Source organism: Geotrypetes seraphini, chromosome 14 (genome assembly GCF_902459505.1).
Source record: "Geotrypetes seraphini chromosome 14, aGeoSer1.1, whole genome shotgun sequence".
Classification (NCBI taxonomy): Eukaryota; Metazoa; Chordata; class Amphibia; order Gymnophiona; family Dermophiidae; genus Geotrypetes; species Geotrypetes seraphini.
Window position 1 is genome coordinate 71,725,121 of NC_047097.1, and position 557,204 is coordinate 72,282,324.

A 557,204-nucleotide genomic window follows, 5' to 3' on the forward strand; every position below is an offset into this window, starting at 1 on the left:
TGTTGTGGGGTATGTGGATTGTTACTAAAAATCATATTTTTCATATAGAGGGAGGGAGGGGTGTCCAAAAGTGATGGGCCTCGGGTGCCACTGCTTCAGAGCATTGGGAATGATGTACGTTTAGACGCTTTTGTTGCTTTGCTATCAAATAGTTAAGGTCTACTTGAGTCATGACTAAAGGTCGGGGGCTGAGGAGGAGGAGCGTCACTGGGACGACGTCCGGGAGCCCCGCCCTGGGGCTGACGAGAAGAAGCCAAGCGCTCGCTCTCACTCTGTGGGCGGGGCTTTGCCGCCTCCGCACCCAATCAGCGGCGCGTCCGCGCGCTGGCCTTTTAAAGGCGGAGCGCGGCAAGGGGGCTGCGGCTGGGAGGGAGTGCGCGCGCGAGAGACCGAGTGGCTGCCACTGAAGCACAGATGCAGAAAGACTGTGCAGGGGAGTGAGTGTGCAGAAGAGAGAGAGAGAGCACCGTCATGGCCAGTGCGAATGGGGGGACCCCAAATGGGCTTTCTCCCCTACCTCACCCCATCCAAAACCTGGATGTGAAGTGCAGCAAGGTAGGTGCCTCAAGGCAGACGGAAGAGCCTTCCTGGACACAAAGAAAGAGCTTGCAGGCTGAGCACTAGGGGATATGACAGTGGGGCATTAAGTTCTTTTGGAAGAACTTGGCCTGGAATTGAAGTCCCCTGCATAGGGTCATTTTTATTGCATTTTGTTCTGGTACCAGCAAAAAGATGCGAAAAATTATTCTACTATGATTTTGTAGTAATCTGAAAGCAAAAATCAAATATATACAAGGGTGGTTTGAAAAGTTTAGTAAAAAAAAAAACCAACCAAAAAACCCCCCAAACAGTTCTATTTCTCAACATAAGTCTCCATTGCGACCTGGAGTGTCCAGTTTTTTTTCATCCTGTTGGAAAAATAGGTTTTGTCAAATTTTCAAGCTGCCCTCATATTACTTATTAAAAGTGATGTTCGGGAACAGAAATATTAATAATAGTTTATTTTTATATACCGCCAAACCATCAGTTCTTGGTGGTTTACACAACAGTAATTACATCAAGTAATTAAAATATAGATCCAAATAACAATGTCTTATAAAAGGAAATAACACAATTCAATAAAAGATACTGACTAGCAAAATACAACCCTAACTTATTGAAAATGAAATATGCACAATACAGATTATTTATACTAAAATAGATAAGCAACTTTAAACCTTACTCCATAAAAATAATAAAAACCCGACCATCATAATAATTTTGAAATCTATTAAATATTGTATTGTTTAAATAGATAAGTTTTAAAATCTTTCCGAAATTGATAAGTGAGGGCTGGAGTAATAAGAGCATTCATACTTGAATTCATTACTTGGCCAACAGTTGCAGATTGTATAATGGCTAACATTTTACAGGAAACGTAGTTTTCCTCTTTATATTCAGCACCAGTACGGTATGTTTAAGGATACCCCAGGGATCTGAAAGTCCGGTTTTATTTTCGGAGAAAGTGGCAGGTTTACTTACCTAGCAATGAGAACATGGAGAGTGGACAACTGAGCACTTCTCTCTGCCAAGGAAAACATCCTTCAAATGAGTTTTAAGAGTTGTTCAGAATTTGTATCATATTTATGCTTTAAAAATGCATAAAATCGGTAGAGGACAGGGTGTAAACCTTGTGTTGTCTCTGCTTACCCTGTATGCATCATTGAGGTAGCAAGGCATTTTGAAGGCTCAAGGGTCATTTTCTGTGTTGAATATGGTGTTAAAGAGATAAGTCTTTGATTATTTTCAGAATGCAAGGTAGTTCAGTTCAGATTTGATAGCTATTGGGGATGTTGTTCCATTTCTGTTTCAACGTACATAAACAGCGTTGAAAATATGTTTGTATTTGAGGCCTTTTGTTGTGGGATAGTTCATTAGAAGCTTACTGAGATTTCTGTTCAAGGTGGACCATGAGGAAGTAAATAAGCATAAACTTAAGCTTTATTGGTTAAATATGGAATCTAGGATTAGAATCTTATCTATTTGAGTTTGAAAGGTCTATCGCCCAAATATTTGGTGGACAGCATTATTCCTCACCTTTCATGACCAAAATTACGGTCTGCAGCTCATCCTGATTTGTCAATACCTACAAGATTTGTCAATACATACAAGTAGATGTGAATCGCTTGTTTACTCTTTCCAATAATACTAAGTCTAGGGGGCATGCGATGGAGCTATTAAGTGGTAGATTTAAAACAAACCAGAGAAAATGTTTCTTCCCTCGACATGTAATTAAACTCTGAAATTCATTGCCATAGAATGTTGTAAAAGCAGTTAGCATAGCAGGGTTTAAAAAAGGTTTGGCTAACTTCCTAAGTGAAACGTCCAAAAGATGGACTTGGAGAAAGAGCTGTAAGAGCTGGGGTCTTCTCATGTATAGCACCTGAGGAATGGAATAAAATTCCATTATATGTTAGAAATCAGGAAAATGAAAGGATGTTTAAAAAAAACCCAAAAACGATTGAAACGTCACCTATTTTATCAAATGAAATAGTTGGGTTGTAATTGATTTTACATTTATAGAGAGGTCATATTTTATGCTGTAGTTACAATCAGAAAATTTTATGTGATGTTTTTGGATTGTATGTTAGTTGTGTTGATTATTTTAGGTGTGTTGATTTTATGTATGTTTCGAAATGAAATAACATAAATTTTTATTTGTATACCGCAGTATACCATGAAGTAGAGAATGACACGGGGAAAAAATCTGTCCCCGTCACCGGCCCACCATCCTCTGCACCGCCCCGTCACCGCCGTTTCCTTCACCGCCCCGTCACCGTCACCGCCATCCCTTTCACCGCCCCGTCACCGCCACTGCCATCCCATTCACTGCCCCGTCACCGTCCCCGCTGCATCCATTTTCCGTTTTCATCCCCTTGGCCCAGAATCCTTTTCCCTTTCACTCCCTCCTTACAGTTTGAGCCGGGAACACGGGTGATCGCACGGTCCTCGCAGCCCCCACCCGCCTGCCCAATCGATTCTAGTGTTTAGCCAGCTCTCTCCCTTCTCCTCACCTTAGTTTGCAGGCTTTCTTTTTCAGCGACCTGCACGCTTTCCCAAAGAGCCGCACACGCGCGGCTGCTCAGTGTTCAATCTTCTGCTCTGCTGCAACTTCCTGTTTCCGGTTGCGTCAGAGCAGAAGATCGATTCGAAACTGAGCAGCAGCGGGTGCGCGGCTCTCTGATAGCGTGCGGGTTGCCGAAAAAGAAATTCTACAAACTAAGGTGAGGAGAAGGGAGAGAGCTGGCTAAACACTAGAATCGATTGGGCAGGCGGGTGTGAGCTGCGGGGACCGCGCGATCCTTCATGCCTCACTGCGGGGACAAGACCCATTTACCGCCCCGCGGGTGGTGAATGGCCTTGTCCCCGTCGCCGTAGCGACTGCTAGTTTTCTTCCCTGTTTTCGGCGGGTGACCCGCGGCTAAAATGCGGTGGCCGCGGGTAAACCGCCACTGTGTCATTCTCTACCATGAAGTTCGACACGGTTAACAGGAGTTAAATAGAAGACCGTACGTAAGAGGGGAGGATACATGCATAAGTAACTTAGGTCAGAGTCAAATACGATTATGGTAAGGTAATACAAGAAAGAGCTCAAGTAGACGAAACAGCTATTGAATATCGGTACGGATATAGATACGGAGTTCCAAAAGAAGAGGAGAGAGAAGTCAGGTCTAGAGTTGAATGAGTCTCTGCATAGAGCTTTTTCCATTGTCTTGAGGAGCGTGTGAGACTCGCAGGGTTTAGTGCTCTACTAGGAATAGATTTATGGGTGGCAAGGCAGAGTAGGATGTGGAAGAGCGTGCAGGAGGTCTTGAAGTGTATTCAAGTAGTGACTGTTTTGAGATTTCTGGAGATTAGACGTATTTTCAGCACGTGAACCAATCGCTGCGTTTTGGATTAGTTGCAGTTTATGGGTTAATGTTGTGTTGATGCCTGCGTAGAGGGGATATAAGTTAATAAACCATAAAGAACAACAAAGGAGGTTCACATGGATGGGTTGGGGCAGGTCTTGCCGTTGAATGTAACTTGTGCCCACAACTGCCAACGTTAGACCCGGCTTAAGTGCTTGCGGCTATAATTAGGTGAGTGTATGCCGACAAACATTTTAGTTTATAACTTCAGTTGTGTCATTATTTATTGATTCCTTTTCATAGCCCGTCCTCCCAGGAGCCCAAAATGGGTTACAAGGATCCATGCACAAAGTTTTCAGGAACAGAGATACGTCCGTTACAGAGTCAATAGATCAAGAACTTACAACGTATAGAGAATGTGCTTTGCAGAATCTAGAGTCACGAATGGGTATTAACATATCTGCAGCTGGGAATTCAGATTTCACTTCTTTGATTTTACTCAAGCTATTAATAGAATACCAAAAGTTATTACGGGATCTGTTTGGAGGGAATGTTCTTATAGAGTTTTCCCAAATTCAAGCTTTTCATGTGGGTTTGGTAAATTCCCCAATTTGTATCAAATGTGATAAGGATCTTGGCACATTAACTCATGCTTTTTGGTTGTGTCCTTCAAGTCATTCTGGTCTGCCCTCCTATTATATTTGGGTTCTTTATGGGGTTGTCCTGTTGTGGGGTATTTGGTCAAAGGAAATGTCTTTTATTTCAGAAGGTGTGTATGATTGGGAATAAATGTATCTCCAAGTTTCTGGTATTGGAGGAACCAGTTGCATCGTTTACTTTTGTTTGAGATTTGGGAGGTTAGGCGATCGTCTAGAAAAAGTCATCTTTTTATGGAGGTTTCAAATCCGTATATTCAAAACCTTTCACCTAGAGCAAAAAGTTTAATTCTCAGTGATTTACGTTGAAGCTAAGGTGGTTTAAATTACATTCCAGTTCTTTATTTTTGTCAGCTTTCATCCGGGGAGGGGGAATTGATTATGGGATGGAAGGGAGGAAATGGGGGGGAATGGATAAGGGGGATTTTGGTTTATTATATAAAATGTTTGAAGTAATGATAGAATTTTATATAATATATGGATTAGAATTTTAACATTTGTGAATTATTTATTATTTGTAAAGAATATCTTTCTGTATAATTTATACGTATTTTTACTCTATTCCTGTAATAAAATGTTTGAACGTAACATATCTGCAGTGAACGGTGGAAGAACTGGTCGGCAGGCTCAGGTGTTCTGAGGTAAGGTCCGTTGATCCGGTCCATGAAAAGAAGTGTCTTTACTGCTTTCCGGAAGGTCAGTAGGTTATCAATTGCCCTAATGTCAGGAGGGAGTTGATTCCATAATTTAGGGATGCTATAGGAGTGTGACCGCTTTTGGGCTGTCTCCTGGTGGAGGCCGTTTGCTGGAGGGTTGGCAAGTCTGAGTTCCCATTGCGAACGGAGGGACCACTGAGAGTGGTATATTGGGAGTTTCTTCGCTACATAGTCAGGTGTCATGACGTGGAAACGTTGAAACGCTAATACTAGTTGTTTGAAGATATTACGTTGTTGTATTGGGAGCCAGCGGTCCTGGTTGAAAGGGCCAAGGTCACATTGCAACATTTTGGACTCTTTATGGAACCGGTACTTAGCGCCCATATTTTTGGCAAATATTCCTGAATCTACTCCTTTGTGTTTAGTTTGTGAGGGGTACAGTACATAAGAATGGGGGATGGAGCACGTTGGCACCCCATTACCTTCCCTATGTTGCTGGACCCAATGCAGAAGCTCATGAGCTATAAGGGTGACATCCAGAAGTCATACGATAAGACTTCAGGGGCTGGAGTGTGGTGGAAGATCAGGAGCGGAAGCATTTCTTCAAGGATATATAGGACAGTCAGATGATGGAGGTGTTGGGGGGGGGGGTAAAATGGGCAGAGGATCCTTAGTGGAGTGAAGGGTAAAGCCTGGGATGAGCACAGAGGATCCTTAGTAACATAGTAACATAGTAGATGACGGCAGATAAAGACCCGAATGGTCCATCCAGTCTGCCCAACAGATGAAGAAAGAACTGTGATGAAGGCTCGATAGATTTGTGTTCATTTTCTAGGGTCGTATCTGGGTTTCCCTGTCCTGAGAGCCCCACAAATGGGGAAGGCAGTGGCCTAGTGGTTAGGGATCCTGCCTCAGCACCCCAGCGTTGTACGTTCAATCCCAGCCTGCTCCCCATGATCCTGGGCAAGCCCCCCAATCCCCCATTGCCCCAGGCACCCCAGCCAGGACAGATAGGGAGAAATACCCAAAAGTTCCTGATTTCTATTTCACGTGTAAATCACTGAAAAGGCAGTCAATAAACCCCACTAAATAAATAGCTCATACTCCATCTCGTTGCTCCCTCTTCTGGTTTTGAGTGTTTGTAATTAGTACTGGATTTTCTCTGTCTGGCAGGATTGAGGAGCTGGGCTAAATGTTTTGCTGTTTTTATTTTTGGGGGGAGCACGTGTTATGCTGTTACTGTAAACATTTCTACACCTCTTGACCTTTTGTGAACAGATAGACAGAGGCTCCTCGGTACAACAGAAACTTCTTGTCTTGAATACACACACACAAACCTTTGAAATATGGATTTCTCCCAAACGTTTAAACCATAGTCATAGACACCGTGGGAAAAATACTATAAAGGTGCCTAAAGTTGGTTGTCTAACTTCCACCCCATCCCCCACACCACCCTTTTTACTAAGCCGTGGCAGAGGCTTCTACCATGACCCAGAGCACTAAATGCTCCAATGCGCAAAGGAATTTAATGAGCGTTGGACCAGCGTCAGCGCATTTAGTGCGCCGGTCCAGGGTAGAAACCTCTACCACGGCTTAGTAAAAAGGGAGGGGGGTTAATTAGTAAGTTGGCTTCAGTAATGAGCTTTAATAAGCTTATAATTGGAAAAAAAAATGTAATTGGGAGATAACTATCTTCATAGCATCTAACGCCAAAGTAGGGGTGGAGAAAGACTTAGGCGCCTCTAATGGAGGCTTTTCAAACCCTTTTGCTGGGCTTGAACCCGGCTGGCAGCCCAAGAAGTTTTCGCCTTCAGAAATTCTGATACTGTAAGAGGGAATCTTTCCTCTTGCACAACCTTGATTTTTACAATTTATAATCTAAATGGCTCATACCCAAAAAAAAAGTAACTTTACAAAACCACAAAAGCATTTTTTTGTGCAGGCTGGCACGCTGAATGCTCTGCCCTGCTCCCGATGCGCCTAGAACTCTGAGTTACAATCAAGTCCTAAGGACTCCGCACCCTGAGGTTGTGGGTTCAAACCCCTGCTGCCCCTTGTGACCCTGGGCAAGTCACATAGGGGTCCTTTTACTAAGGCGTCCATTATATTCTGTAGACCATGGTGGCGTTTAGTGCACGCTAAATCAGCTAGCACGCCTTAGTAAAAGAAGGGGTTAATCCTCTACTGCCCCAGATACATTAGATAGATTGTGAGCCCACCTGGAGAGATAGGGAAAATGCATGAAGTACCTGTATGTAAAAGCCACTTTGAATGTGATTGTAAAAACTACAAAAAAGGTAGTATATACGTCCCTATCCCTAAAAAAATAAAATAAAATATCATACCCTATCAGTTCCTGAAATAGCAAATGAGAACCTAAAATAACATCTGCATCTTCACAGGATCATCAGGGATGACAGGTTCACCTCTCCACCGAGCATCATAGCGTCAGTTTCTCTGAGATATCTTCATCTGAAGCTTATAAGGCAACAAACCCCGAACATCGGCAGCGTTGTCTGAAGCTTAGTTGCAGTTCCTGAGAAACTTTTCCCCGTTGAAGACGCTGACAAAGCAGATCCCTGTGATAATTCCTGTCTGTACCGGGTGATGCTTACTTTCCTAGATCTTTTGTTCAAATAAACACAAACCCTTCATACAAAATGGAAACTGAAGGCTCAGAGTGAACGTACAGGCTCAAAGCTTGAGCACACCTCGAAATCAACTACCATAAACAAAAGAAAAAGATGCAAATGTCATTTTGCTGTATTTGGTTTTCCTTTTGAACCGAAACAAGCTTTTCCCATTGCATTTATCATTTTGCCCTTCCCTAGCCATCACGGCTATTAACCACCACACTTGACTGTGATAGCTGAGCCATGAGCTGGCCAAATACACTCCTGCTACATCTGAGAGGTCTGCTGTGAAGAGATTTGCATTAGCTGCTTAATTCCTGTGGTTACCTTGTAACAAAGACGGCCTGATCTCTCTTGCAACATTAGGTTTCTGTGAGTAGGATGGATGAGACACTTTTGCACAATTGCACCTTCTTGCTAGGTTTCATTCGGAAGGGAGGGGGAATAACATTCTGCCTTTTTGTCATCATTTGATTAATCACTATTCCAAAAAGACTGTATCAATCAATCAATCACATTCTTCATCAAAGTACTGAACCCATCTACCCACTACATACCATCAATCTGCTGACTTTGACCACAGACTACAAAACCTTCAAAAAAGAAACAAAAACCCTACTCTTCAAAAAAAAAAAATATGTAAAACCAATATAACACAACCAAACATGTTCCAAACACCTGCAATTCCAACTACTCCTTAGCAAATTAGAAAATGTTCAACCTATTCCTTAAGTACTTCTTAATATCTAACAATGTGTATCTCTTATTTTCACAACAACTGAACTGCAAGGTAAAGGCGGAATAGAAATCACTAATGTAATACCTTCCATCTATAACCCCCTGTAACAGCCAGACACAAGCAGAGAAGCTAAAGGAAAACTTCTTAACTCAAAACTGGCACCTAGTCTTTCAACAGTTTTCCTTAGTCATGCAACAGGGTCTGGATTTACCCAGAATGCAATGAATCGGGCGAATCGAGATTGGATCTGCCCTCATTTTAGTGTCTTGTCCGTTCGTGTTTTCTTTTTTTAGTCAAGGTTTGTTTATTAAAGTTTTACAAAAATACAGAATATGGATGAACATAGCAAAAACACAGTGAATTTGAGGTACATCAAACAATGGAGCGAGCAAACATATTTTAAGGATATGAAAGAATGCTCTAGCAATTAACAACGCAGAACTAAAACAAAAATGTACCTTGTAACTAATATTGGCATCCAAAAAAATACCAGCAAGCATGAATCTAAGTAAGACAACAAAAATGTGATATAGCAATGTATACTAAATAAGTAAAGTGTCATCCATGAAACAATATGTAAAAACAATACAAATTACTGTAACAGAAATGAGGAGGAGAGAGTAAGAAAAAGTAAAAGAAAACAATAATAAATGGAAGCAGAGATATCAAGACAAATTAGGTTGTTCATGTTTTCTAATCCTCTGTGGAATCAAACTCAAGTGGAGAAGCAGGATTTTAAGTAGTTTCCCAATCACTTGAGACAAGGTAATATCCTGTGACATCATTCAGTGGCATAGCGAGGATGAGCGGCGCCCCACCCCCGCCACACACATGCGCCCCTTCCCTGTACCTTTTTAACTTCCGTGTGAGCAGCCACCAACTTCCTGCCCACGTCGACTTTGTACTAATAATCAATCATAAAAGATAAAATTCTGGCCTAAAAGATATACAGTGGTACCTCGGAATCCGAACTTAATCTGTTCCAGAACCCCGTTCGAGTTCCAAGACAATTTTTCCCATTGAAAATAATAGAAACTGAATGAATCTGTTCCTTGGTCCCACAATCTCAGCAAGATCGAGCCTCCCTGGCGGAGGCAGCAAGAACGGCAACGGGAGTTGCAAGGGTTGCTCAGCCCAAAGCTTCCCTCCCTGGTGGAAACAGGAAGCTGCGTCAGAGGGGAAGCTTTGGGCTGAGCAACGCTTGCAGTTCCCGTACATTCGGATTCCAAAGCAGCGTTTGGATTCCGGGGCAAAATTTAATTTTTTTAAAAAAAAGTTTGGATTCTAAATTGTTCACGTTCTGGGGCCTTCGGATTCCGAGGTAACACTGTAGTTTCTGTTCTAATCTCCTGTATAATTTTTATTACTATTTTGTTCATTGAATCGAAGCCTCCTGTTAGGATGAATCAGTATAAAAAAAATCAAAGATTAGATTAGCAATTCTCCAATGACCAGCCCCTAACTATGAATGTCACAAAGCAGACATCGTAGGAACATTTGGAGTCTGTTTAGCTGGAATTCCCTGCTGACTTTACACCCTCTCCTCTTCTCAATCTTCAGATCTTTATTAACAATGAATGGCACAGTTCCACCAGCAAGAAAAAGTTCCCAACCTACAACCCAGCGACGCTTCAGAAAATCTGTGATGTGGAAGAAGGTGACAAGGTAAGGCAGTTCAGGGATGGCTCCGTCTGATCCGATACATTGCTACTAACTAAACGTTTCCTTCTAGGGAGCATTTTGCTTTCTGCTATTCCAGCCCCCAAATGGCAACCAGTGAGAAAATAATGAGGTGTAACAATAGATTTTACATTTTTCTTGATTTAAATATTGATTATTCCCCCCCCCCCCTCCTTTTAAAAAAAAAATAAAACTGTAGCATGGTTTTTAGTGCTGGCCGCGGTGGTAACAGCTCCAATGCTTATGGAATTCCTATGAGCATCAGAGCTGCTTCCGCCACACCAGCGCTAAAAATGGTCCTATGGTTATTTAAAAGAGGGGTATATTTCCCCATCAAAAATGTAACCAAGCCAAACTGGTAAAATTAGAGACTGTCTCCTTTCCTCTGAACTGTATTTTAATAGAGAAATATATGAATTTATTCACGTACAAATAAAATACTTTTTTTTTTTCTGTGATAAAACAAAAGAATTTAAGCCAAAAAGTGCCAGTGCAAGAGCAGGGGGCAGGGGAGACACCACCGCCTTGGGCACCTCCCACCCTTGCTATGCCACTGAGCAGAATATTGGCTTCCGGTTTCTGCATGGATTACTTTCAGACTTTAACCACGGAGCATCTATCAGATCTCCTTCCACTCCTTCCTACCTCAGTAAGTTGATCATTCATTATACTCCCCCTTGTTTCCTCCATTCTGCTGATGAGAATTTACTTTCTCTGCAGTCAGCCTTCCGTTACATAATCCCCAAGCTCTGGAATGATTTGCCATCACATATCAAGAACTTTCAACCCTCCCAGTTTCCAAGAAAACCCTTAAAACCCATCTGTTTACACAAGTGTTTGGAACCCAGTAACCACTAGCATCTGTCTAATCTCACTTGTCTTTTTTTCTCCCTTTATTTTATCCATGTAACTTTTATTTTGAGCATTGTTTTATTATGTAAACCTCTTTGAAGCCTCCTAGGCCATTCTAGCAATCTATGAAGTGTAAATAAAGATAATAGTTTTGCCAAGGCAAAATATGTGGCTAATCCATGCCACAACCTTCTAATACTTACCATTTCTACAGTATTTGAAACTGTACAGATGCATAAGAGTCAGTCCCTGCTCCGTGGAGCTTAAGAACATAAGAGTTGCCATATTGGGATAGAAAAAGGTTCATCAAGCCCAGTATCCTGTTTACAACAGTGGTCAACCCAGGTCACAAGTACCTGGCAAGATCCCAGAAAAAAAACCCCAGATTTTATGCTGCTTATTTTAGGAAGAAGCAATGGATTTCTCCAAGTCCATCTTTTGGACTTTTCACTTAGGAAGTTAGCCAAACCTTTTTTTTAAACCCTGCTATGCTAACTGCTTTAACAATATTCTCTGGCAATGAATTTCAGAGTTTAATTACATGTCGAGGGAAGAAACATTTTCTCTGGTTTGTTTTAAATCTACCACTTAGTAGCCCCCTAGACTTAGTATTATTGGAAAGAGTAAACAAGCGATTCACATCTACTTGTTTCGCTCCACTCAGTATTTTATAGACCTCTATCGTATCTACCCTGAGCTGTCTCTTCTCCAGGCTGAAGAGCCCTAGCCACTTTAGCCTTACATTCCGATCAAAGTTTCAGGAATTTTAATATACTTAACATCAACAGTGAGTCAACAGGGAGAGCTGGGACATAAGAATGAGAAGCAACATATAACTTGTAGGCAGGACTTGAATATGATGTTCCTTAGGCACTATGGATGGCAAGCCAGACAGTGCAGGTTTGGGTGCTGGTGATGGCTGAGAATGGCTATGCTCAGAAGAGCTACAATGCTTTCCAGGGGACCTGGGTCAAGTGATGCCTTAATCGGCCTCTACGCAGCAGCTCATTATCTAACCTCATGCCTCTCCCTCCAGCCTTCCTTGTAGCCTCTACTAATCAAGCAAATTATTCTTATATGCCCCTTTCTCTATGGCCTGTTCCAAACGGCTTGCCACATCCCTCTTTGTCAACCAGTAGCGTAGCCAGGCAGACGATTTAGGGTGGGTCTGAGAGCAAAGTGGCGGGCCAAAAATTTCATTTCAATCCCCCAGTGCAAACCCGAATTTAATTTCTGTGCCCCCCTCTAAGTAAATGGCACACCTTTGCTGGTGGGGATCCTTAAGCCCTGCCAGCCGAAGACTTCCTTCCCACCAAAAGAGTTTACATGTTGGTTGTCTGCTGGCCACCAGCCTCTCCACGCACATGCTATGTTTGGTGCAAATGTGAAAACTAAGCACATGTGCGAGGGAGGGAGCAGCATGGCCTGTGGTTGGCAGTGGTGGCTCTGGGACAGTGCTGGCAGCCACTCTTTGGGCAGGGAGGAGGTTTTCGGCTGGCAAGGCTTGGGAATTCCTGCCAGCTGCACGAAAGGAGTTGAAATATTAGGTGGGCCTGAGCCTAGACTGGGTGGGCCCAGGCCCACCTGTGTCTACGCCACTGCTATCAACAGTCCAATCTCATTGAGTGCTCACCTTTTTGAAGCTGCTTTTAATCATAGTCATGTTAATCTTATTTGCTCAGATTGTGTCATAGAACAGGCTCTCTTGTATGTATTTGTACCGTGTTACATTATAAAAACAAAGCAGTGGTTATGCTAACAGTTAGGGAGGCTGATGGATGAAGCAAAATGCCATTCCCCATAATGTTCGTTAGGTTTTCAGTTTCCCTGTGGCCCTGTAATTTCTATAATCACAGCTTCTCATCTTCTTCTTTTTTTATATATCGTAAATTGCAAGGTAATGCATCTAATTTCATTAAAGCAGGACATTAGTTATTATCTGCTCCAAACTCTACCTGAAGGATTTTGCTGCTGAAGCATTTTTGGTGAAGAGTGTAATTGTCATAAGAACATAAGAATTGCCCTACTGGGTCAGAGCAAAGGGTTCCCCGTTTCCAAGAGTGACCAACCCATGGCACAGACGCCTGGCAGCAAGATTCTGGAATCCCAAAGAGTAGCACGCTTCCACGCAGTGTCTTTCTCAAATCCACCTTAATGACTCTAGGAATTTGTCCAAACATTGTTTAAACCCAGCCCTGCCAGCTGAAGATGTTTTCCTGTCCTTTGAAGGTGCCCTGTGGCCTAAAACGCCTTGCCTCCAAGCAGTGTGGAGGAGTCCTCCGCCAGTGGGAGGTGCTGTTTCCACTGTCACGTTTTCAATAGCGAGAGACAGGCAAGCTCTGCAGCATTTCCAACATTCACCGGATCTTACACTACATAGGTTGATTTACTTCTTTTTATTATAAATATATTTGCAGTCTGCATTCGATTTGGTTATTTCTTTTTATTGCATTGGCCATTCGGTCTCATGGTTGAGCCCCAAGGGAGTAACTATTCTCCATTGGTAAATGAACTTCTGTTCCTTATACAACGGTATACGTGATAGATCTCCGCCATAGTGCATGTGCGCTTTAAGTAAAATAACAAACCACAACTCTGTAATCAAATGTCTCTTTTTTTTTTTTTAATCCACTGCCCTGTTAACGATGCCTCCATTTTATTAGTCCTGATGGTACTTAAATGTTCCGATATTCTGACTTTCACTGGACTTTGAGTCTGGACTATGTAATATAAACCTCAGGGGTAGATTATGCAATATATTACCCCTGCTGTTGAGCAATCAGAATGCTAACGTGGTTTGTAATGCCAGATCGCAAAATGAACAATGACCGTATCTAGGGTCCAGGTTGGTCATCCATTGGATATTTGGGAGATTTAAACAGTTCACCTAAATTACTATGGCGAGTGTAAGCAAATTTTGGCATTTCTTGTAACTCAGGATGTACACTAAACATATATATAATTTGTTGAACCAAATGAGCTTTAGGTTGAGTATGGGAGTACACATACTAATGATCTCTGTTCTTTTTTATTTGTTGTTGATTGATTATACCATGAATTATATAGCATGGTCTCTTTTATAAGGGTATCTCCGTTGTAAAAATCTGTTTGCTAACTTCTGTGCATGATTTCTTATATCACCTTAAAAACAAAAGGAATTGACCCCAAAATATCCACAAAGAAGAAAATCCAGAGAAAACCAAAAAAACTCTGTGGAGTGACGATGTTCCCAAATGGACTTTATTTGAAAGTATCAAAGTTCCAAAGGTCCACTGAAATCATCCACATAAAATAATTCCATCCACATAAAAGTAAATCATCCACATAAGAGCCTTAAAGGACCTAGTCCGCTAGGGATACAGGACCCAACACGGTCCGCGTTTCGACAAAAAGTCTTCTTCAGGGGTCTTATATCACCCTGCCATAGAGGGAGAGGGTATCTCTCTACCTAATACATGGAGACTTTTTCTGTAACCCTCCTTGGCAGTTTGGTCTTAGAGAAGCGGGGCAAAAGTCACCGCAGGATTTCGTTGAGCCCCACCCTTCTGAGGACTGCGCTTCTTCAGCGAGATGGGAAACATTTAAAGTGCTCCTTCGAGGAAACCTGATAGCTTATACTAGCAGCATTGCCAAGAAAAAGAGAGAAAGAGAAGCCAAGTTAACACAGACCATTCAGGATCTAGACAGACAGCACAAGCTTTCTCCGTACTCTGCGTAAATTAATGCTAGAGATGAGATGAGCCCTGAGAAGAAAAACAGGCTATTGAAGTGTACATTTCAGTGCAAAATAACAAGCAAAGCTCGAATCGGCTTTAATCTGTATGTGCTCGTATGTAGGTACGGACGTGACTCCATTTTTCTTGGGCTTTAGAGGCTGTGAATCGGTGCATAGCTGTAATAATGTCAAAATGAACATGGCTCAGCTGTAATAAAGCATTTGGAACTGGCACCGATTGCTAGTTCTGCCCAGTTTGAGGTTCAGTGTGCTTTAAACATCCATTGATTTTTCAGCAGACATTTGGGGGTTTAGTTTGAACGAGAATACATAATTATAATTTATTCAGTTCTGAGCAGATGTGTTCCGTGTATAATATATATATTTTTAAATATTGCTGTGATGTATGATTTGCACACGGCCAAGCACTTGCTATCAAGCCAACTCAGAGATTTTTCTATCTCTTAAAGTTGTTTTATTTTTAATTTTTTTTATCTTCTTTCATTATTTGTATTTTCTATTTCTTTGATTTTTGATCTTGGAAATGTATTACATATTTTTATTTTAATCAGGTTGTGAACCTTTGGGACAGATAGGGTTGTTTTTCTCAAGTACCTAATTTCATTTTAGTTTGATATATTGTAAACCGCTTAGGTCAGGAAGCGGTAGATCAAATCTTAAATAAACATGAACACACTTTGGATTGAGCGGTAAATAAATACATCAACAATTGAGAAGTGTCTTAGATAATTATGATAAAGTATCACGGGCATGCTACCATTACTTATTTCTATAGCGCTGCTAGTCGTACGCAGGGCTGTACATGAAAACATTCAAGAGACGGTCCCTGCTCAGAAGAGCTGAGAATCTAATCAAACAAATAAACAGGACAAGTAGGGGGTTAGGAAATTTCTCAGGCTTGGGTGCTTTACAAGTGAGGGGTTGGGAGTTAAAAAAAACAACCTTAAAGTGGGTCTTTAGCCTGGATTTGAATCCTGCTAGGAATGGAGCTTGATGTACTGACATAGGGTGCTGCAACAGAGAAGGAACATAGGGCCAGATTCTCAAGGCGGATTACCAAAATGGCTTATCTCTGTCTTTAGCGAGTTTTCTAGCAGTCTCCCACAATGCCTTGCAAACATTGAAAGAGCACTCCGATGGATTCTTTAAAATTGTCAAGCCATTCTTCAAGAGCGGTGTCAGCTTTTGATGATGAAAATCAGCGACTGGTCCAGGGGTGCCAGTACAGTTACAGCACTGTTTAAAAGCCCAGCAGTGGGAGAGATACCCACTCTCTCCTGCTGCCAAGTAACGCCCCCTCCTCCTGCAGTGGTCTAGCAGGCCAGAGTGAGTAGGCATCCCTCCAGTCAGCCATCTAAATCAAGGTAAGGGGAAGAGGGTGCCGGGTTTGGAGGCAGAGGGGTGCTGTGTGGCAGCAGGAGAGAGTGGATAGCTCTCCCGCTGCAGAGGGGGGTGTTTCACTTGGCAGTAAGAGAGAGTGGATATCTCTCCTGCTGCGGCAGGGGGGGGTTGCTTGGCAGCGGGAGAGTGGGTATCTCTCCCGTTGCAGGGGGGGGGGTGCTGGTTGGCAGTGGGAGAGACTTATTGTGTTGTGGTTTGTTTTTTTCTTTTTCCATTTATCCTGCGCATGTGCCCATCACTATCACCAGTGATGGGCACATGCAAATTTAGCGAGTCTTCGCCACTCTCCGCCAACCTCATTTGCATGACCGTTTTTTGGGTTTTTTTTTTTAGAATGACTCGCTTTTTAAAAATCACTACTAGAACGGCTGGGATAGCAGCCCGTCATTTTTTTTAATGCATTTTTTTGAGAATCTAGGCCATTGTGTGGAGTTCACAGTAGAGGAAAAGAGTACAGTTAAGAGAGACTTGCCTGATGAATGGAGTGCAGGGAGCGAGATTGAGGAGCTCTTGTAATATTGTTCATTTAGCTACCACCAAGAAAAACATTACCAGATTGAAATTGATCCAGAATACTACAGTAAGATATTACTTCTTCAGGCTGTAGACCAATCCTGTGACCCCTTTCTATCGTGAGTCGCATTGACTCCCTGTGGAGGCATGCATCGTTTTTAAATTGGTCAGACCCCACTTTACTTAACTGACAGATTCTTTATTGCATCTCACAAGAATATTAAATCATATGCCCTTTTTGTTTTCCCCTCGGTTGAAGCTTACAAAAGCAAGAAATATCACAACCACCTGATTTCATTCCAAGCAGCTCTTTACAATAAGGATTTTCTTTCACTGCTATTGGTATCTTATTCTTACAAACATTTCGGAAAACAATTGAAGTCTTATCTTTTCTCTAAATATCTGGTCGACTAGTTGTTTTATGATCTTTTCTTTGTTAATTACATATGTAACTTTTGTAAACCGCATTGAACTCATGATTATGCGGTATAGAAGCATGATATGTTATGTTATGAATGTTAAGAAGAGGTGGAAATGGGTAGGGATGCCTTCAGAGATGATGTTCTGTGTTATTTGACAGATAAGAGGTCATTACAATGGATCACTACAATGTTTACTTTTGGGATACAAAGCAAATCTTATCAGATCTGAAATATGACATAAGTTAACTCTTCCTGATGGTCTCTCTGAGTTTACGATGGCCAGGCACAGCCCCCGGTCAGTTCATTCATTAAAAGAGACTTCAACACCCCAAAAGAGAAAAGGTCCACTACAAAAATAAGGAAGTAGGGGAGAAGTAACGAAAAGGAGAAAAAGAAAACCTTGGAGTCAGTTTATATTTGCTGAGGAACTGTCTGTGTTTTGCATGTATTCCCACGGAGCTGTATTCTGCTAGTTCGTAGTTTTTAAAGGGATCTTTAGGCCTTATTTGGAGCAGTTATCTGCTCAATGAGTTATAATAGGACTTGTGGGTTATCTGGAGATCCTGGTTTCTTTGCTAGCCACCTTGGGGGGGGGGGGTTCCTGGGGAGGACGGTGGGACCTGAGGGGTGACAGATGGGGACCTGCAGGTATTTCGTTACTCCATCCTGCTGGGTTGTGCAGACATGGGATTTTGATATGCTGTTCTTGTGGATTTGTCCGTGTCATTAATAAAAACCGTTCAAACCTAAAGGAATCTTTAGAAGTTTCTGTCGCTCTGGTTTTTTTGCATTGATATTATAGGGTGGTGCCTTTTTATAGACTGGATTTTTGCATTGTGAGTCCTGGATTAAAGGTTTTTTATATGTCAGGAATGTATTTGTTTTTTGATGGGTTTGGTCTGTTTCTCTTTATTTGGTTTTATGAACCACCTTTATAAAGAGATTCACCCAAGGCAATGATGTACAGTTTGTGAAATATTTTATTTATTTATTCATTCAATTTTCTGTACCGTTCTCCCAGGAGGGCTCAGAACAAGCACTTTTCCCTGTCTGTCCCGGTGGGCTCACAATCTATCTAATGTACCTGGGGCAATGGGGGATTAAGTGACTTGCCCAGGGTCACAAGGAGCAGGATGGGTTTGAACCCACAACCTCAGGGTGCCGAGGCTGTAGCTTTAACCACTGCGCCACACTCTCCCCACACTCATAGACATGCCATGTACATACCCACTCCCTGACACCATATCCTCAACCGACCAAAAAAAAAAAAAAAATAAATAAATAAATAAATAACCAAAACCTAATTCTTCCTACCGATTTATTACCTAACAACGCCTGGAAAAAGATTTGATATGTAATGTAATATAACTGCTCTCATCCAATGTTACCAAGTCTATACTCATTCTGTAACTATGTCTTACCCTAAATGTCACGTACCCTCCTGGAAATGTCCAGCTTCTTCTTATGTAATCCGCTTTGAACCGCAAGGTACAAGCGGAATAGAAATCACTAATGTAATGTAATGTAATATATGTCAGGTTTGTTTTTGAGATGACAGCCCTAGTGAGGGCAGGGGAAGGGTGGAGCTGTCCATGTGACAAGGGAGTGGGAGCAAGCATGGGGATGCATGGGGTAACAAGGGGAGGGCATGGAGTGGAGCAAGTGTCAGCTTTTATTTTGTCATAATTGGACGGATACCTAGGAGTGCTCCCTGCGTCATTATGGAGGCAATTAAGAACATAAAAACTGTCGTCTCTGGATCAGACCTTCGGTCCATTGAATCCAGTGATCCGCACCAGGTGTACACCTGGCGTAATTTCAGTCACCCATATCCCTCTATGCGTCTCATAAGGAGATGTGCATCTAGTTTGCTTTTAAAATCCTAGAAAGGTGGATTCTGCTATAACCTCCTCTGGGAGAGCATTCCAGGTGTCCACCACTCATTACCTGAAGCAGAACTTCCTGATATTTGTCCTGGACTTGTCCCTCCTTAGCTTCAGTCCATGTCCTCTTGTCCGTGTCACATTGGACATTGTAAATAATTTTTTTTCCTGCTCTATTTTGTCGATTCCTTTCAGTATTTTGAAAGTCTCAATCATGTCCCCTCGCAGTCTCCTTTTCTCAAGGGAGAACAATCCCAGTCTCTTAAGTCGTTCCTCGTATTCCAAGTTCTCCATACCTTTTATTAGCTTCGTTGCTCGTCTCTGCACCCTCTCCAGCAGTTTTATATCCTTCTTTAGGTTGGGAGACCAATGTTGGACACAGTATTCCAAGTGTGGTCTGACCATTGCCCTATAAAGCGGCATTATGACTTTCTCCGATCTACTCGTGATTCCTTTCTTTATCATGCCTAACATTCTATTTGCTTTCTTATATAGGGAACCACAGTTTTGTGCCCAAAAAGGGAGTGATAAACTAAGCCAGAATTCTTTTACAGACAAATTTTGCATCAAAGCCATTATAGAATACGAGTTTAACTCAGCAAAGAAGTGCCAAAATGTAGATCCAGTCCACTCACATGTTCAGGCATGTGGGATCTCTTAGGGAGAGGAGGAGATAGTGGACGCTGCGGATAGACAGACTGGATGGGCCATGTGGCCTTTATCTGCCTTTTGCGCATCACTGGCAATCTTCTGTAACTTGTGTGCTAAAATATGTAATGTAATGTATGTAATGTAATTTATTTCTTATATACCGCTACATCCGTTAGGTTCTAAGCGGTTTACAGAAAATATACATTAAGATTAGAAATAAGAAAGGTACTTGAAAAATAGTGTTCATACTGTGCGTTTGACCCACTCATCACTTACCTCTGTCTTAGGATTTAGCTGTAGCCCCACTAATCTGCATCACTGGTCGTTAGAACCAATTATTGACCATCAGTGGCACTTATATGCCAATTAAGGTCCAATCAAACCATTAACTTATACACACGTAAGACAGGTGTTCTAGAAAGTTCTCACACTTTTTTTGTGCAACTATGCCTGCCATTTAAATTATCAGGGTGTCTGTGTACAACTGCCACGAGGTGGAGGATAGAGGGGGTCCTGTGGGGGGCAGAGACCGTATTTTTTGACTGGCAAATACTCAAGAAACAATTAGCTCACAAACGCAGAGCTACACTGTTCTGCAGACGGGGGAGAGACCAGCTCGTGAAACAGGGGCCTCCAGAGAAGCAGCGACCAGAAAGAGCTGAGTCCTTCCTGCTGCTGCTGGTTTATTGTTCAGAAAAAGGCAGGATAAAGCCTGTCACCCTGAGCCAAAAGCAAAGGAGGTAACGTGCAGGGAATGAGTTCTCAACCCTAAGCACCCTGCCCAGCAGACTGAATGGTCTTTAACACTGGTACCAAGTAAACATGCATAGAAATGCTACTGCAGGAGAGCTGAGGGGGGAGGGACAGGGCTGAGTGCAATGGAAGAGATAGAGACAGGGAAGAGAAGAAGGAAGCACACCCCATATTGTCACATCACTTCTTTTGTAGGCCACCAGTTGGCACTGTGTTTAGAGGACTATCCTTCTTGATTTTGTTATCCTTGTTTGGCAGCCTGATGTAGACCAAGCGGTGCAGGCGGCAAGAGCTGCATTTGAACGGGGATCTCCATGGAGACAAGTAGATGCTACCGGCAGAGGGAGACTGCTCCAGAAACTGGCAGACCTCATTGAGCGAGAGCGAGTCACCTTGGCGGTAAGTACAGGGAGGGGATGTACCACCCATTAGGTATAAGACTAATGGCATCATGTGGTTGATGGTTCAGCATGTTGGAACATTATCCATTCTTTACATTTCTGTTAGGATGCCTGCTGCCATATTGGTATCAGGAGAATGGGACACGCTTAATGTTGTGAGAGAATTTCATTGGCCCAATTAGATAAATTGTCTTTAATGTTGCTGTGAATTAGGTCTCCGAGGTCCCTTCTTCGGACTCTCCATGTGCAGTTTTGTTTTGTCACAATCTACTAGATCAGTTTTTGAGTTGTAAAAGGAAAATTCCCTCCCACCACATGACCCCCAAACCAGGCCTCCACCCACAGCTGCCACTTCCATACCATTCAAGGCCTTACAGTGCTTCTGACACTTTCATACCTCCTCTTCATCTTCCCAGTCTCTATGCTCTTCTTTAGCTGCCATCAGGACCAGGCGCTTTCTCTTATCAGCTACACACAAAGCCAGCTTTTGGGGCAAGCAACTTATACAACTCCACAGATGCAAATGCCCAAGAAAGCACCATTGCCCATTCCATGTGTGATTTGTTAGGTATACCATATGCTACTCTTTCAGACATAGCTTGTAGGGCCAATGAAAGAAGGATAGTCAACCATCATCTCTTCACATCCTCAAGGGGCCAAAAAAAGATGCAGCAGGTCAATCCTATCTTGCTTCCACTGGGATTTCTTCCTTTAATGTGGGTCAGAAGCTTATCTGAGCCATGCCAGAGGAAGAGGAGCTGGTAGCAGCTGGAACTTGTTAGATGTGATGGACCACCAGCCATGTTCTCCTGTGGGCCAAGTCAAGTAGTGGAGAAAGAGGACTTGGGAAGGAGATTGGAGTAGGAAGAGATGTGACAGCAGAGGGTCCATTTACTTCTCAAAGTGCCTGGTAAAGAGGAGGTTTTTGCTGCTGTTACCGAGGTGACACTATCATTTCCTTATTCCTTTTGATGTGGTTAATTATTTAATTTATTGAATTTTTTATATCGTTCTCCCAAGGGAGCTCAGAACGGTTTACATTAATTCCCTGTCTGTCCCAGTGGGCTCACAATCTATCTAATATACCTGGGATAATGGGGGGATTAAGTAATTTGCCCAGGGTCACAAGGAGCAGTGAGGGTTTGAACCCACAACCTCAGGGTGCTGAGATTGTAGCTTTAACCACTGCACCACTCTAGAAATCGAAATGTAGTAAAAGTGAGCCAAGTACAGGACAATCCAGCCATTGTGACATCACTGATGAGGTTGGCTCTTATTGGTGGAATGAGGCATTATGATGTCACAATGCCAGCTCTGGTTATCCGAGGCTGAAATTTTTCACACTATTTATTTTTTCAATTTTCTATATTCTTCTCCCAGAGGAGCTCAGAATGATTTACACGAATTTATTCAAAAGTACTCAAGCATTTTTCCGTCTGTCCTGGTGGGCTCACAATCTGTCTATTGTACCTGGGGCAATGGGGGGATTAAGTGTGTTGCCCAGGGTCAAAAGGAGCAGTTTGAACCCACAACCTCAGGGTGCTGAGGCCGTAGCTTTAACCACTGCACCACACACTATCTGTAAGCAGAGCCCCTCTGGTTTTGCCTCACACCCAATGAGCAGAGGGTATGTTAGCAAATCCAAAAGTGTCCCATCCTGTGTAGATTCTACAATAGATATTGTTGGTGGCATCAAATCTTCTTTGGGGGAGAGAGAAGCAGCACAATTGCAACAGTGCCTCGGAGTGATAAAAAACTATATTCAGTTCGTTCCTCAGGGGAGAAGGCTTAGGAGCATGGTAATGAGGTAATGAGGGCAACGGAAAGGGAGGAGAAAATCCAGATAAGGCTGAGGACGGTAGCAATAGTGAAGTCAATATTTTTCAGTTTTCACCTAAGGAGGCAGTATACCTACAGCTTGCCCTACTTGCAAAGGACCAGCTCTCCATCATCAGCTGTAATAAATTACCTGGATGCAATGATACTAATTTCCAGGAGTTACTGCCATAGGCAACCACCTACTGAAGTCCTGCAAGGTCATTCTCTCTTTATAACCGAGGAATATCCCTGGAGAGATGTCTTTCAGAGTCAGGTCCATACCTGTCCCTCCCTTTTAGCATTTATCTGCCATCTGTATGGCCAGTTTGCTAAGAATGCTGGCTGTTTGGACATCCCAATGGCTTGCCTTGTGCATTTTTTAAAATATATTTTTGTATTGTAAAATGGCCAAAAAGATAGACTAAGAGTCAAAGTGTCTAGATAGATCATTGTAAAAAAATATAAGATAGATATCTTGCTGTTTTGAAAATGAACATTTTCTCTATTGGATTTCTGGACACCTTTCTCAAAGTCCTATCAGAAATGCCCCTCCATGTCTCTGGAGACCTCACTTACAGTACTCTGTACAATTCTGAAGACCACAAGCTGGCTACAAAAATGGTCATTGGTCTTCATCATATAAGGATAGACTTAAATATCTCAAAATGTATCCTTTGGAATAAAGGCAGGAGAAGGGAGAAATTGTAGACATTTAAATACCTCCATGAATAAATGCACAGGAGGTGAGTTTCTTTCAAACTCTGGAATGAGGGGGCATAGGATGAAGGTGAAAGAGGACAGCTTGTAGTTACCTTCCTTATGGAGAGAGTGGTAGATGTGTGGAATGGCCTCCCAGTAGAGGTGGTGGGACAAGCACATAGGTTCTCTAAGAGAGAAGAAGAGATGGTAGATGGCATGGTTTGGCAGACTGGATAGACCACATGCTGTATTTAACTTCTGAAATAATGGTTTGACCATTGGACACTGATTCAAGCAGTTGAGGAAATCTGAATATGGCTTCCCCAGATAGCGTAGATAATTCAATATTGTTAGTTATAAAACTCTGAAAGTTATTATTAAAAAGTTAACAAATGTCTAGAGTTAAAACAGCTCGACAAGAGATTTTGACCACCAAATTATTTATACTCTACATTTAACATGCAAACATTCAATCATTATAATAATAGTTATAAGGAAATTTAGTTATGCTGCTACTTCTTATACCTTTGCAGTTGAGTTTTAAGAGATGAACGTAAGGTTGCCTTCAATCCATAACCCTACTTCCCACTGCCCACCACCCTAGCCAGCATATTAACCATCGCCCCCTAGCTGTATCCCCTACTCTGGCATCCTGTTTGTCTGTCCTGTCTGTTTAGATTGTAAGCTCCTTCGAGCAAGGACTCTCCTTCATGACTCTGTACAGAGCTGCTTACGTCTGGTACGCTATAAAAATAATTCATAATAGTAGTAGTCGTAGGGTTACCAGACGTCTGGATTTAGCTGGACATGTGTTCTTTTTAGAGGACATGTCCGGGCATCTGGACGGCTTTTCAAAACCCAGCACTTTGTCCAGATTGTGAAAAGCTTCCAGCTCGGGACCGTGTTGGGACAGCATCTGCATATGTGGGGATGCAACGCAGAGATGTCATGTACATGCATGTGCATGCGCCAATATCCTTCCAACGTGGCTCCGAGCATGAGAACAGGTTGAGGGGCGGGGCTAGGGAGCAAGGCTGGGGCAGAATGGGGCGTGACTTGGGTGGGGCTGGGTAGAACTGGGTGTGCCTGGAGGCGGGGCCATGGGTCCGGTTTTTACAATACTGTAGTAACCCTTTTTGGCCCTTAGCCTTTACAGAGCCACCAAGTTGCCCAATTACAAGAGGGAGATTTTAGGCCAGTGCTTGATTTCAGACAACTCCATCCTGATTCATTATGGGATTTGCAGCACTGATTTCAATGGGTTAAACAAGGATGAAAGGTCTAAACCAGGACTGGCCAAAAAAGTCTCTCCTGGAACTGGGTAACTTGGCAGCTATTTCCATACCTAGTCCTAGACCAGGGGTGTCAAAGTCCCTCCTCAGGGGCTGCAATCCAGTCGGGTTTTCAGGATTTCCCCAATGAATATGCACGAGATCTATTTGCATGCACTGCATTCATTGTATGCTAATAGATCTCATGCATATTCATTGGGGAAATCCTGAAAACCCGACTGGATTGCGGCCCTCAAGGAGGGACTTTGACACCCCTGTCCTAGACCTCATGACTTATCATAGAGCTTACCCAGTTCCAACTCTTCCCACCCCCACCTGTATCTGCCTAAATAGTGTCATGGCGCTGGTTCTCCCAGCTTCAGTTGGGGGTCATTCCAGTTTTCCACTGCCCTCAACCAAGAAGCATTTCCTTAGATGTCCCCAGTGCCTCCCTCCTTCCAGCTCCATATCAGCCCTGTCTTGGTTTCCCTTGCATCCCTCCGTGCGCTGTTTGTTTGTTTTGGCAGCGGGTTGCAAGCTGCATACCAGGACACACATCTTTTCTTAATAAAACGGGTGGGAGGCCTTGCTACCCACCCCTGTGATTCTCTTCTTATCAGCAAATGAGCACTTGTGGACCCATCCTCTTTCCATAAGCCTGACTTAATCTTGTGAGCCAAAAGCAGAAAAGCAAAACACTACAGAGCAGAAATCAGAAAATCCTGCTCTTGGCAGGGGCAACTTCTGTGCAAACTGCTCCGCCTCTTTGACCGGCGATCAGCTTACAGGGCTGGCATTTTAATTCCATTGAGAATCCAGCCCACTGAGCAAGATAAAGAGCCCGAAGTTTCACTGAAAACTAGAAATGGATTTAGACTTTAAGTTTCAAGTTTCTCTTTATTCGCCGTTCCGCTCAAGCGGTTTACAACATGCAAATAATAGTATAGAAGAGTAAAAAAAAGAAATACAGTTAATACAGGACAGAAAAGGAGAAAACAGTCAGGCTGCTTTTGGATCCGCAGCACTTTGACATGTCCCGTGGGCTGTGAAGGGGGTACAAGGTGAGGGGAACTAACATCTCACAGAAAAAGTTAGTCTTGAACAGTGCTCTTCTGAACTATGTAAAGCCGTGTCTCCAACTTTTTTTTTCTAATATGGCACACTAAACAGAACAAATGTTTTTTTGCAGCACATTATAAATGAAATGATAATTTCAAAACAATTAAAAAAAATTAAATTTGAGAGTTATTTATTTAAAGTTCTGTAAGCTATGTATGGGTAATTGTAAGAAAGGTAAAACTAAGGCCCCCTTTTATCAAGCTGTGTTAGGGTTTTTGGTTTTTTTTTATTGCCAGCCAGCTCCGATGCTCATAGAATTCCTGAGTGTCGGAGCGGTTTGATAATAGGAGGCCTAAAGTAGATAGAAAAAAATTGCTACTCAATGCGATGGATGTGCTTGTTTTTGAGTGCAAATTAACTCAAAACGCAGCTTGATAGTTGACAAGCAAACACGCATTTCATCATCCACCATCTGCAATTGTTCTCTTTTTTTTACATATATATTTAATTTCTGTTGGAGCTGAAAATCCAAGTTCGCAAATATAAGAGGATCCAAAGGGTAAGAAAACCTTGATTGCTTTGTTGCTCAAGTTAGGATAACTACTGCATAAAAAATAAAATGACTTCCGTTAGTTTTCACGGATCAGTCACGTCTGGGTGGTTGTATCCTTATGCACTTGACAGACTCTTGTGTATGCGACATATATGTCATCTATTCTAGTGTATACTTATGAAGGGAATTTATAAAAAATAAAGGAAAATTTGGGAATCTCTCGTGTCGCACCTGGAATCTCTTTGGGGCAAGCCACTGTGCCATGGTACACAGTTTGAGAGACAATGTTGTAAAGGAAGACCTGGAGGAAGCTTGTTCGAAAAGGTAGGTCCAATCACTGAGAACAGAGAGTCCCTAAACTTATTAAGAAAGTGAGTGTTGAGAGGAGCAAAGGAGATGGACAGTCACATAAAGCACTAAAGTGTGATGAGAAGGATAGACCTGGGTCCTAATTTCACTCTAACCGCACTCCCTTTTGGTTTTCCCTCCCCCATCAATTTTTATTTTATGATATGATGTAACCTTGCTGTTTTCCTACATTATTTCAATTGTTTATGTCAAGCCTCCCTGTTTTAAATTACTTTCGGTTATGCTTTATGTAAACTGCTTAGGATGTATTTTAAGAGGTATGTCAGATTGAAATAAACTTGAAAGTTAAAGTAAAAATACATGCATTTTTTAAAAATACTTAAAAGTACATTGAAGAACACATTAAAAGATTTACTTATGTAAAAGAAAAAAGATTAAAAGGTTATTGTAAAAAAGTAATGAATGCAACTATCGTTAATGTTTTTATCCCAACAATTTTATTGCTCTACAATTCAATCCACTTTGCTTTTAGTAAAACTCATGGAAGGGTGCTTGTGAGTCATTATTAAACCAGCAAAGCTAAAAAAAAGTGCTGAACTGCACTTGCAGAAAGTAGATTGCTCAATCTGATTAAAACATTCTTCAAATCGGACCAGACTGAAGTATTACTGATGTCTTTTGACTAGGTATACACATATTGATCAAAGGAATCTTTCTGAAACACTTCTGTATAGCGAAAAATACTTTATCATCATTGTCGTTATCATCTGCATGTGGTTTAATTCATTATTTGCATCTTCATCTTTGTTATTACAGGGAGAGAGTGGCACAGTGGTTAACGCTATAGCCTCGGCACCCTGAGGCTGTGGGTTCAAACCCCCGCTGCTCCCTGTGACCCTGGGCAAGTCACTTAATCCCCCCTTTGCCCCAGGTACATTACATAGATTGTGAGCCCACTAGGACAGACAGGGAGAACGGTATAGAAAATTAAATAAATAAATTACAGAGAAGGTTTTCACAAAGTTTGAATCATTGTCTGTTGTTCTAGCAATTTTTCATTTGATGGCAACTGTTTGAACATCTTTGAGAATCGCTGCAAGAATTTCAAATGTCCGGGAGCCCTTCAGTCTTAGGGCTAGACAAGCAGGCTTCCTCTCTGTCCAGCAGACAGTCACCCCAATGTAACATTTTCCTTGGGGTGACCTGTTGTGATAGACACATGTCTGTTCACCAAGAATTGCTACTAGCTTCAGCTTCAAAGTGACCCAACTCATCACTGTTTTGTTGGGCCGAATTTACGATGACACGATCCATTGTTTGCATGATGAGGTTTGCAATAGCAAAATCCTGTTTGTTTGATTTGCTTTCCTGAGAAATTTCCATTTACATCTTTCATCTGTTTTTACTTTTTACATTTAACTGCAAGCACCAGATATAACTAGGTAAAAGTAGTAAAATTGGTGAAATTATTACTTCAGTAAAAGTAAGAAATGTTATCCTGTACTTAACAAGTAAAAGTAACACAGTAATTAGTTACATTTACTTAGGGCTCCTTTTATGAAGCCGCGTTAGTGGTTTAACCGAACGCACGCACTAAACTGCCGGCCGCACTGGCCTCCTCTTGAGCAGGCGGTAGTTTTTTTGGCTAGCACGGGGATCAGCGCCTGATAAAGCCGCTAATGTGGCTTCGTAAAAGGAGCCCTTAGTTTCTGTCCAACACTGTCTTTTATCGTGAACGTGTGCTGATGTTTACCAAGGGAGATGATTTCAGCAAAGCGGTAGCGTAAGATTAGGCTGGGTCAGGTTTATTGCCCATCCCGAAAGCTGAACAATCACATTTGGACACAAGGGATTTAAGTCACCAGCGACTGATGTACTTGGGATGGAAAGCTGTGTTCTGGGACGTCCCGTCAAGTCATTAGATCACAGGACAAGCAGCGACACACAAGCATAAGAACATAAGAAGTTGCCTCCGCTGAGGCAGACCAGAGGTCCATCTCAACCAGCGGTCCGCTCCCGCGGCGGCCCATCAGGCCCATTGCCTGAGCAGTGGTCCCTGACTAGCTCTATAACTTATCTCTACTCCTATCCCTATAATCCATCTCTACACCTATCTATACCCCTCAATCCCTTGGGCCTGGTTTTATAGGCAGCACCTAAAGGCTTGGTGTCATTTGATACAGTTGTCGATCAACCTTTAGGTGTCTTTTATAGAATTACAATATTTGCCACAGCGGCGTTTAAGACACACTCCCTTTTTTTATACACATTTTTAAGAAAAAAAAAATTTTCTACATTTTTCCATAATTTCCAACATAAAATGTCACAGAACACCGATAATATTCTTGACAAATCTACCAAGTTCAAAGTACTCTACTGTACTATAGAACAGTCGGTGTCCGAGAGAGAACAGAAACAATGTGATGGTATATTAATATAAACCAGAAGTTTTAGACAGACTGAAATTTCAACTCATAATTTTGATTACCAGCGCATAAGACGCACCCCCATATTTTAAGCAATTGAGGGGAAAAAGGTGCGTCCTAGTGGCGCCTAACTCGACAGGTGCTGGTGGGCATCATAATGTTATGTGCCGGTGTATTAGGTCGGGGTTTTCATGGCCTAATTTACCGGCACTTAAGACAGATGCTTACCAATGCCTAAAGCATTCCACGTCTATGCTCTTCCCCTAATCACACACATTTTTCAGTTAGGCAGTGCTAGGTGCCTTGCTAATTTCTATGTGGATTGTATTTGTGTTTTACTTGGCTTTTTTAATGGCGTTTTCAATTACCACACCAATTAAACCATTTTGAGTTCTGCACCGCCGATCTACCTACTTAGCGGCGTCCAGCTCTGATTTTACTGTAACTTATTTTTCAGACGCTGGAATCAATAGACACGGGGAAACCTTTTCTCCATGCCTTCCTGATTGACCTGGAGGGCTGTATAAAGACACTAAGATACTATGCTGGATGGGCAGATAAGGTCCAGGGCAAAACCATTCCTGTGGGTAAGTTGATTCTCAATCGCTGTGAGTTTTGAAGTCGGTTCCCTCTCACTGCCTCTCTCATTCCTGGTGAAGACCTTGGGCGTGCACATCTCCTTACGAGAGGCATATGGGTGACTAAAATTACGCCAGGTGTACACCTGGCTAGGCCTCCGCTTGTGCGGATCGCCGGACTTGATGGACCGAAGGTCTGATCCGGAGATGGCAGTTCTTATGTTCATTATAAAATTGCTCTGATGCTTTATTGTTGCTTTCCAAGTTTGATTCTGTCCTGTAAAAGAAAGGCCATGGACCAGGATAAGGTCTGTGTGTTGCTGCTTTCAGATAACCAGATAATTTGAAACTTGTTAAATTCTCCACCCCTCCCCCATCATTCTTGATCAAAGCATTTGCAGGACCCCTTGATTTCATTGTTCAATCACACAATATCCAAGAAATATGGGATTCATGCTTTTCTTGGTTTTCATTGTTTTACAGATGACACGTGTGTCTGCTTTACTAGGCATGAGCCTATAGGTGTGTGTGGCGCCATCACCCCAGTAAGTGCACTAGACCATACCTTGATTGCTGCTTTATATTGGAGATTTTAGATTATATTAATGTAGCTGGTTTTAAGAAGGGTTTGGACAAGTTCCTGAAGGAAAAGTCCATACTCTGCTATTGAGACAGACATGGGGGAAGCCACTGCTTGCCCTGGATCGGTAGCACGGAATGTTGCTACTCTTTGGGGTTCCGGAATCTTGCTATTCCTTGAGATTCTGCCTGGAATCTTGAGACTCTTTGGGGTTCTAGAATCTTTTGTTACTCTTTGGGATTCTGGAATGTTGCTACTCTTTGGGGTTCCGGAATCTTACTAGTCTTTGAGATTCTGCCTGGAATCTTTTTACTCTTTGGGGTTCTAGAATCTTGTTACTCTTTGGGATTCTGGAATTTTGCTACTCTTTGGGGTTCCGGAATCTTACTAGTCTTTGAGATTCTGCCTGGAATCTTTTTACTCTTTGGGGTTCTAGAATCTTGTTACTCTTTGGGATTCTGGAATTTTGCTACTCTTTGAGTTTTGGCCAGGTACTAGTGACCTGAATTGGCCACTGTGAGAATGGGCTACTGAGCTTGATGGACCATTAGTCTGACCCAGTAAGACTATTCTTATGTTCTAACAGTTTTGCCATTTATTTACTATCTGCTCTCAAAATCAAAATTTGCACAGATTATCTGGGTTCTAGTACCCACGGGAGAAATTAGTATATCATGGGAGACAGCTGAAATGATATGGCTGCCTCTGCTACTTCAGGAGAGCTGCTGGTAAGAGATTCCAGACACGGTGGGGGGGGGGGGGGGGGAGGGAACAACAAAGGGACATGGATGCTGGACCTGCAGGGTAAAGGGTAGAGAGGGGAGATGGATAAATACAGGACCTCTAAAAAGGGGGGGGGGGGGGGGGGAGAGAGAAAGTGACCCAGAACAGAAAAGAGGGTGGGAAGGGAGGAACAGATGCTGGACCTACAAGTGGGGAGAGGGGTGATGGGTATAGTATTACAGTAGTTATGCCTATTTTTAATGCTAATTCTCAAGCAACCAGAAACTACATTTATCCAGCATCTACCAATCCCCATGGGTGCCAGAATACGGAGAGTTCACTGTAATTGTTTGTTTATTAAAGTTGATATACCGCTGAAGCTGGCATCAGTCCTCTGCGGTTTACAATAAAAACATTGTTAAATGAATGGAAAGAACTCCATATCAAACATCAGATAGACCTAACTCAGACTCAAGTACACAGTCACAAAATTGTTAACTGCTTGTTATTTAATTTATTTGCATGTGGATCTTGGGATCACATGTACATTTGGGTGCTATTTATAGGATTGAAGAGTAAGGGTCTCCATATGTTGCAGGGGTGGGGGGGAAAGGGATGGAGAGATGTAGATCAGAGAGGCCAGCAGGTAGACTGATGTTTAGGAGAGGCAATAAGACAGAAGATGGAGCAGATAGCTGAGCAGCCCTGACCTCTCCTCTTCTGTCTACTTTAGTGGAATTTTCCATTGCTGATGCTCGTTTGGAAACTGGCTCCAGCCCTTTGCTGTGGGAACACCATAGTTATCAAACCAGCAGAACAGGCACCACTGACATCCCTCTACATTGGATCCTTAATCAAGGAGGTAAGATTCATACACTCTTGTTTACGTACAGAGCACTGTAGTGTAGTTCAGTGGCATGGTAAGGGGGGGTGGGGGGAGCAGTCTTCCTCAAGGTGCTGGCACCCCTCCTGCTCACTGCCCCCCCTCCTGCTGCGTGCATGCGCCTCCCTTCCCCAGTAACCTTTTTATCTTCGGTGCAAGCAGCCACGAAGTTGCTGCTCGCGTCAGCTTCTGTGCTCTCTGACGTCACGTCCAGGACCCGCGCCTAGGAACATCGAAGAGCGCCGAAGCTGACGCGAGCAGCTACTTCATGGCTGCTCGCACTGAAGATGAAAAGGTACGAGGAAGGGGAGCACACATGCGCAGCAAGGGGGCGGGGAAGAGGGTGTGAGAGGGGCACTACGCCACTAGTGCAGTTATTGGCAAGAGAGAACTGGTGGACAAATGATCTCTGTGGCTGGGAGTTTGCTCTTTCTTAAGGCATCAAACATACTGTACAGACTAAGATGACTTTCTGAAATTGTCCTTCTTATATGCGCTGGGTTGGTTTTAACATTGTTGTCGCTGCAGCTCTATTTCGATAATGTCCTATAATGATATGTGCATATTTTTAATGTAAATTGCTTAGAATGGTAAGATACTGCAGTCTATACATTTTTCAAGAAGTAAATGTGACTGCAATTAGAATAAATGCAATTCCAGAGCACCCCCTGAGAGAAAAAAAATACATTTCAAGGTCCGGAAGAGCTCCATTTAGCTTTCCTTGTCACTGTTCCAAATAAAACAGGGGTTACTGTTCTGTTTATCATTCTAAATCCTTCTTTTGTGGTATATCTGAACCAACCATACAGCATAAAAGGCTCTCTAAGATGCTAGTGGTGTGAAGAGGGGCAGAGAGGTGCCGGCGCCTGGAGTGGTCTGACCCTCCTCCCCTTTCTATGCCACTACTTATACCTGGAAAATCTGACTGGCTGGATGTTTCCCGAGGACTGATTGTTCCTCTATGGTAGAACAATCTCCAGAGTTTTCAGCTGCAAGCACACCCGAGCAAGGTATTTGCAATGTATAATGCAGAGTTATCTCATCTCCTTCCTATCTCTGCACAGGCTGGCTTTCCTCCTGGTGTGGTGAATATTGTACCAGGATATGGACCTACTGCTGGTGCTGCCATGTCCAGTCATCCAAACATTGACAAGATCGCCTTTACAGGATCCACTGAGGTACAGTGTCCAGTCTCAGAACCTTAACAAAGCCCTAGAAATACCAGTAGCAAGAACGCCTCTCCCTCTGAGCTAAGCCAGAAGAGTTCTCTCTTGTCTCTTCTCCTGGTATGGAAGCTGTAATGAAAGAAGCATCACACAAACCTAAAGGACCTGATACCACAGTGTTCATTACACATATGTACAATTATTACCTAAGCAACTTCTTGGGAGAGCCAAGATAGACAACTTGAATATTCTTGAAATGTTTTCTCAGGCTACATAGAAGCAGGGAAACATGACGACAGATAAAGGCCAAATGGCCCATCCAGTCTGCCCATCCACTATCTCCTCCTTTCCCTCTAGGCTAAGGTTCTTTACACCTGCATTGTGAGATCATAGAGCTTTATGGTTATTATAGAAACATGATGGCAGATAAAGGCCAAATGGTCCATCCAGTCTGCCCATCTGCTTCATCCCCACTATCTCCTTCTCGATAAGATGCAATTGCACACCCTAGTGGGCCAAAGCTGATACTGCTAACCCAAGTCTAAACCAAATATTCACAGATTCAGAGAGTGATGGCCCACTTCTAGTTATAAAAGTCATCATCTCTGCTAACAGGATATTTCTGATTTTCTTTAAGTGGGTACCTTTTTAATAACACAGAATTGGTTTTGTGTGCAGTTAATTTTTTTCAAAACCTGAGTTCACTGAGAGTGGGGAGGTTGTGGGCTGTTTTTGTGCCATGTCACAATTGAAGGAATGAAGACTTGATTCATGTGTCCTGTCCCATTCCATCCCACAGGTTGGAAAACTGGTCCAAGAGGCTGCCTCCAAGAGTAACCTAAAACGGGTGGCCCTGGAGCTCGGTGGCAAAAACCCTTGCATTGTGTTTGCTGATGCAGACTGTAAGTACTTCCCACATGGGACAGATGCTTTTCTCCGCAAGCCCTCCCTCTCTTCCCTTGGGGATAGGCACAGTTTCTCTCTCTTTTCCTTACTGGATGGGTTTAAAGCAGAGTTTCCCTGTCACAATATTAACCCTTCTTTATAGAATTATCTTTTCAGAGGAGGGGGCACAGAGGCTGATGGCTTCTCTTCTAAACACATTTTTATAAATATTTAACTTTAACAATCTCACACTCCTTTGATCCCGGGAATACATAATTGTATTTGTGTATTGTAAATCTATGTATAAATAAAATATGAATGCCTCTACATTAATAATACGAAGTTTTTTAAGGGCTGCTCGTTGGAACCTGAAAGACCAAGATTGTTAAAATCAGTGGTTCCAAACTCTGCCCCGGAGGCCACCAGCCAGTCAGGTTTTCAGGATAACCCTAATAAATATGCATGGGGCAGATTTGTATGCCTGTCACCTCCCCATTATATGCAAATCTCTCTCATGCATATTCACTAGGGTTATCCTGAAAACCTGGCTGGCTGGTGGTCCTCCAGGACAGGGTTGGGAACCAATGGTTTAAATCTTGTGCCCATGAACTCAAGTCAGCATGGTAAAAATGAAAGGCAGTCCTGCAGTAACCCCTAGGCCTAGTCAATTGGGTTTTCAGGATGTTCTCAGTGAATGCAAATCTGTCTCATATATATTCATCCGTAAACCAGACTAGGTAACAGGTATTGCAGAAACACTGGCTTAAGGGCACATCCAGAGGTCCTAAAATCCAGTCCTCAAGGGCCACAACTCAACCTGGCTTTCAGAATTTCCACAATGAATATGTATGAGATCTATTTGCATACTATGGAATCAGTGAATGCAAATGGATTGTATACATATTCATAGATAGCGGAATGCTGTTTTGTTTGGGGAGCCCAGGGGCTTTGCTCTAGCCAGCAGAATCCTGCGGCACAGCCTCTCACCAGCTCCCGACTCCCCCACCCACCTCCTCCCAGCATTGTACATTTAAATCTTTGGGCAGCCGCCATGTAGCATTAATGAGTAGGCCTGCCCCCGGAAGTAGAATGAAGGGTTCCGGGGCAGTCCTGCTCGTTGATGCTGCACAGTGGCTGCCTGAAGATTTAAAAGTACAGAGAGTGGGTGGGCAGGAACCAACCAGCAACCGCCAATCCTTGGGGATGCCATGGCCCCTGTGGCCTCCCCATGATATTAACTGTGGAAATCCTGAAAACCAGCCTGGCTTGTGGGCCTCAAAGACTGGGTTTGAACTGGAATATGCGGTAGCACCAAAAGCTTTTAAAAAATCTTTTGTAAGATTTGCCTATCTTGATCTATTCAAATGAAAGTCCATTCTTCGAAATTACGTCTGGTAGTTTGCTCTCATTAACATTGTCTCTCACTGTGGACCGTTTCCAGTGGATCTGGCAGTGAAGTGTGTCCATCAAGGCGTGTTCCTCAACCAGGGCCAGTGCTGCACGGCTGCCTCCCGGATCTTCGTGGAAGAGCAGATATACCAGGAGTTTGTCAAACGCAGTGTTGAGTACGCCAAGAAACGGCTGGTTGGGGACCCGCTGGATGCCAAAACTGAGCAAGGGCCACAGGTAGGCTTTTCTTCTGAATTGAGATACACCCAACCAGTCAGATTTTCAGGATAATCCATAATGAAAATGCATGAGATTTATTTGCATACAATAGAGGCAGTGCATGCAAATTTCTCTCTTGCATATTCATTGTGGATATCTGGAAAACAAGACTGGCTTGGTGTACCCCGAGAACCCTTGTGCTAGCACAGGGGTGGGCAACTGTGGTCCTCAAATTCTCCACTCAAATTCTAGTGCATCTATGCTAGTGCAATTCACTTCACTCTAATTGTGTAACTAATAGCAGCCGTGTTACCTTCAGTTCTTTGAAAGCTCAGATTTAGAAACTAGCACCACAGGAAACTGCCTGTGGTGCTTAATTGTCATCGGTACTGGATGCTGCCATTATCACCATATCGTTGCCCAAATCTGCACCACTCTCCTCTTCTAAACTCGATGCAGGGGCTGAAAATTGTTGCTTCCAGTTCTGTATTGTCCTGCTATTCACAGAGGTTTCCATGCAGGGGGCAGAAGTGAGACTGTAGCACTACTTCTAGGCCCTGCACAGAGGATATGCAGCTGGAGTTTTGAAGGGGCAAGCAATTCAATGACCCCCAAGAGAGGGGAGATGCCGTGGTAAGTGACTGAGGGGAACATCTACATGGAGGTGATCTCCTAAATCTTCCAATATTTTCTAAGTCCCTATAGGGTCATGTAGGTAGTTGGGATCTGCTCATTGGTCCTTGGTGCCTTGATTATGCAGTACATCACATGATTCTATCCGACAAATCACAGTGCTTGATTTTTCTTGACTAACTTACTTGAGCCTTAGAATATTATATGTTGGAGCCATATCTTAAATAGTTTTATAAAAGAACCAGATGTGGCTCTCTGGTGATGTGAATAAATTAACAGGTGTGTTTTCAGCTCTTGCCCGAGTTTTCTTTAATTTAATGTCCCTTTTAGATGCACAGATGTTCTCCCTTGTAACATTGTGCTGTTGTATCATCACCTGCTCACTTTTTCTTCTCACCTTTCTGTCTGCCAGATTGACCAAGAACAGTTTGATAAAATTTTGGCATTAATAGAGAGTGGGAAGAAAGAAGGTGCCAGACTGGAGTGTGGGGGTTCAGCTTTCAAGGATCGGAGTCTCTTTCTTCATCCCACCGTCTTCTCAGAGGTTACAGACAATATGCGCATTGCCAAGGAGGAGGTAGGTAGTGCCTGACTGGGAGATTTTCCCTGCCGTGTCTTAGCAAACAGGCTAGGGAAGGGAAGGGGGATGGGATTTGATTTATAGCTTTTCTATAGTTACAATCAAAGTGATTTACATATTATATACAAATATTTATTTTGTACCTGGGGCAGTGGAGGGTTTTGTGAGCTGCTGATTGGTTCTGGCCATAACCACACAGGCAACTTCCTCTGGCTTCCTGTCTAAGCTGCTATCCTAGGGCCTGCCCTGTTCACAATCGAAAATGTCAGTGCTCAGTAGAGATCCAGCTCCTGGGTTCTGGGAAGCCTTAGGGGGAAAGAGGAGAGAGGGTAGAATTTTGTATTCCGTTTTTCTGTGGTTACAATCAAAGTGGTTTACATATTATATACAGGTCCTTTTTTTGTACTGGGGCAAAGGAGGGTTAAGTGATTTGCCCGGAGTCACAGAAAGCTATACCAGGTGTCTGGCAGCAGGATGGAGAGAGGGATTATGAGCAATTGAAAAATTATTGATATGCAATTTTGAAGACTGTAGACAAGAGGAAGGGAAATCATTTGGTGGATGGCTCTCCTTTAACTGCCACACTGCATAACCTGTCTTGGACAAAACAGATAACCTGTAACTTAATGCCTGTTGCTTGGCTGCTTATAGATTTTTGGACCAGTACAATCCATAATGAAGTTTAAAAGCACTGAAGAAGTTATTAAAAGAGCCAACAACACAGACTACGGCCTCACAGCGGCAGTGTTCACCAAAAATCTGGACACAGCACTGACTGTTGCCTCTGCATTACAGTCTGGGACAGTCTGGTAAGTCCTGGCCAGTCTTCTCAGATGTGCAGAAACAAGTGGATGCAGCTAATCTCTGCATGCCTGGGTTGGATAGACCAGTGATTCCCAACCCTGTCCTGGAGGAACACCAGGCCAATCGGGTTTTCAGGCTAGCCCTAATGAATATGCATGAGAGAGATTTGCATATGATGGAAGTGATAGGCATGCAAATTTGCTTCATGCATATTCATTAGGGCTAGCCTGAAAACCCAATTGGCCTGATGTTCCTCCAGGACAGGGTTGGGAACCACTGGGATAGACAGCTCCCATCATACAAGTTTTTTGTGGGTGTTTATACCAGTAAACACGAGTAAATATTCTTTATAAAATTACCATACATGTGGGTCAAGAATGTATACTTGTACGTGATTCTCAAATACACAAGTTCGGGAGCAGTGGGAGGAGTCATGATTCACAGACATTTAAAAAAATAAAATACATTACAGCAGCCAGTGACATAGCAAAGGTAGGAGGTACCCAGGTTGGTGGTGCCCCCTATGCCCTCCTCACTACTTCCTGCCCCCCTCCTCATGTCCTCCCTTCCTCCGTACCTCTTTAAATCTTTGCCAGTGTGAGCAATTTCTCCAGTCTGCTGCTCTTGCCGGCATTGGCTTTCCCCCTGATGTCACTTCCTGGCTCCATGACCCAGAAGTAATTTCAGAGGGGAGCCAGGCCAGAGAAGTTGTTCATGCTGGCGAAGATTTAAAGAGGGAAAGGGAGGCATGGGGGTGCAGAGAGGTGCCGGCGTCTGGGGCAGTCCCGCCCCCCTTTACTACAGTAACTGCAATGTTATAAAGATACACAGGTGCCTGTTTGTCTTTATAAGATAAGTCTAATCCATAAATAAAGGGAATACCACCTTTTTGTGGTTACATGTTCAAAGCAGTTTACATTTATACAAGTACTTATTTTTGTAGCTGGGGCAATGGAAAGTTAAGTGTCTTGCTCAGTGCTGGGATTCAATTGCACAACCTCAGGATGCTGAGTCAGCATAGACTCGCAGAGGTGCATAAGGACATACTAGGTCAGACCAGTGGCTCATCTAGCCCAGTGTCCTGTTTCCAACAGAGGCCAATCCAGATCACAAGTACCTGTGTGCTTTCTATTACAGAATATTTGCCTAGCCACAAATGTATGTGCCCCTAAGTGAGTGCAAGCATGTCCACCTGCCATAGATCTAGCACCTAAGTGCCAGAGACATGTGCTTAAGTTATGTGTGTCACTTTGAGCCCCAGCCTTACTTCTCCCACACTCTGCCTGTAAAATGCACACTGTATAAGATATGTGAATATTGGCAGATTAGAACATGTGCATGTGGGCAGAGATTCATGTGTATATGTTCTTATGTCTTATGCTATTAGTCTAATGACATGTGCATAATCTCTTGTAATGTAATCTGATTTGAACTGAAGAGGCAAAGGCGAAATCGAAAACCTGATTAACATACATTTACTGTGAGCAACTATAAAGAGATCCTACAAGTGTTCAGGGATGAAACCATGCAATGAACTCCTCCACCAGCAGGTGGCACCATATCTAGTTCATTATGCATTAGGCTCATCACACAGCCTGACAATTAGAGAAGCTTTTATTTTCTCAGATGTTTAAATTAGGATTATTTAACTATCCCTTCTGTATATGTTTGGTAAAATTCCACTCCTTGTGACCCTGGGCAAGTCACTCAGTCCTCCATTGTCCCAGGAACGTTAAACAGATGTGAGCCCTTCGGGACAAACAGGGGAAATCCTTGAAGTACATGATTGTAAACTGCTTAGATAACTAAAAAAAAAGAAGAAATAAACATAAGAATTGCCACTACTGGGTCAGACCAGTGGTCCATCGTGCCCAGCAGTCAGCTCACGTGGCGGCCCCCAGTCAAAAAACAGTGCTCTAAATGAGTCCAGCCACATCTGTTCTCCAATGCAACTTCCTGAGAGTGTGAGGCAGCAGAGAAAAGGCCCTGACAGGTACAGTCAGAAGCAGATTGTTTAAATTGCTGCCTTTGCCAGTGATCTGCCACACAACTGGAAGATCTTGGCAGAGAGAGCTAGAGAAATGCTAGACCCATGCAGTGGGGATGGGCAGAGGAAGGGAGGGATATTGGGCTTGCAAGGGGGAAAGGGTTCATCAGCAGGTGGCCATTAGTACTGGATAGCCCTGGAAGTTTTGTCAGGCTTGCTTAATGTTAACTAGACTCTGGAACTAGAGTGAGCTCTGAAATCTGCCCTCTGACCCCTTCTGAGACTTATAAGAGCTGATTGTGGATTGGGTGGACCATCAGATGTCAAAAGAACTGTCTTTTGAGATACCACCAGTAAATACTGAATACAGAATCATTTTTGCCCCTAATATGACTGTGTGTCAGTGACAACTGACCAATCGCCAGGCTGTGAGGCACACAGCAAGATGCTATCTCTCTGTTATCTTCAATTCATTGTGTTCTCTGCTAAGGGTGTCAAAAGGAAATGTTGTTTACCTCTCAGAAGTCCTAAGAGGTGAGGGGGGAAGGTGATTCTGAAACTAGAGTCTGCAAGAGGAACCTGCAGTGATTGTTTTCAAGCACAAGTACTGGTCAAGCTTATAGTGTTAATAGGGAAATGATATTGCCATTAAATGAAGTTTATATGTTAAAAATTAATTTGTTGATTTTGCCTTTTTGTTCTTGTATAAATGTGATTCTTTCCTATTATTGCCTGGAGTTAGTTTCCTATAATGTTTGTTTCTTTTTCTAAACTGCTCTGCCAGTCAAATAGAGCAGTATAATTAATTGGGAATAAAAAATGTAGCTCACGCTGTTTCAGTAGCAGCTCAAGGAGCATTACCTTCAGGTACCCTAGGTGTTTCCCTGTCCCTGGATGGTTCACAACCCAATTATACACCTCAGGCAGTGGAAGATTAAGTGATTTGGCCAAAGTCATTGGGATCATCAGTGAGATTTGACCTTGGCTTCTCACGTTCTCAGCCTGTTACCTTTGAATCCATTCCTCCACTAATATAGTGTATATTTAAATATCACATAGAAGTTAATATATAACCTCCTTCAAGAAATTGGGATCCCGCCATCTTCTTACTGGTATTTCTTCTTACTGGGAATCATGTTGACTGAATTACTACTCACTTGAATAACCCTTATGCACCCTGAATTATTTGATTAGCTTCAAAGAATTTGGTAGGTGTTAAATATGGAGAGACCAGTTAAAGACCAACATTCTGCATTTTTAAAGCATGCCTCCCCCCCCCATTTGAATTGTACAGATTCTTCCCCAGCTGTTTCAATGTGTCCATTTGCCTCCATAGTTATTTATAGTTGAATTTAGGATTGTTCACTTTAATTGTTCCTGTATATTGATATCCTATATGGAGAATGACATGGAGACAAATTTTTCCCCATCCCTGCGGAGCTCATTGTCCCCTCTCATGCCAGCAAGTTCTTTTCCTGCCTCTGCCCCATGCCTGCAAACTTAAAAATCATACGTATTCAAGGCTTGTGCAGTTAGGGTAGAGCTTACAGGAATAGGTCAGTGACAGAGACATAACTAGCAGGCATGGGGTGGAGAAACTGAGTTCCTGTGAAGACTGGGACAAATTTGGGGTTTCTTTTGATGTTACAAATGATGCATTGTTACAGTTTATTACACTTGAGTTTCTTGTTCTTCTCTTTCAATCACAGGGTGAATTGTTACAATGCTCTCCTTGCACAGGCGCCTTTCGGTGGTTTTAAAATGTCAGGGAATGGCCGAGAGCTGTAAGAACTTTTTTTTTTCCTTCATTTACAGATGAGGAAGTAAGAAAGAAACAGAATTTTCCATAAATCATATTTGCTTGAGTGTCATATTTGTAGTTGATCTAAGAGTATAGAGATGGGGGGGGGGGAGTCCAGTTAGATGTTGGTCCATATTTTCATGAGCTGGACATAGCTCTACTACAGAAGTTAAACGCAGCCTGGGCAGTGTGGGAAAAATGACTTTGGCTCTGGTGTCTGTTCCGTGTACAGATACAATCGGGTTTAATCTCTCCCAAGGCATAAGGAAGGAGTTAAAGGTTTTACATGGTATAAATGGGGTTTTATAAAATTATTCCATGAGTTACACGTGTAAAAGTGTGATAGACATGTTCTGGGTGGAATTTGGGTGGGGCACAGATAGAGCTGCGATTATATGCATACTTTGCAAAATAAGTATGTACACACACGTGAAGTGGTGATTTCTGCTGGTTTATGTCTACTATTTAGAGACAAAGAGGGGCCATTTGTATTTATAAAACAGGAACAGGCTGAAAATAGGCACCTGCGTGTCCTTTGAACCTGGGCAGCCGGTTATAATGTTACCCTGTAGGTGGCAGGATTTTTGGATTCCGTGGCTTCCCTCCTGCTCCTTTGGTTTCCAACTGGGTTTAGGAACTTTTAGCTTTGGGATTATTTTCCTTGTTATCCCCTAAGGGGTCTCTGTTAAACTCAAAGGATAGGACTTAGGGCTCCTTTTATGAGGGTGCGTTAGGGCCTTAATGCGCAGAAGAGTGCTTACTAAAATGCCACGTGCGCTAGCCACTACCGCCTCCTCTTGAGCAGGTGGTAGTTTTTCGGCTAGCGCACACTATAGCACACGCTAATCCGGTCCATGCACTAAAACGCTTCGTAAAAGGAGCCCTTAGGATTTTGCTTTTTTCTATTAAAAGTATTATATGGATTTGTTTATACAAGGCTTTACAAATGTTTATTGTGTAATTTTATTGATAATCTGTTGGTATTAAAAGTGTATAAATTTGAAATACCATATATACCTGAATATAAATCAACCAGAATATAAATTGAGGTAACCTTTCCCCCCCCCAAAAAAAAAAGGAGGAAAAAAGGTTGACTTGAATATAAACTGTGGTGGGGAGGGAGTTGGGGGTTAATATTCAAGTGCAGAGTCCTGCCCTGCCAGAATCTGCACTCAGCCCTCCCCCCCCCACCATCCTTCCCCTGCCCTGCCAGGTTCTGAACCCTGTTCCCCCTCCCTCGCTTCTCTGCACCCAGCCCCTCCTCCCTTCCTTCCCTGCTAAGTTCTGTACACTGTTCCTCTCCCTCCTGATAATGTTGCAGGCCTCCACTGGACCTGCCACAAGTCCTGGTGGTCCAGGACAGGAGGGATCCCTCTCGACTCTTGTCCCCAGCTGGCATCCGGTTATATATTGAGGATTCAGTTTAGAGACATTGAATAGGTGTTACCAGCAAAGAGGTAAGTTCGCGAGGAATCTGCAGAAGGGATGGGAATAGGGGGGAGATTAGGTTGATGGGATGTGTTTTTTGTATAGTAGTGTTTTGATATCTTTTCGGAACGCTTTGAAGTCAGTTGTTCCTACATGCAACACATCTAAATACAGTACGTCACAACCTAGGTCATTTTTTCTTGCAGAGGGGAATATGCCTTGGCAGAATATACAGAGGTCAAGACAGTCACCATCCAACTGTGCGAGAAGAATCACTGAGGAGAGCAAAAGCTGAACACTGCAGACCTTGTGAATGTGTAAGGTGTGTCGTACACCAAATGAACCCTACAGCAATATGTGAGAGGAAGCAACAGGACACCTGTCACAACAGAGAGAGAGACTGGCGCTTATGACCTCTATAGCACTATGAGATGTAGGCAGAGCTCTGATCTTACCCCATGTCCCCAGACCTCTTAGAGAACCAGATAAACCGAGACTCTCATATGTGAGAGTGAGATTCAAATACATTGCGTAATACGTAGGTATGAATGTGAACATTTCAATTCTTCCATGCAGTCCTCTGACAGCGGTTTTTCAGTCCTCAGAGCCTACCTGGCCAGTCGGGTTTTCAGGACATCCACAATGAACATGTTGACACTACACTGAAATCTTCTGATCAGTGTACAGCTTCAGAAAAAAAAAGCAAACAGGAAGCTAGAAATTATTAAGAAAGGAATGATAAATAAGACCGAGAATATTATAATGCCTCCATATCACTCCTTGGAATGTCCTCACCTTGAATACTGCGCACAGCTCTGGTCACCGTATCTCAAAAAAGATATAGTGGAATTAGAAAAGGTTCAAAGAAGAGTGACCTGAATAATAAAGGGGATAGAACTCCTCTCATAAGAGGAAAGAGGGCTCTCATATTTGGAAAAAAAAGACAGCTGAGGGGAGATATGATTGAATACAAAATCCTGAGTGGTATAGAATGGGTAATTGATTTTTTTTTTCTTTCAAAAAGTACAAAATCCAGGGGACACTCAATTGAATTAGATGGGAATACTTTTAAAACAAATAGGAGGAAATATATTTTTAGTGAAAGAATAGTTAAACTTTGGAACTTGTTGCCAGAGGATGTGGTTACTGCGGTTAGCACAGCTGGGTTTTACAAAGGTTTGGACAAGTTCCTGGAGGAAAAGTCCATAGTCTGCTATTGAGACAGACATGGGAGAAACCATTGCTTGCCCTGGAATTAGTAGCATGGAATGTTGCTGCTGTTTGGGTTTCGGCCTGGATTGGCCACTGTTGAAAGCAGGACACTGGGCTAAATGGACCATTGGTCTGACCTAGTATGGCTATTTTTATGATGTTATGTGAGCCAAGTATAGGATACTCAAGTCATTGTGACATCACTGATGAGGTTGGCTCTTAGGCATTGGTGGAATGAGGCTTTGTGACATCACAATCTCAGCCTTTGGGTTTCTGCCAGGTAATTGGGACCTGGATTGGCCACTGTTGGAAAGAGGACCATTGGTCTGACCCAGTATGGCTGTTCTTGTGTTCTTAGAGTTTTTTGTATGAAGAAGGCAGTGCATGCAAATCTATTTCATGCATGTTCATTGTGGATATCCTGAAAATCCCCCTTTCCAGATGGTCCCTGAGCACTGAGTTGAAAACCACTGCTATATGGCATTTTAAATCCAAATTGACCTTAAATGTCTTTCTCCTTACTGTCTACAGCAAAATAGCATTAACAATGCCAAAGGGGAAATGTGTAATTGTGGAGGAGGATTTTAGAAAAGACATTCCAGTCTGAATTGATACATCCAGGTCAAGTTCCACTTGTGTTTTTGAATAGGTTCTGCTGACACCCAGCCTTTTCTGAAACACATGGTGGAATAGACATTGTGTCAGGAGCATCCATTCCATAATCCCAAATGTCAAATGACAATGGGGGCAACAGGGGCACATAACTTTCTGTTTTGACATAGTTCCATAAATGTTTATGTGCTGGACTGTAAATAATTATGTCTGACATTTTAGAATCAGACGTGTATGTCTCTCAAAGTTGTTTCGGAGCCCGGTAGCCCTTGCCAGATTAGTTTTATTGGGGGGGGGGAGGCATCAACTACTGGGCAATTGAAAGGGTAACCTTCCCTAATCTCTCCAGTGCATTCTGCTCAATACACACATTTTTCTAAAACCCAGGGAAATGTAAATCCCCAAATCGGTCTTGTTTTGGACACAGACGAACATTCTTCTGCTGGAATGGGAATTGTACACATTTCTTATGCTTTAGGCTAGCTATAACCCCATCCAAAACAGCCCCCAGACCATGTCCCCATGCCTTATGAATGTCTTAGAGTCTTTGAAAAACTGGGATTTAGATGGTTATGGAATATAAACATCTAAATGCTGGTTTATGCATGTCTAAAACCCAAATAGCACTTCTCAAACAAGCACCTATGTTTTTAAGTTACTGTAGCACAATGGGAGAAAGAGGTTCTGACTATTTTCTAAATAACTTTTCTGAGTCTAGGCAGGAAAGGCTAATTTTTAGCATATGATAATTGGGAAACACAAGAGGACTGAAGCAGGAAGAAGCCTCTGAACTGACAAAGATAAACGTCTTAATCTGGGAGTTTTCCAGATTCCATCTTCTAAGTCTGTAAGTCAGAATTTCCCTCTGAGCACTGAATCTTTTAAATGATATTATTAAGAAAAAGCAATGTCAAACCGCTAACTTGTAAAACCAACCCCGGTGAGGGTGTTTTCTGCTCTTTCTTTGCACAGTTCTTCTGTTTTCATCTGAAATGGCATTTTGTTTATTTATAAATTACAGTTAATCTTATGTATTTTTCTAGCTGAAGTTACCTAGTTTTTAAAATCTCATTTGTATTTCTAGAATACCTAAAGCTTTTGCGATATTAGATTATAAACACAATCAGTTCCTAATAAAACAATGCTTCTGGAATGATTTGTAAATGTGACTGCAGGATAGTGGTGTAAGCTCAAATTATAGGCTTCACAGCAAAATGTAGCAGAGGCCACTCAAAGAAATGAGGGTCGGCCCCTCTGATCTGCCAGAAAAAGGGGGGAAAAATCAGATGTTTGTAAATGAATAAACAGCCTCACACCATTCAACAAAACACAGTCTGGTGAAGGATATAAAAAGACTTGAAGCAGTCCAGAGGAAGGCGACAAAAACGGTAGGGTTTGAACCAAAAGAAGTATGAGAAGAGACTGGAAGACCTCTGGAGGAGGGACAGGGGAGATATACAAACATTTAAATACTTGAAATATATTAATATAGAACCAAATCTTTTCCAGAGAAGAGTAAATGGTAAAATTAGAGGGCATAATTTGAGGTTGCAGAGAGGAAGACTTAGGAGCAATATCAGCAAATTCTTTTTCATGGAGAGGGTGGTAGATGCCTGGAATGCCCTCCCGAGGGAAGTGGTGGAGAGGAAAAAGGTGATGGAATTCAAAAAAGTGTGGGATAAAAATAGAGGATCTCTAATTAAAGAACTAAGGCCGGTACTGGACAGACCTGCACGGTCTGTGTCCCATATGTGGTGATTTGGTGTAGGATGGGGCTGAGGAGGGCATCAATGGGAACTCCACTAACTTGGAACATGAGGATGTTACTGGCAAGACTCTATGGTAGATATCCTGCAAACAGGTTGGTTGGATAGGCTGGAGTGAGCTTGGACGGCAACTTCAGCATTTGGAACCCAGGACAATACCAGACTTTACAGTCTATGACCCAGAAATAGCAAAGAACAGACAAGTTAATTTAATCCTGAATTTTTGATGGGTCTAACTAATGGGACCGTTCAGGTCTTTAACTGCCCTCATTTATTATGTTACAGTCATGTAGTAAGGGTGAGTGGTACCTGGGGTGGTGGCGCCCCTCCCCCTGCTGCGCACGTGTCCCCTTCCCGTTCCTTTTTATCTTCTCTGGTGTGAGCAGCATGCTTACGCTGGTGTAGGCTTGCCCTTTGATGTCACTTTCTAGGCACGGGTCCCAGAAGTGACATCGGGGAAGTAAAAAAAAGGTATGGGGGAAGGCGAGGGATGTACTGGTGGATACAACAATGAAGTCAACGGCACAATGTGCAGCAGCCGCGAAGAAGGCAAACAAAATGTTGGGTATTATTAAGAAGGGTATTACGACCAGAACAAAAGAAGTCATCCTGCCGTTATATCGGGCAATGGTGCGCCCGCACCTGGAGTATTGTGTTCAGTATTGGTCACCGTACCTTAAGAAGGATATGGCCACACTTGAGAGGGTCCAGAGGAGAGCGACACGAATGATTAAGGGCATGGAAAACCTTTCATACACTGAAAGATTGGAGAGACTGGGGCTCTTCTCCCTGGAAAAGCGGAGACTCAGAGGAGATATGATAGAGACCTACAAGATCATGAAGGGCATAGAGAGAGTAGAGAGGGACAGATTCTTCAAACTTTCAAAACATATAAGAACAAGAGGGCATTCGGAAAAATTGGAAGGGGACAGATTCAAAACAAATGCTAGGAAGTTTTTCTTTACCCAGCGTGTGGTGGACACCTGGAATGCACTTCCAGAGGACGTAATAGGACAGAGTACGGTACTGGATTTCAAGAAAGGATTGGACGATTTCCTGCTGGAAAAAGGGATAGAGGGATATAGATAGGGAGCTACTGCGCAGGTCCTGGACCTGTTGGGCCGCCGCGTGAGCAGACTGCTGGGCACGATGGACCTCGGGTCTGACCCAGTGGAGGCATTGCTTATGTTCTTATGTTCTTATGCTGTGCCCTTAGGAAGACCGTCCCCCCACACTCCTCTTACTATGCCACTGATACCATAACACACAGCCCATGTCACCTTCCCACTCACAAACAGCATACCCATGCAACTCCACACTTGTGCTGCCCAATTCACCGACACCGATTCCTTTCGGTAAATCAATTCATTTTCCCCCAAAATTGGACTCACCGATTGAGTGACCAGCACACCTATACCCATTGAGACCTGACATACCTCGGGACATACCTACAGCAGCAGCAGTGACCGGCCAGCAGAGGCAGCGTTCTGAGCAGGCTGCTTGTGGCTGGGGCCTTCCCTCTGATGACATGTCAGAGGGAAGCCCTGGTGGGGCAGGCCGCAAACAGCCTGTTCACAGTGCTGCCTCTGCCAGTCGGCCACCGCTGCTGTATTTTAGGAGGCTTGAAGGTGGGGGCAAGGGGGTCAGTCGGGAGGTGCTGCACAAGGGGATAGAAGGGATGGAAAGCTGCTGCTTAGGTGGATAGAGGGAAAGCTGCTGCAAAGGGGGATGGGAGGGAAGGATGGAAAGCTGCTACTCAGGGGCAATGGTAGGGAGGAATGGAAAGCTGCTGCACATGGGAGAGAATGGAGAGAGGAAGAACTGTTGGACATGGGGTGGAGGTAAGGAAGGGAGAGATTCAATAGAGATAGACAGGGGTGAGAGGGAGAAATCCTGCATGTGGTGGAGGGAAGGGAGACATTCATGGAGAAGAGAGAGGGATAAATGTTAGACATAAGGTGGAGGGCAGGGAGAGATGGTGCAAGGGGAGAGTGATAATGGAGGAGAGGAAGGAAGAGATGCTGCGTGAAGGGAATAGAAATGGTTGACCTAGGACACAAGGCAGGGAAGATAGAGAAAGAGAGAGAGAGAGAGAGAGATGAATGGTAAACAGTGGGAAAGAAACAGAAATGTTGAATATGGTCCTGGAAGGGAAGGTACAGAGATGGAAGATGGATGGTGACACAAAAAAAGAAAAAAACATCAAATTGGCAGGAGACCCTGATGAGCGAGTTAACAGAAGACAAACAGAAACCAGACCCTGGGACCAACATGATCTGAATAATAAAATGACCAGTCAACAAAAGGCAGAAAAATTTTCTATTTTGTGATTACAGTAATGTCAGATTTGAAATGTGTATCCTGCCAGAGCTGGTGTTAGACGGCGAGCATGAGCTAGGACTTAACAGAGATAGGAAAAGTCTTTTTGTGTGTTTATACCACAGTGCCGGTGTGGGGTTGGAGAGGGCAAAGGGGGGGGGTGTGGGTGAAGAGGCTACAAAATAAACCCACCAGGACATTTGAAAAAAAATATCCACTTGGGTGGGAAAAGCAAATCGAATCGAAAAATGATTCAATAGGCCAAATCGAATTGAAATTTTTTTCCCTGAATCGGGCAGAACCACTCCACACCCATTCATCCTTCAAGTGGAGCCCAATAACCCTCATATATACACACATCCCTTACCCACAAATTCATCCATGTAACTGCAACCATACACCTCCAGTCCATACCCAATCAGCCCTTCTTTTCCACTTATACCTTCCACATACTTCCACATAGGCGTCAAAACGGGGGAGGCCACAGGGGCCGTGGCCTTCCCCCAAATTGCAATTTTATGTGCCACTTTTATTCCTGGTGGTCCCAGAGGTGCAGCGGGCAGGAGTGAGCTTTCCGCACTCCTGCCTGCTGCTAACCCAATCGGTCACAGCTGGTTTCTTCTGCCACTGGGCGGCAATGAACAGGAGTGCGCCTTGCTCCTGCTCAGCGGCTTCTTTGATTGGCTCCCGCAAATTCTTGCTCCCAAACAAAAAAGCGCTCTGCTGCCTATGTACTCGCATACCTTCCATTACTCAAAATATACCAGCATCGCCACTCCACCCCACAGCCACAACTGCTACAAATCTGTCAGAAAGCATTCTTAAAGCTGTGCTTATTAATTTCCCCTACTTGGTTTTACTTTGTGGTTGTCTGTATTGAACTATTCCTTTAAGATAAGTAGCCCACGTCCTGTAAAAGGATGTTTAGCAATAGAAAGTTTCATAACTAGTGAAGCAGCCAGCCTGCTCTGTCGCCGTTCATTGCTCTGCCAGGATGATTCCAGCTTTACATGGAGGTAATTAAAAAATTAATTTTACCGAAATGGTAGTAGAAGCTAGATGCTAAGGACCTCACAGCCAGGCACAAGGGAATCCAATGGGCTGATAAGTTGCTAGATTGCATGGCAGGGATTTAAATTTCTGAAATGTTGGGCATCCATATCCAGATGCTGACTGCAGTCATTTTAGAGCAGTGGTCTCAAACTCAAACCCTTAGTGGGGCCACATTTTGGATTTGTAGGTACTTGAATCCCACTGCTGCTCCTTGTGACTTTGGGCAAATCACTTCACTCTCCATTGGCTCAAGTACATAAGTAGATCATAAGCTTTTTAATAAAGGGGTAATATGAAATGTTCTAATCTAATCTAATCTAATCTTTGGTTTATATTCCGGGTCATCTCCCAGTGGAGCTCGACTCGGTTCACATATAATTAAGACTAGAGTACATAGCAGAAAACATAGGAGAAGGAAGAATGAATTAAAAACTAAAGTACATAAGAAAAATAACTATAATATTATCATTTCGTTGAGGCTGTAGTTAAACCATTTAAAAATTGCGAGAACAACAAAGTTTTCAGGAATTTACGAAATAATTGCAGCTGGCCTAAAAGCCTAATGGAGTCGGGAAGTTCATTCCAGATCTCTACAAACCTGAAAACAAAAGATCGACTGAGCTTCCCAGCAGACTTAATTCCCTTAAAGGAAGGGAAGGCTAACGTATATCTTGGTGTGTTTCTCAAATGGCAAAGTCTAAGGGTATTCCAACATAAGGGGACAAAGGGATCAAATATTCCATAGAGAAGCTTTTTAAACTGGAACCTAAAGTGAAGCTTTATCAACAAAGGGGAAACATGATCATACTTTCGTTTCCCAAAAATGAACTTAGCTGCAGTATTCTGAATTAACTGATGTCATTACCCCACTAATCGATCTGGCTGCAGAGTTCATCAGAACCTGTAGAACTCTCAACTTTGCTTTGGTTAATCCCAGAAACAGCAAATTACATTAGTCTCTAGCCTACTCAAGAACAGCGACTGTACCACCGTTCTAAAATCATAAGTTGGTAGGAGAGGTTTCAATCTATATAGTAGATCTACACCAGTGGTCTCAAACTCAAACCCTTTGCAGGGCCACATTTTGGATTTGTAGGTACTTGGAGGGCCTCAGAAAAAAAATAGTTAATGTCTTATTAAAGAAATGACAGTTTTGCATGAGGTAAAACTCTTTATAGTTTATAAATATTTCCTTTTGGCTAAGTCTTAATAATAATATTGTAATTTATAGCTAAAGAGACATATGATCAAGAAACTGTTTTATTTTACTTTTGTGATTATGATAAACAGACCGAGGGCCTAAAATAGTACCTGGCGGGCCGCTTGTGGCCCCCAGGCCACGAGTTTGAGACCACTGATCTACACTATCACCTCTATGCTGATGACTCACAGATCTCTCTCTCTCGACAGACATTCAATCCCAGGTTTCAACCTGCTTGTCCAACATTGCTACCTGGATGTCTTGTTGCCATCTAAAATTAAACATGGCCAAGACTGAGCTCCTTATCTTTCCACCTACTGTAAACCTGTCTCTCCTCTTCCCCCCATTCTCTATTTCTGTAAACAACACCCTCATCCTCCCTCTCGTCAGCTCGCAACCTTCTAAACCCCAGTATCTGTCTTCTCATTCCCTCTGTAATTCACTTACCTGAGCACTGTGTATAGATGTGCCTTCTTCTCCAGTTTGTCTGTCTTGACTAGATTGTAAGCTCTTTTGAGCAGGGACTGTCTCTTCTATGTTTTGATGTACAGCACTGTGTATGTCTAGTACCACTATAGAAATGATTAGTAGTAATATTAATACTATAGACACAGATATGTAGCCATCTTCATGAATAGACACCAACATTTCAAAATGATTGGGCAGGCCAGACACAAGGCATGATGGCACAATTTGCCCCCCACCCATAACAACAGTGCCATAGCCCGAGGGCTAATTTTGTGTGGGCATGAAATTCTCTCCACTCCCACACCCTTCCCAGTCTACAGTCTCTCCCTCGATAGTGAGTGGCATCTCTCCCAGTTTTTCAACACCCCCCCCTAGTGTACCTTTAAAATACTTTTATTCATTTCTGGAGAACATTGATGGCGAGTAGTGACTCACTTGTGCTGTTTGCTTGCATCAGTCCCAGAACCTTCCCTTTGACACAACTTCCTGTTTCCACCTCATTGGAGTTGCATTAAAGGGAAGGTTCTGGGGCTGGCATGAACAGCATGTGTAAGTCACTGCCAGCAACATGAATGGTGTGTGTGTGTGGGGGGGGGGGGTTGAAAGGATATGAGGGATTTCAGATTGCCATTGAGGGGAGGAGAGAGAGATGGTGGGAATCTTCAGCTAGCAGGGCTTGGGGATCCCTGCAAGCCACAAGTATGCACCACTATTCCCTGGATACAAATAAAGGCACTTGCTCAATGGTGGGGGTCCTCAGCATCCACCGTAGCTATACCATACAAGTTTTGACAAGGATTCAATGTAGTTTACAAGAAGATTTCTAATTAGTGGTCATGAATATTGAATTACAAGTCTGAAGAAGTAGAGATGTCTTTGCATTAGAGCTGTTCTAATCATGTGCACATGATGTGATATACCTGTGTGTGTGATTTGAGCCACTTTAAGTGGGAGGATAGGTGGGGATGGCCTAATTTATTCCTCAGTTAGAATACACATTTTTCTGGATATCTCTTGTTTCATGAGTAAATCAAGGAAAATTTTTGTTGTTTACCTGCAATTACATTAGTTTCTTTTCCAGAGATTAAAAAAATAAAAAATTTGACATCGATATGTGAACATTTCTTAAGAAAGAACTGAATATTTCATGGGGTGTCCTAATTTTCTCACATGACTGTATGTCCCTACACAACATGGCACCCAGCTACATATCCCAAACAGACCCAGGAGGAAACACGTCTGCAAATACCTCCAACTCCAGAGCACCAGATGCCATTCCTACCAAGTTATTGAAATCAACTGCCTCCTCATATCAGATCCCTCAAAGGGCTTTTGAACTTCAGGAAAGCAATAAAAACTTACCTCTTCCCATAAATCCAGTCACTCCATTCTAATGTATGCTGAACTAGATCCACTCTGGTTGTTAACTGAAGATGGAAACAACCATATGTTAACTTAAAGACCAAACTGTATGCTAAACATTACTGTACAAATGTAAATTCATAATTTGTCTGTCTATGCTTTATATATTTCAACCTTGTTACCCATTCTGAGCTTGTTAGGGAGGATGGGATATAAAACTAACCAAATAAATAAATTCTGAGGGGAATAGACTTAGTAGATAAGGACAGGTTGTTAACCCTCTCCAAGGTAAAGAGAACGAGAGGGCATTGAAATTGAAAGGGGATAGATTTCGTACAAACGTAAGGAAGTTCTTCTTCACCCAGAGAGTGGTGGAAACCTGGAACGCTCTTCCGGAGTCTGTCATAGGGGAAAACACCCTCCAGGGATTCAAGACAAAGTTAGACAAGTTCCTGCTGAACCGGAACGTACGCAAGTAGGACTAGTCTCAGGGTACTGGTCTTTGACCAGAAGGCTGCTGGGCACAATGGACCACTGGTCTGACCCAGCAGCGGCAATTCTTATGTTAATAAAATTAATATATTATCAGTGTGTTCCCTGCATTGGAAGCTGATGAAGATTCACACGTCTTCTATGAGATGCTACAGTAAGCAACCTGCTGATAATTTGCATATTGTGAGAATTAGACCACAGCAAGAGGGTGTTCAGGGGCTTAAATGCTAGAAACCCAATAGAGACACCTAACTTTAAAACTGCTTTTCAAGTTTTTGAAAGCAACAAGGAATAAAGCCACAGGAGGTAATATAGGTCTGTTTCAGTGAAAAGGAGACATGGGCAAAGGGTGCAGACTCAGGAATAATCACAGGAAATATTTTTCTACATGAATGATGATCCTCTGACCCCAGTGACCCAACCTCATCCCCGACTTCATGGCCTCAGACAGTCCTTCCATCACTCGTGGAAGCATTTCCTGGGATCCTTTTGAACCTTACACTGTCCATCTCTTTCTAAGGCAAAATGTCTTGTGCCTCAATAGAATAAACACTGGAATCAAAAGTTTGACCAGCCATCAAACCGGAATTCCAATCACTGGACCAATAGAAGCCTTTTGAAACTTCCATACTACTCAGTCTGGGAGCCCATCCTGAGAAACGTCCCCTACTGCTGGGCCAAAAATGCTAGCTTGAGGGAAGGTGTGGCTCACTGGTAGAGCTGCTGCCTCTGCACCCAGAGGATGTAAGATCAAATCCTCCTGGGCAAGTCACTCAATTCTCCAGTACCCATCACCTTAAATGTCAGCCTTGAATGCCAAAGCCATAAAGAGGATATATAGAGGTCCCCTAGCTTGGGATTCCCTTCAGAGCACAGATCATGGGTTGCCTCACCCAACTCAGGTCAGACTTACTGCTTCCACTGACCACAGGGATCACTCCAATGAAGTCTACCCTTTGCGATACCATCAAGGTGTCTTTACATTCAGGTACTGTACTCTACACAAGCATAAACATAATAACCTGCTGGAGATTGAGACTGTTTACTGATTGCATAGGACATTTATATAGTAACATCACAAAGTCAGAGGTTCTCAGTCTCCATCTGCTGGCAGAACAGCATATACCTATGGTTCTAGTCTGGTCTGGAGGGACACTAAGAAGCAAATTGGCAGCAACAGGCACCTTATTGCCACCTAACTTAATAATTTTAATTGGTTCAATAGCACAGTAATTGACTGCACCAATTAAAAAACAATTAAAAACAGAGGTATCTTTAGGTGCCTCCAAAAACAGCACCTTTGTTCTGACTAAAGAGGTGCGTAAGGGCACCTCCTGTCACTATAGGCATGGTTAATGCCAGATGTGGTCTTAGGCGCCTCTATAGATCTGATTCTTGTAGAAGGTAGGTACCGGAAATGTAGGCTTTTAAAACCATGGCATACATTTCTAGTGCCTTTCACATAGCTGCGCTTCTTCAAACGGCACCAATACATGGTGGCCATATTGTAGGTGCCCGCCAATAATGGCACTGTTCGCAGAATCTGCCCCTAAGTAAATAAGGGTGACTAGCAAGGAAAAATGTACATGGAGTCAGAAAGGGTGCAGGAGAATGACCTCAGCTACAGCAGAAGTGGGTAAGGAAGTCATAAGAACATACGAATAGCCTTACTGGGTCAGACCAATGGTCCATCTAACCCAGTATCCCGTCTTCATGGAGGCCAATCCAGGTCACTAGTACCTGGCAAAAAAAACAAATAATAGCAGCATTCCATGCCACTGATTCAGGGTAAGCAGTTGCTTCCCCCATGTCTGTGTCAACAGCAGACTATGGACTTTTCCTCCAGGAACTTGTCCAAACTTTTTTTGTTAAACCAGCTACATTAAACGTTCTTACCACGTTCTCTGGTAACGCATTCCAGGGCTTAACTATTCTCTGAGTGAAAAAATATTTCCTCCTATTGGTTTTAAAAGTAACTTCATTGAGTAAAATATCCCTCTCGCTGGCAGTTATCTGAATTAGCTTTCCGTCTTCCCTCCTCCTTGCTGACATTGTCTTTTACACCTAAACATATAGTTGCTCTAGTATTTATAGTATATTTACACAGCTTATAGCCTAAGTAGTTTTACATTCAGTTCTCAAGTATTTTTCTGTATTTGTATTTTTTCATGTTCCTGTCTTCCTCCCTTACATGAATCTGACATTGATCTTCCAGTTTCATTTTTTTTCTGCATTTCTCTCTTTGCCTTTTGATCGACTTATACAGTTAGATTTCATTCCTCTTTCTCTCCGTACTGTCTCCCTCTTTCCACCTTTCACATACATACCAGCTTGTCACTCTCCTTGACACTTATTTCCTCTATCCATCTTTTCTCCTCAGCCCCTGTCCCTCCCCTTTCCACTTACCTCCCCAGTTTTCCCATTGCCATCTTGTCTCTTTTTCCTTTCCCAGTCTCCTAGTCCCATTAATTTTCTAGCCCCTATTTCCACACTCCAGCCTCAGCTTTCTCTGCCATTAATCACTTTACCAACCTTGGGCTAGATTCAGTAAGCAAACCGATCGTGTACTGATCGGTTTGCACTCAGTTTCCGACTCTGGCTTGATTCACTAACCTTCCTCCAGACCACATCCCCACCTGATCTGATCTGCACATGCAAATGAGTAAAAAGGCATGTAAATTTCTTAACGTGTTGATTCATGACATAATTTCGTCAAAATCAACTGGCCTTTCCTGTCCAAAAAGTTACGACTGCTGAGGACCAGTCGTTTAAATCCTCGCCGACTATTTCTGCCTAGCAACTGACTCGTGCATGTTAAGAACCCCATTAAAAATATATATCTACTCCTCCAAAAATCCAAAATATATCTAAACTTTTAAATATATATAAACTTTCATGTACATAAGCGTTAGAAATATTTTTTTATTTTTTTTGGAATGCGCATAGCGAGTGTGGGAGTGAATCTCGGATTTGTAATGCGCATGGCGAGAAAATCGCATATTAACCCCGTGCTTTCCTTGCGCATTGTACATTTCAAATATCCATGCCAAATAACAAAAAAAAAAAAATAAATCCAAAATCAAATAGAACTTTTAAGGGCCAGCTATCCCTCCCCCCTTCCTTCCAGCTAGATTGTTGCATCCTAAAGAGCTAGCACATGCGTTATGTGCTTCAAAACCAACAAGGATACAGTGCGCATGCGCGTTGATCGATGTTTCTGCGCTTATAGCGGCGTGTTTACGATTGGATCATTTGCATGGACAAGCTTTACTGAATTGATTGGCTACAATGACTCGGAAACGGATAGATTTCGGGACTTTAGTGAATCCTGCCCTTAGTTACTTAACCCTCGTCACCTCCAGTCTCTTTCTCATGTCTTATCGCCTTGTCCCGACTCGTTTCCCTTTTGTTTTCCCATTTTCACCCTTTCTCGTGTCCTTCAAAGACCAGTCCCCTTTGTCTCTCACCTCTTAGCCCAGCATCCATTGCCCTTGCCCCTCCGCTCTTCTCCAGCCTACCCCTGGCTCATTTCTCGCTCCGCATAGTATCCTCTTCCCACTCTCCCAGCATCAGCCCCCCCTCAGGTCAGATCTTCCCTCAACTCGACCCCTAGGTCCAGCATCTGCCCGTCAGCTTTAGCATCAGACCCTCCATCTCCTGGACCCCTGACCAGCTGTCCCTCTGCCCTTGTCCCCCCCTCCCCAGTCAGCCTATCTCCCCACTCTCTACCCCTCTTTCCCTTCCCTGAACCCTTTTTCCACAGGGAGGTTTGAGGAGAGTGGGGAAGGGGAAAGAGACCTCACCAAGTGGGGAGAGGGGGAAGGAAAAGAATGGGGGTGGCTTTGCTATTGACGCCTCTCACGCTCTCTGGCTTCGAGGGGGGGGGGGAGGACTTGGCGCGTGACATCCGGGCCGCCGCTTCCCGCCTTTTGGAGGTGAGGAGGAAGTTTGTGGCCCTTTCGCTTCTCTTTCCCGCCTTCTCTCTCCTCAGCTCCCGTCTCGTCTCGCCCCGCCTTCCGCCCGCCCCACCGCACCCTCCGGGCCTGCGCTCGCCAAGGAGGCCGGGGAGCAGGTGAGGAGCTCGCGCCGGGCCCGACCCGCCACGGCTTTTGGACCCTCGAAAGAGGGCGACTCGCACTTGGCGCTCGGCAGCGTAGGAGGGGCGGGAGCGGGAGGGGGATTCTTCTGGAACGATTTCCTCGTCGTAAGTTAACGAGAAATGCAACAAACCCTGCGGCGACCCCCAGCGAGCGGCCTTTTGGCAGTCAATTGCGCTCGTTTCCCCGAAGCCGAAAAGTTGCCCCTGGACTGGTCTCAACCGGCAAAACTTCGCTTAGAAACCAGGATTAAAGAACAACTTTTTTTTTTTTTTTTTTTTCATTTCTTAAACTTGAAACCGGTCTCTCACCAATTGGGCCTCTGCCTCCCTTTTGCAACCGTCTTCCCTTCGAAATAAGAAGCCTAGATTTGGGTATTATTTTTCCTAAAGCTTTTTTTTTTTTTTCTCATAAATCTCATTCTTGATGTTTTAACTCTGTGTGTACTACTTTTTAAGTATCATCTGCTCCACTTAAAATGTTGGGTTTTTCTTCTTCTCATCCACTTTGAATGGGGAAAATGGTGGCATCTCAGATTATTGATTAGACTTTGTTGTAGGGACAGAGAATGTGCTCAGACTCTGCAGCAGAGTCATGTATAAGAAAAGGAACTAGGGAGGAGTCAAGTGCCTGCTCAGATTCTCCACCTCACCTTCAGTAATTGAATGTGCACATTTGGCCTCCTAGGCAGTAGCCTGGGGTGGCAGTTTCTGGAGACAGCAGAGAGCAGCTGCAGTCAAAGCAAAGCAACAGGTCCAGACAGCCTGAGAGAACCAGCATTTTGTAGTTTGTCCCACTGGGAATGTGGGACGTTTTCCCTTGCCCTGACGCAGCCCTTCGGCGAAACGCCAGCGAGGTGGTTTCCCTCTCCAGCCGCATACGGGGATCTGAGGCTTTTTCCTCCTTTAACAGTGCTGACGTACATTTTCAGACGGTGAACATTACGGTTCTTCAAATTTTGAGTTGGTTTAAAGATTATAAGTATTTCACAAGAGAGGTAGAATTGGTGGAAATTTCCTAATAGTCCCTGTTTCAGGAATATAGATGCGCAAATGAAAGTTTTAGCACTTTATGGTGTTCAGTTTTGGATTTTTACTAGACTTTTGGGAAGGGTGATCATGGGGTAATTACAATGTAGCTTAATTATCTAAATTGGGTGGGGGCAGAGGCCTGAAGGTTGTGTAGAAGGAGGTCAAAAGCCAAAGGTGCACTTATGACACCTAACACTTGCATCTTTCTGGGACTTGGGATCTATATGTGAGAAGTTGTAAGAGGAACCTGCCATTATTCTGCTCAGGATGAAGAAGAAATACAGGGATGTCCTGGAGAAATGTACAGGATGGGCCACGGAAAATTAGCCCGCCTCCGGCGATAGTATGACAAGATGAACAAGCAAGTGGATTGTTTTAATTCACTTACCCACAAGTTTTGTTCCTGGGTATTTGTCGCCGAAGGCCACCACCGGTATTAGAGGCGGGCTACTTTTCTGTGGCCCACTCTGTATTTATCTTTGACAAGAGAGCAAAATAAGCTAAAATCAAAGATGCCCATCTTCCAGTTTTTACAAAATGCTTTTGTGGAAGCTGTACATTTCTCTTTCCTTATTTTTCTTCTCTTTTTTCAAATTTATTTAACAAGGTCTTTTATTGAAATAAACAAAATACAAGACACTAAAAGAATGAGCAGAAAGACAATTGCCCACAGAAATATGAGGGCCAAACAAGGCAAAATAATACCAGTGTTTTCAAAGAAAAGGCAAACGGTATAACCGTGTTCTTGGAACATTCAGTTTTGAAAAAGCATATATTATAGGATAAAAGTTGTAAATGGCACCTACATTTCAGTGTGAAAACACTAAATTATAAGGATGCAGACGTAATAAATATGTCAACTGCCAACAGTTTTAATGTGCTTTAAAAATGCATCTTTTTATTAAATGTTTTGGAAATTAGATACCTTGTTGTCATATTCCTTTGTGTATCTTTTGTGAACCGCACAGAACTTAGCGGTATTCGTGGTATAGAAGCGAGTTTTATGTTAAGTTATACGTAATATAAATGTACTGCTGTGCAAGTATTGTTAGGACCACCATTCAGTCCTTACATAAATGAATGGTCTGAATGATGGTCCTAACAGTACTTGCAAAGGAGTACATTTATATTAAGGCAGTGATGTATTTATTACGTCTGCGTCCTTATAATTTAGTGTTTTCACACTGAAAGGAATCTGGAGTATATATGTATAAACGTAGGCTTATACAGCCTTTGTCTCCATTCAGACCACATAAATTTAGGCAATCTTGGGGTCAAGATTAGGGAGGGGTTAGAGTTTATGAACATGTTGTATAATGTTTGTATATAAAATAAGCTGGGAAATTTACATGTACTAAACAGCAGTTGTAAATGTGGAGTATGTGGAGTTTAAGTGGGATAATTTTCAAGGTGAAAATATATTCCCGTTTTCCTATACAAAATTGATGTAACTTCAACCTGTTAAAAAATGACCTCTTACTAACAGATTAGAATTAGGTTTAATGTTGAATAAATAATATTCTTTCGTTATAAAAGTGATAATCATATGGCTCCAAATTCTCATGTGTACTTTTCAGAAAATAGGCACGGTCACAAAATTACTTTTTTTTTTATACTTGAACAAAATTAATTTCCCCTTAAAGACAAGCATGCAACTGGGCATTCAGCTGTAGAATAGGGTCACTTACGTATGTAACTTACGCTGGCTTTTATCAAACCACGGTAGAGGAAGGTGCATTTGTGGGTTAGGGGGCGTGTCAAGCCCTTAGGTGCAGTGTTATAGAATACTGTCATTTAGGCACCAGCATTTACAACAGACTTGAGCTGGCTTAAGTGCTCTCGTCTAAAGCTAGGTTAGTGTTCTATAAAGGCAGCTCTGCGCTGAATTGCCACTGTAGAATCCTATTAATTAATCACATATCAAGCATAATCCAAAGTTCTTAGTGTGTTACAAAAACAACTTTCATAATTAACATACATAAATGAACATTAAAAAAACATAAAATCTTAGATAAATCAAATTAAATTACCAGCAGAGCATTCATTCTGAGTACCATCATTTATACAATTGTAAATAAACACAGATCATAAAGAAGCACCTTTATGCCCATGCAAACAGAATTAGGTCGACATTCTTGAATTTACCCATTTGTTTCTATTCAAGAACTTAATATACTGTGGTTCTCAGTAAATAAACAAAGAAAAGAAAGTAATGTAATGTAAATCCATAATTCAGCCAGAAAAAAATAGGATCAGAGTATGAAAAGGAGATGAGAGGGGAAAGGAGCAGGCAGTGATCCCAAGGTGGTCAATTAGAATTAAAATATGTCAGCTAGACTTTAAGGGGCCCGTTTACTAAGGTGCGCTAGCTGTTTTAGCGCACGCTAAACGCTAATGCATCCATAGAATATAAAGGACATGTTAGCATTTAGCGCATGCTAAAATCCAGAGCCTTAGTAAAAGGACCCCTAATTTCCCTAAGAGAATTTTGACCAGATGTCATAGATGTCTCACTTAAGTGGGAAGATGGCATGAATTGCCTCTTATACCAGGTTCTAGTTGAAAAAACTATTAAAGACTCTCTTAACTAAGTAGAATTTTATTTAGTGACCTTTGACGTCATACTGAGATTTTGCATTAAATAAGAGAGGTCCCTGCGACAGTGACAATTGAGCATTTTCCATTTGCAAAGCATAGGTTATATATAGTTTGCAACATTTTAGATAGTATGATCAGAATAACTGGGGACAAGGGAGGGGTGAGTTGACAGGGATGTGACCTATACATGACCTGAAAATTCTACATACTTAAATTCACAAGATTCAAGTTAGCCAGCGTTTTAAATTTGGGAGTGATACAGTAGTTTATTTGCCCCTTTTTTCTGAATAAATATTGAAACTGAAAGTAGAAAAGGGGAACTGTGTTTGTGCATGCGTGCGTGCGTTTGCCCTTCAATAAAAATATCTCCAAAATTTGGAAATGCAAGTTTAGAAAGTGGCTTTACCAGTCCTGTTGAGAGAGAGACTCTGCAATGAAGGTAAAAGGGTCTCATGGGCAATTTATTTTAGATTTTCTGGCAATTATTGCAGTTAACCTGAAGGTCATTACTGGTCAGGGAAAATGATGTACCGTAAGTCTTTCTCTTAGCAGTCTGAAAGGTCGCCCAGCTATGATCTTCAAAAATTAATAGGGAACAAAAATTGATTTCTAGAAGTCCTTTAATGTTACTTTAACTTGGACAGTTGTAACTCTTGATTTTCTTCCTCATTTACGTGCTGCTGTTTCAAGCTTGGTTGCAAAATAATTTAGTAGAAAATACAGTTGCTTAGAAAAGCCATAGCCATAGCCCCAGGTACGTTAGATAGATTGTGAGCCCACCGGGACAGAGAGGGAAAATGCTTGAGTACCTGATTGTAAAAACCGCTTAGATAACCTTGATAGGCGGTATATGAAATCCTAATAAACTTGAAACTTGAAAAGCCTCTCGTTAGGCATAATTTGTATTAAGTAAAACAAACAAACAAAAAAGATGATACCTTTTTGTTACACTAATTTGATATAGTGTTTGACTAGCTTTGGAAGGTATTTTGTCTTTCTTGGCTCTTTCGAGCAGGGACTGTTTCTTCTTCTTTGTGACTCTGTGCAGCGCTGCGTGTCTGGTAGTGCTACAGCAATAATTAATAGTAGTAATAGAAATCTTTCAATGTTGGCAGCCACAGTGTTTTGTACTGAAGTGAAATCACTTGCCGGAATCACCAGGGCTGGCTGTCAATAGCATACATCAAGGAGGCTCTGGATTTGGCAGAAATTTGTTTTGAGAGATTTTTACATAACAGGAAGCTAAAATGCATCTTTGAGGAATTTTTGCCTGCCTCAGTTTTCCCATGGATGTATTAGGAAATATGCCTATTATCTGATACACTGCCAGAATACTTATAAAACTGGAGCAATTAATATCCTGGCTTGCTGTGTTTTTGTTAGAAATAAGTCTGGGCAAACAAGCTGTAGGTGGCATATGTTTATTAGACTAGCAGTACTTTTGTGATTGATTTTCAAAATATGTTTTCCTCACCACCTCCCATCCAAACAAGTCACTTTAGAATGAGCTAAGGGCAAAATTCCCGGATATACAAATAAACTGCAGGTTGCGTTACAAATATATTATTTATTTTCAAGGGTGATGTGTTTGCAGAAGAGAAGAAAACTGAGAGGAGGAAGATGTATGGCCCTTGAGAAAACCAGTGTTCTTTGTTAAGGGCCTTTGTTTATCAAGCTAAGTTTGAAAGGTTTACCTTTTAAAATTTTGATGGTATGGGGATAGTGAGTTTGTGTAACCATCCGGGTGGATTTTGAGAGGTTTTATGTGGCTTAGGAGACCTTTTACTAATTTTCATTAAGCACTAAGGCCCCGGATTCTCTAAACAGCACCATTGTTGGCGGCTGCCTTAAAAGTGACCGCCGATCACATGTCAATCATGCGATGTGGCTCCCTTTTATTGGGAACTTCACTGGCTGCTTGTTGAGGCTCATTAAATTCAAGTTTGGCTGTTTTTGCTTTAAAGCTTTATTTGGTTTGTCACTTCACAGGGGAGTGTAGCATGGTGTAACAGCAAACAAGGGGTAGCAAAAAGTGGTAGAAATGGAATAACACAACCAATAAAGCAAAGATAAGTACCTTGGCTTTATTTGAAGTTTTTGGGCAGTATGGGACTTTTGGATTGTTGTGATGGTCTTATGGTTGCTTGAACCCATTGAGCACGTAAGTGGTTGGACTGAGCACTTTATAAAACAAGTATTTTTATTCGTATATTTGATGGTAATGTGTACACTGTGATAAATTGTTGGAGAAGTATTTGCTTACACAGAGGGTTTTGTATTATATTTCTCCCTATTTTAGCCTATTTGATTTTAGAAATAGTATTTGGTAATGATGATTTGAAGGATCTGAAACAAATCATGGTCAACCTGAAGGATGCCATAGGGAAAATGGACAAACGGAAGAATAGCAAATCACCTGGACTGGGTGTTGTGTACCCCCAGAGTAATAAAAACTCAACAGTGAAATTGCAAATTTATTTTGATTACCGGTAATATTGGAGGGTGTTACCTAAATATTGGAGGGTGGCCAAAATAACTAAACTAAACCTTAAGTTTATATACCGCATCATCTCCATGGATGTGGAGCTCGGCACGGTTTACAAGAACTTAAAATATAGGAAGAGAAGGAAAAAAAAGGTTTACATGAACTTATATATAGAAGAGAAGAGTAAGGGGGGATAGAATTACATTTTAGTGAAAAGCCAGGTTTTCAGTTGCTTGCGGAATAATTGGAGGGAGCCCAGGTTTTAAAAAGAACTTTAGAGTGATTTGGGGAACTGTAGATAAGTGAGCCTGATGTCGGTGCCAGACACAATGGTAGAAGCTATTTTAAAGAATAAATTTAATGAATATGCATAAAAACATAAGCATTGCCTCTGCCGGGTCAGACCAGGGGTCCATCGTGCCCAGCAGTCCGCTCCCGCGGCAGCGCCCCAGGTCCATGACCTTTAAGTGATCCTTTACCTAAATCGTATATTCCCTATTCGTTTAGTGTCCTGTATAGTTACCCTCTGTCTGTATCCTTCAATCCCCTTCACCATAAGAACATAAGCATTGCCTCTGCCGGGTCAGACATGGTTCTGTGAGATGGAACCAACATGGATTTAGCCACAAGAAATCTTACTTTACCAATCTGCTACATGTTTAAATTAGTTAATAAACATGTGGATGGAAGTAAGTTGGTTGATTATGTGTATCTGGAATTTCAGGAATTTGACAAAGTCTTTCATGAGTGACTCCTGGGTAAATAAAAATGTGTTTATTTAACATATTTGATATACTGTCACCCAAATATTCATCAATTGCAATGGGTTAAATAGAGCAGTTAATACATCAAAATGAAAACATAACAAGCAAAACAACCCAAATGGATGAGACAAGATGTTACCAATAATTGTTCTAAACAACTAAATGTATCAAGGGATACAATCGTATATAACAAAAAATAATCCAATCCAAAACGTATTGTATATTAAGTTTTGGATTATTTTTTGTTACCAGTAATTGTTATGCAGAGGTCAATCAATCAATCAAAGGCAGAAGAAAATAAGTGAGTCTTCAAATCATTCCTGAACTTAGCAATATTAGTTTCTGAGCAAAGATAATTAGGAAGAGGTCTAGGGCCAAATTTTTAAAAACGCTGATTTACATGTGAAATCAATCTTGGCTTGTGATAACGAGGGGATCACTAATCGATTTTGTTATTGAAATCTTAGCATACATGTCAGGTAATAAGGAATAAGTAAGTTTGCTAAAAATTGGGGGCGGACTGAATAAAAAGCTTTGAGTTAAAACTAAAACTTTAAATTTCATCATCATTTTACTAGGAAGCCAGTGACCTTCCTTTAACAGAGGAGTAGCTGTGTCATACTATCTGGTTCCATTTATCATTTTTATTGCCAAATTTTGAATGGATTAAAATCTCTTATTCAAATATTGTGGCAGACCATGAAAAAGAGAATTTGCATAATCCAATTTACTCATTATCATAGCATGTGCAAGTGTGTGTAAAGATTTCTTATCTAAAATAGGCATGAGAGATCTAATCTGATGAGAGGCAAATCAACTACACACTAATGAGGACATATGGCTCTCAAAGGTCAATCTGGAATCGAGCAATACACCTAGTAATATCTTCAGTGTAGAACATAGAGTTAATTATTGACCAAGAATATGAGGGACAATAGAAAAGGTTTGGCCAGAATTTCATATTTATTTATTTAAAACATTTTTAATCCGTCTTTATCCAAGGCGTCTTACAATATTACATACAATATTACATAGCCTTCGATTTTGTAGGATTCAGTTTGAGATGGTGGTATTTAACCAGTGAGCAGCATTATGTAAACACTGATTTAGCAAATGAAGAGCTAGATTGACTGGATCTTAATAAAATAATTTGAATATAACTTGTATAAAATGAGCCCTGATTCCTGAATTAACAGTGCCAAACCAGGACATCACAGCTTCATTGACAGCTTCATCACTTGAAAACCAATGTTCACAGAGAGATTTCTTCATAACTCAGAACAAGAAATAATCCGAGGGAGCCAGGCCAGGACTGGTAGGATGGAAGGTTCAGCTGCTGAAACCCACATTCTTGGATGGCAACCTGTGATTGTTGTGACATGTGCACCAGTGCATTCTTGTGAAGAAGCAGCATGCCTGTTGTGAGTTTTTCTTGTCTTTTCTCCTTTATTGGCTCCTGCAAAGCGATCATTGTGTTGGCATAATTCTCCCCGGTTATGGTTGTCTTGTGTGGCATGAAATCCAGAAGCAAAAGTCTCATTCTTGATATATTCAGAAGACAGTTGCCATGATCTTGCCTTCAGATTTTTCTGTCATGAGCTTTTTTGTGGTGGGGAATGACTTGTGCTTCCACGGCATTGACTCCATTTTGGACTCAGGATCTCTGTGATAGACCCAAGACTCATCTCCAAATGATGAAAAAATATTCACTTGGTCTTCACGGAGCATCTCCAAGTTCTCCTGACAGCATTGGAGCCTAGTAGCCTTTTGACATGGCGTCAGCATTCTTGAAACCCATCTTGCACTAACCTTGGACATGCTCAACTTTTCATGAATTATTTTCCAAACTATCTGCCGATATGACCACTTTTTCAGCTATTCAAGAAGCCTTAATTCATCTGACAAAATTCTTGACTTTCTTGCGCATTTCTATGGAAGTTGCTTCCACAGGCTGTCCAGTGTGAGGGTCATCTTCAGTGGACTCTATCCCACTTAAACTGCTTGCTCTAAAATTTTACTTTGTAGGAAAATTGGGCAGATTCACCATAAACTGCAGTCATGAATTCATGGCTCTCCTTTGACTTTTTCCTTTCTTTTGTGAGAAATTTTATCATCGAACAGTGCTCCAAATCTAGCAGTTTCTTACTTGATTCACATGAGAACTCTCTTGACATGCTAATCCTGAACAACTGAACTAGATGCATCTCACTGTACCCATATTGCTTCAGTCTTCTGTGCCTTGTTGTTAGTTGTTCTGTGCCTTGTTTCCTAACTGTTATGTATGTTACCGTGCAACCTGTTCTGAGCTCCTTGGGGAGGACAATAAATAAAAGCAACGTACTTCTCTAACAACAAAAAGCTCTGATGTCTGTGTTCCTAGAGTGTAACTTGCTGCACACTATAACACAGAGGAATGAGAGGGAGAGATTCATGCAGTAGAAACAAAAAGAATTCCAGGAATGTTTACTGAAAATATGCCTTCATCTAGGTACAGGCAAAAGCTTGGGAAGAAATGTTCCAAGTTTCAAGTGAAGACACAGAAGGATTGCGAAGATCTGCAACGTGACATAAACACGCTCGAGGAATGGGCTGCGACGTGGCAAATGAGGTTTAACGTGAATAAGTTCAAGGTGATGCATGTCAGTAACAAAAATCTTAAAAAATACAGGATGTCAGGTGTGGTACTCGGAGAGACCCCCCCAGGAAAGAGACTTGGGAATACTGGTAGACAAGTCAGTGAAGCTGTCCGTGCAATGCGCAGTGGAGGTGAAAACGGCAAACAGAATGCTAGCAATGATTAAGAAGGGGATCACAAACAGATCAAAGAAGGTTATCATGCCACTGTACCGGGGCCATGGTATGCCCCCACCTGGAATACTGCATCCAGCACTGGTCGCCGTACATGAAGAAGGACATTGTACTACTCGAAAGGGTACAGAGAAGAGAGACTAAAATGGTTAAGGGGCTGGAGGAATTGCCCGAGATTAGAGAAACTGGGCCTCTTCCCTTGAAAAGAGGAGACACAGGGGATATGATTGAAGCATTCAAGATAACAAAGGGAATAGACTTAGTAGATAGACAGGTTGTTCACCCTCTCCAAGGTAGAGAGAATGAGAGGGCACTCTCTAAAGTTAAAAGGGGATATATTCTGTACAAATGTAAGGAAGTTCTTCTTCACCCAGAGAATGGTAGAAATCTGGAACGTTCTTTCGGAGGCTGTTATAGGGGAAAGCACCCTACAGGGATTCAAGACAAGGTTAGACAAGTTCCTGCTGAACTGGAACGCACGCAGGTAAGGCTAGACTCAATCAGGGTACTGGTCTTTGACCTAAGGGCCACCGCGTGAGCGGATTGCTAGGCACAATGGACCACTGGTCTGACCCAGCAGCAGCAATTCTTATGTTCTTATGCTGCAGAATTCAAAAGTAACTGCAACACTCTTATCTTTACCTTCGCAACCCCCAAATACAAAGCGTTACAATAATCCACCTTACTTAAAATTAGTGCCTGCACTACGGTATGAAAATCATAGTCCTGCAGCATCAGTTTCAATGTATACAACATTCTTAGCTTCCTGTATTGTCTTCAATATTTGGCTTTCCATAGACAACGAACTGTCCAAGCACACTCCCAACACATTCATCTCCTTCACCATCAATTACTCTCCCATCACATCCCAATTATCCCTCTGATTTTTCACAAGCATCATCTCCGTTTTATTCACATTCAACTTGAACCCATGATCATTCATTCCACAATCCTGCAATGCATGGGAATTCAGCAATGCATGGGACAAGCATAAATGTACTTTAAGGGAGAGGAAGGGATTGTGGAGTTCAGTATTTGATGGATAGACAGACAAGATGAGCCATATGGTCTTTATCTGCTGTCATTTTCTGTTTCTGTATTTCTCCATCAAAATGTGCATGATTACAGTGTGGGTACCTTGTGGCAAAACAGTGAAACAACCTCCCATCCATTGATCTATATGTATAGAAACATTATTTGAACTGCTGATAATTTGAAGTGTTTATTTTGCAGGGTGGATAACGATTCTGACCACTTGTATTTCCCAGTGAGAAGTGCCTGAAGACTGGCATGCACTCTTCCAGTACCCTATCATCTGAAATACTGTAGACTTGCAAAGTTCAACAACCAGATCCCATAATGTACTGGTGCGTGGGTGCTGAGGAATCCACAGAGGGAAAGATGACTCTGCAGGATGGTAAATAAGGAACTATTGTATTCTTTGTTGTAACCATGCTGTAGCCTCTTTAGGAAATGTGTAAACGGTGAAGTCCCTTCACAAAGCATTTTTACAATTTCATGTTATTGACAAGAAAACTAAGTCACTATGCTCTTCTTTTACATGAACCTTCTTCATTTCAGTTGCTGCTAGTTTCCAGTTAATGCAGTATAATACATTTCTTATATTCCATGAATTTCAAGATCACTTATTCATCAAAGATCATGATAAAAAGCTTGTCAGTTGTTGAGAATTTATAATAATAATAATAACAGTTTATATACCGCAGGACCGTGAAGTTCTATGCGGTTTACAATGGTTAAAAGATGTTACAAATTAAGTAAAATTAACAAAGTTAGAAGCTAGCTATTAACAGCTCTAGAGATCAGTTATTGTGGAGTAGGATTACAGGTACAAAATCCTTTATCCTAAATTCCAAGAACCGAAAAGCTCTGAAAACCGAAATGGCAAAAAGAGCTGCATATTCCACTCAGGTGGCAGAGAGAAGCAGAAAAGGAAGCAATTATCTTAGTCAGTAGCAGAGAAAGTTTGTGTTTGAAGCGGTTGAAGTGTTTAATATTTGCCTTATTTTAAAATAAAAATGTTTGGTGGCAATTTTATGGTCTTACGGTCTGTCGTTTTCTGACTTAACATTACCATTCCAAAAACCAAAATATGCCTGGTCCCAATGATTTTGGTTAAAGGATCTTGTACCTGTATAACATGGAAGCGAGTCAAGTTGGATGGCCAACTTTGGATGCACTTCTGAGATGCGCATGCAGATAAATTGGGCCATGGGCTCTGAATCAACAGTAATTGGGTACTGACAACCAAATACTGATATTAATTGGCATTCATTAAAACTTGCAGGAGTATCTGGCCGTGCGCTATCTATAAGGCGGAATCCATGCTAAATGCTATTTTGTATAAGGTGTGTACCCTGGGCACTGAATTTTTCATGCTTAAGTTTTGGCACCATTGTAGCCTGGTATGAGAACAAAGCTTCCAGAAGAGATTAGGGTTTTGCAAAATGTGAAAAGTTTTAAAAGTTCCTTAAAAACATGTGGATCTGGTCTGTATTTTATACACTCTTTGAATAAATATAATACTGTTTATTTTTCTTTAGATGAGATTTGTATGGTCTTAAAATTGTGTATGTTGAATTGGAATCCCTAGAAATGTTTTGATGGAGTGGAATATAAATAAATAAAGAAGTAAAACTATAGAAAATATAGGAGAGAATTGATATGTTCTATGCAAAGTTCTCCCTGAAACAGAAAAAGACAGTACAGGTAGAATATAAAGTGAGGCTAATCTATTCTGAAAATCATGCAAAATTATATAAAATTAATGTATTCTCCAGGAGCAGCCACTATAGCCAGAGTAGTGTCACCCAATCAACTGGCAAATACTCCAGAGCAGTCTAACCGCTATGTTTTGTAAAGTCTTTTTCATTTTCTCAGATCCACCAACATATATTAGGTTACAATAATCTAACTATACTAAATCTTGGACTTATATACCGAGTCATCCCTGAAAAACAAGGCTCGACTCGGTTAACAGTTGTTTAGTTAATATAAAGAATTAACCTCATGGAAACTTATCTGCTAGAAAATGCTGAAATAGTAGTTTTCAGAATTTTTTGAAGGGATAGACAGGATCTTATTTGAGAAGGTAGGTCGTTCCAAATTGTTGTTAGTAAATAAGGGAAGGAATGAACAATTTATTGATACATCTGACACCTTTTACAGTGGGAAAAGAAAGTTTAAATACATGGATAGTTCTGGAACTTGAAGATCTCAAAAAATTTAAAGCTAGAAAGACCAACGAATCAAAGATACCATGTAAGATTTTAAAAACTATGCAGGCACATTTAAAGTGAACTTTCAATAGAAAAGGAAGCCAATGTAAACTCAACAGAGGCGACAGATGGTCATACCTTGTTTTACCAAAGATCAATCTTACAGCGGTATTTTGAATTAACTGGAGTCTTTTTTTTTTCATTTCCTTTACTCAAACCCACGTAAATGGAGTTCCAATAGTCCAGTTGTGCTAAAATGATGAATTGGACCAAAATGGTGTTGATAAAACAGGTGACGGACACTTTTCAGTATACACAAACTGAAGAAACATTTCTTAATCAGATGGCTTACCTGACAATGGAAAGAGAAGAAGGAGTCTAAAAAGATTCCTATCACTGTAGAAGAAGACTCAATTGGCAGATAATCACTAGAATTAAGGATAATTGGAACTAGGAAGGTTTGCGATTTCTGGACCCAAACCAAAGTAATTTTGTTTTTATTGAGTTTAATTTCATTTGAACCAGATATGACCACAACTGTAATTTGGATAAGCAAGAATTTATGTTGGCTGTAAGATTAATCAATTTAGGGTTGACTTCAAGCAAAATAAAAATGTCATCTGCATAAGTAAATAGCAATTCGATAGGGCTTAGTTTATAAAATGTTAACATAGTCATGTAGATATTAAAGAGGATAGGAGATAGCGGGGAACTCTGGGAAACACTGCAATCCAGTGACCAAGCAGAAGATGTTGAGGCCCCCCCAAGTTCACTACATAGGACCATAATAAAAGAAATCCTTTGAACCAGGTAAGAACTTTTATCCTCCATGCCCATATCTGAAAGCAGCTTAACTAAAACATGATGGTTTACTACGTCAAAGGCTGGTGAAGGATCAAATTGTAGTAGTATGGCATAGCGATTCTGGGATAATAGGTTTTGAATCTTAGAAATCTGTGCTAAAATTAGAATGGAATCCATGTTTACAGGGCAAAAAAATTGAAAATTTATCTAGATAGCTTGAAAGTTGTTAGAAACGATTGACTCAATCAGCTTTTTCTATGTAATATCTTCAAAGATTGCTTGTTTGTATTTTACTGGTTTTAGAAAATTTTGCCATTGTTTTTTTTTTGTATTCTAATAAACATAATTTTATATTTGTTAACTCACCTCTGTAGCTGGTTGTAATTTAAATTGGTCCTGTTCTTTTCACTGTATGTATTTGAAAGTGAAACATTGCATTACAGGAATACTTGACTCCTCCCTGCAAAAGAGCTTCTGTTCTCCTGAATACAATAACTGTAAATACAATTAATCTTTAGAAATATTCAAATGGAAGACCCAATTCAACTCATTTGTGTTCGTTACAAAAAATATAAATTGGAAAGAACTGAAGAACTATACAAAAAAGGTACAGAATGTTTGTCTGTCTCTGGGGGCAAAATAACTCTGAAAATGTAATGCAATGGGATGAAACTTGGCATGTGGCATAATAGCCAACTTTTCTTTTTTTCCCCAAAAATTTTTATTGCAAGTTTTTTGAGTAGAGTATACAAACTCAGAAACAGAGCAGAAAACACAGCTCAATTACAATCAAGTCCTGGAACCCCTCAGAGAAAAAAACATCCTAGCTAGTAACAATAATCACCTCACTTAAGAGGGAACCGCTGCCTAAACCAAAACCCCCCCTTATCCAGCTTACATCCTACCACTTTCCATAAGTATTAACCTCCCCCTAGTAACCCACCAGATCCCCTACAGCGCCTCCCCCCCCACACTGCTAAACCCTCTCTCAAACTCCCAGAACTCCCCCATCTCCCCAATGCCCCCCACTTCCCTGAATACCACCATAGCTACCCCTACCCTATCTCATGCCCAGAGTGGAATGAAGATGCCCGCTAAGCTACATAGCTATTCCAAATTTTCTGATAGGGTCCCATGTGCATCCGACACATTGCTGTCATTTTACACATAAGATAGATAAAATCCAAACGAAGAAGCAATTGCCCCTGTTCCAGTAGCTTAACTGTGTGCCATATTCTAGCCCAGTGTTTTCCAACCTTTTTACACCTGTGGACCGGCAGAAATAAAATAATTATTCTGTGGACCGGCAAACTACTAAGACTGAAATAAAAAAAACACAATTACGCCCTGTCTCCGCAAGCTCGGCCCCCACAAACCATCTGATCCCATCCGCAAAAGCCTCAGTTATGATTTTATATTGAACATATTCCAGTACCTCCCCTCTTTTCCCCATCTTAATCCAGCAGATACCTTCCATCACCCTACTCCCTCCATTCTGTATTCAGCATCTTCTCCTTGTCTCCCTATTCTCCCTTCATCATGTCCAGCATATCCCCTCTGTCTCCCTACTCCTTCTACCCATGTTCAACATCTTACTTCTGTCTTTATACTCCACCCTCCTGTTCAGCATTTTCCATATCTCTCTACCCCCTGCAAGGTCCAGCATCTGTCTTTGTGTGTCCCTATTCTTCCAACTCCCTCCTAGTTCCAATAACTATCCTCCCCCAAGGGGATCCACCATCTACCTTCTGTCACACCAATCCCCCCCCTCCTGGGTCTACCATCCCCTTCCCACAACACCTATATCACATTTTTCCCTCTCCTCATAATCCAGCATCTCTTATTTTCTCCCTTGGCTGCTGGCCCCGATGCACTCGATTGCTATCAGCCCTGCCTTTGACCCTGGTCCTGCTAAACTTGGCAGCAATAACAAAGACAAAACCTACCCTACCTTCAATTGTGGTCCCGCTAAATCAGACGGCAAGAATGAAGACAGAAGCCACTGGACCTTTCTTCTTGCCTGCATTGTTATTCGCTACAAGTTCTGCCGGTCTCTATCCTGTCCCTCAAAAACAGGAAGTCGCTTCAGAGGTGGGTGGAATCAAGATCGGCAGAGCCTATAGCGATGCAGGCAAGAGGAAAAGTCCCGCGGTTTCTGTCTTTCTTTTCGCCGTCCGTTTGTAGCAGTACCGCAGCCGACCCTAACGCCGGCCCTGGAAGGGAAAGGGTAACAGATGCCCGACAGGAAATTTAATTTGTAGATCTCGCGGCCCTGCACGGACTGGCAGAAATTTTCTGTGGACCGGCACTGGTCTGCGGACCGGCGGTTGAAGAACAGTGCTCTAGCCAATGCCACCCTAGCTAACATAACCACAAAAAGGGTAAACTGGTGCTCCTGAGGTGCAAACCCAGGTAGTAAGCAAACAACATTCAATTAAAACAGGAAAATGTTTCCCCAAAATTTGGACTATCAATTGCCCTACCATATTCCAATAGTCCTTAACCCTAGGGCAGGCCCACCAAATATGCTGAAAAGTTCCCAGTTGCCCACATCCCCTCCAACATCTATCAGAAGATGAGACCCTGAGGAGAATCAGGTACCGGCGGTAGTACATTTTGAAACCATTTTCCAAAAGAGAAGCAGAAATAGGCAGTGAGAAGAGGCATCTATAACACCCCATTCCTTCTCCGCCAATGATCTCCCCCACCTCCCTTTCCCAAGTATGTCTTTAACTATCCTCAGGTGCCTCCCGGAGTAATAAAGCTCGATAGAGACGAGAAATACCCCCTCAATCTACACCCTTCTGCAACACCAATTTCAATCTAGTTTCCCCCAAAACCAAATCCCAGTAAGCCTTTTTTTGTAAAAAAAAGTCTGAATTGCGCATAAGGTAACACTTCAGAGTGCAAGAGCACATAAATGTAAATGATCAAACAAAACTATTCCTCCAAACTTGCCCAACCGTGCGCAGCCCCGCTTGACCCATTGAAACCGAACAGGGTCCTCACCCCTGGGAGAAAATCCCTCTAAAAGACTACTCTGGAAACATTTTCCTGTCAAGAAGGAGCGCCCAAGGTAATCTCCACAGAGATATCTGATAAGATTGTTGCAGATCTCCCTCAGGAAAGCCTGCTCCAAATGCATCCAAGGACGACCCTCATACCCAATCCATGCCGCCACTTCCTGCAACAACGTTGCCTGATAAAGAAGAAAATTGGGAACTTCCATCCCTCCCTTCTGTTTGATCTGAAATAAGGGAGCTATAATAGCCACCTTTTCAAAGTGATTAGAGGTGCTAAGCCCACAGTGAATTCCCCTTCCCTGGACAGTGAAATTTGCTCCACATTGGGGGTCCTCAAACACCCAGATCATCCAAGGAGCTAGCATCTGTGCCCTCTTTTGAAATGACCCCATAACATGGCAACCTCAGGATCTTCCAATTTTCATTTTGCCACAATAAATTCTCAGTGTCGCCTGTACCCATGAACCAAGTCATATGGGAATCCACCTAGCCTATCTTGTGCACGGAAGATATTAAAACAACAGACAGACACACCGATGAACACAACCTCCACTTATTTTCTTATAAATAGTGCCAAAAACAGAGAAGAAAAAAATGATAAGGCTGAATATCAAATAAGGTGTGAGATACTGCATTAAAAAAGAGTTAGTAGACAGATGAGAGGAGTCTGGAGGCCATGAACCACCCTCAGTTTTTATGTTGGAGAAATCGGAGGAGCCAGCAGAACTCTCCTGCCATTCATGATCTGTTGCAGAGGCCAGTAGGTGCACATTGTGACCCTCTGGTGCCTGAAATGTTGTTTTGAGCTCTGTGCTTGTGAGAGGAGGGATGTGGAAAGGACTACAAAGTCCTGACCTGCAAGCTTTGATTTTGAAAACACAAAGACTGCGGCAGCTGCAGAATCAGGGTAGCTGTAGGCACTTGTGGTGAATCTCACCACAGCTATAAATAGTTGCAGAGTGGGTGGAAGTGAAAGGTGCACACTGCATAGAAGATTGCACTCTGAGGGCTGAGCCGAGCAGTAAGGCAGAAATAACCTTTTTTGCATCCTGTCAAGTAGTGAAGCTGAGAGATGTATTGGAAATGTAGGTCTTATGAGGAACAGGCCAGGCTTGTCCTACCCAGAAATGAGTGTTCTGATGTTGCATTAGGCCAGGCTCTTAGGTTCTGCAGAGATGTGCAACTTGCATCTCTGGGTTATGGTCGAGGAGATGTCTTGGTCTTCACGGTGCACCTTTTTAAAAGTAACTGTACTGTGATTCTGATCAACTGTTAGACTTGAATAAATGCCTCACGAAGTTGGGAATTTTCAAACAACCCACCTGTGCATCATTTTTTATAATTTTGGAGCTAGTCCTTGAAGAGATGTATACAGATGTGTGTGTCTTAACTTTCAAATGAAAACTTACATGTGCAGTTTAAAAAAAAAAATCTTGTTTTGGTTGGCCTTTCTGATTTTTGGCAAACAAAACAACAAAGGTGACCAATTGGTGCTCAGTCTCTTTTATTGTGATTGACTCGACACAATCGTGTTTCGGCCCACAAGGGCCTGCCTCAGGAGTCTTGTAATGAAATCATGACAGTTAAGATGCACAAATTCACAAAATCTTTTCAATCATCTTATAAAACACCACTCCTTTGTATGCTGGAGTATGCTGCTGACTGCTGCTCAAAGAACCAGCGTATGCTACTGCCCGCAGCTGAATGAAAGTGAGATATCGATTTTTGAACATTTTTCAGTAGGAACTTTTTTTTTAAACTGGTAGAAACGGTTTGGTTTGATATAACAGCTAAAGTGGAGGGCGGCCACACAAAACTCAAAGTCCTAGATTTCAAACGTACGGACTTTAGTAAAATGGGGAGCATACCTGAAGAAAGAGCTTTTAGGACGGGACAGCATAAGAAAAGTGGAAAAACAGTGGTCTAAACTGAAAGGAGCAATAAAAATGGCTTTTGAGAGGAGGGAAAATAAATAAAAACAAGAGAAAAAGGAAACCGAAATGGTTCCCTAAACTTGTTGCGGAGAAAATAAAGGCAAATGAGCTGGCGTTTGTGATATATAAAAATACCCAAGAAGAGGAGTACAGAAAGGACTACAGGGTGAAACTGGAAGAAATCAAGAGAGAGATACATCTGGCGAAAGTGGAAGAGCAAATGGCTAGGAATGTAAAAAAGGGAGACAAAATTTTTTTCAGATATATTAGTGAAAGGAAGAAGAAGAAAAATGAAATTGCTGAGAAAAGATGTAAGGTAGATCCCATGCCAGAAATTCAGAGGAACTGAAAAACATCACAGTGGACTTGAAGATACAAAAAGCCCAAACCGACAAGCTAAAGAGCAGCAAATCACCAGGACCAGATGATATACTAGAGCAATGGTTCCCAACCCTGTCCTGGAGTTCCATCAGGTCAATCGGGTTTTCAGGTTAGCCGTAATGAATATGCATGAGAGGGATTTGCATATAATGGAAGTGACAGGCATGCAAATCTGCTCCATGCATATTCATTAGGGCTAGCCTGAAAACCCGATTGGCCTGATGGTCCTCCAGGACAGGGTTGGAAACCATTGCTCTAGTATATCATCTGGTCCTGGTGATTTGCTGCTCTTTAGCTTGTCGGTTTGGGCTTTTTACATCTTCAAGTCCACTGTGATGTTTTTCAGTTCCTCTGAATTTCTGGCATGGGATCTATCTTGCATCTTTTCTCAGTGAAGACTGAAGCAAAGAATTGATTGAGCCTCTTGGATATAGTCTTGAGTTCCTTGAGTGACTCTCTTACTCCTTGATGACCTGGTGGTCCAACTGACTTCCTCACAGGCTTCCTCCTTTTAATGTTTGTGTGACAGATACTGCACAACTGCAAATTAAAATAATTTAATTAGCCCATCTTTGCCATACTCCAATGATTAGATGGTTTGAGCCAGTGGTTTAGTTTCATTACCACTGTTGCTTCTTACTAAAGCAGAAGAGGAAGGCAGGAGGCGAAGTATTGATCTGTCTCTTAGGCAGCTGAATTATGGCATCGGTGAGAACAAATCCACATTACTGGTCAGTAATAAAAATTATGGGCTCCAAGCCAGTAATTCTTGTACCATACACTTTTAATAAATTTGTTTCTTAAGGCCTGGAGCAATTTTACTTTAATTGTGTGGCCCACGAGAGCAGTTAAATGATTATTGTAGTCTGCTGTTCCAAAATCTTTTTGTGTGTGTGTGTGTTCAAAGTGAAGCCTATAACTGAGAATGTTTGTGCTTATCCTCTGCTTTCAGTTACAGCTGAACAGAGAGGGACTGTGGCTGACTGTGCATACATTCAATCAGTGATCAGGCAGGGTGGGAACCTGGAGAGCCTGTGCTTAACAGTACTTAGAGCAGGCTTCTGAACCCAAAAACATCTTCATATGCTCTTAGGGAGAGAAGAATTTTTTAAACTATTGCACTGCTCTGTCAGAGCTACCAATGTGTATCTTCCCATGAGACTAATCACATTCTATGCTTCCACTATATCTGCACAATGCAGCCAATCAGGACAGGCCCCAATAGAAGTTTGATGTGAGCCCAGTACCAGTAGGTGCTGAGCGGGTTAATTTACTTCTTGATAAGACTTTTAATGTGACAATGTTTTTACTGCACTTCACTGAATCTCTTTCCACCCAGCATTACATGTAAAAGGGGAATTATCCTAAGTGAAGGGGAAATACATTTCACAGCTTTGTCTGCTGAAATCACTGGGATTACAAAAGTATAGTGCATGTTGTAAACACATTGTGAGGACACCATCACCAAGATTTTTTTCTATCATCCCCCCCCCCCTTTTTACTAAAGTGTAGTGCAGTTTTTAGCACCGGCTGTGGCAGTAATAGCTCCTACGCTCATAGGAATTCTATGAGTGTTGGAGCAGTTACTGCTGTGGCCGGCACTAAAAGCCACGCTACACTTTTGTAAAAGAGGGGATAAAGGGTCAAAAGCCCATAAATTGGATTTGTGTTCATATTCTGCAGCAGAGCAGCATTTGCTTATAGATTTGCCCCCCTTTTATCAAACTGTCCTAGAGGTTTGTAGCGTAGGCTGGCATGGTAAATGCTCCAACGCTTATAGAATTCCTGTGAGCACCTACCTTGCAGGTCCATGCTAAAAATCCTCTAGTACAGCTTGATAAAAGGGGGAAGGGGTTAATTTCCTGTAACTTCTGGAAGGGAAGACATTTTAAAAAAAATCTTTATCTTTATTGAATTTTCAAAATAATCACAAGATAACCTTGTTCAAGGAAATCAGTTGTAAAAGGTACAAGTAGAAATTAAATCAATTCTCAAAAGAAACAAATTAAACTTTCTTAGACCACAATCAATCCTTGGAGAATTCCTGGAAAATGTGAAGAGAAACAATAATTCTTACAATAACTTGATATAAAAGAATAGGTTTAGCAGTAAGGTTCCCTGTACGACTTAATTAACACTAGCAGTAGACAGCTTCTTCATATCAAGAAATGTGCGCAAGTGTTCAGGTAAAAAAAAGACATATTTAACTGCAAGATACTTGACTAAACATTTACATGGATAGGCTAAAAGAAAAGTTGCCCCCAGCGTCACTGTCTCAGTTCTAATTGCCAAGAAATGTTTACATCTCTTGTGTTTGTCTTGCGACGTCTGGGTATATCCAAACCACTGTTCCTGTGCACGCGCACACAAATTAAAATAGCGCGCACAAAAAAATAAATTTTTGCCTAAAATGATTTTCACTGCTAAAATGAAATGTTACAGAAGACCAGCTGTTCCGATTTCCCATTTATCACATTTATTGAAGTGCTATAATATAAATTTTAAGTCATTCACGTGATTCCGTTATCTTTGGCAGTTGAACTTGATACGTCATGTGCCCCATAGGGCTATAGCCTATGGCCCATAGGATATGAAACTAGTTCTGCCATATTGTTTATTTCGTGGAATTGTAGTGTGCAGCGTGGTACTGTGGTTGTATAACTGTATTCGTTTATTAAATTGCAACCAGATATAACTCTTAAAATGTCTAAACCGCGAATGGTGAAAAGTGTAAAACGCAAGAGAGCTGCAACAGCTTTTAGGTCTGAATGGCTTGAAGAAATTGTTGAAACGGAGACACCGGAATCTCGAAATACATTGTGTGTTCGACTGTGTGAAATATTTACCTATGACGAAGACGATGGAGTTGTATGTTGTTATTGTCAAGATGCCAAAGCAACTGGAAAATTCTCTACTGGAAAAATATGGGATGATGTTTGGAAACTGGACTTTCTGAAACGCCATCTATCAAGTAAATCTCATATCGACAGTATTAGGAAACTCAGAAGTAAAAAATCTGAATTTAAGAGGGGGACTGGTTGACATGTTGCTTGAAAGCCCAACCAAAAAGAAAACAGGCAAATTAGTAATGAACGGAAGCGTTCCAGTCCTGATGAAATTAAGGTTCTTGTCGACAGTGTTGTGCTGGCCATTAAGATGAATATCTCAATGCTCTCTGTTCAAGATATCAATGAGCACATGGTGAAGTATGTTAGTATACCTGATAGCTGGAGAAGCAAAAACTATGCGTTTGAATTTCTTGGAATTATCAATGGCATCGTGCAAGATAATCGTATGGCAGACATTAAATTAGTAACGTATCGTAAGTTAACTGTTGATGAAAGTACAGACATTTCTATCAACAAGTACTTAATACTCTACTTTAAGTATCGACCAGTCAATTCAAATGAGTATAGGACATCATTTGGTGGGATGCTACAGTTGGAAGCATGTGATGCTACATCAATAGTAACAGCAATTAGGGAATTCTATAGGAAACATGAATGAGACCTGAATAAAATGGTTATGTTCACCTCTGATGGTGCCTCTGTTATGTTGGGCAAAATAGATGGTGTTGCAGCACAGCTGAGAAAAGACATTCCACATTTAGTGCAGCAACATTGTGTTGCACATCGGGAAGATTTGGGACTTTCTGATTCATGGAAAAAAGTAAAATTGATGAAAGAAGTAGAAACTGTAATGAGAACTGTGTATACAGTGTTCTGTCAGTCTTAACTAAACAATGCAAATTTCAAGAAATAGCAGATGCATCTGAATGTGAATCAATTGCTTTCAGACCTCTGAATGAAGTGCACTGGTTATCTAGACACTTTGTACTTAAAGCAATTATTCAAAATTATGATCCCCTGTTAAAATATTTTGAAGAAGACAAAGATAATAATCCTATTGCAAAGTACTGCTATAAGAAGCTGAACAGTGAACAATTTCGTTTTACACTTGAAGTTTTGAATGATGTCTTATCAGAACTGGCTTCCTTAACCATGGCATTTCAAAAACGTGGTTTGACACCATTGGAAGCTTATCATCTTGCACAGGGTAAATAGAACAAACTTTGAATGCAATACTTAGGCGACAAGGTTAAGTGGAGTGATAAAGTCAACAGTCTTCTTGACAAGAGGATGAGGTCTGGAGAAAAAGTTTCAATGGATACTAATTCCATATTAACCTTCATCAACATCCTATGTTTGCATCTGGGTGAAAGATTTCCTGAAAATGAAGTTGAGGAATGGTCTGCTTTTGACTGTACAGCAATATCACAATGCGACTTTGACTTCGGAAATGGACATATCAGATCTCTTTGTTTAAAGTATAAACAATTTCTTCTGGGGGAAAGTGTTATTATTCAGCAATACAATGACTTTAAATTCCTTGTTGCAGAAAAAATCAAAAGCAATCTGATAAACAGCTTTCTAGATATGACGAAATTTGCATTTCAGAATGATCAATTTGCAGATTTAGCAAAATTGATGGACATTGGTGCCACATTCTTAGCATCTAGTTCAGATTGTGAGTGTGGTTTTAGTCTAATGAACAATTTGAAGACTAAACAAAGGAATCGTTTACATTTAGAGCATTTGTAAATGCTGATGCGTGTTAAGAGTCACCTTCAAGATGGAGGCTCAACAGATCTTGACAGAATTTATTCGGACTGGATAAATATGAAAGATCGCAGGGAAAAACTTTGAAAACTAAATTGCTGTTATTTTCTAAATTTTAAGTATAAAGTACAATGATACCTTATTTATAGGTAGCGTTCAATGAAACATTTCAGTGAAACATAATTTATGTTTATTGAAATGAGACTTTATGTTACATAAAGTGTAACTAACATAAAGTGTAACTAAAATTACATTGTGTTTTCATTATTCAGACTAAACTCAAAGACCTGCCCATAAATGCCCATAACTGAACTCCGGGCCCTCTGGTAATCATTTTTATAGCGCACACAAATTTAGTTTTTCTTTAAAATGCACACAGATGAAATTTTTTGCGCACACAGCCTATGAAAAATTAGAAGGAACATTGATCCAAACCCTTTTCCGCAGAAAAGGTAATTGAGAATTTTGAAAGTATAATCTCAGAAGTGAATTAGCGTCTTGCTCAAACACAAAAGAAACCAGTAAAGTGGCTTGCTCTGTGGAGTCTATAGGCGATGATTCAAGTATATCTGTAAGATTTAGTTGCTCCACAGCTGGACCTTGAGGAGTGACTCCTAACTTTTTTGTAGGAATATAATAATACTATTAACTGGAGGAATTAAATCAACTGAGTATTTCAATACTTCAAAAAGATTTTTTTTTAGCATTTCCATAGGTGACACTCCAGTTGAATGAGGAAAGTTGAGAATTCGCACATTTAATCTTCTATTATAATTTTCCAATTGTTCTATTTTCTTATTCAAATTTATTTTATAAAGATAGTTTGTAAATCAGTAACCTTAGTCTTAACCTGGGATACTTCTTTAGAAGAGCTGGAAACTGTTGTGTTGATCTTCATGAGATCCTCCCACATACTCTCCAGTGACACTGTCTCAGATTTCTTTAGTTGGGGAGAAATCTCCATAGTTTCTCCTGCCTCCAGCTATTTCCGCACGGCTACAGCCCCTGCTGCCGGGGTCTCCCTCGAGAATATCAAGTCGGAAGTCACATCCGGGTCAGCCGCGTTAGGCGCTGGGAGCGGCGGTGGAACTGACATTGGGGGAGAGAGAGATACCTCCCAGTCCAAAGCTCCAGCTTCTCTTCCAGCTGGGAAACTGCCAGACTCTACCCCGATGAGTGGGGAACCTGCCCTGACAAACTCCAGCATGGAGCACTGTGAGGGAGTGGAAGTTTGTGCCTCTTTGAATGTGGCATATTCGGGACAGCTGAAACAAAATGCTCAGATGCTCCTGCAGATCGAAGTCGGAGACTCCGAGGGTAAGCTGCTGCCATCTTGAAATCCCCCTCTCTCAGGGAAGTCATTTTTATAGAAAACAATTGTGCAAATGAAAGTGTGCAAAAAATACTATGAAATAAATTATTTTAATAATCTTCTATTCTGCTAATACAAAAATTTATTGTTCAATGTGAATCTCAAAATAATACATAATCAAAATTGCACTTAAGCCCATAGAAACATTTTTTATGATTTTGGTTTTCTCAGACTTGCCCTTTTTAACAGAACTTTCAGTTGCATCCCAGGAATTATTTTCCTAGGAATTATTCCCTTTCCTGAATTTACACCAAATTGAATTCTTTCACTGAAGTAACTTGCACCATTTCAAACCAGGGCAGGCCAAACTGACCTGTGAAACTCTTGCAGTTTTCCTACCTGTGTTTAATTTAACTAAACTAAACTAAACCTTAGGCTTATATACAGCATCTTCTCTATAACATTAGAGCTCGGCATGGTTTACAAGAAAATTAGAAAGGAGAACAGATACAATATGGATTTGGAATAGTATGGAGAGGGGCGGAATTTACAACTTTGAAAATAGTCAAGTTTTCAGATGTTTTCGAAATGATTGGAAAGAACCCAGATCGCGCAGATGAATAGGAAAATCATTCCACAGCTCAGTAATTTTGAAAAGTAGAGACTTCCCTAATTTGCCAATGTAGGTAACGCCTTTCAGCGTAGGAAAGGACAATTTAAATTTTTGAGTAGATTTGCTAATGTCAGATCTTACAGAATTTCAAGATCTTAAATGTTAAGCAGGCACATTTAAAATAAACCCTGGAAATTATAGGAAGCCAATGAAGTTTTTGCAGGAGCAGAGAGACATGATCAAATTTACTTTTTGCAAAGATCAATCTAGCAGCAGTATTCTGGATCAGTTGAAGTCTCTGAAAGCTTTTCTTGGTCAAGCCTAAATAGACCGAATTATAATAATCCAGCCTCGAAAGGATGATTGATTGAACAAGGACAGCAAAATGTTGATGATGGAAACAGGATCTCACTTTCCTCAACATATGAAGACTAAACAAACATTTTTTTTTACCAGAGAATTAAGATGGTCGGTGAATGAAAGTGTTGAATTTATGAAACCCAGAACTTTACTTGAGAATTCAATCTGCAGTGAGGATCCTGAAGGCAACAAAATGGATGAAGGTTTCAAGTTTATTAATAAAATTTGATAAATCGCCTATTAGAATCACTAAGCGATGTACAAATCAAAAATATAGTAAGATAAAGGAAGGTACACATTTAACAATATTCTTGTGTCGTAAACAAACGTGAGATTGGGAAGGAAAGGATAAAAGTTACAATTTTCAATTGGGGTAGAAGAAGGGAAAAAGGAAAAGGGAAGTAAGCCACAGCATTCTTAGGAATCTAACTCTACATTTAAATATTGAAAGCGTCTTTAAATAAATAGGATTTTAAAAGTTTTTTAAATGTTAAAACATCTTTTTCGTTACGAATATATTGTGGAAGGGCATTCCACCATAGGGGACCCGTCACGGAGAATATGTCTGCTCTTCTTGTACCAATGATTTTCAGGGAGGGGACTGAAAGAAGGTTCTGGCCAGCAGAACGAAGTGAGCGTTGGGAATTGTGAGGTATTAAGAGTCTAGAAATATGCAAACAATATATGTTTTTTTCTTTTCAACTGAAACAGGAATTGAATATGTGGTGACCAAGTTGGCAGATTATGTAAAAGATAGGAAACTGGATGGATGAAAATAGGCTAATGTTGAATCTGCAAAAAACAGAAGTGATGTTTGTTGGTGATGATGAGCAATTATTTCAGATGTGAGAGATAAAACTGCAAGATGTGAAATTATCTGTTCTCTCATGTATGAGAGTGTTGGGTGTCTATTTGGATAGCTATCCTACAATGCAACAGCATATACTGCATTTTGTTAAGGGAGCCAATGTTGTCTAGTATAAAATCTTGACACAATCAACAATGAAGTTAACGCTTAAGCATGTACATGAGATATATTATAAGAAAACATGAAAGATAGCAATTTCTGTGGAAGGTCCACTGTTATGGAATGCTCTGAATGGTACATTAAGGTTGTGATCCGCTTAGGTTGTAAGCGGAATATAAATTTGCAGAATAAATAACTACAAAAAATATTGAAACCCAATATTCCTCTAGAGCAGGGCTGTCCAACATTGGTCCTTGAAGTCCACAGTCCAGTTGGATTTTCAGGATTTCCCCAATGAATTGTGTACAGTTCTGGAGGCTGCACCTTCAAAAAGATATAAAAAGGATGGAGTCGGTCCAGAGGAAGGCTACTAAAATGGTGTGTGGTCTTTGTCATAAGGCATATGGGGACAGACTTAAAGATCTCAATCTGTATACTTTGGAGGAAAGAGGGGAGATATGATAGAACATAAGAATTGCCGCTGCTGGATCAGACCAGTGGTCCATCGTGCCCAGAGATGTTTAAATACCTACGCAATGTAAATGCGCATGAGTCGAGTCTCTTTCATTTGAAAGGAAACTCTGCAATGAGAGGGCATAGGATGAAGTTAAGACAACTATTCCTGTGGAGGGAGATTCTGCACTGAAGATAATGATCATGACAGAAAGGTCGAGCTGTTCCTCAAGTAGGCTTTTGCCTCCTTTGTGTGATGAGGGTTGTTGCATTAGGCACAACAATAGTCTGAATCTTCAGAGGCGACTCCTTTTACGCGTTAGTGGTTTAACACGTGTAATAGTGCATGCTAATTTGCTGGCTGCGCTAGCCACTACTGCCTCCTCTTGAGCAGGCGGTAGTTTTTTGGCTAGTGCGGGGGTTAGCATGTGCTAAAAATGTGCGTGCGCTAAAAACCCTAGTGCAGCTTCGTAAAAGGAGCCCTTAGTGTTTGGAGTGCATTCTAGGCAGGTGTGCTTATTCGGTGGCATTGGTGGTGTTGCCAGCAGATGGCTATGGCTCCAGCATTCACCTGCAAACATGGCATTCAAGTCTTGCCAGAGCACCCTTTCTTTACAGGGCAAGATGTTTTTGGAGAGGAATTGGAGAAACATGTAAAGGACATGAGGAAAGGGGGGTAGACTTTAGTGGCTTCCAAAGGATTGGATGCAGTTGAGCAGCAGATTTTGAACTAAGAACTGGGACTCGTATTGTCTGGGCAAGTAGTCTCTAGCCAACCATTAAAGGATAGAAAGGGGCTGTCCTTTTGAGTGAACTAGGAGGTTGAGGGATGCTGCTATCTTGTCCTCCTCAGTTGATAAAAGCCCCTAGTGAGGATCAGTGGACTCTAATCATCTCTGACCAATAAGTTTTGAAGATGTTTCAGCAAGGATTCATTATGGAGTTTTGTAGTATATATTTCCTATGCCTTTAAGACATCCCTTTGTGGCTTACCTATTAAAAAGAGGGTGGTGAAAGTTGCTTTGCATTGATTATTTCATCTGAGGGCTGCAATCCAGTCGGGTTTTCAGGATTTCCCTAATGACTATGCATTGAAAGCAGTGCTTGCACATAGATCTCATGCATATTCATTGGGGAAATCCTGAAAACCTGACTGAATTGCGGCCCTCAAGTAGAGACTTTGAGACCCCTGAACTATAAGGAGTGGTCTAAGTGGTAACTGGAGCCCCCACCCCTCCCCCCAAGAGTGTAAAGCTACTGCCAGATTATTATTGGCCCTAAATGACCTAGGGCAGGGTAGGCAATTCTGGTCCACCAGGTAAGGTTTTCAGGATATCCACAATGAATATGTATGAGATGGATTTGCATGCACTGCCTCCTTGAGATGCAAATCTATCTCATGCATATTTATTGTGGATATCCTGAAAACTTGACCTGGCTCCGGCTCTCGAGGACTGGAATTGCCTACCCCTGACCTAGGGAGTGTAAGATCTAAGTTGGGGATCAAACCCAGTCCTCTGCTGAGCTACAAGGCTAGCCCATCTTATGTATTTAAATTTTTACTATTTTATTTTTAAAGAAGTGTAATGCGATATATATTATGGTAATATTCTCTATGTGCATACCTTTTCATGATAAGAAAAAGCACTGTATTTGGTAGCTGGCAGTTTGTCACTCTTCATTCTTTCTATAGTATTAATAGTTAGATCAGGGTTAGCAATAAGCATTGCTGGGTTTATCTTAAATCCTGCATCTGACACTTTCTGATCTTATTTTGGCTCTGCCACTGTCTTGTGGCCTGGGATGTCGCTTTGGGTCTGAATTAGTAGGGATTATGTTTTTAAAGGATTTTCCTTGGACATGTGTAATACTGTTGAGCCACATTTTCATTCTAAATAAATACTTTCATTAAATAAAAATACCCCTCCCCTTTTTTACAAAAGTGTGGAAGAGGTTTTTAGCGCTGAATGCTCTGCGCTGCTCCAGAGGGCCGCTGTGTAAGCGGACTGCAGGGCTCAATGGACCACTGGTCTGACCTAGCAGCGGCAATTCTTATGTTCTTAATCCATTGTAAAAGGATGTTACTGATATAGGAAGCTGCAGAGTGTTTGGCAGGTAGAGTAAAAGCTCATGCACCTGGGTCTCCATGGGAATCGCAGACAGGCACCTCTAGAAAAAGCTAGGGGCTCAGGACAGGAGTTCCAGCAGTTTCTAAGAAAACTCAGAGAGAAACCAAGCCAGTTCCTGGACTTCCTAGAAGTGGTCTCAGCTTTGTGACCTCACTCCAGAGGAGATTTAAGGACTGGGTGGGAGATTTGTCTTTTGGTCAGAGCCCACAAACTGACCAGTGTAACTGGAGTTTGAAAATTATAAATCATATCTTGGGCGTGAAGGAGAGAAAACATCTGTATATAGTTGTACTGTGTTCTGAAAGCAACTGTTCACTGTCCAAGAGTGAGTTTTGCATTTGTCTATATTGTGGTCTGGTGCCTGCTGCTTGGGTCCCAGGTCTGGTCCTAACAAATAAAATTGACTTTCTGTGCCCCTTCCCAGCATCCAGGCAAACCAAGGGGCACAGAATAGTAGATGGTGTGGGATAGAAAATGTATTAAATAAATAAATAGTCATGTCAACATCCTGTTACAATAACAGACTTGAACAGTTCCATTGGTACGAGGATCAGCTCAGCATCTTCCTTTGGTGATGGTGATTCACCAAACCAAACTGGTTAACTGGAAGGAGACAGAGGTTAGCGGTAAATGGAGTTTATGCTGAAAATTCTAAAATGAGAGGGTTTTGGATGGAGTTAAATGTAGTTATAGGCTCAAGAGTAATCTAAGGAAATACCTTTTTATGGAAAGGGTAGAGGTGGTGGAATCAAAGACTGTGTCTGAATTCAAGAAAGCATGTGGGATATCTGAGGGAGAGGAGGAGATAGTGGACACTGCAGATGGACAGACTTGATGGACCATTTGGCCTTTATCTGTTGCCTTGTTTCTGCCATCTGTAATCTTATATCTTTTTGTCTAGTCCTTGATCCCAAGTCCACTCCTCAAGAGGCAGTGGGATAGTAGAATAATAAGACACCAGACAGATGTGGCTTGGAAAAGGGCATATTATATAGAAATAGGCTTATGTACAGTGCTTAGAAGAGAAATGTGTTACAGAGCTGCTTCTTTGTTTATGTAAGTAAGATGTGTTTGTCCTTCTGTAAATGGCTGAGTGTGTCTGAATGGGTATGTCCTGCTATATAGAGGGGTCCTAGGAGCGATGTGTGTGAGAGCAGAGAGAGTATATACTATTATTCTGGGTGAGTCTGTGTTTATATACCTGAATTATCTCTTTTCTAGCATCTTCTATTATCATTTGGTTCTGATCTGTCACAATTTTGTTTGATCTGATGTCTTCCTCATTTCCAAGGAAGTGTCAACTCCTTTGAAGGTCTGGCCCTCGAATGCCAAGCTGTCTGAGGTCTCCCTTTTAATATCTTTTTAATATTTCCCAGAGGTCTTTGGAGCTTCATTTAGGCTAATGCTGATATTTTCCACACTTTTTTATTCTTTTTTTTTCTGAAGTGCATGGAATCAGATGGAGGCAAACCTGCAATTGTTATATTCAGCAGTGGCCAGTTTGCCATTCTCGTATACCTCTCTTACATTCAATAGTACACACCTGCTGAAGTAGCAAGAAGAAATGGCTAAAGATATAAAAGAGAGGTGATCTTTTTCAGATGTATTGTGGAAAGGAGAGAGGCTAGAAATGGAATTGTAGTAATGAGGTTAAAGCAAACATGCTAAATAAATATTTCTCTTCAGTGTTCACAGAGGAAATTTCTGGAGAAGAACCATAGTTGGCTGCCGAGGGTGTATCTGGGAATAAAGTGGATGGATATTGCACTATTCATGGAAGATGGAGCTATTGGGCCAGATGGGATACAGATATGCTGACCGAAGGTTTCCTAATTCGCTTTTCAGGATTGCAGGGTCACACATCTTAGAAAACTATTACACAGAGTCCAGAAATCTGTAACTCCCTGCACTCTTAAAAACTAGCCAGAGATGAATCTGAACAACTGGAGTTCTGGCCATATGGTGTCTCCTGAGAGTTCAGCTTCTAGGGTAACTGTATTTGAATATTCTAGCTGTCTTTCCTCCCCCTACCTTATATCTTGGCAAAACAGGAGGAGGTTTTGATTTCACCTAATGGGACAGGGACATAGAAAATGCTATCGAGGCTAAAAATACTGCAGTTGATTTCAGACCGAAGCTTGAATGCAGCCTGAGAGGGATACTGAGCCCAGTGGCTTTGGAGCTGCCTTTCTATTGCTGCAGGCTCAAAAGAGCAGCAAAAATTTGCACTTCATTTTGTAACTGTTAGAGCGCTCGTGAGCACATGGTGTCTTACAAAGGACAGTGATCTCACGCCATCTCCTTTGATTAGCTGAGATCCGTGAAGAGTAAGAAATTATGACCAGGTAATCGCATTTGTTTATTATTGATGATTATATTTAGGCTGTTACTGGGAAATTTATTTTCCATATGAAGGGCAGAAAAAGAAAATGAACTAGACCATAATTCTCTTGTCAGACTGGCAAAAGCTCGTTTAGAAAATTAGTTATATTAAAAAAAAAAAAAGTTTTCATTTAAATAAAACCTTATTTTCTAACATAGCTTTCTTATATATTACTAGTCAGTTGGATTTAGGATTGAAATTTAAATACACTGTTATATGGGCATATTTGAATTGCAGGTCTATTCAGCAAGCGCTGTTATCTCAAGGCTGGGTCCAGTATTTTCTGCCATCTGTATTAGCACTTTAATGTGAATAGAGTGTTGGGTCATTTTTTGGTGAAACCTGATATAATATACCATACCATACCATATTGTTTCTTATACTTCGCAAATGTCAACTGGGAATCATTGCTGCTTACATAAGATTAATAAGGTTAGCAACATAGACATTATGAATCATAGCAAGACTGTAATGAAAACAGATGCATTTTAGCACCTTCCTAATTGAAGATAGGAGAGCAGGTCGGGAGGCAGTTCCAAATTTTGGGGCCTTGAAACTCGAAGGTGAATTTGAAGAGTGATTTTTTTCTGAACTTGTGGAGAGGGAAGAGTTAATATCACTTCAAAATGGCTCAGAGGTGTTTGTACACTTATAGCTGTGAAATAAGAACATAAGAATAATCTTACTGGGTCAGACCAATGGTCCATTTAGCCCAGTATCCCATCTTCACGGTGGCCAATCCAGGTCAGTAGTATCTGGCAAAAACCCAAATACGAGGGAGTGCTGAAAAATTCTCAGCCCAACCAACTAACTAAATTCTGAGCATTATTTTGCCACTGTAGCTGAAAAGAGTGTTATTTTATTTTGCAAAGTGCCAATTTGTAGAATCGTAATGTTATGACATTGATTCAGATCATTGATTGAACCATATCAAAACTCCAAAGGAAATCCATGACTATATGATGCAAACACTGAGTGACAAATACTCATCATACTTCACTTAACTCGAGGATTTGGTCAGGTTTGCTTTCATATCATCAAGATTTCATGCCACACTATTTGTTCCCACATTCAAATCTTTTCAGAAGCAGCACAGAGCATTCAGTGCAGCTCCCTGCACTAATAACCGCTATCGCAGTTTAGTAAAAGGGATGGGGGGAGGGGGCAAGTTTGCAAAGATAAGAAGAGCCAAATGGTAACAAAGCCTTGATCGGTTTGTTGCTCAAGTTATGATAACTACTGCATAAAAAAAAAATTACTTGTCATTAGTTTTCAAGGAATAATGTTTGTCTGGGCAGTTGCATCTTTACGCACACTGACGTTCTTGACTGACTCTTGAGTATGCGATGTACATGTCATCTATTCAAGTGTATACTTATGAAAGGAATTTTAAAAAATAAAGTCATTTCTGGAATCTCTTGTGGCACATCCAGAATCTTTTTGGGGTACACTTCTGTGCATGGCACACAGTTTGTAACACTGCCATAGAGTATAAATCTAGTTTTGGACCTGAATGTTATAATGGAGGGTGAAGTGACTTGTTCAAAGTCATGAGAAGCATCAGTAGGATTGGGCAGACTGGATGGGCCATTTGAACCTGGATCTAAGCCAGTTGCTCTTATCTCTAAACTGCTTCTAGCTTTATTTTTCTTTAGAGTAATTGGAACCACAAGTCAGCCAGTGCCATGGAGCCAGTTGGTCACCCTGAGTTTGGCTAATTGCAGTAGAAATTCATCCCCCCCTCCAGAAAAAGATTGCCCCCTTGCTCCCTCTGACTTACAGCAACAATGAATGGCTGAGCCATAGCTTGGCATTGGGATCCAGTAATACCTGGGAAAGAAAATGTCTCCGTATTCTGATAATGTATGAGATGGAGTTTTGAGTGTTTAGCAATCTCTACAACTGAAAGCAATGGAGAGCAGCTACCTTCTCCCCCCCAGATTCTCTGAAAGTGCATTGTGCAGCTGAGCTCTCGACCCAAGCCACTTGCTTTGCCAAGAATAATTTATCTCATACCATTTGCTCACGGCTTAGTAGGGAGAAGACCAACGGGGATGTGGGTTTTAAAAATTTAACATTGGTATGTCATTCCAACCCCAAATTCAAAACAATTTGGCAGAACTAGCTGTGCTCCTTCATCTCACCAATGTTATGATATGTAATCACAGTGTAAACCTCCATTCTCCATCTCCTTAGTTGACTGCCAAAGGAAATGTGCAGCTGATTCTATGAAAGAGAAGGTAACAGGTACAGCTGGCTCTGACTGATTTTTACCCTATGACAGTAATCTGCGTTTCTATACACTGCAAACCATTTCACAGATGTGGTAATAAATCCCCTTGAGTTTTTCATGTTTATTGTGGAATTTGTGGTGGCCATATTAGAACATAAGAACATAAGAAGTTTAAAGGTAATAAATAAAAATAAAATCAAACAAAAAAAGAAGAAAATAAGATGTTACTCTTTTATTTGGACTAAATGTATTTGTGATGACTAGCAGAATATATAAGCGAAACATAAAATCATTCCAGTTACAGTTTCATGGCGATAGAAGTGCGGAAGATATGAATGAGTGATCAGAAAGAAGTATAATTTTATGTAGTTCATAATGTGGGAAATCCACATCTCTGTTGAGATCTGCTTTGTTGATGTCAAAATATTTCATCATCTTAACTTCAAAGGCCTTAAGTTTCAAGTTTATTTAAAATTTCTTATACCGCCTAATCAGACTTCTAGGCGATGTACAAAATCATAAAAACATGTCACACTGGGTTAGTTTTGTTTATACCTGATTACAGCAATGCATCTTAGTCCTAATCCAGGGTGTGTGCAATACAGTCTCAGTCTCTCAAATGTACTTCTAATGCTCATTATAGCACTACCATTGAGTCAAAGAGAGCTCTCCCTGGAGTTTATAAGATGTAATATGTAAAGGCAACCTCTCCAAGTGTCCTCAGAAATTCTTTTTAATCGAGCTTGTGGCATTCAAAAGAATGGAAACATAAGAACATAAGCAATGCCTCTGCTGGGTCAGACCTGAGGTCCATCGTGCCCAGCAGTCCGCTCACGCGGCGGCCCAACAGGTCCAGGACCTGTGCAGTAATCCTCTATCTATACTCCTCTAGCCCCTTTTCCAGCAGGAAATTATCCAATCCTTTCTTGAACCCCAGTACCGTACTCTGCCCTATTACGCTCTCTGGAAGCGCATTCCAGGTGTCCACCACACGTTGGGTAAAGAAGACTGTTTCTTGGTCGCTCAACATGATTCACAGATTTAAAATGCTTGGGACTGACAGCTAAAGAACATAAGAATAACCTAACTAGGTCATCCTTCAACCCCAGTAGCCCGTTCTCACAGTGACCAATACCTGGCAAAAACCGAAAGAGTAGCAACATTCCATGATACTGATCCAGGGCAACCAGTGGCTTCCCCCATGTCTTTCTCAATAGCAGACTATGGACTTTTCCTCCAGGAAATTGTCTTAAAAGCAGCTATGCAAAATGCTTTTACCACAACCTCTGGCAATGCGTTCCAGAGCTTAACTATTCTCTGAGTGAAAAAATATTTCTTAAGAACACAAGAATAGCCTTACTGGGTCAGACCAATGGTCCATCAAGCCCAGTAGCCCATTCTCACGGTGGCCAATCCAGGTCACTATAAGGATTTCAGAGCCAGCTACCAGATGAGTACCGGTAACTGTTTTCAGCAATTTCTTACAGAAGCTACAGATATTTGTTGTACCAGTTTTTTCTCTCCTTAACCATTCATGTTTCCAGACTTGATCCACATAACAGCTTCTGGAGTAACACTTTATAAAGTATTTCCCACTATATTTCAGGTCTTACTACTTGGTTTTTTTTTTCTTGTTTGCTGATTTAATTCCTTAAAGAGTATTTTTTTTTCTCTTGCTTTGCTTGTTCTGTTGTTGCCATTCCTTTAGGTACAGTTGGATTCTTACTGATTTCTTCTGCTTCTCAGAATGCCTGTTCAAGTTTACTAGATTCTGGGCGTTTCTGCTCATATTTTTCTTATATTTGGATCTGTTAAATAGGCTTTGAGGCCTGTAATGGTAACTCTATAAGTTTAAATCCTAATACTTGGGAAATACCTATCATTGCAACTCACAATCTACCATTAAACCAAAAAATTAAATACCATATTGTTTTTATTTTATTTATAATCTAATTATATCTATAAAAGTAACCTACTTTCAAAATATTAATAATATGTATGCAATGTGCTCAAAACACCTCCACTAAGATCATATCCAAAGATAATTGGACCACACTCTGAGGGGAACCTTCATCGTGACATTAGGAAATTGGAAGACTGGTGATGCACATTGGGAAGAATAACCCAAATCACAGTTACCGGATGCTAGGGTTAGCGCCCAAGAAAATGATCTGGGTGTCATTATAGACAATATGATGAAACTTTCCACCAAATGTGTGGCTGTGGCCAAAAAAAGCAAACAAGATGCTAGGAATTATTAAAAAAGGGATGGTTAACAAGACTAAGAATGTTATAATACCTCTGTATCTCCATGGTGCGGCCTCACCTGGAGTATTGCCTTCAATTCTGGTCTCTTTATCTTAAGAAAGTTATAGCGGCACTAGAAAAGGTTGAAAAAAGAGCAACAAAGATGATAAAGCGGATGGAACTCCTCTTGTATGAAGAAAGACTAAAAAAGTTAGGGCTTTTCAGCTTGAAAAAGAGGTGACTGAGGGGAGATATGATTGAAGTTTACAAAATCCTGAGGGGAGTAGAATGGGTACAAGTGGATCGATTGCAAAGACTAGGGGACACTCAATGAAGTTACAGGGAAATACTTTTAAAACCAATAGGAGGAAATATTTTTTAACTCAGAGAATAGTTAAGCTCTGGAATGCATTGCCAGAAGTTGTGGCTGGTTTTAAGAAAGGTTTGGACAAGTTCCTGGAGGAAAAGTCCATAGTCTGTTATTGAGAAAGATGGGGCAAGCCACTGCTTGCCCTGGATTGGTAGCATGGAATGTTGCTACTCTTTGGGGTTTGGCCAGGATTGGCCAGCGGGTTTACCAATCAATCTCACCATGATCTATAATGAAAAGGTCTGAGCAAACTCAAAAATTTAATAATAATAATAACAACAATAACTAGTTTATAAGATACTCGAGTGTTTTGTTCCTTAATAATTGAACTATAGTGCTTTTGTTTAGCATATGGCTAGAATTGCTCAGCTTTTCCATCCTTTTCTCATTCACCTGACCATTTCACATGTCATGCTGTAATTCACTTACCCAGAGACTCAAGGGACCTGATTAACACAGGAAGACTGAACCAAGGGCTTTTATCAGGTCACAAGAAAAGATCTTTATCTGATATGAGCTGAACCTTTTGATTCCTGCTGTGGTTCATCCTTTAGGAGCTCAGCAGAAGCCCATCCTGGAAGAATCTAATGGTTTGATTCTCTCTGGAGTCATCTAGGATATCCCAGTGACTGGGCTGTGTTTAATAATTCATGCAGAGTGTTAGCTAGAATGTATTGATAAACTTAGATGTTGCATTATTCAAGCATATTTACCGCCAATTATAGATTTTTGCTCTGTGCTAGGGTTTAGTGAAAATTTTTTTTTATTGTGATCAAAAGTTGCTCTACATTAATAGTAGAGTACGGACAACATTCAGAACAGATCTTGTTCTTATTTATAAACCTTCTACACTTATTTTTACGATTCTATGGTAATATGGGCAGGAGAAGGTTTGAATATTTGATATCTCTATATTGATTCTGCCTGATCACAAATGAATTTTACCAGATTGGCAACAGCAGTTAAGTGGATTCTGGATTGCACCGAGACCTTTTCATTTCTTTGGTTTGCTCTATGCTGTGTGATTAATGATTATCTGGGTTTCTTGTTTTTTGGGAAGCTACCAAGAATAAAGCTGCCAAAACAGTAAATATATTTTTTTTATTTCTAAGGTACCCTGGACATGGGAAGCAGGCAGTCTGCACTGGGTGGTGTGTCCAGCCATCAGTCTCCTCTGCTAGAAAATGTTGACACAGCTTACAAGGATGGGGACACCAACAAGGCTCAAGAGCTGATCAGATCAGCCTGTGAGGAGGATCTAGCAAAGCCAGAAAAGGTAGGAGGATGTTGTCCTGAAGGTTATGTCTCCCACTAGGGTTGGTATTTCCTATGTGTTTTGATTAGACTTTATAAGTACAGATGCTGAGTTTTTGGAGGTGGTCAGAAGGGAGGAGGAGAATCTTATGGTGACATTCAGATGTGTGTCCTCGGGTAAAGTGTCAGAACAGCTAGTAATAAGATTGTGGGAAATGCCAAATACAGATTTGGGCTCTGATATCACCCAGCTTGCGTAACCTTGAAGAAGTTGCACTGTTCGTCCTAGATTCTATAAACAGTGGCGGTGCAAGAAGTTAGACATCCAGATCGGCACGCCTAGCCGATCTAGGTGCCTAACTTAAGTTTTTTAATTGGCTTAATCAGTGCTGATAATTGAAAATACCATTAGAAACCATTTAAAAAAATGAATTTGCTGGTAGGTGCCTAACCTCATCTAAACCGAGGCACCTGGCAAATAGGCGTGGTTAGGGGCAGAGTTTGGACGTGCATTTGCACCCATCCTAGGCGCACTCTTTTAGGCCCAAAGAAACCTGGATTCAATGCCTCCTGGCGCCTAAGAACGCTTAGTTGCTACTAGAAACGGCGCCTAGTGCGTGACTGACAATGGTGCCTAAACTAAACTAAACCTTAGGTTTGTATATCGCATCTTCTCCGCAATCGTAGAGCTCAGCACGGTTTACAGGGCTAAGATAGAAAGGAACTCCAAAGGAGGGTTAAAGGATTAAGTGTAAAGAAGATATAGAGGGTTTTAGGGTGCCAGAGAGGGAGGAAGTGTTACATTTTTGAGAAAAGCCAAGTTTTCAGATGTTTTCGGAAGAGTTGAAGGGAGCCTAGGAGTTAGAATCAGGGCCTTTCCTGTCTACAGACTTGGATGGTCTTGGGAGCCACAAGGAATAATCACAGTTACATTTACAAACTGTCTCAGTGGAGCATATTGTTCCACTAAAGGCCATTAAAAGCATTACTTCATATTCAGGAAGAGTCTGAGATACTGCAGTCATCCAGGAGAATTAGTAAATCTGCTGCTTCTTTTTACTTCAGAATCAATAAAGTAGTGGGGGGAAGGGGATGGGACTTGTATACCACATTTTTGTGGTTACACATTCAAACAGTTTACGGATATAAAAGTACTTATTTTGTATTTTGGACAATGGAGGATTAAGTGACTTGCCCAAGGTCATAATGAGCAGCACTGAGAATCAATACTATGACCTCAGGGTGTTGAGGCAGCAGCTGTACCACTAAGCCACTCCTCACCACCTAAGGCAGGGGTGTCAAAGTCCCTCCTCGAGGGCCGCAATCCAGTCAGGTTTTCAAGATTTCCCCAATGAATATGCATGAGATCTGTTAGCATATAATGAAAGCAGTGCATGCAAATGGATCTCATGCATTGGGGAAATCCTGAAAACCCGACTGGATTACGGCCCTCGGGGAGGGACTTTGACACCCCTGACCTAAGGGGTGGAGGATATTTTGCAACACTTAGCTGCTTGGGTGGGGAGGGAGATGGGCTAGTGGAGGAGTCAGTCTAGAATTAGACTTAGCAGACTCCCCACAGGAAGTATTTTGGGTGATTAAACCCTAAAATATGGGAAAAGCCCAGGAAAGAATGGCTTCACAGTGGCTTATTGTAAGAAACTGGCAGAGAACTTGGATTCCTAGATTTGCAAAAATGTTTGTCCAGTTAGAAAGTGAATCACTAACAGACACAACTGAAGTACAGTAATTTCAACAATATACAAGGCAGGAAGAAGAGTCCTTATGTTTAGCTAATATCTTGACACCGTGACAGGTAGTAGCCAGGAGCCTGGAGAGGTACCTTTTCCCACATTTTACCTTAGATCAGAGAGGGTTTATCCCAGAATGATTGGGGGGCATATAATATGTATTAGGTGAACCACAGACCATTGTCATCATTCATGTGTCAAAACCGAAAGTGTTATATCTGTGGAACCTTGGTCTTCACTCCCAGTTCTTCAGGGTTGCCAGTGGTTCAGAATTTCAGGATAGTGTTAATGAATATACATGAGAGAGATATGTATACAATGCAGGTGGTAAACATGCAGATCACCCTTATAGGTATTCATTTCAGATGTCCCAAAAGCTTGATTCATTGTTAGCGTTTGAGGAATGGGAGTAAGTATGAAGGATCCAGGAACAGAAGGCATTTGTCAGGCTAGAATGATCTTTATTACAAGGGGTAATGTTACAAGAGAGAAAATACTCAGACATGTAGATACCAGAGGGCTTAAATGAATTGATCTGAAAAGAATTTCTGCCCCTTGATATCAAAGGTTAGACAGGACCCAATGAAGTAGATTATGAACATTTCAGGTGTTATAATTGAGCTGCATTTGGCAGCAAATTGATTTAGAAATGGTACAGAGATGATATATAATTTATTGGGTCTTGGTACAAAATGTTTAGAATAAAATCTCAGATACAATCAGCTTCATTGAAACCCATACACACAGAAGCAGAGTAGGCTAAGCAATACATCTACCCAATAATTCATTAAAAGCAAATCATCCCACTAACTTATGCAGCACTACACAAATTTCCAAACAAAATTAAAGACTATATGCTAATTTAAACAGATAAGAAGTTTAGGACCTCATTGAAGATTTATGGTCCACCTCTGTCCAAAGGGGTTCAGATAGAGAAGACCCTACAAAAAAAAGAAAAGGCAACTGATAGATGAGGTTGCAAGAGCTCTGGATACTAAAAATTCAGTTTGAGTATCCAACGATCCAGGCTTGTTCTTACAGTATGCAGTTGGTGATATGAGCAGTTTGTAAACTACAAGGGTCATTTCATAAATAATGCACACTATTTTTTTAATTTACATGTTTAATTTTTTTTCAAGTATTTCTTTACAATCCTTCACTATAGTCTCCCTGTTTTGCAATGACTGAGTCCCAACATCCGGGAAGCTTCATTATTCCATCCAAGACACTGATTTTGTTCAGTTGCTGAATGGCTTGGGTACTGGCGGAAGAAAGTTCTTCCAGAGATGCAAAATGATGTCCACGCATAGGTTGTTTCAATTTTGGAAAAAGGTTGAAATCTGATGAACTCATATCTGGACTGTAGGGAGCATGAGGTAACACCTCCCAGCCATATTTGCGTAGTTTTTCAATGATGACATTCCCTATGTGCAGATGAGCGTTGTTATGAAGAATAAGTGGCCCAGCCAAGAGCAACTGAGGTTGGGTTTTGTGCATTTTTCTGCAAAAAATCACGATAATACACTGCTGTGACACTTCTTCCACATGGAACTTTATCTGCCTTCATGATCATAAGCAAAACTCATCATTTGTTTGTCTTTTGATTGAGCTTATAAAAAATTTTTTTGGTTGTGGGGAAGATGGAGCTCTCCACTCATCATTGAAAAACTGCATGAATACGATTAGGAGGTGTTAGTCATGCTCCCTACAGTCCAACCATGAGTCCACCAGACTTCGACCTTTTTCCAAAGTTGAAACAACCTATGTGTGGACATCGTTTTGCATCTCTGGAAGAGCTTTCTTCCGCCGGTACCCTAGCCATTCAGCAACTGAACAAAAACAGTGTCTTGGATGGAATAATGAAGCTTCCCGGACGTTGGGACTTGGTCATTGCAAAGCAGGGAGACTATAGTGAAGGATTGTAAAGAAATACTTGAAAAAAAAACCAAAACATGTAAATTAAAAAAAAAAATAGTGTGTATTATTTATGAAATGACCCTCGTAGATGACAGGCTGAGCATTCAAGGTTGGTGTTAAACATGGTGGATCACAGGGCAGAAATGAGGCCCCATTGCCCACCACAGGCTATTCCTCTGGTTTCAGGCAGGTCTCCTGTAGCAGACGGCCCAGGGCAATTATCTTATTTGCCCTACATATCGCTGGCCCTAGGAACATTAATATGTTGTAAGGACTGGCACTCCAAAAGAGCCAGCAGTCTGCAGAGAATATGGTCAAGACTCAGAAAAGATCTGAAAAAAGGTCTGTTTGATTTTTCTGTGTTGATCCTTTATGTTGAATCAATACACAAAGGAGATGGTATACTGTTAACCAACACTAGTCAATCCACTCAAATAAATTAGTCTTCAGACCCTCAGAAATGCCACCATCCACTCCATTGTAGTTTCAATAGTGGTTGGATTTACACATTATATCCTCACCGGGTCACTTATAATCTATTGTGAAGATAGAACTTTGCTCTGACTATTTTGCCAACAATCTTCTTATAAAGCTAATACTTAGCTGAGGTGGTGAATTCAAAGGGATACCTTTTCTGCCGTCATGTTCTATGACCATTTTATTAAATGGTGAGAAAGGTGGGGACATGAGAAACATGCAGCAGTGGGCCACCCAGATAAGATGGCTTCATATTCTGTCTTGTCAGTGCCAGCTTCTCAGTGTGGCAGCTGCTTACGGAGACGTGCAGACAGTGCGGTATCTGCTTCAGGTCGCTCTTGTGGAATTGTCAACAGAACCAGATGATGACAACCCAGCTGTGGTGGCTGCACGTTTTGGTCACATGGAAACTGTGAAGGAACTAGTGGACTCTTTGGCAGGTAACTTTGAGAATCACCAACTCATGTTAGTGAGCAGCATTAAAGTCCCTTCCTCTCTGCCCCTTCTCAGGCATGGTGCCCAGATCTTTCACTGGTTCCATTCTCCTGCTCACTTTTCTCAGGCCATCCCCCACCCTTGGTGAGTACAGGTGCAGAAAGAGGTCCCTCATGTCCTGGGTTTTCCCCTCCTTTTTCCAACCATGACCTTAGATAATATGCAGCAACCTGCTAAACCCAAGCGTATTACTAAGCAGAGGAAAAGAAACAAACAAACATAGGAAGACTCATTTGTTTGGCCAGGCCTTTTGGTATTGGTTAAAAATAGCTGCAGTGGTCTCAGAGGTGCTGGTTTTATGTGCATTTATTATAGATGTATATTTGCGTATTGATTATGAATGTATGTTTGTACCTAGGTAGATAGGCGGATTAGAAATGTAAATAAAATAAATAGAACCACAGCACAACAGCACTTGACACAGCTTTCTTAAGTACTTCTATAACCAGAGAAAACACCAGAAGCCTGCAGCACTCAACAGCTTTCCCAAATATTCCTGTAACCCAGAGAGAATACACATAATTTCAACTTTATCCTGCAGAACTCGACAACAGCTTTCCCAGGATTCAGAAGTTTCCTGAAAATTGAGTTTTGTCTATTGTCCAACTGTCATTTGCTATTTTTTTTATATTCACTGACACAGTGACAAAATTCATCACCGTTCTCGTCCCCACAGATAACCACGGGGAAACCATCTCCATGTCATTCTTTAAGGAGAGAGGGAAGAATCAGAGTATGAATGGGCTCAGCCACTGACCCTCAAGCTTTGCATTGAAGTAATGCTGGTATAGAAGGACTGAGGTTGAGATGGACACTAAAGAATGACATGGGATGGTTTTCCACGGTTATCTGCGGGACAGGAATGGTAATGAATTTTATCACCATGTTATTCAGAGAATGTTAACAGTGCACATGTGGCTAGATTGAGGGAGCAATGGATGGCAGGGGATGATAGGTTAGCCTTCAGTTCCACAGTGGCATTACAGACCATCTAATATTGATAAGTTTTTAGGGAGCTAGTTTTAAATATCTGTCATTAGTAACCTGCATAAGTACTTTTAGCCTTTGTACATTGTTGCAGGCTTCTAAAAGCAAACAAAGAACAGTGTTTTAATTTGAAAACCAACCATCACAAACAATGCACTAAAATCATCTGCGGACTTTTCAATTGTTTGTGTGAGTGGCTGAGCAAGGGTTGAAGAGTATATAGTTGCTTGATCATGGAATACATATGTGCTGTGTTCCTTCCAATTGAAACAAAACCATGAGAATTGGTGGTTTTTTAACTTGGCTAAAGCTTGTGCTTGTTTTTTAGCCATTGCATTGGGGTAATAGAAATGTAAGTCCTTGTATTGGCATTGTTATACTACTGAATTGTTTGGGGGTGAATAGCATGCCATTAAGCCTTGCCCTCTCTGGGAGTAGTTATCAGACTTCCCACCTTAATCCATACTCTTTGGGTTCTTTTCACCAATAATGAATGTAGAACTTCCCAGGTTGTGCTTGCTGTCAATACAGGTATGTAATATGCCCAATTTTACCTGTGTTGTTGGGAGGTATTGCCAGGGTTTGGTCTGGGGAGACACTGGGCATATGCATTGGCCAAAAAGAGAACCCATAGAAAAAGCAGGCAGTACTTTTTCAAAAGCAATAAAGCAAAACTATGCACTTAATTAGTGATGGAAATATCACAGGTAAAATGTACCTATAGCATTTGCACCAGTTTTTGTTTTGTTTTTTTTATTGAATTTTCAAATTACAAACAAGTAAACTTTATTTGAGTACAGATTTAGAAAATGAAATTCAAAGTGTGAAATCAAACAAAAAATAAGAAGAAAATTACCGTATATACCCGAATATAAGATGAGATTTTTGGGTCAAAAAATGGCCCAAAAATGGGAGTCTCATCCTATATTCGGGTCATCACCCAGTGACCACCTGACCCCCTCCCAGACTTGCTGTAGGCCTCTGTTGGCCTGCCGTATGACCTGGTAGGCCAGGACAGGAGGGATCCCTCCCGTCCCGGCCGATTCCAACAATTTCCCCCCCCCCCCTCCACATACCTTTTTTTTTTTTGCATCCCTGGTGCTCCAGCGGTGTATGGGCAGGAGCGAGCTTTCTATGCTCCTGCCCCACACTGAGCCTCTCCTTCAGATCTTGTGGCCAGCGGCTGGCATTCAGGAGTGAGCTTTTCAAGCTTCTGCCCAGTCCTGCGCCATTTCCTGAATGGCTGCTGCCAGCTCTCAAGTCATGTGAAAACTGGCAGCAGCCATTCAGGGAGCAGCGCAGGGCTGGGCAGGAGCTCGATAAGCTTGCTCCTTCGTGCCAGGAGTGCCTCTGGCCACGAGATCTGAGGGAGGGACTCAGCGTGGAAAGCTCGCTCCTGTCCATACACTGCTGGACCACCAGGGATACGAAAAAAGGTACGCAGGGGGAGGGGGGGTAAAAAAATTGTTAGAATCGAACGGGAGACGGGAGGGATCCCTTCTGTCCCAGCCTACCACTAGACCACCAAAGGGGGAAGAGGGTACAGGGCAGGAAGGTAGGACAGGGTTCAGAGCCTGGCAGGGAGGGGCTGGCTGCATAGCCTGGTAGGGCAGGGAGGGAAGGGGGCTGGGTGCAGAGACTGGTAGGGAAGGGGGCAGGGTTTAGACAGGGAGGGAGGGAGGGGGGCTGAGTGCAGAGGCTGGCAGGGGAGGGCGTGAAGGAGGGGACACTAGATGCAGAGCATGGCACTTGAATATTAAACCCCCATCTTATATTCAAGTCAACCATTTTTCCTTTTGGGGGGGAAATGGGAGTCTCGACTTATATTCAGATCGACTTGTATTCGAGTATATATGGTACATTCATTATTTTGTCCACTAATTAAGAGATCCAGGAATTAGAAAAAGAAAATAGAAATTAAAGCAATTTAAAGGACACCCTTAGAAAACAAATTCCGACAACAGATTCATTATACTGTGGGCGATGTTATTTGACCGATAGTCATTCCCCCTGCCTCCTTAGCCACAATAAATTCTAGTAGTTGTTTTGGTTAAAAAAAAAAAGATATAATTTTTCTCCTCTAGTGAAATACAACATTTTGCAGGAAATTTCAAGACAAAGGATGCTCCCAAGGCTTGAACCCTTGGTCTATATATCAGGAAATCTTTTCTTCTCTTTTACTTGAGATAAATCAGCCACTAAAATCTTCAAATCGAAAAATTTATCATTCATATGTCTAAAGTAGGTCCGAAGTATTAAATCTCTATCAAACTCCAAATTTGCACAGAGGTGGGACAGTCTTTTGTGGCTTTCCATTATTGAAACATAGAAGCATGATGGCAGATAAAGGCCAAATGTCCCATCCAGTCTGCCCATCCACAGTAACCAATAGAGAGCCAAGATCTGAGGCTGCCCCACTCTTCCCCTTCTTTAACATTTCTGTATCTAGAAATAGGCCAGATGAGACAGATCCATTATAGCATAGAATTTAATTTCATAGAAAGTAGGATTGCTTTTACTAAAATTTCTCACTCCAGCTCAGAAATAAATATGGATATTATGTGAAAATTATAATTGCATTTTTTTAATAGATCTCTGTACCTGCAATCAGCTGCTGAACTGGATGCTAGCTGTAGCATGTCAGCAAGGTCAGCTGGATGTAGTGAAGCTCTTGGTGCTGACCTATGGTGCCGACCCCGACTTCTGCGCGGTGAGAAAGAATGAGTTTCCAGTCCTTCAGAAACTACCGCTATATGCAGCCGTCATGGCAGGTACTGTGTACAACTGTTGATGTAGGTGGCTATACTACTACTAGTAGTAGTAGGAGGTGGTATACCAACTTATCTAAGCTGGCAAAAAGGGGGCTGTTGGCATGCCTAATGTATTTATTTAAAACATTTCATAATGGCATGGGGGGAGAGGGGGAGCTTGGGTGGCTGAGCTCTGGTAGATTGGGTTAACTGTTTTCAAAAGAGGAAAGGGACTATAAGGAACAAGGTCTCATCTTTGTGTTTGGGAACAGGAAGTGTACTGTGACTATTATATTTGATATATAATGTCAGTTTGAGGTTTATGTCCTCTTACTTACTGTTGTTTGGACACTCCATTATTATGGATGTTCCTGTTTTGTTTGTTATATTTCTTAAATGCCTTACTGATGCCCAAAGGGAATGGTATACAATAAAAACAAACACTTCACTACTTAATCAGACAGATCCAAAATCTATTTATCACTTACATAGCACTGAAAGGAGGACATTTTGATATTTAATGGCCTTCTGTTTGATAGACTGCAGTGAGGTTTTGATCACTCTATTCTCATTCACATACATGGGAGGAAGCAGAGTTTTTGTTTGCAGGGCTAAGATCTCTGCCCTTCATTGCCCCCACCCCACACACCTTTTTAATTTTACCTGTGGCAGATTTGTAAAGATTTTATGACAAGTTACCAAATTCTGCTGCAGTTATTATCTTTTTGTATAAAGTTTCACATTCTCATAGTCTGGATCTGACAGTGTAGCACTTTTATGCAATCAGATGGTTGTTCAGCCTGAGGGAGAAGAGATTCAGCAGTGGAGAAAGAGAGGACTGATGTGAGGGTAGAGAAGACTAGAATAGCTACCAAGTCCTGCACCTATCTTTGTACTTTCTGTCCATTGCATCAGGAAGTCTTGCTAGTCCTCCAGCTATGGCTTTATAGGCACAATACATAGTAGTGGCATAGCCACAGGGAGGTGGAACTGTGCTCCTCCACAGCCCAATTTACCCATTGAATGACTGCTGGGGGTGCCCAATCCCCATCAACTGATGAAATCTGCTGCCCGGAATTGCCCCAGTGCTGCTCAGCAGCAAAGAAGTTGGCGGACTCCTTTCCAGTTGCCAATACCAATAATCTTGGGCATGCTCAGTTTACATTGGCATCGGGGTCTGGAAAGGAAGCCGCTGATTTCAGTACTACTGAGACAGCACTGGGCCAGTTCCAAGCAGCAGATCTCAACAGATGCAGGGAACTGGACATCCCATGGGGGGGGGGGGGGAGGGAGACAAAATGCATTTTTACCCCAGGCACCCCCAAAAACTGAATCCTGGCTATGCCCCTGGTACAGAATGTTTGTGACTGTGAGAAAGTACACAAATGATGGCTACTAGAGTGGCAACTTCAGGGATGCTAAGAGATAATATGAGCAAAGGTGCCTCTGAGTCAGCGAGGATTCCCTATGCCAGTGGTTTTCAACTCAGACCTTGAGGCATACCTAGCCAGTCAGGTTTTCAGGATATCCACAATGAATATACATCAGAGATTTGCATACCAAGAGGGCAGCTTATGCATATTCACTGTGGATATCCTGAAAACTCAATTGGTTGGGAGTGTCCAAAGGACTGGATTGAGAGCACTGTGCTAATCTAATCTGAATTTCTGTATTGCACTTATCCAATACAGGATCAAGGCGATTTACAAGCTAAGATGCCCATATAGTAATAGGAGGAATTACAGTTACACTGTCATAATTTGTATAGTTATACAATTATAAAGAGATTTCTAGTACAGGTTCAAGCCAATTTAATGCTAAGAGGTCCATATAGTAATATTACAGTTACATTATCATAAAATTATGGTTTACACAATTACAAGGAGGATATCAAGTACAGGTTCATAGATGATTTATAGGTCTTTACAGAAGAAAAGAAAAAAGAAATTTAGGCATTAAAATGTTTGTAAAAAAGCATTTAGTGTATATTAATGTTTGTAAAGTCAGTGAGCTTGGTTGTCTGAGATGTTTTATTGCAGAATCTGTTAATGAGATGAGGGCAGTCGTTATTCTTAGATTGGAGGGGAGATTAAGTTGTTGGGTTGCAAGGATTTGTCAAACAGGTGGGTTTTCATTTTTTTCTGAAAGCTGAGGTAGTTTTTCTCAGTTCTTAGTCTTGTAAGAAGGACATACCAGGTTCTTATGGCTATATATATAAAAAAAAGGTGTTGAATATATGTTTGTATTTGACTCCTTTGGAAGAGGGAAAGGCCTGTTGTGTGTTGTTGATTCTGGGTGATGTGAAGAAGGAGTTGGAGAAAAGGTGAATTAATTGTTCTGTTGTTAGTGTGTAGGGTGTGGAACATGACGCAGGATAATTTGAATATAATTCTAACATTTGTAGGTAGCCAGTGTAGTTTGCGATAATAAGAACATAAGAATAACCTTACAGGGTCAGACCAATGGTCCATCAAGCCCAGTAGCCCGTTCTCACGGTGGCCAATCCAGGTCTCTAGTACCTGGCCAAAATCCAAGGAGTAGTAATATTCCATGCTACCGATCCAGGGCAAGAAGTGGCTCTCTCATGTCTTTCTCATTAACAGACTATGGACTTTTCCTTCAGGAAATTGTCCAAACCCTTCTTAAAACCAGCTACGCTATCTGCTCTTACCACAACCTCTAGCAGTGCATTCCAGAGCTTAACTATTCTCTGAGTGAAAAAATATTTCCTCTTATTGGTTTTAAAAGTATTTCCATGTAACTTCATCGAGTGTCCCCTAGTCTTTGAAATTTTTGACAGAGCGAAAAATCGATCCACTTGTTCCCGTTCTACTCCACTGAGGATTTTTTAGACTTCAATCATATCTCCCCTCAGTCGCCTCATTTTTAAGCTGAAGAGCCCTAACCTCTTTAGTCTTTCCTCATATGAGAGGAGTTCCATCCCCTTTATCATCTTTGTCGTTCTTCTTTGAATGTGTTCTAGTGCCACTATTATCTTTCTTGAGATAAGACCAGAATTGAAGGCAATACTCCAGATGAGGTCGCACCATGGAGCGATACAGGGACATTAAACTAAACTAAACCTTAAGTTTGTGTGCCGCAACATCTCCATGCAGATAGACATCGGCACGGTTTACAGGTAATTCAATAAATGAGGGAAGGACATAATAAGAAATTAGAGGTTATGAAGAGGATAGCTAGCTTTACATTTTCAATAGATAGCTTTACGTTTTGGAGAAAAGCCAGGTTTTCAGATGCTTTCGGAATAATTGGAATGAGCCCAGGTTCCGCAGCGGGGCAGGGAGGTTGTTCCAAAGAAAAGGGATTTCCCTAATTTACCTGCATACATGATGCCTTTTAACGAGGGGAAAGATAGTTTGAGTTTGTGGGCGGATCTGGTAGTGTCAGGTCTCGAAGAATTCCAGGATAGTGGAATTAGGGGAGGAAGAATGTAAGATCTTGAATATTAGGCAGGTACATTTAAAGTGAATCCTAGAAATCACCGGAAGCCAGTGAAGTTTTGACAGAAGCGGGGAAACATGATCGAATTTGACATTCGTAGTCTTGTTAACCATCCCTTTTTTAATAATTCCTATCATCTTGTTTGCTTTTTTGGTCGCCATCGCACAGGACAGTTCCAGTCAGACCTAGTTTGTTGAGTTTGGGTCCATAGTCCTAGGTTAGCTTTTAAATAATCTTTGAGAAATGCATTCTATATGTTATACAATCAGTTTGTTTATTTAAATAAATACTTGCGACGTTTCATATCTCCAGCAGCAAGTCTCATTCTGTATTCATGAATTAAATATTTCACATTTCAGTTGTTCTAACAAAACTTCGCAGCAGCTTTGTTCAGCTTGGTGTCATGTTGCTAATTATATCGTGGCTGATTGGTCTCTGATGTGCATGTGATGACTCATGGGAAGTCAAACTTGGTCTGCAGCATGGACTACTTCTGTGTGCCTGCTCCTAGGGGAGTGACAGATGGTCTAACATGGCAGCAATCTGTGCAGACAACAGGCTGGCTTCCTGAGTGCTGGCTGCAGTTTCCTTTCAGTTTAAAGGATCTCTGCTCATTCCAGTCCTGCCAGTGGTGGCGGTGCTTGAATTACAGCTCAAAAGTCTGAACAGGATTCATACTGCTAGTTTCCATTTTTTTCAGACTGTGAACAGCTACTTCAGTGCATGTCCTTGCCCTCTGCACGCTCAAATTCACAAGAGCTACTTATTCAGATGAAGAGGCCACTTCAGCGTGTCTAATCTACCTTTCTTCCACTTCTCAGGAAATGAAGATGTAGCCATTTTCCTCCTTCAGAACGGTGCTTTCTTCTGCTCTTATATCCTGATGGACAATCCTGACTTGTGTAAGCTGCTGCTGAGAAAATCATGTATAGAGAGCAGTGAACAGGTGAAAGACACCATGATGGAGAAAGTAAGTGCATGACAAAGAGAGAAAAAAAACTTTGGAGGGGGGGGTGGAAAGGTGGCAAGGCGTATCTGCAATCAGAAGAAAGCCATAGGAACTGACAGGCAAACGCAAAGAACCTGCAGCTTTGTTCTTTTGCCTGCAGGGAGGGTAGGCAGTTTTAAACCAGTCTATTGCAAATAAAAGAAAATGAGCTTTACTGAATGCCAGTTGTGCATGTTTACATGATTATTCTGGGAGAGCTGGTGTTGGCCCCATCATTTTGTTGAGTTTGATGATCACAGTCTTAAGGGGAAGGTCTAGGGACCTGAAAATTTTGGAGGGTGTGGGAAACAAAACTCAAGGTTTCTCTAGAGCAGGGTTGTCTAATATCAGTCCTTGAGGGCCGCAATCCTGTTGTGTTTTCAGGATTTCCCCAATGGATTTGCATGAGATCTGCTTGCATGCACTGCTTCCATTGTATGAAAATAGGTCTCATGCACATTCATTTGGGAAATCCTGAAAACCCGACCTGGCAAGAGCCAAGATTGGACTCCCCAGCTTTAAGGTAACAAATACTCTTGCATTGGCCCTGAATGTGAACTATGAAGCCATTGAGCAGTTGGTGCTGCTAAGTGTTGAACTGTCTCCATCCTTGCTCTGATAGGAGTGTGTGGCTTCCTTTTGATATTCATCTGCAATCAGTACACTACCGAGAAGTGGTTTTACCACAATTTTTTAAAGGATATTGCATAACTGAAAAAGAATGGGCAGCTTTTAGAGGTCAGGAAATATTCATTTTTCCCCCACTGTTTTCCAAAGACTCTGCTGAGTCTGACAGTCTCTCTTAATGTTGCATCTACAGATGGATAAACTTTGAAACTTTTTTTCTGTGAGATTACAGCAGGGGAAAACCTTCAGTGTTACAATGCTCCAACTGTACTGAAAGGTCAGACAGTTCATCCCAAGTGCAGAATAAATATATTTCTTTGGCCATCTTTGTATTTCAGTATCTGTTTTCAAAGTACTTAGCAAAATCACTCAAAACCCACCTTTTCAGCAAACAAGACCCTTAACTGACCCTTCAGATAATCTCAAGGCCCCCTACTCGACTCTTCTCCTGCACGATAGCTCCTATCTCCCCCTGCTTCTCCTTTCCACTTCCTCCCTCATCCACCAAGTCTGACCAAATCCGATGTAAATCCGATTAATTTGTTGTAATTCTGCCCTCTTCATCTACGAAGTTGGCTAAACTTGTTGTAAATTTCCCTTTTCATCTGCCAAGTTTTGGCTACAGTTGTTGTAAATCCTATAAATTTGTTGTAAATCTACAAGTCTATACGGATCCTAATCTAATTTAATGTAAACCGCCTAGAACTCGCTGGGTATGGCGGTATATAAGAATAAAATTATTATTATTATTATTATTAAATGTGCAGTAATTAGTTGCATTTCTAATGGATGCTCATAGAATAGCTTCAGAAAACTGTTATGGTCTGCATTATCCATCTCTGGGGCTTTTGGCCTGTGCTCAGAGAAAGCCCTTACAAGAAAATGCCAGGCATCAGTCTCTGAACAGCTTTACTACTGATGGAGAACCTTCTGAAAGTTTACTGGTGGGACTTTCTCCCAGAGACGCCTCTCAACGGAATGAAGACAGGTGTACTTAAGGTGCCCTCTTGGGTGGTCTCATTGAGAAGATAGGAAGGGTTTTGGGAAGGGAAGGAGCAGTTTGTGGATAGGGGGTAGGAGTAAAAGGAAATTGTTATGTAATTGAGAATGTTTCTAGGGAGGCCCAAATGTTCATGGGTTGCCAGTTTGCTTTAGCTGCCCATTATATTCACAGGGATAATACATGAGTGATATTACATTTATGTCTCTTGATGTGAAAGGCATGGACTCACCCTCTATAAATGGCAGGGTATGTAAGAAAATGCTGTCTTTCAGCTTCCATTAGCTTTTTGCAGGAGACCCCTGTTCAGCAACAAGGTGAGAAACTCGTCTCTTGCAAATATTTCCCATACAGATTTTTTTGCATCTCACCAGTTGCAGAAGAAACAGGGGTGGGTAGGCATTCTACTATCACTTAAGATCCAAATATTGGGACTTAAGCCGTCATACTCCTGGAATGCTCCTAACATCTCCATCTTATTTTTTTGGTGCTCTCCAGGCATTTTCAGTGGTAATTTTTTTTAAATGCCCCTGAAAATGCCCGGTTAGCTCCCAAGACATGAGTTAACCAGTCAGTGGTTGTTCCCGGCTGATTAATTTGCGCTGAATATCAGCCTCTTAGTGTTTTCATGCTTTCCCTCTGCAGTGTTCTTCCTTTGAATTTGAGACTTGAAACATCCAAGATGATAAAGGGGATGGAACTCCTCTCGTATGAGGAGTGACTAAAACGGTTAGTCGATTTTCCACTCTGTCAAAAATTACAAAGACTAGGGGACACTCGACGAAGTTACAGCAGTGAGAGCAGGGTTTGTTTGTGCGCTGTTCTCTGAGTATTGGGAGGTCATAGCAAATTGCCCCATTAACATCCATTTAATTATATTTAAATACAATGTGCTAAAGCTCTCTGAGCATTCTGTGCAGATTAACGTCAGCACTAGTTCAGTGCTAATCAGCTCGAATGCTGGCATCGGGGCCTAAGAATCTATCGTCCTACATGCTATTTGCAATCTGCTGAGAAAATGCTGCTTGATATGCCCTTATTTCAGTATATTGGTCTGGATATATATTGCTCTTCAATTTTTTGCATTAGCTCAGTAACACAATTCAGGAAACAGCTTATGTCCTGTTCTCAAGGGCCTTTTTTAATTTTAATTGTTTTGTTTTTACTGTTCTGTTTTATATTGTTGATTATTTTATGTGTGTTTCTATTGTAATCTATGTAAAGTGGTCTAAAACTATTTTAAATAAATAAACATGTGGCAGTTTTGATGGAAGCAGTTGGTACTGTTAGAACAATTTACTGGGTTGTGGCAGCTGGCAGATAAACCCACTGTTCTGTTTTCTTCTCCTGCAGGCAGTGTATGTGAAGTGGGCAAACCTCCGGCTCCCCTGGGTGGACTTGGATTGGTTCATTGATATTTCCTGCCAGATAACAGAGCTTGATCTCTCTGAAAACTGCCTTTCCTCCCTGCCCTCTGTGATTCCTTGGGGCCTCCTCAGACTTCAAAGACTCAACCTTTCCAATAATCAATTGTCAGAATTACCCAATGTGCAGTCCTCAGATGAAATCATATGTACCAGGTGAGGGACCACCTTTAATCCAATTCTGCTTTGGTGAGCAATCATCAGGTTCAGCTCAGACATCTTGTAGGTACTAGATTTTAATGTTTTGCATCCTACAGTGTCATGGATAGGTGGAATTTGAGGGAAATGTAGGGAGGAGTATCTCCCCTTACTCAGATGTTACAGGTTTGAATTGGCTGGTATAGATGCAAAGACAAAGGACCATAGGCTTTGCTGAATAAAGGTGCAGGTATATGTGGGGCAACCAGTGCAAGCAACTGTGAAAGCCCCTTCAATGAATATGAAATGGCAGCAGGAAAAAGAAGCAATGAAACAAGGCACGCCATGGACTTTCAAAGGACTCAAAATAAAGCTAGCCTGTTAATAGATGGAAAGAGTCTTGAGTTGCATGCAGCAAATAATGGATATGCCAGGGAGCCAATAAGGTTGCTCATAGTCTAAGTCAGGTGACATAAAAACATGCCATGTTATAAGTGTTTAACTCAAGAAGCTCTAGCTCCTGACTAAATAAAAGCTGAGTATATAATTTTGGCTTTCTAAAGCTTCAGCTTTAATTATCAAACACTTCTCATTTCATCAGTGTAGGGGTGCCTCAGGGTAAAACATGGCCCTTTCAAGTGTGCTGCAAACATTGTTATTGTCCACATGGGGGCAACTGTGTTCCACTAATGATGGCTTTTAAACCACACCATCATATATGTGTTTTTAAAGCAGAAGTGCTTTGAAAGATTTCTTTTTGAATTAGCTTAATGGTACTTAAAGAAATTAATTTTTGTTGAAATGTTGGTGTTTAAGTTTTTGAAACCCTTTTCTACTTAACCACATCCCACCATAATGAGTCAAGGTTGCTGCCTGGCTAATCTCCATCAGAGACCCATTCTAGTGTTGCTTTAATATGTTAGAGTCTGATTTTATAACAGAATGCTTATGTGAGAAATCCAAAAGGCAATCTAGATGCCTATGTGCCTTTATAAAAGAGGCTAAAATTTATTGAGGTACTCGAGCATTTTCCCTGTCTGTCCTGGTGGGCTCTCAATCTATCTAATATACTTGGGGCAATGGGGGGGATTACGTGACTTGCCCAGGATCACAAGGAGCAGTGTGGGCTTGAACCCACAACCTCAAGTGCTAAGGCTGTAGCTTTAACCACTGCACCACACTCTCATCTAATGTTTCAAATGTGCATATTTATGAAACAAGAATGTCATCATTGATTTCCCACAATTCATATAATTTCATAATGATCTTAAGAGGTCTTCAGAACCAGCTTTAGTAGCACATAGATGCCAACATACATTGGTGTAAATGTGTGCATGCACTTTACACATGTTCCTGTGTATTTTAAAAATGTGTTCATACATAGCAGCTCCACCAAGACTAACAGATTGTGTAAACCTAGGTACATATTTTCCATGAACTTACTTTTCATGCATGTATATGCATCACAAAATTTTATTATAATAATAATTTTATTTCTTATATACCGCTATACCGTGAAGTTCAAAGCGGTTTGCAATAAAGATACATTCTTTAGCACTCTCCAGACCAGTAGAGGTTAACTTTACGATTGGGTATATATCTAATCATGACCAGCAGGTGGAGACTGAAAACAAAACTTTGGGACAGTATATCCTAGCCCCTCCTCTCTATTTCCCTCAGTCTTCTTTCAGTCTCCAGCAGGTGTTGAGTGATCTGTACCCATCTCCCTTGGTAGGGCTGTTGGAATTTGTTTAGAGGTTTATTGTCCCTGTTTTTAGCCGGACGGAGCTTGGACGGACTCTGTTTGGGGGTTCGTCCGACCTCGGGGGTGTCAAACCCGGCGGGTCACGAGCGGGGTCCCTCCCCCCACTTCCTCCACCTCCCCATATTTTTTTAGAGGAGCCTCAGCAGTAAGCCTTGCCCCCTAAATCAAGCAAGGCATATTGCTTCGAGAGCCTGTGGAGTCTGTTCTGTAAAAAAAAAAAAAAAAAATCCTGAGGTAGTGCTGGTCTGGAGGGTTGTATCCCTTTAAGAAAACTGTATTTTACTGTATTTTTTCAACTAACCGGCACTTTTTTTACAGCTAGGTCGCGTATGGAGCAATGAGCACTTCTAAAGGGAAAAAGTGCTCATTGTGCTCCAGACGCGAGGCACTCGCGGCCGGCCTGTGCAAGCGGTGTTCAGGCCGGTGCGGTGGAGGAGCTCCGTCGGCAGCGGCTGCAGGCGCCCAGAGCTCCCCGCCGATGGTGCCTCGCGAGTCGGCAGGGAACGGTGGAGAAGCCCGGTCTTCTCCGTCCGCCCACGGAGGGATTCCCCGAGCCGCCGACGGTCGGGTTTTAGAGGATTCCCTCTCAGCTGATATTTTGACAGCTGATGCCGGCTTGCCTGTTTTAGCGGCTGAGACTATTCAGGTCTCTCAGCCGCTTCAGGCTGTGGAGGGAGCTGTTTTGGCGGGAAAGACGCCATCTTCTCTGTCTGGCCCCTCCATTTTGTCTTCCACCTCAGGTGACCTTCCCCCTGTTTTGTCTAAGCAGGGGCAGGTTTCTGCTGGGTCCCCTGCTGTGGCAGGGAGTCCCTTGGGACCCTCGGGGGGTTTTTCCCCTGATTTTTTCTTTTCATTATGCAAAGCCTATTTTCAGGCGGCTGGGGGTCCCGGTTGCGCCCAGGGGGTCTCGGGGGGTGGGGTTTCCTCCGCGCTCCCTGCGGCTTTGCCTCTCTCGTCTGACGTGACGTCCCCTCCGCCGCCTCTCTTGTCCAAGCGTCCGCGGGTGTCGTGGGACGAGGATTTGTGGTCGGAGGAACGTGTCGGTATGGAGGAGGACCTGGACCCTTCTGAGGAATTCCAGGACCCTCTGGAGGGGACGGAAGCTGGCGGCGGGTTGTCGGGTTTCCCGTTCTCCAGTGACGAGGCGTCCGTGGTGCGCCTTTTTCAGAGAGATGAGCTGCCTGACCTTATTCAACAGGTTTCTTCGGCTTTGCGTTTTGAGGACGCGCCGCCGGAGACTCCGCGTGTGGGGGACCCTCTGTTACGAGGGATCCGTTCCGTTTCCCGCTCTTTTCCTATGCATCAGGATATTCGGGATATTATTCTTGAGCAGTGGAAAACGCCGGAGACGCCGTTTCGGCTGGCGCGCAGCATGGCTCGCCTGTATCCCATTCCTGAAGGGGATCGGGCTACGTTAGCTTCGCCAGTCGTGGATGCGGTGGTCTCGGCTATTTCCAAGCGGCATACCGTGCCTGTTGAGGGCGGTTCTGCCTTGCGGGACTCTGAGGAGCGCAAATTGGAGACCATCCTTAAGCAAAATTTTCAAGTCTCTGCCTTTGGGGTCCAGGCGGCTATTTGTGGGGGACTGGTCGCTCGCGCCGTGTTTCGGTGGGCGGAGCGGGTCTTGGATCGAGAGTCTGACGACTGGTCTCTGGTGGATCAGGAGGTAGCAAAGATTGAGATGGCTGCCTCATTCCTCTCGGATGCTCTGTATGACTTGGTGCGGATCTCGGCTAAGTCCATGGCTTTTGGCGTGGCCGCAAGGCGTGTGTTGTGGCTGCGCGCTTGGGCGGCGGATGCTGCGTCCAAAGCTAAGCTTACTAAATTTCCCTTTCGGGGGTCGTTTTTATTTGGAGAGGACTTGGATAAGTTAATTCAGACTCTGTCGGACTCGAAAGTTCCCCGTTTGCCGGAGGACCGTGCCCGCCCGGCGTCTCGGGGGGGTGCGGCCCGGGGGCGTTTGCGGGAATTTCGCAAGTATCGCCCTGGGCGTGGGGCTGCTTCTTTCCAGTCTCCGGGGTTTTCCCGGGGTCGGTTCTTCCAGCGCATGCAGCCCTTTCGGGGGGCCCGTCGGGGGGCAGGGAACCCCTCCGCCGGTTCCCCCGCTTCCCGTCCTGCACAATGACGCCTTGCCGGCGCCCCCCTTGGTTCCGGTGGGGGCCCGGCTGCGCGACTTTTTTTCCCAAATGGGCCGAGATCACGTCCGATCAGTGGGTCCTGGAGGTGGTGCGGGACGGTTATGCCCTGGAGTTCGCCCGCTCTCTGCCGGATTTTTTCCTCGCTTCTCCGTGTCAGACTCCGGGGAAGAAGCAGGCTTTTCGCCAGACCCTTCAGCGCTTGCTAGATCTCAGGGCAGTAGTTCCGGTGCCCCCCCCGGAGTGGGGCACGGGCAGGTACTCCATTTACTTTGTGGTGCCCAAGAAGGAGGGGACTTTTCGGCCCATCCTCGATTTGAAAGGGGTCAACAGGGCTCTCAAGGTTCCCTCTTTCCGTATGGAAACGCTGCGGTCGGTCATTCTGGCGGTTCAGCCGGGGGAGTTTCTCACTTCTCTCGATCTGACGGAGGCCTACTTGCATGTTCCTATTCGGACCTCTCATCAGCGTTTCCTGCGCTTTGCGATCTTGGGTCGGCACTATCAGTTCTGTGCGCTTCCCTTTGGGCTGGCCACGGCTCCCCGGACGTTCACCAAGGTGATGGTGGTCGTCGCGGCAGCCTTGCGGTCGGAGGGCATTCTGGTACACCCCTACCTGGACGACTGGTTAATTCGGGCCAAGTCGTTGCAGGAAAGCTACCGGGTTACGGCTCGGGTGGTGGAGTTTCTCCGGTCGCTGGGCTGGGTGGTCAACCTTTCCAAGAGTCGGTTGGTTCCGGTTCAGCGTCTGGAGTACCTCGGGGTGCTGTTCGACACCTCCTTGGGGAAGGTCTTCCTCCCAGAGGCCCGGGTGAGCAAATTGCAGTCTCAGATTCGCCTGCTTTTGGCGTCCCGGTGTCCTCGGGCGCGAGATTTCCTCCAGGTCCTGGGGTCGATGGCGGCGTCCCTGGACGTGGTGAGGTGGGCGCGGGCCCACATGCGTCCTCTTCAGTATGCTCTGCTCCGGAGGTGGTCTCCCCAGAGGCACGGGATGGATGTTCCGGTTCCCCTGCGAGGCTTGGCGCGCTGCAGTCTGCGTTGGTGGCTCCGGACCCCTCACCTAGTTCTGGGGGTGGGTCTGGATCTTCCGCAGTGGACGGTGCTCCTTACGGATGCGAGTCTCCTGGGTTGGGGGGCCCAGTGTCTGGGTCACTCTGCTCAGGGAACCTGGTCCACGGAGGAGGCCTCCTGGTCGATCAACGTGTTGGAGACCAGGGCGGTCCGGCTGGCGCTGTTGGCTTTCCACTCCCTTTTGTTGGGCAAGTCGGTCAGAGTCCTGTCGGACAATGCCACGGCGGTGGCTTATGTCAATCGTCAGGGGGGCACCAAGAGCACTCTGGTGGCGCAGGAGGCGGCTCGGCTCATGGTTTGGGCGGAGTCGCATCTTCTGGACCTCTCGGCCTCTCACATTGCCGGGGTAGAAAACGTTCAGGCGGACTTCCTCAGTCGTCACTTCTTGGATCCGGGAGAGTGGTGTCTCGGCGCCGAGGCGTTTCAGTTGCTAGTGCGTGCTTGGGGGCAGCCCCTGATGGATCTGATGGCTACAAGTGGCAACGCCAAAGTACCCCGCTTCTTCAGTCGTCGCAGGGACGGTCTGGCCGAGGGTCTGGATGCTCTGGTCCAACCGTGGCCAACGGAGGGGCTGTTGTATGTGTTCCCTCCTTGGCCATTAGTAGGCAGAGTACTGCTTCGCATTGTTCGCCATCCGGGGCTGGTGGTCTTGGTGGCTCCGGATTGGCCTCGTCGTCCGTGGTATGCGGATCTGGTGAGGCATCTGGTGGCGGATCCTCTTCCTCTGCCTCTCGAGTGCGATCTTCTGACGCAGGGTCCCATTCCCATGTTCGACCCGTCTCCCTTTTGTCTTACGGCTTGGCTCTTGAAAGGGGCCGCCTGAGTAAGAAGGGATATTCCGACAAGGTGATCTCTACACTTTTGGGGTCCCGGAGGCTTTCTACCTCTCGGGCTTATGTACGGGTTTGGCGTCTTTTTGAGGAATGGTGCCGAGCGCGGGGAGTGGTCTCCTTTCGCGCTTCTCTGCCTAACATTCTAGAGTTTTTGCAGGATGGCCTGGATAGGGGCCTGGCCTGGTCTTCTCTTCGGGTTCATCTGGCGGCCCTGTCGGCTTTTCGGGGGCTGGTGACAGGTCAGCGTTTGTCAGCCATTCCTGATGTGATTCGCTTTCTTAGGGCGGCCAAGTTGCTCAGGCCTCCCATAAGGCCCTCGATTCCCTCTTGGGATCTCAATCTGGTTCTCTCTGTTCTAGTGCGCCCTCCTTTCGAGCCGTTGGATGGCTGTTCGTTGAAGGACCTTACGCTGAAGTCGGTCTTTTTGGTGGCCATTACTTCCGCTAGACGGGTGTCGGAGCTACAGGCTTTCTCTTGTAGGGCTCCCTTCCTGGAGTTTTCAAAGGAGCGGGTTGTTTTGCGGCCTGTTCCTTCCTTTCTGCCGAAGGTAGTTTCTCCTTTTCATGTCAATCAATCGGTGGTCCTCCCGGTCTTGGGTAGTCGGGAGGGTTCTTCTGAGCAACGACAGCTGCGCAAGTTGGATGTCGGTCGGGTCCTCCATGCTTATGTGCAGCGGACCCGGGATTTTCGGAGCTCCGATCATCTCTTTGTGCTTCTGGCGGGTCCTCGTCGGGGGGCTGGCGCTTCTAAGGCTACTATTGCGCGCTGGATCAAGGAGACGATCGCTTCCGCTTATCTTCTGAGTCAGAAGCCGGTTCCGGAGTTTCTCAAGGCTCATTCCACTAGGGGTCAGGCGGCTTCTTGGGCTGAGTCGTCGCTCGTGCCTCCGGTGGATATTTGTAAGGCTGCGGTTTGGTCCTCCTTGCATTCATTTGTTCGGCATTATCGGGTAGATGTTCAGGCGCGTCGGGACGCGGTGTTCGGTGAGCGTGTTCTGGTATCGGCCCTTCGGGGGTCCCGCCCGTGAGAGGGACTGCTTTGGTACGTCCCAATCGTAAAGTTAACCTCTACTGGTCTGGAGAGTGCTAAAGAAGGAGAAATTAGGTTCTTACCTGCTAATTTACTTTCTTTTAGCTTCTCCAGACCAGTAGAGGTCCCCACCCTGTCTGTTGTTGTTGTTGTTGGGGCTGTTGCGCGGGCAGTTTTTGGTTTTTGCTGCGGGTTCTAGTATTTTTCTAGGGCCGGGGAGAATTGAAGAACAGCGGCTGTGGCTCGGCTGGCTTAGCTGGCGAGCTGTGGGGACCTTCTTCCTTCGGGAATTTCTCCTCTGCATTTTCCAACAGCATTTTTTGGGTATGTTATTTGTTACTCCTTTCGGAGTATTGTTTTTTCTCTCTGTTGTTTCCAGTTCTTGGTTCTGCTTGGCTATTCGGCAGACTGAGGGAAATAGAGAGGAGGGGCTAGGATATACTGTCCCAAAGTTTTGTTTTCAGTCTCCACCTGCTGGTCATGATTAGATATATACCCAATCGTAAAGTTAACCTCTACTGGTCTGGAGAAGCTAAAAGAAAGTAAATTAGCAGGTAAGAACCTAATTTCTCCTTTTGTCAGTACATGGGATACAAGGTGGAAAGAGAGCATAAGTTAGTCTCAAATCTTGAATTGGGATGGTGGCGAGGTAGAGAAGAGGGCCGTAGAGAGGATGAGGTGGGTTGGGAATTTAGAATTTGTTAAACAATCGAGTTTTCAGGGATTTTCTAAAGTCAGCATATGTAGTAGCCTTAAGTATGGGTTTTCAAAGCCATGTGTTCAGCCTATCTAGAAACTTTTTGTATTGGTAAGATTTCAGGGAGGGGTAATTAAATAGGTTTGTTCTGCGAGTGCTCTCATCTGCCTGAAAAAAAGAGGTTTTCAGTAATGGAAAAGCTGTTCTAAACTGACCCCTCTTAGAGTCTGAATACAGCACAGAGAGTCAAAGAACAGATCCTTACCAGAGCACCATACTGAAGAACTTCAGGTTAAGGGTCCATCTAGCCCAACAGTGGCCAATCCAGGCTAAAAGTCCCGAAAAGTGGCAAGATTCTATGGAGCTTAATCCCAAGAATAAGTACTGGCTTTCCTCAGGTTGCCAAAGGTTATGGTAAGAGTGGTTAATGTAGCTGGGTTTTAAGAAAGGTTTGGATAATTTCCTGGAGGAAAAGTGTATAGTCTGTTATTGAGACAGACATAGGGGAAGACACTGCTTGCCTTGGATCGGTAGCATGGAATGTTGCTACTTTCTGAGATTCTACATGGAATCTTGTTACTATTTGGGATTTTTCAGATCTGTGTGACCTGGATTGGCCATCATGAAGATGGGATGCTGGGTTAGATGGACCATTGGTCTGACCTAGTATGTACATTTATAACGGTTTATGGACTACTCCTTCAGCAATTTGTTCAAACGCTTTTTAAACCCAGCTGCATTAACTGCTTAGATTATTTGTTCCCATAAAGAGTTCTATAGCATAAGAACATAAGAATAGCCTTACTGGGTCAGAGCAAAGGTCCATCAAGCCCAGTGGCCAATCCAGGTCACTAGTATCTAGCCAAAACCCAAATAGCAGCAACATTCCATGCTACTGATCCAGGGCAAGCAGTGGCTTCCTCCATGTCTTTCTCAATAACAAGTTCCTGGACTTTTCCTCCAGGAATTTGTGCAAACCTTTCTTAAAACCAGCTACACTATCTGCTATTCTCTGAGTGAAAAAATATTTCCTCTTATTGATTTTAAAAGTATTTCCCTGTAACTTCGAGTGTCCCTTAGTTTTTGTAATTTTTGACGGAGTGAAAAATCGATCCACTTCTACCCATTCTACTCCACTCAGGATTTTGTAGACTTCAATCATATCTCCCCTCAGCTGTCTCTTTTCCAAGCTGAAGAGCCCTAATCTTTTTAGTCAATCCTCATACGAAAGGAGTTCCATCCCCTTTATCATCTTGGTTGCTCTTCTTTGAACCTTTTCCAATGCCGCTATATCTTTCTTGAGATAAGGAGACCAGAGCTGAACGCAATACTCCAGGTGAGGTCACACCATGGAGCGATAGAGGGGCATTATAACATTCTTAGTCTTGCTAACCATCCCTTTTTTGGCTGATCCTAGAATACATCTGGTCTGGGCTTCCAAAATGGTATTTTTAAATAACATCCACGCCTGGTTTACACTAAATAGAAAAAAATATTTGGGCCACTGTGTAACTTCATGGAGTGTTCCCTGACTAGCAGTTACTTCTCCCACTCCTTTCAGGGTTTGTCTCTTCTCCAAGCTGAAGAGTCCTAACCTTTCTTCATATGGGAGTTAATCATTTTGGTTGCCTTTCTCTGTACCTTTTCCAGTTCTATTATATCTTGTTTGAGATGTGGTGACCAGAATTGTCCACATTCAATGTAGCCTCACCATGAAGCAATTGAGTCATTGTGACAAGGCCACAGTGTGAATCCAAGACTTCTCAGAAAAAGAGTCTAAAAAAGAGAGGCATCTAAAGTTAGGCGCCCATTACAGAATCTTGCCTAACTTTAAGCTTCGGTGCCTGTAGTGTAGGCCAGGGTTTTAAAGACCTACTTTAGAGGCTCCTAAGTCCTTTAGAATATCATTCCTAGCAGTGCCTAATTCTTTCTCTACCCTCAAACACGCCTACTTTGGTGTTAGGTGCCAGTAGGCACCATGCAATAAGCACCTATCTTTTGTCGAATCATGCCTAAGAAGATAGGCATCTATCTCCCAATTAAATTTATTGAAGCTATTTTACTAATTAAGTTAGGCGCATGACTTTAGGTGCCTGTTATAGAATTTTCCCCTAAGGGCTACCAAAAGATTTCAACTTACACATACAGTGGTACCTTGGATTATGAGCATAATCCGTTCCAGGAGCATGCTCTTAATCCAAAATGCTCGTTTATCATGGGAAACTCGCTTTGATACGTTCCCCCCCCCCCCCACGAGAACTGGCATTGCTCCCCCCGAAGGCCCCCCTGCAATTCGGCACCCCCCCCCCCCGCGATTCGGCACCCCCCACCACGATCCGGCACCCCCTCCGACACGATCCTGCACCCCCCCCCCCCACTCGATTGGGCACTCCCCCCCCCCGACTCGATCGGGCACTCCCTGCCGTGATTGGGCACCCCTGCCCGCCGCTTCTTACAGTCATCTGGGCACCGGCACCGGCATGTCCTGTGCTTGGTGCTGGTGCCCGAAGATCGGCCTCCTCTTCTGCGCAGATGCTCAAGGCCCAGCAGAAGATGAGGCCGATCTTCTGGATTGTCAACAGTAGCAAATTCCATAAAGGAGACACATGTGTATCACACTTAAGAGATTGCAGTTACTACTTGTATATCAAGATTGAAATTAACACATTTACAGGATCTGAAGAGCATTTCAGCCAGCTGTTTGAGGGCTGTGTATTGGGGACTACTGCATTATGATATATTTTTATTTCTTTCCTAGTCATTCCTAATGTTCTGTTTGCAGGTATGTGTGTGTGGAAAGCTGAAAAAAATGTACGTGGAAGTGGGCATTTTGAAAACAAGCGTTCTATCCATAATAAAAATTGCACACTTGTTAAAAAAAAACCCTTAACAAATGTATTGGGGGAGGAAACTTAGGAATAACAGATAAAATCATAGAGGACTGAGAAGCAGGGCAGGTAAAGTGTCTTGTTGGTATTGGCAATTTTTTTTCAATAAATATTTTATTAGATTTTAAATAAATAAATACATACAAACATTATATATATATACACACAAAACAACAAGTGGACAATACCAATGCAATAAATACAAAACATTAGTCGTGAGAAGATGTATCTTAATAACTACCATAAGTATATTAATTACAGAATTTAAGCAAAGGTTCCCATATTCGGCCAAATCTCAAATTGCCACACTTAACTGCAAACATTTTTTCATATTTAGCAAAAAAGCACACTTTAAAGGGGCCCAAAAATTTGGTGGAAAGACAGTTCCTTAGATTGACATTTCTGCTGTTGCTCAGTTCCAGCACTTCTGCTTTTCCATGCTAGGCATGTGTCTGCGGTGGCCTAGGAAGCTCTCTCATAAGTAGCAGCTCTTTACTGACTGCTAACTGCTGGTTGTTTTCTCGCCATGTTCACTGTTGGATGACTGTAAATGCTGTGGAAGGGCATTTTCGGGAAAGAAATACAAAAATCCAGTTGAGAAAATGTACATTTTCAAAACTGCCAGATGTCTTATCTTTTTGTTTTTTTTTAATAACATATCTAGACAACTTGGCCCCTAGTGTGACTTATCTTTTTTTGCCATTTTCAAATATGAAAACGTCCAAATGAAAAATGCACAAAAACAAGCCATTGGAATGTAGAAGCAAAGTGGCCACACAGCTGAGCAAAGCAGACGGACATTCTAGGGGCTACTGCAGTAAATGTCACACATGTCACCATAAGCCTCCAAAACTTCCTGTACACCACCTAATAGCCCTTAGGCCTGCAGGTTATGTTTCCTCTAAGGACCTACTTGACACGAGCAACCAACTTTGCGTTACATTGCCTTATGATAATCACACATATGATTATCTACCATATATATTTAATAATATCAAAAAATTAACGGAATTAATATAACAGCTTTTTTAAAAATCAAAATTGCATTGTGCTTACAATTTCTCTGAATATTCAAACATTTTCTTCCATAAATAATAAACTCTATCAACATTAACCGTATTTCCAGAATTTAAGAAGAGTTTACTTCTCAGCGTTTTCCAAATGTTCAGTGATTTCTCCTCCTCTCCCACGCAATGTTTAAAAATGATCTTACCAGGAACAATGCTCCCTATATAAGCTTTATTTTTGCATTCTGCAACTTTTCCACCATAAGGACATCTCATTCACCGGCAACAGCAGAGCATATATCCATTGTATTTTAATCTGAGTTATCTTCTCTACCACTGCCACAACCCTCTTAATCAAGGATGATCCAAAGAGGTGTGCCTCAGTGTTTATGCATCCAATGTTTATATATACTGTATAATACACTAATGCAAAAATTCTCTGTAGAGTTACAACAGAACCTTTACTACACAGTCCAATCCACACCATCCAGTATTTAATTATTCTTTAAAACTAATACAATGTCCCCAAATTTTTTTGTTTGTTGGAAGAACCTCTCAGTGGTTCTCTGTACTATACTGATGCCCTGGTTGATCATGATGTGGACAGCTTGAACATGTAATGTTTGGCTCCTGAGGAAGGTTCGAAATGGGGCACCTTATCGAGCCATGTCAGATTGAATCTGCAGTGTTTTGTCAGCTATTATCAGATATGAGAATTTCATTGTTTATATATTTAAAGAATATTGAGCTAAAGTGCTGGACACTGTTTAAGTACACATGGACATTTTTACACATAGTCACTCATAGTAAATGAGAGCAGATAAAGACCCGAATGGTCCATCCAGTCTGCCCAGCCATACATGGTCCTTTTTCTTAGAAACCCAGAGCCTTGCCTGGTAGTGCGCTTAGCTTCTATCTACTGGAGTCTCCATCAAAGCTCACTCCAGCCCATTGAGGCCTAATTAGGTCATCTGGCAGGAACTAGGTGCAGAAGAAGCCAGCTTATATATGCATTGGGCCACTGTGCTCAGCTGTGCAGATTTCAAACGGTCGCGCACTCTCTTCTGCCCCCTCTGATGTCAGTTCCTGTTCTGGAGCAGAGGACCGGCACAGCCAAAAGTGTGCCAGAGCAGAGGGAACATAGCCTGCAGATGTCATCTTTATGTAGGTACAGTATAGTTTGTGGTTTATTCATTTATATTCTGCCTTTATCCAATTTAAAAACCAAACCAAACATTATACATAAACCAGCAAAATATAAAGAAGTTCAAATACTGAAGCCTCAGTAGGTTTTGCAGGGCTCACCATACAATATAAGCAGGTTATGATAACGTGTACCTTTGACTTTTCAATGTAGCATTCACTGCAGTACCCCCTAAAGTCCCCCTCTGCTCTGCTGAGCTATGTCTGTGTGGCCATCTGTAATGCAGGCTGTAATACAGGCTGGAATGTACTGTTTCTTTCACATCTTTAAGAGGTGGGAGGGGGTTGATGACCACTGCGGGAGTGAGAGGGGGGTGGTCATTCTTTAATCCCTTCAGTGGTCCTCTGGTCAGTTTGAGTACCTTTGTGGCCCTTATTCATTTTTAAAACAGGTCGAGCTCCAAATATCCAAATTGTTCCCTGGACTTTTTGTAAAAACTTTGATTATCGCTGCAAAATGTACAAGTGCTAAGCTCGCCCAAATCCCAGCCATAACACGCCTCCAACACACTCCCTTGAGATTTAGACAAATTGCAGACAAAAAGCCCAGCAGAACATCTAGAAATTGCAGATGAACCCCATAGTGTTACTGAAATGGAAAGATGCTAAAGAACTTCCAAAATAGCTGCATCTCTAGAGGTTATATTCTTACCTGTCTGCTTATGTGTTCCACAGGAATTAACATACATTTTCTCATGAACTGACTGCATCTTCCCCCTTTTCATAGGTTGATAGAGATTGATGTTTCCAGCAATAAGCTGTCCAGTCTCCCTCTTGGACTTCTGCATCTCACAGAACTTCAAAAGCTAATAGCATCAAAAAATTATCTGGAAAATTTGTTTGCAGAGGAAAATAGTAAGTATTTGCCCACTTTGGCAATTAGCATAGGTTGCCAAGCTTTCTTTGGTGCTACTGAGCCTATTGTTCGCTATAATGGCATTAATCTGTTCCAGCCACTAACTGGATTGGACTGAGAAAGCTGCAGGAGCTGGATGTGTCTGAGAATATGCTGACGACTCTGCCTGTCCCGGTTCTGCACTGCCTGAAGTCGTTGAGCTACCTCAACATTTCCCAGAACAAACTGCAGGTCTTTCCTGACCCCTGGGCCTCTCCTTTGGTAGGTGAAGTGCCTAAAAATTGAAATCCTTGTTAACTTCCTCATAAAACAGACTTGAGTTTAAAGCAACAGGAACTAATAGGATTTTTATAACAGATTTTCTTCTAGATAGGATCCCAATATGCTTTACATTATAAGCAAAAGTGCAGCCCTTTCTAGGGTAGACGTTTTGACAGGACTCTATTTGGTTGTCAACATATGGGACATCTTTCAAAGAGAATCAATTATTATTAGCCAATTAATGTTGTTAAAGGTGAGTCACAGGGCAATACTATGACTTGTTTACAGTGCCACAGAAGTCGGTGACAGAGCTGGGAGTAGAGCTGAAGCACAGGGAGAGAGTGATTTGACCAGAAGGCAGTGATGGGACTTAAACCGCTATCCATCACTTATCTCACAGTGGACACCTAATAAATATAATTGTATTTATAAAATTCAGTTTTGAGAGCAATCCTGGGTCACGGGTTTTGTGTTTAACTCTAAAGTTTATGAAATAAAATGAGTCAGGCTTCTATGTCAGATGAAGACAGAAAAAACAACTGGAAACCAACTTTATCTCTCTATAGGGGCCTTATGTTGCCTTCAGCTTCTCAGTATTTTCCTGGTTCCAGCAGATGATGCAGACATGTGGCCTGGTGCAGTAGCTACAAGTAGGCTGCTCCCAGGAAGACTGTATTCCCAGATTTCCAGTGGAACACAGACTAAGTTTGAGGGACACTGCAGGCAACAGTCATATGGGGATGATTTCCCTCCCCCCTTGGAAACAGACAAGAGAGCTACGCTTGGCAGAGGCCAGTCCACAGAGCCCAGGGGGACTGAACCTGGTGATATTGGGCCCTTCCTCCTGCCCCCCATCCTTGTAGGGGATGTGGCTGCAGTGCCCACTATTCCACTGCTCTTGAGGGTGGAGGTGTCAGAAATACATTTGCTGAGAACTGGCCAATCAAAATTTTGGGAAGAGAAAGAAGGAATAAAAATCAAACAAACAAGAGCCTTCAGTTCAACCTCTTTCCAGCTTGCCTTCTGGTCTGCTATGACACCATGCCAGATTGGAACTTAGACAGGGGGTCTGAAGTAATCAAATTCCCCCCTTTCTTCCCTCCACTTGTTTCCAATATGTCTGGGGGAAAAGGGAAGTTACATGTTAGTGCGTTTGGCCTGGCTTGGGAGCAAGTAGACAAGCAGATACCAGCTTAAGGGAGTGCTGTCTGCTTTCCCTCCACTTGTTTCCAGTATGTCTGGAAATAAAGGGAAGTGACACCCTGCAGATAAGAAGTACAGCATGTTAACTGGTGCATTTGACCTGGTTTGGGAGCAGGCAGGTGCGAGGTGGGCGAGTGCAAACTATGGAGTTTTAGCATCCAGTCAAAAGCAATACTGGAGAGGTTCCCCAGATTACCGGTATGCTGTGGCAAGTGATCTGCCTAAGGTAAGATTTGGGCAATGCTCCTATTTTGATGGGATTACCAGCTTTTTCTTATGGCTGCTTTGCACCAAAAATATATAAGTAAAGTATGCCAAGATATATGCCATATTTTTCGCTCCATAAGATGCACCTGACCATAAGACGCACCCTAGATTTAGAGGAGGAAAACAAGAAAAAAAAGCATTCTGAACCAAATTCTCCCTGCCAGGCTCTGCACCATGTCTCCCCTCCTTGCCAGGCTCTGTATCCTGTCCCCCTTCTGGTGGTCTAGTGGTAGGCAGGGACAGGGCAGGCAGGCCTAAAGGCCTAGTGACAGGCAAGGCCCCCCCACCCTGAGGCAATCAAGCAGGCAGGCAGGGCCCCCCAAAGTGCATAATCTTTCTTCTCTTCTTCACTATCCATGTGTATCATTTCCTCCCCTTCCATTAAGTATCACATCTCTGTATCTTTATTCCTCCCCTTTCCAGCATTATTCCATGTTCCTGTCCCTATGCTCCCTCCTCCTTCAGCATTTCTTTGCTCTGTCTCTTTCCCTCCCCTGGTTGCCCTGGTTCTTATGCTGGGATTGCTCTGTCTCTTATGCTGGGATTGTTCTTTCCCTCCCCTGATTGCCCTGGTTCTTATGCTGGGATTGTCATTTCCTTCCTCCTGCACTCCTCATCCCCCACCCGCAGGCAGGCAGGACCCCCGTAGCCCCCTCCGACCTCTCCCCTGTACCTTTAGTTCCTCCGGCACAGCTTGATGGGCTCATTTCTCCATGTCCCACCCGAACACGAAGGGAGTCAGAGGAACGGTGGTGGAGGCAGCTGAGGCCTGGATGTGCCGCCCAGCGTTGCCATGGGGGGGGAAGGAAGGGAGGAGAGCGGGAGGCCGGAACCGGCTGCCGCTGCTGCTATTGCCGTAGCCGCTCGCTTTCTTCAGGGCTGTGCTGCCATGCCGGGACGCCCAGTGACTTCCGGTTCCGATGGCTGCTGCTTGTGCCTGGCCGGTGGGGAAGCTGCTGCTCGTATGGGAAGCAGGACTCACTGTCTCCAGCTGCCTCTCCATCAGCAGAGCGGTGCGCAAGGCTGCCTGCCTGGTCGGCTGATGTGGCTGCCTCCTCTTCCCTTCTGTAGTGGCAGAGTGGCGCACAAGGCTGCCTGCCTGGTCCCGTGAGAACGGAAATTGCACGGGACTAGGCAGGCAGCCTTATGCGCCGCTCTGCTGCTATAGAAGGTAAGAGGAGGCAGCCGCGTCAGCCGACCAGACAGGCAACCTTGCGCGCTGCTCTGCCGCTGGAGAAACAGCTGCGTCCAGCAAGGGAGGGCACCAAAATTAAAATAAGGTAACCAGGAGGGGGGGGGGGTTAGGTATTCGCTCCATAAGACGCACCCTTATTTCCACCAATTTTTTTTTTGGGGGGGAAGTGCGTCTTATGGAGCGAAAAATATGGTATTTCCCTCTGATAGAGAAATGGGGAAGTTCATGAAGGATGTAGATTTACCTTCAGGCATAACTGAGGGAAACAAAGCTGACTTTAAACTAGTAGCCCTCAGATGTCAAGCATTGAAGACTGCTGTTTGGAACTTGTTTTTAGTCCTGAAGGTTCAGTACTTCCTTTCTCTCAAGTCTTGTAGCATGGCATCTTTTAGGTCTCCTTGAGTATTTGAAAGGAAAGCATATCCCTGTGCCCAACACTTTCCTTCTAAAAGTGCTATTGTGTGCAGATGGAATCAGGCTTTTTGTCTTCTGATGATAATAAAAAGTTAGTTGTCAGTAAAAGTTTTGGGATAGGTCTTTTTTTTTCTATTGAGTGTTCTAATAAGACATAGTGGTCTTTAAGGCATCAATTCTCAGAGTGAAGGAGATGACCACCTCAGTCAACACCAACAAGAGTTGACATGTTCCAGAGGGCTAGTTAGCCCACTAGATCAGTGCACAAAAGTCCTCATAGGCAAATTTAGACTGTCTTCCAGGTGATATTGGTAGGACAGTGCCCTTGCTTCTGTTGCACCCCTTCTCCAAGCATCTCAACATAGGTATGCAGGTTGGAGGTTCCAACATCTTAGGTGTAGGAGTTCTGAGAGCTATTGTGGCTTCTTCCTGCCCAGTCTGGGCATACATTGGGTATATCCCAATCATCTGGACTGATCTGGCATGGATGAAAAGGACAGGGCAATTTGGACTTACCTGTTAATTTCCTTTCTTTGAGTCATGCCAGGCAGTCAAGGGTTCTCAGACTTAAATTCAGAAAGCTAACAAAGAGTATAACATAACATAAATCTTTATTTATATACCACGAAAGCCTTTTGGTTTGAGGCAATTTACAGGAAAAATGGCTGAGGAGAATCAGTGAGCTTCAGAAATGGAGAGAGGACTGAAAATTGTATAGATTGCAAAGAGGGAGGTTAAGCAGGGTTTTATAAGGAGGGAGATAAATAAATAGGTAGGAATGTTCATAGTCTTAAAGCAACAACGTGGAATAGAGAGTCAGTGGGTTGGGAATCTTTTCATGGAAGATTTAAAGTGGGTCGTCCTGTTTGGGGAAGTGGAGTGTTTTTAGGAGCTTTCTGAAGTGCATGTTCTGACCAGTTGGCTCCATTTGGGATCTTTGGAGGCTGCTTGATAGGGTAGGAGTTTGTTGATGAATCACTTATGGGTTGCATCCTTTAATTAAGGGGAAGGCGAAGAATGATTGAGGTCGAGTACAGTATGTTGTAACCCATTTTGAAAGTAGTTGTTGGTGTGTGGAAATGGGTTAGTGACCATGAACTGATCATTTTGACTGCACCAGGTTTGGGTTTGGGGGTAACCCCAGAATATTTGCCTTCAGTAGTCTCTTTTTTGATATATTGAGGAGCTGAAAGCAACATCAGCCCTCTTGAGTACATAAACCACCATATTGGGACAGACAGGAGGTCCATCAGACCCAATATCCTGCTTCCAGCAATGGCAAATCCAGGTCACAAATTCCTGGCAAGATCCCAGAATAGTAAACAGATTTAATGTTACTTGTCCCATAGATAAGCAGTTGATTTTCCATAGTCCATCTTAATAGTGGCTTATAAACTTTTAGGAACTTGTCCAGAACTTAATTACACATTGAGTGAAGAAATATTTTCTCAGATTTGTTTTAAATGTACTACTTAGTAGCTTCATTGTGTGCTCCCTAGTTCTTGTACTTTTGGAAAGAGTAAACATTCCGAGTGAAGTCAGCTCACTTCATCTGCTGGCAAGGTGACACAACCCCACTTATCTGAACTGGTCTGGCAAGACTCAAGAGAAGGAAATTAATAGCTAAGTCCAAAATTCCCCTTTACACACAATTCAGCTTAGCTTATGCACACAATTTTAGGGGCACCCTGTGTTAAAATAAGTTTTGTGCAAAGACTCTCACCGACATCGATGCACAGGCAATTGAAAGCCAATCAGTCTGTCTTTGGATTCCTTCCAGACCCGACACGGTCCATGTTTCGGGTTCAAAACGGAAGCCTACCTCAGGGGTGTCTATGATGATCTAAAAGATACATATGCATTTTACAAATAAAAATAAAAACAGAAGAATATGTGTATACACACATTACATTACATTACATTGATGTCTTACAACAAGAAATGAGCCTGGGCATTCCCAGGGAGATTACAAGGTTAATAGCTATGGTATGCATCGGGATCTGGGAATAGTCGATACGGGTTAGTTAGATCATTTGTCAAATTTCTTGAATAGTATGGTTTTCAGTTCTTTCCTGAATGTTTTGTAGTTGGGCGTCGTGGTAAGCAGATTTGAAAGGTGGTGGTCTATTTTTGCTGCTCTGGTGACTAGTAGACCGTCATATTTTTTTTTTGCTTTGCATGCTTTTGATTGGGGGGTGGGTAAAGTGTGCTTGAGTTCTCCTTGGTCTGGATGTGTTTTTCCAGATTAGGTGGTTGTTCAGATAGCTTGGTCCATATATACATGATATACAACTGAGGACGTGTACAAATTACATTTAAAACTTAAAAAGTGTTGTATAATCTAAGAAATGTATTAAAAACATTCATAATAAAAGGATACCAAAAAAACATACAGATAATAAATAATAAAAAATGAATTGAGAGGTGTAATTCAAAACATACCCAATAGATGGCGCTTAAGCATTTAAGTTCCAAAAGGCTAAATATTTGAAAACAAAATGTATATACTGTGAGTATATGTGTGTGTAGATATATATATATATACACACGTTTGTAGCAATTTTGAAACAGGATACTGTCACACCGGTGGTGATGCTGGGTCACCCAGAAGGTTACAAGTGCTGGGGAAAGAGGAACTGGGCAAAAACTGACTGCAGGGAGAAAAGGCATATAAGAGATTTTCGAAAGGGAAACTAGATTATACAACACTTTTTAAGTTTTAAATTTTATTTGTATATATCCTCAGTTGTACATCATGTATATATGTGTGTGTATACACATATTCTTCAGTTTTTATTTTTATTTGCAAAATGCATATGTATCTTTTAGATCATCATAGACACCCTTGAGGCAGGCTTCCGTTTTGAAGCCGAACCACAGACCGTGTCGGGTCTGGCAGGAATCCAAAGACAGATTGATTGTACCAAATGTTTTATATTTTAATAGATACTTGTATTCAATAAACTCATTTCTACCTAAGGCTGATGTGTACAGTTCCTTCCCCACTTTTCTTTTCCTTGTATATTTGTCATGGGACTGTTTGCCTTGTTTCTTTTGGACTTTTAACATGAGAAAGGCCCAAATTCTCTAAACAGCACCGTTGTCGCTGATCAATCATAAAATGTGCCATTTATAGAATCGCGCCTCTGGCAAAGGTAGGTGCTGGAAATGTAGGCCAGGGTTTTCAAGGCCTACATTTCTGGCAGCTACCTTTAATGTGAATCATGCCTCTGTAGGTGCTTTACGGTGCTTAATGCCACTTCCAGCGTTAGCCATTCCTACAATGGTGTTAAGCACCATAAAGCGCCTATAGAGACACAATTCTGGCTCTGATATTTTAGGTGCCAGTAGGCACCTTGAAAATGAGTTTAAATGTCATTTACATGGTGTTTTTCACTTAAGTTAAGGCACCGTTTACAGAATATGGGCCTAAATGTTTAGCTCATTCTTTTGTGGACAGTGGACCTACAACTTTTTTCTGGTTTTCTTGATGTGGATATATAAAAATAAATTCCAGCAGAAATGAGGAACTGAGGGTAATGTGTACTGCAAGAGAGTAAAGTGCTAGACTATTATGCCAATAACGTAAGTGCTGAGATATGTTTTCCAGGGTGCTAATAAATATTGTTGGAAAGGGCCGCGTTCCAGCATCTGTAGATGCAAGATACAGTTGCTGCTAGCTTAGACCTGTGTGTGCATTCAACCGGTATTCTCTCCCATGGTAGCTTACACTTTATGCATGCAGCATGTTTGTTTACTGCATTAGGGAGCAAACTTTTTCTTTACACCTGCTTAAGGAAGCCATGCACTGAGTTGCATCAGCTTCTGAGTGTGACCCTGTACCTTTGGGACTCAGTTGAAAACAAGGTACTTAACTTTATCTGGCTTTCTTGATAAGCAAGTTAAATAATCGTAATTCCTTATTACGAAGGATGGAATGAAGTTTATGTTCCCTTTGACTTTTAGGGAAGCCTGTGATGCACAAAGAAATCTCCAGCTCTTACAAACAGCCTTCATATGTTTAAATTGATTTTCCAGAGAGACCGAATGCTTTTTGCTTTTGAAATGTAAAAATAATGCTAACAGGGCTAAGTTAAACTTTTCAGCTTCAGCAGTTGGAACATCCTCACAGGCCTTAGCAAATTGCTACTGCCTGGGAATGGGGAGAGTAACTTTCAAATCCATTTTACCTGCACAGCTGTCCTTTATGAAAACAGCCCACCTTAGTATAATTTTAAGAGGTTTGTTTAAACATGTAAAATAAAATAGAACATTTTACAGAGAGAAATGACCCTCTCTTTCTCTGATTAATTTTCACTCAGAAGCAATATATTTCACAAAATACCTCTTACAAATAGCCCAGGTTATATGCACCTAAATTTAACGCACGTAAGTTTGTCTAGTCTGGTCAGAGGTATTCCTGGGAACAGGGTTTGGGCAAGATTGGAACTTCTGAGAATATTTTATAATCTAAGAACATAAACACACAAATTAAAAAGGCAGATTTGTGCATTCCTTAGAGCAGTTGTAAATGCTTGCATGTATTTCCTGATTTAACTTTCCTTTAAAAATTGATGCAAAATCTTTAGATTAAAAAGTAGCACTTGTATGCTATTACTGATGTTTATTGTAAATTTTTCAAAATTTCAATAAATTTTGAACTAAAAAAGTAGTAGCTCTGAGCACTACAACAATGCACAGTGTGAAAATTACCCTGCCATTGGGTTTCTGGTTTTTGTGGGCCATCGATGAATTAGCCTCTTTTTTTCCCTTGTTGCCAGAAATGTTGCAGAGCATCCAAAAACTTTCTGGAGGTACTTCCAGATACACTGGCTGTTTTCTGGAAGAATCACCTTCAGGAAGTAGACTTCTCTAACAATGCACTGAAGGAAGGTCCTGCAGGCCTTTTCCAGCTGGAGGTAAGCAGAAGCCAGCCTTTCCTTCAGCTCCTCAAGCTGATTTTCCAGTTGGAGTGTAAGATAGTGTGGAGGTGCAGCACAGACAGAAACTGTAGTAATATCAGCAGTTCATGAGCGATTCAGAGGGTATTCATGGCACAGATTGTCTCAATGGTCTTCCTCCTTAAAGATCTCTCCTTCAAAGCATATTCCCAGAAGACTGAAAACAGCTCCGACCCTCGTTATCCCCCCTCAAATTACCCACTTAATGTGGGTTTCTAAGTTTCAGCCATCTGCTATATAGACAAAGGATCCCTTCTTGTTACTTTTAAGGAATCTGATCCGTGTGGGGTGGGGATAGAGTGAGCAGTTTGAGTCAATATTACCTGAGAAAGTTTTCAGTCTACAGTAATGTTTTGCAATGTACTGTATCTTGCTGTTCATGTATCAAGAAGCAAGGAAATAATGAGAAGAAAACAACCCACTTCTAGAGCCTGCCCTGCCTTCATAAGCTGCAAGAGACAGCAGAAAGGAAACCTCAGCCAGCAGCACTCAAAATCTTTTTCTGTTAAGATTTCCAATGTTTAAGCACTTAAAATCAGTTAGTAACGCTCCTCTTTCATTCAGTACCACATGGCTGAGTTATGGAATCAACTTCCATTTTTCCTGAGATGTTATGATCATTATTTCTGGTTTAGACGGAACCTGAAAACTTTTCCCCCCCATAAATTTGACTTTCTAAGGAATTAATTTGTTTAGCTATCATATTTATATATATATATTAATTCCTGGGTGATATAATCTACCTCTTGTACTGTGGAATCTGTGCCTGAACTGTATAGGTGGAATATAAGTCCTGGTATAACATAACATAGGAGTCTGAATTTTACTATACAGAACATTCTTACAAGGAAACTGAGCACAGAAAGAAGAAATTAGCATCCCAAATTATATTTAATTGACCTAATATTCCTTCTCTCTACATTATAACTGCTTCAAAGGTGGCGTGAATCATGGTTTACCCTTTCTTTAAATGTAAGTTTTGGAATTATTCTGTTAGCAGCCGGAATTGCTTGAGCTATTCATTTCTTGTTATAAATGTGATTTGTCCGGTTGTATTTTTGTAACTGTTGCAGTTTTCCCCCTTCATATGGCAATATTTGATCTGAGAGCATCGCCAAATCAGAGGTTGGCACTGTCAACAGGTTATTTCATTTTAGGGGTCTCCTAATTACTCTGGAAGATTTTTATCCCTTTAACATGAAGATACCATCAGTAGCAAAATCTTTCTAGAAATAAGTCACCTTGTTCTACATAGAAGAAACTGGTGTAGCAGTGACAACAGAGCAGCAAGAACTGCATTTATATGCACTGAATTGCAAGAGTTCCTCCTCCTCCCCGTCCTACTTCTCCACTTGACTTTGCGGAAGGGAAATGTCCAAAGCCCACTTCTCAGGCTCTGTATAGCTTGCAATATACTGTAATGTACACTTTAATAAATATCTGAGTAGGTTGTATGTGCCTTTTTGGGACACAAGGGAATGGAGATGCAGGAGTTAGGAAGTCCATCAGTGGTTGTGTTACCTTCATTTAATTTGGCTGTTTATAAGGGCAGACTTTTCCCTGTCAGAACCTGCTGTCTCTGAAGCTCTCTGGAAACCAGTTGTGTGTGCTGCCTTCTCCTGACAAGTGGACCTGTAAGCACCTGAAGTCCCTGGATCTCTCACACAATCAGCTTGGCAGGTGAGTGGCAGCTTTGCTTTAGTGTTGAAGAAGGTTTGATCTTCATATGTATTCTATATATGTAAATGTGTATACCATAATAGTGCTCTTTCCTCAAAGAGACACGACTCGTGCTTTTTTTTAAGTGACTTGCACAAGCATAATAAGGAATAGACTGGTGAATGTGCACAGGCTCACAGTTTTCTGTACTAAACGTTCTTCACATGGCCATCTCTGCCCACACTGACGATTTAAGTGCTGTAACTGCTGTTCTGCACATGTGGCCCTGTATCATAACCACACGTCCAGGCCTTACACTTTGACCGACACTCCAAAAGAAGGAATGAATGATAGCTCAGCAACATTTGTGGGGAGGCTGGAAGAAGCATCAGCATTTGCAAACAAGGGAAACCACTTTTTAAAGAATTAGATCAGCAGGCAAGGAAAAACTGGCTGAAACACAAATACAGTGGGAAATAGTTACTTTATAAACTGCAAGTAGATCAAAGTCTAATATACTGTATGAATGCTTAAGGAAAGGTAATATAAGCCTAGATTGATATTTGAGGCACATGATAATGAATTGTGGACACGATGGTTCACTGCTAGAATAGAAAAATGGTTTAACAGAAAAATGCAGATTCCTGTAACACGGAATGGAAATAGTTGCAACATCTTATCACTGGGTGTGACACTGCTGTCAGAAAGTCTGTATACAGAGAAGCTCAACAAGGTAGCACAGCTCATCCACCAGAAACTATGTAAACACGATGACATTGCTGTGTCACAACCCCAACAGAATTGTCAAGAATGAAGAAATGATCATCTGGGACATTCCTGTTCCTGCAGATAAGAAGGTGTGATGCAAGAAAACTAGAAGAGGCAAACAAGAAGGGGAGATGATCAAAACAAAAGACACATAAATATATAAACAACATATATAAAACTTAAACACAATAAATATTATGGTGAGAGAGTTTAGAAATGACAGTAAAAAGTACAAACTGGCTTGATGGATAGCAAATGATATTTTAGAACTTACCGTATAAATGAAAAGAGGCACAGTAAACGGTTAAATCAGAAACAAAACACTTAATAGAGGATACAGACTTCTCTATTAACAGATAAATCACAAGCAGTACAAAGTGTTACAGTTGGTTGTCATTATAAAATAGTTCTCAAAGCACAGGAATACTGGCTCTGGCCTAGGAGTGAGGGTTAACCCATTTAGCCCTGTGATTAGCCAATTGCTAGCCTTGTGCCTTAACCACAAATTAACCTATGTTACCACGACTAGATCTGTACAGTTTGCACTGCCAGCCCTGAACATTTATTTATTTAAAATTATTAGTTTCCTTTTTGGGACTCCTTTCTCTTCAGGGAGGAGTTGGATAAGCTGGTTCATAATAATAATAACTTTATTTTTCTATACCGCCATAGTCAAATGACTTCTAGGCGGTTCACATTGAAAGAAGGCTGGACAATCAGCGAATTACAGAATGCAAGAAGAGAAATGTTACCTAGAAATTGGGGTTATATGAGAAGTGTTACATGAGGCATTGGAGTTACATCAGGTTTGCAAAGGGGAAATATTATAGTGAGTGAAGGTCATCTGTTTAGGCGATGAATTTGTCAAATAGAACGGTTTTAATTGATTTTCAGAATGCGCCGTAGGTCTGCCTGGCTCTATTTACGTAGTTTCCCAGCCAGGATTGCTGTCTGCTTGCTTGGAACATGAAGGTTCTGTCCAGAAAGGATTTGTATTTGCAGCCTGTGATCTTTGGGTATGGAAAGATGTTTCGGTTTCTGGTTGTTCGTGTGGGGTTGTGTAGCGTGAAGTGTGGTAGCAGGTAGGAAGGTGCTAGTCTCCAGACCTGTTTGAAACAGATACATGCAAACTTGAACAGTATTTGCGCCTCCATTGGCAACCAGTGCAATTTTTTGTAGGAGGGGCTAATATGGTCTTTTTTCCTCAGTCCGAAGATCATGTGAGCTGCAGTGTTTTGCACTATTCTTAATTTTTGTACTGGTTTTTTTTTTTGGGATACCCAGGTAGACGATGTTGCAGTAGTCCAGGATAGATAGGATCAGTGACTGCACCAGTAAGCTAAAGGATGTTGTGTCGAAGTATTTTTTAATAGTCCTTAGTTTTCACAGCGTGTAAAAGCATTTCTTCACCAGTAAGTTTGTGTGGTCAGCCATGGTTAAGTGTGTATCTAGTGTGATACCCAGTGAGTGTCTCTAATGTGACACTTGAGTGTCTCTAATGTGCCTCAGTGAAGTTAAAAAAAACAACCGAAACACCAGAGGACTGACCTTGCCAGGTTTTGTGTGGTGGTTCTGCCTGGGGACGTTTGAATGGATTTTGTAGGTACCGCCCTGGCCGGGGTGCAATCTCTTTCCCTTACTGAGGATGTTTCTTCCAACCTATGCATTGCAGTTCCTTCCTACAGTTCCAGTCAGAGCCCAGTTGCGGAAGTTTTTACCGAGGATGGGCAGAGATCATAACGGATCAGTGAGTCCTGGAGATGATTCGGGATGGTTATGCGCTGGAGTTTTTGCCAGATCATTTCCTCCTCTCCTTGTCAGGCAACTTGAAAGAGAAGGGCTTTTCAGCAGACACTGATCAGGTTGCTGGACCTGAAAGCAGTAGTCCCAGTGCCTCAGGAGATTCGCACAGGCAGGTACACCATTTGCTTTGTGGTGCCCTAGAAAGAGGGGTCATTTTGGATTAGAGCTCTCCAGGTTCCATGTTTTCACATGGAATCCCTGAAATCAGTAATTCTGGCCATCCAGCCTGGGGAATTTCTGACTTCTCTCAACCTGACAGAGGCCTATCTGCAAGTTCCCATTTGGGTCTCTCATCAACGCTTCTACACTTTGCGATTTTGGGAGAGCATTATCAATTTTGGGTGCTTCCCTTTGATCTAGCTAAGACACCGAGTACCTTCACCAAGATTATGGTTGTGGTGGCAGCTGCCTTGCGCAAGGAGGACATTCTGGTGCACTCCTATCTAGATGATTGTTTGATTCTAGCGAAGTCGTTGTAGGAGAGTTCCCGCGTCATGGCTCAGGTTGTGGAGTTTCCCCAATTCCTGGACTGGGTGGTCAACCTGTCCAAAGCCAGTTGACTCCGTCCCAGTGCTTGAAGTATCTCGGCATTCTTTTCGACTCCAGCTTGGGGAGAGTTTTCCTTCTGGAGGCCAGGATGTGCAAATTGCAGATGCAGATTCGCTCTCTGATGGATTGCCGATGTCCACTGGCACAAGACTTTCTGCAGGTCTTAGGGTCCATTGCAGCCTCCTTGGAAGTGGTCCAGTGGGCTCAGACTCACCTGTGTTCTCTTTAGTATGCGCTGTTTTGGCGGTGGTTGCCACAGACGCAAGATCTGGACTCGCCAGTCCCACTTTGGGGGTTATTTGGCTCAGCCTTCACTAGTGGCTCCAGTTTTCCAGTCTGGTTCAGGGAGTGAGTCTCGATCAGCCCCAGTGGACAGTGCTTCTTGCGGACACCAGTCTCCTCAGTTGGGGAGCTCAATGTCTCTGTCACTCGGCTCAGGGCTGCTAGTCACTGGTGGATGCATCCTGGTCGATCAATGTTCTGAAGACTAGAGCCATTCAGCTAGCATTAGTGGAATTCCAGTCCTTGTTGGAGGGCAAGTCAGTTTGAGTTCTCTCAGACAATGCCACAGTGGTGGCCTAGGTCAGTCGTCAGGGGGGCACCAAGAGTCATCTGGTGGTGCTGGAGACCTCTGTGCTCATGGACTGGGTGGAGGCTCATCTTCAGGACATCTTGCTTCCCACATTGCCAGTGTAGACAATGTCTAGGAGGATTTTCTCAGTTGTCATGTGCTGGATCCTGGTGATTGGTGTCTCAGACCCTTTGAGTTGTTTGTTCAGTCCTATGGTCGGCCGATCATGGATCTCATGGCCATGAGTGTCAACACCAAAGTGCTGAGGTTCTTCAGTTGGGGCAGGGATTGCCAAGCCAAGGGGCTGGATACTCTGGTGCAGGCTTGGCCGACGGATGGCCTGCTTTATGTCTTTTCTTCTATGGCCTCTGGTGGGCAGAGTTCTTCAGATTGCCCAGCATGCACGCTGCATAATTCTCATGGCTCTCGACTGGCCCAGGTGCCCATGGTATGCAGATCCGGTTCATCTGCTAGTGGCAGATCCTCTTCCACAGCCCCTCTTGCCCATTCTTCTGTCTCAGGGTCCCATTCCACTGTTGGTTCCAGGTCCCTTTTGTTTTACAGTTTGGTAGAAGGGATATTCGGATAAGGTGCTTTCCTCTCTCTTAGGGTCTCGGAGAATTTTCCACTTCTCATGCTTATGTCCGTATTTGGTGTCCTTTTGAAGAGTAGTGTTCCATGCGTGGCGTGGTTCCCCTTCAAGCTGCTTTGCCTCGCATCCTGGAGTTTCTGCAGGATGGCCTGGAGTGAGGCTTTGCCTGGTCTTCCCTTCGGGTGTAGATTGCCACTTTGTCTTCATTTTGTGGTCTCTTGCTTGGTAAGCGTTTGGCTCCTTCTCCAGCTGGGATTTGGTTTTTGAGAGCTGCAAAATTGCTCCAGCAACTAGTTTGCAGCTCTCAAGTCAGTTCCTGCCTGTGATCTCCATTTAGTTCTCCCCATGCTCATGCTCCATCTAGTTTTCCGTTTGAGTCTCTCAATGCCTGTAAGTTGAAGGTCTTTACTCTTAAGGCGGTATTCTTGGTGGCCATTACTTCTGTGAGATGCATTTCAGAACTGCAGGCTTTTTTGTGTAGGCCTCCCTTCCTGGAGTTCTCTAGGGTGCGGGTTGTGCTGCAGCCCGTTCATTCCTGTTCTCACCATTTTCATGTCAACCAGTCCATAGTCCTCCCAGTTTTGGTTAGTCGGGAAGGCTCATTGGAGCAGAGACAGTTGTGCAAGTTAACATAGTAAATGAAGGCATATAAAGACCCAAGTGGCCCATCTAGTCTGCCCAACCATTCATATTCCATAAATTAGTTTAAATGGTCCTTTTTCTTAGGCTAGGCACCTGGACCAATCAGGCCTTAGGATTAGTGGGGATGGGCAGCTCGCTATGCCTAAGGCCTGATTGGTCCAGGCTTCTAGAGCCTGGGCCAATCAGGCCTTAGATTTAGCGGGGATGGGCCGGGAAGGGGCGGGCCTGTCTCATTTCCACGAGGTGGGCCTGTCGGCTGGACGGCAGCAAGACCCGTCCAGCCGACCAACATTTAAAGGTTAGTTGGGGGAGGGAGGTTAGTTTGGGGGGGATCGTCGGGCTTTCCGGCAGGAGGATTGGACATCCTCTTGCCGGCGATTACCAGTTTGGGGGGAGAGGGGTTCCAGGGGGGTTCCGGCAGGAGGATTGGGCATCATCTTGCCGGCGATTACCAGTTTGGGGGGGGAGGGGGGTTCCAGGGGGGTTCCGGCAGGAGGATTGGGCATCCTCCTGCCGGCGATGGGACAGGCGGCCGCGGCCGCTATACTTATTGCAGCATGGAGATCCCTTGCTGCCATAAGTATAGCAGCCGCGTCTACTTACAATGTAGACCAGCATTTTGCTGGCCTACATTTTAAGCATCTCTTCCTCTATTAGGGAGACGCGTTGGGCCGCCTAGGTTCGCCTAAGGCCCTTAGGCGTCTTGCAGGCCTCCCTAGGCTCCCGGAGGCGCTTTCAATATAGGCAGCCTGCCTGGGGAGCATTTTTAAAAAAAACATGCATCCCGATTGGCTGATTAGACAGCTGTAGGACGCCTACAGCTGCCTAAAATCGGGACGCACTTTGTAGAATCAGGGCCTCTGTGTCCATCGGAGCAGTGCAGAGCATTCAGCACACTGGCCAGCGCTAAAAACCTCTTGCATGGTTTTGTGAAAGGGGGGGATAAATCACTACCTTCATTATTACATCAGCTTATCTGCTCATACTCCCTTTGATGTTCACAAACTTGTTTTTCTCTTATTTATTTATTAGGATTTGTTTACTGCCATTTTGAAGGAATTCACTCAAGGTGGTATACCGCAAGATTAAGTCAAACATAATAAATAGACAATTACAGCAGTATAAATATTCAAATTACAATCATAGTAAGCTACATTACAATGTTGACACAATACATGATAAACATTTTAATAGCATAGGGTATAAGCAAAGATGGAGCATATAGATTAGGGGTGTCAAAGTCCCTCCTCGAGGGCCACAATCCAGTCGGGTTTTCAGGATTTCCCCAATGAATATGCATTGAAAGCAGTGCATGCAAATAGATCTCATGCATATTCATTGGATTGCGGCCCTCCAGGAGGGACTTTGACACCCCTGATATATAGATAGATAAGATAGAATAGTAGCAGTAAGAAAAGAAAGGAACTAATTTGAAGAAGTTGTACATGAGGTCAGAATGGTGCTCGAAAATTCTTAGCTAAGGTAGGAGTGGATAAACTGGGCCTGCCTACTGTATGGAAGACCTAGTTCAGTTCCGAGGCCTGGTTTCAGCTACCCTTGGACAGAGTTCTTTATTGCACTTACTGGTGCCAGATCCTAGGCCTAATTCTGATCAAGCTTGAAGTAGAAAAGAATGAGAGAAAATTATCATGTCCAAAAATAAATAAAGATAATTCAATAGCAGCATTACATTTTCTGGTTTTGTAGCTGTTTATTCAATTTGGTTTTCTTTTTCTAGGAGTGATGAAACAGTTAAGAGTAGGAAACTTCCATTTTTCACCACCAGGAGCAGAGCACGTACAAACCCAGAGACAGGTAGTTGTATTCCCCTTTAATTCACAATAAGGCCAAACCGTCTTCTGGCTCTCTTGGGGGAAAACCCTTTTCACAGCTTATATTGGATTTCTCTTTGGCTCTTAATGGTGACTCACCTTTCCCTCTTGGAAGTATTGATTTATGTTCTTGCATAGTAACATAGTAGATGACGGCAGATAAAGACCCGAATGGTCCATCCAGTCTGCCCAACCTGATTCAATTTAAATATTTTTTTTTTTTTTTTCTTCTTAGCTATTTCTGGGCGAGAATCCAAAGCTTTACCCGGTACTGTGCTTGGGTTCCAACTGCCGAAATCTCTGTTAAGACTTACTCCAGCCCATCTACACCCTCCCAGCCATTGAAGCCCTCCCCTGCCCATCCTCCTCCAAACGGCCATGCACAGACACAGACCGTACAAGTCTGCCCAGTAACTGGCCTAGTTCAATCTTTAATATTATTTTCTGATTCTAAATCTTCTGTGTTCATCCCACGCTTCTTTGAACTCAGTCACAGTTTTACTCTCCACCACCTCTCTCGGGAGCGCATTCCAGGCATCCACCACCCTCTCCATAAAGTAGAATTTCCTAACATTGCCCCTGAATCTACCACCCCTCAACCTCAAATTATGTCCTCTGGTTTTACCATTTTCCTTTCTCTGGAAAAGATTTTGTTCTACGTTAATACTCTTTAAGTATTTGAACATCTGAATCATATCTCCCCTGTCTCTCCTTTCCTCTAGGGTATACATATGCCTGATGGAATTGGTGGATTTCAGGTTCCCTCGCATAATAGCATTGCATGTGGAAAAACCCCCAAACTCTCTGAGCATCTAGGATGCACAGCTGCAAACGTACTTCACAGAGGCCAAACAGCATGAAATAAATCCTCAAATATTTCTTTTAACTTATTGAAAAAGTCAGTAAGCTGACAGAAAGGAATATTCACAGGCCTCCTTTAAGGCAAGATTTATTACTTGCTTTATAGTCTTATGGCCTTTGTGGTCATCTCCCAGGTTGTTCATCTAGTGAAACACTTTCCCCCACCCCAGCCTTATTGGGCGTTTTCAGGCTGCAGGTAAGTCGGGTCTGCGGCTTGGAGTCCCGGGGAAGCTCTTGTTGGTGTGCTGGAGAGGTTCTTTGTGCATTTTTTGGCTGGGTTTTTTCCTTCCTCCGTTGGTCTTCTCCCAGGTTCTGTAGGGATTGGAACCGGTTTCTTCGAGCCCTCGGAGACATATTTAGGCATTGAGGGCATAGAAACATAGAAATTGACGGCAGAAAAGGGCCATAGCCCATCGAGTCTGCCCATACCAATGACCCACTCCCTGACTTTTACTCCCCTATAGATCCCACGTGAATATCCCATTTTCTCTTAAAATCTGACACGCTGTTGGCCTCAATCACATGCTGAGGCAGCTCGTTCCAATGATCGACCACCCTTTCGGTGAAGAAGTACTTCCTAGCATCACCTTGAAATTTCCCTCCCCTGATTTTCAGCGAGTGTCCTCTGGTTACCGAGGGCCCTGTAAGACTAAAGATATCATCTTTCACCTCTATACGCCCCGTGATATACTTAAAGGTCTTAATCATGTCCCCCTTCTCTCTTCGCTCCTCCAGTGAGTACATCTGCAGTTTCTTTAGCCTTTCTTCATACGTGAGATCCCTGAGCCCCAAGACCATCCTGAGCCATTCTCAACACATCTTTCCGATAGTGTGGTCTCCAGAATTGAACACAATACTCGAGATGAGGTCTCACCATGGATCTGTATAGTGGCATTATGACTTCAGGTTTTCTGCTGACAAAACCCCTACGGATGCAGCCCATCATTTGTCTTGCCCTGGACGAAGCCTTCTCCACCTGATTGGCAGCCTTCATATCATCGCTAATGATCACTCCTAAATCACGTTCCACCGTGGTCCTGGACAAGGTTTCACCATTTAGTGTGTAAGTTCTGTGTGGATTTTTTTTGCCTAGGTGCATTACTTTACATTTTTTAGCATTGAAGCCTAGCTGCCAAGTTGATGACCACTGTTCCAGCTGCCGTAGGTCCTGCGTCATAAAGTCCGGAACACTGCTTTTGCCTACTATGTTGCATAGTTTGGCGTCGTCTGCAAACAGTGATACTTTTCCTCTAAGACCTTGGGTCAAATCTCCTATGAATAAATTGAATAGAATCGGCCCTAAGACGGAGCCCTGAGGTACTCCACTCGAGACGGAGCCCTGAGGGCAGGCAGTCATGAGGTGAGCTTCCGCAAGGCAACGGACACACACCTCGTGGGGGTCCGTGGAGCTCATTTTCCTTTTGCAGTCCGGGCATTTCTTGAAACCCGGTTTTGTTGCAGGCTTCTCTGTTCTTTCTGCCATCGTTTTCTTTTCTTTTCATTTCATTTCCTTTTCTTTTTGAATGTAGAGTGTGATCCGTCCGTTTGGGAGGGCGGATGAACTAAACTGGATTAGTGAGGGCCAGCACAGGTATATATAGGGCTACCTGCACATGCTCAGATGAGGCTCCCAAAAGCCTCACCTGAGCTCTGGGAGAGCAAGTCCGAATTGGGAACGTAGATGACATCACCAAAAGTGGGGCTGACTTATACTGCTTGTCCATGGAGAAAAACACTTTCCCTAGTAGTCTGGCATTCTTTCCCTGACTTGTCTGATATCCTCCACTCACTCTGTGCGTTTTCTGCAGTTATGACTCCTAGATGACACAAACATATATATTTGATTCATAAGAACATAAGCAGTGCCTCTGCTGGGTCAGACCAGAGGTCCATCATGCCCAGCAGTCCGCTCACGCGGCGGCCCATCAGGTCCAGGACTTGTATAGTAATCCTCTATCTATACCCTTCTATCCCCTTTTCCTTCAGGAAATCATTCAATCCCTTCTTGAACCCCGATACCGTACTCTGTCCTATCACACCCTCTGGAAGCGCATTCCAGGTGTCCACCACCCTTTGGGTGAAGAAGAACTTCCTAGCATTGGTTCTGAATCTGTCCCCTTTTAATTTTTCCAAATGCCCTCTCGTTCTTGTAGTATTTGAAAGTTTGAAGAATCTGTCCCTCTCCACTTTCTCTATGCCCTTCATGTCCCCTCTAAGCCTTCTCCAGAGAAAAGAGCCCCAGTTTCTCTAGTCTTTCAGCATATGAAAGATTTTCCATACCGTTTATCAATCTCGTCGCTCTTTTCTGTACCCTCTCGAGTATCGCCATATCCTGCTTAAGGTACGGTGACCAATATTGGATGCAGTATTCCAGATGCGGGCGCACCATCGCCTGATACAACGGCAGGATAACTTCCTTCGTTCTGGATGTAATACCTTTCTTGATAATACCCAGCCTTCTTGGATGCCGCTGATGATAAGAACATAAGCCATAGATGATAAGAACATAAGCAATGCCTCCGTTGGGTCAGACCTGAAGTCCATTGTGTTCATGATACTCGGCAATGGTATCCATGACACAAAAGCAACAATTTGTACTCTCAGAAACACCTAAAATTGCATGTTAATAGCATCTAAGAATAGAAGACTCGCCATATGACGTTTGTAAAGGTTTTTGTTTCATTGTATAACTAACCTAGCATTGAACCATTGAGAATAAAGAGAGAAAATGAATTGAGCATCACAAGATATTTCTAGTTGGGTTGGAAAGTTAGCAGCTACTGGTGTGATTGTTTGGTCTTTTTCAAGAGGCATTAGATTTTCAGGGTATGCAAATCAGTCTTGTTCATATCCACAACTTTTTTCTACCTGGACTGGTTAGAACCTTATTAATGAACATTTGACGGAAGGATAAAGGGAAATGGCTCTCTTGAGATAACCTTATGGTTAGGTCGACGTTGTTGATTTAAGTTGTGTATGTAAACCTGTACACCACATAGAAGTGCATGATAGAGTGGAATATATATAACTGAAATAAAATAATTACTTGACAGGATTTTCTCCGGTGGAATTCCCATCCTTCCTGACAGACTCCTTGGAGGTCCTCTACCTAAACAATAATATGCTGGATTCTGTGGCACAGTCCATATTTCAGCTGAAGAGTTTGACTGAGCTGTACCTAGGAAAGTAAGTAACTGAGTCTTTATCCAGTAAAGTCTTCTGAAACATACTGTAGATTCAGTTCAGCATGACATTCTACTTGTAGCATTCATATGCATGTAGAGTTCATTTCCCTATGCAAAATGGGAACTACAAAGTCATACATGCTCTGGGGTAGAACTGGACCTGGATCATCTCAGGATTGGCAAATTTGTATGCATGGGTTCTAGTTACTAAATTACTTCACAACACAAGACTACAACCCCCTGAGAGGACTGGTCTCCCCACAACCTTCAAACATAGATACCACAATGCATGTCTTAGCTTCCAGATAAAATGTAAATTCTCTGAATTGTAAACTGTTTGAAATATTTCTAGCCACGCTTTAAATCGCATTGAACTCCTATTGGGGAATATTAGCAATCTACAAATACTAATGTAATGTAATTCCTGAAGCTTGTCTGGAAGGTATGTCTCCAGAAAAGAACTGGAAAAGCCTGACTTGTTAGGGTTTGGAGGTTCGGTGCAAATGGTTTGATTTTTAGTCAGTAAGTTTAACTGAACCAAAAATTATCATGAAGCTAAACACAGAATTTGTCTCTCTGCAACTGAGTAAAAGTTTTCAGGAATACAGAGTAGCCTTGTCTTTGCCTTTTGACATTCTTAATTTTATATGCTGGACAGTCAGGCCCAAAAAAGAAAGCACACCCCACGCAAGACAAAAAGAGAGGGAAAGGGACACCACACATCAGCCTCAAGAACAATCAATTTATTGAAAACATATAATGGTAAATACATATACATATAAATAGCTAAAACATAAGGCAAGTTTACAGAGAGTCTTTAGTCCTTTTTGTACTGGACCCCAACAAAGTCTGTGTTTCGGCTTGAAAAGCTTCCTCAGGTGTATAGATAAAATCCAGTAGATGGCGCTAGTATACTTGTAAAAAAACAAAAAGGAATGCTCTTAGTCTGTAAATAAAAGCTTGCAAGACAGTGCAAAGTGACTTGATAGCTCTCTATAAAGCTTGCCTTATGTTTTAGCTATTTAAATGTATATGTTTTTACCATTTATATATTTTCAATAAATTAGAAACATAGAAAGATGACGGCAGAAAAGGGCTATAGCCCATCAAGTCTGCCCACTCTACTGACCCATCCCCTTAAGTCTATGCTCTAATGACCCAATTCCTTAACTCGACCCTCGTAGGGATCCCACATGGGTATCCCATTTATTCTTAAAGTCTGGTACGCTGCTTGCCTTGATCACCTGCACTGGAAGCTTGTTCCAATGATCAACCACTCTCTCCATGAAGAAATACTTTTTGATGTCGCCATGAAATTTCCCGCCCCTGAGTTTGAGCGGATGCCCTCTTGTGGCCGAGGGTCCTTTGAGAAAGAAAATATCATCTTCCACCTCGACACGTCCCGTGATGTACTTAAATGTCTCAATCATGTCTCCTCTCTCCCTACGTTCTTTGAGAGTGTAGAGCTGCAATTTGTTCAGTCTCTCTTCGTACGAGCGACCCTTGAACCCTGAAATCATCCTGGTGGCCATCCACTGAACCGATTCAATTCTGCGCACATCTTTACGGTAATATGGCCTCCAGAATTGCACACAGTATTCCAGATGGGGTCTCACCATGGCCCTGTACAACGGCATTATGACTTCAGGCTTTCGGCTGATGAAACTTCTATTGATACAACCCATCATCTGCCTTGCCTTAGATGAAGCCTTCTCCACTTGATTGGCAGTTTTCATGTCTGCACTGATGATCACTCCTAAATCTCATTCTGCTGAAGTCCTAGTTAATGTTTCTCCATTCAAGAGTACGTCCTGCATGGATTTCCATTTCCGAGGTGCATGACCTTACATTTCTTAGCGTTGAAGCCTAGCTGCCAGGTTGAGGACCAACTTTCCAGTGTAAGCAGGTCCTGCGCCATATTATTCTGTAAATTGCATTCACTTACTATATTACATAGTTTGGCGTCATCGGCGAATAATGTTATTTTACCTTGAAGCCCTTGAGTCAGATCCCCTATGAATATGTTGAAAAGGAGTGGACCCAGGACTGAGCCCTGCGGCACTCCACTGGTCACATCCGATGTTTTAGAGAGGGTACCGTTAACCACCACCCTCTGAAGTCTGCCACTTAGCCAATCATTGACCCATGCAGTTAGTGTCTCTCCTAACCCCATCGATTTCATCTTGCTTAGTAGCCTGCGGTGTGGGACGCTGTCAAAAGCTTTACTGAAGTCCAGGTACACGATGTCCAAAGACTCCCAAGTCCAGCTTTCTTGTTACCCAGTCAAAGAAGCTGATGAGATTGGATTGGCAGGACCTACCCTTGGTGAATCCATGTTGACTGGGATCCCGAAGATTCTCCTCATTCAAGATCGTGTCTAGTTTACGTTTAATTAGTGTTTCCATGAGTTTACACACTATTGATGTGAGACTCACCGGTCTATAATTCGCAGCCTCTGCCCTGCAACCCTTTTTATGCAGAGGAACAACGTTAGCTGTTTTCAAGTCCAAGGGAACTTTCCCCGTACTTAGGGAGAGATTGAGGAGCATGGCCAATGGTTCTGCCAGGACATCGCTCAACTCTCTGAGCACTCTTGGGTGCAAATTGTCCGGTCCCATGGCTTTGTTCACCTTGAGTCTTGTCAGTTCACTGTAAACTTCACCTGGTGTGAACTCAAAATTCTGAAAAGGGTCTTCCGCGCTTTGCTTTGCCTTCAACTGTGGACCGTGTCCCGGTGCCTCGCAGTTGAAGACTGAGCAGAAGTATTCATTCAATAGTTCGGCTTTGTCGGAATCTGCTTCCACGTAACTTCCGTCCGGTCTTCTAAGGCATACTATCACGTCTGTGTTCCTTTTCCTATCACTAATATACCTGAAGAAGGATTTGTCCCCTTCTTAATGTTTTTTGCCAGAATTTCTTCCATTTGAAGTTTGGCCTCCCTAACTGCCGTTTTGACCGCTGTAGACCTGGTCCTATATTCTACGTTAGCTTCTCTTTCCTCCGTGCGCTTGTAGGAAAGAAATGCTTTTTTCTTCTCCTTAACGAGGTGCGAGATCTCCGCGGTGAACCATTGGGGTTTATTGTTTCTTTGTCGTTTATTTACTGATTTTATGAAGTGGCTAGTTGCTTCGTGTATGGTTGATTTCAGGGTCGACCACATAGCTTCCACATTATCGGTCTCTGCTTGGTCCTGCAGCGTCCGATGGACGAAATCTCCCATGCGTGCGAAGTCAGCGCCCCGGAAATTGAGTACCTTTGTTTTTGTGTTTGATGTAGGGAAGCCTTTCCTAAGGTTGAACCATACTATGTTGTGGTCACTGGAGGTTAGCGTATCTCCTACCGAGACCTCTGATTGAGGCTGATGTGTGGTGTCCCTTCCTCACTCTTTTTGTTGGACAGTCAGGCCCAGACAGGATGAAACTATCTCATCATGTGGCAGAGGTGGCATCCTGGGGACTATCATTCGTGACTGTTCCTCTCTTCATTCAGCTTGGCTTCAAACAGAATGCCTCTCTTCAGTGTTGAGTACAAGGTCACTCTGAAATTCTCAGGGGCTGTGAACTTCCAGCTGGGCCTGGGAACTGAATCCATCTTTTTATCACAGTTCGACTCTTACTAATTATTTCAAGTGCAGTGTTGACCCTAATTGTTCTCATGTTGAAAGGCTCAGAGCCACCTGGGTATGTTATTATGAGCCAACTCTTGACATGAGGAAGAAAGGCATAAGCTTGCTCAGGGCTCCCATTAAGAGTCTTCTCTTCCGGTCTAGTAATCCTGGTATCCGAGAGCTGCCTTCTGAACTTGGACAGCTAGCTGGTCTTTGGCAGTTGGATATTGATGAACTGAACATAAGTAATGTGCCTGCAGACATCAGAAAAGAGGGTAAGTCTGTCTTCTGCACTTTCCTGCATTTGTCTTCATCTTAGAAATGGGGATTGTGGATCAAATTATTTTCTTGATGTGTTCATACATGGCAATAAATAGAATTTGTATGCAGGAATTTGACACACGGATGCAAAGTTTGTCAAATCTAGGACTGGGCTATGAGGATGGCCATTTTTGTATTCAATAGCCACTTATAACCCTTTTGTCAACTGACTTCCTAAATTATCAGACTGTGTAACCCTGGTGTGTATAAGTGTCCATCCAACAGTTGGATCACTAGCTGAATTTAGTAAAGAGTTAGCTTAGTAGGGTTTAAAAAAGGTTTGGATAATTTCCTAAAAGAAAAGTCCATATGCCATTATTAAGATGGACTTGGGAAAATCCACTGCTTATTTCTAGGATAAACAGCTTAAAATCTGCTTTACTCTTTTGGGAGCTGGCCAGGTACTTCTGATTTGATTTGGCCATTGTTGGAAACAGGATACTGGGCTTGATGGACCTTTGGTCTGTCTCAGTATGTCAACGCTTCAAACATACAGTCCAGGTTCTCCATACTTCCAAAGATGTTTATAGACTTTTTCTCTGAATTTCTATTGAAAATTGACTGAAAAAAAGTGTATAGCAAGTAAGTGTTGTTTGTGTTGATTGGATTGTTTTATTCTATGTAATAAGCTGCTGATGGTGTTACTCAGGTTAAAGAGAATGCTACTTTTTAAATCAGTAAAAAAAAAAGATTGTTTGTGCAGGGATGGTTGGGAAGCAATACTGAGTGAGGGGGATGAGCTTAGTGGGGACCTGTGTTTTGTAGAGCTTGTAGTTTTTTATATATGATTTTTGTTTTTTATGTATGTGAATTGAAACTTGCCGTTATTAGATGGGCAAGAAATGTGCAATGAATAAATTATTTGGGTTTATATATTTCACTCCCCCTTTTACAAAGCTGATTACTGCAGCGGCCTGGCTTTGAAAAAAATAAGGGGGTGTAAGTTTTTTGCAACTTGCCTAACATAGACAAGATTAGGGGCAAACCGATCGTGTACCGATCAGTTTGTAACCCCTTTACTCCAGCCCGATTCACTTACCTCTTTGCCGATCCAATTCGAACATGCAAATGAGGGGAACGGTATGCAAAATAGGCAGGGATGAGATTCACTAAGGAAATACCGACTGGGCTGGCCGATCAACACAAGAAGCGACTGCTGGGGACCAGTCGCAAATGTCCTTTCTGACTCTCCAGCTTCATTGCCGCCCTGCTCTATGCTGCCCTAACAAAAATATTTATCTCTCTGCCCTACTCTCAACTCTCTGCCCCATCTCGGCTGCCCCGACTCTGGATCTCTGCCACCTTCCCTGCAGTGCGAGCCTGCGGGGCTGCACTACAGTATGTTCCCAGCACTGCAGGGAAGGCGGCAGAGAGCAGGAGAATCGGGCGGGTTAAAAAACAGAGAGGCAGTCTCTCCAGGGCTGTGCTCTTTTTTGCTTTTCTTTGGGAGTCCTGTCCTTTCTCCAGCTTGGGGAGTTACCTGCAAGGGGCTGGGTTTCAAACTCCTGGCTGAGACATTTAGGAGGCCGCGTTCTGGCTGATTGCACCCTCCCTCCCTGCAGTCTTCTTGTGTGGAGAGAGCAAGGCAAAGAGATGGTCTGTGCATACGTTGGGATCGCACACCAGCGATCCATGTGGTCGGAGGGGGGGCGTTCCTCCGATCACCCTCATTTTAATTTTTGGGTTTTGTGAATTGGTTGGGCCTGCAGGGTTCGGGCACGGAAGCAGGTTAGTGAATCTAGCCCTAGGTGAGCTATAAGGGGCAAATTCTATAAGAGGTGCCTAAAGTTAAGCACCTGACTTAATTAGTAAATTGGTTTCATTTGTGAGCTTTTAACAAGCATAAATTAATTGGTTGCAATTCTGCAAAAGATAGGGTAGAGAAGGACTTAGGTGCTGCTAGCTGTGATTCCCTAAAGGACTAGGGCACTTATAATGTAGGTCTTTAAAACTCTGCCTAAAGTTTAAGTTAGGCGTGATTCTGTAATAGGTGCCTAATTGTAAGGCACCTATCTTTTTAAATGACATTTATAGAATTTCCCCCTAAATGAATGCATGAGATGGAATGGAAATGGGTTGTTATATTTCTTACTGGCTTTCTAAAAAGTTTTATTCTTACATTTCTTAATTCTGTTGTAATTTTAATACTGGGTGCTGGATTATCGAAAAATATGAAATCTGTATTCTTTTGTAAGCCACCTAGAGCTTTTTCTTAAGACTGGTTTTTAATAATAGTAAGATTATGCTGATGCTCCATGGGTTTGTATTGGGCTCATTGCTTTTTGATTGGAGCAGGTTCTGGGACCGTGCTGGCCTATCTCCGGGCTCAGCTTCGTCGGGCAGAAAGGTGCAAACTGGTGAAGATGATGATTGTGGGTCCTCCACGACAGGGAAAGTCCACCCTTAGTGAGATCCTGCAGACCGGTCGAACATCTCACCTAATGCACAGTGGGAGTACTATCACAATAACCAACTGGGAGCTCCAGAGACCCCCTGGATCCACAGCAAAGGTGAAGTTTGCTTATGGTTCTTGGGCACTCAGCCTTATGGATTAAATTTAGCACTCTAAAGCTGGGGCTTTTATTGGTGTCCTGGGCATCTCTTCTGAGAACCTTCTTAGGTCCTGGTACACATCAGTGGCATAGCCAGGATTGATTTAATTTTTTTTTGGGGGGCAAGGCTATTGTGTGTTGGTACTGACATCACTTCCAATTCTCCTCACTGGCCCCTACTACTGCCACCATGGAGAGGCCTTGGCCTAGTCATGCCCCATACTGGGCTGTACCCTTGACTCAAAGGGTTTCTGTAGGACCCTGTTTGGTTAGGGCCTATTTGCAATGTTGATTTTGAAGATTATTAGGGCAAAACCACAAGTACACAATTTCAATCAGCTCATTGGCCAGGTAGATTTGCTGTACATGCATACTTCATAATATCCAAAAGTATGCAGATAATTGAAAACTACTCTCAAATCCAGACCTGCATCCCAGAAACCTTCCAAATGCAATTAAAATGTACCCTTGTGTGCGCTTTTACCTTCAAAGTAGGAGAGTAATTTTGTAGAAAGCCATTTTCACTGGTAAAATCCTGTTTAAAATGAACCTCCCTCTTTATGTACTGAGGTCTCAGATCAGCCATCTACATTGGTTGGTTTAAGGTTTGTTCAGTAGACTGCAGTGATGTAGTAAGGTGGGGGGGGGGCACAGGCACCCATCCTTTCCGCCTCGCTCCCCCACTGCCGAGCGTGCACGCCGCTTCCTTTCCCTATACTTCTTTAACGTTCCTTTCGCAAGCAGCAACCCCCAAGCTGCTGTCGCACCAGCATCGGCTCTTCCTCTGACGTCACTTCCTGGATCCATGTCTAGGAAGTGACATCAGAGGAAGAGCTAATTCTGGTGCAACAGCAGCTTGGGGGTTGCTTCTCGCACCAGGAACGTTACAGAGGAAGGGAAGTGGTGCACATACAGCAGAATGCAGAGAAGGAGCATGTGGAGGTGTGGAGAAGAGGGTGGAGGGGAGTGCCACCGTCTCGGGCACCTCTCACTCTCGTTACGCCACTGATAAAAGGTAACTGTGTTTTATGTATAAGCTCACTTTGAAAATCAGTGTCAGTGTTATGCCTGGCTTTTTATTCCCCATACGACTTCAAGAACTCTTAAGATCCACTAATCAGCATCTTCCTACAAGGTTATAAATACAAGGCAAAAGGAAATCTTTTTAGTAACAGCCCCCAACAATGGAATCACTTATCTCTCCATCTAAGAGAAGAAACGGTATTAAAGAAATTGAAGTGTTCTCTGAAAAGCTTCCTTATTAATGACACCTATCGAAATTAATTTAACCCTTAGATTTACATCTTTTTCCAACATTACATTGTTAACTAACACTAAGAATAAACCTTTGGTTACCAGCGACCCCATCCATAATGGTTTTCCCATTACTCGTTCTTTACTTATAAAAATTGTAGCTCTTCCCTTTTACCCTACCTTCCAGTTTTGTCATGTTTAAAGTCTGTCTATTATATGTTCCTATCTGTGTACTTTTATTGATGTACATCGCTTTTAAAATTTTATAGAAGCATTTAATCAAATTTGAAATTAAACTTGGTTACAGCCCCCAAATGTATGTGGGCTGTAATAAAGTTACTCTGAGACTTTTATTTTTAATTTGGCTCTTGCCTCTCTCAAGGCAAGTTACATTCAGGTACAGTAGGTATTTTTCCTGTCCCCAGGGTAATTACAATCTCACTTTATATCTAAGGCAATAGAGAGTGAAATGATGTGACCGAGATCAGAAGGAGCCACAGTGAAATTTGAACCAGGCTTCCCTGATTCTTCGGAGACAAGCAGGGAATATACAGGCACTCTTGTTGGTGAAGTCCTCGGACTGGTCCTGTGTGTCGGTGTTCTCCCCTAGCAATTGTAAGCTTTTGTCTTACTGGGCATGTGCAGGGACTCCCGCCTTCCCAGGCTCCTCCCCTTTTCTGTCAGTTTTTTCTTCAGCTGATCCTGAAAGGTCATAGCTCTCCCCTCTCTCTTACACAAATTCTTCTTATCTTCAAATTACTTTTAAACTTCTCTCAGTATCAAAGTATTCCTCATCAATCATTTTATAAAAAGAAAGATTTGCCATGGGACACATTGTCTTAATGTCAGAGACACTTTAATCGATGAATAGAGCAGATACTAGAGCCCCGCAACCTTTACCTGTTGATGAAGCAGCATCCCAGAGCACAGCGCAGCATCGCTCTTTCCTGCTGGCAGGTCATCGAAACAAGCTTTCACAGCCACTTCAACAGCTACCTTCCCCTAGAGCCCTGTTTTGCCACTAAAAGGGGGAGGCAGACTGCTGCTTTCCAACGTTGAACATCAGGATCAAAGCGGCAGATACCATTGGAGCGTTCTGCAACAGAGGTACCCCTTCACTGCCGCTGGAAAACAGCAGTCTGCTTTGTGCTGAGCAGTGACTAGTATGAATATCCTGCAGTCAGTCCATCATTCCACACTTCTGCCTGTGGAAACAAACTTGTAAATTGCTCTTTTCATGGTTCTATTCATGTATACAGTACATTGGGGTTTATTAACTGCCTTTATGATGAGATTCACCCAAGGCAGTATACGACAGTTACACTTTAGCTTAAAATTTTTACAATTTTGTTAACAGCATAACAATAGTAAATTTGACAACTCACTTAACATAAAACCATCAAAGCAACATATAATCGTAATTATAAAATACACTAAAAAGAGCCTAAGAACAGAAAAAGAAATAAAACCTGATAGGAAAGCAGGAGATCAAAGTCCTCTGTACTATGGCAATCAACAACTTTCTCACAGATGGCTCTATACAGAATACATTTTTGAAACAGATGTGTTTTCAATAAAGTGAAGGCTCTGGCCACAAAGCTAGGGGGAGGGCATTCCACAGAGTTGTGTATAGAGTTTAATGACCCAAATTTAAAAGGAGGAATGATCGGGTCGGCAAGTGTTAGTGGGTGGAGCACGACTCAGGCAGGAATGGATTGGATTGGATTGATTTCACTTGATATATTGCTTGTATCAGTATATCAAATGGTTTACAAAAACTACAAATTTAAATTTACAGTAAGTATCATAAGCTTAATCATATAATCAAAATAATACAATTAAAATATACTGTACATATAAAAGTTCTCTTTAAAACAAAAATGTGCGTTTTCTTTTTTTATTATTTATTTATACAATTTTATAATATTACCAAGCATAAACATCTTGTACAGAAAAGTACGATCAAAAATCAAATTAACTTAAATTTTTCAAAATTGAAAAACACAGTTAAACTAAAGAATAAAAGTACATAATATAGACTCATTTGATCACACACAAGTCCTCAATAATTGGATCCAATATTTAAAGAGTAGAACATAATAATTCAAGAAAATTTGTCAAAGAAAGCCATATGTCTACTGCAGTACAAAGAGTTAAACTTCCTTAGGCGCAGCTATTCCTTTCTCCAGACGTTTCATTCAGAGGAAACTTATCAAGTGGGATGGCTCTGTAAAGATATAGTTCAAAGAACAGTATCTAACTACACATTTACATGGATATCTCAAAAAGAAAATACCCCCTATTTGGGTCACTCCAGGTTTCAAGATTAAAAATTCTCTTCTTCTTTTTTGAGTCTCTCTAGAGAAATCGGGAAATATCTGAATATGATGTCCCAGGAAGTCCTTGGAGCTATTTTTGATATCCAACCCTTGTCTGGAGCCAAAGCCACAGACAACAAGAGAGTGGCTGGAACAGCCAATTCTCTATCCGATTGTTCCAATATTGTGGAAATGTCCAATGGTCTTTCCCGAGATTCCTCAACTTTTCCTTCTTTGACTTGGGATTTAACAGGAAGATAATATACCCTTGTAAGAGGCGGTAAAGAGCTTTCAGGAATTTCCAATAGTTCCATAAAGTAACGCTTCACCATTTCTCGGGGGGAGATTGATAATATCTTAGGAAAATTTATAATTCTCAAATTGTTAACTCGAGCATTGTTCTCCCAAAAAATGTGCATTTTCAATTAGATCCATAATATTGTTGGAATAAAACAGACTTCAAATGCTTGCAAAATGCCTCATATGACAAACCATCATAAAACTCAGGGGCTCATTTTCATAGACTTACAAACTTTGTGCTTTGAGAATACGACTCTAAATGTAATGACAAAAATTGAGAGGTGACCACATGAAAAACTTTATGAACCAGTAGTAAAATTTCCCTTAGCAAGCTTGAATTTCCAGCCACTTTAATCCTGCCAAAGCAGTTTTGTATCTCATTGATAACGATGCTTCTTTTTGCGTCAGTAGGTCGATTCAGTGGAGTTTAATATTTGGGACATCGGGGGCCCGGCAAGCATGTCTGCAGTCAGCCAGTGTTTCTTCACAGACAAAGCTTTGTACGTGGTGGTGTGGAATCTAGCACTTGGAGAAGAGGCCGTTGCAAATCTGCAATTCTGGCTGCTGAATATTGAGGTAAGTTGCAGCCGCATTTTCTGCTGGAAGTTTTTTCGCTGGATAGTCAACTTATTTTGGTAACTGACTGATTTATTCCCCTTTTGTCTTTAGAGAGGCAGCGCACTTTTGAATCCCCCGATGAAGATCCCTTGTGGATTGAAACGCCCACACATAAGAGGGTGTCAGTTGTCTTTTCAGTCGGTTTCTAAACAATGCAACATTGTTGCTCATTAGTAATTGTCAGTAGTAATTGTTATTTTTTTGTTACTAATTGGCGACCTTCTATTGCAATAGAGTTGCTTCATTTTAGAGAGCAGTGATTAGGTACTAATTTTTTTGAATAAACTATAAGGGATGGGAAGGAGGAGTGGGCATATGTGATTACAAGCAAGGTTGCAGGAGGAGGTGGATTTCTAATGACATCCAGGTCATAAGAGGTCCTATGATCTGAATTCCAATGATTTATGATATGCCCACCCTTGATTATAGGAAATGTGTTTGATGGGAGCAGCAGATGTAATATGAAAGGTTGTTAATTCAGTGGTAACTTCTGGGTTAGCTAGGATTTGTCAGCAAGTTTTAGCAATCATAAGGCAAGTGCATAGTACTATTATCAAAAGAGAAATGTTTATGGTCATCTTTTTGCCCACTGTTTCTATAAAGCTTTCTCCTTGGCAGGGGTTTTTTATGGTTTCTGGAGTTTCCAAGATCATAGTCACTCCAGATAGCTGCAAGCAGAAGCAAATGCAGATACTCACTTCAATGTTAATGGTAGCCCAGAATTAATTAATTAATTCGTTTTCTATTCCATCCTCCCAAAAGAGCTCATGACGGGTTACAGGTTAACACACATAATATACAGGTAAAAAGGTTACAATATCCCTTAATTAAAGTAAAAGGTTTGTTTTTTAAAAATTAGGTTTCATTCTCTAATATGGGGGAATTTCTGTTGCCAAATTTGCTTGCCCTTAGACATTGATTAGACAAAGTATATCTGAATAACTTAAAATGCAGAAGGAATGATGATAAACCTCTTAGCATTGTAGATTAGTTTGCATTAGCTCTTGCTACTTAGCCTTCCTCTGAAACTTCCCAACCCACATTTTAGATTCTTTTGTTCCAAGATTTCTGTAGATTACTTATAGCAACCATGACTTATTTTAAAATACTTCTGTTAGAACTGCAGCAGTTTATTCTAGTGGTAGACTATTCTCAGATCTTCTAAATTGGAATGTAAACATAAAAGCAGATACAGACCAAAAGGCCAGTCTGGTTGCCCATTTTTTTTTTTCTTGTGTGATATGGCAGATTGCTCTTCATGTTTAGCTCCCCCCTCCTCTCTCCGACTTAATTAAGGATCTTCCACACTGATCCTAGGCTTTGCACCTCACTTTACCCTGTATTATGCCAAGCTTTAACTCTGTATTATTCTAGCACTGCGAACCCCCCCCCCCAAGCAATGAAAATGGCAGGGGGAATGGCTACTTCCTCCTGCCATGCCTCCTCCCCCCCAAAAAAAAAGAAAATTAGCAGGAGGGATACCCACTCCCTCCTGCCAACATAGGCCCCCCCCCCCGAACCATCTCCTACCCTTCCTACCCCCCCCAAAAAAAAAAAGGCAGGAGGGATGCCAATGCCCTCTTGCCACCCCCTCAAAAGTGGAGGGACCTTAGGTGTCTGAGGCAATCAGGGCCTTGGGCCCCTACCAATGTATCATATGATGCACCGAGGAGGAAAGGCCTGTCATTTAGAATTGGTGGGCCTTGAAGGAGGAGAGACCATACATCCCTCCTCTTTCCAACAGACAAAGGCATGGGGGGGGTTTGGGGAGCATCTGGTGGCATGAGGGAGTAGGCATCCCTCCTACCTTTTTTTGGAGGGGGGAAGGTAGAGGGTAGGGGTTGGTTGGGGGGGGCTCTGTTGGCAGGAGGGAGTGGGCTTCCCTCCTGCCAATTTTCTTTCGGGCGGCAGAGGGGGGGAGGGGAAGACTCCATGGCAGGAGGGAGTGAGCATTCCTCCTGCCGTTTTCGCAGGGGGGGTTGGTTGGTGGTGTTGGTTTGTCAGGGAGGGCCATCATTGATGGGGGGGGGAAGAGGACAGGTGCTTTTTTTTTTCTAATGAGACAGATATTGTACATGTGTAATATGCACAGCATCTGTGCCCATTTAAAAAAGGGCTAAACAGGTAAGCGACTGGTCTTGACCAGTTGCTTTTTTGGATTGCTAAAAGCGATCACTTTTTTTAGTGCATTGAGAAGCCATGTTAGCGCATCATTGCTCTACTAGTTCACATGATATTTTAATATTAATGAGCTTATTTGCATGGTCGGATCAGGGAATGAGCAATCATGTAGAAACCCACATGGTGAGCCATTTTCTGCATCAGGTCAGCAAATGTGATCATTGCTAAAGCCGTCAAAAAAGTTTTAGCGATGATTGCTGGCTTTAGTGCATCTGGGCCTTAGTTGCCTGTTTTTACATCATCTTGGAAGGTAACTGGATTTTTCTTTCAGCCTGCCTACCTTGAAACTGCAAAAATAAATTAGATCATACTATTATCAACTCTGATGGAAAAGAATTTGCCACCCCTGGGAAGAGGCAGAGACAAATAGCATCCCTTAATTGCTATTTTCATATCCCAGATTTGTCTCTTTTTTTTTCTTTGGACTGGCAAGAAATAGAAAAGACTGGAAGATGGGGAAGGGTGGCCCTAACGGTTACAGAAGTGCACAGAGTAGAACTTATGGGGTGCCATACTGTCTATGTTAAATAAAAGTACATTAGACATACTTTGCAGATGCTCTTGTGTGTGTGGCACTGGTGCAAAACCAGTTTCAGCTTAGGGATGCAACATGGTGTAAATAGTCCATTTGTTCTGTTCTAGGCTAAGGCACCCAATGCTACTGTGTTAGTCATAGGAACACACCTGGACCTCATTGAAACTAAATTTCGCCTGGAAAGGATTGCCACTTTAAGGGCTTATGTGCTGGCCCTTTGTCGATCTCCATCTGGATCAAGGGCTACAGGCTTTCCGGATATCACCTTCAAACACCTACAGTAAGCCTTCATGCCCATTATTTTCCTCCCCACTATAAGTAACGCACTACATGTGCTCAGTGTTTGTTTGTTTTTTTTAATCTTGACATTCCAAATTAAAGAGCAATTTTCAAATGTCATTTTATTTGGGTAAATTGGATGTCTGAAAATTGATCTGTTTTCACACAGGTCAGTGAATACATAGGAATCAGCAACACACCTATTATTTACCTGTATAAAAGGTAGAGAGGTGTAGAGACAAGGTTACATTAGTGCATAGTTTTGCATTTTCAAAATGTCACATATTTTGATGGGAAAAGTACATGTACTTCTCTGCAGGTAGTTTTTTCCCTGCACAATTTTCAAAGGGTAAAATATGCTTCCACTTCTCCTTTGAGAAGTATACACTGCTTTGGAAATTGCTTCCATGATATAAGAAAGTGCAGTTGCTTACCTTTAACATGGGTTCTCCATAGACAGCCAGGGAATATAGTCACACTTACCCTCCCTCCTTCCCCTCTTAAGATATGTATATATGACTTTTTCAGCTAGAGACAAAACTGAGTGTCAAGGGGAGGGGCCACTGAAGGCGGGAATTCCTGCACATGCTCAGTAAGCCAAAGGCTTACTTTTGCTATGGGAGAGCAGTGACACACAGGATCAGCCTAAGGACTTCACCAACAAGTGTGACTACATCTCCCCTGCTTGTCTCCAGAGAATATTCTGTTTGCAGTTTCACTTGCTAGCTGTTGGTTGCTCCAGTGGATCCTGAAAGCAATTGCCCCTAATTTGCTTCAAAGAGTGCACAGTTTCAGTCTGCATTTTGAATTTAAGATTTGCTCATTCACCTGGTGCCCTCTCTTTCTGCCCTCAGCGAACTGTCCTGTAAGACTCTGGAGGGCCTCGACGGACTGCGCCAATTGATTTTCAACACCGCTTGCAGCTTGAAGGATGTTGGCAGCACCATTGGCTCACAGAGACTTGTTGGAAGATTGGTGAGTAGCCTCCATTGTCATAGTCACAAGACAAATCTGCAGTACCCCACCTAACCCACTCTAGTGACTATCATCAGCGATCTCCCTCAGTAAGTAATATGAATCCTTTTTATGCAGCCAGTAATATGCAGAGCTATAACATTTGATGTTTCAGCTTGAATTTTCTTTTAAAATTGATCTGCAGTAGTTGGAATATTTATTTATTTAGTCAGTTTTCTATACTGTTCTCCCCAGGGAGCTCAGAACGCTTTACATGAATTTATTCAGGTAGTCAAGCATTTTTCCCTGTCTGTCCTGGTGGGCTTACAATCTATCTAATTTACTTGGGGTAATGGGGGGATTAAGTGACTTGCCCACAACCTCAGGGTACTGAGGCTGAAGCGTTAACCCCTGCGCTGTCTGAGCTTGTTAAACTTTCCTAAAGGTAACGCACCTTTTTTGTAGAGTTTTGTTGATCACTGAAGGGGAAGCCTTTTAACATGCCCTGTGATCTGCTTTGCCCTGTAGATCCCAAGAAGCTACCTGAAGCTACAGGAAGCTATCCTGGCAGAGCAGCAGAGGCGAGACCAGGTGGATGAGGTGCAATATCTAACAGACAAACAGATTGAGAAAATTCTAGAGCACAGCCCAGAAAATGACATACGGGATTATGAAGACTTGCAGGCTGGTATGTCAGATAATTTTCAGAAGCAGACCATATGAAGAATAATAGCTGGTATACTCCCAGGAAGTGGTGCGCGATGCGGCCACATTTTGCCAGACTTGGCTGCATCAGGGGCAGATCCTGGATCCGTTTTTTTTTCATGTTGGATGTAGTGGACCGCTGCCTTGTTGTTTTATTATTGTCAGACAATTTCATACAGATTTTGTTTTTATTATTCTTCCAATAATTGTAAGCTAGTACCAAATGGAGAAAGTTCTAGAGAATGTCAAAATTAGCTGGGAAGGTTTGTCGTTTATTAAGCAGGGCAAATATGAAATGCCTATATGGCAGGGATCTCAAAGTCCCTCCTTGAGGGCCACAATCCAGTCGGGTTTTCAGGATTTCCCCAATGAATATGCATTGAAAACAGTGCATGCACATAGATCTCATGGGGAAATCCTGAAAACCTGACTGGATTGCGGCCCTTGAGGAGGGACTTTGAGATCCCTGCTATATGGTAATGTGTCAGGTTTTCAGTAATTTCTCTTCTTGTTGGATATCAGTGGCATATAGTTGTTTAATTGTTGGGATACGGGTTGAACGAATTGTGGACTCTGTTGCTTTGTTTTAAAAAACAACAGCCTTGAGAATTACTAAAGTAGCTCTTCACCAAGTAGTAGGTGGGTCCAGAGTTCATGCCAGCCCTTGGGTGTTACTACATGTTGATCAGAAGTCCATTCAGTACTTAGAAGTTCACAAACGGGTCTCATCGCAAGCTGTGTTTCGGCCAAAGTCCAGTCAAGGTCAGTGTATCCACATTGTTTTCAAAAGCAGAAAAAGAGATATGCTCATACCAGGGTTATGCCGCTGAAGGGTTGTGGCAAAAGTTGCCAACTGCACCATCGCCCGCGTGTTGAGTCCTGTTTGTGAACTTCTTCTTCCCATTCTTATGTTCGGTTTGTTCCCACTATACCTTGCTTGTCTTTGTTGCTTTTTGGGGGGCCTTTTTGTATCTTCTTTGTTTTTTTGTAGATGATGTTCAGTCCACGATTTGGAGGCTTGGAGTGAAAAAATTTCTCCATGTCTCTTCACTTCACTGGGTCCATCAAAACCACACCTAGGATACCACATCAGGACAGCCCTGCTGGCAATCAAAAGGAACCTATTTATAGAACAATTGGGTGAAAGGAGTCCATCAATTCAAACCAGAGCCGGTAAATAGTTCAAACCATACAAGATAAGTGTTGCCGTTCTTAGTTTCAAATAAACAGCTAGAACTAGGATTATCTTATGTCAATCCAAAGACCATAGAAATTATACACGAGTTGAAACATTGTTATCTCAGTCGTCACATTGTTTAATGGTAAAGGTACACGTAGCTTTAAAGGTATAATTTAAGGGAGGGGAAGGAGGGACAGGCTTATATGATTGAAACAAGGTTACAGGATGTGGACCTGTAATATATAAATTATAAGACATCCTATGATTTGACCCTCTGTGTTATGATATGCCTGCCCTCTGTTTTTGATTTTTGTTTGATGAGAGCAAATTGTATAAATATTGTCTTGAAAGAATTTTGAATGAAAGTGAAATTATATGAACTAGGAAATTCCAATAGCTCTTTTTTAAAGATATTAAAATTGGTTTTTTTTATCATCCTTTCACCCAATTGTTCTATAAATAGGTTCTTATATGGGTAGGATGTGGTTGTGAGGCCCGAACTATTTTTTATATCTTTACAGCAATCAAAAGGAAATCAGGCTTAACTAGACCACTCAGACTTTCTAAACGAAACTAAACTTTAAGTTTATTTACCGCATCCCCTCTATAAAGATAGAGCTCGGCACGGTTTACATGAACTATAACATATCAAAAATATCTTTCGTGTAAGGGAGTAGCCAGGCACATGACCTAAAAATGATAAATATTGCAGATAAGATGTATGTTTGGTACCTTGAATATTTGAAAGACATGTGGCACCACATTGCAATGCTTTGCTCCTATAACTTGGTTGCCAATGTTGATTGAGATGGGGTTGGAGAACAGTCTGTCCCATCTGCTGCTAAGCTGGTAATAAGCGATACATCAAATAAAATTAAACTTGAAACTTGAACTTGAAACTTGATAACACTGTCATCTCTCTTCACAGCCATCAGTTTCCTGATAGAAACAGGTACCTTGCTTCACTTCCCAGACACGAGCCATGGATTGAGAAACCTGTACTTCCTCCATCCTGTCTGGCTTGCAGAGTGTTTGGAGAGGATTGTTAACATTAAATTCTCAAAGTCAGTGGCTAAGAATGGAGTCATCAAAGCAGAGGACCTCAGGATGTTGCTAGTGGGGACAGGGTTCACGGAACAAACAGAAGAGCAGTATTTCCAGTTTCTGGCAAAGTTTGAAATTGCACTTCCAGTTGCCAATGACAGGTTAGCAGAAGTGTTCCTAAGTGTTTTCTCAAATCAGCTATGAGTGTATCTTTCCTGGAATATATCACTGGGATAGGGCACTGTGATAAGGTTACATCTGTATCTTTCCTGGTTTCTTTTGCAAGAAGAGGGTGTTGTGCTAATGACTACATGTGTATCTTTCCTGGTGTATATTACTGGATACAGTGTTGCCTTCATAGACTTTTATTACGTATTAACAAAGTGGGCTTATTTTTTATCACCCTTATAAGGGAAGAAATGCCAGTAATGGCTTGGACTTGGCTATAGCATCAATTTTCCTTAAGTTTGCTTTAATTTGCATTAGTATTATTTAGGGACCCTTCATCCCATTTTACATTTTTATTTGATTTCTAATCCATTGCCACTCGGGATTCATTCTCTGGAATGCTTTTTGTGGTATAATACAGCAAAGAAAAGGGTGTGGGGGTGAAGGAGTAGAAATGAGAAATCTGGCCTGAGAGATTTAATCAAATCACTTCAGGGAATAGTTACTCTACAGCAGGAGTAGGGAACTCCAGTCCTCGAGAGCCGTATTCCAGTTGGGTTTTCAGGATTTCCCCAATGAATAAAGTAGTGCATGCAAATAGATCTCATGCATATTCATTGGGGAAATCCTGAAAACCCAACTGGAATACGGCTCTCGAGGACCGGAGTTCCCTACCCCTGCTCTACAGTATAGCACTAATAAATACAATCACATTTTTAACATTTATTATTATTCTTCATAATAAAATGCTCATCCTGCTTAATTAGCTACTCTCATCCTTTTCGTCTAAGTAAACTAGCAAAAGTCATTGTAGTGCTTATCAGAAACATCTTCCACCTCACATGTCTCACGTTGATCTTTTTAAAACCATGAACACAGCACGGATAGCTGAAGACAAAGGAAAGAGTATTTAAAATGGGTTAAAGGGCATATGCATAAATACTTATTACAAAAAGAGGGAAAATATTTTTCAAAAACCTATCTATGTATATATTAAGGGAAAAAAGGGAATGAGATCTAGTACCGAAGCACCAGGAGAAAAGAGGCAAACAGGAAATTTAATAGGTTGAGGGGAGTGGCCAAGATGGCACTGACAGAGGAAGTACACTGCTGAGCTCTGGTTCTGCTGTGAGCGATTTGCAGGGATAATTATGGTGAAACGCAAAGGAAAAGCCCGGTCTTGCCCGTCTGAAACTGGAGTACCTTCGACACAGTTGCACCAGAAGATTCTTAGCTTTCCAATGCCAGTTTCTAGGCCTCAAGAGCGGGCAGGGGTGTCCCAGGAAGGAGATAATGGACACAGCATCTTGGATTAACCCTAGGCCCAGAATGCTCAGAGACACCTCATCAACCCGGAAGCGGAAAGTTATCATCGGAGCAGTCCCAGTTGGCGGCTATCAGAGAGATTGCATCGTCTGGATCTAGAGACAGGGTTCCGACGGTTTCAGTCTCAGTGGGAAAAGAGATGGTTTTAGCTGGGAGAAGGTAGAGAACAACTTTTATTACCTTCCCAAGAACCCTCGATTTTTTTTTGATTTTTTTTTTTTTGGGGGGGGGGTCACCAGAGAGAAGAGGAGAAAAAAGTCATCTTGGAGGAGCTGTGGGATGCTGTTGGAACTATGGAGGATTCCCTGCTGAATAAACTTGAATTATTTCAACAACGAGAAAAATCTCTGCAAACTCAGGTGAGGAAATGATGATGCAAAATGAGGAGAAAACTGTAGTAGTGGAGAAAGATCTTAAGAAGTTGGAAAAAGAGTTTGTGGAAATGAAAAATATTCAAGATACATTGATTAAAGATTGGATTATTACTCATCAGAAGCTTGTGACTATGAACGGCATCTAAATCTGCACTTTATTAACTTTCCCAAATCTCCAGTTTTTATATCATCTCATATGTTAAAGAAATATATTATGGAAACATTGCAGGTACCTAAAGAGTCTTTACCATCCATCACACAGGTGTATTATGTGGATTGGAGAGGGGAATTTCATAAGGATGCAAGAAAAGAAGATTCAGGAGACAGTTTTGATCTTTCTAGTTTCCTGGAATGTCTAGAGCCACATTGCTTGCATCTTTTGCCTTAGAACCAGATCATAACTGGCTCTTAAGACTGTATTTTTGCTATAAAGATGTAGACTTTCTGGGACATAAAGTGCAGAAATTTCAGGATCTCTGTAGAGCCACCCAGCTCAGAAGCAAGGCTTTTTTTAGCCCTAAAATCTGAGGTGTTGGCCTTAGGATGGACCTTTTTCTTACAGTTTCCATGTACTGGTAAATGTTTTGTAAAATTTGAGATGAAGACATATGTTTTCTTAGATCCAAAACAATATTACGAATTTTCTGGAAATGAGGAAACCTCCTAAAGTTGTGACAACTTCTACTCCATCTCCTAATTTAGCAAGATGATGTCCAATAAAAAATTTGAGTCTGCTACATCTATATTCACGGGGGTTAGGGGCAGAGCCGACCCACAAATATGGAAATTCCCGAATAACTTTTAGGGCTGCCTCTGACCCACTCCCGCCTCCCTCCTGTGTCCTTGACCTCCCCAGACCTTACCTGGTGATCTAGTGGTGAAGCGGGGCAGGAGCGATCTTTCTATGCTCTTACCCTGTGCAGAGCCATCAACAAAAATGGCTGCCTTGAGTTCCCGTGGTCTCACAAGACTACAACGGGAACTCACGGTATCCACTTTTGTTAATGGCTCTGCATGGGGCAGGAGCATAGAAAGTTCGCTCCTAGCCCGCGTCACCACCAGACCACCAGGTAAGGTCTGGAGAGGTCCGGGACACAGGAGGGAGGCATGGATGGGTCAGAGGCAGCCTTTAAAAATTGCTGTCATTTGGGAGGCAAAAACTTGCGAATAACCGAAGTCATGAGTTCTAAACCCGCGAATTAGAAGGGGGCAGTGTATTTACCTCTGTACTCCAGTTAAATCTCCTGCTTTACTGGAAGTAATTTCTTTTTGTCCGCTCCCCCAGGATTTTTCTAATTTTATATTTTTTGCTGTGATTATTGCCCTTTGTAATGAGTACAATGTATGAGATGGATAGTTTTCTTGTTAGGTTTTTGTTTTCTTAAATATTTCTGTTGTCAAGAATTGTCTTGAATATATTTGAAAAACTAATTTAAATTAAATTTAAAAAGTTAAGAATTTGAGCACTGTGTCCAGTTCTCCTGTTTTATGGTTTGCCTATATTCATACACAGAGTAGCAACTTCAGTAGTTTTCTGAACTTGAAACAATCAAGTGTATCACTCAATTAACAAAGAACTAATTTGACTGGCAGTAAACATAAACAGTTTCAGCTAATATAAACTTTTTTTTTTTTTTAAACAGTTACCTTCTTCCTCATCTTCTCCCAGCCAAGCCTGGGTTAGATATTCATGGCTTCCGGCATCACTCCAGAAACACCGTACAGAGGCTATTCAAGATGAGTTTTGTCCCGGTGGGGTTTTGGCAAAGGTTCATAGCTCGAATGTTAATAAGTCTGGCAGAGATGGACTTGCAGGTGAGTGAAGAGTTGGAGCTGAGGCTAAGATGTGGAGGAAGGTTCCTCTCCTTCCAGAGGACAGAATTAAGTGTCCCAATTGCAGCGTTCATAGAAATCTCAGTGGGGGGTGTTTCATCCCTATAAACTACCATATCTTACCTGGGATGCAAAGTGGTGTCTGAGGCAAAGCTTTACCCCCTCCTTCCATAACACAGGTGCCTAAATGAACACACCATGATAAAAAAGAATATTAGCACTTGAATGTTACAGATTCATGCACAAGTGCTAGTTGGGTATTAGGCAGTATTCTTTAATCTTAGTACACAGTAGGACCCGCAACTGACCCACACTACACTCCAAGGACTACAGTAGACGATACAGACTTTCCATTAGAACTACAATCCTGAATCTTAGGAGTAGAAATTGATAACCACCTATCCATGAAGAGCCACGTACAATCAATAGTAAAACAATCTTTCCTTGTGATGAGAAAGCTAAGAAAATACTTCAAAACAGAGGCTTTCCAAATTTTAGTGCAATCCCTAATCCTATCTTAGAAGAGGGAATGAAAGCAAAACTTGAATGACTTTCACACTTTAAACAAGGCTTAGAGGAATGTTACCTGCCTGGAGGAACAGATACAACCCTAAACTAAGGCACAGAGGCAGTGGTGGCGTCCATCATCGCTGGGCCGTGCCCCCCCCCCTTGCAGTTCCCTCCTTGAGCACCCCTCGCCTCTTGAGTGCCACCCCTTGCATATCTCTTGAAATGATGTCAGAAGGGACCTGAAGCCGGCGTGAGCAGCAGGTAGAAGATGCTGCTTGCACCAGCAAATATTTCAAGAGGAAAGGGAAGGAGAGGCACCAGCACCCCCATGCCCCAGTCCCCCTTACTATGCCACTGCATAGAGGGATATAACCTGCTCAGAGCAGCAGGTACAAGTCTAATCACCTTACTGGGCAGACAGGTCTTTATCTGCCATCATTACTATATGTTGTTATTAATGTATGCTAATAACCACCACTATTAATGTAGAGGTTTTGTGGTTACCTTGCATTGATTTTGGTAATTTCAAAATGTACTTTAGCGCTCCTTTTACTAAGCTGCGATAGTGGTTTTAGCGCACGCTAGACACTAATGCCAGCATTGAGCTGGCGTTAAGTTCTAGCCGCATAGCGCGGGTTTTGCGTGTGCTAAAAACGCTATCGCAGCTTAGTAAATAGGGCCTCTGGTGCTTCATAGATCAGAGATAATTTCAATTCAGCTGTATAGTAGAATATAATTGCAAGCTTTTGCATTGGATAGAAGTCAGATCTCTGTATTTTGAATTAATTGCCATCTTTTAATACTTGGCAGTGGTAGGCCAACCTATAAAGAATTACTGATCCTTCAATAGCAGGACTGTTCCATTCCAGCTGCCAGAAGGGGAGGATATTGTATTGTGCTATATGGTGGTAATAATCAGTCTTCAGTGAGCTCTGTAATGTTTTGAGGCCCTTGAAACAGCACAGTTGGAGAATTCTTATTTTAAAGGAAAGGAATCTAAAGTCTACAGAAGCTGCAGTGACCCTACCTTGTTTTCAAAGCAGCCTAGAGCCATTTGTTAAAATTTATGTCAAATGCAAGCTCCTTCTCTTTCTGAATACTAAACTTTGTTTTACATGGTGTTTGCCAATTTTGATTTTCAGCTCTTTGAAAACAAGAAGAATGTGAAGAGCCGAAACAGGAAGGTTACCATTTACAGCTTTACTGGCAATCAAAGAAACCGCTGCAGCACATTCAGAGTGAAAAGAAACCAGACCATCTACTGGCAAGAAGGTCTCTTGGTCACCTATGATGGAGGCTTCCTCAGGTAATCGAGTTCTAGTGTCTTGGGAAAAGCAATTTTCAAAGCCACTTCTGCATGTAAAGCAGTGTTTTATGCATGGAAACAGTGCTTATAAAATTGTTCTTAAAAGATATACCGTATTTTTTGCTCCATAAGACGCACTTATTTTAATTCTGGCACCCTCCCTCGCTGGATGCGGCTGCCTCTCTAGCGGCAGAGGGACGCACAAGGCTGCCTGCCTGGTCCTGCACTGCTTCCTGCGAGAACTGAGTTCTCATGGGAAGTGGCGCAAGACCAGAGTGTAGATGGGCTGGAGTGAATTTTGACGGAGATTTCAGCAGTTGGAACCCAGTACCGGGTAGAGCTTTGGATTCTTGCCCAGAAATAGCTAAGAAGGAAAGATTTAAATTGAATCAGGTTGGGCAGACTGGATGGACCATTTGGGTCTTTTATCTGCCGTCACTACTATGTTATGTTTTTTCAAAATTCACTGATACACATTGTGGGACAGGATCCTGGCTAGGCCTAGTTGCTTTGCTGAATCCAGTCCCGAAGTTTAAAGAAAGGTAGTGGAACACAGTTTCCAATGTCTCCCAATAATTGCACACTGAAAGGTCCTGGTTGGTCAAAACAAAAACACTTTAATGTAACACAAAACTTCAAACACCATGTCAGAATTTGGCACGAGTGAAAAGACAAACTTCCAAGAATTTCATTCACTCTTCTTAAGGAAGCAAATAAGTCCCGCTCTAGCACAAACCGTGCTTTCAGAGTTAGTCCTGGCTATCAACCCAAAAATCCTCAATTTAGCTTTCTGGCCATACTCATGGCTAACAAAACAGTCCATGCACCAAGCATCACTTTCTTGTAAAATGTTCTCTCTGGCTCTGGCTCTGACTGTGGCCCTGTTGGGTAGAGCCGAATCCCCAACAGGTTGGGAGGAGAGGAGCCCGTACACCACAGGTGTCGCCGCCCTCCCAAGAGACAGGCTTCGGTTTGACTTCTTCAACTCCCAGCACAAGTCAGAGCAGCGAACAAGCTGCTCCAAAACATAAATTAAAAAGTTCAAAAAAGACAAGGAAAAACTGCTGGGCTTAACAGCCTTCTCACACTCCATTAAGTGTTCCTCCCAGTTAGGCAGGTCATAGTCCACCTGGCATTCCATGTCTTGGTCCTCAGACTGGACTTCAGGTTCCTCCATTTCCCAATCTTCAGGGAAACTTTCTTGTGCTGGCCATGGTTCAGCTGGAAGGACTGGCTTCTTCCCAGCTTCTGCTCAGCTCCTTGTCCCAGCTGTCTCTCCTCTCTATCTGACCAGGAAAGCTCAGTAAATGGGAGCCTCATCAACAAGCCACGCCCCCTCCTAGCAGGGTTAGACAAATTCTTAAAGAGCCTGTCTTTACAATATCAGCCTGTGCTCTGGGCACTCTTAAAGGGGCAGACTCCTTCCTCAAGTTGCGCACAGGATTTTCACCCTGGTCAGGATGTTTCCTAAACCTGGTCACAGAGTTTTTACTGGGGCATACAGGGACTTTCTCCTTGGTTCTTGTAGGTCTAGCCAGATTCCTGTCACAACATGCAGGAAGAAAGTATGCATATGTATTAACATATGTTCAGATATAAAATTCCTTTGAATCAATAGAAACATAGAAAAAGACGGCCCATCTAGTCTGCCCACCCTAATAACCCTCCCCTATTTAACTCTGTGCAGAGATCCCACGTGACGATCCCATTTCTTCTTAAAATCAGGCACGCTGCTTGCCTCGATCACCTGAAGTGGAAGTCTATTCCAGCGATCAACCACTCTTTCGGTGAAAAAGTATTTCCTGGTGTCGCCATGCAATTTCCCCCCCCTGATTTTCCATGGATGTCCTCTTGTTGCCGTCGGACCCCTGAAGAAGAAGATATCTTCTTCTACCTCGATACGGCCCGTGAGGTATTTGAACGTCTCGATCATGTCTCCCCTCTCTCTGCGTTCCTCGAGTGAGTATAGCCGTAATTTGTCCAGCCGTTCCTCGTACGGGAGATCCTTGAGTCCGGAGACCATCCGGGTGGCCATTCGCTGGACTGACTCAAGCCTCAGTACATCCTTGCAATAATGAGGACTCCAGAATTGCACGCAATATTCCAGATGGGGCCTCACCATAGATCTATACAACGGCATAATGACTTCAGGCTTACGGCTGACGAAACTCCTACGTATACATCCTAAGATCTGCCTAGCCTTAGATGAAGCCCGTTCCACTTGATTGGCAGTCTTCATGTCTTCACTGATGATCACCCCTAGGTCCCGTTCTGCAACCGTCCTTGCTAGGATCTCGCCATTTAGGGTGTAAGTCTCGCATGGATTTTGACTGCCAAGGTGCATGACTTTGCATTTCTTGGCATTAAAACTCAGTTGCCAGGTCTTTGACCATTGCTCCAATAGGAGTAGGTCATGTTTCATATTGTCCGTTGTGCTCTTGCTTGTTATATTACACAGTTTGGTGTCATCGGCGAATAACGTTATTTTACCACGAAGCCCCTCAGCCAGGTCCCTTATAAAGATATTGAAAAGGATCGGGCCTAAGACCGAGCCCTGTGGCACCCCGCTGATCACTGCCGTCATTACGGAGGGGGTGCCGTTCACCACCACCCTCTGAAGCCTACCACCAAGCCAGTCCCCAACCCATTTTGTCAAAGTGTTACCTAATCCCATAGAACTCATTTTGCACAACAACCTGCGGTGTGGGACACTATCAAATGCTTTGCTGAAATCCAAGTATACAATGTCCAAGGACTCTCCAATATCAAGCTTCCCCGTCACCCAGTCAAAGAAGCTGATCAAGTTGGATTGGCAGGATTTCCCCTTGGTAAATCCATGTTGACGGGGATCCCGTAGATTCTCCTCATCCAGGATCTTATCTAATTGGTGTTTGATTAGGGTTTCCATTAGTTTGCTCACTATAGATGTGAGACTCACTGGTCTGTAGTTCTCAGCCTCTGTTCTGCAACCTTTTTTGTGGAGTGGGATGACGTTAGCCGTTTTCCAGTCCAACGGGACTCTACCTGTACTAAGGGAGAGATTGAAGAGAGCGGATAGTGGTTCCGCTAGGACGTCCCCTAACTCCCTGAGCACCCTGGGGTGTAGGTTGTCTGGCCCCATTGCTTTGTTAACCTTGAGTTTAGTCAGCTCACAGTAGACACTGCTTGTTGTAAACTTGAAATTACTAAACGGGTCCACTGAGCCATCCTTTTTCTGTAGCTGAGGGCCGGAACCCGGCGCCTCGTGGGTGAAGACCGAACAGAAGTATTCATTTAACAATGTGTCATATAACAGTAGTGCTCGGTTGGCTTTGTTTTTGGCACTAACTGTGATATTAAGCAGTACTTAGCCAGTACTTGGCCAGCTAAATTGTTTTGAATATCAGGCCCTGGATAGAGGGATCCATTCTCTCGGCTTTGAGGCTGCTGATGGGGTTTTTTTCTATTTTTGTGTGAAATGTACAATGATGCATGACATTTTTGTGTTTTGCCTAAACATCAACTTCTATTGCATCCGTAATTCCTTCCCTACACCTCCCCTTCCCCCTGTAATAGTTACAATAATGCAGAATTTTTTTCTATTTTCTAAATATATATATCATAGTTTTGTTCAGGGTAATCCCTGATAAAGAAAACAGAACAAAAAGGAACATCATAATTATAGCTCACGGGGAAGATACAGGAGACAAAAACAACCACAAGTTAATCATAGAAAGTGGACAGCAATTTAAAGTATCTATACTAAAACACATTGATGCATTCATTGGCAGGTGCAGCTCTAGTCATCTTACTGGGCAGACTAGATGGACCATATTAGTCTTTATCTGCTGTCATTTATTATGTCATGAGTACAGAAGAACATAAATTGCCCCATTTGATGTTTTCCCCCACAATAAACGTCTTCAGTTGTGAAAGATCATAAAAAAATATTGGAAATAGTAATAATGGACAAACACTTACCTGATTGTTTCCAGTAATCTTAGACTTTCACGTTACTGCTGTTGCTTACACAGCGCAAGGATCTGCACTGCTAAACTGATTATTATTTTTCTGGCTCTCTTCTACACCCATGTCTGAAAGAGAATCCAGAGAAAGTAAAAACACAGGCAACCAAATCTTTGGAAAGGTTCTTCCAAAACCAGATTGACATGGAAGGCTCTATTTGTGATTTATAAACAACAGTTGTACAAAATTTTGTCCCTTTTTATACTTTAAAAAAAGATTTAAATATAAAATCACAAATGTTTGAGGCTTGTATAGATGAGAACAGAGCTAGTGGGGATGCGGTGATACAAGCATTTTATAGATGCTATTCCATCTAGTTGGAACAACCTGTTTAAAGCTAGAGAATGGCATGGGGACACAGTTTGACCCCCATCCCCATGGGCCCTGTTCCTGTCTCCACCCCATCCCCACAGGCTCTGTCCCATCCCTGCCCTATGGTTATCCGCAGGTACCCATCTCCATTTAGCTCTGAGATGTTTTTCTCTGACTCCATCTGCTGGCAGGGAGACATAACTCCTCCTATGAGCTAATCTGGCATGGCTGATAAGAAAGTGTCTGTTAAATGTTGGAAATCTATTGCAGCAATAGTAAGATGTTTGAGCAACTGAGCACGTGAAGAAAGGATGTTGCAGGTAGTAGGATCTGATCAGCAGACAAGATTCTTGTTGCCACATCAAAGGCAGACAAAACACAAATAATGTCATTTACTAGTAGCTCATTTAAATCCAAAAGCAGCATCTGCAGTTTTTTTTAAATTTAATTATTGAATTCAGTTGCCAGGTGTCTAAGATGTTTTAAGCTTTGACATATTTTATAGATGCTGTTCCTGGCTAGTTTCTAAGAGAATGGCATGGGGGACAAAGTTTGTCCCTGTCCCCACGATTAACTGCAGGCCCCAGGCCCCATGTCATTCTCTAAAGCACAGAACTCCAAGCCCCACCAATACTGGAGTAATTTGTCATGAAAAAATGGAGCCTCATAGTGCTATAAATTGTAATGTTTTTTTGATATTATTTTTCTCTGTTTTGCAGTGTTGAATCTTCAGATGTAAACTGGAAAAAGAAGAAAAGTGGAGGCATAAAGATTATTTGCCAGTCAGAAGTGAGAGATTTTTCAATTATGGCATTTATTACTGACCACGTGAACAGTCTGATAGACCAGTGGTTTCCAGGTAAGAAGGAATGTATTTTCCTAGTAAATGAAATGACAGCAGATAAAGATCTGGCTGGTCCATCCCGTCTGCCCAACATTCATACATTATAAATTCATGGTTAAATTATCTTTTCTTTAATATTTCTGGGCAAGAGACCACAGAAGCCTACTCCAGCCTATCCTAACCATCCTGTCACTGGAGCTTCCATCAAGAGGGACAGAGTACGCCAACATGTTTCACCCTGTTCAGGTTTCCTCAGGGCACAATCCCTCAAAACTATGTTGCTCTTCATGACGTGGCCAACCGTCTTAGATCACATTTCGGGTGGCCACGTCATGAAGAGCAACATGTTGGCGTACTCTGTCCCTCTTGGCTAAACCACCCAAGTTAAGTTAAATACTTTATTTATAACTATTTATTGAAAACAAAAAAAGCAAAATAAAGTTTATTAAGCATAGCATATCACATACTAAATAGACCCGATGACGATAGGGGGCATAAAGCCAGTTGCCATGAAGGTATATAGAGCTTCTGGTGGCACCTCTGAGGGCCTGAAGACTTTATTGCATAAGCACTTTTGGTATAGAAGGTATTGAGGGGAGGTTTTACACTATATCCTACCCCCAACGGTGTTACAGCATATATTCTTCTATTAAGTATCTTTTACATATAAGCCTTATATACGAATCCTGTAGAGGAATAGGCACATTTATTCTAGCTGGATCTTTGTATTAGGAAACTGAAAGCAAAAACTGAATTTAATTGATTAAATATTTTGAAACATACTTAAAGAAGCACTGGGGCATTGGTTGTTTCAGTCCTAATCTGTATCTTCTTTTCTTGGAAAAGATGGAGAGCAATGGAGCCGGATCGCGGGGAGGGATATGGAGCAGCGCCGGTAGCCTTGGGGGGGGGGAGGAGGTGGAACCAATCAAAGCGAGTTTCCTTTACTTCCTATGGGGAAACTTGCTTTGATATACGAGCAATTTGGTTTATGAGCATGCTTCTGGAACGAATTATGCTCCTAAACCAAGGTTCCACTGTAATTAGTTTCTTAGATCTAATTGTTTGTGTTATTTGATGGAACCAAGAAAATATAGGAAGCTATGAAAGTAACCATTGCTTGTAAGAGATTGTTACTTTCTTAAAAGCTGAGAAGTTCCCCAAAGTTTCGGGGCTCATTCAACCAAAGAAATAGTGTGACCTCTTGGGTCAAATCTTGATCACTCTTCCTGAGAGAGATTGTAGATCGCTGCTTGGTTGTCTTTACACTCCTTTTCAAATTTTACAGATTAGATGTGCAAGCTAGGGGAAAGGTGGCATTTGGAGGCTGCATTTTGGTACAGGAATGTCCTCTTCCCATTATATCTCATGCATTGGACTGGTCTGGTTAGGGTGAAATGGAAGGAAAATTTTGGTCTTGCCTGCTAGCTTTCTGTCCACAAGTCCAACCAGACCATTATAATTGGAGGAGAGGATATCTTCTCAGTTGTTCTGATTAGTTTCCTCTTTATTGTATCTTGTGAGGAGAAGTTGGAGTCTCTTTGATTTTTCCATGGGAAACACTTTCTTCTGCAGCCCTGTAGTCTCTCCTCCACATCTTAGCAAAAAGAATGTTTTTATGGTAAATCCAAATTTAATTTTTTACAGGAATACTGATGAATTGTGACTTCACAGTACCTCTTATAGGGCAGAGCTCACAGCTCTTTAGTCTCTGTCTTTATCTGCTGGCTGTAGTCCATAACCTATATATTCTGGACTAGTCCAGTTAGATTTAAGGAAAGAAATTAGCAGATAAGGCCAAAGTCTTCCTTTGTATGCAATCCAGTCTACAATTTACTTATAAATGATCATCCTTCACTAATTCTGCATTGACTCGAAGGCTTCAGACCTCACGAACATACAGTTAGTCCACTCAAAGGTCTCACTAGCACTCACACTGCTTAATGCAAAATTAATCATATATGTACAGTTTATCATGACATATGAGAGCATCTAGATATGTGACTGTCTATAAAAACATTAAAAAACATATGTGCTTAATTCTTTAGTATGCAAAGAAACCTAGCACCATTTCATAAGAACATAAGAATAGCCTTATCGGGTCAGACCAGTGGTCCTTAAAGCCCAGTAGCCCGTCCTCATGGTGGCCAATCCAGGTTACTAGTACTGGCAAAAACCCAAAGAGTAGCAACATTCCAACTCTAGAGTTGGGTAAAATCTTAAAAGCCTATTAATGTTATTTCTATAGCACTCATGGCTACAGAGAGTGATGGGACTTTGTTGATGGAGCAGTACGTGCCATGCCACATCTGTACAGCTGCAAGAACAGGGCAAACAGAGACAGGAGGAAAGATAGAAGAAGGGCATTACTTCAATATGGAGGACTGCGTCCTCAGCGCTGTCGATGTGGACTATATGATGTGCCCCAATCACCCGGATCTCCCAGTTCCTCTGCAGGAACTGGTTCCAGAGCTTTTCATGACAGACTTTCCTGCAAGGTAATGTCAGGTCCTGAAGTGGTTTTATCTGTCTAAAATGCTTGTTTTCCAATATGATGAATTTTTAAAAACTATTTAAGCGTGGAGGGGCATAATCGAAAGGGACGTCTAAGTCCGTTTACATCCATCTCGTAAGTTGTCCAAAGTAAAAAACAGCTTAAGACACATTTTCGAAAGATACGTCCAACTTTTTTTTTCATTTTGAAAATTGTCCAATTATACATCCTGCCGATCTGATCGTCCAAGCCACTAAATCGTCTATCTTTATACCACATTTCCATCCGACTTTCTGTCCAACTCCAAAACGCCTAGAACAAGCCCTGTTGGACGTGAGAGGGGTCTGCAAAGTGATGGACTGCACACCCAGACATGCCACTGTGAACTTCACAAAAAGGGTGCCATGCCATCATCTCACTACAGCTCCCATGTAGGTCACGGTGAGCCCCCCAAACCACCTCCAGAATCCCCTAGACCCACTTATCTACCACCCCAATAGCCCTTATGGCTGCAGGAGCCATTTATATGCCAGTACAAAAGGGTTTTGGGGGTGTATAGGGGAGTGCACATGTTTAAGTATCAATGCAGTGATTACAGGGGCTTATGGGCATGGGTCCCCCTCTCCACGAGTCCCTAATCCACCCACAAGACGACTTAAGCTGCCTCTGGGCTGGACAACTAGGCTTTCCTATGCCAGGCGGCCAGGTGATGATGGTCTGGAGGCTGAATTTTAAAGTTATGATTAAAATTTTTATGGGAGTGGGTGGGTTGGTGATCACTGGGGTAGTGTGTGGGAGTCTGTTTTATGTGTTTTCAGTGTTTATCTGGTGACTTTAGATGGGTTTTTGTGACTTAGACCATATTTTACATGGTTTAAGTCACAACGTCCAAGTTCTGTCTAGGCTCTGTTGTAAAACTTTCGGTTTTACATGATGTACGACTAAGTCTAAGCCAGCCCACGTCCCGCCCAACTCCCGCCCTCGACACACCTCCTGAAACGCCCCGTTTAGCTTTGGTCATTCAGCGGCACTATGAAGGCCTAGGTCGTTTAGAAATACGTCCAAAACCCGTTTTTATTATCGGCACTTGGACATTTTTGAGAAATGTTCGTCCAAGGCTTAGGACCGACTTAGGCCGTTTTTTGGACGTTTTTCTCTTTTGATTATGAGCCCCTTAGTGTTTAACACCTTACATTTTGTATGCAGAATGCAGCTAATCTGCTCTGCGATATCAAGTTTTATAAAACCTGCCAGTCGCTATCATTCTCACATTAGAAATCATTTTTCAGCATAGTGAACCGCCTTTTATCTAATGTGTATAATGTCCTAATTTAGAGCACTCTGTGGATACAATGGATAGACTCACAGAATTAAACCTCATTAGTTTGAGAACTCATTCTAAGCTTCATTTCTTCTTTGGCAGATTATTTTTGGAAAACCATGACCTGGAATACAGTGAGAACAAAAATCACGTGCTTGGGCAAGGTGGCAGTGGCACAATCATATACCAGGCGCAGTACCAAGGAAAACCAGTTGCTGTGAAAAAATTCATGATAAAAAAATACAAGTCTTCTTTGGATTCCTCCATGGGTAGTGCATGCAGAACCTTTTATTTTATTGATATATGCTTTAGATCATTAATCTGGTATAACCATTATACAAACTAGGCAATTGCTTAGGGTAGCAGCTTCTAGGGGACAGCAGGGAGCAGCTGCAGTCAAAGCAAAGCAGTAGATCCTGACACCCATATAAACTCAAAGAGCTGTCAGGATGGATCTTGCCCAGAGAGAGAGGGAGGGTACTTTTCAATCATTTATCCAGCTAAATGGTTTTCAGACATTGCCATCATTGAGGCTAGTTTTGTAACAGGCCTTCTAACTTGTTTATTTTCTTCAAACTTATAAAACAGCTTCCCTGGACCATGTCCATCCAAAACAATGCACTTTAGTAAAATATTAAATTCAAAGAAAAGATGAAAATAAACAACTGCTTCCTTTCCAAAATGCCAAGAGAGATCAGAATCCCCTTTGAAAATGCCCTCTCCCCTAATGGGTGCACAAAAAGTTCTTCGTCTTCTTTCTGAACATTGGTAAATTGGTTTCCTGGTGAATCTGTAGGTGTGCCATTCAAAAAGGATCTGGAGTATAACTAACTGTTCTCCTCTTAAAGATTTTACCATGAGAATCTCCAGAAGGGTTCCTGACCAGAGGCTTTGCACCAATTCTCAAAATGACAGCATATGTGTACTTTCCCTTTGAAACTTGTCAGATGTTTGAAGTACCCATAGATACTGCATAGATACCCATACAGTTGCACCAGCTTTGTGGTTTGGGATCTTTTTGCATGGAAAATAATGTTTATATGTTAAGTGTTGATTTCCTCCCCTGATCTAACAAACCCACAGGAATGTCATTTCATAATGCCATCTGAATTCATTTCTACCTGCATTGAAGGAGGGTAATTTTCATTTTACCTACAGTATGTGGCACTTTAGTACTACATTTTCTACAGATTAGAGGAGTGCGGTATAAACGACAGCTCAGCTCATTTTTTGCTTACACTGCCGTTACAATTTGGAATAATCTTCCTGTTTACATTAGGATGGATTTCAATTACTTAAGGTTTTGTAAAAATTTGAAAACTTTTTTATACGACTTGTTGTAATATTCATGTTATGATGATATTTTAATTATTGATTGGTTTTGTATTTTCCCATAGATATTGTGGCCTCTTTGAATGTAAATCTTCTTGAACCTTTTTGGTATAGTGCGATTAATAAATTGTGGATTAGATTATTTGTAGAAACAGATATTGACTGCAAAGCCTATTGGGTTTGCTAGGTTTATTTCCCAGTGCGAGGTCACAGATTCTAGTTAATCTCTGCCCTCCTCTGGGTTCCTGCATGTTGTTAAAAATATTGCTCACCTCTTCTGGAGTGTTATTAAACAGTTCCCTAAACTAAGGTAGTTCATTTGTTGCATGCAGATGCATCCCGACTGTGTTGTCTGGAGTTTAGACTTTCTGAAAACACTAGGCTCTGATTTCCATTAAGTGGCTGGTCTAGTCCTATTTTTCTGGAGCTCTACCATTCTGATTTCCCCAGGGTAAAGAGAAATACAAGTCCTTGCATGCAGTGAGGAAAAACCAGGACTGGAGTAGCCTGTCCTTTTAAAAAGGGACAAACTGATCAGAATATAGATGAGAAATATTAGCTCTTTCACATTCATGTGAAGCTAGTGTAGAGATGCACTGGTGCATTACCTGATAAATGTGTCTTGTATTAAGTGCCATGTGTACAGCTGTCACTTTGCAGCTTCTCTATAAGTGACATGCTCTTTTGTTAACGCAGATACCATGCTTAAACACCTCCAAGCTATGGATGCCATGAGGAATTTTGCTGAATTCCGTCAAGAGGCCAGCATGCTCCACTCCCTGCAGCACCCGTGCATAGTTTCCTTGATTGGAATATGTATCCATCCTCTCTGCTTTGCTCTTGAGCTGGCTCCATTAGGGAGTCTGACAACCGTACTTTTGGAAAACAGCAAAGGTAACACTGGCAAAGACTCTTTATGAAAGTGGTCTACCGTCTGCGCATAGTGAATAGGAGGGTCACAGCTGATTCTTTGGAATTAAGATATATTTACCTTTCAAAATTCCAGATTTTGGAACTTGGCCATCTCAGATTGCTATTTAATCCAAACCTGCTGTCTACAGGGATGTAACCATGGGGGAGGAGGGCTGGGGCCTCAGGGGCCTGGCTTCCTCCTCCTCCCCCCCCCCCACTACGGGCTCAAGCTCCCTCTAAAATTGCATCACCAGTGTAATGACTGGGAGGAATGCCCAAGCCCCGTCAGCCAAACAGATCCACTGCCCAATTCCCTGTCTATGCAGTCTGATCAGTGCAGAAGTCGAAAGCATGCTTCAGTGACTGAACCGAGCATACATGGGCCTGCCAGTGACTGGTGACTGACACATGCCACCAACTGAGGAAGGAATGGCCTCAGCACCCTGAGGTGGTGGGTTCAAATCCCATGCTGCTCCTTGTGACCCTGGGCAAGTCATTCAATCCTCCATTGCCCCAGGTACATTAGATAGATTGTGAGCCCACCAGGACAGATAGGGAAAATGCTTAAGTACCTGATTGTAATCCGTTTAGATAACCTTGATAGGCTGTATATCAATACCTAACTAATAATCATAACTTCTGCATTGCTCAGGCAGCACAGGAGAGGACTAGGATTCTGGACCTCTTCAGCTGTCAGAGCTTGGTCATTCCTGCTAACAAAGGTATGATTTAAACATGGGGGGAGGGGGGATGAGCAGAGAGGAAATAAGTGGTCCCTCAGTCCACCTCTAGCCAACCCCCAAAATGACTCTGTCTATGTCTCTGCTGTATAAAAGTTTCCTTCCAAGGGTTTGTATTTCATGAACAGCTTAGGGAGGACCTGGCCCTCTGAAGCCCTTTTAAGGGCTCTTTGCTTTGTACAGCATAGCTTAAATGTAACAAGAAGGCAGAAGGAAGGGAGCAATTAGACCAGAAGTGAAGAGAGGTTCTGCAATTCAGTTTACAAACTCTGCATTGTCACTGTACAAATCACTTTAGTTCTAATCTCAGCTCTACCGCCAACTGTATGGTTAGATTAACCATTTTATCTAGTATAGTAGTGATTTGAGGAGTAGCCCAGTGGTAGTGCAGTGGACTGAGAACCAGGGAAACTGGGTTTAATTCCCACTGTGGCTCCTAGTGACCCTGGGCAAGTCACTTAACCCTCCACTGGCCTTGGCACAAAAACATTAGATTGTAAGCTCCTAGGGATAGAGAAAGTACCTGCATTTAATAAATTTAACCACTTTTGCTGTACCACAGAAAGGCGGTATGTCAAATGCATTACCAATAACAGTTCTCTCTTCTCTTGTCTCTGTATTGAAGAATAATCAAACCTTCTAAACAATAACACTTCACAACTAGTGGAGAAAAAAGACCTGAGTGAAACAGCAACTAGATCCCATTTCAGTCTTATGAAGCTTTTATCATCATTGGTCATAAACCTCCACTATAGATTCTATTCTGTAGAAAATCAGAAGAGTGCTGAAAACACATGCCTCCAGTGCATCCTCTATGTGCAACTTTAAGGTGCATATCCAAAACTAAAGTGGGGAAACAACTGAAGCCATCATACAGTGAACAATTCTAATGTGTACTTATCTTCCATTGAAAGTCCATTCAATAGAGTCTCATTAATATGCTGCAAACAGTACAAATTTGTAAAGATCCCAATCCCGACAGAGGTACTGCTGTTCCAATTATATCGAGCTGCATCAGAGGAATTCTCCACATTTTTCATTCAAGTACATTCCCTAGTAGCCCATTTCATGAAAAGCCTATTCCAAATGAAACCACCACTTCTTCGGTCACTTGGGATCTTAATATGGTTCTCTCTGTTCTTATGAAATCTCCCTTTGAACCGATTACATCTTGTTTTCTCAAACTACTCACTTGGAAGTTTGTTTTCTTCATAGCCTTTACGTCTTCACGCTGGGTGAGTGAACTTCAAGCCCTTGTATCAGATCCTTCCTATACAAGGTTCTATCATGGCAGAGTAGTTTTTCGAACACATCCAAAATTCCTCCCTAAAGTAGTTTCAGAATTCCACCTCAACCAATCCATTGTTTTGCCTGTTTTCTTTCCAAAGCAGCTCTTCACACAGGCTGCAAAACTTGGTCTTGTATGCTACTTGGACCTCGCAAATAGAGGCTCTTTGTTGCCTTTGACCCTAATAGGCTAGAAGTTGTTGTATCCAAAAGAACCATCTCCACTTGGCTAGTAGACTGTATTTCCTTTGTAGAAACATAGAAAGAGATGGTAGATAAGGGCCACGGCCCATCAAGTCTGCCCACCGCAATAACCCTCCCCTACCTTTCCCTGTGAAGAGATCCCACGTGACGATCCCATTTTGTCTTAAAATCAGGCACGCTGCTGGCCTCAATTACCTGTAGCGGTAGATTATTCCAGCGATCAACCACCCTTTCGGTGAAGAAGTATTTCCTGGTGTCACCGTGTAGTTTCCTGCCCCTGATTTTCTACGGATGCCCTCTTGTTGCCGTGGGGCCCTTGAAAAAGATATCCTCTTCCACCTCAATACGGCCCGTGAGATATTTGAACGTCTCAATCAAGTATACTCAGGCTGGATTGACGCTACAATGCTGTGTGACAGCCAACAAACTAGAGGCTATGGCTGCCTTGGAGGTTCATTTTTGTTCCACATCTGTTAAAGAAATCCATATGTTTACTTCTCACCACTATTTAGAACACAGCTCCAGAAGAGACAGTTGGTTTGGGCAAGCAGTTCTGCTTCCCACTTGCTCCTGTGACTTGGATTTGAAGGCTTCAAACCTCTCAGAAAGCAATTAGATGTCTAATGAAAACAAAATCCTCACAAATAGCCTCTAAGCAATTATAATCAATATCTAAGTGCTGTTTAAGGCCTAGTCTAACCAGAAAAAGTGCAACCTGAAAGTATGCAAAAAGTGGGACTGAGGAATATTATAATTTTGGTTTCTGGCATTTACCTGTATACAGAATATTGTGCTGATCACTAAGTCATTGTAGAAGATGATAGACACTATACTCAGATTTAAAATTGGCACATCAGGAGACTTCCAGTGGGTGTATGGAGTCGGGAGGTCACAAAATCATTGCTCCAGTGATAATCTGCATTTAAACTGCAAGTTGGGACCCCAAAATAGAGCATTTACTTACACGGAGACTCAGCATGGAATATTCTTGGTGGAGTGTGCTGATCGGCAATCTATATGGCCTCTAAATCAGTCAGGAAAGAAATGGAGAAAAGTAAGACAGCAGAGGCAGGCAAGAGCAAGATGGCAGGCAAGAGTGCCAACTCCAAGCTCATCATGGGCAGCTGAGATAACCACAGAGATTAAACCCGCATTGGAACAGTCCATTAGAAAACAAGTACAATTCATTATCGATAAACTGGAGGCCATGGAACACAGATTTACAGCTTTTGCTACAGACCTCCGTAAGCTCCAGCAAAGAGTAGATAATGTAGAAGATGATGTGATGTACGAGCCCTGGTAGATGACAAACCAACGTTGTTAGATTGAAATTGCTAGAAGACAAAGTCGATGGTAGCAGGACCTCTGAGGATTGAACAGGCCCACTGCATGGTGCCACAGAGAGGTCCAAAAGATTGTCCTTGGGCGATCATCCTAAAATTACTAAATTATGCACACAAACTGAGCATACTTAAAGCGCTGCACTCAGGAAAAACCCTGGAATACAATAATAAGCACATATTGTGCTTTCAAGATTACTCAGTGAGAGCTGCAGCAGCCTGGAAAACATTCTCACCCACATGCTCGAGATTAGTTATGAAACATACGCTTCAGTTTGCTTTATCCAGCTTGCCTGAAGGTTTAGATCAATGGTCAACCCCAAGTTTTTGACACAACTAAGGTTGCCTTACAGTTTGTGGAAGGTTTGGACTCTGACCCTGTCAAAGACAATTAAAGGGTGAGCACCTTGTGAAGTGGTCTGGATCTAAGATCTGTGGAGCCTAGGGCTAAAAATTCCTAGTGAGATGCTCTTGGCATTTTTTTGCCACCACCCTCAACCTCCTGAGGGTCAGAGCGAAGCATGGTGGAAAATTAGGCGGGGAAAGAGGAGGAGATTTAATGTACTGCTTTTCTGTAGTTACAATCAAAGCAGTTTATATATTATATACAGGTACTTTCTCTGTTCCTAGTGGGCTCACAATATAAGTTTTTACCAAGGGTAATGGAGGTTAAGTGATTTCCCGGGGTCACAAGGAGCTGCAGTGGGAATCAAACCCTGTTCCCCTAGTTTGCAGCTCGTAATCTGCCATTCCAGTAAGCATTCATAAAAGTCACTACATGCATGGAGAAATCAGAATGTAATGGTTTTAAAAAGTACCACTCAACCTATATCTTATGATGTCTTAGAGGAGTGACTACAGCATGTCTCTTTAACAGGGGCTTCCTTCATGCCACTGGGCCACATGTTGACTCAGAGAATAGCCTATCAGATTGCCACTGGCCTGGCTTATCTACACAAGAAGAACATCATATTTTGTGATCTGAAGTCTGACAACATTTTAGTTTGGTCTCTGGATGTCAGAGTGCTCATTAACATCAAGCTGTCCGACTATGGGATTTCCAGGCAGTCGTTCCATGAAGGTGCTCTAGGAGTGGAGGGCACACCTGGGTACCAGGCACCAGAGATCAGGCCTCGGATTGTTTATGATGAAAAGGTACGAGTAGAGTCAGTCACAGAGTCCTGCATGAAAAGAGTGAGACTATACTACCTGGACAGAATCTGAGAATCCATGTACAATGTGTGCCCCCACCCCCTCTCAATAATAATAATTTTAAAAAAAGAAGTCAACCTTAAAATTTGTATTCTGCTTAAAACCTAAGCAGATTACAATAAAACATACATAACTTATCATATCAATAAAACATCAGTACGTACTGAATATGTTACATCACAGTTTTTCTGGTAAAAGAGCCACTCTCTCTTGCAGGTTTCCTGTGTAGTTTGTTGGATTAAATAAGTAAAATCAGTAGGTGAGACAGTAAATATTCCATTAAATAATGAGTAGCCCAGCAGCTCTCTTTAAGCATTCCTGTGCTGCTGCTGACTTTTCTCTCCCTCTCCCTCCCCCTCCTCCTCTTGCCTCTTCTATTGCTGCAAGCTTGTTTTTCATTGTCTCTCACTTTTCATGTGACTCTTTCAATCTAGCCTCCATGTTGCCCACTCCCCCAAAGCAGCTCTCTAATCAGCCTCTCTGGCTCTCCTGCAATTGGCTGCATTTCATTACAATTCTGCTTCTTCCTCATCTTTCTTGCTAAAAGTGTTTGCAGGAGTATCATCTTCTGCTGATTCTCCTTTGTCTCCCTCACTTGGTTGCATTTGCCCCCATGTCTTCTGCCTGCTAGAGTTTCCCAGAGCTACTACATTTTAGAGATCTGGAATTTGCTGTGATTAATGCTGCAATAGAAGACCTATATAACCTGGAAAGTCATTGCCAGAGCAACCTATTTTTGCAACTGTGAAAATAACTTAAGTGCTGGGAGGCATTTCTACCTCAACGCAATGCAAAGTTAATTTACAGGGCAAACAAAAGAAATCCCATTGCATTTTGCCCTCCCATACTTCAGAGGAATATGTTTGTGTTTACAGATCAGATATTGGTTCCCAAGTGCTTTTCTAAAGCTATTAAAATGTACATTTATACACAGGCTAAAGTAAATCAGGCATTGCATATTGCTTCCTTCAGGTGGATATGTTCTCTTATGGAATGGTCCTATATGAATTATTATCGGGGCAACGGCCTGCACTGGGACATCACCAACTGCAGATTGCCAAGAAGCTCTCCAAAGGGATTCGTCCAATTCTGGGGCAGCCAGAAGAAGTGAAATTCCATAAGATGCAAGTGCTGATGATGGAGTGTTGGGACACAAAACCAGAGAAGGTTAGAGCAGAATGAAGCAGTGGGAAAATAGGAAAAGGAAGCACCATATTCTTAAGAGAGAATTTTGCATCTCTTGTTCCAAGTAATGTTCACTTATTTTCTGTGACTTTTTGGGTATTCCTTACAGTTTGAATTTTGAACATTTTATCAGCATGTACAGTACAGATAGCGAGCAGCCCATGAAACTGTATTTTCATTAAAGCATGCACAAAACACACAGTGGGAATGTGTGTAAATTTGAACATGTAATTTCCACATGGACTTTGCCTCCCCCAATTCTGTTTAATGACCAAGTCATTTTCCCCCTAGAGGCTAACTTAGTATAAATCATTTTAGTGGAGAAACAGACACATAAGTTCACTTGTTTAAAAGTAGAGACCCAAAAAAACAAGAGAAATGCCCAAATTGAAAATATAAATGTAAAGACATTAAGGCTCAGATTCTGGAAACGACACTAACCGTGTGTCAATTACACGTAGGCACTATTACCAGAATCGCGGCTTATGTCAAACCTACGCACTGTTAATGTAAGCCAAGGTTTTAAAGACCTACATTACTGGTGACTGGAGAATCTAAGGTCATTTCCAGCCATAACCACGCCTACGTTGACCTTAGGCGCCACTAGACATCATGATGATGTCACAATTCCAGTGCCTATCTGGGGAGGCGATTGAAAGTGCCTATTGGGTTTTGAATGGCGCAGTCAGTTACTGCAGCAATTGAGTTAGGTGGTGGTAGGGCAGCTACTGCCCACCTAACTGACAGAATATGGCCAACTGGAAATATAATCAGGCACTCAGAGCAATAAAATAATTGGGTAAGTGAAACATTTACATCCCTGTGCATTGCTACATATATAAAAGTCCATTGTTGTCTTCAAACATTTTTCAGCAAGATGAGTGCTTCAGGGGTTTGGGGAAATAACTTAGTCCAAAACTGAACTAGTAGTAGGGCAATATATCAGACATGATTGCAAAACATTAAGGGTAAGGAAAGGGAAAGAATAAAAATGTAACAAAAGAGAAGATAAAAATAAAACACAAAAATAATTTCAAAATAGCATATGTCATCCCCCCATCACTCCCGAAGCCCTATGCATAAAAAAGGATATACTTTACCATCACTGTTAGAGATGTAAAGAGTATCCCAACAGGCAAAGAATTCGGAAAACATATGGGATAAAGAGAGAGAGCAACAGGATTAACTGTTCTAGCAAGAGTTAGACCTGCTCATCCTGTGATCATAAAGCCTAATCAGAAGAACTTTGTAACTCTGATCAAATTACTCTGGCTCACTTAAAAAAAAAAACCCCAAATGAATAGAGCACAGTAAGGGACATTTAAAACGAAAAAAAAAGAACGAGGTACAGACACCAGAGATGCCAGAAGACTACAACAGAATCAAGTACCACAAGAAAGCTATCCAAATCTTGGCCAGTTAAAAAGAGAGAACTGACAGAGCTCAAAAATCAGCTCAAAACAGTAATAAAACCAGACCTTAACCTTTTAAGTAAAGTACCAAAGTTTCCAGATAACAAAGAATAATCTTGCACTGAAACTGTGATGACAGGCACTGTAATTGCATCTACAGCAGGATGCCTAAGTGGGCATGGTAGGAGACGGAGGGGCCTTAGACACCATTAGGAATGATTCGCTAAAAAACTTAGGCAGTAAAACCCTGGCCTACATTGCAGACACCTGAGTTTTCTGGTAGGCACCATTAGTTGTGATTGACACGTGGCCAGCACCATTTTTCTAGGATGACCTTCAGATGGAGGGGCTTGGGGGATGCCCATCAGCCTTAGCAAGGATGCTGCAATTTTGGTTGGGCCTGGATTCACTTGGCTATGCCATCATCTCATCCAATCTCAGTAATGATCACAATGAATGATACCAAAGGCAAATAAAATGTCTACTTGAATAAGCAAGGTGCATATGACCCATCTGCTAGTGATCTTAATTCCTCCATAATGGACACAGTGACTGCTTTTGTACTATAACCCCGACATTAGTTATTTCTATTTTATAACAATTAACCTATATCTTCCATTTAGCCCCTTCTTTGCTTGACATTTCCCTATTTCCTTTCAAATTCCCTACATTTTTGTTTCATGGTCAGTATACCAAAGGGAAGTATTTCTTTGTGAAGGTTTGCCTCCTCTTAAAGGGACAACATCATCTAATTGCTTTTCCAAAGTGTCCTTCTAAGATTGTACCATTAAAGCAATATTTGTATTTTTTTCATAGTAATTGCTTACAAGACCTCATTAAATTTATCGCCATTTATTTTCCCCCTAATTATAGTCTTCTCCATTGTATTAAATTATAATCAAGAGGTTACAGGTAACATTAGGCCCAATTCTACCAAGCAAGTGCAAAGTGATGCATATTGGAAAGAGGAATCTAAACTATAACTATGTGATACAAATTTCTATGGTAGAAATCATGGAGGAGATTCTTGTTTAGGAAAACTGTGTATCAAATTTTCTTTATCTGTATCTGCTGCCCTTCCCCTCTCATTATTCAAGCATAGACAAGTCAATCTTATAACCCAGTGGATAACCATCAAACAGAATGAGAACTTTCTTGTTGGTAACCATGTTTCTTTTACAAAGGTCAGTCTAGCTGAGGTATCCATAATTTAATTGTTGTGTTTCAAAGATCTAATATTAAACAACAAAGACGAATAGGACTGCCTTTCCACATTTTTCTTGGCCACTCTTTTCAACTGTATCAAACTCTTCTCTTTCTTCTTGTCATCCTTGAACTTAAGTTTATTATCCTTGGAAACTTTTCTACTGCTCATAACAGTTCCAGTCAACATCAGAGTGAAAACAGTATTCTGGTTATGATTAAGGCTGTTAATCTTCTTAGGCCTATATCCCCTATCTCCATATTAATCACAGAGATAATATTTAAAATACAATATAAGAACTGTATCCACCATGCTGTTACCAGTTAAGCCCAACCAAAGAGCGACATCTTCTGGCCTACTAGGTCCACACTAAAGGACTATACCAAGGTGTGCCTATTTGTGGTACTGTGCCTGAGAGGACTATTCTATAAACATGCATGCAGAAAAGCAGCTTCACACTTTGAGTGGCAACGTACTTGTATATTAGGATGATACAAAAAAGTTGCTGTCATATTCTATGTTTAAGGGCCAAAATATGTAGGTCAAAAAAGATAGACTTCTTGTGGTTTCAAAAATGGACATTTTCTCCACCCGATGTTTGGATGTTTTTCTCAAAACGTCCGTGTTGGACTTAGACACCTATTGAGAACGCCCCTCCGGGTAGAAGTTGTTTTGTGCCTGTAAGTGCACTTTTTTATATGTTCAAATGATGCCTCGGGTTTGTAGAATCATCTCCATAAAGTGTTAGACTGTTATGTGGAATTGTAAACTATGAGCTTGTATGTCAATGCTAAACAAAATCACTTCACTGCTTCCTTAAAGTTCAAGGAGCAAATGTGGGATTTGGCAGTACAGATGACTCTCTCAGATTGAACGACTGGGATGCCTGCTCAGTTTGCACATTTTGCTCATGGGAGTAATTTAAGGCTTAAGTTAAACATGAAGCTTTAAAACTGGGTATGTAGACATGATGTCAGAGAGGAGAGCTTTTTGGCAGATTCAGCTCATGCTAATTTAAAGTGTTTCCCTGCCCTCTGGGATGGCGATTTATGGTATCGTTTACTAATGGGTAGCACATGCAACCTGTCCAGTGAATCCACAAGTGAAAGTTGGAGTTGGGTCAGGGGGGGAAGATCTTTGTGTTTGCTTTCTATGGACTGCTATGCAGGTGAAAAGTGGACAGACTGGGAGAACTCTCTATTTTCAAAGGGAAACTCTGCAAGACTTTCTCTTTGAAAATGAGCTTTGTAATACTTGTGGAACTACAAAGCTGTGTGGAGAATACCAAAAGGGGAATGGTTTTCCAACTCCACAGCTTGAACAGATGCTCCAGTGGGATTGATCTGGCAGATAAGTGAATGTTCTTCTGTAGCTGCTGTTCAGAAACTGGAGAAAAACAAAAAAAGTATTGACACAAAATAGGAAATGCCTCAAAAGACTCTACCACTTTCACATTTTGTTTTAGGAGCTATATCGCAAAGTAATTTTGTGTGGGCCAACTTGTCCTACATGGTTCCATAGCATCCCTACCTGCTTCTACAATCCCTGAATCTGTTTTATGATTGATTATATACTCCTAAGTCTGACCCCACATTTCACCTCTGATAGGCTATTATAAATGTTCCTGTGATGGTATTACCTCTCCCGCAGTCCTTGCAAATGCATCTCTGTCTCTTTCTCCTAGCGCCCCCTAGCTGCCTCTGTGGTGAAGCAAATGAAGGACCCCAGCTTTGCGGTCTTCATGTACAAGTTATCTTGTGGGAAGCAGACTTTCTTCTCCTCTTCTCCAGGGCAGGAGCACACTGTGGTCTTTTGGGATGGCAAGCAAAATGAAAGGTAGAGAGCTCTAGCACTGCAAATTATAATGCAGGTTTCAACTGGTAGAAGACCTCAGTCATCTGCATATAAGCTATATTTACTGTGAAGAAAGCTTCTCAGATCCAGCATACCACATCAAAAACTGAGCGTTTTGGCTCAGGGGCAAGTGCTGTACACTGCCTTGCACATAGTCTCAGGTCTGGGGATGTTGCAGAAGCAAGTCCACTCAGCCACTTGAGGGGGGAGGGGTAAGGGAAGAGGCATGTGAACCATAACTCAGTGGCATCACCTAGGGCATGAACTGAGAGTCCAGATAACTGGGTTCTTGGGTGAGCTGCAGCCTCTGGCCCAGAATTGTTGCTGTGTTGTGATTTACAAAATAGGAGAAAAAATCCTGGGGTATTTGCAAATGAAGGCACATGGTGCTCCCAGCCCTCATTCCAGCAGGAGTCTCTGCTCACTGTCAGTGAAGATCAGAAGGAATTAAAAGGTACTGGGAGGGTAAGTGCAGGGGGGGGGGGGGGTGCCAGGTGCCATTTTCCATCCTCCCTTACTATGCACTGCATAGTATACAGGTTACAAAACATTGTCATTGTGGGTGATTTCAACCTTCATGTTTCTCCTTCTCTTGGCTCAAGATTTCCTTTCATTCTTATCAGTCTGATCTCCAATAACATTCAACTGTTCCTACATATATTGCAGGACATACATTGGATCTTCTTATTACTTCCATGGCTTTTGCTTCTACTGTCCAACACCTCAACACAATTCCCTTTCATAAGAACATACTGGATCAAACTAGGTTTACCATATTTGTGAAGATAAAAAAGAGACTATATCAAAAATAGCAGGAGAAAATAATCAAACATTATAATCACAATTATAGATTTTTCAAAATCAAATACTCAATAACTTAGAAAAATCTCACCCAAAAAAGAGGACATATGACCCCCGCCCACACTTCACCCACAGCCCTGCCCCACACTCCACCCATTTCCTTGGTCCCCCTTCCCATCCTCTGTACCCTTTTAACGCTTCTCTCTCTCTCTTCCTTCCTCCAATCCTTCTCCCCCAAGGGTGCTTCTCTCTTTCTCCAACCCTTCTCTCCTGTGGGTGTTTCTTTCTTTCTTCTCAACCCTCCCCACATGTGCCTCTCTCTCTCTCCTTCCAACCTCCCCTCCCATCCAACACTATCCTACTGCATGCTCTTTTCTCCAGCACTCTTTCCTTTCCATAATGCTACTCCAGCCCTCCTCCCTCCCTCCATGCTGTTTCTCCAAACCGCTCCCTTCTTACTGTTTCTCCAGCCCCCTTTCCCCTCCCTCCTCTGACACTGCTTCCCCTCACGACTTCTTTAGCTCCTGATTCCCCCACCTACCTGTTCCCTGGGTCCGACCGCTGTAATTTAATCTTCAGGTAGCCAGCATCAGTAATGAGGTGAGCCTGCTGCTGCCAGCCTGCCCCGGAAGCTGTGTCTCTGCAGTGACTTCCTGTTCCTGCGTAGGTGGAACCTGCAGAGAGGCAGCTTCCAGGGCAGGCTGGTGGCAGCAGGCTTACTTCTTTGCTGCTGCCGGATGCCCGAAGATTAAATTACAGTGGCCAGGCCCAGGGAAGAGGTAGGTGGGGGAGTCGGGAGAGCTGTCTAAACCCAGACAGACTCCCCCATTTAAAGAAAACAAAAATGTCCAGGCCCCGGACAGTCCTCTAAAAAGAGGACATAATCTAGGTTTTCCCAGACATCTGGTAAAACCCTAGATCAGACCAATGGTCCTGTTTTCTCAATAGCCAATCCAGGTCACAGGTAATAATAAACCCAAATAGTAACAGCGGCTTCCCCCATGTCTGTCTCAATAGCAGATTATGGACTTTTCCGCCAGGAATTTGTCCAAAAAAGGTATTTTTTTTCTTTATGTTTTTGTTTTATTCCAGACAGTAAAAGAAACCTTCAATGGACAGATCACTCATTTCTTTTGGACATTGAAATCTGTTGCTTCTACTTCCATTAGTCCTGCTACAGATATTCAGGAAAACTCATTGCGCTTCTTTTCTCCCTGCATTTAATGTTCTTCTAGTAGATGATGATGGCCAGTTCCCTTCTGCTCTATTTTAATTTAATTTAAATTATTTCTTATATACCGCTATACCGTGAGGTTCAAAGCGGTTTACAATAAAGATGCATTAAAGATACAATAAAATAAATATAAATAAAGATAGGTACCTGGAAGTTCTCTAACTGTCCCAAAGGCTCACAATCTAACTAAAGTACCTGAGAAAACAATTATTAAAAAAAAAAAATTAAAGTAAATTCCAGTCAGACAATAGGATCTGATATTAGAAGTTCATAAAGACGACATGCCAAGGAGTGAAAGCTGGTATGCTCCTTGAGTCCTGAAATATGAAGCCCAGCCACCAAACAATTGCTGATACAGGTTACAGAATTGAGGCTCAGAATACAATACATAGGAAAATTAATTCTCGATACGTTACATAGGAAATTATTTCTGGTTACATTACATTGGAAATTACATTACATAAGAAGTTACATTATATAGGAAATTACATTACAAAGGAAATTATTTCTGGTTACGTTACATAGAGGATTGGATTATCTGGTTTCCTTACGATGATAGATGGTATTAGTAGGAGATGTTAGGAATCAGGTTGATTACTTGGGTTTCCTATCCTTTGTTTCATTCTGCTTTGTGTCTTATGAAACAGCAGTTGAGACACCTTAAACGGTGTTGGTGTAAGGCCAGGTCTCTGTCTCATCAGCTGCGATTTAAGAAATGATTTACTATTTATAAAAGCTATTTCATGTGCTAAATGAGAAATGAATTCCTCAAGACTGTATAAATTTGTGAAACATGACAACACCTTTATCTTAGCCCCCGTCTCTCTTTCTGTTCATCAGCTTGCAATTAGTTTTAGGGATAAGGCTCTACATCTGGTACATTGTCCACTTTCATTCTTTTTGTTGGTGTCTAACACATAAGAACATAAGAAGTTGTCTCCACTGGGTCAGACCAGAGGTCCATCGCACCCAGCGGTCCGCTCCCGCGCGGCCCATCAGGTCTATGACCTGTGAAGTGGTTTCTGACCATTTCTATAACCTACCTTTACTTCTATCTGTACCCCTCAATCCCCTTATCCTTTAGGAACCTATCTAAACCTTCCTTGAACCCCTGTAGTGTGCTCTGGCCTATCACAGCCTCCGGAAGCACGTTCTTCTACTTCTCCTCAGGATCCTATTCCTTCTTACTGAAGTATTTTCTTCCATATCTTTATAGTTATTACCGGTTTCCTCTGAATGAAAACTCATTTCTGTTCTTCTATACTTTAAAGTCAAGAAAATGGATCCATCCAATTGGCCCTACAATTATCGACCAATTTCTGTTTATTTAATTTGTTTTATAGCCTGTCCGCCCCAGGAGCCCAGAACGGGTTACAATGGTATGTACATACAATGGTACATATTTGAGACAGAAACAACAAGGCTACAGTCGACAGGAGGACATTTACTGGTGGGAAGAGTCTCGGGTGCCACTTACAAACCTCTACTCTTTCATTTCTTTCTGAAATTGGTAGAAGACCAGCTATGCTCCTATTTAGATTCTATTAATGCTCTTCACTTAAGACAGATTAGGTTCTTCACTTACTATTGAATCTACCCTTCTTGTTTTTTTCAAATTTTGTTAGGTTGAACTTCAACAGAGAAATTGATGTTACTCTCTTGACTTTGGACCTTTCTGCGGCTTTTGACCTAGTGAACCACTCTATTCTTCAATATCTGAGTGATCTGTTTTAAATGATTTCAATCCTATCTGTCTAATTGTTTGTTCCACAGAGGTCTGTTCTTGGCTCTGTGTTGTTGTTTTTAATGTTTTCCTAGCCCTCTAGCATTTCTTAGTCAATCTGTGGATTTTATATGCTTAATCTACGTGGATGACATTCAGCTGTTAATCCTTGTTGAGTCACATTCAGGCTTTTATATTAGATGCTTCTTCCCAACTTGACAGGATTGCCAATTGGCTGGCTACTAATGGAGTGAAATTAAACCCCCTGAAATGCCCAATATATGATTTTGTCAGGAGATAATAATAAATTTATTTATATACAATAATACCTCACGGTTCAGTGCGGTTACAATAAGAAGTAAGAACTGTAAAAATACAGTGAATTTACACCACAAAGCACAGTTCATTATATATAAAATATAACATTAAGAAATTATTAACTAATCTAGATTATACATATTTATCAAACATACATTTTTAATGATCTTCTAAAGGCCTGGTAAAAAGAAGAACTTAAGATCAAACCACTAAAACTTTTGTTCCAAAGTCCTGCCTGAAAGGTTAGGACTCTATTAAGAAATCTTTTGTATACACAACCTTTTATTGAGGGAAAAAATAAGGTTGCGTTTCGTGAACAACGTCTGTTTTCTACTAGTTCAAAATGATCTGAAAGGTAACTTGGTATAAGACCAATTTAAAAATTATTCTTGCCTCTACCAGAAGCCAACGCAACTTTCGATAGTATGGTGTTACATCTTCAGTTTGCCCCTCCTATTCATGGTACACTAATCCCTTTGAAGGAGTCTTTTAATGTATTCGGAGTTATTTTTGATAGTCAATTTATTTTTCTCAGCAGATCTCTTAAGAAATGTTTCTACAACAATTGTGTTCTATCCACCCAGTGATTGACAAAAAGACATCATTTCTTTCACTTTATCCTGATACTGTCACACATAGACTATTGTATTCGCTTCCAAATGGTTTACCTCAAGCACATCTTCATAGACTTCAGATTATCCAAAATGTTTCTGTGAAGTGAAGAAATATGCCCCATCAGAATAAGACACACCCCCTCCCCCATTTTGTGGGGAAATGGATAATGTGAAGGACTCCGCTTGGTAGAGGTCGCTATCACAGTCTCTGTGCATGCAGCTTTTCTGACTAAGCCAACGTTACAGATGCATTTCTTTGCTTCCCACAGGAACTATACTGTGGTAAACACCAAAAAAGGACTAATAGAAGTACAGAGGATGAATTGTCCAGGAATGAAGGTGTGCTGCCAGCTAAAAATACACAACATGCTTTGGACTGCAACTGAGGTACTTGTATACATAAAAGCTTCGTTCTTTATTGCATGATAAAGCAATGTCGTCTACGTAGAAATTGTCATTTGCTTGCTCTGCTATAGAGAATGACACAGGGACAAATTTTTCCCTGTCCCTGCGGGAACTTATTTTCCCATCGAGTTCCTTTCCTGCAAGCTCCATCATCTGCACAAGCCTCAAACCCTTTAAAATCATAAGTGTTCAAGGCTTATGCGTTTAAGGCAGAGCTTACAGGAATGGGGCAGGGACAGTGTGTTCCTGCGGGGAAGGGGACATTCTGTGAATGCAGAATTATCAAACCTGAATAATATCTGTTTCCTGGTGCTAGTTCTGTCTTCCACACTCTCTTTGTCTCTTGTGACCTCTGTTTAATGAACCACACCCTTTACTTTCCTTAACCTTTAGCTCTTTAAGCCAATGATTCCCAAACCTGTTCCTGGAGGCACCCTGGCCAGTCCGATTTTCAGGGTGTCCCTAATGAATATTCATGAGAGCTAACATAAGAATTGCCACTGCTGGGTCAGACCAGTGGTCCATCGTGCCCAGCAGTCCACTCCTTAGGTCAAAGCCCAGTGCCCTAATTGAGATGTTTGCATGCAAATCTCTCTCATGAATATTCATTGTGGATATCCTGAAAACCTGACTGGCTTGGGTGCCTCCAAGACCAGATTTAGTAACCAGTGCTGTAAGCTCTTCATATGAACTCAGGGGCCTTAGGTAACCTTAATCTGACTTGTTTATCAATTTGAAAAAAGGAATGTTTGGTATTATTTTGACTTAGAAGCCATAAATATTTCCAAACTTGGATACCTGGAATTCAGTATTTTCTAATATTTGTGTGTGTCTGTGCAGACGTTTTACATATATTCAATGGCTGCACAGTGGTATCTTATCTAAAATTAAAAGTCATGTAAGTAAATACTGCTGACCTTTTGAGGAGCAAGGGAGAGTGACAATTAAATACAGATGAAAAATAATTTAGTGAAAACTACTGTGGGCAGATAAATTATAATCTGAGTACTTTTGTCTAGGATTTGAAAGGTTAAGAAATGTGTGAAACTATTCAGGTATGCTTTTTCAGGCTTGCTATTTGTTTTGTAATAAGAAATTAAGAAAATAAAATCAAATACTGATTATTTTTGAAAATAGAAGCATTATTGAGTTGATGAGTGGAGTCGGTATATAAAACCTTTGACTCCAGCTCCATTATTTATATTTATTTTCAAAATTTAGAAACCGTTATAACCTAAGCGGTGTACAAAACATCATCTATCTATATAGGTTTTGCACCACTTGCAAGGTGTGACTTCTTGAGGTTTTGGTTTAATTGATTTGACATTTGTGCAGCATTTTCGAGTAATTTGGCTTGTTCAGTTTTCTCAATAGTGGAGGGGATATTTGGGAGGGAGACAAAGGCTTTGTTAATCCTTGTTATAAAATGAGAGTTGTACAGAATATTGTTTTTTTATATACTTTATTAAATGATTTCAATATTCGAGGCTTGTGCAGATGGGATCAGACAGAGTTCGCGGGGACAGGTTTTGTCCTCGCTAAAGCCATGAAGTTCTAAGCAGTTTGCAGTAAGAGGACCACTTCATTCACTTGGATATTACACTGATTGAGACATATCCTGAAAAAAATGGGTTAATCAAATTATTGTTTGTGAAATAAGAAACTTAAGCATTAGAATATTTGCATGACATACAATTTAATTCTATTAGGAGTCGGAGTTGGAATCAGCACATTTTCACCAACTCCAAAATTGCTTTTCACTCTGACCCCACAGCCCTGGATTTTATGACCATTTATATTACTAAAAATATGAGTACTTTGTTGCCTCCACTATATATCTGACACAGAAATCTTTTTCCTCTGTTCCTATATTAGTTTACAGAGCATTTATTTTAGTGAGCTTGTGATATGGAGAGACATTTTTTGCTGATTAATAAAAAGAAATGTCATCAAAGATAGGTGATGGAGTTGGCAGTGTGTACAGAAAGCTTTTGCCTATTTGGTACATATATATTCATTTGTGGATCTTATGACAGTTTGGAGGGTTCTTGTATGTACCTGATAAAAGTGACGGCATAAAGTTGAAAAGATGAAATGTCTGCCACCTTTGCAGGACCAGAAGGTTTACGTCTATGGTCTGCAAGGCATGTGCCCTTTGAATGCGCCACAGAAGGTTGTAGACACACCAGCTGTTGTCACCTGCTTCTTGGCAGTGCCTGTTATAGAAAAGGTAAGAAAAGGCAGTTGTACCCCCAAATGATCAAACTGTGCTGTGCTTCTCTCCCCTTCTCAGTCTGCCTTGACAAAGAAGCATTTAAAGCCCCTTTGTATCAGTTTCCATTTTGCCCATGGTTAAGGTTCATATAAGAAGGGATCTCGGATACCATTTCAAAACCATTTACATTACCATTTTTATGTTCTTCAGAAATGGCAGTTCTTTGGTCAACTAATGGTAGCACAGAATATATATTTTCTTATCAAGGCAGCATTGACTTGTTCCCAAATGAGGAAACTGGTTGTAAAATCACTTTCTGATTAAGTTCAAAATGGAAGAACAGCAGAACTGCTTGTCAAAATTTTTTTTTGGGTGGGGAGAGAGAGAAGCGAACACAGAAACTGTCAGCAGCCTGGCCAGCCTTGTCTACTGTCTCGCAGAATTCCTACCCTGACACATATTTCCAGTTCCTTTCACGCTCCCTTCCCCACCTGCAAACCTTACTTAGTAATTCTACAGAAAGACATTCTCAGGATTGTTTAGTCATTTTGCAACACAGATTTATAATTCTGTCTTAGTGAAAAGGAACTTAGAAGATAGAAAAAGAATCCATGCCCCCTTCCTGGAGAGGCCAGTTAATATTCTTACATTGGCTTCCCCCACTTTGTACTGTGATGCTCTGGGGACTGTTAAATATTGCACAGAAAATTATATTCCTTGGAGCTTTAAATGAGCATGTAATATGGACAAAGATGACCTCTGAGGAGTTTGTTCTTAAATGTGAATGAATCTTAGGCCTCCTTTTACGAAGCTGCAACGGGCCATTCAGCGCGGCTCCCTGCGCTAGAAACTGCAGTTTCGTAAAAGAGGGGGTTCGTTTTTTCATCAGGCATTTGGGATCTCTTTGCTGGAGGATTAGTGCAAAAGGGGGACAAGGAATATTTTCTTCATTGGTTTTACATAAAAAGGGATCTTTGTGGGTGGTTATGGTGGAACTGTCCTATTGCTAAATGGAGTTATTTTCTTATTTCTTTCAATGGCTTAATTGTAGACCACTGGATTTGCTTTGGTGATTAGGCTTTATGTAGGTCTGAGGTTCAATTAATGCATTTTTATTTCTCTTTCTAGAACTGCTATTTGGTGTTTGCTGGCCTGTCCGACAGTCTAGTTGCCATCTTCTCAGTGGTACATGGCATCCCAAATGAGAGCTTCTCCTATGTCTGTTCACACACAGCCAACAGGTCTATGTTCAAAATTTCCGATGATGACCCACGACAGAACCCCTACCCTGTGCGGGCCATGGAAATAGCCAACCGCGGGTCAGAGGTGTGGTTCAGCAATGGTCCTGGCATTCTCATCATAAACTGTGTGACACTAGAGATCCTCAAGAGGCTGGAGCCCTATAACCCCCCTTCTTTGATTACATCCATAGCATGTAGCTCAGAGTGCAGTGGAGAAGAGATGGTTTGGTGCCTGGACAGCGAAACAAACTCTCTGGTAATGTACCGTGCCAGCACCTACCAGCTGTGTGCACGGTACTGCTGTGGAGACTGCAGTCCTCTTAGAGACATGTTCACAGTTCAGCAGCCTTCCAGGGTAATTCCTGCCACTATCTCAAGCATGTCCCTGTCTAGGAAGGGGCTTGACATGAAATCCCCAGCTGACATGACCATTATCTATAGCGAGGAGCTTGGGACACAGATGATAAGCCATCTGGATTCTCTTACAGACTACTGTTCCATGTCTTCCTACTCCTCCTCCCTAGCTAACAGAAATACCCTGTCCTCTTCCAGCCTGCTGAGCTCCCCAGTAAGCACTTCCAGTATACCCTTCTCCACAGACTGTGAGGAATCGGATAAGTGTCAGGAACTGAATCCTTCACCGGAGGGGCTACCAACAGAAGATGAAAAGACAAACCTGCAGGCTGTAAACATACTTGTGGTCGGAGACCTCCTTTGGATTCCCAGGTATTCCATTCTGTGAAATGCTTTATTTGAGTATATAAACAGTTGTATTGCAGACAGATGGCAAAACTGTTTGTTGTTTCTTTTAGCTTATTTTTAAAACAATGTTATTTACACTTCTACTGAAAAAGATCATTCTGAGCAGTTTATATAAGAACATTAAAATACAATTGAGTCAGTTATCAAAGGCAGCAATGATTTTTTTTTTTTAATTGCCGGCCACCGCATTTTAAAAAAATTATGTATATTCAGTGGCAGTATAAAAATAGGCCACATTTCAGAATATATGTATAATGCAGTCACTGCTGCCAGGGTTCGTATAAGGGAAGTTATCATTGTGGGCTACCACTAACTGATGCTGTTTTAGCACAGGTCCAATTTTATGCAATTAGACCTAGTCACTAATAACAGGGATTAACAGTAAAATAACACATCTTAATGGTGGCTCACTTTTATTACAAACAACACTGATTTCAATTTCTAGTGACATTTTTTTTTTCTTTAATTAAGGGGCGAGTTAGCAGTGTGAGCTAAGTATAGGACAATCAAGCCATTTTGACATCACTGATGAAGTTGGTTCTTATTGGTGGAGTGAGGCATTATGACATCACAGTATCAGCTCTGGTTGCAAGAGACTAGGGCCCAGATGCACTAAATTCTCCTATCGTCTATCAATGGTCCTTTACCTCTCTCGCCTGGCCTTCTGACTCAGGGTCCCAGTCCCATATTCAGTCCAGGTCCCTTTTGTCTTATGACTTGGTTCTTGAAAGGGAACACCTAAGTAAGAAAGGTTATTTAGACAAGGTGATCTCCACCCTCTTGGGTTCTCAGAGACTTTCCACCTCTCGGGCTTACGTGCACATTTGGCAACTTTTGAGGACTGGCGTTCTGTGCAGGGCGTGATTCCCTTTCACATGTCTCTTGGAATTCTTGCAGGATGGCGTGGAGCGGAGCCTTGCCTGGTCCTCCCTTAGGGTACAAATTGCAGCTTTGTCTTCTTTTCATGGCCTGTTGCATGGCTGATGTTTGGCCTCTTCTCTGGATGTGATTTACTTCTTGAGAGCGGTGAAATTGCGCCAGCCACCAGTTCATCCTTTGTTTCAGCCTGGGATCGCAATCTGATCCTTTCCATGCTCCTCCTTTAAAACCTCTCAGCTCCTGAAAGCCCTCACTGCACGCCACTGGGCACACTATATTGAGTCATGCTTAGCGCTAACTAAGTAGCATTCGATGTCACAACTTTTGGGTGCATCCTACAAGAAGGCACTGAAAAGTTCTCAGCCCAACCAACCAACTGCCACTGTAGCTGAAAAGAGGATTACGTATCTTATTTTGTTAAGGGCCAATTTGCAGAAACAAAATTCTATGTTTTGACATTGTTTCAGATCATGGATTGAACCATGTCCAGGTCATTCTCTTCTTAGTTGGGTAGGAACTTTTCAGCCCCCTCTTGTATTTTTGCCAGGGTTTTCTTGGCCTAAATCCAGTGCCTAAGTCCAAAACATGCCTACTTTGGACTAGGTGCCTAACTTTCAGTTAAGTCAAATTAAAGTTATTTATGAGGTATTAAGCCTCTCAATGTAAGTCAGATGCCTACATCAACTGGCTGCATTGACCTAGGCTCCTAACTTGAGGTGGACTAGATAGACTCTGTCCCTGTGTGTGTGGCTAAGAGCAAGATTTCCCACATGGGCCAACTGGTTCTATTTCTTTGAAAAGAAGGGTGACTGGCTACCTAATTTGCATTTCTAGGCGCGGTGGAGACATAATTGTCATTGGACTGGAGAAAGAATCTGAAAACCAGCGAGGCAGAGTGATAGCTGTGCTCAAAGCAAAGGAGATGGAGCCTCATGGGTAAGTCTGAATCACAAACTGTGCATTGCAGTTCTCAAAGCGTTAGACCAATGTTTTTATTACTGGTGTTGAATGTTCCTTGGCTGATTAAGAAAGCTCTTCCGTCTTCTCAAACATCACTGAGTCCCTCTCCTAGTGCAAGTTACTTCAAAGACCCAAATTTACTTTTTCTATCAAGCTGAATATGTCACCAGGGGGTGAGACAGATACATTACCCTAGGGATTCTGGTGTCATCCTTAGCTCTCATTCCCTTGGGGGGGGGGAATCCTCCTGCCCTTCTTACTATTGGTTTATGAGCATTTTGTTTTTCATGGCAGCACAGCCCTCCAAGGCACATACTTCTCCTTATGTTCTCTGGGCGAACCATTTTCCTCTTGTATCTCTGCCAACATTGGTTGCATCAGGTGCAATGGATTGCTTTCCTTCTCGTCACCCAGTGTCATTCATTTCAAAGATGCAGCTTTTTACTACCTGTCAACCAGCAGTATTTCTCAACAAACAAATTATTTGTGAAACATCCTAGAACTGTGACTTAATTGTTAGTAGGGGTCCCTGTTCCTCTCTGAAAGAAAAGGGAGGATGCTCCATCTCCATTTTTTGTCTTTGAAGCTCCCTTTTTCCCAATCAATTTAGGATTGCGTGTAATAGGAATTGGGTCACTTCTAATCTGGCTCTGCATGTTTAACTCCGTTCAGTCGTTCAGGCTTGTACTCCTGTACTGTTTTTACAAGACTGTAAAAGGTTCCTAAAAGCAACATAGGAGTATCAACAGCATGCAGCTCAAACTTAGCCAAACAGCCATGTAAAGAAAAAATGGGGCAAGGGGGTGAGAGGGAGGGAGAGGGTAGGCATTGAAAATGAAAAAGAGTAGGATGGAGGGATTGCTAGGATAAATGGTTTTCTTCCAGTGAATTATGAGAAAAAGTCTGAGAAGCACTGCTATGTAGAGATCCTCTCGCTCATGAATCTATGTTTCTTCTTGATGTGATATTTGTAGTTCTAAACCCAAAAGTTCCAATTTAAAGAAATGGGAAAAGATGAACATTTTGACCCTGGAAGGTTTATTATTAGAAAGTTAACACCACTCACTTAAAGGGGCATTAGAGGAGAGCAGGTGTACCATTTGTCTCTGATAAACTTAAATTATGGCCCTCCATAATCATTCGGCAGAACCAATTTTCAAGTACACCTGCCTCTGGTGTAATTTATTAATTAATTACAAAAATGTGCTAGACTGCCAAATGAACAATTAGCCCATTTTGGCTGCTTATAATCTTAAATATAACACAATACAAGACAAGAGAAGTGAGAAGGAAACCTAACAGAAAATCATATTGTGAGAAATTCCCCAGCTTTCCTTTGCCACTTTTTTCACAGAAGGATAAGAGTAAATGACAAAGCAATTTTACATATTATATGCAAATACTTCCTCTGTCCTTAATGGGTTCACAATCTGTTTTGTACATGAAGCAGTGGAGGGTCACAAGGAACCACAGTGGGATTTGTGAATGGATGTTTCTAAAATGAAGGCCTAACTCTAGCCAGATGAATTGCAGGGCCTAAAATTAAGCAGCCATGCGCTGTTTTGAAAACTTATCCTACAGAAATATGGAAGATGAAAATGACCAACAAAACCATTCCAGTCGTCCGGCCACAACTGGACTCGTTCCTTATGCAGGACAGGTTTTGTCAGCCTCCTTCTTAGCACACTTCCATCACCTAAGGAAGATAGAAGATCCTGTGTCCGACCCTTTCCATGCTAAACTATTGTTTAACTCTAGGCAGCCTTGCTACTTAAGATGCAGGTTTGGGGAGAAATTGAGAAATACAGAAAGATCCTCTTGTTACAATGAGTTAATTCTCCTAGCCCGCAGGAAGCCTGTTGCTCCTTGTCAGCGAAGTTGTAGAGGTCTGCATGGTGTGAGCAATCAAGTTTAACCAGACCGTTCTTGAAATATGAGTTCAGTAAGTTAGTGCAGAAATGTATCATGCTATCTGATCTTTCAGGTCATAGGAGCCAGCTCTGTGGGTGCTGTAGATGCTTGAGCACCCCATTTCCATTGGATTTAGCACCCCCCAAACATTTTGAAAAGTTGGCCCTTATGTTTCAGGTAATTCTATTAGGCAGAGGAGGTTATTCCAGATGCCCTGATTTTCCATGGCTTCCTGTTTTTCACCAAGTTGTTTAACTTATTCATTCTCATCCCCTGGAAAAGCGGAGACTTAAAGGGGACATGATAGAGACTTACAAGATCATGAAGGGCATAGAGAAAGTGGAGAGGGACAGATTCTTCAAACTTTCGAATACTACAAGAACGAGAGGGCATTCGGAAAAGTTAAGAGGGGACAGATTCAGAACCAATGCTAGGAAGTTCTTCTTCACCCAAAGGGTGGTGGACACCTGGAACGCGCTTCCAGAGGGTGTGATAGGTCAGAGTACGGTATTGGGGTTCAAGAAGGGATTGGATGAATTCCTGAAGAAAAAAGGGATAGAAGGGTATAGATATCACTATACAGGTCCTGGACCTGATGGGCCGCCGCATGAGTAGATGCTGGGCGTGATGGACCTCTGGTCTGACCCAGCAGAGGCACTGCTTATGTGCTTATGTTCTTACGTGAACTCCTGTGTCAACAATCTAGGGTGATGCCATCAGCCTGGTTAAGCTGCTGCTATTAGCTTTGCCGCTTATTCAGCCACTCTTGCTAGTTTTGACTTGAATCTTAACACTAATACTAGTGACCAGTGTATTCATAAGTTTGCAGTCAGCACTGCGCTCATTTGGAGAGAGGAGATGCTGCCCGACCTCAGCTGAAGGGATTGTTTTCTTTCCCATTAATATTTCCTAATTTTGCTAATAAGGCCGGCTGGCTTATGTAGGTGACTAAGGGGCTCATTTTCAAAACAGAAAGACATCCAAAAAACAGCATAATATGGCACTTGTATGTTTTACTCGCCAGAACGTCTAAGTCGTTATTTTTTAAACCGACTTTGTAGAGTCTAGCTAGGCTTTTTGTCTGCATTCAGACACAGTAAATGACGGCAGATAAAGACCTGAACAGCCCATCCAGTCATTCTCATTAAAAATACATGACTCAATTAACTTGTCTCTTCTTTGATATTTCTGGGCCGCAGACTAAAGTCCTAGGTTCCAACTGCTGAAGTTGCCATCTAAGCTCACTCCAGCCTATCCAACCATCCCAGTAACGTCCTCATGTTCCAAGTTAGCGGAGTTCCCAGCCCATCCTATACCATTTCTCTGGAAATAAGCAAGGGACATGCAGGCACACTTGTTGGTGAAGTCCTCGGTCGGTGCTCTCCCCTAATTATGGTAAGCTTTGAGTTTACTGGGCATGTACAGGGGACGCTACTCCTAGAGCCCCTCCCCTCACCTTAGTAGTCTTTCTTCAGCTGCTCCTAAAAGGTTGCAGCTCTCCCCTCACTCTCTAATTTCTCCTCAGGAAAAAAAAAAACAAACCACCTGAGATTATATAGTTATAGATATTTAGTACTAACACTTTTTCCTCTTGTTTGTTTTCCTAAAAACCCCAAAAAGAAGAAACATCGATATTGGTGACTTAAAAAACAAACAAACCAACATACAGACTTCTCAGTTGTTTTAAACACTGCTGTATACTTCTTCCAGGGGAGGGAACTATACTGCTACCAACGCCGATGGAAAAAAGTATATCGGCAGAGTTGGCAGAGAAAGCACGGCAGGCTCCGATGTCAGAGAAGAGTGCTATCCCTTCTCTGTTGCTTGGCGGCGGGCGAGAGTGGGCATCGCTTCTGCTGCCGAGAGAATGTTGGAGGTGGGCGTGTTGCTTGGCAGAGGGAGAGTAGGTATCATTCAGGAGAGAGTGGGCATCTTTTCTGTTGTCAGGTGGAGGGTTGCTTGACTTCGGTGGCTCAATTTGTTGTTGGATGTTTTTTGCGTTTATTCTGCGCATGTGCCCATCGCTATCACCAGCAATGAGCACATGCAAATTTAGCTACTCTCCGCCAACCTCATTTGCATGAGCATTTTTTAGAGAATGACTTGTGTTTTTTAAAATCGCTACTATAACAACTGTGACAGCGGCTCGTTGGTTTTTAATGCAAATTTTTAAGAATCTAGCCCTGAATGTTTATAGGGATTTGAAGTGTGGGGAGGGGAGGAAGTTCTAAATCATCCCAGCCCTGCTCCAAGTGAAATGTCCTGGTCAAAGTCTTCCAGGTTAGATCGCTTTCTATGATGATCATGTCTTGCAGTCATGAGATACTCTCCTTGTTTTTCCACAGGAACCTGCTGGAAGCTGCAGTGGTAGCAGAGGATACGGTTGTGTGCTGTTTGCGGAATGAAGACATGGAGTGGTGCCTGGCTATTTGGCGAGGCTGGGGTGCCAGAGAATTTGACATTTTCTACCAGTCCTCTGAAGAGTGGGGATGGCCTGAAACGTGCTTGCGTAAAAGAAAGTAGGCTTTTATAGTACTGTAAAGCCAGACTTCTGTGAAGGATGGACTTCAGGGAACAAGAAACTGACACCCTTCAGAGTTTCAGCTGGACTGCTAGCAGAAGGGACCCTTTAACGTGTGCTGCTATGGACCACTGGGGGGAATCTTGTGTACAGGCAGCTATTATGTAGTGGGGTGGGGGGGATCTTTTTGTAAATAATATCTCCATATTTTTTAAACAATTGTATGCTGAAGCATATTGTAAGGTAACTTAAAAAAAAAAAACCACACAAAAAACTGTTTCCTTGGCCATCAATACAATATGATCTTTTTAAATATATATATACTGTATATGAACAGGGCCAGATTAACACTATATTGGCCTATAGGCAAACATAGGTATATTTGTGGGCCCTCCTACCAGGATTTCCCCTTCGCCCTGATTTACTTCTTTTCTCAACATTTCACTTCTACAAAAGTAGCAGGGAAAAGTGTAGAGCCTATCTGTGGACCTGGTGGGTGAGCAGATGCCTCAAATGGAAAGGCTTAATGGTTAGAGCTGGAGAACTCCAGGTTCTGAAGTAGTCCTGAATCTCTGCAACCCTAGCCTGGTACTTTATGGGAGTGAAGTGCTGATTTTACTTGGTAGTATCAGAGACTACAAATAGCACATTGAATTGGGAGATAAGTTCAAAAAGTCTCCTTCCTAGATCTAGGTAACTTGGCAGGTCTGCAGCAGTGAGCCAAGAACCAAAGAAGTTCTGCAAGCCATTGCCTCTGGTACAAACTAGAGGTGCCAAGGGACAGTGTAATTGAAATATACATTTTAGAGAATGACAGGGGGACAAATTTTTCCCCGTCCCCACAAGTTCTTTTGCTGTCCCTGACCCATTCCTGCGAGCTCCGTCTTCATCTGCAAAAGCCTCAAACACTTTAAAATCATAAGTGTTCGAGGCTTGTGTGATTGAGGCAGAGCTTTCTGGAATGGGACAGTGACCAAACTCACAGGGACGGGGAAATAGAGCATGACACGGGGACAAATTTTTCCCCGTCCCTGCAGGAACTCAAATATGTTTACAAAGTTTTACGTTCAAGAAAAGCTTCAGAAATGGAAACGGCAAAATAAAAATTGCCACTTTCTTTGGTTTCTGAAAGGATAGAGACAGAGAGAAGGCAGTATTAGGACAGTGTTCAAAGGAAATTACATTACAAGACATTAGTATTTATATATCGCTAATAAGTCCCAGAGAAGACGTTCAGTGCGATTTACATTTTAGAGGAGCCTGGTCCTATCCAGGGATTACATTAGGGTTCATGACACAAGTTATTCAGTTGGTGTTTGTACGATTATGGCATATGGTTTGGAGAGAAGATTGACTACATCTGGTGTAGTCTTGATATTATGGGTTCTGATATTGCCCAGGAAACGTAATCGTTAGTGGGCTAAATTCCTCGGGCTGAAAACCTCCCTTCCTGTAGTATGCACAGAGATACATTTATAACTGGATACAGAAACATACACAAGTGCATGCACTCTCACTTCACACTTTCTCCCATTCCCCCCGAATACTCACTGGTTCCACAGCTCTCTCCAAAACCCCATATTCTTCCTGCTGTGACTAGAGCAGTGTCTCTTCAAATTTCTTTAGCCCCAGCACGCTAAACGGAGAAAATGTTACATTTAAATTGAAATTATAAAATTGCAAAAACAAAAAATTAAATTTGAGAGTTATTTATTTAAAGTTCTTTAAGCTATGCTTGGGTAATTGTAACAACGGTGAAACTAAAGTTGATACAATAGAACTGCTAATCAATGTGAAGGATGTGCTTGTTTTTGAGTGCAAATGAACTCAAAATTTGGATCAATAAGTCAACAAGCAAACACACATTTCATCATCCACCATCTGCAATCATTCTCTTTTTTTAATTTAATTTCTGTCCAAGTTTGCAAAGATAATTAGATCCAAATGGTAACAAAGCCTTGATTGCTTTGTTGCTCAAGTTAGGATAACTACTGCATAAAAAATACAATTTTACTTGCCGTTAGTTTTCAAGGATCAATCATGTCAAAGAATGATGCTTGTCTGGGCGATTGTATCCTTACGCACACAGACAATCATAACATTGTGTACGCATCTATTCTAGTGTATACTTATGAAGGGAAATTTAAAAAGAAAGTGAGGGCTAGAGCCTCTCTATTGACTGGATCCTAGCATAGTCTCTGCACTGGAGGGGAAAAGTATTGGAAAACTGTCCAGATACTGCAGTTTAGGATTACCAGACGGCTCCAGAACAGGGAGGACAGATTGGAGACATTCAGGTTTTATCCTGGATAAGAGCGGGTGAGAAATAAACAAACAAACCTCCATTGCTTTCAGATGTCTCAATTTTTCCGGATTCATGGGCTAACCCTACTTTAGCTATCATTCTAACTTCAAGCCTGGAAATTTATAAATTTGTAGAAGCCAATTGGTAATCCAAATCCTCAGCACATCTGATAGGGGGCCCCCTAAACTTTTGGGCCTGAGGCATATGCCTCGTTTGCCTATGACTTAATCCAGCTCTGTATACGAATAAACTTTTGAAATCTGCTCTGCCCAAAAAGGTGACATGTACATGTCACATATATACAATACAGTATAAGCAGAGCCTGGTGCAAATGAGACCATGCTAGGAACTGAGTTTCTTTGGAAGCCTGGAGGTTATGATTTTAATCCATAGAAGTTGAACATGGCCCCAGGCTCTGTTTATTTCTTTATAACATAAACTTGGCAGGAGCACATCGCCAAGCTGATTTTATAGGCCTAAAACTGTTTATCTCTTTGTCATCTCAGTTGAAAGCCTTGGTTTGTGTACTTAGAAGAACTGAGTTTACTATAACTCATACATGGCTGAGCCAACCCTGGATTTCTTCCACTGCTTCCATGAGATTTTCATTTCTCCTGTTGAGAAGAAGTTAGAACCACAGGGCTAGAAAACCAGCACTGACTCAGCCTATCTCTGCTGATCAGCTCCTCTAGGAAGCAGCATGAAAGCTACTTGGCTGGTGTATATGGTGGTACTGAGTGCTAGGGGCACGTTTTTGTACAAATAAAAAGTTAAATGTTTGCTTAAAATTTCTGTTCTTTCTTGCTACATTTTGAAATAAGAGAAGAATTCATCTGAATCAGCCTACCGAACCATCACCCTTGAGCCTACTATCAGGATCAGTAACTACAATGATCAGCTTCTCTCCCTCCCCAGTCAATGAGAAACTATACAGGTCCCTCTTAAGACTATGGTTGTAATCATACAGATACCCCAGTCCTCCTGGGCCTCCAATCAGAATCAGTAAGCACAAAAAAACCCGCCCCCAAGCCAGTCGAGAAATTCCTCTTGAGACTAGACAGAATCATCTAATGAGCCTCCAGTCCGTAAGCAAGGAGATCCCCTGAGCCTCCAGTCAGGAAAGTTGGCTTATGTCTTATTCTGTGGGTTAAACTAGGCTTGTTAAAACCAGCTGCAGCAGCACGCTAGATGATATACTGAACTTAGCTATAGGTGAACTTAATTTAGTTATGTTTTGTACCACAGGGAGTCCCAAGCTTTTATTACCAATTTATTTCCTTTGTAGGCAAATTTATATTCTTAGGGGTCAAGTCAAAGTGGTTTAAGTGGGTAGTGGAAGGGTGGTCTGGGAGGAGCTGAGGCTTATGCAAGTATTGGAAATATTCAGAGCCAGAGCTGCCAATTAAGACCAAACCAAAGGGTTTTCTTTTGGCCAATTAGCTATGTGGATGCCTGCACTAAATATTGGTACCTGCGTAGCTAATATGACAGGTCTTCTGGCCCTTCCCTAATCCCAGTTCAAGCCTCTCCCCCTTCCTTCACTGATTTCAGTCTCTCCTCCCAACTGATCTATCCCTCGTGATTCCAATCCCTTTTCCCAGATAATCCATCTTGCAATCTGTCCCCCAAACTGATTCCTTCCTGCTGGATGATCCATCATGCAGACTTGTTCCCCACCATTCTGATCTCCCCACTTCCTGGCTAAACCATCCTGCAAAGTACCTCTCATGGCCAATCTTATTCCACCATATTTCAATCTCCACCAACCGGTAATACCTGCAAATCTAGTGGGATGGAATAGGAACAGACCCCCTTCTGCTCCTGCCCCATTGACTCCAGTTTTCAGAATGGCAGTGCTGACCCCTAGCAATAGTGTCGCATTACTACCACTATGGTTTCAGCCTTCTATATAAGGGCAAATTGCATAAGTGTCTTATATGGGTCCCAGCAGCCAACACATGTCTGAATATTCAGTACCTGTGAACATGAATAACTAGGTCTAATTTAGCTAGTGTCAGTCAGCATGGCTGAATATTGACTGGATAGTTCTGATATAGTGCAGTAAGAAGAATCGTCTGTTAATCGTTCTTGATCTATTTTTTTTTTTTTCTCCCCCTGGTTTGTTTTAGACTAAATTATTTTTTAATTGGTATAATGGTAAGGTATTTTGTACACCGCCCAGAAGGTTCGAGTGGCCGGTATAGTAAATTTGAAATAAACCTGAAACTTGATTTCCACATATAGCATAGACATTACTGGACAACATCATTAACATCCCCCCCCCCCCCCAACATAAATTATCAATATACCAAATCAAATCAGATTTCAGCAATTAAGGAGGCAAATTGCAAATTTTCATACATGATACAAATGAAAACAAATACAAACTAGCAATCCAATAAAACAACCTTACTAATCCATTTATACACTCACTCAATCTCATACCATAACTTAATACTGAAAGACCATAAACTGTTCCTTCCTCTTTCTCTACCACCTACACTGCTCTCACCTCTACAAAGCCGGGCTTTGGGGCCATTAGCGCGGCTTTGTAAAAGAGGCCCTAAGTCTTTACTCCTTTTCAGAGTATCATCAAAAACACCAGGTCAGTGATTGTAATACTTTTTCTTAATAAGCACAAGTAGATGTACTAAACAGTAACCAGCAAGACTACGGAAGCTGCAGAGAAACTGCAAACTGACCGTCTCGTACCTCTGGGTTGGACATAAGTATACACGAATGTAGTTCCTATGTGATAAACTTAGCGGGCTAAAATGTACCGCTATAAACACTTGTAGGGTTTTGATCACACTATGTTCTCTGTGAACCTATGGGAAGGGTTTTAAAAGGGCAGACAGTAGAAATGTCAGCGGTTCCCCAGACCCAGCGGTAGCCCTTAAGAAATTCACACACTAAGATAGACATCCAAAAGGGCATCTTAAGGGAGCATGTTAGACGCGTGTTTGGGGTGGGCTTAGGACTTGGACACTCGGCAGAAATAATGAAACCTTTACAAAGAAATGTCCAGGGCTTTTTTCAGACATTTGTTGCTAGACCTGTTCTAAAAGTGTCTAAATGTTAAAAAGGTGCCCAAACAGCCCATATGACCACTGAAGGGATTAAGGCATGACCCCCCCCCCCCCCAGTACATTCTAGCCTGTATTACAAAGGGGTGCTGAAAAGTTCTCAGCCCAAGCAACCAACTTCCTAAATGTTGAGTGTTTTTTTGCCCCAGCAGCTGAAAAGAGTGTTATCTTATTTCCTTAAGTGCCAATTTGCAGAAACAAAATTCTATGTTTTGACATTGTTTCAGATCATTGACTGAACCATATGCACGTCATTTTCTTCTTGGTTGGGCTGAGAACTTTTCAGCATCCCCTCCTACAGCTTCATATGGTCACACAGGTATCATTCTGAGCCCAGAGAGCAAAGGTTACTGCAGTGAATTTCACATTCAAAGTCCCAGGTACAGATGTCACTTTAACTTGCCCTCCAAAAGGGCTTTTGTTGTGGTGTATAGGTGGGTACAGTAAGTTTTGGGTGACACCTGTACCCGGGACTTAATATGAGATTGTCTGCAGTAATCCTACTATGTTGAGGAATGTGACAGTTTGCTAAGAATGCTAGCTTCTGAAAAACTTGCTTTTGTGCATTTTTCATGTGGATGTCTTTATATTTGGACATACTAAGAACCAAAATGTCTACAGAGGTCATTTAAAGGGAAAAAAAAAAAAAGGTCTTGCTGAAAATGGGATATTTTCTCTCCTGGATTTCTGGCCATCTTTCTTAAAACGTCCAAACTCAGACTTCCTATCGAAAATGTTCCTCCATGCGCCCCACATTGCCATTGGCTCCCAGTTAAATACCAAATAGATTATAAATTCTTGTTATACACCTCCACATTGTTTGCGCTCAGCTTCTCTCATCGACTAACCTTTCCTTCTGTTCATTCTTGTGCCATTCCCTACCTACTAATCTCCGTTCTGAACTCTCCTATTTGAAATTCCGTGCTTTACTAAAAGCTCACTTTTGTCCAGGTCTTTGCCGTTGAGGAACAGATTTGCTGTTTGGTGTATCAGTGTTATGTTAAGGGTTTTTTTCCTTCTATGTTACTGTAAACCACCTCAATGTATTAATGAGGGGACAGTAAGAACCTCAATAAACATGAGCTAGCTCTACGTCAGTGGTCTCAAACTCAAACCCTTTGCAGGGCCATATTTTGAATTTGTAGGTACATGGAGGGCCGCAGAAAAAATAGTTAATGTCTTATTAAAGAAATGACAATTTTAGATGGGGTAAAACTCTTTATAAATCTTTCCTTTTGGCTAAGTCTTAATAATAATATTGTCATTTATAGCTAAAGAGCCATATGATCAAGAAACTGTTTTATTTTACTTTTGTGATTATGATAAACATACCGAGGGCCTCAAAATAGTACCTGGGGGGCCGTGAGTTTGAGACCACTGCTCTACGTGCACTGGCTCCTTGGTACACAAGTCTCTCCTATGCATAGCCTAAAAATCTGACTGGATAAGGAGCCCCCAGGACAGGTTTGGGAACTACTGCTCTGTGCCCTAAAGGACAGGGTGCTGCAGCTTTAGGTTTACCCCAGTGATTCCCAAAGGTGTGTTAGGGAAACCCCAGCCAGTGAAGTTTTCAGGAAGAGTTACCATAGTTTTGCCTCCACTGCATGCAAATCTAGCTCATGAATATTTGTTGCAGATATTCTTAAACCCTCATTGGCTGGGGATCCTCCAAGACAGGTTTGGGAACCACTGATCTACCATAATAAAAATGTCAGAATAGGTGCAATTTAGTGAGGCATGAGTTTTCAAGGACCAGAGTCTACTTCATCAAAGTTCATGACAATCAATTGGCTAGTCAGTGAGGTTTTCAAGACATCCCTGCTATTTGAATATAATGGAGGTGAGAGGCATGCAAATCTGGCTTATGCATATTCATTGGAGATATCCTGAAAACTCTACTGGATGGGTATGGTGGGGGGGGGGGGGAGTCTGCAGGTTTGTGGGGAGTTGGGGGTTCCGGGGAGGCCTGCCAGGTCAGCTGATTGAGGATTCTCTTGCTGTGATCAGCTGATGGCAAAGGATCCCTCGATTAGGCAGGTGTGATTCTCTGACTGACGCCGGTTAGAGAATCAGGGGGAGGGGACTTAGGTGTCTGTCCATTAGGGCACACACCATTCTTTATAGGACACCAGTGTGCGATTCTCAGCCGCTTCCGAGACAGCTGCTGAGACCGGCATCCTATACAGAATCTGCCCCTAAGTGTATAGATAGCCCTTGATGGCGACTGCTCCACAGTAGTGATTCCTGCATGGCAAATATGACGCAGCCCATTGCATTTGCTGTGTCAGGACTAGCTAAAAATGTTAAAGATCCAAAGGGTTATGTCACACTTACTGGTTGATAATTTGAGACTGTCAACAACTCCCAAGTAAAAAGTTTCTCACACGGCATTAAGAAGACTTTTGGCCTGGATAAAAGTGCTAAGGCAAACTGCCTTAGGAGAAAACTGAAAATACGTATCCTTCTGAGTGATGACCGTGCAATGAAATTTGAATGGGAAGCTGTACATATGCACAAAGGAAAGAGCAACAATGAAGCAGAAGTCACTGAGATCAGAATATGATTGGAATCTACAATTGATATTGAAAGTGCATTATAATCACAGAAATAAAATACAAGCCATTAATCAGGTTTGGAATTGCAGACAGAGATTTTAGAAGCTGATCTATGAATTGGTGTATGCTGTGACTGTACATTCTTCAGGGTGAATGACAAATGGGCCTCCGAGAGAGAGATAAACGTCAATCATCCTCTAGGCACTGTTTATAGAATCACACCTATTTTTTAACTCATGTCTTTTTAATGATTTTTTCCCTCTTGCCAAGTTTCATCCCATTCCATTCAATTTTCAGAGTTATTTTGCCTCAGGACAGATAGAATGAGAGACAGATGGATGGACGGCCAGACTTTCTCAACCCCTTTTGTATAATTCTTTCCAACTTCCGTTGGATTGGAAAGAATAATTAAGGAAGACACTAGAGGGAGCTTGAGATTAAAGAAGACAGCGCTTCCCTCACAAAGAGTCACATATGTTAATTCATTTTAATTTTGTGATTGTTTCCTCACTATGAAATCACCCAGTGGTTTACAATCTTAAAGAGTTTATAATAACATAACAAGCCTTGCAGGCAAACATTTCTATGAACAAACAGAAAAGGGCCAGCCAAGCCCTTTTCAAAATAGCCTTCAAAGCTTGGCAACATCTGATATGGTCAGACAGATGTCATTCTCCGTCTAAACATTTCCAGTCTTAGATTACTTCCTGTATCATCTTGAAAGCCTCCACATTAAAAGAGATTGAAAAGACAAGCATTGTCTGGTTCCAGAACTTGGGAGCAGTAAATGAAAAAAGTACTGAATACTGGAAAGGCCCCAATTAATCGCACAAGGTTGACATGGACTGGGGCTTATCAAGTTGTGTGCTCACTGCATTCCCTTCGAACAATGGTTCTCAGTCCAGTCCGCAGGGCACATCTAGCCAGTCAGATTTTCAGGAGACCTATAATAAATAGAAAACTTTGCTTGCATTCTCTCATGCATGTTCAGTGTGGATAGCCTGAAAACCTGACTGACTGGGTGTGTCCCAAGTAGGGTTACCATATGGCTCCAGAAAAAGGAGAACAAACAAAGGGAAGAACCAACAAAGTCTGCAGTGAAGAATACAAAACAAAAACAAGGAAAAAACTGCAGAAACCCGTACAATGATGCAGGCTAAGTTTATTGTATCAAATAATTGAGTGTGGTTAATAATACCACCTTAGAAACAATCCATAGGACCCGACACGGTCCGTGTTTCGGTTAACATGCTTCATCAGGGGTCCTTTTCTGTTATGCAGGAGTTCACATACAGATTGCTTTTTGAAGTACGCTGTTCCACAGGCTACAGCTTTTTTTGTTTGCGGTTCTATTTGATCTTTTATTAACCTGGGACCCATGATGAAGGCGTGTTAACCGAAACACGGACCATGTCGGGTACTATGGTTTGTTTTCCAGAAAAAGGAGGACAAATTTGAGACATCCGGGTTTTACTTCCATTGGTTTCAAAGATGTCTCTATCTGTCCTCCTTACTTCCATTGCTTTCAGTAGAAGTAAAACCCAGATGTCTCAATCCATCCTCCTTTTTCTGGAGCCATATGGTAACCCTAGTCCCAAGAACTGTCTTGAGAACTCTTGCTTTAGAAAATCAAGACCAGAAGTTCCTGCATGCAGTGGGGTAAATGCAGGATTGGATCAATCTACTGCATAAATCTGGAATCAACTGACAACCCTTTAAGCAACTATTCAGGCTTTTCTTAGCAGCCTTTTTCTTTAAGTTCACAGGAACCATATCACATTGTTTCTCAACTTGGTCTTGGAGTATCCCCTTGCCAGACAGGTTTTCAAGATATCCACAACTAATATGCATAAACTTGATCTACATGCACTGCCTCCGGAGAATGTGCTGAAATTAGTTAGCTTAGCAGGGTTTTAAAAAGGTTTGGATAATTTCTTAAAAGAGAAGCCAATAGGCCATTATTGAGATGGCTTGGGGAAATCCACTGCTTATTCCTAGGATAAGCAGCATAAAATCTGTTTACTACTTGGGATCTAGCTGGGTACTTGGGACCTGGGTTGGCCACTGTTGGAAGCAGGATACTGGGCTTGATGGACCTTCAGTCTGTCCCAGTCTGTCAATTCTTATGTTATTATGAGTTGAGAAACACTGCCATATGGTGTAACATTAGCACTTCACACTTTATTTGGAGTTCTGGGGAGAGCCAAAAAGAGCAGGTCAGATACAACATTGTTCAAAATCCTTTATTCTTTCATGAGGTCTAAAATTCAAAGTCAAACATGATCTAGCCAATTGTAGTGAATCTTAGAAAGGCAATTATGAGGTGTGTTCAATCATTTATCTACCTCAGTAGGAAAGAAAAGAGTTTTCAAAATATTTTGTTTTATGTTTCAATATAGTCCCCTGACAGCTCCATACACTTCATCCACTTTTCCTGCTATGACTTTAATCTCTTTGAAAATAATTCTTCTGTTTGACCTTCAAACTAGGACGTCACAACTTCCTTGATGTTTTCATTACTTGAAAACTGCTGTCCAGGAGAGATTTCTTCAAAATTCGGAACAGGAAATAATCTGAGGGAGCCAGGTTAGGACTGTAGGGTGGATGGTTCAGCTGCTGAAACCTACGTTCTCCGATGGCAGCCTGGGATTGTTGTGACGTGTGCAATGGTGCATTGTCGTGAAGAAGCAGCACGCCTGCTGCGAGTTTTCCTCATCTTTTCTCCCCAGTTATGGTTGTCCTCTGTGACATGAACTCCAGAAGCAAAAGTCCTTCATCATCCCAGAAGACAGTTGCCATGACTTTGCCTGCAGATTTTTCACTCTTTCACTTTTTGCTCTTCCATTGCATTAATTCCGTTTAGACTCGGGATCTCTGATAGACCCGTCTCATCTCCAGTCACCAAATGATGAAAAAAATTCACTTGGTCTTCACGTAGCATCTCCAAGTTCTCCTGACGGAACTGGAGCCTCGTGGCCTTCTGACATGGCGTCAGCATTCTTGGAACCCATCTTGCACTAACCTTGGACATGCTCAACTTTTCATGAATTTATTTTCCAAACTGTACCTGCCGAGGTGCCCATTTCTACAGCTAACTGGGAAACCTTAATTCATTTTTCTGACAAAATTAAATCCTCCACTTTCTTGCACATTTTGGATGAAGTTGCTTTCACAGGCCATCCAGTGTGAGGGTCTTCTTCAGTGAACTCTCTACCCCACTTAAACTCACCATAAACTGCAGTCATGCGTTCATGGATCTCCTTGGCTTGTTCCCAGATTGACCTGGATCGGTAGCATGGAATGTTGCTACTGCTTGGGTTTTGTCCAGGTACTAGTGACCTGGATTGGCCACCATAACAATGGGCTACTGGGCTTGATGGACCATTGGTCTGACCCAGTAAGGCTATTCATATGTGAGAAATTTTATCACTGAACAGTGCTCCAAATCTATCAGTTTCTTACTTGATTCACACGAGGACTCTCCTGACATCTTGTCTCTTGGAATGTTAGACTCGCACTGAAATCTACATAATGTTTATCTATGTGTTAGGATTTATCAATAAGAAAAGCCCCCCTTCCTCCCACACACACATCAAAGATAATAACCATAACTATTGCCTCCTCTCTTCCCCTGATCTGGAAATTCACCCACCACAGAACCTTTTTCATTCAAGGACTACTAAATTTTAACTTGACCCCCCCCCCCCCAAACAAACAAACATGTTATATGGGCTCCGTTATCTGAATTGATTCACCTTTGTGACAAGGAAAATTAATTCCGTGTATTCAGCTCGACAGCTTTGGCATAGAAAAATTATTTCAACAGGAAAGAAGTTTTCTATACCAGTTATTCCTAATTAAGGACACACGTTTTGTCCCACTGTCTGCTTTCTTTGCAGTAGTTGAACTGAGCAGAATAGCAAGGACCTTATCCCTCATCTGCACTACACATGGCTTTCCTGCTGCTCCCAGACCTTGGCGGCAGCAGCATCTCTTTTGCCAAGTAATAACAACTTTGGCAGCTCAGACTTAATTGTTTATTGCACTTACAGTTCATTAACCACAAACGATTGAGGAAATCCCTGATGCTAATAGGAATCCATAGAATATCTTTAGTTTACACTATGTAAGCAGGAAGTGCAGCATTTCATGGTTCTTCTTAAAATTTGTGCCTAGTATGGGCTCTAGGGGACTGTTTTAGGTGCTGGTCAGGCTACTGGACACAAGCTGTGGTCAAGAGCATGAATTCTATTGTCTAGCAGAGGGCAACAAGTATTGCTTAATAATTTACCCCCCCCCCCCTTTTTACTAAGCCATGGTAGAGGTTTCTACCACAGTCCAGGAGCGCTAAATGCTCCATCATGCATAGGTCAATATTGAAAGAGCTCCTTGTGACCTAGCATTTCTATTAAATGCTGTTCACAATATTTAAATACGAGGGCTTTTCAAAAAGGTTTTTAAACACTACGAAATATCTCAAAAGCAAATGACGACATCACTTTTCCACATAATCATCCTGATTTGTGATACTTTTTTTCCCACCCTCTTCCCACTTCTTCCGCCCCAACCGTTTCCTATGAAAATGTGAAAGTGCGGAAACTTTTTGAAGAATCCTCATATATTCCCAGATACAAGGCATCAGGATGCCACCAACTGCCACCGTTATCCAGACAATGTATTGCAGGGATTTTTCCTGCAGCTCAGGATTGACAAGCAGCACCCCAGAACTGTGTTCCCCAACCTTTCAACTCCAAGGTACTCATATGGCCAGAAGGAAAGCCCCCCAGAGGAGAGGATGTTGTGTCCCAGCTAGAAGAGAGCGAGACAAAATCTTCCCCTCTCCCTTTGACAAGCTCTAGGGTAGCCTCTCTCCTTTTATCATCCCAAATGTATTACCCTCCATTTCTTCACATTAAAGCTTAACTGCCAAGCTTCTCATTTTTTTAGATTACTTCTCAAGCTTTTCACCCCTGCCCTCCCCCGGCGTCCAATCTGTTGCCAATCTTTGTGTCATCTGCAAAAAGGCAGACTTAAACAGGCATTTTTAGGGCTGTTGCTGGTTGAGTCCTAGTAGAGTTTTACTATTATACAACAGATTTCCTGTGCGGGTTCAAAATGTGTTTTTGCAGGGCTTGGGTGTTTTTTTTGGTTTTTTTAAAATTTATTTACACTAATACATATTTTTAAAGCAATCCAAGTCCAATATCAAAGGAAGCCTACACACTATAGGAGCCAGCGCTCGGGTTACTATGGATGCTTGAGCAGGGAGGGTGATTTCCACTGGATTTAAGCAGTAGAGTTGTGAGTCCCCCGCGTCCTCCACTCCACCCCCTCTTCCATGCCACGCTCAAACACTTCCTTCCCACCCCTGTACCTCTTTAAATCTTCGCCAGCATGAGCAGCTTCTCTGGCCTGCTGCTCGCACTGGCGTTGGCTTTCCCTCTGAAATCACTTCCGGGTCACAGGGCCAGGAAGTGATTTCAAAGGGACCCAGGCTAGTGCAAGCAGCAGGCTAGAGTAGTTGCTCATGCTGGCTAAGATTTTAAAGAGGTAGTGGGAGGGCGGGGAAGGGAGGGCAGAGAGGTACCAGTGCCCCCATCATGACAGCACCCGGGGAGGTCCGCTCCACCCCCCTTCTACACCACTGGGTTTAATCAATCTCAATCATTTTGAAAAGTTGTCTCCTATGCTAGACACAAGGAAACAAGATGGCAGATAAAGGCCAAATGGCCCATCCGGTCTGCCCCTCCACCGCATCCAGTATCTCATCTTCTCCCTAAGAGATCCCACATGCCTGTTCCATGAGATACAGTCTTCATCTCTATCACTTCCATTGGGAGACTATTCCACATATCTACCACCCTTTCTGTAAAGAAGTATTTTCTTACATTACTCTTGAGTCAATCACCTCTTAACTTCCTCCTGTGCCCTCTCCTTCCAGAGATTTCCTTAATTTGAAAAAGACTCACCTCCTGTACATTAACGCCATGGAGATATTTAAATGTCTCTATCATATCTCCTTTCTCCCGTCTTTCCTCCAGAGTTCTCGAAGTCTGCCCTCATAAGACTTATGACAAAGGCCTCTAACCAATTTTTGAAGGTCCGGTCTCCAAAATTGTACACTGTAATCCAAATGGAGCCTCACCAGAGACTTATATAATGGTATTATCCTCTCCCTTTTCCTACTGGCCACTTCTCTCCTTATGCACCCAAGCATCTTCCTAGCTTTGATTGTTTTGTCACCCTGAGTTCATCTGACACAATCACCCCCAAGTCCCGCTCTTCTTCCGTGCACAGATGTTCTTCGCCTCCTATACTATACTATTCTCTTGGATTATTGCAGCCCTGCATTTTTTAGCATTAAATCTTAGTTGCTGATTGCCAGACCATTCTTCAAGCTTTGCCAGATCCCACCTCATGTTCTTCAGACCCTTCGGGGTGTCTACCCTATTACAGAACTTGGTATCATCTGCAAAAAAAGACAAACTTTGCCCAACAGTCCTTCCGCAATATCATTTATCATTTTCTTCCACATCTGCAGAGGATGCCCTAACTCCCAGAAAATCCTTGCTGGAAACAGAAGCTGATAATTGGTCTGGGTTGAAGGAAACACATTTCATGGGTATTTCAAAAAGAGCATAGTTCCTAATTGTTGAACCTCTAGCCACATGAATAAGAGCTCCTAACAGACATGAATAAAAATTCTAAGATTCATAAAAATGTGGTTGTGTTGCCCTAAAAACATACAGAGAAGCCGATCCTTAAGTGACCTTATGTGAGGGTAACCTTAGCAGTGGCTTGGCTAACACTGATCCAGCTGTTTCCAACAAAATAGATATATCACCCACTGAACAGATGGAACACAGCAAATTTTATGCAGGAGAGAAATAGGTTCTTTAGGAATATCTGACACTTCTATTAAATATTTCCCAAGGATGTGTTCAGAAAATATAACTGGTAACTGAGGATATTAATAAATGGAGATCACAGAACCTGGAAACTTGTTTCAGAGCTTCCACTTTGAGAGATTTCAATCTGTGCTGTCAGAGGTTCATTCGGTTCTGCGTTCCAATTTCCTCTTCCTCTAAATCCACCTTATCATCACTGTGTTCTTGGAGACCTGAACTCCTGCACTTCATATTCTAGAGTAGTAAATTGAGACACCAATGCTTTCCCCCAAATTTATTGATTGATTTACCATATTTATATCTCACTTTAACCAAAGTGGGTTACAAAAATACATACATAATTCAAATCGACATACAATACTTCAATCTTCATATACACATCTCTATACCTTTGGCCTTAGGCCAAGCCAATAAAAATTTCATCTCTCTAGAAAGGCTTTCACAAAACTCTAAAGGGGCTCATAATTGAAGAAGAAATAATTCTAAAAACCCATCCAATTTGTTCAAGTGCCGTTAATCAAAACGAGTTTTTAGCTGTATCCACAGACTTTTTAGGACTCTGAATGCTGCTGTACGCCCAGAGCTGAAAGGGGCATTTTAGAAGGTGTGGTAAGGGTGGGAGGTGGGCCAATCTAGATTTAGTCGTCCTGTAGCAATAATCGAAAGTTTTACGAGGTTGCCTAGACAGAACTTATATGTTGTGACTTAGACAAAGTTACACAGGTATAAGTGCTGGTTCAAGTTGCCGCTGAGCTGATCGCAGCAAGGGAATTTCCCTGCCGTGATCAGTTTAGCAGCCATGGCAGGGAACTGGACCCTTACACGAAGACTACCTGCGGGAATCCCCCCATCCCTGAATGGCCATGGCAAGAGGAATACCCAATTCGATACTAAACAAGTTTGCTCTTCCACAGCAACCTACACAGCATTTCACCCTTCCAAAAACCACCAGCGCTCTCTCCCCAATCAACCTCTACATAACATAATGTATGTAACTCAACTGTAATGTATTTCAAACTGCTGTACTGTAATTCTGACAGCTCAATGTTCCCCTCTATTGAATGATTATTACATCTCCTGTCTCATATATTTCATTGTTGTAACTCCGAAATGTAATCTAGATAGGCACAGATTGACCCAGAAATTGAAGATTAGATTAGACTATACAGGTTTTGTGTCAGAGGGGGGGATTTCTCCTCCTCCTCCTCTCCCCCCATGGCTGCTTGCGGTTCAGATATGGATTATCGACAGGTGGTGTCCTAGGATCTGGGGCCTACAGGAAGTGATCACTTTCTTGGCAAGAGGTATAGGAACAGTATTCATTCCGAGTGGAGGTTGTCCAAATAAATCTCATCACATACACAGACTTAAGCTCTTTACTTCTTCTTAATCTCTGTTAATGGTACAAAAGATCAGTAACATTTTCAAGGGGGAAGAGAAATTATTGCCCTTATTTGAGAAGGTTGAAAGTGCTTCTTTCTAGGATGGTTTCCTGTCGGAAGTAGAAGGATCACACAAGCCTTTGGGAGAACAAGGGTTTTCTGGGAAACCTGGACCACAAAATTTCCAGGACAGCGAGAGGAAATTACTGGTTAAAAAGAGCTTTTATACATCAAGCCAAAAAACAAAAGTCAGTAAACAAGCTGCAGGTGGGACAGTTCATAACTTTATGATAAACTTTTTAGAACCACATTTATTGAGAGCTCAAGCTGAAAGACCGACTACAGCAAACCTTGGAAACTCTCACCAGCTACTCCTGTTTCCTGCATTTTCCAGCTCATTTAGTTTTGATGCTGAGCCCTTTGTGTCTATTGTAAAAATTGTGTTATATATTTTTCCCTATATGGCCAGGCTTCTGCCAGGCATAAGAGACAGGGAGACTGAGCCCTCCCAAAGCCTAAATGCAACAGTCCGTGCTGTCTGATCTCAAGGTCTGTGGACAGCATGGAAGTCAGATGATGCCTTTTCTCTTTCTGCACAACCAGCTGTATGGTGAGCAGTGAGCACAGGGACCCAGACAGTGTGTGGTACTGCTGGTCCCTGCAACCCTCTCCTTTTTCTACTCATGCATCTACATTTTGAAACATCAAATGCACTTCTGGCTGGAAGAAGAAAGCTGTGGATCCTCTGAGTTCCTCATAGGAAAAGGTATGGCCAGTAGGAAAAAGGAGGTATTGATGCCCCTGTATAATGCTGGTGAGACCTCATTTAGAATATTGTATACAATTCTGGAGGCCGAACCTTCAAAAAGATATATAAAAAAAAGGATGAAGTCAGTGCAGAGGAAGTCTACTAAAATGGTATGTGGTCTTCATCATAAGACGTTTGGGACCAGACTTAAAGATCTCAATCTGTATACTTTGCAGGAGAGGGGAGATATGATAGAGACGTATGTGGCATAAATGCGCAAGAGATGAGTCTTTCATTTGAAAGGAAGCTCTGGAATGAGAGGTCATAGGATGAAGTTAAGAGATGTTAGGCTCCGGAGTAATCGGAGGAAATACTTTTTTATAACAAGGGTGGTAAAAGGAATAACCTGCCCCTCTAGAATAGGTGCCTAATTATGTCCCAGGTTGGAGAGTGACCACAGGTCAAGGACTATGTATGAGGAGTCAAGTGACCTCTTCTATTGCTTGAATAATACTCCTCTCAATGTTGTCTTGATGTAAGACTAGCCTTGTACCCCTTTTCAGTTAACTTTCAAGCCCCCCCTTACCCCCAATGCTGCCCCTCCCACAACAGTCCTGCACAAATGCGTAATTGGGCATCATTATTTTTTTTTAATCTTAAACTTTGTCCTCATGTAGATATTTACATGTATGCAAAACAATTTCATAATAATAATAATAATAATAATTTTATTTCTTATATACCGCTATACCCTAAGTTCGAAGCGGTTTACAGTGAGAGTCATAAGGGCATTCTTCTAGGTAACGGCCTATTTGAAAATTGCCCCCCCTCCCTGTGTAGAAAAAGTGCTCTCTTCCAGTTTGTCTTCATAGCACCGGTGTGTACCTAGAGCTGATCATGTTTTTAACACCCCCCCGAAATAAAAAAAAATATTTTTAGTCATTTTAATGTATTTATTTTTATATTCTGTCCTCCCCAGAGAGCTCAGAACAGGTTACAATATAACATCACATAGGGTTACAACCCCTCCAACCCCACGTCAGCGCTGTGGTGTAAATAAACAGAAAAAGATTTTTCCTTTCTCTGTTAGGTCCCAGCTCACGCTCTCTGTCTAACACCAGCTCTGGCAGGATACCCTTTTCAAATCTGACATATTGTCACCACAAAATAGAAAACAACTTTATTTCTTCTATCTTTTGTTATCTGGTCACTTTATTATTCAAATCATATTGGTCCCAGGGGCTCTAGTTTCTTTTTGTCTTCTGTTAACTCGCTTGCTAGAGTCTCCTACCCATTTGATGTTTTCTTCTTTCTCCATGCTCACAATTTATCTTTCATTACTGTTTCTTTCCCACTGTCTACCATCTCTCTCTGCCTTGTGTCCTGGGTCACACCTCTCTATTCCCCTTCCTTCCTCCCCTCCATTATCATGTGCAACATTTCTTTCTCTCTCCCCATGCACCATCTCTCCCTCCCCTCTGTCCTATGTCCAACATGTCTCCTTCTCTCTTCTCCATGCAAGTCTCCCTCCCCTCCATCATATGCAGGATTTCTCCCCCTCACTCCTTTCCACCTCTTTGTTGCATCTCCCTTCTTCTTCTCCAACCCATGTTCAACAATTCTTCCTCTGTCCCCCCCATGTGCAGCAATGTTCCATCCCTCCCTCCCATTCCCCTGTGCATCACCTCCAGACCCAACTGACCCCCCCACCCATGAGATTTGTCATTCCTTCGGGCTCCAACAGCAGCAGCTGTGGCCGACTGTTAGAAGCAACTTCAAACGATTTGTTTGTGGCCTGCTCTGCTAGGGCTTCTCTCTGCTGCATCATCAGTAACATCATTAGTGAAGCCTGTTCAGATTCTGCCTCCAACAGCCAGCCACCACCACCGCTGCTGCTTTAGAAGGCAGGTCCAGAGGTATTGAGAGTTCTCTCTTTGTCGGCAGCCTTAACTTGCTGCTCTGCCAGTCCTTCCTCTCTGCCGGTTCTGCCTATTTCCTGCTTCCACGAAGGAAGGACCCGACAGAGAGGAAAGCCCGACGCCGGCAGAGCACTGAAGTTCTTGGACCATGACGCTAACCCTGGGAGCACTCCCTCATGGTCTGCACCCATAGTGGACCAACCCCCCCCCCCCCCGCGGGTTGTAAGAAACCGCTTGTGCTTCCCCCTTAGGTATGGACCATGGAGGTGTTTCATTTTACTTTGTACAATGTCAGAGTTGTCAAGGAGGCCCGATCTTTCAGAGGGAGATTTTAAGGTAGATCCCCAGCCTCTTCCCATGCCCACCACCTCCTGACAGACCTCAATTCAGCAGCCCCGGCATCAACAAACCACCTCCCCCTCCGGTACCAGGACACACCTTAATACAACATTTCAGATGTGAAATTTTGCAGTTCTTATTGCGAGAGTGAGCCCCGTGACAGCAGGAGGTGGCGTCTTATTAATGCATTTCAAGGGAGGTGCTGAGCAGATTTTGGCGCCACAGTGGGCATAGGAGATCACCTGTGAAAGCGGGAGACTTGGCAGATCCAGTCTCCAATATCAAAGTCCCAATGCTGGTGTTTGCAATGTTTTTAGAATAATCATTTCTAATGAATAAAGGCATCAATTCTAGAGCAATATTACTGCTACCCCCTCCCTTATCATGCTATCCTGGTCACAAGCTCTCTCGCGAGTCTGGACTAGTGCTATGACCCCTCACGGTTCATCCTCTCCTGGAGGACTAGGATCTATCCCAAACAAAACAAGAAGCAGAAATAGCTTTTCACATGTTGCCAATTTAAATTGTAAACTATAAAGTTATCATTATTTAAGATCAAGATTACAATCTGCAGCATTTTCCTGGTATTCGTGAGAGAAACCATCTGTTTTCCAGCTAAGTATTGCTCCCACTGTGCTCTGAGCATTTTGATGTATGACTGGGCCCTGAAGAGGTGGGGGGGGGGGGGGGGGGGTCAGAAACAGTTTAATGTTAATCAGTTAGAAGGTAATAACCATCCACCCAACTATACATGAAGCCCTAGTCAAACTTTTCTAGATGGACTCATTTATTTTTTATCCAGATGCCCCTTCCTAGCATCACAAATCCAGTATGCTGACTTGACACTATTGATTTTAAATATTTTGGGGTTTATCATATCAAACATCTGAAATACAAGCATTTCAATCACCCTTACCTCTATATGGATCTTAATCCTTCCCCCTTTCTTCTCCCTTCTAACCCTTCCCACCATGCTGGCCCCTCTTTCTTCCTCTCTCCCTTCTTCAGTCCCTTCCTGGCTTCTTGCCTTATTTTCCATTCTTCCCCTCTCATCTGACTCCCTCTACACTACCCTTTTTATTTAATAAAGTTTAACATAAAAGAGAGAATACATTTTATGATCAAATAATTTTTATTGAGCCAAAGAAGTACAAGAAGCACGACAGAACAGAACTCGGCAGGTGAGTAACAACATCCCTGAACGTCCCCAACATCCCTCTCCAGGGTCCCTATCTCAGAGTATAAAGAGTCAAAAAGAAATTTGGCTGAGAATACAATGCAGAACCAAGTCAGTCTACTTCAGGCCATTGGTGTCAGAGTTTCCCAAAAGGGCTCCCATGAAACTGGAAAATATGCTTCATGCGCTGAAGAAATGTCCATAGTAACATAGTAGATGACGGCAGATAAAGACCCGAATGGTCCATCCAGTCTGCCCAACCTGATTCAATTTAAAAAATTTTTTTTTTTTTTTTCTTCTTAGCTATTTCTGGGCGAGAATCCAAAGCTTTACCCGGTACTGTGCTTGGGTTCCAACTGCCGAAATCCATGATTGACCAATGCTCCCATGCCAAAAGATAAATCATCCAAGTCCTCCATAGTGGGAGAGCAGGGACATCAGAATCCAACCACCACAAGAGAATGTATCGTAGAGCTCCCAAAATTAACCATTTGAGGAAAGCACATGCGCCTTTTGGGCAAGGATGATGAGAGGGTTGTAGGTCAAACAGCAAAGCGGGTGAGCGACAAATTTTAATCTTCCAGATACTCAGCGAAGGTAATGACTTGGTCCCAGAATGTAGAAACAGAAGGACAGGACCAAAACATATGGCCCAATCCCCATTGCCACATCTAGGACAATCTGCAATGGGGCTAAGATGCGCCAATTGTGCCCTCTTGGGTAAAAAAATATACGAGACAGTAAGTTGTAATGCAGTTTCTAATATACCATATAACTTCTTGAAAGCATGAAATACAATATCATCAGGTAAAACAAATTTGAGGTCACAGGACCAAGCGACCTGTAACCTATGATGGTCAAGCAAAGGGGCCTCATCTTTTAAGTGTCTATGGTGAAATTTGAGAGGTACTTTCTCCTGGGAGCCATGAGTATAGGCAGTGGACAAAAGTTCCTGGCGAGTAGAATCCGAATCTGTCTTTATTAGAGAAGTAATGTCATGGCAGATCTGTAAGTAAGCAAATCCATCGGGGGAGGGAGGGGGGGTCAAACTCACATTGCAGCTGAGCAAAAGGTTTGACCCGTCTCTCCTCTGTGACCAGTCGAAATAAAAATCGGACACCCCATCTCAGAAAAGAAATACGGTACTCTCCACGCCAGGATGAAAATGGAAATTGAGGCATCTTTCGGAAAGAAATTAAAACTGTTCTGTTTGACAGATTCATCTCCTAAACAGAAGCCACACTAAATTTATATTTTCCTTCTGTCTACGTTGTACTTTCACTATTTGCATGTTGTAATTCGCTGATTGTCCAGCTCTCTTCGGTGTGAACCGCCTAGAAGCCATCTGACTGGCGGTATAGAAGAATAAAGTTATTATTATTATAGCAGTGTCTCTCAAACGTTCTTTGCGACACATTCTAATTGAAATTATAAAATTACAAAACCAACAAAAAATTAACCCCATCCTTTATAAAGCCGTGCTAGCGTTTTTAGCGCCAGACGCTGCAGCTAACAGCTCCAACACTCATAGAATTCCTATGAGCTGTTACCGCCATGGCTGGCGCTATAAATGCTAGCGTGGCTTTGCAAAGGATGGGGGTAAATTAGAGTTATTTATTTATAGGCCTATGCCTGGGTAATTGTAACAATGATGAAACTAAAGTAGATGGAATAGAATTGCTAATCAATGCGATGGATACGACAAGCAAACAGGCACCAGTATCTTTGTCTGAAGAGAGCGGGAGGGAGGCTCGGTCCCTCCAACTCTGAGGCCTGCTGATTAAAAATGGCAAGTCTTCCCCTTCTCGGTGTATCATGTGATGCACGGGGAGGGATTAGATGCCTAAGTCCCCTTCTAAGGGGCTCTCTCGATTGGGGGAGGTTAGCATGGCTGGAGGGAGTGTGGGGGGGGGAGTGGGCATCCCTCCTGCCAATTTTTGCTGGCATAGTGGTGGTCGGGTCAGTCCCCAGTGCCAGTTTGTCAGGGAGGGCTGTCATTGGAGGGGGGGGAGGGCTTTTTTATTTTTTTTAAAGGGGTAGATATTGTGCGTGTGTAACACATACACAGTACCTGTACCCAATTTAAAAAAAAAAGGTTTCCTGCCCTGAACAGCTGAGTGGCAGGGGGGTTTCCTCTGCCTTTCATCTGTTCAGGCTTCCCCTGCTGACTCTGCGCATGTGTGAGAGCTGCTCTCACAGCAATCAATCGGATGGGAGAGATGGGGATTACAATGAACCTCCGCGCCAATCATTTGCATGCAAAATTTTTAGTGCATCAATAGCTCTTTTAGAGTCCGTCAAAAATTGGATTGGAGCGGACCCACGCAATCCTGTTTAGTGCATCTAATTTTCAGGCCAACTTCCTTCTTGCCAATGGCTTAGAGTATTCCTGGTTTTCCTTTTCCACTAAAGACAGAAGGGAAAGGCAGAGGCGATTCTGATCATGTGAAGGAGAATCTTTCAAAAGTGGATCTAAAAAAAACTTTTCCATGATGTGAACAAAACATTCCTCACCAGAAACTTTATCACATCAGACTTATCAAGACCGAACCAAGTCTAGACAAAGCAGTATTCCCTAGTGTATTATCCCCTCCTGCTTTTCTATTTTTTATTGTAATAAACTAGCTGATGACCCGGCGTTGCACGGGTATTTAATTATAGCAATAACACTGTAAATGGATTCAAATAAAGATATTGTTTTACAGCTTAATAAAAAGTACAATATTCAAATTATAATGTGAAATATTTGACAAAATGAATACAATACAACTAACGCAAAACGTGATTATAAACAAAATTTTTAGTTTCACCTCCAGGAGCAAGAACATATAAGTTGATGGGGGAACCCACCCCTGAGCAAGCAACATAGAGTTGTGGGCCGCGAGAACCCCAGAACATATCAGCCCAGGTAGTGAAGGACATGCATACCAAGTTTCGGTCAAGCCGTTTTTGAATTACAGTGAGAATGGCAGCTTTTTACATTTTTTCCATTGACATGAATGGGTGAAATCTGATTTTCTGTTTGTAGCTCCGCCCACGTGTGCAGGTGGGCCGCGAGACCCCCAGAACATATCACCCCAGGTAGTGAGGGATCTGCATACCAAGTTTCGTTCAAATCGGTCAAGCCGTTTTTGCGTGATCGCGGCACATACACACACACACATACATACCTCCGATTTTATATATATAGATAGAACAAGCAAAAAGGCTTCAATCATACAATTGTTTCACTGAAGTTACAGAAGTGTTTGTGGAAACAAGTTCTTAATTTAACTTGAAAAATCACAGCATTAAAAACTAGTATAAAAGAGAATTTTGGCAACTGTAAAGTGAGATTTATCATTAATAGCTCACAAAACTAAAATTTCTTTAAAACATTCTAAAAATTAAATGAACATTTCTAGCAAGTCACAGTTTAATATTCAATTTTCCCTTTCAAGAACACCACTAAGGCAGTGTTTTTCAACCGCTGTTCCGCGGCACACTAGTGTGCCGCGAGATGTTGCCTGGTGTGCCGCAGGGCCGCCGGGCCCAGAGCTGACAGGGGGCCCGAGGCAGGGGCGCCAGTAGCTCGCCAAGGCAAAGTGAGTCGATCACCCAGGACTCACTTTGTCTTGGCGATCTAATCTATCGAGCCGATAAGTCTTCTTCTCCCCGACGTCAATTCTGCAGTCGGAGAGGAAGTTCGGGCCAGCCAATCGCTGCCTGGCTGGGCGGAACTTCCTCTCCGATTGCAGAATTGAGGTCAGGGAGAGCATGCGTCGGCGTCGGCTTTGGGGCCTGTTATCCATTGGTGGGTCCTGTTCCCCGATGGCAGCGGCAGTGGCAGTGGCTTGGGGAACGGCAGGGAGAAAGAAAGAAAAGGGGCAGGCAGGGAAACAGAAGGAAAGAAGAGAAACAGAAAAAAAGAAAGAAAGGTCAGGGAGAGAGGAAGAAAAAGTTGGGGGAGGGAATGAGGTGTGGAGGAGAGAAAGCATACAGGCTGATAGAAGGGAAGAAAGATTGGATGCACAGTCAGAAGAAGAAAGTGCAACCAGAAATCACCAGACAAGGTAGGAAAAAGGATTTTATTTTAAATTTAGCAAAGTGGAGGCAGTATTACCACAGTTTTCAAAGGAATTTGCCCAAATAACTTAATAGTTAACTGGGTAAATTCCCAGAGATGAAAACTTCCCTTCACTTACTATGCACAGTTCTGAATTTATATCTGCTGTCTATATTTTACAATATGGTCACCTTTTACTAAACCGCAATAGTGGTTTTTAGCGCAGGGAGCCTATGAGCGTCAAGAGCAGTGCTGGGCATTCAGCGCAGCTCCCTGCGCTAAAAACTGCTATTGTGGTTTAATAAAAAGGATGGAGGGTATATTTGTCTATTTTTGTATGCTATAAAAACCAAATACAGAGAGAGACTGAGAGCTGTTGACGAAGAGCTACGTGTGTGTCTTTCTTCCATTCCAGCCAGAATATCAGCTTTGTGTTCAGCCAAACAGGCCCAGGTTTCGCACTGAATGAAGTATTTTATAATTTTTATTTTGTAATAAAGTAATTATAAAATACTTTCTTTGTGTTTATTTGATTCCTATTCAAGAGAATTACTTTATATATAGTCAATATAGGCAGAGAGTTAAATTTTTTAACATTTTCTAATGGTGGTGTGCCTCGTGATTTTTTTCATGAAACAAGTGTGCCTTTGCCCAAAAAAGGTTGAAAAACACTGCACTAAGGTATTGCAGAGCTGGTAGCTGGGCAAATTCAGACCAACAAAATCTTAAGCTGAAATACACCCTGTAATTTTTTGCAATACTGTTTAACACAAGATGTCAAACCTGAAGCAAAAGCCAACAACTTCTAAATGACATTGTAGTTCCTTCCTCCTCCCCCTAAAAATCATGACTTTGTTTAACCCCTGTCCTGTTTTGTCCCTGTCCTATTTGTAAGCTGTCTAGGACCCCCAATGGGGGGAAGGAAGAGACGGGGGAAGTCAGGCATGGAAGAGAAGGGGAGATGCTGGAGGCCGAGGATTGGTAGGTCTTTAAGCCATGCTTGCAATTGGGGGGGGGAGGGGGAGGGCAGCTGAAGATTTGCCTAGGGCTTTGGATGCCCTTGGGCTGGCTCTGGGTGAAGTTAACCAATTACAAATTGTAATTATATGTTCAGCCCTAATTAAAACCAAAAGAATTTCTGGTTTGAAACAAAAAATACTGGTTAACCGCAATCTGCTTCTTTTCACATAAACTTGGGATACACAGACAGAGAAACTAAATCTTGCTGCAACCGAATTCCCTTTCAAGGAACCAGAAAGTCAGAACTTACTTCATTTTTGAACAATTTTTTTTTTTTAAAGATGAGGTTTACAGTCTAATTCTTTTAAACACTCTAAATCAACATTCATGCAGGTTTTCTTTCACAAACATTTTCAGGAAACAATAAAGATTTCTGTGTGAAATAAGAAGCCAGACAAATTGTAAAGATCAAATTCTCCAGCGAGACTAACTTTGCTTGTGTTATTTGCCATGTCTACTAATAATTTGCATCTCCAAAGTGGCATCATCTGGCTACATTTATCACAATACACTAATCCATTTTTTATTCCGCATATCCTACAATTCTGTGCAGATTACAAATTATTCAGGTACAGCGGGCTCCCACTCTACATGATGTACCTGAGGCACTGGGGGATTAAGCGACTTGCCCAGGGTCACAAGGAGCAGTGTAGGATTTGAACCCACAACCCCAGGGTGCTGGGGCTATCGCTCTAACCACTGGCACTACACACTCCCCATTGAAACTCCCACTGAATAGATAGGTGGTATATCATCAAATATAAATCAACTAAGGGATAGGAAAAGCCTCAGAGATGGAGGTGTTTAGTATGGAATAACCACATTGCTCACATACAATCATAGGCAAAAAAAACCCCCAAACCTCCCCTGTTTTAAAGGGTGAAATCATACAGGTGACAAGATTCTTTCTTCTTTACTTGCTTTAAATGTGAATTATTCAAAATACTCAGTCTCAAAACTAGAGTGCCACACGATGATCAAAGAGGCAGCAAAAATGAATCAAACAGCATTGAATACAATTTTGGTACCTCTAATCTTCCATGAGGCTGTTAGTAGCCGCTGCTACACAAACCTGACACAGCCAGCGTTTCATGGTGAACAAAAAGTGCTATATTTGACCACTACTCCACGTATATTGGTTTGTTTTTTATAAAATACATTTATCACAAAACATTTGTAGCTGCAAGTTAGACAAAACTGTAGAGAAGGAAAAACGAGACCAGAGGTGAGAAAAATGTTCACAACGTTTGCAGGGAGAATATCATCGAGGTGAAACAAAATGACTGAAGAACTGGAAACCCATCGAAGCAACTGGGTGAAATGGTGTGGTGGCCATGTTAGTCCACTTTCCAAGGTAGTATAAAGAAATAAAGCAAAGGAAATAAGGCGATTGGACTAACTCAATGCCAGCCCAACTCTTTCTCGCTTCTCTTAACCCTAACATATAGTACCTGAAATAGTTTATATTGGATTGCAAGACAAGCAAAAACATTTGATTTAATTTTAACTTGATATACAAGCAAAGTCTTGCAATACGAGTACATACAGTATACACGCGTCACATCATCACAACTGAGCCGATGGTTCTTCTCTCTCTGACGCTGCGGGAGTGTAGTGACTGTTCTAAACGAGCGAGGTCTTGCAATACGAGTACGTATAGTATTTTGAATTAAAGTTTTTGGGTTGTGGAGTTTCCATTATTTCTTATGGGGAAATTTGCTTTGATATACAAGTGTTTTGAATTACAAGCATGTTTTTGGAACAGAAACCAAGGTTTTACTGTAATCTATTTCATTTTTCATACTGCCTGGCTTGCAAAAGAAAAGATCGCGGCAATACACAGGAACTCCCTTGAGGCATTCGCGAACACATTCCAGACATGCCTCCATCTCTCCTGCTGCACCTTTCTTTACAGGTCTAGATGAGACACAAGTTCTTTTGCTCTACTTAATCCTAAAATGTAGCTAGGGATTTCCCCCATCTTCCGAAACCCACAGATATTTGGTGACATTAGCCTGAAATACTATGTTAGTTCAATGTCTTTATTGAATTTCATAAAATGCAATAATTCAACACAGTTACTCTAATGACATTTAAGCCCTTCCCCCAACAAAATTGTAAAAGTAGACGAATTGGGAGCCCAAACCCAACATCGCCTAACAGCGGCTGCTTCTTCATATTTACGTGCAGGACAGACTCCCGCCCACCATGCAGGAAAAGAAAGAACTGTACAATTTGACCTTATAGCTTTTAACTAAATGCAATAAGACAGCAGAACACAAAATGACAATCTCATAAGTTAGCTCTATGCAGAATCCAAAGATTTCTTGCACTCCTTGCCAGACTTCATCCCAAAACATTTTAACAGCATGGCATCCAATGTCTGGAATAGTTTATGACGTGGCATAGTATTAGTTAGGCCTATTTTTAATAATGGCTCTCAAGCAACCAGAAACTACATTTATCCGGCATCTATCAATCCCCATGGGTGCTGGTTAACAGAGAGTCTACTGTATCATGGTCTTTGTTTTTAGTTACTTAGGCATCCAGTGTTAACTACAGAAACTTTAAAGAGAGAATGTCTTATACATGAACATAATAGATGATGTTTAAAAGAAAACAGAATAAAGCTTCTTGATTAAGGAAGTTTTTGAGACCAAGGATTGTAGATGATGGTCTTAGAGAGATCCAATTTCTCATCATTTTCTGCTCCTGCTCTTAAATCCATGATGTATAATGGTGGAGTCTTTAGTTTTATCAATTATTGTTATGTTGTCTGGTACTCAGAAGCACCTTTGGGAAAGACATCCACATGAAAAACACAGAAAAGCAAGCTTTCCCCACATCCAGATATCCTGCATTAGAACATAAGAAAAGCCTTACTGGGTCAGACTAATGGTCCACCAAGCCCAGTAGCCCGTACTCATGGTGCCAATCCAGGTCACTAGTACCTGGCCAAAACCCAAGGAAAAGTCTGACTAGTACCAAGCCATGCCCTTCTGCTACCTTGAATCTGCCCTAGAAAGTGAGGGGCTTGTCTGGGAATTGAACCTAGGACCACTCGCACCCAAAGAGCCAACTGTTCAGACAGCTGAGCATAGAAGAGGGGTTATTTTAAGAAGTACTGTAGTGGATTTCAAATTTAAAATCCCAGGAACAGATGTCACTAGAACTTGCTTATATGGTGAGCCTTCCAAAACCCATCTAAAACTTACTTTACCCACCCGTACACCACAATAATAGCCTTGCCTTCAGGTATCATCTTAATGTAGGTACAGTAGGTTTTGGAGGGCTTGCCATACAACATAAGCCAGTTATAGTGACATCTGTACCTGGGACTTTGAATGTGAAATTCACTACAGTAAGCTCTACTCTTTGGAGGCTGAAATGGCTTGGGAGGTACCTTAGACATCACATGATGCACCAGGGAGGGAAAGCCCTGCCATTCTGGAGCGGTGAGCAGGATGAACTGAGCTTCCATCATCTCTGAGAAGGTACGGAGAGTTTGGGGGGTGGCGGGGAACCTCCAATGGCAAAAGGGAGTGGGCATCCCTCCTGCCTTTCTGCAGGGGGTGGGTAGAGGATTTTCGGGGGCACCTTTAGACATCCAATAGTTACATTTTCTTTCTGATCTGAATGTATCACATAAAAAAAATCATGCAAAAATATAATACATAATGAGAAGTAGACCAGTGTTCTTCAACCTTTTTACACCTATGGACCGGTGGAAATAAAATAATTATTTTGTGGACCAGAGATTGAAGAACACTGGTATAGAGCATAACTCTTGTCACAGTCCTGCTTTGTAGACTTAAATTTTAAAGTAATTATGGAGTTTATCACAAGAAAACCAACCAAATCTCCTATTCTACAAAATCACTTTAAATCTCCTTTAATCTACCCCCACAGACACTGCTCCGTTTATTGGCGGGTTTGCTTCTTAATTGCACAGACATAGCTTTTCCACTTTGGTAAGGTCTACTGCAGAGGTATCAAACTCATAAGGGGCCGAAATGCAAAATACAAGCTAAGTCATGGGCCAGACCCCACCCCCATAATTGTACTAATTGTAACACCATTTTTTCCATTCACTTTGCATATATACACACACAATATAATCTTATTAACAACACAAAATAACGACACAAAGCAGACTGTATGCTTCTCACCACAGAAACACAGGACCAAAACCCCAGATTCAAGCCTCTGCATGCAGAGAAAAAGAAGCAAATGCATTTCTTCCTGAACAGTGCAAAATACAAACAACAGATGAAAAGGCTCAAAATTAACCCAGTTCAAGCATTCAATTGAAAATAAAGTCATTCCCCCTCCCTCCTGTGCTTTACCTTCTGGCCTGCTCCTGCCTGGCCCTTTTATGCCGCCCCTAGCGTTATCTTCGGCCAGCTCCCTCTCCCTCAATGACGCAGCGGCTCCGCGCCTCATCCGGAAGCATTCCCTCTGACGTTGCGACGTCAGAGAGAAGACTTCCGGTTCAGTAGGAGCCGCCCGAAGACAGCTCTATGGTTGAGGTTATTTGCAATACCCAAATAGCTACTGAACTGGATCACAACTGCACCCCCCCCCCCCCCAAATGTCAGGGTTTGGACTCACCTGGGCAGATGAAGTCACGCTGAGGCTTTTCTGTGAATGCAAAGGGAAATTTGAAAGGAAGGATTGAGTTTCACCTAATTGGAAGATTTAGTAGAGAATAAAGGAAATCTGTATTAAATGCAGATCACAGAAGGGACTTTAGATGGGGTGAAACGGCTTTTAAATGGCTTGATTCACTTTGTGCTTTTCCACAATAGAGCAATGTCTGGAAATTTTTTTAAGTCAGTGATGCTTCAATTGTAACTTCTCTTGGAAAAGTCACGAATTAGGGGTGATTTTACCTGGTGAAGCCTTTTCTGGGCATAAACCATGGGCTCTGTCTGCAAAGGAGCCCTTCTAACATTGGGCAGCATCTTCTCCATCATAACGTCCTGAGTAGTTCTCACAGGATATTCAATGTTTATTAGTTAGGTAGCTTTATTAGTGTATACACAGCTGTGTAAGCTAAGTCATGTGGTCACAAGGTCCCTGTTACATTTGCGTAGTTGTCTAGACTCTAGACTAAAGTAAAATCAGGAGATTCAGGCAGGTCAGGCTTCTGATTGGCTAAAAGCACTCCCAAGAATCCAGAGCACAAAAGCTCTCTGTCTCAACTCAAGTGCAAGAAATAAGGTTAAAGTGATATGAGATTTTGGGATCAAGAACTCAACGATTCAGAACCTAAGAGTCTTTTCTGATTCTTCTGGTTAGGAATGTCTGTGATCTTCTCAGGTTCCCCAGTTTTTAAGTTCAAATTTTTTATTAACATTTATCAACAACAAATTACCAAAACACCCCAATCTCAACAATAGCTGAATCCCAAAAGAACTTATGCAGCAGACTGACAAGACTTCAATAAACCCCAAACCCTTTTGAAATATGGTAAGCTTGGCTTTTTTTTTTTTTTTTTTTTACAGCAGCCACTTCCTTATACTTCCAACAGGCATGCTCAGATACCATTATCCATTCAGTCGTGTTCAACACTTAGATACTCTGTAGGCCAGATCTCATCATGCTTCCCTGTTTTCCACAACTTCTTTCGTAATGCTTCACTGTTATGCCTTTCTACCTTGGGAAGGTAGTATCCCCTGTTTGGTTGTGGGGTTTATATGATCAAGAACATCTTTGTCGGTGATCCTAGCTGTCCATGGGATTCATAGAAGTCTTCTCAAGCACCACAACTTGAAGGTATCAATTTTTCTCCTATCTGTTTTCGTGAGTGTCCATTAGAGAATGATACAAGGACAAATTTTTTCCCGTCCCAGTGAGTTCTTTTCCTGTCCCTGCCCTATTCCTACTAGCTCTGTCCTCATCTAAACAAGCCTCAAACACTTTAAAATCATAAGTGTTTGAGGCTTGTGAGGTTAAGGCAGAGCTTATAGGAATGGGGCAGGGACAGGGGCAAGCTCATAGAGATGGGGAAATGGAGTTCCTGCGGGGACAGAGAAAAAATTGTCTCCGTATCATTCTCTAGTATCCATGTCTTGCAGCCATATGTTGGATGGTGACAGACATCCTTGCACTTCCATATTTGGTCCATGCTCAGATAAGGCAGAGCTACTCTTCCATTGAGTTAAGACAGTGGTCTCCAACTGAAACCCTTTGCAGGGCCACATTTTGGATTTAGAGGTCCTTGGAGGGCCTCAGAAAAAAATAGTTAATGTCTTACTAAAGAAATGACAATTTTGCATGAGGTAAAAACTCTTTATAGTTTATAAATCTTTCCTTTTGGCTAAGTCTTAACAATAATATTGTCATTTATAGCTAAAGAGACATATGATCAAGCAGCTGTTTTATTTTACTTTTGTGATTATGATAAACATACTGAGGGCATCAAAATAGTACCTGGCGGGTCACATGTGGTCCCCGGGCCACGAGTTTGAGACCACTGAGTTAAGATATAGTAATAAAGTTAGCAATACAACATATCAACAGTTTAGATTCAGTCCTGTGCAAAATAGTAGATAAAGCCACAGACCACAAAATTAATAAGCTTAAAAGTGGCACCTGAAAATTAAAAGTAGTATTCTTCCCCCCCCCAACCCTATTGCATGTTAGAACATGAAATCAGCATATATATACATATATACACCAGAGACTTTTTCATTCTATGGACTTTCACAACAAATTCAAATTTCTGACCAAAATTTAAATTGGTGGACTTCCCTGTTTCCAATCAGATCAGTGAACCCACTATTTCCAGATCAGTGAACCCACTATTTCCAGATCAGTGAACCCACTATTTCCAAAGTCACACTGCAGACTTCAGAGCATACCCTGAAGAAAGCCACAGCATGGTGGCTGAAACATCGGGACCCAGAAACCTGCAACAAGCACAATGCCAGCTGCGGAAACCTTAAGAGAAGTTGAAGAAAATCATTCATCAAATGTTTAAAATTATAGGCCCAAAGCTCTAAAATGCACTGCCAATTTCCATTAGAGCATTGCAAAATTGGGCAGAGTTTAAAGTCTCCGTGAAAGATTCACACGAATGGCTTTACTTGGTCTGGTTGTACAGTTGTTGAGTTTTGTATGTAAAAAATTTTTCAATAAAAAACCTCATAATTTGCAAGCTTTTCTGTATCAGAAGGCTTTTAGCAATTAGAATGAGGTTAATTGGACAGAACATATTTTTATTTCAAGATTTTGAGTGGAACTACTTGCAATTTAATTAGATATATATGTAGATCTCTATGTTTAAATGTTTTTTTTCCAATTGTCTAGATTGTGTTGGACAGTTAACCTAGGCTTACAAGACAACGTGTTATAACTTTGGAACAGTTTACAATCTTTGCAGATGAAAGAAAGAAGTTATTCAGCCATGAAATCTCAGACTTGATTCTGTGTCTTGGAGAAACTTGTCAGTGTACAGATTGGCCTATGCTTAGCTTAAGAGGAATGAGCAAGCAAAGCTTTTTCACACATCTCCGGCAGGGTCATTTCACATAACCGTTTGCTGTATGAATGGGATGGTTTAAGCAGGCAACAGGATTCTAGCTGCCCTTTTAGCACACTTTTGTGGAAAGAATGTGAAAACCAGAAAGAATACAAAAAATCATTTTGAGATCTGGTTAGCTTGACCATTGGAATCTTACACATTCCTCAGAGATTAGCAAGCTACAGTGAAAGTCAAGGAGCCATCACCATTACCAAACATTTAGGTGACCTGTGTCAAACCTCTTCATCTTAGTCTACAGTATTTTCTGGTTAAAAAGTTAAGCAAATGACAAAAGAAATCCACCTAGATAGAATACTTTAAATGATTTCTAACTCTCAACGGTTACATATTAAAGACCTGAACAGTCCCATCCAGTCTGCTCAATATTCACATTCATCAACTCGTGGATGTGGTATAAAATTCTCGATCCTGGTCTCTTTGCTATTTCTGGGACAGACTATAGGAGTCTGCCTGGCACTGTCCTCACATTCCAACTTCTGGAGTTACTGTCAAAGCCAAGGGTGCCCACACTTTTTGGGCTTGCGAGCTACTTTTAAAATGACCAAGTCAAAATGATCTACCAACAATACAATTTTTAAAAACACAAAGCACACTGTACGTACGCAGAGAAAATGTTAATTATCATTTATATTCAGGGTTTTTTTCAAAGAGGTCAAGGCAGATGACTTTTAAAATATGCAATGTCACCTCAGTAACTATATAAACATAGACAAATATACCCCCTACATTTTTACTAAACCGCGATAGTGTTTTTTAGTGCAGGCAGCTGTGCTGAATGTCCCACACTGCTCTCAACGCTCCTTGCATTAAAATCCGCTACTGCGGTTTAGTAAAAGGGGGTCATAGTGCAAAATATAAACAGCAGATATAAATTCTCAAAACGGACACATTTTGATCACTAAATTGAAAATAAAATCATTTTTCCTACCTTTGTTGTCTGGTGATTTCATGAGTCTCTGGTTGCACTTTCATCTTCTGACTGTGCATCCAATATTTCTTCCCTTCTTTCTGCCTCCTGCATGCTTCGTCTCCTCCAGACCTCATTCCATTCCCCAACCAACATCTCTGTCCTTCCTGAGTCCGTTTTCTTCCTCTCTCCCTGCCCCCTACCCTTTCTTTCTGTCTCCCTGCCCCTTTCTTTCTTTCTGCCTCCCTGTCTTGGGGAAAACGCTTCTGCAGGGAGAGCTTGGGGCGGCAGTGGGGGACGTTGGGGAGAAGGTTGATTGGCCTGGTAGATCACGAAGGCAACATGAGTCTATCATGGAGCCCGGGATGGGCTCCATGATTGACTCACGTTGCCTTCGAGATCTACCAGTCAATCGCCATCAATGTATTGGGCACCCCTGGTCAAAGCCCACTCCAACTTATCCTGATCTGTGTTGCCATATGCGAGATACAAACTGAGAGTCTGCATTAGAGAATGACACGGGGGACAAATTTTTCCCCGTTTCCATGGGAACTCATTTTCTTGTCCCTGCCCCATTCCTGCAAGCTCCGTCCTCTTCTGTGCAAGCCTCAAACACTTTAAAATCATAAGTGTTCGAGACTTGAGGGGTTAAGGCAGAGCTTGCAGGAATGGGACGGGGACAAATTTGTCCCCATATCATTGCATCTTTTCATTCAAAATTAGTATGATGCCTTTGTTCAAATAACTTGAGGTAGATTTTTTTAAAGAAAATCACAAAAAGGCAATGGGTGGTTGTTTTTTTGTTTGTTTGTTTTTGGTGGGGGGGTGAGGAGGAGGAGGAAACCTTTATTTATTTATTTTTGCTAAAACCACAATAGGCTTTGTTCCCTTTTAAAGTCAATGGGTTCCACATCACCGACACAAAGCCACATTGCCCACATATCAACATGTTGCAATGATTTCAGAAAGTGGGCACTGGCCAACTAAACAGACAGTTTGGGTAGGTTATACCAAGTAATGTAATAGAATATGTAAAATAGCTTGGTACACACTCGCTGAAGACCATACATCGAGTAAGCAATTTTTTAATTTCCAAACTGTCTTTTCTGTTTCTTTTTTTAAATATATAGTTTTTATTGAAAATTGCAATAGAAACAATACAACACCAGCAAAGGGCAGAACAATACAAAAACAATCCAACATATAGCCAGTCAACATAATGCATGTTGCCTGTGAGAAATATGATCAATAGGTATATTTTCAAAAATCCTTCCTGGATAACGTGAGAATAGCAAGAGCCAATGTGTGTCGGTAAGAATCAATAGAATTATTAAGTGAAGGAAGAGTCTTCAGTTTACACAACTGTGCGCAGGAAAATCAAAGCGTAAGTCGTCACTGTTTATATCCACCCAGGGTTCCACAGTGTGAACATCCCTGGACTCTCCAATTATGATTTGCAAAAAGTGCACAAACGGCACATATTGGCTCTTGCTAGTCTCACGTTATCCAGAAAGGATTTTTGAGAATATACTATTTTGTCATTCTTCTCATTAAATTTACTTGTCAATAGGTAGCATCATGTACACAACCCAAGTCCTTAATACTCATTCTGCACCATGACTAGCTTGCCACGCATCCTAATAACAAACCTTGTTTAACTGTGCAAACTATTTGCCTTGAGTTTAGCCTCCCTTCTGTTTATTCCAACGCACTTCATATCACCCATCTTGTCCCCATCTAACATTTGCATTTGACCCTTTGGCTATAGGAAATAAGTTATATTATAGAAAAGCATATCTACAATATGTTATCTGAATGTTTTGATTTAGGCTTCTTAGATTGTCTCCCTTTTAGTATGTATTAGAACTCTCTAATTTGAATTTCAGTGCTGTTAATTTCTGAAACAGTTTCATGGGAGTCTTTATTAAGTTTCAATTTGCTGATTTTGTTAAGTTTATATTTGGTCTTTTTACTAGTTATGCTGTTAACAAAATGGTAACTTTTATGTTGAATTATACCTGCTGTACGGTGCCTTGGGTGAATCTTTTCATAAAGGCAGTTAATCCCAGCTCAGTGTTATTAAGGTACCTAGTTACTAAATGTGCAAATTCATTTGAAAACTGTGCAAATTTTGCTTTGAACCACTACAGAGACATCCAGATGTCTGCAGAATGTTTAGGTGGAAGCTACAAATGTTTAGATATTTGCTATCAACCACCATAGAATAACCTGAGGAGCAAATGAATCACATTGCACAGCACAGAAGCAATGAAACAGTTAAGGAAATAAGTTCCCATACCATCTAGTGACACAGAAGGCAAACAGTAAGAAATACTAAGCTCTCTGGTACTAAATTATATGGTGACTCACCGCTAAACTATGAACAAGACAGCATCTCCCTTCCTCACTGTTGCATCTCCAAATCAGCTTAATGGGAAGTCACAGAGCATGTCAAAGATTGTCAGTGAGCTAGACCAGAGTCACTCAAGAAGCGGCCTCTGTTCAAACTGGTGGGATCGCTGAGGTGACGAAACAGCCCTAGCTATTCATTAGTGATGGCCAGTCAGTCAGTGACACTGTGACAGAGTTTGGGATAAAATATTACTTTGCAATATTTCAGTAAGATAGTGGAGACCATCATGGTCATCAGACAGCAATTCGTACTGGAAGGTAATTTTCTAAACCATTTTCTGCATGTGATTATTATTGCTATGGTATAATGTAAATTTCTGCAGTCAAACGCCATTTACTGATGTGATCACCTCATATCCTCATCTCCCTTTAATAAAACAAGAAAAAAAAAAGTTGCAATTTTATGCTGTTAAGAAAAACCGAGTACCTGTATATGGATAGCATTTGTGATTGTGTCAGACTGTGTGCTAAAACCTCAGAATTAGAAATCCAGGTGTTATGCCTTCAAATCATGTGTGTATTTTGCACAGATTTAGCAGTTACCACCTTCCATATGACTTTGTTGAATAGAAGCGGTGCACCTATGTCCACACGATCCTTAGCACACAGTTATATAGATCCCATGCTGATCTGTGTGCTAGGCCCCTTTGGTTGTGGATATCACCATTAAATCAGTCATTTTGTGATTTTCTGTTATGGTACAGAAATGCTGTTTTATTTAGCTCGAAGTCCGATTGCCTTTGGTACTAGTTTGATCTGCTAAAACAAGATTACTCTGGTCAACTGGCTATCAACCCAAATGAAAACACTATAGAAATAGTAGTTTCAGATGTTTTGCTATGGAAGCGACTGCGAGCATTATTAAACTATTCCATTGATATAGAAATGCTGCTTTTATGATGCATTGAAAGATTCCTAGCAAGGGGAAGAGTGCAAAGCCTTCACCCACAACACACTGGAAACTCAAACACATGCTCCTTTTCTGGCAGGACTGAAGCTTCGCCTAAATGCTCACCTTTTCAAGGTTGCTATTACACCTTCTGTTGACTACAATAACATTTCTGAAACCGTTTCTCTTGACTGGACTGTATGCTCCAGAGAGCAAAGAATGTTCTGAGGACCTGAACAGTGCTACTGAACTACACTATAGGAAAAAAGAACGAGGAAGAAACCACATTTTGCTATTAAAAACAATTTAAAAATTAAAATTATTTTTATTTTTTATTAGTAAAGACAAATCGTACAAATCAAAGTTTTGGAGGGAAAACATGGCTATGATTTATTATTCAAGTTAAGTTTTGCTTTTCTAATTTCACAAACACACAGATCTTACAGGTGCTTTAATCTTAATTAAAACAAAACGGAAAAAAAAATGTTGGAATTTATCACAATCTTTGGTGATCAGTTTGCTGCAGAAAGGCATACAGAGATCACAGAGTGCTAGACTGCTGTCCACTCCTAGAATTCAAAACATTTATAACCTGCAAAAAATTAAGCAAAGACATGAGAAAGTAAGCCGACAGTACACAAATTAACAAAAAAACATTCAACAAGGTATATCGAATAAATTAAAAATATGTAAATCAGAAAAGCTAAACTACTGTAGTAATACTAAAAAAAAACTTTCACCGACATGAAGTGGATAAAGAGAATGCCATCAGCACTGTATTTGTTCTGTGTCCTCATTAGGGACATGTCTTGTCATGTACTTTAGTAGTACTGAAATTTTATCCTTGATTTTCTCTCCCTCCTCATTCTCCCTACATAAGAAACTCTACGCTACAGACTGCCCCATGCTATTTAACACTGGATCTGCTTATGGACCAGCAGAACAGTCAAGTACTCTCCAAAATTGGTGAGTATCAGTTTGTGCTTATTTCCCCAACACTTACTTGAAGAATTTTGTTTGGTAGGCTTAAATGTCAACGGAAAAACCAAAACACTTTCACTCTAAGTAAACCAAACTCTTACCACAGTGCTGCTGCTGTCCTACAACCTGAAAATGAACATAAAAATGACAGGTAGGACTGTGAAATGTGTGACAATATAAAACTAGGATTATTACAGTGTTTTTGTTCATTGAAGCTCTAAATTTCAGTTTTTTTGTTTAATCCCCTATGAAAAGAACAAGGAATGCAAAAAAATAAAATAAATTTAAGTCCATTATAAAATTCTACTTCAAGTCATAACTTTGCAGGTCTGCTACATTAAGGTTAGGAAACAAACTTTGTTCAAATAGGCAAACACTGATCACATTTGTTTTGGTTCAAAAAGCTAACATTAAGAAAGGTTCATAGAAAAAAATTCTAAAATATATCCTCATGTGTTCTTTACAAAACAAGTTCCCTATAAATGTGCATTTTGAAAAATAAATTAGGTAATTACAAATGAGTGTCCTGTCAATTTGTCCTTATGGAGTCATTTGTACTACTGCTTTTTCCAAAGCTTGGGACATTTTTTTCGAGCCACAGTTCAGCCAACTGTCTTGTAGACCCATAAGTTGATGCTTTGGATCCCAGACACATTTTATACTGTTTTGGATCAAGACTGGGATCACAAAAAACAGAGTGATGTACATGGACTATCCCTGTTTCTTGACTTCGGAAAGTTCTTAGGCCAGCATGGACAACTTTGTTGAAAAGGTCCACATCCTCAAGACCCCAGCCTTGAATAGAAACATCAAAACCTCCAGCTTGAACAAGATCACTTTTATAAATACAGGTTATGCCAAAACCATAATTCCTCCATAAACCAGTTTTTTGTGTTAGGGCAAAGTGATTATCACTGGAAACCTTCTTAGCATAAACAATTTTTGGATCATATTGGCTAAAGATGATTGGAAAGTAGACTTGCTGCCCCATAATTGTATTTGATCTACATCGCTGAAGAAATTCTCCTGTGAACACCAGGTCAACATCACAGAAAAACAGTAAAGAATCATTGCTGAATTGTGAGGATCCAACTTCAAGAGCCAATGCCCTTGAAAATTCACCTGTAACAGGAAAAATCTGAATGTCCGCTCTTGGATGCTTCATACGGAAAGCCCTCATTAGCTCCACTTGTTTAGCTTTGTCAGGGTTTGAGTCTGAATTAAACAACAAGATTACCAATTTGACATTCTGGTTGGGGATGATGCAGGTTTTTTCAAAATTGCTCATGAACCTTGCAAACATTTCAAATCTACCTGAGAGAGGAACCAAAAAATTGATCTTCTTGTCTTTGGGTTCTTTGTGTTCAACTTTTGATCCAGAAAGCTGAAAGGGAACAAACATTTTGAGGGAATTAGATAAGAAAGATAAAGACCCAGAATCTTGGTTAATTTTGTTAGCCAGTTCTTTGGCATCCAGCTCTTCATGCTCAACAAACTGGATTTTACTAAATGTCTGTTGTAAGTAGGCGTGTCTTCTGACAGGTACGGTCATCTTCTTACCTTTATGCTTTTTGTACAGAAGCAACAAGTCAAGAACATACTCTGCTCCATACATTGGATTAACTCTACGGTAACCATACTGGATCTCTTTGAAATCAATGATACGTCCTCTTGTCTTGGCATTGGCATTGATCATTTCCATGACTTGCATAACAATGTCATCTAGTGCTTCACGCTGGGAAGCATCCATCCCTCGCCGAGGTGGCTGTCCATCAACAGCAGAATAGAGATACTTCCCGGTAAGGAACTCCCACTCTAGGATTTCATCACGGTGGTGTGGCTGGAACCTCATGAAAGAAGGTGGGATTCCAAGTTGAAAATCATCTTTGTGGATTTCTGTATTGCTATATTTGTTCATCAGAACTATTTCCCGATGGAGCTGGATTGTGCGATGCCGCAGCTGTGCAATCTTTTGGCTCAGAATGTAACTATGAAGCCTGTATTGATAGAGTGGATTCTTATTGGGATGCAGAGTGATAGCTCGATGAATCTTGCTGTTGTGCAAATCTATAATGTATCCCTTTTTGTTCTGTTCATAATTTTCATAGAACAGCTGCTGCATCTGTAACAAAGGAGAAAGGTCAATGATTATTCTTTGTTATCACCAGGAATTTTAGTAGCAATTAGGCTATCCCTAAACATCCCCTCAGCCAAAGGAATTCTTTCTTGGCTGCATGAGATAAGTAGGCTCTACTAACTTTGCTTGTGGGATTTTTCTCCCCCTTCCACAAATAATGTTTTCATAGCTATTACATAGGATTAAGAGAACTGCAGTGTAAGCTCTGGAAAATAGTGATACAGTATTCTATTGGCATAGCACTCTTAATATTCCATTAAAAAATCTCAGAGCATAGAATATAGATCAATGAGCACCAGGTGGAGATCTGGGGATTATTGACAACCAGCGTGGGACCTGCAGCCAGAGCAGGAGAGGGTAAGAGCTTCAGCTAAGTCTGGATTTAATTATATTTACACCTTGTTTGACTTAGGGCTCCTTTTACGAAGCCATGCTAGCGGGGTTAACGTGCGTGACTTTTCATCACGCGCTAACCCTGCGCTGTCCGAAAAACTACCACCTGCTCAAGAGGAGGCGGTAGCGGCTAGCGTGGCCGGCGGTTTAGTGCGCGTTAAACCACTAACGCGCCTTTGTAAAAGGAGCCCTTAATGAAAGCAAGGCTTTTACGTTTGCTTCTATTGTAGCTGTTAAACTGAAGATTGGGGCAGAGACACATTTGAAATCTTAACAAAAGAATTACACATTAAATTTTGGATGTGGAGTTTTTTTAAATATCCATGAAGCTAAACTGAGATCTTTTCTTCCGCATTCTTTTTTGTTTTTGTGTTATTCTTTGGAGTTTGAGTGTCTACTGCCCGACCGAAAGGAATCGACAAAATACAGCAGAAAAAACTATTTACATTGTCCAATTTGACACGGACAAGAGGTCACGGAATGAAGCTAACGGGGGACAAGTTCAGGACTAATATCAGGAAGTTGTGCTTCACGCAGAGAGTGGTTGACACCTGGAATTCTCTCCCAGAGGAGGTTATTGCGGAATCGACCGTCCTAGGATTCAAAAGCAAACTAGATGCACATCTCCTTACGAGAGGCATAGAAGGATATGGGTGATTAAAAATTACGCCAGGTGTACACTTGGCAGGGCCTCCGCGTGTGCGGATCGCCAGACTAGATGGACTGAAGGTCCGATCCGGAGAAGGTGCTTCTTATGTTGTGAATGGTTTCAGCGTTTGGCGATTACTAGCCTTCTCTTGCTTGTTCTAGCACATCTCTATTAGCAATTGAAATCACCCATTATTATACTGTTGCCCAATTCTCTAGCTTTCCTAATCTCTGAAAACATTTTTTCATCTGTCTGCTCATTTTGTCCTGGAGGACAGTAGTATAACCCTACCTTTATATTCCTTCCCTTCACACATGGAATTTCTATCCGTATGGATTCCACAAAGCTATCTATGTCATGCAGAATGTTTATTTGATTTGATTGAATTCTCTCTTTAACATAGAGTGCAACCCCCCCTCCAATTTAATCTACTCTATCCTTGCAATATAATTTGTCCCCAGGTCACACAGTGTCCCACTGATTGTCCTCCTTCCACCAGGTTCCCCGAGATGCCTATTATATCTACCTCATTATTAAGTGCTATATATTCTTAACTCTCCTATTTTATTTTTTAGGCTTCTAGCACTTGTATACAGATACTTCAAATTGTGTTTTTTCTTTGTAACTACAGGCTGATAAGAAGACAGTGAAAATCCGAGTCTTTTACTCTGCCTAGCTCTTAAACCCTCCTGGCTTTCTTTCACCATTACTGAAACCTCTCTACTGGGACTCCCTAAATATTCTGTTTCAAGTGTCTTTCAAGGATACCTCACACCGAACCATTCACTCCTAGAAGACTGTCAGCTTTCCCCTGCATTACAGTTTAAAAGCTGCTCTATCTCCTTTTTAAATGTTAGCACCAACAGCCTGGTTCCATCCTGGTTAAGATGGAGTCCGTTCGTTTGGAATAAGCTCCCCCTTTCCCAGAAGGTTGCCCAGCTCCTAACAATTCTAAATCCTTCATCCCTGCACCATTGTCTCAACCACACATTGAAACTTTGAAGCTCTACCTGCCTCTTGGGTCCTGCAGGTGGAACTGGGAGTTTTTCTGAAAATGCTACCCTGGAGAATCTGGATTTCAGCTTTCTATCTAAGAGCCTAAATTTGGCTTCCAGAACCTCCATCCCACATTCATGCCACTGGTACATACTGACTCCTCCCCAGCACTATCTAAAATCCCATCTAAGTGACATATGAGGTTCGCCACCTTTGCACAGGCAGGTAAGTGACCAGGCGATCCTCACACCCACCAGCCATCTATATGCCTAATGAGTGAATCACCTACTACAACAGCTGTCCTAACCCATCTCTCCTGGGCAGAAGTCCCTGGAAACTCATCCTCGGTGTGAGAAGATATTGCATCCCCTGATGGGCAAATCCTGGCTACAGGATTATTTCCTACTTCACCAGGGTGATGCTTTCCTTCTAGAAGACCTCTCTCCTCCAAGGCAGCAAAGGGGCTACCAAGCTGGAGGTGGGACTTCTCTACAACATCCCTGTAGGTCTCTTCTATGTACGACACCAGACTACAAGACGTTCAGAAAAGAAATAAAAGCTATACTCTTCCAAGAAATTCCTGAAACAGCCCTCACTTCAAACTTACCGTCCTCCCTTCCCCCCTCTTCCCGCCACACAAAAACTACATAACCTACTCTTTACCTCTCTAGAAAGGACAAATTTTCTTCCATTGCAACCCAACGTTTTTCATCTCTTTTGTAATCTGCCTTGAACTGCAAGGTAATGGCGGAATAGAAATCTCTAATGTAATGTAATATAATGTCTATGTCTTCCTCAGCTCCTCCAAGTCTGCTACTTTAGCCTCAAGGGAATGGACTCATTCTCTGAGAGCTAGGAGCTCTTTGCAACAAGCACACACATATAACTTCTTGCCAACCGGGAAGTGCAGGCATTTAGGCCTGGTTTTAGCTGGCCTAAATGGGTGCACCTAAAAGTTGAGTGACACATTGGAGTTAAGATCAATTTTATAAAAAGATACATGCATCTTGTAGAATTATGCTAAGCGCCATTCTAGTTGACATTGATTTTTTGGTGCTATATATAGAATCAAGCACACTATGTATAAAATAGAAGCGCTATAGTGAATCTAACAGCTGCTCTAGCAGAGATTTCCAATTATTCAAACAATGATACAAGAGTGCTGAAAAGACTTGATATAAGATGCAGCCTTCAGAAACCAATATTTTACTCAAGACCAGCTAAATCTTTGAGAGACATATTTAAACTCTGGTACAGTTGTTGTGAGCATCATGGTAGGTGTCCAAGCTTCTTATTGGAAACATGTGGCTTTTTATTTTCAATAAAGAAACCTTTTTACAAGTCAAAACAGTATACATAAGAAAATCAGACTGCAAAATAAAAATAACCTATGTAAAAACTGGCCAGCAGCCGCTGAGCAGCTTTCTAAGGAGTCTCTCTCACAGACATGGATTGTACGACTGAGACCTAAAAGCCTACAACACTCACATGTCACAGATATGCTCTCAAACAGGCTAGTTTACCACTATACAGAAATGCTTCTCTGCTGTCAGCCAAGGAGTAGATAAATAGCTAGGCATTAAAGAGATGTTTTGAGTCATGTTTGCCTCCAGTTCCTGCAAGAGGGATAGCTTACAACCCAGAACAAACACCATATTCAATACTGCTTCAGCAAAATTCATCTCAACTCCAACCCAGATTTTCCTGTAACTAAAGGTTTTCACTCTCAGCCTTGAGCCTTCATTAGAATGAATATATCTGCAAGCCAAAGAACTGTCACTCTTAAAGAAAGATTATTAAGCCGCAATTGCCTTCCCGCCCAAAGAGGCTCAAGGTACACCTCAGTTCCGTAAACAAGCTAAGAAGCCAGGTGGGCTATGAGAATATCTGCCTGCTGTCTCCTATAACACCTGTTACGGTAAGTAATTGTGCTTTATCTTAGGACAAGCAGGCAGCATATTCTCACATATGGGACTCCCAGGGAGAGTTGGTCATTAAGAGAATAAATTCAGTAACACTGACAGTAATGAGAGGTGAACATGTGAAGTGAGGACCAAGAAGCTGCTCTGCAGATTTCATTGGTGGGAGTGGAACGCAATAATGCAACTGAAGATGCCATAGCTCAGACTTTATGAGCTGCAGCCCAGCCTGAGCATAGCAAAATGAAATACAGGCAGACAGCCATGTGAAAATAATTCTTTTGGATACAGGGTGGCCCAATCTGATAGGATCAAAGGAGATGAACAGTTGAGGAGATGTTCTGCAAGACTAAGTCCTTTGTAAGTAATAACCCAAGGCTCATTTGCAGACCAAGGTATAAAGAGCTGTTTTACCAGGATGAGAATGAAGTTTTGAAAAGAAAACGAAGCACAATCGATTGAAATGAAATTCTGTGACTACTTTTGGTAAGAATTTAGGTTGGGTGTGTAGGACTACCTTATCATGGTAGAATATCGTAATGGGTGGGTCCCACACCAACATTTGAAGCTCACTCATGCGACGTGCAGAAGTGATACAAGTTAAAAATACCTCTGTGAAAGTGAGATATTTAAGATGAGCAGAAGACATTGGTTCAAATGGAGGCTTCATCAATCTAGTGAGAACAGTAAGATCTCACACCACCGGAGGAGGCTTTAAAGGTGATTTGATATTGAAAAGGCCTGTCATAAACCTGGAAACAAGAGGATGCATAGCCAGAAATGTATTGTTGGCCTGAACATGGAAAGCACTGATAGTACTCAGATGGAAACTGATAGAAGTGGTGTTAAGACCAGAGTTGGATATAAAGAAGATATTCCAACACTGAAGAAATGGAGGATGAAACATCAAGAAGTTGAAGATCATACGATGCTGAAAACCATGTCCACTTCTGTTAGTAACAGTGCCATGCAGAAGGTTTTCTGGATACAGCTGAAATGACTAACAGGATCAGAGAGATCAGCAACTGTTGGAGGTCAAGCTGAAAGGTAGCAATGCAAAAGAGACAGAAAGATCTGCAGGGTTATTGGATCTTTGACCGTGAGCTGAATTAGAAAGGAGAATCATGGTTGTCTGGGGCCACCAAGGAGCTACGAGGATCATGGTGGCTGATTCTTGAGTGAGCATGATCAGCATTTTGAGTACGAGAGGAATTGAAGGAAACACATAGACTAACTTGTCTATCCCATTCAGAAGAAAGGCATCTGACTCCAGACAATGACTGAACAGAATTGAGGCAGTTTGATTGCTGGGGGACATAAATAGGTCTATTCGAGGAGCTCCACACTGAGAAAATATCTGATGTAAGACCACTCATGGAGCTGAAGATTTCTGCTGAGTTTATCGGCAAGTTCATTTTGTGCTTTTTTGAACATAGACAGCTTTAAGGAAAATGTTTTGAGCAATTGCCCAATTCCCCATCTCCTCAGCTTCTTGACAGACAGCTCGTCCCTCCTTAATTGTTTATGTAATAACACATTGCGACTTGATTGTCAGTGCAAACAAGGGGGACAGGATTGTATATAAGGTATTGTTAAAAAGTCTTCAGAGCATTCCGAATCGCTCTGAGTTCCAAATGGGTTATTTGAAACTTCTTTCTGGTGCAGATGCAAATGGAAGATGACCAGTGCAGTGACCCTGTGTTCGGAGACCATCCAGGAGAGCTCCCCAAGCATATATGAAAAAGTCTGTACTCAAAACTTTCTGACGTGGCAGCATTTGAAAGAGCAGCCCTTTGGAAAGATTTGACAAATTTATCCATCACTGAAGAGATTGAGGAAGCAATGATGCGACTGCAATCTTCTGAGAGAATGGAACGAGAACTTGAGACCACTGAGATGCCGGAGACCACTGAGTAGTTCCGAGATGAACACGAAGTGGGTAACGTGCATTGTAGATGCTATGTGATCTAATAGGATCATCACTGGACTGACTGAGATAGATTGCAAATGACAGCCTTTATTCTGACTTTGCTGAGGTAGGAACGCCCTGAGTCAAATCGTGTCAAGCAGGGCCCCTATGAAGTATAGTGGTTGAGAGGGATTTCGAAAAGCTGACTTTGAACCCTAATTGTTGACTGTAGTGATCCTAATTGTTAACTGTAGTGCTGTAAGCTGTTAAAGCTGCTGTCATAACTACCCCGCAAAGGCGTCCCTGAACAAAAAGGACTTCAAGGAGCTCTTGAATCTATCAAGAGCTGATTCTCTTCTAAGGAAAGAAGGCAAGATGTTCCATAACAGGTGCATACTGTATATTGAAAAGATCTCATTACGTCTGGTATTGGAAATCTATAACCAGGTTGTATTTGACTAAGTGGTCACAAAGTCCCAGGACAAGTTTCAAGTTTATTGGTTTTTAATATACCGTAGTAGAGTCCCCCAATGGGAAAAAACCACTAGTATATATTATCTAAATATTCCCATATACTTAAGAGAAAGTGTATAACACTAATAATTCAATTATACTTAGGAAGAGATCTCAGTAACGGAGCCCACGCACAGTCGTTTTTCATAGACCGAAATTTCAACGCGGTTATATGCTCCTTTGCTCCAATCATCGGTCTCCTTCCTATGTGTCTTCTACCCTATATTCTAACTATTTTATAAATAGAGTATCATTATTTATTCTTAATATTTATTTTTTAATCCTTTTTTTTAACAGTGAAATATCTTAATAATTTTACTTTAAAAAATAATCGTAATTCATCTAATATAAGTCAGGTGTCTACACTCACTCATTAGAGACCAAACTGACATCATTCACACACTTTTAATTTCAAATTGTTGTTAAACATTTGGTATTAATCTATAATATTTTTGAAAAAAGTACTTAGCTTTCATTTTTTAACTTTTAGTTTTCATTTTTTAGTAGAGCTCGTATATCTTGTGATACCAACGTGGCCAGCGTTTCGTAGACTTAAATGTTTGTCTACTGCTTCAGGGCTGTTTCTCACGTACAACAAGCTATTGTTTAACACACACTATCAGTCATGACTGTCTCCATTTCTTCTTCAACATGTAACTTTTCCCTTCCCTTCCCTTTTACCCTCACTTTCAAGTCTGTCCAGTTGATGTTATTTATGTTCACCTAATCATTTTTAATGCCTAATATTTTATCTTACTTTTATCTCTTTTTAGATTTATTGTAAACCGTCCAGATATTCTTTGATGGTCTTTTAGTTTTCACTATTCATGACTGATAGTGTGTGTTAAACAATAGCTTGTTGTACGTGAGAAACAGCCCTGAAGCAGTAGACAAACATTTAAGTCTACGAAACGCTGGCCACGTTGGTATCACAAGATATACGAGCTCTACTAAAAAATGAAAACTAAAAGTTAAAAAATGAAAGCTAAGTACTTTTTTCAAAAATATTATAGATTAATACCAAATGTTTAACAACAATTTGAAATTAAAAATGTGTGAATGATGTCAGTTTGGTCTCTAATGAGTGAGTGTAGACACCTGACTTATATTAGATGAATTACGATTATTTTTTAAAGTAAAATTATTAAGATATTTCACTGTTAAAAAAAAGGATTAAAAAATAAATATTAAGAATAAATAATGATACTCTATTTATAAAATAGTTAGAATATAGGGTAGAAGACACATAGGAAGGAGACCGATGATTGGAGCAAAGGAGCATATAACCGCGTTGAAATTTCGGTCTATGAAAAACGACTGTGCGTGGGCTCCGTTACTGAGGTCTCTTCCTAAGTATAATTGAATTATTAGTGTTATACACTTTCTCTTAAGTATATGGGAATATTTAGATAATATATACTAGTGGTTTTTAATATACCGACCATCAAAGAATATCTGGACGGTTTACAATAAATCTAAAAAGAGATAAAAGTAAGATAAAATATTAGGCATTAAAAATGATTAGGTGAACATAAATAACATCAACTGGACAGACTTGAAAGTGAGGGTAAAAGGGAAGGGAAGGGAAAAGTTACATGTTGAAGAAGAAATGGAGACAGTGGGAAAGGGGAAAGAACATATAGGATGGGTCGCTTTATCAAAGCGGTTGGTTGTATTAGAAAAGGAAAAGAGAGAGAGAATAGAAAGAAAAAAAAAAAAGAAGAAACAAAAAGGGAGAGTTAACGATAAGTCTAAACGTAGCTAAAGGCGTCACGAAATAAAAAAGTATTTAGGCTTATCTTAAATTTGTCTAAATGTTGTTCGTCACGGAGTTGCTGTGGTAAAGAGTTCCATAATGTTGGAGCAGTTACTGCGAAATTTGTTTTCCGGGTGTAGTAAAAGTCTTTTATGGAGGGGATGAAGAGAAGTTTTTGATCAGTTGACCTTAGAATGCGTGGGGAACATTGGGGAATGAGAAGTTTATCGAGAAATAAGGGTTGATGAGTGTTTTATTTTGAAGGAGAGTAGTACGATTTTATAGGTGATACGGTGGGTAACGGGGAGCCAATGGGCCTCTTTGAGAAGAGGAGTAACATGCTCAAATTTGCCTATTTTGTGAATGAGTTTTATTGCTGTGTTTTGTATTAATTGTAGGCGTCGGATTTCTTTTTGGGGGAGACCGTTGAGAAGAGAGTTGCAATAGTCTAAATGAGAAATGACTAAAGAATGGATTAAGATACTGATTGACTCGGTCTCTAAGATTGAGAGTAGTGACCGAATAATGCGAAGTTTGAAGAAACAGATTTTTGCAATTGAACTGATATGGTCATGGTAGGTGAGGTCTTTATCAATGATGACGCCTAATAGTTTTATTTTTGTTTCTATTTGTATTGGAATGGAATTAATGGAAAGTTGTCCCGGTAAGGGGGCACAGTTTTTAGTTGGAATTAGGATGGCACGAGATTTATCGATATTAAGGGAGAGTTTATTTAAGAAAAGCCAATCATATATAGTGTCTAATTTATCGTTTATGTCTTTTATGTCCGAGATGTTTGTGGTGTTGACTGGGTGAAGGAGTTGTATATCATCAGCGTAGGCAAAAATTGTAAATCCAATAGATTGTGCTAAAGTAAGAAGAGGAGATAGGAAGATATTAAATAGTAATGGGGAGAGAATCGAACCTTGTGGGACACCGTATGTTAGAGATATAGGTTGAGAAGTTTCGTTCTTTACATGGACTTTAGAGCTGCGTTCATTAAACCTAAAAAAAAAAAAAGACAGACATATGACCTCACCCTGGCTTCATCCATGGCCTGCCACAGCCCCACCCATGACCCCACCCCTGCTCTACCCAAAGTGCTCTGCCCCACTCCTGCCTCCCGCTAGTCTCGCCCCACCCCCTAGCTTAGCCTCTTATCTCTCTCCAGCCCCCACTCAAGTCTCTCCTTCAACTCCACATACCTCAGCACTGCAATTTCAAGCTTTGGGCAGCGTTAGCAACATGATCCTGCTGCTGATGGCCTGCCACAGAAGCCTTTGCTCTGCAGCATCCCACCTATGAGGGAACAGTAATCACTGCAGAATGAAGGCTTCTAGAGCAGGCCGACAGCAGCAGGAGTTTGCCGATGGGAGAGCCATATTTATTTCCGAGAGACCCAGACAAACCCAAACTCCATTCAGTCCAGGAAAATGACCAGACACCCGGACAGTCCTCTAAAGAGGACATGTCCAGGTAAATCCAGACATTTGGTAACACTACCCAGGAGGTAGAGAATAGAGGAATGAGGAATTAAAGGTCACTGTGGCAAAACAATGACTGGTGAAGAAACTACTGTTAAAGAATACGTTGACATGTAGCAACTTCTGAGCATTGCATTACTAAAGAGAAAATGCAAGTTATAAAAAGAATATTCAAATAAATGGTGAATTCGTAGAACACCAGTGTCAAAAAATATATGTAACAAAAGACATTCCACCACACAGTAACATGAAGTTCTACAGTATAACAAGTTAAAAGAATCCTGGCTCTCAGATATCCAAATCACTAACCAATTCTTAAGTAAAAGACCAAGGCATAAAAGGTTTATACTCCTGCCAAACAAGGAAAGTGAAAACATGGGAAGTAAGCTGTTTTAAATTCTTGTGTGGTTAAACTTTCTGAAAGCTCCTCTTGGTCAGTCCATTGCTACCAATAAGACACTTGGTAACATAGAAACATGATGGCAGTTAAAGGCCAAATGGTCCGTCCAGTCTTCCCATCCACTAACTCCTCTTCTCCCTAAGAGATCCTATGTGCCTGTCCCACGCTTTTTTTAATTTAGACACAGTGTCTCCACCACCTCTACTGGGAGACTATTCCACGTATCTACCACCCATTCTGTAAAAAAGCCCATCACCTCTTAACTTCACCCTATGCCCAAGTAGCCTGTTCTCACTGTAGCCAATCCAAGTCACTAATAATTGGCCAAAAACCAAAGAGTAGCAACATTCCATGCTACCTGTGAGTTCAGGAATAGAGTGGGGTTGTACAAGAAACATCTCTTTATCATATCTTCCCTCTCCCGCCTTTCCTCCAAAGTCTACACATTGAGATCTTTAAGTCTGTCCCCATACACCATATGATGAAGACCACCTTCTTCTGGACCAAATCTTTTTGAAGGTAGTGCCTCCAGAATTGTACACAATATTCTAAATGAGGTCTTACTAGAGTCTTAAACAGGGGCATCAATACCTTGTTTTTCTACTGACCATAGCTCTTGCTATGCACCCTAGCAAATCTTCTAGCTTTCACCGTCACCTTTTCAATCTGTTTGGCCACCATAAGATCATCACATACTATCACACCCATGTTCTGCTCCTCTTTCAAGCACAAAAATTCATCACTCCCTAAACTGTACTGTTCCCTCAGGATTTTGCAACCCAAATGCATGACCTTGCATCTCGTAGCATTTCTTAGCTACCAAATTTCAGACCATTCTTCAAGCTTTGCTAGGTCCTTCCTCGTGTTATTCACACCATCAGGGGTATCTACTCTATTACAGATTTTGACATCATCTGCAAAGAGGCAGCCCTTTAGCAATATCGCTCACAAAAATGTTTAAAAGAACAGGCCCAAGAATCCAACTTAGAGGCACACCGCTGGTAACATCCCTCAGAGCATCCATTCAACCAGTTTCTGATCCAGTCTGTCATTTTGGAGCACTCAGCTTATTTATTAGATGCCTGCATAGAATATTGTCAAAGGCTTTGCTAAAATCTAAATACACCACATCTAGCGCTCTTTTTCTATCCAATTCTCTGGTCACCCAGTCAAAGAAATTAATCAGTTTTGTCTGACAAGACCTGCCACTAGTGAATCCATGTTGCCTCGGGTCCTGTAATCCACTGATTCCAGAAATCGCACTAATCTCTGTTGTAAAAGCGTTTCCATTAATTTTTTTTACCAGAGAAGTCAGACTTACCAGCTTATAGTTCCCTACCTCTTTCCACCCTTCTGGTACCACTCCCAACTCTATAGAAGCCACCAGAACTTCCCTATACCATCCAGCCCCTTCGCTTTGTCCACCTTTAGTTTAGCTAGCTGCTCATGAACACAATCCTCTGAAAATCAAACAGGGTCTACCACACCTCCATCCCTATTTGCATTTGTCTTCTGTGGTCCCACTCCTGGCACTTTAGCTGTGAATACAGAACAGAAATATTTGTTAAGCAATTCAGCCTTTTCTTTATCAGCTTCTACATATTCCTCCCTCTTCACCTTCCCGTCTCATAATGCTACTTTTGCACATCCTCCTATCTGTGTATCTCAAAAAATGTCTTGCCCCCTCCCCCACAATTTACTTTGTTGGCTATTTTTTCTTTCATTTGCATCTTTGCTTTCCTGACTACTCGACCAGCCTCTTACTTTTTTCAGATTTTTGCTTGTCTTCCTCTTTCTGTGATCTTTTGAACTGTTGGTCCTGCATGTTGGGTGGGAAGGCATCTGCACATGTACTACCTAAAGATTTAAAGTGACAATGCACTTGGCAACATCCATAGTGGTTTCCATGGCTGATATTACCCACATGTGAGAATATTACTCCTGCTTGTCCTCGGAGAATCAATAGGACACCATAAACTAGTTTAGACTGTCATGGAGTTGGGAATGGGAGAGCATGCTACAAATATCATGATCAGGTGTTTTTATACCATCATTTGGAAAATTTGCACTAAAATTTCAATATCATGGAATGTGGTTAAATTGGGTGCAATTCATTCACGAAAATCCATCCAATGTGGGTAATTCATTCATGAAAATCCATCCAGTGAGAATCCTGACTTCTGCGACATCATTAACTATCTAAATTGGACTGAAGAGACGCCGCCATCTTAACAAGGAAGTTAGCGTTTAAAACAGAGGGACATGGCAACAATGGATAAAACTTTGCTTAAACAAGGGATTTTGAAATTTATTAATCACTCAAGAATTTTGATATTTTTTGGGGGTGCAAAAGTTGAATAATTTTTTCTGTTGCCTTGATACAGCCTAACAGTGAAACATGTCAGACAGAGTCCCCAGTCGCCAGCCTTTAAAAAAGAATTGACAAAATAAGATAAATTTTATACTTCATAGTAAGATTGAATGTTGAAAATATAAGTAAAATATTGGATCAATGCTGATTTTAGTGCAACTTTCCAAATGATGGTAAAAAATCAGTTGGATATACTTCTGAAGATCCAGTTTCACAAAAAAAAATAATAATAATTGGTTGAATAAAGGTGTGTAAGATAAAGGTTGCATGGTGTGTGGATGTTCTATATCAGGGGTAGGCAATTCCGGTCCTCAAGAGCCACAGGCAGGTCAGGCTTTCAGAATATCCACAATAAATATGCATCTCAAGGAGGCAGTGCATGCAAATCCATCTCATATATATTCATTGTGGATATCCTGAAAAGCTGACCTGCCTGTGGCTTTTGAGGGCCGGAATTGCCTACCCCTGTTCTTTATACATGTATAAAGGTGCTACCAGTGAATGAAACTGCCAGTAGGGTGGACAAATATCATGGCCAACATATTTTGGCAAATTTGACCAGCATTGGATAAGTATAGTTTTGCTGTGGACAGACCAACTAATACGCCACATAGTCTTTCTATCTTTATCTTCTGTGTTTCTATACAAAAGCCTCTATATAGTTTTTTCTTACGACTTCAATAAATACTTATATTCCACTGATCACAAATTTCTCAGCAGATTACAATGACATTTTAGATCAACAGTTTACCTATGACCAAGGTATCTAATCTTCAGTATTCCGATTCCACCTACTCCTGGACCAGAAATGGATTTTAGCTTTTCAAAATGTTCTTAATAGCCTCAATAATTAAATAATTATCTATAATTCAGCTCATTGACATTTTTTTCTATGATTAATAAAAAAAAAATGGACCAATGGGTTATTTTTAAATAAGATGGTGATCATGACAAGATGCCTCTCTGGATTCTGGCATGTTATGAGTTGAATGCAAAGAAGGAGGATATTGTGATCCCAAGCAGCAAATACTAAAACATGGGATCTTGTCTGCCTTAACACAGGAAAATAGTTTTTTTTTAAATTTTTTATAGTGCACAAGAAATAAGATAGAATGAAGATTGTCTTCATCATAATCTAAAAAACAAAACCAGTGATTATTCTAAGCCTTGCTCTTTGTGGCAAATGCCATTAGACATTGTTGACATGTTTGAGCTACCAAAAAATGGGTCTGTAACAGAAGTTTTGATTTGTATTATCACCTATTCCCAGGCATATACTGACATAGCACCTCATGGTTATCTCTGCCTTGTAATTTTTAGTGCTCTCAGTTCAAACTAGAATCAGTCATGTTTCTTCACACAAAGAAGAAAGATCAGTCAGCCTTTCATGAAAAGCAAGCAAGCATGAAATACAAACGTTACTCATACCTGATGTCTAAAGAAATGTAGTTAAAAATACAACAAAGTGCACATCTAAACCACAGCCCTGCAAGCTGTTGGAAATGAACAGACAATTTTCTGTGAAATCAGCTCTTTTGGCTGACATCCCAAAAGTATACTGTGTGCTCGCCTTCCAGTAACAGTGCACAAAACTGAACTCCGAGAAGCTCTCGGGAAAGCCATATGATCAACAGCTTAAGCAAACTATCATACTGCTTCTGTTGGAAGACACCAATATGCACTACAGAGCTCTGTATAGCCAAAAAGCAGTACAAAGTCCTACAGCACTTCAATTCTTTCCATACAGCACTACTGGAAAAAGATAGTGAGTAGGCAAACCAGGATAAAAAGGTTCCTATGGAGCTTAAATACAAGATGCTCTCCATTTAATGGGTAGTCTCAAAGTGAGCAACCTTAAAGGTAACTACAGAGAATCTGTCAACTGGAAGCACTTAAACTTCTCATTCTCCTCATCTCCCCAAGGTGCAAGTATGTCTAGCAACCCCACCTCTTGATGGAAAACTGAAATCATGCAATTCTGTTATCATAAATGAAAGAACTGGGGGGGGGGGGTGGATATGTGTAATCTACAAGATGACATTGAATTGCAAATATAATTTTGCACCCTATGTACCATACAATAGATGGTTCTTCCTCTTTTGCTGCTAACTGCTGCAGCAGGTCCCAGCTCAGGTGATCTGTGGTATCGCATTTACAAGATGGAGTTATAAGAACTAAGATAAAGTGCCAAAATGTTTATCTGTCAAGATCGTGCATGTTTGTGATGTTTCCTGGCCACTCCTCGGAAGCACTGGGCTCCAACTAGTATAAAAGAGAACAAAGTATGCATGACAAAACAGGCTTGAGAATAACAAAAATATTTGGAGGGTATTTACTTCAGTTTCATTAAAAACTTAAGACTAAATACTTGAATATTGTGTCTTTATTTTAAAAATGTATAAACTACACTCTTACAATTCTAAGTGGTGTACAATATTAAAACATATTTAAAACCAAAACAAGTGGCAATACCTAAACTGAAATTATTTAATCAAGTCTCAATAAGATGCAAGGACAGAATGATGAATTAAGAATAGAAAGGTAGAGGGGAAAAGATTAGGACTCCATTTTGATTATAATTTTTAATTGCAATGAATCGCTTAATTAGTGACTAAAGACAGGACATAGCCAGCAGTTTGCTGGGGAGGGGCGGGACGCAGGAGGGGGGAGAAACGCATTTCCTCTCCCTCTTCTGCACGTTAGGTATCATACATTTGCTGGTAGAGATGTTGAATAGAGATTGACAAATCTGTCCCCGACCCTGCAGGAATTCAATTTCTCTGTCCTGTACCCATGAGTTTTGTCGCTGTCGCTGTCATTGTCCCTGCCCCATCCCTGTAAGCTCTGCCTTAACTGCACAAGCCTCGAACACTTATGATTTTAATGTATTTGAGGCTTGTGCAGATGGGGACAGGATGGGACGATACAATGTGTCCACATGTCATTCTCTAATGTCGAAGCTCCGCCAGTTGAAGAAATTTATTGCCAAAGCCGCCTCCTTATGCTGCCTCAAGTGCAAGAACACAGAAACATAAAAACATGATGGCAGATAAAGGCCAAATAGCCTTTCTAGTCTGCCCATCCACAGTAACCATTCTCTCTTCCTCTCTCTAAGATATCCCACACCTTCTTCAAGTCAAACAGTTTCTGTCTCCACCACTTCTTCCGGGAGACTGTTCATGCATCTACCACCCTTTCTATAAAAAAGTATTTCCTCAGATTACTCCTGAGCCCATCACCTCTTAACTTCATCCTATGCCCTCTCATTCCAGAGCTTCCTTTCAAATGAAAGGGACTCGACTCATGTGCATTTATGCCACGTAGGTATTTAAACATCTATATCTTATCTCCCCTTTCCCGCCTTTCCCCTAAAATATAGAAACATTGAAATATGACGGCAGAAAAGGGCTACAGCCCATCAAGTCTGCCCACTCTTCTGACCCACCCCATCAAGTCGGAGTGCTAATGACCCAGTTCCTTAGCTCGACCCCTGTAGGGATCCCACGTGGATGTCCCATTTATTTTTAAAGTCGAGTACGCTGGTGGCCTTGACCACCTGCACCGGAAGTTTGTTCCGGTGATCTACTACCCTTTCTGTGAAGACATACTTCCTGGTGTCACCATTAAATTTCCTTCCTCTGAGTTTGAGCGGGTGCCCCCTTGTGACCGAGGGTCCCCTGGGGAAGAATATATCGCTTTCCGCCTCGACACGACCTGTGATGTACTTAAATGTCTCAATCATGTCTCAATCATATAGAGATCTTTAAGTCTGTCCCCATATGCCTTATGATGAAGACCACACACCTTTTTAGTAGCCTTCCTCTGACTGACACCATTCTTTTTATATCATTTTGAAAGTGCGGACTCCAGAATTGTACACAATATTCTAAATGAGGTCTTACCAGAGTCTTATACAGGGGTATCAATACTTCATTTTTCCTACTGGCTATACTTCTTTCTAGCATCCTTCTAGCTTTCGCCGTCACCTTTTCAAACTGTTTGGCCACCTTAAAATCATCACATACAATCACACCCAAGTCCTGCTCTTCTGTCATGCACATAAGTTCATCACCCCCTAAACTGTACCGTTCCTTCAGGTTTTTGCAGCTCAAATGCATGATCTTGCATTTCTTAGCATTAAATTTTAGCTGTCAAATTTCAGATCATTCTTCACGCTTCACTAGGTCTTTCTTCATGTTATTCACATCATTCGGGGTGTCTACACTATTGCAGATTTTGGTATCATCAGCAAAGAGGCAATATCTCTTATAAAAATGTTAAAAACATTTTTAACAGGCCCAAGAACAGATTCTTGAGGTACACCACTGGTTAACATCCCTTTCCTCAGAGCAATCTCCATTGACCACTACCCTCTGTCTTCCACGTAACCAGTTCCTGACCCAGCCTGTCACTTTGGAGCCCATCCCAAGAGCACTCAGATTATTTATTAGACGTCTGTGTGGAACACTGTCAAAGGCTTTGCTAAAATCTAAATACACTTCCCCCTCCCCATTCGCGGTTTCTGCACTCGCGATTTCACATAATTGCGATTTTTTTCTGGGGAGGGGGAAAATAAAAAAAACCATATTTTTTACCTCTCTGCCGCCTTCCTGGCCTTACCTGGTGGTCTAGCGGGCTTTTGGGGCAGGAGCGATCTTCCTATGCTCCTGCCCCATGCAGATTTCCATGAGGAAATGGCAGTAGGGAGTTCCTGTCATAGTCTCGAGAGACTACGGGAACTCACAGCAGCCATTTCCTCATGGCAAGCCTTCTCCCTGTGGCCCTGCCTCTCCTTTTGTCCAGCTTTTTACCTCTGTTCCCTTTCTTCTCCTACAACCCTCATCCCAAGGCAAGCACCTCTCTTTTTTTCGCTCCATTTGTGGATTTAGCATCTTTCCCACTCTTCTCCCTGCTCTTCCAGCCCCCCTATCCCAGCATCAATCTCTCTTTTCCTCCTTCCTTGACTTCAGCCTCTCCCATTCTTCCCGCCTTATTTAATCTTTCTCCTCTCCAGGCCCTATCCTTCCCTGCCTGCCCTGCTGTAGTAAGGAATCTTTTCTTCCTCCCCCAAAGATTCGGCACCCTCCGTGCATGCACCCCTGAGGTTTGATAACTCTCCCTATTCTCTTCCCCCTCCCCCTCCTCTGTCACCCTCCCTACATACACACACACCTCATCAGCAGTGCAGCCTTCAGAACATGCTGCTCTTGATGGCGTCAGGCCTTCCTCTCTGCCGGATCCCGCTGACTTCCTGTTTCCATGAAGGCAGGATCCAGCAGAGAGGACAGCGTGTTGTGAAGACTGCCACTATGGAGAAGTTCCTATGCCATGACAATGCTGGGCCTGCACTGAATCGGTGAGGCTGATTTTTTTCCCCAGATTGAATCAATTCAACTAATATGAATCGATTCGAATTAGAAATCAGGTAGCTCTACTATTTATGCTTTCCCCAGTTTTTATTTCTCATTATAAACAGCATATGGGTTGAGTTTGCACTTTTTTCCTTGATCATTGCTGATAAATGTGTAGTGTTTATTCATGCTTAATATATCACCTTTTGTGCTGGGCATTACAAAGCAGTTTAGAATAAACACATGGAAGTAACTCCAAAATTCAGTATGACAGATCTATGAGCAACATTGTCACATTTCAAAGACCGAAGTGTCAGTGAAATAGAAAAGCAAAATATGTTGCAAAGTAAGAGATTGTGTTGATTAGGTGAATACAGCTACAATTTACTGTTTCTTGTGTAGCATTACTAGGCATGAATGCCATTTTAGAAACATAAGATACTATAATTTCTTCCACTTGAAGCTTACAGTTTACAAATGGACAAATAGCAAAGACAACTGTTGAAAAGGGAGCAGGCTGTGGTCAAGAAAAAAAAAAAAAAAAAAAAAAAAGTTTTACACAGGATGAGGTGGTTTTGTTTTAAAAAGCCTCAACCAGATATGTTTCAGGCTGATCTGAACTTGGCAAAGACAGAGCAATGTATGTGTTCATGAAGGATATTTCAGGTGTTTGGCGTTTAAGATTTAGCATGGAAGAGGGCCTGAATAGTGGCTGCATGGTAAGCAGGACTGTAATATGATTGTATTTGGCATTATGATCTGATAGAAACAAAATTTTAAAAATATGGTATGAGGAAATGAAAGGAGATGTAGTGAAGGAATAAATTTGTAGACAAAGACAACAGTCTGAATTTTATACAGAATTGGAGTCAGCATAATTTGTTTCTCTCTAAATAAGCTTTATTTTGCCCCTTTAAGAGCAGATCACTGGCATTCACTTGCATGGAAATTACACATTACAATGATACTATGAGTATATTGGGATAGGCAGCTTTGCTTTGTGCTGATATAAGTACTGTTTATGATTTGGTGATCTAAGCAGTTAACTTGTGGATTTTGGTAACCCTGTTTGAATATTTATGTGAATATTACTGTTCCCTCTGACCCACAAAAACACCAACATATAAGCACATAGCCAAAGGAAGATACACAAATAGGAAATCAGATCCTGAGCTATCATGTTTTGCATGCTGGCTAAGAAGCATCGATTCAAACTGCAAGAGAAATACTCTTAGGCCATTTTAGACTTGCTAGGCCTGATGAATGAGATACAGGATTCCTTGCTCGATCTTCAAAATCAACCCTCACTGTTGCTTTTGTATTTCAGGGATCCTCTCTCACCAGAGATCATGTCACAGTTACAATGGCTGCACTTAACTTTAGGCTTTAATGTTCAGAAAAGTAGCAGCCATGGAAGGAAACACACACATGAAGCTTTCACTGTGCTAAAGACCAAATGCTGCTGCTGCTTTGGTTTCCTATTCTGAAATTTTAAATGTTAGGAAAATAAACCACAGCAGCATATATGATTTGTCTGCAAACCATCTGGAGCTATTCCTGCTTCTTTCCTCCCTTTGGCCGTCTGTGTTGTGGGACAAAAGCATCAAATGCTAAACCACCACTGTACCAGTTTAGCCATCAGAAGTGCCAGTCTGCCCACTGCTGCATTTATGGAAGAGTGATGCACACTGCTGAAGCATTATAATTTCACCCACCTCTGTCTGAGAAAAAACCTTGGCAATTATCCTGTTCCATTATTAGAACAGAGAAATATGTCCAACTGTCTAGATTCTTGAGGACACATAGATGACGGGCTTGAAAATAGGTTTTTCACAGCTTGGTAGGATTTCTAGGCATGTTAAACTAAGAGCTCAGGGGCAGATGGTTTCTCGGCAGGAAAAGGGGAGATCCTTGATAAAGCCACAAAGTGGCGAAACATGTCAGATTGACTACCTCTAGCCGTTGGACAGAAACCTTTAAGTGTAATATTAAAAGTAATTACTTTGAAGAAATAAGTTTAGAAATATGACTACAAAATTAATAAGTGGAGATTGAATTTGAAAAGCTGATGACAAAGTAGGAGCTTAGTGCGATTAGATTGTTCGAACACCGAGTGGCTCGGCTGAAGCTTTAAAAGTTGGAAGTGTATTTACAAAACTGTGCAGTACTACCCGGGCTTCTTTCTGTAAAGAAGAAACGAAGAGCTGAAGCATGTTCCCTCAGAAAGCACAGTCACCCCTTACTTAAACATGTGCTGATGTGTGTGACTTCAGAATAAACTTGGCTTGGGCTACAGCGACAGATACTGAATGTGCAATGAAGGCCTAAACTAAATTCCTCTTCTCCCCACCCACTTGTTAGATTTCTCCAACTGAATGAATTCAATCACAAGTGGGTTGGGTTTTTGTTTTTTGTTCCATGGTCCTTAGACATCTGTACGTACCTTTCTTCCCTCTGAATAAGCCAACCTAGACACCTTTAAACTTGATTTACAGCTGGCCAAAACAAGAAAACCAAGAAGTATTCAACACACCAGAAACCAGCTTAGAATAGAAGCAAAGAAAAATGAAGGCTGCTAAAGTTTTATGGCCTATCCAGTCTGCCCATCTGTGCCATCTAACTCTTCCTTCCTCTCCCCTAGAGATTTTTTTTTTTTTTTAATTTATTTAAAATTATTTATAACCCACCTATCCACAAATCTAAGTGGGGAACAAAATCAAATACAAAGTCATGATAAAAAGTACAAACAAGTACAAAACAAACAGATACAGAACAAGATAAAACAGTAAAAAACTGCTCTAACTCACACAGTCACATGGCTGGTTCTTAAAAAGCGCTGAAACATACCTGGCCCAAAGCTTTCTATAATTTAATTACAGTTTTTGTCTCCACCACCTCCTCCTCCCCCAGGAGACCATTACCAAAAATCCATTACCCTTTCTGTGAAGTATTTTAACAGGTTACTTCATCCTATACACTCTCATTCTACAGCTTCCTTTCAACTGACTCACCTCTTGGGCATTTATGCCATGGACGTAAACATTTCCAGTATCTCCCCTCTCCCACCTTTTTTCCAAAGAATACATATTGAGATCTTTCTCTTCATATGCTTCTCCTCAAAAATGGATTTCCTCTCCTATTAATTCTCTTTCTTCCACCTCTCTTAAAGTCAATCAATTTGTACCTTTGCTTAATCTTTTGTAAACCACATAGAACTTCATGGTACTGCGGTATATAAACTGTTATTATTTATGACAAAAATACTGATTGTTAAAGTAGCAGTTCTATGAACTGATTCCATCCTGTTCATCAAGTTTCAAGTTTTATGAATTTTAATATACCAACCATCGACGTGCATCTAAAGGTTTAAATATATATATATAATAATTATAATAGGGGGAAGAGTGAACATTAAGGACAATTTACAAATACAAACTTAAACTTGAGGGTAAAGAGGGGAAGGGGGAATCAATAAATACATCATTAAAACAAAGTAAAAGTACAGGGAAGAGGGAGGGATAAAACATCAGGAGTGGGGATCGTTTCTTGAAAGCGGTTGATGATAAGTTTTATTGGCTGTTGGAGAGGAAGTATTTAAGGGCTGTGATATGCATCTTGAAATAAGACCGTTTTTAGTTTAGTTTTAAATTTGTCGAGGAAATTTTCGAGATGGAGTTGAGGTGGCATAGCGTTCCATAAAGTTGGAGCAACTACGGAGAAGTTATTATTATTTTTAGTGTAGTAGAATTGTTTCTAGTGTAGTAGAATTCTTTGATGGAAGGGATGGTCAATAGATTCTGATCTGTTGATCTAAGTGTCCGAGAAGGGCAAAGAGGAATCATGAGCTTATCGAGAAAAGATGAAAGACGGAAAAGTTTGATTTTAAAGACCAGCATTAAGATTTTATAAGTGATACGGTGTGTAATGGGTAGCCAGTGGGCTTCTTTCAGAAGAGAAGTAACATGATCATATTTCCCTACCTATGAATAAGTTTGATTGCTGTATTTTGGATGAGCTGCAGACGACGTAATTCTTTATGAGGAATTCCATTATATAGAGAATTGCAGTAATCTAAATGAGAAATGACTAATGAGTGAACAAGGGTTGTGATAGCATTAGTTTTGAGAATTGAAGTTAGGTGCAGGCTCCAGAACTGTACAAAATATTCTAAATGAAGTCTCACCAGTCTTATACAGAAGCACCACCTTTTTCCTACTAGTCATTCCTCTCCCTATGCACCTAAGCATCGTCATCTTTTTTACCTGATGGCAGCATTGAAGGAAGGATGGAGCGGGCATTGCTCTGGCCTCAAGGTATACTTCAGGGGGGCTTGGAGAGGGGTTGGAGGAGGATGCACTTGACACCAGGTTTGGTTTTTTGTTTGTTTTTTAGATCAATTGTAGAGGTCTGCAGTCAGGGTAGAAAAGATAAGGGGGTGCACTAGACACTAACTTAAAAAATAAAAAAAAAGTCATGGATTGGCAGTCAGATCAGATCAGGTTGGCAAGGGAGAAGGAGATCAGGGCTAATGCAGTCTGCAGGGACTCTCTGCCTCAGATCTGGCAAGTGGTTTCTGGTGTTTTGCTCCCATGGTAATCAGTGCATAGCTCTACATTTCTGCGATCAACATTTTAATGTGTCGTACGCCGATGTCTACAGCAAGAGTAAACCTCTGTACAAACACTTTTTACTTAAGGAGTAACAACACATTGCCTGCAGTAACTTTCTGCACAGGCTTCTCAGTTAAAAGGATTGGGAAGGGTCAGTCTTCAAGTCACAGCACGACACACTAAAGGCAAAAGATAGGAATGGAATCTTAATTGCCTCACTTGTCTGTCTTGAAGATATTAAATTTTGTTAAGCCAGATTGTCTTGTTTATGTACGGTACTGCACACATCTAGTAGCATTACCGAAATAACTTTTCTCAAGCTACTACTTAGCTTGCATTTTGCAGATAGCATGATGCTGGTTCCAGAAACTGAGTAGGTGTGGGGACTCACAGAAAACCATAACTATTCATCAGCTCCCTTTTTTCCCCAAGTTACATCAAATAAAACACTTAAATAGCTATAGGATTATACTCAGGAAACAAAGGAAAAAAAGGGGGGAAAAAAGTCCAAATAAGAGCTTCACCACTCAATTAGAAAAGACATATCCATATCAATATAACAGAACCAAATCAAAAGGTGAATCTAAGATAAGAAAAACAGAGGACACAAAGGAGGAAAAAAAAACCCATATAGGAAATACCTGAACTTCCCCCTTTCTAAATAAGCACTATACCATTATAGCCATCACTAGTGTTTTAGCCCGTTACATTAACGGGTGCAAGTAAAGCCTCCTTCCCTCACATGTCCCCTATTTTCAGCCCCAGCTCCAAACCCATTTTTACCCCCCAGCCCTTCTCCCAACTGTTCCCTTTCAGCCCGAGCCCCCTTTTCTCACCAGCAGCATTTCCCTCCTCACTCCACTTTCCTGCCCAGCAGCACCTCTTCCCTGCTCCCCCTGTCTCTCTTCATTGCTCCCCCGGCCCAGTAGCACCTCTTCCCTGCTCTGCCAAAAACATCTCAAAACCAGAGCCTGCACCAATTCAAACCCAACCCCCTCCCTGGCCACTGCATTGAATCTTTGGGCAGGCTGTATATCCCAACCAACGGGGACCCGTTTCGCCGCATTCATGCGGCTTCCTCAGGGTAATATAAGGCAAACGGGTGATAACGTGTAGCGATCCGGGCTGTTGGTTGGGATATACGGCTTGATGATCCTTCCGTTATATGCCACATCATGTTTAAAAGATAAGTGCCAGTTTAAGGCTTGTTCATGATGTTCCTTTTTTGCTACTTTGCTATTTTGCACAGCCTATCTATATGAATAAGCTAGATTTGCACTAGCCACTTTAGGAAATGTTTGCACTTTAGGCTTTTTTGCACAGTAAAAGATTGAAAAAATAATATAAGTACTCCTCAAAAAAAACTATAAAACTAGTTTAGAGTGGTAGTATTTGAAAATTTTTTTTATTAAGAATTTAAATATTTAACAATCAATAATGAAGGTTTTTTGATCAATGAAAGAAACCACATGCCACAATTCCCTTTTGGACAATATCATTATTATCCTGGGAGTGGAAGCTCTGAGATCTTTTACTTCATTTATTAATATTACCATTAGAATTAATGGTTTGTTGTTTTCAGTAGATTAACCTTTCTGTAGATCTCAGTGGTTTCACACATGCAAAATAAGTCTCTCCCCTGGTGTGGGGCCACAGCGCAGCAATAAAAAAGTTTAGATTTTTGCACTGGAGTGGCAGGCTACGGGCGAGCGCAATGCCCTTCCTAAAATGACACTGGGACGGTCTGCCTCCCTCTTCACTCCCCTTACTACGCCGCTGGTCTTTGAACAAAAAGGTTTTAAGGTTAGATTTAAATCTATCCAAAGAAGATTCATGATGAAGATGAGAAGGCATGGCATTCCATAAAGTAGGAGGTGTAACTGAAAAAACAGATTTACGAGTAATAGGGTGAACTGAAGGAACAGTAAGGTTTTGATGGCTAGAGCACAATGTTCTTGAGAGATTATATGGAAGAAGCAGTCTATCTATGAATGCTGGAGAATGTTCTTGTCTAGTTTTAAAAGAAGTAAACTTTTACGTTAGTTGAAGGGTGATCGGCAATCAATAAGCAGCGGGGTCATGTGATCAAATTTATTTGCTTTTCATAAAAATTTAACAACAGTGTTTTGTATTATTTGTAATCATCAAAGCTCCTTTTGGCAAATTCTTCAAAATATTGAGTGATAAAAGTTGTAAGAGAGATTGAACGTTATGTATCATTGGCAATTTTCAGCATGCTTGTGAGTAGAAAAGGCACATCCAGGCAAGTGACTGGTATCTCTCCCACTCTTCACTGTGTGGCTTACAGGGAGAACTGTTCCAGCAAATGCAAGAGACAAAAACAAAGAAAAGAAATCCCAAGCAGAAAATTTCTAGTTGCCATGATGATCTGGTCCTGGGATTTAGTGAGCCTTGCTTTATGTCATACGTACTATTGCTTTTCCTTGCCTTGCTCTTTCAGTCTTCCAGGCAATTCTACAATCCTCTTATCTTCCAGTTGCTTCCTCATTTCTAGTCTCTCTTTGTCCTTTCATTCTAGGATGATTTATGGGCTTTTGAGGATTGACAGCCTATATATAAAATAAGACTAGGATTGGGTTTAGTCTTAACACCAGAAAGAAATTCAAGAGATCTGCCCAAAATACTTTTTAAATTAATAGTTTGAGAGCAAAATTTAGCTCAAGTTCATGCTTTAAAGCTAAATGAATGCTTAATGTTCCTTTCATGCTGCCGTAATGCTATTTAAATAGAAGCCAGATATTCCTTTGCTTGGCAGGAACCAACTAAAACGTAATTAATCCCAGGTTATTATGTAACAAGTCAATTACTCAGCTTTCCAGTGGTGTACCGATAGCTGATGAAGCTGTTTTATAATCATAATGGGAAAAAGTACAAAGTGCCGGATATAACACAACAGTCCCCTCATTATGATTTATTAAATGACCTTGAGGATTTTAGTTCACCTCCCTTAAAATTTATATAATAAATATTGGCCCTGAAGAGTGGGAGAGATACCAGTCACTTGCCTGGATGTGCCTTTTGTACTCCCAAGCATGCCGAAAGGTGCAATGTTATCAGCTCAATCAATGTTTCCCATTCTGAACCATCATTAAACAGGCCTTGGTTGTATTCCAAAACTTAAATCAAAGTTCTTCTCATTACTCAAGGCATTAATTAAATTCTAGAACCTATGAAATGTTTCAAATATAGATGAGTTACCATAAATGAATTGCCCTGCCATGAATTTTGATTTAAAAAAAAAAAAAAAAAAAAAAATCAGCAAATGTATTTATTTGGGACAATTTCTTCCTTTACAAAATTGTTTTTCTACCACTTTGGATAGATGAGCATTTCGATTCCTATATGAAAATGCCAGCTTCTTCACTCCATGTCTTCCTACCTGACTACTTGGTCCAGACTCCCTAGCTACCCCATATCAAAATCTGACCCAGCCTTCATCTCCACTAGTTGGCCATTTCATGCTTTATCCTCTTCTTCAATTCTCACAAGATTACCGTATATACTCAAATATAAACCGGGAGGAGGGGTTTTTAATATTCAAGTGCAGAGCCCTGCCCGTCTCTGCTTCCAGCCCCGCCCCCATCCTGGGTCTACACTCAGCCCCACTCCCTCCCTGCTAGGCTCTGCACCCTGTTTACCCTCCCTCCCTACTCTAGTCTGCATCCAGCCCCATTCCTTACTCTGCATCCAATTAGCTAGGGACTTAACAGGTACACGGAGGGGGCGAGGTGGGAGGGAGATAAAAGTTGTCAGCTAGGGCTAGAGACAGAAGGAATCCCTCCTGCCTTGGACCACATGGGATTTAAAAAAGGTATGGGGGGGAGGCGACAGGTGGCAGGAAGGAGATAAAAATTGTTAAAGTCGGCTGGGACAGGAGACAGGAGGGATCGCTCCTATCCTAGCTCACCACTGGACCACCAGGTCTTACTGCAGGCCCAGCAAAGGCCTGCAACAGGTTCGGGGGGGGGGGGGGGAGTTGGAGTCAGCGCTAACCCAAATATAAACAGAGACCTCCATTTTTAGGCCATTGTTTTGGCCCCCAAATCTCAGTTTATATTCAAGTATATACAATAGTACTAAAACCAATATCCAGGCCCCCATCCTTGTTTTCTCACCAGTTTTGTAATAAACCAGACTCTCCAAAATGTAATGGTGCTGTCTAAGCCAGCAACCTCATACTCATTTATGTTCAGGTTTGTTCCACTGTGCAGGTTACCACAAGCCTTCCTAGAAGCCCAATCTACAGTAGTCATACTGCTGTTTAAAGCTTTAAATACATGCAATTTACAGCATACAGTGCCAGGGAATCAGATAAATTTTTCCATGACAAACTTGTGAAAATGCCAAGCAAAAGGAATATTAATCCAAGTTCCCACTGCCCAGCCACTCTTCAAGAGTAACAAACCCTGGTGATATTAATTTCAACAATTAAATTATTTTATTACATTTGAAGGAAGAATCTGAAATGGGCTTCCTATATTTTGTTATGTTTCCAATTGAGTAAATTACTTTAAAAATTGTTGCTGTCCAGCATGTTTCAGAGACCTGGCTATAAGTGAGCAGACTAAACACCAATGGAGAAACTAGCAGTTATTCAAATAGAAAACAGACCTCTTGCTTGGTAATAAGGGAAAGGTTTCTTTGCAATTAAAATGTTTGCTGCTTAAATGGACAAATCTATTGGGGGGGGGGGTGGAGGCGAAGGAGGAAGGAGACATGTAAAGGTTTTCATGATCCAACCAACGTAGGAATGTGCAAATTTCAGCTTTAACAAAGAAAAAATTGTATGACAGTCAGATCAGCTGGGCTTGCACAATTTCATAAATTACTACTTCCACATTAACCAAAGCTTAAATGTGAACAGAATCCAATGACTTGGCAGCAATCTCAAAAAATTCCTTAAGAAAGGGTTCTTCTGTCTTATCCTTTCAGGAATTTTTTTAAAGTAGAGGATATGCATAATCTACTATTCTTAAATGAACATACTGTACAAAGTAGTACAATTAATACCTAGGAGAAGAAAAAACAGTGGAGGCTAATGCCTGAAGCCCTACAGAGGAAAAGTTCAGATAATATTTCTAGTCCTTCAGAACCCGAGGACAGACCAAATTTCCATCAAACCCAGTACCCAGGAAGGTAAGACTTTTGAAGTTAGGATGATAAAATACTTTAGGACCCAAAATCTTACTGCTTTGTCACATCTGCTCACCTGTGTTAGAGGCTGGCTGAATTACAATATTGGTGCTGAAACCACCTGGATTTAGGTTTTTGTCCTGTCCCCCCCCAAAAAAAAAGTTATACAGCCCACAGCTTCTCCCCACCCTTGACACAAGGTTACCCCCCTTCCAAGAACCACATGTAGGCCCTCCCACCTCTTCAGTGCCACAGGAGGTCCTAGCAACCATTTTGTCAGCAGAGACAGCATGGGCAGGAGCAACTGGGAGATCACTCCTGCTCTAACTGGCCATTAGCTTGGGGGGGGGGGGAGAGGGGCTATTCTCATTCACAGGCCAGTTTCAGCTGAAACTCAGCAGTGAAGTTTGGCTATAGATTCAGTTTTGGCTGAAACAAAAAAGAATTTGTTTCATTTGCCCTCTAATCCGTCTTGCTTTTATGGATGTGGTTCCTCTCCACAAAGTGGAAGGAAGAAGTAGGGAACTACAAGCTGGTAAGTTTGACTTTTGTGGTAAGAAAATTAATTGACATGCTTTTAAAACTGAGAATAGTGAAGTTTCTGGAATCCAGTGGATTACAGGACACAAGGCAACATGGTGGCAGGTCTTTGTCAGACAAATCTGAACAATTTCTTTGACTGAGTGACAAGAAAATTGGATAGAGGGAGTGCTCTAGATGGGGTGTTCCACAGGTATATAATAAACTGGGTGGCCTAGGGATGGGCCCCAAAGTAGACTGGGTCAAGAACTGGTTGAGTGGAAGGCGACAGAGCAGTGGTCTCAAACTCGCGGCCCGGGAACCACATGCGGCCTCTCAGGTACTATTTTGAGGACCTCGGTATGTTTATCATAATCACAGAAGTAAAATAAAACAGTTTCTTGATCGTATATCTCTTTAGCTGTAAATTACAATATTATTAAGACTTAGCCAAAAGGAAAGATTTATAAACTATAAAGAGTTTTACCTCATGCAAAATTGTCATTTCTTTAATAAGACATTAACTATTTTTCTGAGGCTCTCCAAGTACCTACAAATCCAAAATGTGGCCCTGCAAAGGGTTTGAGTTTGAGACCACTGGGACAGAGGGTAGTGGTCAATGGAGATCTCTCTGAGGAAAGGGATGTTATCAGTGGTGTACCTCAAGGTTCGGTTCTTGGCCCTGTTCTTAACATTTTTACAAGCGATATTGCTGAAGGGCTGCCAGGTAAGATTTGTCTCTGCAGACAATACCAAAATCTGATGGTGTCAAAAACAACAAACCTTGAAGAAGGGTCTGAAATTTGCAAGCTAAGATTTAATGCTGAGAAATGTAAGGGAAAGCATTTGGGCTGCAAAAACCCAACGGACGGTATAGTTTAGGGGGTGAAGAACTTTTGTTCACAAAAAAGGAGCGAGACTTGGGAGCGACAGCATGTGGTGATCTTAAGGTGGCCAAAAAGGTGATGGCGAAAGCTAAAAGGATGCTAGGGTGCACAGGGAGAGGGTTTGGCTAGTAGGAAAGAGGAGGTATTGATACACCTCTATTAGACTCTGGTGAGACCTCATCTAGAATATCGTGTATAGTTCTGGAGATCACACCTTCAAAAAGATATAAACAGGATGGAGTTGGTCCAGAGAAGGCTACTAAAATGATCAGTGGTCTTCATCATAAGGCGTAGGGGGGCAAACAAAGATCTCAATATTTATACTTTAGAGGAAAGGCAGGAGAGGGGAGATATGATAGAGGTGTTTAAATCCCAAAATTTAACTCCAAAATATTACTCACCAGAGATGGGTTACACTCCCCCGATAACCATTTCACAAACCAGTGGAGAAAAAGCCTCAAAAATTTCAATGCAGCAGTAAACAACTTCAATACTGTTTAAAGTCCAAGCTGCTTATGTACTATCACTAGCAAAAAAACTCCACCACTACTGAAATGTAATTATCAAAAGGGTAATATACCCATCATTGTGCACAAGAAAAGCAAAAAAAGTTTTACTTAGCTTGGTCCCACTGGTCTCCACTGGTTTGTGAAATGGTTATCGGGGGAGTATAACCCATCTCTGGTGAGTAATATTTTATAGTTAAATTTTGGGATTTTTTTTAATTACTCTTTGTTTTTTTCTTGAGAGGTGTTTAAATACCTACATGGCATAAATGCACATGAGGCAAGTGATAGGCCAGAACTCGGTACAGGGGTTCAAGGAAGGTTTGGATAGGTTCCTGGAGGATAAGGGGATAGAGGGGTACAGATAGAACTTGAGGTAGGTTATAGAAGTGGCCAGAAACCACTTCACAGGTCGCGGACCTGATGGGCCACCGCGGGAGCGGACCGCTGGGTGAGATGGACCTCTGGTCTGACCCAGTGGAGGCAACTTCTTATGTTCTTATGAAAAGAAGCTCCAGAATGAGAGGGCATAGGATGAAGTTAAAAAGGTGATGATAGGCTTAGGAGTAATCTTAAGAAAATACTTTTTTTTACAGAAAGCGTGGTAGACAAAGCCTGTGTCTGAATTCAAGAAAATGTGGGACAGGCACAGGGGATCTCTTAGGGACAGGAGGAGATAGTGGATGGGTAGACTGGTTGAGCTATTTGGCATTTTTCTGCCATCATACTTCTATGTTTCTATTAAGTTCTTGAGCAGAGTGGATGGCCTACCAGTTCTCATTTAACATGACACCATATTTCTAGAAGTTCTACCAAGGTTTCTTATAAGATTATTTATGGTTTTAAGAAGCAGTGTTGAATGAAATGGGCCATCTGCACAAGATTAGGACAATGCATAATTCTGTCTCTGGTTTCAGACATCACAATCACATCCAAAGGCCTGTTGACTCCCTCTGCCACAGCTGGATCTGGATTAGTTTAACAGTTGACCATGACCCAAGGATGTCTGACCTTTGATATAATAGGCACAGTACTTCTATTACTTATGTCTTAAAAGTTTTTATGCTACAATTGCCTATTTATCCTGATATACAGCCAGATTTATTTTAAAAAAACCCAAAAAAAAACCCCCACACTTATCCAAGAGCCTCATATGATCTGCTATAGAGATTTCTAACCAGTTCTAGCTGTAGTCAGACTGGTCTTCCCAAGAAGAGACTTGATAGGCTGAGCCAGAGTAACTATTTACTTATACCTACTACTGGACAAAATAAGCCCAGTCCAAATGCAGCAGTCATGAGGAAAAGATGACAAACACACAGCAGGGGGATGATCCAAAGTGACTTTATTGGTCAACAGCATGCTGTGTGGATTGTCCCCTGCTGTGTGTGACATTTTTTTCTCACGACTCGTGGCATTGTCCTTGTTTACATAAATTTGATCAAGAAATTGGAATACTAACCCATTAGATATTTTGAAAGTCAAATGGTTTATTGGTTTCACATTCCTTTGTGATAAAGAAAGTAAAATGTGTACTGCAGTTTTTGATAGCATTAGAAAAGTGAGTTCCATAGGACTAGGAAATACAAAGGAATTTGTAGAGCACACAGGAAATAACACACATCAAGAAAGATCAAAAGTATAAACCAATAGTGCTGCATTAAGTTATTAAGGCTATAGTATCTTACAAAAAAAATTCCACCAAAACATTGGATCCCTTGGTTTTGTAGAATTTATTTGCCAACAGGGAAAAAAAGTCAAAAATGAGATGGACACTTTTCCTTGCTCCAGATTTATTGAAGTCTCATGGCCAAATCTGAGCCCCATTACTTACACAGAACTAGTCATTACTTATGTCTCCCCATACATTTGGCTCTCAGGTATTGTATATATTGTATATACTCAGAATATAAACAGATTTTAGGGGGACTGTTTATATTCGGGTCAGCACCCCCCTGCCTAGACCCGCTGTAAGACCTGGTGGTCCAGCGGTGGGTCGGGACAGGAGGGTTCGCTTGCCTCCTGTCCTGGCTGACTGCAACAACTTTCACCTCCCTGATTAGCAAAAAGTGCATCTTTAAAATCCCTGGTGGTCCAGTGGTGAACCAGTGCAGGAGTGATCTTTGAATGGCTGCTATGAGTTCTTGTGGCAAGCTCAAAATTCCTACGATCTCATGAGGTTACTGTGAGAATTTGCGGCAGCCATTCAGATAGTGGTTCTGCATGAGGCAGAAGCATAGGAAGATTGCATAGGAATATTGCTCCTGCTCAGTGTTGGACCACCAGGGATTTTAAATGTACACTTTTTACTAATCGGGGAGGAGGGAGGTGACAGGAGGCCAGGACAGGAGGCAGAAGGGATCCCTCCTGTCTAGGCCCACCACTGAACCACTCGGGCTTATGGCAGGCCCAGTGGAGGTCTGCAATGCATCAAAAGAGAGGGGGAACAGAGTGCAGAATTTTGGCAGGGCAGGGAGGACAGCGTGAAAGCCTGGCAGTGCAGGGGAGCGAGGGGGGTTGGGTACAGAGCCTGGCAGGGCACTTGGTCTGACCCAGTAAGGCTATTCTTATGTTCTTAATATAAAATCCCCAGATTATATTTGAGTCAACCTTTTTTCTTATTTTTTTGGGGGGAAAAAAAGTTACCTCAGTTTATATTCAATTATATACAGTATTCTGAATTGAGGTACACTAACTGTTAAGGCATGTTGGAGTATCAAGTGCCCCAGTTTCTATTTGGACATAAAACAAGGGGTGAGAAATCAACTGTGTTGAGGTTCTTAAGACCAGTCTTCGTTACTATTTTTTGAACAAGCTACATCTGTCTGCTGCATCTGACCAAGAATCACACTAATTTAATATTTATACTAATTTATTTGCCGACGACGCTAAACTATGCAACATAGTGGGCAAAAGAACAATGCCTGACAGTATGACGCAGGACCTACTCTTACTGGAACAATGGTCCGCAACTTGGCAACTGAGTTTTAATGCCAAAAAATGTAAAGTTATGCACCTTGGCAGCAGAAATCCATGCAGTACTTACACTCTGAATGGTGAGACATTAACAAGAACTGCTGCAGAATGCGACCTAGGAGTAATCATTAGTGAAGATATGAAGACTACCAATCAAGTAGAGAAAGCTTCATCCAAAGCTAGGCAAATGCTGGGATGCATCCAAAGAAGTTTTGTCAGCCGGAAGTTGTAATGACATTGTACAGGTCCATGGTGAGACCTCATCTGGAATATTGTGTTCAATTTTGGAGGCCACATTATCAAAAGGATGTGCTGAGAGTGGAGTCGGTTCAGCGAATGGCCACCAGGATGGTCTCAGGACTCAAGGATCTCCCATATGAGGAACATCTAGGTAAGTTGCAGCTATACTGGCCGTATTGAGGTAGAAGAAGATATCTTTTTTCTTACAGGACCTACGGCAACAAGAGGGCATCCGTTGAAACTCAGGGGTGGGAGATTTCATTGCAACACTAGGAAGTATTTCTTCACTGAAAGGGTGGTTGATCGTTGGAATGATCTTCCACTTCAGGAAATTAAGGCAAGCAATGTGCTCGATTTTAAGAAAAAATGGGATAAGCATGTGGGTTCACTTCATGGAAGTGCTTAGGGGGAGGGTCCTTAGAGTGGGCAGACTTGTTGGGCCAGTGGCCCTTTTCTGCCGTCATATTCTATGTTTCTATGTACAGTATTTCTAGAACTGCCCCGAGATGGTTCTCCATTTTTAGAAAACAAGAAAGGCGAGAGTTTGGTTATATCTGGACAGAGGGATTTGTTAACAAAGTACTGAAGGGTTTCTTATTGTCCTCTGTTTTAATATCTACTTTCATGTTGTCTGATGAATTCACAGATGACTTGGTTTTTCTTTTCATTTGATTCTCATGTCAACGATGCAGCGATTTGATTAGTCTGTTTCAGTTGCCACTGCTGATTGGCTAACTATAACAACAATTTAGCTTTGAATGTGAATAAAATAGAAGTATAATGATGAATCTGTTCCTAACAAGGTTAAATTGTGTGGCAAAAGTTCATTTGGTGCAACAGGTTCACAATCTAGGGGTGACCCTAAATGTACAACTGACATAAGCCACATAGAAAGGTTATTCAGAGTCGAGTAGAGTTAAGGGCTTTATTCCTATGGAAGGATTTCAAATTGATAGTGCAAGTTTGGTGATGAATGAGTTGGATTATTGCACTGCCCTGTATCTGAGCCTCTCGCAGTCTATTAGGGCACTGCATATTATCCAAAACACAGCAGCACATCTCATATTGAGCTACTCAATTCCAGCATATTAGTCCCGTTTTGGAAGATTTTCATTGGTTGCTCATAAAGTATTTAAACAGGATTCCTAGAGTTTTAAAAATTTCAGAGCTCGAGGTCCATGAGTACTTGTTTATCTATTCCTGCTTTAAGGAAAATTCATTTTTAAGAGACCAAGCAAATGTTCTCAATTGCAGGTCCAGTTTTATGGAATAAGTTTCCACTATGATAAGCAAGGATACATATTTATTTTGGGAGGCATTCTAGAGAATTACAGTTTATGCTAATATCAAATGGATGAATCTACTGTATTAAGCAGAACAGGTTGATATTTGATGAGCACGTTATGTTGTCAAATCTTTTTTTGTTTTTATTGTATTTTAATTTATGAATGTGATTTTATGATTATAATTTATGTGAGTTTTAGTATCCAAATATAAACGAATAAACACTGCAAAGAAGCAAGAGGCTAAGACTTTACATCAGAAATGGGCAGATCTATAAAACATTGAGTTTTTCCTTTTCAACTGCAGGGTTTGCACCAAAAGACCTGAATATGTATACGCTAGAGGAGAAGAGGGACAGGGGAGATCTGATACAGACATTTAAATACTTAAAAGGTATTAGTATAGAATCAAATCTTTTCCACAGAAGGGAAAATGGTAAAACTAGAGGGATAAATAGGGTTGAAGGATTAGGAGTAATATTAGGAAATTCTTTTTCATGGAGAGGGTGGTTGATGTCTGGAATGCCCTCCCAAGAAAGGTGGAGATGAAATGGTGATGGAATTCGAAAATGAATGGAAGAACTAAGGCCGGTACTGGGAAGACTTGCAGTCTGTGTCCAGTATATGGCAATTCAGTTTAGGATGGGCTGGGGATGGCTTCAACAGGAACTCAAGTGAATTTGGAACATGAAGATGCTGCTGGGCAGACTTTTACAGTCTGTATCCTGCAAATGACAAGATGTTTTGGATAGGCTGGAATGACCTTCGATGGCAACTTAACAACAGTACCAAGCAGACTTCTACAATCTAAGGCCAAAAAACATCAAAGGATAAAGACAATTTAATTTAATCATGAATTTATAATGCGTGTAACTATTGGGCAGACTGGACGGACCGTTCAGGTCTTTTTACATGATGTCATTCCACACAGGCATCTAATAATAAACTGAGTGCCCTTGGCATGGGCCCCAAAGTGGACTGGGTCAGGAACTGGTTGAGTGAAAGGCGACAGAGGGTAGTGGTCAATGGAGATCACTGATGAAAGGGATGTTACTAATGGTGTGCCTCAAAGTTAGTTCTTGGGCCTATTCTTTTTAACATTTTTGTAAGCAATATTGCCGAAGGGCTGTCGGGTAAGAATTGCCTCTTTGCAGTTGATACCAAAATCTGCAACAGAGCAGAGTAGACACCCCTCATGGTTTAGAAAACATGTGGAAGGACCTAGCAAAGTTTGAAGAATGGTCTGAAATTTGGATGCTAAGATTTATTTTATTTATTTATTCAATTTTCTATACCGTTCTCCCAGAAGAGCTCAGAATGGTTTACATGAGTTTATTCAGGTACTCAAGCATTTTTCCCTGTCTGTCCCAGTGGGCTCACAATCTATCTAATGTACAAAGTCATGAATTGGGTTGCAAAACCCCAAGGGAATAGTATAAGAGGTAAAGAACTTTTGTGCATGAAAGAGGAGCGGAACTTGGGTATGGTGATCTTAAGGTGGCCAAACAGGTTGAAAAGGCAACAGCAAAAGCAAAAAGGATGCTTGGATGCATAGGGAGAGGTGTGGCCAATAGGAAAAAGGAGTCATTAGAAACATAGAAATATGATGGCAGAAAAAAGGCCAAATGGCCCATCCAAAATCTCCTCCTCTCCTTAAGAGATCCCCCTGTATATAAGACTCAGGTGAGACCTCATTTAAAATATTGTGAACAATTTTGAAGACCAAACCTTCGAAAAGATATAAACAGGATGGAATCGATCCAGAGGAAGGCTACTAAAATAGTCAGTGGGCTTTGTCATAAGGCATAAGGGGACAGACATAGATCTCAATATGTATACTTTGAAGGAAAGGAGGGAGAGGGAAGGTATGATAGAGAAGTTTAAAACTTCTTAATTAATTACATTGTTATCAGTGTACCCAGAGGAATGCACATTTAATAATACAGTGGAGAAAAAGCCTCAAGCCTTTTAACTAGAGCCAGCAACCAACATAGGGCTAGATTCACTAAGCCCACCGATCGTGCACTTATCCGATTTTCCTCCGACTTGATTCACTAACCTCATGGCCAATCAACCTCCGATCCAATTCCATCCACACATTCAAATGAGGGGAAACAGCATGCAAAGTAGGCAGGCAGCGATTCACTAAACACAGTCTGGAACATCAATTGGGCTGGCCGATCAAAAATGAAGCGACTGCTGAGGACCAGTTGCTCCTGCTCTCAGCCGCCCCAACTCTCCCAAAGGAAAACAGTTGCAAGAGTTCCAGTAACACGATGGTGCACCTCTCTCCTTCTTTGGGATCTCCTGCTCCTTTTCTCTCTCTTCGTCCACCCGTCTGCCTTGATCAATCCAACAGCCCATCATCACCTGATATTTGGGGACTGTGATTTTATATCTGTTATAAAAAAAAGCTCCCTCAACTTCGCTGATCAGGATCTCTAGCACAGAAAGTAGTGCACAACAGGAACGAGGAGGAAGAGTGAAAGCGGAGCAAAACAGAAAGGGGCAGGGAAAAAGTGAACTGAAAGGATGCAGAGGAACAAAACAAATGGGTGAGGGAGAGAAGAAAGGAGCAGTGTTTGAGCCTGTCCTGGGTCTCACCATGATGCTACGGACAGATTCATTTTCTCCCACACACATTTCCAACATTGTCCCTCAGCCACAAACCAGCTCATAAGGAGCCCAATGATGCCCAGCTTCCTACCACTGCCACCCAGGATGCGCACAGGGTAGGAGCTGGATGGGGCACACCCTGAACAGTCTGGCGCCTAATTTTACCCCTTAAACTACAACATCAGCGCAAAATTCAGAACCCACAGCACAGTCCTTGAAGTGGGAGGTGTAAAAAAAGTGCCCCAGAGGAAGTTGAAAGGGATGAGAGAAGGCACCTGCTCCGTCCTCCCTAGCAAAGCACATCAATGAAGGTTAAGCTTACTTCAGTTGTGGGGTTTTTGGTTTGTTTTCCCCTCTCCACCTATCTGGATACGATCCCTCTGTCCCCTCGCTCCTCTTTCACCTTTTCAGTGTCTTCTCCCAGCCCTTGTGCGGTCTGCGCATGCGTAGGGATCATTCTTCAGCGATCCGAGTGGTCGGTATGAGGGCGTGCCTCTGATCGACACGATTTGCATAAGGACACGTTCAGAATGGGTCGACCGACCTCGGATCGCCCAAGGATCGAATCAGATCCATGGGCTTATTGAATCTAGTCCATAGATTTCTAGCCGCTCACTTTTTATCATAGGCAAGGAAACACTCCACTTTCAAAATGTAGCCATGCCCACCACTGTGTACAGGGAAAAGTTTAATCAAAAAATTGTCACTTAATTTAAAGCGTCTCTTTTACAGCATATATGTGCATGTGAGAGTCTTTCAATTGAAAGGAAGCTCTGGAATGAGAGGGTATAAGATGAAGTTAAGAGGCAACAGGCTCAAGAAGGAAATACTTTAACAGAAAGGGTGGTAGATGCGTGGAATAGTCTCTTAGAAGAGGTGGTGGAGAAAGTGTGGGATAGGCACATGGGATCTCTTATAGAGTGGAGGAAATAGTGGATGCTGCAGATGAGCAGACTGGATAGGCCATTTAGCCTTTACTTGCTACCATGTTTCTATGTTTCATGTGATAGCAGCAGCCTGAACAATCCTTTCAGATCATACATCTGCCTAGGCTAGGGATTGGCAACCTTTTTACAATAAAGAGCCAATTTATACAAAATGTTTGACCCAAGATTTACAAGGAGCTGCGAGGTATAGTTTCTCTCCCCTCCAATCCCTCGCAGGTTTCAGCATCTCTCATCCCTCCCTCCCTCCCCTTCTCCCACCCTATAGCCAAGGTTCTTTCCCATCTCCAGGCCCTGACCCTTTAATCTCCTTCCCAACTCCACGATCCCACCCCCTGCTCCAGGCCTACCAAGGTACCTGGTGGTCCAGCAGGAGTCTTTGCCAGGAGTGCAGCCCTCTTGCTCCAGCCTCCTCATGGCAGATCCGTGTCGGGTGTATCAGAGCTGCAAGCTCCTGCTGCTCACAGCTCCATGCTTCTGCAGGAAGTCTCTAATCAGGTTCCCTTTATTACATTTGCTTAAAAAGATCAGAAACCAGTGTGACACATGCAACAACTAGGGGAAATTGGAAGGGTGGAGGAGGGAAGACTCACATAACTGTATCCAATTGCTTTAAGTATTTTTCCCTTCTCTCCTCAAAGAAATAAAACAGAAAATAAGAACGCTTAAAGAGCATGGAATTATTTCCAGCACTTGCATATTCATAACTTAAAAAGGGAGAAGAGGCTTAAAAGTCTGCAGTACTAAAACATTGTTCCTGCCAAATATTAAACCAAACAGGACCACAGTATCCCAAGCTGGAAATCACACCCCTTGCAACAAGTCCCTTAGTGCCTAACCCAATGTGCCATGGCCACACGGGGGAGACAGCAGACAGCGAGCAATTTCTGCATCCTCTCTTCCTTCTGCCCTATGCAGGTGCATCCCTCACACAGACCTCAGGACAGCCCTGAAATTACTGTCCTGCTATCTGCCTTCTCTACTGCTGGCTTTCACTTCTACTTGATATGTCCAAAATATTCCAATGTTAACTTTTTGACCCTTCACAATAATCAGCACACTTCCTTCCACAGGCTACTAGTATGAAAACCCATTCAGTGAACAATTTCCTGTTAGAACTGAACATAGGAAACTACAATCCTCTATAGTGAAGGCCAAAATAAGGCCACCTGTTTAAGCAGCTGGAACATAGGGATAGGATTTTTTTTGGGGGGGAGGAGGGGGGGAGAGAGAAGGGCAAAATACATGCCTCAAACACAGCTTCCCCAAACTGCATACACAAAAAGTGCTACTTTTCACTAAGATGCAGCTGATCAGCACAGTTACTTACCGTAACAGATGTTATCTGGAGACAGCAGGCAGATATTTTCACATATGGATGATGCCATCCATGGAGCCCGGTACAGACAGTTTTAGAAATGAACCATCACTTTAAGTTTTAAGAAACTTTGTGACTGCCTTCCCACCCGATGTAGGCAAGCGGTACTTCAGTTCGGTAAGCAAGTTAAGGAGCCAACCCGGGCAGGTGGGAGGGATATGAGAATATCTGCCTGCTGTCTCTGGATAACACCTGTTAAGGTAAGTAACTGTGCATTATCCTAGGATAAGCAGGCAGCGTATTCTCACATGTGGGACTCCCTAGCTTATTGCAATGGGATGGAGGGAGAGTTGGCAATTAAGAAAATAAATTCTGTAATACTGCTTGGCCAAAATTACCATCTCGTCTGGAATAGGATTCTAGACAGTAGTGAGATGTAAAAGTATGAATTGAGGACCAAGTAACTGCTTTGCAAATTTCATCAATGGGAATGTAATATTAAGAAACTACCAATGTTGCCATAACTTGGACTTTGTGTACTGTTACATGTCCCTCAAGTTGCAGTCCAGCCTAAGCATAGCAAAACGAAATACACTCAAACCTCGGTTTGCGAGTGTTTTGCAAGACGAGCAAAACATTCGCAAAATCGGTGCCTCGGAAACTGAGTTTGACTCGATTACGAGCACCACCCCCTGCGATCCGGCATCCCCCCTCCCCGCACCGAAACGAAATCCCTTACCCCGATTGGGCACCGGCACCAACACATAGGACATGCTGGAATCTGAGAATCTCGGAGAGAGCGAGACCAGAAGGCCTTGAGCATGCGCAAATGCTCAAGGCCCAGTCCAGCCCAGCACAGGCAAGAGGGAGGATCTCTGACGAACCGCCCAGCCCAGAAGAGGGAGGACCTTCGGGCACCAGCACCAGCATGTCCTATGCATTGGTGCTGGTACCCAATCGGGGTAAGGGATTTCATTTCAGTGCTCGGGGGTGGGGGATGTATAATTGCGGGGGGTATGGAGCAGCATCTGTAGCCTCAAGGGGGGGGGGGAGATGGAGCAGCGCTTGTAACCTCGGGGGGGGGGAAGAGGTGGAACGGATCAAAGCGAGTTTCCCTTTCTTCCTATGGGGAAACTTGTTTTGATATACGAGCATACTTCTGGAACGAATTATGCTCGTAAACCAAGGTTCCACTGTACAGGCCGCCAGCCATGTAGAAATAGTCCTTTTGGTTACAGACTTTCCCAATCTCTTAGGATCAAAGGAGATGAACAGTTGAGGTGAAGTTCTGTGTGGCTTAATCCTTTGTATGTAGTTAGCCAAAGCACGTTTACAGTCCAATGTGTGAAGAGCTGTTTCTCCAGGATGAGAATGAGGCTCTGAAAGAATACTGGCAGCATGATAGATAGATTGAGATGAAATTCCGTGACTACTTTTGGAAGGAATTTAGGATGAGTGCGGAGGACCACCTTATCATGATGAAATACTGTGAACAGTGGATCTGCCACCAAGGCTTGGAGTTCACTCACTCTCTGAGCAGACAAAAGAGAGATTAAGAAGACTACTTTCCAAGTGAGAAACTTGAGATGATTGGAAGTCATTGGTTGAAATGGTGGTTTCATCAAAGCGTGAATACAACATTAAGATCCCAGACGAATGGAGGCAGTTTGAATGGAGGCTTGGAATTGAAAAGTCCTTTCATAAACCTGGCAACAAGGTGTAAGAGGCCAGAGATTTATTGATGACAGGCAGGTGGAAAGCACTAATAGCACCGAGGTGAACTCCGAGTGAAGTAGTTTTTAGTCCAGAATTGGAAAAATGAAGATAATCCAGCACTGATGACAGAGATGAAGATGGAGCATCCTGATGGTAGAGAGTACACCATACACTGAATGAAACGTTTCCACTTCTGTTGATAGCACTGCTGAGTAGAAATTTTTTTAGAAGCAGCTATAATGGCTTGTATTGCTTCAGAGAGATTAGGATCTGCTGAAGTCAGGCCGAGAGGTACCAATTTGTGAGGTGCAGTGATTTCAGATTGGGATGTAAAAGAAACCCTTGATTCTAAGTGAGCAGAGATGGAAAGATTTTCAATGTGACTGGATCCTTGGCACTCAGCTGAAGTAGAAGGAAGTACTAAGGTTGCCTGGGCCACCGAGGTTCATGATGGTTGACTCTGTCTTGAGTTTGACCAATGTCTTGAGAATGAGAGGGATTGGAGGAAAGGCATATAGGAACTTGTCTGTCCAATTCAGAAGAAAAGCATCTGCCTCTAGACGTTGAGGAGAATACTGCCTGGAACAGTACCAAGGCAATTTGTGATTATGGGGAGAAGCAAACAGATCTTTCTGAGGAGTTCCTCATGGTGAAAAAATGTAAAGTAAGACTTTAGAGTCCACTTGTGTGGTCAAAGACATCTGCTGAGTTTGTCGGGTACATATACAGCTTTGAGGACTATGTTGTGAGCAATCGCCCAATTCCAAATATACTGGGTTTCTTGACATAGGAGAGAGCCCGTTCCTCCTTGTTTGTTGATGTCATATATTGCTACTTGATTGTCTATGCAAACTAGGAGGACTTGATTGGAAAGGCTGCTCTGAAATGTTTGAAGAGCATATCAAATTGCTCCGAGTTCCAACAGGTTGATGTGAAATGTTTTTTCTTGAACTGACCAACTGCCTTGTGTACAAAGACTGTCCAGGTGAGCTCCCCAAGCATACATGGACACGTCTATGGTGAGCACCTTCTGATGTGGAGGCATACGGAATAGTAGACCTCTGAATAGACTGTCAATCGCTTCAGTGGTGGATGGATCTGACCAAAAAGATGAGGTGACTAATCTTTTGAAATAAGGGGTTGAGAGCTTGAAACCGTCGAGAGGCTAGGGTCCACTAAGCCTTGCGAAGATGAAGTCTTGCAAAAGGCGTCACATGAACTGTGGAAGCAATGTGAACCAAGAGACACCACATTTGCTTGGCTGAAATGTTTTCTAGAAAAGAGACCTGTTCGCAAAGATGAATTAGCGTGTCTTGTCTTAGCAGCGGAAGGAAAGCTCTTTGATCCACTGTGTCAAGAAATGCTCCTATGAACTGAAGCCGCTCAGAGGGCTGAAGTTGAGATTTGGGGATGTTTTGAACCCTAAATGTTAAAGAAATGCTATATAGTCAGATTTGTTGCAGACAGCACTGGTTGAGGTGATGTCGCTTTTATTAACCAATCGTCCAGATATGGGAAAACTTGGAGCCTGTGATTTTGTAGAGCTGCCGCTACCACTATATGGCACTTAGAGAGGACACCAGGCCAAATGGAAGAACCTTGTACTGAAAGTGACAATGAGCCAAACGAAATAGTAGGAAGTTTCTGTGAGTAGGATGTGTAATTATGTGTGTATGCTTCTTTGAGGTCTAGAGAGCATAGCCATTCGTTTTGATCCAGAAGAGGGTAGAGGGTCCCAAGGGATAACATGCAAAACTTTTCCCTGACCAGATAGAGGTCGAGAATTGGATGAAGACCTCCCTTCTTCTTCGGAATTAGGAAATACCTGGAGTAGAACCCCTGATTTTTCTGTGAAGAGTGGAGTGTTGCAGCCACCACAACTTAACACTTTGTGAATACTCTGGGTTGCTGATGCTAGGCCAAAAGGTAGCACCTTGTATTGGAGATGATGTACTCCTATTTGAAATCGTAGATATTTTCTGTGGGCTGGAAGAATAGGGATTATGTGCCTCTCTGCAAGTCCTGCTCCCTAGAAAGGTGGCTTCAAGGACAGGCCAACGGCAGCAGGCTCACATTGCTGAGCTGCAAGCAACCCAAAGAAAACAGAATTGCAGCACCGAGGTAAGAGGGAAAGACACCAGATTCTTTGTAAGCTGGCCCTGCCAAACTAGCTTCTGGGTGGTGGGATCATGTGTCCTCTTTTTTTCAGGTCAAAAATATGATAACCATAGCGTTGGACCTAATGTTGACCAGTCTCAGGGTCCTGCTCTCGTCGACAGAAACATGAAAGGGGAAAACATCCGATAGAAAATCAATTGGCTCAATAGTAAGGGTGAAGGAGCTCACATGCAGTCAAAAAGGTAGACATTACCCGGCTGATGCTTGGGCCTAACAGAGCGTCTGGAGCTGTAAAAAAACAACTTTAAAACTGTCCAAAAAGATTAGGATGAAACTTAAAGAGTAAAAGAAGAAAAACAAGAACAAAAGGGATAAAACTCTGTGGGAAGGGCCAAAATGCAAAAGTTCTCAGATGCACTCAAGAGATCATCAACACTGCCAAAAGCCTCTTAAAATATATAATACTGAGCAGCATCCATACCAGGACTTCATTGGATGACATCACCCAAATGTGAGAAACAATGTCCTGCTTGTCCTCAGAGAACTTAGTAACTTATATTCTTCACTTCCTTTTCTGATAAGTTATTTGACTTCTACAATCATTAACCTAAAAAAGAAGTACAATTTATGCAGTGTGATGTAACAGTGAGGGAAAAGGTCACATGACAGAAACCAACAGGTGTAAAGCAAAGAGAAACTAAAACTACTAACTATTTCACAGTACTCAAACTCACAGTTATGAGTGTTTTAAAATACTGGAAGCAGTGCAGGAAACTGAAAGGGAATACCGAGACCAAAGAAAATCTAGACATGCAAGCCCAGTGCCCACCTTTTCCCTACTCACTTACCTCATAAGACCAGACACATTGTACACCAGCAAACCTTCGCACACATCGTCCCACTTCCACATCCTCGTGTGTGGTGAACATCTCTTGCAGGCACGCTCCGATGTGAGGCACCATCTTTTTCAATACTTCTCGGCTCATGATAACCCCAGGGCCCCCCATGCAAAAGTTCTCTCCAGGCTCCAGGGCCAGTTTACCCATCTCTTCTGTTGTGCCCAATCCAGTCTGCCCAAGAAAGAGAGGCTCACTGCTGTTCAAACTCCTCAGGAAGCTCTCTAGCCGGTCTCCTTTGATGTACACGTCATCGTCGGCCCTCATAAACCACTCATACTTGTCCAGGTAGTGATCATGCATATACTTAAGCATCATGAAGGACTTTTTCTGAGGTGGGTAAGTGTCATCCACTCCTTGCAGCGGCACAATGGGTATAGGGATAGATGTGTCCGAGCCCTCGCTGGAGAAGAACTCAACTTTTCCAGGAATAGTAATAGCCCAAGTTCTGAAATGTAAACAAAAACATAATTAGACAAGAAAGTATCAGCTGATAAACTGAACAAGAAGTCCTTTATAACCAGTCCTGCATACGTAAACTAAACAAGACTAATCCAAGAGAAAATGACAATTTGGGGGGGGAGAGGGGGGGTGAACCTGGAGATTTCAGAATAGTATATGGGGCTAATCCAGACTAGCGCTATACATTTGTACAGAGGATTATTCAACTTCCAACCAGGAAAACAGAAAATTTGACTCAAATAAGGGGAAGGGAACACTTATTACATAAGCATGACATGTAGCAAGACAGAGTCTGTATTAACTGCGTTCCAGAAGGAGCTGCAGTTATGCCCCTTAGCTGATGTCTGTTGAAGTGGCTGGGCAGAGTTGAAAGGGAAAAATAAAAATATAAAATAGCTGGGGTTTTACCCCTAATGAAGGCTCATGGTTCTGCGGCCCAGTAGAGGTTGGTTCCAGAACTGAAAGCCTACAAGTGAAGGAAATGCTAAACCAAAAAGCAGAATTATCAAATTTGGTGCAACTAAAGGAATGTATTTTTTTACTGCACTTCAGAAGTAGATACAAATTAGTTTTTTGTACCCTCACCCGGTTTTCCATGGAAACAGATTTCTACTGGAACTTGAACTTATTATCTTTCAGCTAACCATACAAAATTCTTGTTTGGTTATAGGATGCCTACATTCTTTAAAAAGCATCAGGGTTGTCCAGAAAAACCTAAAGTTGGAAAAACTGTGCAAAGGAAAAATTATGCTTTTACCTGATAATTTTTGTTCCTATAGTCATAGCAGATGAATCCAGAGGTGAGTGGGTTAGGTCCACCTACCAGCAGGCAGAGATAGGGAACACAAAGCTGAGCTCTGTCATATATAGAATGGTCTGCTTACTGGAATCTCAGTATTTCTCTTAATAAAGCAGCGGGATCATTCAAACAGGCCATGGAATCCACAATGAGGACGCCCACATGGACAATCCCTAAGGAATAAAGGCAAAATTGAAAACTGAAAGGGTAGGACTCTGGATTCATCTGTCGTTGGATATTTTTTTTTTTTTTAGGCAAGGGGTGTTGTGATGCAGCGGATGGGCATCTCTCCCTCGGCATCATAACACAGGGGATTTCTAGTAGTCTCAACACTGACCGGCACCCCTGAACCACTCCGTTTTTTTTTCTAGGTAAAAGCTGACGCCACTTTTAGAAAATGGCTCAGCAATTTTTAAAAATCCAAAGGAGGGCCCATTTCAATGTTGAAGAGCCCATTTGCATGTCAGTGTTGGAGACTGCTAAAATCCTCGCTAAAAAGAGAGATCATCCCTTTTGATAATCCGTCGCTAAACTGCTTACAGGCTAAACTGCCGGAAAACAGTTTAGCAACTGCATTAAAGTTTTGAGAATCTGGGCCCGAGTTTCCAGTGAGCAGACCATCATTTATATGACAGAGCTAAGCTTTGTGTTATCTCTCTACGCAGTCTAAATTCTTCTTATGCTACTAAAAGTTCAAAATCAGAGAATTTATCTCAATCATAGGTTCCGATGGACGTGGCCAATTTCGATCCTGCGTCAGGGAACCAAGTTGTACATGCAAAAACTCTTTAAAGGGTGGTATTGTCTCAAAAATACTCAAGGATGTTTCCAAAAAGCTAACTTCCTCCACTAGATTTCAACGGCCGTTGGGTGGAGGAAGTTAGCTTTTTGGAAACATCCTTGAGTATTTTTGAGACAATACCACACTGTAAAGAGTTTTTGAATGTACAACTTGGTTCTCTGATGCAGGATCAAAATGGGCCACGTCCGTCGGAACCTGTGATTGAGATAAGTTCTCCGTTTTTGAACTTTTAGTAGCATAAGAAGAATTTAGACTGTGTTTGCAGCAAAAACATATCTGTATGCCATTCAATATATGCAATGACCAGGTGGTGAGGCGATATTCTTGGGGTACGCCCCTTGTTTTTGCCTCCGCGTCTCACTTGCAAAAGAAGTTTTATCTAGTGTACTTGAGGAGTGATTTTATTATTTTTGCTATACTGTCTTTAATCACTCACATTAATAGAGTACCAAAGTGTTGGTTCCCCATTGTTTATTTGTTTGACTTGGTAGGTTGACTTAGCCCACTCATCTCTGTCTGGATTCATCTGCTGCTGATAAGGAACAACAGATACAAATCTATAATTCAGCAATTAAAATTAACCTACACAATATCAAAAGATAAAATTCAGAAGTCCAGGATGGACCTTAAAATTTTTTTTTCTGACCAAGCACAATCAAATTGATGGGAAAAACTTCAATTACTACTTATGCTATGTACTGTTTCTCTATCGATGTTTATTTGGTCTGCTATGCTTCTCACAGTCAGCTGACAATTTTAATGCACAATTCAACAAATTTTTGCAATGTTTTCATCAGTTCTGCTCGTTACCGGCCACCCTGACCTCTCTTCATTAATGACTCTTTCTCTCCCCTAAGAAAAATGTTTAATCCAATGGCATTATCCCCATAAACTTGAACATGTCCCTGATTTCACTTCCACTCTTGCCAAATTTAACAAGAAATTTAATTTTTGTTTCTTGCTCTATTTCAAGAAACCGTACATATGACCCAGGATTTAAAAAAAAAAAAGGGGCCTTGGAGCAACAAGAATAATTTCCATGACTGGCTCCGATGGTCCAAAAACATTACAGGGTACAATAATAAATCAAATTTAAACATTGTTACAGCTTCAGCAAACAGGTGACTTGTGCATTTGGAACTTGATCAATGATCAGGAAGTTCATACCCACTGCTCCCTCACTTTCAAAAGATATACATTCAGACAAGTTCTCTTATTTATTTATTTTTTGCTAACAGCACTCCAAAATAAAAACATTATTTGTCCCCTCTTCACCATAAACCACCCTTCACGCAGTTGTCAAGATTCTCAAGACATTGGAAGCAAATAAGAAGTAGGCGTGTTGTCTCAAATTTTGCCTGCCACACCTAGGCTCCTGGCAGAACGCCACTACTAAAAGCTTAAATCACCAGGATCAAAGAGGAAACATATCCAAGGCCAAAACCTTTGTGGATTATCAGCATCTGCTGCTTATCAGACAGAAGGATAAAGCACAGCTACAGACTACATAAGTATAAAATTCTCTAAGGGACCACTTTTCGTAAATCGGGGCAGTATTAGCCTCTGTACTGAGCCAAAACTAACCTTTTTCATGTGTTATTGGATGACCTCATCTTTACCCAGTAAAGCAGAATTTACAGCCTGGATTTAGAAGATTAGCCTTTGCTGATACTGTTGGCACAATCCTACAGACTAGCAGAAAGCAACAAGGTTTAGATTTAAGCACTGTATCCTGATCTGTTCTGCTTTATCATCAAAAGTTTGGATTTCACGCCTCATTACGTTTTTATTCCCTGGAATGAACATAACCTACATATCTATTAACACATGCCAAATAATTCAAAAGTATTTTACTCTGCTGCTGCCTCTTCCCTCACCAACAAGGGCATCATAAAATCTTTTCATCAAGGTCACCAATTACACACTTGCAGCTATGAGGCACTGTAATAAGAAACTTGCACTATACAATAAAAGTACAGGCAGTCCCCAAGTTACTGATGCCCAACTTAAGTACAACTCATACTTAAGAACGCAGTTGCGGCTTCATTCACCTGTAGCAGATTAAGGAATGATGCATGGCCACTTTAAGAACAGTGTGGTTGTGCATGCTGCACCTTAGAAGGAACACTGGCAGGGACAGTTGGCCCTTTTGGGAGCAGAGGTAAGCAGCAAGAATCTTAAAATCTACAAGTTCCGAGTTACATACAAATCTGACTTAAGAACAGCTTTAAAAACATAATTCGTTCTTAACTCGGGGACAGTCTGAACACACAAGCAAGGAAGGATTAAGTTCTTATCTCGATAATCCTCTTTCCAGAGACGTAGAATGGAAAGGAAAAAAACACAGAGACTTAAACACCCCTCACTGCCTTGGAGGGGAGGGAGGCCAGGTGTAACCCCTAAAGCCAGCACCACTCAGACATCCCTGTTTCATTGAAGTGTACTCTCAACAGGAAAAAAAATTGGACAATACACAGCATGAAGCCAGGAGCTAGCTGAATGGCAACTATCCACCTGGAGATAGAGTATACTAAATGTACCGAAGACATTCCATCCAACAGGATCACATGAAAATCAGTTCTCTATCTTAACCTGCTGGTAGATGTGTGCTATCCCACTAGTCTCTGGATTCATCAGCTGTTGTTGCTAAAGAACTAAAAATTAAAAAATGCTGAAAATAGGATTTTAGGGGAACCTTGGGATTTCTGAACCAACCCAATTTTCACATAGGCAGAAATGAGCTGTACTCACAGAAATGCCATGTGCTCTGCCTGCATTAGCTTCTCACTGCAGCTGGAAATGGAGAAGGAATTTATGCCTCAGACAAGCAAGGGTGGCTCCAGCAATTTGTCTCTTCAGGCTGCCTTTTGTTCAGGTTCCAAAACCTGAAACCCTTGAGCCCTCATATCAACGTCTGACCCTACTCCCAGACAGAGCTGTCCCAGGACTACTGGGATCCTCTTAGCACAGGGAAGCCTTGAAAAAGATCAGATTAATACCCAAAAATAACAAATCAGTGCAGAGTGAAAGAAGAGACACCTTCTCAACTCGCAAGTTAAGACTGAAGAGAGCACTGCCCAGGGAGACAAGGAGGCAGAGCTGAGAAAAATGACTGATGCTTTCTACAATCCAACGTGCAAGTTGGGGTACACAATCCATCCATAAAGAATACTTAACCTTTCAAATATCTCCTCCCCTCTCAGGCTTACAATTCTTAATATAACTCCTCTGATCATGGCTTCCAATGGAGGGGGGGTCAAAAGACATCACAGCATGAGCTACATAAGGCAGTGATTTTCAACCCAGTCCTCAGGGACTACCTGGCCAGTCAGGTTTCAGGATATCCACATGGACGGAGGCGGGCTGCCGGAGGGAAGATCCAGCCGGCCAGCAGGCCAACTTTCAAGGTGATCCTAGGGGGGGGCTGTTTCTGGGGAGGGGAGGCCGGGGGGGTCTGGGAAGGGGGGATTTCATTGGGGGTCCGGGGAGGGGATGGTTCGTTGAGGGGAGTCCGGAAGGAGGGATTGGACCCCCCTGCCGGTATTCTTTGGGGAGGGGTGGGGGGTCCGGCAGAAGGGATTGGGCACCCTCCTGCCAGCGATCTTCGTGGGGGGTGGGCGGTCTTCGGGCAGGAGGGGATGGACTCCAGCTCCCTCCTGCCGCGATCTACGTGGGGGAGGATGGGCGGTCTTTGGGAGGAGGGGATGGGCTCCCTCCTGCCATGATCTATTATTTGAATTTCGTTTCCAAGGTCTCAGTCTAGAAGTTGCCTACTCCATTCTAGATTTTCTCTCAAAAAAGTTTGTTTCTTAGAATTTACATCTTTACAGTACTAAAAGGTCTAACATAAAACTTTATGAATCGCAGTTACCTTGCGATCCTATGCAATTTATAAAAGATAAAACCAGCACATTAACTACTGAATCATTTTCTAAATTTACTAAACAAATCAGTTTCATTCATTTTTTAAAATGCATGTAAGAGAGTAATAGTGAAATTAACAGTCAAATTATAGACTTCCATTTGGGTAGGAAAATAGATTGGTTACACATCTTTTATACTTGTCTTCCTTTACTGACGGAAAAGTAAAATTAAGTAATATTTCACAAAGATCATTTTGGTAAAGAAAAATGAGCACATAAGTAAGAAGGAACTAAACCAAACTTATAACAAACACATCTCAATTTGAATAATACCCTTGCCTGTAGTGGAAGCCAATGTAATTTCTGGTTAAAAAAAAAAAATCAGAAAGATGATCAAATTTCTTCAGATTAATATCAGATGCACTGCGGAATTTTGGATAATTTGTAACTTTTGGAAATTTATACATTGAACTATATGTTCAATGTGATAAGAACATGCTGTTTCGTCCAAAATCCTGTGAATACTTTAATTTTGCCTTTTCATTTGGAGTTTACTGTTAGGTGCCATAGACTCGTGTTCCAGTCCTAGTGACTTGAATTTCAGAACTAAAAAGAAATCGGTTTTGTGTTAGACCAGAAAGGTTCCCATTAATAGTTTACCTTCAGGTATTTATTTCCCTGTCCCCAGAGCACTTATGGTCTAAGTTTATAGCCGAGGAAATGAAGGGTTAAGACTGACTTGCCCAAAATCACAAGGAGCAGGAACAGTATTTGAATCAAGCTTCCCTGGTTGTCAGCCCAGTACTCTAATCACTCGGCCAGGGGCAGGCAACCATGATCTTCAAGGACCACAGCCCAGAGTTTCACAATGAATATATGCACGAAATCTATTTGTACACAATGGAAGCAGTACATGCAAATCAATCTTATCTATATTCACTGTGGAAATCTTGAAAACCTGACTAAGGACTGTGACTACCTACCCACCCCTGCACTAGGCTAAGTGGTAGGATGGGTGTGTGTGTGGGGCGGGGGGAGAAGACAATCCAGGCATGCTCTAAGGCAGTGTTCTTCAACCACCGGTCCATAGACCAGTGCCAGTCCACAGAAATTTCCTGCCGGTCCACAGGGCCAGCACGTGCATCAGGCCCAAAAAGTGTTCTTCAACTGCCGGTCCACAGTGCGATCGATGCGGCGTTATCTTCGAGCCAGCTCCCTCTTCCTAACTGATTCAATGCACAAAGCCACGGGCGCATGCGTGCTTACTACGTCACCAGGACGGCGGAGTGGCGGCTGCCAGGAGGAGGGCTGTCGGCAGAGGGCAGACGCTGAAAAGGGTTTGGCACAGTGGAAGACGGACAAACTAAAATCGGAAGTTGGTTGGTTGTTTGGGGGGGGGCGCTCGCCCCATCAGTCTCGCCCCCTCACACTCCCCATCCGCTACGGCCTAGCAGCTCCGACCACAACCTCCCCCCCTCAACCGCCTATACCGGCTCTGGCTCCCGCTGCAGTGGAAGGATGAAAAAGCCTATGACCCCTCCTCCCCCTCTTCACGGTTTGTCTACCAGCGCCTCTTCTTTACTCTCCGCTCACTTCTCTTCCGTTGACTCCGAGAGGGTCGCGGCGAGGGCGTGTGGAAGGAGGGTGGGGGGAGTGGCTGGTACGGTCGGCTGAGGAGGGAAGCACTTTAGTCCATGGGTGACGAAGGGAGCGACGCTCCACGGCTTGGCCGGGCAGGTTGGTTGACGTGTACGGGAGGGGTGAGGGAGGGCCGGGCAGGGGCTTCTGCTAACGGGGAGTTGATGAGAGACGCGGACAGGGCAAACACTAAAGAGAATGAGCAGCAGGCTCCCGTCAGGACCGGAAGCGATGTGTCACGCCGGCGGCCGGAGGCATCGTAGGGGGGCTGGGCCTTCTTTATTGTCTGCCCCTGCAGGCTCACAGGCGCGAGCGTAGTGTCCTGTGTTGTTGTTTTTTTGAGTGAAGGATGTTGCAAACAGGATCCAGGCTATGCATGCTGAGCACCCAACTAACGCGCAAGTGGGAGTTCCCCCACCCCCCCCACTGTGCCTAGGAAGGAGTCATTTGTATTGTGTTTAGTGCCCTCAGTTATTTTGAAATGTCAGCGCTTAGGTCAGTTTGCGTGCCTCATCCGAGTCTAAAAGCAAACTGCAGACATGACAGGACCCAGAGGAAATCAGTGAGACCCCCCCCCCCCCAAGTGCCTTGCAGCGCTAATACAAAGGGAGGGCCTTTTATGCCATTTACGCAGACAGGGGGGGCAGTAAAAGGAAGGGAGGCGTACTGCTGAACAGGGAGAGCAGGAAAGAGGGGTTGATGGACAAGGGAAGAGGTGCTGATGGACAGGGGGGGCAGAAAAAGGAAAGGAGGTATGGACAGGGGGGAGTTAAAACAAAGGGAGAAGGGCTGCTGCTGGATAAGGGGAGCAGTGAAGGGGTGGAGGTGGACACAGGGGAGGTAAAAGGAAGGGAGAATGGACAGGGGGAACAGACAAGGAAAAAGAAAGAAAGCGGCTAAGGAGAGAGAGAGAGAGAAAGAAATAAAGACAGACACACACACATATGTTCTAGCACCCGTTAATGTAATTGGCTATAATGTTATAGTAATATTAAGGTAATTCTTTAAAAACGTTACAAATGAAATAAAAAGAATAAAGGGGGAGAAGGGTGGGGGAAGGGGGTCTAGAAAGGAATGGATTAGGTATATAGACATATATTGTGGAGGAATGCTAAAAATATTATTATTAAGACTTTAATCTTTGTATCTTATTATTCCTTCAATTTGACCACCGCCTTCAATCTATTTTAGGCTTTAAAGTGAAGGTGCAGAGCCCAACGCTCATTCATTCATTCATTTCAGCGCCCAGTCCCTGCCCCCGAGAGCTCACCCACCTGTGCACGGCCACGGCGCGGGTCCTCAGGTACTTCTGCGCCGTCATCACCCCCACGAAGAGGAAGTTGCTGGGCCGGGGGATGCCGTGCGGGCGCGGGCCGGGGGCGCGGGCGGCGGCCGGGGCCCGGGGCCTCTCCCCTTCCGGGCTGCAGGCGGCCCCGCCGGCGCGGCGCCGGCCCCGCTGCAGCTCCGAAGCGCGCGGCAGGACGAGGCGCGAGGCCAGCACGAAGCCCAGCACGAGCCCCAGCAGGACGCTGAGCCACGCGCGCCGGCTTCGGCCGGCCATGGCCGGGGGGGAGGGGTGACGGCAGGAAAGCGGGGCCGGAGCGCCGCGCGGAGACGGTTATAGCGGTGGGGGAAGAGGGAGGCGGGGAGCCGCCGCCGCCGCTGCCCCGCTACGGTCCCGTCCCCGCCGCCCTGGCCACATCCCGCGCTCAGCTCGCCATCGCCACAAAGCCGCCGCCTCCCGGGGCGCAACGTACGGGTTGGCTGGGAGGCGGGGGGCGGGGCCGGCGCGCGCGCGATCTCGCCCAGTCCCCACGCGGCGGAGGGCGGGGAGCCCGAGGGCGCGCTTTCTGTCTCGAGCGTCGCGCGGGCTTTTGTTCCTGCCCTTCTCTTCAGAGGAATGATAAAAGTCTTTTTCTAACCTATTATTCTATATTTATTTGATTCCTTAGAAGTCAAATGTTACACAAATGAAAAGCTGAGGCGTCCTTTGCAGAAATGACACTCAATTAAGGCAGGCAACCTCTCAGATGGGCAGATACTTTTCTACCCCAAGAGGACAGGTGCTCATGGGGGCCCCAAAAGGTTCAGAGCTCTGTCATCTGGTAGAAGAGAAAACACCCTCCAGGGATTCGAGACAAGTTCCTGACCAAGTTCTTTGACCTGGGTCCCACCCTGCAGGTTCTGGGGAGGAAAATAGCTGTCTTTTACTGACATAAACCGGGGGGGGGGGGGGGGGAGTGGATCGGCCACACCCCACCCTCACCCCTCTGGCGCAAGCAGCATCTTCCACTTGCTCAGCTCCGTGCTGATGTCACTCCCTGGTTGCACCAGCAAACATTTCAAGAGGTGCGGCGGGGAAGTATGGGGGGCACACAGCGTGGCTATGCCGGGTGTCACCACCCTAGGTGCCAACCTCTCTTGCTACGCCACTGCTCAAAATTTTCCACAACCAACTTTCGAAAGCAGCTCAACTGGTCAATGAAATTGCACAAAGGGCAGCACTGTCTCTTACTTCCATGCAAAGTAAACCTTAACAAAGAAGGGGGGGGGGAGAGAGGAGAGAGCGGGCCAATTTGCACAAAGGGGGGAGAGTAACTTACAGCAGGATGGACCATGCTGATCTTTATCTGCTGTCATGAAATAATAAGAATAAGAATTTTATTTTTGTATACCGCAATACCACAAGCACACTTCTCCCTCCATATTCGCTGTGATAGGGGATTAACAGACCCGTAAATACAGAAAACGCAAATAACTTTTTCAGATGTTATTTGCTGTTTTCTATTAAAACCCATCATGAATATGGTGAAACCGCAAATAACATGGTGGGAGACCTGGCCTGTTCCTGAAGGAGAGGCAAAACACGGTGAAGAAAGTGCTGGGAATCAGCGATTTTCTCTATGCAAACTGACGTAATTGGGGGGGGGGGGGGGAGGAGACAACAAGCTAAAAACCGTGAATAATCGAAACCGCAAATGCTGAAACCGCGACTACGGAGGGAGAAGTGTACTGTGAAAATGAGATTTCCAGGGACTTGAATTTAGAGATTTGGGCTATGAGAGAGGGGGGAAATCAGAAGGCGCCAAATCATACAAAATACGGCAGTTAAAATCATCTACAAAGCCAAAAAATATGATCACGTCACACTTCTCTTGACAGATGCGCACTGGTTGCCAGTAGCACCCACAATCACATTTTAAACATTATTCCTCATGTTCAAGATCCACTCCGATCACCCGCCATTGACAGATTTTTTACTACCTCAAGGATGCTTTGATCAACTCGACAGTCTCTTCTTACAATTCCCTCCATATGTTAAACAGTATATCATACTACCTGTAAAACCATCTTTTCCATTGTAGCAGCATCCCTGTGGCATTCCCTCCCTATCAAAGAGAACACTGTGCATCTAAGTTTAAACCAAGCCTTAAAACTTTTCTATTCCAAGATGCATTCAATACCTGAGTCACCTCTCCAGCCTTAAAATGTTTTCTCATTAGACTTTTTGCCTCTCTCCTTTTCACGTTATTCCCAGCCTCCTGTTTTGTTCCCTTCCCGTCTCATTTTTTATGATGTATCCCTGTGCCATTTTCCCTTCTGTGTCCAGTATCATCGTTTAGTGTTTTAGTCAGTGTATGTCCCTTCCTTTTTTTAAAATATACCTTTTTAGAAAAGTTTATTTTTTTCTCTCCTTTTTTTCTGCAAATTGCTTAGGATTTATTTAGGCGGTATATCAAATTCAATGAATTTGAACCTTTTGTTAAAGTGATTTAACATTGTACGAGCACTGTTGTGATGTACAGCTGTGTCATGTAGCTCACCCTGAGATGTGGAGACCAGTTTTAATTTTAGAACCAGCCACGTCAGTGGATGCAGGTGGGGCACATGGAAACAGTGGCAGTTCAGGAAAGGAAAGCACATGTATCGTTTCCCGTCTAAAACCACTGCTTGCGTTTGTATAGAGCAAGAGCTGCCACTCGTGTACATCTACTGGCATTTCCATATATAATTTGTAAACCCTAAACTGCACCCAGGGAACACCCATCAAAACGTTTGGGAGTAGGCGTACTTTCATATTTTAGAAATGCCTCTGGTGTTATATGTGGAAAGTCTTTCTACAATGGCCTGCATTAGATGAAGGCAAGTTATCAAATCAGAGTAAGTCCATACATCGTAAGCTAATAGGAAAACAATTTGTTTTAGCCCTTGTGGGAAGCAGTCTTATTCTTACAAAGCTAGACTAAGATACAGTGAACTGCCTCAGGCTTCCTGAGATAATTGCCAGTCATGGAACCTTTGAAACTGAATCAACTGTGCCCCCATGTGATAGAAATCCCAAATTGCAGTGAGATGACTACACTCCAGCACAAAGGACTGAAAACTGCCTTCCCAGTCTGATAATCCCACATCTGAAAAGAAAGATCCACAGGGGTGTTGTCTAGTTATGTCTATGTTATATGTGGAAATCGCAGGGAATGTAAGATATTATGTAGGAGATAGGTAAACTGCATAGCTGTAGTTCAGTGATCTCAAACTCGCGGCCCACCAGGTACTATTTTGAGGCCCTCGGTATGTTTATCATAATCACAAAAGTGATCATATGTCTCTTTGGCTATAAATGTAATGACATTATTATTATTAAGACTTAGCCAAAAAGAAAGATTTATAGTTTTACCTCATGCAAAGTTGTCATTTCTTTTAATAAGACATGAACTATTTTTTCTGAGGCCCTCCAAGGACCTACAAATCCAAAATGTGGCCCTGCAAAGGATTGAGTTTGAGACCACTGTTGTAGGTGGTATATACATTTTTAAATAAATAAATAGGCTGTAGCAATACATCAAAAAAAATGCAACTCACATAATAAAAACCTACAGATGATGACATCAGTCCAGTATATTGCACAAAAATACTGTTCCTTATGGTCAGAGCTGGTACAAGATTGGTGGGTGTTCCAAGTGAATTTTCATTCCCTAATCTGCCCCCTCAAGAAATCCTGCTTTGAAATATGAAACATTGTATGTGTGGGGTACCACACAGATAGCGAAGGCAATTTCTAAAAGCTCATTATACGAATGCTACTCGCAGTGGCGTAGCGAGTACCTCTAGTTGAAGTTGTCGCTCGCAGCGGTCAACAGTGTGCTCCTTACGACCCCGTCGGCTCTCCCTCTGACATCACTTCCTATGTGGCACCCGGAAGTGATGTCAGCGGGAGAGCCAATGGGGTTGCGAAGAGCAAATTGTTGACCGCCACGAACTTCAACTAGAGGTAAGGGGGAACATGTGCATGGAGGGGAGGAATAGGAAGAGGCGGTGGGGGAATGGGGCAGAGAGGGGGAGGGGTGCTGGTGCCCCCACCAACATGGCACCTAGGGTGGACCCCCCTCACCACGCCATGGACTACTAGACATGCACAACACTGTACGCATTATATGCAGGCATTTTTTCTGCCCCTAGTGGGTTCACAATGGAGGGTTGGGTGAGTTGCCCAGGGTCACAAAGAGCTGTGGTGAGGACTGAACACAGCTCCCCAGCCCAGTAGTAGTGGGAATTGAAACCAGTTGCCCGGGCTATCCTCCATTTTGAGCCCCTCTTTTAGTTACAGTGGCATAGTAAGGGGGCGGAGCAGTTTGTCCCGGGCACCGTCTTGGTGAAAACCAAATCCTCCACAACCCAGCAGAAAAAAAACCCCAAACGCCACTCAGCAGATAAGATGAAGAATCAATGTGGTCTATAATATTCACAACAGGAACTTTATTGGTTTATAAGTGATTTTCCTGTTGGTGGAATTATATTGGAGAAAGCTACAATCGACAATAGCTTTAGATTTTGAAAATTATGCACACGGTTTACCATAAAACTTACACTTATATGAAGCAGAGGTAAATGAACAGGTACTTTTGAAGGAGGAGAACAAAAATCTAAGCAAAACTACCTGCACAGTTTTGCTTGAATTTTTGGTGGAAAGCCCATAATTAAAAAAAAACCCCAAACAAACCATTCTTGGGGTTTGTACGACTGGGAGTAGCTTGATTATCTACCCCTAGGAAGATGCTGAAAAATATGCTTAGGTTCCAGCTGCTTCTCTTTTTCTGCTTCAGGATTGCAAAAAAAAAAAAACCCCAACAAACCAACCAGAGCCAGAAAGAAACAAAAGGCTTAGGTGGGATTTCACCTAGGTCTGTCTTCTAAATAATTATTGTAGGAGTGCATGTCCGTCGCCTGACCAATGATTAATTCTCTAACGCAGTCTGCTGCAATGACAAACCACTCCATTTGGGGCATCCTGTCTCAAACCTCCTACCCACAGCTCATGTGTATCTGCCACTTCTCAAGACTAAGAACAAAACAATGAATGCAGATACAGAAACAATTATGAGTTCATGGCACAGCATTTTGTTAAGACTTGAAGATTAACTTGGTGCCTGATTTATCAGGGATCCCCTCCTATTCTTGCCAAAGTAGGTTCTGTGCTTCTCATGTTGGACAGTAGTCTTAAAGAAAGAAGAATAGAGTTAAACATTAGGACATGATAACATCAAGGCAGGATTATTCCAATGCCTTCAATTACAAGGCTTTGCATCAGATCTAATAGATTCAGAACATCAGCAGCATGACTGATAGAAGGTTGTAAACTGCATGGTCAGGTCACTGGTTAAATTTAAAACTCTTCAAGGCCTTTCAAGGAAATGAGCCCGAACAAGATGTTCCTCTGTACATCTCCAAAGTCACTAAGGTCCTCCCGTGGAATATCTATAAACACACTGTCTGCAAAGCAATTCACAAAGGCCACAGATCCGATAAGATCTGTGAGTGATCCAATCTGATCCGTGGCCGGGGGGCTGATTCATGAATTGCGATTGGAATCATGCCCCCAACCGACCACACGGATCACTCTCCAGCGATCCCGATGCATGTGCAGACCATCTGGTCCTCCATGACCGGAAGAGCTGGAAACTATTTTGCTTTTTTTTAACTTTGTGAGGAAGGGCAGGAGAGTCGGGGCAGATAAGAACAGAGAGTCGGGGCAGTGAAAACCGGAGAGTCGGGGCAGAGAAGAGCGGAGAATTGGGGCAGAGAACAGCGGAGAGTCAAGGCAGAAAAGAGCGGAGAATCGGGGGAGAGAAGAGAAGAATCAGGGCAGAGAGCAGGGTGGCAAGAGCCGAGATATGGAGCAGAGAGCAGGGCAGCAAGAGCAGAGTAGCAGAGAGCAGGGCAGTCAGAAAGGACCTGAGCGACTGGTTCTCTGCAGTCGCTTATTTTTTTGAGCAGCCAGCCCAGTCTGTGTCCATCATTTTTTTGGGTGAATCACTGCCTGCATTTGTATGCGTGAATCAGGTGCGGATACTCCTGGGAGGAAGGTTAGTGAATCAGGTCAGGGTCGCTGAGTGGTCGGGACACGATCGGTGGGCTTAGTGAATTTAGCCCAAAGTAGCCTGTGCATGATGGAATACATTCTTTGAAAAGCTTCACTTAAGCTTTGAATGGAAGAAGCAATGAATTAGCTAATCACATGCAAGAGGAATATACTAACATTGGCTGCACGTACTGGCTTCCCACATGGACTCTCAAAGGCCCCATCGAAAAAAAATTAGTGATTACTTATGGTACGACTCTCACATACCCACTTTTCTAACCTTGGTTTATATTCGAGTCAATCTTTTTTCCTCCTTTTTTTGAGGAAAAAAGGGTTACCTTGGTTTATATTTGGATCAGTTTATATTCAAGTATATGAGCTTCTAATGTGCCTTCCCAGGGTTGTAGTCTGCACAGTGAAGGAAGGGTTGTGATGTAAATACACCTTATAGTTTTGGAGCAGATGTGAATTTAGTGTGAGATCTAGGTAGCAAAGAATAGGAACAGATCATATTCTTAGCCATGAAAGAATGGAGGCAATCTTCAAGCTGCCAACTTTGGGACAGAGCTTGGAGTGATCTCTTACCTGTGAACTGTGCAACACATTTCAAAGAGGAGATATGTGTGTGCTTTGCATTAGAGAATGACACAGGGACTGAATTTATCACTGTCCCCACTGAAAACCATCCCGTGGGGAGGGGAGGAAAAAAGCACCATCATCAAAAGGAGACTTGAAGATCCCCATTTTTGGGGCCCAAAAATCTTGGTTTATATTCAAGTATATATGGTAAAAATAGGCATACACATTCCAAGAGCTACCTTTCTACATGCTTATATATTTTCTCCTATAGTAAATATTTATTTATCAATCACATTAATGAAAAGATTCACCCAGGTCTCACTAATAATGGGGCATTCACGAACACAGGCCTTAGATGGTAAACCCTTGAGAGATGGGAGGAGCGAGGGTATCTAGAACAGAGGAGAGGATGGTGTTACAGGAGACAGCATAACTGACCGACTTGAATGACATAGTAGTTGAAGGAAGGGATGAGACAGTGGTGGAGAGGGGTCCAAGGTCAGAAGCCTGAAGGTTCCTAAACATATTGGTAGTGGGGGGAGAGGGTGATGAATCCTGAAGATCAGGAAGTACAGAATTTGGTGGTAAAGCAGTTGGCGAACAGGCCGCCAGAGTCAAGACATCGTGCTCCATCTCTAGCAGTATTTCAATCCAAGCTAAAAGCCCACTTTTTTGAAGCTAACTCTCATTGCAACATTCCTTCTGCTAGAAACACCCCAATCCTGAAATGTCCTGTCTGCCTGTCCAAATCAGATTGTAAGCTCCTCTGAGAAGGGACTGTCTATTGAATGCTAAATGTACAATGCTGCATAAGCCTTTCAGCGCTATAAGCTAATCTAATCTTTGGTTTATAGACCGGGTCATCTCCCAGTGGAGCTCGACTCGATTCACATGTAATTAAGACTAGAGTACATAGCAGAAAACATAGAAGGAAGAACGAATTAAAAATTAAAGAACATAAGAAAAATAACTACAATACTGAATATGTATACCCCAGAGGAAAGGAGAGACAGGGGAGATATGATTCAGATGTTCAAATACTTAAAGGGTATTAACGTAGAACAAAATCTTTTCCAGAGAAAGGAAAATGGTAAAACCAGAGGACATAATTTGAGGTTGAGGGGTGGTAGATTCAGGGGCAATGTTAGGAAATTCTACTTTACGGAGAGGGGAGTGGATGCCTGGAATGCGCTCCCGAGAGAGGTGGTGGAGAGTAAAACTGTGACGGAGTTCAAAGAAGCGTGGGATGAACACAGAAGATTTAGAATCAGAAAATAATATTAAAGATTGAACTAGGCCAGTTACTGGGCAGACTTGTACGGTCTATGTCTGTGTATGGCCGTTTGGTGGGGATGGGCTGGGGAGGGCTTCAATGGCTGGGAGGGTGTAGATGAGCTGGAGTAAGTCTTAACAGAGATTTCGGCAGTTGGAACCCAAGCACCGGATAGAGCTTTAGATTCTTGCCCAGAAATAGCTAAGAAGAAAAAATTAAAAAATTTAATTGAATCAGGTTGGGCAGACTGGATGGACCATTCGGGTCTTTATCTGTCGTCATCTACTATGTTACTATGTATTATCATTTCGTTGAGGCTGTAGTTAAACCATTTAAAAATTGTGAGAACAACAAAGATTCCAGGAATTTATGAAATAATTGCAGCTGGCCTAAAAGCCTAATGGAGTCAGGAAGTTCATTCCAGATCAAAAGATCGACTGAGCACTAGGCACTCTGAAGAGTTTCCCAGTGGGTGACCTTGCTGAAAGGTTAATTAGTAATTTCATTAGGAAGGTAACAAATGATTAATCTTAAAGGGTTTTGCTTTTGTAATCTGAAGTTGGGTGAGATGCCAAGTACTACTACCACTACTATTTATCACTTATATAGCACTGAAAGGCACATGCAGCGTTGTACATTTTGACATTTAATAGGCGGTCCCTGCTCAGAAGAGCTTACAATCTAACTTGGACAGACAGACACGACATAGAGGGTTGAAGTTGCAGAACCCAAGGTGAGAGGAGTCGAAAGCTCTCTCGAAGAGGTGGGCTGACATTTATAGACGGTCCCTGCTCAGAAGAGCTTACAATCTATCTTGGACAGACAGACACGACATAGAGGGTTGAAGATGCAGAACTCAAGGTGAGAGGAGTTAGGAGTCGAAAGCTCTCTCTAAGAGGTGGGCTTTTAACTGGGCCCTGAACACTGCCAGAGACGGAGCCCGCCTTCAGAAGCAGCTGGTATTTACTTTGAAAGTCTCACAATGTCCTGAGTGAAAAGCACATAGGCACTGCTCCTAGTACATCTCTGCCAAGGACTGGACAAACAAAACAGAAATTCCACCGGGGAGAAGTTCAGTCCAGTCTTTTGTGCCTCTCACCCTAATGAATCTTATGCAGAGCTGCAAGTTGGTGCGTGAATGCGGAGTTACAAGTCTGCTCCTTTATTGCTAAATCAGATTCCTGTTTTATTTGACTTGTACAAGAATTTAGCTACTTTGTTTCCTATTTTCAAGCTCTCTGAAGTTCTTGCTTCATTGTGTTGGGGGGGGGGGGCAAGTTAAGAAGAATCTTCAAAATTGTCAGCAGGCTAGGTCATGGCGGCTTCTTTTCTTAAACACTGCATTAACCTCACCTACCTCTCTGTGCTTAAAATGTCAAATGGCAGAGAACTCCTTTTGTCATAGTATATGGTTATGTCCACAAATTAGAGCCTTTTGGCTAGACAGACAGACTTACTTACAGTCTCTATTGGGATCTGTCCTTCTGTGTCACTTGGAGGGTATCATTTTTCTTGGGAGGGGGGCAGTCTTTAGAAGATTGCTTACTTCTGAGTAAGGGTTACCGGTATATCCTGGGGAAGAAGTGCTTTCTCAGCCATTGGTTCCAGGATTCCCCACCTACTATATGGTACTGGAGGTTTCAAGTCTATAATTTCATGCTCTGGGAGTCTCTGTCTGCACACTTCTCCAGGTACCGGAGTAAAATTTTTCTTTCAGTACGGTCTTCTTATCTAGCTACTCTTTCTCCCACATTGCGGAGTCAAATATTGAACAGATTGCAGAAGCCAGGGCTCCCCTCGTTACCAGAGTCTGGTTGCTGAGGGGAGGGTGGGGAGGGCTCTCTGTAGGGCTATGGTTTTGATCGTTAAATCCAGGTCATAAGAGTCAAGACCCGGATTCTCTGTTATCTTTTGTATGGTCAGAGGCAGTGATTGCATTAGTTGTACATCAAAATTGAAAGCTTGAACCTGTTCTGTATGCTTTTATGACTGTTATTTTGAATAAAGTTTTATTTACAAAAACTTTTTTTTGCATTAACCTTGACCTATTGTCAGCTTCAATGTGGCGACAGATGCCAGCCCAGCGACACCTCGTGTCTGCCACCACCAGCAAACAACTAAGTTGAAAGAACCTTCAAACTCCAAAATCTTAATATCAAATGAAAGCTTTAATGCTCAAGTGACAGCTGCAGCTCATCTCCATTTACTGGATGGCAGGCTGATGAGGCACATTGGCGTTTGGCCTTGACCTACAAGTTTCCTCTTGCAACCAGTGGGGCTATGGTGCCATTCTAGCAGGCCAATGCTGGAAAATACTGCAGGAACAGCACAGAAAGTGTCCCCCATGCTCAAAACTCAACAGCATGCAAATTCTATGCATGTCGTTAGCATTGTGCATTGGTAAGGGGAGGAATGTGCCTAGCGCATTCGCTTAAAAGTTTGCAAGCAGCTAGGGGAAATCCAGACCCAAGGCCATGCCCCTAGGACCGCCCAGTTCCACCCCTCAGACCCACCCCCAAGTGGCATGGGTGCATGTGCGGAACACGACATCATGCGCACACGTGTGTGACATCACCGCATTCGCACATGCGCAGATTTTGTCAGGAAGCTTTTCAAAACCCGGACAAAGTGCCAGGCTCTGAAAAGCTGTCCGGTCCCTCGGACGTGTCCTGCTTTTGGTAACCCTACAATCAGCACACCTTTTGCGCCCAGGCCCAAACAACCAGGAAGTGAAATACAAAATGGCACCCTTCTTCTATGTCTTTAAATATAAGCTTGGGTTTTTTTTTCACATGAAAGGCTTATATTAAAGCACAGAAAACAGACACCACCGTGTGCTTTCACTTTATTTGCTCTGACTCACACACATTCGTCTCACTTCTGCTTCTAAAGAAAATAAGAATGAAGAGAAGTTTTGCCACGATTCTAATGCCTAACCCCTGCTCTGGTCGGGTGTTATTTTTTTTCAGTGGCAAGGCGGTCGTTTTGGGCATTGATCTCTGAGTATTAGGACGTTTTTATTTACTTCATATGCTTGATTTACTGCAATTGATCCAAGAAAATAAAAAAAGGAAACTATATGGTTTACAACAAAATAAAAATCAGGGAAGGACAGGACTCTTAATGGAGGCAGACCAAATGTTTCAGTGAAAGGAAGGTCTTCAGTAATGATTTGAATTTGGGATAAGAGGGTTCAGCATGGATGTAAGGTGGTAAGGAGTTCCACAATGAAGGGTCCACGTGGCTAATATGCAACATAGTGAGACAGAAGGGTGGACATGAAGATATTGCAAAAGGGTTGGAAGCTGAAGAGTCTCGGGGATCAGAAGGGTTTTAAGGTAGGTTGGTACAGAGGGGTGATGGGATTTACAAGAAAAAAGCCTTCTGAGGGGTTATATTAGTATAAAGAGCGAAAACTGCTAAACCCAATGGAATTAAATTGTCCCATGTTATTGGCTTGACAGAGGACTGGGGGGTGGTTTGAAAATTTGAGCTTGTCCGTATTTGGTTGTATTCCCTGTACTTTTTCCAGTGCTGAGCTCAACAAAAATCATTTGAAAATAAAAATATAAAGAGTGACGTAAATACCCTGGACAGGAAATGTAAAACTAACTTTTAGCAGCTTTCACTGCAGAAAGACTTCACTGACATTTGGAAGAAGCTTCCTACCACCATGCAGTTCTAGTGAAGGCGATCTTCACCTGAAACACTGCAAGCTGTAAAAGCCAGTACACTTCCCCCTCCGTATTTGCGAGGATTCGGGGCAGAGCCGGCCCACGAATATTAAAAAACCGCAAATAATATTCGGACCGGTTCTGCCCCTAACCCCCGCTTCCCCCAGTTATTTTAAGCCCTGAAAGCCCCCCCTTAAGCCTTACCCGGTGATCTAACAGGTTTTCGGGGCAGGAGCAATCTTCCCACACTCCTGCCCCGTGCAGATCGCTCACAGGAAATGGCTGCCTTGAGCTCCCGTAGTCTCTCGAGCCATTTCCTGTGAGTGATCTGCACAGGGCAGGAGCGTGGGAAGATTGCTCCTGCCCCGAAAACCCGCTAGACCACCAGGTAAGGCTTAAGGGGGGGGGGCTTACAGGGCTTAAAATAGCCTGAAAAATGAAAAAAAATATTTTTTATCTAAAACCACGAATATGCGAATCCGTAGATACAGAATTCACAAATAGGGAAGTGTACACTCATCCATTTGCCTTTGTCTAAGAAGGCTGGAAGCTCTTCAGGAAGGGACACACTGGTGTAGGTCTTGGAGCGCTAGAGAAATGACTCGCAATAGCGGTTATTCCTCACTGACCTGTGCATGGATGGTTCCGTAACTAAAGCGCGACGACAATTGCCGCCACTTTAAACCGGTAACATTACCGCTGTGAGGGGTTATGGGGGGAAAAACCCCCAGTACATGTAGAAGTCCTCACGCTCACGTTGGAGGGTGGTTTGGAGGGGTGAACCCCACCCCACCCCAGAAGTACACTTCAAACTTCAGTTTTCTGTTATGATTTTGGAGTTCGGGAGTTTTTCAGTGTATTGGGGGGGTTCCCCCATACACCCCCCCCCCAACAGGAGCACGAGGACTCATAGATGTAGTGGGGGGCTCCCCCCACCCCTAACTTAATGGGTTTAAAGCAGTGGGATCAGCGATGCATATACGCGATTGTTGGCTTGCTTTTATCCTGAGCTCAACTGACGGGTCACTGCATGGATAGACCCTCATCACCTCATGGCTAGGGGTTCTTCTGGCTGTGTGTGTGCTAGAAACCATTAGTTATAAAGGTTCAGGTCAAAGGTGGGCAAAAGCTACAGCACTCAGATAGAGAATTCAATTTGGTGGAGGGCATGGGAACGGGACAGGGGTAATAGGGCATCAACTTTCTATTAAAGAGATACTTTCTTTAGCCTCTTCCAGCTAATCTGCACAGGTCCAGTTTTCCTGTATTCTTTCATAAATAAATAGTGACAAGGTGTCCCCTATTGGGTTAATGGCTGGTATAATGCTGTGCTCTGCTAGGAGCCCCGGGGAGGAAGAGAGACCCCACAGCCCATTACAACTGTTATGGTTGTAGAAATGCCCATTAAAGTGGGGCTTTAATAGATGAAATATTCTGACCACCTAGAGCCTGGAAGTTGAGGGCTCCTCCCCAGTTAGATTCCTGCCTACCACCTCCTTAGCTTTCCTGAGCCCATCTGTGTGCCACTCTCAGAAGGCTGGAGCTGGGAGCAGAGCCTACAAGGAGCAGCAGACAGCAAGGCCCTGGCCAGCTTCTCCTCCCCTTCTGCTGCTCTCTCTTTAAATATTTTGGATAAATGTTCCATTTCTTACATAATCCTCTTCATTATAATACAGTTGGAAGGAAAACTGTCTCAAATGCAGGTTGTTACAATCTGTGTTTGGTCGATGAAGAGCCGACTACAATCCTGCCTTATCTAATGATCTCTCAGATGTGCAAAATTTAAATTAATTAATTTACAAGAATGTACAAGAATATATTACCCAGAGGCAAGGCACCTGTCATTGAGCTCAACTCTTCATACGTGTTTACGCTTGGAGCTGGATTGCACTGGCTCAGTGTATAAAAATGAAACTGCTATTAATAAACTGGGATGTCCAAAAATCATTTAATAAGTGTTTTTTTCAGCAGTGGCGGCAGCTTCTAAATCTAAAACTCAATCTGTTCACCAGTTTGATTCACAAAGCTATAGAAATAAAAGGACCCTGGAACAGGACAGATGGACACACTACCTGCTGCCAAGTATCGGCAATCCTCATTGGTGCATTCCCCATTTGTAAGGATGACGTCATTTGCAGCAACCTATCACGCAGCCTCATCATCTGGATTATTACTTCATTAAATCATGGCCACTCATCAGCTGTACAGATGCGATGTAGGAGCGTCTGCTGGGCCATTCAGTTCTTGCAAGGGAAAACCAAGGATCTGACAACAAAACATCTGCCATAAATAAAGTGCACTGTGAACCCCACCGAGTACTTCTTGACTATAAAAGTCAGTTGCTTTCACATGTTTCACATCTGCTGGACGTTAACTGGAGATCAAGCCATACCAACAATTCCAGCTCTGCTATGCTTCCAATGGGACTTTGGCTGCAGGCTTCATTTCACCGTCGCACAATGCAAATTAACGAGACGTTCAGCAGAACCCCCTCAATAGCAGCTGAGTGCCAATCCAGAATCCAGAAGATGAGGGCAGAAACAGGCAAGCTCCAGGCAGCAGGGCAGGCATACCTTGCTGAAGTCTCAGCAACTCCAGCAAGGCTCCTAACCTCATCCGCCACCCGAGGCGGGCCCTCGGCGCCCTGGCCTCCAAGAACACGATCCACTGCTGTTCCCAGATAAAGGGTTATAATCTGGAATGAGAGAGGAAATATCATATCCACCGCAAGCCTCTCTAGTCCAATCACAGGACACTTCTAGAAGCAAACACCCCCCCTCCCAACTCTAGAAACTTGTGCAGCCAACGTCATGTTTCATGTGTACAAGTTATAGAATAAGATCAATTGCGCGTCTAACTTAATTACCTCGAAACTGGATTATTGTTAACATCGTGTATTCTGGACTTCCTCAGGTATCTCTTAAGAAATTACAGACTGTTCAAAATACCGCTATTACAATTCTTACTAATGCCCAGAGATATGACCATGTCTCTCCGTTATTTAACGAGTATCACTGGCTTCCTATCAAATCCCATTTAACGCACAATTCTGTATAAACCTACTCGTACCTTACACTCATCAACCTTAGATCAATTGACTTCACCTCAATTCATCTGGTTAGGCTAATGTCAACCCGTAGCTTCTGTACCAAATTTATGAAACTCTTTTCCTAATGAGCTACACTGTGAGTTCTCTTACATTAAACATAGGTCTTCATTTAAGGCTTATCTTTTTAGATTAGCATTCCCTTAATTTTATTAATTAGGGGTTTTAATTTTTCTGAGAAACAGGTCCTGCAGCAACTAATAAAACTGTTTTTTAAGAATTGGCGGTCTTTTCCTTTTTGTCAATTTTTTGTAAACCGCGGTATAGAAATATTAATAAACATAAACCTAATTGCCTTTAACAATTCATGTGCTTAACTGTTAATTAGGGCCAGTAACTGCCCTTCGTTGGGATTCTATAAAATGCGCACATGACTGCTAGGGGGTATTTAAATGCCTAACTACCTACTATTAGGTCTGCGTATTTCTATCAGCCTCTGACCTAGCATAAATTAGGCGTGGAACTGTAGATGAACTAGAATTCGGTTAACGGTACACCAAGTGTGCGTAACTTTAAGTCCCCTATAATGGAGACCGACTGTGGCACTTCACTTCATATTAATTTGGCATCTGCTGGGCTAGAAACTCTTCCCTACTTCAGGTATGTCTTGACAGATATTACCTGGTTTTCTTTGGCTGTAATTCACATATAATTTTACAGTATTTAAGCTCGTTCATTTGAGGAAAAATTGCTTTCTGTTTTCCTCTTTAACTTATGGGGGCTAACTACTCCATTTTTTATTTTCTGTATTATGTTCCTTTGATTTGGGGTAAATATATTTATTTTATGGTGGTGGTGAGAGGGGGTTAATAGAGTATAACCTTAAAAGTCAGTAATGAACAATAAAGGAAAAGAGAAAAAACAATAGCTATCAATACATAATTATTAGCTAAAAAATTCTATCAATTGTCTGTAAGATATTTTGTATATAGATACGTTTTTCTAAAAGAAGTCAAAGAAGAAAGAGTTCTAATCTCTGGAGGAAGATCATTCCAGACCAAGGAGTGAGAGAGTCTACTCTCCCCTCTCTCTTACCATTTCTCCTCAGGGGTCTCTGCTCTGTTTTTCGGTCAGTCGAGGTTGTAGATTCTTGCACTGGGACTTCCTGCCATGCACAAAGAGCAAAGAGCGTTCTCTAAATATACACTGTTTTCTGTTATGCATCTGGTGGCAAAAGTTTCAGGTTGAAAGTGGGAGATGCACTACCTGATTCCTTCTCAGAGTTCCTTTGTAGCTTTTGCCTTCTTGCAAGTTCTCCCACATTTCTATTTTCTGTCTGCGTTTCTCCTCTTCAATCTGATATGAGAAAGCAGATGTTTAGAAAGAGCAGAAACATTTGGTTAGTGCACTGAAATGCTTTACACTAGACCAGTGAAAGAGAGAGAAGTGTAGCAGTCGGTCTGCGGTTCATGTAATAGAGAGGGTTATTGTATCACTCTAAATGTCTTTTAAATGGGCATCCCATAAACATAAGAATAGCCTTACTGGGTCAGACCAATGGTCCATCAAGCCCAGTAGCCCGTTCTCCCAGTGGCCTGATTAGTATAGCCCGACTTTACTACAGGAAGAGGCAGTCGGAGCAGACTCGAGTGATTTCCTTCACCTGCCGGCGCTCCAGCTGCCCTCTCCTGCCTTCACTGCCTAAAAACCGTATTTGCAGTTTTTCAAAATTCCCGGGGGGGTCCTGGAACGGAACCCCTGTGAATTTTGGGGGAGTACTGTACTTCCAATGCCAGCAGTGCTAGATGAATGGCTCTGGGTTCTAATCTGTTTACTGACCATTTTCTCCGTAAGGGTACCAAGCGGCCCTAAACTAGCCTACCCTCATAATGACCTCCCCAGCCATACAGACTGGCATCTGGCATCAGTATCATCCAAGACAAGATTCAAAGAGGCACCTCCCCTTTGATAAGAGTCTCAGCCCGGAGCCACCACTCTAAACTGTGACACACTTCTGCCATCCAGGACAACAGAGCATTCGTGGGGGCTGGCCAGTATGTCCTGAATCTGATGCCATAGCTTCCGTCTGCATGGCTCTGAAAGAAAAACAAGGCACTCTGCCATTTTGAAGAGAATTTCCAAGTACTCTAGGGATTGAGTTGGTTCTAGATGATCCACCCTAGGTCCTGCAATAACTTCACTACTTGTGCCACTACTTTGCGGACTGCTGCCTCGGACAGGGCTCTGATTAGCCAATCATCCAATTATGAATGCACCTGAATCGTCACTTTGCTCAGGTGGCCTGCAGCCACCACCATTACCTTGGTAAAGGTAGTGTTGAGAGCTGAAAATGCCTCTCTCCAGCTCATGGAACTTGAGAAACTTCTTGCGGGAACTTACAGCAGCCATTTATGTTTGCGGCTCTGCATGGGGCAGGAGCGTAGGAAGCTCACTCCTACCCCGTTTCACCACTAGACCACCAGGCTTTAAAAATTAAGTTGTGGAGGGATCCGGGAGGCAGGGGTGGGTCAGAGTCGGCTCTAAGTTGTGGAGGCTTTAAAAAGTAAGTTGTAGTGAGATCTGGTAGGGGTTAAAAACCGCAAATAATCGAAGTCACGAGTACCAAACCCATGAATATGGAGGGGGGAGTGTAGAGACATAACTCACCAGTTTTTGCTTCTCTTTGTACTTCTCAGCCTGAGAATTCAGATCTTCCTGCATTCGAAGCCTTGCAGCTGCCATCGCTTCCTGCTGTCTCACAACCATAACCGGATCTGCAACATACACAGAAAGAGAGAACTGGATCAGACCAAACTGTCCATCTAGCCCAGGATCCAGTTTTCACAATGGCCAATCCAGATCACAAGTACCTGGACAAGCGGTGGCTTCCCCCAGGTCTGTTTCAATAGAGATAGAGAGAGAGAGACAGTGTCTGAGCGATGGAGAGTGTAGCTCTGTAGATCCAGCAGCCCCCCCCCCCCCCCCCCCCAGACACTCCAGGAGCTGGACTTTTGCAATTATTTCATCTGAAATTCACCAGGTTCCCAATTCATTAAGGCAGTTGAATTAGTGAGACCCTATTTCCACTGGAAAATTAACTTAAATCTTTTTTTTTTTTTTTTGTATTCTTTATTCATTTTCAAGATTACATAAAGTGTTATAATATATTCATTCACATAAATAATAAATACATCACTTAGAATTATTCATTGATACATCTCATAAATTCTTAACCCCATCCCTATCCCATTCCACCCACCCATATATTTTATTATCATATAAAACATGTGATATTAAAATACCCCCCCCTGCATCTTAAATAATAATTAATATAAGGGAATCAGTTTTACTTTAATCTTTACAATATTTCATTAATGGTTTCCATATATCCTGAAACCTTTTAAGATAGCCCCGTTGTACTGCAATAAACCTTTCCATTTTATAAATATGGCATAAAGAGTTCCACCAGAAATTGTAGTTTAATCTCTTCCAATCTTTCCAGTTAAATGTGATTTGTTGAATGGCAACTCCAGTCATTATTAGTAATAATTTGTTGTTATTTGCCGAAATCTGACTTTTGGTTCTCATTTCCATACCAAATATTACAGTATCATAAGTCAATGCCACTGGGTTTTCTAATAAATTATTAATTTGGTCCCAAATTGATTTCCAAAAATTCATAATGTATGGGCAGTGAAACAATAAATGATCTAAAGTTCCTACTTCTAAATGACAATGCCAGCATCTATTAGACAAAGAACTATCTAGTTTTTGTAATCTAACAGGGGTCCATAACGTTCTATGCAACAGAAAAAAAAAATTAACTTAAATCTTGAAATAAATTCACTTTGGGTAGCCTGTCTCTGAAAAACAGAAGAGGTTGCACAGCCAATGACATCATTTGCTTGTATAGGAACCTCCCCCCCCCACCCGTTGCCCCAGGATAAAATAAAGTCTGTTGTCACTAACTGTGCAGGGAATCAAGAGCCAATCCTGCCTATTCTCTTGAGGTGTACTGTAAGTCCAAAAGCCCTCAGTTAGTCAACAAAGAGTTGCCAACTGGGGTTTCTGTTCGAAATATCTCAAGCACCTGAGGAGTTCTGCCTGGAATACTCTTGAGGGAAACATTTCACCACAGTGCATCTATGGACAAGATGGTTTAAGTATGGTGACACCACAACACATTAGGAACAATACAGTTTGCCAGTCACAATGTTACATAACCAGCTCATTATAACCTCCAATAAGAGGCGTCACATAACCGAAGAGTAAGAAGCGATCTTTGGAACCTCAGATTTCCTGCATGAAGACTCTTGGCTTACCAGAAATGAGTAAAGAGCAAATTCCCGACAGTTCTGCCTACACGTCTTGCTGATAATTTCTATCGGAAACATTAATACAAAATAGTCCAAAAGAATTGAAGTTACACATAACTGACCAGCTGCAGCAGCATCTGGCGCATCTGATTGTCTCTGCCTCAGGCTCCCCACCAGCCGTTGAATAACCAGGAAAGCAGCAATGCCGCCAAAGAAGATAAACCAGCCATAGTCTGTCAATGCTGAGCCCACTGCACAAACAGGAAAGGAAGGGGAGTTTTAGCTTCTTAACACTTTTTGAAATGCATTTCAGAGAACGAGGTTCACCCTTCAAGATAATATATACATTTATGATGTAATTTCATTGATCCAGAGGATGCAGGAAGTAAACCCTAGAACACAAGTTCATGGGGGAGGAGATATGAGAAATCCTTACAGTAAGGTCTTGGAGTCCAACCCTACCAGAACAGTACAGCAAAGCACATTGGGCCAGATGAAAACTCAATTAAGCTAAGTATCCTGTTTCTAACAGTGGTCCATGTAGGTTTCAAATACATGTAGGATTAAAAAAAAAAAGCTAGATTACTTACCACAAGGAATAAGCTGTGGTTTCCCCAAATCTGCCTTAAGTTTATGGACTTTTCATCCAGAACCTAGTTCAAACTCAACTTTTACCATATCCTCTGGTAACAAATTCAAGTTTTAATTATGAATGGAATGATTTTGTTTTAATGTTACTTCCTAATTTTATGTCCCTTAAGCTCTGTATCTATCCATTCCACTCCAGTCATCATTTTAAGGTCTTTCAAATCTTCCCTCAGCCATATTTAGCCTTTTCTCATTATGAGTATGAATTGCTCCATTTCCTTTATCATTTTGGTCCCTTTTCTAAGTCAGTTTTACATCAAGATGCAGCGACCAAAAGAATGCGCAGTACTCAAGGTACAGTCACAGAGTAGTGTCTGCCTGATTCAGAGAAAACATTTTCAGTTCGATTTGGCCTATTGAATTGATTTTTCGATTTGATTCAATTCACTTTTCCTGCCCAATAGAGTGTTGTTGTTTTTGATCAAACGTCCTGGTGGGTTTATTTTGTAGCCTCTTCACCCAGCCCCCCTTTGCCATCTTCCAGTCCCATGCTGGCACTGTAGTGTAAACAAAATAAAGAAAAAAGACTTTTCCTCTCTCTGTTAGGCCCAAGCTCAGCTCGCTGTGTAACACCAGCTCTGGCAAGATACACATTTCAAATCTGACATCTTATCATTTTCTTTTCTATGTTCTACCCATTGTTAGCTGGTCATTTTATTCTTCCAATCATGTTGGTCCTAGGCTCTGGTTTCTGTTAACTCACTCACCAGGGTCTCCTGCCCATTTGCCATTTTCTTCTTTCTCCGTGCTCACCATTCATCTTCCACTGACGTATCCAACATTTCTGTTTCTTTCCCACTATCTCCCTGTCTTGTGCCCTGGGTCAAACCTCTATTCCCCTCCATGCAGCATCTCTTCCTTCCTCTTCTCTCCCTGCCCTCTACCCTATGTCCAGCATTTCTCCTTCTCTCTTCTCCATGCATGTCTCCCTCCCCTCCACCATTATGCAAGATATCTCCCTCGAACTGTTACATCTCCCCCTTCCTCTCCTCCAATTCTTTCTCTCCTCCCCCTCCCCGTGCAGCAGCTTTCCATCCTCCTATTCCCCTGTGCAGCACCTCTGGACCGACTCCCACCCCCTTTTGGGCGCGCAGCGAACAGGCTTCTTCCTTGGCTTGGCCTGCAGGCCAGGGCATCCCTCTGTCGCATCATCAGTGACACAGCAGAGGGAAGCCTGTTCGCCTGTTGCCGTTCACAGCCACCCTACTGCTATGTCTGGAGTCCAATTTAAAAACTGGTGAACCTGACAGCACTATGGGATAAGAACTGGTTTATCCCCCTCATCGCAGGCCCCTTGTCAGGATTTCTGCAATGCATATGCATGAGATCTATTTGCATAAGATGGAGCCAGTGCGAAGAGATGTTGGGCCTGATGCACCGGCACTCACCGGTCTGCTGCAAGAAGGCCACGCCCTCCGTCTCCAGCAGCGGCTTCCCGGGGATCGGCTCCCCGTTCAGCTCCATGCTCGGGGCCAATCGGAACGCGAGCTGACGTGTCCCGGAACGGAAAGCGCACTTCCGCTGGCGATGACGTCACAAAGGGGAGGAGGGGAACGGGTTGGTCTCGGGCTCCGCCCCTTCCCTATGCTTTCTGTTGGTTGGCTGACGTTGCGGAAGGCAGAGGCTGGAGCTGCTGCTTTGCAGCAGCCATGTAGCAATCCAGCCATGTAGCCACGCCCTCGGCCTCTGAGCATGCGCACACCGCCCCATGCTTGAACTGCTGCTTTTCCAAATCTAGACGTCTGATGGACTGTGATCTGTCCGCTGTTGATTATCCTCCGGGGAGAAGTCCGTGTTCAACAATTGGTACTATTGCTATCGGACACATAGTGTGTCAGTGAGGTTCTGGGGCCTTGCCAGACTCAATTGTTGCACTTTGCTAGGCAAATCTGTGTTGAAAGTGCTTTGAGTGGCCCAGTGGCCTTATCCGTCTCTGTAGGACACCAGTTGAACAGCTAAGAGTTCCTGCATTTTCCTGTATATTCTTAGCTTCCCCATAACATGGACACACACATGCTTTAGTGAATTTATCAGATCCTGTCAGTTTGCTGTAGCACGTGTACTGATTATGTAGCTCGCTATTGTTCCTGTAAAATGACATGCATGATGTAATCTGTTCTGAGCTTCTGGGGAGGACAGGCTATAAAACGAAAATTAATTAATTTTGAAATATGCAGGAAATAAAGGGAAGCTGGAGTCAGAGATGGTTTCTACTCTGGTACTGCATTGTTTTAAATTTCTATCACCTCGGGCTGTCTTGCTGGAACATTATAAATTGTTACTATCATAGCCTCTAGCAAATTTTCCCTTTTTCTTCTCTAGACTGCCTCCTGCTTCATATCTATTCCATCACCAAACCTAGAACTGTTATCAGTCCAAGATCTGATTTTTGATTTCTCTAAAATGGATTTAAATTGTTCTTTTTATGTTTTGCATGGTCTTGTGTGGCTATTTCAGTATGTACATCATTTGAAAGGCAAGCAGTACAGAAACTGTAATGAACTATTAGCAGCAACCATGCTTTTCTTCTATTAATAATAAGAAAAAAAAATTGGTGTTGGTACACACACGGTCAGTAGAGTGGCCTGAACAGCATTTGATTCCCACCGCAGCTCCTTCTGACTCTGGGTAAATCACTGAACTATTGGTCCAGATAGAAAATAAATACCTGTTTATAGAATAATATAAACCAAAGAAATGTAGTATATCACATCCTATACTCCTACCTGTGCCCTTGAACCCGATACTGAAAGGGCAGCTAGGCCTTTAAATGTGCTTTAGTACCAGATTCCTCCCACTTTGGTGTGATTGTAGATTGATATTTACTTGCACTTATGAATGGGCCATTGCTTGGTAGGAGCCCATCAGTTTGAAGCAGGCCTGAGCTGCTGGAAGCCATATTGGATATACCCCAGCAGATTACTTACTAGCAACAACAATCCTTCTCTTGAGATGTAAACAATTTTGGCTTTATTTGGGGTTTTCGTTGAGAGGTGGGAGAGGGATTTTCCATTTTCATAGGCCCCGACATCAATAAAATATTTGAGAGTCTGGTTACCTCGAGATATTATGACTTTGTATGGTTGCAACGTTGGTCTGTTACTGGAGGACATCGTTGCAAAAGCTCACTATTTGGGCAGCTTTTCCATTGTCAGTAGCAGGACGGGTGGCCTTATATAATATGGCACTTTTTCTGCAATGGTTATATAAATTTCAGGTTTTGCCCATTTTGTTATCTCACACACACCATGTCCAATTTATTAGAGGGCTCCAACGCTATGTTTGGGGGGGGGGGGAAGGGAGGGCAAAAAATCCCAAATGCCATTTGCTAGGGTTTGTCTTCCTAGGGAAAGGGGGTTAATTCATTGGTATGTGATGGCATGCCAGATGAGGCACATTAATGATTGGTATAGAGGGGCATCATTTTTCTGCTACTAAACTGGAATTATCATTGCTGTCCTCTTAACATATCAGTTATTTATTACATGTCTCAGCCCCGGCTCTCCAATCTGTGGTGGTAATGTATCCGATATTTGCCCCTGCGAGACGGACCTGGCGGTGGCTCTGTCATTGTTTAAAATTGTCATCTGTGATATCTCTATATCTCCCAATTCAGGGAAATTGTGATTTCCAGACAGTTCAGTGTTTGGCACACCAAGGACTATAATATATTTTTCAATTGTATATGGAAGAGGGTCATTTTGCCTCTTTACAACGTACGTATGGATTACCAGAGATGGATATTTTTGCATGTTTCCAAGTGTCAAGAAACCAAAACAAAACTGCAGGAAAATGTACAGGGTGCAGGAATTTTATTAAACTAAAACAAAAATCTTAAAACAAGTACATGAACAACATAAAAAATCTATCTAGAAAACTGGTCCTAATATTGATGTGGACTGGACCTGACATGGTCCGTGTTTGTAGAAACACTCCTTCCTCAGGGGTTCCTAATATTGGTATGTAGAAAATCAAGAAACCAAAATGGATAAAATAAGCAAAATAACTCTCCTGTATAAGGCACTGCCTCATGAGTCTTGTAATGAAATCATGACAGTTAAAACGTACAAATTCACAAAATCTTTTCAATCATCTTATGAAACCAGAGTAAGCTGTTGACTTCTGCGGGCAGTAGCATATGCTGGTTCTTCGAGTAGCTTACTCCGGTTTACAAAGGAGCGGTGTTTCTAAGGATTGAAAAGATTTTGTGAATTTGTTCGTCTTAACTGTCATGATTGCACTACACGAAATGCAATCGTGTCAATAAAAGAGACTGAGCACCAGTTGGTCACCTTCGTTGTTGTTTGCTGTTCACTGGTGTGAAGGCAGTTTCTCCTGTTTTTTTTTCAAGCAATCTAATATTTGTTCTGGCATATTTTCATTTATGTTAATATAATCGATCACAATACCTTCTGTTACCTTTTTATATTTGGTTTCTACACAATGTGTCACAATACAATAAAGGTAGCACAATGCCACAGTAAATAAACTTGTGTTTATTAGATGAAATCATGATATAGAAAACTGAACACAGATTTAGTGACTTGAAATTCACAGTACAAAAAAAAATCTGGCAGTTGTTAAGTACGGCGTCAATTTGGAGGTTTCAAGAATTATAAAAAAAAAACAAAAACTTACTGAATGCAAATTCAATACACACAATAAAAAGTGCAATAAAACTGCAACTCAAGATCCATTGAGAATAATATCTTGCTCCATATCCTCTTCTTGTTCTATAGGTCCTAAAGAAAGAAAAAAAAAAACCATAGCAAAGAAAATATCAGGCAGACTTCTTTTTATAATCATCACCCCTGTTTTATTTATACATTGCATTTTGTAAATCAGCCATAAGCAACCAGTTCCAGACAATTTACACAAACATTTACTGGGATTTATTAACCTCCTTTTCATGAGGAGATTCACCCAAAGCAGTTTACAGTAATCAGATGGAGGCCTGCAACAAGTCCTGGAGGGGGAGGCGGGTGGGCAATGACCCAAATACAAGCAGACACCCCCAGTTTATATTTGAGTATATACAGTTTAACTGCACATTTCATTTGTATTCTTTTGAGAATCGCTTTGCAGTTGCATTATGGGCTTTTGTGCCCAGCTTTAGCTTTGAAAATGGGCCTCATTTTAAAAAGAGATCCAGTGTCCCCCGCTGGCCCCAATACAGTTAAACTTTTCTCACTGTCTGGCCACCTTTTTAACTAAAAGCATTCCTTTCCTTATCTCCTATTGTATGTAAACTGTGTTGAATAATTTCCTCTAAAGATAGTCTAAAGGAAACCACCCAACCCCTTTCCTTAACCAAGGGCTAGATTTACTAAGCCCACCAATCAAGTTCCGATCATCCTCCGATCCGCGCATGCAAATGAGGGAGAACTGCATTCAAATGTAGGCAGGCAGCGATTCACTAAAAATAATGAGGGACACTGACTGGGCTGACCGATCCAAAAATAAGCGAATGCTGAGGACCAGTCGCTTAGGTCCTTTCCGACTGCCCTGCCTTCTGCTGCCCTGCTCTCTGCCCCGACTCTCCTGCTCTTTGCCCCGCAGTGCAAGCCCATGGTTTTAACCTGCGTGTTAAAACCATGGGCTTGCAATCCGGGCAGTCGATTGGGGGCGTGATTCCAATCGCCCTCATTTGCATGAGGGCGATTCATGAATCAGCCCCCCAGCCACAGAACTGATCCGTGGCCTTAGTGAATCTGGGCCATAGTGTCAGCAACATGCCAGCACTTCAATGATAAGCTATCAGCTGTACTCTCTATCATTATTACTCCAGATGGAGAGCAAACCTTGCTGGGAGGACAAAAAATGCAACTTACAAAGTCTAGACTGTTAGAAATATGCACAGAGACTGCTTGCATGCAGGCTGTGCAAGAAACAGAGACAAGTGAACAAAGCAGAAATGCAGACCGAAAGTCTTCACAATAACACAACTGAAACTGCCAGCAACGACTATGAAAGAAGAGAAATGGACCTGGTTTGCGTTCTCTGCCCGGGATGTGGCCAGACTGCAATAATCCCTTTAGTCTCTCCACTTCAGCCAGGGTTGAAGCATTAGCAATGGCAATCTGGAGAAGGAAGGAAAACAGCACAATCAACATTAAAAAGGAGAGAAGAAAGCAAATTTATTTTAGTTTTAAATGTATATCCCGCTTTAACCAAAAGCAGGTTACAGCCATAAACAGGATTCAATTGATAACCTAAAAAATACATCTCTTAAAATCAGTGGTTCTTAAACCTATGCTGGGGAACCCCCAGACAGTTGGGTTTTCAAGATATAACTCAATGAATTTGAAAAAGACAACAGGCACACAGATCTGCCTCATACATATTCATTGAGAATATCTTGAAAACCCAACTGGGTAGGGGTGCCCCAGGACAGGTTTAAGGTCTTAAGTTATAAAAAAGTTTACAGCAATCATATTACCCCTCTCCTCAAATCACTTCACTGGCTCCCCCTCCATTTCCGCATAGTTCAAACTCCTCTTATTGGCTCCTCCTTGGAAACTCCGCTCATTGGTCTCTATCTGAATCCTTCTCCTCTGCTGTGCCGTATGTCTGAACTGCCCTATTCAGTACGTTGGGATCCATCTCTTACAGTATTCAGGATCCATGCTGAAAAGCTCACTTTTTTGAAGCTGCATTTAAGTCCTAACCCCAACCCACTTGTCAAAGCACCCATATCTGTGTTACTCCCTCTATAATCCTTTACCTTACCTACCTCATCATTCCCTTTGTAATTCTTTACCTCAGCAGTGTGATTTAGTTTAGTATAGATTCACCATTTGTCCTGCTCCGCGTCACCGCTAGACCACCAGCTAAGGTCCCATGCTCCGATTGCACCCCTCCATCTCTGATCGCCTCCCTCTAAGTCCCAGGGCCGGTTTTATTGCAATGACAATGAGCGATGACAATGAGCGATTCTCAGGTGGGGGGGCTGGGGGAAAACCATGGATAATCGAAACTGCGAATAGGGAGGGGGAAGTGTACTTTAGACTCCATTTGGGAAGCATCAATGACTATGGAAAACATTTTTGTCTTCGCAAAATACTATCTTTTAACAAAAGTTTAGAATAGTTTTGGGCAAGACTGAAAAGGGCTCTGTTGGATAAACGAGTTCACCAATTGGAGAAAGATCAAGATATACAGTATTAGTGGAAAATAATGTTTTTTTAATGCAAGATTCTTTTAATATGCACAGGAAAATTGAAGAGTTAGAAAAATAACTTCAAGGTTTATCAGTGTCCCCAAATCCTGTTGAAATGCTAAAGAAAAGGTTCTGGAAGCTGCATGTCCCTCTATTACTTGGTTTATTATTTGACTCTTAAGAAAACAGGAAATGTGGAAGGGGGAGATTCTAATTTACCAAAAATGTTAGATTCTTTGAGTCCTTTTGATATATTGGAAATTTCTAGTGATCCATCAATCTGAGACTTTGTCTATTTTGCACTGGAATTTGACAGGGTTTGGATTATGAAAATTCTCTTTTAGATATGGCGAAAGCTACATGAAGAAAGCAGTTTTTGCTAATGAGACCAATTTTGATTCAAATTATCCTTGTAAATTTTTTGATCCACAATTAACTTTTTGGTTGACAATTGTAGAACTTTAGCTTAAATTTCTTCAAAATGTTATGCAATACCCATATTAGAGAATCTGTTGATATACATGTTTTTCTTTTTTTCCTTATATTAATTATTCTATATTTTATTATAGACCTGTATTCGTGTTATTACTTGATTTTGGGTTTTTTAAAAATTATTTTCAAATATAACTGCGCATAAGTTCTGTTCCTTATAATCTGATATCTCATTTTGTCAAAGTAGACAACTCTTGCTGACATTAGCATTTCGCTTTCTTGACGCTACCTTAATTGCTTCAACGTCAGCAGCAGATGGCCCAGCCTTCTTTTTGTCAGCGAGCAATCCAACACCTGGATTGAAACTAGGGGAAAAAAACCAGAAAGTGAATGAACCTAATTTAAAACACAGACATAATAAATCAGCTTCTCAGCTTTCAAAGGTGAACTCAAAAGTATTTTATTCAGACCAGTGTAGTATCTTATCTTTGTTAACAAACTGATACAAGGAAGAAGCCTCTCCACCAGAAACACCTTGCTAGATGTAAGCTGCCTAGACATGCTGTTCCATGTCCTCTCACATCTGAATTTGGAAAGTATTCATGTACTCTGACCCTTCACTTCACACATGCCCAGATGCCCAATCATCTCAGAATTCATTCAGAGGCTGCTCGGCAGTGTTCTAAGCCGTAGCAGCCCAGCCGTAGCTTTCCTTTAATGGCAAAGATGCTTCCTAGAAGGTGTTTCTGGAAGTGAGCTCCAATTTAAGGTTGTGTTATCTTTATCTTACGTTTTGGATCTCCTGGCAATATCCTTTGCAAGTTGTGCACCCCGTTTGCCCTTGAACATTTTTGCTGCCTCCTGACGCTCCTGCAGCGATACCACACACAAAGTTAATATCAAGAACATTAGGAATCATCATCTAATGTCTTCCTCCTGCATTGGTTTCTTCTGGGTCTAAAAGGTCTTATTCAAAACATACTCTTCCAGTTTTGTGGATGGCAAGCAGTGACTTATACTTTTACAATTTCTATCCAGGGTCATATTCCTTTATATTAGTCAGGAGTGAAGACATTAACCTGACTCATTACCATTAAATAACCTGGACAGAAATGGTCTTCCTTAGTGAAGACAGAAGCAAAGAACACAATTTAGTCTTTCTACTTTAGCTTTGAGTGCTTCTTTTACTCTTTGACCTTCTGATTCTTTTCCCAGCATCTTGATTTGAATGTACTTAGTTTTTTTATTACCTACTTCTACTTCTAAGGCAAGCTTCTTTTACAAAGTCTCTCTCTGCCTTCTTTGTAAGTACTTTGCACTTGACTTGCTATGCCTTATTTTTTTTCCCCATTATACACACACTAATTATTGGTATTCTGCCTATATACTAGGTGAATCACAACAAAACATCCATAAGAAAAATGTATACATATGCAACCATAAAATTAAACATAATTAAGACCCTTCTTCCATTTTTTGAGGAAGGATGTATTTTTAGCATTAGTAGCTTCCTTCACCTCACTTTTTAAAACCATGCCAATTGTCATTTGGCCTTCCTTCCATTTTTATTTTGTGGAATATATCTAGTCTGGGCTTCTAGGATGGCATTTTTGAAAAACATCCATGCTTTGGATGTTTGACCCTTGCAGCTGCTCCCCTAGTTTGTTTTTTGTTTATTTTGACATTCTCATTTTATCAAAGTGTCTTTTTTGAAAGTTCCATGCTAACCTAGTAGACTTCCTTTGCATATTTATTATAATTTATTAAAATCAAATTTGAGCCAAATGACTCCAGAACATTACCTCTTGCACTAAATTATCAGGGCCATTAAAGACTAGATCTAAAATTAAACCCCATCTTTGATTCTTGAAAACGGCTACTCCATAAAGCAATCCTTTATTTCAGTATAGGAGCTCTACATTTATCCAGCCACCAGGTCTCTGTATAACTGCATGGTCCCAAGTTGCCATGATGGTCCCTTGGGAAACATTCAAAACTTGTGATTAAAATCTGGTATCAAACATTATTTATCACTATATCTTCTAAAACTCAAACTCAGATTTTCTCAATAAAGTTAAGAATTAAAGTTTCAAAGCACTAATTTTGGCTGATTCTTGAAATTTGAACAGGATGGCGATTCTCAGATTGAGAACACCATCCTACCACTATATTTCCATAAAACAATTTAAGCTTCCAGATTAGCCTGGGATTGCGACACCTGGTCTAGTTTTCAGACTGTCTGAATAGCTAGCAACTGTACAATCAGACACCAAGTAGAGAGAGTTATTGCTTGAATTCAAAATAATTCAGATAAATATAAAAGGAAAAACAGATTTCTGTTAGATATCTTCAAAGATGATGATTTTGTATTTAATACAAAGAAATACCTGATCAATATACAGAAAGCACTTCAGAAAACCCAATTAGTATAGCCTTATAAAAAGGTAAAACAATTTTTTTTAAATTAAGTTGTTACACAGCAAATAAGACAATTGGTTAATCTGTTAGAAATGGGATCCATGCTGAAGGGCAGTTTTGAAAACAAGATCTACAGAGCCCCTTTAATGAACTGGGCGATATCTGTGTGAGAGGCCAGAGAGCCTCTTTCTCCCCAAGCTTTGGAAACAGGAAAGGCCTGCTATCTGCACCTTCAGCAATCCCCTTCTGAAGTCCATAAAATCAGACCTTGTAAGGGCTCTATATTATCCACAGCACAAAAGTGCTGAATGGACTTCCAAGGCCTTTGTATAGGCTGCTACCGTCAACAATTTTAGCTCTAAGCAGAGATGAAATGACCACATATGAGTAACACTTGCTTGTAAGGACCGCCTTCTCAACAGCCATGCCATAAGCCCAAAGTGTTCTGTATTCTTGATAGGGATTGGTCCACAAGTGAGAATATCCACTTGGACTAGCAGTCTTGAGGCTTTTGTCTCTTTGGAAGCAACAAGATCCACATACCATGGTTTGCAGGGCCAATCAGGAACCACTAGGACTACCAACCCCAGATGACTCTCCCTACCATAGGCCACAGGGAAAACATGTACAAGAGCCCTTTCTCCGGCCACAGTTGGACTAACGTGTCCAACTCCACTTTTTCAGGCTCATATCTCCCAGGTACTCCAGGTGCTGAGTCAGCTCCAGCTGGTTCTTCTTGAAGTTGACAATCCATCTCAAGCCCTGGAGGAGTTGGACCACTCTTGAAACTGCCAGTTTGCATTCCTCCTTGGACAGGAATCCGAGTAGCCAATCATCCAAATATGGGTGCACTTGGATCCTTTCCTTGCAGAGGTGTGCTGCTACCACCACCATCACTTTGGTAAAAGGGTAAGGTGCCATTGTGAAGCTGAAGTGGAGCACCAAGAACTGGAAATGTTGCTCCAGCACATGAAACTGCAAATACCTCTTGTGGGCTGGAAATATGTGAATGTGGAGATAGGCCATCAAATCGAGGAAGACAAGAAACTATCCCAGCGCCACTGCTGCTGTGACGGACCGAATGTCTCCATGCAGAAATACAGCATTCCAGTCAGAGCCTCTCTTTACTACAATGAAGTATATGGGAGTATCTTCCCCAGTTGGATTCTTTGTCTGGTACTGGTTCTATCCAGTAGCCTTTATACCATTGCCCAGACTGAGGGCTCTTTGGCCGGTGAATCTACAAAGAGATCTGGCCAGTGAAGGGCACAAATCTCGATTTTGTAACCTTCTTGAACAACTTCTAGGACTCAGTCTGCACCTATCAGAGCCTGTTCCAACTAAAAGGCTGATAGCCTGCCCCCTATCTGGGGACATTTGGTCTCTGTCCTGGCATAATTGTGCTCTCTTGGAGATTGGGGAAGGGTGAGAGCCAGAGGCTTGCTATCTCCTAGTCCTGCTGAACCTCTGCATCACTTGGCCTCCTGCATAAGGACATAATCTTCAAGAGTCTTGAAAAGTCCCACATCATATACTACAGTTGTTCAGGGTCTGCTGTCCAGCAAGGCCTTAAAGCAATGGTCTGTAATGCTGGCCATTAGGTCATCCAGACCCTTCCAAATACCCTCTGCCCTGGAAAGGGAAGCCTGCTCAGAATGGCTTTAGAAGCTGAATCTCCTGCCCACTGTCTGATCCAGAGCGTCCATTGAGTGGAGACAGCAAAGGCTGACACCTTGGTCATAACTTCGATGATATACAGAGTGTCTGCTATAATCCACCCCAGATATAAGCTTTATGATGTCCGGATGTGAGGGAGAGAATATGGTCAGGGCAACTGAGCTGCTCATAATTAATTCAGCACTGTGAAGGGGGGGCTGGAAGAACTTCCAGCTCCAATTCTCATAGCGACGTAGAAATAATGCCAGAAAGTGCAGATGCTTTGAACAGCCAGTGTGTGGGTCTTGCTCCTGGTCCAGGGCCACTTACTGTTTTTGACCGCTGCTCCCATGTAGAGAAACAGACTGTCAGAGAAACTGCATCCTGGGACAATAGTGGCATGGAATCGGATTTTCCATCCTCCCAGTCTATGTCAGACTGAACCTCCTGGTCCAGCTCGTGTCCTCGTCTGGTTGGGGTGCATGCTGAGTGTAGATCCCCTGTACCACCACCTCCATCACACTGACTACAGATGTCAAGGACCCTTAACAGTTCAAATAGGCATTCCACATAAGGCTCACAAAATCTGGGGTGAAGCCTTGTACTGGGAGGTCTCGAGGATCCCAGCAGGGTCCCTCTGATGGTCCTCCAGGGCTCCATGGCCACCGAATATCTGTGCATGACTAATGCACCTTCAGAGGGCTCTAGAAAGGGTCTCTTCCTTTGGGAGTGTGACTCTATTGGATCCCCAGCCCTGGAAGAACTCAGTAAGCTGAGCCCAGGGCTCCTACTCACTCTGTTGCATGCACGACAAGGACACTCCTTGGCCGGCCAGCCAGTACAAACCTGGCATGATATAAGGGTAGTAAGGCCTGAGGAGTCCATTCCTGTCGATTTTAAGCCAAAATAGACAGGTTTTAAAATCCAAGCTGGCCATCACCAGTAAAATTGTGCCAAAAACAGCCCATGGGGACTTCCCTGAAGTACAAAAAGATACAGGGAAAGGGAACGGTTTGGCTTTAGCTGCATAAATCTTAAATTAACTTTTGGAGATCCCCCCCCCCCCATAAGCTATAATAGCCTTACTCATTGTGAAATGTACCTGCCTGCTTCAGTTCTGGAATGAAGCTGGAACAAATGAACTTTGCTTACAGGTTTGCTGAATGAACTTGGTCTTCAGGCTGCCAGTTGGATTTAGCCTCAATCCTCAGAAAACCTCGTGACGCGAAGGGGGAGAGGACCATGCAGCTGGTCCACTATTTATCCCGGACAAGCTGGGAAAGAGTCAAATGGCCTGCGCTAAAGTTCCTGCTAAATCAGGGATATTAGCAGCTATGCAGGGGACAACCCCGGGGGGGGGGGGGGGGATATAAAAGCAGGCTGGCTAGTTAGGTATCCTCAAGGGCTGATCCTGCTAGCAGCAGACTTCCGCAGCCTGAGTCTGTGTCTTCTGTCAGGCAGACATCCAACAAGTGGTTACCTCTGAGCACTGACCACACACACAACTCCCCCCCAAAAAAAACCAAAAAACACACACTTAAAAATAATAAAGCCACAGATGAGCAGAAACACCTGAGCAACTTGCAAGAGCAGCAACTTGGGTAGGAGGTGGAGTTCAAAAGATGTTCAACAACATTCTGCAAGCAACTTGTGGGTTCAGATGCAAAACCCTAGTGTTCAGGACCACAAGACACATTGCACTAGAATCAGCTTTTAGTGATTCCTACTATTAAATCTTTGCAGCTTACTGGGGCACAGACTTGTGTTTTTTCTTTTCTATCTTGTGGTTATGCATAAATTTGCTTGGATTGACAACATCTCATTTTCCACTGTGGTATTTGGAAATCTCAATTGCTTAGGTATTTCTTGGACTATCTGATTGAAATTGGGCCTGCTATATGATGAACTTGCATAATTTTTATGACCTGCAATGCTTTGAGCATTTTTGCAACGACAAGTAAAATAATGAAATAAATTAAAGGAAGCATGAGAGATATGTATACAAAATAGAAGACAGACCACAAGGGCTCAATCTTAAAAACAGTGAAAAACACAGAGGTGGCTGAAGCTGGCTGGATGCTGCTCTCTTGTGCCCCCCCCCCACACACACACAGAACTAGGAGTGGTAGGTTGCTCTCACTATTTCATATGGAGTATTGTGTCCAATTCTGCTGGCCATACCACTGAAAGACTACAAAGTTTTAGCAAAATTAAGCAAGGTATACACCAGAATCCCTGTGAAAGGAGACTCCATATCTACAATGCCAGTACCCTCAAGCAGAGGGAAGATAGGGAGATGTGACAGAGAAATAGTTGAAGGGCACCAGCAGGTCCTAAGGAGGACAATGACTTTTTTTAAACAGGATATCCTAAAACAAGATGTCAATTTGGTTGGGGGGGGGTGGGTGGGGGGGGAGGAGAACAGACTAGACTGAAGATTAACTTCTGGAATTTTTTTTCAGAGAGGAAGACAGATGCATAAACATTTCAGGTAACATAGGTTAAAATGAAAAGGCAAAGGATAAGGAGAGAAACACCAGGGGGACAGATCCTAAGCTCCATTAATCTTCAGCAGGCTGGCTGAAACAGGTCCCCAAAGGATATACCTGCCAGCTACAAATTCTTCACCCAGGCAGAGTAGACCCTTATCAAAAGGGATCTCTGATTTCACAAAAAAGACTGACGAGAGCAAAAAACTGCAAAACAAACAAACAAAAAGAAATAAAACTGAGCAGATCAGAAGACATCTCATGCTTGCCTGCAGAAAGAGAAACTGAAGGGGGCAGCAGACTTCAGGGAGAAGAAAAAAGCTGTGATTGACGTCTTTCTGCAGTATGCTCACAAGAACGGACAGAGTGCCCTAAGATTCAGCATACCATTCCGATTGCACTGGAAATTCAGTTGTGGATTAGGAATTGGTTATCTGACAGAAAACAGAGGGGTAGGATTAGATGGTCGTTTTTCTCGTGGAGGAGGGTAAATTGTGGCGTGATGCAGGGATCTGTTCTGGAACTGGAGCTATTTAACTTATTTATAAATGATCTGGAAATTGAGACAAGTGAGGTGTAAATTTGCAGATGACCTCAAAACTGTTCAAACATACACGGACTGAAAAATTGCAGGCAGACCTTAGGAAACTGGGTGTCCAAATAGCAGATGAAATTTAAATGTGGACAAATGCAAAGTCATGTACATTGGGAAAAATAACTCATATCAGTTACCAGATGCTAGGGTCCACCTCAGGGGAGAGGGGTGTGTATGTGCGAGTGTCTAAGAAAAAGATCTGGGTGTCATTGTAATTTTTAGTTTGGTTTCTGTTTTAACATATATCTTTAAAATGCTATCTATAATAGTGTTTTATCTTTTTATAAAATCAAAGTTAAAACAGCCTTCGGTTTTGAATGACACTTGCTGCCTTGATAGCTATCGGACACCTCTCAGCTAACAAGTAATCAAAAAGCCAAATTTTGTTTTATGCTCCTTTTAAACAAAACTGTTGAAGGAAGAGTAAACATTCTATTCAAAAAAACCTCAGTAAAAGTGAGACCTTTAAATAAGGCAGCACTGCTCAAGTTACCCCGTTGTGGAAGGGAAACACCTTGGCTAGTCATGGGTTAAATTTACATGCAAAAGCAGTGTGGTATATATTGCTGTAGTCTAACCATTTAGATCAGCGCAGCAGATCCACCATGCACCAAAATGAAGCTGACAGAAATCCATGACTGGCCTATAATTTCCCTCCAATACCACAATTTTGACAACGATCTTGAATCAAGGCTGAGAAACTTACCTTTAGCTTCACTTTCTGAAAATCCAACACTCGAACTTGTGGAACCTTATGGATCACATAGAGACGGTAATGCTTTTTGTTTATTACTGGGTTCCTCATTATGCTGCAAAAAAAGGTCCACATCCTTGTCAGTTCCACTTTAATCATATCAACACACAATACATTTGTCTCACCTGCTGATTTTCTTTCTTTGACATGCAGGTTGTGTCCCTCCCATCAGTAGATAGAGACAGTGTAAAGGATTTGATATACCAGTTTCCTTATTTTACAACCTGCCCTCCTTCAGTATTATCTTTAACACAAACCCCCAAATTTTCCAATAAGCAGGGAATGGAGACTCACATCTAAGAAACTGAGCCCACAAACATAAGCAAAACAAAAAAATTCAACAATTCAGAAAAACATTGCATGTTAAACATCCCAACAGATTATTTGCAATTAAATGTCTGGTAGGACTTAAGAACTTTAGCATGTAATAGAAGAAGAAATATGCCTAACATCTATCAGATCAATCCAGATGTGTGGGTTGAAATGAACTTTTGAACTTGATGGGCCATGCCTTGACTGAAGGACTCCTTCTGAACATCTAACGGTGACGGGTCAAAAGCGCGCGAGGACAAAGGCACGCCGACAACCGAGTGCGGACAACTGAGCGCAGGGCTTAATCGCGCCAAAGAAAACCCGTATTTTAAAGGGCTCTGATGGGGGGAGTTGGTGGGGAACCCCCCCACTCTACTTAATAGGGATCGTGCTGCCTCACGCTGCCATGTTGGGGGGTGTGGGGGGTTACACTGAAAACTTAACTTTTTCCCTAAAAAACAGGGAAAAAGTTAAGTTTCCAGTATAATGAGGGGGGTTACAATCCCCCAAACCCCCCACAACGCCAGCGCGATCTCTATTAAGTAAAGTGGGGGGGAGGGTTCCCCACCAACACCCCCTGTCGGAGCCCTTTAAAATATGGTTTTTCTTCGGCGCAATGAAGTCCTGTGCTCAGTTGTCCGCGTGCCTTTGTCCTCGTGTGCTTTACATTACACTACATTAGAGATTTCTATTCCGCCTGTGCCTTGCAGTTCTAAGCAGATTACAAAATTGGGTGAAAACTGGACATTTCCAGGGAGTTTACATATACATAACAAGTTTACATAACAATAGCAATACATACAAATTAGGAAGATTATTACATAACATTGAGGGACAGAATATTCTGGTTACAGATGGAGGTTGCTTACATAGTGTTAAGGGAAGCAATATTCTGATCCCGGGTGGAGGTTGTATTTTTAGGTTTCTGAGTATGATTTTGGGGAAGGTTTGAAGAATTTGGCTAGGGGATACTATAGGGGTGGTGTTTATTCACCCCTTTAGACTATGAACCCATCTAACTGATAATACCTTGCAAAAGAATGTAGGGATGCCAAGTTGCAGCCTTACAAATCTCCACCAAGATCCTGGTTACTTCAGCCCAAGATACTTTCCCCCCCCAGCAGAACAAGTTTTAAGGTATTGTTTGAGAAGCTGATCCTGTCTCTTTGAGCCATTTACCCTTCCTTCAGCTCACCAAAGAGGAGAAACAACTAAGACTCATTCATAACCTCCAAATATACCATCAAGACCCTGCACACCTCCAGATAATGCAGAAGCTAAAACGCTGCTCCATAACTCTGTGAAATAACAAAGATATATGATCATCGATGTCAAAAGGCGAAGCCACCTTAAGTAAAAATGAAGGAACTATCTGGAGGGAAACCCCAGCAAGAAACTATCTGCAACTCAAATTCTTCTTGCTGGACAAATTGCTACTAGGAAAACCACATTGTTCTACAGAGTGGTTCAAACAATGAGGATGGCAAGGTTTGGATGGAGCACTAAACCAAGATTCCAGGACAGTTTACACACCAGCAGCTGGAGGTGTACAGACCCTTTGAAGAAATGAGTCACATCTGAGTGACAAGACAACAGGTTAACTTGTACATGCTCCTAAAACCACATTGATACAGCAACCTGCAGCATCAGAGAAAAATTAACCAAAAGTCCTTTGAATTTTGCACACCACATCTCAGAAAGACCTTCAAGACTCCAGCATGGGTCAATATGGATCTTTTCTGCATCTGCAGGAGTACTGAAATTACTATACTAGCATATCATTTCTCAGATGAGGCCTCTCAGGAGCCAAGTCATAAGACAAAAAGGAGAATGGATCTTCCAAGAAAAATCCCCTCAGAGTCAGACCAGGACCAATCCAGAGCAACCAGAATAACTAATTAAGGATTTACTGCTATCCTCTACAACCCCTACCCAGCAGAAGGCAAAAGGGAAATACAAGAGTACAGGTCTCCCTCTGCATTTGCAGGGGTTTGGGGCTACAGGTGGAAAGCTCCAGTAATTTGCCATCAAGGTAATTATAAAGTTATGGGGGAGGGGTTTAAGTTCATAGAGGGTGCCTGCTACCTTTGTGCACAAAATTTCCCAAAGCCCATAAACCGCTGAGCAGCAGCTCAAATGCTGAAGATAGAAAGGTTGCTGCAAGCTTCAGCATGCGCACACAGTCTGAACACTGATGCAGCTACAACAGGGCCTGGCTGGAAATGGAAGTGTGCATGCTGCTTCCGGAGCGTGCAGATCGTTACGGTGTAATAGACATAGTGGTAGGGCTGCAGTCATACAGAGAAGGAAGTACAGGACTTAGAAACATAGAAATAGACGGCAGATAAGGGCCACGGCCCATCCAGTCTGCCCACCCTAATGTCCCTCCCCTACCTTTTCCCTGTGAATAGATCCCATGTGCCAATCCCATTTGGCCTTAAAATCAGGCACGCTGCTGGCCTCAATCACCTGCAGTGGAAGACTATTCTGGACTACCCTCAAGTCATGACTCCTTATACAGGTATTCACATTTACTGTAATTGATGGAACTTGTGAATAACAAGTCACGATTGCCAAACCCGCGAATATAAAGGGACACATGTACCCCCCCCCCCCAAAGGCCATGGTTGCTAACCGACCACCTATGCCTTCTGAACCCTCTTTCCTCCAGCTGAAGAAATGCTGAACCTTTCATTCTGACTTCATACACTACTGAAACACAGTCCTTCCTTGCTGGTTGTCATGCCACAACTGTGACATTGTCTATGCATTATCTCAAATCTACTGATAACAACCCCAGACTACAAGATGTTCACAAAAGAAATAAAGACTATACTCTTCAAGAAATCCCTGAAAAATCTTAACACCACGAATACCTTCCTCTTCCCATCTCACCGATACTACCTGATCTACTCTTTACCGCTACTAGAAATAACCAATGTTTTTCTTTTGTAACAGCAAGGTAATGGCGGAATAGAAATCTCTAATGTAAAGTAATGATGATTTACGCTGCACTTGTGTCTTTCCATTCAGAGTGTACAGTGGCACTTTCATTCCCTGGCAGTAGCAGTTTGAAAGCTTTCAAAAGCTTTACAAATTGCTCTCAACTTCAACCTGGCCGATGGACACTAGGACTCCCACGAAACAGAGTTTGTACAGAGTAGCCTTTACTGCCAGCTTTTTTCCTGGAACTCAACAAGGATAAAGCAAAGGTATCTGCAGGATGGTGAGAAATCTCTGGAGTGCAGTCCTGCTTGGAGGACACTGTGGACCCACTGGTCCAATGTGATCTGGGTTCACTCCAAGGAATGGAGGCTACTGCCCCCCCACCCAGCTGTTCCTCTAAGGAAAGAATCCCTTGCCCACCACTGCAGCCCTCTTGAGCCTCTGGAGGTCTCTGCACCCCCTTCAGTTTTCCTTTCTTCTCAGAATGAAAGGACTGATCTTTAGTCAGGAACCTAGAGAGTCGAAAGAAGACCCTTTGCCTGGATCATAGTGCTTAAACTCTCTAAAGGCCAACAGCAGGCTGTGTGAGGGGTTTGAATAGACAAGGAACTAGCCAGAATTCATCTCCTCCCCAAACCCAAATGGAAGTCATTCCTGATCCTTTCTCCTGTGACCCCAAAAGCACTGAGCATCTCCAATTTTCTCCTGCATTGCCAGAGGTCTCCCACCTGCCACACCATCTACTCTCCAGCTAACATCACCAAAGATCGCAATCCAGCTGCACTCAGCTACCATCTACAGGAGACAAACAGTGAAGATAAGCAGGCTGCATGATGCCTTTTGTAAGTAGTACACTGAATTCTTTATCCTGTCTCCATCTGCTGAACAGGGGCATATCCGGTCTGGTCTAACAGTCAATATGGAGTTATTTTTATGGGACTCATTTTTCAACCCCTCCTTCTTTTTTTTTTGCTATGTAGTACAGCATTATTTTTAACATGTTATTTCAAAATTTATATACTGTATATTACCTATACAGTTTACATAGCCACCGTCATAAATAATGGACAGTACATACAAATTAAATGGTTACAAAAACTTTGCTCAATCTACTAAAACATCAGCATCTCAACATAAGGCGGCGTTTACGAACAACATTTTCTTAAAATCTAGTCTGCAAAATCACGGAACTCCTGGCAAAGCATTCCAAAGCTTTGCACCCCCCACCGAAAACAGTGTCGGCAATCCTGGAATGAGAAATTGTCACTCTATCACCCACACATAATTTTATACTGTTTTCTAATCTCAAACTCCATCCGGCCTGTAGAACAGTAGGAGATGCATTATTGACAAAATTTTAAAATGCACTTTGTGATTCTTGATATCCACAAATTAACTAATGCGGGGATCTATATTAAACAGTCTGGTTTACGTGTATAAGAAGAAATGAACCACAGGAAAAAGCATAGGAGCCATCTGATTTATGGTGAATGCAGCTGTGAAGATGTACAGCAGGCAAACAAAGTGAAAGGCACATTAATACAACTTTCACACTACACTACACATGGAAGGACAGAGCTCTGTCCGTTGTGACCCAACAAATTCATGCTCAGTCTTCAAAGACTGCACTGTTCCACTCAAAAAGCGTGACAAAGGAAATAGAATTGATTAAAAGTTGTACTGTTTACCTCAGATAGGTCAAAGATTTAATTGTTGCCAGAGGATCCAGATCACCCTGAAAAAGGAAGACATTAGTTAACTATTATATAAATCACTTTTACTAGTTATTCATTAATTAGTGATTACTGTCAAAACATTTTATGTTCTATAGATCATGGGTATTATAATGCTATAGCAAATGTTTGCCTAGATTTTACTACAGGAAAAAAAATAAAAAAAAATCACACAACACAAACATATTTGCTTAAACCAGGGAGATGGGGGTTCAATGCACTAAAGTGTGAAGCCACTTGTCAAGAAATATGCTTTGAGAAAACAACCCCTCTCTCCTCTAATACACAATTTTCAGCAACGTACCCTTTGAGAAGTAAAGCCCCAAACCTTCACTTATCTGGGAAGCTAACTCTAAGATGATGTTCTGATATACTGCTAGGAGTCAGGGCTGCCATAATATTAAAATCTGGAATGGGAGCAGGATGGAATAGAAACAAAGGGGAAAAAAAAGAAGGGTCCTACCTTCCTTTTCAATCAGCCTATGGATGGTTTCTTGAGCCCATGATGGATTTGAAAAGGCAGGGCTTGACTGAGGGCTGGCATTTTTTTCACCCCTACTTCTATTGCCCAGAGAACATGTACTTAGGAGCGAGCAGCCGAGACCCCTTCCTCTCCCTGTATCCAGTGAAGCTGGAGATGTATAAGGAGAAGAGGATCATCTCTTCAGCCACAACTCCTCCTTCACAATAGGTCTAGATTTACTAAGGTTGTATTCTCATCCTCAAGAAAGGGGGTGGGGGAGCTTTGTAAATGCACCCCTGCAGGCCACTGGCAAAAGTACATAGTGGCTCCCTTCTCCCTCCGTTTCACTCCAAACTTTAGCCCGTGTCATTCTCTAATTTAAGCTTGAGACTAGTTATCAATATGTAAAAACTTTAACACATCTTAGATAATTGGCAACTGAATTCAATGATTAAAGCAAAAATTATAGAAGCTGCTTTTGGATTTAAATGAAATGTTATCAAATGACATTTCTTTCTTGGCTGCCTTTCATGTGGCAACAAGTCTTCTCTGCTGATCACTCCTACTAGTTACAACAGTGGTCTCCAACTCAAACCCTTTGCAGGGCCACATTTTGAATTTGTAGGTACTTGGAGGGCCTCAGAAAAAAATAGCTAATATCTTATTAAAGAAATGACAATTTTGCATGAAGTAAAACTCTTTATAGTTTACAAATCTTTCCTTCTGGCTAAGTCTTAATAATAATATTGTCATTTATAGCTAAAGAGACATATGATCACTTTTGTGATTATGATAAACATACCGAGGGCCTCAAAATAGTACCTGGTGGGCCGCGAGTTTGCGACCACTGAACTACAACATCTTTCCATCATGTACCAAGCTGATAAAGGAGAAATTAGGTTCTTACCTGCTAATTTACTTTCTTTTAGCTTCTCCAGACCAGTAGAGGTTAACTTTACGATTGGGTATATATCTAATCATGACCAGCAGGTGGAGACTGAAAACAAAACTTTGGGACAGTATATCCTAGCCCCTCCTCTCTATTTCCCTCAGTCTGCCGAATAGCCAAGCAGAACCAAGAACTGGAAAACAACAGAGAGAAAAAACAATACTCCGAAAGGAGTAACAAATAACATACCCAAAAATGCTGTTGGAAAATGCAGAGGAGAAATTCCCGAAGGAATAAGGTCCCCACAGCTCGCCAGCTAAGCCAGCCGAGCCACAGCCGCTGCTCTTCAATTCTCCCCGGCCCTAGAAAAATACTAGAACCCGCAGCAAAAACCAAAAACTGCCCGCGCAACAGCCCCAACAACAACAACAACAGACAGGGTGGGGACCTCTACTGGTCTGGAGAAGCTAAAAGAAAGTAAATTAGCAGGTAAGAACCTAATTTCTCCTTCTTTAGCACTCTCCAGACCAGTAGAGGATAACTTTACGATTGGGACGTACCAAAGCAGTCCCTCTCACGGGCGGGACCCCCGAAGGGCCGATACCAGAACACGCTCACCGAACACCGCGTCCCGACGCGCCTGAACATCTACCCGATAATGCCGAACAAATGAATGCAAGGAGGACCAAACCGCAGCCTTACAAATATCCACCGGAGGCACGAGCGACGACTCAGCCCAAGAAGCCGCCTGACCCCTAGTGGAATGAGCCTTGAGAAACTCCGGAACCGGCTTCTGACTCAGAAGATAAGCGGAAGCAATCATCTCCTTGATCCAACGCGCAATAGTAGCCTTAGAAGCGCCAGCCCCCCGACGAGGACCCGCCAGAAGCACAAAGAGATGATCGGAGCTCCGAAAATCCCGGGTCCGCTGCACATAAGCATGGAGGACCCGACCGACATCCAACTTGCGCAGCTGTCGTTGCTCAGAAGAACCCTCCCGACTACCCAAGACCGGGAGGACCACCGATTGATTGACATGAAAAGGAGAAACTACCTTCGGCAGAAAGGAAGGAACAGGCCGCAAAACAACTCGCTCCTTCGAAAACTCCAGGAAGGGAGCCCTACAAGAGAAAACCTGTAGCTCAGACACCCGTCTAGCGGAAGTAATGGCCACCAAAAAGACCGACTTCAGCGTAAGGTCCTTCAACGAACAGCCATCCAACGGCTCGAAAGGAGGGCGCACTAGAACAGAAAGAACCAGATTGAGATCCCAAGAGGGAATCGAGGGCCTTATGGGAGGCCTGATCAACTTGGCCGCCCTAAGAAAGCGAATCACATCAGGAATGGCTGACAACCGCTGACCTGTCACCAGCCCCCGAAAAGCCGACAGGGCCGCCAGATGAACCCGAAGAGAAGACCAGGCCAGGCCCCTATCCAGGCCATCCTGCAAAAACTCTAGAATGTTAGGCAGAGAAGCGCGAAAGGAGACCACTCCCCGCGCTCGGCACCATTCCTCAAAAAGACGCCAAACCCGTACATAAGCCCGAGAGGTAGAAAGCCTCCGGGACCCCAAAAGTGTAGAGATCACCTTGTCGGAATATCCCTTCTTACTCAGGCGGCCCCTTTCAAGAGTCAAGCCGTAAGACAAAAGGGAGACGGGTCGAACATGGGAATGGGACCCTGCGTCAGAAGATCGCACTCGAGAGGCAGAGGAAGAGGATCCGCCACCAGATGCCTCACCAGATCCGCATACCACGGACGACGAGGCCAATCCGGAGCCACCAAGACCACCAGCCCCGGATGGCGAACAATGCGAAGCAGTACTCTGCCCACTAATGGCCAAGGAGGGAACACATACAACAGCCCCTCCGTTGGCCACGGTTGGACCAGAGCATCCAGACCCTCGGCCAGACCGTCCCTGCGACGACTGAAGAAGCGGGGTACTTTGGCGTTGCCACTTGTAGCCATCAGATCCATCAGGGGCTGCCCCCAAGCACGCACTAGCAACTGAAACGCCTCGGCGCCGAGACACCACTCTCCCGGATCCAAGAAGTGACGACTGAGGAAGTCCGCCTGAACGTTTTCTACCCCGGCAATGTGAGAGGCCGAGAGGTCCAGAAGATGCGACTCCGCCCAAACCATGAGCCGAGCCGCCTCCTGCGCCACCAGATTGCTCTTGGTGCCCCCCTGACGATTGACATAAGCCACCGCCGTGGCATTGTCCGACAGGACTCTGACCGACTTGCCCAACAAAAGGGAGTGGAAAGCCAACAGCGCCAGCCGGACCGCCCTGGTCTCCAACACGTTGATCGACCAGGAGGCCTCCTCCGTGGACCAGGTTCCCTGAGCTGAGTGACCCAGACACTGGGCCCCCCAACCCAGGAGACTCGCATCCGTAAGGAGCACCGTCCACTGCGGAAGATCCAGACCCACCCCCTGAACTAGGTGAGGGGTCCGGAGCCACCAACGCAGACTGCAGCGCGCCAAGCCTCGCAGGGGAACCGGAACATCCATCCCGTGCCTCTGGGGAGACCACCTCCGGAGCAGAGCATACTGGAGAGGACGCATGTGGGCCCGCGCCCACCTCACCACGTCCAGGGACGCCGCCATCGACCCCAGGACCTGGAGGAAATCTCGCGCCCGAGGACACCGGGACGCCAAAAGCAGGCGAATCTGAGACTGCAATTTGCTCACCCGGGCCTCTGGGAGGAAGACCTTCCCCAAGGAGGTGTCGAACAGCACCCCGAGGTACTCCAGACGCTGAGCCGGAACCAACCGACTCTTGGAAAGGTTGACCACCCAGCCCAGCGACCGGAGAAACTCCACCACCCGAGCCGTAACCCGGGAGCTTTCCTGCAACGACTTGGCCCGAATTAACCAGTCGTCCAGGTAGGGGTGTACCAGGATGCCCTCCGACCGCAAGGCTGCCGCGACGACCACCATCACCTTGGTGAACGTCCGGGGAGCCGTGGCCAGCCCAAAGGGAAGCGCACAGAACTGATAGTGCCGACCCAAGATCGCAAAGCGCAGGAAACGCTGATGAGAGGCCCGAATAGGAACATGCAAGTAGGCCTCCGTCAGATCGAGAGAAGTGAGAAACTCCCCCGGCTGAACCGCCAGAATGACCGACCGCAGCGTTTCCATACGGAAAGAGGGAACCTTGAGAGCCCTGTTGACCCCTTTCAAATCGAGGATGGGCCGAAAAGTCCCCTCCTTCTTGGGCACCACAAAGTAAATGGAGTACCTGCCCGTGCCCCACTCCGGGGGGGGCACTGGAACTACTGCCCTGAGATCTAGCAAGCGCTGAAGGGTCTGGCGAAAAGCCTGCGTCTTCCCCGGAGTCTGACACGGAGAAGCGAGGAAAAAATCCGGCAGAGAGCGGGCGAACTCCAGGGCATAACCGTCCCGCACCACCTCCAGGACCCACTGATCGGACGTGATCTCGGCCCATTTGGGAAAAAAGTCGCGCAGCCGGGCCCTCACCGGAACCAAGGGGGGCGCCGGCAAGGCGTCATTGTGCAGGACGGGAAGCGGGGGAACCGGCGGAGGGGTTCCCTGCCCCCCGACGGGCCCCCCGAAAGGGCTGCATGCGCTGGAAGAACCGACCCCGGGAAAACCCCGGAGACTGGAAAGAAGCAGCCCCACGCCCAGGGCGATACTTGCGAAATTCCCGCAAATGCCCCCGGGCCGCACCACCCCGAGACGCCGGGCGGGCACGGTCCTCCGGCAAACGGGGAACTTTCGAGTCCGACAGAGTCTGAATCAACTTATCCAAGTCCTCTCCAAATAAAAACGACCCCCGAAAGGGAAATTTAGTAAGCTTAGCTTTGGACGCAGCATCCGCCGCCCAAGCGCGCAGCCACAACACACGCCTTGCGGCCACGCCAAAAGCCATGGACTTAGCCGAGATCCGCACCAAGTCATACAGAGCATCCGAGAGGAATGAGGCAGCCATCTCAATCTTCGCTACCTCCTGATCCACCAGAGACCAGTCGTCAGACTCGCGATCCAAGACCCGCTCCGCCCACCGAAACACGGCGCGAGCGACCAGTCCCCCACAAATAGCCGCCTGGACCCCAAAGGCAGAGACTTGAAAATTTTGCTTAAGGATGGTCTCCAATTTGCGCTCCTCAGAGTCCCGCAAGGCAGAACCGCCCTCAACAGGCACGGTATGCCGCTTGGAAATAGCCGAGACCACCGCATCCACGACTGGCGAAGCTAACGTAGCCCGATCCCCTTCAGGAATGGGATACAGGCGAGCCATGCTGCGCGCCAGCCGAAACGGCGTCTCCGGCGTTTTCCACTGCTCAAGAATAATATCCCGAATATCCTGATGCATAGGAAAAGAGCGGGAAACGGAACGGATCCCTCGTAACAGAGGGTCCCCCACACGCGGAGTCTCCGGCGGCGCGTCCTCAAAACGCAAAGCCGAAGAAACCTGTTGAATAAGGTCAGGCAGCTCATCTCTCTGAAAAAGGCGCACCACGGACGCCTCGTCACTGGAGAACGGGAAACCCGACAACCCGCCGCCAGCTTCCGTCCCCTCCAGAGGGTCCTGGAATTCCTCAGAAGGGTCCAGGTCCTCCTCCAGACCGACACGTTCCTCCGACCACAAATCCTCGTCCCACGACACCCGCGGACGCTTGGACAAGAGAGGCGGCGGAGGGGACGTCACGTCAGACGAGAGAGGCAAAGCCGCAGGGAGCGCGGAGGAAACCCCACCCCCCGAGACCCCCGGGCGCAACCGGGACCCCCAGCCGCCTGAAAATAGGCTTTGCATAATGAAAAGAAAAAATCAGGGGAAAAACCCCCCGAGGGTCCCAAGGGACTCCCTGCCACAGCAGGGGACCCAGCAGAAACCTGCCCCTGCTTAGCCAAAACAGGGGGAAGGTCACCTGAGGTGGAAGACAAAATGGAGGGGCCAGACAGAGAAGATGGCGTCTTTCCCGCCAAAACAGCTCCCTCCATAGCCTGCAGCGGCTGAGAGACCTGAATAGTCTCAGCCGCTAAAACAGGCAAGCCGGCATCAGCTGTCAAAATATCAGCTGAGAGGGAATCCTCTAAAACCCGACCGTCGGCGGCTCGGGGAATCCCTCCGTGGGCGGACGGAGAAGACCGGGCTTCTCCACCGTTCCCTGCCGACTCGCGAGGCACCATCGGCGGGGAGCTCTGGGCGCCTGCAGCCGCTGCCGACGGAGCTCCTCCACCGCACCGGCCTGAACACCGCTTGCACAGGCCGGCCGCGAGTGCCTCGCGTCTGGAGCACAATGAGCACTTTTTCCCTTTAGAAGTGCTCATTGCTCCATACGCGACCTAGCTGTAAAAAAGTGCCGGTTAGTTGAAAAAATACAGTAAAATACAGTTTTCTTAAAGGGATACAACCCTCCAGACCAGCACTACCTCAGGATTTTTTTTTTTTTTTTTTTTTTTTTTACACAGAACAGACTCCACAGGCTCTCGAAGCAATATGCCTTGCTTGATTTAGGGGGCAAGGCTTACTGCTGAGGCTCCTCTAAAAAAATATGGGGAGGTGGAGGAAGTGGGGGGAGGGACCCCGCTCGTGACCCGCCGGGTTTGACACCCCCGAGGTCGGACGAACCCCCAAACAGAGTCCGTCCAAGCTCCGTCCGGCTAAAAACAGGGACAATAAACCTCTAAACAAATTCCAACAGCCCTACCAAGGGAGATGGGTACAGATCACTCAACACCTGCTGGAGACTGAAAGAAGACTGAGGGAAATAGAGAGGAGGGGCTAGGATATACTGTCCCAAAGTTTTGTTTTCAGTCTCCACCTGCTGGTCATGATTAGATATATACCCAATCGTAAAGTTAACCTCTACTGGTCTGGAGAGTGCTAAAGAAGCCTCTGTTACTTCAACAGATTTATCCATTATTGCTGGCATCAAGGAACATTTCCAACAATTAATACACTAATTTTCCTGTTCATCCACTACAGTTTAAAAGTTCTCTTCTACACCCATATATAAAAGAATCCAATTACCTTCCCTGAAGATGTAGAAAACACAGGCAATCTTTGGGAAGGTTGTTCCAAAACCAGATCAAAACAGAAGGCTCTATTTGTGATTTATAAACAGTTGTACAGAATATTGTCCCTTTTTATAATTTAATAAAAAAAGATTTAAATATAAAATCATAAGTGTTCGAGGCTTGTGCAAATGAAGACATGTCCGTGGGGACGGGGCAGGGACAAACTTTGTCTCCATATTCTCTACTCCACACCCAACACCATCACCTATTCTCTCACTACTCCGGAGTATTAGACTGTTTCTCCCTGTCCGAGAGATCAGCCACCACTCAGGAAACCATCCCTCCATACCCAATAAGACACTTGGACCGCCCCCCCCCCCAAACCAGTTTTCTCCCTTCCACCAGCTAGCCATCAGAGCCCACTGTCCTGCTATCTGTGCCCACAGAAGTTTCCTCAGGGTGGTGGACACGTGGAACGCGCTTCCGGAGGATGTGATAGGCCAGAACTCTGTACAGGGGTTCAAGGAGGGTTTGGATAGGTTCCTGGAGGATAAAGGGATAGAGGGGTACAGATAGAACTTGAGGTAGGTTATAGAAGTGGTCAGAAACCACTTCACAGGTCACGGACCTGATGGGCCGCCGCGGAAGCGGACCGCTGGGCGAGATGGACCTCGGTCTGACCCAGTGGAGGCAACTTTTTATGTTCTTATGGAGTGGGGAGCAATTGGATATCTTATTGTAGGAGACACATTTGCAAAACAAATGAATTATTTGTTTTATTTATCTCTACTGAAGTGTACAATTATTTAAAACCAATTCAATGTATTACAATTTTAATAATGAATAGAGAAAAAAAAAATACTTACCAATTCCATAATACTATTGCTTGTGAGTATCAGTTCGTTTAGATTTGGCAGGACCTGTTCAATTCCCTCACCTATACGACTAAAATTTCAGAAGTGTTCAAAAATCTTGACATAACAAGAAAAGCACACATCAACCATCACTTAGCAAAATAAAGTATCTGTCCTGTACATCTGTATTCTTTATTGCTAGTGGAAAGCCATGGTATTCTGCAGTCTAACAATTAAGAGGAGCAGTGTTTGAAAAGTCTTCTAGCATTTACTGTCAAGGAGATACAGCATTTACAGTCTAGTCCTAACTTGAATTACCCCTCCACCCTTGCATCTTTTTATTTATTTTTTAATCTTAACAGGAGTTGGTAGCAAAATACATAGCCAGTGACCCTTTCCCACCTCCATGCATTTGTTCCTTCTCCACTCTTCATCTGACCTAAGTACATCCACTAACCTGTTCCTCTTGGGTTCAAGGTATCATTACCTCATCTATCTAAAAAATCCACTGTTCACCAAGAGAGGACAGGTAGATTTTTAAATCTTCACTAGAACCTGTTTTCACACGAATTTTGACAGTTTGTTTGCTTTGAGTTTTACAGGATCAATAACTACAGTACTTACCATATTCTGTTATTGTTCATCAGTAATGCTTTAAGCCTTTTTAATAAAGGAAAGCCATCCAACTTTCTGATTTCATTATCAGAGAAATCAAGAGTGTCAAACTGGTCCAGTGTGGCTCCCAAGTTTTCAATTACAGGAATCTTATACCCTGTTAAAGAAAATAAACGACATGAATGATGTTCTGTATTTCTTTAGTTTAGCTTTTGTAGTCTCTTCACCAAAATTCACACATTAATGAACCCAGGGATACAATATAAAATATATAGTAACATAGTAAATCACCCTCATATTTATGCTCCATGTGGTGGCAAAGCTTCTGCAAATCTGCCATTTCTTGGTCACATAAAATTACTCTCTCTTCAAAGTCATTAAGTCTTAGGTTTTCTAACAAACATGGACGAATTCCAATTACTATCAGATCAATGCTTTCAATTGATGGGTGGTGCTATTCTAATCACACAGCTGAACAAAGCATATCTCCCCATAGTTCGTTGAAAAGCTCTCACAAAACACTATTGTAAAACTGTGGTACAAGCTCTGTCTGTAGCAAGACTGCATATAAGGCTGTTTACCATAGCCTCTAACATTCTAATGGATCCAGCTTAGCCAACTTTTATCATTAAGCATAAAAATAATGTCAGAAATAGAAACGAGCGCTTTGATGGTGACAAGTACTCTCCATTTTGAAAGAAAGGCGCACTTTCAATGACCTCATTATATATGATCCTGGCTCCAAATGTCTCATATCAAGATAAGGAGCATATCATTTCCATCTTCATTCATGGGGGATGTGGTCAGCTTGAGAAAGAAAATACCATAGCAATTCCTATAGCAGAGGTGGCCACCTTTGTCCTTGAGGGTCACAACCAGTGGGATTTCCCCAATGAATATGTATGAGATCTATTTGCATATTCATTGAAAGAATCCGGTAAACCTGACTGGATTGCTTCCCTCAAGCACTGAGGTTGCCCACCCCTGTTCCATCAGGTAATGTGCAGATCATGGTGACCTTATCCCAGGGGTAGGGAACTCCGGTCCTCGAGAGCCGTATTCCAGTCGGGTTTTCAGGATTTCCCCAATGAATATGCTTTGAAAGCAGTGCATGCAAATAGATCTCATACATATTCATTGGGAAAATCCTGAAAACCCGACTGGAATAGGACTCTCGAGGACCGGAGTTCCCTACCCCTGCTTATCCCAACAAACCAGGTTGCAGTGTTGTGCTCTGGTTGGTGAGGTGCCAATGAAGATATGGAATCTCATGGAGTTCCACAGGGGTCGGTGCTGGGACCGCTCCTGTTCAATATATTTATTAACGACCTGGAGGTGGGAACAAAATGTGAGGTCATTAAATTTGCAGATGACACCAAACTATACAGCAGGGTCAAAAACATGGAGGACTGCGAAGATCTCCAAAAAGATCTGACAACACTGGAAGAGTGGGCCAAAAAGTGGCAAATGAGCTTCAACATAGGGAAATGCAAGGTCATGAATGTTGGGAAGAAGAACCCGATGTTCACTTACAAGATATGGGGGGGATCACCGCTAGGGGTGAGCAACCTTGAAAGAGACCTGGGAGTGATGGTAGACACAACATTGAAGGCGTCGGCGCAGTGCGTCACAGCCTCAAGGAAAGCAAACAAAATGTTGGGTATCATTAAGAAGGGTATCACGACCAGGACGAAGGAAGTCATCCTGCCATTGTATCGTGCAATGGTGCGCCCGCACCTGGAGTACTGTGTCCAGTACTGGTCGCCGTACCTCAAGAAGGACATAGCGGTACTTGAGAGAGTCCAGAGAAGAGCAACTAGGCTAATAAAGGGTATGGAGGATCTCTCATATTCTGACAGACTGAAGAAGTTGGGGCTTTTCTCCCTGGAAAAGCGGAGACTTAGAGGAGACATGATAGAAACCTTCAAGATCATGAAGGGCATAGAAAGAGTGGACAGGGACAGATTTTTCAAATTACGGGGAACCACAAGTACAAGAGGGCACTCGGAGAAATTGAAAGGGGGAAGGTTTAGAACAAACGCCAGGAAGTTCTTTTTCACCCAGAGGGTGGTGGATACATGGAACGCGCTACCAGAGGATGTGATAAACAGGAGCACACTACAGGGCTTCAAAGAAGGTCTGGACAGGTACCTGGAGGACAAAGGGATTGAGGGGTACAGATAGGAGTAGAGGTAGGTTATAGGGATAGGATTAGAGACAGTACAGAATTAGTCAGGGACACTGTTCAGGCAACTAGGCCTGATGGGCCGCCGCGGGAGCGGACCGCTGGGCAAGATGGACCTCTGGTCTGACTCAGCGGGGGCAACTTCTTATGTTCAATAGGAGTGGTCCTTCAGTTGGTGGACAAGCTGAGCTGAAGATTGGACCTTTATTGAATGGTCCCTTGAGGACAAAAAAAAGATGTCAAGTCTCTGAGGAATTTTAAGAACAAAAATCATTAGCTCGAGAAACCGCTCGCGCCTCACCTCACCCCCCCCCCCCCCCCATTAGCTCGAGAAACCGCTCGCGCCTCACCTCACCCCCCCCCCATTAGCTCGAGAAACCGCTCGCGCCTCACCTCACCCCCCCCCCATTAGCTCGAGAAACCGCTCGCGCCTCGCCTCACCCCCCCCCCATTAGCTCGAGAAACCGCTCGCGCCTCACCTCACCCCCCCTCCCCCCATTAGCTCGAGAAACCGCTCGCGCCTCATCTCACCCCCCCCCCCATTAGCTCGAGAAACCGCTCGCGCCTCACCTCGGAGATCGAGCTCGCGATCGCGCACAGCATTCGTATACTGAGCCGCCTGCTCGATCAGCTCGGCCGTCAGCTTCACCATCCTCCTCACACACTGCGGGCCTGGACCTCCTCCCAGCAAGGCCTCTTCGCCGCCGCCGCCGCCGCTCCTCCTCTGTTGCCCGTCTCCTTCTCCGCTGCTACCGCCACTTCTCGCCTCCCTTCTTCGCAGCCGCTTCAACCGCCCGGGACACCTCCTACCGGAACGCACGCGGCCTACCTTCCGACGTCATTGAATAGACGATTCGCGCATGCGCGCGCGTTAGACGCCGCTCCCACGTCCCACCCGGAAATGCGCAGGCGAGCTAGTGGAGCGCCGAAGCCCTCATCGATCCTTGTTTCAGGGGATGGCAGAGCAACAGAGTTCCTCTGCAATCATTTCCATTTCTTTCTTGCTACTTATAGTTTATTGATTCTTGATATAAGAATAGCCTTACTGGGCCAGACCGATGGTCCATATCTAGTAGAGGATGACACGGGGACAAAATTGTCCCTGCAGGAACTCAATTTCCCCGGGATGGGAAAATGAGTTCCCGCGGAGATGGGGAAAAACTTGGCCCCGTGTCATTCTCTACCATCTAATCCAGTGTCCCGTCTTCACGGAGGCCAATCCGGGTCACAAGTACCTGGCAAAACCTAAATAACAGCATTCCATCCTACTGATCCAGGACAAGCAGTGGCTTTTCCCATGTCTGTCTCAACAGCAGTTTATGGACTTTTCCTCCAGAAACATGTCCAAACTTTTTTTTCCAAAACCAGCTAAAACCCGCATGAATCCAGCAGCAAAGGAAGTAGTTCCTATAGGAATGTATGAGCATCTTGGTGATCCACCTACCCACTCAGGGTCCACCACCATATCAAAGAGCCTCCTCATCTTCCCTTAAAAAAAATAAAAAATTTCAGCTTAACAGGACTTGTTCTCTACTCAAAAGGCTGCAGTTCCTAGAAGCTGCTGACAAATCTGGAATCCTTCCTTCTGATACCCATCAGAAGGAAGGCTTCCAGGTCAGTTGCCAACAGCATCTAGGAACCGCTGCCTGTGATCTTTTGAAGAGTCCCTGGAGAGAGGAAGAATTGTGGAAGGTAAGAGGGAGTGAAACATGCTGCATGGGCATGGCAGGGGAGAACTGTTGGGGCAAGGGGAGGGGAAGAAAAATGCAGGTGGGTGAGGGATGAGAGTATTGTTGGATATGGGTGTAGAGTGGGAGGGAGAGAGATGGTGCACATTGGGCAGGGAAGAAAGGGAAAATTCTTGAGCATGGGAAGAGAGAATTGTTGGGCATGGGGGTTGAAGAGAATTATGCTGTACAGTTTGACATGGTGGAGAGGGAACAGTGTGACAGATCCTGCATGAAGATGGAAAGGGATACAAGAGGGATAAATGTTGGAAGGTGGGGAGGGAAGAGAGGGAGAGAAGTGGCATGGGTCTGGAGAGGGGTGAAAGGAGGATACATGTTGGTTATGGGGCTGAGGAAAAGGAGAAGAGAGAGATGTTGGACATGGCAGTAGAAGGGGTGGGAGAGATGCACCTTGGATCCAATAGCTCTCTCTGCCTTCCAACTCCCTTTGCATCAAGGGAGTGAGTGAGAGAAAGATATTGGACACAAGGGTGGAGGAAGTAGAGGAAGATATGCTATGCAGGAGAGGAGAGAGAGATATTGGATCCAGGAGTAGACAGGAGTGAATAAGTACAATTGGAAGGTGTACAATAGGAAGGAGGGAGGGAGGGAGGGAGAAAGAAATGCTGAACCATGGTAGGATGGACAGAAAGAAGAGGCAGGAAGATGCTGGACTGTGTGGAGTAGAAGGGATAGAGATTACAAGCTTTGAGGGTGGAGAAAGAAGAGGGAGTAGATGCTGGGCAGGAAAAGAGGGAGTAGATACTGGGCAAGGGTGAAGAGAGGGAGAAGCTGGGAATGACTGAGCAGAGGGTAGTGATGGCAAAAATATGGTAATGGATAGCAGACTGAAGATGAAACGGAAAAGTGGGTGAGAAAAGAAAATGGAAATTTGATAGATAGTGGACTGGGGTAGAAAAAAAGGGAGGAAAGAGCTAAATTGAAAGGTTAATATGTCAGAGGCAGCTTTAGTGAGGGAATGGAACAAAACAGGAGAAAAGACAAATGGACAACAGCCAATTCCAATGGGAATTTGCAAGACAGGAAAGCAGAAAAGAGAGAAACTGGAACCAACTTGATGGAAAAATAAATGTCCAGACAATAAAGGTAAAAAAAAAAAAAAGCATTTTATTTTCAATTTATTGACTGAAATATGTTAGTTTTGGGAAATGTGTATAGCAGATGCCTTTGTATTGTGTTCAATAGTATAAGAAATCATTTGTTTTATTTTTCCACTGTTAATGTACCTGCTGAATTTAACTTCTTGGGGCTCACAGTTCAATTTTTGTCTACATACTTTAATTTCTAATTTGTGATCCTTGTTCTGTATTTGGTGAGGGTCTGTCAACATGATACTGATGGCAGGTGGGGAGCTTGTAGGAAAGGTGGTCAGGGGGTATCTCCTTTATTTTCTGCCCTGAGCACTAGAATGTCCAACACTGGTCCTGACTAGGGTTACCAGAAGTGTGGATTTACTAGGCATGTCCTCTTTTTTTAGAGGACTATCCAGGCATCTGGACGGGTTTTCAAAACCCAGCACTCTATTCCCCTCCATGCAGCATCTCTCCCTTCCTCCTCTTTATTACCATGTGCAGCATTTCTCTCTCCCCATACATCTCTCAGTGCCCTTCACCCTGTCAAACGTTTCTCTCTCTTCTCCATGCATGTCTTCCTTCCATCCACCATATGCAGGACTTCTCCCTATCATCCCTTTCTACCTCTTTGTTGCATCTCTCCCTGCCTCTCCTTCACCCCATGTCCAAGTCTTCCTCTCTCCCCCACTGCATGCAAATCTATATCGTATTTATTGATTGTGGATATCCTGAAAATCCAAGTGGCAGGATGTGCCTCAAGGACTGGTTTGGGAACAATTGTTGTATAAGCTGATGAGTGCCTCAGTTCTAGTTTATGCATATTTTCCGAAATACTGCTCATAGTAAAATAGTGGAAAAGATAGCTGGAATGAAGGTGCAGTGCAAAATCTAAGCTCTCAGCTGCAAGTCCAAAAGAGGAAGAAGTCCTAATGCGTACAAATGATGGTGAAAATGAGCTTGCTTACCAGAACAGGGGGTCTCTGTGGATAGAAGGGGTATACAGCCACACCTATGGGTGAGGTCATCCGGCATGATTGCTTCTGTCAGTCACTCTCCTCTCAAAACTTAATACAATGAGGCTCCTGATCATGCATAGGTGTTCTCATGGTGCCTTCTCATAGTTCAGGTCATAACACAGCTGGGAAATATGAAGGAGATAGAATGGTTGCATTTCCCTGCTGTCTTCAGAGAACCCCTATTACAGGTAAGTGATCTCACTTTCTCTTTGGTCAAGCAGAGGATGGTATCACACTCAATGGTTATTGCCAAGCTGAGAGATGCATGGATTTTCCAGGGTTTTGGGGTCCTGAAACGAGGTGTGGGGGCAATTACTGGAGGTGGGTAATTATTAGAGAGCATGGAGTAGGCTATAAGGAAGTATTTTACTGAAATTGAAGAATTAAGAACTGAAAGGATCTTGAGAGCACCACACATGCAAAGGGTTTTTTAGATGCAGACCTCCAGGCTTTGAGTAAAACTTCTAGTACATCTTGAAAAACAAAGTAAGATAATCTGTCTTTCACGATCCTTGCCATGGCTGAGGTAGCCATAAAAGTGTCATTAGGATGACTTAAGCTTGGTCCTGAATGATCTTCTGGATAACACTGGAAATAATAGGAATTGGAGAGAATGCACCTATATACAAGAGACTCTAGTTCCAAGTAACTGCCTAGGCATCAAGGAATTATCATTTATAATTTTGTCTAGAAGACCAGCCAGTCTAAAATCTCCTGTTTTGATAAGCGGCAAAAAGTTTTATGACTGAAATTCCTCAGAGACTTGACATCTTTTTTTTTGTCCTGTGGTGTTCTCAAGGGACCATTCAATAAAGGTCCAATCTTCAGCTCAGCTTGTCCACCAACTGAAGGACCACTCCTATTGTTGCCATGAGATTCCATATCTTCATTGGCACCTCACCAACCAGAGCACAACACTGCAAGCTGGTTTGTTGGGATAAGCAGGGGTAGGGAACTCCGGTCCTCGAGAGCCCTATTCCAGTCGGGTTTTCAGGATTTCCCCAATGAATATGCATGAGATCTATTTGCATGCACTGCTTTCAAAGCATATTCATTGGGGAAATCCTGAAAACCCGACTGGAATACGGCTCTCGAGGACCGGAGTTCCCTACCCCTGGGATAAGGTCACCATGATCTGCACATTACCTGATGGAACAGGGGTGGGCAACCTCAGTGCTTGAGGGATGCAACCCAGTCAGGTTTACCGGATTCTCTCAATGAATATGCAAATAGATCTCATACATATTCATTGGGGAAATCCCAACTGGTTGTGACCTTCAAGGACAAAGGTGGCCACCTCTGCTACAGGAATTGCTATGGTATTTTCTTTCTCAAGCTGACCACATCCCCCATGAATGAAGATGGAAATGATATGCTCCTCATCTTGATATGAGACATTTGGAGCCAGGATCATATGTAATGAGGTCATTGAAAGTGCGCCTTTCTTTCAAAATGGAGAGTACTTGTCACCATCAAAGTGCTCGTTTCTATTTCTGACATTATTTTTATGCTTAATGATAAAAGTTGGCTAAGCTGGATCCATTAGAATGTTAGAGGCTATGGTAAACAGCCTTATATGCAGTCTTGCTACAGACCGAGCTTGTACCACAGTTTTGCAATAGTGTTTTGTGAGAGTTTTTCAACGAACTATGGGGAGATATGCTTTGTTCAGCTGTGTGATTAGAATAGCACCACCCATCAATTGAAAGCATTGATCTGATAGTAATTGGAATTCGTCCATGTTTGTTAGAAAACCTAAGACTTAAAAAGTGTTCACAACTGTCTAATAAATCGCTGGGCATCGCAAAGATATTTTGCTGTTATATGTAAAGCAAGTTATCCAGATAGAGGAAAAAGCATTGGCAACTCCTAGGCATTTCCTGAAAACTCTTGGTGCCAAAGAGGCCAAAAAAGCCCAGTATTGAGAATGTTGAGTTTTGAAAATGACTGAGGTACTTTCAAATGAGAGTGAATGGTTATTAAGTCATCTCTGAAGCAGCACCGAAACATGTGTGAAGGAATGTCAATATTTTATTAGGTCATTGATTTGACATGGAGCTGATCCATTTTATGTTTGTCTGATTGCCGATCTGTACTGGCTAACCTCCTTTACAGTTCTGTGACTGTGTCGAGAAGTAAAATAATTAAAAAAAAAATTAAATGAATAAACTAGAATGTTTTGATACAAAAATACTGTTCCAGCTTTATAAAGAGAACAGCACTGGATTTTGCTGCCTGAGCAATACATTTCACTTTGTGATATTTTGAAGGGGTTCTAAAAACTATATAAATCAGAACATGAACAAAGGTAAAATATCTGCTTTACAAATGTTAACGTTAGGGGTCACATAAGCAGCAGTCACAGACAGATCATGTAGAAAAGTATGATTTTGTTCATAGAAAAGCTCTACAAAGGAGTCGTGAGGATGAGATGTCAATGATTCAGCCACGGGTGTTAAAATTCATTTTTATTGATAGTAGCTATGTGAGGACTCCACCCTGACAGTGTTTCGGCATCTGTGTCTTTGGTCAAGCGAGACTCACTTTGGACACCAGATATTTTTCTGCTCGCTTCTAAATTTCACCTGTATTGAATGCTCTATTTATGTGATAGAACTACCAGCCATTGGGACTCTTGACAAAGGCACAGATGCCGAAACACTGTCAGGGTCGAATCTTCGAGTTCTCACAGTGCTACTATCAATAAAGTGAACTTTGAATTTTACACCTGTGGCTGAATTATTGACATCTCATCCTCACGACGCCTTTGTTGTGCCTTGATTGTCTTGTCTTTGAGGCCTACTTCGGCTCCCTTTTTGTTGTGTTCACAGAAAAGCAGCATATGGAGAAATGCATATTACACTGTATAATTCACTTTAAAAAAATTACCCCCCCAAACAGTGCTCTGTATTCTTTACTGGCAATGCGATATAACAGACATTAAACGTGACATGATACATATATGCAATTGTTTAACAAATTATTTTTCAGGATGTGGTTCATACTGTTAAAATTGGCACACGGTTACCAACTGGTATCTCCATGCAATGTGGAAGGGTTGGGTCATTTCCAGCAAGAAGATGTGGGGCATTCCGGGAGCTACTCCATCCGACCTACAATTGTAGGATACATCCATTATCTAGAGATAGGTGACTACAGGACAATCCCATGCAATGGCTTCCCCATGATTGCAAGGGGCAGTGCATGGGAACAAACAAGATCTGAAGTCTGGATGGCAACTCAGCCGAGAGCAGGAAGAATCCATGATTTGCACTGGGTGAAATGAGCTGTTTCGAATTGACAGTATTAGGCGTTCAGGATCCACAGATATTGCAAAATATGTCCCTTTCCCAAAATGTCAGTCCAATAAAAATCAACTATGAAAAAAAAAATGTTTTATGGTAGCACAAGGAACCAAAGAAACCACACTTACGAAATGTGTTCAAAATCCAGTATCATCTCAAATTGCCTGTCCTAGTGAGTTGTGATATGGCCTTGTGGATAAATTCCAACGTTTTCAACTTTTCAGCTAGGAGTTTCGGTTCTCCCTTTGGTATCATAGACATACCTAAGAATGCTCCGTGAAGGCTTGATCAGAGATTGTCAATTAGACACATCCACATCAGTATTTTCACTGTGTCACTCAAAGGAGATTAGGTATCTCTGAGTTACACGCATATCATAGGATTAAACATTTCATGGTATGGGCGTCACCAGTTCCTTAGCAACTCTTTTCTTTTGTTTAAAATAAGAATATATTTGCTATTAAATTCATTTATAGTGATATTAAAGCTATCAAACTTAAAGTGATATTCACCCTGGCACCATGTAGAAAACTCTCCCACATATGAAGCAACCCTTTGTCCCAATAGTGAACATGTGGAATGTTGCAATGTCTTGTCTTCATCTTCCCTACCCAGCTAGAAGGCAGGTCTGGCAGCAGAAATGTATAAACAGCTTACGCTCACAAAGCAAGTTTATCTTCACCATCTCGCAAAATGTCTCATCAGCTGCAGGAACAGTTTTCATAAAATAAGAGAAATAAAATATGAATCATATAAGGAGATGTAGACCAGAACACTTCTCTTCTAAGCAGATAAGACTTCTACATCAGAAGCATAATTACAGACCACTCCCCCCCTCCGTACGATAGGCACCACTGCCGCAGGTGCAACTGCAGGCCACTCCCCCAGCACGATATGCACTACTGCTGCAGGTGCAATTGCAGGCAACTTTCCCCATGAGGTACTCACCAGTGCTGCAGGACAGCAGAGGTACAATTGCCTCAGAGCAAGGGGAGACGACACTGTTGAATTCTGATCATACTTGGGACAGATCTGAAAAGTTGGGTGAGAGGAATGGGCAAGAGAAAAGCTGGAGTTTCAAAATGTAGCCCATCTGCCAAGGAAAATTTAGGACTCACCTGATCATTTTCCCTTCTTTAGTCCCAACAGACCATTCCAAAATTTGCAGGTTATGGCTATCTACCAGCAGTCAATCCTTCTTCAAGTCTAGGAAGATCCAAGGGAAGGTTACCTTGCACTCAGTCAGCCATTTGTTGAACCAAGCAAACACATGCCCGTGTTATGTAAGAACTACAAATTGTAGCCTTTGACACACAAGGAAACTATTTCAAAGGAAAGCTTCAAGGAAACTTATATTTTACAGTCTTGAACTTACTTTAGGGCTGTGCCACCTTCAATAAGGATGGTCAGGCCTGAAATTTAACCCAAAATCCAGAAAACGTCTCTGCCTATTTGGCTGATGTCGTCATCTGAAACTAAACATGTCCAAGACTGAGCTGCTCCTCTTTCCTCCTAAACCCTCTATTCCTCTTCCTCTATTTTCCGACTCGGGAAATAATGCTGTCATTGTTCCACTCTCCTCTGCTCGCAACCTTGGAGTGGTCTTTGATTCCAACCTCTCATTTTCTATGCGCATCCAACAAACTGCTAAGGCCTGTTGCTTCCATCTGTACATCATCACCAAAATTCACCCCCCTTCCTTTCTGAGCACACTACCTGGACCCTTGTCCACACTCTCGTAACCTCACACTTAGATTACTGCAATCTACTTCTATCTGGTCTCCTGCATTGCTGCCTCTCCCCCCACTGCAATCTGTGCAAAACTCTGTTGCATGACTCATCTTCTATCAACCTCGTTACACTCTTGCCACCGCTCTCCTTAAATCACTTCACTGGCTCTCTATCCACCTTCACGTACACTTCAAGCTCCTATTGCTGACCTACAAGGGTGTTCATTCTGCTACCCCTCAATATCTCTCCTCTCTCCTTATACAGCTTCCAGAGAACTCTGTTCCTCAGATAAGCTACTCTTAGCTGTACCCTTCTCCTCCACTGCCAATTCCAGACTTCGTTCCTTTCATCTAGCTGCCCCCTAAGCCTGGAATAAATTACCTGAGTTTGTCCACCAAGCTCCTTCCTTTACCTTGTTTAACCCTTTATTTGGCATTGTTGCTGAGAAATAACATGTGTTTCTTATGGCTCTTATGGGAGATCTGCATCTCCAATGCTTGTTACTTGGCACTGTTAACATAAAAATTGCCGCTGCTGGGTCAGACCAGTGGTCCATTGTGTCCAGCAGTCCGCTCAGTCTGTTTAGATTGTAAGCTCTTTTGAGCAGGGACTGTCTTCTTTGTGACTCTGTACAGCACTGCGTATGTCTGGTAGCGCTATGGAAATAATAGTAGTAGTGGTCATCTTTGTGACTGCTGACAACAGTGCGTCTACCTTAGGCTAGCTTAAAATTTTCTCCTCATTTGGAAGCCTAAGCTTCATAGGCAGGAAAATTGTTCTGGCACTCCTGTCTGCTTGTCTTTTTGCAGACAGGAGGATAGGCAGAGTAGGAAGAGCAGGAGTGGCAGGCAAGGCAATGGCCATGCTGGATCAGAGACTTCATAAGTGTGGTCAGATGATGGACTCAGAGAAGCAACTGACTATGTATTTCAGTCAGTGGTATAGCGAGAGGGGTGGACCACCCTGGGTACCATCCTGGCAGGGGTGCCGGCACCTCTCTTGTCATGCCTACCCATCTCTTCAAATCTTCGCTGGCAGCAAGCAGCACAATCTACCTACTGCTTGCGCTGGCCTCAGCACTCCTTCTAACATTACTTCCTGGTCACAGGACTAGGTAAGGTAGTACAATAACCTGTGCCACCACGCTAAAGTTATCTTGGGTCAGGGCTGGCCTAATCACAGTCTATTGCCTTACTTTGAAGAAGAATTTCTTGATTAAGGATGCAATTTGGTTGCTGAAGGATAGATTGGAATCTTAAAGAGAGGAGGAGTAAATCCTATCCCCCCAGTAAAACTGGACAAGGAGCAAATCTCAACAGATCAGACCAGGAGCTGCACAGAAACCATCTTTCATCTGCTGGAGACAGAATGGAATTGAGCTCTGTCCTACAGGGCACTGTACAGCTTATCTACTTCAGTAGTTCTCTATCTCCACCTGCTGGTAGATGGCCATAAACTTTAAGTTCTGGAATGGTCTGTCAAGGACACTAAAGCAAAGGAATAGTTTTAAACTGGCAAAGGCCATCATTTAATACATTACGGTGCAAACGTGATCATCGGTCACCACTAGTGAAGTACGTACCATTCACGCAAGTGTGATTAGTCACACAGGAGCCACTCAGCAAATTGAAGCCTTCTCTGCAGCGCACACAGTTCCTGCCTGATCCCTCACAACTTAAACAGTTCTCTTCACATCTGTCCAAAACAAAAAAACAAAGAGCAACATTTTTTCCCCTTCAAAAAAATAATCGGAGTCGATTCATTTAAGACATTTTCAGTTATCACTTTCTGAGCAGTAGGATGCATAAAAGTTGGATGTGTTAATCTCTTATTATAGATCCATCAATCTCACTTTAAATTTTTGCCTGAACCAGCTCTAATAGGGATGAAGCAGAAAACAAAATCTGTGCTCTCTAAGTGGGGCGGAGCGGCCTAGTGGTTAGAGCTGCAGACTCAGCACCCTGAGGATGTGAGTTTGATCCCAGCACTGCTCCCCATGACCCTGGGCAAGTCCCTTAACCCTCCATTGCTCTTGGTACCACAGTTTAGATTGTAAGCCTGCCGGGCCAGATAGGGAAAATACTTAAGAGTATTATTCAATGTATTGTAAACTACAATGAGAAAGCAGTAAATAAATCCCAATAGATAAAAAAGCAAACAATCACAGTGTTATTTCATGTCTCTCAATGAATGTAGATCCCATCTATTATTACCCATTTTATTCTCTTGGGGGTGAGTCTTCAATCTCTTTGACTAGTAAAGTTTGCCACATTGAGCGAGGTGGAGAAGGAGTTGCTTTTAGCTCAACACTTTTTTTCACTAGTACCTCAAGGTGAATTACATTCAGGTACAACAGATCTTTCCCTGTTCCTGGAGGGCATACGATTCCATTTTATCCATGTTTTATATACCGCCCACATTCCTAAAAGGATCTGTAGTGATTTACAATAAGTTAGAGTATTACGTATATAAAACAAAGCTGCTTACCTGTAGATAGCAGGAGAATGCAGCCATACTTGCCCGCCCACAATAAGATTTTATGTCTAAGCTAGTAACATAACTAACCAGGGGCAGGAGCTCAGAAGGCAAGGGGTCTGCACATGCTCAGTAAGTTAAAAAAAACCAAAAACTTACTATACCTAGGGGAGAGCACCGGCACGCAAGCTCAGTCGGAGGACTTCACCAGCAAGTGTGCCGGCATTTCCCCTCCTTGTCTTCAAAAAGAAATGCTTTCAGAGCCTTTCTAAAAAGTATGTAAAATGGGAAAACAACTGATTGTATAAGGATTTTAAACTGACAGTCTTGGAAGAAGGGTAATTTATTTGAAAAGTTCACCAAAAAGAAGAATTCTGTCTATAGGAAGGACTAGCTAGCAGTTCCATGACTCCCTCAGAATTTTGACCATAAAAAGCTTTAAAAACAAAGCAAGTCAACTTAAACCTAATACACTTATTGACAGAGAACCAATGTAACTAGGCCGAAGTGGACCACCACCATCAAACCAATATTTACGAAAAATCAATCTGGCAGCAGTATTCTGTAACAGCTGCAACTTTTTCTGAAGTGCAACTGAAATACTGCAATATAATGAGTTATCCAATTGTGGAAGAATTGCTTGTGTTATAAATCTGAAATTTTATAAGTTCAAAGATGATCATATAGCATGGTAACATAATAATTTGTTTTTCAAAGGACAAGTTGGAATAAAAAAATAATCCCAAGGACTTTAGAGTAGTCCTCTATTTTTAAGATCTCAAGGGTCATGGATTTGATATACCACCTTTTTGTGAGTACAATCAAAGCGGTTTGCATATACTGTATGCGGGTACTTTTACTGTCCAGAGTGGCCTCACAATCTAAGTTATGCACTGGGGCAATGAAGGGTTAAGTGACTTGCCCAGGGTCACAAGGAGTGGGAATCAAACCCAGTTCCCCAGGTCCTCAGCCCATTGCCTTAACCAAGCGACTCCTCCTCCAGAAGGTAAAACAAAATCTTTTGATAAGATGCTATCAAAATCTCCAAACCATAAAATTGATTTTTAATTGTAAAAAAAAGTTTGTTCATCCAAGTATCTAGATGATAAAGGGGATGGAACTCCTCTCGTATGAGGAAAGACTTAGGGCTCTTCAGCTTGGAAAAGAGACGGCTGAGGGGAGATAGGATTGAAGTCTACAAAATCCTGAGTGAGTAAAACGGGTACAAGTGGATCAATTTCTCACTCCGTCAAAAATTACAGACATGGGGACACTCAATGAAATTACAGGGAAATACTTTTAAAACCAATAGGAGGAAATTTTTTTTCACTCAAAGAATAGTTAAGCTCTGGAAGTGTTGCCAGAGGATGTGGTAAGAGCGTAGCTGGTTTTAAGAAAGGTTTGGACAATTTCCTGGAGGAAAAGTCCATATTTTGTTATTGAGAAAGACATGGGGGAAGTCACTACTTGCCCTGGATCGGTAGCATCCTGGATCGGTTGCTTTGGGGTTCTGGAATTTGCTATTCTTTAAGATTCTGCCTGGAATCTTGAGACTCTTTGGGGTTCTAGAATCTTTTGTTACTCTTTGGGGTTCCGGAATCTTGCTATTCTTTGAGATTCTGCCTGGAATCTTGAGACTCTTTGAGGTTCTTGAATCTTTTATTACTCTTTGGAGTTCCGGAATCTTGCTATTCTTTGAGATTCTTCCGGAATCTTGAGACTCTTTGGGGTTCTGGAATATTGCTACTCCTTGGGTTTTGGCCAGGTATTAGTGACCTGGATTGGCCACCGGGAGAACGGGCTACTGGGCTTGATGGACCTTTGGTCTAGCCCAATAAGGATATTCTTATAGTCTTATATGCTCCCAAGCACTTCACTGTAGTAATGCTGCCCAATGAAAAATAAATGAAGGAACCAGAAAGCACTGTTGAGGAGGTGCAACATTCCCATATAGCTCTGCACCCCCATGCAGTCAGAATCCTATCCCTGACACCTCATTGCTCAAATCCTCCCCTTCCCCCCAGTCAAAACTTTGTCCCCTGCAGTAAAATCCTGCCCCTTAAGTATCAGTTCCTCCTCCCAAGACTTACTTAGAGATTGCCGTTAATAGTATGTTGACCTGAGTCGGAGTGCTGCACCTTCATTCTCACTGAGATTGTTCTGGGATCCAAAATTGCACCCATGACCTCTAGTGGTAATCTTGAGGTACTGCTGTTAGGAAGCATCCTTCAGAGTGATCAGATCTGTTCTATTGTCCTATTTCTATTGTAGTTCAGCCCTCCCCTCCATTTGTTCCAATATGTCGTGTTATGTCTTATGTCCCTGTTCTAGCCCTCAAAAGTTTTACACTTTTTATATTGTAACTTTATACACCGTTTAGACAGCGGTATATAAAAATTTAATAAACTTGGAAACTTAGGGTGGGGTTTTAACTGTGGGGGGGGATAGTGGTGGAAGGAGGGAAGGTGTTGGAGGAATAGGGTTTGGCTGTGTGTATGTATGGGGGGCATCAAATCAAGGGGAATAGAAGTCTGGTGGGGCTGTGCTGCTACAGAGCTGCTTTACAGTTTCATTGCTGGTTTTTCAGTGGCTCTGCACTGAGTTCTAGGCAGGCCTGACAGCACTGTCTTCTACTGTACAATAAAACTCTAGCTAGCTGCTTCACACAATTTAATCAGACCCCCTCAGTTGGCAAACAGAACAACGCAATCCTGTGAAGAGAGCTGTGTTGCGAGGTGGCAGGGTACCTTCTGCAGGCTTTATGAGGCAGGCCTGGGACCTCCTCAGCATAAAATCCCTCACTGCAAGCAGGGACACACTTCCACTCATGTAAATGGAAGTCTTTGGCACAGTATATGCATTCATCCTTCCCTGGTCCTGAAAAACATAGAACAAAGGATTATGGATAGAATACTCCAGTTATCCTTCTACGATAATCCACTGGTTGCATGTCTGGTAATTTCAATTCTATTTTTTAGGTATTGATTTTCACACATCTAAGCTTATATTGAATTATTCAAATACAGATTTTGTTTATTTATATAGAGCCCTCCTCAGGGTTTCAAGATACTTGCGTACTGTTTTTCAGGTGCAATAATAAACGGATATCCTGAAGCAAATTTTCTTTAAAAGTTTACCACACATAGGAACATAAGCAGTGCCTCTGCTGGGTCAGACCTGAGGTCCATCATGTCCAGCAGTCCACTCACGCGGCGGCCCATCAGGTCCAGGACCTGTATACTAGCCCTCTATCTATACCCTTCTATCCCCTTTTCCTTCAGAAAATTGTCCAATCCCTTCTTGTACTCCAATACCGTACCCTGTCCTATCACTCCCTCCCTCACCATAGCAGAAGCAGTCACGAGGAACAGTCTTAGGCTTCCGCAGCTGGCGTCAGGATTGTTGCAGTTGTCGGGGTCTCGCCGTGTCTGGCTAGGTAGAGCCAACATTTCAGCCATGTTGCTGAAGAAAGCCACAGCACGATGATGGCTGACACGTCAGTTCTGCCTACCCAGACGTGGCGAGACCCCGACAACTGCAACAATCACGAGGAACAGTGGTCACACGACATGGCGCGGTGGGATAAGTGTGCTTCTGGATGTGAAAGGCGTAAGAAATGGCGCTTACACAGACACACATCAGCAAACGGGAAAAACTGTTTCTGTGCTGGGTTTTGATTGGGGAACCTGTTTCACTGTTCAAGTACTTCAACCGTTTCCCCTGCATTTTTATGGCAGGATTCTCCAATCCTCAGCATCACACAGTGGCTCCCTTCTGGGCTTCATCCCTGGCAGTGTCGTAATAAGGGGGTGCCGGCACCCCATTTCTTCTACACTCCCATCTCCTCCCCCTTCCCCCCTAGTTGGTCATCTCGCAACAACTTTAGCGTGCTCCTTGCGACCGCTAACATCACTTCCGGGCACCGCACATATGAACTGATGTCAGAGGGAAAAACGGGGTCGCAAGGAGTACATTGAAGTTTTTGTTGCTTGTGGCGGCGAACAACTACAGGTATCTGGAAATGGAAAGGGGTGGGTGTGTCCGGCAGGGTGGATCGGGGAAGGAACGGGGGGACAGTGGAGACGAGGGTCTCACCCTCACTACGCAACTGGTCCCCATCATTTGGTTTTGTACACCATATACTTCTTACTGGAAGCAAAGATTCACAGTGGCTACCATGTTTCCCTGAAAATAAGTCCTAGCATGATTTTCGGGGTAGGTCTTAATATAAGCCCTACCCCTGAAAATAAGCCCTAGTCGCTGGCAGCAGCGCTTCCCCCGTCCCCCCTAGCGTGCCCCCCCACCGATGCTTCCATCTCTTCCTCCCATGCGAACCCCGACCGCGAGTCGAAATAACTGGAAACAGACGGCTGTGTCAGCAGCAGAGGCTGGATCACGACCTGCCCTTCTCACGCCCGGCCATTCCGTTCTGTGTTGCTGATGACATCATCAGCGATGCGGCAGAGGAACGCTTAGACGTGAGAAGAGCAGGCCGCGATCCAGCCTGTGCTACTGACACTGCCGTTTGTTTCCAGGTATTTCGGCTGGTGGTCCGGGTTCACATGGGAGGGAGAGATGAAATGGTCAGCAGGGGGTGTGGGGTGTGCGGCGGCAGCGAGGAGGATGGGAGGGATAGAAAGATGCTGCACAGGGGGATGGGAGGAAGGGAGGGATAGAAGCTGCAAGGGTTCTGCTGCACAGGGGGATGGGAGAGAGGGATAGAAAGATACTGCACATGTGGGGGAGAGGAAGGAAATAGGAGGAATTGGGGTGGAGGAGAGGAAGAGAGAGATAATCATTGTACATGAAAAAAAATAAGACCTCCCCGAAAATAAGACCTAGTGCCTTTTTTTGGGCCCAAAATGAATAAAAGACAGTGTCTTATTTTCGGGAAAACACGGTATACACAGAAGGGCAGAAAAGCTTCATCAGGCAGGTATCAGACTACTGACCAGAGGCTTCTCTTCAAGCTCATTCCACAAACTTGGGCCAACACTGCAAAAGTTTATGAGCCTAAGATGTTCTATAGTCTACTGAAGTACAAAAAAAACCTCACGATAAAGAACTTACGTGTGGGGAAAAATTAGTATGAAACCCAATCTGTTGAAAAGAAATAGATTTGATATTGTAGATCTGTGTGTGTGTCTAATATATCTAAATAGTTATTTATGTATGTAGGTTTACTGTCATTTTCCTGCCAGAAGTAACAGCAGAGTTCATATTTCAGGTACTTTCATAGCAGGTAGAGCCACACTCGTATTGTGTTATCGCTATAAGAGGCCAACAATTACCTGTGCATGTCTGGCAAGTGGGATGGCAAGCTTCACACTTCATAGTCTCCAAACTTAAATACATGCTTTGGTCACATTCCTGAATGCACATGGCTCCTGCAAGACTGTCAAAGCAGCAAGAAATTGGATTATGGATCAGACAGAAAACACAAGGCCCATCTGTGTACACCACAGGATCTGATTTTTATCTATTAAACTATTATGAAATGTTTCCATCTGAAAACAATCAAAGACATTAAAGGAAAACCAGCAATTGTGCTTTGTTTTCTATTTCACATAAATTTAACTTTTGTGATGGATTTGGGGTTTTTTTTCCCCCTTTGTCGTTTCCATATTCTGCTGCTCCAATTTTGTCTTTTTATTTGTTGGGGCAGGGATATAAGTTTTTCAGGCTTTGGTGCTTTTGGTTCATAGTTTCTTTATCTGTGTTTTCTACATGTCTAGCGTTTTCTTCCTTTTGAAAAAGAGAGGAAGCAGAGTGAGGATTTATGGCGAACGTGTGGACTATGTGGATGAAGGATTTTGAGTGACTTGTGTGTTTTTGTTTTTATATTTTATGCACCTTATTGGGGATTTGGTCACACACAGTTTTGATGTCATCTGGTTAAGGACGCCTTTGCACTTTATGGGTTAATATCCCCCCCACACACACACACATACACCTCGCTTGCAATCTGTAAAGAGCCTACAAAGATCCATTTAGCTAAGTACTTTATTATTTTTTCAGTTATGATTTTAGGTGTTACGAGTACATTTACAATGGAGGCATGGAGGGCTTCTCTGGAATATTTGATCCCTTTGTCCCCTTATGTTGGAATACCCTTAGACTTTGCCATTTGAGAAACACACAAAGATATACGTTAGCCTTCCCTTCCTTTAAGAGAATTAAATCTGCTGGGAAGCTCAGTCGATCTTTTGTTTTCAGGTTTGTAGAGATCTGGAATGAACTTCCCGACTCCATTAGACTTTTAGGCCAGCTGCAATTATTTCGTAAATTCCTGAAAACTTTGTTGTTCTCGCAATTTTTAAATGGTTTAACTACAGCCTCAACAAAATGATAATATTGTAGTTATTTTTCTTATGTACTTTAATTTTTAATTCGTTCTTCCTTCTCCTATGTTTTCTGCTATATACTCTAGTCTTAATTACATATGAACCGGGAGATGACCCGGTCTATAAACCAAAGATTAGATTAGATTAGGGCTTGTGCATCTTATAGCATCTTATTAGGAGCTGAACATCTTATAGCCTTCCAGTGGCATTTTTGAATGTTCACGTCACTGAGCACATATTATTTAATTTATGTTAGATCATGTTTATTTAAATTCTCTAGTGTTAGGGGCAGGGAAAGATCCAAGCAATTTCCAGTTTCTCTTTTCAGCTGAATTTATGTGAAATAGAAAACAAGCACCATTCCAGAAGAGCTTAATAAGCAGGACTATCCACCCTGAACATACTATCACTACTGCTCTGAGTTACTCTTCTGCACTTCTTCTATGGATCGGGAACAACCGAGTCCACCGGTATCACAAGCCCTCTTGTGCTCTGCAAGTGAGATCATTAATGACATCACAGCCAATATGAACCAGTCACATCTGGAGTGGATATGACAATCTCTGACATGCTACCGGGGGACCTGTAGGAATCTTTAACAGTAAAACTGCCACCTGTGCCCTGCATTGCTGCTGCTGAAATACTGGAGATACACCAAATATATATAAGGCTTCCCCGTATACGCTCTCACACAAGGCAAGAATTTATTAGTTTCGATTACTCATTTGAAGAAAAAATAAGCTCAGAGACCCCGAGACCACTATAAAGGACAAACCCCAAATGTAGCCTCACCATCCAATCATAGCATATAATTCTTTGAATCTCGAGTGCTTGTACTATTCAATAAACAAAATTTCAAAAGAGTTCAATCACTTATCTGCTTGGAGGCTCAGATGTGATGTATCACGCTTCACCCCCTGTGTTGGAAATATTGGGGATAGACATATGGGATCTCTTAGAGAGAGGAATAGATAATGGTTACTGCGGATGGGCAGACTGGATGGGCCATTTGGCCTTTATCTGCCATCATGTTTCTATAACCATAAAGTTTTATGACCTCACAATGCAAGTGATGAGCCTTAGCCAATAGGGAGAGGAAGAGATAGTGCATGCTGCAGATGGGTCATTTGGCCTTTATCTGCCATGTTTCTATTATGACTTTGGGGGTACACTTGAATTGTCATTATGAGTTTGCTGGTTCAGGTGGAAATTGACCTACCTGAATCTGTCTTTGCAGGCAGTACATTTTTCTGCACTTCCAATACACTGTTTACAGTTCTGATGGCATTTCAGACAATGTTTCAGACCTTTGAAAAGAAACGAAAACCAGTGTTAATAGAACATTCATAGATAAGAGTGTTGCTCCACAGAATAGGGCTCTTTAAACAGGGGATATGATAAGTGGTGTGGGAAAGAGAAGCAGGGAATGGTTACTTTCTTTCTCCAACAATACTAGCAGCAGGGGACAACACCCCAAAAATAATTGCTGGTAGCTGACAAAAGAAATCCTAGAAAGTGTTTGTTCATGCTTAAAATCTGGAATTTACTGCCAGAGAGTATGGCCAAAACCAGTAATCTACTCGAGTTTAGAAAAAGGGTTTGGATAATTTTTCCAAAGAATAGGTCCATTAATTGTTTGGCTGGACAGTTCCAGATGTTTCCGCCTCTGGTTTCTAGGAGTGAGCAACATGAAATGGGGTTTTCCTTTTTTTTTTTAGGAGCTTATGGGAATTCCCAAGTCATCCAGACTGGAGATAAATGGAGTCACAATGTTGGGATCGATGGGACCATGAGTCTGATCCAATTTGGCATGTCTTATTTTTATGATTATGGAGGAGGCATCAGCAGAGTTTATGGGTTAATTAGTTTGTGGACTGAAAATCGCTGATTTGCTCTGCTCTAACCCTGCCTTAAACCACACACAAACTAGCCAGTTTCAGCAAAGGCAATTAGAGGGAATATTCAGGACCTGTTAAGGGCTGCTGAGAATCCCCAGATAGCTCATACAAGCAATAGCGTAGGAAGGGCGAGTGGCCACGTCGGTGTTGGCTCACCCTTTGACGTCACTTTCTAGGCGTGGGTCCCGGAAGCAACGTCAGAGAGAGCGCCGATGCCGAGCGGGCAGCGACCTCACGCTGGGGAAGTAAAAAAAAGGTAAGAGGGAAGGCAAGGGCACAGGGCAAGGAGAAGAGCGTGAGGGGAGGGCAGAAGAGGAAGAGGGGTGCTGTGCCCTTAGGAAGACGGCGCCTGGGATGGTCTGCCCCCCCTCTGAGTACGCCACTGCATACAAGCAATTAAAATAGCCAGAACACTTTGAATATTGACCTGATTTAACTAATCCGGGAGCAGACGGGTTCTCATTTGAAAGCAGGATTTTACCCCCTCCACAGGGTGCACAAAATCCTTTCTATTCTTACCTTCATCGGCGTAAAATCCAGCTGGACAGACCGTCCCACAGGTGTTTGCTTCTTGATGTAGGAACCAGCCTTTCTTGCAGGATGTACACTGGTTTTGGCTCCTGCCAAGGCAGGCTTCGCACCCTTTGTGACATCGCTTGCACCTTCTGGCCACCGTATCTGCCAAGAATCCGGGAGGACACATGCTCACACACTTCCTGTATTATAAGAAAGAAAAGACAGCGCACAGACAGCTCAGTACCTTCCGTTAGGAACAGTTCTAAACTAATATCATGCTCTTGATCTTAAATTAGGGACCTTACAATTAACAGGGGGGGGGGGGGTGGGGGGTGGATATTATTACCTGAATAAATGCTCACTTCTAAAATGCCATGCCCACTGTAGTTCTAAATGGCATGGCGGTATATCAAATTTTCAATAAGCCTGAAACTTGATTAGCCAGCCTGCTGCCAAAGACACTTCTTCCCTTCTTTGATAGATGCATGCCATCCCTTGGAAAATCATCCCATGGTCCAGGAAGCCAAAACACCATCCACGTAGCCACGCATTCATCTCCAGGATGTGTGCTTCTCTGCCCTGGCCTTTATCCTCGATAGGGAGGACGGACAAGAATACCACCTGCGCACCTGACTGCTTCACCTTTTCTCCCAGAGCCCGAAGTCACTTTTGATGCGTTCGCAGGGGTACCTGGGAGTATCATTAGTGCCAACGTGAATGAGCAGCATCGGATAATAATCATCAGGCTTGATGAGTTTCGGGAAGCTCTCCGTAACATCTTAGATTATGGGACTAGGCAGACAGCATATCTCCTAGGACATCATGTCTGATCTGCAGATGGACGCTTCTCTACCCCTCAGAAGGGAATCACCAGCCACCACTACCTTCCACCTCCTAGTGGTCACGGATCCAGTCATTTCTGGGATGTCAAGCTTTAGTCCTTCCTCTCCCTGGGATGTTCTCATCTCCTCCACTTCCAGGGCTGCATACCAGTTCAAGAGCAGGTGGAGACAGGGTTCCGTAATCTGAGTCCAGCTGTCTTCCCTCAGCACAGCCTCTTTTTCCCCACAGCTGGAACTCTTTGACGCCTCATGAACTATTTAATCGATGTACTTCTCCTTCTCACGGATGCTTCTCAGTCTTGCCACCTCCTCTCTCAGTTCCTTTACTTCCTTCATGAGAGATTCAAGCTGAAGAAAGCTTGCATATGGAACCACTCCTGCTTGCATAACACTTTCTGCCTGCACAGAGACAGAAGCTGTAACTTGAGCAGCAGTTTTGGTGACATGATGTTTCCCAGCCATATTGTGGTTGCAGAAGTACTTACACCTGGAAGAAAAAAAGAGCAGAAAAATCCTACCAAAGCAATGCCCTGTTCCTGGTTGGCTGAAGAGCCTATAAATCAAAAATCTTCACCTTGGGATGGGCGGGAGGGAATTAACACCAAATAGAGAATTTCCTCAACAGCTATTTGTGCCCAAATCTGATCTTATGCCCTGAAATACAACCTAAAATACTGATCTAGACAAAAACACTTTTTTGTATCAAACCCTGGCAGAGAATCTAAAGTCTATACTGTCGCCTAACTGATTTTGCTGAGCTAAAAAAAAAGAGAACTAGAATGATAGCTCAGTGAAGCTGAGCTAGGGGCAGTCAACACATCTGACACAGGAAAAGCCCCCATAAAAAAAATATTAGCAGCCATTCTTATAGAGTTGCCAGCCGGCTTCATCTTTCTTCTGACAGTGGATCCAGTTCTGGTTTTATCCCAATACATGCAGGGGTTTACAGAAAACAGGTTCTAACTCAATATGTGTAATGGGGTTACAATCAGACTAGATTAGCCTGGTGGGAAAGCTCAAATCTGGCACCCCCACAATTTCTGTAGATCTATTTCTATCCAATATCCTGGAGGTCTGATGGGGGATGTCAGTCTTTGGGGAGTGTGTGGTGTGGTGGTTAGAGCTACAGCCTGAGCACCCTGAAGTTGTGGGTTCAAATCCCATGCTGCTCCTTGTGATCCTGGGCAAGTCACTTAATCCCCCATTGACAGACAAGGAAAAATACTTGAGTACCTGAATGTAAACCACTTAGGTTATAAGTGGTATATAAATACTAAAATTAAATAAAATTAAAAAAAAAATTCCCTCCAGCCCTACGAGAAACAAAGATTCTTTTCTAGGGCATGTCAGTCCCACTGCTGAGCGCTTTAGTCATCTTCTGTAGTGGCAGTGGAGAATGAGAGTCACAATTTTGAATACTGACTAAAACTTATAAAACCAACCAACCAACTACCTCTATCTACAGAGGGAGAAAACAAAACGATCCAGAGAGAGAGAGACGTTGCTAGCGTGTTACCTGCCGCTTTTGGCACTGCCCAGACTGAAATGGACACAGTTCAGACACTGATCAGCCCCGGGGCCATCACAGCCTTGGTCGCCACATTCAGGGTGACAAGGACCTTGGAGAAAGAGAGACAGACATCCCGTAAAAATCTATGAGCAGCACAGGCTCAACGACACAAAGCTATCCTTGCAAAGTGGAAAAGCAGAATTCCCAGGGGTGGGGTGGGGTGCTCCAACCCCCCCACCACCCAATACCTACACAGCACACTATAGCAAATATTAAACTTTACTAATTCCACACACAGTTGGGAAAGGCTTGGAAATATGTTTATGTTATTTCTCATCGTCATTTGTATCCTGTACGGCAGCCATAAACACAGCAGAGTGATGCAACACACTTTATTACAGGGCATGGTAACACTGGCATTGTTTTGGGGTTTGTTTTTTTTAACTACTGTAAACCGCATAGAACACTACGGCCTTGCGGTATATAAATTGATTATTATTATGAAACTGGATTAAAAAAGCGAACTCCATTTCAACTCCATGAGAGAACAGTTAGGAAAAATTAACTTTAAAATATTTACCAATTATTGAAAGAGAAAATCTGAGAAAACTGAAAAGCAGAATATACACATGTCCAGACCCCCTCCAAAAATACTCTTTCGAAATGCGAGGGCTGAATGAAAAGTAATGAGATTCCAAGAAGTAGACGTGGCAGCACTGTGCTGGTTCCTGTGAAGCTCCTACATCGACGATTCCGAACCTGCAGTTGGGACGGTCGTAATCTTCATCGTTGGGTTACAGCGAGAGGAAGAACTTTGTACATTTCGCCATAGTAGCAGATGAGGAAAGTTTAACACAAAATTCAATCACACACCCATGGCGTTCTTTCACAGACACGTCTTCCTCGTCTGCCAATGCAAAACGAACACCGTTCTTCCTCTTGGGGTGACCCAACAATGAAGACTACGGCAGTCCAACTGCAGGTTCAGAAACGTTGATGTAGGAGCTTCAGAAGAACCAGCATAGCAATGCCACGCCTGCTTCTCGGAAAGAAAAACTGAGGCAGTCTCATTACTTTTCAATCATTCATCGTATTTTACAATTATTTATATATTTGGTGTGACCTTTGAAAATACATTAGTATACTGAATTTGTTTTTCTTAGTTAATTCATGACTTGTATTCATAGTGTCCCCCCTCCTCCAATCTCGACACATTCACAAAGTCTTCAATGCCACTGAGCTGTTGGCTCAATGAATTCCGAATGTTTCATTAACTAAGAGCTCAACCGTTTTGCAAGATCAATGCACTGGAGCTCCATCCTGTTGAGAAATGAAGTATTCAGTAATGTCTTAAATTTGAGACAGAGGTTTCTGCTGCAGTAGGACATCATTAGGTTACTTGGAAAAATGTTGGAGGTCCTGTTATTTCCGGACACTGTATACATCAGATTTTAAGGAAATGTAAAGAAAACAGAATGTATCAGCAATTTTCATTCTAGAAACAACCAGCGGTGCTTACACTGGAAAGCTTATTCAGGTCCTCAAACAAAACATCTCACCATTTCTGAGAAAAGAATTTCATGAAAAACACAGAGACATGAATAATGAGGTCATTAGCCAGGCAACAACTTACTGCCGTTGTACGTGTCCATTGAATTCACCCTTTACAAAAATAACACAATGCAGTTTTGATATACAGATCGTTGATGGGCGATTCGTGGTCGAGTTTTGCCGAGTGACTGATTCACTACAGATTCAGAATGCAAACGATCTGATGGGACGGATCGCTGTAGACGCATGCGCAGATTATCCTTGTTGGCTGTAGAGGCCATTTGCGCTTGCCCTTCGCACAAGCGAGCTGAAAATAAAGGGGGAGGGGTGGCTGCAGTTTACTTGTTGGCCCTACGAGTGGGCATTTTAAAAGGAATTATTTTTGTGCAGCCAGATTATGGAACAGAACACGCTTTAAACCCATGGGTTAAAACCACGGGTTAGCACTGCGCTTTTTGCAGAATAGAAGGGAGTTCGTATGCATATGTACAGATATTTTACAGTTTTATATTTTGATGGTTGGGGTTGTAACCTCGATACTGGGATTTCAGGGCGGCAGAGAGCAGGAGAGTCGGCAAGGACAGTAAGCGACTGGCCCTCAGCAGTCGCTTCATTTCGGATCGGCAAATCCAACCGGTGTTTCTTCTTCTGCTTAGTGAATCGATGGCTTCCTACTTATGCGTGCCATTTCCCCTCATTTGCATGGGCGGATTGGATCGGGTGGGAGATCGATTGGGCAGAAGCTTCGTGAATCGGGTCGGGACACGATCGCAAACTGGTCGGGACACGATTGGCGAGTTTAGTGAATCTAGGCTGCAAATCAGGTCATTTACCTGAGGCTCCACTGACAAAAGATGAGTCAAAGAGCATTCCCATTACTTTAGATGTCTTCTCAGGTTTAAAATAAGTACCTTCCGCACTCAAAAATGAATTAGGAATATTGTTAGAATTCACACTGAACCATAAGATACTACTTCTGCTATGATCATTTCTATAGCGCTAAGGTGTACATAGTGTTGTACTTCTGTCCCTAGTGGGCTCACAATCTAAGGTTTTTTAGGTTTTGTTTTGCACCTGGGCAACTGAGGATTAGGTGACACCCTATCATTTATTCAATTGATCCTTGAGGTTGTTGAAATATGGATGAAGGATTTCAGGTTAAAGCTTAATCCAGATAATACAACATTTTTCTTGGCTTCTCCATCCGATACAATGAAAGACGACTCAATAAGACTGAATGGCACAACTTATTCTATCCTGTAAAAATCTTGGGAATATATTTTGATCGAATACTCTCTTTTGATTTCCACATTAACTCTCCAGTTAGGAAATCTTTTTCCTTACTATGGAAACTAAGAACAATTAAGTCCTATTTCAACTTTTTCTCATTTAGACTGCTGGTTCAATCTCTTGTTCTCAGTACATTAGATTATTGTAATATGCCCTATCTTTCAGATATCCAAGAAAAATCTAAAAAGGTTGTGTGTTTGATTTTTGGACTAAAATGATCCGATCACATGATGGAGTTTACATTACATTATATTACATTAGGGATTTCTATTCCGCTATTACCTTGCAGTTCAAGGTGGATTACAAATGAATTATCCAAGATGTATTACAACAAGAACTTACAAAAAAAAAAAAAAAATTTGGTCATTTTCAAAAAGAGTAAGAAATGGGTAAGGTTATTTGTTTGGGGTAGTTGGCTTTAGTGAGAGGTAGAGTTTGAGACTTGCGGTATTATTTATTTTTTCAGAGTTTTCTTGAAGAGTATGGTCTTTATTTCTTTTCTAAAAGTCTTGTAGTCGAGGGATGCCGTCTTCAGATTGGCGATTTGGTTGTCTAGTTTGGCTGTTTGAGTGGCAAGGAGGCCATCATATAGTTTTTTCCGTTTGACCTCCTTAATTGGGGGGTATGAGAATGGGGTGTGAGTTTTCCTATATCTGGTTGCGGTGTTGTGGATGAGGCGATTATTCAGGTAGTTTGGACTGTCTTAAATAGTAGGCAGTAGAATTTAAATTGTATTCTTGCTGGGATTGGAAGCCAGTGCGATTGGAGATCATGTTTCTTTAATGAGTAGATGAGTCTTAGTGCTGTGTTTTGGATAGTTTGTAGTTGTTTTGTTATGGTTGTAGGGCATGGGAGGTGGAGGAAATTACAGTAGTCAAGTAGGCCTAGTATTAAGGACTGAACTATGAGCTGGAATTGAGTTTTCTCGAAGAATTTCCGAACTTGTCTTAAGTTTCTCATGACTAAGAATGACTTTTGTATTGTTTTATTGATTTGCGGTTGCATGGTACAGCATCTGTCGATAGTTATTCCTAGCAGTTTTAGGGTGGTTTGTATGGGGTAGTTGATTGCGTTATCATAAACTGCACTGGCTGCCAATAGAGACAAGAGTGATTTTTAAGTCTGGCTGTATCTTGTTTCAAGGCTCTCAGTGGGTTATTACCCAGTTATTTCATGGATCATTTTAAATTTGCCAATAGAAAACATCTATGTGATCTTCAGCTCTTTGATTTTCCTTCTGTAAAAGGATGTGTGTATAAACGCTTCTTTAGTAATATCTTAGCGTATCTGGCAGTATTACGGGATAAACAAATTAATCTGTATCTTTCTATCTCTACTTCTTATTTGGCATTTAGAAAATTTATGAAGACTGATCTAGTTGGTAAATATTTTAATTAATTAATTGTGTTTATACCGTGTATACTTGTATTTAAATTTTTTTAGCCGCACAGAACCGCAATGTTGCTGCGGTATATATGAAATTTTGTTCTCCACCCCCCCAAACTAACCAGGATCAGAACCCACTACATTAACCCCTAGGCTACCCTTATTTTTGTAGAGGAATGGAGAGTGGAATCATTCCACACCACAGGTGAGAGATAGAACGGTGTTTTGCTCTTACCCAAGTAATCCTCCTCCTCCTCCGTCAACTCCAAGTGACTCTGATACAAGGCAGCTCTGGAAGCCTCCATGTCCATGCCAGACTCCTGTACTTTGGACTGGGAGTGATGTGGATTCAGGGTGCTGAAAGGGGGTTTAGCTGTTCCATATAGAATCAAAGTCCACTCTTTCAGCTTCCCTGAAAAACAGCAAAATTGCACACAGGGAATAAGTTACTATTTTGAACAGCTGGTGCATGAGACTTAAATTCAAACATGTAACAACTGTGGCTCTGAACTGCATCAAGGAACTTCAGCAGGTTTGGTTTTCAGGGTGACCAAGATATGCAAATGAGCTTGAGCTATATGCAAACATATTTCCTAAATATTCACCAGGTATATAGTAAAAGCCAGATCTGTATGTTTCTACTGAGTGTCAGATCTGAAGGGCCCAGGTTCTAGAAGTAGTGGTTCCCAATCCTGTCCTGGAGGACCACCAGCCAGTCAGGTTTTCAGGATAGACCTAATGAATATACATGGCGCAGATTTGCATGCCAGTCACCTCCATTATTTCCAAATCTCTCTTATGCATATTCATTAGGGCTGTCCTCCAGGACAGGGTTGGGAACCACTGTTCTAGAGGTTCAAAATTATTAATGCAAATTTTTATCATCATATTAAGCTGGATTTTTGTTCTGTGTTGCAGCTGTGTAAATGGTAAGTAAAGATCTACCAGTAGCATTTCATGCAGTTTTTACTGACTCATGTTAACAAACGCTGTTCTAGAAAACCTCACAAACGGCAGTCAGCAGAAATAGGAGGTCAGGGTGAGGTAAACAGGAATTACACGGCTGGAAAAAAAATGACTCCCAAAATGCTTTTTCAAGCACTCGAAGCTGCAATTCAAGAGTACCTCGGAGAAACACTTCCTCAAAAGAATAATTTTACATTGTCCTCTTCTCATAAGAAAATAAAATTCCTCAAAAACATATTTACTTTGTAAAACTTGAATAACTCTTGCTAGAAAATGAGTATTTTCTAAAAGTGCTCATCTTTCCCATAAATAATGGGCAAAAGGATCAATTATCTCTAGGTTACAGAGCCCGGTGGCATAGTACCGTATTGCAATGCATGACATTTGAAGAGTTTGACTTGAGATGTTATTATTTAGCTTTCTAATTCCAAGCCCTTAGCCTTAAGGTGTTCATAACATTTCAAATAATACAATTTGTGGAGACAGGAAGGTACAGAGGGGATATACTGAACTTCATGGATCCTCCGTCTCTTCCCTTACTCAGAGTCCTAATCATTAGACCTAATGTGTCATGCCTCATTAAAAAAATGACAGAATATTTCTTATTTTTCTGCTTGCACAAAAAAAACCACCCCTCAGCAGAATTAAATGCAGGATAAACTTTGTCATTAGGCAAACTAACAAGGTCTTTTTTGCTAACAATTAGTGTATGTTATCTGCAGCAGGGCCCACATGCTAATCTTCTAATTAAAGACCCCCTAAGTTATCAAGGGTGGCTGATTCAGGGAGGAACCAAAAAGTAACTGCAGTCAAACACACAGAAGGACAGCCAGAAAACTAAAAAAAAAAACCAAAACAGTCAAGAAAACATTCTCAAATGCTCCTGTTATCAGGGAGTGTGCGTAATTTTCAAAGAGCCCACCATTCACTCACATTTTTACAGGATTGTTCTGGGATGGGAGAAGTTGGGATAATCAAGGCTATTGAGTTTAATTATGAAAATCTCAGGGGGCTCCCAATTCAATTTTAAACTACCTTTGGGTAGTTGAAGGAGAGCCATAGGGAGATCTCCCTCCCTTAGTTGATTATCATGATAAAGATTGTCTAAGGTAAATAAACCCGAAGAATACCAGAAATAAGTCTTGTGTCCTGAGACGCTTTCAGCGAAACACAGTCTGGTATAGAGCAAGGCTGGTTTCAGCTGTTACAAAGACTAATTTTAAACGAGGATGCAAGATCTCAGGAAGATTTATTTCATCATAAACACGGCTGTATAAAGAAGATTTGAAATACACTATTTCATGATAAAATGCAATTATTTGTGGACGCCTTTTTCTAGCCAATAATTTGTTTCTCTGGTATAATTGATGAATTATTCATGATCTCTTTATATGAGCTTTGGTGTTAGTTTGCAGATATGATCTATGACGATTGTTTGTGTGTTTGTCTTATGTTTTTTTAATAATTTTATGTATGTAAATTATGTCAACCGTTTAGTGCTAAACGGTATAGAAATTTTTTTAATAAATAAATAAATAGTATCAGACTGAGTTTTATTTACTTTTTAGGTGCTCTTATCGGGGGTGTGGGTTGTGTTTGTATCATTTGTATCGAAATAAAATTATTCTATTTCTGTGGTTAAAATTGAAATGGTTTAATAAGCAATTGGCTTCATTATTATACGCAAACGTTTGAATTAGAAGCATGGTATAGTATTTATAATTTCCAATACTTGGTTTGTGTTTTGGAACCCATAACACAAAAATCCACTTGTATACTGCTATATCTTTCAGTTCAAAGTGGTTTACAGAGTAAAGAAAGTTGCACAAACATGACAAATTATAAACTCATTCGTAAAATTTATCAAATAAGTGTGTCTTCAGCATCTTTCTAAAGACCTGATAAGAACCAGAATTCTGTATTAGTTTACCAAAACTCTTATCCAAAGACGCTGATAGGCTAGAATTCTTTGAAAAAAACGCTTGTAGGCACAACCTTTTTCTGAAGGAAATGTAAATATACAGTGATATCACAGCTTACACAGTGATAATTTTCTATCAGTAAATTTGAAATGATCGATAAAAGTCATTTGGCAAAAGGCCATACAGCATTTTAAAACAGAAACATCCCATTTTAAAGAGTATCCATGCCTCGACTGAGCCAATGCAACATCCGATAATACTTAGGGACTCTTTTACAAAGCCATGCAGTAACAGCCTCGAAGCCCTTAAAAATTAATTGAACAGCTGTATTCTGGATAAGCTGCAGTCTTTTGATATTCCTTTTATGGGAGGCTAAATAGATGATATTACAGTAGTCTAAAAGACTTATTATCAGAGAGTGTACAAAAAGTCTAAATGCAGAAGGATCAAAATAAGCTCCGATTGTCCTAAGCTTCCAAAACATGAAATAGCCTTTCTTAACCAAAGAATTTGTTTGTGCATCTAGAGTCAAACTGCGATCCAAGAGGATGCCCAAAATTTTAATTTTGGGAGCAATAGGATGACTAATTCCATTCCGTATTAATTTGTCCTCTTGGATTTTATTATGGGGAGAGACCAAAAAAATTTTTTTTTTATTTTCTCTGCATTAAGTTCAATTTAAAATCTCTCATCCAGATTTCCATTGTCTCCATAATAGCTGTTAAAATTTGCAAAGTATCTGATGATAGAGAAGTAACAGGAAGCAACTATTGTTATGTTGTCTGCATAATTGAGGGGAGATGCAAAGCTCATAATTCACCAAGACATCCAATATCCTTGCACTAGCTTCACTTAGAAGGGTGAAATGAATTCTAATTCTTGGAATTCTAAAAATGCAATGCGTTAGAATAATAATTCAGTTTTGAGTCAGTGATTCAAATGAAAGTTAACTGAATTTGAGATATGGAGTCATCATGAAAGTGTGTTAAAAATACAGTAGTAAAGATGCCATGCACAGTGAAAAATCAACAAAATGTGACCAGTTTACAGCGACTATATCCACCAAGTAGTGAGGCCAGACCTGACTTTCCTTAAATATTCAAGAAGCGTCTTAGTGCTGTTTTTTATTCTACAAAGCTAAAAGAAAATATTTCTGGTAAAATTATTCAGAGACATCATTAGACCATTTTCTTGTTTGTTTTTTTTTGGACTGCAGCGTTTGAAGAAAAGGACCCAGTCAAATAAGTTTGTAAGAAAGTGTCAGGGAACAAATTCATGAGAAACACCAACTTGCAATATTCATGATGACTACAAGATGGCACCACTGTCCCATAAAAATGTAGGATTTGCTTTAGAACTACCCTAGATGTCAATTGAAAGACTAGTAACTTGACGCTATCTACCCTTTTAGTTTTGCTCATGCTGAGAAGAGGCCAGGGGATTTACTGTTTGGTTCTGAAAAAGCACAATGGATATTTGTAAGATAAACTGACTTATCCTTCCATAACCTGTTGCCATCTAGTTTGCTCTGCCTTGCATTTATCATCATATTGGATATTTTCTTATCTTTTAAATGAAAAATTAGAATTATTTTAGGGCTGTGGTGCCACTTGGAGGAGAGTATATCTATTTACAACCATAGTGGGGTACATCACCAGCACCTACTGTGTAGTCTATTCCAGTGTTTCTCAACTCGGTCCTGGAGTCTCCCCTTGCCGGATATCCACAATGCCCCCCTTTTCAGGATATCCACAATGAATATGCATGAAAGAAATTTGCATATCATAGAGGAAGTGTATGCAAATCAAGTTTATGCATAGTCATTGTAGATTATCTTAAAAAACCTGGCTGGCAAAGGGGGACTCCAGGACGGAGTTGAGAAACCCTGGTCTATTCCATTGTCTGGTATTTTTCCACAGAGGACCTTTATTCTTTTGCTTCCTTCTTTGCAAACCATATCAAACATCCGATTCTCATTCAACCAACCCTGACAGAGTTCCTTTAAGTCCAGCTTTTGTGCTTATGAAATTGTCTTATTCATCAGGACCAAAAATAGGCCCTTTTGGATGTACGCATACAGTTCCATGTGGAAATTCAGTCATATAATATAATAATGAAATAATGCTCAAATGACAGATTTGAACTAATCTATACTATATGAAATGTGTGGGGGGGGAGGGACAGGGACATTTTCGATAGGATGTCTAAACCCGACTTTCAACGTTTCTGCAAGGACGTCCAGTTGGGTCGAGAAAACGGCCATTTTCGAAACCATTTTTTTTTTCCCGAAAATGACTCGTCTAGACATTCTGGCCCTTAAGACATCTACCTTTTTGGCAAAACAAGCTCATTTGGATGTGGGAAGGGCAAGCATTTTAATTAATTTATTATTAACACTTTTATTCCACATGATCAGTTAGTTTCTAGGTGGATCAGATTCCTTGCATCAGGAATAAATATTCTATGCTGCTCATCAGAGCCTTGTGTGAACCCGTCTTTTGCGCAGTGTCTGAATCAGAGGCCACACACCATTGGAGTGATATATTGGTCACGGATACAGTTCTCATTCTAAGGTTCCGCGTCGGTCTCTTACGCAGTGAGACATAGATGATTAAGTGTTTTTGCGCCATCTACTGGATGGCCTTCAGTGTCCCTGAGGCAGGCTTCTGCTTTGAAGCCAAAACAAGGTCCGTGTTGGGTCTGGAAGGAACCATAAGACAGTTTGGTTATTCTAGATGGTTTTTATTACAAGAGTTGACTGTATCCAGTAAACTTTGTTATATCCCAGACTGATATGCACTTTTCTTTTGTTCTGTACTCACCGTGGGTTAATTTGCCTTGTTCTGTGGACTGGATAAAATTTATAAACATTTTCTGTCTGTGAAAGGCTATTTTACACGTGAAAGGACTTATAAAATTAGGTTACACCTGAAATTATGAGTGTTGCATGCCAGGATAACTGTAGAGTAGTTATGATCAGGGATGGAGTTTGGACATTCATACTAACCTGAATAAAGAATTTTAAAAAAAATATGTAATTTTTATTATTATTTTGCAATGTTGTAATTGGTAGGTTACCCTCTAGGGATTTTTTAGTCAATTTCTTAACAACTAATTATGTCTCTAGCCTTCTAATTGGTTCAAGGAACTATAAATCAGAGATCAGGCCAGGGTTAGGTTGGAGCAGGGGTGGGTGAGTGAGAGTTAAATACCTAACAAAACATTCCTCAACTGCTATCTGTGCCCTAATCTGATCTAATGCTCTGAAATACAACCTAAAATAGTAATCTAGACTAAAACACTTTTTATATATAAACCCTAACAGAGACTCTGCAATGTGTGTGTGATTTGATGATCATCTATGTCAAAATAAGATGCTTTTCACGCACTTTTGTTCTAGTTTTCACATTTCCAGCAAACATGCAAAGCTACTACTTTAATCACCAAGCTATATCATATGGCTCAACCTCATTTTTGTAACATGAATTTCCTGCCTGCTTCAGGGCTATTAGAGCTGAGCAATCATCCTTAATGCAGCATAAGCCCTGAAGATATAAACCTACCCTGCTTTCTGAAAACACATCCACTAAGACCGACAGAGCCATGAAAACAACGATCACACAAATAGGTATAAAATTGTTAATGGACTGCATCAGATGCTTAAAAGGGCTGCTAGGGAAATTCACACAGGAAGAGTGGAGATTAAAAAAAAAGCTTCTGAGTAAAAAATAAAATGTAATGACTCAAGACAAGGAACGCAGAAGAGAAGCAGACACTACAGCGTAACCATGAAACCAAAGAAAGGTATAAATTGATTCACTACACTACAGCACCGAAGTGAGATCAGTATTTATTAATCTAAATATTTTTTTCCCCAAGCTAACTTCATTAGGAAACTTCTGAAATACAAAATCTTCCTAGCACAAAGGGTATGGAGAAAGATCAAATGCATTGGAGGCAGAACTAAACGATGGGAATTGATATCAAAGCTTATTTGTTGGGCCGTGAGAGGTAAGAGAGAAGTCCTGGAGATTTTCACTATTATGAAGGACTGGATATATAAACACTTGCAAAAATATTTTCAGGGATTTTTGTCACACGGAGTGACTTTTTTGTCAATGAATTATATGAGTGAATATATAGTCAGATGTATATACCTGTCTACAGAGGTGTTTCAATGCTGTTCAGCACCACCATCTGGACAGCTCCTTTGACAGATGCCCATGCCAAACTTAAGAAAAAAAATGATGTAATTAGGTGCGACTTATCTTTTGTTCAAGAAAAGAAACCCACGACTGGAGTAGAAGGGATACCAAAGGTCAGGGTAAAAGTCAGCAATTTGTAGGCATAGATTTTGAGTGCCCTCTTTTAAAGCTGCCCTTACAACAGAAACTGATTTTACTTTTGACACATGCTCCTGTTGCCAAAACAAGGTAAACTAGTAACAACAAAAAAGGCAGAAAGTAGTCACACCAAGGTTCACTAAGGGGGCGCTCAGGACCAAAACTGTGCACACCACGCAACACCGCATACAGACTATCATAGATAATAGCAAAGTAAAGGGTGCTCTCAGTGTGAACAAGCAGCGATAGGCGTCAAGCTCCAACACTTCACGAATTAGGTAGAGGTAATAATATTCCCCCACCCGCACACCATCATTGAACACCCTGGGTGTGCTGTAAATCAAAGTGAAAATATCCACCAATCTAAACCAATAAATCAAAACAGGTGAGTTAACAGGTGAAACCTGAGCGACCCCTAAATGAACCCTGCCAGCCAAGACCCCGACAAAAATCAATCAAAATGAATCAAAAAGAAAAATGCAAATCAAAAAGTAGACTTAACTGTTAACTCACCTGTTTTGATTTATTGGTTTAGATTGGTGGATATTTTCACTTTGATTTACAGCACACCCAGGGTGCTCAATGATGGTGTGCGGGTGGGGGTATATTATTACCTCTACCTAATTCGTGAAGTGTTGGAGCTTGACGCCTATCGCTGCTTGTTCACACTGAGAGCACCCTTTACTTTGCTATTATCTATGATAGTCTGTACGAGGTGTTGCGTGGTGTGCACAGTTTTGGTCCTGAGCGCCCCCTTAGTGAACCTTGGTGTGACTACTTTCTGCCTTTTTTGTTGTTACTAGTTTAGGTTTTTGGCAGCTTTTTGGAGTGTATTTTGTGCCAAAACAAGGTAGGCAACGATAGAATGTTTGAATAATAGGACAAGACAAATAAATGGGATACCCATGTGGGATCCCTACAAGTGTCAAGATAAGGAAATTGGGTCATTAGGGCATAGACAGGGGGTGGGTAAGCAGAGTGGGCAGACTTGATGGGCTGTAGCCCTTTTCTGCCGTCATCTTCTATGTTTCTATGACAGACACACTATTATTGATATTTAAAGTTGCTTATCAATAAATTGCATGCTGATGGCTACTGGCTGTTTTTACTGGTTGCTTCTGTGCTGGATTTAGAATTTCCTTTAGCCAGTTTTGCACCTCTTCTGACATTTTTGCCTCAGCACCCACAAAGTACACCCAAAAGATCCTTGACACTTATGTATGACTCTTCCACACAGCAAATAAAATGAACAATTTGAAGTGTACTAATTTAAAAATATGAAACTGGCTAAAAACAGGAGTTCACTATTGAGTGGTTTGTTTGTTTTTTCCACTGTATGGATTTTAAAAGGTAGTTGAATTAGCCTGAGGGAACACCTTGAAAAAGGTTTTCCGATACCAACCAAAATGGAGGTTCTCGGAACCAGAACTAGAGCTGGGTTTCTCCACCAAAATTTTAAGAGAGGACAAAACCTGAGAAATTAAGAGAGCCATGTCCTCCTTATGAAAAATATGGACCACAGAAGGGTCTACTCAGATTCAGGTTTATTTTATTTGCTTATATGCTTAGGGATTCAATATTCATACAAGTGGTTTACAATTTTATAAAAAATGTCAATTACTCGCAAGAAAGCAAGATAGAGATAATAAGTCTCTTAGACATTTCTCCAGACTCCCAGCTCATGAACCAATCCACAGGGCCTAAAGGTCAGGCAGCCTCTACCTCTGGAAATGCTGCCTGAAACTGAAGTGGCTGCTGTTTAAACCTTACTAATAAAGGAATAGACCTTATCGCATCTGGTTTCTCGATCCAGCACTGGACCCATGACCGGACACCATGTATTTCTAAGAAAAGTGGTGGAAACCTGGCGAACCGATGGTACCTGAAGGAGCAGTCATTGAAAAGAGTGCAAAGCTCTTCCCAGTAATATATGTAGATAAAAATGACAGGATATAGCCTGACCGTACCTGAAAACCCAAAAGAATTATCTTTAAAATAATTCTGAATTTAATTGGAAGCCAATGTTCTTCTTGTAATAATGGACTCATGTGATCAAATTTACAGCCATCTAGTAAATTTAACTGTGATATTCTGTATAAGTTGGAGGTGGTTCATATCCTTACCACGGATACTCTTTAAAACAGAATTACAGTAGTCCAACTGTGTGATCACTAAGGCATGCAAAAAGATACATAAGGCATTCCATGTGATTAGGTGTTTAATTGACCAGAGTTGTCTCAGATTAAAGAAACATTTTTCTACACTATTAATATGCAGTTGAAATGACAGGGCTGGATCAAAGATCTCACCAAGATTCAAAGAGATGAACAAATTGGAACACAGGTGTTTCCCAGTGTTAATGAAGATGCAAAAATAATAGCTTGGTCTTGGTCAAATTCAATTTCATTTTGTTTTCTTATAACCAGTCTAATATTCAGGACAGACGTGGCTATAATGATTGCACTGTACCATGTCTTCTAAAGATTTATCAATAGCCACCACAATCTGAATGTCATTGGTGTAGATAAAAGGGGTAAATCCTACTGCTTGAATTAGAGATCTCAGAGGGGCTAGAAAGATATTAAACAATAACGAGTCCAACCAGGAGCCCTGTGCCACCCCACAAGGAGGAGAATATGAGAAAGATTATTTCTGTACCATAGGACTTGGTATGTTCGAGAGTCCAAATATAATGAAATCCAGGAAAGAGCAGTACCCAAAATGCCTATTTATCACAACCTGTATAAAAGTATGTCGTGATCAATTAAATATTATTTGGCACGATGATGAGAGCTAAAAGTCAAATTTCATCTCACAACAATAAACTCCTTTTGATAATGACAGGAGTTGCTGTACAACTAATTTTGAGAAATTGGAAAACCTGAGATAGGTTAAATTACAATTTTTGTTGCAAATCATTATGCCATACTTTTAAAATGGAACAGATGTTGGCTGTAAAACAAGGGAATTATAAAAAATTTTCGGTGGTTTGGGAGCCATTGATAAATTATTGTAAGGAATGATTTTATTATTGGTCATTTATTATACACATCCGGGGGGGGAGGGGGGAGGGGGGAGGTTTACATGAAGATTTTAAAATGGTCGCACTAACTGTCATGTATCTCTCCTTGTATTTGATTTTCTTACATATCCAGGGTAGGTGGGTGGGGGGAGGGAATGTATTTTGATTACTAAAATTACTTAATTATAATATTGTATTTCCATAGTATGTCTTCATATATTAATTATGGTGAGGGGGGGGGAATGATTGTTTTATGCATTAATTGTGTATTTAAAGTGCCTTATTTGTAGTGTTTATGTTTAAATTAATTGTTTGGCACTGTTAAAGTTTGAAAATTAATAAAGATTAAAAATAAAAAAATAATAATAATCAAAGGCTGCTGATAAATCCAAAGATAGAAGTAATGCTAATTACAACAACATCATCTTTGAATTTATAATATAGTTGTGATTTTCTTTTCTTGACTTAAAGCTTTCTGTACAAGTAAATCTTGAATTGTATTTTTGAAAAAATTGAATAAATAAATAATAATAAAAAAAAAGAAGTAATGCCAAACAGCCCAAACACAACGCCTCCTGAATGGTCATAAGAACATATGACTAGACTTACTGGGTCAGACTAATGGTCCATCAAGCCCAGTAGCCTGTTCTCATGGTGGCCAATTCAGGTCACTAATACCTGGCCAAAACCCAAGGAATAGCAATATTCCATGCTACCGATCCAGCTTGCTTGACCGTTATGTCACTGAAACACAATTCAAGAAGAACACAAGAATGTGGCAGACAACACACACACACACTCACCCACCTTGCATTTCTGGAATGCGCAGGAGGGACGAATTATCATGGATTTCCAACGTCCATTCACCTTGAGCCTTCTCTCCCCAGCAATGAACAGTCATGAATTCCCAGTTTTCATATCCTTCACTTGAAAGATCATAAGCTCTGCAATGAGACATAATTGTAATTCAATAATTTCAATAGTGAACCATTGGATGAAGGATTTTAAATTAAAACTTAATTCAGATAAAACTAGGTTCTTTCTAGCTACTCCATTTAATGTAATGAAGAGACCTTGGTTCTGAATGGAATTTCCCACTCCATTTTCCAACTATCAAGATAGTGGGTGTTCACTTGGACATGAATCTGTCCACGACTAAACAAGTTTGAAAATGTTTTTTTATGCTTAGAAAGCTTCATGCGATTAGACCCTATTTTAACGATAACTCTTTTAGATTATTGGTCCAGTCACTTGTTTTAAGTATTTTAGACTACTGTAACGTTATTTGGAGGCCAACGTAAAAATCTTGATCGCCTTTGTCTCATACAAAACACAGCAGTTTGTCTGATTTTTAGATTGAAAAAGTCAGACCACATAACGCCTTATTACAGAGACTTGCACTGGCTCCCTGTTGAGACCACAGTGTTTTTCAAGCTAGGATGTCTACGTTACAAAGCTTTACCTAGTCTGTTCCCTAGTTACTTGGTGGAATGCTTTAACTTTTCCAACTTTAGAGGCACTTTATGCATTTCAGCATTATTTGATTTCCTTCAGCCAGGGGTTGTCATTATAAAAGATATCACAACCGACTGCTGTCATAACAAGCAGCTATTTGGGATTTTGACCTTCGACGGTTATTTTTTTATTGCTACATCTTATATGAATTTTATGAAATTATAATAAATGTATTTATATACAAAGTTTTCGTAAAATTATTCGTAGGCAAAATTTTGAGCAGACTAAGGGCTCCTTTTACTAAGCTGCGATAGCGGTTTTAGCATGCGCTGAATTGCCGCACGCACTAGACCTTAATGCCAGCATTGAGCTGCCATTGGTTCTAGCCGCGTAGCGCGGGTTTAGCGCGCACTAAAATCCTGCATGCGCTAAAAACGCCATCGCAGCTTAGTAAAAGGAGCCCTAACTTTTTGTAGCTCGCTGTAGATGTTCAGCTCCTCTTAAATTTGTCAAACCATATAGATCTGCAAGGTATTGCGGTATAGAAATGTTATGTTATAACCTATACATATAAAAACCAACAGCAGATGATACGGGATAGATCAGCCCCTTACAAGTACAGCTGTTGATTGTTCTTTTCATCACTGTCTCGTGACATTTATTTTGGGCATTCAAGATGTGTAAAACATATATTTTAAGGCTCTTCCCTTTGGCAGATCATAGTAACATAACATAGTAACATAGTAGATGACGGCAGATAAAGACCCGAATGGTCCATCCAGTCTGCCCAACCTGATTCAATTTAAATTATTATTATTATTTTTTTTTTTCTTCTTAGCTATTTCTGGGCGAGAATCCAAAGCTTTAAGATCGCAAGTCTTATAGCATTGTTTTTAAAGTGCTTTAAATTTTATGATCTTTTTAAAAAGAGACAGACAGACAGACAAGAAATGAACCTCGTGATTCAGAATCCACACACAAAACAAATTCCATGTGATCAAACAGTGAAAGCCACATTAGCAGTGCACCTGGATTCATGGGTTAGATCATCACTTGAAGGTTTTTAGATTTTTTTAAAAATTTTATTTATAGCTTTGATCTTCAAAGTATTTTGATTCCCAGTGTGGTAGAGAACCAGTTTGGACCCAGACATTGGATCATTTTCACACCGTGGTCATGACTGGGAGAAACCGATTTCCACCGATGTCACAGGTCAACATCAACAGAACAAAAAGATGGACAGTGTTCGCTGACCAGACAACTGTGGCCCTCGGTGGGTGCCGCAGGACAAGTCAATCAGTCGTAAACTCTCTGGGATAAGTCAGATTAAGGAGACTTTCAAATTGACTTTCCAAAAAAAAATAAAATAAAACTTCAGAATTCATTTTGATTCTCTTTTCTGGTAGCAGAAGAAAATCTTTAGCTACCCTAATGGCAAGCATTTATTTAATGGCGGGTGAATGCTTATAAACCAGTCAACTGTTTTTACCTTCTGAAAGGACAAAGCTGTCTTCTAAAAGTCGCAGTTCAGCACCTCTTCTCCCTGTTAAAGGAAAACTGCCATCAGCTCTGGCTGTATGCATGGGTGCTGTGGAAGGCCAGCAGAACACAACTATACAAATATTTTCCATTTTCAAATGTTTGCGTCACTCTAACATACAAAGCGCTGTCACGGGGAGCGCCATCTATACACCACATCCGTTATGACTTTAGTGAAGAGTCCTGAAATGGTGGTGTCTCACCGTTTCAAAGGAAGAACAGAGATGTTAAAACTCTGCTACTTTCATGGACCATAAAGTGAGACCCTGATCTTGTCATTGATTAGATGATCAGCAGTAGCATAGTGGACATAAAACGGAATTAAATCATGTCATTTCATTGAGGCTTTGCATTTTCTATTGTTTAAATGCATTTATCTATCACTTTGGAGTGTTAGTGGAAAGTAGAGGCATCTGCTTTACAGATTATTTATCATTTATATTTGTTTCCACATTGTGGTCCTAAACAAACATCAATCATTCTATTGAAGCAACACCAGAAGATCTCTTTCAAGCGTCAGGCAAAACTCTGAATCTAGAAAATATTTTCCGTTCAATTTCATAGTTATGTTGCTATTACCTTCCATAACCCAAATGATTAAAGTCTGAGTTGGTGGCAGTTCTCCTTCCACAGCCCCCTTCCAAATCCAGAAGGCCTAACTCACCTCAGGTCACCACCAAAGGAGTCCTTCCACCAACTACAACATCTTGAATTGCACCAAATGAAAAGGCTGATCTACACTTAAAAATTCATTATCAGCATTTATGATTTAGGATCAACAGTACTGCATCTCAATGCCGTGAGATCTTACACACTTTGTTTATAGATGACAACATCTTAGAAACATAGAAATCATGATGGCAGATAAAGGCCAAATGGCCCATCCAGAGCATCCAATATCTCCTCCTCTCCCTATTGGCTAAGGCTCTTAACATTGCATCTCCTCTTCCTATTGGCTAAGGCTCTTTACACCTGCATTATGATGTCATTGAACTTTATAGTTATATGAATATAGAAACATAACGGCAGATAAAGGCCAAATGGCCCATCCGCAGCATCCACTATCTCCTCCTCTCCCTATTGGCTAAGGCTCTTAACATTTGCATCTCTTCTTCCTATAGGCTAAGGCTCTTTACACCTGCACTGTGATGTCATAGGGATTTTTTTCATAGACACATGATGGCAGATAAAGGCCAAATGGCCCATCCAGAGCATCCAATATCTCCTCCTCTCCCTATTGGCTAAGGCTCTTAACATTTGCATCTCCTCTTCCTATAGGCTAAGGCTCTTTACACCTGCACTGTGATGTCATAGGGATTTTTTTCATAGACACATGATGGCAGATAAAGGCCAAATGGCCCATCCAGAGCATCCAATATCTCCTCCTCTCCCTATTGGCTAAGGCTCTTTACATTTGCATCTCCTCTTCCTATAGGCTAAGGCTCTTTACACCTGCACTGTGATGTCATAGGGATTTTTTTCATAGACACATGATGGCAGATAAAGGTCAAATGGCCCATCCAGAGCATCCAATATCTCCTCCTCTCCCTATTGGCTAAGGCTCTTAACACTGCATCTCCTCTTCCTATTGGCTAAGGCTCTTTACACCTGCATTATGATGTCACTGAACTTTATAGTTATATGAATATAGAAACATAACGGCAGATAAAGGCCAAATGGCCCATCCAGAGCATCCAATATCTCCTCCTCTCCCTATTGGCTAAGGCTCTTAACATTACATCTCCTCTTCCTATTGGCTAAGGCTCTTTACACCTGCATTGTGATGACATTGAACTTTATAGTTATATGAATATAGAAACATAACGGCAGATAAAGGCCAAATGGCCCATCCGCAGCATCCACTATGTCCTCCTCTCCCTATTGGCTAAGGCTCTTTACACCTGCATTGTGAGGTCATAGAGCATTATTGTTCTAAGCTAAGGCTCTTAACACTTGCATTGTGAGGTCTTACACACTTTGTTTTCTATTACTCATAGATAACAACATCTTAGAAACATAGTAACATGATGGCAGATAAAGGCCAAATGGCCCATCCACAGCATCCACTAACTCCTCCTCTCCCTATTGGCTAAGGCTATTTACAGCTGCATTGTGAGGTCATACAGCTTTATGATAATAGGAACACAGAAATATGATGGCAGATAGAGGCCAAATGGCCCATCCAGTCTGCTCATCCGCAGTAACCATTATCTCTTCCTCTCTCTGAGAGATCCCACGTGCCTATCCCACGCCTTCTTACTGCTCTTTTCCTTGAACTTTCATATATCACACTTCACCTTCACTCTGCTCCCTGAAGAGTGTCAAACTCAGTTTATTGTGGCTCTTTGTGCTATTTACAAAGAGACAAACATTCCACACTAACCACTTTGCAGTATCACTCATAAATACTGAACAGAACCAATTCTGAGGCCTCCAGAGATAATCTGTCTTCCGGCAAAGTGAGTCTTTTACTACTCCCCTCTTGTCTCTCACTCTGTCTATTCTTATCCTGAGATCTGGGGACTACTTTTAGGCTGCTCATTTTTTTTTTCTTTTTTCCTTTATCCCAAGTAAACTTATTGTGTGGACAGCGTCAAATGCTTTGCTGAAATTCAAATAGACCTCATTCAGTGCTCACCCTGATCTAATTCTTTGGGTGCCCAATCAAAGAAATTGATCAGATTTGTCATCTAATAAAACCATACTATCATGGATTCTCCAACCTTCAGGATTCAAGAGACTAAAGCTGAGAAACTTTTTTTTTTTTTTTTTTAAATAATAGGAATCAAATGTTTCTCTGGGAGAAAACACAACATCCACTCTCTACAGCAGGGAATAAAAATCCCATGCAGAACAAACTGTTATGCCACAATAGCAGGGAATAGTTTATCAAAATCTAACAATAATCCTGTCAAAAAGTACAGCCCAGACCCATAAAACAAAATGTTCCTGCTCAAGTCTGGCTAGAAGAATCCCAAAATGAGAAGCTGTCATTCGGTCTTATACCTAAATTTGGTGCCAAACCTCTCAGCATGTTTTTTGATCCCATCTGTTACTGATAACACTGTAGAATGTGAAGGCTGAGATCCAGCCTCGTTTACCTTCTTGCTAAGAGCTGAGACTTGGTTCCTGAAGGCGAGGTTAAGTAAATCTGCAGGTCCCCACGTCGAGGATGCTGTATTGAGAGCTTCACAACCACGTGCTCCAGGTAAGCCACATGCTGGTCGAAACTGTCCGCGCACGCATCGGTTAGGGTGCTCATCTGAACTGGCTGTGCCGCTCGGATAAACCTACAACGATGAGAAAGCAGCATCTGGGTCAGAAGCAGCTTGGAAATACTCAGAGTTAATACATCAATTCATGGCGGCAATCATTGTAAATTCCAGCACCAAAAATGCCTTGACAGAAACTTCAAAAATTGCAAAGCAATATTAATTTTAATGTGGCTTTTTTTTTTTTAACCGAGGTTCTTCTGACTTCGGTGTTTTACTGGAGCAAGAAACACCAACAGACTTCAAGGTATACTAGGCAATTCTGCTTTTTTTACCAGGTTATAAGTGGATGGCATGTTGCACGCACTTTTTGCCGCTATAGATTTATTTATTCAATTTTCTATACCATTCTCCCAAGGGAGCTCAGAACGGTTTACATGAATTTATTCAAGTACTCAAACATTTTTCCCTGTCTGTCCCGGTGGGCTCACAATCTATCTAATGTACCTGGGGCAATGGGGGGATTAAGTGACTTGCCCAGGGTCACAAGGAGCAGCGTGGGTTTGAACCCACACCCCCAGGGTGCTGAGGCTGTAGCTTTAACCACTGCACCACACAATCATCAGTTGCAATTGATTTCTATGCTGTACTGCAATGGTTAGCTGATCATCAACTTCAAAAAGATAAAAACATATTGCTCTTTGCTCCCTGGTCTTTCCTTTGAGCCACCTTCAACACTGAAGGTGAAGGATTTGGATCTGATAGCAAACCAGAGGTCTATTACCTCCTAACTTCCACTCACCGTAAGATACATAAGAAGCGCCATCTCCGGAACAGACCCTAGTGTTTTGTGTATATGGGGCAATTTTTGGATCAAGCCCAGGGTGAAGTTAAAATGTTTGGAGAGAGTTAGAGAATCTTTATGGTCTGGGTCCTCAAGATCTTTTCCCATACTTGCAGGTTAAACATTATATGCAGGATTCAGGGATCGTATGTGAATTAGTAGCGGGGAAGACTGTTTTTAAAGCATTGTTGGGACCTTCACTCTCCAAAGGCAGTATCTCAGCTATATATAAATGCCTGACTACTAGAGGAGGGCAATACCTGACTTACATGAAGGCTTGGGAGCTTGATTTGGGATGGCCCTTGACCCAACAGGAATGGGATCAGGTTTGGGGGTCATACTAAATCCCTACATATGGCTACTCTACAGGTTAAGAATGGTTTTAAGACACTTTTACACTGGTATTGTACACCAATGAGGATTGCAAGATGAAGGTCATGGGCTGGGAGACTGTCGGAGGGGATGCGGCGCAGAGGGGACCTATTGTAGTCATATGTGGTGGCGTTGTGGGTTAATTCATGGGTTTTGGAGTTGGGTATTTGACATGCAGTCTCAAATTGTGGGGAGAAGAATAGAGCCTAACTCGGAACTTGCATTTCTGCATTAATATATTACCATGGATGAGGGTGAGGTAACCAGTAAAACATTTTTTACTGCAGCCAGGAGTGGCATTGGTGGCTGCTTCGAAGTTACCGAGGGCTCTTACTCGAGCTCTGGTGGTGCAGAAATTGGACGATTGGTATGCAATGTATAAGTTAACAAATATGAAAAATCATAGAATGGGGAGATTTGTACGTCACTGACAGCATTTTATCGACGGGAAGCGTTTACACACTTTTTAAGAAGGGAAGGGGGGGCAGGGGGAGTGGTGAGGAGGGGGAATTGGGATACGGATATTTAAGCTGTTGTCTGTGACAATGAGGTGGTGTGCAAAAGAAAGCCTGTGTGTGCACCTTCTCTGATGTGCTAATGTTGTTGTTGCCCTGTTGCACTGTTCACGGTTTTTAGTGGTGGTTATCAATAAAGCTATTCATTTAAAAAAAAAAAAAAAAAAAAAAAAAAAAAAAGGATCAAGATTCTGAATGGAGAAGAAATAGTGGGGAGACAGGGAATCAAAATGGCAGATGATGGTTAATGTGAGCAAGTGCAAAGTGCAAAGTGGGAAAAGAGGAACGCAATCTATAGCTCTATAATGCAGTGTTCCACGTTAAGAGTCACCGCCCAGGAACAGGATCTAGGTATCATCGTTGAGAATCCTTCATACTCTTATTTTAATTATTAGGCCAAATGTCTTCGTTTCCCCTTCCTAATGTTTTTCCCTCGAATTTAATGTTTTTAATAGCGATTGTAACCATTAAATAATTTTCCTTTTGTTTCATTATAGTATGTAGAAATTCCCTCTAAAATGTATTGTAATCTGTATATATTAGTTTATTATTTTTTTAATTTAATTATTGTATGTACATTACCAAAAACTTTTATTTACCTGTACATCGCCTTGAATTTTGAATAGGCGATTAATCAAAATATTTAATAAACTTGGAAACTTGGAAACCCTCAGTGTGCGGCGGTGGCTACGAAAGCAAACAGAATGTTAAGAATTAGCAGGAAAGGAATGGAAAACAAAGATGATAATGCTACAATGGCCTTGTATTATTCCATGGTGCGGCCACACCTCGAATACTGTGAGCAATTCTGGTTGCCATATCTTAAAAAAAAAAAAGATGAGCGGAATTAGAAAAGGTACAGGGAAGAGCAATGAAAATGATAAAAGGGATGGAACGACTTCCCTATGAGGAAAGACTAAAGCAGCTCTAGGGCTCTTCACCCTGGAGATGAGATGGCTCAGGGGTGATATGATAAGAGGTCTATAAAATACTGAGTGGAGTGGAAAGGGTAGATGTGAATCGCTTTTTCACTCTTTCCAAAAATACTAGGACTAGGGGGCATGCGATGAAGCTACTAACTGGTAGATTTAAAACAAACCAGAGAAAATATTTCATCTCTCAGCATGTAATTAAGCTCTGGAATTCATTGCCAGAGAATGTGGTGAAATCAGTTAGCTTAGCAGGGTTTAAAAACAGTTTGGATAGTTTCCTAAAAAGAAGGTCCATAAGCCATTAAGATGGACTTGGAGAAATCCACTGTTTATTCCTAAGATAAGCAGTATAATATTTTACTCTTTAGGATCTTGCCAGGTACTTCTGACCTGGGTCAGCCACTGTTGGAAACAAGATACTGGGTTTGATGAACCTTCAACAAAGTCCCAGTATGGCAACACTTATGTTCTTAGAAGGGGTGCCAATGCAAAAATCCCCACAGATAAGTCAGGCTATCTAATGTAGAAGAAAATTTAGGAACGCAACCTTTTTATTCTAAACCAGGGGTGTCCAACCTTTTGGCTTCCCATGGCCGCATTGGCTGAAAATTTTTTTTCTGGGGCCGTACAAAAGCGCAAACGCTGCAGCAAGACAGAGGAGGGAACCGGCAAGATGGTAAACACTCGGGAGCAGCAGAGGAAAACACTGCATCGCCCTCGACCGGGGCCGCACAAAATACTTCAGGTTGGACACCCCTGTTCTAAACCATGACCAGAGGATGGCTAGCCAAGCTAAGGAACTCTGCCCCCTGCTGGCTTAAGGCTATTTCCATCACCACTCACCCAAAGCCCGAGTACATTTTTAACCAGATAAAACAAGCAACACCCATGAAAGAAAGAATCCTTCTCTTTTCTCGAGACAAACACACACAAAATCTCTTCACGTGCAGTTTATTCAAGTTCATTACTCCTCAGTTTTCTCTGGGGATGTTACTTATAGGTTCAAGATTAAATCATTTCAGAAATTACACAGCTTGGTCTCATTCTGCCTTAGTCATTAAAATAATATCATCAGAATGGTTATAGGCGGTGATGTAATTCCCAGAGCCAACCTAAATATTTCACAACATGATCTGAACGCTCCATGAATTGGATTTCTGGACTGCAGCTTGCTCATTACTTTGCCTAAACTTCTCCGTCTGTGCTCATCACTTGGAAGCAACCAGCACAACAGCTGGAGAGCAGACTGGAAAAGGCATGAGAGGCTCACACACCACAGCCCAGATATTCTAATACTGCTGCATTCACCAAAGCACAACTAGATAGAGGACAGAGATGAGAGATCTTTGTTTTATTACACAAAGCCAAACACACAGTGCAATTATGCCACAAATAGGACAAAAAAAAACAACTTTTAATTCTATACAGAATAATGAGACATGTGGATTCATGAACCTACATTTGGTGCAAGACAGCTTAACTGCTGCTGGGAGGTCTTTGAGGGGACCCTCAGGACATATGTCATGAATTATTTTATGTTTACAACAGAGACCAGATCAGACAGAAATCATTCATTGAAATCAGTCAAATGAAAAATAACAAATTACAGCTTTCTCATACAACACATATTTCAATAAAACAACAAAACATAATACAATGAACATATAACAATACAACCAACAATGAACAAACACCAACAAAACATCTCCATTGCTTCTACTTGACTGCTGGTTCATTACTCGCTGCTACTGGTTGAAATAGCACGTAAAAATTAAAAAAGTTTCAACTTTTTTCTAAACCATAAAACTGATGATGCTTGCCTAAGATCCATAGAGAGAGCCTGTTCCAACAAATTGGACCCTGAACAGAAAACATCACTTTCCGGTGACTCAGAAGTTTAACCACCGACAGGGAGGGCACATGAAGACAAAGCTGATCGCTAGGACGTAAACTCCGTGACGGAACGAAAAAGTCCACCAACGACCAGCAACATTCAATAGTTTAAAAATTAAATACAAGGTCTTAAACTCGACACAAGCCCTGATTGGCAGATCTTTCAAAACAGGCGTAATATGCTCACACCGAGAGACAGGAGCTACCAAGCAGGCAGCGGCATTTTGAGCAAGTTGCATGGACCTAAGACCACACTGTGGTAAGCCCAAACACAAAACATTGCCATAATCCGACACGGAATTGATCATCAGCACTACGGTGGTTTTAAAATCATCCCCAGACAGATGATCTCTTAATCTACACGTAGCCGATAGAATACGCCTCAGGCTACTGCTTTTATTTGTGCCTTAAAGCAGTGATTCCCAACCCTGTCCTGGTGGACCCCCCAGGCCAATTGGGTTTTCAGGCTAGCCCTAATGAATATGCATGAGAGAGATTGGCATATAACAGAAGTGACAGGCATGGAAATCTGCTCCATGCATATTCATTAGGGCTAGCCTGAAAACCCGATTGGCCTGGGGGGTCCTCTAGGACAGGGTTGGGAACCACTGCCTTAAAGGACAATGTTGTATTGCTGCAACTCGGGTACAGAAACGTTATCTAATATGAGCTCAGAAGGAAATGTTTGCAGCTGAACCTTTCTAATACCTATCCTATTGGGCTTGATGGACCTTCGGTCTGTCCCAGTATGGCCATTCTTATCATTCTCAAAGGCTCCCCACCTCATTTGATGACATAACGTGCCAAACGCTAATGCTACATCCAATACCACCAGCCCACCAAAACTTTCCAAGAAATGTGGAAAAACCGACTTCGTCCATGCCCTGATCAAAATCGTCCCTTCTCTTTCATCTAAGTTTGTGCATTCCTGTCATCTTGATGGGGCTTTCAGAAAAGGACAAACATACTGGCCGTTTAATTCAGTCTCTTAACGCATAAGCACACCCAGGGTTTCAGTTTAATCCATTTATTGTTCAACCTGATGTCACTGTATCTAAACCCAATCAATCTCTGCAACACGAGCTGAAGCATCAACCAGATGGGTTTGCAGTTGCTTTTAATCCCCAGCAGAGTTCTTAAATGTCAAATGCTTAGTCTGGATACTATGAGCCATTTGCACTAACCAAAAAAAAAAAAAAAAAATGTTACGGCAATGTAGCCTAAGTGTTTTCATAGCATTGGGGCATTTTTTGGTTGATAAGTTCTATTAAAGTCAATGAGCAGCAGTTTTCCCAATCCAGTGGTCAAATATTAGGGCCAGAATTCAAAATGTCAATTATCGTTTGCTTTGCATATTAAATATCTATGTGTATGATTAAGGCCTTAACTTGTACAAAGGGACCATCTTTTGACATCAAGAAAATAAAGCACATGCAATGCCCTGTTGATAAAATTCAGCATCAGAACCCCCCCCCCCAGTAACTCTTCCTCCTTGAAAACACATTGAAAGAAAAATAAAATTGTTGCAAGTAGAGGTGTCCTTGATAGATGGATAGCGCACAGGCCATCAAAGATAATAACAGAACCACCAAAATACCAAACTGGAACATAGTACATTAATGGAAGAAAACTTTGCGACCCTGAGCAAGTCATTTAAATGTCCATTTTCCCAATTAGGCAGGTAACTAAATAACCCCTCCCCCACCCCTTTTACAAAATTGTAGTGCGTTTTTTAGCGCCGGCCGTGGTGGTAACAGCTCCGACGCTCATAGAATTCCTATGAGCGTCAGAGCTGTTACCGCCATGGCCAGCACTAAAAATTGTGCTACAATTTTGTATAAGGGGTGGTGGGAAATCAGTAGATTGTGAACCCACCAGGGCCAGGAAAAAAAAACAACCCATTATATAATGTGTAAAGTGCTTTGAATGTATCATAGAAAGGCAGTATACAAAATCCTGTACCCTTTCTCTTAAACTCATGTATGTTTATGATGTTTTTATAACTATCCGTTTTAATATGTTTGATTTTTAGATAGTGCAGGACATACATTTTGCAAATAAAACAATTAAATAAGCTTAAAATGTGTTGTCTATTCAAAATCCTTGCAGAATACAAGGACGGAGCTTGAATCCTTCAGGAGACAAAGCAGTGATGAAGAGTGAAAAAAATCGATCCACTTGTACCCGTTCTGCTCCACTCAGGATTTTGTAGACTTCAATCCTATCTCCCCTCAGCCGTCTCTTTTCCAAGCTGAAGAGCCCCAACCGTTTTAGTCTTTCCTCATACGAAAGGAGTTCCATCCCCTGTATCATCTTGGCCGCTCTTCTTTGAACCTTTTCTAGTGCCGCTAAATCTTTCTTGAGATAATTAAACCAAAACCGAACGCTATACTTCAGGTGAAGTCGCACCATGGAGTGATACAGATGAATTATAACATTTTTAGTCTTGTTAATCATCCCTTTTTTTATAATTCCTAGCATCCTGCTTGCTTTTTTGGCTGCTGCTGCACATTGGGCAAAAGGTTTCATCATATTGTCTACAATGACAACCAGATCCTTTTCTTGAGCGCTAACCCCCCAAGGTGGACCCTAGCTTCTGGTAGCTGTGATTTGGGTTATTCTTCCCAATGTGCATCAATTTGCACTTATCCACATCAAATTTCATCTGCCACTTGGATGTGCAGTCTTCCAGTTTCGAATCGCTATCTCGAGAGGACCTTGGAATCATTATCCCAAGAAATCACTAAAGGCCAAATTTACTAAGGGATTATCCACATTTCAGTAAGTCTGGCCTCATTTTTCTAAATAGGTTATCAAGAAGTGGAAAAGCCATGCATCTTTTAGCATATATTGGATGTCCCTGTAAGCAAGGTATAATACTTTAATTTGTACTGAATATTTCAAAATAGAGATTAAGTTTAAGCAACTGCTTCAAATTCCTTTCCCTGATTCTGGTTTTGCATGTGACCTGTCAACATATTTCACTGAGAAAGGATGATCACTGAATATGATGAACTAAACTGGTGAGTTTTTATGTGGGAGCCATCTCCCCTGTAGATCTCCGTGCATTCTGTAACATACTAGACAATTACATTACATTTACATTTTTCGACCGCAAAACCTTACGGATCGATGCGGTTCACAAAAAGATAAAAACTAGACATTCCCAGTGATTTACAAAACTTGTCATAAGATCGTATTAGTGCTCTAGAAATTTTGTAAATAATATATGTAAATAATAATAACGTAGAACAAAATCTTTTCCAGAGAAAGGAAAATGGTAAAACCAGAGGACATAATTTGAGGTTCAGGGGTGGTAGATTCAGGGGCAATGTTAGGAAATTCTACTTTACGGAGAGGGTAGTGGATGCCTGGAATGCGCTCCCGAGAGAGGTGGTGGAGAGTAAAACTGTGACTGAGTTCAAAGTAGCGTGGGATGAACACAGGATTTAGAATCAGAAAATAATATTAAATATTGAACTAAGGCCAGTACTGGGCAGACTTGAACGGTCTGTGTCTGTATATGGCCGTTTGGTGGAGGATGGGCTGGGGAGGGCTTCAATGGCTGGGAGGGTGTAGATGGGCTGGAGTAAGTCTTAACAGAGATTTCAGCAGTTGGAACCCAAGCACAGTACCGGGTAGAGCTTTGGATTCTTGTCCAGAAATAGCTAAGAAGAAAAAATTAAAAAATTTAATTGAATCAGGTTGGGCAGACTGGATGGACCATTCGGGTCTTTATCTGCCGTCATCTACTATGTTACTATGTTACTAATATTGATTTTAGTAGTTTTCTAAAATGTAAATAGGAACAAGGCTTTGTGAATAAAGAGCTTAACTCCCTGTCCCAGCTCGCTGCCTGATAAGCAACTCAGAAAAACAGAGCAAACTAACTAGGCAGAGTTATGCCAATCTACTTCAGCAAATCAACGGGAATGAGCCAACGTGGGACCCTCTGCCTAGCATGTCAGACTCAATCTCACACTTTTATCATTCTGGATTTTCCTAAAGGTCACGGCATACTTCCAGACATATACATTCATAACTTCCAGATATATAAATTCAAAGAGAAACAGGAGCTTTGCATTCCTTTCCTAAAATGATGCTCTCTGCTTCAGGAATCACATAAATGAAATGAAAAAAAAAAAATGGTTCTGTTCCTTGCCAAGAAATTTGGTTCCCAAAATCATCCCTCATGTGCTTTTAGGTCAAGGCACACTCTCCCATGGGAAACCTGAGGTTTTCCATGGAGGCTACCACTGGCTGAAGGCTCCTGCCAGTGCTATTTGCATAGAAGGAAGAGAACAGGGTAGTCAAAAGTTACATCAGACACAACATGAGTGAAATCTTCAGGAAGCAGATTTTCTAGAGCAGTGTTTCTCAACTCGGTCCTGGAGTCCCTCCCTTGCCAGTCAGGTTTTCAATATATCCACAATGAATATGCATGAAAGACATTTGCACATCATGGAGGCAGTGCATGCAAAATCAAGTTTATGCAAATTCAATGTGGATATCCTGAAAACCTGACTGGCAAGGGGGGACTCCAGGACCGAGTTGAGAAACACGGCTCTAGTACAATCGTTTCTCACACTCATAGCTGGATTTTATTGTTGTGCAGATTAGCTTAACAAGTTTAATTTTTGACCAAGACAAACTACCGATATGAAGTCAGTGGCCTACAAAAGAAGTATCAAAAAACCTCTCTTATTTTTTTTACATCAGTCATCATACTGGCGTAATACAGGCGGAAATAAAAAGATTAATGCTGCCATATATCCCTTAATCCTCAAATTTACAAGTAAGGAGAAATTAGGTTCTTACCTGCTAATTTACTTTCTTTTAGCTTCTCCAGACCAGTAGAGGTTAACTTTACGAATGGGTATATATCTAATCATGACCAGCAGGTGGAGACTGAAAACAAAACTTTGGGACAGTATATCCTAGCCCCTCCTCTCTATTTCCCTCAGTCTGCCGAATAGCCAAGCAGAACCAAGAACTGGAAAACAACAGAGAGAAAAAAACAATACTCCGAAAGGAGTAACAAATAACATACCCAAAAATGCTGTTGGAAAATGCAGAGGAGAAATTCCCGAAGGAAGAAGGTCCCCACAGCTCGCCAGCTAAGCCAGCCGAGCCACAGCCGCTGTTCTTCAATTCTCCCCGGCCCTAGAAAAATACTAGAACCCGCAGCAAAAACCAAAAACTGCCCGCGCAACAGCCCCAACAACAACAACAACAGACAGGGTGGGGACCTCTACTGGTCTGGAGAAGCTAAAAGAAAGTAAATTAGCAGGTAAGAACCTAATTTCTCCTTCTTTAGCACTCTCCAGACCAGTAGAGGTTAACTTTACGAATGGGACGTACCAAAGCAGTCCCTCTCACGGGCGGGACCCCCGAAGGGCCGATACCAGAACACGCTCACCGAACACCGCGTCCCGACGCGCCTGAACATCTACCCGATAATGCCGAACAAATGAATGCAAGGAGGACCAAACCGCAGCCTTACAAATATCCACCGGAGGCACGAGCGACGACTCAGCCCAAGAAGCCGCCTGACCCCTAGTGGAATGAGCCTTGAGAAACTCCGGAACCGGCTTCTGACTCAGAAGATAAGCGGAAGCAATCGTCTCCTTGATCCAGCGCGCAATAGTAGCCTTAGAAGCGCCAGCCCCCCGACGAGGACCCGCCAGAAGCACAAAGAGATGATCGGAGCTCCGAAAATCCCGGGTCCACTGCACATAAGCATGGAGGACCCGACCGACATCCAACTTGCGCAGCTGTCGTTGCTCAGAAGAACCCTCCCGACTACCCAAGACCGGGAGGACCACCGATTGATTGACATGAAAAGGAGAAACTACCTTCGGCAGAAAGGAAGGAACAGGCCGCAAAACAACCCGCTCCTTCGAAAACTCCAGGAAGGGAGCCCTACAAGAGAAAGCCTGTAGCTCAGACACCCGTCTAGCGGAAGTAATGGCCACCAAAAAGACCGACTTCAGCGTAAGGTCCTTCAACGAACAGCCATCCAACGGCTCGAAAGGAGGGCGCACTAGAACAGAGAGAACCAGATTGAGATCCCAAGAGGGAATCGAGGGCCTTATGGGAGGCCTGATCAACTTGGCCGCCCTAAGAAAGCGAATCACATCAGGAATGGCTGACAAACGCTGACCTGTCACCAGCCCCCGAAAAGCCGACAGGGCCGCCAGATGAACCCGGAGAGAAGACCAGGCCAGGCCCCTATCCAGGCCATCCTGCAAAAACTCTAGAATGTTAGGCAGAGAAGCGCGAAAAGAGACCACTCCCCGCGCTCGACACCATTCCTCAAAAAGACGCCAAACCCGTACATAAGCCCGAGAGGTAGAAAGCCTCCGGGACCCCAAAAGTGTAGAGATCACCTTGTCGGAATATCCCTTCTTACTCAGGCGGCCCCTTTCAAGAGCCAAGCCGTAAGACAAAAGGGAGACGGGTCGAACATGGGAATGGGACCCTGCGTCAGAAGATCGCACCCGAGAGGCAGAGGAAGAGGATCCGCCACCAGATGCCTCACCAGATCCGCATACCACGGACGACGAGGCCAATCCGGAGCCACCAAAACCACCAGCCCCGGATGGCGAACAATGCGAAGCAGTACTCTGCCCACTAATGGCCAAGGAGGGAACACATACAACAGCCCCTCCGTTGGCCACGGATGGACCAGAGCATCCAGACCCTCGGCCAGACCGTCCCTGCGACGACTGAAGAAGCGGGGTACTTTGGCGTTGCCACTTGTAGCCATCAGATCCATCAGGGGCTGCCCCCAAGCACGCACTACCAACTGAAACGCCTCGGCGCCGAGACACCACTCTCCCGGATCCAAGAAGTGACGACTGAGGAAGTCCGCCTGAACGTTTTCTACCCCGGCAATGTGAGAGGCCGAGAGGTCCAGAAGATGCGACTCCGCCCAAACCATGAGCCGAGCCGCTTCCTGCGCCACCAGAGTGCTCTTGGTGCCCCCCTGACGATTGACATAAGCCACCGCCGTGGCATTGTCCGACAGGACTCTGACCGACTTGCCCAACAAAAGGGAGTGGAAAGCCAACAGCGCCAGCCGGACCGCCCTGGTCTCCAACACGTTGATCGACCAGGAGGCCTCCTCCGTGGACCAGGTTCCCTGAGCTGAGTGACCCAGGCACTGGGCCCCCCAACCCAGGAGACTCGCATCCGTAAGGAGCACCGTCCACCGCGGAAGATCCAGACCCACCCCCTGAACTAGGTGAGGGGTCCGGAGCCACCAACGCAGACTGCAGCGCGCCAAGCCTCGCAGGGGAACCGGAACATCCATCCCGTGCCTCTGGGGAGACCACCTCCGGAGCAGAGCATACTGGAGAGGACGCATGTGGGCCCGCGCCCACCTCACCACGTCCAGGGACGCCGCCATCGACCCCAGGACCTGGAGGAAATCTCGCGCCCGAGGACACCGGGACGCCAAAAGCAGGCGAATCTGAGATTGCAATTTGCTCACCCGGGCCTCTGGGAGGAAGACCTTCCCCAAGGAGGTGTCGAACAGCACCCCGAGGTACTCCAGACGCTGAGCCGGAACCAACCGACTCTTGGAAAGGTTGACCACCCAGCCCAGCGACCGGAGAAACTCCACCACCCGAGCCGTAACCCGGTAGCTTTCCTGCAACGACTTGGCCCGAATTAACCAGTCGTCCAGGTAGGGGTGTACCAGGATGCCCTCCGACCGCAAGGCTGCCGCGACGACCACCATCACCTTGGTGAACGTCCGGGGAGCCGTGGCCAGCCCAAAGGGAAGCGCACAGAACTGATAGTGCCGACCCAAGATCGCAAAGCGCAGGAAACGCTGATGAGAGGGCCGAATGGGAACATGGAAGTAGGCCTCCGTCAGATCGAGAGAAGTGAGAAACTCCCCCGGCTGAACCGCCAGAATGACCGACCGCAGCGTTTCCATACGGAAAGAGGGAACCTTGAGAGCCCTGTTGACCCCTTTCAAATCGAGGATGGGCCGAAAAGTCCCCTCCTTCTTGGGCACCACAAAGTAAATGGAGTACCTGCCCGTGCCCCACTCCGGGGGGGGCACTGGAACTACTGCCCTGAGATCTAGCAAGCGCTGAAGGGTCTGGCGAAACGCCAGCGTCTTCCCAGGAGTCTGACATGGAGAAGCGAGGAAAAAATCCGGCAGAGAGCGGGCGAACTCCAGGGCATAACCGTCCCGCACCACCTCCAGGACCCACTGATCGGACGTGATCTCGGCCCATTTGGGAAAAAAGTCGCGCAGCCGGGCCCCCACCGGAACCAAGGGGGGCGCCGGCAAGGCGTCATTGTGCAGGACGGGAAGCGGGGGAACCGGCGGAGGGATTCCCTGCCCCCCGACGGGCCCCCCGAAAGGGCTGCATGCGCTGGAAGAACCGACCCCGGGAAAACCCCGGAGACTGGAAAGAAGCAGCCCCACGCCCAGGGCGATACTTGCGAAATTCCCGCAAACGCCCCCGGGCCGCACCACCCCGAGACGCCGGGCGGGCACGGTCCTCCGGCAAACGGGGAACTTTCGAGTCCGACAGAGTCTGAATCAACTTATCCAAGTCCTCTCCAAATAAAAACGACCCCCGAAAGGGAAATTTAGTAAGCTTAGCTTTGGACGCAGCATCCGCCGCCCAAGCGCGCAGCCACAACACACGGCTTGCGGCCACGCCAAAAGCCATGGACTTAGCCGAGATCCGCACCAAGTCATACAGAGCATCCGAGAGGAATGAGGCAGCCATCTCAATCTTCGCTACCTCCTGATCCACCAGAGACCAGTCGTCAGACTCTCGATCCAAGACCCGCTCCGCCCACCGAAACACGGCGCGAGCGACCAGTCCCCCACAAATAGCCGCCTGGACCCCAAAGGCAGAGACTTGAAAATTTTGCTTAAGGATGGTCTCCAATTTGCGCTCCTCAGAGTCCCGCAAGGCAGAACCGCCCTCAACAGGCACGGTATGCCGCTTGGAAATAGCCGAGACCACCGCATCCACGACTGGCGAAGCTAACGTAGCCCGATCCCCTTCAGGAATGGGATACAGGCGAGCCATGCTGCGCGCCAGCCGAAACGGCGTCTCCGGCGTTTTCCACTGCTCAAGAATAATATCCCGAATATCCTGATGCATAGGAAAAGAGCGGGAAACGGAACGGATCCCTCGTAACAGAGGGTCCCCCACACGCGGAGTCTCCGGCGGCGCGTCCTCAAAACGCAAAGCCGAAGAAACCTGTTGAATAAGGTCAGGCAGCTCATCTCTCTGAAAAAGGCGCACCACGGACGCCTCGTCACTGGAGAACGGGAAACCCGACAACCCGCCGCCAGCTTCCGTCCCCTCCAGAGGGTCCTGGAATTCCTCAGAAGGGTCCAGGTCCTCCTCCAGACCGACACGTTCCTCCGACCACAAATCCTCGTCCCACGACACCCGCGGACGCTTGGACAAGAGAGGCGGCGGAGGGGACGTCACGTCCGACGAGAGAGGCAAAGCCGCAGGGAGCGCGGAGGAAACCCCACCCCCCGAAACCCCCTGGGCGCAACCGGGACCCCCAGCCGCCTGAAAATAGGCTTTGCATAAAGAAAAGAAAAAATCAGGGGAAAAACCCCCCGAGGGTCCCAAGGGACTCCCTGCCACAGCAGGGGACCCAGCAGAAACCTGCCCCTGCTTAGCCAAAACAGGGGGAAGGTCACCTGAGGTGGAAGACAAAATGGAGGGGCCAGACAGAGAAGATGGCGTCTTTCCCGCCAAAACTGCTCCCTCCATAGCCTGCAGCGGCTGAGAGACCTGAATAGTCTCAGCCGCTAAAGCAGGCAAGCCGGCATCAGCTGTCAAAATATCAGCTGAGAGGGAATCCTCTAAAACCCGACCGTCGGCGGCTCGGGGAATCCCTCCGTGGGCGGACGGAGAAGACCGGGCTTCTCCACCGTTTCCTGCCGACTCGCGAGGCACCATCGGCGGGGAGCTCTGGGCGCCTGCAGCCGCTGCCGACGGAGCTCCTCCACCGCACCGGCCTGAACACCGCTTGCACAGGCCGGCCGCGAGTGCCTCGCGTCTGGAGCAAAATGAGCACTTTTTCCCTTTAGAAGTGCTCATTGCTCCATACGCGACCTAGCTGCAAAAAAGTGCCGGTTAGTTGAAAAAATACAGTAAAATACAGTTTTCTTAAAGGGATACAACCCTCCAGACCAGCACTACCTCAGGATTTTTTTTTTTTTTTTTTTACAGAACAGACTCCACAGGCTCTCGAAGCAATATGCCTTGCTTGATTTAGGGGGCAAGGCTTACTGCTGAGGCTCCTCTAAAAAAATATGGGGAGGTGGAGGAAGTGGGGGGAGGGACCCCGCTCGTGACCCGCCGGGTTTGACACCCCCGAGGTCGGACGAACCCCCAAACAGAGTCCGTCCAAGCTCCGTCCGGCTAAAAACAGGGACAATAAACCCCCTAAACAAATTCCAACAGCCCTACCAAGGGAGATGGGTACAGATCACTCAACACCTGCTGGAGACTGAAAGAAGACTGAGGGAAATAGAGAGGAGGGGCTAGGATATACTGTCCCAAAGTTTTGTTTTCAGTCTCCACCTGCTGGTCATGATTAGATATATACCCATTCGTAAAGTTAACCTCTACTGGTCTGGAGAGTGCTAAAGAATTACATTTAGCAAAGATACACATGGAGATAAATGACCTGCTCGGCCTGTTCGTGGCCACATTCTGTCTCAGAAACTGAGACTTGAATTAGTGTCTCTGCATAGCATTAACACCCTACGAGCGAAAGGGGGTGGCAGGTTGCCAGTGTTGAAAGGGAAAGTATGGCCCCAAAAGGCAGGACGAAGAGCAGAGTTTGTCAGAAAGGCAGACAAAAGCAGCACAACCCTGGAAAGCAATTGAGGTTAGCACACGGTGTACAGAGGAAGCGCAGACTGCAGAAAACAGGAATAGCCCTAGAGGACAGATGGAAGATGGACTCACTAGTAAGTAAGAGCGCAAGTCTTTCCCCTCCTGGCCCAGGACATAACAGCCAGCGTGGGTACAGAGTCCATGGTTTTAGCATCTCCTGCTCTGCCGACTTTCTGTTTATAGCACAAGTCCAGTCAAGTCTGTCCAAGAGACCTATTTAATTTAGATTTATCTCAGGCCTTTTCAATATTAGCTCAATGCAAGTTACAATAGGCATTTCCCTGTCCCCAGGGGACTTGCAATATAAAAGTTTGTAATAATGCCATAAGGGTTAAATAATTTGCCCAGATCATAGGGAACGTCAATGGAATTTCAACTGGGTTGCTCTGGTTTTAGGCTTCTGCTTTAATCACTAAACTGTTTTTCCATTGGATACAAGTCTATCTTAGGGTCAATTTCATCCAACTACCTTTAAAATAAACCTTGGTCCAGATATAGCAGGATGGAAAGATAGCAAGGGAAAACAAGAGAAAATTCTGCATTGAAAAATATGCTCACTGAATATCCAAATTAAATGTCATTGAAATCATAAGTTGTCCACAGAACAGGCTGGGAACAAAGGAACTCACCCAGTTTAGTTAGTTCTTATTTTCGTAAGACTCACCTGTGCTTCCTGTCCGATGTTGCAGTGCAAACATGCTGAGCTGGTGCAGTTTTCCACTTCCTAGCTTCCAAAACCATACCTTCTGCATCCACCAGACCGAATCCATAGAGATGGCTGACTGAAAATACATAAGCCCGAGAACTCCATTTGTATATTTTGATAAATGTTTGCAATCATCTGTGTGAAACCTGGTTACTTGGAGATTAGCGTGTTAGGGTAGACCTAGGGCCACCAAACCTGGATGAAAACGCTTTACATGACGACAGCAGGTGTGGAAAAATAGGCTGTGATCTAAATCTCAGGGAGCGCCTGAGAAATTGGCAGCTAATATTTTTTTGTTTAATAGGTGTTTATAAATTTTCAAACACACAACATAATTCATGAGTTACTGTACAAATGATACTTTTACTTAAAAGTCCTGATTTCCCCCCTTCTGTGTCTATAGGGGATTCTAGGACTCCACTAAAGGTGACTAGATCCCATATATACTTGAATATAAACTGAGATTTTTAGTTAAAAAATGGCCCAAAAATGGGGATCTGGGTTTCTATTTGAGGCACGACCCAACCACCGGCACGGTTGTCTTTCTCCACTCAACCCCTGATGACTACTAGGGCTGTGGTCTTCACGTGCGCACCCCCTCGCCATGTGATAAACACTGACACGGCTGTCCACTAGACACCCTCCACTATCCTTCATGGATTATAAATCAAGTCCTACGGTAGGGGGCAGTAAACATGAAGGACAGAGATTATAATCCATAAGCCCTGCTGTTGGAGTGTGATTGATCAATGTCATGGTATGTGAATTTTCTGACAGGGTCTCTGAAGTTCCAGTATGGAGGAAGCTCTTTCATTGTGTCCAGGAAAGGCCAATTTGTGTGGTGTCTGACTTTCTTAATTCATTTGGACATGCTACTTCCCCATCTGTGCAGCTGGATGATTTAGACTTTTCAGGCTTGCCCAAATGGGATCTATTTGAGAAGGATCTCTGAGAAACCTTCAGTATTGTTTGGGGAATTCCTCAGATCGGACTTTATGGATACAAATTCAACAGCATATTTTCAGTCAACAAGAACAGGCCCAAGAACCAAACCTTGAGGCTGAACACTGGTAACATCCCTTTCCTCAAAGTGATCTCCATTGACCGCTACCCTCCGTCGCTTTCACTCAACCACTTCCTGACCCAGCCCGTCACTTTGGGGCCCATCCCGAGGGCACTCAGTTCATTTATTACATGCCTGTGTGGAACACTGTCAAAGGCTTAACCCCCACCTTATACTCCAATGCTGTTTTAAGTCATAAAAATACACTTAATTCTGTACATTTTTATTAAGGAATGTATAAAGTTGTGCATGTATATCTTACTATTATGTCTACTCGCATGTCTCTTTTGGTGCGTCTTTCCTATACATTATATGTAATTCTTTTCTTTTAAATTTGTTGTATTTTAAATTGTAAACTGCCCGATCCGAGAAGGCTGGGCAGTAAATATCAAGCTTTTTGAGCCAGCCCTAGGTACTGCTAACATGAATTGGGTGCTCCCAGAATAGCAAAGGAACCGCTTCCATGTAAGTAGGCTCACCATGCACCTGTCATTCAATTGCAGGGCAAGAAGCTTTTTTCCACTTCTTTGAACAAGGTCCTCTTTCTTTTAAAGGCTGCAGTCTGGTAGATTCTTCCTAATGGTATACAGGATTATCTCCTACTACAAATCTGGCTCCTGGCAACTTTGCAGACACTTTCAATACAGAGCCCTATCCAATTTACAAAAGTGGACATAAGAACATAAGAATAGCCTTACTGGGTCAGAGCAATGGTCCATCAAACCCAGTAGCCAATTCTCACGGTGGCCAATCCAGGTCACAAATACCTGGCCAAAACCCAAGGAGTAGCAACATTCCAGAACCCCAAAGAGTAACAAAAGATTTTAGAACCCCCAAAGAGTAGCAACATTCCATGCTACCGATCCAGGGCAAGCAGTGGCTCCCCCCGTGTCTTTCTCAATAACTTTCCCCTATGTCTTTCTCCAGGAACTTGTTCAAACCTTCCTTAATACCAGCTACGCTATCCGCTCTTACCACATCCTCTGGCAACGCGTTCCAGAGCTTAACTATTCTCTGAGTGTTTGGTAACTATGTATTTGTAACTATGACCTAACTATATTAATAGGGCAAAATGCTTGAGTACCTGAATAAATTCATGTAGACCATTCTGAGCTCCCCTGGGAGAATGGTGTAGAAAATTGAATAAAAAAAAAAAATAGTTGTACTGATCTACCTGCACTGGTAGATCTATTGAATGTCCTTGTCAAACTGCCCATAGTAAGTTCCTGGGAAACTGACCCAACCTCTTGTAATGTATTCCGACCTTGAACTGAATAAGTAAAGATGGAATAGAAAACCTGATTAACATAATATTCTCACCCCTGCGTCCAGCTCCATTTATCTTCCAGTCAGGTGCTTTGAGGTGGGTTGGCCTAGAGGTCTTCACAATTAGATGTTGAACATCTCTCCAAGTTAAGTGAGGGCTGGAATTAAAAAAAAAAAGGTACTCTTATAACCCCGTGTGGCAGACTCACTACACCTTGGGATGTTCAATTTGCTTAATTTTAATCAATTCTGCTTTAATTCCATCTCAAACACATTTCCATTTTTTTTTTTTTTTTAAATAAATCTTTATCGTTTTCAAGTAATAACAGTGCAATACATATGGATCTGAACGTATAACAAATCAAGAAAAGCACTTTGAACTTACAAATATTCAAAAGTAATCTTTTCCCCCACCCCCGTTACTTAATCAACAACATAAATGCACTTATCCTTCCAATAACCCACTCTTATTTAAAGTAGTAATACATTCCCACCCTGGGTGTGTAAGGAAATCAGAGAAAAATTAAAGAGAAATGACAACTATATAGAAGCAATAACAGATGCCAATGGGCCCCACATCGAGTTCAATACCTTACTATGCCCCAAGATCTCAGCATTCATTTTTTCATATTTGTAGCTGGAGCATAAGTTCGCCCACCAAAATGGGAAGTTAAAGCGATTTCTTACGATATAGTGAACAGAATTCCATATTTATCTGGAATGGAGAAGCTTATTTTTCTCTGATAGTTCTGAAAATAGGTTATTTTTAGTACTAAAATCCTTTCATTGGATAAAAATATGAGCTATAAGCTGTGTTTATCAAAAACAAGACAGCTTTACGTTTATCAAGCCAACCAATTTTAAGTGTTGGGAAATACAGGCATTTTACTCCATTGAATGCCCTACAGGCTGTAATACCTTTCAATCAAGCAGAGCAAAAACTATGCAAATATGACACGTCTGGACTTCACCAAGAAGGGAGCCCAAGGAGGTCTCAACAATGAGACAATCAAGACACAACAAAGGAGTGGTTAGGATGAGATGTCCTCGCAGTGCTACTTTCAACAAAGTGAACTTTGAACTTTACACCCTTGACATTTCATCCTCACGACGCCTTGGTTACGTCTGGACTTCGGTCAGTGTCCAGCAATGGTGCCCTTCTTCACGCAGCTGTTCCCCTCCTGAACACAGGACCTCGGGGGCCCTGGTCACTCCTTTGTCTGTGGGCAGGATTAATCAGAGGTGGCTTGGGATAACCCTAAGGAAGGTACAAACGCTAAATCCACACACCCGCATGAGAGCGTCAACTTAAAGTTACCCCTGGTTTTCACTAAGACTTTATTTGACAATAGGCCAGTTCTCCCTTTTGCAGCTGCAGCCACACACTTTCCTCTGTCATGCAAATGGAATACAGAGCTAACATTGACCTGTGGCTTATGAGTCTTATGGACTCGAGTCCTAGAAAGCCAGACTACCTTCCAGCACTAAAACTTACATATTATAGTTCATGCTACAACTGAACCACAGGCAACAACGTATAGTACCAGAGAATAGATAGTGTAATTAGAGAATAATACAGTGACAAATTTGTCCCTGTCCCTGCAGGAACTCATTTTCCCCGGTCCTCACTGTCCCTGCCCCATTCCTGTAAGCTCTGTCATAACCGCACAGGCCTTGAACACTTATGATTTTAAAGTGTTTGAGGCTTGTGCAGATGAGGACGGAGCTTGCAGGAATGGGCCAGAGGCAGGAAAAGAACTCACCCGGACGGGACGGAAAAGTGAGTTCCCGCAGGGATGGGGAAAAATTTGTCCCCATGTCAATCTCTAAGCGTAATGTCAGCAACCAGCAGGTGGCTTTTGAACTTCACACTGGGTAGGCATTGTGTCATGCAGTATTGAAATGGATATTAAATATGCAAACAGCCTTCTGTGGGTAGCTACTTGGGCTCAGACTCTCACTTCCTTTTTTTTGGTGGGGGGATTGGATTTGTATTTCTCCCGGAGGCCACCAGAGTACAGGCCTCTAGAGCAGTGATTCCCAACCCTGTCCTGGAGGAACACCAGGCCAATCGGGTTTTCAGGCTAGCCCTAATGAATATGCATGAGAGAGATTTGCATATGATGGAAGTGATAGGCATGCAAATTTGCTTCATGCATATTCATTAGGGCTAGCCTGAAAACCCAATTGGCCTGGTGTTCCTCCAGGACAGGGTTGGGAACCACTGCTCTAGAGTGATTGAGACCTTTGGTCGCCTAGTGTTTGGCTTTCATCTGTAGGGGGGGAGGGGAATTCTGGGGTTAGGGTGGGGGGGCTATGTTGCTCTTGTTAATTTCTGGTTGGCTTGTATTGTGTTGCTCTTGTATTACTTTATAAGAAAAACAGATTTGAACATAAATATGCAAACAGCCTTAAACCAGGTTCCTCATAATATCCATTTGCCGCCTGCTGGTACGGACCAGAGTGCAAGGATACCTCATTTTCTGTGCTTTTATCCTGCAGGGAATAATAAAAAGCTTTTGTTTCTGTTAATGCTTAGAGTTACTAGCAAAAGGAGGGGAATAAACAAAAGCGTTGCAAGTGAGTTCACTGCACTATGAACTTCTTTTGCCATCTATAAGCTTTTGATTTCAGGCAAAACAAGTGAACTGAACTTGACTGTGTGCTGAACTGCCTCTTCCCTCATTCACATACCTGATCTGCCTTCATTTTAAAATGGCATGCAGAGGGAAAGGGGGGGGAAGAGCAGTTGAAGAAGAATAACAACCCCCCCCCTTTCAAAACAGATACCCAGGAGAACACATTCAGCAACTACAGCAGGGGTAGGGAACTCCGGTCCTCAAGAGCCGTATTCAGTCAGGTTTTCAGAATTTCCTCAATGAATATGCATGAGATCTATTTGCATGCACTGCTTTCAATGCATATTCATTGGGAAAATCCTGAAAATCCAACTGGAATACGGCTCTCGAGGACCGGAGTTCCCTATCCCTGAACTACAGTATTGCTTAACAAATATTAAACACATATATTGCCCTTGTATCAACTAAAACTCAGTGATGTCAACTGATTTATTGGCTTGCCATCACCAAATGTCGATCCAGCAAGTACAGCTGTTTAACTGGCTTCCAGCAAACAAGAGAAAACCGAGGGCTGGATTCTCAAAACTTATTGTGCCTTTAACAAGGGTCGCTAAACCAGTTCCAGCCAGTTTAGCATGCCAGTATTTTGCGGCCCGATTATCAAAATGGCTCACCGCAATTTTTTTCCGAGTTTCCTAACATCCTCCGACTCTGCCATGCAAATGGAGTACAACGAAGGTCATTGCTATTAAAATAGTACTAAAATGGACTCATTAATATTTAAACGAGCATTCCGGGCAATCATCACCAGGTGACTCTCCTAACGAAGCGCCGGCTTTTAACGGCCAAAAATTACCAGCTGGTCCGGGGGTGCCGGTACTGTTAAAAGTGTTTCTGGCTGTGGCTCATCATAAACTTTTTTTTTTTAAACCCACACTATCCACATAAATTGTAGCAATCTATTTTTATTTATTTTAATAATTTATATTCCTCATATCTTATGCAGATCACAAATTATTCAGGTACTCAAGCATTTTTTCCTAACTGTCCTGGTGGGCTCCCACTGGGGAGTAAGTGACTTGCCCAGGGTCACAAGGAGCAGTGCAGGATTTGAACCCACAACCTTAGGGTACCGAGGCTGTAGCTCTAACCACTGCACCACACGCTCCCACATATAGCGATGGGGGAAAAAAAGTCTCAGAAGCACGCATCTCGAGCATGTGTATACGCACTTGTTGAAAGCTGATTGCACCGCCCCTCCCTTCCCCTCCATCCAATTGTGTCTATGACTGACACAATGACGTAGCATTGCTGGAGGTTCTCCGCTCCACCTATCCACCCATGACTCTCTGTGGACTATTCTGCACATGTGCCGATCGCTATCACTGGCGACTGATCTCATGTAAGTTGGGCAAACCTCCGTGAACCTCCCCGAACCTCATTTGCATGTGTGGTTCTTTGAGAATGACTCATCTATTTGGAATTATTAGATTTATGGCCGTTAAAGTGACCTGTTGAATTTTACCGGCAATATTAGAGAATCCGGCCCTGAGTGACTAAAGAGAGATTTAAAAGACACATGATATTAAGGGCCCAATTTACTGAAGGTTTCTGCTATTTTCCCGATTCTATATCCTGGGATACCGGCACAACAAAACTGACTAATGAACCGATTTGCGCCACTAATTGCGCCCTATCTTGCGTGCAAATCTTGATAGACGCTTTTCTATAAAAATCTGTGTGCAAATATTATAGCGGGCAACTCAAAAGTGGGGCGTGCTCATGAGAGGGGTGGGGACAGGTGGGGGCGTTCACTACAGATGGCACTGTGGATCTGTACCTAAATCACGAACCAGGATTAAAACCAGGTTTCAGCTGCTGTAAATCCTCACGCCCAAAGTTTGGCAAGGAAATCGGATCTAAGCACTTTTCTATAAACAGTGCACAACTTGGACTGCTGTTTATAATATATGTTTTGAGTGTGTGTGTGTGTGTGGGGGGGGGGTCAGTGCCAGGGTTTTTTTTTCTGTCTTATTTTGAGGCACCAGATGACAAAAAATCCAAACCAATTGGAATTACACACAATTGGAAAAATTGTGACAGATTGAACTATAATTTTTGGTGGAACTCAGTTTGCCATATATATAAAATGGAACATACATTTGCAACACAAAAAGGATATATGGATAAATTCAAAAAGATTTGGGGACCATTAACAAAATATTGTAATAATTGAATTTCATTTTCCCATAATAAGAAAATAGTTAAAGAAGAAAGGGAGGGAGGGGATATGGGAGGGGGATTTATACTCTTTATTATAAATTATAAATAAAATATTATTAATAGATGGTATTCTTACATGAAAACAATGTAATAAAGGGAGGGGAAAAAGGTTAATAATTTAAAAATAATTGATAAAATCATTACAATATATATGTTGTATAACTTATTTGCTCCACTTCATCACTGACGCTGAAACCGTGGATTGAAGACAAAGTTTTATTTTATTTTTCTTTCCAGCTTATGATTTATCTTTAATCTTATCTATTGTTTTGCCTTTTATCTTTGTTTTGTTCTATTTCTATCATTTAAATTTCTCCAGAATTCTACTGTTCAACGGCTCCCCCTTCTGCTTCTATTCCTTTCTCTACTCTCTTCTACCTTCCAAAGTATTTAGATCAATGCTGTCTTGTTAAAATGTTTATTTTATTTTTATTTTTCCTCTAACTCTACTTTTCACTTCTCTATTACCCTCCAGGTACTTTAGTTAGATTGTGAGCCTTCGGGACAGTAAGGGAATTTTTCAAGTACCTTTCTTATTTCTAATCTTAATGTATATTTTCTGTAAACCGCTTAGAACCTAACGGATGTAGCGGTATATAAGAAATAAATTACATTACATTATAAGAAAAATAATTACAGTTATATGATATATAAAATCATAAGAAATATAAGATAAGAAATGTTATGTATAAAATACATTATAGAAATATCAAGTGTATTATTAAGATAATTGTATGAAAATTTATGACACTTGTTGTTAAATGAAAAAAAATCAATAAAAAACTTAAACATAAAAAAAAATAATAATAGTGAGGAGGGGGGATGGGCTATGGGTTTATATATATACAATTGTTGTTTTTCTTGATGGATTTACAAGTGATGTTTTCAAGACTATGTATGGTTCTATATTGTACACTTGTTGAAAGATTAAAAATGAATAAAGAATTTAAAAAAAAAATAAAAAATCCAAACCAAAAGGACATGTCAAAGGCAAAACATAAAGCTCAACCCTAACCACAAACCGGATTTTAAAAAAATGTCCCCAAGGTGGGAAAAACATGGCCCTTCCTGACTCTCACCATAATGTTGCAGCCTATGTAAAATGTAGCCTTATGTCTCCATGAGCTCTAAAGAGCAGAAGCCACATCACGCAAGAACTGGCTCACCTAAGTGCATCTGTGGGATTAGCACCCCAGCAATGGCAAGTAAGCAGCTCTACGACACCAATGCTGCTCCCCACTTCCACCTCTGAACCAACCTAGCCTCACCGTCAAGCCTCGCGGGCACTCCTTCCAGCTCCGTGTGAGCATTTACATGAGCTAGAGAGCTACATAAGTGATCACACCTTATTGTACACATGGTTTTGGTCATTTTCACTAGTATTCCATAAGGAAAAGTATATTCCTACTTTTCTTTATAGAATAGGCTTAAGAGGTGCTCTGATGGGCCCATTATAGAATTACTCTCTAAACAAGGGCTTTACGTTGCTCCCTGGTATTTCTGGAAGTTACATTTGAAAGAGGATAAATTATTTCACACATCGGACTGGTTAGCCAAGTGTTGTGCAGTGTCACTCGACATCAGAGCCTAGTACAGACCTATCGGAGTCAAGGAGCTAGAGCTAATCTATCACTCCCTTTGCTAACAAGGGCGTGCATCTTCTCTTGCAGGGTAATTACAGTGTGGCAGATTGAAAAACTCCAAAAATGTCTTGCTAGTAGTGTTCAGAAATGCTACAATGCAGATACAATCACTGAATACACACCGGACCATATCCAATGGGGACATTAACAAAAAAAGTCTAAAATTTCTCAAAAAGGTGGGGCTGGGGATGTTTCCAGTTTATTAGACAAAAAATAAAACCCAACTAAACAAATGAATTCACTAAATTCAATCTTTTTTTTCTTTTTAATTCTCTCTCTTTGTTACTAATTAACATGCACAACTCTATCTCATCTGAATTCAGACTCCAGACCGCCTGTAAGACTAGATCAATGGATTGAAGACTAAGTTTTATTTTTATTTTTCTTTCCAGCTTATGATTTATCTTATCTATTGTTTTGCCTTTTGTCTTTGTTTTGTTCTATTTCTATCATTTAAATTTCTCCAGAATTCTACTGTTCAACGGTTCTACCTTCTACATCTATTCCTTTCTCTCCTCTCTTCTACCTTCCAAAATATTTAGATCAATGCTGTCTTATTAAAAATGTTTATTTTATTTTTTAATTTTTCCTCTATCTCTACTTTTCACTTCTTTATTACCCTCCAGGTACTTTAGTTAGATTGTGAGCCTTCGGGACAGTAAGGGAATTTTTCAAGTACCTTTCTTATTTCTAATCTTAATGTATATTTTCTGTAAACCGCTTAGAACCTAACGGATGTAGCGGTATATAAGAAATAAATTACATTACATTACATCAGATTTGCACCCTTTCCACTGCATACATAATCGCTGCCTCATGCATAATCGCTGCGAATGCCCCCAGTACCAGGTTTGAGAAGCACTGGAGCTAGACTATAATCTGGTAACTAGACAAGCTGCTTTAATAGGAATTTGGAACTTACTTTGCTTCTAATGCCAGGGCAATGATACCTGCTACAATGGGAGCAGACGCCGAGGTCCCAGTGTGCGCATCCGTGCAGCGTTGCCTCAAGTCTGTAGTGACCTGTTGGTAAAACTTCCACAGTTGATGACCGCACAAAAACCAACTGTCGCATGGAATTGCGTTTCTCAAGCTGCTCCACCGCATGCAAATCTCTCTCGTGCATATTCATTTTGGATTATCTGGGCCAATCGGACTAGCTGAGGGTATTCCATGGCCAGCTGAAGAAACGCTAAATGAGTAATAGCTCCATGATGTTCCACAGCTTCTTCACACTTTCACAGAATGGTGCAATAAATGCAGTGAAAGGAAACCCCGCATGAACATCCGCGCTATATTGTGAATAGGTTTTGGATGTTCAGCGGGATTTCCTTTCATTGCACCATTCTGTGAAAGTGTGACTAGTGTGTTTACCATTTGCTGGCCTGTGGCTTCTTCATGCCAACAGATCAGTTTACATTGGCTGGAAGTCATTGTGTCAGACCCCTCCTCCTCTGCTTCTTTGCTGGTTTTGCATGGGGACAATCTTTTTTACCCCGCTGGGTTGGTTTTTTTTTTACTGAGTTGAGAACATAAGAACATAAGCATTGCTTCTGCCAAGTCAGACCATGGGTTCATCATGCCCAGCAATCCGCTCCCGTGGCAGTCCCCCCAGGTCCATGACCTGCAAGTGATCTTTTACCTAAAACATTTTATTCCCTAATCGTATAATTAGAGGGTTACTATACAGGATATTATATCCCTTGCCTTCCCCGTACCTTTTTTTTTTTTACTTCTCTGGCACAAGCAACATTGCTGCCTGCGTCGGCATCGACGCTCTCTCCGACACCACTTCTGGCAACCGCACCTAAGAAGTGATGTCAAAGGGTGAGCACGATGCTTGCATCGGAGAAGTTAAAAAGGTGTGGGGAACAAGAAGGGGTGTGGCCGCGTTGTGCAGCTGGGGGGGGGGGAAGGGAAGGGTGCCATTGCCTTGGATGCCTCTCACCCTCACTACGTTACTGTCCACTGCCATCGGCAAATGGCAAGACTATGGAGGAGAGTCTAAGACTTGGGTCCAGGTTCTCCTCATCCATCAGGACGGATGTAACAAGGGCAGGGATGGGACCTGGGGAGACAACCGACATTGTGGGAATGAGTCATAGTCAAGCAGAGCAAGATTAAATGATTTAATTAACAGGCGGGACCTATTTCACCTGCAGAGTCTAATAAAAATACAACTGAAAAAAAATGTAAGGCCACAATTTCAGCCAGCACGGTTAGCAGATTAAGTTAAGCACTGGTACGTAATACATTTATTCAGTGTCATTATCTGGATAATTAGCTGCCCTGAGTTCACATGCTAAGCAGTGACTGCCCTGTCCTGGTGCTGCTTCTGCTTCTCTCCTACCCAGCCCTTTATCCTCTGGATCATATCCTTCCATTTAGCAATTTAAGTAGCCAGATATTACCAATGTAGGTCTTTTTTTTTACCATAAAACCCTGAGTACACAAGAATACTGACAAGTCACGGTTCACAATGTAACTTCAATGGATTTCAGCGAAGCCACGGCTGAACCCTCGGCCACCATGGCTCAAATGGAGGTCTTACTCAAAAGAGTTGGGAGGATATTATGCCTGAAAACTGTATACAAGATTTGGCAGCCACTCCTGATGAAGCTCCAGTGAATGGGCAGCTCCACTGAGTTTTGGTTGTTTGGGTTTAGTGCTATATTTTTAATATATTCTTTTAAGTTCAAAAAAAAAATGCTGGAATATAATGGCTAAAACAAAAAGAGACTGGGGATGTGAAGTTATGAGGTGAGGTGCTCGACTCTTGAGGAAGACTTCCATTTGAGCTAAAGCAGCTGAGGGTTCAGTCGTGACTTTGCTGAAGGCCCTTGAAGTTACATTGTGAACTCTGACTTTTCAATATTCCTAGGTGTGTTGAGTTTTGCAGTACACTTGGGCATACACCAAGACATTTTTGGTGTTGCAATGTAACCTTTTAACGGCTAATATATTTTTTTAAAAACCAAGTATTTTTATGAATTGTTTTACCCAACACAGGATAACTGTGATTTATTTTAGAAAGGCAAACTTACTATCTTCCTCTCGTAGAAGGCCCCACTGCTGTAGGTGGTAGCCAGAGTTGATGCACACTCCTCCAGGTACCAGGGTTTATTTCCATTCTCTGTGGTACTGCTGACTGAGATAGTGTATATGCTGTTGGTATAGCCGTCACAAGAACAATAATCTCCTTCTCTTCCGCCATTTCCAGAAGCCCAGACGTAAATTGAGCCCAGACCATTACGACCCTGTGCATTAGCAAGGCATTTGATCAGAAGGAGGACCAACCAGCCAAGGCATTGACATTCAAGCTCATCTTCTCACTGTCCTTGCCCATGCATTCCCACATCCCTCCCTCCCCCTCCCCCCCCCCACACACTTTAATAAGGCATGAAAATGTCCTTCAAACTGAAGGCCCTAGTGTCTCTCAAACTTTTTTTAGCTCCGGCACACTAAACGGAGTAAGTATTTCTCGTAGCACATTATAATTGAAATTATAAAATTATTCAAAATGTCATGTGATCGTGGTACCCCCCCTGTTCAAACCCAATATGCACCCAAAAAGAGGGAGAAAAAGCCTCAGACTAATGTAGCAGTATAGAACCAAAAGGTACAAATCAAAACTGCTTTTGATACTTTCACTAGCAAAAAAAACTCCCTCACAGAACAGCTCAGGTTTAGAAAAGGGCAAAGTCACCTAGAGACACGATCAAGGACTTAGCTGACAAAAGACGACTTGAGCTCCAACGCTGTCACGTCTTCTCCAATCTTCCCAACAAGCGACCGTGTTTCACCAATGTTTGGCTCATCCGGGGAACAAACAATACAGCCTTGAAAAGTGCAGCCATGCTGAGACCAGCTGGGTTTGAAGACGGGGTAACTCAGTGCCACGATCACACAACATATTGAATCATTATATGAACATATTATATGTTGTGCATCCTCGTATAATTTGTTAACAAATTATAAAATTGTAAAACCAACAAAAAATTAAATTTGAGACTTATTTATTTAAAGTTCTTTAAGCAATCTATGGATAATTTTAACAATAGTGAAATTAAAGTACTGTAGATAGAATACAATGGATGTGCTTGTTTTTAAGTGCAAATTAACTGAAATGCAGCTCGATAGTTGACAAGCAAACACAAATTTAATCATCCACCATCTGCATAAGAACGTAAGAGTTACCGCTGCTGGGTCAAACCTGTGGTCCTTCGTGCCCAGCAGTCCGCTCCTACCGCGGCCCTTAGGTCAAAGACCAGTGCTCTAACTGAGACTAGCCTTATCTGCATACGTTCTGGTTCAACAGGAACTTGTCTAACTTTGTCTTGAATCCCTGGAGGGTGTTTTCCCCTATGACAGACTCCGGAAGAGCGTTCCAGTTTCCACCACTCTCTGGGTGAAGAAGAACTTCCTTACGTTTGTACGAAATCTATCCCCTTTCAATTTTAGAGAGTGCCCTCTCATTCTCTTTACCTTGGAGAGGGTGAACAACCTGTCCTTATCTACTAAGTCTATTCCCTTCAGTATTTATTTATTTGGTTAGTTTTATGTCCGACAGCCAGTTTCTGACCCAGTTCACCACTTTGGGTCCTAAAGCCCTTCAAGTTTGTTCAACAGCCTCCTATGAGGAACTGTATCAAAGGCTTTGCTGAAATCCAAGTAAATTACATCTAGCTTTTTCAAGTTCAAACCCCCCCAAAAAGCTATGTAGTTGGCTATGTTATGCTAATTTTGACACTGATATTAACGTGAAGCATGGTGTGAAAAAGTGCCGGCTTGTATTATAAGCCTGGACACCGGTTAAGTCCAGCGTCCCGTTAGCTTATTTAATCACACTGAGGTTTCACTATCATCATTATAGATAATATTGTATTAAGTGTATTTTGATTTATATATGCCTCCTTATCTCGATTAATTCATAAGGGATTATTATAACGTGACATATTCAGTTCTTACTGCAGCTTCTTGATTTTCGTAGAGGCTCTTTATCAGCTGAGTTTTGTGTTTGGGGATTCCCTTTTGTGCTAGAGATCTCCATAATTTATTGTGATCCACAGAGTCAAAAGTTTTGCTGTAGTTGATGAAGCAAAAGTATAGGGGCTTTTGGTATTCTTTGCTCTTCTCCAATATCCATTTAACATTGGCAATAATGTCTCTTGTTCCTCAACCTTTTCTGAAACCAGCCTGAACTTTGAGTAGTTCTTGCTCAATGTATGATATGTAGGCAAATATATGTCCCATAAAAAATACTCCAATTCTTTTCTTTTCCTGTTTTGTGTCCACACACATATACACTTACTTAGACTGTCTTGTTCTGCAAAAGGCTAATGAAAGACTTAATTTTAGGTTAGGGAATTTGATACAATATCCCAAAGTTGAATTTTAAAACTAATATCCTGTCAAAAGGAACTCCAGAGTAGAGAATGACAGAGTGACAAAATTCATCACCATTCCCATCCCAGCGGATAACCACAAGAAACCATCCCATGTCCATTTCAACCTCAGTCCTTCTACACTGGCATTCTTCAATGCAAGGCCTGAGGGTCAATGGCTGGAAACCATCTTGTGTCATTCTTTAGTGTCCATCTCAATCTCAGTCCTTCTACACTGGCATTCTCCAATACAAGGCTTGAGGGTCAGTGGATGGAAACCATCCCGTGTCATTCTTTAGTGTCCATCTCAACCTTAGTCCTTCTATACCAGAATTCTCCAATGCAAGATTTGAGGGTCAGTGGCTGTGCCCATTCATATTTTGGTTCTTCCCTCTCTGCTAAAAGAATGACATGGAGATGGTTTCCTGCAGTTATCTGTAGAGACGAGAACAGTGATGAATTTTGTCACCATGTCATTCTCTAATCCAGAGCATATAAAATGCAAAAAATACTCATGACAGCCATATTTCTTTAAAAGATACAAAAATCCACAACATGTGCCTCAATAGGCAAAGGAAGGATAATAATACTGGACTGGGCTGGTCAGTGGGGGGAAGGAGGCGATCACGAAGGGAGGGAGCAGTGCTTGTGGCCTCGGGGGAGCAACAAAGCCGGTTCCCGGGGGTGGGGTCCGGTCGTGTGGGTGCTCCCAAATCGAGTCAATGCTCGGTTTGCGAGTTAGTTTGCTTGAGTGTTTGGCTCGTCTTTCAAAACACTCGCAAACCGAGGTTTGACTGTATACGGTTTCACAGGAAAGTGCAAGGAGACTCTGAAAGGCAGATTGAGGGGTTTAGATAGGAAGTAGAAACATTGAACTTTCAGAGAACTATTCTCAAATACTTCCCCCACCCAAGACCCAAGAGGTGGACAGAGTTCTGAAGTCTCAATGTGTGGATGAGATAATGGTGCAGGAAAGAGGGTTTAAAAAAAAAAATAAAAAAAAATTATTGGCCTAGAAGGTGTTTGCGATCAGAAAACAGTATAAAACGGAGTTTAGAGGGCAAGATGTCAATTTCTCATGTTAGGATTGGTGCAGCGATGCTGTCTGTGGCAGGTGCCAAGCTTTGGAATTTTGCGATACTGTGCTGGGAGGATGAATTTTTAAAAAATGTCAAAAACTCAATTGTTTGTTAGTGCATTCCTGTGTTGTTGGGGGGTTTTTTCCCCTCCATTTTTCTTTTTTTATGAGAGATGCTTGCTATCATGTTTGTATGTGGTGTTCAGCTTATGATTGTAATTTTTGTAAACCGTATAGTTAATACACAGTATATACATTTTTTTAAATAAATAGATTTATTAGGAACTGGAAAATGTTCTGGGTGAGGGTCTTGTTTCATTTAGGACCATGGTGATTAGATAGAGCATTACATTTTTTAAGAACACATCAAAATAGTATTAAACAATATAATTTACAAAGATTATAATACAATCTCTCACTTTGTGGGGGGGAAGATTTCGATTAAGTAGCAAAACAGGTAGAATCTCAGGTATAGCAGATATTCCCTATCCACTAAAAGCTGACAATCTTAAGTCTGTACCTGAGAAAATGTAAGGTTAAGTGACCTTCCCAAGGTTACAAAAATGAATCAGAAGTAGACTGAAACCTTGGTCACCCCTGATTTACTAGATTACTTTTCTACCTCTACGACTGGCACTACTCCCTACAGGTTTCAAACTAGGTACTGCTAAATCAAACCCTTTAATTGTGTCAGTCCCCACGTGTCCAACATTCACACACCACAAAATGTATGCTCTTCATAGGGGTCACGTGTGCTTAACTCCTAACTCCTTAACAATGCCTTTAGTCCTTGAAGTTGTTTCATAAGACATCCCTCCGTTCTCACCTTCCGGATGCCTTGCTCAAAGGCCGCCTTGGCCAGTGGACCCGGCCCATCTACGGTCCTCCCATCGTCATCAGGACCCCAGCTTACACTGTATATGTCAATATGGTCAGGCCGGATGCCAAGCGACTTTGCCTCCACAATATCGGTCACATCCCCGTCTAACATACGAATGCCTAGAAAGACAAAAGCATTTAACACGGGGGTTTAGGGTTTTTCCCATGAGTGCTCACAAGTTACAAACAAAGGCCTTTGTGGCTCACAGCTGAGAAGCGAAAGACTTGTAAGAGGTCTGAATAGTTCATAACAAAGCCACTGTGTGTATCTGAACGAACAAGTGAGTGAGAGGCATCCAAGCTATTCTGAACACATTCCCTTCTTTTCTCTTTACATACAAGCGATGTGGATTCAAATTACTCTTGAAAAGGGAAAATGTTTTGTACATTAAATAAAACTGCCTAAAGACTAAGTTTCCAAATTCAGATTTTAAATGCTCTGGTGACTCCATTTGCATTTGGCATATATTTGAACACTGTTATTAAATCGTTTTAAGAATATTGATTACAAAAAGGAAAAAAAAACCCAAAACGCCAGACCTCATATGGGAAGCAGATACAATATGCATCTGTGCAGCCACCACTTCCCATGTTTGAACAAACGAGTTCTCTCATAGCTGGCTTTCCTCACGTTGAACAAAAGCTTGGCACAAGTCAAAAGGGTCTTCATAAAACAGATCCACAAAAGGTTAATCTATAGAGCAAAAAAAACCAACAAATTTGATAGTATTAATCAAACGATTTGGTAATATTTTTCAAAATGAAGGAAAAGATCTCGGAATTGCCACTCCCAGGATCATATTAATATCATCTAAAATGGAATTGTGGCGTGGATATCTTTCATTGATCAAAAAACCTTCATATTTATATAATTAATTAATTAAGTCAAATTATTATATAAATATGAAGGTTTTTTTGATCAATGAAAGATATCCACGCCACAATTCCATTTTGGATGATATTAATATGATCCTGGGAGTGGCAATTCCGAGATCTTTTTCTTCATTTTGAAAAATATTACCAAATCGTTTGATTAATACTATCAAATTTGTTGGTTTTTTGCTCTATAGATTAACCTTTTGTGGATCTATTTATTAGTGGTTAATCTTTTCTCCTTTTTTATATTATTCTTCATAAAACAGATCATTCTCCAATATCATAAGAAAATTTTTTTTTTCCTTAAATCATGAAAGACAAACTGATGAGTCATAGTTTTAGAATTCAAAATTAATCAAGGTGGAGGGATCTTAAGCAGAATGTGAAGATGGGCAGAGTGCACGATGCATCAACCCAGGAAGAATGGCCCAGGCACATGACACAATGGCAAGTGACAGGGTTGTCCCAACACCAGTCCTTGAGGGTCACAATCCAGTTGGGTTTTGAGAATATCCCCAATGAATTTGCATGGGATCTATTTGCATGCACTGCAGCCTTTGAATGCAAATAGATCTCATGCATATTCATTTGGGAAATCCTGAAAACCCGACCTGGCGAGGGCCAAGGTTGGACACCCCTGGCATAAGACAAAGCATTAAGTTTGGACTCAGGAGGAACAGAGAGGAGCAGCTTGCCAGAGGTATCCTCATCATTCTGCTACCTGCAATGACTGAAAAATAAGGATTTACTTTTCAGAATCTGACTTCACCCAACTACTCTACGCCTTCAAACTCTGCCGCATGGATTACTGCAATGCACTATTCAACCGTCTAATGGTGAAGAACGTATATAGTCTCCAACGTGTACAAAACGCGGCAATCAAACTTCTAAAAAAAACCTCTGTGCCCGTGACTCTGTCTCCCAGGCTCTAATATCAGTTCACTGGCTACTTGCAGCCAAACGCTGTGTTTTCAAGGGCCTGATGCTAGCGTTCAGATCCTTGCATGACATGGCGCCGGGCTACGTGACGGCCAAGCTCCCTCCATACATGCCGAACAGGTCCTCCGCTCACAGGATGAAATTCATCTCAAAATGACCCCTAGCCATGCCTTACAACTGGAAACTGCCAAAAAAGTGCCTATTTCCACGTCCTAGCGAGCCACTGGAATCGACCGGTCCAGCAGATCAGATCCCTTGAAGGTCTCCTCAACTTTAGGAAAACAATTAAAACATACCTCTTCACCTAACTCCCCTGCCCATGACCAATAGATTACAAATAAATGTATATGGGTACTAGACCCCGGTATGTGTCACATTAGGGTAAAAACTTGAATTGAAACTCTTCCATGGTAACTATGGAAATGTAACCTGTAAATCAGGGGTGTCAAAGTCCCTCCTCGAGGGCCGGAATCCAGTCGGGTTTTCAGGATTTCCCCAATGAATATGCATTGAAAGCAGTGCATGCAAATAGATCTCATGCAGATTCATTGGGGAAATCCTGAAAACCCGACTGGATTCTGGCCCTCGAGGACCGACTTTGACACCTGTGCTGTAAATTGTACATTATGTATATTGGTATTATATCACTAGTATGTGTCAAGCTAGAATAATAACTTGTACTGAAAATATTGTACTTTAAGGATGACACTGACTACTGTAACCTATTAAGTATATTGGTATTAGACCCTTTAGTATATAATGATTTAGAATAAAAAAAACTATCATAAAATGTACTGCAATTATGGCAAATCATAACCTGTTAACTGTCTTTTATGTATGTTCCATCTATAACCCGTTCTGAGCTCTTTGAGGACAACGGGATAGAAAATGAATTGAATAAATAAGAGTTTGCGAGGAGGGCTTGATGGAGCTGCAGAGTGAACAGACTTGTAACTGAGTGCTAGTTGGAACCGATGGAGTTCATATAGGCGTGAAGAGAGGTAACATGCTCATAGTTATGCTGAAGGAAGGTAACTCATTCAGCTGAATTTGGAATAGATGGCCGAGGAGAAAAGAGGATTTAGTTACAGAAACATTACACCAGTCCAAGAAGGAGATGCCAAATAATTGATATGAACTCTGGTAGTGTATTCAGACAGGAAACAGCAGCTTTCGGTGGTGTTATGCAGGCAGAAATATGTTTTAGTAATATTTTGACTATGATCAGAAGAAAGAAAGGAGTCAAATAAGACCCCATGGCTGTTTCAATATGTGATCATTTCTAAACTAGATTATTGCAATTCCTTGTTAATCAATGTATCACAAAAAGAAAAAAGGAGACTTCAGATAATCCAAAACACTGCAATGAAACTCATTCATAAAGCAAAAAAATATGATCACGTTACTTCGTTATTGATCAAGTCCCATTGGCTACCTGTTAGCCACCGAATTACTTTCAAAATAGTATTTCTAGTCTTCAAAGTACTATCTTTTAACGAACCACAGTTCATGTCTAGAATGATCACTCCATATTATACCCCTCGTTCCCTCCGATCGTCATCTCAAGACCTACTATCGGTTCCTTCTTTAAAAATCGTGGGTACAAGGAGAAATGAAATGTTTTCTGTTATAGCTTGGAACGCTTTGCCATTTTTTATCAGAAAAGAAAAGGATCTCATCTCTTTTAAAAAACTTTTTAAAACTTTCTTATTTAATGATGCTTTTATCAATTAAACGACCAAGCCAATGAAGACTTTCACAAAAAAATTTTTTCTTTTTTTCCCCTTATTCCCCCCTTCCTCGTGTTTTTACCTCTTTTATGTTTTTCTGATTGATAAAATTGTAACTTTTTTCCCCTTTCCTTTTATATCATGTTTGTCACTAAGCCACATGTACAAATAAATTTATAAGTATTTTGACTTTTTACTTGTGTCTTAATAATATTTGTTGTCTAAAATGTTGTTTTAAAACTGTTTTAACATTGTTTGTTTGTTATCTCATAAGTTGTTTTTAAAATTGTTCATCGCTTAGAATGTTTTATATAGGCGATTCATCAAATAATAAACTTGAACTTGAACTTGTGTCATGCAACAGGCTGTGATGCAGGAGAACCAGGTTCCATTCACAGCTTCTGCTAGCCAGGTCTATTACAGAAGAGAGAGCCATCTATCCCAGCCTTTGCTGCTTGAGGGTGTTGCTCATTACTTACTCTGGAAACTAAGAGCAATTCAGTTGTACATCGACGTCTTCTCATTTAGATTGCTGGTTCAATCTCTTGTTCTCAGTACACTGGATTATTGTAATGGGCTCCATCTTTCAATATTCCAAGAAAAATCTTAAAAGGTTGCAGATTATCCAGAATACCGCTATGCGTTTGATTTTTGGACTGAAAAGATCCAATCACATGAGGCAGTATTACCATAAACTGCATTGGTTGGCAATAGAGGTGAGAGTGATCGTGCAAATTTAGCGAGCCTTCGCTACTCTCTGCCAACCTCATTTGCATGAATGTTTTTTTTTGAGAATGGCTTGCTTTTTTTAAATTCGCTACCAGAACGGTTTTGATAGCAGCCCGTGATTTTATAACGTGTGGTTTTTTAAGAATCTAGGCCTGAGTTTGAAGGCTAACATTCAGACTAAACCATGCACAGCCCAGGGATGCTGGATTACCACCACCAGTATCCTGCACGGCTACAAAGAAACAGGACGAAAAGTACATGAGAAGCAGACAAAGAAAACGCTGCATACTAAAGAGGTCATAAAAGCTTCAAGAAGGGAGCTAGAATTAATTTTGAAAACCATTACACCATAGCTGTTATCTATATTCTTAATGATGTCTTGCCTAAAGCAAGCAAAAAGCAGAATGAAAAAAAAAAAAAAATTAGAGCAGCAGGAAGTAGCCTTAGACTACAGTTTCATGAAGTGTGACAAGCAATGTTCATTCCCATCATCAGTCGTTTAGGCTCATTACACATGAGTATTCGGGAAGCCCACACAAAGAGTTGCTCAGCTAACCAATGCACATCATTTTTCATAGGCCGAATCAAAAAGAGCCAAGATCAACAACAGTAAAATAGACCAAAAACAATCCAACCTTAACTGTTAACTGTGTTGGGTCCGCTGGGAAACAGTGATCATAACATGATCAAATTTGAGCCTCTACTGGGAGTAACAATCGCAAAAGAAATCTACTGTAGAGGCGTTTAATTTTCAAAAGGGCAACTATGATAAAATAAGGAAAATGGTTAAAAAGAAGCTAAAAGGATCAGTTGCAAAGGTTAGGACTGTAAACCAGGCATGGATGTTATCACAGAAGCCCAGACCAGAAATATTCCACATATCAGCAAAGGTGGAAAGAAGAGGATATGGTTAAAAGGCGACGTGAAAGAGGTTATTAGAGCCAAAAAAAAAATCCTTTAAAGAATGGAAAAAGGATCCGAATGAAGAAAATAAGAAGAAACACAAGCACTGACAAGTTAGATGCAAAGCATTAATACAGAAAGCTAAGAAAGTATATGAAGAGACCCTTGCAAAAGAGGCAAAAACTCCTAACAATTTTTTTAGGCACATCAGAAGCAGAAAACCTGTGAGGGAAATCTGTGGGACCGTTGGACGATCAAGGAGCAAAAGGGGCACTCAGGGAGGATAAGGCCATAGCGGAACATAAGAACATAAGAATTGTCGCTGCTGGGTCCATCCTACCCAGCAGTCCACTCACATGGCGGCCTCCAGATCAAAGACCAGTGCTCTAAATGAGTCCAGCCTCACCTGCGTACGTCCCAGTTTAGCAGGAACTTGTCCAGCTTAGTCTTGAAACCCTGGAGGGAGTTTTCCCCTACGACTTTGGAAGAGCGTTCCAGCTCTCCACCACTCTCTTTGCTTCAGTCTTTACGGAAGACGATGTAAGAGATCTACCTGAACCGGAAATGGTTTTCAAGGGTGATGATGGGGAAGAACTGAAAGAAATCTCGGTGAATCTGGAAGATGTACTAAGCCAAATCGTCAAGTTAAGAAGTGATAAATCACCAGGACTGGATGACTCGGGGTACTAAAAGAACTCAAACATGAAATTGCTGACCTGCTCTTAATGATCTGCAACCTGTCGCTGAAATTGTTCTTTGTTGCCTTGCACAGGGTCGTTGATCAGCAGGCCTAGAAGACAACGATGGCGGCTAATTGGAATTCCGTTTGGATGAGGCAGAATATCTTCTAGACCAGTGATCTCAAACTTAAACCTTTTGCAGGGCCACATTTTGGATTTGTAGGAACTTGGAGGGCCTCAGAAAAACTTTCTTAATGTCTTATTAAAGAAATGAAAATTTTGCATGAGATAAAACTCTTTATAGTTTATAAATCTTTCCTTTTGGCTAAGTCTTAATAACAATATTGTAATTTATAGCTAAAGAGACATCTGATCAATCAACTGTTTTATTTTACTTTTGTGATTATGATAGAAATGCCAAGGGCCTCAAAATAGTACCTGGCGGGCCGCATGTGGCCCCTGGGCTGCGAGTTTGAGACCAATGGCCTACAACTATGAAGAAGATCGAGAGGTTTGTGGTTTAGATAAAGTAGTTATAGTATCTGTGTTTTCTGATCTTAACTGCCACCTCCTCAGTTTTATCCACAAACAGGTCATTGTCACAAGCAGCAGCAGCATGAATTTGAACCCATAACCCCAGGGTGCTGGGGCTGTAGCTTTAACCATTGCGCCACACTCTTCCCGGGCCGCAGTAGAAACCTCTACCACAGCTTAGTAAAATGGGACCTAAAGTGGCTTGGTTACATTTATAATAATAATAATAATAACTTTATTTTTCTATACTGCCATAGTCAGGCGACTTGTAGGCGGTTCACATTGAAAGAAGGCTGGACAGTCAGCGAATAATGAGGAGCCTAAAATAGAAAAGTTACATACTAATTTATGTTCCATGGGTAAAGGATACATGAAAAATTGGAGCTTCCTGAGAGATTGAATAGTGTTTATGACTTAGAATCAGAAAAAACATTTCTCTAGTTGCAGTTTCTGGGAAAAGGCAAATTCTCAGCTGCTCGTTACCTGGGCTTACCTCCTATTTTTGCATTGTAAGCTATACCCACTACACAATGCGAATTGTTTGCATAGGCTGCAACCTGCCCAGCACATCGAGTACCATGTCTGGAAGAAAAAAAGCACACGAGTGAACTGTTCCGATTGTGAACATCCACAAATATTCGCACACACAGATTATTTTAATCCACTAGAAAACCGGAATCTTCGCGTCATGTTAACATTTCATAAGGGCTGCAAATAAGCCCATATAAAGCAAGGTTATTTGAGAGCAAAGAGAAGGGCATAAAGACAGCATACTTATTCTCATTGCTGATATCATATCGGGGGGTGGGGTCATCGTCCCCTCCATTCACATCATAGCTCGCAAGTGGATCCTGAAAAACATTCATTTGATTTAGACAAATCAGCTCTAGCCACAGAATAAACACATGACAAGCACCCAAAACAGGGTCAAATCATCTTTACTAACCCCCGCTAGCTTTCTTAGTGCCGGCCGCAGCAGTAACAGCTCGGACGCTCATAGGAATGCTATGAGCGTCGGAGTTGGTACCACAGCGGCTGGTGCGAGAAACCTATTATACTGTTTCATGCACAACACGGAGGTGCATTTTCAAATCAACATCTGAGTCACAATGGGGATGTCCTTTTCATAACGTTCTTGCTCTGGATGACGTCCAAAGTAAACAGCCATTTTCCAAAATGAAGCTACAAAAAAAAGGCATCGTTTGTACAAAAATGGCTTTACAGACGTCCCCTGGAGAGCAGAGGGGCAGCCCAGCGGTCAGTGCGGTGGACTGCAAGTAAAAATCCCATCACTATTCATCTATACGTTATTGTGAGCCCTCCAGGAACAAATAAAAATCTATTGTACCCAAAGGTACACCACTTCAACAGCCATCATATACAGTGGTGCCTCGCATAACGGACGCCTCGTACAGCGAACGCTGCGCATAACGAACTTTTTGTCTTGCTCCCTATAACGAACTTCGTTTCACACAACGAAGTCGCCCGAGGGGCCCGGGGGGGGGCGGAACTACTCTCGCCGCTTCCTAATGTGAGCCGGGAACAGCAGCACCCTCCTGTCTGAATGCAGTGTTCCATCATCTCCCTCCACCTTACCTTAAAAACCGAGTTTTCCGGCTTTCTTTTTCGGCCAGCCACACACTTTCAAAGAGCAGCACATGCGCGCATGCTCTGTTGTTCAATCTTCTCCTCTGACGCAACCGGAAACCGGAAGTTGCAGGAGAGGAGAACATTGATCAACTCCAGCAGCTGCGCGTGCACAGCTTTTTGAGATCGTGCGGCTGGGTGAGGGAGAAGGCTGGCAGGCTCTGCATGTGAGGTGAGGTGGAGGGAGGGAAATGTAGGGCTGCAGAACGAATTATTTTGTTTTACAGGTATTCTTATGGGAAAACGCGTTTCACACAACGAACGTTTCACATAACAAACTTGCTCCTGGAACGGATTAAGTTCGTTGTGTGAGGCACCACTGTATAGTAACACTAGCTGATCACCCAGCGTTGCCTGGATATTTATTTATCCCAATCTTCCAGTATCGATAGACTTATATTCAGTTATTACGCCTGAAACACGTCACCCCCTTTTTACCATGTCACCCCTCCCAATCTGTCTTGCCATATACGAGACAAAAGAACATCGAAGTCCGTCCGGCATCATCTTCACTTCCCCACTGATAGGCACCACTCCTGCGCATCAGAAATCAAGCTATAGTTTCTCAGCCGTCAAGCTTTGTGTCGACATTATCCTCTTTCTAATTAGGGATCCTTTGTCTATCTCTCGTATTTGTGAACTCATGCTGGTAGATGTCTTAGAAACACCTACAACTGTACCTGAATTTCTATGTTCCAAGAAGGCTCAAATATTTGTAAGGAAATTCTTCTTTACAGAGAGGGTAGTTGATGCCTGGAATGTGCTCCCGAGGGAGGTGGTGGGGAGTTCAAAAAAGCATGGGATGAACACAGAGGATCTCGAATCAGAAAATAATGGTTTATATTGAAGGAACTAAAGCCAGTACTGGGACAGACTTGCTGAACCCGAAAGCAACTTACCTCTAGGTACAACTGAAAATCTGATCCATACAAAAAGTGAGCTATTTATTTATTTGTTAAAAAAATTTATGAATCGTTTCAATCTAAGCGATGTACAAAACATTTACATCCACAATTTCAAGCAGAAACAAACATTATAAAATCCAGTAAACAAATAAGTCAATTTTCCCCACAAAATTTCCTTAATACAGAATTCTTTAAATCTGAAACAAATAGAGAAAGGCGTCCACAACCAATTGTGTTTTTAACCCACACGATCTTTGCAGAATCTCATTATACCTGGAACTGAATTCCAGAGATCCTGACTGGCAATTGAGAAAGTAGATATTCTAGATTTTACATTTTCTTTTAAATTGATGAGCAACATCCCCCCCCCCTCCCCCTCAGATCTCAAACATCTTGCAGGTTGATAAGACGTCCCACAAGTTTTGAAAGCAAGTAGGAGAAGAGGAGGAAAATAAAGACGCAGTTTCAGTATGTACATGAGAAGATGGAGTTTGCGTTTGTGGGACCAGGGTCAAACTTTGTCCCCATGTCATTTTCTACCTATTACTGTATTTTAGAAAAAGAGTAGCAACCCTGGAGACAATATTAAAAGTTCTATAAAATAAACACAGGTAACACTTTTGTTTCTAATAACCGATTTGATAAGTACCTACGATAAGCACAAAGAAATACAAAGCAGTGCAAATTACAAAGACTAGGGGGACACTTGAACTTACAGGGAAATACTTTTAAAACCAATAAGAGGAAATATTTTTTCACTCAGAGAACAGTTAAGCTCTGGAACACCTTGCTAGAGGTTGTGGTAAGAGCGGATAGCGTAGCTGGTTTTAAGAAGGGTTTGGGCAATTTCCTGGAGGAAAAGTCCATAGTCTGTTATTGAGAAAGACATGGGGGAAGCCACTGCTTGTCCTGGATCGGTAGCATGGAATGTTGCTACTCTTTGGGGTTCCGGAATCTTGCTATTCCTTGAGATTCTGCCTGGAATCTTGAGACTCTTTGGGGTTCTAGAATCTTTTCTTACTCTTTGGGATTCTGGAATGTTGCTACTCATTGGAGTTCCGGAATCTTGCTATTCTGTGAGATTCTGCCTGGAATCTTTTTACTCTTTGGGGTTCTAGAATCTTTTGTTACTCTTTGGGATTCTGGAATGAGATTTTGCGATCTAATCAAATAATTTATTAAACTTGAAACTTGAATGTAGCTACTCTTTGGGGTTCCGGAATCTTGCTCTTCTTTGAGATTCTGCCTGGAATCTTGATACTCTTTGGGGTTCTAGAATCTTTTCTTACTCTTTGGATTCTGGAATGTTGCTACTCATTGGAGTTCCGGAATCTTGCTATTCTGTGAGATTCTGCCTGGAATCTTTTTACTCTTTGGGGTTCTAGAATCTTTTGTTACTCTTTGGGATTCTGGAATGAGATTTTGCGATCTAATCAAAGAATTTATTAAACTTGAAACTTGAATGTAGCTACTCTTTGGGGTTCCGGAATCTTGCTCTTCTTTGAGATTCTGCCTGGAATTTTGAGACTCTTTGGGGTTCTAGAATCTTTTGTTACTCTTTGGGATTCTGGAATGTTGCTACTCTTTGGGGTTCCGGAATCTTGCTCTTCTTTGAGATTCTGCCTGGAATTTTGAGACTCTTTGGGGTTCTAGAATCTTTTGTTACTCTTTGGGATTCTGGAATGTTGCTACTCTTTGGGTTTTGGCCAGGTACTAGTGACCTGGATTGGCCACCGTGAGAACGGGCTACTGGGCTTGATGGACCATTGGTCTGACCCAGTAAAGCTTTTATTATGTTCTTATTTAAGTGAGGACAGCTGCAAACAAAAAAAAAAATCACAGATAAAATATAATCAGAACCAGAATGTGCAGGATTCAAAACCTAAGATCAAGACAAGACTTACTCCTGGGGATTTCTGTGTAAAACAATGTTAAAGACTGAGTAAAGTAGCTGATGCCAGTGGCTGCAGCACAATTTTGCACATTCTGTACAGGTGGGATTTCTGCATTGCGTATCTGAGCAAATTACCCCAGTAGTGCTGCACTTTTGGTTATCTGTCATTTGGCACAGGTGCTCTTTGTCCTATGAAAATTCAATGTCCTGCTACTAGAGTGTAACAAACTTACATAGTTTTGCACGAGATCCGGGTGATTTTTCTCTACACCATCGTCAAGAATGGTCACAACCACATTCTTGCCAGTGTATCCTCTATGCCATGCTGCCAGGACATTCATCTCTGACCTGCAACGGTGGTTTTTATCACTACAATGCTAAAGAAACAAAGCAAAAAAAAAAAAAAGAATTAACGAGCATTTGCATTGCACAGTGCACCCCTGGAACAGGATAAAATTATTGTGATATTAGTATTTTGTAATGAGAATGCACTTTTCGCATGTTCCATAGAGCATATATTGCACCCTTCCAGTCACGTAAAATGGGCTACTCACAGAAGCGATATTGTTTGAAATGTACCTTAGAAGAGGCAGGTTATATCCATGCCTTTTGGCTTTGCTTGGCCATCCACCCTTTTTGGAAATGAGTGGGGGACAAACCCTGGGTCAGAACCTGGCAGTCTCCCCAGAGGCCTTTATATTGGGGATACGGGATAGGGGTCCAAAAGTTATGTATATTAGATCACAAGGCCATTTTGAAAGAGTGGACATCAGAGGACTCTCCCTCTTGCTGGGGGGTGGAGAATGAGTATACATGAACCGATGGGATGGGAAGCCTGGGATGCTTGAGGGACTTACAAACGGAAGAAGCATTTTCTCAGTATATGGGATCCTTCTCTGCACTCCCTCCCACACCATCTATGTAGCCAAACTTTAAACCAGCTATAATCCTGCCATGCAGAGCAGTCTAGCTTAGGCAATTACCACATCTTCCTTTTCACTCTCACACCCAAGAGGGATTTTGGAACGAGGGTGGTAGGGAATGGGGATAGGGATTAAGGGGGGGAGGGGGTTGATACAATTTGTTTTTTGTTCCTCTGAGCTGTTGGTGAGGAAAGGAGGGGTAAATAAAGGGGAAGGGTCTCAGGTCAGAGGAAGGTTATAATTCGGAGCAGTTTCTGGCTCCTGTGGTTTACTATTGGGTTTTCCTGTTTGGGTTTTGCAATAGTCAATTCCATTGTTATAGCTTGTTGATTGTGAAAGTGCTTATGGCAAGGAAGAGGGGATGGGTTGTACATGATGACGAGTTTGTACTGTGGTGCTATTTTAATTGTCCTTCTCTTATGTTGTCATCAATAAAAACTGTTTTCAACTAAAATTGTTCTGATATAAGCTAAGGGCAGGCTGGTCAGTGCAATAGTAACTTTACACACTCCTCTATATGTGCATTTCTTCCTCCAAATAACCTTGCCCCCTACAATTTCTGCAAGACCCTTCCTCAACTTTGGGATCTGGGTTGGCCACGTTGGGAAACAGGATACTGGGCTAGATGGACCATTGGTCTGACCCAGTATGGCTATTTTTATGTTCTGATGTGAGCCAAGTCTAGGACAGTCAAGCCATTGTGACATCACTGAAGACTTTGGCTCTTAGGCATTGGTGGAATGAGGCTTTATGACATCACAATCCCAGCTCTGGAATGTTGCTACCATTTGAGTTTCTGCCAGGTACTTGGCCTAAGTGACGCCCACCTATCGTATCATTCCCTCTGTTGTCTGTTGGTTATTAGGCATATATTGGAATTAGTATCTCCCTCCCCTCCTCCTGTGCTAAGTCTTTGTCTTATGCTCTGTTTTCAAATAGGTATGTACACTGCCTAGATGGTTCGATGGGTGGTATATCAAAATAAAAATAAACTTGAAACTAACTCGCGTCTACTTTGCAACGCCTAAAATGTAGGCGTTAGGTAGACGCGTTTGAGCGCTGAGCGGCATACGATTCTGGAAATGGATGGTCCAAATCGTAGTCACTCCCATGTCACGCCTACACCACGCTCACATCTATTTTTTAGGCGCAGCTTTTTCAGACGGCCGTCCACGATATTGTGGACGTCTGTTTGTAGAATCGCATCCAGCCTTTAGACGTCTTAAGTTCCAATTAATGCGTGTTAAAAGTCCTTACTTGAACTTATTATCCACTTTCTTTGCACGCCTAAGTCGGCAGACGTCTGCATTTTGAACGCCTAAAGTTAGATGTCCTTTACAGAATCTAGGCCTTTATGTTGACTAACTATAATCATTCATAGACATTAGTGAGAACATGATGAATATTATAATCCTCCAACGTGGGCCCCTGTTTCATGGCTCAAATGCCATTTATTCAGGGCACCAGATACCAGCTGTAAAGAAAGAACAAATAACATTGTCTTTCTACTCATTTAAAGCTTCTTCCCAGAGCCTGAGGCTTTTTCCTCCTAATAAGACATATTAGCACTAGATGTATTTATACATTCGATAGTGGAGTTCTGTTATATTGATTGCTGTTGAATTCCTCCACTCCTCTTATCATAGTTATTGCTTCATATCATTTCCAGTGGAATCAAATATTACACTTGTCTCACTTGGGAGTCATCAGCAAAGGAGAGGGGGGCACAAGATAAGCCAGGGGAGGGGTGAGAGAGTACTAGAAAAAGGGATATTTCTACACGTATTTTATTTTTTGCATTGTGGGTGTTTTATCAGTGTTCACTGGTTAAAATCTTAAATCAGAAGATATATATATATATATATTTCTCTCTCGGTTTTTAACAAAACATAGCTACAGCCTTCTTTTTGGAGCACATCCTAAAGTTTGAAAAGATAGCAGAAAACTCAAATAGCAAAAGTAATGTACTTCGTATGTGATGATGAGTAAGCGAATACTTCAGCTGCTACCAACCAGGCAGATGGAAGTCCTTGTCAGACACCGTGCCGCAGGTCTTTCTCCAACCTCCAAAATAAATCACACAGAAGCACAGCCAGGGCAGAAGGGGCAAAGTATTGTAATTAACCTAAAGAACAAAACACACCTGGAGCCCAGCAGAGAGAACAGAACTACCATCCACTATTGGAAAATAAAGAACTATTTATCACCCCAGAAGACAGAGGCTTCATTACAAAAATACACTTACCAGGTACCACATGCTGGGCCACATCAGGTCACTGAAATTCATGAAATGGGGCTCAGTCCATGTATGCCTTTTAACTCTCTTTTTCACTTCCTGCTGTTGCACCCACTCCACCTGAAAGAGAGTTACACAAATTTAAGAACAAAAAACTATTTCAAAAAGACATCTCTGGTACCTTCACTGAAAATCAAATCTCACTGGATAATTGCATAGTTTTCAATCTTATATTTCAAACTTCTTAGCCAGAGTGAACTACACTTCTCCCTCCCTATTCGCAGTTTCAATTATTCGCAGTTTTTAGCTTGCTGGCTGCTCCCCCCAAATTACGTCTGCTTGCATAGAGAAATCACCAATTCCAAGCATTTCCAGAGAAAATCGCCGATTCCCAGCACTTTCTTCACCGTGTTTTGCCTCTCCTTCAGGAACAGGCCAGGTCTCCCACCATGTTATTCGCGGTTTCACCATATTCCCGATTGGTTTTTAATAGAAAACAGCAAATAACATATGAAAAAGTTATTCGCGGTTTTTCTGTATTTGCGGTTCTGTTAATCCCCTATCACAGCGAATACAGAGGGCGAAGTGTATTATTATTATAATATTTTTTTTTAGATCTGTTTATTGAACTTTTAGTACATGGTATAACAGAGCAGAATCAATATGAGCTGTTCTTTTTCCATACGGATACAAAGCAGAAATGGGAAACAAGATTGTGGATGGAACCTAAGCATAGTACCGGGCAGAGCTTTGGGTTTCTGGCCCAGAAATAGCTAGGAAAAATCAGTAATTTAAGGCGAGGGTACGGTTGGGCAGACTGGATGGAGTATTTGGGTCTTTATCTGCCATCATTTACGATGTTACTATGCTTGGTAATAGCAAATGTCTCACCCAACCCCACCCTTCCCCATCCCCAAATGTCCTACCCAACAAGTGCTGTGTAAAAAATTTAAATTAAATTTTCCTGGAGAAAAGGTGGAATACCTTTTGCTTGACATAATCATCATCCAAAAATATGTGTTATTTGAGCTTCCAGGCCTTTCTCCAGGTATTCCTAAAGTACTCTTGTGGTTTCAAAGACTTGCCTGACTGGTTCATTTATTGAGACAATATATACCCTATGCACAACTTGTTCTCCAGTCAAGTCATCTTCTTGGGGGTATCTACTGATCAAGGATGCAGGGTCATGTTGCTTCTTTAACTGCCTCCCAGTTTTGGATAGTTTGCTACTAGGGATATGCCAAGAATTAAAAGTTTTGCCATTTTAAAGGCCTCTTATGCCAGATGTAGTTAAGTACGAGAAATTTCAAGCAACGCCTTGTGGAGGCTCCCCTCTCAGTGCTGAAGACTTTGCAGAATTTCCCTACTCATATTTGCATTAGCAAGGCAGCACAGACAAGTTTTCAAATGAAAATAATCTAATCAAAAGGTATCAGAACCTATTATTGGCATGCACTCTTCATGACCACACAGAGCTGAACAATTAAGCTGCAAAAGGGAATAGTCTTTGAACTATTCTGATTTGGCTGGAAAGATGTTCCAAATGCACAGCTGCCTTGTCTATGCTTTCGTTAGGAAGCAATGCCACAGCATCAGGGCCTCGGTTCACATTTGGCTGCCACGATATGGTAGAATTAATAACACCTGTCCCAAGTGTCTAATGGACCCCTTTTCTCACATTTGACTGTTAGAGAGAAACGTTTACTTAATCAAGCTCAGGCCTGACAGATGGCAGGTTTAAGGACCCATAACGCTCACCAGCTCTCCTATAGCCCTCTATGCATACATTTAGTGCCCAATGCCCCATAGCAAAGTACGAGAGCACCGCAGCCCGCCACCTGTCTTCCTAGATCCCATCTTTGATTAACAATTATTTTCCAACCCATCCTGCAGAAAAGTTTTGGGAAAAGGAAACGTAAGTATTGCCACAGCTGTCTGAGCTCAGAAAATTCACTAGCCTAAGTCCTTCTATGACAAGGTTAACCGGGCAACATGCTGCAGGCTTACAGGGCCAGCTTATAGCTTTTTTCACATGGCCATTTGCTAACCAGCTGCTCTGCATGATTTTCCAAAGCATGTAGCTCATTACTGTTATATTTAAACTAGCCTTAGTACAAATGCATTCTCCTTTGCTTTCCTTCCTTCCAGGTGTGCCACAAGAAATAGGCATCTGTCACTGCCTGCACTGGTACCATTCCTCCTCTCTGCTCCCGGCGTACCAGAATTTTAGGGTTACCAGATGGGAGGGATTTCCAAACCCCGGCAGTTTGTACAGGTCTTGGAAGGACCCCTAGCTAAGGACCTCCGAGAATGCACGGACGTCGACGTGATGACATCATGCAAATTTCTCATACATCCCCTTTTTCTCATACACCCCCCCCCCCAACAAAAAAAAAACGTATCTATCACTCTCATAACTGCCAGATCAGTAAATAACGAAGACATCATTCTAAAAGACCTGACAGATAAAACCTGGGACATTTTCCTGATTACTAACACCTGGCTTAAAGACAATGATAGTTTACACTGGGTATATGTCCCTTAGGCTATCACGCTTTATCAGGCTCCTGTACACACAAAAAAAGGAGACGAGACAACCATTATCTGCCCTTGACCAATGGATTCCAGAGAAATATATATTGGTACTAGATCCTAATATGTCACATTAGGATAAAAACATGAACTATTAAGGATAACCCTGGCAAATTGCAATCTGGAAACTCTAGTTGTTTGTACCAGATCCCTAGTTTGTGTCAAGTTAGGATACAACCTTGTATTGCAAAACCGGTTCTGTAATTGTCAAATTGTAACCTGTCAACTATATAATATGTATGTTTAAATGTAATGACTATTTTACTGTGTCATATTATTATGTATTTATTGTATTTCTTCAATAAAATGTTATAATAATAATAAATTGTAAGCCATTCTGAGTTTCCAAGTTTATTATTTCTTGGATATACCAACTATCAAAAAAGTATAGTACAAGCAATTAAAATTTATAAAAAGGAGGGGAATATAAGACCATAAGGTGGTAAAAAATACAAGATTTTTTTAAAAAAAATACACTTCTCCCTCCGTATTCGTTGTGATAGGGGATTAACAGAACCGCAAATGCTAAAAAAGTGCGAATAACTTTTTTATATGTTATTTGCTGTTTTCTATTAAAAACCATCATGAATATGGTGAAACCGCAAATAACATGATGGGAGACCTGGCCCTGTTCCTGAAGGAGAGGAAAACCACGGTGACGAAAGTGCTGGGAATCAGCGATTTTCTCTGTAAACGCTTGGAATCAGAGATTTCTCTATGCAAGCTGATGTAATTTGGGGGGAGGAGCCAGCAAGCTAAAACCGCGAATGCTGAAACCGCAAATACGGAGGGAGAAGTGTAAAATATTGGCGGGGGGGGGAGGGAAGAGCCAATTGAGCTCTTTGGGGACAACAGGATAAAAAAATAAATAAATAAATGTGTGCGACATCATCGGTCAACATCTGCACATGCTCAGATGTCCTCTAGACGCAGACCTGAGCTTTAGCACGACACAGCTGAAAAATGTTTGCGCGACGCTAGCTTAGAAAGTTGAACTCTGTCACCTCTAGATAAGTCTGAGAAAGTACGATGGGATCTTGGCTAATGTGGGTCCCCTTCTGGCAAGATTTAAGGGGCCAACATGAGTAAAGTTCCTGATGCGATTACACTGTTTGGCTCCGCGCTTTTTGAGCTGGCATCAAACGGCGAAAGTTATATCCACGACATTTTCTTAGTCCTTTCTCACTGCACTTTATTCACCTTTACCTGTGTCTGTATCCACTGATTTGTTAGTGCTATAAAATATACATACTGAGATCAACTTGAACCCCTGATGCAGGCAGAATCACCGAAACATGGCCCATGTCAGGTTCTTGTTCTGACTTGATGTATACATATGTTGAACTTTAATCAAAGTTTTGTTTGCCAACTTGATATATTTGGTCATCACTGCTCTTTTCGTTTCTACCAGGACTGTGGAGTCAGTAGATAAATGTTCCGACTCCGACTCCTCAGTTTTTTGTACTTCAGACTCCGACTCCGACTCCAGGTACCCGAAATTTCCTCCGACTCCTCCTCCTCGACTCCGACTCCGAATCCACAGCACTGGTTAATTTTCAGACCGTTAAAATGGAATGTCAAGTTGAGAGAAATGAGCATTTTCGACACCACCTTCTTTTTGCTTTTAATCAAGGTTCTAAGGCCGCAGAAGCTGCTCGCAACATTTGTGCTGTGTATATAGTGGGTGCTATAGCTGAAAGAATCGCTCGTGATTGGTATGCCAAGTTCAAAAATGGAGTCGGTAGATAAATGTTCCCACTCCGACTCCGACTCCTCAGTTTTTTGTACTTCTGACTCCAACTCCGACTCCACAGCCCTGGTTTCTACTGCCACTTCATGCAGAATTTTTTTCCCTTTTTGGGGGGTGACTTAGCCCAGGACATTACACACAATTTTGATGAATAATTCCCTGCGGTACAGTTTTGGACTTGCTCCTTTCAAACTATCACTCCCTAATGAACAATAGCTTGAGTGGACCAGTACCCAAATTTATAGATGCACAGTATTCCATACACAAATACCAATGTGGGGGGGGGGGGGGAAGTGGGCGGAGGTTGAAAAGATTCCCATGAACCATGGGGCTCCTTTCACAAAGGTGCATTAGGGCCTTAACGCGCGGAATAGCGTGCGCTAAAATGCCCCGCGCGCTAGCCGCTACTGCCTCCTCTTGAGCGGGTGGTAGTTTTTCAGGTAGCGCACGCTAAAAATGCTAGCATACCTTTGTAAAAGGAGCCCATAGTTTATACGCTTTCCTTATTTGTTCAATTAAAGGTAAAGAGGGAACCAGTACATAGGGAGAAAGGCGCTTGCAAGCGAGAATCTTTATCTTATGTGTTAGCCTGTAACCCGTTCTGAGGTCCTTGGCGATGGTATAGAAAATTAAGAGCAATAGCGTTACAAAAAGGGAATTATAATAACTTTGCAAAGATTTGGGGGCCATTGGAAAAGTATTGTGATGAATAGGCATCAACTCTTTTCTTTTTTAGATTTATCTAGCACACTCAAGGGGGAGGGGGGATTTGGGGTGTAAGTTAAAAAGCTATGTTTATAATATATGGCATAATATAGTATAATGTTTTCTGGTTGAGAATTTGATGAAGGGTGGGTGGGTGAGGATTTTTATACTATTAGATATTACAGTGCTATATTGGAATTAATTTATGATACATTTTTGTGCACTTGTTATTTGAGTTAAAAATGAATAAAGATATTTAAAAAAAAAAAGAAAATTAACTAACTAAATACGGTCAAACCTTGGATAGCGAGTAACGTGGTTTGCGAGTGTTTTGCAAGACGAGCAAAACATTTCGTTATATTTTAACTTGATAAACGAGCGTTGTCTTGCAGTACAAGCACGTATATGCACGTCACGTCAAATACGCACAATATATGCGCGTCGCTGATCGCGGCTGAATGTAATACAAGCACCTGCAGTTCAAGCGCGCACGACTTGCGCACATCTCGCAGGGACAAAATGGGAAAATCGGTTCCCGCAGGGACAGGGAAAAATTTGTCCCCGTGTCATTCTCTAGGTCAGAGTATACAATAGAGAAAAAGCTGGAACGGCAGACATTACCCACCTTAGACACTCCTGGTGGGAAACAGTTGCAGTCTACTTGGGATCCTTTTTGGAACTCGCTGACGCCGACTGCCCGAAGCAAATTACTAAACTTGTAAAATTAACCTACAGTCTAGTATTTCTATCACAGCAAGTGAGAATATACCTGGCCTCTAGAGGAGGGAGGGGGTGGGGGTGTTTGTGGAATGGTAAAATTATAAACTGGTTTGTCTTGCTGAATTTACTGTGTTTTTCTGATACTGTACTTTGACATTGTTGATACATGTTTATAAGTGTCTCAATAAAATATGTTTTAAAAAATGTTTGATATAAGCAAATAAATGCCATACTGATCCAGTGCAATTTACAGATACACAAAACTGTAGGCAGAGGATTATTAGGGAGCAGAGATGTCAATTTGCAGTTCAAAAGTAGAAACCTGAGAAAAGTACATCTCAGAACGTTTGTATGGCTGAGTTTTCAAACCCCAGCCTTGCTCTCAACTGCACATCTCCCTCATCTAAGTATTTGCTCATCTCACCTCTTATACATAAGCAGGTGAAAGGTATGGAGAACCTGGATTACGAGGAAAGACTTAAGAGATTGGGGTTGTTCTCCCTTGAGAAAAGGAGACTACGAGGGGATATGATCGAGACATTCAAAATACTGAAAGGAATCGACAAAATAGAGCAGGAAAAAACGTTATTTACAATGTCCAATGTGGCACGGACAAGAGGACATGGGCTGAAGCTAAGGGGGGACAAGTTCAAGACAAATATCAGGAAGTTCTGCTTCACGCAACGAGGGGTGGACACCTGGAATGCTCTCCCAGAGGAGGTAATTGCGCAATCCACCGTTCTAGGATTTTAAAGCAAACTAGATGCACATCTCCTTACGAGAGGCATAGAGGATATGGGTGACTAAAATTACGCCAGGCGTGTGCAGATCGCTGGACTTGATGGACCGAAGGTCTGATCCGGAGATGGCGGTTCTTATGTTCTTATAATGCCTCATTCCACAGTGCCTCAGAGCCAACCTCATCAGTGATGTTACAATGGAGTAGCAAGATTCCAGAACCCCAAAGAGTAACAAAAGATTCTAGAACCCCCAAACAGTATCAAAAGAATAGCAAGATTCCAGAACCCCAAAGAGTAGCAACATTCCAGAGCTGAGATTGTAACACGGACAAGAGGACATGGACTGAAGCTAAGGGGGGACAAGTTCAAGACAAATATCAGGAAGTTCTGCTTCACGCAACGAATGGTGGACACTTGGAATGCTCTCCCAGAAGAGGTAATTGCGGAATCCACCATTCTAGGATTTAAGGGTAAGTTAGATGTACATCTCCTTATGAGTGGCATGAAGTGACATGGGTAGGGGTAGGCTAGATGCACTTCTCTTTACGAGAAGCTTGGAGTGATATGGGGACCAAAACCATGCCAGGGTACGCTGGCGGGGCCTCCGCGTGTGCGGATCGCCGGACTTGATGGACCTAGGGTCTGTTCCGGAGATGGCGCTTCTTATGTTCTTATAAAAATTGCCGCTGCTGGGTCCATCGTGCCCAACCGTCCGCTCCTGCAGCGGCCCATATGTCTGTCACTGATAACTTCACGCAGATCTGGATAAGGGTTCAAAAGGATGTTGCAGAAATACTGCTCAGACTCTCAGGTCACCAGATGAAAAGCATGGTGGGCTGAAAAACAACTGCCCACACTTAAACAGACACATTTCCCGATTATCTGTCTGCCTTAAAAAAAAAAAAAAAATCCTCAGTTACTCAAAAACAGAAGAATTAAAAAATTTTTTTTAATTAAATCATAGAATGAAGAAGCTCAGTGCACAGAACTTTTATTGTTTCAACTGATGAAGTATACCCAAAGATCACCTTCATTCATTCAAGCTAAAAGCCTTATTTATTTATTCACTTTTCTATATCATTCTCCCAAGGGAGCTCAGAACGGTTTACATGATCTAATCCAAGGTGACCAGTGCCAGGTCACTCGCAACACACCTACATGGACAGCAGCAGCTTAAAATGTTCCCTGTCTGTCCTGATGGGCTCACAATTTATCTAGTGTACCTGGGGCAATGAGTGACTTGTCCAGGGTCACAAGGAGAAGGCTGGGTTTGAACTCATAACCTCAGGGTGCTAAGGCTACAGCTTTAACCACTGCACCCCACATTCCCGCATAATGCATACACAAAATTATCCTGAGCACAAACATTTTAACATTTATTAAACTACACTCACAAAACAGTCATTTCACCAGAAAAATTGTAAAAGCATGTTGATACACTGCATCTGAATTTATTTTTTTTAATCAAGTGACAAAAAAAACAGTACACATGATCCTGGAAACAGGAATAGATCAATAAATCTCAATGGGATAACAATCCACAATAAGGTTTGCAATCATCGCCACCACCAACCCTCCCTGGAAATGGCAAGTACTTTACATTACAACTCATTTGACACAATAATCACGGCACAGCACTTATCGTTTGGAACAATACAGCCAGAGTTATCAAAGTTCAAACATCTGAGACCGTTTTATCATATCTGGTATTTTGCTAAACTTTGTAAAACCACACCTACAAACTCCAAACACGTCTAAAGAGTAATGTTTTCAATGGTACATCTACTTATTCCTCCAGATTCAGGAAAGATCACGTTGAGAAGAAGCAGCGAATACATGCAAAATAGCAGCAACAGAAGCCTCATGCACCATCAGTTTTACAGTCAAGATTCTCATTATTCAGTTTTAAAGTCAAGTTTTCTAGGAATTTCTCCTTATTGAGGATACAGAAACCATGTGTGGGTTAGGGAGACACACTTTTCACACTGCCAGATCAGGCTGATTTTAAAGATTGCTAATTATCCATGCCAACTGCCGGAAAATGTGGTGAAACCAGTTAGCTTAGCAGGGTTTAAAAAAGGTTTGGCTAAGTCCAGGGCCTCGGAGTGCTTTTCCGCCCCACTGGTCTCGCTTCCCCTCAGTAATTAGGGTGGGGGGAGTTTGGTTGCTGTTATTCTTCTTTTATATCTGCATGTTCTCTTATTATATACGATGCATCATTGTTTGTATTGTGTACCCTTGGGGTGCCCTGCTGTTGTATTTGTTGTTGTTTGCATCAATAAAAATTGTTTGAACCTAAAAAAGGTCTGGCTAATTTCCTAAAAGAGAAGTCCATAGGTCATTATTGAGATGGCTTATTCCTAGGATAAGCAGCATAAAATCTGTTTTACTACTTGGGCCCTGGGTGGCCACTGTTGGCAACAGGATACTGGGCTTGATGGACCTTGGGTCTATCCCAGTATGGCAATTCTTATGTTCTTATGTGGAGCCAACTAAAGGACAATCCAGCCATTGTGACATCACTGCTGAGGTTGGCTCTTAGGCATTGGTGAAATGAGGCTTTATGACATCACAATCTCAGCTCTGGAATGTTGCTACTCTTTGGGTTTTGCCAGGTACTTGGGACCTGAGTTGGCCATTGTTGGGCTTGATGGATCTTCGGTCTGTCCCAGTATGGCAACTCTTATGTTCTTATGTACCAGGCTCCAAATGAGGCCCACCAATTAACTGTTACTGGGTTGGAAGGGAATGATATTGAAAATTTGGTTATGAATTCCATGTAGATGCAAATGAAGGCTTTTGGCACCACTGCCCCAGCAGATTCCAATTTTGACTGAGCTACAGAGAAGAAACAGCCCAAAGAAGGAAAAATCTAAACCAAATCAAAACAACAATTTTTTACTGGGAGGGTGAGAATTCACCATCTTTTTTGCCTTTTTCCATCCATTTCCATGGCTCTGAAATAGAAATCCTTGTGCTAAGGTCACTTCCCACAGTTTCCAGGACCCCAACACTGCTCTTGAGCTAGTCCCTAGTACCAGACATTAACACGGTGCTCCTACTGATTTTGAGAAAGAAATATTAAAACGGATAATACCGCACCTTTGGGTCCATGCTAAGGAACGTGTGGGTACCTCGGCTTTTCAACGCAGACCTTTTGAAAGTTTTGCTGTGATAAAAATGGTAATAACCATCCAGACTGCCAATCTGCAAAACAAAATATGTACAAGAATTAAAAACACACGCGAGAGAAAAAGAAAAGGTGGCATATTTTAACAAAATAATGGTAAACATCTTTTGAGTAAAACTTGACTGCCAGTAACTGTTTTTAATAATTATGTCTTAGATAGGACAGGTTATCTCTATGAACAAATCAGATTATACCAGGGGTGTGAAAGTCCCTCCTCGAGGGCTGCAATCCAGTTGGGTTTTCAGAATTTCCCCCATGAATATGCATGAAATCTATTAGCATACAATGAAAGCAGTGCATGCAAATAGATCTCATTGGGGAAATCCTGAAAAGGATTGTGGCCCTTAAGGAGGGACTTAGACACCCCTGGATTATACTCTCAATCTTGGCTTTAGCTTCATTTTGATACCAGAAAAAAACCATCAGCATCAAAAAAATGAGTCAAGACTATTTCTCTAGAAGCCGGAGTAACGACTGTCTGTCCGTTTGGTCCTCTTATCTGGACATCCTATCCCCCATGGTAAAGAGTCAAATTATAAATAAACTACAGAAACCAGAGGCTCCTTTGTTGCCTTCTATTAATCATTAAGAGGGTGGGTTAGGGGAGTGGGTGGGAAGGCTGGAGGTTAATTTTGTATGCTGAGTCTGTTTGGTAGGACAGGTTTGCTACATTTTTATTTTGCCTTTTCTTGTGTTAATTCAAAGTATCTGGTACTGACATGAGGGTCTGTCATTTGCTATTGAATTTTTTTTTCTGTGACAAGAAGTACGGTGAATGAGAGACAAGTTACCGAGCAGAGAGAGGGGGGGGAGATGGTTGGGCAAGGGGTAGTGGGTGAGAAGAATGCCAAAAGACAAGTTATAGAAGGAAAGAGGAAAATACAGAAGATAGAATGGGGAAGGGTGAAAGAGGGAGATGCTAGTCTGAGGGGAGCTCTAACCAGATGCTAGTGCCGAGGCTGTAGCTCTAACCAGTGCACCACACTCTCCTTCAGTGCAATATCAGAAGTGAGCCAAGTATAGAACAATGAAGCCATTGTGACATCACTGCTGAGGTTGGCTCTTGGGCATTGGTGGAATGAGGCATTATGACATCACAATACGAGCTCTGGAATGTTGCTGCTCTTTGGGTTTCTTCAAGGCACTGGGACTTCTATACTGCCTTTTTGTAGCTCTATAACCATACTCAAAGTGGTTTACATATAGGTACTTCAACCATTTTTCCTTAACTATCCCAGTGGGCTCACAACCTGGGGCGGTGGAGGATTAAGTGATTTGCCCAGGGTCGCAGGGTGCTGAGGCTGTAGCTCTCCTCAGCAGGGTTCACTCTGCTGCTGGCAAAGAAAAAGCTGGCATCGCAATTTCCTCAGAGCATTTACAGACACTGCGTTGACTGTGAGAACTGAACAAAAACCAGGGAGGTTACCTGGAGGGACCCATGACCTCAGCTCCTTCCACTGCCCACGCTCACCACTAATTATAGCTCATAATCTACTAATGGGTTTCATTTTGGGAACATGGTCCTAACTAGCAGTTGCTTCTGGGCTGTGCAAAATTCACTTTTTTGATACCTTGCCCTCAGAGCCCTCTTAAATGCCCATATTTGACAACATCCTTTCAACTCAGATTTTTAGAAATGTCATTAAATTTATGCTTTTTCTTTATTTCCATCACTATTAGACCAAGAGCATAGAGGTCAACAGGATGCACTCTGGTGGAGGGAACACGACCAGTTGTCTGTCAGCCAGGTCTCCTCACTGTCTTATTCTGGAAGCAAGCGTGCATTTAAATATGATGGGAAAGATTTCATTTAGATTGCTCCGTTATTCCCAAGTTACACCTGTGCTGGCCTTGACATTCAAATCTGTCCGGGATCTATTGCCCAAGTACCATTTTGTCCCCGTCCCGTCGAGAACTTATTTTCCCATCCTGGAGAGTTCTTTTCCTGTCCCTGCCCCATTCCTGCAAGCTCCGCCCTCATCTGCATGAGCCTCAAACCCTTTCAGATCCTAAGCAGCAACATTCTAGAGCTCAGATTGTGATGTCATAATGCCTCATTCCACCAATGCCTAAGCTCCGTCCTCATCTGCACAAGCCTCAAACCCTTTAAAATCCTAAGTAGCAACATTCTAGAGCTCAGATTGTGATGTCATAATGCCTCATTCCACCAATGCCTAAGCTCCGTCCTCATCTGCACAAGCCTCAAACACTTTAAAATCATAAGCATTTGAGGCTTGTGCAGTTAAGGCAGAGCTTACAGGAATGGGGCAGGAACAGCGACAAAACTCACGGGGACAGGGAAACCGAGTTCCTGTGGGGATGGGGACAAATTTGTCCCCGTGTCATTCTCTAATTCCACCTTCAGCTATGACTGAAAAAAGATGTGAGCTGAATCTAAAATAGATATCAGAAGGCAGCATTTTCTACAGAATCCTATTTCACAACTTTTTTTAAACCCCGTTGCTCTCTCCCCTCCTATTGTTTTTTTCCCATACGTGTCTTATTTACTATCAACAACTGGTATTTATTTTCCCATCCTTTCCTTTTGTTCAATATGTTTTCGTAGGTTAGTTCTATTCGTTTGTTTTGTTTCTCCCAGAAACTTGTCATTTTATTGATTTGTACATCGCTTAGAATTTTGAATAAGCGATTAATGAAATTTATAATAAACTTGAAACTTGAGAATAAAAAGCTTATAGAAAAGGCAGGAGGCACCTGGGTTTGATTCCTGGCTCAGCTGCAGAAGTGACATGCATAGCCCGAGGTGGGGGGTAGGGGGGGGGAGTGGAGCTCTAGAGCACTGCAATGCCACTGAGCCACTCCTCACATTTGCTACTTTTACTTTCTTAGTATGGCAAGTTCCTCTTTTCTGGATTTCAAGGTAAGTCAGAACCAGGGCTCAGATCAGGTGCCATTAACCTTCATTAGCAAAACTTGCTTGGGAATTTTTCTCCCTGTTCTTATATTCCCCCCCCCCCCCCCAAGCTATCTTCAATCAGTTTGCAGTAACATTTCCTTAGTCAGGGGCCATCTACCAGGCCACTCTTCAGAAATTTGCAACACTGTCCCAAAATCCTATGTCTGGGTGTTGCTGGAGGATCTTTTCCACATTTGGATAAAGCCCTGAACTGGACATAAAAAGAAAGGGCAGGGTTGAATAATGTTTCAAGAATACTCCATACCCAGCCCATACTGCTAGCAAAATTCTGACGCACTTACGGTAATTGAGAACAATTATGAGATGTTATATCTATGGGTTCAATGCATTTAACCTCCCATCTGTTACAGGATTTATGCATACTGCAAATTATAGGACAGCTTTTTCTTGCCCCACCCACAGAGCTAATTTTCACTGCTTTCCGCTGAAAGGTCTCTGGGAAGTCTACTTCAAGGAAGCCGGAGACATGGACATGAGGCAGGAAAACCCCCAGAATAACCGTTTTTAGATAAATTAAGCTGCCCACAGTTACCATGTGTGGCACAAAATGTCAGAGGCCCCGGATGGAAAATAGTAACCCCGATTGCAACACTAATTGTGAGTGAACTCCCTTAACCTTTTCTTCTCGTTCAACTGAGAATAGCAGCCGTGCTCACTGAAGGTGTTTCATTCTATCATAAGTTGTATGATCTAATCCAAGGTGACCAGTGCCAGGTCACTCGCAACACACCTACATGGACAGCAGCAGCTTAAAATGTTTCCAAAAATAAATGTATAGTACAAGTGAAAGTGATTACACATAAAATTCTCTCAGCTATACTGGAAAACGATGCACTGCTTGTCAGACAAATGGTCCATCTGTTCTCACGGTGGCCAATCCAGGTCTCTAGTAACTGGCCAAAACCCAAGTAGCAACATTCCATGCTACCGCTCCAGGGCAAGCAGTGGCTTCCCCCATGTCTTCCTCAATAACAGACAATGGACTTTTTCTCCAGGAACTTGTCCAAACTTTTCTTAAAACCAGCTACGCTATCTGCTCTTACCACATCCTCTGGCAATGCGTTCCAGACCTTAACTATTCTCTGAGTGAAAAAAGATTTCCTCCTATAGGGGTTTAAAAGTATTTCCCTGTAACTTCATCACGTGTCCCCTAGTCTTTGTAATTTTTGACGGAGCAAAAAAAATAAAAAATCGATCCACTTGTAGTTCTGCTCCACTCAGGATTTTGTAGACTTCAACCGTATCTCCCCTCAGCCGTCTCTTTTCCAAGCTGAAGAACCCTAACCGTTTTAGTCTTTCCTCATACGAGAGGAGTTCCATCCCCTTTATCGTCTTGGTCGCTCTTCTTTGAACCTTTTCTAGCACCACTATATCTTTCTTGAGATAAGAAGACCAGAATTGAACGCAATACTCCAGATGAGATCGCACCATGGAGCAATACAGGCGCATTATAACATTCTTAGTTTTGTTAACCATCCCTTTTTAAATAATTCCTAGTATCCTATTTGCTTTTTTGGCCACCACTGCACATTGGGCGGAAGGTTTCATTGTATTGTCTAAGATGATACCCAGATCCTTTTCTTGGGTGCTAATCCCCAAGGTGAACCCTAGCATCCAGTAACTGTGGTTCAGGTTATTCTTCCCAATGTGCATCACTTTGCATTTGTCCACATTAAATTTCATCTGCCACTTGGCACCCAGTCTTCCAATTTCCTAAGGTCCGTCTGCAATTTTTCACAATCTGCATGCATTTAACAACTTTGAACAGTTTAGTATCATCTGCGAATTTAAACACCTCACTCGTCATTCCAATTTCCAGATCATTTATAAATAAGTTAAATGGCACCGGTCCCAGTACAGATCCCTTTGGCACTCCACTGTTTACTCTCCTCCATTGTATTCAATAACCAATTCCTAATCCACAACCGAACATTTAAAAAGGTATATGGGGAGGGGTGTATGGAGAAAGGAGAGCAGCCAGTGAAGATGGCGTTCAGAGTGGTACGCCCCACCTTACTCTGCCACTGGTCCTCTCATGCCCTCTCCTCCTTTTCTCTCCCTCGACCTCCCTACCTGCCATTACTATCACCCATAAAACAATTTTAAATGATTTTTCACACACAAAGCACAGGCACATCCATGACATGCCCATGTGTATGCCCCCCCCTTGACAGTTACATGCTATTACACATGTAACTGGCAATTATGGGTACTAATCATTTATTTATTTAATTAATTTTCCATCCTGTTCTCAGAACAGGTTATTTGATACACATAATATACAATTATCAGATTACAAGTTGCCATAGTTACAGTACGTGCGTAAGACGACTATTCTATAAACTATGCACTATAAAAATAAATACATTTTCAACCCAAAAAACTCGCTTAAGAACATTTTCAACTTCCATAACTTATTGAGCTGAACTGCGAAAAGTCACTGGTAAATTTATTTATTTAAATAAACTTATATCCTGCCTATACCTAAGCAAGTTACAGAATATATAGAAAAGTATAACATCAACATAATAAATAAAACATTGATCAGCCAATATTTAAATCCATGCAACCAACCAGGAACAGCTCCTGGCCGGTGAGAGAACCTATTTCCCGCTGGATATTGCCCGTTAGCACAGGGCTTGACAGTTTCTTAGGAGCCAGACCAAAAATGTAGAAGCCAGATTTGTAACAAGGTTCGCATGCAACACACCCTTAGCTCTCTACCACTCCCCAGGATGCAAAGAACCACCGAACACAGTTATCTTCATGTACTTCATCAGTGAGAAATCCGGGACGGATGCCATACACATACAGTCAAATCTCGGTTTGCGAGTAACGCGGTTTGCCAGTGTTTTGCAAGACGAGCAAAACACTCAGCAAACATTTGTCTCGCAAACCGTGCGCCGCCCCGATAAACGAGCACTTACAGCTGCAGGCAGCGCCGCTTCAGGGGGACGCCTCTTCCGTCCGCCAGCCAGCCTTCCACGCTGGGTGCCTTCCGCACCATGTTGAAGAGCCTCTGAGCCCACGCAGCCAAGCGCCGTCCCACCTGCATGTTGCATATGATCACGCAAAACGTCAATCATCGATGTGCATGGTTAAATGTGGCGCGCATGTGGGAGGGCGCTCTGCTGCGTGGGCTCAGGGGTTCTCCAGCGTGGTGCGGAAGGCACCCAGCATGGAAGGCTGGCCGGCGGACGGAAGAGGCGTCTCCTTGAGGCGGCGCTACCTGCATCTGTACAAGGACCCCGATGGTTGCATGCGGCTGACCACTACAAACTGCAGCACCCGACAGGTACACACCCCTCGCCACTTCCTCCCAGTTCCTTGGCACCTTTTGGGTTGTGCAACAAATTGTCAGTGTTGCCATTATGGCCTATGGGGAAAGTTGCTTTGCTATACGAGTACTTTGGATTACGAGCATGCTTCCGGAACTAATTATGCTCGTAAACCAAGGTAACACTGTAGTTCTTTTTGAAATGTGGTTGAATGTTAGCAAGTTCAGTGTGAATCTGCCCAGCATCATCAAGAAAGCTATCTTAAAATGGGAGGTGGGTCACCTGGGGTCACTCCCTGCACCGGCCTACAATAATATTATTAATTATTCCACAAAAATAATGGTTAATTTTTTTAAAAAAAATTTTAAATGTGTGAGGAGTATCCTCAATGTGAGGTTGCGAGCTCAAAAAAGCCACTCCATAGGAACCGTTCTATTGCTCAACCACACAACCAGAGGCAGGGCATAATAGACCAGCCATACAACACCATCGGGTTACTCCCATTGTGTGCATAACCCACCTCCCTTTGAAGTTCCATAGGATTGGACATTGGGGGTCTACGTTTGATTTCATCAAGAAAGCTAGCATATTTTCCCTTGGACTATGTCATACAAATATATACTGTATATATATATTCAAAATTCTGGTGTCATCTCAATAGCAGCAACATGAAATCCCTCCACTGCCGGTGTCAGGTCAAAAGCGCGCCGGGACAAAGGCGCGCCCAGACAATTGAGCGCAGCGCAGGGGCGTGTGCCGCAGAAAATTACTGTTTTTAGGGCTCCAACGGGGGGTTTTGTTGGAGACCCCCCACTTTACTTAATAGAGATCGCGCCGCTTTGTGGGGGGTTTGGGGGGTTGTAACCCTCCACATTTTACTGAAAACTTCACTTTGTCCCTGTTTTTAGGGAAAAAGTTAAGTTTCCAGTAAAATGTGGACGGTTACAACCCCCCATAACGCCGGTGCGATCTCTATTAAGTAAACTGGGGGGGCTCCCCAACAAAACCCCCCCGTCGAATCCCCTAAAAACTGTAATTATCTTCGGCGCGCGCCTCCGTCTTGCGCTCAGTTGTCGGTGCGTGCCTTTGTCTTTCGCTGGGTTGTCTATGAACCCCACTGCCAGATACGTTTGAGTTCATCAAGAAAGCTAGCATATTTTCCCTCGGACTATGTCATACAAATATATACGGTATATATATATATATATATATATATATATTCAAAATTCTGGTGTCATCTCAATAGCAGCAACATGAAATCCCTCCACTGCCAGATACTTTATGAAGGACAACACCTTAAACAAGCAATCGGCAGCAGCGATCACAGCAGAGCAAGTAGAACACAACACTGGCCTAGACTGGCAGTGATGATCTAAGTTAGGCCTAGATTCACTAAACTTACCGATCTGGATCGTTGTTGGGCGATTCTTGGCCAAGTTTTGCCAAGCAACTGATTCACTAAAGATTCTACATGCAAATGATCTGATTGGACGCCCTATAGCGATCCCTATAGCGATCCCACTGATCGCTGCAAGAGCTGTAAGAGCGATCAAAACACATTGTTGTTTATTGATGCAATTTACGCATGCGCTAGCTCTTCACCCGAACTACGTAGGTAGTGGGCGGGGTTTATTCCCGCATGTCATTGGCGGCATAGGACAAGCGAGCTCAAAAGAAAGGGGGAGGGGTGACTGCAGTTTACTTTTGCTGGCCCTACGAATTGGACTTTTTTTTTAAAAAGGAATGATTTGTGGCCGACGCAGTGAATTATTTTGTGTAGCCAGATTATCGAACAGAACATGCTTTAAAACCACGGGCTCATAATGCGCTTGCAAAATATATAAAAAAGGAATTCTTACGCTTATGTAAAGATCTTTTACAGTTTTATTTTTAATTTTGATAGTTGTTTTATATGGGGTTGTAACCTCGATACTGATATTTCAGGGCGGAAGAGGGCAGGAAAGTCGGCAAGGATAGTAAGCAACTGGTCTTCAGCAGTCGCTTTTTTTTGGATCGTTAAAACCAATCGATGTCCCTTCTTCTGATTAGTGAATCGATGGCTTCCTACTTTTGCATGCCATTTCCCCTCATTTGCATGGGTGGATCGGATCGGAGATTGATGGGGAAACTGTTTAGTGAATCGGGTCAGGGAACGATCGCAAAACCAGTAAAACTGGTTTTGCAATCATCGTTACAGGATCGAAAAGTTTAGTGTTTCTCAACTTGGTCCTGAAGTCCCCCCCTTGCCAGTCAGGTTTTCAAGCTATCCGCAATGAATATGCATGAAAGAAATTTGCATATAATGGAGGCAGTGTATGCAAATGAAGTTTGCATTGTGGACAGCCTGAAAACCTAACTGGCAAGGTGGGGGGACTCTAGGACTGAGTTGAGAAACAGTAATCTAGGCAGTGATAATTGCACAACTTCTAGCCCAAGCTGACGGCAGCAGAGATCACGATGGCAGCGTAAACAAGTACAGAATGTAGTGGTAGTGACTATTTGGGGGGGGGGGGGGGGGAAACAGACCTGCAACATTTCCAGCTGGCACAAACAGCAGTAGGGACCACAAGAGTTAGGAAGGAAGCAAACAAGAGACTGGTTATGGGGATTTCAATTCCTCAGCTCTCCAACTCTCTGCTCTTCCCAGCATGCAAAGCACACATGGCTGTTAAGAAACATATGGAATTGATATCTAATGTAATTTTTGACCACACACCAGTGTGTCCTGGTTGAGAACCACTGCTTTATGGACCTGATGCCTGCCTCAATCAGGGACTGGATATTAGGCTAGAAACCTTTTCTCTGCATCAGTCTGAGTGTTCTCATATTCTTGGTATTTGTTTTAGAAGTCATAAATGCATCTCATTAAAGCAGGCGTCGGGTACAGATGCTTTTGGTCTGGACGTGACCAGGCTGGCATTCCCATGCATTGTGTCTTTCTCTGTACTTTAAAAGCATGACACAAGAGTGAGAATTGCCATGGAAGGGACCAGATAATGGGCCACAGTTACAAGACTCTTATGGTTGATTATGTGTGAAAAAACACAAAGCCCTCTATTCAACCTCCTTCTCCTTCAATCATTTCACCGTATAATGTTTACTAACTAGGGCTAGATTCACAAAACTTACCGATCGTGTACTGATGGTTTTGCGATCGTTTCCCAACCCGATTGTTCCCCGACCCAATTCACTAAACAGCTGTGCGATCAATCTCCGATCCGATCCGCACATGCTTATGAGGGGAAATGCCATGCATAAGTAGGAAGCCATCGATTCACTAAACAGAAAAAGGAACACCGATTGGGTTTGCCGATCCTAAATGAAGCAACCGCTAAGGACCAGTCGCTACTGTCCTTGCCGACTCTCCTGCTCTCTGCCGCCCTGAAAACAACCATCAACATTAAAAAACTGTACATAGGCATACTCCCCCCCTTTTTATATACTGTGCAAAAAGAGCAATGCGAACCCATGGTTTCAACCCGCAGGTTTAAAGCGTGTTCTGTTCCATTCTGCCCGCACAAATTTAAATGATTCCTTTCGGGAGCTGCTCTGGATCTATGCCACCCCTCCCACTTTGTTTTGACCTCGCTTGTGCGGAGAGCAAGTGCATGCACGGTTGGCATCTACAGCCACGATCGCTCTGCAACGATCCGTAGGGCGTGTGCCCAATTAGATAATTTGCATGAGGACTCTTAGTGAATCAGCTGCCCGGCAGAACTCAGTCACGAATCGCCCAACACCGATCCAGACCGGTGAGTTTAGTGAATCTAGGCCTATAACCCCGATTCACTAAAGTCAGCGATCGTCGCTAAACCTGACGATCACGGCTATCCACCCGATTCACTAAACGACTCCCCGCGTGTTTTTCTCCATTTTCCGATCCGATCCAACCCATGCAAATGAATAAAACCATCGGGGTCCTTGTATGCAAAATAGCCAAGCGACTGATTCACTAACATTTGCTTGGCTATTTTGCATTGGGTTTTACAATTCTAAATCCCGACTGCTGTAGACCTGTCGCTAACTGTGTTACTGACAGGTCTGCCTGGGGAGGGGCTTTTTTTGTGGGGGGGGGTTTTAATGGCACTGATATTTTGCATGTATTACACACACGCAAAATATATGCTCAATTTATTTAAAAAAAAAAAAAAAAAGACCCCCTCCCTCGCCGAACCCCCAAAAATGGCAGGAGGAATGCCCACTCCCTCCTGCCACCAGATGCTCTTTCTGTGCTGGAATCGCTGCTTTTTAACATATTTATAAGTGACTTAGAGATGAGAATAACTAGTGAGGTATAGGCAGTCCCCAGGTTAAGAACAAGTTACGTTTTTAAAACTGTTCATAAGTCATATTTGTATATAACTCAGAACTTGTAGATTTTAAGATTCTTGCTGCTTACCTCTGCTTCCTACCAGCGTTCCCTCTGGTAAAGCATGTACAACCACACTTCTTAATGTGCATCATTCCTGAATCTGCTACAATAGGGTTGCCAGATTTTCCAATTGAAAAATCTGGACCCCCTAGACCTGCCCCCAGGCCCGCCCAGGTAAACCCACCTCTGCCCCGTCCCGCATCCTGCTACCTGCTCTTGTCGAGCAGGGAGGAAATCCACGCATACGTGGATTTCCTCCCTGCCCGACGCAATTTGAGGAGGCTTTTCAAAACCCGGACAAAGTGCTCAGTGAAATCAAATGAAGTCTTGACCACGTTCATAAGTACGAGTCGTACTTAAATCGGGTGTTTGTAACTCAGGGACTGCCTGTAAGGAAATTTGCTGATGACACAAAGTTGTTCAAAACTGTTAAATTGCAAGAAGACTGTGGGAAAAAGTGCAAGAGGACCTTTTGAGACTGGGAGACTGAACATCCCAATGGCAGATGACATTTATTGAGCAAGTGCAAAGTGATGCATGTGGGGAAGCGAAATCTGAACTATAGCTATAGGATACAAGGTTCCACATTAGGAGTCGCTGTCCAGGAAAAGGTTCTAGGTGTCATCATTGACACCAGGTTGAAACCCTCTGCTCAGTGTGCGGCAGGGGCTAAGAAAGCAAATATGAGTGCTAGGGACTATTAGGAAAGGAATGAAAGCAAAAATAAGAAAGTTTACAATGCCTTTGTACAGCTCCAGGGAGCAACTACACCTCAAATACAGTGTGCAGTTCTGGTCATTGCATCTGAAAAAAAGATATAGAGGAATTAGAAAATGTACAGAGAACAGTGACAAAAATGATAAAGACGATGAGCTGAATTCCCTATGAGAAAAAGACTTCAGCTTGGAGAAGAGACAGCTCAGGGGAGATATGATAAGAGATTTAGCTATGTGGGAGAAAAGATTTCTTCACTCAACATTTAATTAAACTCTGGAATTCATTGCCACAGAATGTGGTATAAGCTGTTAGCTTAGCAAGATGTAAAAAAAAAAAAAAAAAAGGTCTGGACAATTTCCTAAAAGCCAAAAGCCAAGAAACCATTTTTAATATGGATTGGGAAAATCTACTCTTTTGGGATCCGAAAGGTAGTTGCGATCTGTTGGAAATAGGATAGTGGACTTGATGGACACTAGGAAATGCAGCCTTGCCCAACTGCCAACACTTCAGATTGAACCAGGAAGGTGACCATCAGTTTCTGGGGAATCACCTTTTGCCACCATGAAGAGCAAAGGGAAAACGAATCACCAACATATTCCTCTTTTTTCCAAAAGTGCCCTGTGCAAAACTTTTCAAGCATTTCTTGACTTTATCAGGAATGCGTTACTCCCCGTTGGCTCCTATCATTTATTTGTTGACTGTCCCTCAACTGAACCGTCCCATGGCGGCAAAGAGCAAAGCGCTTCCATTGGTCCAGGTGGCTCGCGCGTGCGGCGCAACCCGTCCCCATCAAGCACAGCTGGCAATCAAGCGCGAGCCTCGTCCCAATTCAGCCCCGGTCTCGTGCCTCGACTCTCCCCCCCCCCCTCCCCCAAGCGCGCTAATTACCGCACTTCACATCGCTTCCATTGGTCCTCGCGCTCCCCATCAAAGGCACGCCCCCAACGCCAGCCTCGTCCCGGTAAGAGCTTACCTGTCCCAGATTCACATAGCCGTAGCGGGAAGCCAGCCGGGCCGCCTCCCGCGCTCCTCCGCTCACTTTCAGCGCCCAGTGGTTCGAATAGACGGCGCGCGAGGAGAGCGCGAGCGCGGCGGGCAGGCAGAGCAGCAGGAGCAGCAGCAGCGGGCGCGCGGGCATGGTGGTGGCGGCGGCGGAGCCTTCACGAGGCCAGCGCGAGCAGCATGCTCCGTCCCCTCCCCTCCTGCTGTACACACGCGCCGCCAAAACTTGTAGGGCGCGAGGGAAGCGGCAGGCTCGTGCTGGGCGGCGCGAGGGGGAGGAGGGCCCGGGCCAATAGGCTCGCGCCGGACCTTCTGCCGGGGCTGCAGCCTTCACCTGCCAGTCGCATTCCAACGCTGAGCAAGCAGAGTGACTGGTCCATCATAAGTGCTGTTGTGTTACAATTGAATGCACAAAAAGAAAAATGTTGGAGCGCTTCTTGTTTTCAGAGTGACTTCAGGGGTGTTGCTGACCCTAAAATCAGTGTAAAAAAATACTGATAGAAAATAATGGTGTAACTTTTTCATATTGTGATTAATAAATCACGTTGCTGCATCTGTTCTCTTCCACTCCCAATCCCTATCCTCCCTATGATCCGTAAGAACATAAAACATTGCCATACTGGGACAGACTGAAGGTCCATCAAACCTAGGATCCCGTTTCCAACAGTGGCAGAAACCCAAAGAGTAGCAGCATTCCAAAAATGAGATTGTGATGTCATAATGCCTAAGAGCCAACCTCGTCAGTGATGTCACAATGGCTCACCTAAGAATCGCCATATTGGGACAGACCGAAGATCCATCAAGCCCAGTATCCTGTTTCCAATAGTGGCTAATCCAGGTCCCAAGTAGCAAAACAGATTTTATGCTTTTTATCCAGCATTTCCCCCACCCTGCCAGACCAACTTAGTCTTCTGTCGGTCCCTAGCACCATTTCACATCCCTGGGGCTAGTCTGCACATGCAGAAACAGGAAATAATGTCAGAGGCAGCATATGTTTCATGAGAATATGGGTGAGGCAATTGGAGAGAGAGGAAGATGTTGAAAGGAACACCAATGAGGGAGAAGACAAAAAGTAGGCAGGGCCATCTTAAAGCATAGGTAACTTAGGCACCTACCTGAGGCCTGAAAAGTTTAGAGGGTTCTGGCTTCCCAATACCTATATTTATAAGGTGGCTGTCTATAGGATACCCAGAGTCTGGATAATCTCGTTACATATTTATTGTTTTGGAGCCAGGGCCAGAATTCTCCAGGAGGCTGTGAGCAGTTTCTTACACTCTCAAAATAATTCAAATTCAAAGGCTCCTGTTCTGAACCCGGCAGATGTTGACTGGAATTAATTGGAGATGGGGGGGTAAACCAACACAATGCAAGAGCCAACAAATGGCAACCAAATTATTTAGTGTCTTTGGTTCTTGATCTTTGCTGACCCTCTTATCCTAGTCACTTCTTTATAGAATGTCCTCAACCTGTCCAAGTACACTATAACAGAAAAGGCAAGGGAGGTGTCTTTTCAACCCCAAAATAAAGTCTTTGCTAGTGGTTTCAACGCTGCTGCTCGACTGCACACATGTCCCCTGAGGCAGGCGTTTTCCTACACGCCGAAACAGGGATCCTTGTTGGGACTACTGTTTTAAATAAAGACTTTCTTTTTGGGTTGAAAAGACACCTCCCTTGCCTTTTTTGTTTGACTGTCTTACTCTAAGGCAGGGGTGTCAAAGTCCCTCCTCGAGGGCCGCAATCCAGTCGGGTTTTCAGGATTTCCCCAATGAATATGCACGAGATCTATTAGCATACAATGAAAGCAGTGCATGCAAATAGATCTCATGCATATTCATTGGGGAAATCCTGAAAACCCGACTGGATTGCGGCCCTCGAGGAGGGACTTTGACACCCCTGCTCTAAGGTGAGGTGTTCTCTGTCTTTTTGTTTGCAAGTACACTATAACCACGCAACTTTATTGTGTAATCCATAAAACCAACAGTGTTCTGTTGACACAAACTAGGTCACATAGTGAGCAAATATTTTTACTTCATGGAGTGGGTTGAGAGAGAATAAGCAATGAGAAGGGAAAAGACTTAGGCCCAAGATTTATCTCTAGAATGGCCCAAGGGTGCTGCCATTACTCCAAGGAGAATACAGTTCAATTTTCCCATACCCCATCTAGAAGAAGTGACTACTACATACTGTCGAGCTCTGTCTCTCTGATCTCCAAGACTTAAGGGAATAGGCTAGAGCAGTGGTTCCCAACCCTGTCCTGGAGGACCACCAGGCCAATCGGGTTTTCAGGCTAACCCTAATGAATATGCATGGAACAGATTTGCATGCCTGCCACTTCCATTATATGCAAATCTCTCTCATGCATATTCATTAGGGCTAGCCTGAAAACCCAAATGGCCTGGTGGTCCTCCAGGACAGGGTTGGGAACTAGAGAATGACACAGTGACAAAATTCATCACCGTCCCCGTCCCCGCGGATAACCGCAGGAAATAATCCCATGTCATTTTCTAGTGTCTATTTCAGCCTCGGTCCTTCTACACCAGCATTCTTCAAAGCAAAGCTTGTGGGTCAGTGGTTGTGGCCATTCATACTCTGATTCTTATGTGAGCCAAGGATAATGAAGCCATTGTGACATCACTGATGTGATTGACTCTTAGGCACTGGTGGAATGAGGCATTATGACATCACAATATCTGCTCTGGAATGTTGCTGCTCAATCTCAGCATTCTTCAAAGCAAAGCTTGCGGGTCAGTGGTTGTGGCCATTCATACTCTGATTCTTATGTGAGCCAAGGATAATGAAGCCATTGTGACATCACTGATGTGATTGGCTCTTAGGCACTGGTGGAATGAGGCATTATGACATCACAATAACTGCTCTGGATACCAGAGACTGTCATTCTGTAGTGTCTGTTTCAACCTCAGTCCTTCTACACCGGCATTCTTCAAAGCAAAGCTTGCGGGTCAGTGGTTGTGGCCATTCATACTCTGATTCTTCCCTCTCTCATTAAAGAATGACATGAAGATGGTTTCCTGCGGTTATCTGCGGGGATGGGAACGGTGATGAATTTTGTCACTGTGTCATTCTCTATTGGGAGCCACTGGGCTAGAGTACCTGAAGAACAAGATCTCCCTTGACACACCTCTAAGGTCCTCCCATGGAGTGTCCCTAACCACACCCTCTTCAAAGGAAACCACACAATGTGAGATCTGCCAATGAACCTTCTCTGGAGTTGTCACTCCTCCTCCAATCCAATTCATCCATATGCTCTGGCATGCATTCCCCAAATAGCTCCTGCACCAATTGGGCTGGGCCTGTTTTCTTTATGAAATAGGTACTTTTTAAAAAACATTTCTCACATAGGATCTTGTAATATTCCCCTCCCCCCTCCCAAACACAAATATTTAGCATCACTGGCTTTACATTAAGTGGTGCTAGCATTTCAATTAATGCAGTGACCATTTCCACAGAATAATAGCCCCAAATTGACAGGTATTCTTAAACTTGGATTTACAAGCCCTTAAGAAACCCCATTGGGGCAAAGATCTAAGCTTCCACATGGATGAACAGTTTCAGCTGCCCTTCTCTCCACCCATATGTGAGAAAATTACAGTGCACGTATTTTACCTGCATAAAAAAGAATGCGGTTAAGGTCGGTGGAAGGACAAATGCATGCCGTGATTTGCACTTTCACTTTACCAAACACTCTTTAAGGTGCTTCAAAGTGGGCACAATTATGTTGGTTATCTGTGCCACCCTCCAGGGCTGAATAAGGGGATGATTACCAAGCACACTATCTCCAGTCTTTAGGGCAGGATGGGGACACACGATGAAGTTACAGGGAAATACTTTTAAAACCATTAGGAGGAAATTTTTTTTCACTCAGAGAATAGTTAAGCTCTGGAACGCGTTGACAGAGCTTGTGGTAAGAGCGGATAGCGTAGCTGGTTTTAAGAAAGGTTTGGACAAGTTCCTGGAGGAAAAGGCCATAGTCTGTTATTGAGAAATACACGGGGGGAAACACTGCTTGCCCTGGATTGCTAGCGTGGAATCTTGAGACTCTTTGGGGTTCTAGAATCTTTTGTTACTCTTTGGGATTCTGGAATGTTGCTACTGTTTGGGGTTCCGGAATCTTGCTATTCTTTGAGATTCTGCCTGGAATCTTGAGACTCTTTGGGGTTCTAGAATCTTTTGTTACTCTTTGGGATTCTGGAATGTTGCTACTCTTTGGGGTTCCGGAATCTTGCTATTCTTTGAGATTCTGCCTGGAATCTTGAGACTCTTTGGGGTTCTAGAATCTTTTGTTACTCTTTGGGATTCTGGAATGTTGCTACTGTTTGGGGTTCCGGAATCTTGCTATTCTTTGAGATTCTGCCTGGAATCTTGAGACTCTTTGGGGTTCTAGAATCTTTTGTTACTCTTTGGGATTCTGGCACGTTGCTACTCTTTGGGGTTCTGGAATCTTGCTATTCTTTGAGATTCTGCCTGGAATCTTGAGACTCTTTGGGGTTCTAGAATCTTTTGTTACTCTTTGGGATTCTGGAATGTTGCTACTCTTTGGGGTTCTGGAATTTTGCTATCCTTTGAGATTCTGTCTGGAATCTTGAGACTCTTTGGGGTTCTAGAATCTTTTGTTACTCTTTGGTTATTCTGGAATGATGCTACTCTTTGGGTTTTGGCCAGGTACTAGTGACCTGGATTGGCCACCGTAAGAACGGGCTACTGGGCTTGATGGACTGTTAGTGTTATTGTATTGAAATTTGTTTTTAATGTATGTTTTTATAATTTCTTGTTTTTTATATATACTATGTAAAACCGCTTTGATATTTGAAACCATTGGTCTGACCCAGTAAGGCCATTCTTAGGTTCTTATGCATTTTGTGTGACGCCCCAGATCTGGGACTGCAGGGACTTCCCCTCTGAAAATGAACTTGCAAGCAGTATCATCAGTACCAAAATTGCCCTTTGCAAAACTACAGATAACCTTCTTTCCTTGTTCCCATGTCTATTTGGACAGAGTAAGATAAAGGACACTGTGTCACTTGGCTGCCCAAAGCCTGAAAATTGAGCAAACATTAAAAAAAAGGAGAGAGAAAGGTCAACTCTGCTGCAACTTCAAGTTTCACATGCACCTGTGGGGAAGAATTGGTCCGATATCACATCGATAGATGCATAAATATACTTTAATTGAAAGGAGTCACTGAACTCACACCACATCTTCAATGGGAGACTTCATCAATGCAAACAACCCCTCAGGCACAAACAGGTCACGGGCTATTGGTTGAGGTCAGTTCATGTGACATTATTAGGAGTGGTCAGCTCAAGTTCACTGCACCAACCTAATATGTATGCAACCATATCTTGCCTGGATCTGCCTTAGGAGGGTCAGGGTTGGGAACAGGGGGGCCATTGGCGCTATTAATCCACTCAATCCCCATTCCACTGGCGCACAATAATTCGGTCCTGGTCAAAACTGGGCTTTGCTTAAAATCTGTAAACGAAAAGGTATTAGAGGTATAAAAGAAAATGATTCTCGTTGGAAGATCCTAAGAGAGTCTCCAGTTGCAGTGACCTTGTCTAGATGGCAGCAGGAAGTTCTTCCTTATTTATTTCATGTTCTGTCTCATTTTCCCCAAAGAGCTCAGAACAGGTTAAACATACATAAAATACAGGTTATGACTTGCCCTAATTACAATACAAGTTTTTATCCTAACTCGATACATCTAATCTTCCATTTGTGAGTCGCCCAAACCTCAAGGCAACAAGGGGTCTAATTCCACTACACATAGTCATCCTAACACTGCAAATTTTTTTTTCCAATCCAAGTTATTATTCTAGCTTGACACACACTGGGATCTACAGTAATACAGTACCAATATACGTGATGTATAATTTACAGGTTAAATTTTCCATAGCTAGCATGGAAGATTTTTCAATTCAAGTTTGTATCCTAATGTGACACATAGCGGGATCTAGTACCAATATACATTTCTTTGTAACCCATTGGTCTGTTTTTATTGCTTTCCTAAAGTAGAGGAGTCCTTCAAGGGATCTGATCTTCGGGACAGTCGGTTCCAGCGGCTCGGCATGAAGTGGGAGTAGGAATGTCATTTGGTGGTTTGCAGTTGTAGGGCAAAGCCAGGGGGTGTTTTGAGATGTATTTAGTTAAGCACAGTGGTTGCTGATTACACACCACATCATTTACAAACTAAATCTTCAAAATCCTGCTTTCTGGGGAGCCTTTATTCCTTTCCCAATTTCTGACTCCCTACTGCCCCCTCTGGAACATTATGATCATCACAGCAGAACTGTTGCAGTCCTGTCTCTACCTGAAGCTTTCCGTGATTCCAGCAGGAAAACCGTTGGTAGCGTGTGGCTTCCTTCAATTTCTTTCTCTTGCTCGGGTCTTCTGCTGGCTTCTGCAGGGTGTGAAGCCGGTTTTTTCAGGCCCTCGAGGACATCTTGAGGCACTGGGGGCAAGTGGCCATGAGATGAGCCTCCCCCAGGCAACGGACGCACAGCTCGGGGGGAGCTCATCTTTTTTCTTGCAGTCCAAACATTTTTTAAAGCCCGGTTGTAATGCATTCTTCTTTTCTCTCTGTTAGTTTCCTTTTGTTAGTCTTGGAGCGGCCATTGGGAAGGGCAGATAGACTAAACTGAAGATGGGCTACCTATATATGTTCCGAATTGGGAACGTTGGATGACGTCACCAAAGTGTGGCTGACTTAGACTGCTTGTCCATGGAGAAAACTGTTCTCGCTGTTCAAGAACCAGAAGTTTCAAGTTTATTAGGTTTTTATATACCGCCTATCAAGGTTTATCTAAGCGGTTTTATAATCAGGTACTCAAGCATTTTCCCTCTCTGTCCCGGTGGGCTCACAATCGATCTAGCGTACCTGGAGCTATGGAGGACTGAGTGACTTGCCCAGGGAGCAGCGCGGGGTTTGAACCCACAACCCCAGGGTGCTGAGGCACACACTCCTCCTGGAAATTACTACCCAGCCATCTCAGACTGCATTCTTCATTACAAGAACTCAGGTCTGCTTTGAAAACCTTCCTCTTCACAGATGCTTATCTCCGAGACAGGTATTGCAGACCAGACACAACTACCCTCATGTGTCTCCTCTCTTCTCCCCCCCCCCCCCCACTTCTTTTTCTGAATTGCAGGTCCACCCTCTCTCCCTGCCATAACACCTATGTCTTATGTCGCTCCTCATACTTTTTGTAGCCTGTAAGCCACTCAGACACCCCTGCGAAGGGCGGGATAGCGAATAGTTAAACGTCTCCCCTTAAGCTAACTTGAAATACGTATGTGTAGCAAAGTAAACCAGAGGAATTCAAAGATACTTACATAATGTCAACAATGCATAGACTGAACCAGTTCCTTAGATCCCTGCGGGAAAAATGCTTAGGGAATTGAGCCCTTGATGTGATGACCTCAACAACCCCCTGGAAGTTATTTCTAGCACTTCCAGGCCTGTTTGCTAAAGGTTTTCTGCCATTCTCTCACTAAGCATCCACTAATTGATACTAATGGGTCCCGTCTGCACTGGACAATGCTGGGAATGTCAACCCCACTGCATTCTTTCCTTCCCATGTGAATATTTATACGTAAAGACCCAGACAGTCTCAAAATTCAGCTACTGCACCATCCTTTGGTGATTCGTTTGTTGATGTGAAAAGGAGGGTCAGCGGAAGACACAGGCAAAGTAGAGAAGGGCACATGGTGGCAGAACTAGAGAATGACACAGGGACAATTTTGTCCCTGTCCCCGCAGGAGCTCAATTTCCCCATCCTGTCCCCCCGTGAGGATTTTTTCACTGTCGCTGTCACTGTCCCATTCCTGTAAGCTCTGCCTTAACCGCACAAGCCTCGAACACTTATAATTTTAAAGTGTTTGAGGCTTGTGCAGATGAGGACGGAGTTTAGGCATTGGTGAAATGAGCCATTATGACATCACAATCTGAGCTCTAGAATGTTGCTACTTAGGATTTTCAAGTGTTTGAGGCTTGTGAAGATGAGGACGGAGCTTAGGCATTGGTGGAATGAGGCATTATGACATCACAATCTGAGCTCTAGAATGTTGCTGCTTAGGATCTGAAAGGGTTTGAGGCTTGTGCAGATGAGGACGGAGCTAAGGCATTGGTGGAATGAGGCATTATGACATCACAATCTGAGCTCTAGAATGTTGCTACTTAGGATTTTCAAGTGTTTGAGGCTTGTGCAGATGAGGACGGAGCTTAGGCATTGGTGGAATGAGGCATTATGACATCACAATCTGAGCTCTAGAATGTTGCTACTTAGGATTTTCAAGTGTTTGAGGCTTGTGCAGATGAGGACGGAGCTAAGGCATTGGTGGAATGAGGCATTATGACATCACAATCTGAGCTCTAGAATGTTGCTACTTAGGATTTTCAAGTGTTTGAGGCTTGTGCAGATGAGGACGGAGCTTAGGCATTGGTGGAATGAGGCATTATGATATCACAATCTGAGCTCTAGAATGTTGCCACTTAGGATTTGAAAGTGTTTGAGGCATGTGAAGATGAGGACGGAGCTTAGGCATTGGTGGAATGAGCCATTATGACATCACAATCTGAGCTCTAGAATGTTGCTACTTAGGATTTTCAAGTGTTTGAGGCTTGTGCAGATGAGGACGGAGCTAAGGCATTGGTGGAATGAGGCATTATGACATCACAATCTGAGCTCTAGAATGTTGCTACTTAGGATTTTCAAGTGTTTGAGGCTTGTGCAGATGAGGACGGAGCTTAGGCATTGGTGGAATGAGGCATTATGACATCACAATCTGAGCTCTAGAATGTTGCTGCTTAGGATCTGAAAGGGTTTGAGGCTTGTGCAGATGAGGACGGAGCTAAGGCATTGGTGGAATGAGGCATTATGACATCACAATCTGAGCTCTAGAATGTTGCTACTTAGGATTTTCAAGTGTTTGAGGCTTGTGCAGATGAGGACGGAGCTAAGGCATTGGTGGAATGAGGCATTATGACATCACAATCTGAGCTCTAGAATGTTGCTACTTAGGATTTTCAAGTGTTTGAGGCTTGTGCAGATGAGGACGGAGCTAAGGCATTGGTGGAATGAGGCATTATGACATCACAATCTGAGCTCTAGAATGTTGCTACTTAGGATTTTCAAGTGTTTGAGGCTTGTGCAGATGAGGACGGAGCTTAGGCATTGGTGGAATGAGGCATTATGATATCACAATCTGAGCTCTAGAATGTTGCCACTTAGGATTTGAAAGTGTTTGAGGCATGTGAAGATGAGGACGGAGCTTAGGCATTGGTGGAATGAGCCATTATGACATCACAATCTGAGCTCTAGAATGTTGCTACTTAGGATTTTAAAGTGTTTGAGGCTTGTGCAGATGAGGACGGAGCTTAGGCATTGGTGGAATGAGCCATTATGACATCACAATCTGAGCTCTAGAATGTTGCTACTTAGGATTTTAAAGTGTTTGAGGCTTGTGCAGATGAGGACGGAGCTTAGGCATTGGTGGAATGAGGCATTATGACATCACAATCTGAGCTCTAGAATGTTGCTACTTAGGATCTTAAAGGGTTTGAGGCTTGTGCAGATGAGGACGGAGCTTAGGCATTGGTGGAATGAGGCATTATGACATCACAATCTGAGCTCTAGAATGTTGCTACTTAGGATCTTAAAGGGTTTGAGGCTTGTGCAGATGAGGACGGAGCAGAGGCAGGAAAAGAACTCTCCAGGATGGGAAAATGAGTTCCTGCGGGGACAGGGATACATTTGTCCCTGTGTTATTCTCTACTTGGGAGAGCAGTATAGAAAATTGAATAAATCAATAATATGAAAAGTTTCAGCCTCTGATAACCAGAGCTGGTATTGTGACATCATAATGCCTCATTCCACCAATGAGAGCCAACCTCATCAGTGATGTCACAATGGCTTCATTGTCCTATACTTGGCTCACTTTTACTACATTTTGATTTATAGAATGGTTCAGTGTAGAGAATGATATGGGGACAAATATTCCCCCATCCCCGCAGGAACTGAATTTCCCTGCCCCGCCCCCGTGAGTTTTGTCACTATATATGTCCCTGCCCCATTCCTGTAAGCTCTGCCTTAACCGCACAAGCCTCAAACACTTATGATTTTAAAGTGTTTGAGGCTTGTGCAAATGAGGACGGAGCGTGCAGGAATGGGGCAGGGACAGGACAAGAACTTGAGTTCCCGCAGGGACAGGGAGAAATTTGTCCCCGTGTCATTCTCTAGGCAGAGCCAGAGGGATGGTATCTTTAGCCAGCCCATCTGTGCCCTAGCTATTCATAGCAGTGACACTTAAGCCCCCAAAATGGGAAGTATGTTAACTGGTTTTAAATTTAGTCTTTGTCAAAGCCATATTTGTAATGGACACCAAACAACACTTTTTAGAACCAATGTGGAATTTACTTAAGCACCGTTTATAGAATCAGGGTCTAACTCCTTAGTGCCATTGAACGAAATAGTCAATCATCCGTAGGCACTGTTTACGGAATTGCACATAGCGGCGATTAAGCGGTCAACTCCAGCAGGCATTGAAACCTTAGGCGCACTCCAACCGAGGAGGTGCCTGCGGTCTGAAGGCACAATGAGATTGATCTCCGTGAAGGAGAATACTGTTCGATATGTTAAATCGAGAATAACGATGATGTCCGTGGTGGGATTAAAACTATGGAATCTTCTCCCTGACACCTTGAGGACCGGTTGCAGTTTAAGAAAATGTTAAAAACTCAATTACACACTGAGACCTTCTTGTAATGCTATGTCGTAGCGAGACCTAACGAGAATTTGAATGATGGTCTTTGCTTTATAATTACTGAAGATTGAGGATATAAAATTCCCTTCACTATAATGTCATTGTGGTGTGTTGATAGACCTCTGTATGTTGCCTGTTGAACCTTTGGGAATGTTTCATTCTGTTAACTGCTTAGTTATAGACGGTCAAGAAATTTTGGAAATAAATAAATGTAGGCCAAGGTTTTCTTGGCCTAAATGAGGGCTAGATTAAAAAAAAAAAAAAAAAAAAAAACACATACAAAATTGACAGCAGTTATAGTAGCGATTTTTAAACAGTGAGTCATTCTCCCAAAAATGCTCATGCAAATGAGGCTGGCGGAGAGTAGCAAAGACTCACTAAATTAGCATGTGTTATAGTGATGGGCACATGCGCAGAATAACCACAACAACAGCGGGAGAGTGTCTCCTGCTGCCAACCAACACACACCACTGGCAGTGAGAGAGATGCCCAATGTCTCCCACTGCCAACCGACACCCACCTTGGCGGTGGGAGAGTTGCCCATGCTCTCCCGCTGCCAACCGACATACGCCACCGGCAGCGTGAGAGATGCCCAGTCTCTCCCGCCCAGCCGACACACACCTATGCTCACATCAGCACCCTCCTCAAGTCACTTCCCTGGCAGTGCTCAAGTCCAGCTTATCGAGGTTGCTTTTAACTCATCATCCCCTTGCCCTAAAGCACCCTCTGTAGCCTTCTTGGAACCAAGTGCACCTTCATTTCAAACACGAGAAATGTCACTGGGTTTTCTCCAATCTTGCAAATGGTTCACACGTTTTAGAACAAAAGAGTGCACACTTCTGATACAAATACCCTCAACTGAAAGACCCTGTCTGCACGTGCCAGTGGAAAAGCGTATGCACTGTGTGCAGTGTTTGCAAAAGAATGCGACAGAAAATGAAACAAAATGACCACCGCTTGGCAAAAGAAGGACTTAGGGCTCCTTTTACTAAACAGCGGTAGAGGTTTCTACCGAAGACTGGCGAGGTAAATGCTTCAACGCTCGCAGGAATTCTAAGCCCGTAGCAGAGATCTCTACCACTCTTTAGGATAGCTTTTCCTTCTTTTCTTCCATCCTAAAGGTGCACTGTACAGGTATGCAATGCATTTGCAGGCAGTTCACTGGTGCACTTTCAAAAATGCATTTCAAAGAGAGTTGGTTTACTACACATTAACACAGCAACATAGTAAATGACGGCAGATAAAGACTGAGTGGTCCTTCCAGTCTGCCCATTAGTCATTCTCATTAAAAACACATGATTCAATTAACTTGTCTCTTCTTTGATATTTCTGGGCCACAGTCTAAAGTCCACCTGGCATTGTCCTAGGTTCCAAATGCTGAAGTTGTCGTCTAATCAAGCCATTGTGACATCACTGCTGAGGTTGGCTCTTAGGCATTGGTGGAATGAGGCATTATGACATCACAATCTCAGCTCTGGAATGTTGCTACTCTTTGGATTAAATGACGGCAGATAAAGACCTGAACGGTCATAGACTGTAGAGTCCACCTGGCATTGTCCTAGGTTCCAAACGCTGAAGTTGCCGTCCAAGCTTACTCCAGCCTATCCCACCCTCTTGTTTGCAGGATATCTACCATAAAGTCTGGCCAGTAACATCCTCATGATCCAAGTTAGTGGAGTTCCCATTGATGCCCTCCCCAGCCCCACCATATATGGGACATTAACCTCCAGCTGATTATGTGCATAGCTTACTGATAACGGATTAAAAACTTTTAACTCATGTTAAATGCTTTATAAACAAGAAAGGCATTAAATGCTTATTTTTTTTTAAAAAAAGGCTAAAATTGAGGGGGAAAAATTCTGAAAATGAGTGGGAACCCCCCCCCTTTTACAAAACCAAAGCGCGCTTTATAGTGACGGCCGCGGCGATAACAGCTCCGACTCTTATCGAATTCCTATGAGCGTCGGAGCTGTTACCGCTCTACGGTTTTGGAGGGGAAGTTTGAAATGTTTTTCTCTTTGCCCGTTCCTAATGTACTGAGAAAGCTGCCGCATCCTCTGTGCTGTAGACGTCGGGTCTCGCTGTGGTGATGGATTGCCCTAATACCTCACGCGAGTGAATGATCATCTTGATGATGTATTACACCAGTAGGTTAGCAGGGTTTTGCTCCCATTGATGTATTGGTGTAATATATTGTCAAAGTGAAATGCTTTAATGATGTATTACTCAGTGGAAAGTCTTTGGTGGGGAAAGTGGGGGGTTCAGTGGGGAAATGCCGGCTGGCACTTAGCAGATCTGCGCAGTTTATGAAGTTCTAATTCTTATATAGCTGCTGGGATGGGGGAGGGGGGAATTCAACAAAGAGCGATAAGCACGTTAGTGCATGCTAATGCATTAGCTCGCACTAACCACTAAAGACCCCCATAGGAATACAGGGCCTTGCGTTGGAGGTTTCTTTCTTCCTCAGCCTGGGGTGCCAAATGCTCCAATGCTGCTCTGACACTCGTAGGACTTCTAGCGTCGGAGAATTTAGTGCTCTAAGCTGCAGTAGGAACCTCTATCACGGCTTAGTAAAAGGGGGGATAATTTATCTTTTTGTATTTATATACCACCTGTCAAGGTTATCTATGCAGTTTACAATCAGGTACTCAAGCATTTTTAGGCTCACAATCTATCTAATGTACCTGGGGCAATTGAGTGACTTGCTCAAGGTCACAAGAAGTAGCGTGGGATTTGAACCCACAACCTCAGGGTGCTCTAACCACTAGGCCACACCTTCCTTTAGCGGCTAGCACAGTCTAACATGTTTGCGCATGCTAACGCATTCGCCTGCACAAACACGCTTAGCAACCTTTGCGAAATTCCTCCCTAAATGACACAATGGTCTAGATTCAATAAATGGTGCCCAAAATTACGTGCTGGGATGATCTGTGCAGAATGCCCTTTATAGAATAGTAGCTTAGTGCGCAATTACTTCACTTTTCAATGTGCACATTGCAGATTTGAATGTTCAACTAAATTGGTTAAGAAACTTTACTTCCTCTGCTATTAAAGGCTCTCTATGCCGAATTTCTGAGATCATGCCACGCCGTGTCAGGCCGTCCACAACGAGGCTCTTAGGAATAGAGTTTGAAATTGGTTAGTTACCATAATCACCTCATATTGAACTTAAAAGCAGTTCCTAGAAGGCAGGAAGGAAGCCCTGACCATCATGCAACAACACCACCTAAGGCTGTCTGTATTTTCAATGACGTTTGCATGGATGTGTGGAGGTGAAACAGAACGTAAAAAGAATCAGGTATTAAGAAAAAGTTATGGCACCATAGCCCAGTTGGAGACAAGTTCAATCTGGAACACTCACTCCCCTAACCCCTACCCAAAAGAAATCTCCTTCCCCCCCCATCCCCCAAAAAAGTTGTACTTTATCCCTTGAGGAGAAGGCTATGATTTTAATGTGGCTTGGTTACAAGTGGCACCAAACGTGTTCCAATTCATTCTCGGCATCTAATCTTTGCCTTTTGGCCAAATCAACAGAGAGGATAGTTTTGGAGCTGTTGGTATCATTTATTGAATCATCTAATGTTTTATACCTAAGACAAGCAGGGTTTCTTAAGAAGCACTGTACTGAAACGGTTTTAGCCTTTTGTTTTTAAAGTGACTTGTTTTTAGATATCTGGTTCTTCTTCAGCTTCAGTTCAATTTCCCTAATGTTATCCTGGCCTCTTTTGTAAACAAAGAAGCAACTAGCAGGGAGGAAATGCTCCACAGAATAGCACTTGGTCACTTTTCAATGAAGACTCTCGACAAAGCATTCAAAGGCAAGGGGGTAACGCTCCAGACGAACATCAGACTTGTCCACACACTCATCTCAGTGGTCAGTTAAGGATGCAAAAGCTGGACACTGTTTTGGTCACACCATCACATGAGAGAGACCACTGGCGAAGGACATCCTATTTGGGAAGTTCGAAGGAACCAGGCGAAGAGGGTGACCTGCAATCAGATGGCTGGACACGTCGAAAACAACCAAGGGGATGACGCTGGAGGACCAGCAGAAAACCAATTTCTTTTTAGATCCGCAATTCATCAAGTCGCTAGGACTCGAGCACGAGTCGATGGCACCTACCAACAACCTTCCTCTACAACGTGATATAACAATTTCCCCATTACGCTGCCTCTTATCTTGTACATCGCCTTGAACCTCTACTGCGGTGAATCGCAAACTAGTGTGCCATGGCGCAATTCAAAACACCGGTGAGGAGGAGAGGCACCAGCACCAGCATTCCAGAGCTTAAGCATTCATTGTGTGAATACTTTATACTTTTTGAAAGAGTGAAAAATCGATTCACTTTTACCCATTCTACTCCCCCCTCAGTCGGCTCTTTTCCAAGCTGAAGAGTCCTCTTTCCTCATATGAGAAGAGTTCCTGCCATCCCTTAATCATTCTGGTTGCTCTTCTTTCAAGTTACTTTGAAAGTACCAGCAGAGAAGGAAATACCAGGTAATTGGAGTTAAACCAGGGCAAAGCAAAATGAAAATCATTTGAATGCATGCTGCAGAGCAGGGCAGGGCTTTTATGTGAGGTCATATTACATCACTGGCAACCAGATGCCCTCAATTGCCCTTTCTGCCTCATTTGCATACCTGGCCATGTACTAATCAATGACCTGGGTTTAGAAATACTTGATGGAAATAATTAAGCAAACAAGCAGCGTTACCTACACTGTGTAAAATATTCGGAATCTCCTTAACACTGGGGAAAAAACGATAACAGCTTGACGTGCTGTCTAAGGCAGCGTTTCTCAACTCGGTCCTGGAGTCCCCCCTCGCCAGTCAAGTTTTCAAGATATCCACAATGAATATGCAAGAAAGAAATTTGCATATAATGGAGGCAGTGTATGCAAATCAAGTTTATGCAAATTCATTGTGGATATCCTGAAAACCTGACTGGCGAGGGGGGACTCCAGGACTGGGTTGAGAAACGCTGGTCTAAGGAGAAGGGTGGATGCCCAGGGTCTAGTCTTAGAGAAAGACCCAAACAGGGTTGGATTAAGAGTAAAGCTGACAAGTAATGGGAGTAAATGCATGCTTAACGCATCCTGACTGCTGCATCCCTTTGTGCTCAGAATACAGTACAAGGTCAAAGGTTAGGTAACATGGAGGAATAGCTGTGCCATACAGACAGATTTTTCTAATTTTCCTAATTCTCTTCCTTACTGACAGGCAGACCTCAATTACAACTCAGCAATGGCAGGGAGGACAAGAAGCGCGAAGTCTACAATCAAGACCAGTATTCCAATCGCTATGGGGATCCAGGAAGCGACCACGGACTGCGTGCAGAAGGAGGAAGACCCAGGACGGTGGACAGAAGTCTCTGTGCAGACCGAGACCATCCCCCAGCGCTACACTACAGTCTCTACACAGACAGAGGAGGCTGCGCAGCTGGATGGAGATCTCATGCAGGAACTAAGGAGCCTCAGGGAGGAGGTGATACGCCTGAGAAGCATCCGAGAGGATGAGGCCTACATCGACGGAGTCGTCCAGGAGCTATCCCAAATCACCGAGCAGGCCCATGACAAGTCCATCCTAGAGACACCCAAATCATCAGCTTTGAAACCAACAATTGGGATACAGGAAATGGCTAGCGGCACTGACTCCTGGCAGCTGGTGACCTCCTCCACGGGCAAACATAGGAGACCCCCCCCCTTTTTCAATCTCTTCATCTTCTCCTTCTTCTTACAAACAGGGCAGCTATACATCAACCCCTCAACTCGCCCTGCGGAACAGATTCCAGATTCTTCAGGAAGGAACTGCCGATGAGGAACAGGAGCAGGAACAGCAGCAGGCCCAACACACAGCTCCATCTCCAGGGACAACTGACCGGCTCCCCCCAAAGAAGCGCAGAGTAATAGTCATCGGGGATTCTATGCTGAGGGGCACCGAGGGTCCAATTTGCAGACCGGATATGCAATCTAGGGAGGTCTGCTGTCTGCCTGGAGCCAGGATACGAGATGTCACCGCCAGTCTGGATAGACTACTCACGCCCTGAGACCACTTTCCTATGCTTCTTGTCCACATAGGAACCAACGACACTGCCAGGAACACACCGGAGACCATCACCAGAGACTGGAGCACTGGGTGAGAGGCTGAAGCGGACAGGAGCGCAGGTGGTTTTCTCATCGATCCTCCCAGTTAGAGGCAAGGGAAGAGCCAGAGATGAACGTATCCTGAGGATGAACGAGTGGCTACAGGGATGGTGCCGGGATATGAACTTCGGATTCCTAAACCATGGGGAAGCGCTACAAGGACTTCAGGGACCAGACGGACTCCATCTGACCAGTAGGGGTAAGAACGTCTTCGGACACCAACTAGCCCACCTGCTTCACAGGGCTTTAAACTAGGTAAGTTGGGGGAGGGTACCCATTCACATATTAGTGCAGAAAGGAATTATCCTGATGAGGTGAGTCGAAACTCCCCTTCCATGTCCAAGGTAAGTACCCACATTGCAAACAGTTCTTTGGGAGTCACACCGACTCGGGTAGGATACGCCTCACAGGGACTTAGCAAACACAAGATATGGAGGGCCATGTATGTCAATGCACACAGTTTAGGTAACAAAATTCTAGAATTGGAGGTTGAAATAAGGAATGCCGACCTAGATGTGGTGGCAATATCTGAAACTTGGTTCACGGACTCACATGGGTGGGATATGGCTATACCGGGCTACAATCTACTTCGTCAGGACAGAGAGGGCAGGTTAGGAGGGGGGGTAGCTCTATACATTAAAGAGGACATCAAAACCACCAGGATCACAGATGTCAAGTACACCGGGGAGTCCCTCTGGGTAAACCTGGCAAGAGGCAGAGAAAAATGCCTGTATCTAGGTATGGTATACAGACCCCCAAGACAACTGGAAGACATGGACGCAGAATTAATTGAAGACATAGAGAATATCACTCTACGAGGAGAAGCTGTACTGCTAGGGGACTTCATTATGCCTGATGCAGACTGGAACTCATTTTCAGCGACAACCAGCGGTAGCAGGAGGCTCTTAACCTCCATAAAGGGAGCACGTCTGAAACAAATGGTAACGGAGCCCACTAGGGCCCAGGCGATCCTCGACCTGGTACTCACCAACGGGGAAAGCGTCTCAGATGTCTCAGTAGGAGATACGCTAGCCTCCAGCGACCACAACATAGTATGGTTCAACCTTAGGAAAGGCTTCCCTAGATCAAACACGAAAACAAACGTACTCAATTTCCGGGGCACAGACTTCGCACGCATGGGAGATTTCGTCCATCAGACGCTGCAGGACCAAGCGGAGACCGATGATGTAGAAGCTAAGTGGTTAACACTGAAATCAACCATACATGAAGCAACTAGCCGCTTCATAAAATCAGTAAATAAACGACAAAGAAACAATAAACCCCAATGGTTCACCGCGGAGATCTTGCACCTCATTAAGGAGAAGAAAAAAGCGTTTCTCTCCTACAAGCGCACGGAGAAAAGAGAGGCAAAAGTAGAATATAGGACCAGGTCTACAGCGGTCAAAATGGCAGTTAGGGAGGCAAAACTTCGAGTGGAAGAAATTCTGGCAAAAAACATTAAAAAGGGGGACAAATCCTTCTTCAGGTATATTAGTGACAGAAAAAGGAACACAGGCGGGATAGTACGCCTTAGAAGACCGGACGGAAGTTACGTGGAAGCAGATTCCGATAAAGCCGAACTACTGAATGAATACTTCTGCTCAGTCTTCACCTGTGAGGCACCGGGACACGGTCCGCAGTTGAAGGCAACACAAAGCACAGAAGACCCGTTTCAGAATTTTGAGTTCACACCAGGTGAAGTTTACAGTGAACTGGCAAGACTCAAGGTGAACAAAGCCATGGGACCAGACAATTTGCACCCAAGAGTGCTCAGAGAATTGAGCGATGTCCTGGTGAAACCGTTGGCTGAGTTATTCAATCTCTCCCTAAGTAAGGGGAAAGTTCCCTTGGACTGGAAATTAGCTAATGTCGTTCCTCTGCATAAAAAGGGTTGCAGGGCAGAGGCTGCGAATTATAGACCGGTGAGTCTCACATCAATAGTGTGCAAACTCATGGAAACACTAATTAAAAGCAAATTGGACACGATCTTGAATGAAGGGAATCTTCGGGATCCCAGTCAGCATGGATTCACCAAGGGTAGGTCCTGCCAATCCAATCTCATCAGCTTCTTTGACTGGGTAACAAGAAAGTTGGACTTGGGAGAGTCTTTGGACGTCGTGTACCTGGACTTCAGTAAAGCTTTTGACAGTGTCCCACACCGCAGGCTGCTAAGCAAGATGGAATCGATGGGGTTAGGAGAGACACTAACTGCATGGGTCAATGATTGGCTGAGTGGCAGACTTCAGAGGGTGGTGGTTAATGGTACCCTCTCTAAAACATCGGAGGTGACCAGTGGAGTGCCGCAGGGCTCGGTCCTGGGTCCACTCCTTTTCAACATATTCATAGGGGATCTAACTCAAGGGCTTCAAGGTAAAATAACACTATTCGCAGATGACGCCAAACTATGTAATATAGTAAGTGAATGCAGTTTACAGAATTATATGGCGCAGGACCTGCTTACATTGGAAAGTTGGTCCTCAACCTGGCAGCTAGGCTTCAATGCTAAGAAATGTAAGGTCATGCACCTCGGAAGCGGAAATCCATGCAGGACGTACTTCTTGAACGGAGAAACTTTAACTAGGACTTCAGCAGAACGAGATTTAGGAGTAATCATCAGTGCAGACATGAAAACTGCCAATCAAGTGGAGAAGGCTTCATCTAAGGCAAGGCAGATATTGGGTTGTATCAATAGAAGTTTCGTCAGCCGAAAGCCTGAAGTCATAATGCCTTTGTACAGGGCCATGGTGAGACTTCATCTGGAGTACTGTGTGCAATTCTGGAGGCCACATTACAGTAAAGACGGTTCAACGGATGGCCACCAGGATGACCTCGGGGCTCAAGGGTCTCTCGTACGAAGAGAGACTGAACAAATTGCAGCTCTACACTCTTGAGGAACGTAGGGAGAGGGGAGACATGATCGAAACATTTAAGTACCTCACGGGACGTGTCGAAGTGGAAGATGATATTTTCTTTCTCAAGGGACCCTTGGCCACAAGAGGGCACCCGCTCAAACTCAGGGGCGGAAAATTTCATGGCGACACCAGAAAGTATTTCTTCACAGAGAGAGTGGTTGGTCATTGGAACAAGCTTCCAGTGCAGGTGATCGAGGCAGACAGCGTGCCAGACTTTAAGAATAAATGGGATACCCATGTGGGATCCCTACGAGGGTCAAGATAAGGAAATTGGGTCATTAGGGCATAGACAGGGGGTGGGTAAGCAGAGTGGGCAGACTTGATGGGCTGTAGCCCTTTTCTGCCGTCATCTTCTATGTGTCTATGTTTCTATGAAGTGGTACTTGTGGATTAATAGAGTGGCACTCTTCTCTCTTAAGTCCCACCAGTAAGGATAAAGCTCATTCTTTGTTCTTTTTTTGTAAATCTGTTTATTGGCAAACAAAATGCATCATACAAAGTGCAGTAGAAGTCAGAAAGAATGACAAAAGTCAGGGTCCAATAACCAAGAATGAATTCACCAATGGCACAAGACCAGCTGGAATAGTGGGAACCAGAACCCATAGCAAAGCAACAGACACACCTGGAATGCCATAACATTTTATCAATTTTCTCCCAAAAAACAAAACTAAACACACAAATAAATCTCCCCCTTCTCAGTCCACCCCCCCTCATTACCCCCATCCCCGTGCTCTTGAGTTTATGAGGACCACAACTCACAGAGAGCTCTACAATCACTCCTCTCACTGTGGGAAAAGCGCTCCAACTCCCACTGAGCCATCTGCACCAGAGAGGGCAGGTGTTCCCTCACCCAAAGCTGAAGAGCTCTATGAAATTCAATTCAAGGTAACTACACCAGGCTTAAATCACCAAGAGTAGGGGCAAGCATAAGAACATAAGACTAGCCTTATTGGATCAGATCAATGGTCTATCAAGCCAAGTAGCCCAATCCAGATCACTACCTGGCCAAAACCCAAGGAGTAGGAATATTCCATGCTACCAATCCAGGGCAAGCAGTGGCTTCCCCCATATCTGCCTCAATGACAGACTATGGACTTTTCCTCCAGGAACTTGTCCAAATATTTCTTAAAACCAGCTACGCTATCTGTTCTTACCACAACCTCTGGTAACGCATTCCAGAGCTTAATTATTCTCTGAGTGAAAAAAATGCCCTCCTATTGATTTTAAAAGTATTTCCCTGTAACTTCAAGTGTCCCATAGTCTTTGTAATCGATCCACTTGTATCCTTTCTACTCCACTCAGGATTTTGTAGACTTCAATCATATCTGCCCTCAGCCGTCTCTTTTCCAAGCTGAAGAGCCCTAACCATTTTAGTCTTTCCTCATACGAGAGGAGTTCCATCTTAGTATTAGGGATTGTACCAGAATTCTGAATGATGAAGCATGGACCTAAGCTTCCAGAGAGTAAAAAATCCCTTCTGACTAGGGAGTCCACTTGGTCTTTTATGGTTAGGCCTTGGTCCAGTATTACCCCCAGAACTTTCATAGCTGAGTTTGTTGATGCATAGTGATGTTGTAGTGACAAGTGGGTGTGGCGAGGCTATGAAGAATTTAGTTTTTTCTGAATTAAGCTTCAGTCTGAATTCTGAGACTGAGAGGGGACATGATCGAAACATTCAAGGTACTGAAGGGAATAGACTTAGTGGATAGGGACAGGTTGTTCACCCTCTCCAAGGTAGAGAGAACGAAAGGGCGCACTCTAAAGTTAAAAGGGGATAGATTCAGTACAAACATAAGGAAGTTCTTCTTCACCCAGAGAGTGGTAGACAACTGGAACGCTCTTCGGAGGCTGTTATAGGGGAAAGTATCCTCCAGGGATTCAAGATAAGGTTAGAAAAGTTCCTGCTGAATCAGAACGAACGCAGGTAAGGCTAGTCTCAGTTAGGGCGCTGGTCTTTGACCTAAGGGCCGCCGCAGGAGCAGACTGCTGGTTTTTTTAATTGTACATCGCTTAGATATTGTTATAAGCGATTCATCAAATGAAAATTAAACTTGAAACTTGAAACGATGGACCACTGGTCTGACCCAGCAGCGGCAATTCTTATGTTGTAAAATACACAAGGAATATACATCCATTTTACAAAATGAAATATCCAAACAATGATCAGGAAAAACAAGGCAAACAGGCTGCACCGTGGCAGCATAGGAACATCCATGCTATAGAAAAGCCATGTGGTGGAGTAGCCTAATGATTAGAGTAGGGAATCGACAACCACAGAAAAACCTTCACAACTCACCCCCCTCTCCCCCAATCCCAGCCAATCACTACCCATACATTTAGGAATCCGACATGCTCTCCGCCACTGTCTCCTTCCTCCTTTCAACTAGTCTGTCAATGCAGCTGTCCTCTTAAACCGCCCAATTAACCTTCTAGGCGGTGAACATTATGTTAAAAAACATATATGGGGTGACTATACATCCTTTAGAAACAACAGTCATAGTTCAAAACATAAAAATCAATTCAAAAGACAAACAGAAACAAGAGGGAGGAAGGACAGAACTACAATTTATCAAGTAAGAAAGAGAACATATAGGGAAAGAACAAAAGGCAGGGTGTCAAAAAAAAAAACCCCACCCCTAAATTAAAAAATAATAATAATTAATTAAAACTCCATTCTCTCTTCTGCTACTGATACCCTCACCCTTCCCACTTTACATCATGTAAGATGTGCCAAATCCTAGCCCTGGCTGACCCCCAACATCCGTTATCTGTGCTCCTGTGCCCGAGTTGCTGAACATCTTTGGCTTAAATCCCGCACACATGTCGACTTCATTCACTTCAAATTCATGCTGCCATTCTTCCAATCTACCCTCTTGCTTGCCAAACAAGAATACTACAACCATTTAACTAACTCTCTTAGTGCCAACCGTCATCGTCTCTTTGCCACAATCAACTCTCACCTCCTATCCTATCCTCACTTTCCCCGCAGATGATGGCAGAGTTCTTCTATGATAAGATCCACAGTATCCACCTTGAATTTTCAACCAAGTCACCACCCCTTCCAGCTGTCCACTCTATCAACCTCCCTTCAACATGTGCCACCTTTACCCCCTTTCCTGAAATCACTGAAGAGGAAACTGGTCACCTTCTCTCCTCCTCCAAACCCACCACCTGCTCTTCTGATCCACCCGCCTATTCGGAGCTCCCTCTCCCACTGTCATCCCTCCCATCTGTCACATCCTCAACATATCACTCTCCACTGCAGCAGTTCCTGATGTCTTCAAACATGCCATTGTTACACCTCTCCTAAAAAAAACCTCATTAGATCCCACTTCCCCTCCAACTATTGCTCCATCTCCCTCCTCCCCTTCCTATCCAAGCTACTCGAACATGCCATTCACAGCTGTTGCTTGGACTTCCTTTCTTCTCAAAATATTCTTGAACCACTTCAATTGAGCTTTCGCCCTCTCCATTCTACAGAAACTGCCCATGCTACAGTCTCTAACCACCTGTGTCTGGCCAGATCCAATGGCTTCTACTCTATCCTCTGTCTGCTGCCTTTGAAACTGTTGATCACCACTTACTCGATATGCTGTCCTCACTGGGATTCCAGGGTTCTGTTCTCTCCTGGTTTTCTTCCTATTTCTCCCATCATACTAGAGACGGAGCATGACATATTGACACTGGCAGCCTGTTCCAGGCATACAGCATGGCAAGAAAGAAGGGATGGAGTCTGGAGTTGGCAGTGGAGGAGAAGAGTACAGATAAGAGGGCCTTTCAGTACATGTAACGGTGGCTTCTCCTCTGCTGCTATCCCACTGTCTATGGGTGTACCTAAAGGCTCTGTCTTGGGCCCTCTTCTCTTTTCCATATCTACCTGCACTCTCGGTACACTGATCTCCTCCCATGGTTTTCAATATCACCTCTCTGCTAATGACTCCCAGATCTACCTCTCCACACCAGATATCTCTACAGGAATTCAGCCTGCCTGTTCGACATTGCCGCTTGGATGTCTCACCACCATCTAAAACTAAATAAGGCTAAACCTGAACTCCTTATCTTTCCACAAAAACCCATCTCCCCCTTCCGCCATTCTCTATTTCTGTGGATAACACTCTCTTTCTTCCTATCTTGTCTGCTCGCAACCTCAGGGTAATCTTTGACTCCTCTCCTTCTTTGCTCAGATCCAACAAACTGCTAAAACCTATCACTTCCTCCTCTATAATATTAACAAACTCCAACCTCTCCTCTCCGAGCACACTACCAAAACCCTTATCCATGCTCTCATCACCTCTCACTTAGACTACTGCAATATACTTCTGTCAGGTCTTCCACTCAGCCATCGTTCTCCCCTTCAATCCCCACGCTCACACTGTCCCTCTTCTCAAGTCACTTCATTGACTTTCCATCCGTTTCCGAATACAGTTCAACTTATTCAGTTTATCCATCATCCATTTATTTATTATAATGACGTTGTACTATCTTGTCCCCATCTCGTATATATCTCAACTGCACTTGCCCCTTGACTACTAGGGGGAGATAAATTAGCAGAGATATCGAGGGGCTAAAGAGTGAATACATTTGTAAGTCAAGACAAGTATCCTGTTTCCAACAGTGTTTAATAATCCAGGACACAAGTACTTGGCAGAATCCCAGTCTTACAGAGAAGAGAAACCTAACCCATTTGCTTTAATAAGTGAAGAATTCCATGAGGACGTAGCTTTTCATTTATGGGGAGAAAAGCTTAAGAAGTTTATGAAAACCTTTACTAAATAGAATTGGATTATTTGTTTTTCATTTTATCTCACCCTCTCCACAGAACCATATTAAAAGGTCATAAACAATACTTTAAATTAGGGTCCTGCATCTCTTTGGAAATATTTCTAAAATTATGTATTATATACAAGACTTCTACCTGCCCATCAAAATGATTTCATCCACTTATTTAGCTTCTGAAAATAATTATCTGGAATATAGGATGACTATGAACTGAAGACTTAATTTAATTTTGCTGGAAATGCAGGGGTGGAGGATGGGGGGAAAGAAATGGGAAGGTTTTTTCCATCTGTTTAAAACTATTGTATAGTCCTTGATAGAATCCATATTAATCTGACTCATGTCCTTTAAACCACAAGTAATATGAATACCTAATATTTTAATTTTTTTAATCCAATCTCAAAAAATGTATTAGTCAAATAGAAATTAAATGAGTGCCTAAGGGGAATAACGTTGTTTTATACCAGTTGATTTTATATCCTGAAAAAATATCTTTACTCACTCAACAACCTTGTGATAGAAGTTACCATTTTACAGAACATAGGAAAAAAATTGGCAGACATTTAGGAACAAAAAAACAACCAGGAAAGACAAAGGGGATGTCTTTACAACCCAAACAAGTCTTTCTTAAAACTAGTAGGTCCCAACACGGATCCCAGTTTCAGCACATAGAAAACACCTTCTTCAGGGGACACTTGACTGAAAATAAAGCTGGTTCAAAAACACTGCTCTGGCAGTGGCAAAACGCGCTACGCGAAACTTTCATAGCATTGGGCGTAGCTTGTTTTGCCACCTATTTCAATCACTTGTTTCTCATTTATACAGCTAGGAGTGCAGATTGAATTCAAAGAGTGGCCATCAAAAAACAAATGAGAGAAGATTTGTGAAATAAAGTGTATGTTCCTAAAAAAAAACAAGGAAAAGGACCTCAAACACTCAAACATCACCCTCAAGCGAATATCTTACTAGGGCATGATTTTTATCATTGGTCCAAAAACCTTGCTAAATATTTGTAATTTATTCCCAAATTATTATAGAGTGAGATTTTCTCAAAATCTCGAATAAAAAACAATTCTACATGCTCATAAAGAACACCCTGCCCCCCCCAAAAAAAAGCACTTAACTTCTTATAGTGTAATAGCACTTGGCTTATTGAAGTAATTTAGAAGTCCAACAGCAGCTCAACCGTTTCACAAATTCATTGCTTCATCGGGGATGAATTGACACTTTTTGCTTTGTTTTATGTCATTGAAATGAAAAGTGTCAAGTGTTTGAATAACTCGTAAGTTTCATGGCTCCACATCGTTCTCTTCTTGCTTGGGATGGGAACTTTTCAGCAGCCCCTTGTATTGTGATGTCATAATGCCTCATTCCACCAATGGCTAAGAGCCAACCTTATCGGTGATGTCACAATGTCTTGGTTTCCCTATACTTGTGCCCAATTACTAAATGCATTTGCCCCATTGTAAGTTTCATGGCTCCACATCATTCTCTTCTTGGTTGGGCTGAGAACTTTTCAGGGGCCCCTCATAACCGATTATTTAATGTTTAGAAAGATGGTAAAATTTGGTCCTTTTCAGAGACTATTTACTAAGAACATTGTGATTTTTAGTCAAGGATGTTGTTTTAAAGATGTTTCTGGTTGGTTTCTAGTCTTTTTTATTTTTAAGATGTGTTATTTATGCTTCTGGACTATTGCCAGTCTCTTGAAATGTGTTACCTGCGTTGAGCTATAAAAGGCATAATGCGAAATATAAGAATTAAAATGTATTGTATAAATGAAGTGGGGGAAAGACTCCCTGGACAGGAGCAAACGAAGGCTCATTGTACCAGATCCCAAACCCAGTTCCAATATAGGTGAGCAGGAGAAGCTTGCAGGATCAAAAAAAGAAAAGTTTGACATTGTGACATCATCGATAAGGTTGGCTCTTAGGCATTGGAGGAATGAGGCATTATGACATCACAATACAAGGGGCTGCTGAAAAGTTCTCATCCCAAGCAAGAAGAGAATGAAGGAGGATGAAGTATTTGTTGCCATTATTTCAGTTCACTCGCCAGTCTCTTGCCTGTCTACCCACTACTCACAAGTTATTAATTCCAACAGTGCGGACGCTAGAGCAATGACTTTGTTTTGCTGGCATTAAAATGTAAAATGCTCTGGTGGGCCAATTGTGGCTGTGTGTAAAGCGGTTTCAGTTTAAGAAATAGTTAAAAAACTCAGTTGTTTGTTACTGCATTTTTGTGATTCATTAGCTGGCATTTGAAGGAAATAATTTATTTATTGAAAACACTTGTAGCCCGCATATCCAGCATCTACGTGGGTGACAGCAATGCATACATAATTAAAACAAAACTCAACAAAGCACAATACAATGCAATATATAAAACTTACAGCCCGAGACCTGCTCCTTAAAACAAATAAGGCCAGATGACTGCTAAAATACACATTGTCTAGGTTTGAAAAGGCCAACTGGGGGAAAAAAAAGCTTTCAAACTTTTCCGGAATGCCAAAAAATCAGAAATTAGACGAATAGAGTCTGGAATTGAGTTCCACAATGAAGGTCCAGCCACCTGAAACATTCGGGATCGATTTACGACCTTAGTGACCAAACGAAGCAGAGGGACAATCAAAAGGTCTCTAGCTTGGGATCTCAGAGGGCCACAAGGTACGTATGCCTGTAATAAAGAGGCAATCACCTTAGGTAATAATATACCTTGAATTGTAATCTGTTCAATCATCGTCTGTAGTTGTATTCTTGTGACTTATTAGCTGACACTTCAAAAGAAAAAATTGTTTAACTACGTAGACTTTCGGCCTCTTTTACAAAGCCACGCTAACGGCCCTGAATCCCATAGAGATTTAAAGGGCTTCAGGGCTGTTGCCTTGCGGCAAAGAGGCCGTATATGATCTGGTTTGTTCTTTATTTTATTAATGGTATAAAAAAGTTTTAAATAAATGAACACAAGACAGTTGTCGTAAGCAGTGATCTATCAGCAGCAAACATTTTGCAATAAAGTAGAGCTGATCTTTTTATTTTTAGCACTTCTGTTTGTTTTCCTCCTCTTGCCACCATCATAAGTCACTGCTGCGCGGCCTCTGTGAACGTGAGAATCCTGAAGAGCCGCTTTCTCAGACGCTCAAAGGCCACCTTCCCAGCACCTAAAACGAATGGCTCCTTCTACCAAGTCTGGTCCCTGGAGAATTCACCCCCATCCTAAGCCTTCTGCTGTCTGGCTACCGACACTGAATATTGCTACTGCTTGTGCCCTGCCTCTGCCCTGAACCATCCTGCCATTAATCAGATAGTGCCCTCCCTCTTCCACTCACATGCCTAAGTGCTCTTTCGGCTCCCCAAGCCATGATCCGATATCATTTTTTCTCTCCCTTTTAAAAATGACTTTTCTTTGGGATTGAACCAAAGGGGAATGTTGGTCCTCTTCTCCACCAAAAAATAAAAACATTATTCAGGTTCAGAAAACTTTTAAAAGTAGTTGGTTGGGGTTTTTTTTTTTTTAATTATTTAAAACATTTATAGAGTAGACCGCTTAATATCAAAATGGTTTCCAGCAGCAAACATTCATAAAGTTAACCGTAAAACATATTAACATAGAAACAAAAATCTCTACCATCCGATTTTATACGGTGGCTGTATGTCAAGAAGTTTAGTTCTTATTGCATATAGGGATCAACAGACTGTTGTGTCTTTAGCAACTTCTTAAAGTGGACACAATTATTGCCCCGGAAATACAAAAGGTTCGGCCCCACACATACCTCATCTCTTCGGGGCTGCGTCTGGAGACCATCTGCACATGTGTGGAATGCAACATGATGATGTCACATGTGACATCACCACCTCACTTCCACACATGTGCAAATGCCCCTCAGATGTGGCCCCGAGCTCAATGGTTTTGAAAACCCATCTGGATGCCTGGACAGTCCTCTAAAAAGAGAATGAAAGAATGGGGGTGGGGGGAGAGGGACTGGTTGGGGAAGTGCTGTGCATGGTCTGAAGGGAGAGGCAGAGAGAGAATATGATAGGGGCCGAGGGGCCGGGCAGGACCCTAGCTTTTGATTTGGCCCCATCACCTGCCCTGCTCTTGACGTTTAAAATACAGCTGGTCACTAACTTCGTTTTTCTTTTTTTGCCTGACGAGAGTTCAGCTCCCTCAATCTTTCCAAAAGTTGGCTTCTCATTTCTGGAGCATTGTTGAACCCTGTAGCTCTCTCCAGCACCCCATATATGCTGCTCAAAGCAGTTCTGTGTCCCCATCGGTTTTGACATGAGTAATGAAAATGTGCAAATGTTATGTCAGATTTAGAAACAGGGGCAGATTTCCCTTTCAGGGTGTTGGGTATCCCCCAGTGGGCGCCAATGTCTGTCTGTCTTCATAAAGACACAGGAGTTTGCACAACGGTAATACAGGGGCAGCCGCCTCCTCCTGAACTCCTGCACCTTTAAGAAGGCAGATGGGGGAGACACATGCTGCTGGATTTGGTTTATAGCAGTTGAGGACCATAAGAATAGCCTTACCGGGTTAGACCAAAGGTCCATCAAGCCCAGTGGCTCATTCTCATGGTGGCCAATCCATGTCCCTAGTACCTGGCTAAAACTCAAAGAGTAGCAACATTCCAGAATCCCAAAGAGTCTCAAGATTCCAGGCAGAATCTCAAAGAAGAGCAAGATTCCGGAACCCCAAGGAGTAGCAACATTCCAGAATCCCAAAGAGTCTTAAGATTCCAGGCAGAATCTCAAAGAAGAGCAAGATTCCGGAACCCCAAGGAGTAGCAACATTCCAGAATCCCAAAGAGTCTCAAGATTCCAGGCAGAATCTCAAAGAAGAGCAAGATTCTGGAACCCCAAAGAGTAGCAACATTCAATGCTACCAATCCAGGACAAGCAGTGGCTTCCCCCATGTCTTTCTCAATAACAGACTATGGACCTTTCCTCCAGGAACTTGTCCAAACCTTTCTTAAAACCAGCTACGCTATCCGCTCTTACCACAACCTCTGGAGGGGCCTTATAGCCATAGTAGCTACAATCTACAGAAGCACAGGCACTAAGGTTAGGCATGGGGGGGGATAGGGAAAGAAGGATCCAGGAACAGGATCCTTATGCCTGGGCCACATTTGGTCACAAAGGGGCTAGCTTGAGCAGCCCCAGTATTGAGAAAACTTGACTGTGTTCAGGGAAGGGTTAATTCTGTTGGGTTTAGCATCACAAATTATTTGGAAAATTGGCTCCTATAGTCACAGTCCACCTGTGTAGCAGTGTAAATCTCCTGCTACTGATTTTTCTAATGTTTGTAAAGTTCTACCCCATGGCTGAGTTTACAGATGCCCGGATGGCAGAATATTAATTTCTCAATGGTGAGCTGTGTATTTTATACAAATCCTAACTCAGCTCAGGGACAGGTAGGTTACTCAGCTCCCTCTGGTGGCTAGTGATGAGAAATACAGCCAAAAGCCACTCTATTGCTTTGCCAGCACAAAAGCCAGCATTGAGTCTGGAGTTGTATTTTTTTGCACCAGAAAATTAGCCATTTCTAATCACTGCTGAAAAATTCTTTGCTCACTTCCTTTTTTACAGAAAGGGTGGTAGATGTGTGGAATAATCGCCCGGTAGATGTAGTGGAGACAAAGACTGTCTGAATTCAAGAAAGCATGGAACAGACACATGGGATCTCTTAGGGAGAGGAGGAGATAGTGGATGGACAGACTGGATGGGCCATTTGGCCTTTATCTTCCATCATGTTTCTATGATTCTCTAACCATAAAGTTCTATGATGTCACAATGCAAGTGTTAAGAGCTTTAGCTTATAACAATAATGTTCTATGACTTCACAATATGGTTGTAAAAAGCCTTAGCATATAGGGAGAGGAGAAGATAGTGGATGCTGTGGATGGGCCATCTGGCTTTTAGCTGCCATCATGCTTTTGCGTTTCCTTTTGAAATGTGCCAGAACCCAAAGGATAGATCCCAGTCAAACCTATGCATCTCTGGTCCATTTGCTTCTCTCTCTTCACATATTGTAGCTGCCCGTCACCTCTTAGATCCAGTTTGCTTATGTGTTTATATTCAATTGAAATGAATGTTTGAGAGAAGTGCATGGACTCAGGCAGGGTTATAGGGCTTTTCAACTCCACATCAATTTAGGCTCTGCTTGTGTGGGTAATGAGCAAAAAATCTCTCAAGGCAGTTTGGTGGTTATGGTTTGTAATATCGTTTTACTTAGGTTTGGCTTCTTTTCCTTAGAGGTGGTTCAAACCTGTTGTATGGTTTGATGAAAACTGAGCATGTTTCATCATAATATGTACAGCTGAAGGGTAGCCTATTGCCTTTGGCATCCGTTTTAAAGTGTTGGTTTTGGTACATTGTGAACTCTATCAAGATTGCGTGTACTGCCATCACCAATTTGGTAATTTTTAATTTTCATCACTGGAGATTAAATAAAACCAGATGTGGTGTGTTTTCTGTGACCGGACCTTATGAATGGAACAAAACAGCTTTGGTTGTATCTGTCGCATGAGGCTTTTGTGTCATTTTCTTTGGAGGCTGTGCTGGACTTCCGTATTGTGGCATGCTGGAGCATGGACAAAGGCAGATTATAAGTAATAAAGTATAAACTAGAGAATGACACGGGGCAAAATTTTCCCCTGTCCCCGCAGGAACTCAATTTCCCTGTCCCGTCTCCTTGAGTTTTGTCGCTGTCCCTGCCTCATTCCTGTAAACTCTGCCTTCACCCCACAAGCCTTGAACACTTATGACTTTAAAGTGTTTGAGGCTTGTGCAGATGAGGACGGAGCTTAGGCATTGGTGGAATGAGTCATTATGACATCACAACCTGAGCTCTAGAATGTTGCCACTTAGTATTTTAAAGGGTTTGAGGCTTGTGCAGATGAGGATGGAGCTTAGGCATTATGACATCACAATCTAAGCTCTAGAATGTTGCCACTTATGATTTTAAAGTATTTGAGGCTTAGGCATTGGTGGAATGAAGCATTATGACATCATAATCTGAGCTCTAGAATGTTGCTACTTAGGATTTGAAAGTGTTTGAGGCTTATGCAGATGAGGACAGAGCTTGCAGGAATGGGACAAGGACAGCAAAAGAACTCACCAGGACAGGACAGGAAAATGAGTTCCCGTGGGGGCGGGGAAAAATTTGCCCCCGTGTCATTCTCTAGTATAAACTATAATATATGGCTTCAGGTCATTTGGTCAGGCAGTGCTGGTGTTACAGGGTGTGTTGGGGTGGGGAAGGTTTCACTCCTGTTGCCCGTTCTGTTCTTACATTAAGTACTTTGTCTTCTAGTGCTGTCAATCCACTATTTTTCATGAACAATTGAACTTGTTTAAAAAGACCAGCTAAAGTAACTTGTACTGAAGAGGTTCAGAAGAGCAAAAGCACGCATAATTTCCATCAGATTTCTTTGGAAGCAGCCCATAATATTCCAGTCCAAGGCAGATGCCATTCAGGCCTGATTTTGATTTCCTCAGTTCTCAAGAGAAATCCTTCTGTTTTCATTCACCTCCCACACTGCCTTATTCTACTTATAAATCTTGCTTCATGCCCTCGTCCTTTGCCACATTCTTAGGATGGAATTCATTTGTTCATGTCAGTAACCTCTTTCCAGTTGGTTTTCTCCAGTCCAAGTTTCTCAAGGTGTGCGAGCAGAAGTTATAAGTGGTGGTGGTGGAGGGAGGGGGGGGGCATTTCTAGATCAAATCTGACTGATTCAGAACGAGGTGGTCAATGGGAAATGGAATGGTAAAAAAAAATCTGGAAAAGTAATCATTTCTCGTTGTAATCGTGTATGTTATACATACATAGGGGACAGTAGTTTGTCTCAGGTGACTGTGGCCATTTTGAGCCAATCGGGGCCTTCGGTCCCTCCCATTGCATCCCAAGATGCATTGGGAGAGGGAAGCCCTCTCATTTGCAGCACACAGCCCTGTAGGCAGGAGGGAGTGGGCATCCCTCCTGCCGTTTTCTCATCTGAAGGTACGGGAGGTCCAGGGATATAAGGCTTTGTTGCTCAGCTGATCCTGGCAGGGGAAATCCCCATCAGCTGAGCCGCCAGGAATCCCCCAAACCGACTCAGCTGATAGGGATTCCACTGTTGCGATCAGACAAGGTAGTTGGTAGGTTCATCTACAAAACTTGCTTTTGTGCGTTTTTCCTGTGGACATTTTTATTTTTGAACTAAGGCCAGGACTGGGCAGACTTGCATGGTCTGGGTCTGTAGATGGCCTTTTGGTGGAGGATGGGCTGGGGAGGGCTTTGACGGAGAACCTAAGCACAGGGCCGGGCAGAGATTTGGATTCTGGCCCAGAAATAGCTAAGAAGAAAAAAATAAATTGGGCAGAAGGTTTCATCATATTGTCTACATTGACACTCAGATCCTTTTCTTGGGTGCTAACCCCCAAGTTGAACCCTAGCATCTAGTAATTGTGATTCAGGTTATTCTTCCCAATGTACATCACTTTGCATTTGTCCACATTTGTCTTGGGACACTTAGGCCCTGATTCTAAAAAGCTTAGACACCTCTTATGTCATCTGAGTGGACTTAGGAGATGCTCTGCATCCCCAATTTAGGCCAGGGATTTCTATGTCTAAAGTTAGGCACTGATATAGGACGCTAGTGGCAATTGATTCCCAAAGAAGTGCCTAACTCGAAAACGCCCCTTTTAGTATAGGCACTTTGGGCTAGGCACCTCCTTTTTATAGAATCAGGTTTTTCAAGTTAGATGCCTTTCAATTAAGACCAATTAAAGCCTATTCTAAGGTGTTGCGTGCCAATCTTGGTACCAATTAAGCCTGGGCCTAACTTTAGGCGGACTTTATAGAATCAGGGTCTTATTGTTCTATTCAAGCCTGTCTTAATATTTTGGCATTTGCTGATTATTATGTCATTTTAATTTGTACCCTCCAATGAAGCCATTTGGAAATGGCGGTATAACAAACACACAATGCTAGCAAGGAACAGGACTGACACTGCACTTCCTTTTATTCCAACAGACTGACGGGTCCAGGAGTGAATCAGCCAGCAGGGAACCCACAGAAGAATGTGTGTATTAATACAGTGCGTCTCAATCCCAGGTCTGAGATCTTGCCAACAGATCTGTTTTTCATAAAAATTAAGTCACGTCACGGAGCAGCTGTACGTCCTGTGTATTCCTAGGATATCTTCTAAAGCGGCCCTGCTGAGGGACAGGCCTTTGGAAAGGATGTCGTTGCAGGCCCCAGGTCAATGGCTCGGCACACTCAAAGAGCAGTTTGGCTCCAAAATCCTGCCTTTTTGCTTTCAACTAATAAAGTAAACCTTCAATGCTTTATTTCATTTGCTATTCAGGAATCTCAGTTGACTTCTAAAAGGGGGACCCCTGTGTCTCAAATGCTCATGTTATACAACATTTTGTTCTGATTATTTTTGCATTGGCCCAGTAAGAGCTATCATCACCTGGAATCATCTGTTTCTCAGAGGGGTCAAAGCATGCTGTGTTGTCATCAGACGGTTCTAAAGCTGCCCTGTCTTGTTGCCTATTAAGAGAGCGCAACACATGTTGGTGAGATGCTGTCTGACAATCTGCATTTCTTCTGAAATTTCATTTAGGCAGTGGATGTGCTGAAGTGCTACAAAAGATTACAAACCCACTTCAAAATGTCAAATCCTACAGGGATTTGTTAACCTTCAAAACTCAAACAGTGCCCAGAGTTTGATGTGTACAAGTCTAATGTTTTGCCATGATATCGTTACACAGCAAGGGGAGAGTGTGGCGTACTGGTTAGAGCTACAGCCTCAACACCCTGAGGTTGTGGGTTCAAACCTACACTGCTCCTTGTGACCCTCCCATTGCCCCAGGTACATTACATAGATTGTGAGCCCACCAAGACAGACAGGAAAAAATGCTAGAATAACTGAATAAATTCATGAAACCATTCTGAGTTCCCCTGGGAGCAGTGGTATAGTGAGGGAAGGAGGCGCCCAGGGCAGTGGCACCACACTAAACCCTTCCACACCTCCATGCCACCCTCTTTTCCCACCCCATATCTCTTTAAATCTTCATCAGCACGAGCAGCTTCTCCAGCCTGCTGCTGGCATTGGCTTTCCCTCTGACATCACTTCCTGGCCCCATGACCCGGAAGTGATTTCAGAAGGAGGCTGGCGTAAGCAGCAGGCTAGAGCAGTTGCTCGGACTGGCAAATTGTAGGTGTAACAATTTTTTATTGATTTACAATACAAGCAAAAATCAACAATGACAAAAATGAAGCAAGTAGAAACTTCCGCACTACCCTCCGACACCCCAGCACAATAACAAACAGTCTTAGTACTTAGAGGGCTTGGACTGTGATAGCCCTCCAAGAAAATCTTCACCCTGGCAAAGATTTTAAAGAGATGGGGGGGTGGAGAGGTGCTGGCCCCCAGGGCGGTCCACCCCCCCCTTTCTATACTACTGCCTAGGAGAACAGTATATAAAATTGAATAAATAAATGGGAACTAGAAATGGGAGGTGTCATTCTTTTCTGTGCCGTAAGGGCTAGTGATTGGCCCCTCACCTGACAGAAGGACAGTGTTTACCTGGAAATTAGTCATCCAGTTGTCATGTCATCCAGGCTAGGGCTGGGTTTCCAGGACCATCTACCAAGTTGTTATTGAAAAAAGGAGAGGGTGCGGTGCTGGGTTAGAATGGGGGTGGGGTGGGGGCTGGAGTGCACATTCATACTGAAAGGAAGCTGGGCTGAGGGGAGGCTATTGGACTGGGGGATGGACGTTTGTACATCCATTATTCTTGAGTAGAAGAGAGGTCATAGTGCTTTGTCAGCTAACAATGGTTTGAAGCACTTGGAGCTTCCTAGGAATGCACTAATTAAAGTCTTATAGCATCTGCTTTTGAAATTACTGAAGGATTAATTGGCTAAGCTCCATTCATAGGCCTCTTGGTTCAGACTGCTGAGTCCAGCTTATTTTCCGTTTTATTGGTTTAGAGAAGGCTGAAGAGACAATAAATCCTCAAGCAGATCCCAATAGGACATTATTGGACAAAATTACGCCAAGGGGAAGGGTTGCTTTTGACACAGCCTTCTTGACTGGGCTCATGAGCTAATAGGGTGGGGGTGGGGGGTAATCTGCAAAGAGCAGCAGTTAGAACCATAACCACCTTTCTGGTCAAGGGATGGGATTTGATATACCGCTTTTTCTGTGTGGTTACAAATAAAGCAGTTTACATATTTTAGACAGATACTTATTTTGTACCTGGGGCAATGAATTTCCTAAAAGAGAAGTCCATAGGCCATTATTGAGATGGCTTGTTGAAATCTACTGCTTATTCCTAGGATAAGCAGCATAAAATCTCTTTTACTACTTGGGATCTAGCTAGGGACTTCGGACCTGGGTTGGCCACTGTTGGAATCGGGATACTGGGCTTGATGGACCTTCGGTCTGTCCCAGTAGGCAACTCTTATGCTCTTATTGCTCTTTAGATAGCTGCAGTCCAGTTATGAACAAAGCTTCTTCAAAGTTTTTAGTAGACTTCTTTGAATGGATTGTATTGCTCCTAGATCAAGGTATCTTCCCGATGGAATTAAATCAAATAATTGTTGCTCCTATTGTTAAAGACCCCAAAGAATCTATTAGTAAAGTTTCAAACTAATGACCAAAAGCTTTAATCCCTTTGTTTACTAAACTGTTCAGAAGAACTGGTCAATATTCAATTATCAGACTATTAGATCATTTGACATTACGATCTAATTTTCAATCTGGTTCAGATCACTTCACAGTAGAATTCTTTGTTGCCGCTGCAGCCAGTGCTAAAAACGCTAGCGTGCCTTTGAATTACAAGTCTTACACTATGGGCTCCTTTTACAAAGCCGCGCTAGGCCCTTAACGCGTGCTAAATTGCCACACGCGCTACTGCCTCCTTTTGAGCCGGCGGTAGATTTCCGGCTAGCACGCGCTAATCCAGTGCGTGCGATAAAACCGCTAGCGCGGCTTTGTAAAAAGAGCTCTATATTTAGTCAGACAATATTACCTTGATATTCCCTTTCCTCAAATTTCCCATTTTACTGGATGGCCAATTTTGACTTAAAATTAAATAAAGAAAAAAACTACGGTTTTCATAAGGCAGATGACAAAAAAATGACAGTACATCATTATTCTGACAATTTTAGGGGTCCAATTAAATTGGAATTTATCAATGATATCACAAGTAGATTCGGTAGTTCAAAAAGGATTTCTAACGCAATGGAAGTTACATTCATTCTTATTTTGAATCTTATTCATTTCAACTATTGGTGCAATCTCTTTTATTAATGTATCCTAGATTATTGCAATATAATATACTTAGCAGGGTCCTATAAAGATTTCCAAAATTCTGCAGTGCGTCTGATATTTAATCTGAAGAAATTACATTGGCTCCCAATACAGGCCAGAGTATTATTCAAATCGGGATGTGTTTGTTAAATGTTCATGTTTGGTTTAGTTTCTTCTTACTTATGTGCTCATCTTCCTGATAACATAAGAATATAAGAAGCGCCATCTCCGGATCAGACCTTCGGTCCATCAAGTCCAGCGATCCGCACACGCGGAGGCCCAGCCAGGTGTACACCTGGCGTAATTTTAGTCACCCATATCCCTTTATGCCTCTCGTAAGGAGATGTGCATCTAGTTTGCTTTTAAATCCTAGAAGGGTGGATTGCGCAATAACCTCCTCTGGGAGAGCATTCCAGGGGTCCACCACTCGTTGCATGAAGCAGAACTTCTTTTGTCCTGGACTTGTCCTCCCTCATCTTCAGTCCGTGTCCTCTTGTCCGTGTCACATTGGACATTGTAAATCATTGTTTTTCCTGCTCTATTTTGTCGATTCCTTTCAGTATTTTGAAGGTCTCGATCATATCCCCTCACAGTCTCCTTTTCTCAAGGGAGAACAATCCCAGTCTCTTAAGTCGTTCCTCATATTCCAAGTTCTCCATACCTTTTATTAGCTTCGTTGCTCGTCTCTGCACCCTCTTCAGCAGTTTTATATCCTTCTTTAGGTTGGGAGACCAATGTTGGACACAGTATTCCAAGTGTGGTCTGACCATTGCCCTATAAAGCAGCATTATAACTTTCTCCGATCTACTCGTGATTCCTTTCTTTATCATGCCTACTGCCACGCATTGTGCCGACGGTTTCAGGGTCCTATCTATCAGTACACCCAGGTTCTTTTCTTGTTCACTCTTACCCAGAGTTGCACCTGACATTCTATACTCGTGTTCCTTGTTCTTTCTGCCTAAATGCATTACTTTGCACTTTTCCACATTAAACTTCATCTGCCATTTCTACGCCCATTTCTCTAACTGACACAAGTCACTCTGGAGTTCCTCACTATCCTTCTGTGATCTGATTGCCCAGCATAGCTTTGTGTCGTCTGCAAACTTGATGATCTTACTGGATGTTCCTTCTTCTAAGTCATTGATGAAAATATTAAATAAGATGGGCCCAAGTACCGAGCCCTGGGGTACACCGCTAGTCACTTTCTCCCAGTCTGAGAACTTCCCATTTATGCCCACTCTCTGCTTTCAGTTCTCCAGCCATTTGCCTATCCATCTTTGTATATCCCTCTCTATTCCATGGCTTTGTAGTTTTCTGAGAAGTCTTTCATGTGGAACCTTGTCGAACGCTTTCTGGAAGTCCAAGTATATTTGCAAAATATTACTTATTTCGCTTTTCCATCAGTAAAGGAATGCAAGTAAGAAAAGATATGTAACCAATTTACTTTCTTAGAAAGTAGCCAAATGGGAGTCTATAATTCAACCGTTAATTTCACTATTATTCTCTTACATGCATTTTAGAAAATTAATGAAAACTTATTTGTTTAGTAAATGCAGAAAATGATCATTATATGCTGGTTTTATCTTTTGTAAATTGCATAGGACTGTGAGGTATCTATGATTCATAATACAATTTTATGTTCTGTTATTTGGAATAAATGTAGCTTTATTTCACTTATTGATAAAATCTCCCCGTCATATTATTTGAAATAATCCTAAACTTCACAACAATAAAAGATCCAGTTTACTTTAAATCTGTTTTTATTAACAAGAAAGAACCACAAACAGACATTGGCAAAGTGACAAGCAAAAAAATTTTGTTTTACGATAATGACTACCTGCCACAGAGGACTGGACTCTTATGTCCTCTATGGCCACAAATTCAACAGCCCAAAGAGTAACCAAAAGATCCAGTTTAATTCATGCTTACCACATACTGCTTAATTATACTTAGCTATTGCCAATAAAGATGTGTCTTCACCTCTCCCCCCCCCCTCAGGCCAAGAGTGAGAACCTCTCTGGTGTCCAGGAAATGCCTCGTTCTATAGGGTTTGAGTCAACAGGCTAGTGGTCTTTGATCATTTTAAACTTTGGATCTAAACATATACCCAAGTAGGGCTGTGACTCTGCTGCCCCAGAGATCTTCAGGAAGCTGCTATTACCCATCGAAGAACCCTGCCATAGGTGGAATTGTCTATTAAGAGTTTTCAAAAAGAAATCGAAGTCTCGTTCTTTTCAATCTTCTTCCCTGATGATGACTGGCCCTGCAAGTTGGTACAGAGGTTTCACGGTGCTCAATAGCTTATTTTTTTTCTATCTTCCCTGCCCCGTGTTTCCCTTTTTCCATGTTAGTTTATTGTGCCTTATATATTGTAAACCGCTTTTAGCTGTTATAAGACAAGGCTATGAAATTTGATTAAACATAAGCAGTTTCTTATCTAGTACATCATTTGTGATTTCAAAAACAGAGGAAATTTGAAAGGCTTTTGGCACCACCCAGAGTATGTCAGGGGAATGACTCTGACTTTAGATGTACCGAAGAGGAAAGTTTTGGGGTGTACTGAGGAGCGAGGTTTGGGTGTGCATCTATCAAAGAGAGAAATGTCTTCAGTAGCAAACTAGAATCATTGGGACAGGATGATCCAAACCCCCTTAGGTAAGTGAATCACAAAATACCTTTACACAAATGAGAAAAGGGGGCAATACTCTTTATATTCCCCGTATCTCACCTGAAAATGACCAGATATCTTTTTGTAATCCGCCTTGTACCGCAAGGTAACTGCGGGATAGAAAACCCTAATGTAATGTAATTTATGGAACGCAAGATACAGTATACTAATGCTCGAAGTATGGGAAACAAGGTTCTGGATCTAGAGGCTGTGGTGGAAGATTTAGTGGCGATGTTGTTATTCTGGGCTATAATCTGTTAAGGAAAGACAGCTTAGGAAGAAAAAGAGGTGGAGAGAACTGGAAAGAGGGAGTTTTTAGATTGGCCCCTTCACAGGAAAGCAAAGATGCAAATAGAAGGAAAACAGGGGGACAAGAGTGGCATTGTGAGACTCAAAGGTGAAGGGGAGGAATCTTGATCAGCTTTCTTCTCATATAAGGCTGAATTGCACTTCTTCCTATCACTAATATACCTAAAAAAAAAAATCTTGTCCCTCTGTTGTACCATGTTGGTTATTTTTTTCTTCCTGTCTACTCAACAGGCTTCTCTTAGGGCTTTACCGCGTGGAATAATGCGCGCTAGACCTTAATGACAGCATTGAGCTGGCATTAGTTCTAGAAGCGTAGTGGGCTGTAATTTCCTGCGTGCGATTGTGAGCCTTCGGGACAGGAAGGGAATTTTTCAAGTACCTTTCTTATTTCTAATCTTAATGTATATTTTCTGTAAACCGCTTAGAACCTAACGGATGTAGCGGTATATAAGAAATAAATTACATTACATTACATTACAAATGCAAAGTGATGCACATTGTGAAAAATAATTCAAATCCTAGTTACCTGATACTAGGGTCCACCTTAGGGGTCGGCACCAAAGAAAAAGGTCAAGGTTATCAGTGTGCAGCACCGTCCCAAAAAGCAAAAAGGATGCGAGGAATTATTATTAGGAAAGGGTTGGTAAATAAGGCCAAGAATATTATAATGCCTCTGTATCGCTCCATGGTGCAACCTCACTTTGAGTATTGCATCCAGTCCTGGTCGCTCTATCTCAAAAAGATATAGCAGAATTAGAAGAAAAAAAAAAAGCAACCAAAATGATAAAGGAGATGGAATTCCTCTAATGAGGAACAGCTAAAAAGGTTCAGCCTGGAAAAGAGATGGCTGAGGGCAGATATGATTGAGGTCTACTGAGCGTTGTAGTATAAATGACAAAGACTAGGGGACATTCAATTAAGCTACACGGAAATACATTTAAAACAAACAGGAGGAAATATTTTTTCAGTCATTGAATAGTTAAGCTCTGATACTTGCTGCCAGAGGATGTGGTAACAGTGGTTAGAGTAGCTGGGTTTAAAAAAAGGTTTGGACAAGTTCCTGGAGGGAAAGTCCATGGAGGAAACCACTGCTTGCTCTGGGATCGGTAGCGTGGAATGTTGCTATTCTCTGAATTTCAAGCTTTGGTTTCAAGCAGCGTTTTTTCTACAGCTCTCCACATATCAGGACCCCTGAAGAAGACTTTGTTGAAACACGGACCATGTTGGGTCCTGCGCTTTCAAGCGGCCTAGGTCCTTTGGGTTTTTATGTGGATTATTTTATTGTATTGTTGGAACCTTGATATTTTCAATAAAGGCCATCTCAGGAACATCATCACTCCACAGTGTTTTTTTGGTTTCCTTTGGATTTTTACTCTGTGGATTCTTTGGTTTTCACTATCTGAGTTTCTGCCAGGTACTTGTGACCTGGATTGGCATCTGTGGAAACAGGATACTGGGCTAGATGGACCACTGGACTAGTCTTATGTTTTTTTGTTGGTCTAGTATCTGTCCCCCTCTCTCCCCCCCTCCCCTTTGCTCCAGGTTTTTCCTCTGCTCCAACCCCACCAGCCAGTTTGGCATCTCTCCATTCCTCCTCACCATGCCCAGGTCTGACATATTTATTTTCTTGTCCCCCCTCCCCTCCCTTCTACTGCCATGTAGGTCTGACATCACTCCTTCTACCCCCCTCCCCCCCCACACACACATACACACAGTGTCAATCCTCCACATGTGGCAAAGCGAGACTAAAACCTGCTTTCTCTGGCCACTGTACCTTTCCTATGTGCCTCTTGCTTCTCTGATGTAATTTCCTGTGGGAGGGACATGCACAGGAAAGACTCTGGTCTAGAGAGGCAGGTTTCAGTGTTCTCTCTGCAGCAGGGGGGGAACTGAAGCAATGCTAGATGCAGTGTGTGTGTGGGGGAGAACACTGGTGTCTTCAGATCTGGCAGGGTGGGAGAGAGCTGGTGGGATGTCACACCCAGACCTGGGGGGGGAAGGAAGAGGAAGGTAGAAGGAACAGCATCAGGTAGCCTTGGGCATTTTTACAGGCTCACTCAATGGTAGCTATGCCCCTGATTTGTTGATGGGCAGAGCAGTTTGGCAGCACAGCGAGGACATCTCCCAATCTGAAGCGACCTTGGCTCTGTATTTTAGAGTTTGGCCATTGCATGTACTGCCAATACGTCATTGACATAGCAATGATTTATATATGATTGAGATACAATGAACGATCCCATAGAAAAGTTGGGTAATTGGTTTATGTATTCAGACATCACTTCCGGTTCCTGTTCAAATATTGGCATCCTACTTCATAGGGCAGCCATTTTCCTGAGTGTTGTGGTTCTCAGGGTATGATGCTGCATATGATGCAATCCTCCTAAAGAGGTTTGTTTAGCAACTCCTAGGTTGGAGGGTTTGCAAGACTATGGAGATGATATATTCTTATGGTATATTGACCTTCTTATTTTTGAAGTTTTATTGGACTGTGAAATTATTGGACTTTAAAGTGGAAGTGAAGATCTTCAGTCATCCAGATAAATACTATATTTCTATTGGGCATCTATGAAAGATTATCTGATGACTTTAGTAAGATTTATTATGCATCATAATCCAGGGCCTGTGCTATAATTGAAACCATAGGAGCTCATTAGTTTTCATACCATAAGAGCACCTGATTAGTTTTCTAAGCACATAAATTTAATATAATTTTTTTATTTTTGTATAAAATCACTATGGGTCTAATAACCAAAAAGTAAAGACATCTAAAAACCATCATAAGTCGGCACTTAGACATCCTAATCAATGGCATGTCCAAGTGCCAATTTTTTAAGCCAACTTTCTAGGCGTCTAGTGAGGTGTTTTGCCCAGTTTGCAGCCAGAGTTCCAGGGGAGTGTTTGTAGGCATGCTATGGGTGAGCTTTGGGCGGGTTAGACTTGGATGTCTTGTGGCAATAATCAAATCTTTCCCAGAACATCGATCTTGTGGACTAGACCTGTTTTAGAAGCATCTAAGTGCCACAGATGTCCCTGGATACATGAAGGTATGGTCCTCCCACACTTCCCCAATTCTCACTGTCCCCCCTCCCAACCCCCTAAAATCTGAATGAAAGAGTACATACCTGTCTCTAGAACAGCAGCACTTGGTATGGGAAAGCCTAGAAGAGCATCACCCAGCCTGAGACTGAGCTAATGAGTATAGGGAAAGGGAAAGAAGGTACCAAGCCTCGAGGCAAAGCAAAACCATCAAAGAGAGACACTGAAGATGTCAAATCCAACCTGTGGTCACAAATCCTTTATTTGCAGTTTGTATCAACAAGTCTTAAAACAAGCAAAGTTCCAAAAGACAAAGTCCCGACTAGGATCCAAGTTTCGGTGATACCATCGTCTTTCTCAGGGGACTGTTATGAACTTGTAAAGTGCTGCGAACTGTGCTTGTGAATGCGTCGGCGTCTCTTCGTCCAAAAAAAAGCGCCAAAAGTCTATGAACCATAGAGAGGATGAATCAGATCCATAATCAGGTGTCCACTATACTGCCCTATAGGTGCCACCTGTAGCCATAAGGGCTATTGGGATGATAGACAGATGGGTCTAGTAGGTTTGGGGGGGGGAAGGCTCACCATAAATTATAAGGGAGTTATGGTGAGATGTACTTCTGGCACCCTTTATGTGAAGCTCACAGCAGTACTCTCTAAGGTGTCACAATGCTGTGTTGGCATGTCTGTGTGACCTGTTCATCACAATGATGGCCACTCCATTGATTTCCTTGCCATGTTCAGTTTAGCAACCTACATTTCAGGTGTCTATCACAGCCCTAGGGAAACACCAAGGGCTGCTTAAGCTTGCCTAAGGCCACTTCCAGGCAAAACCATGCCCACTCCTAGCCTTGAGCGAGCTTAAGTGTCCCTAGGTGCCTCCCTGCACCCCTGATAGACAGTGTAGGCGGCCTGCCTCGGGTTGGTTTTTGGTTTTTTTTTAATGTGCATCTCGATTGGTTGGTTAGACAGTGGTAGGATGTCTACTGCTGCCTACAATCAGGATGCCGTTTATGGAATATGGCCCTTTGTCCATATATGGATCCTGACTTTTAGTGGTAATTTTATATGGCTGCTACAGCTCTCGGCAGCCATTTTGGATTCCAGAGACCCATAAGGCAAGATCAAGTGGATATTGCTCCTACTTCAATAGACAATAGGGACCCCCCAGTAATTCTCAGAATGCCTCAGGGGATAGAGGATAGGGGCATGAGAAAGGAAGAGGGAGACTGCTATGTGTTGGTCTCATGCCCCTATTTGGAGGCCTCTGGAGAGGACTTTGCCCATAATTGGTTCTCATTTCTTCATAAAAATGATGAATAAATAGGTAAACAAATATAAAATGTATAATGAGGCAAAAGATTTTGATCAAAACTGAAAGAGAAGCAAGATTGTAAAATGAGAACAGAGCCAAGAAAGAGCAAGATGAGATTCCAAGGGATGGAACAAGGGCAAAAGGAAGGGATGTTCGATGGCCCCTAAAAACATGCAGAGGGGTAAATGATATGGAATATCAGGAGAGCAAAGCCAAAAACACATTACCAATAACATGCCGTTAAATGTTCTTGCATCGTGAACGGAAAGGCTGCACACAGGAAGCACGTGTGTTGCAATTGAAAAAAGCATTACTTTGTTTTGTGGTTTTCTCTCGGTTGATGGATGTGCACAGTGTGATCCTCAGAAGCTCAGCTACTCTGTGATCACGGCACAGTGCTAAAAATAGGAACATTTGAAAGATTCAGGTGAACTTACACTTGTCAAAAGTTACAAATAGAATAAAGGTCTGTGGACAGAGAACAACGCAAATGAAGAGAGGATATTAATTTTAAAAAAAGATAATGAAATGCAGCTGTGGAAGGAATTCTGCTGTCCACCCACAGCGTGGTTTCAATTCTATCTTAGCCACTATCTTTGAAAGAATAGGAGCACGGAGCCTGCTCTTCTGGCAGTGACGTTTAACACCGGACCTCCCAGAAGTGGAAGATTCCTTTTACATTACGGGGGTGATTTTAGAAAAACCAAAGGAGAAGCCAAAGCTCTGCCCCAAACCCAAAAGGAAAAACAAAGGAGCAGAGAAAACCAGACCAGACCCTTCAGACTTTAACAAGAGTGGGAAGGAAGTGGAACAAGAAAATGGACCCGATACGGACCGTGTTTCGGCTACAGAGGCTGCATCAGGAGTCCTACAAACAAGAAATAATACATTTATAAACTATGAAAAATGATAAAAACCAACATAAAAAAGCCACAGGATTAAACGATAGTAAATTGGATAAAAGCATAAATATACAAACCATATACATTTAAAAAGAGAAGGACAAAATTATTATATGACAATAATGATTTACAACATACCTCAACAAAAAGACAAAATAAATGAGCATATACCAAATAAAAATTGCATATGAAAAACTCAATATTAAGCAAATGATCCTAAAATCAAAATGATATGAAAGTAACATATGTGAATTTAAGGAATGGTAGGAGGCAATTTTAGAAAGGGGTTTCTGTGTGTGAAGCATGCAGGAAATGGTTCTTATAGAGTGGGGGAGGAGCCTAATGGTCAGTGCAGTGGGATGAGAACAAGATTCATTTCCATGACTTAAGCCTCCATTGCTCCAGCTACAAAATTAGAAAGTAACTGCATATAATTAATGTAAACTGCTTTGATTATACCACAGAAAGGCAGTATCAAATCCATGATCCTCTTTCCCTTATCAAATCACAAGCTGAATAATTGGGGTTACCAGATTTCGTCTTTAAAAAAGAGAGGACACCTTGCCCCACCCACAGCCCTCATATCTCCTTCCCCAAGCTTGGGGCCACGCCTGGAGGGCCTCTGTGCATGCACGGAGGTCACACGCATGCATGTATGTGTGTGATGTCATGTTAACGTCCATGCATGCGCAAAGGCCCTCCAGACGCGGCCCCAAGCTCAGGGCCTTCCGAAACATGGACACACTGCTAAGTTTTGGAAATCCCACCGGGCACCCGGACTCACAGTTCACACTCAAGCTTGGGCGTAGACTAGAGGATGGGCAACTCCGGGGTTTCACTCACCCCACTTGAACTCCTCACTCTCCTTTCTGTCTGAGGTGTAAGTGAACCAAACTGGAACTTTATTGAAGACACTTTGGTTCCATCAGCAAATTTCTCCCAGTTCCTTGTCAATTCCCTCCCAAATCTCTCTGGGAGTCTCCCTCAGTCTCAGGCTTTGGCGGGAGAGTGGAACAACCAGGAAGCCTAGTTTACACTCCCTCCTTCTCTTTTATAACCTCCCCCTCCCTCCTGGGAAAAGGGGCCTCCAGCTCCCCCATAGATCTCCTCTAGCCATAATAAAGTTCAGTGATCCCCTGAAAAATCCTCCACCACTGCTTTTACAGCAGAGCCTTTTTTTTTTGGGGGGGGGGGGGTCACAATATGTTGTGCGCTCATGTTTACTGCATGAGTTAATTCCTACGCTGACCCCATTTCTGCAATTTTCACCTGGTAATGTTCATGTATAGCTCTCATGCATGCACTGCTGTCTGTGATAGTTTTCTGTATCATAGAAACATGACAGCAGATGAAGGCCAAATGGCCCATCTGTAGCATCTACTATCTCCTTTCCCTATTAGCTAAGGTTCTGAACATTTGCATCTCCTCTTCCTATAGGCTAAGGCTCTTTACATCTGCATTGTGAGGTCATAGAGCTTTATGGTTATAGAAACATGATGGCAGATAAAGGCCAAATGGCCCATCCAGTCTGCCCATCCACAGTAACCATTATCTCTTCCTCTCTCTAAGAGATCCCATGTGCCTATCCCGTGCTGTCTTGAATTCAGTCTCTGTCTCCAGGTCAGGCCAGCTAATATCCTCCTTAACTTGTACTGTATTTTAATGTGCTCTGGCCCATGAGCTAACTCCTGTGCTGACCTGCTTCTGCAGGGCTCACCCGCTAATACTCATGTACAGCTCTCATGCACTGCTGCTGCCTGTGAAAATGTTCTTCATCACGATGGATTCGCAAGCAACTTATTGGCAAGAAATGGTATCAGTTGATCTGGCTCACCAAAAATATATTTCTATGCCCTTGATATTTAAGCAAAGCAGTTATAGGGGAAAGAGCTGTCATATGAAGAGCCTAAGCTAAAAAAGTTTCTAGAAGAATGCCATGTTGCCCTTTTGACTCATTCTTTGAGCATGAGAGCCCAGAAGAGAAAGGGGGGCTGTTTTGTCCAGTGGCTGCCCTGGGCAAACTCTCTCTCAACATCATTGGTTGTTCCCCCTTCTTGATTCACACAATAGCTTCTCCCTCCCTTCCAATGTCCCTGTCCTAAGCTTCACAGGTTAACTGGTGTGATCCCAAGGGATCTCCTAATTGCCGGCAGTTGAAGAAATCAAGACCACATTTAAAAAAAAAAAATCAAACAGATCACACAGAGCTTACATCTTGTTGAAAATATCAAATGCATTCCTCCCAGTGCTGAACAAAAGCTCTCAGTGTAAGTCTCCAGGGAGCTGGCAGGCAGGGAAAAGGTCTCCAGGCTTTTTACCCCTTGCTAATAATTGCTAATAGCCCCATTGTGTGGACCCTGGTAACGTTAACCCTTTCCGTGTTCCCAGAAGTGTCATATGCACACAGGCTATGACCTCTCTTGGACCTTCTAGGATTCTTGTCTGCCTCTGAAGAATGGGGAATATTGAGGATGGGGATGCAGGAAGACGGTCAAAACTGCAGTCAAAGAGACCGCTTCCCTTTCTCATCAGAGTCTTTCGAGTGGTCTTCCCTTACGCTCCTCACAACGGCACTTATTAGTCGACAGCTTTTCCTCGATTTCCATAGGAATTCTTCATTCTCTATTATGGCTCCTACTCTCTGGAATTCTTTGCCTTTTTATCTTTGTGACCTTCAAGGTACAATTAAAGGCCAGCTGCTTCTTTTGATGGCTCCTTTTCTCAAAAGTTGCTTTCCTGGCTTTATGAAATTTTAGGGCTCCTTTTACCAAGGCACGGTAGTGGTTTAACACATGTAATACCGCGCGCTAAACCACCGGCTGCGCTAACCGCTACCGCCTCCTCTTGAGCAGCGGTAGTTTTTAGGCCAGCGCGGGGTTTAGCACATGGTGAAAACCCGCTAGCACAGCTTCGTAAAAGGAGCCCTTAGTGTGGGCAGAACTAAATTCAATCTTTCCTGCCCTACCATATGGTTCATCCCTTTCCCCAACCTTTTTATTTTTATTGTAATCCGCTGATTCCCTCTTTCCTCATGTTCTCAATTGCTTTTTACGTTTACTTTTACCGTTTTTGTTTTCTACTCTATTTAATCTTTTATCGTAATTTTATATTTGTGGTATATTAAATAAACTGAACTTGAAGTTAAACATTTCAAAGCACAAAGTTCAGCTCTACCACGTAGGATGTGGTTTCTTCACCACCGTGTCTCCTGGAAGCCCTCTCTCCACTAGATATTTCCTGACAAGGCCCCCCAGGTCCAATTCCTCAGGGATGAATATCGTGGTGCGACACCTGACTCTACCCCAGACTCCAAAGTGTGCTTGGTTCCACCGTCCAATCGGACCTTATTGTATCCAGCTACTTTCAGATGTTGGTGAGAAAGGAGCAATCAGGCTCTCGCATATGACAGCTCAAACTTATGTCCTGATGACATCTCACACAGTCTCAAAGCATCATGTTTCTTTCTTCCAAATTCAGGTGCACCAGACCATTAATTACACCCAATATCATTCAAGCCATTGAGAAATGATTGGCATCTTATGGATCATCTTCCAACCTCCAAATGTATTCATATTGGACACCTGCAACTGGGGCTTTGTTAATCCAACCCCACTTGATTCTGAGTCTGTGTTGTCTTAGTCAGCCAGGCCCATCCCAGGGACCCCCTTGATTTCAACTCTATGGGATCAGAACAAGAATCCTCAAACAGCAGCACGGTTGGATGTTCTGGATTTGGCCTCTTTCATTAATTTTCCAGACTATTGGCACCTACATATCTCTACATTACATTACAGTCATTATTTATATACTGCAAATATTGAGGCTAAACAGATTTTGAGGTTAATTGAGGTTGCGGGTGACGAAGTGCAGGCTGTGTGTGATAGATCAACAACTGGACGTATGACACGGGTTCTCTGAAGCAGCTCGATAGCGAAACGCATCAAACCCAGAACCTGTTAAAGATCTTTCAGATAAGTCCAGGCGGTGTTTCATTTCTCACTCAAGAGTTTTTTTGTTGAAGCTTTAAAAAATATTTGAAAAAGTGCTATGATTAGAGGTGAGAACAACAGACGTTCATTTGTCTGGGCTTGTCCCGTGGTCTGATACCTAATTGATCTCTGAACACTAAAAAAAAGGTCAGTAATGCTGTGTATGCACATTTAAAGCCACTTCTTTGTGTGTTTTGCATTTGCTTTATTGGGAAGTGTGCCTATATTATATTTTCCTTTTGTTCCCCTTTTTTGTTTGGGATTCCTACTAATACAACTCTATAGTACCACCCTAGCCCACCCGTTCCCCCAACACCCCTCTCACTCACACATGGGGTCTCGGAGAAAGCACTAGAAATAGAAGCCCACCCCCAAACTTTCTATGCTTCAAAGAAGCCCCTGTGGACATCTGTTCAGGCAACACATTTCACTACTGCCAGTGTGATAATGATCCTGGGCTTTTCACGGCATCAAAACACACGTCTTCCCCAAACACGCAGGCCTTAAGTTCCACATCAAAATCCAAGGGCCCTTCCTCACATCCTATGAATAAACTTCGACGCTGACAGAATTCCTATGAGCACTGTCATTCGTACCGTGGCGGCTGGCGATAAAAAAAGCCTAACATGGCTTCATGAAAGGGGGGATAGATTCTAGTCAGGATTTTTTTTCTACGAACTATTGTACACCTCTTTGACCTGTCTGTGAGATAAAGGAGCCCATTTTCAAAACCACTTCGACACACCAAATATTATAGTAATTTGAAAACGAGCCCTAAAGTGACATACAAAGTCTGAATAAATTATAAGCTATAAATTTGTGATTTTAGACACACTGGGGTTCATTTTCAAAGCACTTAGACACCCCAAGTACCATAGAAACCTATCACCTTAGGAAATTCCTATGAGCGTAGGAGCAGCGTCACAGCATTTTGCACTGCAGGCTGTGGTAGAACGAAGCCTCTACCATGGCTTAGTAAAGGGGGGGAGGGGTTCATTTGGTTTATTCAATAAGGGCCAGATTCTATAACATAACATAAAATCCCATTTATATACTGCAAAACCTTAGAGTTCTATTCGATTTAACAGAGTAAACAGTCACAATTAAGTACAAAAATCAATCTTCCAAAAATCTTGCAAACAAATGGCGCCTAGCTGGCACCCAACCAAATTCCACATGCAACTCCAAAGTTTTCATTGAAGAGTCCATTAAAACCAATTAAATGTAACATTAATTGAAGTCATGCATGGAATTCAGCCTGGCGTCTAGGGACGCATAAGTCAAGGGCCTGCGTTAGGTGCCGGTAAATTATGATACCTAAGACAAGTTAAGCCCCCGTAGGCGTGATTTTGTAAACAGCACCTAGTGGTTGATTGACAACCACGCCAAGTTGCACCTAAGAGATAGGCACTGCTATGCACTGGTTATAGAATCAGTTCCTAATTGGGTTAAGTTGGATCTGTATGTAACTCAGAACTTGTAGATTTGAAGATTCTTCCCTCTGCTCCCAGCTGATAAAAGGGTCAAGGGTTCCCTCTAAGGTACAGCGTACACAACCACACACTCTTCTTCACGTGGCCTGAATCTGCTGCAGGAGACATGTAGGAGTCTATGCCACTGGAAATACAGCTCAGTGAAATCAAATGACGCCACAACCACATTCTTAAGTAGCAACATTCCAGAGCTCATATTGTGATGTCATAATGCCTCATTCCGCCAATGCTTAAGAGCCAAACTCATCAGTGATGTCACAAAGGCTTGATTATTCCTATACAGGCAGTCCCCGGGTTAAGAACAAGTTGTGTTTTTAAAGCTGTTCTTAAGTTGGATCTGTATGTAACTCAGAACTTGTAGATTTGAAGATTCTTGCTGCTTCCCTCTGCTCCCAGCTGACAAAAGGGCCAACTGCCAGTGTTCCCTCTAAGGTAGAGCACGCACAACCACACACTGTTCTTAATGTGGCCATGCGTCATTCCTGAATCTGTTGCAGGAGATATGTAGGAGTCTAGGCCACTGGAAATACTGCTCAGTGAAATCAAATGAAGCCACAAACGGGTTCTTAAGTACTTATGCCGGGCGTTTGTAACTCGGGGACTGCCTATATATATATATATATATATATACTGCCTTTCAAGCCAAAGGCAAAACAAGGCGAGCCACATTGAAGTGTCTTTCAATCAAAAGACACAATACAGAGTTAAAAGAACCTGTACTTGTAAATGAAAAGAAGTAATCTCTGAAATGGCTGGATGGTCTGACTAGGCTTCTCCTTGCTACTCGCTGTGCCAAAAATAATTCAGTAACAGAAGCACAAACTTCCTCTATTACTAGACACAAAACCCTGCAAAACTACTCCAAAAGTACATAACAAGCCTGAACTGAAACAGCACCAGGCCTACCTGTGAAAAGGCAGCCAAGGAAATGTTATACCAGGCCCTAGAACATCAAGATACCTTTTCTGGGGAAAGAAGAAGCTGGAGAGCTACACATGCCACACAGACACCACATGCTGGATTCCTGAGCTTGGTCACACACAGAATTTAGGGATCCTTTTATTAAAATGCGCTAGATTTTGCACTTACCGCAGCTTAATGCAGAAAATGAGCATTCAGTAGCTACAAATCTAACATGTCCAGCCTTTTCCATTGCAGGTTGTGTGTTAAAATTTGCAGTAGTGCACATTAGTTGGATTGCACTTGGCACAGAGGTACTATCATGCCCCTGGCACTGCCTACCCAAGGATATTTGTTTTTATTTATTTATACCCCGTCTTTCCCAAGGTGGGTCACAATAGAAAACATACAGAAACAGAATCACATGAATAAAACATAACAGTGATCATGGAAAGCCTCCTGAAATTACAAAGAGGCTACCAGCGCCTACAAATCGAACATGAATAAAACATAACAGTGATCATGGAAAGCCTCCTGAAATTACAAAGAAGCTACCAGCGCCTACAAAGCAAACATGAATAAAACATAACAGTAATCATGGAAAGCCTCCTGAAATTACAAAGAGGCTACCAGCGCCTACAAATCGAACATGAATAAAACATAACAGTGATCATGGAAAGCCTCCTGAAATTACAAAGAAGCTACCAGCGCCTACAAAGCAAACATGAATAAAACATAACAGTAATCATGGAAAGCCTCCTGAAATTACAAAGAGGCTACCAGCGCCTACAAATCGAACATGAATAAAACATAACAGTGATCATGGAAAGCCTCCTAAAATTACTAAAGAGGCTACCAGCGCCTACAAATCGAACATGAATAAAACATAACAGTGATCATGGAAAGCATCCTGAAATTACTAAAGAGGCTACCAGCGCCTACAAATCGAACATGAATAAAACATAACAGTGATCATGGAAAGCCTCCTGAAATTACAAAGAGGCTACCAGCGCCTACAAATCGAACATGAATAAAACATAACAGTGATCATGGAAAGCCTCCTAAAATTACAAAGAGGCTACCAGCGCCTACAAATCGAACATGAATAAAACATAACAGTGATCATGGAAAGCCTCCTGAAATTACAAAGAGGCTACCAGCGCCTACAAAGCGAACATGAATAAAACATAACAGTAATCATGGAAAGCCTCCTGAAATTACAAAGAGGCTACCAGCGCCTACAAATCAAACATGAATAAAACATAACAGTGATCATGGAAAGCCTCCTAAAATTAATAAAGAGGCTACCAGCGCCTACAAATCGAACATGAATAAAACATAACAGTGATCATGGAAAGCCTCCTGAAATTACAAAGAGGCTACCAGCGCCTACAAATCAAACATGAATAAAACATACAGTAATCATGGAAAGCCTCCTGAAATTACAAAGAGGCTACCAGCGCCTACAAAGCGAACATGAATAAAACATAACAGTAATCATGGAAAGCCTCCTGAAATTACAAAGAGGCTACCAGCGCCTACAAATCAAACATGAATAAAACATAACAGTGATCATGGAAAGCCTCCTAAAATTACTAAAGAGGCTACCAGCGCCTACAAATCGAACATGAATAAAACATAACAGTGATCATGGAAAGCCTCCTGAAATTACAAAGAGGCTACCAGCGCCTCGTATCAAAAAACTATAAATCAAGTCCCATATTTCATCTTACAGAAGAGGTATTTCTTCAACATTTTCTTAAAGCTAGTCAAACGTTTGCTGTCGTAAATATCCTGGGAGCTTATTCCACTCCCGAGGACCCACACACGAAAATATACTAGCTCTAGACGCAGCCAGATGCAGCTGTTTCACTGTCGGAATATAGAAACATAGAAGATGACGGCAGAAAAGGGCTACAGCCCATCAAGTCTGCCCACTCTGCTTACCCACCCCCTGTCTATGCCCTAATGACCCAATTTCCTTATCTTGACCCTCGTAGGGATCCCACATGGGTATCCCATTTCTTCTTAAAGTCTGGCATGCTGTCTGCCTCGATCACCTGCACTGGAAGCTTGTTCCAATGATCAACCACTCTCTCTGTGAAGAAATACTTTCTGGTGTCGCCATGAAATTTTCCGCCCCTGAGTTTGAGCGGGTGCCCTCTTGTGGCCGAGGGTCCCTTGAGAAAGAAAATATCATCTTCCACTTCGACACGTCCTGTGAGGTACTTAAATGTTTCGATCATGTTTCCCCTCTCCCTACGTTCCTTGAGAGTGTAGAGCTGCAATTATGAGTCACCGAGCGCAACATGCGCTATGGTTCGTATGGCAGAATGCCATCCATCAAATGCTTTGGTGCCTTGTGTCTACAAAGATGCGCCATGACCAGTCATTTATAAAGGATTCGATGTTCTAATTTTAACCAATACAAAGATATATAGAATTCTGTCACATGGTCACTCTTTTTTAATCGAAACTGAGTTCGAACAATCGCGTTCTGGGCTACCTGCAGCGCACTCAGTGCCCCAAGGATGGCCCAGCTCATTGAATGAAATTCACTGCCCCAACGGGTAGGACTGAAAATCTGCAGCTCCTTTTATTTGCAAAGCAATAAAACGTAGTGTTTCAGATTTCTACTGTGCCATCGCTCGGACTCGAACACCATCGATGGCACCTAACAACAACAACCCTGCTCTCTGCCCCCACTCGCCTCTTGACGCTCTGCTCTCTGCCCCCAATCTCCTGCCCTTCCCCACAGTATGAGCCCGTGGTTTTAACCCATTGGTTTAAAACAGGTTAAAACCCCGGGCTCACAAAGTAAAAAAAGTTTTAAGCTCTGTAAGCATGCGCAGACCATCTACAGGCAAAGAAGATGGTCTGCGCATGCGTCGGGATTGCTCATCAGTGATCCCTGCGGTCGGTTGGACGCTTCGTGAATCAGCCCGCGACCACGGATCGGATCGGATCTGTGGCCTTAGTGAATCTAGCCTCTAGTTCTGTGGGTGCTTGAGTGCCCCCCAATATTGAGCAAACCCCTTGAATGTGTCCAGGGAGCCCCCCCAAACATTGCTCCTATGTCTGAGGCAATGGGGTTAAGTGACTTTCAGGAAAGTGCATCAAGCACTTAACAGGTAGTGAACGTCTGGAAACGGCCTAGTGCAACCGTCAAGGAGTTTTGCAGTTATTACCTGTTGAACAACCTGTTACCTGATTTTTTCTGAATACAGTAGACTCTCAGTTAACCAGCACCCATGGCGATTGGTAGATGCCGGATCAATGTAGTTTCTGGTTACTGTTAAAAATAGGCCTAACTAATACTATGCCGGACATGTGGGAGGCAAAGCGTGGCTGCCAAGTTTGCATTCCAATTTCTGCCAGGAACTGATTTTATTTTCACTTTTATTACAGTATTTCTTTTTGCTGGTTGCTTGAGAGTTTACTGGGGGCTGTCTGCAAGCTAATGCCCAAATCCCAGAAAAGTCTCGTTTTCAGCTGCAAATCTTGCTCTCTTTCCTCCCACGTGGGGATTTGAACCCAGCCTTCTCTGGGGCGAGGGGAGGAGCAGGGGGAAGGGCTGGCCTCCGATCTTGGGCTCCTCCCTGCCCGGCGGAGCCGGGGACTGGCAGCCGGACGGAGCCGGGTCTCACCATGGGTGATGTGAGTACGGGGCCGGGGGGGGGGGGGAACTTTCGAATCGCACCCCGGAGTTCGCGAAATGCCGCTGCCAGATCGCACGTTCGTACATAGCGGCCACTTGTCCGGCTAGAGCATAACTTAGAGCTCTGGCCACTTCCCCGGTGCTTTCCCTGAAGAGCTTACAGGGGACGGACGAGGAAGATGCAGAAGGAGCTGGGTGGGGTGAGGAGGAAATGAAACAGGGAAGTGAAGACTTACAGTAATGCAGAGGAAGTGTCTTGGGGACAGGAGGTAGGGGGGCACTAGGGTGTCCCTGAAACTACAGGACCTCAATGGAGAACAGACCCGCTTGAGCAAAGAGCACCCCTTTTTGACTACCTAGATTTCAGATCCTAAGAAGTTGAATAAGCTGCTGAGTTTTGGCATTGCCTCGAGTGATGAGCATGAAGGGTTAATGCCCAGCATTCTGGCTTTACAAACCATTTTGTGCTCATTTTATCCTCCCCCCCCCCCAATAGCAGCTAAAATCATTCAAGTTTGGCACAGCAAGGAAGAGTGTGGAGGTGGATAATAGGTAGGGGTGTGTTTAGAGCAGTGACCCCCAGGTCCTGTTTTGAGGCCCTCAGTATGTTTAGCATGATCATATGTCTCTTTAGCTATAAATGACAATATTTTTATTATTAAGACTTAGCCAAAAGGAAAGATTTAGAAACTATAAAGAGTTTTACCTCATCTAATATAATAAAATCCTAAGCCACGCATGCGCACTCTTACCTGCGTGTTCCCATTTTCCGTGCGCTGTAGGTCCCCGCAGGTAGGAGTGCGCATGCATGGCATAGGGTTTTGTTGGCTTCAGGCGGTGCGGAGGCTGTCGGCCGCAGCGGCTCTTGGCGCCGCGGCGGCTGTCAGCGGAGGGCACACGCGAGGTAAGGGGTGCTGCTGGACAGGGGAAGAGACGGAGTGGGGAGAAAAAGGAAGGGACTACTGCTGGACGGGGGAGCAGGAAAGAGGTGCTAGGGGGGAAGAAAAAGGAAGGGAGGCCTACTGCTGGATGGGGGAGCAGGAAAGAGGTGATGGATGGAGGGAAGAGACGGGGGGAAGAAAATGGAAGGGAGGCCTACTGCTGGACGGGGGATCAGGAAAGAGGTGCTGATGGATGGAGGGAAGGGTTCATAGACAATTGCGCGCAAGACAATCGCGTGCGGACAAAATCGCGCAGCGCGTGATTGTCTTGCGCGTTTTTGACCTGTCACCGAGGGAAGAGACGGGGTGGGGGTAAAGAAAAAGGAAGGGAGGCCTACTGCTGGACAGGGGGACAGAAAAGAGGTGCTGCTGGACGGGGGGGAGATTAAAAAAAAAAAGGGAGAAGGGCTGTTGCTGGATAAGGGGAGCAGTGAAGGGGTGGTGGTGGACACAGGGAAGGTAAAAGGAAGGGAGAATGGGTGGACAGCCGAGGAAAAAGAAAGACAGAAATACAGAAAGCGGCTAAGGAGAGAGAGAGAGAAAGAAAGAAAGACACACACATACCCGTTAATGTAACGGGCTATAAGACTAGTTTCTTTAATAAGACATTAACTATTTTTTTTTTCTGAGGCCCTACAAGTACCTACTAATCCAAAATGCGGCCCTGTAAAGGGTTTGAGTTTAAGACCTCTGGTTTAGAAGGTGTTTTTTGTAGCTTCTTTCCTCTGGCACTTTGCTACAGTTTGAGTGTCTTTTGTGTCTGTAGTTCAAAATGGAACAATAAAGCTTTTCAAGTTGGGCACAGGATTCAGGCTGGAGACTGTTATGGTTTGGTTGTGGAGGCGGCTCTTGTTCACTTTATTAGTCCCTACATAACTTTGTTCCTTTTCAAATTTCCCATAATCTGTGGTTTTTTAGTGCCGCTTAGGCCCCAAGACAATGTGCAGGCCAATTGGACGTCCTCTTAGAGCCCTGGATGATCTACTGTTTAGATTTCATGCCATGAATAGAGAAGGATCATTTGCAGAAACCCCCCCCCCCAATAGAGAAGGATCATTTGCAGTAACCCCCCCCCCCCCAAATCCACTTCCATCTCTTGCTTCTCTGGAAGACATCCTCCTGACCTCACCATATACTGCAGCAAAGAGTTAGTTAAGACAGATTTGCTAAGGGCATAACCTTTACCCCTCCATGCTTCTGGCCTTAAATTCAGGTAGCAAAGCACAAAAGGGGGGAACAAAAGAGCATTTAATTAAGCTTTTTGGGAAAGGGTGTGGTGGCCTGATTGTCCACTTTCCAAGAGAACAAAAACCAAAGGAAATAAGGTAAAACCTTTTTATTGGACTAAATGCATTTTATGATGAACTTTTGAAGGTAACCCTTCATCTTCAGATCAGAAAGAAGCAAATGTTGACGAATATCAGTAAATATAAGGAAAACATTCCCAGGAAGAGGGAGGGGTGGGTGGGTGAGCAGGAGACAGAGAGATGACAAAGCAGTTCGAATCTAGTTACGTAATTAATTGCTTTGGAATTGGCATTGGGTCGGTGCTTGTCTGTGTCAGTCACTTGCATTATCTGGCATCAGACCAAGTGACACCCACCCCCCTCCGCAAGTGCAGAGCAACCCCACCCTCCCCTCACATGTTTCCCAAATTCATTTCCTGTTTTCAGATTGGCTGTGTGTTACTCATTTCTGCCTGCTTCAAGTCTGCTAAGCTAAGAAGACAAATTGTTACCCCACAGCTTCAGTGGGTGATGCTTGCTCGGGAAATCCATCCTTGTGCTCAATAAAGCACCTCAAGCTCTGGCAGCTCATAACAGAATAACAACCACCTTCCTGGGGCAAGATTAGCACACATGGTGTTGGACATTAAGGGGCAGATTTGTCAGCATCCATCCCACTTTGAAAAGATCAACATGGGGGGGTTCAGGGGGGGTGTCTGGCTGATGGGGGTATGGATGTAGAGTATGTTTGTGTGAGAGGATGGTGTGCTTGAGCGGGTGATTGGTAAGATTCTGGTTTGGGAGTTTCTATGAGGGGTTTGGTTGGTTGTTATATGAATGAAAAACAAAAAATTTTGGTGGGGTTGACCTGAGAGCCATATCATTTATGCTCTGGGATATGTGCAGCGGTTTCACTGGTTGTGCTTTGCAGTTCTGCTTAGCTTATTGTATTCTTGTTGACCATTGTTTTATTTTCTTTTTGTACTCTTGGTCTCTCTTGTTGACTCATCAATAAACATATTTAAAAAAAAAAAAAAAGAAAAGATCAGCAGATCTAGAGCAAGTTTTGAACTGAAGCAAAACAGCAGCCAAAATTAACTAAAATTTGCCCCAGATGTACTCATGGTTCACTTTTCAGCTTAATGTACAAATGGGAATTGAATTATCCTGGTCCCTCTTGTTTTGTCCAGAGCTCTGTATTTCTGGTGCCGGGTTATGCATCCCGAATTCTCTAAACATTGATGTGGAGCAGAATATTAAGACTAGTCAACAGGGCTGGAAAACTTCCAGGCGCCTGAGTCACAGTGGGAGAAGCAGAATTTGAATGCTGGCTTCCCTGGGTCTCGTCCTGCTGCTCCATTCAGTAGGCCTCGTCAAGAAAAAGAGCGAAAACACCCCAGCCGAAGACAGAGAAAAGAACCAAAACCAAGACTTAGCCCTAAACCTACCCAAAGTTTTCTAAATCTTTTCCCACCCTTGCTGTTCAAATCATGCTAAACAGCAGAAGTGTGGCGGTCTGGTCCTGGTGCCTTTTTCTCTTTACGCTTCCACTGCAGCTAAAACCAGGGCTGCAATTTGACACTCTGAGCCTTCAATTCCAAATATCTGTTTTTCCCTCTCTGCGTTATGTTCTTCTCCTACACATGTAGTCTGCTAATTGCAGTGACTGTCTTTGGCGGGGGGCCATGCACCAGCTGTATAATTCTGGGCTCTGAATTTGGCCCTTAAACAATGGTCATAACTCCCTCCTCTCAGGAATTTTGGGATTCTGCAGCTGACTGAGCGATCAAGATGGGTTTCATCCATGTGCACAGCTCTTCCCACTGATCCACCTGAGCAGCCTTTGAGACCCTTTTAAAGGTCCATATGAGAGGGTTTGTTCTTATTCTCTCCATTTTAAAAAATGGGATGGGATGTAGAACATGATAAGGGGACAGAATTTGCCCTTGCGGATAACCATTCCGTGTCATTCTTTAGTGTCCATCTCAACCTCAGTCCTTCTACACCAGCATTCTTCAATGCAAAGCTTGAGGGTCAGTGACTGGACACCATCCCGTGTCATTCTTTAGTGTCTAACTCAACCTCGGTCCTTCTACACCAGCATTCTTGTTCCCCCCCTTCCCCCTTGGCAACACCCAAATGTGAAGAGTCTTGGCTCTTATAACTCTGACCAGGGATAGCTCCTCTACCAATGAGATTGTCTAGTCTACCAACCAATCAAGAGGGTTTTTTGCCCGATTGGTTGAGGTACAGTTATAAATGCTGAGGCACCATGTTGGAAGGCTAAAGTTTTACAGGAAGAAGTAGCTACAGCTCGTTTTCTAGTCCTGTTGCCCTGAGGAAGTGGCAGATGCCACAAAATGGAGGACTGTCGGGAGGACTAAATTTAATATACTGTGCAGTTGTGCACTTGTGGTTTTGTTTTTCCCATTGATATTGAACTTCAGAGGGTTTTTTTTATGCCCGTGATGTTTTGTGGGTAGAGCTTTTGGGGGTTTGCTTTGGGGTTTTTGTGTACCAAGAATTGGAGTTTTTTCCCTCTGATGTTCTTCAGAGCATGGTGAATGGCAGTTCCATCATAATAGTGGAGTTGTATCCATACGTGCAGAGTAGGGGAAGTGTTTTGATATACGTTTATATTTGATAAAATAGAGGCTGACCAAATTTCAGTTTTGATTACAGTGCTGAAATCCATTTTCTGCCTGGTTTAGTTTTGGCCGAAAGGTTGCAATCTTTGTTTCAGTATTGGCCAAAACTGATCGTCTGTTTTTGACGGAAGCTGACAATTTGTGCTTTGCCCTGTTTGTCTCTTTCCTCCCCTCTGTCTACCTACTTGTTTACATACAAAGTACATAAAAACATAAGAATTGCCGCTGCTGGGTCAGACCAGTGGTCCATCCTGCCCAGCAGTCCGCTCACACGGCGGCCCCCGGATCAAAGACCAGTGCTCTAAATGAGTCCAGCCTCACCTGCGTACGTTCCAGTTTAGCGGGAACTTGTCCAACTTTGTCTTGAATCCCTGTAGGATATTTTCCCTTATAACAGACTCCAGAAGAGCGTTCCAGTTTTCCACCACCATAGATAGACTCATTAACAAATTAATTATCCATACAGTTTCAACATCATCAGAGAGCTACCAGTTTAAGAAAAATGCCTTAACAAAGAGATGAGTTGGTATAGATTTTTTTAAGGCTCTTCAGATCTTGACACAGCCTCAATGACCCATTTAGATAAGTCAATAATCGAGGATCTCCTACTGATATTGCTCTTGATTGTAATTTTTCAGAGCATTCAGTAATAAAATTGACTTGTTTTATTCTGGATTGTGCATCAGGCTGGTATAATGTCCACGGTGTAAACCAGTATCTGGACTATCTTATTCTATTTTAGTAAGAATTTATATCATGCTTATCCTTGATCAGTTTCATAATTAAATACAAAACTGGAAACATCTAAATGCTACTTTGCCTTGTTACTCGTGCACATAGTAAGCATAAGATGAACTTAAGAGGTGATAGGCTCAGGAGTAATCTAAGGAAATACTTTTTTACAGATAGGGTGGTAGATGTGTGGAACAGTCTCCCGGAAGAGGTGGTGGAGACAGAGATTGTGTCTGAATTCAAGAAGGTGTACGATAGGCATGTGGAATCTCTTAGAGAGAGGAAGAGATAATCGTTACTGCAGATGGGCAGATTGGATGGGCCATTCAGCCTTTATCTGCCATCATGTTTCTATAAAAAGCTTGTAATCAGGATTATTTTTACACTACAAAGACCCTGTCAGAGGATATTTAACTAACTAAATCTACACTGACTTGGAAACTTAAATGTACCAGATTTGTTGAGAAGTCCTTGTTAAAATTACTCTCCCAGTTTTCAGCCTGTATCTGTAGTTCTCAGGGGGCAATGATCTCCTGTGGTTTGGCACAGGGATGTTGATTGCAAGTTGCCCCCAGATTGGGAGCCCGCTAGGGACAGCTCTGCATATATGTCTAATAGTGCTACAGAAATGCCAAATTACCCAACTCTAGGCTGGAGATCTGTGACCGGGCCTGGTTTTGAACTTACAACCCCAAAGGAGTGTGGAAGTTACAGCGTTGGTTTCAATGGGCTGGAGAAGGTCAGAAATCCAGGTCTGGCCAAAAATCTCCAGCCTGGAGCTGGGTAACTTGGCATCTCGGGTGCTATAGAAATTCTAAGAAGGAGCAGAGGAAGGCCCATAGCCCTGAAGTTAGAAGGACCAGGCTCCCCTCTCCTAGGGTTATCAGATGTCCGGATGTACCTGGACATGGCCTCTTTTTAGAGGACTGTCCGGGTGTCCAGATGGCTTTCTCTCCTGTCCAAGGAGAAAATGTCTAGAGTCCTACTCTGTTTGCCCTGTCCCCCATCTAGCTCCAGTTCTGTTGAAACTGAATCTTCAGGCTGGCCAGCAGCAGCAGTGAAGTGAGCTTGCTACCGTTGGCCTGCTCCAGAAGCCTTCTCTCTTGAGCGACTGCCTGTTCCCATCTAGGCAGAATGCTTCAGACGCGGCTTCCAGGGCAGGCTGACAGACCTTGCTGCTGGTTGGCCTGAAGATTTAATTTCAGTGTGGAGGTAGGTTGGGGACAGGGGAGAGAGAGAAGCACTGTCTTGCAAGGGGGGTGGGTTGGAGGGAGGAAGACACAGAAAAAAGCACCCATGGGGGGAGGAGGTGGTGGGGGAGAGAGTGAGAAGCACCCGTGGAGGAAGGCTTGGAAGAAGGGAAACAACAAAAGGGTACAGAAAATGGGGAGACTTAGGAAATGGGTGAAACATGGGGTGAGGCAGAGGTGAGACTGGTGAAAGGTGTGGGGGCAGGGCAGGGGTGAGACTAGTGGGAGGCAGGGCTGGGGCAGGGTAAGGGGTGGAGTCTGTGTCCTCTTTTTGACTTCACAAATCTGATAACCCTACCCTAGAGTTGTCCTGTCTGAATCCAGTCCTCTGGGTGATGGCTTTCCTGCATCGGTGGCTTATGGAGGCTCTTGGTGTGGAGTGGGGCTGGTTTTATGCTCCTAGATCATCTCCAAGGTGGCCTCAGCAGAGAGCAGGAAGGCACCTGACAGGGCTACAAGCATAATCCACGGCTTCAGTTTTACCTAATGTGACCATTCGTCCCTTTTTTAGATTGCCTGTTCCGTTGTCCTCAAGCACAGCTTCGGGACGCCGAAAAAGCATTCTGAAGCTGTGCGTGGGGACAACGGGACAGGTGAGCAGAGCCTGGGATTTCTCCCTGCTTCCCCAACGCCGACGCCGCAACAGATCAGTTGCGTGCAGTTTTAGTGATCAAAATGTGTCAGTTTTGAGACTTTATATCTGCTGTCTATATTTTGCACTATATTTAATGGGTTCTGGGGGTGGGGGCAGGGAGGATCCAGGTAAGGGTCCAGGGGAAGGACCAAGGGGGGGGGGTCTGTCCCATTTTGAGGAAAAAAATAAATGGTCACATTAGTTTTACCCTACCTTAAAAGCTACGAGTTTATTATCAATGCTGTGTGGTGAAGATGGGCTGGCTGTGTTCAACTCTTATCTATTTGCTAAGCAAAATGTGAAGGATCAGCCCCCCCTCCCCCACAAAAAAAGCTAGCTTTCTCAAGTAAAAGTTGGATCCTTTGATCAGTTTTGTTTCCCTACTGCTTTAAACAATGTGGGATGGGATGTTCTTTTATTTCGCAAAACTGAAAGTGAACAGGAGGGCTGGCCTTGCGGTTTCCTGTCGTACTGCAATCCTGTAATCACAAGAGAAAAAAGTCTGAAAATGTCTCTCACTATCGCTAGCAAACAATCATAGACAGGTGAAGCCTCCCTGGATTCCTTGGGACGAGGACCCGATACCACTCACAGGGACCCAGACAAGGAACCCGCTGGAATGGTATTTAAAATCCAGCAGATCTTTGTTTAAACTGGTTGCTGAGATCCAGGATTCATGAAACGGGCCAGATCACTTTTGGTGTGTTTTGTAATGTGGCTTATTCTGTTCCGTTATCCTTCTGTCATTTCAGGGCGTACTGGAGGATGGTGAAAAACCCAAAAGTTCTCACCCTGCAGACAGGGCCGGCTGGGTTAAAAAGGGCGGAGGAGGACTGCTGGGCTTGTGGAAAGATCGTTATATCCTGCTGTGTAAAACCCAGCTGCTGGTGTATGAAAATGAAGTAAGTTCAGCACCAGTATTCCTGGGGACTGGATAGTGTTAGGGTTAGTCTTACCAGCTCAAATCCAGTTTAGACTAGGAAGGTGGGCCATATGCAATGAGTTATGGTTGATTTGATTTGGAACAACTTACCAATCTATCTACGTGGAGAAACCTCATTAGAAAAATGTAAAAGCATATTAAAAGTCACATTTGAGTCATAGATAGGATAATTCATCTATCATTAATCCCAGGCTCAAATACCTAATTTTAACCAGACCTTATGTATAGGTCACAGTCTCCCCTATCCTCTTTTTTAGGCTTAGCCATATTTTGAAAACATTCTTCACCTCCTGATGTTGTTTTTTCCCTAAATGTACTCTTACTTTCTTCAAAGATTGTAGTTCACCCCTCTTCCCTTTTGTATCGCTAATTACTTGTTTTATTTTTGTCTCCTATTTTAAATTGTCATACGCATTGAAGTATTTGATATTGCGTGTACAACAAACTTTTAATAAACTTGAAACTTTTTGTAGCTATTCCACCACACTCAAAGTGGTTTACGTACAGGTACTTTAAGCATTTTCTCTATCTGTCCCGGTGGATAGTGGAGGATTAGGTGACTTGCCCAGGGTCACAGAGATGCAGCGTGGGGTTTGAACCCACAATCTCAGGGTGCTGAGGCTGTAGCTTTAACCACTGCGCCACGCTCTCCTCCAATGCAATATCAGAAGTGAGCCAAGTATAGAACAATGAAGCCATTGTGACATCACTACTGAGGTTGGCTCTTAGGCATTGGTGGAATGAGGCATTATGACATCACAATACGAGCTCTGGAATGTTGCTGCTCTTTGGGCTTCTTCTAGGCATTAGGACATCAGGGAAAGGGATTGGGACTTGTATATTGCCTTTTTTTTACTTATACAAACACACTCAAAGCGGTTTACATACAGGTACTTCAAGCATTTTCCCTAACTGTCCTGGTAGGCTCACAATTAGAGATTGACATGGGGAATGTTTACCGCGGCAAACCGTGTTCACCGCAGTAATGGGGACATTAGCAACTGGTTTACCGCAGGAATGGGGACAAGACCTTTCACTGCCCTGTGGAAGCGGTGAAAAGTCTTGCTCCTGTGGTAAAAAAATTGCGCCTGTGTCAGACTCGGCATCACCTCCCCAGCTCCTCTTGGGCCTATTTTACCTTCAGGAGCCAGCCATGCCACGATGAAGACAGGAGGAACTCAAAACCAAAGCCTGAGACCAATGTTATTTGAAGAATAACATTACCAGACAACAAAAGGTAGAAAAAAAAATTATTTTATATTTTGTGATTAGAATATATCAGATTTGAAATAAGTATCCTGCTAGAGCTGGTATTAGACATAACTGGGGACCACAAAGTCCAGGCTGTGCTTCTTTAGCTTCCAGCTGGCTTAGGGCTCTCTCTCTGACCAGGGAGCAGTTGCCCTAGTTGCTCTCCCCAAACACTGAAGTATTCTGTTAGCTTGATTTTTCTATGTAGCATTCTGTAGTAATTTGGTTTATTCAATTTTTACAATAGTGGAGGAGATATTTGTGAAAGAGAGGGGAGACAGGGGTTTTGTTGATCCTTGCTCTGTATTATTTGTGTTTATAAAATGACAACTGTACAGAATAGTCTCTTTTTATACTTTAATAAAATAAGTTCATTATAAAATCATAACTATTCGAGGCTTATGCAGGTAGGATCTGACAGTTTGCAGGGCGGGGATAGGGACTGAGTTCGCAAGGACGGGAACTGAGCTGGCGGGGATAGGGCGTGAAAGGTGATAAATTTTTCTCCCGTGTCATTCTCTACTCGCAATCTATCTAATATACCCAGGGCAGTGGAGGATTAAGTGACTTGTCTAGAATATCAACATTTTTAACAATAACATCAATAAACACATAGTGAGGGTGAAAAGAAACGAGAGCTCCAGTACAATTTAAGTACAGGAGAGGAAACGCGAGACCTGTCGCCCTTCATCCTAAATATCCATCTATGTAATGGAGGAACCAAGACAAGGAACTAGAGCAGATGTGCTGATGGCCTAGGTCCAACTTGGTGACTTCTGATACACCCCCTGGCCACTGAAGAGAGAACAGTAGCCTTTGTCCGCCAGGCAAGGCTCAGGGCTGGAGATGCCTGTGAAGACTTGGCATTTGCCGTTCACTCCATAGGCTGCTTTTCAGTTGTAGCTTTTGTCATTTCGGCTCTACCATTGCATCAAAGGAGCTCCCCCTCCACCCCACCCCCAGCTGAATTACGTCCACTTGGGTGCTTAGATCCGTCTCGTCATAGCATTGCTTTTTGAGTCTTTCTTTCCCAGCAAAAAGACAGGCCCAGTTCCACTGCTGTTTACTTTCTGGTTGGAGGAAGTTGGCAAGGAACAAATGGATGTTGTAGGGTTTTTTTGTTTTTTTTTAGTTCACTTGGAGAATGAATTTTACAAGCCAGGCCAGTTTCACAGCTGTCCCTTGAATGAGTGACAGGCTTCCAGCTGTTTGGAATGGGTGAGCTGTGGTTGTTATTGTCCACCCTAAAGAGAGGGAAGGTGACATTTTAACTTTCTCCCCAATGCTTATCCTGTGCTTTTTTGTGAGCTTTTGATGACGTTTGAAAAGAACAGGAAACATTAATAGATAACCTGCCAAAAGGATTTTGAGCAGCAAAGTGCCTCAAAATCCCCGTTCTCTCCCCAGCCTGTTGTGTGCAGAGGAAGTGAGACACGCTTGATGTGAAGGAGAAGTGATTCAGAGCTGAGCTCTGTGGACAACGTCAGAAATTCCCTTGTAGCTCTGTTTTGAGTCTCTTGCTTCTGCTGGCCGTGACCAAGGGAAATGAGATGAACTGAAGGAAGTTTGCTGCTGCTCAAGGGGGATGTGTAAGTCCACAGGCCCCAGATGTTGCAGCCTGGGCAGATGCACATCTGCTTTTCAGCACATTCTAAAATCTGTTGTTTGCACTCAGTTTGCCTGAAACCCAACTCTGGCTTTGCTGGCCAATGACCACACTTGGCAATTTTTACCTTTTAAATCCCAGGTCTCTGTCTTTAAAACTGGCCTGGGCTAAACATATGGCATGAAAGGACTAGTCTGGTAATTAAACAGTAAGAACATAAGAATAGCCTTACTGGGTCAAACCAATGGTCCATCAAGCCCAGTAGCCCGTTCTCACGGTAGCCAATCCAGGTCCCTAGTACCTGGCCAAAACCCAAAGAGTAGCAACATTCCAGAATCCCAAAGAGTAACAAAAGATTCTAGAACCCCCAAAGAGTATCACGATTCCAGGCAGAATCTCAAAGAATAGCAAGATTCCGGAACCCCAAAGAGTAGCAACATTCCAGAATCCCAAAGAGTAACAAAAGATTCTAGAACCCCCAAAGAGTATCATGATTCCAGGCAGAATCTCAAAGAATAGCAAGATTCCGGAACCCCAAAGAGTAGCAACATTCTAGAATCCCAAAGAGTAACAAAAGATTCTAGAACATCAGAGTCTCAAGATTCCAGGCAGAATCTCAAAGAATAGCAAGATTCCGGAACCCCAAAGAGTAGCAACATTCCAGAATCCCAAAGAGTAACAAAAAATTCTAGAACCCCAAAGAATCTCAAGATTCCAGGCAGAATCCCAAAGAGTAGCAACATTCCATGCTTTTGATCTAGTCAAGCAGTGGCTTCCCCCCATGTCTTTCTCAATAACAGACTATGGACTTTTCCTCCAGGAAATTGTCCAAACTCTTCCTAAAACCAGCTATTCTATCCGCTCTTACCACAACCTTTAGCAATGCGTTCCAGAGCTTAATTATTCTCTGAGTGAAAAAATATTTCCTCTTAATGGTTTTAAAAGTATTTCCCTGTAAGTTCGAGTGTCCCCTAGTCTGTAATTTACACTGCTTTGTATTTCTTTGTGCTTATCATAGGTACTTATCAAATCGGTTATTAGAAACAAAAGTGTTACCTGTGTTTATTTTGTAGAACTTTTAATATTGTCTCCACGGTTGCTACTCTTTTTCTAAAATACAGTATTGGGTAGAAAATGACACGGGGACAAAGTTTGACCCTGTTCCCACAAATGCAAACTCCATCTTCTTGCGTAGTTTTTCAATGAGGAGTGGAGAGTTCCATCTTCCCCACAACCAAAATAATTTCAATGAGCTCAATCAAAAGTCAAACAAATGATAATTTTTGCTTATGATCATGAAGGCATCATCATCACAGACAAAGTTCTATGTGGAAGAAGTGTCACAGCAGTGCATTATCGTAATTTTTTGCAGAAAAATGCACAAAACCCGACCTCAGTTGCTCTTGGCTGAGCCACTCATTCTTCACGACAACGCTCGTGCGCACATAGGGAATGTCGTCATTGAAAAACTACGTGAATACGGCTGGGAGGTGTTACCTCATGCTCCCTACAGTCCAGACTTTGACTTTTTCCAAAGTTGAAACAACCTATGCGTGGACATCGTTTTACATCTGTGGAAGAGCTTTCTTCCGCCGGTACCTGAGCCATTCGGCAAGTAAACAAAAATGGTGTCTTAGATGGAATAATCTAATCTAATATTGTGCGTCGCTCAAGGCGACTGTAAAGAGATGCAAGAGAGGAAGAGGAGGGAGAGAGGTGAGGTGGATAGGTAGGAGGGAGAGGAAGGGGAGAGTGGAGGTGGGAGGGCAGAGGAGAGAGGAGAGGAGAGGGTAAAGGATATTAAGTATCGAACAGATGGGTTTTCAATTTTCTTTGGAAGATGATGTGGCAAGGTTCCTGGACATTGGAACTAGGTCATTGCATAGCAGGGAGACTATATTGAAGGATTGTAAAGAAATACTTGAAAAAAATAAAAAAATAAAACATGTTAATTAAAAAAAATAAAAATAGTGTGCATTATTTATGAAATGACCCTCGTAATTTGGGTTCTGTTACTCTTGGGCATGTAAGGTAGATTGTAAATATGTTTTCTTCCTTGCATAGGATGATCAGAAGTGTGTTGAAACCGTGGAGCTAGGGAGTTACGAGGCCTGTCAGGAGCTACGATCTCTCTTGAAGAAGAAAAACCGCTTCATTTTAGTTCGATCCCCGGGGAACAAGGTAAGCTATCAGATGCCTATCAGATGCTGACTCTGTGCTCTGGCCACCAAAGCTTTCTCTCTCTGCCAGCAGGGGGTAATTCTAGACGTGAGCCTGAGGATGGCTGGTAGGAGGGAACCTAGAAGCCCAGGTCCAGTATAAAATATTGACCCAACCCACATTTAGACATTTGCAATAGCAGCAGGAGCATGCACCTAAATGTGACAGGGACATATGTAATTTGCGCTACTTTGTAAATTACATGTACATAAGAAATGCCTTCACCGGATCAGACCCCAGGTCCATCTAGTCCAGCGACCCGCACACGCGGAGGCTAAGCTAGGTGTTCCCTGATGAAGACCTTGTTTACCCATATCCCTCAATGTGATTTGCAAGAAGGTGTGCATCCAACTTGCCCTTGAATCCCAGAATGGTGGTCTCCGTCACAACCTCCTCTGGGAGAGCATTCCAAGCGTCCACCACTCGCTGTGTGAAACAGAACTTCCTGACATTTGTCCTGGGCCTTTTGCCCCTCAGTTTCAGTCCATGACCTCTTGTCCGAGTCACATTTGACAATGTGAATAACGATGTGTCCATGTCCTGCCCGTGCTCCACCCCATGCACACCCCCTTGCAAATACACACTAAGTTTCAGAATAGTGCGTAAGCGCCCTGCTAGCTCTTACGTGGGACCGTGTGCACACATGCCTCTAACAGCTAGTTCTACGCTTTTGCACAGATCATGAGCACCCAGTTTTGTAGACTTGCTCTTTTAATGTCTTTTCCAGCTGCAGGTGGGACTGGGTGAGCCTTGGCCCCTCTGCTTTCTGGTTAGGCCCAGCCCAAGTGAATGAGAGAGCTAGAGGCGGCATCTGCATCTTGTGAGAACGCAGGGCCTCACCCAAACCTAGAAACCAAAGACTCGAGTCCCGAAGCTCAAAGCTAACTGGGCTTGCAATGTTTCATTTAGATTTGGTTTTAGTCCGTTTTGTGTCACACTCGCACCATAATCGCATCATATTATTCAAAAGGCATACTCACACTCTTACATACTCTCAAAGGACCCCAGAAGGTTTATAACCAAAACATGGACCGTGTTGGGTCCACACCATACCCTTTTTACTGTGTGATATATGGATTCACCAATTGACTTTCATCACTTCTATTTGTGAAGACTTTTATCAATAATTTTTACATCATGACCTTCAGTTCCACACTTTTGTTTTCCATTTGCTTCTCCATTTTTTCTGTGGAACAATTTGGAGGTCCTCTTTGTTTTGTTTTTGGGTTTATTTTGAAGCCTCTCCAAGCCCACGCCATTGCTGTGGTGTAAACAAAATTTTAAAAAAAGACTTTTCCTCTCTCTGTTAAGACCTAGCTCACACTCGCTGTCTAACACCAGATCTGGCAGGATACACATTTCAAAACTGACATATTGCAATCATAAAATAGAAAATAAAAATACCTTAAATAAATAAATAAATAGTGCAGTTTTAGAAATTCCCTCCTTAAAAGAGCAGCCTCAAGGTCCAGGTTAGCTGGGTTATGGAGAGAGCTGTCGTTTGTAACCCCCTCCACCACCATCTGTCCCCTCTTAGTGGCAGATGAAGGCTGTTCTGAGTGACCTAGAAGCCCAAAAGGAGCAAGAGGAGTGTACAAATTCCAAAGAGTTTGATTTTAATTTAATATTGATTTATTTATTGGGATTTATTAACTGCCTTTATGAAAAGAGTCACCCAAGGTGGTGTACAGCAGCTATAAGTCAACATAAATCTTTCAATTTAAAAAGACCAAATATAAATATAATGAATGAGGAAAAGTCAAAATTAGTAAATTGAAACTTAATAGGACTACAATTGATCAGTTTCAAAAATATACTTATTAATAGCACTGAAATTCAAATGAGAGATATGATACATACTAAAAGGGAGACATAATCTTATGAAGCACAAATCAGAACATTCAAATGACATAGAGATGATGCTGAAGCTTTTCTATAATACAGCTTATCCTATAGCCGAATTGTCTAATGCAGATATTAGATGGGGACAAGATGGCTGATACTGAGTGCATTGGGATAAACAGGTGGGAGGCAAACTCAAGACAAGGAACTGATGTTATCTTTGCATACCCAAAGATAACAGGCTGCAGATACAAATCATACCTGGACAGAACCTTTAAGTTCCAAGCGAACAGACAGCAAGTTTGGCTGAAAAACTACATAAACAAACCCAATCTGTCATACAGTGCATTCCGAAAAGCGATCAAAACCGCCCTCTTCGCCAAATTCATTGACTAAAACTGTCCCCTCCCCCACTAGGACTCCCCGCTGTAAACGCCTTTTCTCTCTCTCAAGAAGCTCCTTTCATGTATTCAGGTATTCTCTACCCATAGAACTCCACTTAATATGTTAGTACCAAAGCATTCAGGTACTCACTATCCATAGAACTCCAATTAATACGTAAGTTTCCCTTTTAGATTATTGTTTAATATTTAGACTCATTGTATGGTATTGTACTTAGACTTACTGTATTGTATTGTATTTAGACTCATAGTAATGTATTGTATCGTATTGTATAGAGACTCATTGTTCGGTATTGTAAGTAGACTTATTGTATTGTATTAAGACCTTTTGTTATTCGCTGAATGTCCAGCCTTCTTACAATGTAAACCGCCTAGAAGTTGCCTGACTATGGCGGTATAGAAAAATAAAGTTATTATTATTATTATTATTATGATTTAGTTAGTGTGTGTGTGGCCAGCTAGTTCTGGTGCAGAATGAGTGTCTAGTCCAGTGTCCCGCAAACCTTTCGGCGCCGTGGCACACTAAACCCAGTACTGCGGCCCAAAAGCACCCAGAAGTGCACGGACGGCGATGTGATGATGTTATACGCATGCATGAAACATCACGTCAATGTCCACACATGTGTGGAGGCCTTCCGGCCGCAACCCTGAACATGTCACTTTTTTGGTGGGGGATCCTCGAGGAGAAACGAGGAGAAAGGCCGGCAAGGAGGGTCGTCGGCACGAGCTGACTACCTACAGGATGTGCCTCTCGCTGCGAGAGTCAGCCGATGTCTCGCGTCACAAACTGTGCGATATACTGGTCTAGTCAATCACCCTTTCTATTAAAGGCTTTCACCTGCTTCTGGAAGTAGAGGTAGTCTGTTAGACGTAGCCCCTCTTGGAGTAAATTCCAGAATGTGGGGACTCCGCCTGAGAAGGCTTCTTTTGATGAGGACCTCAGAGGTCTCGACGGTGTAGGCTTGTTCTTTAAGTATTCTAGCTATTTTGTCTGAGAACCTTGAAAACCAAACAGAGAGATTTACATTTAGCCCTTTAAGGTACCAGTAGCGAGTGTAGTTTTGTGTAGGAAGCTTACACACAATTCCCACCTCTCGTTGCAGGTGCAAGACATAAAATTTCAGGCAAAAAGTCTGGAAGAAAAGGAAGGTTGGATAAAGGCACTCAATGAAGGGATCAACAAAGGGAAAAACAGAATCTTTGATGAGGTAAGGACATCTTGATGGTTCTCTTGTTTCGCTGGGTTTGGAAGTGGAGTTGACTTGACCAAGTTTGCTGCCAACTCCATCCTCCTCAGGCAGGCTGACATTAACTACTTTGCAAAGGAATGCATTTGCATCACGGATTTGTTCTGGTGCCCTCAGGGCAAGATTCTCAAAACTTTTAACACCGTTGCTAAACTGTTTTCCGGGGGTTTAGCCTACATGCATTTTAGCGGCAGGTTATCAAAACGGATTATCTTTGTCTTTAGTGAGGTTTCTAGCAGTCTCCGACAATGGCATGCAAATGGGCTCTTTAACATTGAAACGAGCCCTCCGATGGATTCTTAAAAATCGCCCAAGCATTTTCAAGGAGTGCCATTGGCTTTTGGCGACAAAAAGCATTGACTGGTCCGGGGGTGCCATTACAGTGCCAGCACTTGTGTTTTGACTGTGGCTAATGGAAAAAAAAAAAGTGTATCTTATATATTAGTGGAGGGCAGTAAAATCACGCTTCTTTTGAGTTTTGGGGAGAGACAGGCATGTTTCAAGCGCGCTTGTTAAAAGCCAACGTTTCTTCTTGAGCGCGTATATGATACCCTTGACTTGTGTGTTTCTGGCTGTGGGTCTTGATTAAATTTTACATTAAAAACAAATTACAAGATTTACCTGAATTATAGTAGTTTTTTGGAGAGAAAGGCATGTTTTATGCGCGACTGAAAAAAGTCGACGTTGCTTCTCCCCTCCTCTCCCTTCCATTCGTCCAATAGTCCAGCAGGAGAGTGTGGTTTGTTTTTGGTTTTTTTTACAGCATGCAAATGTAGGAAATCTTCGCTGCTGTCCACCGATCTTATTTGCATGTGTGATTTTTTTAAAGAATGTCTCGGGTTTTTAGATTCAGTATCAAAACGGCTGCAATAGCAGGCCTTCGCTTTTTAACGTGGGTTTTTGAAAATCCTTTGCCCCCTTGTTCCCTGTAATTATTTACTAGGATACTTATATTGATAAATCTATGCTGCATTTCCTCTCCTGCTGACCCCAGAGCCAGTCAGTTTTTCAGGGGATCCATAACAGCTTTCATTTTAGTGTGTATTTATTTATAAGGTCAAACACACCCTACTGTATGTCTAATCACAGCGCTGGGCCCCTGAAATGCAACATCAGCTACCTCCAGTACTGAGATCATAATCAGCTGGTGCACATTCGCTGTGCTGGAAGAAGAGGGAGGGGGGGAAGCTGCAACCAGGCGCACCGTCAATGTGACGATATTGGTTTCCAAAATACAGGTACAGAAACATGAAATAAAAATTTTTTAAAAAGTGGTTTCTTCTTTGCTGAAGTTGGAGTTTCTCTTCCTGTATCAGGGAAGACATAAAAATTATTCCTCATTTCAAAGTTTAGCAGCATGCACAAGAAAAACTTTTACTTCCCTTTAATTGTATGCTTAAATCCTTTTCTTACAAAAAGTGCATGCACATGAACAAAATAAGTCACATTTTACTGCACCCACTTTGTAATGTTTGGAATTTCCCCACTTCTCCTCCCTGCCAAGGTAATCTACAAGAGAGTTTTTTCTGAAATAACCACCAGCACCTTGAACCCAATCTAATGCCATCATCTCCCCAATATCTTGGGGTCCCATCAAAGGTCAATGGCAGTTGTTGTTAGGAGTTTGAGTCCTAGCGACTTGAATTACAGATCTAAAAAGAAATTGGTTTTGTGCTAGTCTGGTGAGGTCGTCCCCATGGTTGTTTTCAACGTGTCCAGCCATTTGCTTGCTGGTCGGGTTGCTCTTTCTCTTTTGACGATGTGACCAAAATCAGACAGTTGTAACTTCATCATTTGGGCTTTGAGTGACATAGCCAGTCTGATCTCTTCCAGAATCAATTTGTTAAGTTCTTCTGGCAGTCCACGGCATGCAGAAAATCCTTCTCAAGCACCAAAACTCAAATGAGTCAATCTTCTTTCTGTCTTGTTTCCGTAAAGGGGCATATTCGATAGTCTGAGGTTGGATGTTTTGAGCAAAATGCCCACAAACCCAGTAGGAAAAATGTCCATTTTCAAAACTTTTAATTTTTGAAAATGAGCTAGTTATAAGTTTTGGTCCTTAGGACGTCTACCTTTTTTGCCCATTTTCAAAAATAAAAACGTCCACATGAAAAACACAAAGAAACAAATTTTGTAGACATACCTTGTCTGATGGCGGCAGAGAAATCCCATCAGCTGAGCCAGTTTCAGGGATTCCTGGTGACTCAGCTGATGGGGACTTCCCTTGCCAGGATCAGCTGAGCCCTACACCCCTCCCCCTCCCATACCCCTGATATCCCAGACTTCCCCTGATATCACTGCCCCCCCCACACACACCCAACATTCCTGGGTCCCCCTCCCACATCCCCACATCTCATCCTTTGGATGAGAAAACAGCAGGAAGGAAGCCCATCCCTCCTGCCTACAGGGCTGCTTGCTGCAAATGACGGGGCTTCCCCTTCCATCTTGGAATGCAGTGGGAGAGGCTGAAGGCCTTGATTGGGCCTTTACTGAAAGCACAAGTCAAGCAGCCTACAACTAAGTAAAATTTTAAAATAGGCCAGATTCAATCATGCAGACAAAATAGAGAAATTTCCAGTTGCAGACGGTGCTTGGTTGGGGCTGCAGGCATGATAACCAGATCATAATGTAAAGTTAATAGCTTAAATATTACCAAAAAGCTTGTTGGAAAAGGTGAGTCTTTAAACCCATCTTAAACTTTTGAAAGGATTGCTCAGAAGGTAGTGATTTTGGAAAAAGAAAGCACTTTGTCTGGTCAGAATGAAATATTTGTATCCAGGACCTGGCTAGGGGTTGGTACTGAGTATCTGGGTCCAGCAGTGGCCACAGTGACTGCTGCCCGCTGAATGGTGACACAATGTGACCACAGTAGATCTCGAGAAATCCCCTTCATTTTGTGCAAGAGACACACTTTAGCCTGTCTTGTTTTTAATGTTATAATTCTCTGCAGTATGGTATGCATGAGAATGCTGAAGTGAATGCATTTTGCATGGGTTTGGACTGGGAAAGGCACAGCAAAATTAAACGTGTCACAAGTATTCTCAGTCTCATTTTAATGACGCTATATTCCTATTAAAAGCCACAGACCTGCGAATAAGCAATTCCCATTCTCTCCCGAGGGTGGCAGCACTCCCTGTTCCCTGGAGGAAGCGACTGCACTTCTGCGCGCTATCTTTTCATCATTAACTCACATGTCAGGTGTTCCTCTTATTTTCTTTCCTGCTCTCTTGCTTTCTTGCAGTGTCATGTCTCTTTAATTCATTTTCTCTACCTTTATGCTCCTGGGTGGTGTGCATCTAAAAAAAGTTTGTTTGTTTTTCAGGTCACAGTGGACAAGAGTCTTGCTTTGGAACATGTGACCCGTGACAGGGCAAAGATCAGCCATGGACGTAGACCCCCAACCAGAATTCATCTGAAGGACGTAAGAGCCCTCCTGTGAGCCTATGACAGCATTTAGAATATCTTCCAGTTAGAGAATGACACGGGGACAAATTTTTCCCTGTCCCGTCCCTGTGAGTTTTGTCACTGTCTCTGTCCCTGTCCCATTCCTGTAAGCTCTGCCTTAACCACACAGGCCTCGAACACTTATGATTTTAAAGTGTTTGAGGCTTGTGCAGATGAGGGTAGAACTTGCAGGAATGGGGCAGGGACAGGATAAGAGCTCACAGGGACAGTTGCAGTAGTCTAGGCGAGAGGTGATGAGGGTCTTAGCAGTGCGCTCAGAAAGGAAGGATTGGATTCAGAACAAATGCTAGGAAGTTCTTCTTCACTCAGAGGGTGGTGGACACCTGGAGCTCGCTTCCAGAAGAGGTGGTAGAGCAGAGTACGATTTTGGGTTTCAAAATGGGATTGGACGAGTTTTTGAAGGAAAAGGGGATTGAAGGATATAATTAGAGGGATACTATACAGGCAAAATGTCTTAAATAATAGATAACTTACAGGTCATTGACCTGGGGGGGCCGCCGTGGGAGTGGACTGCTGGGCATGATGGACCTGTGGTCTGACTCGGCAGAGGCGATGCTTATGTTCTTATGAATGAGAGAGATGAGTCAAAGATGCCCCCTAGGTTGCGAGCTGATGGAACAGGGAGGATGAGGGTGTTGGCCACAGAAATAGAGAATAGGGGGAGAGGAGATGTGGGAAAGGATTGCTCAGAAGGTAGTGATTTTGTAATTTCAAAAGAAATGGCATGGATGGACAGACTGAATTGGTCATATGGGCTTTATGTGCAATCACCTACTGGCTGGACTAACTCAGCAAGCCTGTGACCTGCTGTTAAGAGCTGTGTCCCTTCTCAGTAGTTCATCATAGTAACATAACATAGTAGATGACGGCAGATAAAGATCCGAATGGTCCATCCAGTCTGCCCAACCTGAAACCAATGTAGATATATATATATATATTTTAAAAAGCCTAGAGCTGTTTTTATGAAGATTTTCTCTATAAGAGAATGTGGTTTTTCAACAAGACCATAGAGACCTAGACTATGAGGGCAGATCTGTGTCCTGTTTCCTCTCTTGATATAATTGTATCTTTCCCTTATTGTAGGTTCCTTTCATTATTTTACATTGTATTTTAATTTTGTAAACCACTGTGACCTACTCACCAGTCCAGGTGACAGATCAAGATGGTAATAAACAAACATGATGCACGGAAGTGTTTGATTAGTTGGATGATTAATGCTCTAAATACTGTAATCAGAAGAGGTTTATGGTACTGTTTTCCTATAAAAAGTCCTCCTACCTGCTGATAATATTGTTCTTCTCTGTTGTAGGCGGCAAACATTGCTTCAGATGGAATAATGAGATTAGATCTTGATTTGATGGACTTCGGTGCTGAAAACTTTGCCCCAGCTGCCAATGAAATTGCAGATGTTTTACCTGCCAAGGAAGCTCCAAAGCCTCCGATGCCTCCTGTAAAACCAAATGATTCTCCTGCTTTGGAGACATCACACTTGGGCAATGGTGGTATATCTGAAGAACATCCTCAAGCTCCAGCTACTCCATCTAAAACTCTTAAAGAGAAAGCTTGGAAAGACAAACTTGGCTCCAAGGAAGATGTAGAATTAAGCAGCAATGAAGTCCTTACAGAGGCAAATACCAAGTACAGCGAAGAGACTCCAGTTCCTCCCCCAAAGATCTTATCAGACAAACTCAAAGTGAAATGGGAGGAGCCTTGTTCAGAGCCTGAGCTCATTGAAGAACCGAAAGTCAGCACCAGCAGAGAGAACCTTGCTAATACCTCTGCCAAAGATGCAGGGAAACCTCCTGCCCCTCCACCAAAAGTAAAATTGAAAATACAGGCCGATGGAATCCAGAGCAGCCAGAGCAACCTAGAAACTACAAATCAGGACTCAAGTGCCCAGGTTTCTGCAACAGATAATGAAATCACAGATTACAGCAAAGAGAACACTTATCTTAAGGACGAGCTGCAAACGAAGGAAGACAATGAAAAGGAGGTCGACTTAGCTAGCGAGGAGCAACATGTTCTCACTTCAGGGAATGAAGATGATAAAGAGGAAAGCAGATCGTGCAAACAGACGGGAAAGTTCTCGGTATCAGGGGCAACCTATTCTGTCCTTCCCAAATCTCGGAGTTCCTCTTTAGGAGATCTTCTCTCTGAATCCAATGATTCCAAGGAAGGAAAGGAAGGGCAGCTTTTACACTTAAGAAAACACCATCTGCACAGGGTGGAAATTAAACTAGCCAGTGGGCAGGAGAAAACAGAGCTGCTGCTGCAGAAGGTGCAGGACCAGGAGGGCAAGGGATCAGAGGTAAACACTGGACTGCTGTTGAGAGAGGCTGTGCAGGAGCTCAGGCAAGCTACCAAGGCCCTGCAAGAAATAAAAAGTCTCGGTGAACTGGAGAAGCCAAAAGAAAAGCAGAAGTGCCTAGTGATTCTTCACAGGAGAAGCTTGCCATAAGGTGCAGCCAAGGGTCCTGTCTGGGATTTCTCCGTGCAAGTTGGTTAAGATGTCTTCTCTGTGAGATCTGCAATTGGATTTACTAGGGGACTGCTCCAAGTTCATGTGTCTGTGGGAGACGTCATTATTAAGCGTCTTATAAGGAGAAATCAAGAGGGGAGTTGGGTAGCGAGAATCCTTTTGAAGATCTCAGGGCAAAGAACAGATCCTTAGAAACTCTGGACCATCCTCTGAGTCTGGCACATGCTTTGCAGCTACTGATGCATGAAATAACTTGTGAAGGAGATACAGCAGGGCTAGAGCATGAAATTCATCTTGAAACACTCGCTCAGCCCTGTCTACATCAACCCAGTTTGAATGATTTGGTATAAACAAATTTTCACAATGAAAATAGTGACATGTTCTAACACTTCAGTCAGGTTTCCACTATTGGTTTCTCTTGGCGGGGAAGAAAGAATGTTGACACTCTGAATAATACTTTCCATCAGTCATGACTAGACTTTCAGAATTATTTGTCTGCTGTAAAATAAATACCTGTATATAATATGTAAACCGCTTTGACTGTAACTACTGAAAGGCGGTATATCGAGTCCCATCCCCATCTCCTTTATCTTTTCCCTAGAAGAAAGGAAGTGGGTCTAATAATCTACTGAGACATAGAAAACCAGTTTAAAAGGGTTGACAAACGTAATTTTCTGGATATGTTTTTAAACTATGTGGAACTGGGGTTGAGATCTTGGAGCACAACATCAACGACTGTGTGCTAAGTTACAACCTTTTCTGAAAACACTCGCTGATCGTGAAAGCTGTTCATATCTCACCAGGGCTGTCCGAAGGGCAATGTGAGTGGTGAGGAGGGGTGCAGAAATCACACCCCTCCATTGAGAAGGATGGGGCACTAGGTGTTGTGCGATTCTGGTTCAGGGTACGTCTGTGTCTCACGCCTGCTTGAGGGTCTCATTTTGTACTGCGGAGTGTTAAGTCTTTGAACAGAGAATTGCAGTGTCTGGCTCCTCATGCTGTCAGTGCTAGCAGGATCTAGAACCCAAGAAAAGGTTCTCCCCACGTGACCCAACTAGCCTTGGCAGAGCATTCACTTTCAGGCACAATCTGTACAGATTAGGGCTTTCTACTTGGTGTTCAGAATCTTGAATTTCAGCCACTAAGTGCAGTTTCTGTTTATTCCTTTGATATACTGGCTTTTGGCATCATATCCATATTGTAAGATGTTATCAGGAACCCTCTGCTAGGATTAAACAAGCAGATCCCAAGACTTCCCACAAACTCTCAGCTCTGTGTGTGTCCTGTTTAGATCAGAGGCACTGCACTCACGCTCTCTGATTCCAAAGTAAGTTTATTTTGCATCATGGTGTTCCATTGTTTTTATCAGAGTTATTCAGGGCTGGCACTATATTAGCTTGGAAGCTATACAGAGGGCTTTTTGCAGCAGTACAAAATTAAAGCAGCCTTTTTGTAGATGAACTGGCTACAATATAGGTCTACGAGTTGCATAAACTCTTTGCTAGAAACCAAGGCACTATGTATTTGAACCAAAGCTCAAAGTTGGAACCTTTAATTGGAATATTTCAAACTCCAGCACGTCACTTTATTCAGTAAAAAAAATTGTTGTTTTTTTTATTAGCAAGAGAATAGCAACTGAACCTTACAGATGAGGACTCAAATTTAGAAAAAAAAAAAGATGAACTCCCTTAGAGAAGGGTTCTCAAATCAGTCCTTGGGGTACACCAAGCCAGTCTGGTTTTCCAGATATTCATAATGAACATGTATGAGAGAAATGTATATGCACTGCGTCTATTGCATGCAAATCAATCTCATCCATATTCAGTGTGTGGTTCCTGAAAACCTGACTGGCTAGATGTGTTCTGAAGACTATCTTTGAGTGAACAGGGTTTGGCCAAGTTGATCCCCTGTCCTGATCTCTCTGCTTTTCCATAGGCTGCAACAGTAACAGTCATAGAAACACAATTCCAGATAAAGACCAAATGGCCCATCCACAGCATCCACTATCTCCTCCTCTCCCTATAGACTAAGGTTCTTTATACTTGCACTGTGAGGTCATAGAGCATTGTGATTCTAGAAACATAGTAACACGATGGCAGATAAAGGCCAAATGGCCCATCCTGTCTGCCCATCCGCAGCATCCACTATCTCCTCCTCTCCCTATAAGCTAAGGCTCTTAACACTTGCCCATCCGCATTAACCATTATCTCTTCCTCTCTCTAAGAGATCCCACGTGCCTATCCCAAGCTTTCTTGAATTCAGATACAGTCTCTGTCTCCACCACCTCTACTGGGAGACTATTCTACACATTTTTCACCTTTCTGTAAAAAAGTATTTCCTTAGATTACCCCTGAGCCTATCACCTCTTAACTTCATCCAATGCCCTCTCATTCTGGAGCTTCCTTTCAAATGGAAGAGACTTGCCTCATGCACATTTATGCCAGGTAAGTATTTTCCTCAGTCCCAGAGAAAATGTCCTTAAATGCTGGTATTTCAAAGCAGACTGAATGAACACTGGGAATCCAGCCAGGACTTTTTGATAAAGTTTAGTAAATGACTCCCATTGTAACATACTGGTCAGTTTTCAATAATTCTTGGAATAGTTGGAAATGCCTAGTCTACACATTTCACATTATTCCTGTCTTTAGAAGCACTAACCCCCAAAGTCTATAAAGTTGCATGCCCAGTTTTACACCTTAGTATGCAAATTTTGCACAAGAAAGTGATAGACTATCAGCCCCTATATTATCTTGAACTGCCCGGACTGTTCTCGCTCCTCCCCTTTCATTACTGGCAGTTCTGTAGCCTCCATGAAAACATCTGGGCATTTAGACTCCATTCTAATCTAATCTAAGGCTTGGCTTTATATACCGAGTCATCATTCTAAGAAAGCTTGACTCGGTTTACAATAATTAACAAATAAAAACCATAAAAAATAAGCCTAAATTTCAGGAAATTAATTTTCAAAGTGTTTAGCAAATAAAGTAGTTTTTAAAGATTTGCGAAAAAATTGAAGTGAGCCGGAACTCCTTAAAAGACTTCAGGACTAAAATACTAGCAAATTTGGTGCCCCATACATGGCACATACATGTAGCAGGGACATGTGTTACTTGTGTAGGTTGTCATCTCACCCATATTCTGCTCAGGTTACACTCCTTTGCTTTTACAGGCTGGGTAAACTGGGTGTGCCATTCCAAACGGTGCTTAGGTGCCCTGTCGAGGAAGTGTAACAAGAAGGCAGCCGATATGCTCGTCAGTGTTTCTCAACTTGTTTCTGGGGGTCCCCCCTTGCCAGCCAGGTTTTCAGGATATCCACAATGAATATGCAAGAAAGAAATTTGCATATAATGGAGACGGTATATGCAAATTAAGTTTGTGCATATCCTGAAAACCTGGCTGGCAAGGGGATATTCCAGGCAGTGGTGTAGTAAGGGGTAAGTGGGGGAGGGGTGATGGTCTGCCCTGGGTGCTGTCTTGGTGGAGGCACTGGCACCGGCACCCATCCTCCCCTCCCCCCTACCATGCACCATCCCTTCTTCACCAGCGCATCAACTCCAACCTATTGCTCGCGCCAGTGTCGCTTTTCCCTCTGATGTCACTTCTGGGTCCCATACCTAGGAAGTGACATCAGAGTGCGAGCTGATGCCGATGTGGGGTGTGCATGGGGGGTGGGAGGAGCACCAGCACCCCTCACTCTTGCTTCGCTACTGTCTCCAGGACTAAGCTGAGAATTAATAAGGAAGCAGACCAGACAAAATAAAAAAACAAAGTCTCTATTAGGGGTACAAATGTGCCTGTTGCAATTGAAACGGACCCACGCACACATTTATATTGCAGCTTTGGTGTTTTTACTGTGTCGTTCACCAGCTAAACTAAACCTTAAGTTTGTCTACCATATCATCTCCATAAAGATAGAGCTTGGCACGGTTTACAGGTAATTCAATAAATGAGGGAAGGACATAATAAGAAATTAGAGGTTATGAAGAGGATAGCTAGCTTTACATTTTCAATAGATAGCTTTACATTTTGGAGAAAAGCCAGGTTTTCAGATGCTTTCAGAATAATTGGAATGAGCCCAGGTTCCGCAGCGGGGGAGGGAGATTGTTCCAAAGCTCAGTGAATTTGAAGAAAAGGGATTTCCCTAATTTACCTGCATACATGATGCCTTTTATCGAGGGGAAAGATACCAGCTGGTATACTTGCTCAGATACAGCCATTTTGGCGAAATGCGGCCATGTTTTTATGTCCTAGGAGTACTTCTAATGAAGACTGTGTTTTATTATTTTCTGTGGTTTGCTGACAATGCTCCCTCCTAAGGAATGGCCAGGTGTGTACAAATTTTGGGGTGTGCGAGTGACAAGTTCTAAAAAATCTAGGCACCGGGATGATGCACACTGAGCATGAATTCTCCAATATATTTCCATGCTGGCTTCTTAGGCACAAGCACTCATGCCAGCTCAAAAGCTGGGGTAAATGCTCATGCCTAACTAAAGGCAGTTAGCTGCATACATGATAGTATTCTGTAATGTGTGCCTAACTGATATACATGCCCCTGATCTGCCCGTACTTTGCCCCCTTGAAGTTGTGCTCTGAGATTTCAATGCACGACACATATAATAGTGACTAAAGGAAGTTGCATTTACGACTGTACACGCAACTGACTTTATTCTATAAATCGTGCACACAACTTTGCACAATATGGGCCGGATTCTGGCAGCATCTACAAAAATGGATGTCAGTCATGCTTAGGTACCGTTGAACAGAATCATGGCTAATAACGCCTACGAAAAATCTTAGATGCCTGCAATGTAGGCCAGCGCTTGACTGTACTTAATCGCGCCTAACAATGCTTAAGTCCCACGCTGCCCACTTGAGCATAAGGCTCTGTTAAGCTTTGTAGACACCTATTTTTTTAATGAGTTTTTAATCTGTTTTAAACAATGCAGTCAATTACCGCATCAATTAAAACAATTTAGGCAGCGATAGGACTCCTATTGCTGCCTAACTTACAGCTCCGTTTATAGAATATGACCCTAAATACAAAAATTGGTTCCCAACTTTATAGAATTTGGGACTTACACATACAGTTCAATGTTTATTTAATTTTGATATACTACTGAAGAAGTTTACAAAATAAAAAACGCTAGTATTCTGTAAATTTACATGCACCAGGGCTGTCTAAATATGGGTGCTCAGTTATAACACGCGCTATGTATACAGCCCTCGGACTTTAAAGAAACTGTTATATCTTTAGCATGGTGCAAAAATTATGACTACCATTTGAATGTTAACCTCATCGTACATGAGAAAAGACCAGGATGGCCCATCCAGTTTGCCCAGTTAGAATACATTCACTTTCCATTCAAAAAAAAGTCTTGAATTTTTGGATGTTTGCATTATTATATGAGGGTAAATCAGAAAGTAAATGCAAAATACATTTAACGGTTTTAATAGAAGTAACTGAGCAATTGAACATATCACTTTGTAGTCCCCATGCAAGACGACACAGTTGTTGTATTGTTCAACTAGTTCTACATTCCTGCAGAGAGATTTCTCGGCTGCTCCCGAAGACAGGTGAGCACCACTTCCTTTGCTACATCTTGCTTTATCTATTGCTCTCTGGGTATTAGTAACCCACCCATGTCTCGTTGCCTGTGCCAGTTCTCTCCAGAATACTTGGATCTTCTTCAGGAACTTAGTCGCATCCTCCACACGCTGTTGCTTGTACAGATCAGTCAGCTGTTTGGGAACCCAGAGCGAGCAGTTTTCCTGTATCCCAAGTCATCACGCATTATGGCAAATGCAGATCCATAGCTGATATCCAAATTTGCAGCCAATTGAGACACCGTTATCCATTGGCCTTCTATAAGCGAGGCATCCGCCATGTCAAATGTGCTCATGTGTGCACGATGTTGATGAACGACGGTGACACCTGTTCTTCCCTCTTTAAACCTTTTGTTGATTCATGGTGCTATGTCCAATATCCAACAGTGAATTTTCATTCCCTCTGCCCAAAGAAAGTGCACTACTGCACGTTCTTCAGTGGAGCGTCCATATTTCAGACCTCGTGTCTTTAAGCATGGGCGAACAGGCAATGTACGAGTACGTATGTTGTATTTCACTAGCTCTGTTTAACAATCACCTTTAATTTTTGATTTCTCCTCGTATTTAATGAGTTGCCTCACCAGACTAGCTCAAGGCAAGTTACAGTTACAAGTTTAAAAAGCTTAAATCTTTTCTAAAACATTACTATAATCAGGTTGTTGATAAACTGTCGTTCTGTGTTATGACTAAAATCTGACATGCCCCTTCCTAAGACTTCCAAGGAATTAAACTGTGCTGTGAATACATCATGTAAAGCCAAATAGATCAAAAACTGACCCAAGCCATTCCATTTCCTGGAAAGTATAATTAGGCCACAGGTCCAGTCTTCGAGTTCTTCCAGTTCTGATATTGGAGGCTGACTGGGGTTGAGCTGCGTACCACTGGCCTCCATATCTTCCCCTAGACCTGCCCTGAAGTATGATGCAGACAAACTTTGTACACAACTCACTGTCGTAAGTGCCTTGATCAGCCAATGCCTCCTCCCCATGTCTTTAGCACAGGAGGTGCAGCCCCTTGGCCTAAACCTGTCAGGCCGGGCCAGCTGTGTGAATATTAACATGACTGCTGAGCTGTCAGTTTATTGTCGAATAATTGTAAGTGGATGTGGTAGATTCAGCTTTAGGTATCTTTCTCAGATTCAGTTGCCTGCCCGGGTGGATTCGGAGTAGAGCTGGAAATTAGGTGCCTACATAGCTAACTGGTCAGGTAGCACGTCCTTCTGTATGCTCTGTCTTTGCCTCCATAGCTAGGTGGGTGAAGCCATTGAGCATCGGCCAGCAGCTGCTTAACTTCCGGGTCACTGGTATTTAATGCCAATGCCTGTCAGTGGCTTAAAACCGCTGACCTCTGAGGGCAGAATATCAGCCCCAGTGGTGTTCAACTACACTGGAAGCTGGCAGGGAATATGAATGACTCTGTTTTCCAATGTTTAATGTTCTGTGGGGGGAAAAATGTAGTAAGACACATTAATCCAAAACAAAAAAAAAACTGAATTGCTTCCTGTGTGAGAATTTAGCAGTCAGGAGCCAGAGATTGTGAGAGCTTTTACAGTGGTTTGTAAGTGTTATGTGTAACATTGTAATCCATCCAAGTTTGTGTCTTCCGCTTTGTAAATAAGAATAACTTATGCAAAATGTCTCTGGGTCGCTAGTTTGTGCAGTTGTTGTACTGTATATAACAGGAAAGGTCAAACACCTTCTGGTCTTCTCTTCAGAGCAACAGCAAGCAAAGAAAGGTTCCTGTTAATGGGCTTCTGAGAAGAATCCCCAGGTTTTTCTGAAGAGAATAGGGTGAAGTTCTCTTACTGCTGTTTGTTACTTGCAAAGAAAAGCTGTGGTCTGGAGTCTCCTGCCCCAGCTACCAAATGAAGGGGTGAGGGGGAGAGGTTCCCCCCCCCACCTCCACACATGCACCGCTTCCCTTCCCCCGTAATGTTCCTGGTGCGAGCAGCAACCACATTACTTCCTAGGCATGGGTCCAGGAAGTGACGTCAGAGGAAGAGCCAGTGTGACAGCAGCTTGGGGGTTGCTGCTCGCGCCAGAGGTACGGTGGAGGGGAAGTGATGCGCACATGCGGCAGTGAGGGGGGATGGAGAGGAAGGCAGGTGCCTGTGCCCTCACTAAGATGACCCTTACTACTGAGTGAGGAGTAGAAGGGTCTTAGAAAAGGTGCTTTCTTCATGTCCCAGAGATGCCAGTTCTAGGCTGAAGATTTTGGGACAGTTCTGCATTTCTGGCCACCCCTACCCTGGTGCATGATAGGACTTCTAGCACCAAATTCAGTGGAATGTAAGCTCAAAACCAAAATCAATCTCACAATGATTTGTTGAATCATTTGAAGCCTGTCTATCAACTACTTAGGCAAACACAAGTGCTTTGCAGTAATCTAGCTGGGGAAACTGCTAAAACAAATGTTACAGAGCCTAGGCCCTTATATCTTAAACAAGATCTGAAATCTCACCATTTTAATGTGGGGAGGTGAGTCTCTTTCAATTAAATTGAAGTTCTGGAATGAGGGGGCTGAAGAGTAGCCCAAAGAAATACTTTTTCATGGAAAGGGTGGTGAGTTCATGGAACAAACACCAAAATACAAAAAAGTAACTAGTGGTCAAAAAACACTCGGTGGAGGTGGTGGAAATGAAAACTGTATCTGAATTCAAGAAAAAACCAGAGGACATAATTTGAGGTTGAGGGGTGGTAGATTCAGGGGCAATGTTAGGAAATTCTACTTTACGGAGAGGGTGGTGGATGCCTGAAATGAGCTCCCGAGAGAGGTGGTGGCGAGGAAAACGGTGACTGAGTTCAAAGAAGCGTGGGATAAACACAGAGGATCTAGAATCAGAAAATAATATTAAATATTGAACGAAGGCCAGTACTGGGCAGACTTGCATGATCTGTGTCTGTATATGGCCGTTTGGGGGGAGAATGGGCTGGAGAGGGCTTCAATGGCTGGGAGGGTGTAGATGGGCTGGAGTAGGTTTTGCCCGAGATTTCGGCTGTTGGAATCCAAGCACAATACCGGGTAGAACTTTGGATTCTTGCCCAGAAATAGCTAAGAAGAAAAATTTTTTTAATTGAATCAGGTTGGGCAGACTTGATGGACCATTCAGGTCTTTATCTGCCGTCATCTACTATGTTACTATATTATAGGTACATAGGATCTCGAAGGGAGAGTAGTTGGCATGAATGGGCAGACTGGCTAGGCCACATGGTCTTTGTCTTAATTTTCTCTGTTTCAGGGGGAGGGGGTTACTGCTCTGCACATCTGCTCCTCCATGTTCCACCATTCACACAATATAATTCCTATGTTCTTAATCCTACGCCAATTTTCCATTCTCTACCCTTTCCAATTTGCAGAATCTCAGTTTTTAGCAGAGTATAATTTCAACCCGGTTTCTTAACCATTATACCACCACATCTATTTTGATTTATATATTTTGATTTTTTTATCCCCTCCTCCCAAGAAGTTCTGAACAGATAAGACAGACACAAAATAAAGTCCACAGACATGACAGATACATAAGAAGGAAGCACAAAGGGCTCTAGTCTAATTGATGAAGTCATTTCTACAGAGAGGAGTCTGTTTGTTGTAGTCATGATTGACTGAAAAGGAGAATCTTCACTGCCTTTCAGAAAGCCACATCTAACCACTGCTGAACCGTAGCTTAGTCTCTGCAGAATGCAGGGAACCAAGTGCTGGTCAAAGGGAGGCTTTTCCTGGCTTCCATTATGGGATTCCTTCACCTTGTTACAATGTTGCACTGTTATCAAACTGCTACCAAATGATGCACCAAAATGAATCATAGCCTGACTGTTAAAAATGCTGCATCTGGGCTTGGGCCATTTTTATGTCCTGCAGGAAATGCTAAAAAATAATAATCTAAAAATAGGCACCACATCCTGAAACACTGTTGCACCGATATAAGAGGCTGATACATATGGTTGTCTCTGCTGAAAAATACCTCACCCTTTTTATTCCGAGAATGTGTGAGATATCTTTCCCCCTTTCTTTCTGTATGAAATACCATTGGTTCCCTCCCCTTCTTGTCTCTTCTCGCCTTTCTTTTCTATCCATCTCTCTACCTCCACCTCTCCGCTTCTTCTTCGTCTCATAGATTCCCTCTTATTGTGTCTTCAATAACCAGAATGAACCAGCTTTAAGAAGTAAAAGGACTTCCCTGCCAATATTAGCCTGGAGGGAACGAGGGAAGGGAGCAGATGCCAAATTAGCCTGCTTTTTAAGAGTACTGTACAGTGGCTATGTGTTCAAGCAGCTACGTCTGAATATAAAGTAGCTTCCCTTTCTAATACGGTTCTTGGAAATCAAATAAAAGCTGGAATTAGTTGAATGTTTTGCAGAGGCAGGCTCCATGGAAGCAGCTGTTCCAGACAGTGCTGTATATTTACTTCTAAAGCTGTGCAACATTGTAGCAAGATGAAGGAATCCTATGATGAAATCTGGTGAAAGCCCCCCTTTTGTCCCATGCTTTGTGCCCTGCCTTCTGTATGTTCAGAGAGCTTGTTAAGAGACACCCAGTGATGCTGTGCTGGCAGACACATTGAGTCACTAGATCAGTGGACCTTCAGTAGGGGGGAGCCTTTCCCCAAGGAGAAGGCAAAAAACCCAGCATGTTCCAGTGAATGTCCCAATCGCTTCTGTCAGAGAGCACTACACGCTGGTCACTATTATTTCATAGCTGTCTCACCATTTGCCCTCGCTGGTGATCATTTGTAGGTCCAAGTTTTTACATGGTATTTGAATCAATTGTACAAGGTTTCTCTAACAACATCAACGCACTGTTCTTCCCTGAAAATACAGGTCATCTAGACCAAGATAACCCCATTTCTGGAGCTTCACTTTACAGCAGTCAAGATATGTCCCAGTGATGATTTAGGCAATTTCTTTTGAACCTTCTTAGCCTAATGCAACACTTTTAAAATTCCCCTTATAGGAAGTAAAGCCATCATGGTAAACCAATTCCGTGACTCCCAAAGTAGATATTTGCTGAGTGTTGGTAAGAGGAATCAGTGAAATATGCTTCTTAATCTGTAGTCAAAGATGTGGCCATGTTAGTCCACTTTTCAGGGTAATATATAGAAATAAGGTAATACATTTTTTTGTTGGACTAACTCAATGCATTTTATGATGAGCTTTCGAAGGTAACTCTTCTTCAGAAATCTGTAGTCAAAAATCACACGGGACCTTTGGTTGTGACTGGTTTTGTGTGTTTGCTAGGGGCTATAAGATTTAAGAGATTTTGTTGAAAAGAAGGTCAGTTGGTACATATGTAATTTGGATGTTTTCCCTTCCTGCATATGGAACTCCTCTCATATGAGGAAAGACTAAAACGGTCAGGACTCTTCAGCTTAGCAAAGAGATGGCCGAGGGGAGATACAATTGAAGCCTATAAAATCTTGAGTGGAGTAGAACGGGTACAAGTAGATCGATTTTTCATTCTGTCAAAAATTACAAAGACTAGGGGACACTTGATGAAGTTACAGGGAAATACTTTTAAAACCAATAGGAGGAAATTATTTTTCACTCAGAGAATAGTTAAGTTATGGAATGCATTGCCAGAGGTTGTGGTAAGGGCGGATAGTGTAGCTGGTTTTAAGAAGGGTTTGTCATTGAGAAAGACATAGGGGAAGCCACTGCTTACCTGGATCGGTAGCATAAAATGTCGCTACTGTTTGGGTTTTGGCCAGGTACTAGGGATCTGGATTGGCACCGTGAGAACGGGCTCCTGGGCTTCATGGACCATTGGTCTGACCCAGTAAGGCTATTCTTATGTTCTTATGATTTTCAATAAAAGGATCTCTTAAAAATGAAAAATGGAAAAAAAAAAAAATCACATGGGACCTTGTTGGTGGGAAATTTTAAATGTTTATATTTTAGAGGGACCAAGGTGCTTGTTTACTTAGGACCCACTGAATAGGTAATCCTGCCCTGCAAATAAATGAGCATTTTGTAGAGTTTGTCCTTATATCTCTCTAACAATAAACTGGCTGGTGGTTCTAGCTGTGTTTTGTATGATTTGGCATCACAGACAAAAGAGGAAAACACCCACTCACTTCCTGACTAACAGAACCATGAGTCAGGAGTCTAAACCTTTGCCCCTGCCTCAAGCCACCAAGGCTGTTACATCCCTAAAATATTTATAGAGTAATTGGGTAAAAAGATAGTAAACAAGCTATCCTTTACTAATCTTCCCTTTATCTTATTTGTAAGCACTAGAACTTACTACCAAATTCTAACTTGCTAACAAGTCCAACCAAAATTGAAGATAAAGTTCTTTCAATTACCATTTTCAACTGATATACCAATCAAACACATATTCAAACAGAGATCATAGGACCTCTTATAACCTGTATGTTATGTCAGGTCTGCATTCTGCAACCTTGATTTAATCATATACACCCACTCCTCCTTCCTAAACCCTAAAAAAATTGTGTTCAAACAACTGGTCATTAAGGTGACTTCACTATAAAACATTATAACACGTTAATTACTGCAGACCAAAATCTGCTTTATAAAACAGTATCTGTGAACTGTAGACACAATTCTCAGGCTAGTTAAGTACAACTCCTTCACAATTAGACTTCCAATTACTAGCCAGTCACAACATTGCAATATATGTCCATGAACAAGAGGGCGTTGGTAGTCTTCATTCACATACCAGTGCTGGATGTGGTTGGATCACACAAGTGTTTTCAGACACATTGTAGCAAAAATATTTATTAGATAATTTGGGCTGTGCAGATATTGCAATGTTGTGACTGGTTAGTAATTGGAAATCTAATTGTGATGGCGTTGTATTTAAACATCCCTAAAGTATTACAGGTATTATCAGCCAGTGTTCTTGATGGATCTAAACCAGCAGCATCACTTAGAAATCTCTCCAAAACCATCACCGCCACTCAGAAATTTCCCCCTAACCAGCAACACCACTCAAAATCTCTCCAAAATAAGCAGAAATTCCCCCTCAAACCAGCAGCACCACTTAGAAATCCATAGGCATCCCATATAAGACCAAAATCTTTTCCTCCTCCCTGTCATCACTTGGGCTGTAGCAGCAGCATTAATAACAAACTGGGAGCTTCCCCTCTCAGTCACCTGTCTGCCAAACCCACTGTCTCTCCAATTTGGTGATCATCAATAAACTGTGCTTGAGGCCATAGAGCTCCGTCATTCCTGCAGGGAGTCACTGAATTAGGAAGACGGAAGAAATAAAGAGAGATGGACAATGGGAGGGGGGAAGGAAGAGACAGAAGGGCAAAGCTGGATAGTGGGGGAAGGAGAGAGAAATAGGGAGAGGGGCTGAGGGTGATGGTAGAGTTAGGAGAGAGAAAGGGAAAGGCAATGCTGGATAATGGAGGGGAGAGATGGTGGTCCATAAAAACTAGAAGCACCAAACTCTGCACCAAGCCCAAGAAGATGCAAAAAAGAGCAGAGAAGCCGAAAAATGTACTTTATTGACAGCCATGTACAGTGGAACATGAAACCGGACCCACCATGGATTGTGTTTCGGCTAAAGCATCAGGAGTCCTCAAAATAATCCACTGAAGAGATGGCCAAAGTTACATAGCAGATAAAGACCTGACTGGTCCATTCAGTCTGCCCTGTAATTACATGCATTAAAATTGCATGATTAAATTAAAATGTCTTTTTTTTTCTGTTCTTTCTGGGCCATAGACCTTAGAAGTCTACCTGCTACTGTCCTTAGGTTCCAACCACTGGAGTTTCCATTGAAGCTGCCTCACTCCAGCCTCTCCAAACCATCTCCTTTGCTGGATTCAGAATGGGAAAATCTGCCCTTTCATATTCTATAGAAATCCTCTGTGTTCATCCCACACTTTTTTGAATTCCGTCACTGTTTTCCTCTCCACCACCCTCTTTGTGAAAAAGAATTTCCTAACATTACTCTCAATCTCAGTTTCTGTCTTTTAGTTTTACCAATTTCCATACTCTGGAAAAGATTTAGTTCTATATTAATACCTTTCAAATATTTAAATTTATGTATAATATCCGAGTTTTATTAAAAATTTGATAAAACACATAAAATATTTCTAAGTGATTTACATTAAAAGTTAGGATAAAGACAGTACTAGGACACCCCTGTCCCTCCTCTTCTCCAGAGCAGACATGTTGAGGTTTTCTAGTCTCTTCTCATACTTCTTTTGGTGCAAAGCCCCTACCATTTTCGTCACTTTCCTCTGGAGCGCTTCAAATCTTCTTATATCCTTGGCCAGATACGGCCTCCAAAACTTAACACAATACTCCAAGTGGGGACCTCACCGTCTGTACGGGGACATCAACACCTCCTTTCTTCTGCTGGTTATACCTCTCTCTATACAGCCTATTTATCATCCTTCTGGCTAGCTACTGCCTTGTCACACTGTTTCGTCACCTTCAGTTCCTCAGACACTATCACCCCAAGGTCCCTCTCTCCAACCTTGCAAATCAGCCTCTCACTTTCCAGCACATACCTTACATCCCTTGAATTTCAATAATGGAGCTTGTATGGTGACTTGGTAATTCGAGAAGTCTTTTAATTTTGCTATGATTATGTTGATGAAAAGATTTTGAAAAAGTTCCTCATGAGAGGCTCCTGAGAAAATGAAAGAGTCATGGGCTAGGAGGCAATGTTCCATTGTGGATTAGGGGAGACAGAGACTTAGATCTTTTGAGCTTCAGACTTTTTGGTGTCTCCTAGGAGATACTGGTGTGCTGGAGTTCTTTTCTGTGAATCCTCTATTTTATTTTTTTATTATTATAAACTGTTGTGATCTATTTGTACCTAGAGGTATAGAACATTTTAATAAACCAGAAACCCTGGTCTATCTTATGCTCCCAAATCAGGGGACAAGGAAGAAAGGGAACTCATTCTAGCGTTAATATCTACTTCTTTCTGCAGGTATTGTAGAATACTTTGTTGTGATCCCCCACGACCACCTGTTAGTTTTTTGCTGCTCCAGCGACAGCATTGGCTGGGGAGCCATGGTAACATGATGCACTGGGGCCAAGGATGTGTTGGTTAAAATTGTTCTTCATTTTAAATACTGTATTGTTCTTTCATGTTTTTATGCACTACAAATAAGATATGTGCAGTGTGCATGGGAATTTATTCATGGGTTGTTTTTTTTAACTGGCCCCCTGTTTAAAAAGTTTGAGGACCCTAGTCTACAACAAAAGGATCCACACCTTAGTGGGGATAGTCTCCAATTATCATCCAATTGCTAAACTTCCCTTTCTGTCCAAGATAACAGAATATATTGTTTCGGACCATCTTACCATCTTCATTGATCATATACTCATGTCCTCCATCCTAACCAGACTCTCATCCAAAAACAGTCCTCCAGATGATGGGGACAGCACAGGAAGCCAATGGCTGATGGGGACCATGATGTCAGTTCTTTTAAAGTGTACTTGTCATGACAAAGGCTCTGTAGGAGGGAGAAGTGTCTGCCATTCTCTGAACAAGTCTGACTGGATTATTTTTCAGTTTCTTAGAATTATTCTCTGTGCTAATAATAGTAACAATGTTGCACCACATTTAGGATATGGCTCTTGCACCATTCCCCTGCTTGTTAACTGTTCTGTCAGCACATCTCATGTTCTGTAAATCTGTGTTATAGTACCGCCTTGTGTCATACAGTTGTATTACGGTAGATGAGCTTTTTATTTTCCTGCTTTCTCTTGGTGTTGTCATGCACATTCATGGATTAGTTATGTATATCTATGTCCAGGCTAGCATATCGATACAGTTTTACTTATTTTCTGCTATCACTGATACCGTGTTTCCCTGAAAATAAGAATTACCCTGAAAATAAGCCCTAGCATGATTTTTAAAGATGCTCCTTATTTTATGCCCTACCCCAAAAACAAGTCCTAGTTAAGATTGACCCTCGAAACCACCCCTACACCATCCCTGACACTAGTGCTCCCAATTTGTCAATCATCTCTCCCTTCCTCTCCTCCACCCCAGTTCTTTCTCTTTCCTTTCTCTTCCACTCATGCGCAGCATTTTTCCTCGCCTCACCCATCCCCTTGTGCAGCAGCTCCGAGGCCTCCCAAAACAGCGGCAGGGCTCTGAACGGGCTGCTTCGCAACCTTCCCCATCAGGGCCGGGCCTTCCCTCTGCAGCGTATTTCTATCACTGCCTCTTATCCTTCTGTGCAGCGGAAACCCACCAACCCTCCCACCGTGAACCTGACATACCTCCACTCCAAAGCTTCCAAAAGTGGTGGCAGCGCTCTGAATGGGCTGCTTTGCAGCCTTCCTGCTGGAGCCTTCCCTCTGCCACATCACTGATGTCTCTACAAGAAAACTACAGGAGAGGGAGAGTTAACAGCCCAACTTTCAAATCTTCACATAGAGTTCTAGGTGTGTTGCAATCAGCGGAAGCTTTACCAAAGCTCATATACATACATTGAACTAGACCTGTTACATCATTGGCCATTATTACATGCATCCATATATACATACAAAGACTGGACTAAACCTGTATCATCTTGTCAATTATTACAAGTTTCTGTGGATTAACCAATATCAGTTCTTAAGTAGTGGGCTTTAGCGTGCATTGTCCTTCTTCAGTTTTATGGTGAGGGAGCTATATTGCTGTGTGTGATTTAGATTTCAGAATATTTATCATAACAGTTCTGGATAAAGCCATGTTTTCAGATCCTTTCTACTTTACGGCCAACTCCCTTACTGTATTGTATGCCTGGAACAACCTGCCTGACTTGGTACATCAGGCTCCTTCTCTGGCAGTATTCAAATCCAGGCTGAGAGCCCACTTTTTTGAATGTGCATTTAGGTCCTAACCAACGGTAGAGTTGTTGTCGTACATTGAGGGTTCTACGCCCGTGATACTGAGCGGTGGTATGGGAGAAGGAATTTGAGGTCTGGCTGCCATTGAAGGAGCCGATAGAAATCAGGCAAATGTTTCCCCCTCAAGCCGCTTGAGAGACCACAGGCGGTTACGTTGGATTTGCTATGGAATGCAATTGAAAACTTACATTTGGTTTGTACAAATTTTGTTTCTTTAAATTTATCCTCCAAGGTAAACCCTCTTGAGGCAGTAACTCAACAACATACAATAGAATTGGCTAAAGCAGAGACGGTATCAACTGAGACGAAAAGTTTAGTAACTCAACAAGTGGCAGACAAACTGGTAATTTTGAGGAAAATTGAGAACTTAGAAAATCAAAATAAAAGCTTGAATTTGAGAGTTTTAAATTTCCGTGTTGCTAAGGGCTTATTTTATGAAGCCACGCTAGTGGCTGTGCTGCGCTAATGGCCCTAAAGCCCATAGAGATTTAAAAGGCTTCGGGCCGTTGCCGTGCAGCTTTGTAAAAGAGGCAGTAAGTTTATGTCGCCCCATGAACTTTTAAAAAATTTCATGATTACAATCTTGGAAGATTCCTGAATCCAATATTCCTCCTTTACAGAGAATTTATTATTTGAAAAGGATAAAAAAGTACTTGATATATCTGCTATGTTGGAATCATCAGAGATTGAACTTTCAGGGCGAGCAACATTATTAGTCTCTCTCGTGTTTCATCAAGATAAAGATGTGCTGTTGAAGTTGTACTATAATCTTAAGCAAGTCTCCTTTATGGGAGAAAGAATATCCATTTTTCCTGTTGTCTCGAAAGGGACACAAACCTGGAGGAAATAATTTCTTACATACTGTGAAAGAGTTATTTCCTTAGGAGCAGAATTTCATTTCAGATTCCCTTGTAAATGTTTTATTTCCTATCAGGGTAATAGGTACATATTTTTTTAACCTGCCCAATTGTGATTCTTTTTAGAAGGTAAGGGGATTTTGATCGCAACCCAGAACGAACCACATTAGAATTGTGTCCAAAGTTTGGAATAATTGGATATCTGCTTTATTTCTTCTTATTGATTATGTACAGTATTTCCATTTCCCATTGATTTTTCTTTTTCTTGCCTCCCTCCACAAGTGGACTTAAGGTAGTAATATATTTTCCTTTTTTGTAATTTTGGTCAATAGAATCTGACAATACATGTATATTTGTATTTTCTTTACACAGTGTGTGCTTTGGATTATTGAAAAGATACATTTATTTT

General features: G+C 42.6%; 7 protein-coding genes and 1 long non-coding RNA gene across 15 annotated transcripts; 3 read left to right on the forward strand and 5 right to left on the reverse strand.

The window, feature by feature from the left end:
* Nucleotides 1–370: 370 nt before the first annotated feature.
* On the forward strand, nt 371–43,532 carry ALDH1A3 (aldehyde dehydrogenase 1 family member A3). The gene is made up of 13 exons (XM_033920176.1): nt 371–555; nt 10,135–10,239; nt 20,724–20,864; nt 29,459–29,588; nt 30,063–30,124; nt 31,616–31,744; nt 32,830–32,943; nt 33,731–33,833; nt 35,258–35,442; nt 36,470–36,634; nt 37,289–37,446; nt 41,138–41,212; nt 42,864–43,532. Exons 1-13 carry the CDS (start codon nt 472–474, stop codon nt 42,934–42,936), a joined length of 1,524 nt encoding a protein of 507 aa, XP_033776067.1. The 5' UTR covers nt 371–471; the 3' UTR covers nt 42,937–43,532.
* Nucleotides 43,533–57,056: 13,524 nt separating this feature from the next.
* Nucleotides 57,057–206,433, forward strand: LRRK1 (leucine rich repeat kinase 1). 4 transcript variants are annotated; one of them, XM_033919980.1, is made up of 35 exons: nt 57,329–57,613; nt 68,159–68,342; nt 88,446–89,104; nt 95,105–95,268; nt 99,660–99,831; nt 103,465–103,644; nt 107,907–108,055; nt 111,054–111,280; nt 124,615–124,742; nt 124,841–125,004; nt 132,865–133,002; nt 134,612–134,724; nt 141,367–141,443; nt 145,375–145,507; nt 149,276–149,388; nt 151,730–151,944; nt 156,270–156,434; nt 159,300–159,472; nt 160,326–160,446; nt 160,954–161,113; nt 163,239–163,515; nt 166,866–167,037; nt 168,708–168,871; nt 173,908–174,047; nt 176,281–176,530; nt 177,950–178,116; nt 179,876–180,073; nt 184,540–184,817; nt 185,847–186,041; nt 190,360–190,511; nt 195,489–195,606; nt 197,738–197,854; nt 198,968–199,806; nt 201,556–201,657; nt 205,938–206,433. In XM_033919980.1, exons 4-35 carry the CDS (start codon nt 95,116–95,118, stop codon nt 206,113–206,115), a joined length of 5,928 nt encoding a protein of 1,975 aa, XP_033775871.1. In that variant the 5' UTR covers nt 57,329–57,613; nt 68,159–68,342; nt 88,446–89,104; nt 95,105–95,115; the 3' UTR covers nt 206,116–206,433. The 4 variants fall into 4 exon arrangements, with proteins under 4 accessions (XP_033775870.1, XP_033775869.1, XP_033775871.1 ...); XM_033919979.1 differs by lacking the exons at nt 57,329–57,613; nt 88,446–89,104 and adding an exon at nt 57,057–57,077; XM_033919978.1 differs by lacking the exons at nt 57,329–57,613; nt 88,446–89,104 and adding an exon at nt 57,079–57,214.
* On the reverse strand, nt 196,455–236,046 carry LOC117348209. 2 transcript variants are annotated; one of them, XR_004536931.1, is made up of 4 exons: nt 235,944–236,046; nt 207,665–207,749; nt 197,683–197,840; nt 196,455–197,242 (listed from the first exon to the last, which is right to left on the reverse strand). It is a non-coding gene; the product is annotated as an uncharacterized LOC117348209 (long non-coding RNA). The 2 variants fall into 2 exon arrangements; XR_004536932.1 differs by lacking the exon at nt 235,944–236,046 and adding an exon at nt 235,767–235,835.
* Nucleotides 236,047–243,654: 7,608 nt separating this feature from the next.
* Nucleotides 243,655–299,400, reverse strand: CHSY1 (chondroitin sulfate synthase 1). The gene is made up of 3 exons (XM_033919981.1): nt 298,835–299,400; nt 289,949–290,444; nt 243,655–246,457 (listed from the first exon to the last, which is right to left on the reverse strand). Exons 1-3 carry the CDS (start codon nt 299,119–299,121, stop codon nt 244,865–244,867), a joined length of 2,376 nt encoding a protein of 791 aa, XP_033775872.1. The 5' UTR covers nt 299,122–299,400; the 3' UTR covers nt 243,655–244,864.
* A 12,975-nt stretch (nt 299,401–312,375) lies between these two features.
* On the reverse strand, nt 312,376–320,002 carry SELENOS (selenoprotein S). Its single transcript, XM_033921105.1, has 6 exons — nt 319,845–320,002; nt 317,931–318,059; nt 316,160–316,266; nt 314,759–314,848; nt 314,588–314,657; nt 312,376–313,141 (listed from the first exon to the last, which is right to left on the reverse strand). The coding sequence occupies exons 1-6, from the start codon at nt 319,918–319,920 to the stop codon at nt 313,059–313,061; spliced, it is 555 nt and encodes a 184-aa protein (XP_033776996.1). The 5' UTR covers nt 319,921–320,002; the 3' UTR covers nt 312,376–313,058.
* A 2,929-nt stretch (nt 320,003–322,931) lies between these two features.
* On the reverse strand, nt 322,932–350,809 carry SNRPA1 (small nuclear ribonucleoprotein polypeptide A'). The gene is made up of 9 exons (XM_033920239.1): nt 350,515–350,809; nt 347,769–347,916; nt 347,157–347,235; nt 338,906–338,952; nt 333,912–334,014; nt 326,838–326,917; nt 326,337–326,412; nt 324,443–324,536; nt 322,932–323,198 (listed from the first exon to the last, which is right to left on the reverse strand). The coding sequence occupies exons 1-9, from the start codon at nt 350,594–350,596 to the stop codon at nt 323,143–323,145; spliced, it is 765 nt and encodes a 254-aa protein (XP_033776130.1). The 5' UTR covers nt 350,597–350,809; the 3' UTR covers nt 322,932–323,142.
* A 4,930-nt stretch (nt 350,810–355,739) lies between these two features.
* On the reverse strand, nt 355,740–461,780 carry PCSK6 (proprotein convertase subtilisin/kexin type 6). Of its 2 annotated transcripts, none has more exons than XM_033920860.1 (21): nt 460,978–461,123; nt 449,035–449,139; nt 439,435–439,545; nt 436,500–436,643; nt 432,595–432,671; nt 432,314–432,402; nt 425,377–425,549; nt 421,133–421,345; nt 419,011–419,111; nt 411,638–411,741; nt 409,213–409,330; nt 392,978–393,166; nt 387,690–387,826; nt 376,865–377,041; nt 372,409–372,511; nt 370,054–370,250; nt 368,856–368,943; nt 366,584–366,687; nt 364,040–364,169; nt 360,400–360,512; nt 355,740–357,791 (listed from the first exon to the last, which is right to left on the reverse strand). In XM_033920860.1, the coding sequence occupies exons 1-21, from the start codon at nt 461,065–461,067 to the stop codon at nt 357,694–357,696; spliced, it is 2,661 nt and encodes an 886-aa protein (XP_033776751.1). In that variant the 5' UTR covers nt 461,068–461,123; the 3' UTR covers nt 355,740–357,693. The 2 variants fall into 2 exon arrangements, with proteins under 2 accessions (XP_033776751.1, XP_033776750.1); XM_033920859.1 differs by lacking the exon at nt 460,978–461,123 and adding an exon at nt 461,401–461,780 and having other exon boundaries at nt 355,741–357,791.
* Nucleotides 461,781–516,309: 54,529 nt separating this feature from the next.
* Nucleotides 516,310–540,027, forward strand: PLEKHO2 (pleckstrin homology domain containing O2). Of its 3 annotated transcripts, none has more exons than XM_033920975.1 (6): nt 516,314–516,618; nt 524,803–524,952; nt 529,915–530,031; nt 533,417–533,521; nt 536,883–536,981; nt 538,335–540,027. In XM_033920975.1, exons 1-6 carry the CDS (start codon nt 516,610–516,612, stop codon nt 539,481–539,483), a joined length of 1,629 nt encoding a protein of 542 aa, XP_033776866.1. In that variant the 5' UTR covers nt 516,314–516,609; the 3' UTR covers nt 539,484–540,027. The 3 variants fall into 3 exon arrangements, with proteins under 3 accessions (XP_033776868.1, XP_033776866.1, XP_033776867.1); XM_033920976.1 differs by lacking the exon at nt 516,314–516,618 and adding an exon at nt 524,531–524,672; XM_033920977.1 differs by lacking the exon at nt 533,417–533,521 and having other exon boundaries at nt 516,310–516,618.
* Nucleotides 540,028–557,204: the final 17,177 nt, after the last annotated feature.

What these genes read in the sequence shown, in the direction of transcription:
- ALDH1A3 (XM_033920176.1), top strand. Translation starts at nt 472, where the DNA reads ATGGCCAGTGCGAATGGGGGGACCCCAAATGGGCTTTCTCCCCTACCT. An exon ending in AAACTGAGCAAGGGCCACAG is followed by an intron (nt 35,443 to 36,469) that starts GTAGGCTTTTCT and finishes TCTGTCTGCCAG; the next exon opens with ATTGACCAAGAACAGTTTGA. An exon ending in TGCGCATTGCCAAGGAGGAG is followed by an intron (nt 36,635 to 37,288) that starts GTAGGTAGTGCC and finishes GGCTGCTTATAG; the next exon opens with ATTTTTGGACCAGTACAATC.
- LRRK1 (XM_033919979.1), top strand. Translation starts at nt 68,285, where the DNA reads ATGTACTGGTGCGTGGGTGCTGAGGAATCCACAGAGGGAAAGATGACT. An exon ending in ACGTACAAACCCAGAGACAG is followed by an intron (nt 141,444 to 145,374) that starts GTAGTTGTATTC and finishes ATTACTTGACAG; the next exon opens with GATTTTCTCCGGTGGAATTC. An exon ending in GGGACACAAAACCAGAGAAG is followed by an intron (nt 186,042 to 190,359) that starts GTTAGAGCAGAA and finishes TCTTTCTCCTAG; the next exon opens with CGCCCCCTAGCTGCCTCTGT.
- CHSY1 (XM_033919981.1), bottom strand. Translation starts at nt 299,121, where the DNA reads ATGGCCGGCCGAAGCCGGCGCGCGTGGCTCAGCGTCCTGCTGGGGCTC. An exon ending in CGCGCCGTGGCCGTGCACAG is followed by an intron (nt 290,445 to 298,834) that starts GTGGGTGAGCTC and finishes TTTACATTTCAG; the next exon opens with AACTTGGGCTATTACTATTC. An exon ending in AATGTGTCTGGTCTTATGAG is followed by an intron (nt 246,458 to 289,948) that starts GTAAGTGAGTAG and finishes CCTTTGTTACAG; the next exon opens with ATGCAGCAGCTGTTCTATGA.
- SELENOS (XM_033921105.1), bottom strand. Translation starts at nt 319,920, where the DNA reads ATGGAGCTGAACGGGGAGCCGATCCCCGGGAAGCCGCTGCTGGAGACG. An exon ending in GGCCTTCTTGCAGCAGACCG is followed by an intron (nt 318,060 to 319,844) that starts GTGAGTGCCGGT and finishes CTGTTTGTGCAG; the next exon opens with TGGGCTCAGCATTGACAGAC. An exon ending in GCCAGATGCTGCTGCAGCTG is followed by an intron (nt 316,267 to 317,930) that starts GTCAGTTATGTG and finishes TGTATGTTGCAG; the next exon opens with ATCCGGTTATGGTTGTGAGA.
- SNRPA1 (XM_033920239.1), bottom strand. Translation starts at nt 350,596, where the DNA reads ATGGTGAAGCTGACGGCCGAGCTGATCGAGCAGGCGGCTCAGTATACG. An exon ending in ATGAACAATAACAGAATATG is followed by an intron (nt 347,236 to 347,768) that starts GTAAGTACTGTA and finishes CTGAAATTTTAG; the next exon opens with TCGTATAGGTGAGGGAATTG. An exon ending in TTCAGAAAGTGAAGCTAAAG is followed by an intron (nt 326,918 to 333,911) that starts GTAAGTTTCTCA and finishes GTATCGCTGCAG; the next exon opens with GAGCGTCAGGAGGCAGCAAA.
- PCSK6 (XM_033920859.1), bottom strand. Translation starts at nt 461,565, where the DNA reads ATGCCCGCGCGCCCGCTGCTGCTGCTCCTGCTGCTCTGCCTGCCCGCC. An exon ending in TCCTTAGCATGGACCCAAAG is followed by an intron (nt 439,546 to 449,034) that starts GTGCGGTATTAT and finishes ACTCTCTTTCAG; the next exon opens with GTGGAGTGGGTGCAACAGCA. An exon ending in CACTTGCCAGACATGCACAG is followed by an intron (nt 364,170 to 366,583) that starts GTAATTGTTGGC and finishes TATGTTTTTCAG; the next exon opens with GACCAGGGAAGGATGAATGC.
- PLEKHO2 (XM_033920975.1), top strand. An exon ending in TTCGATCCCCGGGGAACAAG is followed by an intron (nt 530,032 to 533,416) that starts GTAAGCTATCAG and finishes CTCTCGTTGCAG; the next exon opens with GTGCAAGACATAAAATTTCA. An exon ending in CCAGAATTCATCTGAAGGAC is followed by an intron (nt 536,982 to 538,334) that starts GTAAGAGCCCTC and finishes TCTCTGTTGTAG; the next exon opens with GCGGCAAACATTGCTTCAGA.